The sequence below is a fragment of the Dermacentor variabilis genome, chromosome 1 (genome assembly GCF_050947875.1).
Source record: "Dermacentor variabilis isolate Ectoservices chromosome 1, ASM5094787v1, whole genome shotgun sequence".
Lineage (NCBI taxonomy): Eukaryota > Metazoa > Arthropoda > Arachnida > Ixodida > Ixodidae > Dermacentor > Dermacentor variabilis.
The window spans coordinates 186,764,205-187,208,645 of record NC_134568.1 but is presented as its reverse complement, the minus strand read 5'-3'; the positions used below and the strand labels follow the sequence as shown (position 1 = coordinate 187,208,645).

At 45.6% G+C, this 444,441-nt stretch overlaps 4 protein-coding genes, 1 long non-coding RNA gene and 1 pseudogene across 11 annotated transcripts; 4 read left to right on the top strand and 2 right to left on the bottom strand.

The window, feature by feature from the left end:
* Positions 1 to 60,863: 60,863 nt before the first annotated feature.
* On the top strand, positions 60,864 to 61,728 carry LOC142589787 (uncharacterized). The gene is made up of 2 exons (XR_012829934.1): positions 60,864 to 60,921; positions 61,621 to 61,728. It is a non-coding gene; the product is annotated as an uncharacterized LOC142589787 (long non-coding RNA).
* Positions 61,729 to 101,974: 40,246 nt separating this feature from the next.
* On the bottom strand, positions 101,975 to 167,097 carry RabGGTa (Rab geranylgeranyltransferase subunit alpha). 4 transcript variants are annotated; one of them, XM_075701339.1, is made up of 13 exons: positions 166,777 to 167,096; positions 162,584 to 162,694; positions 162,387 to 162,511; positions 145,406 to 145,590; positions 144,560 to 144,754; positions 140,009 to 140,092; positions 132,774 to 132,856; positions 128,975 to 129,067; positions 125,678 to 125,832; positions 124,896 to 124,984; positions 117,257 to 117,385; positions 115,887 to 116,159; positions 101,975 to 102,457 (listed from the first exon to the last, which is right to left on the bottom strand). In XM_075701339.1, exons 1-13 carry the CDS (start codon positions 166,777 to 166,779, stop codon positions 102,297 to 102,299), a joined length of 1,686 nt encoding a protein of 561 aa, XP_075557454.1. In that variant the 5' UTR covers positions 166,780 to 167,096; the 3' UTR covers positions 101,975 to 102,296. The 4 variants fall into 4 exon arrangements, with proteins under 4 accessions (XP_075557454.1, XP_075557480.1, XP_075557471.1 ...); XM_075701365.1 differs by lacking the exon at positions 166,777 to 167,096 and adding an exon at positions 166,399 to 166,576; XM_075701356.1 differs by lacking the exon at positions 166,777 to 167,096 and adding an exon at positions 164,129 to 164,231.
* Positions 167,098 to 174,140: 7,043 nt separating this feature from the next.
* Positions 174,141 to 178,292, top strand: SWIP (strumpellin and WASH-interacting protein). Its single transcript, XM_075701329.1, has one exon. The coding sequence runs from the start codon at positions 174,585 to 174,587 to the stop codon at positions 178,026 to 178,028; it is 3,444 nt and encodes a 1,147-aa protein (XP_075557444.1). The 5' UTR covers positions 174,141 to 174,584; the 3' UTR covers positions 178,029 to 178,292.
* Positions 178,293 to 180,315: 2,023 nt separating this feature from the next.
* On the bottom strand, positions 180,316 to 230,077 carry LOC142589741 (inactive peptidyl-prolyl cis-trans isomerase FKBP6-like). Its single transcript, XM_075701318.1, has 7 exons — positions 229,992 to 230,077; positions 227,449 to 227,534; positions 221,519 to 221,747; positions 201,442 to 201,572; positions 194,366 to 194,618; positions 186,135 to 186,565; positions 180,316 to 180,744 (listed from the first exon to the last, which is right to left on the bottom strand). Exons 2-7 carry the CDS (start codon positions 227,520 to 227,522, stop codon positions 180,474 to 180,476), a joined length of 1,389 nt encoding a protein of 462 aa, XP_075557433.1. The 5' UTR covers positions 227,523 to 227,534; positions 229,992 to 230,077; the 3' UTR covers positions 180,316 to 180,473.
* Positions 230,078 to 245,153: 15,076 nt separating this feature from the next.
* On the top strand, positions 245,154 to 406,943 carry LOC142589719 (uncharacterized). Of its 4 annotated transcripts, none has more exons than XM_075701287.1 (12): positions 245,154 to 245,413; positions 246,362 to 246,470; positions 277,301 to 277,422; positions 320,833 to 321,201; positions 321,446 to 321,723; positions 322,737 to 322,902; positions 324,078 to 324,346; positions 330,328 to 330,430; positions 351,887 to 351,946; positions 355,419 to 355,457; positions 376,544 to 376,583; positions 406,011 to 406,943. In XM_075701287.1, the coding sequence occupies exons 1-12, from the start codon at positions 245,309 to 245,311 to the stop codon at positions 406,319 to 406,321; spliced, it is 1,971 nt and encodes a 656-aa protein (XP_075557402.1). In that variant the 5' UTR covers positions 245,154 to 245,308; the 3' UTR covers positions 406,322 to 406,943. The 4 variants fall into 4 exon arrangements, with proteins under 4 accessions (XP_075557402.1, XP_075557393.1, XP_075557420.1 ...); XM_075701278.1 differs by having other exon boundaries at positions 330,328 to 330,472; XM_075701305.1 differs by lacking the exon at positions 351,887 to 351,946.
* On the top strand, positions 369,294 to 370,297 carry LOC142572555 (uncharacterized; annotated as a pseudogene).
* Positions 406,944 to 444,441: the final 37,498 nt, after the last annotated feature.

The following is a 444,441-nucleotide window of genomic DNA, read 5'->3' as shown; positions in this document are numbered from 1 at the left end:
GACATACAAGGGCGTGTTATTGTTTTCCCTACGAGGAGCGCACACGACGCGCAGCAGGCACAGACAGCAGCAGGAGCAAAACGCCGGCGTCGCAATGACCACAACGGTGTCACAGAGCCACCGACGTTGGCCACCGCGTGCCCTCACTTGCGGCAGTCAAGTAAACACGCTCAAATTTGTCAAGCATCTCATTCCGTGCTGGAAACACTGGGAGGCAGGAAGTTTGAAAAAACAGCCACTGCCGCACGCAATGTCTTGGTGGCCTCGGTCGTGGGTTCGTTACGCTAGTTGTGTGTTATTCTAAGCCCTTCCGTACATTTACACTGGATATTAACTGGAGTCAGTTGTGCTGATGCTGTTTGCGTTGTGTTTTGCATCAGTGTTTCATGACATCGACTGTATTGCGTGTTTTCGCCGACGGCTTACTACCACAATGGCAGGATCTGCGTTCGCTGCCTTCGTTGTTCCCGATGCGTCTTTGTGCGTCGCACGTTCGGATAACACTTTTTGCGGTAAGTGAAATACTATGCACTTCGTTTTTCGTCAACAATGTGAATATTTTTAGGTGTTAGCCGCGACAATTTTTGCTGGATGGGCTATTCTGCCCTGCGGGTGTTCGTCATCTTTACTTTTATACGAGGTTCTGCTTGTTAGTCTTTGTGGTGAACGTAGCACGAATCAACCGAAGGGAGTTCATTCGAAGAGGACACGCTGGCTGTAATCCTGAACCAGACTGAACTCGCCCTATTTTGTGTCCTTTCGTTCTTGCATGGGTTGCAGCGTTGCGTGCGCACGCGCGTATGTCAGCGACTATGCAGCTTGTAGCGTTCCCGCTTTATATCAAAACAAAAATATAACCACAGTATTACTTCGTCTATGCAATTCCAAGTGCAATTGGCTGCTGATGTAAAAATTTCACTGGTGTTTTGTTCTAAATAAGCAGCAAAACATTTAGCCTAGTAGGTGCTCCATCTGGGAGTGCAGTCATGACTGCTTGGCATTTATTAATGAATGCCTGGGGGTCACCTCATTTGTAATTGCAAATCTGTCTTTCAGCTGACTTGATGCTCTCTTATTTTGTTCTTTTCACTCTATAAACAGCTGGACGTCCTTCTTGTCCATTGGCACTAGCTGGATGACGGGACCTCATCATGATCAGTGTAAGCCAATGTACTGTACCCTCTATAGTCCTCCCAGTGCTTTGTATATGGGCTAAGGCCAGGAAGCGCTTCGTGGTAAAATAGCTAGTTGGTGTCTCACAAACGGGCATTTTTGCACTGGTCCTCTATAAGCCACCATTATAACCAATTTATCAGTGCCAGTGTACATACACAGTTCTACTACTAATTAGTTTCACCAAGCCTTACAAAATTTAACTGTAGGTAGTGAATGCTATGTCAGAACTCACAAATTAACTCTGTTGTGTCATACCGGTATTCCATACATGAGTAAAAATTTGCTACAGCAGTGTACATTACACCTTGCTTCCCTAATGCACAAATGTATTCAAGCCGGTATGTTATTAGTTCTGTACTCTAAATCTTTTCTGTGTGATTTAATTTCTTTACGGGAATTTACTGTACAGCATCAGCAAGCAGTCTAATTTAAGATTAATGTATGTGCTGCAAAAGGTATGCTCTGCCGCTACAATTGATTAAACATGGGCCGAGGCTTCCATACAAGGACGAACTTCAATTTCGCTCTACCACCGTCAGCACTTGGCTGGTGCTTCCAAAATGAATCGCATCAGGTAGCTTGTGCCAGACTGTTTTTTAACCTTATTGTGAGGAGATCGCACAGTGATGTGTGGAGAGGCCTGCGTCTGAGATAAAGCTTGTGCTGCAACATATGTGCGTGTAGAACAGGCATGATGCTGAGGGTTCTAGCAGTTTGCAGAGGTGCTTTTAAAATTTTGTCATAAGTATAATTTTACCTGTGCTGTTTTTGTCATCTATTTCAATAATAACATTGGAGGTGTTATCAAAATTTAACAATTTATTTGCCCTGGCCCATTAGCCTGCCACATCTGACTTTTCACTGGGTGGGCAATTATTCAACATGGACCATTATTTGAATACATCTCTTTGTGTGCAGTGGCATCTCAATTGCGACTCAACATAGATGCTCACAACTACCTGAGGCTATAGATGCACTGATGAATTTGCTACCTATACGAACCACTTTGCACTTTCTTGTGCAAACAGCATGTTAACACTTCCAAGATAGTGGGCAATGTTATCGTTTCATCACATCATGAGATACTTTCAATTCTGTATGACGCATCATCCAAAGTAATGCATTATTGGTATGAGGTATTGCCCTAAGCCAATTAGGGTCACATGAAAATATATCAACAAAAGTGACTGATCCAGCCTAGGAGTGTAGCTTCGGGATACTACTTTATCACCAGTCCTCCTTTGCATGCTACCCGCTTACTCTGTACTGTCATGTTTAAGTTTGAAAAAAATGGCAACAGCTAGACAGTGCAAAATGCCAAACTTGCTTTTGGTTTAGAAATAAAAAAAAGCTATTTAACTTTTAATTAAGATAGTACGTCATTTACCTGCAGAGTGTATTACTCTTTTACACTGGTTATATTTTGCAGGAAGGTTCTCAGACTTGTTTGACAAGTTGATAAGCGTCTTTTTAGCCACAAAACCCCATACATTAATTTGAAGGCTGACTTCGTCTGACTCTGCTCTGTAACTTATTAACTATATGTCAGGAAATATCGTAGTAATTTTAAACATCGTCACACACATATCTTAAGAGACCCGTAAATTAAGAGAAAGGAGTGCTTAAATTTATTTTTAATGTGAGTCAAACTTCTTACTTAGCACATTTTGTTAATTGAAGTTCCAATTTAAACATTCCCATTTCCTCCCTCACCTTTTTTCCTTCTGTGCATGTATTGCTTCCCTGTGTCTACAAGAACTGTTGTCTCACTACACAAGAACCTTCACGCGTGGCCTGTGACAGCAAGCTTTTGCAGGCAGCCAGTGCTCTCCTAAGGCTGGCCTGCTCTAGCAGCGTTGGCAATCATCTGCAAGATTCATGCATGATCACCTTCGCTGCTATTTGTCCCTCTTGTTAATTACACTTTCTGCATCTTTTGTAACTTATTAGGAATAAAGTTTGACTATCCCAGGTAGCACACAAAGTCTTGAAAACGTCGTATTAAGGGATTCAACGTATGAAACGGATTTTTGACCAAAATCGACGCATCAAAGACGTTCCAAACAAGATAGCTTAAAAACGAGGGGTGAATACGTTTTGATAACGTTGGAAGCCAGGCAGCTTAAAAACGAGGGGTGAATACGTTTTGAAAACGACTCAAGGCGCCACCGCCACGCCACGGCGCGTCAGCCTCTTTAGTGGCTTCTACAATATTCAACAACCCATCAACGCGATCCAACCTTGCGCAAGGTGGCGATACCGTCGTCAAATCATGTGACCAAGGTGGCCACGTGATTCGTGATGCCGGGCAGCCGGGCGAGCCGGGCATAGTCGCGTCGTCATGGCGTCGTCGCGTCACCGCACTCGCATTGCGCTGTGGTGTGTTTGCGGCTGTTCTGAATGTGCTGCCGCTGGCCTTTGCTATGTAAGTGCTGCAGTGTTTTGCTGTCAAGAAAACGATATTCTGTGATCAGTTTGGGTTGTGCGATATGTTTGTGTGGTTTTAATTTGGAAATCAGTAGTGTTTTCAGTTGTTATGTGACCAAGGCGGCCACGTTATTCGTGAAGCCGGGCATAGTTGCGTTATCGCACTAGCATGGCACTATGGTCTGTTTGCGACTGTTCTGAATGTGCTGCCACTGCCCTTTGTCATGTAAGTGTTGCAGTGATTTGCTGTTAAGAAAACGACATTCTGTGATTAGTTTGGATTGTGCGATCTGTTTGAGCCGGGCATAATAGCGTTATCGCACTTGCATTGCGCTGTGGTATGATAGCGGCTGTTCTGAATGTGCTGCCGCTGCCCTTTGTCATGTAAGTGTTGCAGGGTTTTGCCGTCAAGAAAACGACGTTCTGTGATTAGTTTGGGTTGTGCGATCTGTTTGTGTAGTTTAATTTGGAAATCAGTAGTGTTTTCAATTGGAGGGCGCGGAGTGGAGGGCACTAATCAGCTCTTCAAGTTCATTGACATGTTATGTGAGGCGCCTTTTCACTGACGCTGTAATTAAGGCGTTAAGGTCAGTATAAGGACGAAAGTTAGAGGGACGAAATCGTGCCTGTGTGTCCCTAGCGTCGGGATCGGCCGCTATCCGTGATCCTAACAAGAAAGCATTTTGCAGAATGCGAAGAAAGGCGGCAAAATTTCTGTCTGTGCGCACCTTGCCGATCTCCGCAAGAGAGCCGTCATCGTGGTATTTTAGTCTCCCGTTTAGCAAGAGTGTTGCAGACAAAGGAACTGGTTCAAACAGGCTTTTTTTTAATGATTCAGTACTAGTGAGGTATCCCAAAAGGTGAGGTCAAGTGCTCGCCCTATTTTCTTCCCTCGGGCTACAGCGCACTGACAGAATTTTGCGTGCACCATACCGTGCTTTTATCGTTTGCGCTTCAGGTTCTCGATCGTGTTTTCGCCCCCTTTACCCACGTGATGGGTATTTCATGGTATTACCGGATACCACATGTGTCCATATATTGTGTCCAATATATGAAACGGCCAAATTCGATTTTATTTGACGCCTCAAATGGTAGTAATATATTGAGTCCCTTGTAGCTTTGTGCTTGTTATCAATTTTACTATTTGGCGAATGGATACAGCATGTACGCTGCATAACTTGCTTGTGGATACTGCATACGTGAGTCGAGTATGCCCTTGGTATAAATTAACTTGTATGCTTTAGGTAGTACGATTGTTTGCACTTTGGGGCATGTGTCGGATATGTACGCTGTGCGCCCTTCGCGCTTTACGGCGGCCTGCCGAGTTCGTGCGGGTGCCATGTGTGCGCATGGAGTTCGCGAAGCGCTCTCGCAGTTTTTATATATATATATATATACATGTGTTCTGTTCGCGCGCTTCGCACAACAGGGCATGTCGCAGTTCTTTGTCCTTGTGCAACACATTTTCCTAGCGTACGTCTGTGCATTATTTGATACCGGTTTCACACGGGGCTCTTTTAGCCGCTATCCAGTCCGTTACAAATCGAATTTCTCGGTCGTGATTGGCTCCTCTGCGCAAGCTACGAGAGTGAGCCAGTCGCGTCGATAATTTCGATCCGGATCGGGCTTGATCGCGATCGAGAGTGGTCGTGTGACACCGGTTTTACACATGGCTCCCACATAGGGAACACTTTAAGTTCAATGCTACTGAGTGAAGAGCAAGTGCATATATATGCCAGTGGTGGTATGTGGGCAAGTCTTTCTGGTGAAGCCAATACTTGTGCATTCAAGACATTTCACTTACCAGCGTAGTGCATCAATGTGTCTACTTCGACAAAATAGAGCACCACTGCAGATATCTGAGCATACCTGTCCAGGGCAGCAAGTGTGTCTACATTGAAACCACTACCAGCATGTGCGGCAGTTCTATTTCCAGCAGCGGGACTGCACAATAATCAGTAGGGTGCTCTCAAGCTGTTTATCTATGAAGCTCTGCCTGGACTGTGTGTTAAATATTTTTGGACGTGAAAGTGGGGGTGAATTGGTAAACATCAGTGGAACTGTGCCTGGACTTTGTGGCAAATGTTTTTGGACGTGAAAGTGTGAGTGAACTGGCAAAGAATTTGCTCTGGGCTACATGTGTTAAACGTTTTTCTCATTCAGAGTGCTTTTTTTTTTACTTTAGGAGACTGGAGATGTGCGCACAGTGTGACATGTCAGTGTGCTAATTAATGTATTTGCTGGTTTGCAAATTATTCGTTGCAACTTTGTACTTGCCAGAGAGGTACAACTTTGCCTCTTGTAAAGGGCTTTTTAGATAAAACGCTTACTATTTATTATGACCATTGCTTCCTTTGTTACACAAATGCAGCTTTCAGTGCATTCCAGTTTATTTCCATGTTTATGTAAGTTTCTAATATGAGGCTTGCATATTCATTTCTCACGTTCTGGAGTGGCAAGATGCAGCATTACTGTCTCATCGTTCGCTGTACTACAGTAGTGTTCACTTGTTACACTGAATCCCCCGTTTAAGTATTCTGTACTAATTTCACTTTATTGCTTTTTGTTGTATGGTTATTTTTTCTCGCCATTACCTTCTTTGATATATCCTAAAAGCAATATTTCCAATTTTGCATTGTTCCCATTTTTTTTATTTCTGTCACAGGATTGTGTTATGATGGTATGCGGTGGTATTTCTTTTTGTGCTCTTTTGAAGCTTCTAGCTGATTGGTAACATTGCTTGGAGGCAGTTACCATCCGATTCATACTCTTGCATTTTTCAGTCTACTTCTTCCATTCGCTCCGATGTCACTTCTGAATAACTCTAGTCCATCTAATAGCACGTGCACTTTACTATGACAAATTAGACACTTTAGTACACTCCAGGTTTTTCTGTTCATTTTTGTATGTGTACTTGGAATTTTGTTGATGTGCTAGTGAATGTTCTCTTTCGAGTTCATTACGAATCCTTTCTGCAACTTTTGTCATTGTGGAGGTACTTTTACTTCTATTTGCATTTCTCACACAGTTTGTTCGAACCTTGCATAAGCATTACATTTTAATAAAGTGTTTTTGCTTTGTCACAATGTTCTCATTTCATGCACTCTTGGCATGAAGGGCTTGGTCTGGCCACCTGCCAAGACGTGGCCATTTGTTCTTTGCAGGATGTCATTCCCATTGTGGTTGTAAGCAACGTAGCTTACTAGAGGCGGTATTAAGGATTTATTATTCCTAACAGGCTCATTTTCGTGCGACTTGGTAGAGGATGCGCCGGCCATGCGGGGAACAGTGCTTGGCACTGCGCCATGGCTCTTAGTCAACACCGACGCTTCTACTCATCTGGGGCGCGATTGGAGATCGTTGTTCGAAACGCCCGATCAGTTTCACCTCACGCGATTGGCCTAGGCCGTGCCAACGGGTGCGGCTGACGACGTCTGCGCGGCATAGGCCAGTCGCGTGAGGCGAAACTAAACGTGTGTTTTGAACAACGATGTCTGATCGCGCCCGTCACCCGCGAAAATTAGCTTCAGATGATCGTAAACCTTTCAAGACCGCTTATAGACCAGCTTTTTGATAACGCCCTAAAAACGTTTAGAAATTGGTTACGAATAGTTTTGGCAAAGGGATTACTTGTGTCTTTCCCAATCCTATTTCTAGACCGGCTTTTCGAATACGTCTTGCAGACCTGTTCTAGATCGTCTCAAGAAAGTAATTAAGCCGGACATTAGCAGAGATATACGACGTTTTCCCGCCGAAGTTCTCTCATTCGTGTCTTCTTTAACCCGTTTTTATCGTCTTGGATAAACGCTACGAAAACGTTACGTATCTCTTTTGTGCTACCTGGGATGTCACATAGTGTGAAGTAGATGCCTTGCTGCATTTTCACTTGCAATCATGTTTTATGGATGAGAACCTCATCGCAAAGTGTATGAAAAAAAAACATCATATTACGATTTATCTTGAAGTTCCGGTAACATGCAGCGTGCAAGGGATTCACTAATGGCTGGTATGCCGAAGAACTGGCCATTATTTCTGCGTCATGCTATCCAAGCATGTGGCGTTACCTTACAAGGGGCACCCACAGAGTAAGTTGGAATTTACTTTTAAATGAGGCATGGACATCGGAATATATATTTATATTGCCAGTTAGAGTGGTCCGCAGTGTTTTTCCAGATGTGAACTATCCTTTATTTCTTAATTCATTGCAGTACAGCATTCTGTTTCGTATACTCATGTCAGGCTATCTCGCCCCCTATAGCTGAAACCAAGATGTAAATTTTGCCTGAGCTGCAGCATCACTGACAAAATGTTTCCCTGCTAGAAACTATTTCAATTCGGTGGAGACCCAGCAGGGCGAAGTTTTTTCAATAATGACCCGTTTCATCCAGAGGTGGCGTTCTTGTTTCAGTCAATGGGCTGATATCAGCATCCAATACAGATCTAGTTTGCAAAATAATTCTGACAGGCGGCATTCAATTGATTGGTCTAAGTAAAAAACATTAATCTACCAATGCGGCTGTACTACACTTCCCATGGTTCACATCTGGAAAAACTACTGGTACATCATTCTATTCGACAATATAAACTTTTTTCTAATGTCCGTGCCTCGTTTAAAATAAATTGTAACTGCGGGCAAAGCTCATGCTACTGTAACAGCTGCCGCAAAAATTTGAGGGAATGTCTAATAAAAGTCTTCAGTTCTCAAGCTGTCCGTTAGCCAACATTTAGCGTAACGTCAGCAGGTCTTACTGAAGTACTTCTAGACGTCCATGGCTACAAAATGTCCTGATCAAAATAGCTAGACTTTTGAATTAGCCGTTCAAGACGTCTTTTAGACATCAAATAGCTGCTTACGTGTTTTGTTGGAGGTAGCACAGTCTTCAAAACGTCGTATTAATGGATTGAACGTATCAAACAGATTTTTTACCAAACTCGGCGTTTTAAAAACGTCGCAAGCAGGATAGCTTAAAAACGAGGGGTGAATACGTTCCGAAAACCTTTTAACAAGACTGGCCGTATCTGTTTAGTTAGCGTGCTGGGTTTTCGACGGCGCCGTTCTTGGCGGAAGAATGCTCCATTTATCAAGCGGCACTCGTCGTGTCAGTTGCTGCTGCATCGCCCTGCATTAGCATGAATTCGGCTACGAAAAAGAAGCCTTTATGGTGTTGACCTCACGTCAAAAGAGACGAACGATTCCAAATGAAGTTGACAGCGCAACAGGCCACGAAAAAATGGTGCGCGAGCGCAGTAACAGTGAAGCCGCTCTTGAAGCCGCTCTTCGCGCGCCAGGGAAGTGTAAGATCGGCTGTCCGCGATAGCTGTCCGCTATCGCGGACAGCCAATTTTTTATGCGAACACCCTCTGGCACGCTTCGGCCTCCGCGGCCCCAACCCACGGGCCACCCTGCTTTCAGCTTTGGTCCCCCCGCTACCCCTTGGGTGCCCTGGAGATCCTGCGCCGCCTGCTTTATTATAACGTGAGGTGCTCTCCTGAGGCCTTCGTTTGCCGGTTACATGTGCCCTCCTGGAGCAGTGCTTGTAAAAAATCCAATCTATCGTCATGACGAAAAAGCTACCCGCGACTTATACAGCACCAGTCAGAACCTTGCCCCTTCAGACACAGCGATCACCAAATGGGGCGTCCGTGCCCACTGCCTCACCGCGCGGGCAGCCAGCGACGGAGCGTAAGCAAACTCGACCGCACTCCGCAATGCCGGCATGTTTAGGGGACAAACGCATGCGATACGCGCTAAGAAACCTCCTCCGTAGTGCCTAGGCAGAGTCATATTGGCCTCGAGCTCCACCACTGGAAAAGCTGGCGCCACCATCGGCGTGACGTGCTAGGAGGGATCACGTGGACATAGCGGCCGCATCGGCTGCTTCGGGCGCGCCGAAGCGAGCTGAAAACGAGTTTAAATTCCCTCGTACGCTGCGGTCCTCATTTAGTGGCGAAATTTGCCCGCTTCGAGTGTCTCCTTTACAACGTTTGAAAGCACTACAATAGGTAGTGGCTGTCTTTGAAGGCGCGCAACATTGTAGGCTACTGCTCGGTGCCGCAGGGTCGGACGCTCGTAGCGGAGGCCGGTGTCAGCCTTATTCACACGTAGCCGCAGGAAAAGAAGCTGCGTGAAGCTTGGCTCGCGAAACATGAAACCGGCAAACAGTCATCGGCTACAACTCGGGTATGCAGGAAGCACAGACGCGAGGAAGATTTCTGCTACGGCGCCCGGTCTGCGATGTTCTGAAAACGCGCACTGAGACGCTCGCCCGAGTCCGCTGCCCGACTAATGTCATGACGGTTTGGTCTATGAACTTGTCGATGCTATAGATACTGGCAAGTTCAGTGGAGTGGAAAGGCAGCGGTAAGAAGCACATTTAAATGAAGCATGGCATATGGTCATGTTTGTGTTATGAATTAATGCACCGGATTGCAAAAAAGGAGCAGCGGGAAATTGCACGCTGAGAACACTGGTAAACATGCAGTGCGACGCAACTCGAGAAATGGTATTGAAAGGTCAAAGAATTTAGAAGAAAGAAAAAGATTGAATCGTCGCGACGGCACATCACAGTCCCCGTAGGCGTCGAAATCTCTACTATGAAATTATTTTTGAACAGCTCCGATAGCGCCTACGCAACAATGGTTGCTTGTATACTGTCAAATGCTCATATTCTGCGGCCCAAAGCTCATGGCACGGTGCGAAAACGCGCGCGTGGAGAAAGCGAAACAGTGCACGGACAAGCATGCAGACGCGCAGTCGGTCGCTGCATTGAGGCTTCGTTCTATTACGCCCCATTTAGTTATACAAACGCTATAAGAACATATTTCACATAGTTTGCTCTCAGCGTTTACCTACCTTTCACGCAAGAAGCCGGTTTGGGAGACTCCATCGCGGCGACCGCGCGCAGTGGCGTTCACTGTACGTATTCGGTAAAGAGATAGCGTCTGTAAACGATTGTGTGTTTTCAGTTTGCCCAAGATTATTATTTAGACAGTAAGAAACTTCTCTCATTTCGAAAGTACTTACAGAAATGTCCGGGAGAGCTAGCGCCTGGTGTTTTCAGTGAGCGCTGACAGCAAAACCTATGAGGAGCGCGCCACGTGATCCCTCATACTACGCCAACGAGGCGCTTCCGATAGATGGCGACTCCGTAACTCCTCGCCGCCAATATTCAAGGAGCAAAAGCCCCCAGATTTTCCCTCACGCCCGTTCTTATTCGCGCCTGCGCACAAACGGCTCGCGATCCCTCAAATGAACGTCTCGTCATCAACACGATCCAACCTTACACAAGGTGGCGATACGATACCGTCGTCACATCGGTCACATGACCAAGCGTGTAGCCAAAGGCTGCTGAGCCTGCCGCTATGGCTGCCGTGTGAAACCGGGCTGTGCATAGTTCCGCAATTAGGCTTGTTTGGGCAGTCATGTGTTTCTCACTGATTTCGGTTGCACTGTCTTTGTCAAGCAAGTATTGTGCTTTGTCGTCTTACTTGGCACTGCGTCTGCAGCGATTTGTTTGTATGATTTTAATTTGGAGAGCAGCTGGGCTTTTCATTCGAGAGCGCCGAGTAGAGGGCACTAATTTGCTCTTCAAGCTCATTGTCTGTCGCTATGGTTATGTGAGGCGCCTTTTCAGTGACGTTGTATTCAAGGCGTTAAGAGTAGTATTAAGTTGAAAGTTAGAGACCAAATGTTCCTTTTGGGTGCCAGGCATCGGGATCGGCCTTCATGCGTGAAACTAGCAAGTTTTGCAGGATGTCAAGAAAGGCGGGAATGGCAGTGTTTGCGCACATTGCCTATATCCTCTAGACAGCCGTCACTGCGGTATTTCAGTCTCCCGTTTAGAGAGAATGTTGTAGACAAGAGAACTGACAAACGGCCGCTACGAGTACGGTAGCGCAAGAAATGAGGTTAAGTGCCCGTCCTATTTCCTTGCCTTGGGCTACAGCGCACTCGTAGAATGTTACGTGAACCACACCGTGCTGTTATCGCTTGCGGTTCAGCTTCTTCGATTGTGTTTTGACCCCTTTTATCCCATGTGACTGGTATTTCTTCGTCTTAAGAGGAACTTTGCATGTGTCCATTATGGGGAGCCGAATTCGATTTTCTTCTGCGCTTCGGAATGCTAGCAATATATTGAGCTGCTTCTAGCTTTGTTCAATTGCTATACCTTTTGTAGTTCACGATCGGATACCGCATATGCTCTGTGTAACTCACTAGGGAATACTGCATTCGCGAGTTGTGAATCCCCTTGGCGTAAAATATTCTGTTACTCCAGGTACTCACTATTTTTGCTGTTTGTGTCTGGTGCCGGTCTCAACGCTGCACGGCCTTCGCGGCACTTTGTCTGCCGCCTGCCAAGTTCATGCGTGTGCCATGTGTACGCACGGAGTTTCGGAAGCGCTCGCGCGGTTTTTTCGATTTGTGCGCTGTTCGTGCACTTCGCGCAACAGGGCATCCGCTGTTCGTGATCCCTGTGCAACAAATTTTCCCAGCGTACGTGAAACGGAGGAACCTCTTCTTAGGCATTTAGGCATATCAGTTCATTAAGTAAGTTGATGGGTAAAAGCACATAGCATTTGCTGCTTAGAGTCTATGTAATATGGGTTATTTGCACAGTAATTTTACCAATGTCATTGCGGAATTTATTTGTGCATGATTAATTGCATATATTGGTCCCCACCTGGAGGTCTTACTAGAAAATGTGATTACAAGGCGAAAGTGTACCAATAAATGCAGCAATATCGGACTAATGCTTAGTAACTAAGCATGGTGTCTTGAACGATAGTAAGCAGATGACAGGTGACATAAAACGCGATAATATCTTAGGTGCATAGTGGCTTTAATTTTTGCTTCATTGCAATGTGCCAACTGATCGTTCTCAATCAGTCCACTGGCACCAACACAGTGGCCCCTGGTCAAAGAGCGGAAGAATATGTGGATATACATTGGTGCATCTCCCCTCATCCGCTTTAAAGGACGTCCTCCAATCTGATGGCTAGCACAGGAAGGGTGAGTGAAAGCAATTTACATTTTCATTACATAGTTGAAATGCTTAGTGTTTTTAATGTGGAATCTACATATTATGTGCCCATTTCATTGAACAGGCTGTTCAAAACAATTTCCACAATACATTTTTATAGTTAGAATTGGTTATGTTTATTTTCATGGTCTGGATACAGTGTTGCACTTGCATATTTTGTGCTCATGCCACTTTCATAAATCATAAAATTTAGCAAATATTTCATGTAGTTTAAGTGTGCTGCTGTATGTTTCATTAGAAGCTACAAAATTTTGAGTGTGAGGCCTGCCCACTTATCTGGCAAGCACACCGAGTGGAAACACTTAAAGTTCAGTGCTACTAAGTGAAGAGGGAGCGCATATATGTGCCAGAGATGGTATGTGGGTAAATCGTCCTGGTGAAGCCATTGAATCTGCATTAAGAACATTTAACTACCAGATTAGAGCAAAATTTCGCGTCCACTTCGACGAAATGGAGCACCAGTGCAAATATCTGGGTATACCAGTCTAGAGCAGCAAGTGTGTCTACGCTGAAAACATTTGTAGTTTCAGCATGTGCGGCAGTGCCACTGCCAGCTGAACTGTAGAGAGGTGGCAAGTGGTGTGCTCCCAAGCTATTCATCAGTGGAACTGTGCCTGGAATGTGCGCCAAATATTTTTGGATGTGAAAGTGGGGGTGAACTGATAAAGCATTTGCTCGGGGCTGCATGTGTGAAAGCTTTTTGTCATCCAGAGTGCTTTCTACAGTGAAGCTGTTAGCCCCTAATTGGTCGACATTTTTTTGTGTCCGTTACCAAAAATGTGGGCCTATCGCGGCGGCAGTGCAGGCCCAGAAGTGATGGCTCATACCCCCGTTAGGCAGAGGCTTCAGCAAAGTGAAGCGCACAGTGCATACATTCTTTGGAAGCACGGATGCAATATATAGAACAACGTACCTTTCAATAAAGAACAAGCGCAAAACAAGCATACGGGCCACGTAACTGATAAAGTGCGCCTGTTAACAATGCGAAGCACGTAGCGCTCTCCGCATACCTTTCCCGGTGGTGATTACAGCTGCGCAAGCTGCAAAAGCAGCTTGCGACGTGGGCAGTGACGTTCCTAGCCTTGCGTATACACAATTACCAGCCTAGCACCTAATTTCCGTGTTGTTGCAACACCGCTACGGGTGGCGGCATGCTATCAAAATTACCATCACTCTAAAGCAGTAAAGCATTGCACACCCCCACAGTCGTTGTAGTGGTGTTATTAAACAGCTTAGCTGCACATTCAATTCCGCAGGGCCCGGATGGCAAGGCAATTTTTTTAGGAAACTGGAGATGTGTGCAAAGTGTACAAATGTATTCATTGGTTTGCATATGATTCATTGCGACCTTATGCCTGTTTTTGCGAGAGCGGTACATATGTGCCTTTTGTACAATACTGTTTATATAAACTGATTCTTATTTATTATGACCTTTGCTCCCTTCGTTAGTGAAGCGCAGATTACTGTGCATTCCATTTAATTTCCAGGTTTATACAAGTTTCTAATAATGAGGCTCGCAAATTCATTTCTCGTGTACAAGAGTACTAAGATTCTTTTAGTAATGTAGCATTATTCAGTCTAATCCTACTCTGCATTACAGTGGTGCTCACTTGTTACACAGATTTCCTTGTTTGTGTATTCTCAACGATCTTTCACTTCATTGTTTCTTAGTTTTTGGTTCTTTTATTTCTCTCACCATTACTATATTTGATGTATCGTACAGGCAATATTTTCAATTTTGACATGTTTTCGTTGTTTGGCTTTTGTCACAGGATTGATTTTTGATGGTATATGTCGTTATTCCTTTTCGTGTTATTTTCAAGCTTCTAGATTATTGGTAACATTGCTTGTAGGCAGAAACCATGCGATTCAGTCTCGCATTTTAATTCTGCTTCTTGTAGTTGCTGTGATATTAATTTCAAAATAACTAGTGTGTTCATCTGATAGCATGTGCTCTTCACTGTGCACAATAAGAAACTCTAGCACATTTCGCGTTCTTGCTGTTCGTCATTGTATGTGTACTTACGAACTTTGTTTGTGCATGTTCAAGTCATTGTTGATCAACTTCTAGTTCATTAAGAACTGTTTCTTTGACTTTTAGTCATTCTTGATATGCTAATAATTCGATTTACTTTGCGTTTCTTATAGATTTGGTTCAAACTTTGCATAAGTATTATTTTTGCTGTAAAGTGTTGCTTTGTGATATGCTCATTTCATGTGCTCTCGGCACAAAAGCCCTGGCCTGGCCGATTGTCAAGACGCGCCCATTTCTTAGAAGGATGTCATTCCCATTTTGGTTGTAAGCATCGTTGCTGCGTACCGAAGGCGGCATTGCGGATTCATTTTCGTGGACATGTGCCTTTTCAGGTGGCTTGGTCGAGGATGCGTCGTGCTCCATAGGCAACAGTGCTTGGCACTGCGCCAGGAAGTCAGAGCACTAGACACCGACACTTCGACTAATTTGGAAACCGCGAAAACGAGCTTCAGATTATCGTAAACCTTTCAAGGCAACTTCTATACCAGCTTTTTGATAACGTCTTGAAAACTTTTAGAAATCATATATGAAGAGCCCTGACAAAAGGATTATTTGTATCTTTCCCAATCCTATTTCTAGACCAGCTTTTCGAATACATTTTGAAGAGCTGTTGTAGATCGTCTAAAAAGTAATTAAGCCGGACATTAGCAGACATACGACGTTTCAACCCAGGTAGCACAAAACAGATACATAACGTTTTATATCGTTTATCCGAGACGAAAGAAACGGTTTGAATGTTTAAAGAGACGAGTAAGACAAGTTCGTTGGTAAAACGTCGCATATGCCTGCTAACGCCCGGCTTAATTACTTTTTTCAGACGATCTAGAACAGCTCTTCAAAACGTAATCAAAAAGCTGGTCTTGAAATAGGGTTAGGAAAGACACAAATAATCCCTTTGCCAGAACTCTTCATACATTATTTCCAAACGCTTTTAAGACGTTATGTAAAAGCTGGTCTAGAAGTAGTCTTGAAAGGTTTACGAAAATCTGAAGCTCGTTCTCGCGGTTTCCAAATGAGTCGAAGCGTCGGTGACTAGTGCTACTGAGCTCCTGGCGCAGTGCCGAGCACTGTTGCCTATAGAGGCCGACGCATCCTCGACAAAGTCACCTGAAAAGCCACATGTCCACGACAATGAATTCGCAATGCCGCTTTTGGTATGCAGTAGCAATGTTTATAACCAAAATAGGAATGACATCCCGCTAAGAAATGGGCGCGTCTTGACAATCGGTGAAGCACATGAAACGAGCATATCACAAACCAACACTTTATTGCAAAAATAATACTTATGCAAGGTTTGTGCAAAATATATGAGAAATACAAGGTAAATCGAATTAAAAGAACATCAAGAATCACTAAAGCTACCAGAAACAATTCTTAATGAACTAGAAATTGATCAACAATGGCTAGAACCTACATAAACGAAATTCGTAAGTACGCATACAATGACGAACAGCAAGAAGTCAAGTTTGTTATTTTGCACAGTGAAGAGCACATGCTATCAGTTGAACAGACTAGAGTTATTTATGAATTGATATCACAGCAACTGCAAGAAGCAGAATGAAAATACGAGATTTAGTCGCTTGGTATCTGCCTACAAGCTATGTTACCAATAATCTAGGGGCTTGAAAAGAACACAGAAAGGAATAACGACACATAGGATCAAAAATAAATCCTGTGATAAAAACCAAACAACGGGAACATGTTAAGCTTGAAAATATTGCCCGTACGGTAAATCAAGTATAGTAATGGTGAGAGAATTAAAATAACCTTAAAACTAAAAAAGAATCTCGTGAATGATGATAAGGAATACTCAAATAAAGAAATCCGTGCAACAAGTGAGCAGCACTGTAATGCAGAGTACGAAGAGACTAAGTAACGCTATACATAACTAAAATAATCATAGCACTCTAGTACACGAGAAATGAATGTGCAAACCTTATGATTGCAAAATTGTATAAACCTGGAAATTTCCCTGCCGCGGCGGTCGCATTTCGATGGTGGCTAAATACGAAAACACCCATGTACTTAGATTTAGGTGCACGTTAAAGAACCCTAGGTGGTCCGAATTACCGGAGTCCACCCCTACGGCGTGCCTTATAATTAGATAGTGGTTTTGGCGCGTAAAACCCCATAATTGAATTTTTTGAACCTGGAAATTTACTGGAATTCACAGGAAGCTGCGCTTCAGTAACCAAGGGAGCAATGGTCATAACGAATACGAATCAGTTTATATAAACCGCATTGTACAAAAGGCACATATGTACCACTCTCGCAAAAACAGGCATACGGTCGCAATGAATAATTTGCCAACAGATCAATACATTAGTACACCTTGCACACATGTCCAGTCTCCTAAAGTAAATAAAAGAAATTGGCTCGCCATCCCAGCTTTGCGAAAGTGGATGTCCAGTGAAGCTGGTTTATTCTAGGAGTACAACTGCTGTGGGGTTATGCAGTGCTTTACTGCTTTAGAGTGATGGTAATATTGAAAGCACGCCCCCGCCCGTAGCGGTGCCGCAACAACACTGAAATCAGGTGCTATAGCACCTTATTTCTGTATACGCAAGGCTATAGGGACGTCACTTCCCACGTCGCAAGCTGCCATCGCCGCGGCAGCTTGCGCAGCAGTAATCGCTACCGGGAAACATATGTGGGGAGCGCTACGTGCTTCGCATTGTTACGAGGCGCACTTTATCATCCATTATGTAGCTCGGACGCTTGTTTTGCGCTTGCTTTTTATTAAAAGGTACGCTGTTCTGTATGCTGTATCTGTGATTCCAAAGAATGCACTGTGCGCTTCACTTTGCTGAAGCCTCTGTCTTACGGGGGTATGAGCCATCGCTTCTGGGCATGCACTGCCGCCGCAATCGGCCCACATTTTCGGTAACGGACACGGACACAAAAAATGTCGACCAAGTAGGGGCTAACAGCTTCGCTGTAAAAAGCACTCTGAAAGACAGAAACCTTTCACACATGTAGCCCCGAGTCGTGCTTTACCAGTTCACCCTCACTTTCACATCGAAAAATATTTGGCACAGAGTCCAGGCAGTTTCATTGATGAACAGCTTGGGAGCACACCACTTAGTACTCTACAGTTCCGCTGACAATGACACTGCCGTACATGCTGGTACTTGAAATGTTTTCATTGTAGACACACTTGCTGCCCTGGATAGGTATGCCCAGATATTTGCACTGGTGTTCCATTTCGTCGAAGTGGACACGAAATTTTGCATTAATCTGGTAGTTAAATATTTTAAATGCAGATTCAGTGGCTTCACCAGGACGACTTGCCCACATACCATCGCTGGTACATATATGCGCTCCCTCTTCACTTGGTAGCACTGAACTTTAAGTGTTTCCACTCGGTGTGCTTGCCAGATAAGTCGGCAGGCCTCACACTCAAATTTTTATAGCTTCTAATAGTAACTATGTAATGTCAATGTAAATTCTGTTCACTTGCCCTTCCTGTGCTAGCAATCTGATTGCTTGCATTTCTTAAACGATTTGGAGGACGTCCTTAAAAGCAGATGAGGGAAGATGCCCCGATGTATATCCACGTATTCTCCCGCCCTTTTTCCAGGGTACACTGTGTTGACGCCAGTGGGGTTCATGTCACCTGTCATCTGCTTACTACCCTTCAAGACAGCAGGCTAAGGTGCCAGGCGTTAGTCCGATATTGCTGCATTTATTGGCACACTGTCGCCTTGTAATCACATTTTCAACTAAGACCTCCAGGTACCGACAAATATATGCAATTAATCATGCACTAATCCATTCCGCAATAGAAGTCTAAAATTGCTGGGCAAATAACCCATATTGCCGGAGACAGCTAGCACTCCACACACCACTTACAAGCACTCTCTTGAGCTACCCTTCCAAGCGCCTCACCGCTAAAGCCCCTAGGCATTACTGATCGCATCGCCTCTAGAAGAGCAACAGCAAATGCTCACGGATGACGAGGCAGCGCATGTCCCTCGTGCACGCGCACACGGCAGCGCCCGAGTCCCCCCGTCCAATGAGAAGTCACGGCGTCGCTCCTTGCCTTCGGGGCGCGTGAAAGTGTGTTCGGTGTGGAGACGTGGTTCACTGTTGATAGGCTCCTGTTAACTTTGCTTGCAAATTGCGTGAAAGTGCTTTAGGCTTGAGTTTGCAAGTACAAGTTCGCCCACAATAAACCAGTTTGTTTAGTGTGCTTCATTGAAGAGTGCTACATTTCTGGTGGAGGTGCGGGGCATGATTTTGAGTCCCCAGTTCGTAAGAGAGCGGAGCACTGACCCGCAGCGATCGGGATCCAGAGAACTGACTCCAGTACACCAGCGAACAACCCGCTGACTCCGAGAAAACCCGCCCGAGTTCGGACTGCCTGTTGCTGCAGCAGTGCAGGCAACAGTTACCAGCGACGGTGCAACCATGACCAGCCCGGTAGCATCGCTCAGCTCATCGTGTACCCACCACGCACGCCCGAGTCCTTCCACGGCGATACGTTCGAAGATGTGGAAGACTGGCGAGAAAACTTCGATCGAGTCGCAGATTTCAACGGCTGGGACAAGGCACGGAAGCTTCGCAACGTGTACTTCGCGTTAGAAGACTCAGCGAGGACATGGTACGTTAATCATGAAGCGGCGCTATCTTCATGGGAAGAATTTCGGCAACAGTTGCTTGCCACGTGTGCCAGCACCAATGGGCGAGAGCAGGCAGAGCACTCTCTCCAAGCCAGAAACCAGCGCACAAACGAGAGCGCTCGTAACTGACATGTGGAGAGCTCTCTGCGGCATTGCATGACAATATTACATGAACTCTAAGCAGCAAATAATGTGCACTTTTACCCATCAACTTACTTAATGAACTGACATGTCTAAACGCCTAAGGAGAGGTTCCTCCGTTTGACGTACGCTTGGAAAATTTGTTGCACAAGGACCAAGAACAGCGGATGCCCTGTTGCACAAAGTGCACGAAGAGCGCACAAATCGAAAAAACCGCGCGAGCGCTTCCGAAACTCCGTGCGTACACGACACGCGCACGAACTAGGCGTCTGCCGAGTTCGAAGCCGCGCAGCGCGGAGACCGGCACCAGTCACAAACACCTGGAGTAACAGGATATTTTACGCCGAGTGAATTCACGACTTACGAGCGCAGTATCCACTAGTGAGTTATACATAGTATATGCGGTATCCGATCACGAACTACAGAAACTATAACAAGGACAAAGCTTTAGAAGCAGTGAAAGATATTGCTAGCATGCCGACGCGCCGAAGAAAACCGAATTCGGCCGTCTTATATTGGACACAAAGTTCCTTTTAAGACCATGAAATACCAGTCACGTGGAATAAAAGGGGCCAAAATGCAATCGAAGCTGAATCACAAGCGATAACAGCACGGTGTGGTTCACACAATATTCTATACAAGCGCGCTGTAAGCCAGGGCACAGAAATAGGACGGGCACTTCACCTCATGTTTTGCGCTGCCATACTCGTGATGAACATTAACAAAGAGCCCGTTTGTACGTCAGTTCTCTTGTCTGCAACATTCTTGCTAAACGGAGGAGTGAAATACCACAGTGACTGGTGTCTAGAGGATATTGGCAATGTGCGCAGAATTGGCATTCCCGCCTTGCTCCGCATCCTGCAAAACTTTCTAGTTTCACGCATGACGACCGATTCCGATGCCAGGCACCCAAAAGTAACATTTCGTCTCTAACTTTCATCTTAATACTGCTCTTAACGCCTTAACTACAATGTCACTGAAAAGGCCCTCACATAGCCATAGCGCCATGAGAATGAGCTTGAAGAGCAAATTAGTGCCCTCCACTCGGTGCTCTCGAATGAAAAACACAGCTGCTCTCCAAATTAAAATCATACAAAGAAATCGCTGCACATGCAGTGCCAAGTAAGATAACAAAGCACAACACAAGGCAAAACAAAGCAAAACAGTGAAAAACACACGAATGCTCACACGAGTACAATTGCGGAACTATGCACAGACCGCTTTCACACGACAGCCTTAATTGGCCACCAGCTCAGCTGCTCTCCAAATTAAAATCATACAAACAAATCGGTGCACACGCAGTGCAATGTAAGACAACGAAGCACAATACTCGCTTCACAACGGACAGCGCAACCGAAAACAGTGAGAAACACACGACTGTCCAAACGAGCGCAATTGCGGAACTATACAGATCGCTTTCACATGGCAGCCACGGCAGCCTTCGCCACACGCTTGGTCATGTGACAGATCTGACGACGGTATCGTATGGCCGCCTTGCGAAAGGTTGGATTGTGTTGACGGGCTGTTGAAGCGCCGCGGTGTGAGCGCTTGGTGTGCTCGTCGGCGTGTCTTGCGCGTTGTGCGTTGCTGTGTATCGACTGTGAATCATGTCGCGCAGTCAGACGCCGCCCTCTCTTCCGTTGTTCTTTCGCAAGCTGGCTCGCTTGCTCAATATGCCGCACCGACTCAAGCCAGAGCAGTGAGCTAGCCGTTCCCGTTGTGCATTTCGCAGGCCTTTTATTTCGGACCCCGTCAGTGCCGCACCATTGTGGTTAGACGATCGGCGCGTCTGACCATGCGTGATCACACCAAGGTATGCGCCCAGACGTGACGAGACCATACCGTTGAGTCCCATGAATATTAATGCGAATAGCTTACTTTCTCCGGCTGTTTTTATGCTGGTTAAGAGGTCAGTGGTTGGTCGTAAGTACTGCTGATGTGCAAGGAACACGTTCGTTTGTTCTTTTGCTCTATCGTCAACTATATTTCGCCCGCTCTCTCTCGTTCGGGCTATTCGCTTGTACTGACATTCATCGACGGTACTTTCTGCACATTGCTTTTGTATACATTGTGCTCACAGTAGAATTCACCGCAACACTTTCTGTAGAGCACCGGCCCTACAGTAACGGATGTACCGATGCATTCCTTCGGTGCCATCGAAAGTGATGTTCGCTCTTTAACTCGATCCCTTTATTCATGCGTAATATAGAATAAGCCTTATAAATTTACACCGCATGAGAATGCTCACAAAATGGTACAGGGGAAAGATTAGCATGCCATCGGTTAAGATACATCTTATTGTGTAAGAAACCGAAAAAAAAAAACGCGTAAAAAGTAAAAAAAAAATCAATTAGGTCGGGCACTGCGCTCAGTGTGTAGCTGCTCTTTCAATTTTGCAGCGTATCCTTCAGCGCCTGCGTGCGATCGTAAGTTTTTTACGATAGTGCGCGGTATGAATGAATTCGCAAAACGATGAGAGTGACATATAGATCGTTTCACATTTTCACTAGTGGTCATGACAAAAAAGTTACTGCAAGGCACTCGAAGAAATCGTCAGAAAGAATTAAATGATAATCAAGTTTATGAAAAAGCCAAAGCTGTTGAAGTAGAGGATGCACTGTCAGAATCAGCACTAACACCCCCATGGTCTACTGACTGGCAGCGCTCGTCGGGAGTCGATGCATGTGGAGCCGTTGTTCGCGTCACAAAGAGTGGCTTCAATGTTACTGCACATCGCGCACCATTGTTCGTGGCCTGTTACGGTCACGAACGATTGTCAACTTCGTTTACAATCGTTCGCCACTTCTGACTTGAGGTCACCACTGTAACGTGCGCGACGTGTGTCTGGTAAAGATCGAGGCAACTACACGATGGCAGGAACAAGAAGCAGCGAAGGGTTTATTGGCACGCACTTAAATAGTCAGACGCACGCGTGATATCAGTGCTGTCCTGATAAGGTAGCGCAGACAGCGCATGCCCGATACATCCTCTGATGGGTAACGAAGAAGCACAACAGTTCAGGTTACTTGATTAAAGGCCGCGTCGTACCGAAGCAGCTGCGGTGGCCTACTGGTGCGACCCGACCTTCTTGGGACTGGCGTCGGCCTAGGAGGAGATAGCACGTGGTGCGCTGTAGTTGGTGCTGGGCCATCGGCGGACGACGCTTGAGGATGCGGATGTGTAGGCTGGCACGGTGCAACATCAACGGAGCTACTTGCACTAGAGTCAGTGCCCAAGCTGTACGATCAACCGCAGTCATCATCATCACTCTCGTCTGCTGTCCACTGTTCGCGAGTCTGAAGGAGATGCCGTCTGTTACGTCTAAACACCCGACCACCTTCTGTTTCCACGTTGTAGGACCTCGGAGACGTTCTACCCATCACAATACCTTTCGGGGACCATGTTGTGTCCCTTGAGCCTTACGATCGACCCTTTGTCCAAGGGTGACAAATGCTTTCCGCCGTTGGTCTGACGATGTTTTTTGACTGGCGTAGGCTGCACGTCGCCAAAATCGAGCACATTCGACCTGAGACGCCTGCCTTGAAGAAGCTCTCCAGGTGATCGGCCGTCCACAAGCGGTGTAGAGCGGTAGGCCAACAAGCCTAGCCAAAAGTCTTCGCGTGAGTCTTCACTTTTCTTCAAGAGGCGTTTTACGATCTGTACCCCTTTCTCTGCCAGACCATTGGACTGTGGGAAGCGGGGACTGGATGTGACATGAGCGAAGTCATATTTTCTTGCGAATTCTGCAAATTCATAACTTGAAAACTGCGGCCCGTTGTCGGTGCACACCTCCAGAGGTACGCCATACCTGGCAAACATTGCGCTAAGTGCGGAAATTGTTGCTCTTGCAGTGGTGTCCTGGAGCTTCTGGACTTCCGGGAAGTTTGAATGCGCGTCAAACGCTACGACGTACGAACTTCCCCCAAAAGAAAAAATGTCTACACCAACTCGAACCCATGCGCATAATGGAATTGGGCGCATGAGTAACGGTTCTTTCGGTTGCTTGTATGAAAACTTCCGACAAGTCGAGCAACTCTGAATCAGCAGGATAAGTCGCCCAGGCCAAAAAACCAAACGTCGTGCTCTTTCTTTGCATTTCTGCAATCCTAGGTGCCCAGTATGAATTCGTCCTAGGATTTCACGTCGCATGCTTTTAGGTATGACCACTTTTGTTCCTTTCAGCAGTGTACCGTCCACGACGGAAAGCTTTGACGAAAACGGCTTGAGTTCACCCTGCAGGCTCTCACCGCTTGACAAATTGGAGATGACAGTCCTCAAGTAACCGTCACGCGCTGTTTCTTGCACCAGCTTCTGTCGCGTAGCGCCCGCGACCAAATAGCCCAGGACTTGCACTGCGTGCACTTCCACGTCGTCAGCGGCGCCAGCGATGTCCTCGTGACTATCCGGAGCCGATCTTGACAGCATGTCGGCCAAGACGAGGTGTTTTCCTGGCACGTACTGCAAAACGAAATCATATTTCAGAAGTCTTAAAAAAAAACCTCTGAAGGCGGGGAGGCATGTCGCAGATCCCTTTCGCAGCAATAGATAGCAACGGTTTATGGTCAGTTTCAATAAAAACTTTGTGCCCGTACACGAAGTGGTGAAACTTCTCGCAGCCGAACGAAATGCTGAGAGTCCTTTTCAATCTGCGCGTAACGCTGCTCAGCTTGTGTTAGCGCACGGGATGCATATGCCACTGGGTGCCACTTATCGCCATCGTGACACTGCAAGAGCGCTGCACCCATGCCATCTTTTGATGCATCACATGTTATTTTAGACTGCCTTTGGGGATCAAAGATGGCGAGTACGGGTTTCATGGTTAGAATTTGAGTGATACCTTTCCACTCTTTTCTGTGGTTTTCAGTCCACTCAAATACTGCGTATGTTTTGATAAGCGCTCGGAGAAGCGCAGCCCGCTCAGAAAGCCGTGGCACGTACTTTGCAAAGTAGTTGATTACACCGTGCATGCGCTGAACATCACATTTGGTTTTGGGTTGCGGCGTTTCAAGCAAGCGTTTGATAAGTTTTGGGTCTGGCGAGATGCCGTCACGTCCAATTATATCGCCCAGGAATTGTATTTCCGTAACACCAAACCGGTATTTTTTTGCGTTGAACGTTAAGCCGGCTTTTTCGGCCGCTTTCAAGACCGCAACCAGTCTCTGGTCATACTGCTGTTTGTTTGCTCCCCATACCAAAATATCGTCAATGTACACATGTACACCGGGAAGGCCCTCAAATACTTGAGTCATCGTCCTTTGAAAGATTTCAGGCGCTGAAGTGATGCCGAAGGGCAATCGGAGGTAGCGGTACCTGCCAAAAGGAGTAGCAAAAGTGCATATTTTCGACGTCTGCTCGTCAAGTGCGATCTGGTGGAAGCCGGAGTTTGCGTCCAAGCAACTAAATACAGTTGCGCCGGCCAATTCCCCTTCCATATCCTCGCGCCTTGGGAGCTGGAAGTGTTCTCTTTTTATGTTCTCATTAATTTTCCGGGGGTCCATGCAAATTCTAATTCTGCCGTCCTTTTTCTTGACGGTAACCAAAGGGCTTACCCAGTCCGTGGGGTCGTTCTCTTTTACGATGATGGCCTCGCTCTCCAGTCTTCGCAGCTCTTCCTGAAGAGGGCCCCGCAGGGACAGGGGAATACGCCGCGCTGGTTGAAAGACAGGAACCGCTGTTGGTTGCAGGACCATGCTGTATGGTTGCTTCAAGCAGCCTAATCCCTGGAAGAGGTGCTGGAAATTCGTCACTGCTTCGTAGTCTGTTGAGGCGCTTACAGTGGCCACTGTGCGTTGAAAAAGGCCCAAGGCTTCACTCGCTTCCAGTCCTAGTATGGCTTGACTGCCGTGTTTTACGACAAAGAACTGGACTGTGGCGGAAGTATTTCCTACCGTCACCTCCCTGCGACGTTGCTCCGAAGTGTGTTATGATGCCTCCGTTGTAGGCCCGTAGAACCGAGGTAGCAGCAGTCAGCGGTCCCGCCGCACGCATTTTCCGGTATGCCGAAAACGGCAGTAAGCTGGCCTGTGGCCCGGTGTCTACCTTGAAGGAGACCTTCTTGCCCTTGACCTCAGCTTCCACTATCCAGTCTTTGGCATTTCTGTTCCCAACACCAACTTCTAGGATGTCGAAGTTATCGTCAAAGTAGTCTTTGCTGGCTTCGGCAATTTTGGACGTTTCTCGACAGCACACCGCAAAATGATTGGGCAAGTGGCATACGTTGCATTTCTTTCCGTATGCAGGACACTGCCTTGATCTGTGCCGCCGGTCGCACTTTGTGCAGCGGTACTGCTTGTTGCCATCTTGGGCGTTTCTGCTTTTCGGTGCACTTGTGGGCCCCGCAATAGCGTCAATGTGGCTGTCCGTGGCCCTCCAGACCTCGTTTCGTTGCGCCACAGATTCGGCGACCTTGCAAAACTATTCCGCCTTCACTAGAGTCAACTGTTGTTCGCGAAGCATTTTTTCGCGCAACTTTGAATTATTCGTGCCGAACACTATTTGATCCCGGATCATTGAATCACGCTGTTCGCCGAAATTGCACTGCCCAGCTTGCTTTCTTAGGTCACGAAGAAATTTTTCGAACGGCTCCCCATCTGCTTGCTTCCTCGAGCGAAACAGATATCGCTCATGCACTTCGTTGCTTACCTCAGAGCAGTAAGACTCGAACTTTTCAACGATTGTTGCGTAGTCTTCCTTGGATTCTTGTGCTTCAAACTTGAACGTGTTGAACACGTCAAGTGCTTCGTCACCAGCCACACTCAGAAGGAGTGCCACTTTTGCAGCTTCCGTGCGGGGTTGCTCCTTCGTCGTGGTTGCCACTATGAACAAGTCAAACTTCTGCTTGAAGCGCTTCCATTGGTCAGAGAGATTGCCGGTAAGTTGTAAGGGTGGCGGTGCCTTCAGTAGTTCCATCGTTGGGGCTCTGCCGGATCCACGCTTCGACCCGAAGTGCCCACTTCTGACACCATTTAACGTGCGCGACGTGTGTCTGGTAAAGATCCAGGCAATTACACGATGGCAGGAACAAGAAGCCAAGGTAAATATACCTGGTAGCGAAGCTTCCATAGGAGCCCATACGTTCAAAACATGGCGGTCCATCGGCGGTCTATGGGGCTTAGCGCCATCTGTATGTGGTGGGAACACTTCCGGCGGAAGAAAAAATAATGTGACGCCATGTCCGTTAAAAGCAGAAGTGACGTCATTTTGTTTTCGAAGGCGCGAAATTTGTTTTGTTGTTCTTTTGGAGCTATATATTCAAATGCTCCGCCATTCGACTTGATGGGCGTTTCGAGCTTTCAGCGTGGAAAGCGATGCAGGAAAAGGCCAGCCGTACGGTTGTCGAAATCGCATCCCTGCACAGAACACACTTTCTTTGGAGGCCGACGAAAGCTTTAGGTGTAGAGTGCTGATCCTATTGTTGGATGCCAAGCCCGTCGCACCCGCCCAAGCCCGGCCAGCGCAGTCGCACGAAAACAACTACACAATTATCTGGCGGTCGTAACTCACTACTTTTGACTGAACAGATTAAGAAGCAATTAAGCTACCCGCGTCATCAAATTCATACAAACTTCGACAAGCAAGAAAGCACAAATTGTGAAGGGGGCGTATTTCAACAGGTGATGCGAGTGCGCCTTTGTGCCCATTTCAAGGCGTGCATTGCACTGCGAGTGATAGTGGCGTCAACGCCCCCTGTAGCGATGGGCGCTGAAAAGAAATGCATTTATTAATAATAATAAAATTAAACTTATTTTCTGAACTCATCACGAATATATAAAATTGACTACGAATTTTATTTTCGTTGAATGAATCTAACTGTGTCTAGTTTGAATTAAAAAACACATTTTTCTTTCCCAATGTTTGTTCCCTCCAAACATAGTCACGCTTCAATCGCTGCTCCCATAACCCCCCATGCTGATGTCGGTGACAATCTGTACTGAACCGCTTTTCGCCCGAAGCTTCGCGACCTATTTGAATCGACCTTGAAGAAGCAGCGAAGGGTTTATTGGCACGCACTTAAATAGTCAGACGCACGCGTGATATCAGTGCTGTCCTGATAAGGTAGCGCAGACAGCGCATGCCCGATACAACCACGACAAAAGGCTTCTTTTTCCTAGCCGAACTCATGCTAATGCAGGGCGAATACAGCAGCTATTTACACGAGTGCCGCTTGATAAATGGAGAATTCTCCCGCCAAGAACGGCGCCGTCGCAAACCCAGCCCGCTAACTGAACAGATACGGCCAGACTTATGAAAACGTTTTTGAAACGTATTCACCCCTCGTTTTTAAGCTATCCTGCTTGCGAAGTTTTTAATGCGTCGAGTTTGGTCAGAAATCTGTTTGAGACGTTGAATCCATTAATACGACGTTTTGAAGACTGTGTGCTACCTGGGCACAACGAAGTGGTCTCACTCGTGTCTTCTTTCAACCGTATTTATCGTCTCGTAAAAACGCCATAAAAACGTTATGTATCTCTTTTATGCTACCTGGGGATAACCGAAAGAGTGTAGGGTTGGACAATACGGATTACGGCACTTTGTATTCCGTGTATTTGACACTTAGAACCAAGTCTTCAGAATCGATTTGTGCCGTCGCTCCTCGCTTTCTCGTCGTCGTCTGCTTTCGCGCTGCTTTACAAAACACCACCTAACCAACTTTTTTCTTTAGAATAGCAGCTTGGGCTTGTTGGTTTTCCATCCTGGTGTTAACAGCGCAAAATGTAGACGAGAGACGAGACGAGAAGACAAACAGAACAGGGCCCTAGTGGAGTCTGGTGCTGCTTGGAGGGCCGGTCCGGTTTCGCAAGTGCTGCGGCAGGCTATAGTATTTAACATTATATCGCTGCGCGCGAGAGACAAGCCATGCCTAGATAACTACACCACTGCGAGCATTCCGACATCCGTAGCACTGAAATTACTTCCAATGAATCAGCCATCAATGCGGGCAAACATTGGGGCGTGTGGAATTTCACATTTAGAGCGTCACAGGCTGAGGTTTGCTTTTCCTCTATATATAGCGCGTATCTGCAGTGGTGGTTTCAGCAAAAATATAATGCAATTAGAAAATACATTTAGTCTTTTCTAATAAAAAACAAATGAACAACTTTTGTCAAAATCAAAGAAGTAAAATAATGCAATGTCAAGAATTTACTAAGGAAATCCGCCTCGAATAAAAAAATTCTTCGATGGCTGAGCCCAGATGCCTCTGACAATGTCCTAAAGAGGAGGATACCAAGGACAGAATATTAGGGATAGTGAGACACGTACATTGTTCATCAGTCGATCCTTTTTCCGAGGACCGCGTCTCACTTGTAAGCGGCTGATAAAGTTATATCGCTCGGCACAAGGCCCACCCGCATGTATCAGAACATCCCCGGTTGTTCTTGCCGCTTTTTAATGACGGTTACACGAACCCACGACGCGAGCGGGCTGAATCGGAGTCGGGCTCACCGACGCGAACGCATTATACACGAACTCGCTTTTGACCGTGTCTATAGACAACGGCGGCACGGCGGCGTCGAGCCGAGACATCAACGCGCTCCAACATGGGCTTCAAGTTTCTGCAGCCGTCTGCAACAGCTCTATTTCATGGCTCTTATCGTTACGTTGAGGTTGCATTGCACATTGCTTGTCAATTTGCTTTGTCCAGATACCATTCCCGCGGCCGGCATATAGACCCTTTCACTGTTTACAAACATGGGCCCTGGACGACTTCCGGTTTTGCGCACCGATGCAGCCCGCTAAATCTAGCGAGCAAGAAAAGCATTGGTCGCTCTATCGAGTAGGAGCAGTGCGTTAAAATCTAAGCCCGCCGATTTTCAACACTTTTCCTCTGCGCATAACCACAATTTTACAAGTCAACATTACCGCAAGTAATACGAGAAATTTTCTCTATTAATATTAAGGCGTAATGCGCATGTCCTTTATCTCAAAACTTAAAAATATACTTTCCGCACAATGGAACAACTTAAAAACACGCTTTGTGTTCCGGTGCAGCAGACTGATGAGGCCCGCGACCAGAAGTTCCTTGAGGCCGCTGTCTCGCTGCTGTTATCGCGCGAGTGAAACCACCTATAAATCACGACTTCTCAGTGGTTCCTTGTGCAAGTTGATGGGTGAGACCAACACTATATACCTATACTCAGTTTCAGACATCAGGTTCAATGCTGCGGAGGCTAGAGACTTCTTGCAGTGGCTGCATTCGTCCTTAGAAATAGTTCGATGTTCTTGATCGCAACTGTGACTGTTCTTTACATAGGCTCAGTATTGAACAAAGTACTAATCCTTAGAAACAAACCCACTGAACAAAAAACTATAACGTCTACAACTATTAGGACGGCTACAAGACGTGTTTTTGCACACGTCTGGAAGACGTTCTGCTTAAGACGGCTAGGAGACGTCTTGGTAAGATGTCTTCTGCTGACATTTTGCTAAGACGTATTTAAAACATCGTCAGAAGACGGCTTAAAAACGCGTAAACGTATGGAAGATGTCTGCTAATATGTTTTGTATATATCTAAAAGAAGACATTTCGGTTCTTTTCTCGGCTTACACGGCAGTTATATATCTAGCATCCCAAAATGACTATACCTGGTATAAATAAGTGCACTTCTTGGCACCCTGTCATAGCGTCTACACGTAGATCACTGAAAAAAGCATAGATCAAGCGTAAAATAGCACTAAACTCGTTTGTGCATAGGTCAATCAATATCAATCAAAACTTTAGTGAATATGTAATTTCGTTCGGAATACAAGGACGTGCGTAAACGCACGTGAAACACACACACAGGAGCAAATATCGCGCTGTACACTGCCGACGCATAGATTTTGCAGTGTTTCAATGTTTTTTTAAGAGAGACAACTATAAGTGGCTGGTTTTATTGTTTGTACTTTTTCATAAGAATGTGAAATACCTCCATATTGGTGCCATACTATTTATCGACACTACAGCTCTCGCTGCACAATAGGCAAGAATACACACGGACCCGGATATATATCGCAGCATTTTTTTACTGTCGCCCAAAGTGGCGACTGCCACTTTGCCACGACCAGCTTGTAGTGGCGAGATATGCGCACTTTTTCTCGCGACAATATGCGGGCTTTGCCTTTGCGCATCGCTTTCTCAGTGGCAACAGGCAATACGGAGGACGTTCGTAGTGGAAAAGTTGAACGTCCGAACGCGTAGTATAATTGCTCTGCATGCCACCAAACAGTTCCCAAAATACAATAACTATTTATTTGTTTATGTAGAAAAAACATTCAAGTAAATGTGGGGCTACTGCTGGGATATTGAACACGGTGCATTTATTCGCCGACATAAAAGTATATTCGAATGCATAGTGTAACCGCACAAATGACAACGGACGAAGAAGGAAACACACAAGTGCTTGTCCGCCCTTGTCCAGTGTGTTTCCTTCTTCGTCCGTTGTCGTTTACGCGGTTACTTGCATTCAAATATCGACCACCAACTAGCCTGCCTTTCTCTGTTATAAAAGTACATATGAGCGTATAAATCAGCCCACTTTTAAAAAAAGCCACCTTTGTGTGGAGCAGGGCAGTCCTGCTTGATTGCGACTCGTGACATCAAAAACTACAACCGATCGCGTAAAAAGTGGAGTAAAATATTCAATGAACTCAGAAAAGACCTGCCCAAGTACTTTACAAACACACCACAATAAATGCATCCTAACAGCCAAGAAAAAACAATTTGAATACAGTTACCCAAGGAAGAGAATACGGTTCAAAGAAGCAATATGGCTACAGTACGACAGACCGCAAAATACTATAGATCAGCCATGAAAATCGACATAAGTAATAAGCGCATAAAATAACATGTTAAATGAAAATGTCTGCACACATCCACGTACGACCTTTTCTACTTTGGAGAGGATACCTAAATTACCAATTAAGCAACGTGACTGGCAAGCAGAAACTAAATTATTTGAAGCACGCGTTTCGGTGCCAGATTGTAATTAAACTTGAAGCTCCGACAGTTTAAAGGCGCTACAACCTCGCATCCACCTACACTGTGAAAATTAGCAATATGTTTGCGCCATTCATAAAAGGTAAGGCAGGTATTTGTCGGATTTCACTCAATTACACTGCTCTGACTTTGACACGGTCTGAGAAAGGGCACTACACTCCCTGGGCGGGAACCGACCTGGCACTCTGAAGGAGTGGCTCGACCCGCCATCGCATATCGGGCCCAAGGACCCACTCCAGCTTCGGCGTGCTTTTTTGGAATTTTTCAGGGAAAAGGAAGGGCCTGGCCGCCTCTTTGCTGAGCCGACCTCGGGACCACTCCACCTCGAGGAAGAAGAGAGCACCGGTTCCCCCCCCCCCCCATAGAGCACCCCTTTTCTGCCACAAGGCTTCGCCTATTAAACGCAGAAATAAAGAGGTTAAAAAAAGAAACAAATTGCGGCGTAAGTCACAATCAGAACAAGTAGACGCTACGCATGTTAGACTGATCGGTTTATCATAAGACGAAGGAAAGCAAGCTTTGCGTGAGTTGCACTAACGCAGTGCATGTTTGATTTAGTCGCTTTCTTTACAGAGGCACAGCTGTAAAAACAAAAGCTGACATCCTGCCATGATTAAGAGAGTTTTGGCTTAACAAAACATCAAATCACAATTAACTGCTCTGTATCCTATTACAGATGGGAACACGCTTTGCATCTAGTTCATGGTTTTGCGATGACAGGAAGAAAGAAGAACGCATAGAAAACCACGAGTCACCTGCAACTGCACGTACATATACGTACACCCATTTGCACGCACGCATGATGTACAACAAACCTGTACAAACAACCTCACGCTGCACAGTAAATTCAAAGGTGTCCGCAACAGCACAGGCAATTCTCTGAAATGCAACACCAATACATATCCTTTGCTTCGACGCGCAGCCGTTCCGAAACGATAGGATTTGGCGCTTGCTCGTTCCAGATGCTTGTCGTAGTCAATCCCTCGAAGAAAATGCAACCACGGTCACCCCTACAGACACACAATGCGCACATTCGTCGAGCACATTGATCGTTTCGCTCATTTATCTAAAAAGAAGTATAAAATACGAAAAAACGAGAGCGAAGCTGCACCCGTCAGTGATGCGGCGCCGTGACGGGCAGAAGAGGAGGATGAGATTGGAATTTTGTATTTTCCCCCATGCCCGACGGTCCAGCCGGCATCTCGACGCCTCAAACTATCACGTGACAGAAAGCCTTGTAAGAGGGCGTTGCCTAAGCTCGCCCTCGCTCTGCCTTTAGTTTTATTTCCCAACCTGCCCTTTCAATCTTTCGCCCTTTCACATCTATCCGGCGGGTCGCGCAGCCGGTTTGCCGGTGGAGTCGGTTGGTTCAGGTTGGCGCATGTGTAGGTAGGCACCTAAGCTTGTTTAAATTTAGAACACCCGCAGAGCAAGCTCTCCATTTTGTGGTTTTGATGCGTTAACCAACGACCCTTGTTGACCCTTGGAGTGAGCAGCGTCGCTTCTTTGACTCGGAAAGCAGATCCAGTCGTCGATGCCTGCTTTCCGCCGACAAAAAAAAAGTGAGTACCACATGAAAGCGCCTTATTTCTGACAATTGTTACCACGAGATGTCCTTTACATGTACTACATGTCAAGTTTGAGCGACGCGCTCTAAAGGTATTGGCGGCGAGGAGTTACGGAGTCGCCATCTATCGGAAGCGCCTCGCTGGCGTAGTATGAGGGATCATGCGGCGCGCTCCTCATAGGTTTTGCTGTCAGCGCTCACTGAAAACACCACGCGCGAGCTCTCCCGGACATGTCTATAAGTACTTTCGAAACGAGAGAAGTTTCTTACTGTCTAAACAATAATCTTGGGCAAACTGAAAGCACACAATCGTTTACAGACGCTATCTCCTTACCGAATACGTACAGTGAACGCCACTGCGCGCGGTCGCCGCGATGGAGTCTCCCGAACCGGCTTCTTGCGTGAAAGGTAGGTAGACGCTGAGAGCAAACTATGTGAAATATGTTCTTATAGTGTTTCTATAATTAAATGGAGCGTAATAGAACGAAGCCTCAATGCAGCGATCGCGCAGATTCGCAGCGACCGACTGCGCGTCTGCATGCTTGTCCGCGCACTGTTTCGCTTGCCCCGCGCGCGCGTTTTCGCACCGTGCCATGAGCTTTAGGCCACAGAACATGAGCATTTGACAGTATACAAACAACCATTGTTGCGTGGGCGCTATTAGAGCTGTTCAAAAATAATTTCATTGTAGAGACTTCGACGCCTGTGATGTCCCGTCGCGACGACTCAATCATTTTTTTCTTCTAAATTCTTTGACCTTTCAATATTATTTTTCGAGTTGCGTCGCACTGTATGTTTATCGGTGTTCTCAGCGTGCAATTTCCCGCTGCTCCTTTTTTGTAATCCAGTGCATTAATTCATAACACAAACATGACCATATGCCATGCTTTTTTTAAATGTGCTTCTTACCGCTGCCTTTCCACTCCACTGAACTTGCGAGCATCTATAGCATCGACAAGTTCATAGACCAAACCGTCATGACATTAGTCGGGCAGCGGAATCGGGCGAGCGTCTCAGTGCGCGTTTTCAGAACATCGCAGACCGGGCGCCGTAGCAGAAATCTTCCTCGCGTCTGTGCTTCCTGCATACCCGAGTTGTAGCCGATGACTGTTTGCCGGTTTCATGTTTCGCGAGCCAAGCTTCACGCAGCTTCTTGTCCTGCGGCTACGTGTGAATAAGGCTGACACCGGCCTCCGTTACGTGCGTCCGGCCCTGCGGAACCGAGCAGTAGCCTACCATATATGTTGCGCGCCTTCAAAGGCAGCCACTAACTATTGTAGTGCTTTGAAGCGTTGTAACGGAGACACTCGAAGTGGGAAAATTTCGCCACTAAATGAGGACCGCAGCGTACGAGGGAATTTAAACTCGTTTTCAGCTCGCTTCGGCGCGCCCGAAGCAGCCGACGCGGCCGCTATGTCCACGTGATCCCTCCTAGCACGTCACGCCGACGGCGGCGCCAGCTTTTCCAGTGGTGGAGCTCGAGGCCGATACTGTGAGCTTGCCGTGGTGTCTAATCTAACGTTAGGACATGTCATTTCACAGATAAATGAGTGCTTCTTTTCCGCATTCCGAGAAGGCTGTATCCCATGCTGCTACTGGAACGACGAAAATCGGTGCAGTCGCATGCGGCGCAATGCGATTTTTAGAGTACCCATTTCACATGATTGCTATTTCAACAATGCGACTGGTGCGACGCCCAGGGTTGCTTACTACCAGCTTCGTTGTACAAGCTGCATAATTCTTTTATCGTAATGACTGAAACGTTTACATTATAATATTGTTGACTTTCATTTATTAGGAGCAAATAGTATGCGTGTTTTGTAATTTAAAAGCGTGTTGAAGTTAAGATTTGTTTTGGAGTGCGCAATAGCGGTGTCTGAAGTTCAGTGCGATGAGACACGGCGCACGTAAACAGCTGTTCGCAGCTTGTTCAGCGCTGTGTGTTGTCTCATCTGCCTTCTATGACCGTTTCGTTCTGCCTGCGCTGCAACAATCTACAAGATGACCTATCAACAAGTTCATATAGCTACCTTCACCGCATATGCAGTATTCGGAATTCGGCTGCCACGAAGTCGTCATGTCAGCCCAACAAGATCCTCGCGCTAGCCGTGCTCGGTGTCAGCTTCCGGAGAGATGACGTGTGTATTTAGCTCGTGATTGCGCATATGCGGTGCCTGTTCCTAGCCATATTCTCGCAGCAACCCGAAAGCCCGCGTGTGCCCCTGAACAAAGCCGCAAATGATCAGTGTGATTACTGAAAGTGGAATGAAAATTGCGTTGTGAAATTCAACCTTAGCGCTAGCCTGGTTCGTTCATCGCCGTGCGTGTGCTGTGAATATATATATGGGAATCCTCTCTGAATATTTCTAAAGACGCAAAAGCCGACGCATCAAATGTTTTGAGCAGTTACCGTCACTTTTGTAGAAACCTGTACGTTGTAACATAGCATTCTAAAAGGCATGCTTCTCGTCCACTTTGTTGTCCTGTGTCTCACGCTGGTAGTATACTCTGAACTTCTAACAAGAAGATCATATCAATACGCGCTATTCATAATGCAGGATGGTAGGCCCACGGCAGGCGCACTTGCCGTAGGGTTTTCCACCTTTCTGCTCAGCCTCGCACACCACTCACGCTTAGCCCGTTTTGTGGAAATAAAAATTATTATTATATTATTATTGTTATTAGATATTATAGTTTCTTCACTGTAATTTATAGCATTCATTCAGATTTCTTAAGCTAGTCATGCATTTAACCTGTATTAGATCAACATTGTTACGACATGCTTATGGGAGTCATTTCAAACTAGATTGCTCAGCCAGAGAAAGTACAAATGAAAGCCTCAATGTTTATTCCAATCTGATATTCCTAAACAGATTATATTGCCAGAATTTTATGCCCGCTTATGCTGGAAAAACTAATTTCTTTTCTTCCTGTCGAGAGGCTGCTTCAATGTCGATAGCAAGCTATAATTATTCATTTCGAAAGTGTTAAGCAATGACTATATATCTAAGCTTATCAATGCTACTTTGTTCCACGAACACAATTAAGTTTTCTTTCTCCCTCTCATTGACAGCCATGGAATGAAACTGTTCACTTTCATAAGTATTAGGATGCAAACATTCCGGAGTTTGTCCTGAGCATTTGTCCGCATCCTATAGTGTGCGTGTTTGTATCAAGTTCTGGTGTTGCAATAACAGTGATCTATGCATACTTTTAAATATGTCTCAACAAACTAATTTATTTAACCTTGTTTTCAAATCTACAGGACGTGGCCATGCAGTAACGACCACATTAATAAGCAAAAAATAACTGCAGATTCAGTGTACGTGTTGGAATCTATGCGAAGTGACGTTTTTGTCAAGTGGTCAATTAAATGCTGTTAAAGTAACTGCGATATATACAATTGGTCTTATTTTCAACAATCCAACATGTCATCTTTTGCAAGGTTTGTTTATGCACCGCACAGGTCACAACCTTGATGTCATGTAATGTTGATGCACTACACTGTTCACAAACCCTACCGAAATGCAAACGGCAGTTAATGTAGACGCCCACTGCGAGACATCAACACTGTGACGCTTGTTGAGGAAGGGACGGTGCGAGGTGTATGCAGATGAATAAATGACATGTGCTTATGTACTTATTTAGTGGCTATGGTGTTGGGCTGCTGAGCACGAGGTCGCGGGATCGAATCCCGGCCACGGCGGCCGCATTTCGATGGGGGCGAAATGCGAAAACACCCGTGTGCTTAGATTTAGGTGCACGTTAAAGAACCCCAGGTGGTCAAAATTTCCGGAGTCCTCCACTACGGCGTGCCTCATAATCAGAAAGTGGTTTTGGCGCGTAAAACCCCAAATATTATTATTATTATTATTATGTACTTATTTATTTATATACCTCGCAGGCTGCAAGGTTGGACTGTTAGGTGAGGGGGAATAAAAAAGCAGTTACAAAATGAAGAAGGGCACAACATTAAGAAAAAAGCAGTATCAATACAATGTACCAACTAGCCAAACAACGTGTTTTACTGGCACAACATTATACAATACTAAACAAACGATAACAGAAAAAATTACTGCCCATGCACCCTGTACAGATGGCAGACCAGCGAAGCTGAAATGTGTGGCCCCGGTGTTTATCACTGGCTTAATTCCGACGGTTTACTAAAGTCTTTCTATATTATTGGTTATGTCTGTGTTTCTTAATGAGGTTATGCAGACGTTTGGCTTGGGTTTATCACACTGTTTATTTGGAATGCCACACATCACGCTTTGCAAGATCACCATCATGGAGGGTGCAATGAGTGGTTGATTGTGTTAATCCAACGGGTCCATCAAAGCCTTTCTGAATCATGTTACGCATTTGTGTTTTGTAATGCGTTAATCATAGTACTTGTGACTCGGTTATGCGCTTTAGTTACCAAGTTACACACCGGGGCTGCACATTTCATTTAAATAAATACAGGGACGCATTTTTGAAACTATAGCGAAGTCAGAGAGGGACTGCTGCACGCTCGCTCTGCGGCGAAAGAGAAACGACGTCACTATCGGTGTAGGCAATGGCCCACCACACCTTTGCTGCGAGATAATTATGACATCATGATCTTGTCTTAACTCCGTATCCCTCTGTGTCCCTTCCCTGCAATAATACGTAGATAAATGTATATGTTTTAAATGCATAAGCATTCCTATGCCTACCAAACGAGAAATTTGTCCGTCCGTCACGTAAGACGAATGCAATGGCTCATACCCCACAAAACAATGGCTCACACCCCCACACTAGGGTCTCTGTGATCGGACCACTAGTGTTTCGACTAAGCATATACGTACAGCTTCGCTGTAAAAAGAATGAACACCTTTCTGCTAGAGACCAAGGCGATCATGAGGCGTACTAACAAATGAAAGTTTATTGAACATGCCGAGTAAATGCTGGTTGACAAGCAATAAATCGAAGTTACAGAAAAAGGAGAAGCAAAAACTTATGTGTCCATACAGGCGTTTCAAGTGTCTTTCGGGGTCGTACTTTTCACCTGTCTGCGATATTAAATGTTATCTGTAGTCGCAGGCAGGAATGAAATTATTAAGCTGAGCACTCGCGTTATTAGCTAAGGACCCACTTCTCGCATGCTACCTTTAAATATATCAACCTTGCTTTCGTATTTTTCCTGCATACGTTATCCTCATTACATCATATTTCTGCTACCTTCAGTTAAGCTCTCATCATCCCTTATCCCGATTGCAAATAACGTTTGTTCCACAGGTTGTAAAGGCTGCCAGCTGGAATACCTTCAAGGTAACCGCACTCTCACCTTTGACCCATTTCTATGTGGGGGTATATTTATTTATTTTATTTATTGTCATACTCTCAAGGCCCGGGGGCATTACAGAGAGGAGTGGTAATTATTACAAACAAATTCGTGGACAATATTCTTGCAGTTTGTGGCGTCAGAAATGGCAGCGATGGAGGCAGGGACGTGGTTCCAGTCATTCGTCGTTCTTGGTAAAAAGGAATCAAAATAAATGTTGGTGCGCCAAGTTGGAACTTCAACCTTAAAATGATGATCCGTGCGTGACGATATGTATGATGGCGGGGAGATTAGTTCATCTTTAAGTGTTTCGTTAGTGTAATAAATCTTATGAAAAAGGCATAGGCAAAAGTATATACGACGTAAACCTAGGCTAGGCAAGCCAAGGGTTAGTTTCATCGACGAGACACTTGCATGACGAGAATAATTCGAAAGAAAAAAACGAGCAGCGCGGTTCTGAATGGATTCGATGGTATATTTTAGCTTTAGAGTAGAAGGGTCGAAAATGGAGCATGCATACTCAAGTTTAGGCCTCACTAAGGATTTTTACAGAAGTAACTTGACGTCTGCATGCAGTTGCCGACGAAAAATTACGCTGCAAAAACCCAAGCATGCGATTAGCGTTACCGTAAATGTAGTTAACATGCATGTTCCTTGTAAGATTGTGTTTATGTGGATACCGAGATATTTTTATTATGAAACATTTTCTACAAGTATGTTAATATTGTACGTAGGAAGGGTGGTATTTCTGACAGCATGGGACACACGCATCGCCTTACATTTATTAGAATTGAGCTTCATTTGTGATCTAGAACACCATGCCAATGTCTGATTGAAGAGTATCGCAGTCGCCAGGGTTAGAAATGACACGATAGAGAACAGTCATCGGCGAATAACCCAATTGATTATTTAATTTGGTCTGGGAGGTCATTCATATAAATTAAAAATAGTAATGGTCCTAGAACTGACCCTTGCGGTACACCGGAGGTTACTCGGCCAGTGGAAGAGAAACATTCGTTAGCATAAACAAATTGTGAACGGTTAGACAAAAAAAAAACTTAACCCTTGCATATCTCGTGTGTTCGAGTGTTCGGCTGCTGTTTATCCAGAGTATCTTGGTGTTTCAAATTATTTTTACTCTTGTTGGAGCTGATTGTTGCCTTTTGCCAATGCACGCCTCACTTCATCTCATAGCGCAGCCAGACAAGCTGTCTTTTCTTTTTTCTTGAACTTTGGCTACAATGCCTGCAACTTTGACCACACAGTGGATGCAGTCATTCTCTACTTTTCCTTGTAATATATATCTATCTCCGCGTTCTAATTTTAGCTAATTGGATAGTTTAACTGTTGTTCAGAAACACTCCACTTACTGGTCACATTGCCAGTTGTCCAACCGTTTTTTTAACTTGCATTTAAATGTGGCTAGTGTCTTACATTGCGCAGAAACCTTAATATAGCAGGTTTAATTGATTCAGCCAAGTTACTCTGCACCTGTTAACAGTGCACTGCACCGAGGCTTCGATTGCCCGAGGTGCAGTGGTGCCCCCTACATCCCCGTGCTCGACTGAATGGAGTGCAAGGCAAGGTACCGCTGCGATACAGTGCACACTTCAACCTTGCAGAGAGTGGGTGCAGCCTGGCACACGTTAACTGGCATCACCTGCACCTTTTTGTTTGAGGTGCCGTATACATTTTCTGAATCGAACCAACCTAGCGTTACAATTTTTCAATCTTGCCTAGATTTGGATCTTCCTGGTCACTGCTCTTTTCAGGTCGCCTTACTCATCCACCAAATTCAAGTTGTTGAACTGAGTTGTCCTTCCAAATTTCATGTTTTTTGTGTTAAGTCTTTGCATAGGTAACTTCTCACTTCTGGGGATCTGTAAGCCTTTCTTGTCTGGAAATTTCCTTTTGCAGTATTTCACAGCAGGTAATGTCATCTGCATAATAATTTCCAATGTAATCGACGCTAACGTCTAACGGTCTAACGGTCTGTCCGATTCCGTCGCACCACTTGAACCCAGTTCACGGTGGCTCACGGCGAGATCCGCACTTTTGCAGCGCGACACTAGCACCACGGAGAAACGAATGCCAAGGTGCAGGTGTTGTGCAGGCCTTCTGCGTCGTGTCGCCCGTTGTTTACGCGCTGGTGAATTTGTATGTGGCTTGCTTTGCGCTGTTTGCGGTTGTAGAAAAAATTGGACAGATCTGGTGTGTGTGTGTGTGTGTGTTGTGTGTGTGTGTGTGTGTCGCTGCTGCACTGAACGACGACGATGAACTGTGCCGTGTGCCACACTCTCAACTATCGTTCAAGCAACCATAGACCTTGTGGATCACTCATATTATAGAGGCTAGAAGGTTTCTAGAACCTTTCTAGCCTCTCTATTCGTATCCAGCTTTTCCGGACACGGGGGTTTAGTTCGCGTGAGTGCCGCCACGTGGCGTACTAAACTTAAACTTTTCAAACTTCCCGCGGTGACGCGTGATGACGTCAACAAAAGAAAACAACCAAAAGATATCCTTGCGCATTGAACTTCGCCACAATGCTTGTCCCGCCGGCGTTATCAGTGTTCTTGATAAAGCGTAGCCGCTCGTCGCCTGGAAATGACTTATCATCCTAAGAGCGTTTAGTCGCGACGAGCGATGATTGATTCTGGGTTTTTGATACGGTTCTTTTTCTTTTTGATGCTACGGAGTAAACAAGCTAGGCTAACCGTCAGAAGCACTCTGTGGCAGCCTTTCTTCAGTCGGCCCACATTGTTAACATCCGAACATCGCACAGCGTCTACGAGAGACGCTTTCTTGGACGGCTTTTGATTTTGACCTATCACTTTCATTAAGGCGCCCCCAATTATTTCGCTAGCGACTTTGCTATCCCCCTATGGTGTTGGGCTGCTGAGCACGAGGTCGCGGGATCGAATCCCGGCCACGGCGGCCGCATTTCGATGGGGGCGAAATGCGAAAACACCCGTGTGCTTAGATTTAGGTGCACGTTAAAGAACCCCAGGTGGTCAAAATTTCCGGAGTCCTCCACTACGGCGTGCCTCATAATCAGAAAGTGGTTTTGGCACGTAAAACCCCAAATATTATTATTACTTTGCTATCCCCACTCATGGGCTACCGCCGCAGCTACAAATCGAGATGTGCTGAAGTATTGACATATACATGGATATGTTGGTTTTGCACCTTCACGCAAAAGTCACGACACAAGAATTGAGCAAACTGTCTCTGTGTCATCGCAGGGTGTGAGACCGGGCTAGGTGATCTTCCGTGCTGAAGTGACTAGCGCAAGAGTGAACACGAGACACTAAAAAGGCGACAAGGAGAAGCGCAAGCTTCCAACTTCCAGTTAGAAGTTTGCGCTTGTCCTTGTCTCCTTTTTAGTGTACCGTGTCCGAACTGCTTCTCACTGCTAACACTGGACTGATACTAAGAAAATGCTCCGTTCGCAGACACCTCGCTACACTGAAATTATCAAAACACTATCAGTTCATAAAACTGCACGCGCCAATTATCTGGTGTCCTTCTTGTGTGTGTGGTGGACATAAAGGTCCTGGCAATGAAACGGTAGTATCGACGTTTTTGCTACAGTTGCACACAAACAAAATTCGTTGAAGTGATCGGACAGCGATCGACCAGCCGAGAAGACCAACCCGCAAATTAAAAAAAAAATCGCTGGTTTCAGGTTTTTCAATGTACTTTGCGCTTAGCTACCAACTGTAATATTTTTCTTTCTGTGGTCTTATGAAAAGGAAAACTCCACATTACTACAATATCAACAAGAGTACACAAAATAGACTGGATTTGAAGCTGTACGTGACCACGCACCGCACTTTTGTACATTTAGCCCATGTAGTATTGGGGCAACACGTTTGAGCAAAATGATTAGGTTTTCGGTCAAAGTACTGTGACAGGCGGGAAGAAATCGTTGTCATGCCTGGTAGAAACAATACTATCTGAAATCTTATTTACTTATATATATTTTTTGAAAAATCACTATAACCCTTTATACATTTGCTTCGTATGAGTTACATACTAGCTTGCCTCGTCAATCTCAAAAATGTATTCTCTTTGCGGGAGAAGGCCTTAGTAAAAAACGGCGCAACATAACAGTAAAACATCCAGCAAGGTTCCTATCCAGATGATTGGCGAAATTGTGCACTGAGAGCGTGTCGCCTAGCGTGCGATTGAAAGTTGAATTATGATCTTTGTAAGCTTGTGCTGCGTCTAGCACGAGCGAGTAGTGTTAGCGATGACATTGGTGTGAAAATGGTCAGCTCGGTCTGCGATAAGTTCTTGTGGCTCTCCACATTGAACGTCGCAGTCGTCACGATGAAAGCACTCCTGTGACATTATTAGCCCAGTGGGCTGGGAAGGCTCGAGTGGTAGCTCACCTTGAGGGGTATTGGCTAACAATTAACAATATACGTACTTTGCGATGACGCAAAGGATGCAGCAACACCACTGGTGTTGTCTAACTATTTAAACAGGCCCCCAAATTTCAATCGGCCCACTCCAAACATTAAGTAGGCCCACCCCCAAATTTCAAGTTGGCACACCCTCAAATTTAAATTGGCCCACCCTCAAATTTAAAGTCGGTCACGCCCGATTTTCTTTTCGCCCAGCCTTAAACTTCAAGTTGGCCCAATCCCAAATTTCAATTGGGCCACCCCTAATTTTGAAGTTGGTCCACCCACGAATTTCAATAAATCGCCCCCAAATTTCCAGTCGACGCACCCCACAATTTAGGTTGGCATACCCCCATATCGCCCCCAAATTCAGATTGGCCGATCCCGAGATTGCCCCACATTTAGGTAGGACCAACCCCATATCACTCCCAAATACAGATTGCCCCGCCTCCACAAACCACCAAATTTTACATTGGCCCACTGTAATACCACCTCCAAATCTAGGTTGGCCCACCCCCATATCAGCCCCAAACTAACGCTGGCCCATCCCTCGATCACCTCAAATTTAGGATGGCCCTCCGCAAATCACCCCCTAATTAAGGTTAGTACACCAATATATCACCCCCCAATTCAGCATGGCCCAGCCGCACAGACCCCCCCCCCCATGGTTAGGTTAGCCCGTCCCCATGTCACCCCAAAATTTAGGTTGGCCCACCCCCATATCAGCCCCAAACTTAGCCTGCCCCACCCCTCTATCGCCTCAAATTTAGGATGGCCCACCGCAAATCACTCCCAAATTTAGGTTAGCCCACCCCCATATCACCCCCGATTCATCTTGGCCCAGCGCCATATCACCCCCATGGTTAGGGTGGCCCACCCCCATATCACCCCCAAATTTAGGTTCTCCCACTCCCATATCATCCCCAAATCCGGGCTGGCCCGCCCCTCATATTCCCCCAAACTTAGGCTTACCCATCCCTATATCACCTCAAATTTAGGTTGTGCCACCCCCTTATCAGTCTCAAATTCAGCTTGGCTCACTACCATTTCACCATAAATTTAGGTTGGGCCACTCCCATATCACTACCAAATTCAGCTTGGCCCATCCCTGTATCACGCCTAAATTTATGCTGATGCCACTTCTAATTTCAAATTGGACACCCTAACCCTTTTTACGGAGACCTATGTATTTAGATGGGAAATGTGTCAAGTTTTTTGGCGTTACAGACACGATTTTGCACGATTTTGCTACCAAAGTGCTGGGGTACTCGCCAAAGAATGCTGCGCATTAAAAGCAAATGCACCGAACGAGAGACGCCATATGTTGATCCTAAATGCTGACGGCTAGCCAAGCTAGCTTCTCTGTAGAGCGACCGGGGCAGACACAGCACGGGACATTTATTAAAATGTTTTTTTTTTACGGCCACACCTACGGATTCATACCACTTGGCTGTAGGGAACACATTAACAGTAGCTATTAATCCAGACGCTGCACATCTCCTAGTTGGTGCATTTCTTATTTGGATGAATCTTTAGAAATAATTAACGTTCGGGCAGCGACTCAGCCTAGCAGACCCTTTGTTCCACACGAATGTTGCATAGGAATGGCACTGGCCACCGGGTGGCATTGTGGCCCAGGTGGACCTCATTCGCTCGGAGTGTGTGCCATTAAAGGGAAGCTGAAACACTTTTCGAAAAAAATGAGTTCCCTGCGGCATTCTACAGTTTTGAGTCCACTGAACACGAATATCTCGTTTAAAAAGGGCGGAAAGAACCGCAAGCGGCTGTTTCTTGGAAGAAAACGCGCACCAGCGCCTCAGGGCATCGCGCGAAAGCCGCTGTTGCCCGTGATTGGACGGGACCGCTTTGACGTCATTCACGGGGATCGCCGGTCGGCGCCGCCGTTTCAGAGCGTAGCACCCTGTTCTGGCTTCACAGCTGAGTTGTAAGCATTATGGAACGTTCTCGCTGTCTCGGAGAGCTTGTATTTTCGCCTACATGTTCGAACCGACAGCCGATACAGAAAACGATGGCGGCCTTGAAGAAAGGTGGGCGTCCCTTTATACTTTGCTTTTTGCTTCTTGTGTGCATGAAAACTTTTTGGAAGCGATCGTAAAGTAATACCATTACTTTTTTGAAAGCGGTAATTGGTAATGTAACTCAAATCGATGAGCGTAATAAGAAAGTAGTGAGTAATGTATTATATTTACTTTCAAATAATAATTTTGCCATGCGTGATGCATAGCTAGTCAAAGGCAAGAAAACATTTTTTTGTCCAGCAGCGATGCCTGTATTGGGCTAGACCACGTCGAACGCTCACAAGTTCAATACCTCACAACGTTACTTCATTATTTGAGCCCGTTCGCCTTGCCACGGACGCGGCTGGGCCGACGCTCGTTTTTGCGGCATTTCGCTGCTGGTAGCAAGCTGTGAGTGCGAAATCTACGGAATGAGGTTTTTACACGACGAGTTCAACTACTCTAACGCGAGCATCAAAATATTACCGTAACGCCTTATGTCGTGCGATTTGAACACGAATGCTGAACAGCTAAACCTGCGGGCACCGGTGGTAGGACGAATAGCAAACATCACTGAATGCGCAAGCGTGCCCCCGGCCAGTTATTTCACCGTACCAAAACAGCGCCGAACAAACAGCCGTAGTACAGTGTTCCGTGACAAAGCGGAGTGGAAAAACAGGATGAAAACGGCAATCACTTTGCACGCATGTGCATATTCCCGGCTGTGCCTCCACCTCGCTTCGTCATAGGCCGCTGTAAGGCCGTTTGTTCGACACTCAGATGATCATCCGTTTAAAAAATTGTCCGTGTGCACATTAAAACCCTTACCTTATCTTTTCTCCTCTTGGCGAAGGCCGCTCTTGGAAGTGGCGAGGTGTTTCTCTTGTGAGAGAATATAGACGGAACAACGCCGGCCTTCAGTCGCGCCGATTTAATTGGAATACCGATTGCCCGCATCGTTGTCAAGCTCCGATGATAATTACTGTCGCGGAAATGGTCCGAACACAGCACAGTTGATTTCTTCGGCAAGTGCACCCCGGGCCCACGGCCCCCCGGCCCCCCTTGTTGCTACGCCACTGCTTATGTGGTTTAAAAAGAAAGTGCGAAGTGGGAATCGAACCACGGCCACCGCGACGCGGGACTACAGGCGCGCGCGATTCTACCACTCGGCCACGGCTTCCTTTTTTTTTTTTTATTACATGGAAATCAAAACTGAAGGTGTATGCAGCGTACACACTTCTTATATAAGCAGCACTTTCGCAAAAGAAGGATTTTGTAGATCGTGGGCTTTCGGCATGGCGATCACACAGTCTACTTCTCCACAGGCTATATAAGCCAATAACTATGAACATGTCATAGCGAGGACCACCCGTAACCTTAAACGGCAGATACCTAATTGATTATGGAGTCATGTCAATGTCCTTTTTAAGCTTCCGTGGGAGAATGTCCCAAAAAAATACAGCGTCCCTGCAGTCTATGAAGCAGTGATCTATGGTTTCGGCACGTGGACAGAGTCGACAGTTTGTTGACCACGGCACAAAGCAACCCCTTGAATTCAACCAAGTTTTAACAGGGAGTGTTTCCGAATGTAATTTAAAGAAAAATGTTTTTGCTCCAGGAGGTACACACATTTTTCGGACGCGCTTAAGTACATATTGATAAGGTCGGCTTAAATAAGGTGCACGATACAAAGCATCTGGGAAAATAGAATCCATCAGTGCCACAGAAATTGCTTTTCGACTCGCAGTGAACACGTACTCCCCAAGCTTAATCTAACTTTCAAGAAAATAAATGTGTCAACAACCTCCTTGAGAAAGCCCCAAGGACCCTGTCGGACATCTTTGGCATTTGATGACACTACTATATTAGGAACATGATGAACTAAACGGAGTTTCAACATTTCACGCAAAAACGGATGGTCACTGTCTCGAAAGAAAAACAGGCGAGAAGCAACTTGCCTGACGAAGAGGTGGACTAATCCTAGACCACCACGTTCAAGGGGGAGGAACAGATTGTCGCGCCGCATCGATTCACAACTCGATCTCCAAATAAATGTTGCAAATACGCGATGCAGTGCCTGAAGGCGAAGTCGTGAGCAGTGCAGTACTTGCAGCACATACATAAGACGGGAAGCCAAGAACACGCTACACACTTCAGCACGAAAGAACATTGATAAATTCCGCCCTCGCCATGAATTCACTTTACGTTGAATTTTTCCAACCTCTCCCGACCAATGTGCGTTGCTATTTCTATACTGTGAGAGAGGCACACCTAAATAACGCAGATCTTCTTTCCATTGAATGCCTGCGTAATGTGATGGCATTGTGGCCCATAATCCAAACCAAAAACTTGAACTTTTTTCAGAGTTAACGCTTGCACCAGAAGCCGCACAAAATTCTTCTGTAATTGCAAGAGCAGTCTTTACACTCTTTTTATCGGTACAAAAAAAGGCCACATCGTCTGCATACGCAAGAACCCGAACCTCATTAGTCAGTAATTGGAAATTTTGTTCAATAAGAATGCTCCTACAAAGTGGCTCTAAATACAAGAAGAAGAGAAGCGGTGACAAAGGGCATCCTTGTCGTACTGATGACAGAAGCCTAATCGGATCGGAGAGATAGCCATTCACTATCAGCCTCGTTGAGCCATTAGCATAATATAACCTGACACCTTTAAGTAGCAGGGATCCGATATATTTATATGCTCTAGTGCAGTAAACATGAATGAGTGATTCACCCTGTCGAACGCCTTAGCCAGATCTAGCTGCACCATTGCCACCTGTCCAATCCCCTCAGCTACACACTCTAGCACCGATCTCGCAACATGAACGTTCGTCTGAATGGACCGGCCCCTGATGCCACATGTTTATCGCCGACCACAGATGTTATTACAGCTTGCAAACGGTTAGCTAATACCTTAGCAAAAATTTTATAATCCACGTTGCATAAGGAGATAGGCCGATATCCGTCAACTTTTTGCAATTTAGTCTCATCATCGCTTTTGGCTATAAGGATGACATGTCCTTCGTACATTGTGGCGGTTAGGTACCCTACTTCAAAGGCCTCACGGTACACCTGAAGTAATAATGGTGATAAGAGGGAACGAAAACACTGATAAAAATCGGCAGTAAGGCCATCCGGGCCGGGCGTCTTGCCCTTCGCTAACGAATCGATGCATGCAGTTACCTCATTAATATCAATGTTTTCATTTGTATAATCGTAACCATCCTGACTTAACGGGGGCAGCAACGAAACAATTTTTTTGGCAGCATCTGTATGCAATGGCTTATGGTCTCGAAATAGTTTTTGATAATGTTAAAAAAAACGCTTTAGTTATTAGAGTAGGCTCACTAACAATGATTCCACCATACTCTATCTCTAGTATTTGTTTCGACAGCGCGTGTCGGCGTTCATCACCAAGGGCCCTACTGCAAGGCTGTTCTTCCAGGAAACGCTGCTCTCGCGCACGCACTAGTGCACCTCTGTATTTTTCTGCGTTCAAAGTTTGTAACTGTGCCTTCACCTTATAAATATCATCAATATATTGACCCGGATGTAGGCATTCAAGCTCATGCAATTCACTCAGTTTATACAATGCTTTGTAATTATTCTTTTTTTCAAAGGCCAATATTGATTATTTTTCGACAGCTATCATTTTAACTTCCTGTTTGAATAATTCCCACACAGCAAAGAGTGGCAAGTCGTTGCGGCATGACACATGAGCTATAAGCTCAGTAACACGCTTTAAGAAGCACTCACGCGAAAGTAACTGGTTATTAAACTTCCACAGCCCCCAGCACATACGCCGACTTTGGTAACGACGGCTGCCAAACGATGCTGACACTAGGCAATGGTCACTAAAGAATATAGGGTGCACAGTGTAACCATAAATAAGAGCTAGCGCGCTAAGTGAAACATAAATTCGGTCAAGCCTTGCATGCGAGGTACCCTGGAAGTGTGTATATCGACATCCCGTCTACCCCCCCCCCCCCCCCCAATGTCCACAAGCTGATAATCACATATCAGGCGTTGCAAAGCATCACTACTTCGATCGTGTCTCAGCTTCAGTGACGTACGATCTTGCGCGTTACATACACAATTACAGTCTCCAAGGAGGACCAGTGCACGATCAGTACAGAAACGATGTTCTAGAGATAAGAAGAAACACTCACGTTCACGTAACTTGTTCGGAGCATAAACACACACAAATCTAAAGCTCATACCACTGATATCAATATCGCAACAGATTAGGCGCCCTTCCCTATCTGCTAACAAATGTAGCAAATCACATGGTAAATGTTTTCTAACAAATAACATACAACCTGCGGAAACGCCTACTGCATGGCTGACGCAAACATTATAGTCAGATAGGAATGGAGATAGAGCTACTTCTGTGTTTTCGTCGGATTCAATCTTTGTTTCTTGGATAGCAGCAATATCTAATTTTCTATTGCGTAACAAATGAAGAAGCTGCACTTGCCGTCGCTTACTTCGTAAGCCACGGACATTTAAAGTGCCAAAATGGAAGGGAAGAGCGCCCGCCATGATTACCTATGTAGGTGCAGCTTTAAACGCTGCTCCAGAGGTGCACCACTCCCTTCTTGATGAGGTGATGCACTATGGTCCTTTTGGTGCATGTTAACACAAGGGACATCTGCAGGAGTAGGTGTTCCCCCGGAGCGGTTTTCTCAACGTTGACACTTTGGGAACGCGAGCCTCCTTTCCCGAGGGCGATGGATTGTCAGATGGCGCTGGACACTTCTCAGCGGCCTCGCACATCGATCCAGATTCCACTGACAGTGAGCGATCTTGAACTGGTGGCGATTCTGCCCATGACACAGTTGGTTCGTCTTCACACGCCTTAGTCTCGTCCTCGCTCGCAGGCTTCTGGCTGAGGCTAATGTCAGTCCATGACGGCTTAATCTGTTCTTGTCGATGAGTCTCAGGGAGTGTTTCGCCAGTTGCATCCACAACTTCGCTCACGTCCATTAGATGATCGGTGATGGTATCATCCTCAGCTGGTCTATTTCCACGAAGGTTGTCAGCGTAGGTTCCGACGCATGCGTCTGCAGGGTGTGTCAAGACTGAAAAGAGCTTCAGCCTTAATTCCACCAGAATGGACATTGGCTGAGTCATCCAGTAACCCCAACAGGGACTTTCTAGAAATTTTTCATGTTCAGATGCACCTGCAACCTCTGACGAAGCACGGATGACGCTGGCCGAAAGTTCCGTCAGTTTGCCTTTAAAGGGACACTAAAGGAAAATCATAAGTCGATGTGGACTATTGAAATACCATTCGCTAAACCTCGTAGCGCTTGTTTCGCGCCAAGGAAATATTTAGTTTACGAGAAAATTGCATCTGAAGGATCCGAATGCCGTTTTTGAAATTCAAATCTCCCGTCAGCCAACCGGGGGAGTGGTGACGTTGCATACACAATGAAACCTTTCGACCACCTGCGTCGTTGTCAAGGGTAGTTTCACTTAGTTCTTTTTTTTTCTAAAAATGAAATAGAACCGGACAAGTAGCATTTTGTCTCGTCTTATAATACAAGAATGTTTTTTGCAACAAATGGTTGAGTAGTAGTGAGAGAACTTAGGAGTGCTTTCGTCATCGGGCAAGTACTTGAATGTCCCGGAGAAGTCTCTAACGATGTCCTGCATTTACCTCGACTTCTCGATTATTAGGGCTCTGTTCGCGATATTAACAGAATTAGAGATTCTCGAGCACGAATCTATCACTTCAGTTTGACTTAATATTTGCCTTTAGTGTCTCTTTAGTCAGCTTCCTGGCCATGTCAAATTCCATTTGTGTCAAGTATAATTTTTTTTCTATGAATGCAAGTTTTTTCATTGCACATTCTTGCTAGAGATCATTCTTCCTCATTCAAACATAAAGGTCAACAGATTCTTCACTCATGCTTAATACCAGTCGCTGTCTAGTAGCATAACGTATCTGGAGCATTATTTTCTAGTCTACGTTGCCATGTGCAATTCCTCTCCTAATGTAGCCGAAGTAGCATCTGCATACGTCTTGTATTAACCTATGCACCGTGTGCTATTTACATTTTACTTAATGTATTTATCCTTCAGTGCTTGCAGAGCAGAGTGGCTTGTTTCTTTAACGCAAGCTTTCTCATTCCCATATTCCTAGTCTCGATGATTGCTCTTCTTTCTCGATAGCTTGGCTCTTTGCGCAAGTTACACTAAAGTGATTGATTGCAGAATCTGGTTTCCGTGCCCTACTTGGTCGTGGTCGCTGTGTTACGTTACTGGGATGTGGGGGCCTGGTCAGTTGCATTGGGAATCAGTCTCTCGAGGTAAGCATTTGCTCCTGCAGTCTGCACAGCGACATAGACTCCCAATTTACATGCACTGTGATTCGTGCTCCCCATTCGTCCATTCCTGCTGCAGCCATGGGCAACTTGCTCCTGTGGCCTTTTTCGGCCGCGATTAGGCATGAACGGCATACACTCTTAAACAGAATTACACCCTTTCGATCGTATCTTGCCACACAACAATAATCGCCATCTGTCTTGTCCGCATTTCTTTTCTTTAACGCTGCGAGCCCGGTACTTCCAAGCCACGAACGGTATGCGCGTTATCAGCATGACAGAGCATTCTCGATAGCAAAGTAGCGAGCGTAGCGTTTTCAAGAAACGCAAGCAAGACAGATGACGATTATTGTACTGTGGCAAATATCCACCCGAAAGGGTGTTTAAATTTGTTTAAGAGTAGTAGTGAGAGAACTTATGAGTCTTTGTCAGCAACTTCTCTACAACAACACAATGCTTCCTCATGTTAAGCCTTTAGGATTTGTAGTAATGCCTTCCATTATAATTGACTACAATGGCGTGGTCAAAGCTATAAAAAATTTAAAAGCATCCTCCTCACCTGGGTACGATTCCAACAATCCTAGGTTTCTTATAAATACAGTCTGTTACTCATCAATTATATTAACAAACAATTTTCAAGTCTCTAGAGAACAGTTCCCTCCCCACTGACTGGAAGATCGGGAGGGTGGTTCCGCTTCACAAGTCTCTTCACAAGTATCGCCCCACTTCGCTAACTAGCATTCCATGTAAAATTTTCGAGCATATTCTATTTTCAAATCTTATTTCTTTTCTTGAATCGAATTCATTCTTTTCGCCTTCACAGCATGGTTTCCGCAAGACATTCTCGTGTGATACTCAACTCGTATGTTTCACTCACCTTCTTCATGTCATCCTCGATCGTTCTTCTTTAGCTGACTGTATGTATTTAGATTTTTCAAAAGCCTTCGATAAAGTATGCCATAATCTCCTTTTGTATAAGTTGCAGTTACTAAATTTGGATTCCAAACTGCTTGCATCGCTCGAATGTTTTTTACTAGATCGTTCCCAGTTTGTCTTTGCCTCCTGACTGACTCTCCTCCGAGTCCCGTTTCTTCAGGGGTACCACAAGTATCGGTGCTTGGCCCTCTCCTGTTTATAATCTACATTAACGACTTACCTTCCTGCGTCTCTTCCCATATCAACTTGTTTGCAGATGACTGTGTAATATTTCGAGAAATAACTAGTCCTAACGATACTACTATTCTACAGTCTGATCTTGATTCTGTGTCCGCTTGGTGTAAGACTTGGTGCTTGGAATTAAACACTGAAAAATGCAAAGTCATGCGTGTAACTAGATGTACTAATGCAAATATTTCATATCATCTTGATAACGTTCCTTTAGAAGTAGTATCGTCATATAGATATCTTGGCGTCACTATATCCTCAAAACCTGGAATGATCACATTGAATCCATAATCGCCAGCGCCAACAAAACACTTGTATATCTTCGCCGGAATTTCTCACGCGCTCCTCAGGCTCTTAAACTTTTACTTTATAAAACACTAATTCGTTCGAAGGTGGAATACGCCGCCTCTGTTTGGAACCCTTTCCATGACAATCTAATCTACTCACTCGAAATGGTTCAAAATAACTTTGCACGTTTTATTATGTCTAATTATGCTCGAACCGCAAGTGTGACTAATATGAAATCGAGCCTTGAACTACCATCACTAGCATCTCGCCGTAAGATCCATCGCCTGTGTCTTTTTCACCGCATATGTCATTATCGTTCACTACACGATGATTTCATCTTTCCTCCCCAGTACGTATCATCACGCATTGACCACCGACATAAAGTAGCCTTTCCTTTTTGCAGGACTTCTACTTTTCAGTATTCATTTTTCCCAGGACTTGTGAAGAGTGGAGCCATCTTCCTACCACTACTGCAGAAATTACAGACCATAACATTTCAAAAATGCTTTAACAGTAACTAATTAGTTCTTTACGTACCTCATGTTATTTCTCGTTTTTTCCTCTTGTTTGCTTGTGCTTACCTGTATCATCTACTTATTTTCATTGTTTTGTAGTATGGTGATTTGTATTGATTTCATTTGTTAATTAGAGTATTTGTATTTTTATTGGTACATTATATAACTCCATGTATAAGTGTATCTTTTCACAGAAATATTTTTTGCCACTCCCCTCTGTAATGCTTCGGCCCTGAGGGTACAATAAGTGAAATGAAAGGAAGAGTGTATGTGCTTACATGGTCCGACGTGTATGAAGTTGATAGCCACATGGGTGAAAAGGCCCGCAAAAGTGGCTGCCTAATGTGATGCCCACTAAAGCGATTTGTCCATATTGAGACAAAGTGGGGCACCAAGTGCGGGCGACAGATTAGCGGCCCCCGAAAGTAATATGCAGGTTGGGAAGGAGTTAACTCTAAAATGCCGGGTAGTCCATGTTGCTGTGTTGGCTGTGGCAGCAGATGCCTGCGTCACCCGATTGCTCCGCTATGCAAATTGCTCATCTTCAACGGCAACTGTCGGTTCAAACAGGCGGGACACCTTGTCCCAATCTGCTTGCGCTGTTGGCTGTCGCTCATTACCAGACCACCACGTGTGACGAAGGCAAGCACAATGCCTCTAGGTAGGCGGCTGAATGTGCCGCAAACGACCCGTACATGCACGTGAATGCTCACTGTTGCCATATGGATCTTAGCCAATGTATAATGTATTGTCTGAACCTCATGCGGTGATTGATTGCCGTCTTATTTCGCTGTTATCTCACTCGATTACGGTTGCCATGTTACGTTTCTCTGATTTGGCAGCCTGGTCATTTGCAATGGGAAGCGGTCTCTCGAGGTAAGCATTTGCTCCTGCAGTCGGCACAGCGACATAGACTCCCAAATTACATGCACCGTGATTAGCGTATAAAGTTGATAGCCACATGGGTAGAAAAGCCTGCAAAAGAGGCTGTTAAATGTGATGCCCACAAAACTGATTTGTCCGTATTGAGAAAAAGTGGGGCACCAAGTGCGAGCCACACATTAGCGGCCCCCGAAAGAAACAAGAAAGTTGGAAAGGAGTTAACGCTAAAATGCTGGGTAGTCCATGTCGCTGTGTTGGCTGCGGCAGCATATACACGCGTCACTCGATTGCTTCACAATGAAAGTTGCTCATCTTTAATGGCAGCTGTTGGTGCAAACAGGCGGGACATTCTTTCCCAATCTGCTTGCGCTGCTCGTCGCCCGTTACCAGACCGCCATGTGCGAACACCGTGAGCCCTTTTACGAGCTCGCGTCAATGATTCCAGCATATCTCGACATGCAAATTTTATTTCTGCTCCAACACGAGAATGTGGACTGCTTGTCTTCTGCAAATAAAGTCACGCATTCTTATTCTGTTCACTCACTTGCGGCTTGTTTGTATGGGCTTCAGTAGGGGCTCTTTGGTCTCGTGGCAATTAGAACGCCCCAGCTACGCGGCTTCCAAGGCAATGAGGCATGCCACATAGCCAGCAGGGCGAGCATGGCGCATACCAACGCACGCTACTGGTGAAAAGCAACCATATTAAAAAAAAATTCCGTGGATGGATGGATGGATGGATGTTATGAGCGTCCCCTTTGGAACGGGGCGGTGGCTTGCGCCACCAAGCTCTTGCTACTATGCTGCCTAATATCCTACCTAGGTTAACCAATGAAAAAAAAAACACTATGAACTACCACGTCCAAATTTTCCGATACCCCATCGCGAACTGTGCCCTTGTACGTCTCCGTCTTTTGTCGTTTCCCTACTTTTCTTCCACCAATCCTCCAATCGCCTCTTACTGATGTCTACTGCGGACCTGTTTGCTTTACCACTGCTCTCGCTGAACCCAAGGGCTTCAAGGAGGCCAGTGGTGCCTAAATCGACCGCTGGATAGACGTCTTCACATTCTAATAAAATATGCTCCGTCGTTTCCCTAGCTTTACCGCAGCAAGCACATGCTTCTTCTTCCTTCTTATATCTCGCTTTATAGGTGCGTGTTCTAAGGCATCCCGATCTCGCTTCGAAAAGTAATGAGCTTCCCTTTGAGTTATCATAAATGGTTTCTTTCCTAATTTCGTTTTTTCCCCTTAAGTAGTTACTCATGGCAGGTTTCTTTTCCATTGCCGCCACCCATGAGATTAATTCAGCCTCTCTGACTTTCCGCTTGACCTTCTTTGTTGCTGTGTTGCCCACCCCACAGGCCGCATACTTGCTGGTAAGCTTCCTAGTTCTTTTCCTCCACTGTGAATCAATGTTTTTCCTGTACAGATACCTGAACACTCTCCCAGCCCATTTACTTTCCTCCATATTCCTCAGCCGTTCTTCATACTCAATTTTACTGCGAGCTTCCCTCACTTCAAAACTAGTCCAGCCCATATCCCCTTGCCCAGCTTCATTTGTAGTCTTCCCGTGAGCGCCCAATGCGAGGCGACCCACTGACCTTTGGCTCCCGTCGAGTCCTGATTGTACCCCTGATTTAAAGCAAACAACCGCATTTCCAAAAGTAAGTCCTGGAACCATTACCCCTTTCCACATACCTCGGAGGACCTCGTACCTATTGTATCCCCATAGCGCTCTGTGCTTCATTATGGCTGCATTTCTCTTCCCCTTGACTGTTATGGTTTTTTCCTGTGTTTCCATATATCCGTTGCCTTCGTTTATCCATATACCAAGGTATTTATATTCTGTTACCCGAGGTATTTCTTGGCCCTGTATCTCCACTGTCTGTTCACTGTTTTCATTGAATACAATAACACCTGATTTTCTAACACTAAATTTCAAACCTAAATTGTTGCTTTCCTGTCCACAGATATTAGCCAGACGTTGCAAATCACTTTGCTTGTTTGCGAGCAACACAATGTCGTCCGCATAAAATAAACCTGGGAGTTGCTGCTCTATTACTGTACCTGCCTGTTTGTATGAGAGATTAAACCCGATATTACTTCCTTCTAGCGCCCTCTCCATCCTCACCATGTACATCATAAACAGCAGCGGGGATAAAGGGCACCCCTGCCTCAGTCCCTTGTTGATATGAACTTTCTCCGCGCTCCTCATCCCTTCCCATTCAATGCAAACAGTATTTTCTAGGTAAATCTCTCTCAAAAGCTGTATACAATCGTTACCTAAGCCTTCCCCTTCCAGAATATCCCACAAAATGCTGCGGTCTACGTTGTCGTATGCTCCTGTAATGTCCAAAAAGGCCACATGCAACGGTCTGCTTTCTGCTTTTGATATTTCAATACACTGAGTAAGAACAAACAAGTTATCATCCAAACGCCTACCTATTCTAAAGCCATTCTGAAGCTCTCCCAAAATGCCATTATTTTCTGCCCATGCTTGAAGCTTTAATTTGATTGCCTGCATTGCTAGCCTGTATATTACCGATGTAATGGTCAACGGTCTATACGAGTGAATTCTGTCTTTCTCCCCCTTACCTTTATAAATTAAATTCATTCTACTTTGTCGCCAACTGTCTGGTATTCGTCTATCTTTTAAAGTTTTTTCAACTGCTTTCACGAGAGCTTCCTTACTTTTTGGTCCCAGTTCATTTATCAGCCTAACGGGAACCTCGTCTAGCCCTGTGGCTGTGCGCTTAGGAATTTTCTCTTCCGCTTTCTTCCAGTTTAAATTTGTAAGCACTAGCTCCTTTCCCCCTTGGGTCTCTTTCATGCTCTTTTTTTCTTCAAATACAACCTCGTCCTTGCCTTGGAAAGATTCGGCTGTTACTTATTGGATGTAATTTATTGCTGCTTCTCCTTCCAGTCTGTTTTCATCTTCGTCTAGGATATGTTGTTGTATTGTTGTTGACTTCCTGCCTAATAATTTTATGTGATTCCAAAATATTCTAGGTGCGGCCTTCTTTTTCTCACGTATTTCTGACAACCAACTTTCACTTTCACCTTTTAATTTTGCTTGCACCAGTTTTTGAACCATAGACTTTTTCTCCCGGTATATTTCCCATTTACTGGTTACTTCATCCTGTGGCAACTGCGCCTTCTTTGCCTGCCTGTGCTCTCGAGATGCTTTCTGTCGTTCGGCGATCGCTTCTCGTATCTCCTTGTTCCACCAGCTTTTCGGTTTCTTTTTTCCTTTCCAATGAACATGTTGTTTCTCTTTCCGTATTTCTGTCGTTACTACACTTAGAAGCTCACCATATTCCCACCCCTTACTTGGCGACTTGCCAATTTCTTCCTCCACTCTAGTGACTATATTTGCTATTTGTTCAGCGTTCAAATTTGGACTGGCCATTTTGCTTTCGTTGCTCTCTTTCCCAACGACATATCCCATTTTCAAAATGATGCGTTTATGGTCACTCCCTATGCTGCTAAACCCTTCCTCATCGATGACCATTTCTCTCAACTTATCATGAATTCCTTCTGTCATCAGACAGTAATCAATGGTCGATTGCCGGTTTCCCACTTCCCACGTGATCTGTCCTTCACACTTAGGCCCTGTATTCACGATCACGAGGTTATGTTGCTCGCAAAGGTCCAGCATTGACTTCCCGTTATTGTCGGTATAGCCATCTAAATCCTGTATGTGGGCATTCATGTCACCTAATAGGACTATCTCAGCACCATTCCCGAAACCCCTAATATCAGCGCTTATGCATTCCACTAACTCTTTATTCTTCTCTGTGCAATTTATTCCGGTCCACAAATACGTAACTCCAAGCCAAGTTTCTTTCCCACTCATTGTACCTGATAACCAAAGATGCTCTTGACATTGTGAATTTACTCTTTTCCATTTGGCTCCCTGATGGATGAGCATTCCGACTCCCCCTCCCTATCTTTCCGACTTAGTTCTGTTGCACCCTTCCCATACATAATTCTCAATAACTGGCGGCTCTTCTGAGTCTCGAAGGTGCGTTTCTGTAACCGCATACACCCCTATTTGTTCTCTATGTAACTGCTCCTCAATCTCTGCCCACTTTTCCTTTCTTCTGCCGCCCTGCATGTTTATGTAGCCTATTGCATGGCGAGCTTTGAGCAGCGCCATCTGTCATCCACCTACACAAGTTCCATGCGCGTGGCGGCAGTTGGGGTGCCGGTTGATTGTGCAGCAGCTCGCATTTCACTTTTTTTTTCAAGGATTTCGCATTCCATTACCTTTCAGCACGGACACCTAGCAGCTAGACTTCATCGTTATAACCGATAATTCGGCATGGGGACATTGTAGTAAGTGGGTGATTTCTCCATAGAAAACATACAAAAGTTGACGGTGCAGCAGCTTTTCATTGTTATAACCAATATATTGTTAAAACCGGTATCGTTATCAGTGGGTTCGACTACTTAAGTGCATAATTAGTGCATTGTTACCGGGATCAAGAATATTCGTGTTACCTGCAGAAGTTCATGAAAAAGGAGTAGAAACTGCCAATTCTTCTGCAACATGCAAAATATTTCCGACCAGCACTGCAATCAGTTGCTCTCTTCCCCGCTTACTGATCATATCATTCTGTATGTTACACAGTATGCATCAGAGCTACTAAGTGAGGAATACACTGGCCTTATGTGGAAAAGAATGTTGCCTTAACCTGATGCATGCTCGTGCAGTAGTGAAAATCAAAAAGCTGTTTGCTGTATTCGGAGTGGCATGGCCATGTGGCGTTATCTTACTGCAATCAATCTGATAAGAAGTAACAATAATCTGCTGCTGGAGTCAATGACACTTCTTTGGGTGTAGTGATGACAGAAGTAGGTTGCCTTCCCGAGTGACACCACTGTGAAGTAGTCCGCACGACTTTTTTTCACAAGCACAATGTGACGCTCATTATTCATTTTAAATACGAGATGCTTATAGGACTCCTCCTTCACAAATTCCACTTATGTTTCGAATTAACCTGAGAAGCAGCTCTGAATCAATCTGTCTTATCATGTCATGCTAGAAGAAGAAAAAAAGCACCAACAGCCGATTTCAAGAATCAGGCTAAGCATGGCTACATTTGGGCAGTCATTGGAGGTTGCTTACTGTCTATATTAAGGCATTAATAGTAGATCCTTTCCCTTTGTTTGTCCAGACACCAAACACACTCTTAAAAAAATTGAAGCTGCATAGTGCACTTGGCAACAGATGGTTTCTTTGGTAAAGAATAAAAATTTCTCATTCTTTATTGCAACCTTCACATTTTATATGCAGATTGAAGAACAGTGGGTGAACAAGAACCTGGAGGCAACCATTGGGAACTTATCTTTTTCCCATTGACGAAACCTTGGCTATGGGCTGAGGTTCCCCTTGTTGGGTTCCTGGTCATTGATCCAAGTCTCCACCTTCCTTGACCCGTTTGTATTGCTTGGCTAACACATCTAAAGTATGTTTACGCTTTGCGGCTGCACAGGTTACGAGGAACACTGCAGTGAGGGGCTCCAGATTAATTTTGACTACTTTGGGTTCTTTAATGCACACTTAAATGTCAGTTCACAAGCGTTATTGCATTTCACTGCCATGAAATTTCAGCCGCTCAGGCCGGGAATAGAACACAGGGTCTTGTACTCAGCAGCGAAATGTCATAGCCACTGCGCCAGGTTTTTCCCCCAATGCCATCCACTAACCTGGCTCATCTAAATACCATATTTACTCGCATAATGATCGGACTTGTGTAATGATCGCACCCCTGAATTCTGTCGTCAAAATTCGATTTTTTTTCTTTCCCGTGTAATGATTGCCCCCCGAACTTGGTCGCAGCGACATGTCATGTGCCATGTCTAGCTAATGATGATCGCGCTTACCATTTGTTGAATGCTGTCAAATGCTACGCGAACGACTCTTGAAGACATACCAAGCGGTCTACACGCACCAAACATTCTTAAGCAGATGCCCAATTTCATTGCTTTCATCACTTTCCGCACTTCCATGAAAAAAAAAAGCTACAACCAAACTTGCCTTGGCTTTATTACTTATAGGCTTCATAATGGTTTTGGCCAACAACAAAAAAAGGCGCCTTTCGATTCCTCTCGTCTGCACTCGTGGGCACGCAACAAATCGCGAGCGGCAACTATAGTGGCCACAGTTACACTGATACATTAGAAGTGTACCCTATTCATACGCCGACGCTTGTAACACAGCTATGATATTCGCCCACCCTTGGCGGAAATGTGCCGTATTAGGATAGTAGTGAAGACATATGCCGCAGTTTCCGCAGCATGCCTGCCATGTGCTTCTATGTCACTTGCATCTATGCGCGCCTCTGTTTCTGTCCCCTCAAAGTGCACACGGCTACGTTATTGTCGCAAACTTGCCGATATTAACGATATCATTCAATACTGATATGGAAGAAACTGTTTCAATGCACATAATGCACTCACAAGAACAAAAATCGCGTTCGGCGCGTTCGGCGCGTTCGGCGCGTTCGGCGCGTTCGGCTTTCTCCGCCGGCCGCCATATTTGTTTTGGCGTCCCGCACTGTTACTATGTCGTGTTCCTGTATTTCCTGCGTATGCTCCCGCAGGTAGCAGAGTTGCGCATAAGTTTTCCGGCGCCGCTCGCAGCGCTATTCGCCGAGCACTATCACATGGTACAAAAACGACGTCAAATGATCAACCGCGTTGCTGCAAAGCCGACTTCACCGGCACGGCTCGTTTCTGTCAGTGCCATCTAAATTGCAATCAGCAATCAAGCGTGCGTTGCACCGATCGGCTCCGGGTTGCAGGTACGGTGTTCGGCGATATTAACTTAATAACTGGTTAAATGGTAAGAAACACATCGTTTTTAAACTTGCATTCCCGTATGACGGGGTGCAGCGCACCAAACTGCACAAATCGCACGGAAGGTGGCAAAGCTTTTTACGCGGTGCCGTGCGGACGGAGACCGGCCAGCTCCGAAAGGGACCAGGATATGCGAGGTGCGTTCGCCTTGTTTACAGAGGTGAGTTCGGCTTTACACTAAAGCAGCGTTTATATGGTGCAACACTCCTGTACACGCTGAAATGCGTACGTCTGGCATGAGAGGTTGTTCACTTGTGCAATTTTTGGAGCATATGTGCAGCGTGACACAGACGCGGGACAAAGAATGGACGACACGTCTGTGTCGCACTGCACATATACGCCGACAATGTTAACTTACCAACTAGCCCAATTCGCTGTATAGCTTGTACCATTGTTCTGACTATGCGGCTCTATAACAGTAAGTTCAAAACACAGTAAATACTAGCAGATACAATTTGGCCGCTGCATCCTGGGTTTTCTGTTTCTTTTTTTGTCGGCGTTCTCATTTTTCATGTAAGGTCGATTAATGTACTCGCGTTCATTGTTTTGTAGTATACGAAAACATCGCGCGCTCCCGCTGATGAGACAGCTGTGATAGCTTCAGCATTTACCGCCCGCAATATGTTTGTTCGATCAGCCTTAGTCGACGTGAGGAATGTGAAATTTTTGCAGGTTTAATACGTGCTGTGTTATAGTAAATTAACCTGAATAGTATGCTGAGATAAAGAAAATTGTGTTGTCATATTATAGTCTGCAATGTGTGAATACTTGCTTTGCAAGTTTGCCATCTTATGTGATTATAGCGCAATAAAAATAACCTGTTGTTAATACCTGTCTTAATAACTTGTTGCCTTTCCAGTGGCTTTGAATTCTGCCCCCAAGGCTCCAAGAACCAGCACTCATCCCCTGCTGCCACCAGCCATTGCTCATCCATACCCTTGTACGAAATAAATTTGATCTAGAAGCTCGTGCATCTTGAATCTTTTTCTACTCACAAGTTTGCTGCTACGAAGCAGCTGTTAAGTTTGCGGTATGAATCGTAAAAATAAGCTCTGCATTTGAAATGCGTTTAAATATACGTGTCTGTACCGCATATATCAAAAACGTGCAGCAGCTGTGAATGACGGTTAGTGATGAATGACGGTCACGGTTAATGGTCACTGACATAACTGCAGGCACGATAGTTCTTTTGGCCACGATCATTATTCATCTGATTTCGGCTGGCAAAATGTGCTCACATAATTGTCCACCACACATGTGGGAAGTTTTCTTTAAACACCCTTTAAAGGGGTTGAGACACCAAATTTTGAGGCTATAAAAAGCATGTTGTAGGCTGCTTCCGTATGCAAGGACACCCAGAACGAGGTATTGGACGCTGCAAACATTTCAAAATAATTTTAATTGAGCTCCAAAGAGCCATTAAAAACTCCTTCTCCCCATCGCTAGCGCGGCAGTTACTACGTCACAGAGGAGGAACGAAAATATTGACGTCATAGCACACCAGCACAAAAACGTGACGTATGATGAGTAGCGATGAAATGCCGATTACGGAGCCTGCTGAGCCGAGCAACCGAGCAGAGCCTCCACTACGACCGAGCTACAGGCATATAGAAATCCTTTCTTAATGCAAAGAAGGGGTAAGGCGTGCAGACACGGACACAAGAGGAGAGAAGTGGACAACACGAACGCCGCACGCCGGCCCGCGAACGGCAAACTGCGTGCGGCGAGTTGCCCTGCGGACGGGCCTTTACACGTTTGAGTGTAACACTAGACAGTTTTAGTTTAGCGTACGTAACTATAGCGTACGCTATACGCTATTATATAGCGTACGCTAAGCAGCACACGTTTTCTACTATTTTAGTTGGCCGGCGATATCTTCGGATCTCAGAGGCCATATGCCGTCGTTGCGGCTATTTCGCGCCTGTAGCGATAGGTGGCGCTGACATCTCGAACGTTTCTTTCGTTAGGCTTCGACTCGTTCGAAACGAGAAGCGATCTCGAAAACACCACGAGGTTATCCATAATACTGTGTCGTCGAAGCGGCCTGAGACTGAGCGAAAGCCGTTTGCACAGTCATTTGCTACGAACGAAGTGCATTTTACAAAAGCAACGCCAAATTCAATTCGAAGCGGGCAGCCGGGACCGCCGCCATGTTTCCCGCAAACTCCGCAAACCCCGCAAAAACGCTAACGCTAACTCGTTTGCGTTGCGTACGCCCGCTATACCCGCTATTTCGTTTAGCGTTCAGCGCATGCGCAGTAACGACCCGCTATTTTTTAGCGTACGCAATGGTATAGCGTACGCTATACTAAAACTGTCTACTAGCCGGCCGACTCCGAAAGGGACCAGGATATGCGGCGTTCGTGTTGTCTGCTTCTCTCCTCGCATAGTCGCGTAGTTCGGCAGCTCGGAGCGGACTCTCCTTCGCTTGGCCTTTCCACGTTACCGGCCCGTCCACGTTACCGGCACGGAAACTCGCCGCACGCCGTTTGCCGTTCGCGGGCCCCCGTGCGACGGCGGTTTTGCTCGCGAACGGCGAGATTTCCTTGCCGTAGAGAGGACGGGCCCGGGACCCATTTGTGCGGCAGCCGTACGGCGAAGCGGCCAATCAGCGACCGAGGAGTGGTCACTATGGCATCGACGGCAGCTTCACCGCCTCTGATCGTTCGGCGCCGCCGATATCGTCGCTAGGCCTTTTCCGGTTCACTTCAAAGCTAAAGCTTACGGCGCTTCGGAATGAATCACCGACTCTCACAAGCTGCAATATTTTCTTACCGTTGTTGTCGCTCTTCGCAATAATTATAATAATCGCGACATGCACTTCGAATCGCCAGTGGTTGACCTCTGCTGGCAGAGCACGCGTATGCGCGAGCAGACGACGCAGCATAGTTTTACGTCACTATTTTTTGTGGGCCACGTGACCAAGCCATGTTGCGTTTCCTCCTCTGTGACGTCATAGCATCCCCCGGAACCCAGAAACCGAAACCGAAATCGCTCGGTATAATAATGCTATTATTAAATTATTTATCGGATATATATGAATCCCGCTGTGTGTATCGTGCTCCCTGAAGCATGACGCAACGTTTGAATCAACAAACGCATGAACGAAAATTTTGATGTCTCCACCCCTTTAAAACATTTCTTGCCTTCCGGCCTCCGCGAGAAAACTTCAATATGCATGCTGAAAAACATTGCACCACTTTTCGTTGCAAGGTAATGTGCATTTACACGCGAATTTTTGAGCTATTCGAGTCACGGGAACACTGCGCTGCATTTGCCTCCCACGCGCTCGAGGAGTTGCTTCACTACAGAGCTGGAGCACAACGGCGGACCTATGCGAAACTCTGCTCCCTGCGGGAGCAGTATGGGGAACCAGCGCTGGAGTTTTCACGACGCCTGCAGCGCCGCCCTGGCGTTCAGAACGTGCATAATGCAGCCGCTGCATAAGACACCCCCCCCCCCCCCATTGGCCCCGGGTGCAAGGGGCCAATGGGGGGGGGGGTGTCATATACGTCTGAAGACACCCCTCTTTCCGCCGGCTTGACTGGGTGCAAATGGCAAAGAATGCTCCGGTATCCAGTAGCCCGAGCTCATGTACCCGACGCGTTGCGCCGCAGAATTGTCGGCTGCAGCTCTATTAACACCCCACGAAATAATTGTACGAATGTGCGGGCTAAAAAATTTACTTCGCAAAATGGTCGCTGAACTCCTCGCCTTAGCGGAACGTTTCATGTGGCATGCGCTCGTGCCGTGCGTTCATGCTGGGAGCAGGCGTCGCTAAACATACAGTCAGGCGTTATAAGGCGCTGAGGCTCTTCCGTTCCGAACGCGCAGCGAAGACGAACAATGACAGCAGCGAGAGGGCGTTCAACGAGCGCGTCCGGCGCCCGCCTTTACGGCGAAGCGTTCGTTGAGAGCGACATTGCATAAGTGCGGCCGTGAAAAGTCTCGAATGGGATTCACTGGATCGTCTTCAGACTCGGTGCCTGGAGTTCCTGTAATTTATCGCCAAATGGAACTTCTTACTTACTGTTACCTTTCGCTTGTTCCTCACGATCTGGGTGTCAGTTGCATCATGCGAAAGGAATTTTTCCAAGTTAATGCTGATAAATACGTCTCTGCGCTCCACCATGAGTGATGAAATGCTGTCAAACTTGGCGATACTGACCATAGAAAAAGAACACGTAAAAATATATAAATTTTACGACTGTAACTAATGAGTTTGCAGAAGCGAAGTGTCGGAAAAACTTCTGAAGGAAATGTGTCCTTACCGGTCACTACTTTAGTGCAAAAGGCTCGATGTCCCACCATGGTTTGTGCATCGGCAATATGCATACAATGTTCTATTTATCAATTTTGAATCGTTCGTTCTTTATCAGTTTCGCGGTGTTCAATAAAAGGTATTTCTCCTAGTCGTCGCTAACCGTTCCTTTATCATTTTGTTGTTGTGTGACTTCATGTCACAAGTACAGTGTCTGTGTCAGCTACACGGAACTTTATAAAGAAAAGGTTAATTTTGTAATAATATTTCCCGATATCCTATGACGTTATGTGTCCGTGATTACTAGGAACTCGGTAGCGTGAAAAATATGGCAGATAAGTTATAACCATATCCTGAATAATCCTTTAATTAGTACTTATAGAGGAAGCACTTCAATTCGAGAATCGAGGACTCAAAGTCATATTATTAACTCAAGAAAAACTTCTTTAACAAGATCGTTTTGGATGCTACAGCCTACAGTACTTTGGCACTGCGGACGGCGCCCAGTATGGCAGCAGCGACAGAAATATTAAATAGTGGACCAGTGACGTTGATCCCTCAATCATCTCCATGGCGAGTGCAAACCAACAGTAGTGCAAACTTTCGCTGGCACGGGCTTCATCACGGCCTTCTTTTTTTTTTTATGGTGACGCCAAGAATCGACGCGAAGCGTGTTCTATTCTGTGCCCAATCTTGGGGTGGTACCGCAGCTCGGATAATCACGTTTGTCCGTATTGGCGGCGAGGAGTTACGGAGTCACCATCTATCGGAAGCGCCTCGCTGGCGTAGTATGAGGGATCACGCGGCGCGCTCCTCATAGGTTTTGCTGTCAGCGCTCACTGAAAACACCACGCGCGAGCTCTTCCGGACATTTCTGTAAGTACTTTCGAAACGAGAGAAGTTTTTTACTGTCTAACTAATAGGCGTCGCACTGTATGTTTATCGGTGTTCTCAGCGTGCGATTCCCGCTGCTTCTTTTTTGTAATCCAGTGCATTAATTCATAACACGTACAAACATGACCATATGCCATGCCTTTCTTTTAACGTGCGTCTTACCGCTCCCTTTCCATTCCAGTGAACTTGCCAGTATCTATAGCATCGACAAGTTCATAGACCAAACCGTCATGACATTAGCCGTGCAGCGGACTCGGGCGAGCGTCTCAGCGCGCGTTTTCCAAACATCGCAGACCCGGTGCCGTAGCAGAAATCTTCCTCGCGTCTGTGCTTGCTGCATACCCGAGTTGTAGCCGATGACTGTTTGCCGGTTTTATGTTTCGCGAGCCAAGCTTCACGCAGCTTCTTGTCCTGCGACTACGTGTGAATAAGGCTGACACGGGGCTCCGTTGCGTACGTCCGGCACTGCGGCACCGAGCAGTAGCATACCATGCTGCGCGCCTTCAAAGGCAGCCACTACCTATTCTAGTGCTTTCAAGCGTTGTAAAGGAGACACTCGAATCGGGAAAATCTCGCCACTAAATGAAGACCGCAGCGTACGAGGGAATTTAAACTCTCGTTTTCAGCTCGCTTCGGCGCTCTCGAAGCAGCCGACGCGGCCGCTTTGTCCACGTGATGATCCCTAATAGCATGTCACGCCGACGGTGGCGCCAGCTTTTCCAGTGGTGGAGCTCGAGGCAAATAGCAGCAAATAAAAACAAGGCTTTACTGATCAGAATAAAGAGAACTCGCAATTGTCATAGCATTGGCGCCCGCGCCGCAGGGAGGCAGGTGGTATATTCTAATAGGGTGGGGAGATCAGCGTCACTGACACACAATTTAATTTTCATTTTCGTTCAGGGCTGCCCACAGCCAAAATACTGCGCGCCATAGTACCTACGACGATTTTTGTGGAGTTGTTGTAGGGCAAGATACGAATGTCGGGCTTCAATTTTGCAAATGCAATATTGCCGCTAAAATTGGTAATTAAAACTTTATAAAGATATTTTTTGTTACCTGTGACGTGAGCCATATTTTCCACGATGCCGCATTTGTATTGGCTGCCAAGCCTTACAGTCTGACAGAAGATGTGCACATGCGCTTATCACAAGTTATCAGTGCAGCACCTTGTGTTATTTGGTGCAGAAAAAACTGCGTGTATACCTGCTCCATTCGCGATCTCTGGGAAAGAAAGCGAAGGAGAGGGGGACCCGGGGGACGTGCGCGGTATCCAAGGTGGCAGTAGTGGTGCTGAAACCCGGAAATTGTCGACATCCTCCCCTTCCTCGACTATACCTGGGAGGGGGGGGGGGGATGACAGAAAACTTATGGGCCCCGGGTGCAAGACCACCTAGCTACGCCACTGCTCGCCGCGACACACTGTGAAAAATATATAAAGCTTAAAAAGCTTCTTTCGTCATTCCTTCACTTGATGGCGCTAGCTTCTTTACGATAACTGTCCACTTGAAGCGTCGCTAGAACGGAAACATACTATAGTACGGCCGCGCACGTGTGTGTCGTCTGGTCGAGAGGCTGGAATATGCCGCGTTTCGTCGCCAGGGCGGCGTGCAACGCACTCTTTTCACCTCTGATGTCACCTCTGATGTTTATGCTGTACCTACAAGGTCTAGAGGCCAAAATACAGCAAAGCGGACTCGGCTTCAACCTATCATTTCTCAAGCAAGGAAAATTGATTGAACAGTGTTACGTTTCGCCTACGATGCGCGCTTTAGCCGGCGCGGATGCAACGGACGCCGGGGCTTCGTTCAAAGCGGCGGACATTTTGGCCCGTTCGGCGCTGCCGATACGCCTCCCCGCCAAGCGCGTCCAGGCATGTTCCAATGCCACGTGTTTTCGTGTGCGCGTGTGTGTGTGTGTGCATGTTGGTGCCCACGCTTGTCAAAGCGCGGCAGCCGGGGAGAGGAGCTCCCCCAACTGTGAAGCGAGGAGGTCTGACCGGCGCCGGCCCGGCGGATGCGTCACCTACTCGTCTCAACGTGCCCGAGCGGCGCGTCACGTGCGCCCCTTCCAGAGACGTTCCTTCTTGCCCTCGACTCCGAGAGTATTGGCCTCGAGCTCCACCACTGGAAAAGCTGGCGCCACCGTCGGCGTGACGTGCTAGGAGGGATCACGTGGACAGAGCGGCCGCGTCGGCTGCTTCGGGCGCGCCGAAGCGAGCTGAAAACGAGAGTTTAAATTCCCTCGTACGCTGCGGTCCTCATTTAGTGGCGAGATTTGCCCGCTTCGAGTGTCTCCTTTACAACGCTTGAAAGCACTACAATAGGTAGTGGCTGCCTTTGAAGGCGCACAACATGGTAGGCTACTGCTCGGTGCCGCAATGCAGGACGCACGCAATGGAGCACGGTGTCAGCCTTATTCACACGTAGCCGCAGGACAAGAAGCTGTGTGAAGCTTGGCTCGCGAAACATAAAACCGGCAAACAGTCATCGGCTACAACTCGGGTATGCAGCAAGCACAGACGCGAGGAAGATTTCTGCTACGGCGCCCCGTCTGCGATGTCCTGAAAACGCGCACTGAGACGCTCGCCCGAGTCCGCTGCCCGACTAATGTCATGACAGTTTGGTCTATGAACTTGTCGATGCTATAGATACTGGCAAGTTCAGTGGAGTGGAAAGGCAGCGGTAAGAAGCACATTTAAAAAAAGCATGGCATATGGTCATGTTTGTGTTATGAATAAATGCACTGGATTACAAAAAAGGAGCAGCGGGGAATTGCACGCTGAGAACACCGATAAACATACAGTGCGACGCAACTCGAGAAATAGTATTGAAAGGTCAAAGAATTTAGTAGAAAAAAAAAGATTGAATCGTCGCGACGACACATCACAGTCCCCGTAGGCGTCTAAGTCTCTACAATGAAATTATTTTTGAACAGCTCTGATGGCGCCCACGCAACAATGGTTGCTTGTATACTGTCAAATGCTCATATTCTGCGGCCTAAAGCTCATGGCACGGTGCGAAAACGCGCGCGCGGAGAAATCGAAACAGTGCGCGGACAAGCATGCAGACGCGCAGTCGGTCACTGCGAACCTGCGCGATCGCTTCATTGAGGCTTCATTCTATTACGCTCCATTTAGTTATACAAACACTATAAGAACATATTTCTGATAGTTTGCTCTCAGCGTTTACCTACCTTTCACGCAAGAAGCCGGTTCGGGAGACTCCATCGCGGCGACCGCGCGCAGTGGCGTTCACTGTACGTATTCGGTAAAGAGATAGCGTCTGTAAACGATTGTGTGCTTTCAGTTTGCCCAAGATTATTATTTAGACAGTAAGAAACTTCTCTCGTTTCGAAAGTACTTACAGAAATGTCTAGGAGAGCTCGCGCGTGGTGTTTTCAGTGAGCGCTGACAGCAAAACCTATGAGGAGCGCGCCACGTGATCCCTCATACTACGCCAGCGAGGCGCTTCCGATAGATGGCGACTCCGTAACTCCTCGCCGCCAATAAGAGTAGCTGCTCCCGGACGCCGAGAGAGGCTCCGATTTCTTCTGTTGAGTAACGTGCTCTCCCGTCACTCCACTTCGGTCGACCTGACCGGCCGCTCTTTTGCGATGCTAGAATAAACAAGTTGTTCTGTTAGCAGTCGACTCATGCTTTGCCGGGACCTTCGGATGCTTCCAGTTGTGCCCCAGGCCGCCAGGCCAACGCTACCCTTGGGGCTTGCGACCCATTTGCAACAACTCGTGCCAGCGGTGCGATTGCAATAACGGGTGTCAGCGCTGAAGTTCGCAACAACTGTCTGCCAGCGGTGAGATCACGACTACGGAGGCCAGCAGCGAAGATATGCAGTTGACTGTATGCTGAGCAGCTCAACGACCATCCGGGAGCAGTGCAACGAGCCCTGTGTGATGACTGGTTGCCTGCAGCGGAACGACTGCGCTGAATTCTTGGCTGCGAGGTTTGGTGAGTGCGGGACTTTCTTCTTCTGAGTTTTGCCAGGCTTTTGTTAGCGTCAGAAACAGAGCTGGTAATTGTGGTTGTCGTTGCTGCCGGGTTTGCGGCAAGACAATAACAGGCAGTAGAGAAAGCAGCATTCAGAGCAGCCATGGATTTGAAGTCGTTGCGCAAACCGAAATTGCTGGAGCTTGCAAGAGAGTTGGGTCTGGATGTCTCGGACAAACTCAGAAAACCAGAACTGCTAAGGGCTATTCTTGAGTTAGAAGCTGAGGATGACGAGCTGTCGGAATGCCTTGAGACCATTGAGGAGAGGGAGACGGCAAAAAGATAGGAGAGCGAACTTAAAGAACAAAAAGAGCGAGAGCAACAAGAGAAAAAAGAAGAGCGCGACCGTCAACACGCGTTGGAAATGAAGCGTCTCGAGATTGAGATGGAACGCGCTCGTAATGGAAGTCAGGCACACGGTGCAGGAGAACGAGTATTGTTCAAAATGACTGATCTGATGCGGCCGTTTAAGCTTGGAGAGGACATTGGTTTGTTCCTGGTTAACTTCGAGCGAACGTGCGAGAAGCAGGGGTTCTCTCGGGAAACGTGGCCACAGCGCTTGCTCACTTTGTGACCCGGCGAGGCGGCCGACGTAGTCGCTCGCTTGAAGAGAGAGGAGGCAGAGGATTTCGACAAAGTGAAATTGAGTCTGCTAAAAAAGTACAGGCTGTCAGCGGAGGCGTTCCGTCGCAAGTTTCGGGAAAATGAGAAAGGCAAAAGTGAGTCATATACAGAGTTTGCCTACAGGCGTATGTCAAACATGCAGGAGTGGCTCAAAGAAGAGAAAGCGTTTGGTGACCACGAGAAAGTTCTGCAGTGTTTCGGGCTGGAACAGTTTTATAGTCGGTTACCTGAGAACGTGCGGTACTGGGTCTTGGATAGGCCAGACGTTTGTACGGTTGCTAAAGCCGCTGAGCTAGCCGAGGAGTTTGTGACGCGTCGGGCTCGCGGAGCTAAGGACGGTCAAAAGGGTGAATTTGGCTCCAAGTTTGAGAGGCCAAAGTTCACACCCATGAGAGCAAGGGGCGACACACGTAGTGCGGATGCGAGTGAAAGCAGTCCGACCGAACGTAAGGAGACGGCGGCAGCAGAAGCCGAACGCAGAAAGCGGTTCGAGACGAGGCAAGCGCGCGTTTGTTATACGTGCCAGAAGCCGGGTCACTTTTCGGCGCAGTGTCCGGAAACAAAAACAAAAGTCGTGTTTTTGTCATTATGCAGCACTGACGAGAACATGAAGCTTCTCGAGCCTTACATGCGAGACCTCCTCGTGAACGGGAAAGAGTGCCGAGTGCTTCGCGATTCCGCAGCTACGATGGATGTAGTTCACCCGTCTTACGTAGAACCCGATATGTTCACGGGCGAGTGCGCATGGATCAAGCAAGCCGTGGAAGCTCATAGCGTGTGTCTGCCCGTAGCAAAAGTGCTTATTGAAGGACCTTTCGGAGCACTTGAGACGGAGGCCGCAGTGTCATCTATGCTGCCCCCCCAGTACCCGTACCTATTTTCGAACAGGTCCGATCACCTCCTGCGCGAGAAGGGGCTTTTGTTTGGTGAGGCTAGCGTTCAGGCCTTAACCAGATCGAAGGTTCGGGAGCTCGCTGCAAAGGCGGTAGTTGCGGGGCCGACGTTGTCGAACAATGAGAAAGGGTCAGAGGCGCAGCAAGCTGATATTCAGAGCACGTCCGAACTGAATAAAATTGAGCCTGTAGCGTTGAAGGCACCAGATACCGGAGAGGAAATGCCCGATAAGGGAAAGTTAGAAGAGCTATCTGCAGATTTGCTCATCGCGCCTACGTCAGACGGACTTAATAGGTTGCTAAAAGTCAGCCGTTCGGCTTTGATAGCCGAGCAAAAGAAGGATGGCAGCCTAGAAAACATACGCTGCATTGTCAAGGAAGGTATCGCCAAGAAAAATGCTCGCTTTGTGGAAAGAGGTGGGGTCCTGTACCGGAAGTATCTAGACCGCAGGGGAGTGGAGTTCGATCAGCTGATCGTGCCTCAATGCTATCGTCAGGATCTGTTGCGCTTGTCGCATGGGGGTTCGTGGTCCGGACACCTAGGAGTTAAGAAAACTAAGGACCGTCTCTTGCAAGAGTACTATTGGCCAGGGTGTTTTCGGGACGCAGACCACTTCGTGAGGACATGTGACACCTGTCAGCGGGTGGGCAAACCAGGGGACAAATCGAGGGCGCCGTTGAGATTGGTACCTATCATTACGGAGCCTTTTAGACGGCTCTTTATTGATACAGTGGGACCTCTGCCGGTAACAGCCACGGGGTACAGACACATTTTGACTGTGATCTGCCCAGCGACAAAGTTCCCTGAAGCAGTGCCGCTTAAAGAACTCAGCTCAGTTGAGACAGTCAATGCACTACTGTCCATATTTGCGCGAGTTGGTTTTCCTGCGGAAATCCAATCAGATCAGGGCACAGTGTTTACTAGCGCTTTGACGACAGCCTTTCTCGAAAGGTGTGGGGTAAAGCTGTTACACAGCTCAGTGTACCACCCACAGTCGAATTCCGTTGAGAAGCTCCACTCCGTCATGAAGCGTGTGTTGAGAGCTTTGTGGTTTGAACAACAAACTGACTGGGAGCTGTGTCTGCCTGGGGTGATGTTTGCATTGAGGACTGCGCCGCATGCGGCTACGGGGTTTTCGCCGGTTGAGCTAGTGTACGGTCGCTCGCTGCGATCTCCGCTTCGCATGCTTCGAGACGGATCACTGCCCTCTTCAATGGCTGCAGACCATCTCTTTCACAAATGGCCGCCTCCTGCGCTGGAGCCTCGCTTTGCAACAATATTCCTTTGAGGTGCGTTACAAAAAGGGGAGTCTCAACGGTAACGCCGATGGCTTAAGTCGAAGCCCCTAACGTAGGAATCAGCCTCAAAGTTACTTGTTACTGATGTTTTTCTTACTGAGGCAGGATGTTTAACATATTGCTTTTGTTTAGTGTTTCAAAGTGATGACGTGCTTTCTAGTGCAATTTTCCAATTTGTGGACGCGTTCTGAGTGCTGCTAGGAGAGGAGGAGACAAAGGAGAGGAAAGACAGGGAGGTTAGCCAGTGTAAGTACCGGCTGGCTACCCTGTGCTGGGGAAAGGGGTAAAGGGAATAAAAGGAGAAAGAAGAAGAGGGAAAAAAATGGAAAAAAAAGAGAAAATTCACACAGTAACGCGAAACTACGCGCTACAACGTTCAAAGGCGGTCGCACAATTCGCAGTTCCTTAAAAACTTCAACAGAGCCCTTAAGGCCTTCAGTGCCGAAGCCCGTCTGGACCAATGTCCTAGAGCTTTTTCCTCTGTAAAGGGGCGATTGTCCAGTTTTGCGAGAGCGGTCACGAGCACTTTTCTTCGCACTGCGTAACGGGGACAGTCACATAGGAGGTGTTGAATCGTCTCCTCGCAGCCGCAGGTGTCACAAGTAGGGCTGTCGGCCATGCCAATGCGGAATGAATATGAGTTCGTGAATGCCACGCCGAGCCACAGGCGGCACAGAAGTGTTGCTTCCGCTCGTGGCAACCCTGGTGGTAGGCGGAGTTGCAGACGTGGATCCAATTTGTGGAGACGTGCGTTCGTGAAATCACTGGTGTTCCACAGATTCTGCGTAAGCTCGCGGGCGAGGGAGCGAAGACTTGTGGCTGCGTCTGTTCTTGACAGCGGTATGGGTATAATCTGGGCACCATCATGAGCCGACCGGGCAGCGTCATCCGCACTGTCATTTCCTGAAATTCCACAGTGTCCCGGTATCCACTGGTAGATGATGTTGTGTCCCTTGTTGATTGCGTGATGGTGGAGCAGTCGGATGTCTGCGACTAGGTGCTCATTTGGTCCATGGTTGAAAGGAGACATCAGACACTGAAGAGCTGCCTTTGAGTCACATAAGATGGACCATGAATGTGATGATTTGTGAACTATAAACTCCAGAGCAGCACGGATAGCTGCGAGTTCTGCAGCCGTCGATGACGTAATGTGAGATGTCTTGAACTTGAGGGTGACGCACTCTGCGGGAATCACCACTGCTCCAGCAGAACTATTAGAGGATACAGAACCGTCTGTGTAAACATGGATGCGTCCTCTGTGCTGTTCATGTAGCACTGAAAGCACGGTTTGTTTGAGGGCGAAAGTGGACATCTCCGTTTTCCTTTTGATACCGGGAATAGCAAGAAGAGCCTGGAGTGGATGGAGGCACCACAGCGGTTGAGGTGGTCGTGCTGCAGGCGTGAAGTTTGATGGTAAAATTCCATGGTTGGCGGCAATAATCTTGCTAAACGCTGAACGAGGTCGAGCGGCAGGAAGGGAGGCGAGATGATGCGATGGAAGGCGGGCGAAGTGCCTGATATGCATCCTTAAAGTGTCGACTTGAAGATACGTGTTGATGGGGTGGTCATGCGCGATGGCTATTGTTGCAGCCGTGGACGCACATCTGGGAAGACCAAGGCAAATTCGCAGAGCTTGCGCTTGTACAGATTGGAGGGCACGGAGGTTGGTCTTGCCGGTCCCACCCAGTACAGGTAAGCTATAGCGCAGGAGACCGAGGAACAGTGCGTTATAGAGTTGGAGCATCGCACTCACAGACGCACCCCATGACTTGCCCGCAAGAAATCTGAGCACGTGGGTTATCATGACTAATTTCCTTTTTAGGTAGGATATTTGAGGACTCCAGGAAAGGTCGCGATCTATTATCACTCCTAGAAACCGGTGCGTCTTCTCGTAGGCAATTGGCTGTCCATTAATTCTTATAACGTACGGTTTCATTGATTTACGCGTGAAAGCGACTATAGAGCACTTCTCGCAGGACAGCTCCAGACCTCGTGCTCGAAGATAACCTGATGTTAGTGTGGCCGCTTTTTGAAGTCTGGCGCGCACCTGAGGACGCGTCGCTCCTGATGACCAAATGCATATATCGTCTGCATAGATCGACACATGGACGGTTTCCGGAAGGGTATGGACCAGGTCGATGAGCACCAGGTTAAATAGAGTGGGGCTCAAAACTACGCCTTGTGGTACGCCTCGGTACGTGTTGCGTTGTGATGACGCACCGTCCTCTGTTTGCACAAAGAATGACCTGTCCTTCAAGAAGCTGGATATCCACCGAAAAACAAGGCCGCCTAGGCCGACCTCACCCAAGGCGTCCAGGATGGCTTGATGTGTTACGTTGTCATATGCGCCTTTGACATCCAGGAACATCGCCGCTGACAGTCTCCTGAGGCTTTTTTCGTGCTGAACAGACGAGACAAGATCTATAACGTTGTCTATAGAAGAGCGTCCGCGTCGAAAGCCTGCCATAGCGTCAGGATATAACCGGTAGTGTTCTAGATACCACTCTAGACGCGTCAGCACCATCCTCTCCATCACCTTTCCTAGACAACTGGCCAGAGCAATGGGACGATAAGACGCCACATCTAGGGGTGATTTACCTGGCTTGAGCAAAGGCACAAGGCGGCTGGACTTCCATGCAGCCGGAACTTCTCCATCACGCCATGAATTATTGTACACGTCTAGAAGTGCATGCCGGGCTGTGTGACCGAGGTTTCCAAGAGCTGCGTATGTCACCCCGTCAGGCCCAGGCGATGAGGAACGTCTGCACGCTGCCAACGCCGCCTGCAACTCCTCGATGGAAAACAGATTGTCCATACGAGAATCCCGCGAGATTGGAACATCACGGGGATCACGTATAGCAAACGATGGCGGTAAACCAGCAACTTTGAAACAGAAGTCCTCCGCTACGTCGATCTCTCTGCGACCTTGGTAGAGAGCCAGGCATTTGAAGGGGTGGCGTTGTTGCGGTGATGTTCGAAGACCACGCACTGTTCTCCATATATGTGACAGGGGTTTACGTGGATCAAGGGTATCACAGAAGGTCTTCCATCTTAGAGACTGCAGGGAGTTAATCCGACGCTGGATCTTCTTCTGTATGCGTCTCGCCTCCCGTAGGTCGTAGATGGACTTGGTGCGCCTGTACCTTCTTTCCGCGCGACGGCGGATTGCTCGAAGCCGCTCCAATTCAGCTTCGAATTCAGAAAATTTAGGAATAGGCCTGAAAGATCTTGTTGCTTCTTGAGCAGCAGCGTTAATTAGCTTCTCGATGTTGCCAGGCAGACAGTCCTGGATCTCTTGGCAATTCTTCTCCATGAGCAATGTGTATTTAGGCCAGTCGATGTGATGAAGAACTGTAGTAGAGTGTGACTTGCGTATGCCGTCGATTTTGACATATGTTGGAACGTGGTCACTACCATGCGTTTCGTTGTCCGTGAACCATTTCACACTGGCACTGAGGCATCTTGAAACAAATGTCAAGTCCAGGCAGCTGCTGTATGTCAATCCCCGCAGAAAAGTGGGACTGCCATCATTTAGGCAGCAGAGCTCATGGTCCGACGCGAAGGATAGTACACGTCTGCCTCGACAGTCCATCTTTAAGCTTCCCCATAGCGGATGATGCGCATTGAAGTCGCCGGTAATAACCCATGGTCCAGGTGTCGCTGTTAAAATTGCACCCAGTCGTGCGTTGTCAAATCGACTATTAGGTGAAATGTAGGCACCTATGAGCGTGAGTGCGACGTTCTTGCATTTTATAGTCAAACACACATACTGATTGTCGTCATCAGGTGCCACTGGGTGTAAAACATATGTGAAATCGCATCTGATATAAACAATGACTTTGCTGCGGTCGGTACAGGTGGCAGACATGAAAGCTTCATATCCTGATAGGCGGATGGCGCTCTCAACGTTGGGTTCACAAATGACGATGATTGGAAATTTGTTCTTAAAAACAAACGGACGAAAGTCCGAAATACGCGATTTAATGCCTCTGACATTCCATTGGAAGATAGACGCTTCCTTGACCTCTTTAAGGAACGAATGTAGAGGAGCAGCCATGGTGCTTCTCAAGACCGGACAGTACCGGATACAGGGCATCCAGTATTTGAAGTGCGCCTCGAGCCGCCGGAGTGTGTATGGTGGTCAGCAGTGCTCGTAGCGTGTTCATAAGGGCCCTTATCATGGTGACAACTTGTTTGTCGTTGTCTTGGTTGCTGCCAGAAGGTGAAGCATGATTCGGCGAGCGTGCTACATCTTGTCGCTCCGCTGGTGGATCTAGCCGTGGCAATGGCGGCCACTCCTCGCTTGAGGCAATGATATGGGAGACATTCTGCTGAGGAATCTCATTGCTGCTATTGCTAGTTGTATGCAGAAGTTGCTGGACTGTCAGTGGACGCGGTGCATCCTTAGCAATAGCAGTGGGTTTCCTAGATCTCCGGCGACGTGAACGTCGACGTCGCACCTTAGCGGCAGCCTCCCTGTGCGAGGAACCATCCCTGACCATTTGCCTCAAGACTTTCTCCTCATTTTTCACATGTGGGCAATTCTTCGATGTTGCATCGTGAGAGCCCTGACAATTTGCGCACTTTTGGTTTTCTGCACGACAGGCGTCGGAGCTGTGCGAGCCAGAGCACCGTGAGCATACGGCAGCGTTTGTGCAAACCGCACTAACGTGCCCTATCCTTTGACACTTCCTGCACTGAAGCGGCTTTGGCACAAAAGGCCGTACAATGTGTCGGAAGTGACCGACCTTGACGTGGGACGGTAGGCTGTCTCCTTTGAAAGTTAACTTGACACACTGCGAGTTTCCCAGGCGGCGGGCTTGCAATATGGCAATTCCCTCTGTCGCCGGCTTGATGAGTATATGCAGGTCAGCATCGCTTATGGAATTATCTACGTCATACACAACGCCGGCCGTAGAGTCATGATGGTCTTGTTTATAGCAGCGTACGTTGATGCTATCCAGCACCTTAACGTTGCTCAGAATGTCTAGCGCGCTGCGGTTTGTGACATCTATAGCGAGGATGTTCTTACGGCCGTTGATCCTTATATCTTTGATCTGACCCGGAACAAGTGCCTCGAGCGATACAGATGTGGCTTGGCGGTTGATCCGGTTCAGATTGTCGCTAGCAGCCACAGGCACATATAAAATGGTGAGGTCTGATGGCTTTCGCGTCGGGATCACAGTTGCCTTACTTGTGGAAGGAGACGTCCTGACGAGCCTTCTCTTTGCTTTGTGCTTCGCTACGGGCACGAAGTCGCTGTCATCCGAGGTTTCATCACTGGTCCCTGAGTAGATCACAGTGTCCTCGCTGTAGGTGTCACTCGGGCGACTAGACCGCTTTCTCGGTGCGGTCGCTGTTGACGTAGAGGGACCAGGAACCTCTCCAGGCGACTCCACGTCCATCGCCGTAGTTAAGGGAGTGGCGTCTCCCACAAAGTAGCTTTAAATTCTCAGAGACAAAAAGGCAGCGTTCCACACAGGACACTTCGTCGTCGTCGTCTCTCTGAGTGCTGCTAGACTACTGCAAGGAACTAGGCAGTAGTATAAAAGGGGAAAGAGCCTGGCAGGGCTTAGTGAGGGTTGTTTCGTGCTTGCTGACTGAGCGGTTGAGTTTCGGCGTAGTTCTAACGCTTGCCGGGAACGAGAACAAAAATGTCAACTCTCCCGAAGTCACTTTGCAGTGTCCTGTGTGAACCTGAACGAGAGAACGAGGCCTTCTCTGTGCGCTGCGCTCAAGAAACGCCGAAGGACGCCCGACTTCGGTTATGAGCATCATCGAGCGACATCCCTCCGGACAGCGGATGCAGTCCCCTGACCATCGGGATCTCCTTCCCCCGGCGGGGCGGTCTGTTACGTTTCGCCTACGACGCGCGGTATAGCCGGCGCGGATGCAACGGACGCCGGGGCTTCGTTCAAAGCGGCGGACATTTTGGCCCGTTCGGCGCTGCCGATACGCCTCCCCGCCAAGCGCGTCCAGGCATGTTCCAATGCCACGTGTTTTCGTGTGCGCGTGTGTGTGTGTGTGCATGTTGGTGCCCACGCTTGTCAAAGCGCGGCAGCCGGGGAGAGGAGCTCCCCCAACTGTGAAGCGAGGAGGTCTGACCGGCGCCGGCCCGGCGGATGCGTCACCTACTCGTCTCAACGTGCCCGAGCGGCGCGTCACGTGCGCCCCTTCCAGAGACGTTCCTTCTTGCCCTCGACTCCGAGAGTATAAGAGTAGCTGCTCCCGGACGCCGAGAGAGGCTCCGATTTCTTCTGTTGAGTAACGTGCTCTCCCGTCACTCCACTTCGGTCGACCTGACCGGCCGCTCTTTTGCGATGCTAGAATAAACAAGTTGTTCTGTTAGCAGTCGACTCATGCTTTGCCGGGACCTTCGGATGCTTCTAGTTGTGCCCCAGGCCGCCAGGCCAACGCTACCCTTGGGGCTTGCGGCCCATTTGCAACAACTCGTGCCAGCGGTGCGATTGCAATAACGGGTGTCAGCGCTGAGATTCCAACAACAGTCATTACCAGGACTGATGTACGCGGATGATATTGTATTAATGGCTGACAATGCAGAAGATCTGCAGGAATTAATGGACATATGTGGTACAGAAGGAGACAGGTTAGGCTTGAAGTTTAGCAAAGAAAAATCAGCAGTTATGATTTTTAATGATAACAGTTGCGGCGAGCATAAGATACAGGAGGCCACGCTGGAGATAGTCGATAAATACAAGTACCTTGGGGTGTGGATAAATAATGGCATTGACTATCTGACAGAGTACGAAAAATATCTAACGACTAAAGGTAACAGAAGTGCAGCGATTATGAAGAGTAGGGCACTGTGGAACTACAATAGGTACGAGGTAGTACGAGGGATATGGAAGGGGGTAATGGTACCAGGCCTGACTTTTGCCAATGCAGTTCTATGTATTAGAACAGAGACCCGGCAACAGTTGGAAATTAGGCAACGTGGTGTGGGTAGGCTCGCTCTGGGAGCACATGGCAAGACACCAAATCTTGGAGTGCAGGGGGATCTGGGATGGTCTTCTTTCGAGGGCAGAGAGGCTAGTAGCAAGATAGCATTTGAGGAGCGATTGAGAAAAATGGGGGAAATTCGGTGGGCCAGGAAGGTTTTCAGTTACTTATACACGAGGAATGTTGACACGAGGTGGAGGAAGCGAACTAGAAAATTGACAAGCAAATACTTGGGCAGTAGCGGGGGAACAAGTAAGGAATCATCTGTCAAGAAAAAGGTTAAGGAGGCAGAGAGGGGTATACGTGGAGTACAGAGATGCAAACCAAATCGGCATTGGAGACATACAGGACGTTTAAGCAAGAAATAGCCAAAGAAAATATTTACGATAACTCTAAGGGAAGCTCATTGTTGTTCGAAGCCAGGACAGGTGTACTGAGGACTAAAACGTACCGAGCCAGATACCAGGAGATAGATTTGGTGTGCGAGGCGTGTAGAGAGGAGGAGGAAACGGTGGAACACCTGATACTTGCTTGTAAACAACTTCACCCTGCAGTTGAATCTAACGGGGAACTATTCAAAGCCCTGGGTTTTAAAGACAGTGAAAGTAGAATAGACTTTGAACAGGTAGAAATAACTAAACGGAGGCTATCTGATTGGTGGACAATATCAACGCAAAAGTAAAGGAGTAAATACATAGGTATGCATGCATATAGAACCATTAAAGGCTAGGTGGCGCGCGCCGCCGCCGCCCGATTCAAAGGGTTGAGCCACAATCATCCATCCATCCATCCATCCATCCATCGACGCGCCGCCTATTAGCGTGGATAGGCGGCGCGTCGAATGGATGGATGGATGATTGAGGCTCAACCCTTTGAATCGGGCGGCGGCGGCGCGCGCCACCTAGCCTTTAATGGTTCTATATGCATGCATACCTATGTATTTACTCCTTTACTTTTGCGTTGATATTATCCACCAATCAGATAGTCTCCGTTTAGTTATTTCTACCTGTTCAAAGTCTATTCTACTTTCACTGTCTTTAAAACCCAAAGCTTTGAATAGTTCCCCGTTAGATTCAACTGCAGGGTGAAGTTGTTTACAAGCAAGTATCAGGTGTTCAGCCGTTTCCTCCTCTCCACACGCCTCGCACACCAAATCTATCTCCTGGTATCTGGCTCGGTACGTTTTAGTCCGCAGTACACCTGTCCTGGCTTCACACAACAATGAGCTTCCCTTAGAGTTATCGTAAATATCTTCTTTGGCTATTTCTTGATTAAACGTCCTGTATGTCTCCAATGCCGATTTGGTTTGCATCTCTGTACTCCACATACCCCTCTCTGTATCCTTAACCTTTTTCTTGACGGATGATTCCTTACTTGTCCCCCCGCTACTGCCCAAGTATTTGCTTGTCAATTTTCTAGTTCGCTTCCTCCACCTCGTGTCAACATTCCTCGTGTATAAGTAACTGAAAACCTTCCTAGCCCACCGAATTTCCCCCATTTTTCTCAATCGCTCCTCAAATGCTACCTTGCTACTAGCCTCTCTACCCTCGAAAGAAGACCATCCCAGATCCCCTTGCACTCCAAGATTTGGTGTCTTGCCATGTGCTCCCAGAGCGAGCCTACCCACATAACGTTGCCTAATTTCCAACTGTTGCCGGGTCTCTGTTCTAATACATAGAACTGCATTGGCAAAAGTCAGGCCTGGTACCATTACCCCCTTCCATATCCCTCGTACTACCTCGTACCTATTGTAGTTCCACAGTGCCCTACTCTTCATAATCGCTGCACTTCTGTTACCTTTAGTCGTTAGATATTTTTCGTACTCTGTCAGATACTCAATGCCATTATTTATCCACACCCCAAGGTACTTGTATTTATCGACTATCTCCAGTGTGGCCTCCTGTATCTTATGCTCGCCGCAAATGTTATCGTTAAAAATCATGACTGCTGATTTTTCTTTGCTAAACTTCAAGCCTAATCTGTCTCCTTCTGTACCACATATGTCCATTAATTCCTGCAGATCTTCTGCATTGTCAGCCATTAATACAATATCATCCGCGTACACCAGTCCTGGTAATGACTGTTCAATCAATTTTCCTTGTTTGAAAAATGATAGGTTGAAGCCGAGTCCGCTTTGCTGTATTTTGGCCTCTAAACCTTGTAGGTACAGCATAAACATCAGAGGTGACAATGGGCACTCCTGCCTAAGCCCCCGCCGAATCATTACAGGCTCCGAAACCTGCTTTTCACATTGTATAATCACCCGGTTACCTTTATAGATATCTTTTAAGAAATTGGTTACTCCATCTTGCACTCCTAAAGTTTCCAGAATTCCCCACAAGCCCTCTTGAAGTACACTGTCATAGGCTCCCTTGATGTCCAAAAAAGCCAGCCATAGGGGTGTGTTCCTTTTCAGCTATTTCAATGCACTGTGTTAGCGAGAACAGATTGTCTTCTAGCCTCCTATGCTCCCGGAACCCATTTTGTAGCTCTCCAAGTACCCCCTCGTTCTCTACCCATGCCTGCAGTCTGTCCTTTATAATCTGCATAACCACCCTGTAAACCACTGACGTCACTGTTATAGGCCGGAAATTATATATCATTCTCATCCTACTTAGCCTCCATTCGTCAGGTACTTTACCATCCACTAGCATTTTGCTCACCACCTCCCTCAATGCTTTCTTAGATTTCGGTCCCAATTTCGTTAACATAATTGGAATACCATCGGGGCCTGCCGATGTGCTACTTGGTACCCTCTTCTCAGCCCTTTCCCACTCTTTTTGTCCAAGCGAAAGCAGTGGGTTGACCGGGCTATCCCTCTCCGACGTACTGCATGTACCATTTCTCTGTTTTGTAAATTTTTCCATCATGGTTCCTATATGCTCCATTGCCTCCTCTCCTTCTAACCGAGTACCTTGAGCTGTTACTATATACCTCTGCTCTAGGCTTATCCTATTACCCAAGGAGTTCAGATGTTGCCAGAATTTTCTAGCTGCCTGTTTATCTTTTTTATTGCTTATTTTTGACAGCCATTGGGACCCTTTTGTCTTGATTTTCTCGTTGATCAAATAGGATGCTTCCCTTTTGCATTTTATGTAGTTTACCCATTTCCTCTCTACTTCTGCTTCAGGTTCTCCCTTACTTTTGGTATACCTGTGTTCCCTGGAGGCTTCCTGACGTTTCTTTATATTGTTTTCCTGACTCGCGCCTTACCTAGCTCACGCTCAAATAGTCTCATTAACTTTGGGTAAGTCCAATCAGTTTCAGTACCTTCTGATATTTCCTCTTCAATTTGTTTGGCCGCTATTTCCACTTGGTCTTCTGAGTAAAAAATCACATCTGGCATTTCCTCGCGCGTCGTTCGTGCTTTAGTTTCCCTCTTAAAACTCAACTTGATACGTTTGTGGTCGCTACCTATACTTCGGGAGCCCTGTTCATCTATAATCATGGCTTCTGATCTATCGTACATCCTATGTGACATTAACGCATAATCTATTGTCGAGTGTCGACCCCCTACCTCCCATGTTATGATCCCGTCACACTTTTCAGTAGAGTTACAGACAACTAAGTTAAGCCTCTCACACATATCCAGCAGCATGTTACCTGTGGAGTCTGTGTACCCATCCATATCTTCAACATGCGCATTCATGTCTCCTAATACAACTACTTCACATCATTTTCCTAGCTCATTGATGTCCGCTGCTATACAGTCCAACATTTTTTTTTTCCTCTTTAGCATTTGATCCTGTCCAAAGGTATACAAAGCCTAGAAGTGTTTTCGCCCCTGCTACTTTTCCTTTTAGCCATAAATGCTCCTTGCATTCCTGATTGGCCCTTTGCCAATTTGTATTTTTATGAATGAGTGCTCCAATTCCCCCACCCTTTCTGCTACCCTGCACTCTGTTGCAGTATTCCCATGCATAATCAGGGTTACAGGGCGGTTGTTCCATGTCCCTAAGATGTGTCTCTACAAACCCATAAACCATTAAGTTCTCCTGCCTTAGTTGTTCTTCGATTTCCTCCCATTTTAGCCTATTTCTGCCACCTTGCATGTTAATGAACCCTATGTATGACTTAATTTGGCTCTTGCGCTTATTCCTGTCACCTCTACTACAGTACCAATGTTTGCGTGTTTGTGGCTCCTGCCTCGAATCGTCCACGCCTACACTGCTTCTTTCAGGGCTCTGGGTCCCCCTAAAGAAGCTGTTGCCTGGCGACCCATCCTGCCCCCTATCCTTTTTCCAGTGGCGCCACTGTAGTGAATGCCATCCTGCACAAAAGGCCGGAAGCCGGTTCCGTACACGTCCCTGTTGACCTCCATCACGCTGTATCCGAGTCGTCCGCTCAGACTCCTAATGACCCGATTGGCCTCAACCACCCTCCTTTCTACCTGGTAAGCCTGGCCCTGGACCTCTGGCATAGTGCATATGGTCACATGCACCCTCCCGGAGGCCTCTCTAAGCTTACTCAGCCCAGTCTCAATGTGCCTCTCAAGGCCCTGGCTTCTCCCCTTAAGCACGTCATTGAGCCCAGAATACATAATGACCAAGCTGTCGCTCTCCGTGCTGACCCCAACTACTTCCCGCGCATTGGTCATTGCTTCCGCCATGCCCTTGCCCGCTTGCGCCTCCACCTGTACTCGCCCGTCCGCCTTCACTCTCGCCATCACGCCCTGTTCGGCCCTCCCCACATTGGAGTCCCCTATCACCAGGACCCTTCTGCGTGCAAACCGTTCGACTGCAGCCTGTGTCCGCTGCCCCTCCCTTTGCGCCCGCTGGCGCCCCTGTGGCTGCAGCGTCGCCTCACTCGGGGCGCGTTGTGCAGCTTCACTATAACCACGCCGTTTCACCGGCGGCGAGCTGACGACGGCTTGCTCTGGCTCCCTGCCTCCCACTTCGCCTGTAGGGTCTACCCTACTTTCTGAGTTTTTGCCAACATTTTGATGTCCTGACCCGACCTTCTCCGCTGCCCGCGTCTCCAGCGCGTCGAGCCGCCTTTCCAGTTCGGCGCTCCTTTCTTTTTCTTCAAGCTCGGCCACGGTCCTAACTGCGCGGCCTGGGCCGCCTCCACCTTGACGAAATTGTCAACTTTCGCCTGCAGTGCTACCCGCTTCGCCTGTTCCTCCCTCAGGTCTGCCTTAAGCTCGTCGAACTTAGCCGCCCAATTCCCTTCCAGTTTTTGGACGGCTTCCCTGACGCCCTCGCACGACCTGCACGTGAAGCTAGACCCCTCTGCGTCTGCTAAATTCTGGAACTTAGTTTCGTCGAGGAAGCACCATCGCAGGCACTCGTCGCACTGCACTTGCTCCCCGTCCCCCACGGCCTTCCCGTTCTTCGATTTCATCGCTAGGCCTACGTCCCTAGGCCCAACGAGGAAGTTCGCCAAATCACTCAAGCAAAGCCGACCTCGACCGCTATCCCAAACTAAAATATATAAATTATCACTCCCTACTCAATGTAAGAATCCGAGGAGCTAGCTGAAAGAATTAACTAAGCCTATCAATAGGACGGTCCCTCCTACCAACTAGGCCTAACGGGGGAGCCGCCAGACCTAGACAAAGCCGGTACGTTTGCTACTCTTACCAAGAATTCAAAATTTGCGCCCCTACTCCATGTAAAAGAAAACACTTCTAAACAGTAGCTAATAAAGATAAAAGAGTACTTAGCTACGAACGAAGTCGCTGAAGCCTCGACCACAGGAGCGTCCGTGAGCCGCCGTAACGAGCACCGAACGAACCGAACGAAAAATTCGTTCGGTTCGGAACGAAAAGAGTGCGTTGCAAGCCGCCCTGGCGATGAAACGCGGCATATTCCAGCCTATCGACCAGACGACACACCGTACTATAGTTCGTATGTTTCCGTTTTCGCGCCGCTTCAAGTGGACACTTTTCGTAAAGAAGCTAGCGCCATCAAGTGAAGGAATGCCGAAAGAAGCTTTTTAAGCTTTACATATTTTCACAGTGTGTCGCGGCGAGCACGTGATTATTTAACGGTTGCGCCGTGATTCGTTGTCATGCTTGCGTGGCAGCCTGCCTCGCAAATCTCGCAGCTATGGCTCCGGTCGTGCTGCGCTATGGTTTCGGAAGTATTAGTTGGCATGAAGACATTCCATATTTCTCTGGCTAGACATAAAAAATTCTGATGTTACTTCGCCACAGCAGTCAATTGAGAAGAAAGCTTTATCGCATCAGCTGACTATTACTATGGCGTATGGAATGGGGCAGTGTGTCGTCCATGGTGTCGTCCATACGGAAAAACAATGGGAGAACTGGGGACGCTTCTGCGATGGCGCCACCAGCAGGGCGCTGCGATCGACCGGCGTGCCTAGCGCGCGAAATTTAAACAAGTTGTGCAAAGCTTTCCGTATTTATAGACTAAAACGCTCTTAAAACACAGCTGAAATTCTGATAATTTGCAAAAAAATAAATAATACAAACTGTTAAGAGGAAGCTTTAGCTCGGGTGCTCCTATCTAAATACATGTAAACGGAGAATTCGTTTTTCTTGGCAACCACTGCACCAAATTTGACGAGGTTTGTTGCATATAAAAGAAAAACTTAAACTCTAGTGACCGCTGGTTTCGAATTTTTGATTTAGGTCATTAATTTATTATTAAAAATGGGAAAAAAATCGAAAATTTTTAATAAACGAAACTATGAAGTTTACAACTCTAACTCAACGAGAAATGATAATACAATTCCGTGAATTGTATCTAATAGCACATCTGAAGCGGACAAAATTAATATGTTACACATGAATATAAAAAAATTTTAGTAGTAGGGAAATACAACTTTTGCAGAACCCTTGTTACCAACGTAACAAATGCACGTATGATGTGAAATGACATATCGAATTTGTCCGCTTTGAATGGTCTAATGGATGCCGTTTACACAACCGCGATATCAGTTCTTTATGCAGAACTATGAATTTGTAAACATCGTGCTTCTATTTTTTTTCAAACGGTCAAATAGTTGAAAATCGTTTTAAGGAAATTCAAGCCCTAAATCAAAATTTCGCTTCCAACAGTCACTAGAATATAACTCTTTCAAATGCAACAAATTTCATTAAAATCGGTCCAGGGGTTATCTCATAAAAACGTTTTTGCGTTTTACATGCATTTGAATAGGCCGCGTCGGAGTTGGGCCCGAGCTAAACTTTCCTCTAACGCCGTCTATGCTTGCACGTTTCCGACCACAGATCATGCAGTGTTCCTGATCGTCTGCTCAGCCAATGGCTCAGCGTTTCGGTTGCAGAAGACAAACAAACACTTGTCTTCTCGTTCCGTTCGGTAAGCACGAATATGCTTTTAGTATTTCGAAAGACACGACAATGAAAAGCCCGGAAAGAGCACCTGCACTGTGCCTGGTCGCTTTCACGGGATTCCTTTCATTTTGTATCAGCTAGAAAAGCGGTCGCCAGGTTTCACTGAAAAAAAATACTGCTGTGTGACGAATGCAGCCGCTAACGTCTAGATATTTCGCTCTGTAAAAGGGCGCCGAAGGGCAATACAGCCAATGTTCTCAATGTGCTCGACCTGAAGCAGCCCAGAGTTGTTGTGATCGTTATGCAGGAACCTCAATGCTCGCTCGCTCGCTCGCTCGCTCGCTCGCGCGCGCGCGCACACACACACACACACACACACACACACACACACACACACACACACACACACACACACACACACACACACACACACACACACACACACACACACACACACACACACACACACGCACACACACGCACACACACACACACGCACACACACACACACGCGCGCGCGCGCGCGCAAAGTACATTGTTAAGGACGGCCCGCTGACGTGCAAGTTTTGCCAGCCAGTTGCGACAGTGGGCGTCAACTTTTCCTGGAACGCCACCACAAACCTCTAGCCATGGCGTCACTAAGTCGACTGTGTGTGAACAATACGCGCGTCCTCGACTCTCCGTCGCTGGAGCCAAGATGAGTTCGACAAGCAGGCTTTGTGCCTGAACCCGCCACTGCCGCCCTGGTCTGCCATGAACGAGGGAGTCCCCGAGGGAACGTAGTTCAAGGCCCCTTGAGAGGACGCTAGGGGGCGCGATGTAGAGAAGTCGCCTTCACACGGAGCTCCGACGTAAATGTCCATATCTTGGGAAGTTTAAGCCCTAAAGTGAAAATTCAAGAACGAGAAGAACCGCGAACACCAGGCGGTCACGGAACTACCGCCGTCACCACGGTAGGAGCACTTATCTACTCTCTGCAAGAGTTTGAATTTTCGAGGCGGCGACGCCGCCAGCTAAGCTTAACGCCTAGGGAACGCAACGGCGCAGCAACTCGCATAGCTGCTGCGCCGGCCCAAGCACGATGCAACCACGGGCAGCGGCTGCAGCGTCGGCGGAGACGCCGGCAGAAGAGAAAAACGCTGAGGGAACGCAACGGCATAGCAGCTCGCACAGTTGCTGCTCCGGCCCAAGCATGACGCAGCCACGGGTAGCGGTTGCAGCGTCGGCGGGGACGCCGGCAGAAGAGCGAAGAAACGGAGTCGCAACAGCTGCGGAAACTGCCGGAAGGGGCATCCAGCCAACGTCCTCGGATGGAAATCATGCAGAAAGAAGACCTCTCCACGCAGGTGAGGAGGAAGGAGAGAAAATGGACGTCGGCGCTTTCGCCGATAAAGAAGAAACCCAAGAGGGATGGTGCCGCTCTATAGGCGGCAGATACGTCCCGGAGGAGAAGGTGGAAGAAGTATTAGCAAGAAGAAGGGAACGAAAACCCCTAAACCTGAAGAAAAACAAGGCCATGGCAGAGAGGACGGTAGACAAGCTTCAAGTTCGCCTGCCATCGGGCACAGAGAAGATTGTCCTACGACCAGCAGGAGGAATCGACAGCCTAAAGAAGAAGCTGGGGGTTCTCGCCGGAAACGCCATCCTGGAGGCGGCCGGGCTACTCCCCATGGCAGAAGAGGACATTGTCTTCAACAAGAACAACCAAACAATCTTAATATCAACCCCGAACAAGGAAAGGGCAGAGGCTTTCGCCAAAATCAAGAACATCCGAGCCGGAAAAGAAGATATCGAAATGACTGCCCATCCGGCGGTGCCCGAGGGGGGCAAAGGCGTCATCTACGGAATTAACCTAGAGCTGACGGAAGAACAAATACACAGGGCGTTGGACAACCCACGGAACCCAACGTATACGGCAGTAAGAAGACTAGGAAGAACATCCGAGTCGGTCATCATTAACTTCAAAGATCTGGAAGTACCGAGGGCCGTAAAATTTTTCAGTCAATGGATTCCATGTCACCTATATAAGAAAAAGTACGACGTGTGCTACGCATGCGGCAAGATTGGACACAGGCAAGACGTCTGTCCAGATCCAACAACCACCCGCTGCAGGGGCTGCGGGCTAAGAAATCAGCCGGAGGATCACGCCTGCGAGCCGAAGTGCCTCCTCTGCGGGAAGAAGCATCAGTTAGGGGATCCGACATGCAGGGAACTCTACAGGAAGCCCCACTGGGTTAAACAACGCGACGCGGCCCGGGCCGAGGCCAAGGCCGAACAAGAAAAGGGAGGAGCGACCGCGGGCAGAAGCAGGCCGACAACGAGGGTCACGCTACCGCCTGCGGCGAAAAAGCAACGATCCGAGTCCAGGGACAGAAGTGCATCCAGACCGCAACCCAGGGACGACCAGACCAACTGGCCAGGCCTCCAGAAACCAGGGGACAAGAGGACCCACTCTGGTATGCCTGTCAGCTTCGCAAGCGTGGTCTCCCAAGGTAGGACACCAGAATTAGAGGCACAGGCCAGTTTATTTAAGAAAGAAATAGAAAAGAGAGATGAGGAAAATCGCCAATTAAGAGAAATAATCAAAACCCTAACCAAAACAGTAAACCAACTCAAAGAGCAAGTTGGGCAGCTAACGAACCCAACAGTGCGAGCTACGCAGGCGGCGCCAACAAGGCCGCTTACCCCAGTCCAGAGAGTAGCCGTCCCCGAGACGCAGGACGAGGGTAGCATGGTGGTAGATACGGTAGGCACCGCAAAAAGGAAGGCAGAGGGGCACGAGACGCCTCCACCCGAGAGAAGAAAAAAGATGAACAGAAAGATTAACGAAGATGAACTAGAGGCGCGCCTCAAGGAACACGAGGAAAGCATGCTAACCAAATTAAGCGTTATCATAGATAAGAAAATACAGGCTATATCAAATCATATGGACGCACTTCTGACCGTGCTAGGAGGCGAAAAACGAGCTCATCCTGATCCCGAGCCTCCCTCGAGCCTGGAAGCCCCGTTCTCTTCCTCATCATGGCCAGGACAGGAACTATAATTTGGCAGTGGAACTGCAGGGGTTTCAAAAAGAAAAAGGCGTTGCTGCAACAGCACATTCTAAATCAAGGAGAGCCTCCGCTTGCCGTGGCGTTACAAGAAACGGGCAAACCTCCAGTCAAAATTTCAGGGTACCGCACATTCGACAACGGAAGAGGGGAAAGATCTAGAGTAGCCACCCTAGTTAAGAATAACATAGCGGTAATTGAACACGATGCGAGTACGGACGAAGTGGAGGCCGTGCTCGTAGAAATCCTTACCGGCAAAAAGAATAGGGGAAGCATATTTGTCCTGAACGCATACAGCCCCCCTCGTCACAACAAGGCACAGTTCGAGGCCACATTTAAGAAAGCGCTGAGGGCAGCAAAATCGTGCCCCCTACTCGTATTAGGGGACTTTAATGCAAAGCATCACGAATGGGGCTACACCAAAATCGACAGGAAAGGTAGAATGCTGTGGGAAGCAATTCAGAACACAGGACTCTCGCTACTAACGGACCCGAACGAGCCTACCAGAACGGGTAACAGCATCTGCTGTGACACAACACCAGACCTAACACTAGGCCACAGGACGGGCAAAACATCTTGGAAGAACACGGGCAAAAACCTCGGCAGCGATCACTTTATAATCGAAATACAGATTGATAGGAAACTAGGGGTTCCCGTACATAAGCCAAAGCAGGCCACCGCAACTGACTGGAATAAATTCAGGGCTATCAGATCAACAGCAGACTTAGGCGTTATCGGAGACATAACAGAGTGGACCTCAACCGTCGTCTCACACGTAAAACAGGCCACCGAAACGGTAGAAGGAGATGAGCTCCCATTCAGATTAGACAACAAGCTTAGAAATATGTGGAATCGAAAAACAACCCTCCAGAATAAGCTAAAGCGCCAGAAATGGAACCGGAACCTAAGGAAGAAAATAGCCGAGCACAATAAAGAAATAGAGAGCTACGCCTTCAAAGTAGAAGAGAAAAGGTGGGATCAAAAATGCGACGAGCTAGAGAAGAATATGAGCCGTCCCAACACTTGGCAGATGCTGCGCCACCTCATAGACCCCACCAACACCAAAACCCACGCCAACATAGAACAAATCAAGGCGAGATACAAATTTGACGGAACTGATGAAGAGCTCATCGACCGACTTAAAGAAATTTATATAGGCCCCGCATGCCCGGCAGCGGATAAAGAATATCGGGGATCGGAGAATCCGCTATTGGACGAACCGATTCTAGTTGCAGAGGTCAGAGCCGCGCTCTTTGATTTAAAAAGGAACACAGCCCCTGGCCCAGACAAAATCACCTACGGTATGCTAAGGAACTTAGACGACGACTCTATAGTTCACCTGACAGCTTATCTGAACAAAGTGTGGGAATCAGGGGAAGTCCCTAAAGACTGGAAACACGCCAACATCATTTTAATCCACAAGAAGGGCAAAATTCCGGGTATTGAAAATCTCAGGCCAATTTCACTGACCTCGTGTCTAGGCAAATTAATGGAGAAGGTAATTCAGACGCGACTAACTCGATTCGCGGAAGAAAACAGCATCTGGCCTCACGAGATGGTAGGTTTCAGACCGCAGCTTAGCGCTCAAGATACCATGCTAAGGCTCCAACACGATATTATAGACAAACGAAAGACCAAAGATACGAGAGCAATATTGGGCATAGACTTAACCAAAGCGTTTGATAATGTCAGCCACTCGGCCATCCTCGACAGCCTGTCAGATCTTAACGTAGGGAAGAGGACCTTCGCCTACGTAAAATCTTTTCTCAAGGACAGAACAGCGACCCTGCACATGCAGAGCCTCAGCTCAGAAGAGATCAAATTAGGAAACAGGGGCACCCCTCAAGGAGCCATCCTATCCCCCTTCCTATTTAATTTAGTAATGAAAGACCTCCCGGGCAAGTTAGGAAGGATCGAAGGACTAAAGACGAGCGTCTACGCAGACGACGTCAACGTTTGGCTCAATGAGGGCAGCGATGCGTCTATCGAAGAAAGGCTCCAGCGGGCAGCCGACATCATAGACTTACATGCCAAAAGTAAAGGGCTGAGCTGCTCCCCGACGAAGTCGGAACTACTAATCATCAGGCCCAGGACGAGGACAAACAACGTATCTCCTCCCAAAATCTCGATAGACTTAGACGGGAAAGAAATTCCACAAGTAGATGAGATCCGAATTCTGGGCATGCTCATAAGCAAAACAGGAAACAATCACACGACTATAGCTAAGCTAGACACGCACGCGAACCAAGTGGTAAGCATCATTAGAAGAATCTCGGCCAGAGGCAGAGGGCTAAAGGAGAAGAACAAGTTAAGGCTAGCCCAGGCCTTCATCTTCAGTCGGATCTGTTACTCAACCCCATTCCTTAACATCAAAAAAGTAGAAAGAAACAAGTTAGACGTCATAATAAGGAAATGCACAAAACGGGCACTGGGACTACCAATCTCGACCTCAACTGAAGCACTAGAGGGAATGGGAGTGCATAACACATGGCAGGAGTTAGCGGAAGCGACGAGAACGGCACAACTCGAACGCCTGAGTCTAACCGAGACAGGACAGCAGATTCTAAACTGGGTAGGGCTACAAGCAAACAGAGGAACGAAATACCAGACGTTCCACATTGAGTCGAAAATTAGGAAAGCCCTCACGGTCGCACCGATACCTAAGAACATGCACCCACAACACGATCAGGAAAGACGCCAGCACAGAGCCAAACACTTGGCAACAAAGCTAAGCAGAATGCCACCCGAGACGGTTGCCTTCACAGACGCCGCCCTTGGCGGAGATGGAAGCTCCGTCTCAGTGGTAGTCGACGGGTCCGGCGCAGAACAGGGCGCGATATATACGAGCGGAGTAGACGCCACGGCAGCGGAGGAAGCAGCCATCGCCCTAGCGTGCGTTAGTACGGACGCGAGGGTGATCGTTAGCGACAGCAAATCGGCAGTAAGGAATTTCTGCAAAGGCAAAATATCAGACTACGCGTACAGCATAATATCGAAAGGTAACATAGACAGAGGGATCACCATAACCTGGGCCCCCGCTCACTCCAACATACCAGGAAACGAAGCCGCCAACGCCCTCGCCCGAGCGCTCATTATCCGGGGGGGACGGCAGCCTCAACCTAACTTTAAGGTCGAGACGCTCGCGACCTACCACGAGGTCACAGAGCACTACAGATTAGGACGTCGGAAATATCCACTCCCGGATAGGTCCCTCACGTCCGCAGAGGCAGTCACCTGGCGCCGCCTGCAAGCCAAAAACCACATGTCTCCCAGATGGAGATATCTCACGCAAACGGGAAACCCGGAGGACCAATTCTGCAGATTCTGCGATAAAATAGGAACCCTAAGACATATCCTATGGGAGTGCAGCTACTGCCCAGGATATAATTTATTCAAGGACGAAGAAGCATGGGAGACCGCGCTTCATAGCGAAGACCCGGCGGTACAGGCCAACATTGTCCGTCTGGCAGCCGAAGCGGCAAACCGCTTCGTCTACTAACACCTGCCCCTTAGGGTGACATCGGGCTCCCTGGACGCCTACGAGCGGTACCGGAGCTCCGGTGTCACCCATTACGGACAATAAAAGTTTTCTCACTCACTCACTCGAGGCCCCTTCCCACGCGCCGTTCAAGACGCAAGACAATGGGCAACCGGCGGGCGCGCCGCGGGGGTCAGCTCGGGGAATAAAAGGCACCTATCCTGACGTAAACCCCCGAGTTCTACGAAGTCCGTCTGACGTCGGTTGAGGACCGTGAACCTGTGCGGAAGTGTGTGTGTGTAATCCCTCGCGCAGAGAGGCGACTTGTTTACGATGATGGTCGAACGTTTCCCTCAACTTGGGATCGAGGGAGGATCGAGTGTTTATAAACCGCTGTTGTGCGGCTGCTCAGTGTACTTTCTCTCGCAGTCATGCTAGACTGATGAACTGCGTCGTCCTTATGTGGATACTGTAAATAAACCCATACTCCTCGTTCTCGATTAGAAGCAGTCCTCCCCTTCAACAACGTCCTTAGCGTGGATAAGTTGGACGACGGCATGGGCCAGCTACCTTCTAATTCGTGCCCGACTCCAATCTTGACAACTGATTACGAGCGATGGGATTGAGCCCCCAATCCTTACGCTTGTCGTGCACATAAAGAATGTGCGAACGCGGCAGGAAAAACCACAGCAAGCAGTCCGCGAGCTCCAAACGTACATGCATGACCTCCGCGACAAGCATAACTGCCAATCCGGAGGCCCTGGGTTGCACCATTAGTTTTCCTCTTGCCAGCAATGACTCCAGGCTGCAACGACAGATGGCGCTGCAGTAGACCGGCGTGAAGGTTGGTTTGGATTTTTTGGCGAATGGACGTGCTTTTCGGGGCTCCGTGGCGGCGACGAAATCATAAGTTTTTGTGCATGCTTTGAGCTTGCTTCTGTTTTTGATTTGCTGATTTTTTGCTTTTAAATAGTAATTGGGTGGTTTTTCTTTTTTTTTCTTTTTTTGTCTCTTGTATTTCGGGTGCGCTGGTGTTTCGTGCACATATGGTTTTGCAGGATTGTTAGAGCGTCCTTTCGCGCCAAGTGCTTCAACACGTGGCAGCCGGTTGGGACGTTGAGTGTTTGTAGTCTTTAAATGGTAGCTTGGAGGTGGCAAGATTAAAGGGCCCCTGAAACGGTTCGGACAAATTTTGTAGACGCGTAGTGTACAGCTTAAGTAAAACATTCTCACCACAATTTAAGTGAAGCGTTACGTATTAATGGAGCTACAAGCGATTAGAAGCTACCCTCCTCCCTAGCCATGCTTTTCCTCCTCAACTCGTTCGCCGAGCGAGTGGGGCTAAGCTCCGCCTTCACTGGTTCAGCGTCACGATGCGACGTCACATCGTCCACTTCCGGTTGTTTTGGAGCCCGCCCCCGCCCGCGCGAGACCGCTCCGCTAGCCGCTTGGCCGTCGACCCCAAGCGAGAGCTATCGAAGCAGCGTGCGTTGCGAGCATTCTGTCGTAGCGCCGAACGTGTCTTGAATTCCGGTAACCACAGGCAAGCTGGTCATTTCGGCAAATGACTGTAGGCATAAACTCAAGCTGATGAAGGAACGTTAGCGTAGACGTACGTGAGCGGCCTGATCGGTCAGCACGGTCCATACACTTGTTGGTGCAGCGTTTAACCAGCCAAACAAAGCGCTAATATTGCTCTAACCAAGTGTAAAACATTTTAAACATTTATAAAAACAACGTGTTCATGATTACACTCCTGCGAAAAATACACACCAGCAGCAAAGAAGAATACACTTCGTTGCTGCTACTGTGTATGGTTGAGCTCTGTGCCACCAGGTGGCTGCACCGTGCAGACCATTCGCATTTGCCCTTCTGCTCATCTCATGGCTCATCCCGTTACGGCAAAGTCAAGCGGCCAGACTCTGTCCCCTTGCGCTTGCGTTTTCCCTAATACCGGACTCGGGAAACGCTATTGCGTTAGTAATCTTCCGGTGTAAAGTGACGGCCACAAACGCGCAAATCCTGGCACCGATCGGATAGCGGCAGTCCGATGCGCAGCAGCCAGTTCGCTCGTACGCTGCCTTGCAGAGGGACACGATGTCGCAGCTTGACATATTGCCAGTCGCTACGTTTGCAGTCCACAAGGCAACAGTCAAATCATAGTGCTCGCGAAAAGACTGAGACCGACTCTGACCGCGGAGCTCTCTTCAAAATGGAGTACGTTGTAACACAAGCAGACGACACATGCTGTGTGCCGGAAGTGCTTAAGTGTACTGAAAAATTATTCTTGTGCATCCTCTTTATGTTACTTTCTTTTCATAAAAACAAATTAACTAACATTCCAACTATTACGAAGATCATTTGTTTACCATAAAGTTGGAAAAATTATCGATCACGCGCCCTTGTCAGCCAATCGGATAGCTCGCCCCACTGACGTCGTATGGGTGATTTCGGTCATATGGGTAGGGGCGGCTTAAAATTCCGCCGAGCAGTGCGCTGCGATCGGCAGCGATGTGCATATTTAAAACCTTATAATAAATTACACGCTTTACGCGGAGCACTTAGCTGTGCCAATTAATGATCAGAAGCACCTACTCTAACGACTCAATACGTTTGTAGAAAATCGTCAAAAGCGTTTCAGGGTCCCTTTAATAGCTATTAGGTGGTTTTACTGTGCGTGTTTTATGCGAAGCATATTAACGTAGGTTTCGGGCCTACGCGCGACGCCCGGCGGTGGCCACCATTGACCCTCAAGTAGACCTTCAAGTAGGTCACGTGACATGACGTCACGTGATGACGTCACACAGGCTGCAGATGGGGCCTCATATCGCGCCGTCGGTCGCCTCCCGGCGGTGGCCACCATTGACCTTCAAGTGACCTTCAAGTAGGTCACGTGACATACCGGCTGCAGATGGGGCCTCATATCGCGCCGTCGGTCGCCTCCCGGCGGTGGCCACCAATGACCCTGAAATGAGATCACATGTGACGTCACGTGATGACGTCACACCGGCTGCAGATGGGGCCTCATATCGCGCCGTCGGACGTCGCCCGGCGGAGGCCTCCACGCTTCGGTTCGCGCTGTCGCGCGCGACGCGGCGGCGGCGCCACCATCGCTGCATCACGTGATATGTGACGTCACGCCAGGGATGAAGCGGCGCGCGCCCGCCGTCGCGTCAGTCTCTGTGCCCGCAACCGCGCCAGCGTCTTTGCGCCGGGCGTGTATGCGGTCAAGATGCCTCCAAACGTTAAGGATATGCTAAGGTTAAGCCCAGTGGATGCTTCGCATCCACTGGGCTTAACCTTGATAAGCCTCCAATTTTTTGGTAGGAAAGTGAAAGCGTGGCCGCGTGGTTGAGCGCGTGCGAGAGCGTGTCATACCTGCGGTCTCCGCGGCTTGATTGCTTTGGAAACAGTGCTGAAACAGTGCTTTGCGACATTTTGAGGATTTGGATCCTGTGCGTATCGGTTCTGGCTAAAAGGCACGTGCTCTGCACTGATATAGTGGTATGGTATTGTAGTATTTGCATCAGTAATAGCATTATTATAGTATTATAGTATTTGCAAAAAGCCGTGCAATACATGGCGAGAAAGCCGGTAAAGAAGGCAGTGCGCGGGGGGTCCCTCAAGGCAGATGCGGATACGGATGAGAATGGAGAAGGCATCGAACCAACCGGCACACAATGTGATGTCGATACTAGGCTGCAGAAAATGGAGGCTTTCCAGGAAGAGCTTGTCAAACAGGTGCAAAAGCTCAAAAATGAGCTAAAAAGGGAGCGTGATGCACGGAAGGAAGTTGAAAAGACACTTGAAGCAGCCGAGGAAAAGCTGAACAGGGCCGCCATTGTGAACGAGTATGTGCGTGACTATGGAACGCAGACCTCCGACGCGACAGGCGAGGGAGTGTCACCAGGGTACGTGGAATTCGAGCGGCGTGATGAAGGGTTAGCTGGAAAGAGCGGCAGCTACCACGAGGCCGCCGCGCGGAAAATGCAGTCGCCCAAGGGACAATGCCCCTTGACGAGTTCGAATCACGCGGAAACGGGCAAACGGAAGCAGGGAGAAGTACGAGAGTGAAAGGGTGATTATCGCCGGCGACTCAAACATGGCTAGTTGCTCAAAAGCAATTATGGAGAGGGTGAAAGGCGATAAAAGAGTGGCGGTAGGAACCTTTCCAGGGCGGACACTGGGTTCGGTCATGGAGCGAGCAAAAGCTCGCGGAAAATGCCCACGTGCGCAACCTTGTCATAGTAGCAGGTGGGCTAAATGACGTCCTGAACAGCAAAGGGACAGGACTAGCCCAGCGCTTGGCGAAGGGGGTGGACGACTTGCGCGAGCTATCCCCTCAGGTGCAGATCGTGGTGTGCACGGTGCTGGAGGTGCCTGTATGTGACAGGTACAAAGAGCCGTAATGGCTGCTAATGAGACAATATGGGAAATGAGCCGAGAGAAAGGCTTCGAGGTGGTCGAAGTAAACGGGGAAGTGAGAAGGTGTGGTGGTTTTAAATGAGACGGGATCCGCTTCAATTACAGGCTGGCACAAGAAGTGGGCGGGCGAATTGGTGGTCGCGCTGTTGCTTTTTTAGGGGGCCCGCGGGCGCTCAGGAGGCCAGAGTAGATAGTAATGAAAAAGGTCCCCTTCGGGAACCTCAGAAGAGCATCGCCGTCGATAGCAAGAAAAGGAGGAAAGCAAGAAAGAGAGCTCGCCATGGAATAGGTTACATAAACATGCAGGGCGGCAGAAGAAAGGAAAAGTGGGCAGAGATTGAGGAGCAGTTAAATAGAGAACAAATAGGGGTGTATGCGGTTACAGAAACGCACCTTAGAGACTCAGAAGAGCCGCCAGTTATTGAGAATTATGTTTGGGAAGGGTGCAACAGAACTAAGTAGGAAAGAAAGGGAGGGGAAGTCGAAATGCTCATCCATCAGGGAGCCAAATGGAAAAGAGTAAATTCAAAATGTCAAGAACATCTTTGGTATCAGGTACAATGAGTGGGAAAAAAACATGGCTGGGCGTTACGTATTTGTGGACAGGAAATAATTGCACAGAGAAGAATAAAGAGTTAGTGGAATGCACAAGGGCTGATATTGAGGGTTTCGGGAATGGTGCTGAAATTTTCCCATTAGGACATGAATGCCCACATACAGGATTTAGATTGCCATACCGACAACAACGGGAGGTCAATGCTAGACCTTTGTGAGCAACATAACCTTGTTATCGTGAATACGGGGCCTAAGTGTGAAGGGCAGATCACGTGGGAAGTGGGAAACCGGCAATCAACCATTGATTACTGTCTGATGACAGAAGGAATTCATGATAAGTTGAGAGAAATTGTCAATGATGAGGAACGGTATAGCAGCATAGGGAGTGACCATAAACGCATCATTTTAAAAATGGGATATGTAGTTGAGAAAGAGAGAAAGGAGCGCAAAATGGCCAGTCCAAACTTGAAGGCTGTACAAATAGCAAATATAGTCACTAGAGCCGAGGAAGAAATTGGCAAATGGCCAAGTAAAGAGTGGGAATATGGTGAGCTGCTAAGTGTAATAACGACAGAAATACGGAAAGAGAAACATGTTCGTTGGAAAGGAACAAAGAAGCCGAAAAGCTGGTGGAACAGGGAGAAACGAGAAGCGATCGCAGAACGACAGAAAGCATCTCGAGAGCACAGGCAGGCAAAGAAGGCGCAGCTGCTGCAGGATGAAGAAATCAGTAAATGGGAAATATACCGGGAGAAAAAGTCTATGGTTAATATACTGGTGCAAGCAAAATTAAAAGGTGAAAATGAACGTTGGTTGTCAGAAATACGTGAGAAAAAGAAGGCCGCACCTAAAACATTTTGGAACAACATAAAATTATTAGGCAGGAAGTCAACAATAATACAACAACATATCCTAGACGAAGATGAAAACAGACTGGAAGGAGAAGCGGCAATAAATTACATCCGAAAAGTAACAGCCGAATCTCTCCAATGCAATGACGAGGTTGTATTTGAAGAAAAAAAAGAGCATGAAAGAGACCCAAGTGGAAAAGGAGCTGGTGCTGACAAATTTCAACTGGAAGAAAGTGGAAGAGAAAATTTCTAAGCGCACAGCCACAGGGCTAGACGAGGTTCCCGTTAGGCTGATAAATGAACTAGGACCAAAAAGTAAGGAAGCTCTGGTGCAAGCAGTGGAAAAAACTTTAAAAGATAGACGAATACCAGACAGTTGGCGACAAAGTAGGATGAATTTAATTTATGAAGGTAAGGGGGAAAAAGACAGAATTCACTCGTATAGACCGTTGACCATTACATCGGTAATATACAGGCTAGCAATGCAGGCAATCAAATTAAAGCTTCAAGCATGGGTTCAATAATGGCATTTTGGGAGAGCTTCAGAATGGCTTCAGCATAGGCAGGCATTTGGATGATAACTTGTTTTGTTCTTACTCAGTGTATTGAAATATGACCGTTGTACGTGGCCTTTTTAGACAATACAGGAGCCTACGACAACGTAGACCGCAACATTTTGTGGGATATTCTGGAAGGGGAAGGCTTAGGTAACGATTGTCTACAGCTTTTGAGAGAGATTTACCTAGAAAATACTGTTTGCATTGAATGGTAAGGGATGAGAAGCGAGGAGAAAGTTCATATCAAGAAGGGACTGAGGCAGGGGGGCCTTTTATCCCCGCTGCTGTTTATGATGTACATGGCGAGGATGGAGAGGGCGCTAGAAGGAAGTAATATCGGGTTTAATCTATCAGACAAATAGGTGGGTACAGTAGCAGAGCAGCAGCTTTCAGGTTTATTTTATGCGGACGACATTGCGTTGCTAGCTAACAAGCAAAGTGATTTGCAACGTATGGCTAATATCTGTGGACAGGAAGGCGAGAATTTAGGTTTGAAATTTAGTGTTAGAAAATCAGGTGTTATGGTAGTCAATGAAAACAGTGGACAGTGGCAAAGAGGGCCAGGAAATACCTCGGGTAACAGAATATAAATACCTTGGTATATGGATAAACGAAGGCAATAGATATTGGAAACACAGGAAAAACAACAGTAAAGGGGAAGAGAAATGCAGCCATAATGGAAACACAGAGCTCTATGGGGATACAATAGGTACGAGGTGCTCCAGGGTACGTGGAAAGGTGTAATGGTTCCAGGACTTACTTTTGGATGCGACTGTTTGCTTGAAATCAGGGGTACAATCAGGACTCGATGGGAACCAAAGGTCAGTGAGATGCCTCGCACTGGGCACTCATGGGAAGACTACAAATGAAGCAGTGCAGGGTGATATGGGCTGGACTAGTTTTGAAGTGAGGGAAGGTTCCAGTAAAATTGATTATGAAGAACGACTGAGCAATATGGAAGGAAGTAAATGGGCTGGGAGAGTGTTGATGTATCTGTACAGGAAAAACTGTTTCACAGTAGAGGAAAAGAACTAGGAAGCTTACCAGCAAGTATGCGGCTTGTAGGGTGGGCAACACAGCAACAAAGACGGTCAAGCGGAAAGTCAGAGAGGCTGAAATAATCTCATGGGTGGCGGCAATGGAAAGGAAACCTGCCATGAGTAACTACTTAAGAGGAAAAAACGAAATCAGGAAAGAAACAATTTATGATAACTCAAAGGGGAGCTCATTTCTTTTCGAAGCGAGATTGGGATGCCTTAAAACATGCGCCTATAAAGAGAGATATAAGAAGGAACAAGAAGCATGTGCTTGCTGCGGTAAAGCTAGGGAAACTATGGAGCATCTTTTATTAGAATGTGAAGACATCTACCCAGCGGTCGATTTAGGTACCACTGGCCTCCTTGAAGCCCTTGGGTTCAGCGGGAGCAGTGGAAAAGTAAACATGTCCACAATACTAGTTAGTAAGAGGCAATTGGAGGATTGGTGGACGAAAAGTAGGGAAACGACAAAAAACAGAAACGCACAAAAGCACAGTTAGCAATGGGGGATCAGAAAATTAGGGTGCGGAATTGTGTTTATTTTTAAAATTTTTATTGTTTAACCTAGGTAGGACATTAGGCAGTATAATAGCAAGAGCTTGGTGGCGCAACCCACCGCCCCGTTCCAAAGGGGACGCTCATAACATCCACCCATCCATCCGTCCGTGCTACAGCACTCCCGGCTGTCATCGCAATAAGAAGCACGTTTTCGCCGCCGGCCGACACACTACCCTATTCCAGTACACCATACTGCTACAGCAGCAGCCGCCTGCTTGTTGACCTGTTGTAATCACGCAGCAAACACGAGATAAAAGAGAAATTTTTGTTTTTCACGGAAAATTTAACCCGCATAATGATCGCACCCCTGAATTTGCGTGAATTTTTTTTACACTAAAGTGCGATCATTATGCGAGTAAATATGTTATATCTCACAAATGCAACTTCACCATTCTCCACACATTACTGTGCCAACTCGTGAGGCCATCACACACATGCAATTGGAAAAATTGTGATGCCATCAAATAACAGGTACCATGCACCACCTGAATGCAAAATTTTCTGTCAAAAAATTCAAATTGTATTGTTTTGCTGTGGACTATACCTAACAAACTAAAATAATAAAAAACTCAGCATAAGTTGTTTGTATATAACTTACATTGCATAAGCACCACCATTTACAAAGACTTCAGAAAAAGATTGAAAAAGTATGTTTAGATTCTGTCCATACAATAATAGCACCTCTTTTAAGGTTATTAAGTGAGCCACCCTCAAGATATTTTGTCAGGTTAATAGAAAATGACAGCACAAAACACAATGAGATATACCATAGAATACAAAAGTTGCACCGTAGGTAGTCAGGCTGCACAACCATTTAAACACTGTGGAACTAGACTCGGCCTGACATAGAAAGTCCATCCAGAAGTGTAACCTGAGGAAGCAAACTCTGAACATAATCCTTGCACTTGGAGATGGGGTTTCCCTCCAGGTTCAGCTCAGTCAGCAATAGGCAGGTCTCCAGAACAATTAGGCAGTCCTTGTTGCAAATCCCTGGGGAAGTTGTTAAGGCTTCTAAGTCACAAACAAAAATGTTGTTCCAGTGGCATAAACAATGTTTTGTGCATTCCGTAGAACTCATAATTTTGGTTCAGTATATTTGGCTAAACCCAAAAAATGCAGAAAAAGTTATGCTGAACTTATTTGATGACATTTAATTCTTGCAAAAAAAAAAACACTTAGTATGTTAAGCAATTACATAAATTTCAAGTTTCATCATTGGAAACAACACAGATTTAGCTTGGGAGTGGGAAGCACTAAAAGGCTAACAGCAACGAAATTTCACTTGTGCTTAACTTTTAAAAGTGCATAATATGCATCACAAAAGCAATCACGGCAAAGCTGTAAAGGTGGCAGATGCATGATCTTTTAATTAGCAATGACTAAATAGCATTCTACAAGTGACGCAAAGACCCTGGCTGAATGTGGTCTAAACTTAATACAGTCAAACTTCACTATAGCTAACAGAGACATAACGAATTATCGGATGTAATGAAGTAAATGTAACATTTAGTTGGTCATGCTTTATTTTATATGGGTGTCACACGGTGCACTTTTGATCGCGATCAAGCCCTATCCGGATCGAATTTCTCGGTCGTGATTGGCTCCTTTGCACGAAATGCACAAGAGAGCCAATCGCAGTCAAGAATTTCGATCCGGACCGGTGCTGATTGAGATCAGAAGGGTACGTGTGACACCAGTATTAATGGAGCATTCTGCTGCTATAACGAAATCGAAAACGCAAGATCCGACATGATATCGGTCATAGCGAAGCAAATTTTCACTTGTACATGCCTCAAAATGTATACATTTTGGTAGTGAAAATGTCAAATACAGCTACCGACAGATTTTTCAGAAGTCTGATTTTTTTTTTTCCTAAATAATTCTTGTGGAACCAACCCCTACACCTAGCACGAATGTAAACAGCAATAACTGAAATTTTTAACACGGCATGGTGTTTCAGACTTGAACTAAGTGAGAAATGCCGCAAACAAGGCAGAAATAAACAAAGTTATTGCCATGTCAACTGGTATGGAACTGCAACTTTGGTTGCCGACTCCTGACGAAGTGTTACTGGTTAGGCCTAGTGGCCTAAGAGGTGCGGCTAGTGACAAGTCGTCACAGGAGACTGTCGTCGTGTTCGCCCTTGTAGACCTATCAGTGATCAAGCGTGAGATAAGACATACGGGCTAGAATGACAGCCATAGTAGCAGAGTACAGATCCACGTGCGATCCCTTTCGTGTTCTAAAGTCTGTCACCAGCACGCACATTTTTACTTTTGCACTCGTAGACTTCATTAGAGATCGAGCATGAGATAAGATGCACTGGCTGCATGGGCTAGTCCGTTGGCAATGTACACGTTTTGGCCAGTGGCTTGGCTTGGTTAGACTGCTCTCAGCAAGCCAATGCTCCGATATCATGTGCTAACACCAATGCATGGTTGCATATTCGCGGTGGTGCAGAGTGCGTGTATGTAATTCACTGTTGTTCCCGTGGCTCGCACTGGCATAGCAAGATGGCGACAGGTCATCAAAATCTGCAGCAGACCCTTTGCATCGGAGGCACCCTACTTACAATTTATTCGCATAGACCTGATCCCTAAATTTTTTTTTTGTCAATATCTGCTAGTATGCTTATAATGAATCTCGGATATAATAATGGTATTTTCATGTCCAATGCAACTTCATTATAACGAGGTTCAACTGCATGAAAAATCCCAGAATGCACGGCTTCCCAGGCATGACAAGAAAAGCAGTTTGTGACAGTGAGTACTACACCGCTGCAAACTTTACATTTGCGCTATATGGGAGCAAGTGCTGCTGGTGTCACCAGGAAAAACTTTACAGGTATCATAGAGCTATAAATATGAATGAAAAGCATTGACATTGCCCTTTGTGGTCCGTATTCAAATAGCATATTTTTACAAAGCCTCCCTTGAGCAAATGTGCACCATCTCACACATTACATTGAAAGCTATAAGTTCATGTGCCATGGATCAAAGTCTCAGTTTCGGTATCACAAACATTAATCACTGCTAGCTTTCAGTGAAGTATCTATCTGCACTTCAAGTGCACTGAGCTTTCTCTGTATATCTAAATAATTAGGAACAATAATTTTTTATGCAACACAAAATTTCTATGTGGTTGGCCTTCAGGCTAAATCATAAATAGTGCGCTTGCAACAGCTACATTATAAAGTGGTTGTGATTGGGAGAAAAAAATCACCATGATTACGATACTCCCTAATGTAAAATCTGAGTGCAGCTCTATACATGTTTTCATTTCGCGATATAGTATTATGATATATATGCATCTAGCTTTTGCTTGATATATGCATCTAACGATTTTATGCATCTAACATAATTATTGGGACATGCACTCCTTACTGTAGTTCAATAATCGTTACTTGCCAATGCTACATGTTTTCCTGCTCAAATTAATCCAAGCGCCAGTCAGTTTAGTCCAAGCGCCGGCCAATTTAATTCAGGTGCCGCACATTTAATTCCAGTGCCAAATAATTTATTATACGTGCCACATATTTTAATCGTAACACCAGTGAATTTAATCCAAAGTAAAGATGCATTTGTGGAAGTATTCTAGGAAGTTGAAAATAACAATATGTTATAATTTTGTGCTGACCAAAGATAACTGTAGAGACTTCTTGAAGAGTGTTGTCATGTGACAACAAAAATGCCTTTTTCGTGCAATGCAACAACGAAATAATGCGCTGTTATAGATATTATATTATTGCCATGAACAGGTCATGGAAAATGCAGCTATTTGATGACTTTGCTGACATGCATTGAAACAAAGGGGCATCCAGCAACAAACCGTTGATTTCTAAAGCTGATAAAAACAGGCTGAAAAGAGCATCACGTGACATCTGATCATTTTTTTTTCTACAAGCTCTGTTGACATGAATATCAAATTAACAAGCTTTCAACAATCTCCGCGATTATAGCCATATCCCATCTCAGACGTTACATTCACCAGCCTATTCCAGATTCCCAACCATATTGACATGGATATCAAACGATTGGGCTTTGAGGGAGCTCTGTGATAGTACCCAAGCACAGCACGTCAGACCACATGGTAAAGAATGTCACATGACCTTGTCGCATAATTTTCGGAAGCCCACATGTGACTCACAACACACTGACATGTCAAACGAACGGAAATCGCAAAAGCTATGCGATGGTACACACATAGCGAACATCAAACCAGATAAGAAACTTGAGAAAACGAGCGAAAAAATTGAGACACAAGCACGACGGAAAGAAGAGACACCAGAACGCTGGAATAGCAAGTCGCATATATTTGAAGAAACGAATCAACTCTCGCACATCAACTGCCATTGCATGCACAATCTTCTTAGCAAGGTACAAAATTCTTTAAATTGATGAACACACCTTTGTGCCCTATTTATTTCTATTTCTACTTCCTTGTCTTTAAAGCTCAACCTTTTAGAAATGCTATCTCTTTATCACTCAGAGAGATGTACACTGATATAAAACGCCTCAAGTATTTCTCTTTTGGTTTTCATCCTACCTCTGTCAAGAATCGTCACATTTTCAAAAACACTTTCAAAAACAAAGGCATCACATGAACTTTTTTTTCTTTGTTTTTGACGGATTTTTGGTCACCCTTGTTTTGTCTCTTAAGCTTTACACATAGGCTCTCAGCTACCGCCTTAAGCACTTGCGCAGGAAACCCCGCTGCTGTTAGCCTTTGAACTTGATGGTCAAGGCTTTCCACAATATCAAGAAATCCAACCGTGCCGACATGAATATCAAACGAACAGCAATTGAAGAAGCTATGTGGCATTGCCCACATAGCGAACGTCAGACTGCATGGCGAAGGGTATCACGTGACTTCACGTAACTTTTGCAGGCCCATGGCTGCTTCCCAACTGTATTGACGTGGATCTCATATGAACAGGTGCCGTTGGAAGAGGTAGCCACTGTAGCCCCGGTTTATTTAGATTGGCCAGCCATGCTACAGCGGGATCTCAGGAGCAGCCGATACCGCTGCCCCCTAGATCGAGCACACTAGCGCGTTCTATTCTCGCGCAACCTGCATGTGGGCCCATCTTCTTCTTCACCTGCTTCGGAGGCAATAGTCACACCCCTACAGGGCCCCCCTCCTAGTGCGAAGCACAACTGAAATAAAGCCCAATGGTAAAGTCCGGGTAAACTGTGCAAATGGTGTTGTCATTGGTAGCATCGGGTTCATGCAATCTAGGAGATGTACCAGGCAGCACCAGAAGCATAAGTTATAAGTGAGGCACAGCCACAGCGATGCTGTAGTGTGAAATCAGGACATTTTGCAGGTTCTCATAGATGCGCGGGCCTGGTAGAAGTTGGAGCTTCGAAAGAAGACCGTCTGGCAGCTCACCACTTGCGTGAAGATAGCACAAGCCTTGGTCACTCATGTTGCTGACGCAGAAGTGATCCTTGAGCTGAAGAAACCAGATGGCAGAGCTGCTTCTGCAAAACTTCAATAGGCCATGCATCCGCGGAAGGTGTGAGTACAGAACATCGGAAGGCTCGCCTGCTGCTGCTTGCGGTGAAATCTCGAATGCCGATAGCATCAGGGTTGTGGTAGTCGCTGAATGCATCGCGAAGGTTGTGCTTGTGACGTTGCCATGCCTACAAGAGTGAATTTGTGCCTAGTAGAGCTGGTGGGAGAGCCTCTGTATCGGTGATGAGTGAGGTGCCCCCAAACGGAAAGCGGACAGCTTATGGGAACGTCCAAGGAAGGAGAGCAGTAGGCTGTAGAATAGCTGAAAGAGCTTATGATTGGCCCAGTGAATTTCAAAAGAGTCGTTGTGCAGCTGGCTTTGAGCTCGGGAGAAGGCTTTGATGCATGTCGATGTAGAATTCCCGGACACCCTACCACCATGAAACGTCTGCCAGACTGCATGAGGCTATGTCACTCGCCTTGGTAGAGTCGGTGCGCTGACGCTGGCATGGCTGGGCTCAGTCATTCGGTGTCACCAATTTGTGGGTTGATGCTGGCTTGGCTGGGCTCGTTGTCTGGTGTCACCAATTTGTGGGAAGGCTGAGTGGGCTCGGTCACCCGGGTCACCAATTTGTGGGTCGATGCTGGCGTGGCTGGGCTCAGTCGTCTGGGCCACCAATTTGTGGGTTGACGCTGGCATGGCTGGGCTTGGTCGTTCAGGTCAGCAATTTGTGGGACGGCTGGGTTCGGTCGTCCAGGTCACCAATTTATGGGAGGCAGCGCGAAGAGGTAGCCGCTGTAGCCACAATTTATTTAGGCCAGCCAGCCATGGTGCAGTGAGATCTCAGAAGCGGCCAACACTATGGCCGCCCAGTTTGAACATGCGTGGTCTATTCTCGCGCTATTTGCACGTGAGCCCAACTTCTTCGTCTGCTCTGGAGGCAATAGTCGCACCACTACAGTTCAATGTCCATGTCAGTATGGTTGGGAATGACCCATAAGCCTAGTGAAAGACATGTAAGGTCATGTGGCACCCTTTTCTATCTGATTTGACATTCACTATGTGCGTACTGTCACAGAGCTTTTGCAATTCTCGTTCGTTTGATACCCATGTCAGTGTGTTCGTGAATCATGTGTGGGATTTCGAAAGTTACTATAGGTCACGTGACACCCTTTACCACCTGGTCTGACAAGTCGTGTGTGGTTGCCATCACAGAGCTTTTTCGAAGACCATTCGTTTCATATCCACGTCTGTATGGTTGGGAATGACCCATGAGCCTGGCGAAAGTTACGCAATGTCACGTGACACCCTTTACCACGTGGTCTGATGGGCCCTACGTGCGTACCAATGCAGAACTTCTTGTAAGCCCATTGGTTTGATATCCCCATAAGGATTGTTGGGAATAACGCATGGGCTAGTGAAAGATATGTGAGGTCACGTGACACCCTTTCCCACATCATTTGATGTTTGCTACCTGGGTACGATCGCATAGCTTTAGAGCTTCCCATTCATTTGATATTCATGTCCGCATGGTTAAGCATTAACCATGGGCTGGCTAAAGTTATGTGATTTCACATGACTCTTTCACGTGGTCTTATGTACACGACGTGAGTACCATTGCAGAGCTTGATTGAAGCCCGATCTTTTGATATCCTTGTCAATATGATTGTAGATAAGCAATAGGCTGACAAATGTTACGCGAGATCCTGTGACACCCTCTTCCAAGTGACCAGAGATGGGCCATGTGGTTATAATAGCAGAGATTTTTCGAAGCTCGTTCATTTGGCATGCACGTCAACGGTACTTGTGGAATAGAAATGATCAGATGTCACGTGACACTCTCTGCAGTCTGTTTTTACCAGCTTTAGAAATCAACGGTTTGTTACTGGATGCTCCTTTATTTCAATGCACACCAGCAAAGCCACCAAATAGCTGAATTTTGCAAGACCTGTTCATGAGAATAATATAATGTCCATAACAGTGCATTATTTCGATGGTGTAAGACGCTGGAAAGGCATTTTTGTTGTCACACGACAAAGCTCTTCAAGAAGACTCTTCAGTTATGTTTGGTCGGCACAAAATTATAACCTTTCGTCGTTATTTCGAACTTCCTAGAACACCTCAGCAAATGCATCTTTAGATTAAATTCACTAACGTTATAATTAAAATATTTGGCATGGAGGTTAAATTATTTGCCACTGGGATTAAATGAGTGGCACCTGGATTAACTTGACTGGTTCTTGGGACTAAAATAGCTGGCGCTTGGATTAATTTGAGCGGGAAAACCTGTAGTTACCACCATATCTAAATACATGAAATCTATTTCACTATTCGCACATGCTGTGTCTCCTATGTCTGATGACACTACGACAGTGCCACTTAAACCAGCTTTTGGAACATTCCCTTGCATGTCACATGCCCACTACCTCTATGCATTCTGGCTAATTAGCAATTATATCCTGGTCAAGATATGGGAAGCAGCAGTTAATTCCAGCTGTAATGACAAAGATCGCCCAAACGTTACTGCGGCCGCATGGCTCCTGAAGTGAGGAAGATAAAGACCAAACGGTCGGTGTTGCTGCTTTGGCTCACGCTGTCGTTTGGCCGGGACTGCTCGGCAGCTCTCTGCGCTGGACTCGCTAATCGTCAATAAACCTCGTAGCACAGTACATGCCCCAATACCAATATCTTAGTTTATCATTACATTTAACAATAAAAAGTCTGTCTACCATCATGTGTGCCATACAGTTACATATACATAAAACCATATTTTTTAAAAAGGTAAGGCAGCAGTGAGATCTTTAAGTAAAGCCAGTTCACTATGTACACTTTCATGGCATTTGTCCTGCACTGAGCAAATGCAACAGGGACAATAAAAATATGTAATGCTGATATGCCAAACTGCACAGTGGGCTGCACACCCACCTAGAGTTTTCCACCAGCACTGTGCTTCAGAATGAATGAATGAAGCTGTATGATTTTAGAGTGTGAGAGAGTAGCCTTTATCAACAGGAAGGATTAAGACGATTACATTCACGGCATCACAACAGCGGAACCGGCCGTCGTCGCTCGGCTCCCGCGAATCACACAGTTGCCAGACTACTTAGTCACAGCAGGTTAAACACAGCTGTCTGACTGTTCTGGCAGAGCAGTCTCACATCCCACCCCACCACAAGTCCAAGCCCTCTTGGAAGAAAGACACTACTCATCAGATAAGTTACAGTACAGAAGGTGTCGGGGAGTGACACGGTGATGCCGGGGTCTTTGGTCCTGTTGGCTATCTTCAGAGTCAGGCTCCGCCGTTTGGAGAGGAGTGGTTGCACCTGCAGTCTTGAAAACTTCTAGTGTCTGTGCTTGGTCTTCCCGTGCAGATGCAGCAAGGATAGGATCGAAATATGGAGGATTGTACTTTTTCATTTGGCTTACGTGAGTGACTCTGGTTTCTGGTATAGACGTTGTTGAGTTAGTGAAGCGGGAGATCTCGTATGTCAGTGGTGTCTTCTGCCGAATAACTTGATATAGGCTTTCGAACTTCGGCGCGAGTTTCTCACTAGCATGAAGTACCGGCTCCTGTCTTCGAATCCACACAAAATCGCCGAAGCTGAATGACACATTGTGGTGAGTTCTATCATAGATGCTCTTCCTGTCTGCTTGTGCCTGTTCTGAACTGCTTATAGCTTCGCTACGTAGATCTGGGAGCTAAAAGCCTACCGGAGGAGTCAGAAGCTTGAGGTGGGTGAACTTTTTGGTGAGGGAGCTTGGGAAGGAATCCAAAAAGTAGCTCAAAAGGGGAAAACCCAGTACTGCTGTGATGGGCTGTGATGTTGACAGCAAAGGTGTCCTCTTGCAGTTCAGTCGCCCATAGTGACTGGTAACCGTTACACATCTTCGTAAGCACTGTCAATAGTGTGCCATTGGCTCGTTCGATGAGTCCATTGCTGGCTGCATGATAATAATAATAATATTTGGGGTTTTACGTGCCAAAACCACTTTCTGATTATGAGGCACGCCGTAGCGGAGGACTCCGGAAATTTTGACCACCTGGGGTTCTTTAACGTGCACCTAAATCTAAGCACACGGGTGTTTTCGCATTTCGCCCCCATCGAAATGCGGCCGCCGTGGCCGGGATGCGATCCCGCGACCTCGTGCTCAGCAGCCCAACACCATAGCCCTGGCTGCATGATAAGCAACCAAGAAATGCAGATTGACACCATGTATATGCATAAAGTTTTTGAACTGACTGGATTCAAATGACTTAGCATGATCACATAAGCAGTTATCTGGGGCTCCAAATCTAAAAAATACTGAGAGAAAATGCTGCAGCACATCTTTCGTTGATGTTGTTGGCACAGCGGCGAGCGCAATGTGCCTGGTCGTGCAGTCGATGGCGTTCAGAATATATTTCTCTTCCTGAACTGCCGTCATTATGATGTGATCCAATGCCATGGCACTGAAAGGGATCTCGCTTGTTGATATAATGCACATGGGGCTGACTGACTTCGTTCTGGGTCAGTTATGTACTTGAAAGATTTGACACGATCGAACGCACTCGGCTGCTGTAATGGCCATTTTAGGCCACCAATAGCGGTCTTTCAGCTTACTGAGTGTACGTGTCATGTCCATGTGACCACTCGCATCGTGGGTGAGCTCAAGTACTTGCTGTTGCATTTTTGCTGGGACAACAATCGTGCAGCGCTCAGGACTGGCAAACTTGCAGAAGATGTCATCAATGATGACGAAGCCTCATGTGTCCTCTCCTGACATCATTCGAGCGCGGATGGCCTTACATGTCTCATCTTCAGCTTGCATTTTGATAAGCGTGGTGGTTGTGACACTGTAACACACAAGTAACGTGATACCATTTCAGCTACCTGGTTTTGTCATCCTGGTCGGTGCTTGACAGAGAAGTCAAACTCTGAAAGGTCAAGCAGAATCCTTGTAAAGCATTGGGAAGGCTTGAAATTCATAGTTAGACAGGCCATTGATCAGTTATCAGTCAGCAGGTGGAAGCGTTGGCCCAGTAGGTTGTGTCTGAACTTTTCCGTAATTGACCAATGCAGGGCCAAAGCCTCCCAAACATTGCTGTGCAGTTTTGCTCGGTTTCTGTGAGCAAACTGCTAGCATATTCTATGACGTCATCCTTTCCGTTTTGCCTCTGAGTAAGCACAGCTCCCAGGGCTCTTGCTGAAGCATTGGTGGTGACTGCGGTAGGTGCGTCCACATCAAAGTGGGTCAGTACTGGGGCCGACGTGAGGGCCTTTCGAATTGCCTCGAAGGTGTGTTGGCACTCGGTGGTCCACTCAAAGTCAGTTTTCCAAAGTGCAGTTTGAAGTGCTGCAATCTTCGAAAAGTTCTGGATAAAACGTCCATAAAGGTTTGCCGTTTGGAGCCAAGATAACAGGTGCTTCAATGACTGTGGGATAGGCATACGCAAGATCGCTTCCACCTTCGACAGATCAGGCTGCTTGCCTTGCTGAGAGATGACAAATCCAAGGAATTTCACGAACACAGCAAACTTGCACTTTTGCAAAGAGACTTTGAAGCCAGCTTGTTGCAAAAGAGTTAGTGTTTCACCAAGAATGTCCATGAATTCAAAAAGTCATCAGCGAAGATGATTATGTCAGCAAGGTATGTACAGACCCCTGATTTAGACTGTCGTGGCTCAAGGTCTGAAAATATCTTCTGCATGGCTTTTTGAAACGTCGATGGGGCATTTTTAAGGCCAAAAGGCATCCGTGTCCATTTGAAGGTGCCTTCATGTGTTATGAATGTTTTTTCTTGATCTTCTTTCACTGTAATCTGCCAATAGGCACAGCATAGGTCCAGGACTGCGAACAGGCAGCCTCCGCCAAGCTCGCCAAAAGTGTCGGCGCGGGGCAGTGGCTGTAGGACATTTACAGTCATGCCGATTAAGGGGTACGTAGTTCACACAAAGCCTTTTTTTGTCCTTCTTAGTCACTACAATGGCTGGGAATGCGCGTGGTCCAGATGATAGTCATATTATGTCCTTCGCTAGCAATGTTGCCGTCTGAGTCTCCAGAAACTGTCAATCATTCCTGGTGTAATGATAAGGCTGTCGCCCATATGGTTTGGCATCTGGTTGGAACTTTATCTCATGCTCAATACCTTCATAAAGTCCAATGTCATCAGGACTAGCGGTGAAGAGAGAGGCATGCTGTTGCACTACACATTTCACAGCCTCCTGCTTTTCAGGTGTAAGTTGTGGGCCAACAGGGATACCAACAAGAGGCTCGCTAGTGGGATCTGTAGATAGTTGCTCTCCTCTGGAATTAGCTTGCACGATGGCAGTAAAAGGTGCCTGTTGCACGTCAGCTACGGTTGCATTGTTGAGCTTGCTCCACAATAGCTCATTCTCATCTGGTTCGTGTTTCATTTGAAGTGGTTCTGCTCCACAACACGGAAGGTCGAAGCGTGCTAAAGCTGACATGTTGAGGATCACAGCATTTGCCACTCACGGCATCAGTTCCACTTTGCATTGCACCGAGACATTCTTAGAAGACTGGCAAATAACAGGTAGCTGAGGGGGCTTGATGTGGAGTTCCTCTTGCGCAGCAGCGTAGAACCAGTCCTCTCTTAGAATTAGTGGAAGGGCATTATGTCCAAGTACAGAAGCTTCAACAATTGCAGAAAATGGGCCGATATTGATCTTCAGGCATGTGCATTGCTCTGGCATCACTGAGCTTCCTCCCACAACAAATTGTGGTTTGGTCCACGTTTACACTTTGAGATTCGTTGGTAAGTGTGTGGCAAGGATAGTTACATTCGATCCACTGTCTGGAAAGGCACTGACTTCTCGAAGGCCTTGCACATGCGCTGTTACTACGGCACATCTGAGCTTGGAGCCCAGCAAGATATCTCCAACATGGCCAACGTGTGCCATCGAGGTGACCTTTCTTGCTGCACTTGTAAAAAACAGCATCTTTTAAGTCTTGACCTTTTCAATATGCTGGAGCACCATATTTGGATGAAATGGCCTCGTACCTGGCTTCCTGTTCAGATGGTGGCAGGTTGGCAATGCGTGTGTGTGGTGGTGATACAGGCTGGAGAAACAGTGGCTGGCTGCCATGCTGGTTGGTGACAGAACGGTCCACCTTTGCTACTCGGGTGGTGTGTGGTTGGGTCCTTGGAAGAGACTCGGTGCTCCGCGAAGTGCGGGCAACGCGATTGTGGTCTGTCACACGATTCACCTCTGTCACAGTGCTCATGAACTCATCCACGGTCCTTGGTCACTGTACCGTGATTGCCATAGTCACTTGGTCGTTGTGGATTCCCTGTATCAGATACTCAATAGGGCACCTGCGGATAATTTTCAGTTTTGCGAGTGCATAGTCGACCAACGTCTCGCCTCTTGCCTGTGTACGAGCTGCTACACGTTCCTACCGCTGAATGAGCGAGAATGAGTGATAGTTGCTCACCAAACTGATCGAGGAAGGCTTTCTTCCACTCTGGCCACGTTGTGAACTGGCTGCCCGTAGTGACTCTCCAGTCTGCTGCAGGGCCGCGGAGCTTCCCCAGTGCTATCGCCAGAAGCGTTGCAGGCTCCGAAGATGTGATCTGTTGGGTGTGCTCAAGGTATTGCACACAGCGATGAGCTGTGAGGCCTTCGTCACCGCTAAACGTAGGCAGAGTTATGGATAGGTCGGGTAGCGTCGTCACATTTAGAGTTTTGTTAGTCGTTTGTGATAAGGTCAAGGCTAATTGTTGTTGCATAAAGACAGTCAAAAGTTGCATGTTTTAAACAGGGTCGGACGTGAATGCTGGCATCGTTAGTACTGGTGGCTGGGCATCGGCAAGGCCATGAGAAGTCTCACCCGGTCCTGGCATCATGGAAGCTGGTGACGAGCGGGCGCGTTTCGTGTCATTGTCGATGAGAACGCGTTGAATAATGTCTTTAGAGCCCGTACTGTCGATATGGCGGCGTGATAGTACCTCTCTGATGAGCTCGGCGGTGAAACCGGCGAGATCAGTGGCGGTGGCTTCATCCCAGTTGATGAGCGACATGGCAACAGCATGACAGGCTGGTTTGGCTTGGGCCGAGGCAAAATAAGGCTTGTGGCTAACCGTTTGTGAAGGCTACTTCCTGGTTCTTGAGGTCGACTGTACCATATGTGAGAGAGTAGCCTTTATCAAAAGCAAGCATTAAGACGATTACATTCACGGCATCACAACAGCGGAACCGGTCGTCATCGCTCGGCTCCCGTGAATAACACAGTTGCCAGACTACTTAGTCACAGCAGGTTAAACACAGCTGTCTGACTGTTCTGGCAGAGGAGTCTCACAAGAGAAAATGCCTGAGAACGAGCGTAACACCTAGTACTCAGCAGATGCTGCTGTATTTTGGTTTATTTTCTCTGCAATGCTATGCTCGATCACTCAAAGCAAGGATGGCACACACTGTAATAAAGCACATTGTGTGCAGATGGCACTTGCCATCATGCGAACATTCCTACTTTTAGGCATGAGTGCCTTTTGCAAATGCTTACAAAGCACACACCTCCAGACCAGAAAAGTTTGCTTTCCATGGAACATTATTATAGTTTGTTATTGTCATGGACCCTCACCATATGGTAGCAAGTTGCTCGGTAGCAATAACGAACTGGAATAGTTTATTGCATTAATTATTTATGCTTCTTTTGCTCTGCACTATGGACAAGAAGCAGGAAGTCACCATCCACAAGGTATACTAAGAGTATGAGTGAGTGAAAATGTGCTATTAAGTTTATCAAGTTGAAGTGTGTCACTCAATGCAACAAAAACATCAGCAGTCATAAAGCAAATCATACGAATTATGTTCAAAAGTAAGCTTATCAGCAGTAACAAGCAACTTTTCACAAGAAAACTTTGATCAGACGTGTTGTGATATGCCCAATCAGATGACTAATAAAGGTACGGCTAAACGTATCACGGCATGCCCATTCAAACAACCTCGAAAAAGGATACTGTTGTTTCGAAGCGAGAGGAGGGTCAGCGTGTGTAGTGAACCAAGGCCCTCACATGTCTCTATGCAGTTATCATCTAGTATAAGGTTGCGAATGCTCAAAAGGCATCCGAGTGGCAGTATTGACTTGATCTGGTTTCTACTGAAGTCTACTTCACGCAAAAGGGCCAGGTGATTAGTGTGGCGTATGCTAGTCAGGCACTGGCCAGAAAAGTCTGCAGTCAAGTCATTTTCGTCCAACTGTTCAATGACACTCTCAGCAGCAAACTTTGAGTCTGAAAAAGTAGGTGCCAATGGCAATACCATTTCACATTATTCTGACAGGCATAGTTAAAAAGCAATAATCATGAGTACATTAAAGTGCACTTTCTGTAACTTCTTATACAGGTGTCCCATGGTGAGCTTTTGATTGCGATTGAGCGCAATCCAGATCGAATTTCTCCACCGAGATTGACTCCTTTCTGCAGCTTGCACTAAAGAGCCAATGGCAACTGAAAAACTTGATCCCGATCGGGCTCAATCATAATCGAATGTGCACCATGTGACAACCGTATTCCTAGGAGGCTTAGACATTTTTCATAAACTCTTCACAATCAGATTCTCTAGGAAAAGAAAAAGAGAAGAAGAACCGAGGTTTTAGAACCAAAGCCACAAGGTGGTTATGAGACACTATGAGAGGTGATCCAAATTCATTTTTACAACATGAGTTTTTAATGTGTACCCAAACAAAACTTCGTACATTAGTATTTTTGCATTCCATCACCCCAGCAAAATATGGCTGCCACAGCTGGGATTCAAACGCATAACTTGATGCTCAGAAGCAGAATGCCATAGCCACAGAGCAACTGTGGCAAGCCAATTCTCTAGCAACCATTTTCCAAGGTACTCAGAGGCAGTTAAAATGAGGGCAATAGACGGCTGTAACTGAAGGTGTAAAATGCGTCTGTACAATTTGTGGAATACAGACTGTCTTGGAATTTCTCTCTGCCTTAGAGTATGTGCCCAGATTTAAAAAGTGCAATAGAAGTTTATGCCAGTATGGCTTGAAGCCTCCAGCTACCTGATCTCTAGAGCTGAGCACAGAGACAACAGATTTTCACGAAGCAAAGCCACAAGCATGCTGCTATTAAGAGGCAGCTTTAGAGGAAAGATATTGACTCTCGAAGAAATTTAGCAATATTGGAAGGTGAACAGGCTGCTATAAAAAGATATGCATGCCACAAGACCTTTACACTAAAGTAAAGGATAAACAACATAAGTGCTATGCTTTGAAAGATGCAGTCCCAGCATTACTTAAGGTGTGCATTCAACATGACTGTCATATACATAAAGAAAATGCCTGCCACACTGTTCACTTATTCAAGAAACTTACTTAGGTCATTGTAATAATTTCGCCTCATAGGATCAACAGCAGTCAACTTAACCAGGAAATCTTTAATATCCATTCTAAACTTGCATCCATCCAACGCCCTCATAAGCAGTACACAAGTAAGGATAGGCCCTGAAAAGAAACAAAATTAGCAATTATAAAAAAAAACAGTCTACAAGTACCAGTCCACTAAAATGCTATTTATGACACTTTAAGTGTTGTACTGCCTACACCACTTATGCAAACTTTTAAAAATATGTACACTCAGACATTATGCAGGAAATGTGGCAAAGTAAAATAAATTGCTGAGTTTGACAGCCCAAAACTCCAAAGCGCTTAGGATTAATTTTGGGCAACTGGAGTTCCTTAACAAGAAATAAAATCTAACTATATGAGGATTTTTCACATGATGCCTCCATTGAAAAGCAGCCATTGCAACCAGGAACCGAACTCGCAGCTTTATGCTCAGCAGCAGAAAGTCAGAGCCACAGTGGAGAGTGGCAGTCTGACAGTACAAAACAACATTCTTAAGAAAGATTTACAACGATGATGCCCATTTACTTCAAAAAACAAATTTGTCTGTTTATATCCACTGTTAAAATTAAGTTTTAAGTATGTGCATTCATGGTTCAGATAAAACAGTTACTGCCTGGCTAAACATCACATTGCATTTTGCTAATTAAATTTATGATGACACTTAAATACTGTTAGTTGTGTTCAGATAAATGCAACATGCAGGCCAGCTTAAATGTTTAATTCATCTAAAAAAATTATGGTCCAAATATTAAACCTGGGAGTACACATCTTTTGTAAAAAGGGCTACCTAACAACCAAAAAATTAAGCTGCAAAAGCCACCAACAGCGATATTACGTAAATTGCATTGATTTCTGAAATTTCAATGTTTGTTAATAAAGAGTGATTGATGTCTTAGCCAACTGAACCAGAAGTGAAATATCAATGATCACTTCAATTTCTCATCTTACAACAAAAATATCTCTAACAAAAAAATATTTGCAAACTTAGAACAATGCTGATCTCGTCATTAATTTACATTTCAATTTTTGAAGACATGAATGCTGAAACTTAAGACAAGTTAGTTACAGATCCTTAACCTTTTTGTGTAAGGTGTTTCTGCCCACTGCATACCAAAGGTTTTAAAGTGATAGCATCAAGGGCCGCATGTTGCAGAAAACCCGGTGTTGGTGTCTGCATCTGGTGCCGGCGTCCCCATGAACGAAAATTCCCGTACGCTTCTAGGTGTATGTATATGCCATGCCTTGCTATGTCATGCCTTGCTATGCCATGCCTTGCTATGCCATGCCTTGCTATGACATGCAGTATATATGGGTTATATTGCCACAGCTTTTTTATCACTAAAGTTGCTCACACCTTGTCATATATTTTTGAGAAAGTTATTCCTAGAAATTTTGAGAATGACAGCCCACAAACAAATGTTATGAAACAAAATATCAACAGCACACGCCTTTTGAGTTAAATCTCAGACTGAAATATTAAAAGTGTGAAAGAATAAACCTGAAAATGATGTAATGTTTTTGGCATGGCTGTTCATTACCTCTGGGGTCGGCCCAAGCAAGAGGCCGCGTTTCTACCAGAAAGCTTGCCTTCATGCATAGCGTTCGCCGCCAGTGTCTCCTGGTAAACATTATGGTTACATAAGCTGCAGTTGCAGGGAAGCATAAGAAGCATTCAGGAATCTTTTAATGCTATTGCGTACCACTATTAAAGGCTAAGCTTAAGCGTCCTAAGAGTTTTTTCTAAGGTGAATCAAATCCAATTTCTGTCGAAGTAACGAGCTAGCAGAATTTAAATTCCAGTAGTATTTATTGGCAATACATCACTGAACACTTCGCCAATTTTATCGATTCTAGTACCACTATTAAAGGCTAAGCTTAAGCGTCCTAAGAGTTTTTTCTAAGGTGAATCAAATCCAATTTCTGTCGAAGTAACGAGCTAGCAGAATTTAAATTCAAGTAGTATTTATTGGCAATACATCACTGAACACTTCGCCAATTTTATCGATTCTAATATATAAACAAAAATAATGACAATACTAATAAAATACTTTAATTAGAGTATAAGTTCATGAATTTTGTTATCACTTAGAAACTGCATGGATTTCTTGTGCATCATTGGAATCTAGATGCGTGCTATTTGAGCAACACCAACTGATAAGCTTTCCATGACATCTGTCGCACACAAATAAAAGCTGCCATGAAATTTTACTTTAATCAACTTCTGTACAGATACTGTGATCAGTACATGGGGGTCTCGCAATTGTGAATTATCTTGAGAAAGGCAAAGAGTGAGGAAAATTAATTGCATGGCTTTACTCTGTCACAGCAAGGGGTGCGTACACAAACACCTAAATGAGACAACTCGGGTGACGCTCTTATAGGGTTCTATGCCTACTTTCATACCAGTGCCGAACATTTTTAAAGTTTATTTCAAATGTAAGCTGGTCAGTAAGTATTACTACAAAGATTTTTCAAATGCCCAACTTTTCTTTTTATAAATTGCAGAAGTAAGAATTGAATATGTGCTCTATCACACTATACAAAAACATGCTGCTATATTTGTGTACCTACCAAGTTACAAGGTAACAAACTTTCTTTGTAGTATTGCCACAGAGACCTCTGCACATGCCAGTTACGAGCACTCTCGTGAAGTACCATTCCAAGCGCCTCATCGCTAAAGTCCCTAGGCATTACTCATAGCATCGCCATTAGAAGAGTGCCAGCAACGCCTCGCGCATGGCGATACAGCGCGTGTCTCCCGTGCACGCGCACACGGCAGCGCCCGAGTCTCCCGTCCAATGAGAAGTCAGGGCGTTCCTTCTGGCCTTCGGGGAGCGTGAAAAGTGTGTTCGGTGTGGAGACGCAGTTGACTCCCATTAACTCTCCTTCTAAATTGTGTGAATGCTTAGTATTGAGTTTCTGGGCACAAGTTCGCCCACAATAAACCAGTTTGTTTCGTGTGCTTCATTGAAAAGTGCTACAGTATTATGTCTAGTTGCTGCCACGGCGATTAAATGCAAAAATTTTCTGGAAATTGGCCAAGATTTAAAGCAGTTCAAAACTGCTAGCATAAACACAAGAAAGGTAGTTCTTCAATTTATAGTCATCATGTTTAAGATTCCCTGCACACAAACTGCTAGTACCAGTGCAGTGCGAGTGGCTGCATTACAGATGCTGTGCAGCAGAACCTCGTTGATACATTCCCGTTACGTCCAGTTTTCCCAGCGCTAATGTTTGCAATTGACAACACAAAAAATTACCCAATACAGTTACACACATTTTTATCAATTCATATGTTCCCGGAAAACACGATTTTTAGGCACCAGCATTCAGTACGTCGGCAAACTGCGATCGTATGATACGTTTTATGGCCGCTAGATCCCATGTAAACAAGAAAATCTAGGTGCACGCGATCGAGAACAGTATATAGCTGCCTGTCGTGGCAGCTTCACCGCAATACTCACCCGCCTGTCTCACATGAAAATGCCAGCACGCACTCAGTTTCTCATTTCGGTACCAGCAAAGCTGCTCCAGGGTCGTCGCACGCCGCATTCACAGCTATCACCGTGATTCCTATTGTGATAAGCATCTTCGCCTATCTGTTTCACCAGCGCGTGGTGCTGTCGGAAGCTTAGCAAACGCTTTCAACAGGCGATAACCGAAACGCGCTGCCATTCCTTGCCGCAGATTGCGATTGTATATGTTTTCCGGCCGCTAGATCCCATGTGAACAAGAAATGACGCAAGGCGCACACGTTCAAGAACAGTAGCTCGTCTCACATGAAAACGACAGCGCGCAGTTTCTTATTCCGGTACCAGCAAGTCTCTGCCCAGGCCTAAAGACGCTGCTTCACAGCTATCACGGCCAAACCTATTGCCATAGATGCCAACTAAGGTGGGCCTCTGTGGCTCGATCCCCCTCCGGAGTTTACCGGAGGGGGCAGAGCATGCTAGCATGTGGGACGTGGCCGCCCAGGTACCAATTTCCAAGTCATCAGTTTGGAGGATTTTAAAGGACTCAACCTGCACCAATAGTTGAAAGATAGGGAGCGGCGAAATCGTCTAGATTTCTCGAATTGGGTCCTCACAAAAGTCAATGAGTCACTGAACTTTTTGAGCAACGTCATGGAAGGCACATCAGATTTGAAGGCATGGGCTTGTAAATTGGCTAACTAGGTCATCTGACCTCTCTTCACTCGATTTCTTTCTTAGGGGCTATCTGAAAGATTGTGTTTATATGATCAAGACGAACGTCAGATGAGCGCAAGGCAAGGATAACGGATGTCTGCCATAGAATTGCAGACGATGTGAGTCGCAGAAGGAGACCTATTCGAACATGTCCTCTAGGCAGCAGCTGGTATTCAACGGCGCTTACGAATTCATAGATAATAAGGGCGCACTGAAATCTGATGGTTTTAAATGCGTAAGCATTTCTATCCTTACCCAACAGAAAAACTGTCCCTCCGTCCATACCGTAAGGCGATAGCTTTCAGCACAGCGCCCGCAGCAGCAAGCGAATTCACCTGCGTGCTGCCTCTCGTTCAATGCCAACGAAGTGGCAAGCACACAGCACTCACAGAGCTCTCAGCACATGCCACACTCTGTCGCTTTCACAGATTGCTTTCAAGATACGGGCTGTGCCAGACGTAGCTGCCAGAGCGCAGTTGATCACGGTTCATAATGGTTCGGTGTACCTAATAAATGTTGCATATATTTTCTTCATTTGCTACATCTCCCTGGTCATTCCATCTCAAGTCTACATCCGATACAGGCTGTCTACAACACCAGTGAACATTGCTTCTGCTCGCCTCTTCTACGTTTCACGGTTCTAGCACAGTCGTTCTCGCAATTATATGAAACACACCAGCATACCACCAAAAAATATCACGTCAGTACTACGAAATGCTTATGCATCATTCAGACAAATCCCAGAAAAGATTCTGTGTGGATTTCTTTTTTTTTGAGACGTTTCAGTTGCCAATTCGGCACATTTAGAATTGGTACATTTACTTTCTTGAACGCATCAGTTTCGCCTTTTCTCTATACGTGGGTCGTTTCCCAGTCTGTTTATTTCGCTTTTATTCTTTTGCCATGAAGCTGTTTTTGCAGCACGTATACACGCTCATGAAAAATAAAACTGTCACTTTAATGTGGCTTTGGTCCGGAGCAAGTTTCTGATGCAAAATATAGCTGCATGCACTTTTGCGATTCGGTGCGAGCAGAGGCAGGATTACGAAACATTCTATATGCCTATCGCATTGCTTTTCGTGCTTCGTGCGTGGTGGGAGTGGCAGGCACATCAGCCATGTTATCAAAGGACTTTTGTTATCAATGTGATCAGTCTGCTTTGAGACGGATAAGTGTGAAGTAGAAATGAGAAAAGAAATAGCCCCCCCCAAAGAATGAAAACTTTCCATCTATGCCTATTGCAATAAGCATCTTCCCCTATCTGTTTTACAGCATGTGGTGCGTAGTGCCATTGGTAGCGTACTACATGCTTCCAGTAGGCGATAATCCAAAGGCACTGCCATTCCCTGCTGCAGGTGGCGCAATGTGGACATCACATTTCACTTTGGTGGCATCCGGCGTCGCCCACCAGCTCAAGTTTGTTTCAGTTTCCCATCGCCCTCTTAAAACTCCACGCAATAGAAAAACAACAAAATGTGTCTTGGGCCACCGGAGCACCACCAGCTCGATGTGCATCGGCGTATTGTGCCACAACGATATGCACAGCGCTTCACATCACATAGATGTCAACAATATATAAGTTGGTCAAACTTTTTTAGTTACTTCGGATCGAACGTTTGCTGGGTTAAGTTTTTTTTCTCGCATTTTTTTTTTTTTCATAACATATCAATGAGCATTGCCATTTGTTGGGCATGTTGGTAAACTGAAAGCATATTTAGCGCCAGCAAACAAGGACGGAAGAGAGACGACACCACAATGCGCTAACTTCACCAACTTGATTTTCAGAAAACACACCTCTATATAACCCATGCACAGTGGCGTCACCTCATCCAAATCTTAACAATCCAAAAAAGCCATCTCCTTATCTAACAAGTCGACCGAAGGGGCACTAACACACGTATCACTATTCCGCCTGATAGCCTGAGGCTCAATAATCTCTCGCACGTCTTTATCTTTGTGCTTCGCAAGAACGCGGCAGGATCCATACAACGGCGCACAGCTGCATTCCTGACAGTGGGTTGATAGATGACCGTATTGCTTATTTTTCACATTTAGGCTATGTTCCCGTAATCGGTCATTAAGACATCTTCCTGTCTGTCCGATGTATTTTTTCCCACAGGACAGCGGAAGCTCATATACAACAGCTTCTACGCAACCCACTGGCGCTTTTCGATGATTCATGGAGCATCCGGCAGCTGGCTTACGGTATGGGTCCGTTAATCGACACATTTTTTATATAGGTGTATTTCCTGAAAATCAAGTTGTTGAAGTTAGCACATTGTGGTGTCGTCTCCCTTCTGTCCTTGTTTGCTGGCGCTAAATATGCTTTCATATGAATGAGGTTCTACTGTATCCTTCTCATACTCAAGTGTTCCTCCTCATGGACATTGGCTTTCATCCTTTTCAAAATTAGGCCAGAAAAGATAAACCAAATATTCTGGTATAACACAAAGCTAGATGCAATACACTATATGGCAAGTGTTTAATCACTTTGTTGTTACCGATTTTTGAGAAAATGGATACTTTGTGCAAGACATTGCTGCATCATCACGGACAAAAAATGAATGTGTAGTACATTTAAAATGCCACCAGATGATGCAGCCGTACAGAACGAAAAGTGAAGGCAATGAACTGTAACATAACGTTAAGCCAGTATCTATGTGCATAGGCAAAGAAAAGATGCTTTTATCTGAACAAACTGGAGGAATTGACGCTTTGTCCACATACACGAGGGCGCTGATGCAAGCACGTACCTGGGCATGCCACCTGATCAAGAAAGTAGTTTTTCTTGGTCTTAAGAGACCAGTTGTTGATAAGGACTGATCTTAAGTGTTACGGTGTCACTAGGCTTTTGTTTAGTCTGAGGAAGGTATGCAGTGTTGGCACCACTCTATCATTATGAATATGTCACACATTCCTTAAAATGTAAAATAATGTGAAAAGCTTGGCTGAAAAAGAAGAAGAATGATGGTTTCTTCACGCCTGTGGCCTTTGCATCAAACATTCCTGGCAAGGTACATGAAGATGGGCTGGTGCACCTGTGGTGCAAAACCTAGATGACCCAAATGTGAGCCAGAGAAGAAATTTGAAGTTGTGAGTACGTAACAAATGACCAATTTGCCTGGGTTTCACTATTATCAGTTGGACTATCACTTGTGGTTTCAGTTCTTACATTGAACACTGCTTGCAGAATACCCTCTATGATATTCCTCTATGCAAAATGTAGAAAATGAATCACACACACAAAAGCAAATAAAGAATAAACGAACAAACTCCATGACTAGGTTTAATAAAAGGTAGATAAGATAAATAGAGATGGTGGGTTTCTTTTTAAAATTCCAGAAACCAAACAAGATTCTTTCTCCAGACAAACAGGACAGTGTACATTACTACTCTGAGACAATTTGTCGGGCACTTACACTTGTTGAGAGGCTCGAGGTCGTGCAGCTGCCTACATGTCTTCAGCTCATTCTCCAACACAGAAGTGCGGGCTGCACTCAGTTCACAACTGAAGGCACAAAGTGAGAAAAGGAATACACGCACGCATTTTCCAACCACCACATAAGTAAGTTTCAAGAGTTTAGAAAAAAAAAAAAAAACACTTCTTATGGCCATGATGCACAATAATCCTGGCATGATGAAAACTACTTTCCTTTTCAACATGATTCTTATGATGAGTACTGCACGACCAAAAGATAATGTTTCTACGACCTACTAAAAAGAAGTCTTCATATCAAAGCTGAACACCCACCATTTTCAAAGTGTAAGGAAAAGAAAACGTAAGGGAAAAAAACAACTTATGTGGTTTCATGCCCCAAAAGGAGTACTGACACAAAATTTCTCTTTTTTTTTTTTTTTTTTGCTTTATTCAAGAGCTGCAGACTCCGTAATATTGGAATGAGGCCTCAATCCCTTGAACATGCAAAAAATCTTGAATAATATATTTTATGTGACTAATTTAGAACAAGCACCAAGCAGAATGTGGCTTGGTATGTTACTTTCTGGGGCAAGAAATGAAAACAAGTAAAATATTTTCTGAAATTCTGTATTATATGCAAGCACGTTTTACGGGTATAATGACACAGCACATCAGTTCTCTCTGAACAGCCGCATAGTAAATGAAAGAAATGTAGCATTAAAATGTGACCTCATTAATGCCTGAAGCATTCTTCAGCTTTGAGGTAATCAAAACAAGCTGTACCTGAACAGATGATTGCGTGGAATGTTTCCAGTGGCTTTTGATTCATTTTGCGTTGATGATATGAAAAGACTAGCAACTGCAAATTCATCTTTTGCTTGCACTACAGCCTTCACTGTGCAATCACCAGGGAGTGATCCTTCATGCAGATGGCACCACTGAAAGCAACAGTAGATTTGCAATTATAATATAACATTTCTTGTTATTTCAACATACAGCATTATGGAAGGTACACATTTCCATATGTTACTAATGCCAATATGGCTGAAGTGCACCATTTGTACAATTAAATCTCGGAGGTGGGACGCTTGCTGGAGGCCATGTTTGACGGAACCTGCCTAATTTTAATTTTTTTTTCATACCCTTCACAGTGCCAAATAATTACAAACATAGCCAAACCTGAGAGAGTGATATCCAAGCTAAAAAGTGTCTGATGTTACTCAATTACAAGTACTAAATTAATATCTGGCAGAATGTCAATAACCACCAGTCAAATTGGCCATGTGGTATCGTAAGAACAGATCAAACCACAAATGCACAAGGTATCAGGAGCAAGACCACACTACAAGTGCATCTCCAGGATATGTAATGAATCAGACCATATTTAGAGGCAAATACAATTAAACAAAACAATGAGCATTTTTCTTTTTTTACTGACCAAGTGTAGCTGTTCAAAAGCCACTGACAATTTTCTGTATTATTGTGGACACAAAGGAAGCAGTAACATTGTGCTACGTACTTAAGAGCCTCAAAAGGATGCTAAAAAGATGTTAAAGGGACAGGCTAAAGAGAAAAATAATTTGAGATGTAGTATAAGTAGTACCAAAATTACAAATTGACAAATAAAAAAACCCACTTTTACCATGAAAGGAGGCTTGATAAGCCAGCAAGGATGGAAACATAAAAAAACGAGTGGCAATGCCAAAGTGAAATTGCCATACCAGCTTGCTGTGATGTCACAGAATTTGATGGCATCTGCTCGGGCTTAATAAAAATTTTATTGGTAAAGTTGAGGTACACTGCATTCTAAAAAACCGAAAGACTGAACTTAGCAAATTTCGGGCACATATACTGTGTCACAACAGCCCAAATACGAGAAAACACTTCGAAGTCCACGACGTCTTACTGATGCGCTGGCGCAGAGGTTATGGCCCGAAATTAATATGGAAGTTTGACCTTCATTTTCTCTAGCATTAATCAACACCTTACCATAAACTTGTTGAAAATAGGGTTTTAGATAAATACTTTATCAGTCCAAGTGTTTTTCTTTAGTCTCCCCTCAAGTAAAGCAAGATTGGAAGGTTACAGTCACAGAACAACAAAGGGGTCAGTTTAACCGTAGAGTTTCTTTAGACATTTCTCGAGAGAATTCTGGCACTAGCGTCTATAGGAGCTCAAGTATGCAGTTCAGCCAGTATTGCAATCATGGGGCAGCATATGGATTTGCCTAAACTTCATCCTTCTGGCTTCAAATGACTTTGTGACTTAGCAAATGATCATTTTGACAAAATATTGTGTTATAAGTGCAACAATTCGTCATGACCATGCATGTGCTCAAAGACTTCTAAACTATGAAGATAAAACACAATAAAATAATGCCACAAGAATGTCTGAAGCCACAAGTACGAAAAGTAGACAAAACCCCCATTCCCTAGGTAGCTGAATAATTGCAGTACCAGAGTTCCCTCTATTACAGTTTTTGTAGGAAATTGAAAGTTTAACCACAAGTAGAGGCTTGATATACTAAGGATGGAAGAAATGAAAAGTGGGTGGCGATGCTACCTTGGAATTCCCACAACAGTTGCCCATGACTTTGGCAGTGTTTGCTTAAGGCTAGTTGCCTATTGATCAAAAATCCATTACATTGCTAGGCCTAGGAGCTTTTATGGACCTTTCATGCATAAGACCCAAACATGTAAAAACACAGCCAAACTCATGACATCCCAATGACATTGCTGCTGTCATGGCTTGGGCTTGAAATTATAAAGGCAGGTTTGACATTTACTTTTTCGGGCCATAATGAATTGTGTTGTACTAAGGAAATGCAAACACACATAAAACAATGATCTATCAGCATAAAGTGCTTTAGCATTTCTATCTAGTGTCCCTCTATAATTGCACCTACTTAGGCCAGTTCTGTCAATTTCAAAATTTTATGAGTTTTGAAGTGTAAAAGAAAAGCAGTATGTTTTTTGGTCTTTAAAAAGGCCCCTCACCAGGTCTGGCCATTTTTAGCTGACAAGCGCAGTGTATACAATGCATGCTAACGATCGTGTCTGCTAATTATTACACACCTATGTGCTGCGGAAAGAGCTTAAATTTCAAACCATGCCCTTCGCCTCAAAGGTGCCGCGCTCCCAGCCGGAACGTTGACATAAATCGCATAAGTGCACCTAAGTACACGGCGGTGCTGTGATGTCACTCACAGTGACATGCGAATCCAAGAATTATTCAAGGCAACATCAGTTATTTGTTTAATCTGTTGCTTCAATAGATGAATTAAAGTTTAGAGAAATACTAAAACATACAAACCAAATGTCTGTGCTTTTTTGTTTTTCTCCGTACCGCTGCAAGAGATATGTACTTCCTTTTCGTCTGCTTGTTCCCATGTCATCCAATCACGTGTGCAGAGGATCAAACTATGTCATTTTTCTACTGTGCTCCAGCGCTGCGATCATGCTCTTTCATCCTCTCGTGTCTGCCTCAGTGCTCGTGATTGTGACACTGACTTAAAGCGCTAATCAGGTGTTCTCGTGCAGAGCACGCAAAATTGTCTGCTACGCGAAACGAGACAAACACAACAGCTCGTACACAAGACCGTCACCAGAAGTGCGCCACTCAGCAATCAACCAAAATGTGCAAGGAAAAAGAGAGAGAGGGGGGGAGGGAGGGAGGGAGGGAGGGAGGGAGGGAGGGAGGGAAGAAAGGATAAAAAAAAATAGTGGCAGGGCTTGTGACTTATTTGTGACGTGATCCTCCGGCTCTGGTATAGGTGAATACAGGGAAGGAATTCCGCTTGCAGAGGCTAGACTGGAGTGTGTATGTTGGTGTATGAGAGTGTATGAGAGAGTGGAGAGTGTATGTTGGCAGTGATGCTCGCCTTCTGAAATCATGGGTTCACGGCACTTCAAATATTTTTATCTCTCCTAATAATGAACTCATTTGAAAAATTCTTGCGATAGAACACTCCTTGGAGGGCACGTAACAACTTCCAGCATATAACCAAAATTTGCTATGCGGCCTAGTGAGGGGTCCTTTAACATAGTTTTGAACCTATGAAGCATGAATGTTAGTGCTTACCCAAAGCGACGAGCAAAGTGACTGGCATGGAGCTTCCCATGAGAGTTGAAGTGATGACCCATTTACAGTAATGTAAATATTTGTATCTGCGAGCTGTAGCAATGAAGAACAAAAAAAGCACATGCATGTCAAAGCTGCTACACTTCATAAGCTAACAGCCCCAGCACAAGGCTCATGAGTACTCTAGCTTACATACTGGATAATTAATGTATATACTATCAAAAATGCCAGCAGGCAGCAAGAGAACTTGTTGCTGGGGAAGTTTGTGCTGTCTGCTAACATGCTGAACGGTGTGAAATTGACAAGGCAGAGAAAGGACAGGCAAATGTGTTTCTGTGTATACATGTGTGTTGCTGTGAGGAGACATTAGGTGAGATGCAGCAAGCACACTATTTTCAACTCCAAGACAGAAGTAGCCACTTGTCAATTGTCGTGAGCAACCAGTCAGTGCCCTCGGATCCTGATTGCCACCAGCATATGCGTTGCTGTACCATGCCAAGTGTGAGGACCTTGGTCAGCTCCTTTGGCCTTTGGAAAACAGACTGTGGCTGACCACCAAGTTAGCAAAGAGGTCACTAGATGAACGAGTGACTCTTTACTTGGACAGGCAAGCACTATGTTTTGGGGAAGCAGATGGTTGTTGTCGTCAAAAATGACACTGGCAGGCAGGTTTGATTCAATCAAATTCTCATAACTATTGCGGAGGAGGACAAAGTGTTTTAAGTAGTGCTGTACCACTTTACACAGGACATTGCAGGGGGTTGAAGGGGTGTGTGTGTGGCATCGTTCTGCATGACATGACATGAAAAGTGCATGGTTAACTAAGCTCTCCTAGGAATGTTGTCAAGCAAGAGGTGGTAGAACAATATGCATAACAGTCTTGACACCACTGGCATAGTCAACAAGATCAAGAGGTGCAGCTGGTGATGAGTAGCAGAAGTCACCAAGGAGCTGCAGTGTAGCGCAGAAGACAAGCTTTAACGGTCTACTGCAACGAAATTTCCCTTCAGTACTAGTATATATCACTGAACTAATCTTGGTGAAGCCATAGGGCTGGTAATTGTATAGTTTTCTTGTTAGAAGCCTTTAAACAGCACCTAAGCAGATGACGTGTGCACCTGATAGTTGTCGCTATGACTTAAGTCCCAGCATGCCCCTTCCAAGATTTTTCAGTGCGTCACGAGCAGCTGCGTTTGCTAGGTGTTCGAGCTGGCTTGCGTCACTACAAGCTTGGAGCTACATCACCTACACAGACCAATCAGACCACGCAATTGTCCGAGCATCTTGACAACGAAGAGCTCGTCGCGGCACTTCACGGCGACCAAGGTATCTACGCTCCGCAACAGCACGGCATCGGAGATTGGGCAGCCACACGCAGCAGATGCAGCTACGTGCAACTATGGTGCATGTAGCGCAATGCCTACTATGTGCACGGTCAAGCTGGAGTGCGTTCTTGTGCTTGTGTGCTCCAGTCTAACCATGCTATGTGGTGCAGACTGGCTTTGTCCTGCACTTGACTGATGGCTAAGTCCAGCTTAGTCCAGTAGCAAAGTCCAGATCGCACATTTTGAAGAGCTATCAATAGCAAGTGTTCACGTGGTCTTGGCTTACCTCAGAGGTCATGGCAAGGAGCTGGGCATTCTAGGTAATGCGTCACTTCTGGCAAGCAGTAATGGTGGTGTTTCTTTTTTTTCAGTTTCTGTATACAAATTAAATTCTGGGATTTTACATGCCAAAACCAGAATATGATAATGAGGCACGCCATAGTGGGGGACTCTCCATTAATTTTGACTACCTGGGGTTATTTAACGTGCACCCAATATACAAGGGCAGTTTTGCATTTCAGCTCCAACAAGATGTGGCTGCTGCAGCCGGGATCTGTTTCCATGCTCTCTGGCTTAGCAGCACAATACCAAAGCCACTACACCACCACAGAGGGTCAGTTTCGGTACACAAAAACGGCTATTTTTGTTAGCTTTTCATGACACTTTCGATCGTATTTCAAACGTCAAACTTTGTAAGGAGGTTCCTCTATACCTACACTAACTTAAACTAGGCTTTTACACAGTCCGAAATTTCATTGCAGTTGGCCTTTTTATGTGCAACACCATACTAGTAGAGCAGAGCATTGAAGAGACCTTGGTGAAATGATGCTCGCAAGTAGGGGTGGTGGCAACTGGTAGAAGTCTGAAAATCGGGGAGAGGTGGGAAGAATGAGTGAAGACTGGTGTTCTGATCATTACAATGTAGTGCATGACATTACATATGTCATATGACAGGGGCCGAAAAAGCTTGACACATTCTGGGAGGACAGCAGACTATGGAGACGAGACCTTGCTATGCACCTGAACAAAACACAGCAATGGCAACATTAATGTAATAACTTAAGGTGCTAAGTATAGCAGTCCAGGAGCCGGCAATGTCAGAGGTCAACGACTACTTGAAGTGCCAGAGTAAGACTGCACTGATAAAGGGCATGAATTAGGAAAAGTGAGCGAAAAGTCCACTGCAAGCTGTTATTTAGCGTCACTGACTATTGAACACATATATTTAGCCAACCCACTAAATATGGTGATGGGTAGCACTCCTCCAGCATAGGAAAGATGATGCACACCTCAGCATCCATGGCAATGAGGTAGTAGATCTTGGTTAAGTTGTTAGTAATACGGAACAGGGATCTGAATGTTGAGCAAGGCACTAGCCACCTTCAGTACATTGCCCAGGGTTTTGCTATAAAGTCACAGGGCTTCGGGCACTGCCAGGCATGTTCCCCATAATGTTCATGGCACCAGCACATAGCACAGGCCAGTGATCCGTTTCCAGTACAGGTTGTTGTGCCAAGGTCATCACACAGAGTGAGGCTGGTGAACAGAGTGAGCCGAGGTCAGTAGCCAGTTATTAAACATTGAAGCCGAGCTGCTCACTGAAGGTGATGCAGAGCTTAAGAAATGATGGAAATGGCAGTGAACACAACATCCACAATTCTGTGAACCACATATGCCAATGAGTCAACAACGCTGAGGACAACATGCTCAGAATAATGCCCATCTGCTAAAATACTTGCAGCAGAAACAGCTTGTGGAGAATGGAGGTGTAAAGTCAAGCTGTGTGATTGCCAGCAGGGGCAGCATGCAATGCAGTGGCCCAGTTGACTTCCGGTCATCAAGTTCATCCACAATGAGGAGATGATGCAACCAACACTGCTCTGACTCGGTTGTGTAGCAGACTGTTTGGTGGGGAGCTAAGATCGTAAACGCCCTGAAGCCATTGCAGCAACCTTTTCCATTTCTTTCGCTCAAGCTTTCAAGGCTCGCAATATTATTTTGGAGTTTCGGGAAGGGGCTTCAGGTTTTCTTTTGTTCCCTCTATGCTTATTCAGGTTCATCTGGTAAAGAGAAGCGAATGGCACAGGCACCTATGTAACAAAAAAAGTAATGAAAATGGTGCATAAAAATGATGGCAACATGAACACCATTAGTTTAGTACATGCAGAAGCCCAAGCTGAGCATAGGTTCTGCATGTCTGCATTGTTGCTGACTCCATTTCTTTGCATGTCTGCATTGTTGCTGACACCATTTCTTTGATATCCTAAGGTCCCATTAGTGTATGCAAACTAATTGCATTCACTGTTCTTAAAACAATTTTAAAATGTTTGGCCATTAGCAATAAAACTATAGTAATATTACATCAATTCCAGTCTCAATCTTTTCGTGAAAGACTTGACACAGATGTTACAGACATAAACATACAACACTTGACTGTACAAAAAATGTTTTATGACCAATGAAGGCATGCTCACCGAGATCTGTCGGGTGAAGTGGAGAATAACCTTACGAGTCTCCCTCGAAATATAAAGTAAGAGAAAGTCCAGAGCAGGCCTTTCTATAAAAGGCACGAAAAGTAGTTCTGATTAAAATGTTGAAACACAATTAAATTCTTACATGAGAGTAATTCTCAATGTAGCCACCAGCAAAGTAAAATAAAAATAAAAAATAAAAACATGCTAATCAAGCCCAGAATACACAAATTTCCTAACTGCTAAAAATTCAACCATGATAAAGATTTCACCAAAGTTACAAGATCAGTTTTCACAATTGTAACCATTATGTTAAAGAGGCCGCGCAAGTTTATCCACGTGCACTCCTTCTGCCAACCTTTGCGCTTTTCTCTTACTGGACATTCTTTTCTCACACGCACACAAAAACGTCTAATGACAGGCCATCATAAAGCCTTGCATAGCAAAAAAAACGTTATATGTTACAGAGTGTTACAGTTGTTTAGAATGATCCAATTACTATTTGACTGCAGCCATTTAAACAAAATAACAAGGCCACACATTTCCAAGGTTTTGAACAGGTCCCATTCCAAGAATGCCATGGTACACCGATTATGATAGGATTCTAGTGGCCTGATTACAGGGCTACTATGTCTGGCACTGAACAAACATATAGCACTTTATCAGGATAAATGTGGGCACCACACTTTCTTGCCAGTGTAGACAATAAAAATTAAAAAATTAAAAAATCTATAATCTGGGTTTTTACGTGCCAAAACCTTGACCTGCTTATAAGACATGGTGTGACGTACACTCAGTGTACAGTCAGGGTTTGCACAGGTCTCAGCAATAAAAATTCAAAGATATTCAAGGACTTTCAAGGCCCTGTCAAAGTTTTTTCAAGGGTTCAGAGTGGCATCCCATGCACCAATTTTTTGCTGCCACAACATTTCTAAAACACTATAGCTACACTTATATTAATGAAGTTGGTAATATTAGCCCTTTCCTTTATTATATCAAAATTTCACTACATTGAAATTGAACCTTTTATGCAAATAAGTAGTTCTGACAAATTTTTTTTTGGCATGGAAGGGGCGTGAAACTTAGAATTATCGTGCAACCAGAAAAAAACATACGCTAAGGAAAAAATAATTTTGTTCAATTTAGAGTCCGCTACCGGAGATACTGTTTCATGCAGTGTTGATATCTTTACATAGAGGGTACGAAACGAAGCCTGCAAAGTTTTTGCCTTCACTCCGGTGGCAGCTTATAGTAGCATCACCCACAGTGGGATGGTGCTATCAGCTGTCTTGGCTTGGCGAGCCTTTGCAGCCGCTGCCGATTGCCTCCAAGTGAATTGAATTTGAATGTGTGTTGTTTAGTGGCGCAAGGGCCAGGTATGGCCAAAGAGCACCAAGACAGTGTTAGTGATTTCGCGGTGGAATGATGAGTTCTGTGAAGTTGATGTGACGTAGCTATAAAGGGGCCTAAAAATGGTCGCTGTAAAGTGTGTAAAATCTACATGCAATAAGATTATGGTGATGTCTAATGATGAGTACTATGAGCCTTACACTGCATTGTGGAAGAATGATATATACAGAACATGTAAGATGCAAAAATTCGCTACAGCACAACTGCCTCACCGGAGCCCTTGAAACACAAGGGCCTGGAGGCATGTGCTCTTGCAGTACGACTATCCCAGCGGCATCCTCTAAAGAGAGGAAGCGCTACGAATGTATGGGACTAATAACTTGTAAGACCGCATCTCTGAGGAAACCTAGGACTGTGTCTGTATTAAAAAGCAGTTCTGGACCGAGAAACATTGCAGGATGAAGAGGAATGTGCTGCCAGTAAGGAAAAATGTCTCTCTCAGATTCGGCTTCCCGACACTCTAGGAGGACGTGAAGTACGGTCAGCCTCTCCCCGCATCTACCACAGGTTGGAGGCTCACTTCCGGTGAGTAGAAAATTATGGGTGCCAAATGTGTGTTCTATTCTGAGACGACAGAATAGGACATCTGTTCGGCGCAATTTTGTAGTAGAGGGACAGAATCCTAACTGTGACTTTATCAGGTGGAGCTTCTTACTTGTTTCCGCGTCCCACATGCATTGCCAGTAGTTTCGCAGTTTCTTTCGTAAGAAAGGCCTCAGATCTGTGACAGGCACCTCAGCGGTAGGGTCAACAGCTTGTGATGCTATTGACGTGGCCATCTCGTCCGCCAGAACGTTACCCTCGATGCTCCTATGGCCAGGCACCCAGCATATAATGATGTGCTGGTTAGATATGTACGCTTTACACAAGACGGAATAGATTTCATTAAGTACTGGATTTTTGTGTGTATAGAGTGACGTCAAGGCCTTCACGACGCTTAGGGAGTCTGTATATATAGCTGATTTTTGAAGTTTTGATTTTCTTATATGCTTCGCAGCAGACAGTAATGTGTAAGCCTCGACCGTAAGGATACTTGTTTCCGGATGCAGTGCATCGGATTCTGAGAAGGATGGGCCGACGGCAGCACAGGACACTCCGGCATTTGACTTCAAGGCGTATGTGTAGAACTCTGTGCAGGAGTGCTTGTGCTGGAGTTCTAGGAAATGCATTCAGATTTTAATCTCTGGTGTGTGTTTTGTTACTTCTGAAAAGGATATGTCACATTCTATCACCTGCCACTCCCAAAGTGGTAACAGCTTGGTTGGATGCTAAGCTTGAGGAGTGGGACATGCATTTCATCACTAAGCTCCCTCACACGAAGTGACAAAGGCTGTCTTACAGAGAGACGGTTATGGAAAAGTGTAGTACAGGTCATATCATTAACAGTGTTAAAACATGGATGTTAATGATTGGAGTGTATTTTCAGGAAATATGTGAGGCTGATGTAAGTTGTCTGTAGATGGAGTGACCATTCATTTGATTCCGCGTATAAGCTTTCAATAGGGCTTGTCCTGAAAGCGCCAGTGGCTACGCAGATACCTAGATGGTGGACAGGATCTAGAATCTTTAGTACACTCGGAGCGGCAGAGTTATATACGACGGCACCATAGTCCAATCGTGATCGAATTAGGCTCTTATAAACATTCATCAGACACTTCCTGTCGCTACCCCATGTTGTGTGGGATAGAATTTTAAGTAAGTTCATTGTCCTTAGACATTTTTCTTTAAGATATTTAATGCGCTGAATAAAAGTAAGCTTGGAGTCAAGTATATTACCTAGAAATTTGTGTTCCTTGTTGATAGGTATTTGATGTCCACACAGTTGAACACAAGAATCTGGAACCAGGCCTCTCTTTCTAGTAAAAAGAACACAAGAACTTTTGTGGGGGTTGATTTTCAATCCGTTTTTGTCTGCCCACTTGGAAACCTTGTTCAAGCCCTGCTTAGAACGACAGAAAGCTGAGCTAGTTGGTAAGAATTCATTATGCAAAAAAGAAGTGAGGCGTGCAGACAGGACACAAGAGTAGAGAAGTGGACAACACGAACGCCGACTATCAAATGAAGGGAGCACTGAGGCGAAAAAAAAAAGAAGACACAAAACTCACCTGCGCATGCTCAGGAATGGTAACACCACGTGTCAGTCGGGTACACATGCCGGTCTACGTGAGAGATAACTGTTAAGGCACTTAATCTCTTCCTTACGTAAAGTAATCGAAGGCTGACTCACGCACGCACTTCCACCATTATAGATATGCCATGCCTCTACCATAAGACGCGTATCTTCATTCTTATGCCTGTACAATATTGCGCATTCATTTGCATAACACGTGGTGTTACCATTCCTGAGCATGCGCAGATGAGTTTTGTGTCTTCTTTCTTTCTTTTTTTGCCTCAGTGCTCCCTTCAGTTGATAGTCGGCGTTCGTGTTGTCCACTTCTCTACTCTTCCTGTCCTGTCTGCACGCCTCACTTCTTTTTTGCATAATGATTCAAGCCCTGCTGCACCTGTCTCTCGCATACTACAAGGTTACAGGATTTGAAGCCGATTTGAATGTCGTCCACGTAGACGGAATAAAGAATGGCGGGTGGTAATGAAGCACGAAGCGTGTTCATCTTCACTATAAAGAGCGTACAACTAAGCACGCCTCCCTGGGGTACACCTGTTTCTTGTGTGAAAGGTCGCGACAATACGTTGCCAATTTTCACGTGCAAGATACAATTCAACAAATAGCTTTCAATTATTTTCAGCATATTTCCACAGATGCCCATTCCCTACAAGTCTCGCAAGATCCCGTAAGGCCATGTTGTGTCATACGCCTTCTCCATGTCAAGGAATATTGATAAGAAAAACTGTTTATGTACAAATGCATCACAAATATATCCTTCAATGCGTACGAGATGATCTGTTGTCGACCGGCCTTCTCTGAAGCCACACTGATAGGTATCAAGTATATTGTTGAGTTCAAGGAAATGTATGAGTCTGCGATTAATCATTTTTTCAAAAAGCTTACACAGGCAGCTTGTGAGAGCTATTGGGCGACAGCTCGCCGCCAGGGATGGGTCTTTCCCCTGCTTCAAAACAGGGACCACAATTGCTTCTTTCCATGTGTGTGGAAGATATCTGGCAGCCCAAATAGTGTTCAAACAGGTAGCCCAAATAGGTATCCGGCAGCCCAAGAGTGCGAGTAGTTTAACTTGTGTGTCAGCGTGCAAGTTTTTGATCATGTCATACATGACTCGGTCAGGTCCCAGTGCAGTGCTCTTGCATGAGATCAAGGCAGCTCTGAACTCGGCAATACTGAATGGCCGGTTATATGCTTCGTCGTATCTGCATTTGCAAACGAATGGGTTAATTTTTTCTATTTCTTTGTATTTAAGGAAAGATTCGGAATAGTGTATTGGGCTCGACACATGCTCAAAGTGTTCCCCAAGAGAGTCTGCCTGGTCTTGCAAAGTATCTCCTTGGTTGTTCACCAGAGGCAACAGATGGATTTGTTGCCCTTGTAGCTTTCTCAAGTCATTCCACACTTTTGCCTCCTGCATGTATGAATTAATGCCGGAGAGGAACCTCACCCAGTTTTCTCTCTTTGCCTGACGTCGTGTCTGCCTTGCCTGTCATTTAATTTGTTTAAAGTGAATTAAATTTTTGGCATTAGGCGATCTGCGCTATACGCCCCATGCCTTGTGCTGTCTCTTTCGCGCCTCTTTACAGTCTTCGTTCCACCAGGGAACACGTCTTCTTAGTGAAACACCATTCGTCTGCGGGATAAACTTTTCGGCTGAATTAATAATAAAAGCGTTAAAATATTCAATGGCATCATCTATAGTAAAATTATTTATAAAATCTGGTGGTGAATAAGATGACTCTTTAAAATGCTCTCAATCCGCCAATGCTAATTTCCATCGAGGAAAATGTGGAGGGTTCTCATACGAGTTATCACGTTTAAAATTACAGCGAAGTGGTCAATTCCATACAACTTTTTGATCACGGACCATTCTAGGTGAGGCAGTAGAGAAGAAGAACAGATTGCTAAATACATTGCTGAATATGTGTTGTGTTGTACACTGTAATACGTCGGCTCCTTCTTATTAAACAGGCAGGCACTAGAGGTCAAAAGAAAATTTTCAATTAATCGACCTCTCGCGTCGCATCGCAAATCTCCCTACATCGTATTGTGGGCATTAAAATCAACCATGAGTATGTAAGGGTCAGGAAGCTGATTAATTAGGTTATGGAAATCGTTTTTTTTTTTTCAGGTGATAGTTAGGCGGTATGTATAAAGAGCACAGTCACCAGTTTGTTAAAAAGAATTGCCCGAACCGACACGGCCTCAAGGGGTGTCTGGAGAGCGATCTGTTGACAAGCTACAGATTTATCTGCAACTATTGCAACACCACCGGAGGCGTTAGCCTCGCCGATTGCCTCCAAGATAAAAACACATAGACTGCACAAAAAAATATTGAGCCGCTGCAGCCGTCCTTGTTCTGAGCACTCGCTGTGGCAGAATTTCGCCCCATTTCTAGTCTCATGCGCCTTCCTTCTGCTTCTCTTTCACTTCTCTGTAACACGGGTCCGACAGCGCCAACAGAGAAGGGGTGGTACGAAGAAGGGGGAGAGGTGCAAGAGGGTGTGACTACAACGAAAGTGTGCCATGCGAGGCGCATGGATCAAAGGCGAGTGTGGCAAAGGTACGTGTGTGACACGTAGGAAGGTGTGACGGATCGCATATTTTTCTTTTTTACTGTACCGTTGTTTGAAAAATAGCAAGTTTGCTGGATCCCCACTCACCATAGAAAGCAGATCACAAAATCGATCTTAGACTGTATCACTCAAGAAATTTAAGGATGTTCAAGGGAAAAAATAATTAAATGACTTTCAAGGGCCTTGAAAACATACTTTTGAATTTCAAGGGTTTTCAAAGGTGCATGTATTGTGGGCACCCTGACAGTACATGAGCATTTTTGCATTACGCCTCCTTCGGTATGCGGCCACCATGGCGGGTGCCAGTGTAGCATTGCCATTGCATTAAACCAAAGGACAGCATTTATACAGACTCAAAGGCACATGAATCGTAAACTGGCCTGCTTTTTTTCTTGCAGCAATACCACATGAGAGCACACTTTTCTCCATTACCACAAATTATGAGTGGCTGCTCTGCCCCACCACCACCGCTGATTCATTCATATCCGCTATGAAAAACTCTGGGTTCCTTATGTGAACCTCAAGAAAAAGTAAGGGCATGGGCTCTTTTTGCCTCAAGTGCAAAGAAACAAGGTTGCACAATTTTGTACAATGTTTGTCATACACTTGTTAACTAGAAAATTAGCCACCATTACAAAAAGAAGAAGCATTGGAAAAAATAAAGCATTGCAAATAAGTAACAGTATATTGCAAAAGAAGCAAAAAATAATTAAAAATGAATTCTGGGGTTTTACATGCTAAAACCACAATATGATTATAAGGCACTGTGTAGTGTGGGGCTTTGGATGAATTTTGACAACCAGGGTTTCTTTAACGTGCACCCAATGCACGGTACATGAGCATTTTTGCATTCCGCCCCCATCAGAATGCAGCCGCCACGACCGAGGTCAGCCTATGTTGTTGCTCAGCAGCGCAACATCATAGGCACTGGGCTATTGCGGCAGGTAAGCAATACAAATGGAAGGTAATGTTGACAAGGCATAAAGTGCAGCTACACAGCTTGTGCAGTTGGTAAACAAGCTGCCAACACAAGCTGTACAGCTTGTTTACCAACTAGGACATTCTATTAAGCCTAGTTTTTAGATTTGCTGAAAGTATGTATTTTGATATAGTATTGCATTATTTACCTCTTCCTGTCAACCACCTGTGGTAAAACCAGGCACTCTGATCTCCAGGATCCGTGAATGTTGCATTTTGGACCAAGTTGTACTCTTGTTTGAGAAGCCAAACAGAGAAGAGTAACAGTTAAGTGTACTGATGTCATTCAGCAAGAAAAATATGAGGGCGAATCAGAAATTCTTTGCCCCCTTTTTTCAGCCAAATTACGGATGTAAATCCGAAGTCAACATACCCATTCCCAGCAGTGGACCTTTCTTGGACTGGCCCAGCCTTATCTGCTAGTAGCTCTGCGGCACAGCCCTGCTGTCAGCTGTTGAACGTGGCAGTTGTGCTTCACACGTCCACGGCGTACGAACAACGAAATGTGATTCGTTTTTTATAGAGCAAGGAACAAACGCCCATCAAAATCTACAGGGAAATGCACCCCACGTATGGGGAAAGGTGTCTCGCTTTGAGAAATGGGAGGTGGTGGTATTGTGAGTTCGCAAAAGGCCCTGAGGACTCGCATGACAATGAGCGTTTGGGGAGGACGCGTGCGTCGCTGATCGTCGACAAGCTCCGGTCATTTCACTGGGAGAGTTGGGACCACCCACAATACAGTCTGGACCTTGTCCCTAGTGATTTCCATGTTTTCGGTCCACTGAAGATGTTCGTGGCAGGACAGCGATTCACATGGAACAATGAGCCAAGACAGCAGTCCAACAGTGGTTCCATAGTCAGTAGGATGGATTCAACCACAGGGGCATCTCAAATTTAGTGCTGCAATGGGACAAATGTCTGAACTGGTGGGGGGACTATGCTGAAATATAGTGTAAGGTACATAGAACAGTATGTATATTTATAATTACCTGCATGTACCTTATTTTGGCTAATAAAAAAATAGGGGCAAAGACTTCCTTATTCACCCTCATAATTGGGTTCAGTTCTCCCAAATAACAAGAAATACCAAAGTGATAACACATGGATCCCTTAATGAGGAAGATGGGAAAAAAGGTTCTACTTTGATGCACTCAACTAATTGTAGTGAAATTTTCAGCTCGTTCACTTAAAGGGCCCCTTGCCAGGTATGAGCATTGCGAACAGACAAGCATTGTGCATATATCAAACGGTGACAGTCAGCACAGTATTAAACTGAATAATGTTGAAAAATTCACTGAAAACTCAAACAATGTGCACCCTGTCAGTTTGTATTCTCTCTTCTTGAGTCAAGCCACTCTCCCCCCAAAAAACGTCATACAAACAATGTCTGCAGTGGAAACAGCTGCTGCACAAGCATTGTGTGCTTCAACACTGTAAATCTGCATTCAAAAGCAGCAATTTTGGGAGAGCTTCCTACACATGAACATTACAAGTAGTGGCTCCCAGAAGACAAGAGAGAAAGATCAGCACCATAGAACCAGTTACAGTAATACAAGAGCAGCCTTAATGGGACTCTGAAAGCTAATAAAAAAAGAGGCTTGAAGACGCAATGCACCCAGACTATCCACCTGGTGCGTTTATATGCGTTCTTGTTGGCTTTTTCTGCTGGAAATATGTTCATAAACGTTTTTTCCTTGTTTTTCGACATCCATACCTGCCAACCTGTAAACATTAACATTTATAAACACCCCACAGACATGGCAAGAGGTAAGGAATAGCACAAAATTTTTTAAGTACTTTGCTCTCAAGCACACACCTTTTGTGGGATACATACGCGCTTTATTGACAATCAATTACCTTTTGACACAGAATGCAATAAGTGGCACACTTGGAACAGCAAAGACTGACAAGAACAGAATTTTTTGGATCACAGTGACTTATTCAGCAACTCTGATGTTGCCGATTTTGCCTGCTTCAGGAACTTGGTTTTAAGCAAGTACCCCTCTAGCACATGGTGTCTTGTGCTGCCAAAAGAATGCGGTGTGGCTACCACTACATTTCCTATTTGCATGCCCTATTTGCAACCCTGTACCGCCACATCTTGCACTTGTAAACACTTTTTCAAGAAGAGAATTTATTTTTCATAAAACATGATGCAACATTTGTTCAATCATACAACGAGCTCAAATTCATAAACTTTACAAAAATTTAGGGAGAGCTGGCAGGTACATCAAAACAATTATTTTGGTGCACTTGCACTTTTGGAGGTACGGTACCGTCTGTACTATTTTGAATATCATATTTCTTCTTTCGCTGCAAGAAACTCCTGAAGCATGCAAATTTTTTTTTTATCTAATGAATTTTCTTGAATCTAAAAAAAAAAGCTTTTTCTTTCCCGATTACTAAGCTAGAAATAATCTACAGAAATTTTGATGACCCATTAGTACTTTAGTTCAAATTAGCCTAGAGCATTCGTTTATACCTTAATGCACTATGGAAGTTCTAGATTAATTCTGCATGTTAAGCTTTGCAATATGAATTATTGTTAATAAGCTTACTTAACATAAACAAAGAACCACATTTTTATATTATCTCAGAAACTAGACACCCTAGGACAAAAATATGTATTTGTTAAATCAAGAAATGTAAGTACACAAACATTGCAAGTTTAATCCAATTCACTCACCAAATAAGAAAACTACTTTTTAAGTTTCAATCATAATTAAAAAAAATTAAAGTCCTTCACAATAGGAAGTTTTATCGAGAAGTATGAATCAGATAATTTTGCTCAATGGTTCAAATAAATATAATCTAATTTTCAATGAACAAAAATTATAAAGCATCCTGGAGCAAATAAGGGACCTCAATATAGAAGTCACTGTTGATATGTGATGCCTGAATTCTAGCTTTCATCTTGCTTTGGTAGCTTTACAAGTGAATGTTCCTGGGCTCTCGCCATGCATATCTTTACTGACCACAGAGCACAATTTCCTCGGTGGAAATTGTTTTTCGAATTCGGATTGTTCAGAATTCGATCAAAACAGTTTTCGTTTACACTGAAAAATTACGTGACACCCTTGTGCCAATTTCAGGGAGAAATTCATATTGACAAACAAAGATCCTGATATTTGAATCCAATCAGGAGGTTTCCAATGAGGAGAGCACAGATTCTCTCAAGGCCATTTGTGCTCATTGTGCATGTGCTGGAATTCAGTGTTCACTGGAACTTTCACTGCAGTATGTGCAATGCACTCAAAGCTACAGGCACATCAAGCTTGAACATGCCTTTTCAACACATCTGAATTAAACTTGGTGAATGTGTTTTTTAGATGTTAGCAAGTGCAAGTAGCATTAATTTAAAAAAATATTTGTTAGGCCAAATTTACTGCTTTACTGGCATCGTTAGCCCACTAAAGATGGTTTGAAACGCCACTTTCAAGACCATGTCGCTCACTGACATACTGCATCATCAGACGTGAAGGAGAACTATATTTTTGTTTTCTAAGCAGTTCAATCTTTTCCCACCAGGCAGTAATTTTTGAACACGCTTGAAGTCTCACGATCATCAAAGTAGCAAGAAAAAATGGCTGCCTCCAGAAGAGGCGCACGGGCTTAGAAAGATCACAGATGTCATGATTCTAGTGCATCTGTGGCTGATTTTATCGATGGATCGAGCAGCAGTGAGTCTGAAGATGCTGCCTTTTCGTCGGACCTTAAGTGCTAAGTTGATGGAAACCAGCCCAGAACAATAGCAGCCGCAGCCCGATCCGCCCAACTGTAGTGCTTGCAGTTAAATTTTTGTAGTGGAATAACTGTTCAATGAAAAATTTTTATTTTTTCAGAGATAGTGCCTGTTAGACGGCAATACATTTTGTATATTTTATAATCTTTTCCATATTTTTCTTAGTAGATACAAGTGTGTCTTCACAAATGTTGTTCAATTTTATCCCACCATCTTTATTCTGGCAATTTATATCTTTTATGACATACATGTCATTAATCAAACTTTTATGCATGAAAAATGCCGTTATTCTGTTTTTTGTTTATGTATTGCATAAAATATTTAGTGCAGTAGTTCCTTCAGAAAAAAATTTGGCAGAACCTAGAAAATACACCTATTTTCCCCATGGTAGGGAAAGAGTTAAGACAGGTTGTCATTATGTTGTGATTGTCTTATGATCAGCAGAATGCATTAGTGGTTGCTATTTCTACTCTTTTAAAAGAGCATAAACAATTGCTGCAAAGGTTTACAAGGCAGGCACAAATAGCTCCAGCAAAAGGCGGTTAGTTTCAGCAGACTTGATAATCCCACAACCAGTTGCAAGAAAGACCTGGCGGTTGAAGCCATATTTAAATGTGCAATGAACGATATGCAAAATTCTGTAAGCAGGCTTTCCCACACACCTAACTTGACCCAATTAAGATAGCCATTTCCCAGATAGTAGCACTGTTAAAGCCAAGACGTGTTTTGAAAGCTTGGACGATATGGGGAAACTAAGGGCGGCAGGAATAATTTCACCAGCCCACATGTTGACACCTTAATTACTATTATAGCCTGGGTTCCACCATTTTGGTTGGGTCAAATGAGGTGTGGGTGCACCTGCAGGTTTTGCATATTGTCTATTCCTGAGGAAATATTCAATTCTCTAAAAATCATGGCAAACCAGCACCTTAGCCCAGAAAATGTGTTGAGCAGTTACCTTCCAAAAGGACATCCTCCTGGACTGTCCCCTCCCTGGAACCAGGATGGACACTTGGCAACAATGAACTCCTGTAGTGCCAAGCTGAGTAGTTAGAAAAATTGGCTGCAATTCGGTTCATTGTAAAACCCAGCTCCATTTCAGCAGTCACCTTAGTATGGCTGCACACAAACCGCCGATAATCCCAGCAGTGAACTGTAAACAGAAATGAACAAATGGCAATAGTTTCCTTTCAATAACACCATTAGGAATCACAGCTTTTAAGGGCTTAAAAACGCAAAACGTAGCCAAAAAGCATGTCAGAAGAAAAAAGAAAAAAAAACACTAGCAGTAAACATACACTTTTTAAAGCCTCAGTCAAACAGGAGATCTAACAATATTGAATCAGGTAATGGCAATGCAGTTAACAATTTTTTAGATACATCTGACGCATGACCAGTAGTTATGATATCTTTTCACAGAAGATAGAGCTTTTTTTTATTACTATTATGATGTTTTATGTGCCAAAACCACATTCTGATTATGAGGCATGCCGTAGTGGGGGACTCCGGAAATCTGGACTACCTGGGGTTCTTTAACGTGCACCTAAATCTAAGTACATGGGTGCTTTCACATTTCGCCCCCCATCGTAATGCAGCCACCGTGGTCGGGATTCGATCCCGTGACCTCGTGCTTAGCAGCCCAACAGCATAGCTACTAAGCATAGAAGATAGAGCTACCTAGCATTAAGGTGCTTCTGAAAGACACCATTAGCAACACACTGCTTTTCAGGCAGTGCGCTCTGTGGCAGCAGTCACCATCTGCTGCATCTACAACATGAGAATTTCATAAAATCATTCAACTTACAATTTCGCTCATCTTGGCCAAGAAAAAGATTACACAAGCGTAGCTCTTTGGCCCAATCCATGTGTGGGAAATTTTCCATGGCCCAGGCTCGATGACTCCAAGCTCCATATGATTTTGGGTTTTTTTGCAAGGCTGCTTCGGTCAGAAGCAATTCTCCTGCACCATCTTCAGCCGTCTTTTTCAGGCTGCAATTAAAAAAAAAAAAACTACATTGGATGTTGCACGATCTTGTTCTCTAAGTGATATGCTGAGGAAATTGGTGTTTTCACTTAAGACTAGAGACTGGATATTTAGACACTAACAAGTGCTCTTTTAGGCACCTTCAACAAGCACCAAAGCTGTTACCGAAGGCATTTACAGGTGCCAAATACTGTCCTTTAGGCATGCGATGATAAAATATGACTTTCTAAGAAAGAGTCCACTAAACCCCTGTTTTGTGAAATGCACTTTTCTCAATAAAACAGCATGAGGCAAGTTGCATAGGTAACCAGATTTATCTGAAATTTAGCATGACTAGAGGCTGTGAGAAAAGTTGTGAAGGCAATGACAAACAAGCACTATCTCAAGGTTTTCAAGTTTCATGTTGTGCCTTCTTCTCACTGAGTATTGGTTTGTATGCAGACAAGGAACGCTGAACATTCACCACAGTTACGGGCACATATTTGTACTTCAGGAGGTTTGTTGATCCAATGCCCTCTGTAATTTCTAAATGTTCACCAGTCAGAAGCTTTGACTGTCACTTTAGGTAGCGAAAACCCGGAAATTTAATCTGAGACAGATTGAAGTTTCAAACTAACTCTACCAGCAACAGGTCCATTTAGGATGCTGGCATACCTTTCCTGAATGTCCAAAATGAGCCTCGAATTCTAGGTCAGAGTTTTGCCCGAACATTCAAGATTCTCTATGATGTTGGCTAAAATTGTGAAGTCAGTGCACAAGTATGACAAGTTATGCTCAAGTGTATCATTGTGCAGTGCAGTTCCAAGCCCTTCTCCCAGCGATGCTCTCATCTGCTGCAAAGCTGTTAATAACATCCTTTGCACCAGCAAAGTCTTAGTGGTAGTAATCAGCTGCCTTCAGCCAAGTTCCCCAGCGGGTGACAACATTATAAACAAAATAAGGATAGAAAAAAAGTGGAAAGAAAGGCTGTTTTTAGACTCTCAAAAGCCAATATAGGCACCGACATCAACCTCCAACAGGCACCACACAACGTGAAAACCACCAGAAATGCCAATTAGTTGTTCGTTTAAAATTAATTTTTCATGTATCTCAGATATTCACCACGGTCTAAAATTAGCTACTGCAGACATTGGCATAGCCAGGCGGTGGCGTCGAACCCCCACCCGCCCTGAAATTTTCTGACGAAACCCCCTCCCATTTCCCACGGAACAGAAAGTTTCAGGAGGTGGGCTCCGAAAGAGCAACACGGATGAAAGGGAAAGCTTGAATGTGAAAGCAAGGCGAAGGCTAGTGACGGTCCGAAGAAGGAGAAGGGGGTTGTTATGTCACCGTACCTAGAACTTAAGTTTATCTAGCTTCCCCCAACCGCTGTCGTGTCTACAGTAGTAGCGTTTCCTTGCCTTCTCAAGTCACCTTTTCCCTATCTCCCCCCCCCCCCCCCCACCTTGTATAAGAACTGTTCGAGCGAAGAGTGGCAAGGCTGTTATTCACTCAGCAAAATTTAAAACTGCGCAAAGAAGACAGGGCGTGAACAGAAACATAGACACACACACAAAGCACAGACTTCCAACTGACCTTATTTTATGAAGGCAGGGAACTTACAAGGTTCTAAGGTTTATAACATTCCCTGCCTTCACAAAATAAAGCCAGTTGGAAGTCTGCACATTGTGTGTGCATCTATGTTTCTGTTCACGTCCTGTCTTCGCACAGTTTAGAATTTTGCTGAATCTATGAACCGACTAGCCCAACAAGATGCCTTATCGTTATTCACTCTTTTTGCGACTGCGTTGGTTCTACCCATTCTCTGCCTCCCCTCCCCCCTCTCTCTACCATTCTATCTAGCTTCCCTCATGAGACGTTCATTTGAAGGATCGCCAGCTGTTTGTGCGCAGGCACAAGTAAGAGCAGGCACGAGAGATAAAATCTGGGGGCTTTTGCTCCTTGAACATATGACTCTGCCTAGGCACTACGGAGGAGGTTTCTTAGTGCGTGTTGTAGGCGTTTGTCCCTAGGCGTGCCGGCATTGCGGAGTGGGGTCAAGTTTGTTTACGCTCGGACGCTGGCTGCCGGCCCGGTAGAATAGGTGAAGCAGCGAGCACTGACGTCCAATGTGGCGACCGCCGTGTTGGACAGACTGAATCGCAGCTGCGGTGCTTGTGCTAAGTCAGTCGTGGCAGATCATAGCTTTCTCGGGCCTTACGGCAATGGACCTTGTAAATAACATCACAGATGTTTCCGTGGGAGCAGTAGCGACCGTAGTAGAGCCTGGGCCGCATATATTGAAAATTTAGAAGGCAGAGCGCTTAGCAACCACGGCTGAACACAAGTGACTGAAAGGCCGCCGGTGACAATGACTGACTCAGCACCAGCGCCGCAGGTGCGAGAAAGTCTGTAAGACATACCTTCAGAGGCAAAGTTCTGACCGGTGTTGCAGAAGTCTGCGGTAGTGCTGAACTTAGCATCACAAGTTGGCGGCTAAGCGTAATTATATTTATTCAATCATGTTTTTTACTAATTGTAATGATGTGTCATTATTTCACATTATTGGCGGCACCTCCAGGACACCCAGGGCTACCCTTGGGTGCCCTGGAGATCCTGCGCCACCTGCTTTATTATGACCTCAGGTGCCCTCCTAAGGCCTCCATTTGCTGGTTACATGTGCCCTCCTGGAGCAGTGCTTGTAAAAAAAACCAATCTATCGTTGCGATGAAAAAAGCAACCTGCGACTTATACAACACTAGTCAGAACACTGCCACTTCAGACATAGCAATCACCAAATGGGGCGTCCGTGTGCCCACTGCCTCACCATGCATGCAGCCAGCGGTGGAGCATAAACAAACTTTTTTTTTTTAATTATGGGGTTTTACGTGCCAAAACCATTTTCTGATTATGAGGCATGTCGTAGTGGAGGACTTCGTAAATTTTGACCACCTGGGGTTCTTTAACGTGCACCTAAATCTAAGTACACAGGTGTTTTCGCATTTCGCCTCCATTGAAATGTGGCCGCCATGGCCGGGATACGATCCCGCGACCTCGTGCTCAGCAGCCCAACACCATAGCCACTGAGTAACCACAACAGGTGCGTAAACAAACTCGATCGCACTCTGCAATCCTGGCATATCTAGGGGACAAACACATACAACAGAGGCTAAGAAACCTCCTCCGTAGTGCCTAGGCAGAGTCTATATTCAAGGAGCACAAGCCCTCAGATTTTCTCTCTCATGCCCGCTCTTACTCGCGCCTGCGCACAAACGGCTGGCGATCCCTCTAATGAATGTCTCGTGCTTCCCTCTGGACTTGGGTATATAGTAGAAAGGCGGGCACTGCAATTTCTGCAATGGTTTTACGGGGGGGGGGGGGGGGGGGGGGTCATGGATAATTACAGCTGTCAAGAGGCTAATGTGGCATTCGACGCCCAGGGCACTCCAGAGGGCATTGTGCACATTTGACATGGTGCAGAGGTCCAAACGAATCTCTAGCAAACTTTAGCGTCTTCTTACCTCTCTGCCACGTTTCTCCCATGTATATACATCCTCTAAACCACCCCCAACGCACAGAACATTTCGGGGAAAAAACAAAAATGCTTCGCTTTAAAGGACGCTGATTTGTGCACGACAAAATATATCAAGGACGGGGGTGCTGGGCCAGGGAAGCTGAGAAACCATCCCAACAAACAGGTGGGAGGGCAGGTAGGAGAATGGCCTCGAGGTCCACACAGAAACAGAAATATAGGAATACAGTAAACTCTCAGTTGTACGAACGTCAGTTTATCGAATATTTCAGAATAACGAACTTTTCAAAAATCCCTGGCAGTTTTTTATAGATTCTATTCAAAAGTGTTTCACTTAAACGAATTTCTGAACAGTCAATATTTCAGTTTAACGAACTCGTTCAGAGGACCAAGGCTTATTTTTACGATCACAACTGATGCCCGCCCTCATCAAACCGCCGCTCCAGCGGCAATGTAAGGTCGCTGGCGCTACAGCGCCCCTGGGGCAAAGCGGGGGCGCGGAAAATGAACGGCAATGAGACATGGCCTCCGAGGACGGCCGCACAAAACGAGCAAGCATGTAATCTCGAAGGCCATGAACAAAGTAACATCGCTGGTGCTTACAACGCCGCCAGAGCAAAGCGGCGATCTGTCACACCACAAACCACGTGGTGTGTTTTCTTTCCGAGTGGCTAGTCGTGGCATGGTCGTCGTCTCTTTCTTTCGAAAAAGAGACGATGAAGAGACGAAGAAGAGGCAACTGCCGAGCCAGTTTCAAGCCCTCTAGCTGAGGTTGTAGGTTACATTGGGAAGTTGAGAGACTGTGTCAACAGCAAGCTGTGCCAGAAGAAGAGTACAAAAACACTGACTCTTTGGACAGTTTTGTTACTTCCTGTGCTTTAAAAGTACGAGTGCAGAACAAGATAACATATTTTTTTTCTAAGTGAGAAAGGCAGCATTATAACTGTTATGAACCTTGTACTTGTTGATATGTACAAACTCCATTTCACACATTTCTAACACTGTGGATGCCATGTCTTTTGCTCCATGAACTACACTTCAAACTTTTGACTATGTATGCCATGTCTTATGTTGGTCTAGTGAATATTCAGTTTAGTGAACTTTCAGTTAAGTGAACTATTTCCTTCGGTCCCTTAAAGTTCACTCAAGTGAGAGTTCACTATACATGTATTAGCGGGCCGTGGCGCCGTTCAAAAAACTAGTGAAGGTTGATGAGTGTGACAGTGACCAACGGAAAAGAATGTTAAGAAGAGGAGTCGAGTGATGGGTACGAGGAGTGGGGGGGGGAAGGGAATTAAATGCGTCAAGAACTAAGTTGGTGGATAATTGTGGGCATAGGGCGAGTGTCTTGTCATTGCCCAATCGCTCAACACCAGACAGCTGTGGCCAGTCGCCTAGTTGAGACTCACCTACCACATCATAACACGTGCTGCTTGCTGCGGAGAGCCCATTTTAACTAAACATCTCGGCAATTTTCAGAACAGACGGGTGTCAGGAGACAACGCTTTCAAACCACTCGGAGGTACTGGCCCTTATTTTGTTGCGAACAACGGATGCCGTAATCTTCACAAAGGCTTCGAAACGGGAAGCAACCCTGCTTCAGACTGTCTGCCTGATCAGTTGTCAAGCGTGATCAAATAACAACATTCGTCGTGTGATGACTACAATACTATGATCGCAAGTTATTTCCAAACATCTCTTCAAACAAGTTGGACAGCAGATCATCGAAAGTAAGTGAAAATTGCACCATACGATAATATCGAAGTTCTAGCGCAAAGCTTTGTTTCTTTATTTTTAAATCTAGAATAATATAGCATGCCAACAATGCTGACAGCGCGATTGAGTGATAGGAAACTTGCAAAATAGTGCCTGCCCTCTCCTGTACGTAGCCGTTGGCCATATTACTCACTAGAAGGTCTGGCTGGAAAACAACAGTGATCTCCACTGTTACCTGGGCTGCAATAATACTGGCCTGCAAACGAGAAGACACATGATAGTGCGCTGTCTTGTTTTTGTATGGCCCCGTTTTAAGCGCTGTTCATTTTTCCAAGTCATATACACACTAGGCCTTCGACATAAATGCATCAATTCATAAACGAAATTTTAGAACAGTAGAACCTCATTAAACCATGCCTGCTTAAACAGTAGTTTTGTTTTAAAAGTAGTAAAATCAGATCACTGATTCTGCAGCCGTTAAACATAATGAGTTTTGTATCTGCATAAACCGTACCAGCTTATTGCGTACGTATAGGTTAACACGTAGTGCTTCCACTTTTCGTAGCGCCATCACAGCGGTGTGTCGTCCCCATTGGGCAGCCCGGCAGAACAACAAGCCTCAGAGATCAGAACAACGGCCTCCAAGCGCCCTGTGCATTTGCGCGTTAAGCCACATCCACATCATTTTGGCACAGTGGCTGTGAGCATTGTGGCATCATGCAAGCTAGGACTCGCGTAATGCCGAAGCTCGGATAAAAAATACCAGGTGCTCAGCATAGAAGAAAATTGGTCATCGTTCGTGCTATCTAATGTTGTATGATGAAGTCGGCACTGGCAGGCGACAGGGATCTACTGTTAACTACAGTGTGTGGCATTTGGAATGCAAAGAAGTTGCTCGGCAGCGCTGCTGTGACCCCAAAAAGATGGCTACAAGGTGAGACTTTTCGCCATCGCTGCCTCTGTTGTTGCCAAGTGTCGCCTAACGACAGTGACGAGGATGACACGGAAAGCGACAGCACGGGCAATTCAGGCCCAACAGTGGCAGAAGCTGCACATTACGTCAGCCTCACGAATGCAATCTTCGGAACAAGAACAGCACCCTGCAATGAATAAGGTACCTCGCGACTTCTGCAGCGCTACCGCACCAGTACACGGAGAACATGCAATGCCAACGAGGAATCTGCCATGGTTTGCCGAGAAGAGGGGGTTGGATGAAAAGCTGGCTCGCAGCTTCAGTAAGTTTGAGGCCGCTGTTGCTACTATAGGCCATCGCAGCATCAAACAAAAATAACACTTTTGTCGCGAGAAGTGAATAAATACTGCATGTTTTTGCCCTTTCGTCACACTCTCTCTGAGTTCCGTTTTTGACAGGTAAGTGGGCGATCTCATGCTATTTCGGTTAAGCAGTACTACCGTTTAGTGCATACTTCTTCCGAGCAACAGCCAACTACGGTTTAACGAGGTTTCACTATTTTTTTTTAATACAGTTAAACCTCATTATAACGAACATTATAATGAAATTCTCGATATAACCAAGTATTTAACTTTTCATAACTTCTTGTCCATAGAATACCATGTATTTAGAACTTCAATATAATGAAGTGTTTGTACACGATTTCAATATAACAAAATTTCACTGCCACCGCGAAGAAATTCCGAGACAATATATGGGTACTTCCGTGAACGCAGATGGTCAAGATTGAATTACCAACGGTTGCTTGCAAACGCACCGCTCAAATCACATGCCATGCGACAAGAGCGACCGCCAAAGTGGAGCCACATCATGTTCCGTATGAAGTCCAAGTGCGATAAGATCCCATCGCGCCCTGTGTGCTTTAGGTGCGAGTGAAAGAGTGCGAGGGTGAGAGAAGAAAGATGGTGGCTTCGTGAGGACCGCTTTCCTGCATGAGCAAAGGGAAAGAGGCACAGGGGAGCGAACTCGTGGTAACGCTATTAAACGCACGCGAGGGGGTGGGGGGTAAGTTGGCGCACGTCTTAATTTCTGGCGCGTCTCATGCAAGTGCGGCTGAGCGCACATGCAGCCGCACCACCCTGCTTTAGAGAAAATCTGTTGCGTGTGGGCTTATCAAGAGGGCATGGCACTTTGTAAGCTGTCTTCCCTCACGTTTAGTATTGGAGGTTGCATAATCTTGAGTTTCGGTTACCTGTTGGAGCGAGAGGCAGACGAAGCAATCGCTCCCCGCTGCCGGCGCTTTTCCTGATAGCGTCGTCCCAATGCAGGCAATGCTATCCGTGGGGCCGAGTGCATGCGAAAGAGTGGCTGGCTTCGTTTAATTTGTACCATCAATGTGAAGATATTGCAGACGTATGTGCCATGAAACCATATTATTCGTCGCAGACTCCTAAATTTATCAATAAATTTTCTCATTAAAATTTGTTCGTTTTCTTCGATTGCTTGATAACTCGGAAAATTCTGCGGCCCCTTTCTGTGCTAGAAACATTGATCGGTGACTGTTCATATTTGCATAAAAGGTCAAATTTCAATACAATGAAATATCCATATAATAAAGCAAATTGCCGATTTTACCGATTTTGTTATATCAAGGTTTAACTATCATTTTTGAAAATAGCACAAGCATGATAGCATAATCTCATGCAACGTGGCTGCAAAACATGCATCCTTGTTTTTAAGCATTCTTGCTCAGGGAGTGCCAGGAGTTTGTCTTTGCGTGGTGTACAACACACACACACACACACACACACACACACACACACACACACACACACACACACACACACACACACACACACACACACACACACACACACACACACACACACACACACACACACACACACACACACACACACAGACACACACACACACAGTATACATATAGAAAGAGAGAAAAAGGGGTTGAATGAGCGGAAGGAGTGGTAGTTGTCGACGGAACACCCCCACCCTCGAAATAAATTACTGGCTGTGCCGCTGATTGAAGAATGAGCTAAAACGTTAAATTATTAGTAAATATTAATAAAGGAAAAATCAGACATCCACCCGTTTCGTAGCAATTGCTACAAAGGAAACCCATACGGGTTCCTCGAAAGAAAAGCCTCAGAGTTGAAGAAAAATTCGTCCTGGTCCGGGACTCGAACCCGGGACCACCGCCTTTCCGGGGCAGCCGCTCTACCATCTGAGCTAACCAGGCAGCTTGCAGATGGCAGGGCGAAGTCGAATTTGTCGACAACACACGAAGCAAAGGCAAGTGTTTGACGTAGCAGCAAATATGATCGCATCCTGAAATGCAGACTCCACGTTTCCAGCATGAAAAATATTTCAGGTGTGGGAACAAAATTGATCATGTCACATGTAGTGTAGTATTTGGAAAACATGGCCATTTCACATATTTGCCTGTTGTAAATTATTACTGTAAAAAAAACGATTAAGAACATTACCAAAATGAAGACATACAGGTGCCACAGTTAAGCATTTCAACATTTGCCTTCCTTGCCTTTTTTTTAACTCATTCTATATATTAAAACCTCGACTGCAATTTTTTTAAAAAGCACAGATCTAACCATAGTGGTGGGAGATTTAAGTGGTACATTTTAAACATTATTTTGATTACTAATTTGATTTTGAGGTGTTATCTTTGTGTGTAAAATTGTATACACCACATTTAATGGGACACTAAAGAGAAAAATGATCTGCCATGGTTGCTTAGTTATGGTGTTCGGCTGCTGAGCACGTGTTCGCGGGATCGAATTCTGGCCACAGTGGCCGAATTTCAATGGGCGCGAAATTCAAAAACACCCATGTACTTTTATTCAGGTGCACATTAAAGAACCCCAGGTGGTCCAAATTTCCGGGGTCCCCTACTACGGTGTGCCTCATAATTAGATCGTGGTTCTGGTATGTAAAACCTCATAATTCTTTTAAAGAGAAAAATTATTTATTCTGTATCAGTAAATTACCTTTCTATAATATCAAAAATGCCACTCTTACCATGATAAAATGCTTAATAAGCCAGAAAAAGTGCAACAACAAAAGACGAATGGCAACACCTCTGAATTTCCCACGCCAGCTCACTGCGATGTCACGGATTTTGACAGCGTCTTTTAGGGCCTAGTTCATTCTTTAGCAGTAAAAATAGACTACATTGTTTTCTAAAGGAGCTAAAGATTGAACATGGAGAGTTTCAGGAACTTTTGCTTATCCAATGCGGCCTAAATACGAAAGAACACTTTGAAATCCGTGACGTCCCAGTGACGTACTGTTAGGTATTCAGCATGAAATTGAAAAACTGATACGTAATTTGACCTTAATTTTATATCTTAATAACCAACCTATTGTTTCAACATTAATGACAACAGTTTTCAAAGAACAGTTTATGCTTATAAACTGATTTAATATTTTGGTTTAGTGTCTCTTTAAGAGTCGCTCCCTGCATGATTGGATAAATTCACTGGTATCCAGAAACGCCTACGCTGGTAAGAACTAATTTTCAGACTGTGATATGGATGCACTTGATGAATGGGTACCCCCATTCCATTCCTGTAATTCCTCAACATAGGAAAGGCATCATGGTAGTTTTATTGAGTTACCGATGAATGCATCATAAAGCTGATGTCATCGGACGCGTTAAGAACTGCAAAAATATGCAAAACACGTTACCAAGGTTGAGGGATAGTAGTTTGCAGACATGTGCAGTACAACCACCCTACTAATGCCCATAAGGGCAGTTCTCCCGCTACCTATAGCATTTGCATAGACAGCATGTTTTACCGGCTTGTGATGTTTTCATATTGTTTAAGCTCAAATGTGTTAATGCTAAAACGACAAGATAGTGTATTTAGGTGTCCTTGTGATTTTTAAATGCTGCAATAAAGGTCGCAAGCAGTTCAAGGTGCAAAAAGAAGCTTTATTTTGGTTTTATTCAACGTAATTTTGCAACAAAATGTCACGAGCTAAATGGGCGCTTCGCCATTTAGTTTTGAAAACTAGAAAAGTAAAAGACAGTTGCTTCAACGATTAGTTCTAAAAACAAAAAAAAAGTGATAAAACAATTGCCTTCTACCTATGTGTTGCGCTTCAGAAACATGAACTGCTCAAAACAGGTGCTTGACAGCCAATTTCGCTTCGCTGCTTCGTTGTCATTTCAGGGATGCCGTAGAAAACACGCATTCCACGTCAGACGATGTCGCATTCACAGCGAAAACTACCCTTGCAAGGCGGGAAAGCAAGGGAAAGCGGCTAACGTTCGCTCTTCAATAGGTCAGAGGCGTAACCGTGTCTGCACAAGTTCCCCCTGTAAGGTAAAGAGAAATTTCCCCTGCAATGGCTCCAGGCATATTGTCTTGGTGGGAATTTTCATTTTGCCCGATGTTTTTAAACATCAGTCTGCTTGGCCCTGCATTCGCGATGGTGCTGGTACTGTCCTGCCCTAACAAAAGAGGCCCCCTCCCTAGCACAGCAGAACGCATCTGCTCGGCTTTTGCAGCTGAACGCCAAGAAGACTTTAACCATGGGTCTAGAAGGGCACCCATCAAAGAAACAGAGTCGGTCCACGTGCTTGCGAACTGCTTCTCCAGGCTACCCTATAGGCCTTTAGTCGCCTCTTTGCAAAGAAGTGTGCCTTTGCTTAAGATTTCCCCAAGGAAAACTTCGATATTTCGCAACGCGGAAAGCAAAAGCCCAGTGGTCGCGTGCCTTTTTTACAGCCACTCCGTGGCTTCCTCTACAGGGGAGAGAAGCTCAATGAAGTCTGCCACCAGCCTCAGTTCATATTTAGACAGTTTAGTCTTCTTACAAGCGTGCAGAGTTTCTGTTAGGCATGGATGACTCGAAAAAGTGGCAAGGAGCTTTCACATCATTCGCAGCTGCGAGTTCCACCTCGTCGCGATGCAAGATTCCAAATGCATGCCGGCTACATTTAACACTCCAGCGTTACTCTTGCGTATAGACGCAATGATGGCACGGCATTTTTGTACGATTTCCTCGGCATTTGGGCCCTAAAATAAAGCGAGGATGACAATTAGTGAATATTATTGCCACTGCAAGTACAGGTAGCGCAAATGGCAAACATGCAGTGCAATAGAGTTCCCGAAAGAGAATAATGACATATGTAAGCGTACGGTATTGCACTCAACAAAACACTGACACTCTTTTCAGACTGCATTAGACAAAATAAAGTGGGGACAGACAGCCGTTTTCTCCAGCCCTACAATAAATTGGGTGAACATTAATGCATAAGCTGGACCTTCCTGTTCTTTATTAGTAAATGTTGTGCACACAGTGCCATGGCTATGGCACTATGGCTGATATTATCTTAATGAAATGGGCTTCGTAATTCAAATAAACAGACTAGCAGTAGAGTGCCGCCTCATTGACTGGTCTTATATGCCAGGCAACTGTGTTTACGGGCAGAGCGATTTGTACTAGAAGGAGTGACGCACGCAGCATTTCATTTTCGCAGGTGAGTGGGGGGGGGGGGGGGGTGTAATGAAAAAAAAAAGGAGAGGAAGATCACGAAAGGAGAAAAATAGCAAGGAGCACAAAATACAATAATACAAAAATAGCTTGAACAAGAAATCAACTAAATTCACATATTTTAAGATGTAACTTCGAGACACTGCGGGCATTCATTACATGATGTGCCAGTTTTGTTTTTGTTTGTCTTTAGAGGTATTTCAGAACGGTTGATTGACGTGGTGAGTGCAGACCTCGAAGTCGCATAACCTTGGTGCCTGGCCTGCGGCAGAAAAACGATCCGCAGCCACTATTTGATGGGAAGCAGAGTTGGTGACCTCGGCCATAGCAGCGAATGCACAACGAATCCCCAAGATGAAAAAACAAAGCACACTCGAAAATTTAGCTAAACAGTAGTTGCATAATAAAGCTTTAAAGCACCGAAACTGTAACAAGCACAGTTGTCTGCCCTTACTTTTCAAACTGCAATTATTATATTCATACATTATTTGTCCATGCATTCATGGCAAATTATTTAACAAAGCTTGGCCCAACAATTGTCCATGAAAATAGTAATAAATGAATGATGTATCAATGCATATAAGATGAAACCAATATGTTAATTAATAGCGCATACCTGCCAAATGGCGTCTTTTATGGCAAGCTATAGGCTGTGGGCGGTGCAGCCAAACCAAAATTACTCAAACTGATGGAATTCGCTTCAAAGTTCCTTGGTTAAGAGGAAGCTTTAGCTCAAGTGCTCCTATCTAAATACATGTAAAAAGAGAATTCGTTTTTCTCGGCAACCACTGCACCAAATTTGACGAGGTTTGCTGCATTTAAAAGTCAAACTTAAAATCTAGTGACTGTCGGTTTCGAATTTTTGAGTTAGATTGTCAATTTTTTATTAAAAATTGGCAAAAATCGAAAATTTTCGAAAAACGAAACTATCAAGTTTACAACTCTGTAACTTAACCACTAAACATGATAATACAATTCTGTGAATTGTATCTAATAGTACATCTAAAGCGGAGAAAATTGATGTTACACATGAATATAAAAAAATTTAATAATAGAGAAATACAACTTTTGCAAAACCGTTGTAACCAACGTAACAAATTCACTTAAGATGTAAAATGACATACTGAATTTGTCCGCTTTGAATGATCTAATGGATGCCGTTTACAGAACCGCGATATCGGTTCTTGATGCAGAGCTATGAATTTATAAACTTCGTGCTTCTATTTTTTTCAAACGGTCAAATATTTGAAAATCGTTTTAAGAAAATTCAAGCCCTAAATCGAAATTCCGCTTCCAACAGTCACTAGAATTTAACTTTCTCTTTCAAATGCGACAAATTTCATCAAAATCGGTCCAGGGGTTATCTCATAAAAACGTTTTTGCGTTTTACATGTATTTGAATAGGCCGCGTCGGAGTTGGGCCCGAGCTAAAGCTTCCTCTTAAGCGTTCCAGGCAGTCATCGAAATTGTCATCATCATCATCTTCTTCAGTCTCCCACCCAGTAAATGCAAATGCCTTTATCACTGACGTAGCGTTATCTGTAACCACGTGAAGGACCTGGAAAATGAAATAGAAACAGTTACCATAGGCGAAATTGTACGCAAATACATATTTCATCTTGCCAGTGATGTTCCGCTGCAGCAATGCTGTGTCATACTCGGACCAGATCCAAGCAGCTGCGTGGCTCCCTGTCAGGCAAGTGAAACTGAGGAGCTACGTGTGAGCCTTGAAGTTGCTGTCCAAATAGCGACAGCCCTCCGCAGACTGCGACGTCCACACGTCTAGTGCAATACAGACATACTCCACTTCCACCAAAGACGATATTTTGGTCTGCAGCGCGGATACTATCCCACGCAGGAACTTCTCTCTGAGGTCATCCCGTGATGACAACTTGTAGCCAGGAACGGCGACCTGAATCTGAAAGAATACAAAGCAGTTACTTTGATGAAAGGCGGCTTATAATATTGTCAAACTTACCATTACGAATTGCTTGAATCCCTCACTCTTGATAACGCAAAAGGGCTCCATATCAGTGCAAATCATGTCGATTATGGCATCGTCAAGAGCAGCCTTTTGATGAACAGGCACAGAACTGCACCCAGCAGTGAAGGCCGATGTTATCTTTGGCTGGCTTGCCAGTCCTTTCTCTTGTTGCGTGTACTCATGTTTGTGCTTTCTTTTTAGGTGCCGTATCAAATTAGATGAAACTTCGACTATAGCATGTATAGTTTCGAAGCAAAGCTTACAGTGTGCAGTTTGTTTTCTTCGTGGGTAATTTAAAAAGATTGTTTCCAATGTACCATGTTGCCAGACTTACTGGGTGCGTGAGCCGCTGGGCAAAGGCAGTGCGATATGGAAGCAGTTTTTATTTGCAATAGAAGGCTGGAAAGGAAGGTGGGGGTGGTAGCACAGAAAGCAGAGGAGGATGCTTCGAAGCATTGTCTAGCATTCACAGTATGAGTGAGCTAAATGAACGATTGGGCTTCTTTAGCCACCAACAGGCACCAGTGCAACGGCGGTGCCACCAAAACCTCTCACCCTAGAACAGAAAGAACATGGGTTTTCTTCAGCGCGAATCGTCACGTCGAGACTCAGGGAGGCGTCGCCGTGGTCACAGTTATGTGGGTTCTCCTGCTTCGGCTGGCTTCCCGAATCAATGCTTTCAGAAGTTTATTCTCTCTCTCTCTCTCTGTATGGAGGGAGAGGGCACACAGTTCATTGTGTACGTCTGTGCGCGGCACTGACCTGCAGACCTTCAACGACAGAGTTTTGGGCAAAAGCGTCCGTGTCTAGAAAGGGGTGACAGTATTGCAAAAGGGTTTAGGGGAGGGGTAGGAGTACGAGGTGCGACGGCGCACAAGCTGGTATGTGAAAGCTTGCAGTGAACACAAGCATCGCGCCAGCATCAAAACTTAGGTAAGTGCTTTTTCGAATATGTGTCTGAGTCGCCAACAGCGACAGAAGCAAATACAAAAAAGTGAAAGATGGGGAGACACCAGGTGGCCGGGGCAAAGGTGCCGCTGAGGTAAAAAAAAATATCACAAGGCATGGTGTGGGGGGGGGGGGGTGCTGCCACCGGAGTTCCGCACAACGGATACTAACGGCATAGAGCCGTGGTTACGCGAAGAATTGAAACAAACTTCGGAGCAACTCAGTCTATAAGGACAAAATTGTAGTAGGCGCATTGCTTATAAATGCACTGTGCTTGTAATCAGCAAAGCCATTTTAATAATGCTGCTTTATAGTTAAATTCGAGGCTCTGACTTAATGTTTGAATGTGGGCTGGTTGGTCTTTCTGCATATTTTGACAAAAAACAGCACATAGACAGAAAAGCACTCTATTTTCGGAAAAGAACATAATTACATTCCCATTCCATTCCAGGGAAAATGTACTTAATTCCATTCCCATTCCATTCTTCCAAACGTTGTAGTCATTCCATTTCGGGGTCGTGCAAATGTGGAATGATTCTGAATTCATTCCAATTCCGGAGTGGTAACTCCGCAACACTGCACCTGACTCCTGCCACTTGCTCTTCACATACCTATAAGAACTTGTATGATATATGTTTTTATTTCATTTATTTTTTTTATTCTACAAAAGAGGAAAGCCTTGCCAATTCATGCATGTGGTTGCATGCAACAGTTAATAAATACATATGAAGGGTTGTGATATCTGCCCACAGCTTCTATTTTGGAGAGACCCAAGCACGAAGATGCCATGAGAAAGAGAGAACAACAACAAAGAACAAAAAAACTAAGAATTTCAAAATGCTCCAAATGAAACTTTAAAAAAAGCTTAAAACTGAAACTTAAAAATGTTTGCAAAAAATAAACTTTAAGGAAGATTAACAATAAACCCTTCAGTTTTACTTTAACAGGTCTCGAAACAATTTCTGACATTCTGAACATGTATTAATACACAAAGTCATTGTGTACAGAATGCAGTAACAATCACCTTTGCTGCACATAGCAGATCTACATGCCATAGAGAAGACTCAAATTCAAGAATAAGTATGTGCTCCTCTCCGGGCTTTTGCAGTTCCTACTTGACCCGTCATGATGTCAACAGTGTCATGCATCTGGCGTCATCATTGTAAAAGCTGTCAATTGGTCGGTCTACAAGGGACATCAGTTCTGATCAGTACCCTAGCAAGCCTTTGCCATCAAGTTCCATGCCCATTTTTCCTCATCATGTTGCTTGTCTGCCATGCACAATCAGCTAGTTTCACCTCGTATATAGCACGCATTGCATTGCATGCGCAGTGGTAACAGTGGGCAGCCAACAAGTGTGGAGTCCTCATAACCAAAAGTAGACATTGTTTTCGATTAAAGAGTGTCATGGTGACATTCAGTACTGACGTAGTTAGTGTCAATGTGTCTCCATGAGAGGTGGCATGGAAAGTGTAGCAAAGGGGTGAAAGAAAGCGTAATTTGGCTGTGTACTTGCTAAAACATGTAACTTTGCCACTGTGGCACCATTTCAACAAATTCTAGTAGTTGTATGCTGATTCTAGACCGGTGCACAGCTGCCACTGTATAACAAATTTACAAGCTCAGAGTGGTTTGTGGGCCCTCTAAACTAAACCTCAAAATGCAGAGCCTTTGTTTGGGACATGAGATGCTACTCTACAACCAAACTAAGTGAAAAAAAAATAAAAAAAATTACATTCTGGAGTTTTACAAGCCAAAACCACAATATGATTATGGCTGCATAAATTTTGACCACTTGGAGATTTTTTAATGTGCATCCAATGCATGACACATGGGCGTTTTTGCATTTCGCCCCCGTTGAAATGCAGCTGCCACGACCAGGATTTGATCTCGCGCCCTCAGGTTTCGCAGCGTAATGCCAAAGCCACTGCGCCACCACCGCGTGTGGCCAAATTGGATTGCTGCTTACATGTGCTGTTTAGACACAATGCAACATGAAGACAAACACATGGATGACACAGTGATTCTGTTTGTACTGTGTTGTCTAACAGGCCGCACGTCTTAACAGCAATTATGTATCACCAACTAGTGCACACAAAAGATATGCAGAACATAACCTGGAACAGTTATATGAAAGAACAAATAAACAATGTGGATTTTTCCAAGGAAAGGTATGCTGCTTAGCACTTGCCTTTTATTGAAGTGCACCATAAACACTTCCCTACGGATGTTCCACATGGTTGTGTAGTCGGGGTTACTTTGAAGGATCTGACTGGTGATATGCAGCAGTTCATCATCAAGTTCCTGATTCTGTCGCTGCACAAGCCATGAACCAAGTGAATGACAATATGAGCCACTGCATTTGTGAATGATAGTTCATGTGCTTACTTTTTCAATCACTCGCTGTGTTGCAGATTTGTAGATCTTCAGCTTTTTCTCCCTCTCTCTTCTTTTCTCCTCTTCTTGCTCAGCAGTGGTCTTAACCTTCACACGTCCATGCTTGAGAAAAAAATAAGGAAAGGTGTTAATAGTTGTCTGCAACCATTGCCATACTTGCAATTACAGAAAATATTTTCTAAACAGGCAATGCCTTTTTTTTCAAGCAGTTGCAATGAATAACCAACCAGCAGTCACTCTATTGTACTGTCTGATCCTCGAGGATAGCAAATCCAGTAGCTTTCACACAGTGCAACTCTTTATTAAGCTTATTTATCTTGATGTTACAAAATACACTAGTGCTAATAGCTACTGGGGGAAAGAACATGGGCACATAACTAATAACTTCATCACTTAGCTCATTAGTGGTGGCCAATGATTGGTAGTTCAAGTAAACCACCATAATTCATACTAGAGGTGCACATTGTAACCATGCTATAACATGACATGAAGGCTGGCACACTTCCCCACATCTCAGTCCAACTGGTTCAACACACCAGAGAAGTGTTGGATCAACCAGCTACACCTTTATGTGTCAGTGTTAGCCCTTTTCCTACCGGTGTAATGAGTATAAGCATTTTGATTAAACAGTGCTTTCCAAATTGCTGCAAGGGACTGCCTATTGAGGGCTAGAAGCGATTTTCATTAACAATATATGTCACTCCATTAATGGTAATACTGCAAGTGGCATTCATCCAGCCAGAACGATAGTGGAAAGCATTGAGTTTCATTCAGATGGAACAATATTCATGCATATGGTGTTTCACCTGAATGAATCCTACCTGAACAGCCACAGTTTAGCACCCACATAATTTTAAGTTCTGGGCAGTGTTCTGCTTTGCATAGTTCTTATCTCTCATGAGATTAATCTCAACTTCCTGCTGAATCTGACAGGCCAATGCACCGTGCAATCATATAGAGTTACAGGACAGTGCAAGTAACCTATTACCCTCTACAGCTGGCATGCAGAAACACCTTATGTCTTACGATTTGGCAATGATAGCAGCAGGGGAGAACCTGGTACACAGGGCGCCAAAAGCGAACTGGCAGTTTTAGCCCACAGTAAAGAGAATTTTAGCTTGGTTTGGCACCTAGCAGTGGCTTGTACAATACACAAAAAGGGCATGCTTTTACTATAAGCAGTTTTTCATATTGTAACAAAACTAGAGGATCCTAAAGAAGACAAGTGGTTTGACAGTAGGCAGAGTGCAGTAGGTAGTACGAGACTCCAGGCATAACATACAAAAAGCAGTCCCAGAAGACGTGCTCACTGCCATTTTGCAGACTGTTGCACTGCCTGTGACCCTTCTTAAGAACCGGCTAAATTTGTTACAATAAAAATTAGGGCACAACTCATCTTAAGATGAATGTCATGATGATGATGACTTATTGATTTTACTGGCGCAAGGGCCAGACATGATTAAAGAACGCCAAAATCAATACTAACACTAATGTGATTAGCATTGTAGCAACTTGCCATATTGCAAAATTGCTAACTTTTGTGAGGTAGGCTTTTTAATTTTCTGTTACCGACATCTTCACTTCTCTGAAGCTCAATGCTCCTTGCTCAACGCATCCTCTTTTATTTGTCCACGCTGTGAGCTCTTTCCGGGTTACAAAGTGGGAAACACATTGTCATAACAAAACAGTGGCATGTGGAAAAATAATAATTATGCGTTAACATAACAATTACATGTGAGGCATACATAGGCACAAGGCATATATACACTTAAGACTAGTAAAACAACATTAACAAATTTCTTTCAAAGGAAACCACAGATTCAACATTTATAAAACCTTGGAATTAAGTTTGTTCCGGTCGGCAATTGTTTTTACTAAAAATACTTAAAGACATCAACTCTTGGGAATAAGACATGAAAGCATAGTTGCGATTTATCCTTGGAGATAATCTGCCAGGAGGTTGCAAGTACAGGCTGGGATCAACATGTAGGCTTTTAATGTGTAATTGGAACATAAATTTTGATCTAGCAACCCTCCAGCACTCAGCAAGTGTCGGAAGGTTAGCCCTATTAAGTAGCTTGTGACTGCATTCAGTTGTAGCAGGAAAAGATAAACAGAGATGCATGATGCTGTACTTTTTCTACTTTATTAATGAGGTACTGGTAGTATGGATCTCAGATTATACTTGCATTCTCTAGACTAGGGCGAATAATTGCCAAGTATGCACTTAGTTTTACGTCAGAACTAGCATACTTCAATTTCCCGTTTAACAAGCCGAGCTTTTGCTGTGCGGATCCACAAGTGATCGCCACATGATGGCTCCATTTTAGATCATGTGTTATGGTTATTCCAAGATATTTCAGTTCTTTTGTATGTTATTAATGTACCAACACGAATAACACAAGGAAAATGTGAGGATAATTTCTTATTGAATACAGTCATGCAAGCAGACTTCTTAAAGTTAATTTGCATATCGCATGAGGTACAGTAGGGTCCACTCTTAGATGCAACGCACGAGGGCGTGGCCGGCAGCCCGCGTGACGCTAACTGGCGGCGGGATTTGCAAATGCGGTGCATGAGCATGGAATCGTAAGGGTGGCGCGTGCCCCGCTTCATCTGCTACTTCTCCACCCCTGCACTCAGCAAGCACTGGACAGTACTTCCCTTCTTGCACAGTGCGATTTATCTAGCCGCCACTCTGCCTGCTACTCGGTGGGTAATCAGCAAAACAGGAAAAAACGGTTTTGTTTGTAGTTGCAGTCTCACACCAGCTTTAACTCGACTCGATTCTTGCTCATTTAAACAACGTTCACGGAAGCTCCATAGTTCAGATATTCGCGATATCAACTGGACATGCAGTTTATGAAAATTATTCTGTTACACCAACACGTACGTGCAATGAAATAAGTAGTGCGGAACTGTGTAATTCTGCAAAAGTGATAACGAAGCCTGTCACTTCTGCAACCTTATGTTAATGCTCACCAATAGCTAGTCATGTGTTTTTCACATAACGCTCGCAGCAACTGGTCACTTTGGATAACAGCCAAGACAACTGAAGCCCCATGCAGCAAGCATACCAAGCTTGCCCTTCCAACCATAAAATGTCTGCCTATTCAACATGCGGGAGGCAGAGTTGGCATCAGTTGCTTCACACTGCGAAAAAAAAAAAAAAATCCGGAAGGGCCAGCACTCACTGAGCAATGGGGTGGAGAAGGATGATGCGGGGAATGCACCGCCCTTATGTAACTATGCGCATGCTTCGCGTTTTCAAATCTCGCCAGCAGTTAGTGCTCCGCAGACCACCGGCCATGCGCTCAAGAGTCGACCGTACTGTACACCAGTCATTCATAATCTGCAAGGACTCATTCAATAATATTTGGTCACTGATGCTTTCCACCTGACAGAACATCAAACAGACACCTGCAAATACTTGTACTTCAATCAGTGGGTTAACGTTCATGGCTATATCATTAACGTATATCAGAAACAGTGTCGGCCACTCCGTTCACTTCACTTGTTTCTCCACACTCAGCTGCTTCTGATGCCAACTTTTTCACTTCTCTGTAGGTGACCTCTTCAATTTTCTGTCGCAGACTTCTTTGCTTCTTGTTCTGCTTTTCTATCTGGGCACCTACCCCGAGGTGCATACCCATTCTGGAGGACTGGCCAAGATCGAATGTTCACATACCTATGTGACATGCCCAGCTGCACATATTCAATGGCCACAGTTGCATATTCTTGTACATACCCAGTGACGTATGCTTAGTTGCCCATACCAATAATAAGTTATCTATTCGGGCACATACCCAGTGGCCCAAGCTGGCGTGAAAGAGGTTGGATACGGACGAAAATACTGAAGTGCCTGAAGTTCCCAAAGAACGCTAATCGAATTTAAAAACTGGTTGCAATTATACCGTGCCTTTATGAGCTACTACAGCATCAACGTTTAGCAGAGGTTTAGAACCTGCGGTTCACTGCTGGCGCAAGAACCCTACGCGCCAGGACCGCCCCTGCCGCTATCAGATGCTTATCCCTCAAAGTCACTGCACGGCAGTTGCGACGGGGAAATGCTCGGTCCTGTGTCCCCGCAACGCAACCTAACAAGCTAGATCGGACGTGGATAGATTGTGTTGCAGACGACACGAACACTACTTACAGTGTATGCCCTCTCAACAGCGACTTACCATGTTTTGTTACTGAAATGTCGACTGGCGTATCTTGCTGGTGAATTTTAAACGAACATGCGAATAGTGAGACTGATAGAAAGACGTAACGTGCACCTCCGCTTGAAGAACAATCAGTCACTCAAGCTCGATTTTGACCACTGCTTGATCACGCTTGCAAGTATCGCAGAAGCCGTAGACAAGCAAGCAGCCGGCACATGGTGTACAGTGGTACAGTCTCTATGCTTAGGTATGGTGGCTAGAGGAGTTAATTTCCCCATAGCTTAGGGGAAAACTTGGAGCCGCGCTTGGAGCAACGTTCTTAGACATAGTTCAGTTTCACAGCTCCGCTCGGGAGATGGCCGAAGTGGTGGTCACGCGAACTAGCGGCGCTGCGATCGCGTCTTTTGTCACTTTTTGTTTCGTTTCTGGTAGAAGTTGTTCCATTTCTGGTATATTTCCGGTTTCCATTTTGAGAAGTAGTTATTTCACAGTTCTTAACTTTGAGCCTCTTTGTGAAAATTTGTGATATCTGAGCTAGGTATTGTAAATGCGTTTCTGGTAATGAACTTGAAACTTGACTTCTGCTTTCACTTCTGGTTTCATGTTCGTTGCGCTGCATCGTCTGCCGTTATCCTTCTCCGTTTTGTAGGTGTTGTGTGATGTGTCGTGATTTGCTCTCTTGAAAAGTTTCTTGAAGAATCGTTTCCGCGTCTCATGACAGCAAAAAGTTCCCTATGCCATGCTGTTTTGCCCCCGGTTGCACCAGCGGCCTGAGACACGATCGATGCCGCTGGTCACCATTTTTTCGCACCGCCGCAAGACGCTGGAGAGTTTAAAAGTTGGGAACGCATGCTACACCGAAAAGACAAACGCCTCATAAACAAATCAAAAGTGTGTGAACGCCACTTTGAGGACGGCGACATTTTGAAATACTACAAGCATGTTGTGGGTAACAAAGAAATATTGATTCCTCTCGGGAGATGGATGCTTGTTCCCGGCCCATTCTTCGGCTCTTTCCTGGGCTGCCTGAGCACATCTCAAAGCAAAAAAAATGTGAAGCGAAACCGACATCCACCAAAAGAACGAGCGCAAGTGCCGGCAAGTACATCGGGCGAAGCTTGTGACAGCGCTTAACCTGCTGTTGGGCTTGGAAGAAGGAACTTGATAAATATGCGCTACACGTACACTTGGTGCTCAACGAGCTCACGAACGTGACACTGCCTTCTGCGCTCTGGAAGTTCGAAATTGTTGAGGACGACGCAACACAGAAGCGATGCGGAGTATTTTATATGAGGCAACTGGTAGCCGGGCATCTGCGAGTAACGAAAACTGTTGTGCTTGAAGAGGATGGTACTTGCTGCGTAAACGGCTACAGCAAAATTCACAAGAGGCTATAGTATTTCGAGCTGCGACTAGCATTGCAAGTGAGGAAAGAATCCTGAGAGAAGCAGACAGCTTGAACATATATGTGCGGGCGTGAAAGCAGGCCAGCGTGACACGGCGACATCAGATAATATGCACCACAAGCAGTGCAATGTACTTACAAAGCAACTAGTCTGCGCGCGTTGTCTCCGTCTACAGAGGAAACTTCGACTGAGTATTAAGGCTCTGAGCGCAACGCTCAAGTAATAGAAACTACGCATGCAATGTGAAGAAGAGGCTGCCGGCTGCTGCGCATCAAAAGCAAAAGAAGGAAATTTTGGCTCTGAAGAAAAGGCTTTCTGAAATGCCCGATGTCAGAATCGAGGGAGCGTTGGCCGAACTTCCTTGCATTTATGACATCGTTTAAACAGTTGAAAGCAAAGTCTCCGTGTGGCGCGCAGTACAATGCGGACTGGCTTCTGAATTGTTTAATGCTGAGGATAGCGAGCCCTCAAGCATATAAGCTTCTATCTATCATGAATATGCTGTCCTTGCCCTCCCTGAGCCGTCTCACACAAATTCTGAAAGGAATACCATGCAAGTACGGTTTTAATCCTCTCTGTATGGAAGCTATTGGAAAACAGCTGGGGAACAGAGCAGATGGGAAGAAATTCGGCACACTGATTTTGGATGAAATTAAGTTACGCCAGGCGTACAATTTCAACAAGTCAACCTTCAAACTTGATGGTTTGGTGGACTATACGGTGGTATTTCAAGTGAAGGAACTGACCAACTTGCAGATCATGCGCTCGTGCTGATGTTCTACTACCACTTCTGGAGAGCTGGGTGCGACCGATTGCCACCTTTGCCACGAAAGGTGCTGCGCCTGGCAGGATTTTAGCAGAGCTGGTGTTGCAAGAAGTAATGCAATTGCATAAACATGGTGCTATAGTGATCGCCGTAGTCATTGACGGAGCTGGGAACAATCGCTCGATGTGGCAACAGATGGGAATCAGCGGCAGCGTAACCTCACCTTCTCACAAGATTGCACATCCATGCCTGCCTGAGCGCGCGTACCTTTATTTCCTGTGCGATGTGCCACATGCCCTGAAGTGTGTACGCAACCATTTGCCCAAGCACAAATATGGACAGGTGAGCTAGCGTAGTTTATTTCATATATAACCTGTGCTGATTGGCGTCGATAACTAGCTGACAGAGCAGGTGCAAGCAGCCAGAAAGAGGGCAAAATTGCTTTGAGCAAAAGTTGCTCAAAATTACTTTTTTACGCAGAAAAATAAATAAAAAGTGTCACTGTGTTTGTTGTTTGCTTTGTTCATCAAAAAAGAAAATGAATTAAGCTTTGACCTAAATATGTTCATAGTATTTAACTTCGTCCTTGCCACTGCTCGCAGATCACTTCCAACGCATTTGCACGTCCAATAATATCTGCGGACAACTATAAAACGTACATGTGTCAATTAAATTTATTAGGCGAAGAAGCGTTGACAGGGGTGGATCAATTCACCACAGCGTTGTCTCAAGCGACTGCTGGGCGTGATGCGTTAATGTCCCTACGTCTGCACAAGCGCTCGCCGTCTTTAATTAATACACATCTTAAGAACAAGCAGCAAAAAACAAAGCCCCCGCCGAAGGGAGCACCGTAGCGCTTTTATAGGGAAAAAGTTGGTTGAAAAGAGGAATCGCAGTGCACGAGCGCTCATTTGCGGTGTAGTTGCAGCCTCTAAAGACTAGCTAGACATGTCATTCAAAGGTCCTTGGCATAAAATATTGTTCGGGCAGCCAAAACACAGTCGTCAAAGAGCGAACGGCCCAGGCCAGTTGGGGAAAACGACCCACCGCAGAGATGACATCGCAGGAGTAGACGATGCGCGCTGCGTGAGAGATAGGTCACTGCAGCGCCGATAGTGCACAGACACCGTGAAGTCCCCGTTACTTATGCGCGGCAAGTTTGTCACAAAACTCAGACTGCGTATCTAAACTACATTTACCGACGGATAAGCGCCTACAGGCCTGTTGGTGCAAACGACGCGTCGCAGCAGGAGCAGACGACGCGCGGCGCATGACGAAAGACGCGACTGCAGCGCCGGTAGTTTCAGTGACACCCGTTGCGGCCACGTCGGCCAATGGGCTCGCATAGGGAGCTGCGAAACTGAAATATGTCTAAGAACGTTGGCTTGGAGCCATAGAGTTTCTTTGAACAGGTAGAAATAACCATAGAGTTTCCTACAAAATTACTAGAGGGAACTCTGGCGCTGCAGTCGTTGTCCTACCATGGGAATGATGGGAAGTACATGGATTTGTCTGATCTTCGTGTTTGTGGATTCAGACGTTCTTGTGGCTTTGTATATTACGCTATATAAATCTTATTGTCGTATATTTCAGCGCAATCTATATTCTTCGAAGTGTAGAAGACGCCGGGGAACGCGTACAATTGCTATTACTTGCAATGATTGAGCTTGCTTATGGGCCCAAATCGAAACGCACCAAGCGTCTCAAAGCACTGGCATGCCCGCGATAAATTCATAAGTGCGTTTCATTCGCTTGTCGATACATGCATCCGTGGCTTAATGGTTTCAATATCAGACTTCTGTACTAGAGTCCCTGTGTTCGAATCCTGCAGTCGGGCAATTTTAATGATGTTTATTTAATTATTTATTACGCAATAAACTGTTGAAAATGACGAGTTTACTAAGTCACAAAGCCGTTTGAAGCCAAAAAGGACGAAGTTTAGGCAAATCCATGTACTTCCCATAATTCCCATGCTGGGACAACCCCTCCCATTGTAGCTCACGTAGACACTAGCGCCAGAGTTCCCTCTAGTAATTTTGTAGGAAACTCTATGGAAATAACTAAACGGAGACTATCTGATTGGTGGATAATATCAACCATAGAGTTTCTCACTATAACACCTAGAGGGTAATGTGGCGCCACCGTCTATGGGAGTTTCTTAAGAGGAAGCTTTAGCTCGGGCCCAACTCCGACGCGGCCTATTCAAATACATGTAAAACGCAAAAACGTTTTTATGAGGTAACCCCTGGACCGATTTTGATGAAATTTGTTGCATTTGAAAGAGAAAGTTAAATTCTAGTGACTGTTGGAAGCGGAATTTCGATTTAGGGCTTGAATTTTCCTAAAACGATTTTCAAATATTTGACCGCTTGAAAAAAATAGAAGCAAGAAGTTTACAAATTGATAGCTATGCATCAAGAACTGATATCGCGGTTCTGTAAACGGCATCCATTAGATCATTCAAAGCGGACAAATTCAATATGTCATTTTACATCTTACATGAATTTGTTAGGTTGGTTACAACGGTTTTACAAAAGTTGTATTTCCCTATGACTAAATTTTTTTATATTCATGTGTAACATATCAATTTTGTCCGCTATGGATGTACTTTTAGATGCAATTCACAGAATTGTATTATAATCTTTAGTGGCTGAGTTACAGAGTTGTAAACTTGATAGTTCCGTTTCTTGAAAAATTTTGATTTTCGCCAATTTTTAATAAAAGATTGACGACCTAACTCAAAAATTCGAAACCAACAGTCACTAGATTTTAAGTTTTTCTTTTATATGCAACAAACCTCGTCAAATTTGGTGCAGTGGTTGCCTAGAAAAACGAATTCTCCTTTTACATGTATTTAGATAGGAGCACTCGAGCTAAAGCTTCCTCTCACAGAACACCTATACAAACTTAGAGAAGGGAAACTGTACCTTCCACAGTGCTACGGAAATAAGCGTAGCGGTGGCGTCGTGAACTAAAGTATGTGACCACGGGTGGCGCTGTACAACAGGAAACGGAAACGGGGTTTTGCACAGTATGGTCGCTTTACCTGCTGGGTTCTGGCTGATGCGCATCGATCGTGCTCCCGCCAGTTAGGTTGCTGTGTGGCAAACGTAGCGCCTACATACGTATGTAGGCGCTACGTTTGCCACACAGCAACCTAACTGGCGGGAGCACGATCAAGGCGCAGCAGAATATATGTAGCGCTGAGTCATATCGAGTTAAGGCACACTCTGAACTGACTTTTAAGGGCATCCCGAGCGGTTTTTCGTTTATTACGCCGCTGTTACCCCGAGTTGTGCCGCCGCGCTCCAGCTGTTGCATTTCGTGTAGGGCTACTGACAGAGTGCGGTTTCCAGGTGGCACGATGGCCTCGACTGGAATAAACGCACACACCAAAGATTGAGTAAGCTTGAAAATATTTTATTTGCATTTTACAAGTACAACAAAAAGCACACGTCTACGGATCCACACAAACGCGGTTACATAGTCAAGAACATAGTCAAGAAATGGCTCATTAATAAGGGTAGCACAGACGCACAAGAAAGAAGACCTAAGCTACAAAACGTACAGTCGGCTGCTAAACATAACTTCCCTGTCACCGCGTGTCACTTTTATACAGCATCTTTAGAGCACTGTATACCAGGCCGGGTAATTTGGCGAAAAGAACCAACAGCTTACGGCCGTCAGCTGCCTCTTCCTTACGGTTGTCATAATTATCCTAATCTCCGCATCAACGTCGTGCAAGTCCGCATACAGGTATCTGTATCTGAAACACATGTGCCAGCTTAATACATGTGTAGTGAAATTATGATAACCACTGCGTCTTATCAAACGTATTGGTTTTGCAAATGCGCATTACAGCTGACGGAACGACATACTGTAAGTGAAGCACAAGAGAACAAGGACAAAAGGAGGATGCAACACTTGAAGAAGAAGTGAAGAATTAGTAGGCGTACAGCAAACAAGCGATGACGGAGAACACACAATGGTGCATCGGGTGTTCTGTGACATCGGTTTGCGTACTTACGGTGTTATGGAGATCAACGGCATAAAAACGTACCTTCAAGCGTATTCCGTCAACCTCCGCCGCATTCATTATGATAATCAACGCCTAAACAAAATGAGGCACTATTTTTTGCCAAGAGTAGACCTCTTTACAGCAAGTCTGTGTAATGACTCGCAGACGAAACCAGCATGCTTTCGAAAATGTTTTACCGCCGTAGTATTCGAACGCCAACGGCCAGGAAACACATCGATACCAATAGGCTGTCGGCTGTCGGTGGTTAATCAAGTACAAAAACCTTGACGCTATGACTAAAAAGCAGCTTCAACAATCAAATTTAAAAAAAAATCAACTGCCTATTTGCCTGAGGTAAAAAAACATCCTTAGACACCTCAATTGTTCATGTCAATGGTTTGTGTAAATTTAAAAAATCAGCATGTTCAGCGCCCCTAGCAGAGAAAGCACAAATTAAAGTATTCGACCAAATTACAGTAGCTACACTTGCGCGCTTACGCTGAAACGCGCCTCGATTGATTTTTCGCCCTCTGTGGCCATTTGTTGAACTTGAGAGTGTGCGGGGCCTGTTCCTCTTAAGGGGGCACCGTGCCGTCATGGGAATGACGTGTTGGCTGGTGTTGTAAGAGGCTTCGTCTAAAACGTGGATATCGCTACGCAAATAACGCGTTCTCAAAGTAAAATCTTCATAAAATGTTTCCGTTCACGCATATTATATTTTTACTCACCCACGATGCAAGACCAAGCGAAGAAAAGCAAGAACAGACGACAAACTGTTTCAAAGCGAGCGCGAACCTTGTCGTCTGTCCTCCAACTTTAGCGGCCCGCTGATACTTTTTACGTAACATGTAGTCGTACACACAATAACAAGTTCTCATAGTTAAACAAAACATGTTTTCGCGTAATAATAAAGCTAAAACAGCTTTTCACGTGCTGTTCTAGTAGAAAATGAATCATTGTGACAGACGGAACGGTACTTGCCAAGCGCGTCTGCAAGGTGTCCTGTCTCTACGAGAACGATGCCAATCCGAAGTCACAATATACCGGCATTCCCATGCATACCACTCACATACCACAGCGCAGCAGCGCCAGATTTCCCTCTAGGTAATGTAGTGAGAAACTCTATGATGTGGCCCAATCTACCTCGATCGCAGCGCCGCCACAGTATTTTTCGTCGTCGCGTGCCTCACTGCAAAGCTGCGCTGCCCTAGCCGCTCGTTTCACTAAACCGTATTCTAGTACAGTCTGACCATTGGTGATACCTGTGTGATAACTTCTTTATTCTGTGGGTGATAACACCAATAACACGTCCGTAAAGCGTTGCTTTGCAGAAGCCTGCTCTGGGACTCAAACAAGCATATAACCAGGCCCTGTTGATGCTTCTAGTTCGTACCTGGCTGCGAACTTGCAGTCCTGTTGTACCAAGACCATTCGTGCATGCTTCGTGCTTGCTAGCACAGTGTTCGTAGTACGACCGAACTTGGGAGGCGTCACCGATGGGTCCACCTGCCGACTACCGACGCCGCTGTGATGTGAGGAGGAGGTCTCGCACGGACTGAAGTGAAAGGACACCCGTCATTTTTCGCTTTGGAGAAATCGGCCTTCAGGGTCAGCAAGCCTCTCGCTATACTGTACAATGGCTGGAGAGCGATGGGACAAGGATATCGACGAGGGAGTCGTTCGAATAGTAGGGCAGCTGCAACTGCGTAAATATGGCAAGTTTATGGAAGACCTAACCACTGAATTCAAAATTATCGAACAGTCGTTAGACGAGGGCATTACGGAAGCATGGGATGTAGACTCCGACCTGATTGAGCTGCAGTGGGTGCCTTACGAGAACACTACTCTCCTGGAGCTTATTTCTACGGACAACAAAGTCCTCAATAAAGTAATGACTGTTCTCGCAGCGTTGTGCGCCGAGATGAAGCAGCTTTGTCGTGAAGCGAAGTCGAGATTTCATGATGCTCTCCTCTTTTACGGAGAAGGAAGTCTGTCCAGTAACAATGTGCCTGACGGCGAGTCGCAAGTCGCTGTAGGCAGAATGATCGGTCTGATGCAAGACCTGTCTTGTCACGTGAGCCGGTGCTACTTAGTTGCAAAAAATGTCATTCAGCAAATGTCTGCACTCTATGACAGGAGCAAGACATCCTGCGTTATCGATGTGACGGACGTCCATTTCCAGACAGTCTTTGAGCACTTGGGCGAAATGCTGACGTCACTTGTGACCCTGGACGAGGTTGTGCAAGCACAAGGGGGCCTCCGTGAGCACTGGACGCTTTACAGAAGAATGCTCAAATCAGTACATAACAACTGTGCGAAGTTTAGTGTAGTACCAGAAGACATGAAAGCACTGGACAAATTGATGGGTGAATTGGAGTACAAGCTCTTGCAAGGTCGCATTTTCATGGGCTGTGTAGAGCAAGGCTTTGATGACAACACACTTTGCGTGGCCAAGAATGGTGCTTTTGCTGAGGAGTTTGCACTCAACATACGTAATTGGTTTGCACAAGTCGATGCCAAACTTGGTGAAACAAATGAGTTGGATAAACGCAAGCAGCTTATTGGGATATATGCCCTTTATGTTCTTTACTACTACATCTACAGAAACATAGACAAGAAATTTTTCAAAGTTTTGTGGGATGTTTACAAGAAGGTGCCAGCAGTGCATATTTTGGGCAACATTCTATGGTTTCCAGACCAGTTCTTGTTGCTACAAATGCCTCAGGTCATGCGCTCCTTGGACAAAAAAGCACAAGATGCTGTGAAAACACAGCGGCTTGGCTACCTTCAGCAGAAGTCTGCAGTGCTCTCAAGAGATGTTCAGGCACTCCACGTACAGGTTTCTTCTTGGCTTGTCCGCATGGAGTCTGTTTTCCAGAAAGATACAGACAAACTGCTAGAGGATTTGAATCGTCGTAGTTCTCTGCTACTTCAAGGCATCTACTTGACATGGTACATCTCTTATCAGGTAAAAACTTTAATGAACTTACATGTAGCATTGAACAAGCCAATGACAAAGTCATCTGTTTTGCAACTTTGCAAGATGATCGAGATGATGAAAGCCATTGAAAGCATGTTCCATCGGCAAACAATGAAAATCTGTGATTCCGTCACTCACATTGTGCAGCATTTGACCTATGTGGCCTTATTTGCTGTTAGTAATGCCAAGAAGAGGCTCATTTCTGACAAGAAATACAGTGAACGCAGGCTAGATGTTCTCTCTGCACTTGTGCTGGTTGAGAAGTGCTTGAGCGGCCCAGCTACAAAGGAAAGACGACTGATCATCCATCTTGCCATTGCTGTTGGCGTGCAGATGAAATGTTTTAAAGATGAAGAAATTGCCTCCTTCTATTCTGTGATGCGAAAGCTCGACTTGATTGGTGAACTACATGAGAAACTTCAACAAGGTGCTGATGGGAGCTTTTTGTATTGGCACAGAGTGGTATTCCCTATCTTTTTGGATGATGTATATGAGAGTGCTGTGGATGGTCATCGCATTCACTACCTTGTTGCTGCACTGAAGGACACTGGTAGAGCAATTAAAACTACCAAGCACGATTCCAATCCACAGGCTATCCTTGACAACTTCAGAGAAGAAATATACGGGCAATTCAAGGAGCACATTTTGGACAAACTCTGCAAGGATGTAGAAACAGATTTACGTTTGCAGACTCATTGCCACCTTCAACTTGATGACCGAAACCCATTCCGTGTGGGTCTCAAGGACTATGCCCAGATTCTGCACATGCGACCCATAAGGCTGTTTGGCCAAGTCATCAATGTCAAGGCATATGTGGAGCACTACCTTGACAAAACCTTTTACAACCTGACAACAGTGGCACTTCACGACTGGAAGACTTATGGTGAAATGCGCAGCATGGCACGACAGAAATATGGATTGACTACAGTTGAAGACCACCTTCCGAGCCAAACTTTAGAACAAGGTCTGGATGTGCTTGAGATAATGCGCAACATCCACATTTTTGTCTCTCGCTACTACTACAACTTGAACAACCAGATTTTTGTGGAACGCACTAGCAACAATAAACATCTGAATACAATCAACATTCGGCATATTGCCAATTCCATTCGTACACATGGCATAGGCATCATGAACACAACAGTCAATTTTACATACCAGTTTCTGCGAAAGAAGTTCTACATCTTTTCCCAGTTTTTGTATGATGAACACATCAAGTCTCGACTCATCAAAGACCTAAGGTACTTTAGAGAGCTCCGGAGCCAGAGCGATCCAAAGTATCCATTTGACCGTGCAGAGAAGTTCAACCGTGGCATCCGCAAATTGGGCCTGACACTTGATGGTGAAAGCTTTCTGGACCAGTTTCGCACTCTTGTAAGCCAGGTGGGCAATGCAATGGGATATGTGCGCATGATCCGGTCAGGTGGGCTGCACTGCTGCAGCAACGCCATCCAATTTGTGCCTGACCTGGAATATGTGGCTAATTTTGAAGAGCTGTCTCGGGAAGCACTGCTGGGGGATGATTGCACAGAAGCAGCTCGTAGGCTGGACGCTGTAGTGGCAAGCCTAGCCAAGAATTTCTCTGAGGGCAGCGAGTACTTTCGCCTTCTGGTTGATGTCTTCTCTCCTACTTTCCGAGATCCCAGCAACATGCACCTGAGAAACTTTTTTGTTATTCTCCCACCGCTGACCCTCAACTATGTTGAGCATGCAGTTTCCTGCAAGGAGCGAATGAGTCGCAAAAACAAAGTCGGGGCAGCTTTCACTGACGATGGCTTTTCCATGGGTGTGGCATATATCTTGAAACTGCTGGACCAGTACCAAGACTTTGACTCACTGCACTGGTTTCAATCAGTGTCTGAAAAGTTCCAGAAAGACACTGCTCAAGTCAGGGAGCAGAAGAAAGAAGCAGCTGGCAAAGAAGATGAAAAGTTGCAGCAAGCAATGTCACTAACAGGAAAGCGCCTGGATACTTACCGGCACGAGTTTGACCTTCTCAACTATTCCTTGAGTAGTGCACGCATTTTCTTCCGTGCAGACTTGACTGCAGAAGAGGAGAAACAAGAAAATACTGATGATGGCACAATGGCTTGTGAATAGCAAGGCTAACCTTCATGGTCGTTGTCGTGTCCACTGGCTGCATGTTGCAGTTACAGCAATGCAGCACAGCTGTTGAATGAGGGTATCTGCCCTTTCAAGTGAACTGAACAGATTCCACTGAGCAATCTAGTCTGATTTCTTTGGGAGCATAATATTTGTTCTGTAAATATGTTGTTAAAGAGCCTGTCAAAATGTTTCTTGTATTGAATACATAATGCAGCGACATATGAATTTTGGTGATTAAAGGATAAATTTTGATACGTCTGTTAGCCTCGTCTCATATTACAGTGCCTACCAAGGCCATGGGCCAAGCTGTACCATACTTTGCGACAGGGTGCACTGGAAGTGAGTCACCCAAATTAGTGGGTAGCTAAGGTTTCAATTTACTATGCCTGTGAACTTGCGAGAATAAATTATAGGTCACTCGCAGTAATAACCAGGTGAGCCGGTGTATCTTCGTATACGAAAGGGTTCATTGTAGGCAGAGTCACTTTGAATGGTTCCTTTTCCATCCCCACCCGTCGTTTCCATCATTGGTTAGCACTGCAAATAGTGTCATTCATCGGTGTAGTTTGAATGAGAAGCATTGCCCGTCACTTTAATTTTACACCTGGCAATCGTTGTGCTGTAAATCTTAACTGAAAGAAAATGCCTGTTAACGCTGTTCGACTGCAGTATGCATTTTCGCCCTATTAACAGCGTAGTCATCGTCGGCATATAATCTCGTAGCCCCCTCAAACGCTAAGCTGTGAAACTGAACTATTGTCCAAATTTAACCATGTTTTGCAAATCTGAATTTGTAGATAGATTATGCAGTTCCGAGAGGTTCTGACAATCAGCAGACAATAACTCGATCCGGATTGTTGGACCGTGTAGCAACGACCATTGTTGATCGCGATCTAGAAATCCGATCCGGATCAGCCCCGATCACGATCAGAAGTGAACGTGTGACATCGGTATAAGAACGCCGATGCAAACCATAACAAATGTGAAATATACATGTCGCGCGGCCACTTTTGATCGCGATCGAACCCGATCCTGATTGAAATTCTTGACTGCGATTGGCTCCTTCCCACAGTTTGTGAGCCAATCACGACTGAGAAACTTGATCCAGATCGATCGCGATCAAAGTGCACCGTGTGGCATTCGTATTAGTCCATGGGCTGGGCGAATGGCTGAAAATTTCTGGCTGTTGTAGAGTTTATTAAAACATTTGGAATCTCTGCATGTGGCCTTCCAAAATTTTACAAGTTTGTCAAGCTAGGGATAAACAATAGATGCACAGTCAACCACAAAAATTTACGGCCTAGGGAATCTCGGAAAACATTCAATTTCCGAGCAGCCTGTAACAGTAGTCAGTAAAACCAAACATCACAATGTTAACATATACTAGTAAAGGCTGTACTGATATTCAACTTTTTCTCAGATCTCGTGTTCCGTAGCATTTTGTGGTTGACTGTACATAACTCATTAGCAAATGTGGAATACTTTCTCGGGTCATAGTGAAGTCTGGCTGCATGAAAGCTTTCCCCAATTTCAATGGACTTTCCTGGACGCTACTGCCCTAACTCCATTATACTGTTTCATGGTGTTATAAAATGCTGCATCACATTCTGTAATGAAAGGGAAAAATTGTTATCTACCTGAAAGTAATGCAAAGCTACAAAAGAGACCTGTGCTTAGAGAGCTTTACAGTTGAAAATCTCCCAGTCCGAAGGTTGGAAGGTCAATTTATCAATTAGGCAGCTAGCATACGGTAGGGCAAACAAATAGAATACTCAAGTGCAGAAACATCAAATAAGCAAATAAATTCTGCAGAAATCTGCAAACAATGTTAAGCTTCATCCCCAAGGTTTCCTTTGTAGTTTTGTCCCACTTTCGGGTGAAATGCTATTTTTCACTATCATATAACTTCCTCAACCTTGTGGATTTGCAAATGGTTTACTTAATGACATCCCATGATTTAAGGATAAACTTGCAAACACTGTTTTCACCTCTCAGGCAATCACATCCGAACAAAAATGTACCAAAATGTATTTAATGTACCAACAAGCCCAAGCTGCTCTTGTGATCCTCAGACAAGCTCATAGGGTCAAAAAAATTTAATGCAATGTTGGCAGACTAGTACAGAAGAGTGGCACTTTCTGGTAGTCATTAGATAATATTATGTCCATTTGTACTACAGAGTTCTTCAAACCACACAACCTACAGTAAGATTTTAATGGCAACCAGTTCTTGAATTATAACACTGTAGATGCTGGTGGACAGAAGCAAGTAACAATTATGAATGACAGATAGAGCTTTATTCATCTCTACAGAATATTTGTGTTTACATTAACACACAAAATTAAATAAAGCCAGCTTTCTTAAGAGGCAATGAAGCGGGAAAAAAAAAAAGTGGCCTGGTGTGTGCCAAAACCATAAGTAAATAATGGAACATGAAACTTATTCAATGTGGAGTACTTTGACACCTTCCTCTGGCAAATCCTCGCACCTTAGCCCCAAACTTCTTGAAACAGCACGAATATAATCAAAATGTGCATCGCTGAATCCAGCTGTGAAGGTTATAGGAGTACTAGATGGTGATTGCTTGAACTTCTCCAGGCGCTCACGTATGCTGATTTTCATCTTTGGGGTCACACCAGACCTCTCCATAGCAACAATACGCTTTGCCTCCTCTTCTGCAGTACTACTTTTTCCATTATTGAACATTCTTCTGTAAAACAAAAGAAAAACCATATAAGCTCAGCTGCCATAAAGGTGGTATATGAGGTTTAAGCATATACATAAAGTCTCAAACATTCAAAATGCATGGAGCTAACACAGCATTGACTAACTCAGACACCTGTGCATTCTTGTTAAAAATCTGCAGTAGTTAAAGAAAACCAGCAAGGTTTCTAGCTAACAATATTATATAACAGTCTCTTAAATTCCATCTTACTACCATGACACATCTTTGTCAATTGTCAGTCCTATGTCATTCTTTTCACTTAATTTTTTAATAGAATGTGCACTTATAGTACTATATATTTGTATGTGTAAGGCTTAAAAAAAAAAACTAAAAAGTTGCACCACCCAGACATCTTAAGTAATTGCTGATCAATGGTTTTACGGGAACTTTACTTGGGCTGGTATAAAGTACATGAATTGAAATGGAATTGTTACATTATCTCGTCCCTGGACTGCTTTCAGTACTGCCTCCTGTGTTGTACAATTTGTATCTAATATGGCACCTTGACTCCAGGCCAGAGAGTGAAATTGAAACTAAGTAACATGCTATGTAAAGAGCACGGATGTGCCTGGAAGCCTACATTCATACACACTAGGGTGAAATAGTTTGCAAGCTGGCACCATCCTTTGCATGCAAAAAAAGCACTCCATTTTCGATGCTAGCTTCCCATATATTGCCAAGAGAGCCTGTGCTGAATGCTTTGCATGCAAGCATATCCTCGTCCACCTACATTTGGTCGACACTAATTAGCTGACAATAGGCATGCTCATATGCCTGCACTACATGAACTTGTTCAGGCAGTGCTGCACGTCACATCAGTGCAAGTGTGGCACTCTCCATACAACGTTGTTTGTTCCAAAAAGTGCAGGTAAAGTTCGGGCTCAGTTCCTGAACTTTCTGCACTACTGCAATTCTCAGTGCCAGAATTGTGCAGCGCCGGAGCAGCAGACAATTTCTCTGGCGCCATGGCAGCAGACAATGCTGCAAGAAATATGGCCATGCTGCTGAATGGCGTGCTGACAGAAATTGCGTCATTAATGGGCAACACTGGTATCCATGTCCACAAGAGAAGCCAGTATTTGTATGTGGCCTTTGAATGTGTCCCAAGACAGGCAGAAAAGAAGCTTGAACTCGAATTCAAAATATTTTCTTACTACCTCTTCGCAATATCGAGGTATAAGATTTTTTTTCCATTGCAACTAGACCGTTATACTGCTCAATTTTGCTGTGGGATTGCTGGCAGAGACTGCACGGCAGCTGCAAATTTGACAAAAGTAGGCATTCGTAATACAATCACAGCACATGCAGGTCAACACCAGCAATGAAAGGCACAAGAGGAGAATGCAGAAGACCGGCACAACGTCGGCACTTTCGCATTAGTTTCCAGAAAGCTTTAGTGTCACACTGTGGCTGTACTTGTGAACTGGCACTGCATGAGCATGGAACAGCGCAATCAACTCCTGAAAAAAGTGCAGGCAAGTCAAGCAGATCAGTTATGTTATGAAGCCCAGCCAAGCCTAAGGCATTCCACAGCTCCAATAGCACCCCACTCACAATCGGCTCAAATTACATCACTGGGAGTGTAGAAAATACAAACAGGCTCATTTTTAACCTGTTTTTTCCTAGGAACATGCACATAAGTAGATTTAAAGCCAACGAAATGCACTATAATGAATCTGAATTAAAGTTATGGTGTTAATGGTTAATCTGGTCAACGATCTAGTCTTTCCCTTTCCAATTGTAAATACAGTCGAATCTTGATAATTCTAACTAAAAAGGGCCTGGCAATAGGGTATGTTCAAATTTCAGTTCAAGTTAAATGATGCTCATTGAATGTAGGACTTGCGTGCAGCACTGCGTTGGGCGACGCATGTGCATTGAGCTAACAGATGTATGATGAGTTCCAGAAGTGAGGCTTCACAGCAGCACAAGCGACATTGTCGTGAATCCACACTTCTAGGCAAAATTTTCGCTGCTGTGAAGCCATACCTCAAGGCAGAATTTGCGTATAACCCACACCCCGACTTTACTGTCAAATAGTTTGAATTTTCGGTGCAGGTTATATGCGCCAAAAGACAGTACTTGCAATGAGAGACAAGAGCAGCAGCCAACGCGTGGTCGCACCACCGCATCAGAAGTGCCGCCACATGAATTGGCACACTGCTGAGAGCGTAGTCGGCAGCACAGTATGTTAAAATTAACCGTCACAAACATGCATTCAAATTACAAATCATTTTTGCACATTTAAATACACTATTTTGACAAGATCACCGACGCAGTTCAAATGAGCCGTAAGCTTGAATTAGTTGGGTTCAAATTAATGTGGTTAAACTCTATACAGCACAAGAAAGCACCACCATCAATATCACTCAAGTAAAAAAAAAAAGGCTCTTGCTATAACTTGAGCACAGGGTGCATAATAAACATGGGAATAAAGTGCAAGCAATTATGCACCTTGAAGTAGCCTTGCATTTGTTTTTTTTGCAGCAAGATCCTGTTGCTACATTATTTAGGGAACCATGGAAAAAGAAAATATGATCATAGAAAACTTAACATCCAATAATTCCTGCCCGACAGCACTGCTGATAACGAGACAGAACTCACACATGCATACAGAAGCAAATATTTTCGAATATCAGCAATTTCTGTCTAATGATAGCAAGCTCATTGGTATGAAGCCTGAAATTTGTGAGAAGTGAGATTCTCTTTCAACAGTTGGTAAGTAAACCTCAACTGTCCTGACATACTCTCAGCCCACGCACAACGCCTCAGTGTTGTGTTTCACTGCTTTAAAGAGTTTATTTTGGTTTGGATGAGGGACACCTGCATCTTGCCGTCAGCCAACATTTTGTTTTTTGAGCTCAAGCTCCTCCAAAGAAGCTGCAGGTCACTTCCTTTCCCGTTCATTCCTCAATGCGTAGGTCGTTTTTGTTTTCGTCCTTTCGCCACGTGTTCGCTCCATGGACCATTTGAAGCATTCTCTTAGTCAGTTGTACAGTCAATGTCCAATTTTTCGAACTCCCTAGGGGCCGCGAAAACGTCCGAATCGGGCAGTTCGAAAAAATGAATGCATGTCTTTTACTGCCCTTAAAGGGCCCCTGACTAGGCCACATAGCAAATTTCAGTTATACGCTGGAGGTTGTTACGTGCCCTCTAGGGAGCATTCTGCTGTGAGAGTTTTTTTAATTGGTTCATTGATACCCGAGATAGAAATATTTCAGTGCTGCAAACCCATGATTTCAGGAGGCGAGGGCCACTGCCAAGTGAGACACTCTTTCCACTTGCCCGGTCTAGCCTCTGAAAGCGAAATTCTTTCCCTGCAATCTGCTATACCGGAGCCCGAGGATTGTGTGACGCATACATCACGGGCCTGCCTTCATTTTTTTTTTTTCCGTTGCTTTTTTTGCTGTGCGGTGCACTTCCGCTGACGGAGTCGCGTGCGAGCTGTTCCGTTTGTCTCGTTTCGTGCAGCACGCAATTTTGCATGCTGTGCATGAGAACGCCTTACTAGTGGTATAAGCCAATGCTACGTGAATACTGAGGAAGATGCAAGCGGATCATAGAGCATGATCGCACGATCGAACATTGTAGAAAATAACATACTTTCGTTGTCTGCGCACGCGACTGCACGACATGGGAACATGCAGACGAAACGGAAGTACATCTCTCTTGCAGTGGTGCGAAGTAGAACAAGAACACACGGACATTCGGTTTGTGTGTTTTATTACTTCTCTAAACTTTAATTTGTCAATTGAAGCAACAGATTACACAAATAACGAACCTTGCCTTGAATAATTCTCGAAGTCACGTGTCACTACGAGTGACGTCACAGCAGTACGATGTACGTAGGCGTACTTGTGCAATTATGTCCGCTCTCCAACTGGGAACACGGTACCCATGAGGAGAAGGGCAGACAGCGTTCGGTTTAAATTTCAGCTCTTTCCACGGTGCATAGCGATGTAATACTTAGCAGACACAATTGTTAGTGCGCATAGTATGCACGGCACTTGTCAGCTCAAAATGGCCAGACTTGGTGCAGGGGCCCTTTAAAGGGTCACTAAAGGCAAAAACTAAGTCAACGTGGACTGTTTAAATACCATTCCAGAAACCTCGCAATGCTAGTTTCGTGCCAACAAAAGACTTAGTTTACGAGAAAATTGCATCTGAAAGACCCGAATACCTTTTTCGAAATTTCAAATCTTCCGCCACCCAACCGGGCGAGTGGTGACGTTGCATACGCCATCACCGCTTTTTGCTGCCATTGGTGAGTAAAGCGGCACCCAACAGACGGCGGTACCGAGCCAAGACAGAGCGGTGGATTCGCCGCTGCAGCTGCTTTTTGGTCAAGTGGCGTAGACCGATGGGCATCCCGCGACATCACATGGAAGTCGAATTCTTTGCTACTTGCAGTTTGTGCAAGTTTCACGAGCCAGCAGAACCAGCACAGCATTACGCGATAACGAAACTACTGAAATGCAAAAGCGTGGGCAGCGCAGAGTTGAGCGAAAATAAAACCTTTGGACCGCCCGCGTCGTTGTCAACAGCTAATTCAATTAGTTCTTTTTTCTAAAAATTTAACAGAACCGGACAAGTAGCATTTTACTTCGTCTTATAATACAATACAAGGATGATTTTTGCAATGAGTTGTTGAGTACTAGTGACAGAATGTCTGATAAGAAAACATCAACTAGACATTTCATCTCTACCATGCGTCGTAAGCACCTGTCTAGCCACTTGAAAGATATAACTGATGTAAAACATTGTGAAAAACAACGAAAGAAGTGAACCTACTATGTGATAACATACTGAAACCAAGAGTAAAACACTCAGCCATCAGCTTTCCAACTTGTCTCACTAAAACACTTCACACATTTCCAAACTTACAGTACAGGTCAAATCAGAAGTGTCTCAAGTTGTATGCGAGACATTTACATCACTGTTTTTGCTTTTGATGCACAATACTCCTCGCAAGTAGTTTGCAGCACTGCTGCAGGTATGAGGCATACACAGGCAATATCCTTGCGCAGTGGAATATAGTTCCAGGAGTAGCCGTTTGCTGAACGGGGCGGGATTGGAGATTTGTTTTTGCTTGGTACATCATACAGCCATACGTGACATATTAGGGCTTTTGCGCATGCACATCGTATATAGCAAATTCAACAGCCACTGAGCAGACGATGCGGTGCGGATGAAAACACCTCGAGGGAGGAGTCCTGAGCTTCCGACAGTGCTGTAAACAACTTGTGAAATGATGTGTAGCTTGGCGTACATGATTGTGCACACAGCACCTGAAAGGGCTATATATGCCTGCTTCAATGGTTTGCAAAAGACACTAGATTTAGCTGCCACTGCTTGGAAAAATGGTGGTGAGTTACCTGCACATGTCACTCTCTTTAGTGAAGAGCTGCCTTTTCAAACAGTCTATGTCGCGCAGCTGTTGTGCAACATGTGTTGAGTTTGGTTGCTTTTGGAGAGCCTTCCGCAGGTATTTAGCAGCACTATCAAATTCACCAGTCATCTTGAGCCCTACACCAACTCGGTAGAGAGCACGAGCATCGTCAGGATGGCTCAGCAGTGCTCGCTTCCCATACGTAATAGCTGCCTCTGCTTTGCCTGTCTTGATGAAACACAGTGAGACATTGTTGTAAAGCATAAGCAGCACTTCGGAACGTTCGTTGTCTTCTGCCTCATTGCTTGTCCGTGCATCTTCCAAGGCTCTTATAGCAGACATGTAGCTCCTGATTGCATGGTGATGTTCACCCTGCTCAAAGAAGGTGTTGCCAATTCGCCTTTTGGCAATACACCTCTGAAACAAGAGGAAAAGAGAGTAATACACTAAAAATGAAACAACCATTAAAAAATAAACTAGAAACCAATTTGACACCCTCTTTTAAAAAATTGCATAGCTCCAAGTGGGTTATTTAATGCTATACTACATCCTTATATTTACTCACATTAACCTGAGAATTTTGAGGGGAAGGGTTAGGCCCATAACTCTGCCTATGCCACTGCAGCAACATGCACGAATGTATACTTCAATGTGTCTTGTCTACAATACACTCACTGGTTCCAGTTATATAGTTTTTCAAGTTGAAACTATGCAAGCCTGTTATAACTATGCTTTTATGACATTTTAAACATAGGTATGCAAATTAACACACGCAAATTAAGGGAACTCAACTGAAAGTGTTGAGGATCTCTATTCAATAAACAAGAGTGCAAATCTGCTCTGAAGATTTTTCTGGAACTTTTTCCCTTATGAAGCAATGGCACGGGAAATGTGGACTGGCACAGCATGCTTCAGAGGTGCAGCCTTTCCAACCTAACATTTTGGTTGCACTTTTCTAAGCACTCTCAGGTACACTCTTAAGCAAAATTACACCCTTTGTGTCCTATCTTGTCGCACAGCAATAAACGTCATCTGTTTTGTCTGCATTTCCTTTCTTGAATGCTGTGAGCCCAGTACTTCCAAGTCACAAATGGCATGTGCGTTATCAGCATGACAGAGCATTCTCAACAGGAATGTAGCGAGTGCAGCGTTTTCAATAAAGGAAACGCAAGCAAGACAGATGACAATTATTGTTGTGTGGCAAGTATACACACCAAAGGGTGTACATTTGTTTGAATGTAGTATGAACGCCCAATAACCCCATAAAAATAACATGAACAAGTATTGCAAAAATATTCTATTAGCTGATACTAGGCAATGAATGAACACTACATGCACACAAACTTCTAAGAAAGGTAGTACAGTAGAATCTCAGACATGACAGTTATATCTGGATGGCTATGGATAATGAAAGATGAGACGAGAGACATCGGACGCCATGGTGAGAGGTTGACATGCTCTGGTCTACTCTATGTTGGGAGTGGTGTTCATTATGTAAGCAGCGAACAGATACCTGGGGGGCGTTAGCAATTACCTAACACGCCGTCATACTACTGGCAAAAAAAAATTAAAATAAAATAAAATCAGATTACTACACGAGGAACCTCGAAGGAATTCTCACTGGACTTTTCAAGCATATCTTCTTTGGGAGTTCTTGCGATTGCACGGTTCTCGGGTATGAGGTACAGTTAGGCAGAGCTCTTGGGTGTGAGGAATGGCGTGCCTCATATTCTATTGTTGACTCAACAGGATAGTAGTATTCAAGTGTTGCCTAGGGATCCAAGTAGCATTGCACTCGTAGGTGGTCGGTTGCGCATGTACACTTGATCACTGGCTGCTCTAATAGTATGCTTCTGCGGCTCTGGGCCTACCTGCGTTATGACTGCTTTCTCCCATTTTTTTCCATGCGAAAACCACACCCGCAGGTTCTTGTCTAACAGAGGCAAATTTCAAGCACACTGGTCAGCGTGCTTGTGCTGTGCCTGCTGCCTTGTTTGAAGCTTTCTCTGGAGAGCACCTTATGCGGGTAGTGCTGTAACAAATTACTGGGATGGGCTGGAATAAACATTCTTATCCTTCCCATAAGCATCTTTGCTGGGGTCAGGAGGCCATTCACTGGATTTGCTTTATGGTTCATCAGCACCACTAAGAGTTCCTTGCCTTTGGACAGTGCTTTTGACTGCCCATTTTAGCGAGGGAAAATAGGTGATGTGGGTTTGTAGACAATGTCCCATTACTTGAAGTTTATGAACCTAGCGGAATTGAATGAAGGGACTTGATCACTCATGACTTCTGAAGGTATGCCAAAGCGTGCATACATATTCTTGAGCACTACGATGACAGACGAGGCTGAAGTTGTTGACATCTTCTTGACCTCCACAAACTTAGAATAGTAGTTGACTAAAAGCAAATAAGTAGCACCATTGTGGTGGAAAAGGCCCACTGCCATTTTCTCCCATGGACATGTCAGTAGTTCTCTGTCAAGGAGTGGTTCTCGCTGGTTAGCTCGCTGATGGCATTGGCAGACCTCGCAGTTAGATATCACCTGCTGAATGTCCTGGCTTATTCTGGGCCAGTAGACACTCTGGCGAGCGGTATTCTTACATGAGACTATGCCTTGATCGGTCATGTGGAAGTTGGGAGTACATCCTTTAGGCATGCCTGGGGCACAACAAGCCGTTCACCATAACAGAGAAAGCAATCAGTTGTGTACACTTCGCTTTTGATTAAATAGTAGGGCTTCACTGTTGGGGAAACTTTTGAGATCTTGTCAGGCCAGCCTTTCTGCATGTACGAGGCTACACCTTGGAGTGCACTATCAGTGGCTGTGCAGTGTCTTATCTCAGATGGCTTTGGAGTTGATGCTTGCACCAATGTATAGGCTAGAACCTTATACTCTTGGTCCGAAGTCTTAATGGTCTCTGCTAGATCAGGCGCTCAAGACAGGATGTCTGCAACTGTCAGGTGTTTACCACGTTCGCACACCAACTTCACAGTGTAGTGTTAGAGTCTAAGTAGGCATTGTAGCCTAGGAGATACTGTGGAAGTCCTTACACTGAAGACCAATGAGAGGTTTGTGATCAGTCTCAACCACAATGCTGCGACCCCGGATATAATAGTGAAACTGTTCGTGGGATAGCACTACAGCTAACAGTTCCTTCTCAATTTGTGCACAGCGCTGCTGTGCTGGCACGAGTGCTGCAGATGCATAGGCTACTGGGTGTCCATCCTGAAGGAGGATGCTGTCAATTCCATAGGCACTTGCATCAGTGGATACGGCAATAGACTACACAGGGCCGAAGTAGTGCAACACTGGTGCTGTTGTCAGCTTGCAATTTGCGCACAGCGCCGCTGTGCTGGCATGACTGCTGCAGATGCATAGGCTACTGGGTGTCCATCCTGAAGGAGGACGCTGTCAATTCCATAGGCACTTGCATCTGTGGATATGGCAATAGACTACACATAGTCGATGTAGTGCAACACTGGTGCTGTTGTCAGCTTGCTCTTGATCTCGTTGAATCCATCTGATATCTTAGGAATCCAGTGCCATGCAACATCAGACTCAGTTCTCGAAGGGGCTTCTTAGGTGAAAAATTCTGGACGAACTTCATGAGGCATGTTGCCATTCCCAGAAAGCAAAGACGCTCAGCTTTGCTAGTTGGTGCCGGTATAGCATTGACGGCCTTTGAGAAATTCTGGACGAACTTCATGAGGCATGTTGCCATTCCCAGAAAGCAAAGACACTCAGCTTTGCTAGTTGGTGCTAGTATAGCATTGATGGCCTTGACGTCGCTGGGATCAGGGGTGATGCCCTGCTGTGTGAACTGATGTCCTAGGTAGGCGACTGATGGCAAACCCAGTTCGAGTTTGTCATAGTTCAGTTTGAGGTTGTTAGCTTGTGCTATGCTGAGTACGTTATGCAAGTGAGCTACATTTTCATAAAGTGTTCTTGATGCAACCAAAATATCATCAAAGTATGGCGTTACAAGGCCTTGACATTCAAAGATGCTGTCACCTGCTTTCTGTAAAGGTTCAGGGGCTGTACCGAGGCCAAATGGTACCCGGAGGAACCTATAGCGTCTCCAAAGTGTGGCAACTGTGCATTAATACAAGCTGTTTTTTGTCAAGCAATAGCTGTCAAAAAGTGCTTTCAGCATACAAACGGGAACACTGCGCACTCACTTAGTCACCTTCGGGAACTGGAATGTGATAGTGATGTCGCTTCACTGCTGCATTTAAGTTCCTTGGGTATAGACATATATGTAAACTTCCCATCTTTCTTGGTGATAATGACAATAGGATGCACCCAGTCTGTTGGTTCCATCACACGCTTGACTATGGCATTTTGTTCCATTCATTTAAGCTCAGCTGTAACAGTTTTTTCTAGTCCACTTGGCACACAGCCAGGGGCAGTAACTGTAGGCTTTGTGTCTGGCTGGACGTTTATGCTGTACTCTCCTGGTAGCTTGCCAATGCCGTTAAACAGATCAGGACATTCTCGAAGCACGGCTTCAAGCTGCTGAAAAGCTGGAGGGCACACCTCTTCTACTGCTTTGATGTTCCCAACTCTTTGCACCAAGTTTAGTGATGCGCATGCAGCTACTCCAAGTGTGAGCTTGAGCCTTTCTTTGACCAGCAAGAATTTTAGAAAGCTGTGCTTGTTTTTCACTGAGCAAGAGAGCTCACACTCATATTCAATGTTGAGTTGCTGACCTAGGTAGGTTGTGACCTTAGCTTTTGTTGTCACAGTTGGTTGAGGCTTCCATTTCAACACTAGCTGTTCAGGGAGAATGTTCACATCAGACCCTGTGTCAAATTTTAAGTTCACATCGTGTCCATTCACATCGACCCTTTTGAAACAGTCTGATGATGCACTTTCTACAATGTCCACTGTAAGGCTTCCTAAGAAGAATTCCTGGTTGGAGTCATCACCTTGGTTGGCACCAAGCATCCAAACTTTTCTCTGCATTGTTTGTTGCTTCTGACGGCAACCACCCACATAGTGTCAGAACTTCCCCCATGCGTAGCAAGTAGAGCCGAAGACGGGACACTGTCGGGGCTCATGTATGGTTCCACACCTGCCGCATGTATGCTGAAGCACTGTTTCTTTGGGATGACTGTTACTTCCATGAAACATTGGTTGTCTTCTCAGCTGTTGCTTGTCAGCTTGTCAAAATCGCTTGCCTTTTCTGTTAAAATTGTCCAGTCGCTTCTTGTGCACCTGCAGTCGTTGCTAGTGAAGACAGGCTGCTTGGAAATTTCCGCAGCTTTAAACATAGCGACGATTTTCTCCAGAGTCAAGTCCCTCTAGCGGAACAGCCTCTCTTGTAGTGCTGCATCACGAATGCTGATGATGATCCTGTCCCCTAGAAGGCAATCATGCTTGTCACCAAAGTCATACCTTGCTGCTTGATGCTGAAGTTCAGCAATGGACCTGTCAATCGGCTGTTTTTTTTTTCTGACACATGATGTTGAAGATTCTGTTGCTAGCGTCAAGTTTTTGTACGGACGGTATCTCTCGTCGAACTGTGCAAGAATTGCTGCTACCATGTCGGTTCTCTGCTCACATTTGGCCGAGGAAGGAAAATGGAATGTCTCCATGATTTTCTGTGCTGTTGGGACCATTATGTGAAGCAGCAGTGTTCGCCTTGTTGCTTCTGGCTTTGCGCTGTATTCGCACGCTGTTTCATGAAGCTGATACACTTTCCAGTCCTACCACGCTTCTGCAGGATTGATGTCCGGCTCGAAATGCTTAGGTGGCTGAATGAGCAGGAGTGCCATGCTTAAAGGGACACTAAAGGTTACCAGAAACTCAAGTTAAAGTGGTAGAGCAATGTTCTAGAACGTCTAAGGCGTCAATATAATCGCGAACAGAGCTTTAGTAACCGAGAAATTGAGGTAAATGCATGACACGATTTGAGACCCCCCAGCGACATTCCGGTACTAGCCCGATGACGAAAGGACTCCTCATAATTTGTGTTACTAATACTCAACTACTCGTATTAAAAATATCATTTCATTCGATTATAAGACGGAAGAAAATGCTACTTGTCTACGTCTATTCGATTCTAAGAAAAAATAACATTTTGACGTTACCCTTCAGTAATATGGGTGTTCGAAAGGTTTCGTTTTCGCTCGACTCTGCGCGCTCGACTCTGCGCCGCGCACACTTTGGAGTTTCAGTAGTTTCGTTATCGCGTCGTGCTGTGAGGGTTCTGCTGGTTCACGAAACTTTCATTTGGAACAAGCAGCGAGAATGCCACGTCCATGTGATGTCGTGGGAAGCCCTCGTTGCTTTCCCGCTCCGGAGAGCCGGTGTCGAGGCCGCCGTCGTAGTACGCAACGACGCCGGCAGTGCGAGCCCTCAGCAGCAGGTCGCGCTCGTCGGTGCTCAAATCGCTGAAGTTGAGCCCACCATCGCGAGCCAATCTGTCGGTGTCAGGGTCCATTGCGACGAGCGTCGAAGTTAGTGTCATAGAATGAAGTACCAGCTTATGGGCGTCTTGCGCTGGAGCAATGAGGTATAGTAGCGGCGCCTGGTGGCGGCGCGGGAAACGACATCTGGGTCGTGCCAGCTTGGGTCGTATTGAGCCCTGGCTGTGCCGAAGCACGTTTCTAGGCCGAGTTTTGCGTCGATTCGCACATTTTTATTCCCTGTTGCGAATGCGAAAAGGCTCGTCGCTTCTCATAGACCACGCCGACCACGCTGCGAGCTCGCCGCAGCCTATAGTTTAACGAAAACGGACTCTCCGTGTGCCGTGGGACGTAATGTGGGACGTAATTCGTTTCTCCTTCCGCTAGCCACCATACTCCCGCTTTCGCTCTGCTGTCGGCTCTGTCTTGGCTCTGTTTCTGGCCGCGCGTTCGCGTTTTGCGCAGAAAAGCCGTAGCGCCGTCTGCGGACGCCGTTCTACTCACCGATGGGGCAACGTCACTATGAGACCATGATGTCAGTACTCCTCGATCGGAGGGCGGGCGATTTGAACTGCGCTAGAGGTACGCGGACGCTTCAGAACGCATTTTCTCTTAAAATAAGTCTCTCCCTGGCACGAAACAAGCGTTTCGAGGTTTCTGTGATGATATTTCAACAGTCCACGTTGACTTAATAGTAACCTTTAGTGTCCCTTTAATACTAAGGTGCCGTGTCACTGAGGCGCCGAAGAGCTGCTAAGTTGCATTACTTCTGACATCATATTATGTCTAGATGGCTATGGGTTATGAAAGATAAAATGAGAAACAGCGGACACCGTGGTGAGCTCTTGATGTGCTCTGGCCTACTACATGTTGGGAGCGGCGTTTATTATGTAAGCAGCGAAGAGATACTTAGGGAAGAATTAAAAAACAATGACAACTGCTGATACAGATTTTAGTAAGGGCCACAGTTTACTGTACACTCCAGGCTATGATGCCTTAAGCTAAATGGGTCAGGTTTTGGGAATAATGCACTGGACTCGTCCATGCTAGACAATGTGAACAAGTAAACTATGAATGGGGACAAATGGCACTGTGAGGTATAGCCTCTACGTGTTGCTGTGCATACATTTTGCCTATGTTAAATGTTTTTGAGATATTTGGAAAAGGCCAGTAACAGTTCACACACAACAGTGCTGTGAAAAACAGCAGCTAAATTAGATCCACTGCCATTGCCAACACAACACAGTACCTAAGTTTTGCCAAACATTTCTGTCTGTAGATTGCCTTTTAACACCTTTTGGGCTCAGTTATTGTACTCAGATCAATGCACTCTTCATGAATCAGTGAAGACAGCAAGTTTCTGCTTTGCACATGTACACTATGCCTTGTGCTCTGACAAGGCGTCAACACAGCACATGGCACATGCACATCATTCAAGGACTCTGAAAAGTTGCACATGTATAAACCACTTTTGTCAGCCAAAGTGGGAGCTCAAATACAAACCTCATGGCTCCAAAGGTGAAAAGCTGCCACATTAAAATTCAGTGATGATGCAGCAGGTACTAAAATTCTAGAAACAGTATATTAACTTATCTTAGTATGAGACATAGGTACCAGAAGCAACACAAACATAGAGCTCCATTCAAGAACATGCACCGCAAACTGCTTTTGAGCTACAAAAAAAATTTATGCACACACTTTTTTTTTTGCTTCATAGGTTGCTCAACTTTCGATTTCAGGCCAAATATATTTTTTGCAAAAGAGTGAAGACAGAAAATGTGCCCTGTTCACTCAAATACTTACTTCGAGAAGTTCAGTGAAGGGCATGCGTCGCTCGTCTCCATCCTGCATGAAGCTCTTCAGCTCAAGTTCATCCTTGGCACTAACTATAAACTGCAGTTCCACTTCGTATAGGATGGTAGCGTTGGCTGGAATGCGTGGTGGACAGCCCATACGGCCAAATGCATACTGTGGTGCCACAAGAAATCGTGCAATTTCCCCCTTTCGCATGGTTGCCACTGCTTGGGAGAGCCCAGGTATGATCATGTCATCCAGCCTGCAAACAACAGTCCAATGTTTCCAAGAAGCACTTTTAAGATGTATTCCCAATTTACCACTTTCAGAGATATCAGTTGCAGAGTATACCAATAGGCTCAATGATGGAGGAAGATGCCATGAAACATACCTTTCAGGCAGGTGACTCTCTATTGGCATTAGTAATGTTCTGAACACACGACCAGAATGGGCAACAGAGATGTGATGACCTCAAAAAACAATTGCCACTTGTGGCAGAGACTTTGTCTATAGTAGTGTAACAGATGACAGACTGTAGAAGAAATGCTAGCCACACAGCATGTTCAGCATGCTTTGCTGTGGTTTCAAATTCCAAGTTCTCAATCTCAAGTGACTTTTCAAAAATCACTCCACGGATGCTGTGACATTGCTGTTAGAAGGCCAGAAACACACTATTGTCATGGGTACATTATTTCGCTCTTTTGCCAGTGACAATTGATCCCCAGAATATCACCGTTATCAAGCTATCATTCAGCAGAAGATGCACCTAACGTATACCAATATTTTTGGATGTTGTCGCAGATTCTATAACGAGTCTTGTGTAATCAGACGGCATGAAGTGGGTATTGTTTTGTTCTACTTATGGATGCTGCACCTGCACTCTCTCTATTCAGAATAAATCTTCATATGCTTCATTGTAGCATTGTTTCGTCTAATAGTGATACCTTCAGCTATGACTATTCGAACTAGAGAAATAATCTAATTTTTTCTTTCACTTTGTTATTACTGCAGATGACTCCTATATTCGCATAGTCAGATGCTAACTAGCCCACTAGACTGGCTTTTTTAACTTCATTCTCATAATTGACAGCCATGTATGCTCCAGCGAGACCCAAGTATGCTTCATGTGTCATAACGTGCAATGTAATGACAAAAGTGCTAAAGTTGTGAAAATAGAATGTAAACATAATTTTACACTAATGATAAAAAAAAGTCTGTTTATCTTAAAGCTATTCAAAAGGTATTCATCATTTCATTCAATTCGCCTCTGACTCAATTCACCTCTGTTCAATTCGGCTGCAAAAATTACTATTTGCACATCCCTGCTTTCGCTATGCCATCTGGTGCCAAGTGGTAGCTGTACAGTGCCTAAAGCAAGACATTATGATGCATAAAAAATTGTGTTGCAAAGTAATCGATTGGGAATATGGTTCTGCAGCCTAATGCTAAGCAAAGAGGCAGAACTATACTTAGAACTATACAAAATAGCCCTGCACTTAAGCAGCTTTGTTACAGTGTGCAGTACCCCAGGATTGAAAAACATCAATTAAGGCTAACTAATGTGCATACTTTCACCTCCACCGTATGCAGTTCATGTGAAATCAGTGGAATTGTGGCTCATACACTTAGTCTGCACCAGCTTTACTGACCAGATTCTTGGCAATATGACTAAAGTAATTCCACGCATATAATGTTCTACTAAAGGGAGGGAGGTGGGTCTTTGAAAAAAAAAAAAATTATTCGAGATATGTTGCTGAAAACTTATGCATATATTATGTGCTTATTTGGAATATGCAGTTCATATTTGTTTATCTTCTCTGTTTCTAATTTTATGCAAGCTTCCTTTAATTATCTTCTGCAGAGATTTGCAAAATATTAGTTCCTGATATTTCGCTAAGCTCGGTACCAATGTCTTCTGTATGGTTAAAGGATTGCAATAAGACTAACCTTATTGCTCTGCCTTACCTAGAACATGAGTTGCGAGACTTCAAAGTTAGTCACGAAAAAACATTTTTTAGAATTTCAAATTCAAACCTTGCAACCCATGTTCTAGGTAAGGCAAAGCAATAAAGTTGGTCTTACTACATTCCTTGAATCATACAGAAGCCATTGATACCGTATTTAGCAAAAACTAAGCAACAGATATTTTGCAAATCTATGTGGAAGATAAAGGAAGCTTGCATAAAATTAGAACCAGAGGAGACCAACGAAAAATTCAGTGCTATTCTACTCTGTGAAGGTGGATGACCAGCGAAGCTTGATTTAATATATGATGATTACTATATTTATTGAATAAATACACATACAAGTGACATCGTGATTCTACTGTCTTTTATTTTATTACCATAGTGATCACTGCTTTATGGTCACTATGGTAGACGGCCATGAGCTGAACGACGATGCTGGAAAGATTTTTACCAAATGTAAAGTCTATACATGACTGATAACGTGTAGTTGCTACATTGACGTGTATAGCATTGAATGCCAAACCTATCCTCCTCGCGGTATTCAGGGTCCCGACGGGCACTGCACATATGCCTGGCATTGGCGGCCTACTTGTCGTCGGCAGTCTCCTTCTGCCGCTGCCGTGCCCATTCCCATTTCTGTTCACGAAGGCAATCTTCATGAGCATGCTGCTGTTCTTCGTCATATGGAAGGCGGCTGCGTGACTGTCCAGGCCCGTCGACAGACACTTGCTCGGTGTTAACAGCTTCCTGCTGCCTTCGCGCCTATTCCTGCTTCTACTCATGCCGTCGCTCTTGGAGGGCATGCTGCTCATCCTCGGTGTGCACAATAGACAGTTTTAGTATAGCGTAAAATGCTTGCGTTAGCGTTAGCATGCAACGCAACGCTAACGCAAGGAAAGACTGCACTGCGCGGCACATGGTAGTGTTTTAGAATAGCGGAACGAAGAAAAGCGTTAACGTTAACGCAAACAAATACAGCGCCATCTAGATGTAAAAACACAAAGTACTGGAAAGCCAAATCCACACGAAATGTCGAGCTTATCCAATCCCGAACCCGCAAGTGTGTCCCTAAGTCAAGTTTATCGAAAGCCACAGTCGATGCGTTAATTACGCATGTAGGTGTTTGGTTTGAGTGTTGTTTTGTCGAGAGTCGCGAAACACACCGATTATTCTTAGCATGCCGCAATCGAGTGTTCTGTGGGACCCATATTACGTGTCCTTTTTAAGTTGGGATGACATAGACGCCCTCATGCTTCGGGAATGAGAGCGACCGCACAGGTTCTACGTGTCCTCAAGATCCACTCAACATCGAAGCTATTCCGGAGGGGACGTTTCGCCGGCAATTTCGCTTCCAGAAATCCGATTTCCCACTTCTTTCCACTTTTTTGCAACGGGCGCCCATCTTGACGTCCGTCCGAATGGGTTCAAGGCGAAAACCTCCTTTAGGAGGTTCATATCGTCATCGTCGGTAAAACGCACGCGCATTGTGACCACAGCACCGACCACACTACTGTGTTTTGCCACGGAAAATGTGACATGCATCGGCTTGACATGCGGCTTATTCTATGATGCGGCTTTACACCAAGTGAACGAGCGAAATACACTTGGGCGCCATCTCGAGGCGGATACAGCAAACATGAGCAAACATTAGCAAACCCTCTCATTAAGCCTACTGCGCTGCTAATCGAGAATGTATATAGTAAACAACGCCCATTTGTCACCTGTGCGCCACTGTCGAAGCATCATCACACAAATCTAAAGCAAACACGAGCATCAGTGGGAAATGAATGAGCCGAACAGTGCAGGCCGACGACTCAATAGATCCGAAGCGGGCTGCTCTCACTTTGACTGGCGCCGCCATCTTGTCATACGTAAGGCTCCCCTTGCGTGCGTTAGCGTTCAACGCTAAATCCTGAAAATAGCGTACGTACGTAAGAGCTCCAGCATCGTTTACGTACAGCGCATGCGCAGTGTGGTCCACGCAACGCTAACGCTAACACTAACTCTTTGCGTGTGCTGCTTTACGCTATACTAAAACTCTCTAATATGCATCCTACCTATAGCAAGGCCAGAATGAAACTGTTGATAACATCACTAGGCAATGCTGACATCACAGTAAAGAGGTGCACACATAACATGCACAGATAACATCGGACTATAAATGTGGCTTTAGCGTTTATAGTCCGATGTTATCAGTGCACGGGCAAGTGTCGCTTGATGCCTGGCACGTCGGTTTCATGGTCTATGTGAACCTCTTCTACGCACGCAGAAAAATGGAAACCTAGCCATTTACAGCTTTGCTGTAAAATGGACTGCATATTCGAAATAAGCACATAAAATTACATATATACTTTTCAGCAACATATCTCAAAGAATAAAATCTCTTTTTCAAAGACTCACCTCCCCCCTTAAGCATGCACAATTGAATGGGGTACAAAAGAAACACAAAGCATGTACAGTTGCTTTTAATACGAGCTGCAACATGGTGCACATGTGCAAAAGGGCTTGAGACAGCACAACGGTGCTGGCAGACGAAAAATTTGTGTAATAAATACCAGTAATTTTAATGTTGTTTAGTTCTCCAATTATTTGTATGTCAGCACAGCCATGCAGTCTTGCGGCCTTCTTGAACACGGGGATTGCGCTGCAGCTTGTATTGCACACGACTGTACATTTCACTGCTCTCTCTCTCTTCTTTTTTAAGATTCCCCTCATTTATTTTAGTTTCCTTGATAAAAAATTAGTCGCAAGTAAGTGCTTGTGTCCATGTGTTTTTTTTTCTTTAGTGCCCGTGTCAACTGTGCATGCTGGAATCTACAAGAAAGTGAATACAATTGAACTCATTTATAACCAGCCTTATAATTCCGCAACAAGTAGTAGCTGTACCAGTAGTTCATTATATGTGAACAGGCCCTTCATAATGTGCAAAATTTTAAGGACACTAAAGCTGGCATCGGTTGTTATGATTTGAAACCACTTTGGTTAGAATATCAAATTTTGTTATCTTCATTTTTGTTCACAGCTTTTTCCCGCATCTAGCAACAAACTTCCATTAAAAACGTCATTTAAGGAACGAAATGCAGTGTCATACCTTTCTAAAAATGACACTCAGTCGGTTCCGATCGCATGCCATTTTGGAACTACAAGCATAGCCACCACCACTTTTTCTTCGAAAGTTTGTGATATATTTTACTATTAGCGGGGCAAGCATTCTTGTCGGCTGGAAGCGCTAACTACTGTGGCATGCAGGCATTTTTCAATGGTCTTGCCGTCATGGGTGCAGACATATGCGTGTTGAGATCTGCAAAGTTACATTTTCTATGTCGCTTTAGCTGAAAAAGTATGAAATTCGAAAGTTAGAATACCACTGCAAACCTGAGCTTTTGATAACAGCATAGTAACCACTGATTCTTTACCCCTTTGCATGGCAGCGGCACGTCATGGCACGTTCACGCCAACTTGGACCGTATGAATATTGACAGCAATGATAAGATAGCAACCCTTGAGCAAGTGTTGGTCTAAATTGTCCAAATACGCATAGCGCATGCATTTCCATGTAGTGCCACATGGAGAACTGCACAAAAATGAGAGTGCCACCGTTGTGACCTTCGAAATAGCACTGGTGAGCACGCCAGCTATGTCGGAGGCCACCACCTCGCTTCAAAATACTCTGGAGACATGCCTTGAAAGCATAGTTACCCTAGCATGGTTGAAAGAGAGTGATTTTCATTGTGATTTCTGAAACCCATGTACGACACTTGCTCATCTCGCTGGTCGTATCTTCGTCGCGGTTGGTCTGAAGAGGGGCGCACACTACCATGCGCCCTTCCATGCTTCTGAACTTCGCATTCGCCCTCCCTTTACCATGGCCAGGTTTGAAGTGTTCGTTGCAACAGTATAGCACTTTTTAAGATGTTTGTTATACCTGGATGCAGTTACCATAGGCAGGGTCAGAAAATAATAAGTGCAGTGAAATGTGGTCATCATAACTGGTAATTAACTATATTTGGGATCGTTATAAGTGGAACCGACTGCGTGTGGAATTGACTGAACACAGTGTTGGTATACATAAAACACCACACACCTAACCCTGCGTTTGCAATAAGTGGCACATTGTGTTAAACTTTTATTGACAAGTGTAAAAATTATTTTCTTGCTGAGCTTGCGGAGAGGCTTGGCCTCCCGATTCCGACATAGGGGCAGCCAGCGGCGAGCCGGGGGCCCCAACGGGTCTCCGCCGGCTAGTCCCTCAGGACCTCAATAAAAGTTCATTGTCTGTCTGTCTGTCTTGCTGAGCTCCGGTATTGAGTACAAAGTTGATGGATAAGTGTCTTTGGGCAACACTGAATGAGAAGCAGTAAGTATTGTTTTTTGATTTAGAGAAGGAATATTGGATGAGGAAGAAGTTTGACACATGACTTGCTTTCTTTTGAAAACACAGTCAGAGAAGACAGACCGATGCAAAATCTCCAGCTGCAGTGGTGTCAAATAGATGATGTAAAGCAAATGAAATGTACACCTACAGGCCACAAATGAAAACTGTGTGTAAATTTAAAATGAAGCCATTGGTAGCTTGGGGTGAAGCCCACTTCCAGTTTTCTGCCTGTGTATTCTCCCTGTTGCTGAAAAAGTTTCAACAAAATATTTTTTCTTTTCTTTGATTATGCTTTTTCTTGATGTGTTTGGCACATTTAGAAAGAAAAGAAACATTTTTTTTCTCGTATCTATAAATGCTGCTATTAAAGGGTTAAAAATGAAGTATACTATCAATTGAACAAATTCCGAGGTTTTACATGCCAAAACCATGATTTGATTATGAGGCATGCCACAGTGAAGGTCTCCAGAAAGTTGGACAACCTGGGGTTCTTTAACGTGCACCTAAATCTAAATACATGGGTGTTTTCACATTTCGCCCCCTTCAAAATGCAGCCACCGTGGCCGGGATTCGATCCCGCGGCCTCATGCATAGCAGCCAAACACCATAGCCACTAAGCAGCCACGGCGGGTAAATTTTTTTTTTTTTTTCATTTGTTTCAGTCACAATCCACTTAGCTTATCAGTTGTGTTTTCTAGTTTCTTCAAAGGTTAATCAACAATGTGTAAGAAAGGACTACATACAAGCAGCGGAAGGTACGGCCCCGTAGTCGGGTGGAATCAAATGGTTCATCAGCCATCTCCAGGTAGGCGTTATAGTGGAAACACACACCACTGCCTGGTGGCACCACCGGACCTGCACCTGGCCGTATTACCTGCAGGAGTATTGCTGCTTTACAGAAACATTCAGAGATAACGTCCATATACAGCCAGAATGCTCATCTTTAAATTTCATAATGTGTGACATAATATGGTCGTGCAATGATATATTCATCACCAAAAGTGTGCTGAAATGCAAATAAGGCATGCTCAATGTTAACTGACCAAGAATAGCATGATACACAAGGGACAAGAAGGAAACACAGCATGAGTGCTTGTGTCTTGTTTCTTTCTTGCCCCTTGTTTATTCATGTTATTCATTAGTAGGGAATACCAACTTGTCCAGCATTCAGTACTTTTAAGTCAAGGTTAATAAGGGTGACATCACAGAAAAGTGCATTTGGCTCCCTTCACGACAACTTTGAGCAAAACGATTCTCTCATAGGCCGAACAATTCGAGCGCCTTTGTTTAGCTCCAACAGATTCTTGTGCTTCTGCTAAGTTAGCCTGCTGATAATACAAATAAGACAGAGTCCATAGCCCTTCCAATTTGTCTGGCCAATGAAATGACAATAACGATGCTAACCGCATGCTAGACGATTGTTATCATAACTTCTAGTCTGCTCTTCTTTTCACATTACTACTCTACAACATGCTTGTTGAAACAGAACTTGAAATGCAACTTCTATGTCAGTTCTATTTTATTTGATGCACTTCTTACTACACTGAAACTTGTGCAGAATAACAACACCAGATTTATTATTAACAATAACCACACAGCTGGTGTCACAACGATGAAAAGTGCCCTTGAACTGGCTTTGCTTGCATCACACTATAAGCATTGTAAACATTGCTTCACAAAATGTATTAGCATATCCCACAGCTCTGCTTTGATACAAACTCCCTACTTTCTTATATTTCTCACTCATCGACCACAGTAATGAAGTCACAATAAACATGCCACACAAAGGCTTGCCTGTGCTCATTAATCCCATGGACTTCGAAGGCCTAGAGTCACTTTCCTAGATCAATCATTTCCATGCAAGACGTTCATCTTTGCATTTATTGTATAATATAGTATAATCAGGAATCTTCTCATTAGTATTGTGCCACTCCCCTCTATAATACCTCCGGGTCTTGAGGGTACAAATGAAGTAAGCCTTAACCATTTACACTAGGCAAATATTTTAAATTACACCTTTTTAAAGTAGAAAATAAACATAAATGGACATTGTCCATAAAGCACAGGAGAGAGCGGAACGCAGACCGTGACCTGGGTGCGCCATATAGCAATTGGAACCTAAATGTCATCAAGAGTTAAAAATAAAAAATTTCATGAAAAACTGTGATAACTGTATGTTGATGAACATTGTTCATGCTTGTCATGAGTATTTTTCTTTATTTTGCAAAAATAATTACTTACTCAAGATTAATTGGCTTACTTTTAATTACCTCACCTAAATGATAAGGCATCAATGCAAAAGTTGTGGAGGATATCGAGAAATGACTGATCTAGGCATTTAACCCTTTCACTTCTCAACAGCTATATATGTCTAACGAGGACATGGGAAGCATTATTTCCACCACAGGTATGTGTCACCATCTCATAGAAACTTAAAAAAAAAATGTTTTTTTAAATTTAGCAGTGCCCTATGTTGCCGCAAAAATGAATCTACATCCTTTCTCGTGCCTTCAGCCAATCTCAGTAATGCTGTCTGCTTGATTATGTTGTGTGAATTACAGCTCCAGAAAGTGCATAGAAGCTTTGAAACAATTTTCTTAGTGACAACAAATTGTCATTTGTTCCTAATTTGCTGTGAGTGTTTTGTCATGAATTTATGCCAGCACTGCAGCATGAAGGCAGCAGACAAGGAGATGCGGTACATTTGCCTGGGCCGTGCCTGTGCCAATTGGTGCAGACCCTACTTCGAGAGTATGACAAAAAATGAATAACAGGCGTTCCCTCCCCCCCCCACCTTTCTGAGCCACAGAAAGGCATCCCGATCGTTCTGTAGCTTCTGGAGCAATTACGAAAAAAAGTTCCTCCCTCTAAGCACAAAATATTGGGCCACAAAAAGTTAACCCAATCTATGTTTTGTAGGTCCACACTAAAGAAAGAAAAAAGAAGAAAGTCAGTTAAATAAAAAAAAAGCATCAATGAATCTACACTTCAGCAAACATAAACCACATTTTCTAGAACAATGTGCATTTTGTGCACACTGAAAGCCAAGAATTTGTGTTTAATAAGGACCAAAGCTGCATGCCGAAAGTTGCTGCTATGCCAGTGAAATAGCCTAGCTAACCGTTCCCAGAGCAATAAGCGAAACCTGTATTTGACAAAGTTTGCATTGATTGCTTATCAATTAGATATATTATTCTTGCAAAATGGAAAACATACTCATGAATAGCTTGAACAATGGCCATTAATGAACTCTGATTGCCATTCACACTAAACCCTGGATAATTATTTTAATTGTTGGCCACATTTAGTTGGGAGAGCTAGCATATCTATAGTTACATGAACTCCATCATGCTCATCAAAACAAAGCACTCGGCCAGCCACTTTTAAAGTTTGTGCCTCCTATAAAATGCTTGATAAAGACTTTACGACTAAGTTGTTCTTCAGAGGCAGTACCCTTAAGTGACGTCTGCAGCTTTATTCAAATTATGTTATCTCAGGTTGTCAGGTAGACAAACTCCGGTTATCAGATGAGTTACAAAAATGTGCCCACATAAAAGCTACATGCTCCAACAGCACTACATTGGTTTCTTTTTCACTTCATGCACGAGTTCACTTTCCCTCCCTTAAATAGATGCTACGCAGGTAAAAAGGCCAAAGATCAATGCCAACGAACTTCAGTTTCAGATTGCACATTTCTGAGGTAAGAATTATAAAAAGTAATCTTTGTGTTTTCCAACAACAATGTGGCTAAATTTCAAAATTCCCATATTTTTGCATTATGAGTCAGTTTCACTATAACTCAGAAGTTCAGTTTCTCCACAGCATGCACTTTTTATTAAGTTTGCCTCAAGCACACATCTTTTACGGGATGCTATAAACACTGTATTAACAATAATTTAGATTTAGACGCAGCCCACGAGCAGTAGCAAACTTGGAACACCAAAGACTAACAAGCAACACATTGTTTTTGGACCACTGACTTTTCAGCGACCTTGTTGCCAACTTTGCCTGCTTCAGGAGCTTAATTGTATAAACTTGTTCAAACTAAGTCCCCTTCTGTTGTCCTTCCCCTGTCAGAACACTTCCAGTGGAAGGTTCGAAGATCGACTAGCAAAGCCTTTTTGCAAACAGAACTTATTATTTCGTAAAACTCGACAGGCATGCCTTTGTAACTCAGTGCTGCTTGAAGGGGTAAAATGGAGAAGTGCACAGGAGATATCTGAGTATGCCTCTTTACTTAAAGGTATGCAGTGCAGACAGCTAGAAAGCCAAAGCAACTAAGACACTGGCGTTATTACCAAGTTCAAACAGTACAGCATCATGGAGGCAATGTGACCCAAAAGGTGGTTGAAGTAGGCGTAATGTGCCATGTAAATTTTCCACGTTTATGGCTGTCATACAAAGGTGTCCGCAGAACTTTTTCCAGGGGTGGGGAGGAATGGTAGGTTAGCACCAAAAAGGCACTATTTGTGGGCTTTCTAAACTACACACATAAAACAAAAGTTAGACACAGCAATTTAGTGCAGGGCTCGGGGAAGAATACTGGATTTTATTAATGAACAAAGAATAAAACTTAGAAGCAAAATCCAAGAAGTTACTATCGCTTTTTGAAAAAGAGTGATCTGTCTCGCTGTGTGCAGGTTTTCAACCATGCATACTGATCCGCAGCACACAGCACAATATGTTCACTAACATGTAACTGCAGTCAGTCAGTCTTCCTTGAATAGCAGCTGCAGGCACCTCTGGTTTTCTAGGCAAATTGCGTGATGACACAGGTGATGAAGTCATTCTTGTTTCATTACACACTCTTGGTGCACACTCATCACACAAGGGCCGTCCAGCCTGTTATTTGTCATTGTTGAGCGTAGCCAGGTTTTCACTCTCCTAATTGCACTGAAGGAGCGTTCGACAACGTAGGTGGTAAGTGGCAAGGCCAGAGCTACCTCAATGGCTTTTGCGACATTGGGGAAGAATGTCTTCGCCTGAAGCAGAAGTTCAGAGTACGTTATTTCTGAGGAGACCCCAGTTTTGTTGCATCACATCTCATATCCAGAGATGCCCTCTTCCTTGAAGTTTTCGGTGCAGTAAAATCTTTGAAGTTCTTCAGCAAAGACAGCGAACTCAACATGGCTCAAACATTTTATGTTTGCTGGGTGCAGCTGGAGAAGTTCAGAGCTCTTCACATTGCTTTCAGAAAAGCGGCGAGCCAAAGAAGCAGTGAGAGAGTCGAAGTAGGGCACATATATTGGCACACAGTAGTACTCCTCCAGCAATTGAATCCTGTAGTTGTCTAGGTGGGCCTGACAAGAGACTTGTTTCGGTACAGATATCTACACGTTTAAGCTATTAGCTGCCTCACTTACTGTTTTCATGATGTCAGAGAACAGCTCTTCAGCGTTAGTCCGATGGCCACGAAAAATATTCTGTAACTCAGACATGTGGTCGTGTACAAAATGGTAGTCCATGGATACACTTTACAGAATGTTCATAACTGGTTCCAGCCATAAGCTGTATTTCACTACAATGTGCAAGCAGATGATAAGAGATGAGCTTGTTGTTGCACAGTAGAGGATGCGACTTCGTTGCCTAGTTGTATCATTCGAGGTTGATTCCATTGATGCGAGCTCTTTGAGTGCTTTTACTATGGCCATGTAATGCTGAGAGAAGATCCTGATAGACTTTTATTTTGCAGACCATCTTGTTTCACACAACATCAGAATGTTGGGCACCAATTTCCTTCGGAGCATGCTCTCACGGAAGAAGTTTATAGTTTGTTTGATGATCCCTATTGTGTTAAGAATTTCAGAGACCTCATTCAGATCGTTGATCAAGAGATTCAGTTTGCGACTTGCGCAGTGGTAGAATAAAGCCTTCGGAAGCTCTTTCTGTATTATTCTGCTCATTTCAGCTTCTTTTTCAGCCATTGTAGAGCATCCATCGTACCCTGTCCAATGAGGTTCAAAAGAATCAACCCATCACACATCAAAAAGTTCAAGATCGTAGCGGAAACGCAAGCCCAGTTAAGTTGCTCTAGCTCTAGAAATCCCATAAATTGTTCTCAAACGCAGACATTGGTTCCTGCCTTGTCAATGTAGTGAATGCCTATAGATAATCTGCAGCTTTGTCCCCAAGGACGGAAAAAAAATTTGGGCCGAACCATTCATATGGTGGCGGATTAGCCAGCGAAGCTGTCAATCACAGACCGAGAAACTATGATCAAACTCTGGGTCCAGAAACATTCTCTTGAATTTAGAATTCGCCTTGGTGAAACTCGAAGGAGGTGGCAACTCACGCTTCTCCTCATACCCGGCTTGTTCTTTGGCCGTGCGCACAATGCATGGTCATCCCACTTTTTCAATTTTTGTTGGAGTTGCAACTGTTGCAATGGTCTATCTCTACAATGCACAATCCGGTTCTTATACACCGCAGCACATGCCCCCGTGTTTTCCCGCCACAACTGCCATGCCAGTGTATTGAGGGCAAACGACAGTAGACGCAGCCAGCAGCAACGGCGACCAGCATGGGTGCACTCCCCCACTGCACAAGTGCAGCATGCAGTGAAATCACGTGTACTTTTTCTTTTGCGCCCCCCCCCCCATGCTATTGTTCATTCACTTTATGGACGTTAGCCAGCCCCGATACCACCTCTATGAGACCATGCATACAACTCATTCATACACGTCTGTCAGGTAAACAGCTTCGCCGTAAAAGCAAACCCTGTGTTAGCTTCGGCCACTATTTGCTCTCTCAGAATGTCGCCACAGACTGTGATGATCTCTTTCTGGACTCGGATGGAAGTGTACTTAGTATTGCCAGCAGAATAAGTGAAGTGTTCCTGAAGTCGAGTATCTCCATCTTCTACCCGAAAGACAAGGAGATCATTGAAGACTCCAACATAAGATTGTTTCCTGCGAATTGGTGAGTCATGCATTGTACAAATAATAATAATGCAAACTATCCGAAACAGTTTCTTGCGGCTACTTTATGCTTGTTTGTGCAGTGCTCTGTTCAACTGCTGTACAACGGGTAGCTACTTGCCAGTCATCACATCTATAAAGTTCTGTGAGGCCACCATTGGCTCCTGGTGCCATTTGGACTTTACGTGATCCCTGCACGCCTCATGCATTTTTTTCTGGTTACTGAAAGTGTGCACGATAAAACTACCTTGAAGACCCCACTGAACACTTGGAGAAAAAAATGACGCAGAAATAACAAAGGCACTTCTCACTGTAGCTGAGTACGCAAGCCAAGGGGCATAATCTACCAGCCATTGGTAGCGAAAAGTCCTCTTGTCAGGTGTTATATCATTTAAAGTCGCATGTAGCCTTTGGTGACCACGAGTTTGTAAGAAGGCGTAACTTCAAACAGTCCGGGATGCCCATATGTTTAGCTTTGCCAATAAACTCTCACAAGTCATATTCTTGAGACAAGTTAGTTGCTTTCTTGTTATTGTCACCACAATTTAATCGTAAGCAAGGAGAAAGGGAATTCTCATGGCTTACTATGTCACGGGTGCTCACTGTAGGTGGAGTGCCTTTCATGGAGTCTACAACCTCAGTACTGTCCACTAATCAAAGGTTCCATCACTCTGGTTAAAGGCTGTGACGTCACATTTTGCACAAGAAAATTCGGCCTGGCAGCTGAATAATACTCCGTTAGACAACCGCTGACGCTTGAAGAAGCGTCGGATGTCTATCATTTGGGACTGCGCAAGGCAAAGCTGGCTAGGGAGTTCCTCATGGTTGATAGTGTTAGAAAATATCCACACATTGATTAAAAGGGCAATTAAATGGTCACTTTGAAAACTCAAAAGGGCTATATGTACAAAGAAAACACATTCACAGATTAAAATACACGCTCACAACTTTATACATCTCCCTCCATCTCGCTCCTGCACCTGCACTGTCAACACACACTGCTGCTTGCCTCTTGTCACTCTCTCATCCGCTGTCCTGATTGTTTTCAACTCCATTGACAGCCGTGCCATTATGAACACTGAATTAAACAAACACACACAGAGACACGCACACATGCAGGAGCCCACTTTTCATGAAATGCACGTTACGTTTCTACTATGTGTGACCAGCCAAAAAGTTATGTGGGTGTACATAACAGAAATGTGCAGACCGGCCACATGTATGAGATTGATGGATGGAGCTTCTGACAGCCCGCATCTGTATCTAAATGGTGCACAAATGGGGTTCTCTGAATCAAGGAAATTTTGAGTAACAGAACTTTGTCACAAACTTCAAAGTGTGAAGTATGGCACGGTTGACGTTTGACTTCAAGGAACTTCATCACAGTCTTCAATGTGTGGTGTTGACATGTTGACCTGGTAGATCATCCTCTCCCCACGTGAGGTGTCCCGTCGCTGAACCGATCAGTTCGTCCCGATCTACTGGCAGTCAACACGGCACTGCAGCCGTGTTGATGACAGTGCAGCTTTCTGGGTGTTTACATTTTTTACATTCGTCTGAAGCGCTTGACTCTCATTCTCATACACAGAAAATGAAGCAAGGCATACAATGTTACTTGCCTATTAAACTCTTACAGTAATAAAGAAGTGTATTTACTTACCTATCCTATTGAGATAGGTAACCATGCATCAAACTTGTTTCCGGTTTCAATTACCTGGTACCAAAATAACTATGTGGTGATATCTTATTCTCCTTGAAATGGCTCACATAATGTGGATACTGCTGGCCTCTGACTTTCAATGCAGTACAAGCTTTTTGAGGGGCAGCTTTATAGCTTTGGGTTGGAGGTTTGCATGGTGGGGTGGCCGACATTTCGACGAGGGTCTACAAGGAGATGTGGAGATGAGAGGGTGTTACACTCCCTACTAAGTGTAGTGGTCAAGACTTTTTTCTAAATGTAGCCAGCACTTCATGTGAAAACTGAAGTTCTCACGATAAGACTACATGAATCTCGGAGTTCAAAAAAAGAAATCGTGAAACTTTTCTGAGAATTGTTCACTATCTTTAATAGCCAGCACAGGCAGCATTTCTTTTGCTGCCGTGACCTGACTGGCAAGATTAGTCAGTGTGTAACATGCAAAGTGGTCTCGCAATCCTGAAGGGCATTTCATATGGATATGCGGGACCTGAGTGCACTAATCAAGCTGTGTAGCTTTTTGGTAGTGCATAAAAAAATATCCGAAATTCCAGGTGGGAAACGGGGTGGGGGTGGGAGGGCAGCCTCCCTCCTTCCGGGTGCATATGGTGTCATATGCATTGTTTTTCGTACATTCCTGGAGTACAAGCAGTAAACAGGCAACAAAACCAGTGATTGTTAGTGCTTTATCTGTGAATTTTTTGTATCCCGTGTTCAACCTGTTTTGCATTTGTAGAAGGCTATTGACAGGCTCACAAAGACAAATTAAAAGCAGTCATGCCAGTATTATTCTGTCACTTCTAACAAACATTGCCATGACATCATCATCAGCCTGTTTTATGCCCACTGTAGGGCAAAGGCCTCTCCCTGCGAATTTCTTAATTTCATCACCCCACTTAGTCTTCTGCCATCCTCGATTGCACATCCCTTCTCTTGGCACCCATTCTGTATCCCTAATGGTCCACCAGTTACCTAACCTATGCATTACATGACCTGCCTAGCTCCACTCCTTTCTTGATTGACGATTGATGTTTATTGGCGCAAGGGCATCTAAGGCCAAAGCGCGCCAGGACATGCGTTATGGTTTAGTAAAATTGTGAGTTTAGGACTATGACTTAAAATAAAGGCTGTATAGAGGTCTACACGTAAGATATAGCTTTAAATACTAGTGGATGAATTCTAAAATAATTACTAAGATAAATATAAGGCCTTAAATGCATTTTCTACAGGCACACATATTACATTATTCTGGATTGTCCGAGTCCCTTGCTGTACAATTCTTGCTTACGCAAGAAGTTCAAGAGCTCAGACATACTTTTATGAATCAGACTGTGTCTCACCTGTGAGGCACAATCTGAAGGTTAGGATGGTATGAGATGATGTCGAGAAAGTTAACTTGTGCAAGATAATTAAGCACTCTTTTGAAGTTAAAAAGTGCATCCTCTGATAAGAACATCGAGGGATTGGGTGGGGGGGGGAGGGGAAGGGGGTATATGGTGTGAGTAGAGTTCCCTAAAATGAGCCAATTGGTCTCGGTGACGTTCAGGACATTGAATGAGGACATGTAGGACGGTTAGGTTCTCACCGCAGCGTGCGCACGTTCGTGGGTCAGTTGCTGTCAAGAGGTATTTGTGTGTGCTATAAGTGTGTCCTATACTGAGTTGTGCCAGGGTGACTTCTGTGTGTCTGTCAAGCTTCAGTGGAAAAGATTTGGTTAACTGCGGTTTAAGCAGGTGCAGCTTATTTTCAACTTTCTTGTCCCACTCAGTTTGCCAATGATTACGGAGCGCCTTTCGTACTGCAGGTTTCATATCTACACCAGGTACCCAGCTTACATCAATTGTATCCCGATGAGCCGCTTGTCCAGCATTTTTGCCCGCCATTTCATTGCCTGCGATCCCAGAGTAGCCTGGCACCCAGCATACAACAAGAGCAAGGTTTTGTTTATACGCTGCGTGAATGTGTTTAAGGTGCTGGTTAATTACAGGGTTTCGGCTTGCTTTGCCACAGGACAGGGCTATGACAACGCTTAAGGAATCTGTGTATATTATGGACTTTTGTATCTTGTGCTGTACTATGTACTCAACAGTGATCAGGATACCGTACGCTTCGGCTGTAAAAATGCTGCTATGGTTATGCAAGGTTTTAGAGTAGGAGAAGTTTGGGCCATGGGCTGCACATGATACCGAAGTTGCAAACTTCGCAGCATCAGTGAAAAATGCCATTGATCTATACTTGTCTTCAAGGGCCAAGAAATATTGCTGGATGAGGGCACTTGGACAACTCTTTTTGTTAAGCTCTGTAAAGGACAAGTCACAGGTAACTGTACATTGCTCCCAAGGTGGGATGGGTTCAGCGTAGTCGCTTTCCTGCAGATTGGTGAAAACTACTCGGAGTTTTTCCGCAACAGATTTTAGTGCTAACGGGAACGGCCGAGCATGTGAAGGCCTGTTTGAATACAACTGATCTGTGGACTGATCACTTATGAGCGCTTTGCATGGATGTTGTTTTAGCGACAACGTTCTTATTGCGTAGGTGACTCCCAGATATGTACGCTGATAATCCAGCGGCCGCTGATCCGATTCTGCATATAGACTTTGGATGGGGCTCATACGAAAGGCACCAAGTGCTAGCCGGATGCCTACGTGATAGACAGGATCGAGTAGCTTAAGTGTTGTCTTTGAAGCTGACTGGTAAACAATACATCCATAGTCTATTCGTGACAACACAAGGCTTTTAAAAAGAGATAGGAGACAATACCTATCTGTTCCCCACGACTGGTGAGATAAAATCTTTAAAAGGTTTATGGTTTTAAGACATGTCAGCTTCAACTGTTTTATATGCTGCATGAAGGTTAGCTTACTATCGAAGTTTACACTCAGAAATTATTGTTCTTTTCTAATTACCAGGCTTCTCCCATTCATCGTAATGCATGGGTCAGGACATACCACTCGTCGTCTGGAAAACAGCACACAGGTAGTCTTCTCTGCACTGAATCTAAACCCGTTTTCATCTGCCCATTTCGCGAGCTGATTAACACTTGAATGTATCTGGCGTTCACATATAGACAGATTGCAAGATTTAAAACTGACTTGGATGTCGTCCACATAGAATAAGACACCATGGATGGTATAGCAGAGCGGAGAGAGTTCATTTTAATTATGAAAAGTGTGCAACTAAGCACTCCTCCCTGTGGTACGCCGTTTTCTTGAACAAAAGTGCGCGAAAGTACACTGCCAATTCTTACGCGGAACTTCCTTTCAGATAGGTAATTCTGCAAGATCTTCAGCATATTACCACCAATTCCATAGGATGCCAGGTCCTGCAGAATACTGTATCGCCAGGCAGTATCATATGCCTCCTCAAGATCAAAGAATACAGACAGACAGTATTGGCTGAGTACAAATGCATCACGTATATATGACTCAAGGAGAACAAGATTATCGGTTGTAGACCTTGCTCTTCAGAAGCCAGATTGGTGAGGGTCCGTGATACTATTATATTCGAAAAAGAACACAAGACGACGGTTAATCATTTTTTCAAATACTTTAAGTAAACAGCAAGTGAGTGCAATTGGTCTGTAATTGTTAACTAAGGAAGGGTCTTTGCCGTGTTTCAGTATTGGCAGGACTATTGCCTCCTTCCAAAATGAAGGTATATGACCAGTTGCAAAAATGTTATTGTATAGAGCTAAGATGCAGTTTAGGGTCTCACCAGGCAGATTGTTGATTATTTCATAAGTTATTGTGTCAGAGCCTGGAGCCGAGCTGCCACAAGAACCTAGGGCAAGCTTGAGTTCATGTAATGTTAGTGGTTTGTTGTATCGTTCTGATGACAACTTGTTTGGACGCAGAGGAATATTTTCAGCTATTCTTTTATGGTGTAAGGACTTTTCGGTATATTTTTCGGAGCTTGATACCCTCTGAAAGTGCTCACCAAGAGTGTTTGCTTGATCTTCTATTGTATCACCAGAGCCAGGGATGAGAGGAAAAGGATTTGGACGTTGTCCTTTTAGTTTACGTACCCTATTATATACCTTGCTAACATCCATTAAGAGTTTATGGAGGATGCGTACCGTGTCCAGCTTTCTCTTTTGGATATTCGGCGGATACAGCGGCCATTTGCTTTGCGCTGCTTAAACTCTATAAGATGTTCTGTTGTTGGGTAGCATGAATATCTACTCCATGCTCTGTTCTGGCATTTCTTTGCAGTTTCACAGTCTTTGTTCCAGTCTCCTTTCTCTTAATGTTAATTATAATATCAGCTATCCATGTTTGCTTTCTGATCCACACTGCTCTTCCCGTTTCTTAACGTTACGCCTAACATTTTTTGTTCCATCGCTCTTTTTGCGGTCCTTAATTTGTTTTTGAGCTTCTTTGTCAATCTCCAAGTTTCTGCCCCATATGTCAGCACTGGTAGGATGCATTGATTGTACACCTTTCTTTTTAATGATAATGGTAAGCTTCAAGTCAGGATCTGACAATGTCTACCGAACCTGCTCCAACCCATATTTATTCCTCTAGGTTTCCTTCTCATGATCAGGGTCCCCTGTGAGTAACTGACCTAGGTAAAGAGTCTCCTTCACAGACTCTAGAAGCTGAATGGCTATGCTGAACTCTTGTTCCCTTTCCCTACTACTGATCATTATCTTTGTCTTCTGCATATTAATTTTCAAGTCCACTCTTATACTCTCTCTATTCAGGTCTTCAATCATTTGCTGTAACTCGTCCCCAGTGTTGCTGAACAGGACAATGTCACCTGCAAATCGAAGACTGCCGAGATATTTGCCATTGATCCTTACTCCTAAGACTTCCCAGTTTAATAGCTTGAATACTTCTTCCAAGCACGCAGTGAATAGCATTGGAGAGATTGTGTCTCCTTGTCTGACCCCTTTCTTTATAGGTATCTTCCTATTTTTCTTGCAGGGAATCAAGGTAGCTGTGGAATCTTTGTAGATATTTTCCGGTAAATTCACGTATGCCTCCTGTACTCCTTGACTACGTTATGCCTCTATGACTGCTGTTATCTCTACTGAATCAAATGCCTTTTCATAATTTTTGAAAGCCATATAGAGAGGTTGATTGTACTCTGCAGATTTCTTGGTTACCTGATTGATGACATGGATGTGATCCATTGTAGAGTATCCCTTCCTGAAGCCTGCCTGTTCTCTTGGTTGACTGAAGTGTTGCCCTTATTCTAGTATTAGAAGTTATCTTGGTATACATTTTATACAATAATGGAAGTCAAATAATGGGCCTATAACTTTTCATTCTTTAATGTTTCCCTTTTTGTATAATATAATGATGGCATTGTTCCAGTTCTCTGGGACCCTTGATGTTGTGAGACATACCGTATAAAGGGCCACAAGCTTTTAAAACATGACATCTCATCCATCTTTGATTAAATCGACTGGTAGCCCATCTTCTACGGCTGCTTTTCCCTGTTTCATGTTTTGCAAGGCCCTTCTAGTTTCATCACCAGTTATAGAAGGAGCTTCTGTAACCTGTTCATTACTTCTTCAAATGGAGGTATCGTGGCTGCTTTACAGTACAGGTCAGTGTAGAATTCTTCCCCTGCTTTTACTGTATCTTCAAGATTGCTGATGATATTGATACATGCATATTGCGTCTTTCTTGTGGACGATACATGCGGGCGCCCCGACTAAGAGGACGAATTCTCTCTGGCTATCGAGCTGTCGGGTGAACTGGCCAGCGCTGCAGTTATCCTTTGTATATATACTTTGTAAATAGTCTTCAGTTCTTAATCTTTTGTTCGTGTAACATTTTGGCGGAGGGTGCCGTTCCCCATTCTTGCCACGCAGCTCCGCAGTGGCCACACCGTCCTGCTTTCCGCCATGGCTCCCAGTGACAATCCCTCGTCTGTTTCTACTCCTGCGACTTTGACGACAATGTACATTACGGTTACCGTGATCCTGGCAATTTCTCTGGCCAAGATAATGCCGACGTTGAGGACTGGCTCAGCCGGTATGAGCATGTTAGCCAAAACAACTGCTGGAACTTTACCATTATGCTAGCGAATGTCCGCTTCTACTATGGCGGAGCTCCTCATGTCTGGCACCAGACACACGAAAATGAGATCTCTAGCTGGTATGCCTTCAAGGAGAAGCTCAGCGACCTCTTTGGAAATCCCACCGGTCGGCAGCTGGCTGCTAGAAAAGAGCTTGCTACCAGAGTTCAGTCTTCTACTGAATCGTATGTCTCGTACATACAGGACATACTTGCTCTTTGCCAGAAAGTCGACAAGAAAATGGCCGAGGTTGACAAAGTCGGCCACGTACTCAAAGGGATCGTGGACGACGCGTTCAACTTGTTAGTCTTCAACAATGTGTCCACCATCGACATCAGTGTCAAGGAATGCCGCCGCTTTGAGCTCAATAAAAGCCGCTGCATCATTACACAGTTCTCCCGGCTCCCTAACACAGCTGCGACGTCGTCTTGCGTAGACCTTTCCGCTTTACCACCATTAAACAAGCACATCACATGTATTGTTTGCTGGGAACTCGAGGCTACAAGTCCTGCTCCGTTCCATCACGCCCACTTGACCCCATCATTGACCAACCAGCCCCAGCGATCTCTCTCATTCAGGCCGCTGTGTGGCAGGAATTTGCAAACCTCAGTTTTCCTGCTGCCTGCTCAGTCTCCTGACTTGACGCCTGACCGGTGCCGACAGCCACGCCTCACAGCAATCTGTATTCCCCTACCTGATACAGCAACCCTGCCGAGTGGAGAACTCTAGACGACAAGCCCATTTGCTTCTGTTGCCTCCGCATTGGTCACATCGCTCACCACTGCTGCATCTCCTGGACGTCACCATATTCGAGCTCATTTTCCCCGTCTCCTCGCCCATATGCCGACCCGCGCCGTTACTCGCCTTGCCGTATGCCTCCCACCTCTGAAAAATCCTTCAATGACAGTCGTCCTGCTCGCTTGCCGTCTCCTCAGCGCCGTCGGTCCCCGTTGCCCATGCCATGCCGCTATTCGTCGCTGACCAATTATGGACCCTCCCAGACGGAAAACTAGTTCATGCAGCTCCTGGAGGTAGTGCTGCATTATCTTCATTGAGTCCAAATCCTCCATTGACGCTCCAAACAAACCAGAACTTACTTGATGTTTACGTCGACGGTGTCCCTTTGACGGCATTAATAGATACTGGAGCCCAGGTATCCATAATGAGTTGTAACCTCCGTCGTCAACTGAGGAAGGTTCTTATGCCTGCTACTACACGAGCCGCACGCGTGGCCTACGGCAGCCCTGTTGACGTCACTGGAATGTGCACTTCCTGTAAAGGTATTGCCAACCACCACGTTCCTGTTCTTTTTACAGTGCTGACCAATTGTCCTAATGACCTAATTCTCGGACTCGGCTTTCTTACGGCACATTCACCTTTGATCGACTGTCCTGCCGGTACCCTTTGACCTCGAACTTCCTCTACTCGTGCATATTCATGCCGAACTACGAAACAACTTTAGTATGACCGCTTTTGTGTGCCTGCCGCCTAAGTCTGGACTTTCGTCGATTTGTTATCATCTTTTCTTTTGCCCGATGGTGATTACGTCACCACACCTGTTCCTGATGCCCTTTTGAAGTGCAATATCACTGTGCCCAACTACGTCGTCACCGCCGCCGTTAACTGGACACGCCTCCCCATCGTCAATTTTGGCCTGACAAAGGAAGTTCTACCCCAAGGCATATCGCTTGCAACGCTGCGTGCTATAGGAGATGACCACATCATGATGTTTTCAGTAGACATCTGCTCAGGTTCTTCACCATGGCTACAGGATGCTATTTGCCCTGACGCAACATTTTGTCACATGATTGCTGCGTACCTATTGCCTGAACAAGCAGCAGCTCTGTGTCGCCTTTTGTTTTCCTACCACGACATCTTCGATCTCAACAATCGCCAATTGGGCCAGGCTTTACTTGTTAAGGATCACATAAATACTGGTGATGCTAGTCCTATTCATTGCTGGTCATATCGCGTTCCTGCTTCAGAGCGTAAGGTTATTCAAGATGAAGTGAACCAGATGCTTGCCAAAGGCATTGCTAAACCTTCGTCAAGCCCTTGGGCATTGCCCGTGGTGCTTGTTAAAAAGGATTGCACATGGCGTTTCTGTATAGATTATTGTCATCTAAACTGCACTGCCAAGAAAGACATCTTCCCCTTGCCTCGCATTGACCACGCTCTCGATTGTCTCCACGGTGCCAACTACTTTTCATCAATAGACCTTCGGTCTGGTTATTGGCAAATTTCTGTGGATGAAAAAAGACCAAGAGAAGACAGCGTTTGTCACCCCTGATAGTCTATAGCAATTCAAAGTTATGCCATTCAGTCTATGCAATGCCCCAGCGACGTTCGAATGTATGATGGACTCTTTGCATCAAGGCTTCAAATGGTCAACATGCCTTTGCTACCTAGACGACATTCTTGTATATTAGTCTGCATTTGAGACACACCTTGGGCGCTTATCAGCTGTTCAAGTTTTCCGCGAGGCTGGGCTCCAACTAATTTCCTCGAAGTGTCACTTCAGTCGTCGGCAGATTACAGTGCTGGGCCACCTCGTCGACGCTTCCGGTATTCAACCAGACCCGAAGAAAATTTGTGCTGTCAAGTCTTATCCTGTACCTCAGTCTGTCAAAGACGTCCAAAGTTTTGTAGGACTCTGCTCCTACTTCCGAAGCTTCGTTATAGACTTCGCAGCGATTGCCTGACCACTTACTGATCTTCTGAAGAAGGACGTGCCATTCAGGTGGGGCCCCGCTCAAACTGCCGCATTTGCCAACCTCACTAACCCGTCCTCTCCTACAGAGGTGCGTACCAATGTCAGTGGTCACGGTATCAGAGCCGTCTTAGCACCGCGCCAACAACGTCAAGATTGTGTTATCGCCTACGCTTACCGCCTAGCCGTTCTTTTGCGTTGGCTTGGACTTACTTGGCCCTTTCCCTCTATCCACGTCTGGCAACAAGTGGGTCGCTGTGGTGACAGATTACACCACATGCTACGTCATCACCAGAACGCTTCCAACAAGCTGCGCCACAGATGTCGCCGATTTTCTTTTATGCTATGCAATTCCGCAGCATGGTGCTCCGCAGCAACTGCTTACTGACCATCGACATTTACGGACACTGCGTACGAACATTTTTTTCTAAAGTCATCGACGACATCCTGTAGTCCTGCTCGACCAAGCACAAGCTGACTACGTCTTATCATCCGCAGACTAATGGTCTAACGGAGCGCCTGAATCGCACCCTAACAGAAATGCTTGCACAAAGTACGTCTCGTCCGACCATACTGATTGGGACCTTGCCTTACCCTATGTCACTTTTGCCTATAATTCTTTGCGTCACGACACTGCCGGTTATTCCCCGTTCTTTCTCCTCTTCGGCTGAGAACCCACATTGCCACTGGACGCATCCCTTCCATGCAACGCAGCAGAGAGCAGCGAGTATGCACTTGACGCCATCACCAGGGCAGCCCAAGCACGTGAAATTGCCTACACTCGCCTCCTGACCTCCCAAGAGAAGCAAAGGCGTTTGTACGATCACCAATACAGAGACGTCCCCTTTTCGCCTGGATCGCTGGTACTCCTGTGGTCCCCGACTCGTCATGTTGGCCTGTCAGAAAAACTCCTGTCTCGGTACACAGGCCCATATCGAGTACTGCGTGCCATGACTCCAGTTACGTACAAAATCGCCCCAGTCAGTACCAGTGCCTCATCTGCCCGAATTCCACTGAAGTTGTGCATGTTGCACGCCTCAAACCATACTACTCTCCTGTTATCACCGATATTTAGACGTACCGGGATGGTGCTTCCACCACCGGAGATAAATGATACATGCATACTGTGTTTTTATTGTGGATGATAAACGCGGGTGCCCCGACTAAGAGAACAAACGCTCTCTGGCTCTCAAGCTGTCGGCTGAACTGGCCAGCGCTGCAGTTATCCTTTGTAAATATACTTTGTAAATCGTCCCCAGTTCTTAATCCTTCGTTCACATAACAGTATTACCCTGCCTATCTTTCAGTGCATTCGTCTTGGTTTGTCAGATGCCTAGTTTCTTTCTCACTGTTTTCAGGCTGCGTCCATTTTAGAGCGCAGCTCTTTGGCGCCCGTCCCTGCGTTTCACATTGCCGCTGCCGTCGCCATCACTAATTCAAGATCTTCATAAAACTGTTCTATTTCTTCATCATCGTGACTGGAGGTTGGAGCGTAGGTTTGTACTACCTTTATTCTATACCTCCTATTCAGCTTTATTATGACTAATGCTACCCTCTCATTAATGCTCTAGAATTCATCAATGTTGCCCGCTATGTCCTTATGGATTAGGAATCCTACTCCGAACTGCTTCTTATATGGTAGTCCTCTGTAGCAGAGGACGTGGTCATTTGTCAGCACTGTATAAGCCTCACCAGTTCTTATAACCTCACTAAGGCCAATGATATCCCAAACAATTCGTGATAGTTCCTCAGAGTCCTGCTAGGCTAGCTTCACTCAAGAGGGTTCGGGTGTTAAATATGGAAATGGTCAGTTTCCATTGGCGGCCTCTCTGGGTCCAGAGATTCTTAGCACCCTCTGCTGCGTTTTCAGGCCTGACCACCGCCTTGGTCAGGTGCTCCCGCAGCTGCTGGGAACTGCGGGCCATTGGTTAACCGAATGAGTAATTTGGGAGGGAGTGCCTTGTTGAAGCGTAGTGGGTCTTCCTAATTTGCTTGTCCCTGGATTAGTACAGCCCCACCACAATGACAACGGATGTCATGCTACAAAGAGAAAGGCCAAATTAATTTATAATAATTAAAGATATGTGATGTGAACATCTGACTAAATGCAACAGTTGTGTAGAAACCTGCAAGGTGGGGAGAAGTAATTAATAAAGGAAAAGTGAGACAACCACCCAAATGTAGCAATTGCTACAAAGAAAACCCATACAGGTTCCTCGAAAGAAAGGCCTCGCAGTTGGTCTGGACCAGGATGAATTTTTCTTCAATTGCGAGGCTCTTCTTTCAAGGAACATGTGTGGGTTTCCTTCGTAGCAATTGCTATGTTTGGGTGGATGTCTCATTTTCCCTTTATTATTATTTTTTAACATAATTAAGGTGTTGCAACTTTAGAGAGCTTTAGATAAAGGAATGCAAGCTTCACCTAAGCACTGTGGGATGCAAACCACCAGGCATACAAAAGAATTCAAAGAGAGTGCAAAAGAGCACAAAGGGTCCACAATTTAGTTTGCGTCCCCGAACGCTTGGGTGCGGCTTGCGTCCCCTAATCTAAAGCTCTCCCTTATTGTAATGAACCAGTGCATACGTTTTTGCCCTGGAAGGGTATGGACAAGTGATCCTTTCGTTGCCACCAGTATTCAAATAGATCATAGTGATAAATGATCTTTTGGTAAACTTTTGGTAAACTTAAATGTGCAGGCTGTGGCAGGGTTCGCTGCTTATGGGAAAAAAAAAAAAGCCTGTGGCTTGTGTTTACAGCAGATCAACAATAGATTTTTGTACAAAGATCAGAGCACCAGAAGGGGATGACATTACATAGCCAGATTTACAATCTCATAGCATTGAAGGGTTGTAATTGGTAGAAAAAGTAACCAGTTGTCTGTCGATAAGTTCAGGTTCTGACTGAGATGTTTTATTTATTTTTTTCAAGCACATTTCATGTTTCGTACCCCAAAAACAGTTTTGTGTTGATTATTTCTTTCAGAAAAATGTTCTTGGAACATTTATTTAACATATATTCTGTATCTGTGGTTTTTTTTAATAGATATATAGATTTTTTAATATATGGCCACAAAAATGTCTTTGTAAATTTATGCTTATTATTTATTAAAGATTTCTATCTTGTAACTTATGTATTTCAAAACACCAATTACTTTTGTACAATTTTTAATGCTGCATTATATACTAAAGTGTTGCCCATAGCAACAATTTTTTTTCTTACATCATTTAAGAACGATGATTTTCCCATGGTAACAAAAGAGTTAAGGACACCCACTTGTGAATTCCATGCAGACACACACTAACATGCACCTGTCCATCACCGAAATACACATAGTAGTAACACAAAAGCAGTAAATTGCTTGTGTAAACTCAGATACATAATTAAATATGCTTGTTCTTTCTATCTTCAATAGATTTCAAATAAAGATTCCTTCTGTCACTACTAATGAATTATATATCAATGAACTTACTTTCTTGAGGACTCCTCGGTCTTTTGTGAGAGGCTGCATAGATAAAGCCATTCTCTCAAATGGAAGGGCTATTTCATAGTTAGGGTCTATTTCATCTTCGCCACCATCCAGCAGGTCAAGCCGCAAATTTTCCATAACTTTTGCAGGTTCAAAAGTTGACTCTTCTTTGGCCTTCTCTTCATTTGCTGGCTCTGGCTGAATTTCAAACACTGTTCCATGCTGCACATTCCTGTAAAAATTATAGATCACTGCTATGCCACTTCTGACTAAAGCAGAACATTTCCCACTTTGTTCCGAATTTCTAGCCGCATGTGAGCAAGACACCACAAGAATACTTTGACTACCTTAATGTGCTGAGACAGATATACAAACAATTATCAAAAGGAGCAGGTGCAAGATTAGCTGCAGTCATAAACATGTTACTTGGACTGGGAATGAAAGCATGGGTTATATTTCTGGGCCAATGCATTAACAGGCAATTAGTTCCCTAGTCTGCACCTGTAAGTGTGCAAACAAGGGGGAAAATAGGTATTCAAGATGGGCATAAACCATTTCTCACATCATATCTTTTTTAACACCTTATAAAAAGAGTGCATGCTAACAATAGAACAAATTTAATTAATTCATCTTTCTTCAGACAACCAGTACACAGAGTTGCCTAGAAGCATAAAGGCTTTTTAAAGCCTGATGTAGCACTCATCCCCTTTCCCAGTTTACATACAACTCAATGTTCACTGAAGCTAAATAAAATTTGAACAAGGTAAAGAAAAAATATGTGGCAACTACTAAAACTAAATTAGCTAGACGTAAAAATGAGAAAATGCAAATAAATTGTTCATATATGAAAAACATGAAACTAAAAATTAATACCACACAAAACTTTGCACAGAGAGAACACACAAAGTGTGAAACAGATGCAATAGATACATGACAGAGGATGCTACAAACGTGGCGTGAAGTTAGCTTTGGGTACAGTGGTGGTTCTGCCAGTTTAGGATTTGGAGTAATTTTTGGAGCAGGAAAAGTGTCATTCTGAAGCAGTTTAGGAACAGCCACACCAGCATTTTGGAGCAGTTTTGAAGCAGAAAAATTTGTCTTTTTGGAACACTTAGAATAGTATACAGTAAAAGCTCATTAATTCGAACCGCAAGGGGAAGCCTCTTCAGTTCGAATTAACGAAAGTTCGAACTAACGAAAGTGAAGGAGAACAACAGTACACTGTGATTTGGAAGCAGTAGGGCATGTCAGAAAGTGATGGCGTGTGCCACAGGCACACGCCATCTTTAAGTCGAAGCTCTGGGTTTGACTGTGCCACACCACCAATGTCCACTGAAACGAACGTTAGCCGAGGCTTAACACCATCACAAAGAATCGCGACGGCCGATACCTCCTAAGCTCAAAACAGACGTGCACAATCGATGAAGACTGCTGAGACAAAGACGCTGAACATGTGAAGGTGGCGAAGGCCTCGATTCGTTGGTTCTTGATTGCAAGCGCAGCTTCGGCGCATTTGATTCGCTCCGTTTTGGTGTTTGCCGCGCCATCTGCTGCACAACATTAGCAGCTGCACAAGATTTGCAATGCGTCCGAGATTCGCAACGGGCAAGAATTCTCTGAGGTTATATAGAACGGAGAAGTGGCAGCCGCCACTGCCTTCTGGCCGACCCCGTGCTGGTTAGATGTTTTCCTGATTTTGCCTTCTCTCGCCATTCTCTCCGTTCCGGAAGCGACGCAGCCTTGTGTGTAGGCAGTAGGCGCGTTTCTCTGGCCGTGTGTCAGGCGAGCGTAGTTCGAATTATCCGTGGCGGAACCTTCTCGCATTCGAATTAACAGGCTTTATTATACATAGACTTCTGTGGAGCTTGCCCGGACCAAATCGCACAGTTCGAATTATCCATAAATTCGAATTATTGAAGTTCGAATTAACAAGCTTTCACTGTAGCAGTAATCTGTAGCCATTTGGTGAAGCTTGTTATTACTGCACAAGTAGTAAGTGCTGCTCAACAGTGAAGCAAGACACAAAGCCAATAACGACCAATTAAGCTTGCCTTCCCACAGACGGTATACCAAGCACGGTACGTAGCAAACATTTTTATTTGGGTAGGCAACTAACTTAATTTTGTAAACAATTACATAAAATTTTGTAGGCTAACAAGAACAAAGATATGTACCAGGGTGCAAGACAGACATCAAATCACAAATGGGCCAGAACAATTTGTGCCATAAGGCACAAGACAAAAATTGATCCCAAATGTCCTATGTAGTACATTCCAAATGACAGGTGTCTTTTGATATGCTTTACCGCACTAGACAAAATGTGTATTACACCCAATAACAATGCTAGACGCCTGACAAGAGACTATGCATCTATGAACGGCTACAAGATGAAATGCCTCTGTGCAGTGCCGCAAAAGGTTACTTTGATTCAGAAAAGGTGCACAGCACCCCAAATGAAAAGCTTCAAGTGGTGCCAATTGTTATGGGTCAGGTTGCATCCACTCACTGCAAGGTTCAAGGGTGTACTGCACCACAGTGGCACCTTGTCTTGCACCCCATGCCATCGAGTACGGGGGTGCAGGGTGCACCACTGTACCTTGGGGAATCGAAGAAACCTAAAGATGGTGGTAGTGGTGGACCACGTACCATCCTGTATGCACGCTTTTGTTGTGAGGCAAATTGTCGGCTTCCTACGTGTCGTGAGGCCTCTGTGAATAGATACGAGTCGATTCGGCGTAAAACCTAACTTTTGTCGCCATTACCCGACCGGCCTTTCGAAGCACTACCGATTAGCCCTAACGGCCAAGGCAGTGTGCCATTGCAAAAATTGGCTGTTGGCCGATGTGACCGGCAAGCTTTCCACAAGCCTCCCACAAGTTGTGGAAAGCTTGCTGCTAATATGTTCGTATGAGTGGCTAACCGGCGATCGGTACCGGTAAGCAAGCCCTAAATTGTATAATGACAGACTGCATAACTTATTGAACTGACAGCGTGGCTGTCTGTCCAGACTGCCCCATAAAGAGAGCATCAGTCCAAATTATCTGTAGCTGGTCTGCATATTACACAAAGGCGTAAGACATATATTGCTTTAGCTTGGCTTCTAGGGCTAAATGCCAAGAGCCAATGCGTGGCTGTGTGGTTGCCACAGAACACAAACATCCCCCAAAATTTAGCAATTTCATTCAAACGTAGTGTTTTGGTGCAAGTTGGTGCTGCTAGGTGCTTTGGCGCAAGATAGCATGATTGGCGCAGCACTTCCATCCCTGCTGTGAATACTATTGCAAATTTGCTGACACCACTTGCAAATGCCTTTTTTACCATCAATCATTAGCACACTTTACATAAAACTTAATTCTTGGGTTTTATGTGCTAAAACCACAATATGATCGTGAGGCATGCTACAGTGGGGGACTCCGAATTAATTTTGACCACCTGGGGTTCTTTAACGTGCATCCAATGCACAGTACACAGACGTTTTTGCATTTTGTCCCTACCGAAATGGTACCGCCACGGCCAGGGTTTTATCTTGCGTCCTCGGCCTGAGTAGCTTAACGCCACTACGCCGCCATGGCAGGTGTGCTTTACAAAATTAACCTCTATATATTGTGCAATGACGAATAGTGGGAATGAAGAAGAACAGAATAGAACAGCCGACAGAGTGAGCAGGTGTTGTTTCTATTCTTTTATTTACAATGGCGCAGTAAACAGAATGTGAGCACTATCAGGAATCTGCCAACACAAGAGCAGCATTATGGCAATGCCCCTGTGCAGTACTTATCCTACCATGCTATGCATGAAGCAATTATTTACAATGGCATTGCACTGCCACATCATTGCAATTCCTACGCTAATAAAATTGCACCCCTTTTCTAGAGTTGCACTTTCCGACACGGAAGGTGGCAGTTCTAAAAGATTGCAAATTGCAATACCTCTATCATTAGCATGCAGAATCAGCAATGCTGTGATACAGAATTAAAGGAGCCCTGAATTGCCCCTTGGGCTTAGTGAAATAACAGTCCGCAGGTAGCATACGCTGCTGTGAACTTCTCAGCCAAGTTTTGCTGTCGTACATGGTGTGTGGAGCTTGCAAGTGGATCGCGAATTCACCGTTTTCTCAAACGCTCCCTTTTCAACAGAAGGCCCAGTCCTCACTCTCCTCTGGACGCTTTATTTTGTCACCGGACGCTTTATTTCATCATTCCCTTGAGGGCTGCTATTGGCCGAAAGCTGACATCAAGCTGCAGTTGGCTACATGGCACAGACAACACGGCCACCCAGAGTCCACTGGCTAAACACATTGCGGCTTGCTGAGGAAACCGCGTTTAGCGCATCGCAGGCATCAAAGTCAGAAGTCGCAGCGTCTACATTAACATCCAAAATGAAATTTCAACTGTGTGCCACGGTGACATTTAGAAGGCAGAGCGTTGTGGGCACACCCCACTGTGCCATAGCCTTCACAGTGCAAGGCATTGAAGAAGGAACGGGAGCACAGCAGAGGCCGCGTTTACTTGCCAATAAATCCGCTTCTGCTTAACATATTGACATACTTTTTGTAGCAAAGTATTTCTGAAATAGCCTATTTTCATTTCAAATGCCTCTCTCCACTTTGATAAAAAAGTGGTTCAGGGCCCCTTTAAGAATGTTGCACCAAGCGTTGCTGGGCTGCTCTGGTACTAGTGACGACCAAGCTCCTGTATTCCCCCCAACCGGGCATACACACTGACACAAGGAATTACCCCATATTCACACATGGGCTTTGACTCCAAGTGCTAACCTCTGAATGGAAGACACTGTACTTCAGTTAATGCTATGGCAAGATTCAGCTCAAGAAACACATTCACACAAGTGCAACCTTAAAGACAGAGAACACCTAGATCAATCTTCATTCAGGAATCACTTTGGAAATCTTCACTAAAACACAGTGACCACTTCATTAAAGAACAGCACTAGTGCCCACTTTCTTGAGTTGTAATGAGTGTTAAGCTGAAAAGGGGTTCTTGACAGAAGACAGACATGCAATCTCATCCCCCTGGTCTATTTTATCAGACCTTGTCCTTTAGTTTTGCTGTTACCACTTGAACCGTGTAGTCTTGTGGGTTTTATCGCACACATGCAACAACATGCTTCTCTGGAGCTTCATGTAGTCTATCAATGGGTGCAAATGTGCATCCTTCATTCTTCTAACCTACCTCTGTTCCACATTCTACATGCATTGGCTGTGAACACAAAATGACTGTTTTATTGTCTCATGCAACCTGACCATTTATTTATCATTACTAACGTGAAGAGCATTCTTTGAGAACTTTGCCCAGTTTGCAATATGCATGTCTACTTATCTGTAACTAATCTCTTTCACATCAACTTGAGTCACTGGGTAATCCATGGTCTAATTGGTAGAGTAGCATCAAGCTGCTATGCTGAAAAAACTGGGTTCCAAACCAACCGTCAGACCAACTTGGGTTGGTGGGTGTGTGCCGCTCTTCAATTAATCTTTTATGCCACCCTAAGTCACTGGGTACAGGCTGCTCATCAATCACAAAGAAATAATCTAAAGTTTACCTGGTTCTGGGGGGGAATATATACATTCACAGAAGGTTCTCTGAATATATATTTCGACACTCGCCACGCGCAGACTTCGTGGCGGCGTTGCTACATGGCACAGCGTGTCCAGAGGGAAAAATGAGAGAAACTCGGCGGCAGTACACGCCTCATACATAACGCATTTCGGAAGTGGCAATAAGGTGTTGCTACACTGCTTCAATGGTAATCGCGTTAACGTCAACAGCCACCCTGTGATGGTTTCTGCTGGAATATATATACATTTGCATGTAACTGCTTACCAGTTCCAAGTTCTTTGCAAAGTACAAATGTAACTTGTGCAGTGACAAGACACGTGCATCTTAAGTCTCAGCTACGAACAAAATACAACTCACTCGTATGTCAGTGGCTCTTTCAAGACGGAACGGACGTATTCCATCTCATCCTCTTCAGTTATCTCCTTCTCCATGGCAAACAGCACCTGGATGTCAGGGCAACACGGATTACTACTATCATAACAGGAGCATCACATGCAAGGATAGTTATGAGTACACACTCTATAAAAGACGTAATAAGCGGAAATTGTTTTTTGCAGGATAGCTCTCTTCAGACATGTTCATCTCATAACGTGACGCAGGTTAACGCTGAACCGCTTAAAGGGACACTAAAATGAAAAATTTCTTCTGCATCAGTAAATTACCGTTCTACAACACCGAAAACACCACTCTTACAACGATGAGACGGTTGGTAAGCCAGAAAAAGCGCAAGAACGAAATACGGGTGGCGACGCCTACTTAAGTTCCCGCACCTGGGGGCTGTGACGTCTTGGATTTTGATGGCATCTTCTAGGGCCTACTAATTACATATAACGGTACAGATTGACTACATTGTGTTCGAAAGGAACCAAATATTAAACATGGCAAGTTTTGGGAACCTTTATTCAGCCAACGCGGCTCAAATACGAAAACATACTTTGGAATCCCTGACGTCACGCTGACGCACTTACGCTGGCGTTTCGGCGCAAAATTCAAATATTGATACTTGGACTTTCATTTTCTCATCTAATAATCAAACTATTCTTTTGAAATGAGTACCTGCAGGGTTCTCAAGCAATGCTTCATTAGTCTAAAGTGATTTATTGTTTCACTTTAGTGTCCCTTTAAGTACTTATTTATTTATTACATTCTGCAGACCCTTGGGTCTGCAGAATGTAATAAACAGTCATAATACAAAAAAACGACAGTACGAACTGTTTGAAGAAATAACATAGATAATAGAACATAAAATGTCAACAATGAAATTTGTTTAAAGATTAGTGTAATAAGATATACAACTGAGTACAAAACGACAGAATCCGTTTCTAGATTAGTGCAATAATAGTGCTACAATAACAGATTTGAAATGGTGCAACAATGATGCTTCGGTGCGGTAGGAGAGACTAAGATGTCTGGATTAATTCATTCCAATCTAAGACCGTGCGCGGAAAATAGAAATACTTGTAAGTATCAGTTCTAGCAAAATAAGGTGTTAAAGAGTTAGGCTGATGGTGCCTTGTGGGTCTGGTTAGTAAGGGTGATAGATACGATGATGGATTTATCGCAAGTTTATGGTTAAGAAGTAGTGAAAGGAAGTCAATTCGGAACTGTTTCCGACATGTTTTAAGAAGAGGAATGTCATTGGCTATCATTATTTCAGATGGAGAGTCAGTTTGTGAGAATTTGTTATAAATAAACCGGAGTGCTTTCCTCTCTATTCTTTCAAGACACTTGTTAATGTTAATTTGAGTATACAGGTCCTATACTGCACTGGCGTATACTAATTTGGGTCTGATTAAGGAATAATAACATAGTAGTTTAACATTGCTTGGGGTGGTTTGAAGTTTATATTTCAGGAAGCAGAGCTTTCGAAAGGCCGATGAACAAATATTGCTAACATGTATATTCCAGGATAAATTAGTTGTTAATGTAACACCTAAGTATTTGTAATTGTCGACTTTTTTCAATGACGACGGGTCAAGTCTGTAAGTAAAAGATAGGTGTTTTTTTTTACGTGTTATAGGGAGGAAAATAGTTTTGTCGGTGTTAACAACCATCCCCCAATCCCTGCACCACTTCAATATGTTATTCAGGTTGTTATTGAGCTCAATCTGATCACCGGAACAAAAAATTTCTTTGAACAAAACGCAGTAATCTGCAAACGGCCAGATTTGCACACCAGGAGTTACTACATTTACAATATCGCTAATATAAACCAAGAAGAGCAGGGGGGCCCAGTACACTACCCTGTGGTACCGCTGACGTGACTGGGAGACTGCCAGAAAGCTGTCCCCCAATGTCAGTGTGTTGCTTCCTGTTAGTCAGGTATGCGGAAATCCAGTTGACAAAGATTTCAGGGATGCCAAGGATTCTAAGCTTTAAAATTAGTTTATCATGCGGGACGTACCTTATCAAAAGCTTTACTAAAGTCAAGAAATATTACGTCTATTTGGCCGTTACGATCAAGAGATAAAGCGAACGAGTGAACTACCGTTATCAGTTGGGTTACCGTAGAATACCCTTTTCGGAATTAAATGTGAGATGCGAGTAATACTATGGGCAAACCAACATCTAAAAGAGAATCACGTCTTATCAGCGGAACGAGAATCTAGCAGTTGCTGTCATACGCGCAGGTAGCCACAGCGAGATTCACAAGAAATATACGCTGGCCTATTATCGCTTGTAAGAAGGCGAGAGTAGTTCCAGCACTTGCTAATCCGACAAGACAGAAGACGGGTGCTATTTTATATGAACCGGCACCGAATGACACACAACGCGCACAGCGTTCTAGAAAGGACCCTGTCAACCAAGTACCCACAATAACCATTATAAATGACAGAAGCATGTTTTTATACGCATTTATGTTATGAGTGTCGTCGAGGTCAAATTGAATAATCACTTACTTTCCGCGTGAACCAAAGTGAGCGCGCTTTCGGTCCAGTGCTTTCACGTGGGCACACAACGCCAAAATGCAGTGAAGCAAGCGAGACTACAGTGAACTAGAAGGGGGTAGTGGAGTCAGGGAGAGCCCGTGGGTGTGGCATCTCACGTCGACGCCGCAAGATGGCGCCACTAGAGCATGGGCTGTACGGAACGCGAAACTGAGCATTTTCAACGTAGAGAAAGCCCCTGTGCGCTTCGTGTCACGCCGAAAAAAGAAAGCGCGCAGCTCCGTAGCATGTTTTCTGAAAACTTCATCTGAAATTAAGACAAGGCGCAGAGAAAGGTGGAAAGACAGACGTTCTTCAAGCTTGCGTGAAAATAGAGCCGACTCAACGAGTGCAGACTAACGGCCGCACAACGATGCAACTGATTTTAAAACTAAAGGCTCGCGAACACCGTAGAAGAGGTAAATATGTGAATGGGTAAATTGCTTAATTCATTTGCCGTTAACACTTTTTATACAGGTCAGGACCCAATTGCATTCACAAGTTCAAGTGAGCCAAACAATATGGCGCGTGTACTAACGCATTCGGAACAGAGGCCAGATATGATGAGGTTTTATTCCTTTAACTGCGATTTTGTTTACGAAAGCATATATCCACTGAAAGCTAGGGAGTCAATCCTATGGTGATGCCACTATTATGCGGTCGTACTGGTTACCAGGGGTAGCGAAATTTCGTAACACAGCAAAATAAAGAGAACTCGTGGTAGCCACAAACAACTCTTTATTGGTACAAAAGATGGGCAGCTACTCCTTTCTCAAAGTGCATGGCTGCTACGAGAGAGGCACTATGAGGAACGGCTTATCTTCGCGTGCAACTTCTTTTTACGCCGTTCCTGTCGCGATTGGTTGATCCATTTTACATAGAATTACAGCCTGGTCAGCACATAGAACTTGGTCAACTCTGTTGTGAGCGCATCTTAGTGCTGGCTGCAGCCTAAGGCATAGCCGAAGTTGTCCTTCACTAGCAACATTACATCCACTATGCTGTCACTGCAGAGTTTCTCTCGGCTGAAGAACACAGTGAAGATGTCTTCCAACTTCTTCACTGCCCTGAAAAGCTCCAGCGAAGGATATAACAACCCTCCCTTGTCGCATGTCACAGTGAACTCAGAGTTTCTGCTTTCTGTATTGGGGGTTTCCATAAGAAAGGCCTTGCAAGACATGCAGTCATAACACTTCAGAAACTTTCGAGCAACATATCCTGCCATGTATTAGACGGTCGTCGCTCTTCTGCTCCACCAACTCTCTGTGCTCAGCAGGAATACTACGAAGCATGCGCTCGGCTGAAGCTAGGTTTCCTTCCTCAATGATATGGTCGATTGCATGCAGCAGCCCTGGCTTATTGAGCTGGAGCATCTTGCGCACTCAGGAGAGAACTCATTTCTACACTAGCTCCATTAAGGTCAGCATTGCCTGAGCGTACTATTTTCGCAACGTTATAAAAGGATAGGCAATTAACGACAATTAGAAACTGCATTGGTGTTGGGTGGACATTAGACCCACATGATTGCCTGACTATACCGAAAAAGCTTTCCAGCGAATCCTGGCTTAACCTGGATGTCATAACATACCTAAATCCCTGGCTGGCAAGATAATCCAGCAGTGATAATGCGCTAGCTAGATATCGTCACCCTTAGGCCATCTGCAGTTGAATCGCTTAAAAATCCACCTACTCTTTTAGCGTGTTTCGCAAACAAACCGCACACGTTTCGTCGAATTTTTTGTCTTGGCGGTGCAAGTTGCGTTCCCAAATTCGCCGTGTTTATTCATCTTTCGGCGCGGTGAACGACGGCTGCTTTCCTTTTTTTCCACTTATATCCTGTTTCTGAGCCCGCATGAACAAGCGCGCGAAGCACTTTATTCTATGGCGAAGCAGCGGAGGGAGCCAGCCCACGCGACTACAGCGCCGCCACCGAAATCCACGTCCCGTACACACTCGCCGCCTCGCTTCAATGCATAGGGCGCTCCGGCTCCTGAGCCCACTTCCCCCACTACCCCCTTCTAGAACACCATACACAAACACGCGTGCGTCTAATTGTCGTACAAAAATCCCTCACGTGACCTGATCCTAGGTGCCTAGGGACAGGATCGTTTAGGGACTTTTGAGAAGGCATGACGGTTGCGCCGAGCGACGCCGTGGCGTGTTCGTTCTCGGCGTGATCGTTCACCGGCTCGCGCGGATCGCGCGTTGTTCAACGTTGCTTATGTGATTGTGCTTGCGTTGCTTGTGTGTTGGTTGTACGTACTTAGCGGGAAAGCCGCGAGTAGTGGTGATGCGACAGTGCGGCTTTCGCCATCTGTGCTTTCGCCTCGGTGACCTCTGGCAGTACAGAATCTGCGTTGTGTGACCCGTGCTTCCTTGACAATTGAAATGTCGAAGTGGCCTAGCGCCTCGGCAGCGAAGTTCTGCGAACCGCAATGCCGTGGCGTGCGTTGAATCTCCGGCCCACGCCGACCGCTGGTCGTGTGTCTCCGCAGTGGGATCAGTACTTGTTGGCTAAAAGTCGCGCAGTAGTAGTGGTGTGGCATGTCGGCTTTAAGTCTCGGTGAACTCTGGTGGTGTGAGATCCGTATTTCTGAAGAATTCATTGGTGCTGACGATTGAAATATTCAAGTGGCGTAGCGCCACGGCAATGCAATTTGCGAACCGGCGCTGTGCAGCAGCGTCGTCGTGTTCGCCCCTTTTCGGCAGCGTCATCACATCGCACATGCACTTTTACTTGACGGGACTCGTAGGCGGAGGTATTGCACGTGTTTTTCGCCACGACTTACGTAAGTAATATTGCATAAGGTGGTGTTTGCTCACAACTGTTCACGCGTCCTTGAAATAGGGCAGCGCATGTTTTCAATCGTGTTCAGCGCTAGTGCACTATCCGTCACTTCATGTGATTTACTTTTATCGTGGGCTTTACGACAATTATCGCGTAGTGCTGTGAACATAACGGAGCTTTAGTGATGTCACATGATCTGCCAGAATTCCACGAAATGCAGAGTAGATGTTTAATATTATTCGTACTAAGGGCGCGATAAGCACAGTGAGGTGGAGCCTAATATTGTGCCCTGTAATCTTCAGCTGCATTTGTGCTCGTTTTTCGCGCTCTTAGTTTTAGCAACGGGACGCAGGGTTCGGTGCAAAGTTGGGACGAATGAATGTGTATATACGTCTGCAATAACTTCACCGCAACACATTTGTTACCTTGAACATACTGCCCCGCCCGCTTTACTATAATCTCAGGTGCTCTCGAACTCTCTATTTACCGGTATTTTTATTTTCACGTGCTGAATGGTCCTACCGCAATACATATATATAGTGAGGTGAAGCTGATTAATGTTGCCAAGTGCTTTGACAGTGTCAGATCTAACAGTTATAGAATGACATGGCCAATACAACAGCTCACACCTTCACTTTAACAATTCTATTAGGACTGTCAAACTAATCTTACAGCACAGAAAAGCAACGTAAACACCTCAAGAGTTGATTAGCAAGTAATACTGGAAAGTTCAAGTCTAGTGACCAAGGGTGTGGTGAAGTGCTTTAAACATTCAACCAATACACCTTAAGTGCTTAAAAATTTCTAGCATATTGATGCAGGCTGATCAGACTTACTTTGATATTGGTTGTTTTACAATGAAAATAATAGTACTGCATAAGAGGATGCAAGCGACTCGTGTGCTGCTTGGTTATGCAAACCACATGGGTGCCAGAAATACCCAAACATGGTGCTTGTTTACATACGCTGCTTGCGTCCACTAATCTAACGCTCTCTAATGTCAGCAGTATAAAGAGAGGCTGTAAAAATATGGCTTTGAATTTCACAACTCCAATTTTGTTTCTTCTGTACTTGTACAACCTATGGTTTTGTGACAGTATCTGCCTAGCTCATTGCCACATTTTGCGACAAAAGCAGTGATGATTCAATCAGAGTTGCCTGTCCTAATATTACTCCAATAATTCTTTAAACAGTTCATTTTTTAAGCACAAAGCATGTCATGCCCAACTAGAAAATTAACCATGCAATAATCTACTAGAAGTGGCTAAAAAATCAGCAGTCTTCTGAAGTCAGCTTGATTTGCAGCTGCTAAAATTGGCTATTATTGAATTAGGGCAAGGAAGAAACGGCTTGAATAAACATATGTCTCATCAGAAAGTTGCGGTGGTGTGCTGCAGGCTAAAAGCCGTTTTGGCATTGGTCTACCTCTGTCCCAAAACCAGGCACCACAGCCAAGGCGACTTCACTTGGCTTTGACAGCTTCAAATTCGCTTTCACAAGCACGTAATACTCAGTCGAGGTGAGCTCAATGCACATCACCCGCACTGGGGATGCAAAGACATACGGCCAAGAGGATGCCACCTTGACGAAGCAGACACCACAGAGTGCACATGGCAAAGATGGAGTCATTTTTAAGATGTTGAGGAATCTTGCCGAAACAAGGAAGCAAGCACTATTGCTTGTAATCAATGAAATCTGGAATATTGGAATTCCTCACAGAGTGAAAACACTTGGTCATGATGCCACTACCGAAACCAGGCATGAAACCTGACACCATATACAACCTTTGATCAGTCTCACTCACATTGACAGTGTGCATATTGACTGAAGGAATGTGCCTCGCGAGGCTGAACCAGCATCTGGGAAAGACAATAGCCTCTTTCTGCATCAAACCATCGTCAATGCCAGCCGCTTTGGAGGAAAGATGTATCGGTTCTTAGTCACAGTCCAACCAAGAAGGATGTTGAGCACAGTCTGCAATGAGGAGGTACTGGTGGCCTTTCGTGAAGCCTGCCCAGTCATTAGTGATGTGAAAGCCTCTAATGCAACCATATGTTTGAATATGAAGTTATAGTAAACAGCCAAAGACTTTTACCAACTGCACAGGTGGAAATGCAGGTAAAACCCGGACCAGCACACTTGGTTGCAGGAGTGATTCGCTGATGAGGTAAGAAGGTGACTTAACAGTTGGTGATAAGGTACACCGAATGCAGGTATGCGCAATATGTATACATACTGTTAGGCTGAAACAGATTAATTTTCTCCAAAGCAATATCAAAAGCTCAATTTTGTTTAGGATGCCACTCATGTGCTTTAGGTAAGTGTGGACATCATCATCATCAGTCTGGTTACACCCACTGCAGCGCAAAGGCCTCTCCCATACTTCTCCAACTACCCCGGTCATGTACTAATTGTGGCCATGTTGTCCCTGCAAATTTCTTAACCTCAGCCGCCCACCCAACTTTCTGCCGCCCTCTGCTACGCTTCCCTTCCTAGCAGTGTGGACAGGGTTATATACAGCGGCATAGGCAAATGATACAACTAGATACAGCTGTTATGCGTAATATTTTTTTCTGGACTAAATTCTTGCTCCTTGAACTCATTCGAGATCATTAACTGTAGCACCAAAGTAGTGGAACACTACCAGAACAAAGGCATGTAGCGTGCACATCTCAATTCTTCTTATGCCAGTCTTCTTTTTTACACCAATAGCTGCTATGGGCCAACTCCCCTGGTTCTGATGTCTACTGGTGTTGTGACTCTAATTCCCAAATTTATTGCTAGAATATTGCAGATAAAGTTCTCATTGTGATGTGTGGATTCAAACATATGATCAAAAGATTGGCAGTCCACAATTCTACATTTCAGCCACTCTGCTGAAGGTACAGTCGTGGTGAATACCGATCCTGGAGAGTGCGATCTAGCCAATGGATGGATGGAAACAACTTTATTCTGAATCCGGCAAATTTGATGACCCGGGCTCAGGTCTCCCATGAGGGGACTTCGAGGCCTTGCCTCGTCGCCGCCTCTCGGGCTTGCTGGACAGCCCACTCTTGTGTCTTGAGGTTGGAGCTGCGCAGAGCGGCGGCCCACTTCGACGCAAGAGCCTCCGGAGCTACTGCCATTGTAGCTGATGTAACCCGACACTCCCACAACATGTGTGACAGCGTCGCTCTAGTGTCCTGACATAATTTGCAAAGAGCATTCGGGTATTGCGCGGGGAAAATGTGCTGCAATCGCACCGGACTGGGGAATGTTTGTGTTTGCAATTGTCGCCAGATGACTGCCTGGCGACGTTTCAGCATGGGGTGAGGTGGGGGCAGCAACCGCCTGCCTAGCTGGTAGTGCTTGGTGATGTCATTATACCTGACCAGGCGTTCTCGCGTGCTTTGAGCCAGCAGTTCCGAACTCGAAGAGGCGGTCCCCGATTCTGCGCGGCGGGTCAGTTCTCGCGCAGAGCGGTGTGCTACCTCGTTCAAGTTAATGAGGCCCTCATCGGTGGGGGTGATCTAGCCAACAGATGCCATGATTGGCTAACACCTGTTCAATGTCTGCGTGCTGTATATAGAGCTGGCGTCCACGCCTTCAAATTCTTACTCATCACTTTCCCCACTTGTGAAGGCAGTACTATGTTAATTTTTCTTCTTACATGTAATGACAGTGATTGGGTGCATCTGCTTTATTAATCTTCTAGTGCTTGGCTTCTCAGATTTGCTGGATGGGGCTGGTTGATGGGGCAGAGCGCGAGACCTAGCAATGGGTAGCTCAAATATAGCTTTGAGAAAACCAAATTAATTCAGCAGTAAGAAGCTAAAGGGTTGTTTTTCTGGAGACCAGAGACCAAGTCTGGATGTGAAAGAGGAGGAAGAAAACTAGTCTTTCCACTTCAACACTGGGAGGCACAACTCCCACTTATTTTACTTCTTTAAAGGAGATTACTGACTTGCACTGGCAAGTGTTCACTTCAACAAACACCGAATGAAGCAAGCTTCCTGCGCATATTTCACCATTTATTGCATCACTTTCACAGTACGAGTGGAACTCCAATTTTCGTTATGCCACAACTTGCCCAATCTTGTGTTTTGCAGTAGGATTTTAGCAGTGCTATTAAGGCACTTACATATTCGTGAATAGTAGTAGAGAAAAAAAAGTAAGAAAACAGTGGCTCTTTGTGCATCGACTATGCATGCACCTGGTGCTCTCATGTCCATTTTTTCCGCTATCTGCTAAATCGTTCTAAACAAGAAAAGCTCATACACAATTATTTTGCAGAGTCAGACAACTAAACCAGTATCCTTGGTAAGCAAGGTTTATTTATTTGGTGACATTTTCTGTGGCCCTGCTATTGGGCTTTCTTTTCATCCTTTTCCGCTGTGCAGGTTCATTAAGAAGTGACAAGACAGTTTGACAATTTTAATCACTGAAAGACTTAGCGAAACCTTTTTTGGGTTGCTTTTCCTTGCTTTCAGACTCTGCACATTGCCTTTTAAGGCATGTTTTAAGTGTTTCTTTTTTTTATGGAGAGGGCATGTTAACATCTTTTACACCATGTCAATTATGTGGTGCCATAGTGCGTTCTTGGATGGAGTCTTGCCCTTTCATTCAGTAAAATATAATGTTTTTTGTGTCATAGGCCGTTTTACATTTGAGTATGAGTGTAGCATTTCACTAAGTTTTGCCTCTGTCACCCAAGCTTGCTACCCACTGTTGTTGACATGTGACACACATGTGACTTTTGTTCAATAAAAGGAAGTCTGTCACTTATCCTGTGCACTGGTTGTATTCTTGAATTACGATTTGTTGCCTATATTAGTTCTTTTGTTGTATCTCAGATTAGGAATGGCTATCAAAGTTGACATCATTTAATCATATTGCACACAATGTGGATGATATGTACTTGCAATATATGGCCATCATAAATAGAAGTTAATTCAAGAATAGTGCCTTTGCATGGTGGGGCAGCCATGAATTGTAGCTATAAGTTACCAGCACTGCAAGTAGCACTGTTTGTGCAGAATATAGTTCAACTCTACTACTTTCAAACATCATTGTTTTTATCTGCATTTGTATAGCTCCAGTTCCTGTGAACAACACGCATCTGGCAGAAGAGTGGCTTGCACCTGCAGTGGGGCCCAATAGCCAAATTTCTGCCCGTTGATGAGGACGGAAATTAATGAAGGTGTTCCTCAAGGCCTTCTAGCTTGTCATGAGTTTGGAGCAACGTGATGTATAGCACTTTTCTGATTGCATACTATAGGTTCAGCAGGTGTGGCCATGGTTGAAGTGCAGTGCAAGGTCAAGAAAACAGATATCTATGAGCAGCACACTGGTAAAGGAGACGCTGGGAAAACTAGTGGGAAGCCTGTTGAACATCTAATTGACCAAGTTGCTGGCTTCATCAGGCAAACTGTGATAAAGAGAAGGAAGTCATCAACACATCTGAAGGTTTTTGCGTATAGACACTGCTAAGGTTCTCAGGCACGTCTCTTGTAACACGCCAACAAATCTTAGTGCGCAGGCTATGCATGACCAACTACATACGCCTTCTGTTTGGACAAAGAACTGCTCATTGTAACTGATGAAGATGGAGTGGACAAAAAAAACGGCAGCTCCACTAATCTGGTTTCACTGGTATCAGCAGTGCTTTGTAAGCATGCATCGCCATACTCCCCACTGCCTTCTTGGTTGACATCAGCAAGGACCGGCTTGAGGCAAGGGGTAATAGACATCTTTACAAGCTAAAAATGCATGCATGCATGGAGAGCACGTTGTGTCCAAAAAGTAGGCACTTCACAGGGGCATTGGAGAAAAAACAGATTATTGACAGTGGCCAAAGGCAAGCTTATCTGCTGCTAAACACCCAACACTGTTGCCATGTGACACCTCTGAAACAATCTTTCTGAAAGAAGAAATCATCCTTGTGCATCCATAAAGAGGGCGGATAGGCAAAGCCCCTTCAGCAATGCGGCCAGCTTCAAAAGGCCCACTTGGCACATCCTGAATGCTTCCTTCTTAGACTTTGCTGGGTGCAAGCATTCTACTGTCCAAAAGTGGTCATTGAGAGCACTGTTGGTTTGGTGGCAATACAGTTCAGAAGCGATTGCAAGAAACCTTTCTTCCGAGTTGGTCTGGAGGCTCATGGTGCTCACAAAGCGACACCATGAGACAAGCAAGGTGACCGGATGCCTCCAAGCCCTTGTTCGTGTATCACACTGCTCTGTTAGTAACAACCATCAGATCTGAAACCAACAAGCTCAAGTTCAGCACTCGTGTGGTTACTGTGGAGGATCCATAATAGAAAGCACAAAACAGAAAACTGAAGGGAAAGGATAAGGCACCACTTAACACCTAGTATTGCTGCAGCCCACCCCCTTTTATTTTGTCTGGTCATGCTACATTTTTTTCTATATATAGGCATGAACTTATTCTGTGCACAGCTTATTGCAGAGAGCATAGGTGATGTTCCCAATCGGTGTCCGATTTTTATATACACTATATGCTGGCTCAAAGAGGCTCGAAACACTGCAATGGAAGCTTCTAATAGAAAAGGTGCCTGGAAGAAAAAAAAGCTGTGCTGCAACCATCTTGGCAACATCTTGTCCCCTTAATAAAAATTGTGCTTCCGTATAAACTTCAGCCCTCCAGTTTAGAGTAAAGTACCAGTGCACTTATGAAAAACGAATCAATTCTCAAAGAGCATGTGCAGTCCAGCCAGAAGCATAGGTATGAATCCGCATTGTGCTCCTGCATTGAAGGTGAATACTGCGTTACAAAATGACGAATGTGCCTTAGTAAGCTTCCCTGCAATATGAATTTGTAATGTACAAAGAATTGTCAATTAAGCTTACCAAGAGCACAGATGCACTTGCAAATTATATCACAATTGAAAATAATGAGCAAACCTATGTGCCCTTTCCACTATTAGTATGCTTTACTGCACAATGCTTATTTCCACCTCTGTATTGCGGTGTAGCAAGCTACGAAAGAAACGTTGCATAATTGAGCTTTTTAAGATTAACTTTTTTGCAATACACCTATGTTCTGCGGTGAAGCCTAAGCAATGTACTGCGTTGAAGCATACTAAAAGTGGAAAGGGGCCACTGTCACTGGACATAAAAAGAGTTCTTTAATTATACCCTATGATTATACACTCGCGCAACCGCCGCCTCTCAGGTCGCCTGAGTGGACACACTATGCTGGGTGATAGCGGCCCCCTCCCACTTTTAGTATCCTTTACCGCGTAACTAAAATGCACTGCGGCGAAGAAGCAGTACATTTGTATTGAGTGAATAAACAAATGCTTTTTACAACAGTACAGAAATAAACGCGCACCATGCATCAGTCTACCACATGGAAGAGCGTCGCAACAAAAGGTAGCTGATTCACACAGGCTGTGTAACCCACTTATCAGTCGTAAAGGCTATTCTGGGTAATTCATAATTTCACACACACAGAAATATGTTTATATGTTTACGTTCGTACTTCTTGCGTAATAAGACTTCCAGAACTTCCACAACAGGTAGTAATTTACAACACACAAACGAAAACAACAGATACATATGCCTTGTTTTCAACTCGGTCGTCATGCAAATGACATATAGCACGGAAAAACGTGAACATGCTGTGTGTTAGCATCGTAAACTTCATACTAGGCAAGGAGCACACCACAATCCCGCGACAGCCGCTAATGAGACCAAAACGGGAGCACATATCTGTGAACGTGCAAATGGAGACCCTAAGCCACTCTGCTCCTCCACCACCCCCCGCTGCACGGCTGAACCACTCGTTTCAAGCACAGCACACCTAACACACATTCAGCACTGAACAGTGGGCGGTCGACGCAGTCGCATTTACATGACTTGTAGCGAGCAGCACATCCCTCGATGTCCGTTAAGCAAAGTCGGACACGGCAACGCCACATCGCGGTTCGCAGAACTTCGCTGCCGAGGCGCTAGGCCACTTCGACATTTCAATTGTCAAGCAAGCACGGGTCACACAACGCAGATTCTCTACTGCCAGAGCTCACCGAGGCGAAAGCCGCACTGCCACACCACCACTACTCGCGGCTTTCCGCCAAGTAACGCAGAACCTACAACCAACACACAAGCAACGCACGTACAATCCGGCGTCGATAATTTATTCGTCACGGACTTCGTGCACTTTGACCTTTCTCTTACTAGCCAGCGAATCTTCTTAAGTTTCGACCCATGCCACGTACTCAACAATATCCGAAGCCGATTTCTAGAGCGTGAACTGACGGACGGCGCAGGTGTCATCAGTGGTACGTTGATGCAAAAACTATATGAGTACCAAAAAGACATGACGGTGAAATTGGCAAGGAATTTAACGAGGAAGTATGTGTATCCGTCAAATCTGGAGAAGATGAACGTGCTGCGAGCTGTGCAGGTATTCTCGCCCCCAGTGATCGCAGCGCTGGAGCACCTTCAATAAAACTGGCACAGTGACCGGGCTCTCTTTGTTTTCAAGGAGGCAAGCTCTTCAATTCACTTCATGACAGCGATGAAGAAATGGTTTGACATTCACGATACATCTTACAAAGGAAGTGGACAAAAGGTGCCGATTTCTGAAGAAGATGACGTTCGTTTGCTGTGCCTTGAAGGCGAATTTCCCAGCTACATAAAGAACATCCAGAACGTTTCACTTGCCACGGGAAAGGATGCCTTCACGAGTGAAACATTCCAAGCCCTACTATTCACGTCAAAGTCAACTGTGGAGACAGTGCGCTACCTGCTAAGGAGAGGTGTGAACTACGTGCTCACAAAAAAATTGAACAGTGAACCCATTGAAGCACTTTTCGGCAGGCTAAGATCGATGTGTGGTGGCAACGATATGCTGGACGCAAGAGCTGTTACGGCTGCACTGGATCATATCGTGAAAGAAAAAGTCTTACGTCCAAAAGACGTCAAGGTACTTGAAGTTGGCGTTCAGGAACTGGCTGCAACACTGTCGCCAGCTCTGTTAGAAGACCTCAAAAACGTGACAGAGGATTCTGCTGCTCCGACGCCCTCCGTAACATGCTCGGGCCTCGCATATGTAGGCGGTTATATTGCAAAGCTAATCGCTGAATTTGGATGCGATGCCTGCACTCTGCTTGTCACGACTAGTAATCGGAGTGATCCAGTTTTCAAGCTTCTGCAGGGCCAAGACAGAAGTGGGCTCTATTATCCAAAGCCAGAACTGTTAGCCCTTTTGGATAAAATAGTGATTTTCTTTGAAAAGGCTGTGGAGCAGTTGCCGCGGACAAATCTTCTTGGGGTGTTTCAAACAATACTCGAACCGCAGCTTGAAAGGTCGTGCCTACTCAGATGCCCAGAAGGGGTGGATAATAGCCATGCTAGAAGGTCGGCCTGCTTAATTGCTGAGAAATTCGTAAGAATACTCCTCATTAATTACACGAAAACGGTCACTGATAAAAATGATAAGTCATGTGCCTATGTGCACAAGCCTTCAAGGAAACATTTCAGGCTCTAAGGTTCCGTAAGTTAGAGTTACCCTAAACGGTACACTCCTAAAACGGTTGCACCCTTTGGAGTGTATATTTGTCCCACAACTATAATCGTCATCTGTACACTCCTAAAACGGTTGCACCCTTTGGGGTGTATATTTGTCCCACAACTATAATCGTCATCTGCCTTGCTTGCGTTTCCTTTCCTGAAAACTCGGCGCTCGCTACTTTCCTGTCGAGAATGCTGCGTCACACTGATAAGGCGCATGTCGTTCGTGACTGGAAAGTACCGGGCACGCAGCATTAAAGAAAGGAAACGCGGGCAGCACGGATGACGATTGTTGTGGGACAACATACGCCCCAAAGGGTGTAAATTTTTCTAAAAATGTAGGCATTGCCTACACTCTAAGAACAGTTTACACCCTTTGGCTTGCCCCTTCTGCCACACAAAAATAATCGTCATCTGCCTTGATGCGTTTCCTTTCTTTATCGCTGCAAGCCCGGAACTTTCCAGTGACGAACGGCACGCGCGTTATCAGAAGGGGCACTCCAAAGGGTGTAAACTGTTCTATGCTGATAACGCGCGTGCCATTCGTTAATGGAAAGTTCTGGGCTCTCAGCGATAAAGAAAGGAAACGCATCAAGGCAGATGACGATTATTTTTGTGTGGCAGAAGAGGCAAGCCAAAGGGTGTAAACTGTTCTTAGAGTGTACACTCTTAGGCAAAGCTACACCCTTTGGCTTGCCCCTTCTGCCACACAACGATAATCGTTATCTGCCTTGATGCGTTTCCTTTCTTTAACGCTGCGAGCCCGGAACTTTCCAGTAACGAACGGCACGCGCGTTATCAGCATAGAACAGTTTACACCCTTTGGAGTGCCCCTTCTGATAACGCGCGTGCCGTTCGTTACTGGAAGGTTCCGGGCTCGCAGCGTTAAAGAAAGGAAACGCATCAAGGCAGATACCGATTATTGTTGTGTGGCAGAAGGGGCAAGCCAAAGGGTGTAACTTTGTCTAAGAGTGTAGGTTGGTTGAGGCAACACTCTTAGAAAAATGTACACCCTTTGGGGTTTATTTTGTCCCACAACAATAATCGTCATCCGTCTTGCCCGCGTTTCCTTTCTCTAAAAGTACGGACACACTGGCGTCAAAACGCGCGCGGCACGCCGCCGGTGGCAAGAACGCCGCCGGTGGCAAGAACGCCGCGCGGCAGAGAGGCCACATCAGTTGTGCGCGCGGCGGCCGCCGCGGAGTCACGTGACAGCGCTGATCTCGCCTTGTCTCGAACTGCGCGAGCATAGGCGCGATATCGCGGTTGTCGCGCGCTTTTTCCTTGCTCGGTTAGCAGATACCAGCTCCTCGTCCCTGGTCATCTACCGCGCTGATCGCGTTGATTCCTGCAATGGCAGATGCAGACGACGATGTTCGGTACGGACAACTGGCGTCAAAACGCGCGCGGCATGCCGCCGGCGGCGCGCCGCGTGCCGCGAAACCTGCGCGGCGAGTCCGGTACTTCCCAGTCACGAACGGCGCCGCGTTATCAGTGTGACGCAGCATTCTCGACAGGAAAGTAGCGAGCGCCGAGTTTTCAGGAAAGGAAACGCAAGCAAGGCAGATGACGATTATTGTTGTGGGACAAATTTACACCCCAAAGGGTGCAACCGTTTTAAGAGTGAAGAGTGAACGCTCTTGAGAACCCCCGTAGACATTAGCGCCATGTACATTTCCCTCTGGGGTATTTATTTAGAAACTCTATGCATCCAACGGAAAGGCACTGGCGTCAAAATACGGTACCTTAGGTAAATTTCGTGCTCAATGTTTACTTAAGCAATTAACTCTTAAAACGGTGGCACCCTTTGGGGTGTATATTTGTGCCACAACAATTCACTCTTAGAATAATTTACACCCTTTGGGGCGTATCTTGTCCCACAACGATAATCGTCATCCGTGCTGACCGCGTTTCCTTTCTTTAATGCTGCGTGCCCGGTACTTTCCAGTCACGAACGACATGCGCCTTATCAGTGTGACGCAGCATTCTCGACAGGAAAGTAGCGAGCGCCGAGTTTTCAAGAAAGGAAACGCAAGCTAGGCAGATGACGATTATTGTTGTGGGACAAATATACACCCCAAAGGGTGCAACCGTTTTAAGAGTGTTAATAATCGTCATCTGCCTTGCTTGCGTTTCCTTTCCTGAAAACTCGACGCTCGCGACTTTCCTGTCGAGAATGCTGCGTCACACTGATAACGCGCATGTCGATCGTGACTGGGAAGTACCGGGCTCGCAGCATTAAAGAAAGGAAACGCGGGCAACGCGGATGACGATTATTGGGGGAACCCGCCGTGGTTGCTCAGTGGCTATGGTGTTCGGCTGCTGAGCACGAGGTCGCGGGATCGAATCCCGGCCACGGCGGCCGCATTTCGATGGGGGCGAAATGCGAAAACACCCGTGTGCTTAGATTTAGGTGCACGTTAAAGAACCCCGGGTGGTCAAAATTTCCCGAGTCCTCCACTACGGCGTGCCTCATAATCAGAAAGTGGTTTTGGCACGTAAAACCCCAAATATTATTATTATTACGATTATTGGTGTGGGACAAGATAAGCCCCAAAACGTGTAAATTTTTCTATGAGTGTTTGTAGCTGCTAACCAATTCGCATTTATTTTGTTTTATTCAACTGATAAGTCTAATAAACATGACAATTAGAAATTAAACCCGACTGCGCCGAAGATTGCAATGCGCTTTTTTTAAATTTTTGCTATCTTGAGGCTAGTAAATGTATTTTGAGGCCTATTAAAAGTGGACACTTTCCGATTTGGCGACCGATGACTCACACAGCCGAAATCAGATTAGCGAGGGAAAAAAAGCGCATCGCTGCAAGCAACCATGTTTGGCAGGCATCGCAAGGTCGGGCATCGTGCGGCGCAGAGGCAGCGGGAGTTTTTATCATTTTATTTGTCCCCTAGCTCTCTGTATGTGCCGACAATGGTCACATTTCACAGAACAGTAATATTGTTTTAAGTACGTTACCGCGTTTGCTATGCATACCACGGAAGTTGGCGTCAGTAACGTCCCCGCATTTTTAGTTAAGCTATGGAAGCTTGTCGAAGACGAGAAATGCAACGACCTGATCAGCTGGAGCTCGGTACGTCGCGCTTGTCCCTGTGGATGGGTTAGGGCTAGGCTAATGTGTACTTCATTTTAAAGCAGCATTGTTTAGCTTTTTCATGCTACCGTTTTATCTGGCATCTCGTAAAACCACCACAGCGCGGAGGCGCATTTGAGCGTCCCACACTCGATCCTTGTGAAAACGACTGTTGACACTTGCCGGCAATTGGACGGCGCTCGTAGTATACGCTCATGTAAATGTATCGTCGTCCTATGCACTGTAGTGATCACAGGAGTGCGTAATGACTTCGAGATGCCTTTGGCAGTTGAACGAACTCATCCACTTACGTTTAATCTCTACGTGCAGTAAATTGTTTTTCACGTCCCGCCTATTGCTTGGAGCACCGTAAACAGTGTTCCGATGATTGCACCTGTTATATAAATGTATGTTGTGCGGCTGCAGCTATCTGGCACTGCGACATAACTAGGCAGCGTCATCCGTTTTGGCCGTCGTTAACTGCTTTGCTTTCTCGCACTCTCAAATACGTGCCTTATTTTCTATCTCGAACGACCTTAGAGCTTCTTTTTTTTTTGCGTGTCGTTCATGCGGTTGGATTCACTTTCTCGCAATGTGGTTTTCCAATTCTTGGGACTACCTTTCTTTCCCCTACTCTTGCCCGTGTCCCGTGCAATGGGGGCTCGTTAAAGAACCCCAGGTGGTCAAAATCGGGAGCCCACGACTACGGGGTTCCTCATAATCAGGTCGTGATTTTGGCTCGTAAAACCCCACAATTGAATTTTTTTTCTTACCCTTAGCCTACTCTCTCCTTGCGTGCGTGCGTGTCCGAAATGTATTAATTACCGGCGTCTGCTTCCTTATTCAGAAATGTCGAACTTAGCAAGCCATGGCCGTTTCCTCGTAGAAAACCCTGGGGATTGACCGAATTTCAGTGCTTACTTCCTCCTCCTCCTCTCTTTTTAATAGACTGGACAGAGCTTCATCATACACAACCAGACGCAGTTTGCCAAGGAACTTCTGCCCCTATACTTCAAGCACAACAACATGGCAAGCTTGATCAGGCAGCTAAATATGTGTAAGTATCTGTTTTAAAAAGAATTCATCACTAATGGCACTGATAAAATTAACCAACTTTATCGATTCTTCCAGTTCTGAGCTCATTTGCTGTAACAGCCGCAGGTTCCCACTGTGGATATTGCCATTGTTCAGAACTTGTGGCTTCAAACCCATGATGGGGATTTGCCAAGCAGAAGGTGGTAATACCTTTACATAGCAAGAAAGAAATTAACAAAAAGAAAACATAAGGGAACATAATGAGCATGGAATAAGATTTCAATTGTTTGTGTTGATATTGGTGTGGCTTCACCCTTTAGAATGAACAGGCGCAAGGCCTGTATCCTAGCCGTGCTAAAAAAAATTAAAAGAATAACAGTGTGACAGAAGGAAAAAGAATGTGAGTGAAAAATAGAAACACCCTAAATTGTCACTGTCGATTGCACGGCCTAACTTCAGTTCATGGATCTCCACTCTCTATACTCCACCACTGATATAGCCTTTACTTCGTGGTAGACACTGCTATTGTGAATGTGTCCAGTGTACTATTGGTTTCCTCACGGGTAATTGCTTCCGTGGCAACTGGAAATCCCAGCGCTTGGGGTAACGTGATGCCTTCTGTGTGGGGCGGCGTGAGGCTCCTGCAGCCCAGGACCACATGATCCCCATTCTCTTCACCTTCTCCGCACTCCCGGCATCTCGCAGCCAGCATTTGCAGTTTTGGGTCATAGAGCTGTCGACAGCACACCTGTACAAGCCTCAAAGAGGAGACTGCTTCCATTACTGTTGTCATAGGTTTTTCACTGCAATGGTTGTTTTGTAGGTCCTGTGTAATTGCAGCATTCATTCAGAAAGTGTGGCGGACTGCCACAGCGCAGTTTCCTCTTCACTAAACCGGGCTCTCACTACCTTCGCCCACTTGCGTTCACTGTCTTTCTGCATGGGACAAGTGAAGAAGCCGAACTTTGGCTGAAGAGTCTAGAGGTGTCTACTCCACTGTGTTTCTACACGCTAAATGTTTGAATCCTTGAGTGTTTCTAAATCTGAAGGTAACAAGCTCGAATGCTCCTCCTCCAATACACTACATCTCCAGGCTTGGACTGGTGCCTAACACTGGCAAAAATGCTGGTGTTAGGCAGAGAACCAGTGGGGCTATGATAATCCAATTAGGAAGGCCCACTAAGCTTCAACAAAAGACACTCCCTCACCAGAACAGGAATGGGCCTCCCTGGTGCTGTATTTGGCCACTCCCTCGCAAATAACTCATTCGATCAACCAATGGCCCTCAGTGCCCAGCAGCTGCAGAGCACCTGACCAAGGCAGCGGTCAGACCTGTAATGCGGCAGAAGGTGCTAAGAATCTCTGGACCTGTACAGGCCACCAATGAAAACTGACCTTGGCAACATTTGACACCTGAACTCTCTCGAGTGAAGCTAGCTTAGCAGGCCTCTTTGAGGAACTATCAGGCATTGTTTGGGATATCATTGGCCTTAGTGTGGTTAGAACTGGTGAGGCTTATACAGTGCTGACAAATGACCACGTCCTCTGCTACAGAGGACTACCAGATAAGAAGCAGTACGGAGTAGGACTTATAATCCATAAGGACATAGCGGGCAACATTGACGAATTCTACAGCATTACTGAGAGGGTAGCAGTAGTCATAATAAAACTTAATAAGAGGTATAGGTTAAAGGTAGTACAAACCTACGCTCCAACCTCTAGTCATACCGAGATGATGAAGCAGATCAGTTTTATGAAGATGTTGAATTAGCGATGAGAAAAGTGCAAACTCGGTATACTGTAGTAATGGGCAACTTTAACACAAAAGTGGGGAAAAAGCAGGCTGATGAACAAGCAATTGGCAGCTACGGTGTAGATTCTAGGAACGATAGAGGAGAGATGCTAATAGAGTTTGCAGAAAGGAATAAGCTTCGAATAATGAACACCTTTTTCAGGAAGCATAGCGACAGAAAGGGGACCTGGAAAATCCCCTATGGTGAAACAAAAAATGAAATTGGTTTCATACTTTCTGCTGATCTCAGCATAGTGCAGGATGTAGAAGTGTTACGTGAGGTAAAGTGCAGTGATCGTAGGTTAGTGAGGTCTACGATTCACTTCAATTTGAAGAGAGAATAGAGTGAATTCTGAATTTGAAGAAGAGAGAGTAAAATTGGTCAAGAAGCAGGCCAACCTATACACAGTAAGGGTAAAAGCAGACCGATTCAGGCTGGTGCTTGCAAACAAATATGCAGCCTTAGAACACCGAGATGAAGATGACATTGAGGTAATTACTGAAACTGTAACTAGGCTGGCTTCAGAAGCACCAATTGAAGTGGGAGGTAACGCACCAAGGCAACCAATAGGTAAGCTCTCCAAAGCAACGAAGGACCTAATACAGAAATGACAAAGAATGAAAGTGTCCAGCTCAGGAGATCAGATAGAATTTGTGGAATTGTGAAAACTGATCAACAAGGAGAAAATAAGGGATATTTGAAATTATAACGTAAGAAGGACTGAGGAAACATTAAAAAATAGATGCAGCATGAAATCAGTGAGAAAAAAACTTGCCATAGGACAAGCCAAGATGTATGCACTGAAAGATAAGCACGGTAATAGTATCAGCAATTCTAAAGAAATAGTAAAAGCAGCGGAAGAATTCTATACTGACCTGTACAATACCGAGAGCAACCATGGTACCTCCATTTGAAGTAATGAACTGGTTACAGAGGCTCCTGTAACTAGCAATGAAGGTAGAAAGGTCTTGCGAGACATGAAACGAAAAGCAGCTGGAGTAGATGGAATAACAGTCAATTTAATCTAGATGGAGGAGATGTGATGCTTGAGAAGCTTGCGGCCCTTTATACAGAATGTCTCATGACTTTAAGGGTCCCAGAGAACTGGAACAATGCCATCATTATACTACTCTACAAAAAGGGAAACATTGAAGAATGAAAAGTTATAGGCCCATTACCTTACTTCCAGTATTGTATGAAATATTGACCAAGATGATTTCCAACAGAATAAGGGCAACACTTCAGTCAACCAAGAGAACAGGCTGGCTTCAGCAAAGGATAACTGTACAATGGATCACAACCATGTCATCAATCAGGTAATCGATAAATCTTCTGAGTACAGTCAGCCTCAGTCTATGGTTTTCATAGATTACGAAAAGGCATTTTATTCAGTAGAGATACCAGCAGTCATAGAGGCATTATATAATCAAGGAGTACAGGAGGCTTACATAAATATCTTGGCAAATATCTACAGAGCTATCTACAGCTATCTTAATTCTCCACAAGAAAAGTAGAAAGATACCTATAAAGAAAGGGGTCAGACAAGGGGACACAATCTCTCCAGTGCTATTCACTGCATGCGTGGAAAAAGTATTCAAGCTGTTAAACTGGGAAGGCTTAGAGGTAAGGATCAACGGCAGCCTTCTGTTTGCAGATGACATTGTCCTGTTCAGCAACACTGGGGATGAGTTGCACCAAATGGTTGAGGACCTTAACAGAGAGAGTGTAAGAGTGGGGTTGGAAGATTAATATGCAGAAAACAAAGATAATAATCAATAGCCTTGTAAAGGAACAAGAGTTGATCCCCATTCAGCCTCTAGATTCTGTAAAGGAATACGTTTACCTAGGTCAATTACTCACAGGGGACCCTGATCGTGAGAAGGAAATTTACAGAAGAATAAAAATGGGTTAAAGTGCATACAGCAGACATTGTCTGCTGGCAATTCTCAAGTACATACAGCAGACATTGTCTGCAGACTGGGAATTCTCAGGGATTTTGAGTAGTCAGGGAAAACTCAGAGAATTTGTGCCTCTATCAGAGAAAATTAGCTGTAATTTTATTTAAATGGTTGAAAGTCGCAGTAATGCTGGATCGAGTAACAGACGGGAATCGTAATGAATCATCTTAGACGTCCTGTTGTCGGCTGGAGGAGTTGCCAGTGTGCAGTCAATGACCAACTTTCCGGATTCCCGATAATTTGGACAGCTTCGCGGCACCACCACGTGCCCCATAGAGTCAATGTATCAGAACGTCTGAAATTTCGGATGCAAGAACTCTTCGGCGTCCGATTTTCCGGATGTTTTGCCACGACCGCAGGTCCAAAACGGCATTAACGCCACCATTGCTGCCATTTTGATTACCTCACCACCTCAAATCGCCGCTCTCGCACACAGATCCACTGGAAGTCGTAGCCACCACTGCGGCAACACGGCCTAGCTGCTTCGACGTTCGCTATGAAGCTTCTTGCCGTTGGGCGCTCTGTTTTTTATTGAAAGAATTCGCTTCTCTCAGCAATGGCATGGACTCCTCCTTTGCGGTCCTCGCGATTGGCTTAGAAGCTTGGAAAGCACAATGCGTTGCATAATGCCAGTTCCCGAAAGTCAGCTTCGCCTCTATACAGATATGTTACTTGGTGAAGCATACACAAAAGTATTGCAGTGAAGCATAACAAGCATGGGAAGGGGCTATTGCCATGGGACACAGTATGTATTCCTTAATTATACACGCGTGCACCCGGTATTTCCTGTCAGTACGAGCACCAATATGCCTAATACATGTACTGACAGGCTTTCAAAGCGTTTTCGATTGTGCCTGTGGCGGTTTGAGCCCTTAAGGGCAGTAAATGACATGCATTAATTTTTTTCCAACTGGCCAATTTTTCGGACGTTTTTGCGGCCCCTAAGAAGTTCAAAAACTCGGACGTGGACTGTGCAACTGACCTAGAAGATGCTTCAAATGGTCCGTGGGGCGAACGAGTGGCGGAAGGAATACAAGAACAGAGAGGACCAACGCATTGAGGAATGAATGGGGAAGGAAGCATGCTGCCGCCATTTTGAAAGAGCTTGAGCTCAAAAAACAAAGTGTTGGCTGTTGCCGAGATGCAAGTGTCCCTCATCCAAACCAAAATAAACTCTTTAAAGCAGTGAAACACCATACTGAGGCGTCGTGCGCGGGCTGAGAGTATGTCAGGACAGTTGAGGTTGACTTATGAGCTGTTGAGAGCCAATCTCAATTGTGACAAAGTTCGGGCCTCATACATCTGGGCTTGCTATCAGCTGATATGTCTAGCTTATATTCGAAAATATTTGCTTTTGTATGCATCTCCTTTTTTATTCGTGTTTGAGAATGTCCGACTCGATTTGCAAATTTTTTTCAAAGACATTTTATTTGCTGTGCATTTTACTAACCCCTCCCTTCTATTCTCTTTTTGAATAACATAAACACTACTCCTTAGTATTCAAATTGGATTAAGTCGTTTAAAAAAAAAATTTCATATGCTTACTAGAGAGTGACAGCATCGGGCGATATGGTTTCAGCTCGTCTTGACAAAAAACATAGTTCTGTATCACTCAGGGAATTTCGCAAAGACACTAAAAAAAAAAAGGCACTGGAAAACTCGGGGAATTTGTTACTGTCAACTTGGTAGACACCCTGGTAATATGTTGCTTGAATAGACGAATTAAAGCTTAGAGAAATAACAAAATACACAAACTGAATGTCTGAATGTTTTCATTTACTTCACATCGCAGCAAGAAAGATGTCCATTTCGTCTGCATGTTCCCATGTCGTGCAGTCGCGCGTGCAGAAACCAAAACTGTCATTTTCTACTGTGTTCCAGCACGGGATCGTGCTCTGTGATCCGCTCGTGTCTGCCTCAGTATTCGTGTAGCACTGACTTATACCATTAATCAGGTGCCCTTGTGCACAGCGCGCAATATCGTGCACTGTGTGAAATGAGAGAATCGCAGCAGCTCGCGCGTGCCGCCGTCAACGCAAAAAAACGACGCGGCGCACTTTTTCAAGTACTTCTTAAATAGCATTTGATTAATTTTAAGCTCGGAAAACGAGTAGTAAATAAACCAGCGCAAAAGCCATGCAGAGCTGCTCTTTCTTCTTTTGTCCCTTGCAGTGAGGCTAAAAAGTAGATGCACAGCACTGTAGGAGGCACAGGGTTATTTTGTTCTCGTGATCCGGCGTGTGCTGTAGCATTTCAATCATGAGAGCTCTACCAAACCAGTCATCGAAATACCCAAGTCTTTATTTGTACTGAGAATTGCATGTTTTCGAAGCACTGATTTTTGAGCGGGACTATTCTGATCGCGGAGGAAATCAGCTGTCACGCTTTGGTCATCTGGTCGGGGCCTCCTATTTTTTCTAAACTTGTATCCAACTGTAGGTGGTGTGATGAAATTAAGAAATTCGCAGGTGCTAGTTGGAACCGGTTGGCGCAGGACAGGGGTAATTGGAGATAGCAGAGAGAGGCCTTCGTCCTGCAGTGGATATAAAATAGGCTGATGATGAAAGTTTAGGTATTTAAACACCCGTCTGGCCCACCTCTCCTCGTTAATTAGCCTTAGACGACCATCAAATGAAATCTTAGTTGCTTCTCTAACTTTGAAAGAGGACTGGCCCATGTCACTCTGAATTGTTTCGATAGCGACATGCCCATGGCAACCCATAGCTATCCTCCCAACTTAGAGCCGACTGCATTTCATTCATCCTCGCATCTTGGCCGACAGGCTAACAGCATTACCAAAGGTGAGAAAGGGCACGTGTACTGGCTTCCAGAGTTTTCGAATCACCAAAGGGCAGCTGCAACCCCAAATACACCTTCTGTACAGCGATTTTCATGCTCTCTGAGCAGCCCATTTCACGTGGTCCTTGTGTTTCTCCACAACATTTTCTGATGCACAAAGTGTTGCACCAAGCTAACGGTATGGTCGTGGTAGGGTGGTACCATTGGGAGAAATGACAGGTGTGTCACCTTGAGAGCCGAGAACTACAGAACTGCAGACTCCTTGGCATTGAACTGCAGGCCCAGCCGAGAGAGGTGGACAGCAGCTGGAGTGATCAACCGCTGTGCATGCTTTACACTTTACACTTGGTTTACCCAGACATTTCTCCAGTCAGGCCGGGATATTGTACAATCAATGTGCTGTATGGGCCTCAATATTCACAAGAGCTTGGTCAAGCTCTTGTGAACAGTGAAGTTCGATACGCTTCACTTGGGGAGCCGGGGCTTTCAATGGAACAGTAAAGCCGGCGTTGCACGGGAGCCATGACAAAGTACTGTCAATGCTATGATGTGCCCTGTCAGCGTTCTGTTAGTCTGTTGCCACAGTGTAAAGAATAAAGTTGATGATTTTCACTTTTTTCTTCGTACCATCCAACCGACCATTGTTTTGGGAACAGAACCTTGGCTTGACCCGACTATCGCAAGCACTGAAGTATTTCTGGACACGTACGAGTGTTTTCATCGAGACCGCTGTGCACGTGGCGGAGGGGTGTTTATTGTTGCCCATAATAGTATCCCGAGCGTGCAAATGGAATTTCTGGATAATGAAACTGAATCGATTTTTTGTAACGTAAGGCTGCCGAATGAGAAAGAAATTGTTCTTGGGTCGCTTTATAGGCCTCCTGGTCCTTCTGTAGAACCACTAGTTCATTTATCCAATTTTCTTGAAACTATTAACAATGAATGCCTTGTTCTAGGGGGGGTACTTTAACCTTCTGGATATTCACTGGTCAGCTGGCGAACCAAGGGATACTGCTCGAGGGAGCCTATACTCAACTTTCTTTGATATTTCAGATCAGAACACTTTGTCAGTATGTGCACGAGCCATCGCACACTGACTGAGCAGGTCGTACTCAGCCTTTTGCTCTGTAACGTACCTGATGTTTTATACAATGTACGGTGTTGCCAGGTTTGAGCGATCACAACGTTCTAGCAGATTTATCAGTTCCGTATGTGAAGGTTGCAAAAACACCTAGTCGAAAGATTTATGCCTACAGCAGGACCAACTACGAGGTGATTAGCGCTGCTTTCGAGTCATTCTTTCCAACTTTCGATGCACTCGCAAATAATCTAGATATCGGACAACTGTGGAATACTTTCAAACTGAAAATGTTTGACCTACATGGAGCTTCTGTCGCATCACGAGTTATATCAAGTAGGTGAGCTCGAGACAAACCCTGGTTTAACAGAGTTATGTGCCCTTGTTCGACGACAGCGACGAGATTATCAAAGATACAAGGCATCTAATTCGCCAGAGCATTTTGCCTTGCTGAAAGCAATAAAAATTTAATTTAAATAAAAGTCCGACATCGCTAAGAACTTGTATTTTTTTTAATCTAGGAGAAAGACTTGTCAGGGATACCAAAGAATTTTGGAGGTATGTGAAGCGTAATGGCAAGGGCAACAGATCGATACCTGCTTTGAAGAATGAGGAAACAATTATTGATGATAAGGAGTCTAAAGTTGAAATTTTTAGCCGTTATTTTTCGTCTGTTTTTGCCGTCTAGCTCACGCACTGTCTGTTTTGAATTACCTGCCGAAATAGACCGCATGCCGGAAGTCACCTTTTGTGTCGATGGTATTCGTAAATTATTAAAAGATGTGAACCAGGCTAAGGTATGTGGCCCTGATGACATTCCTGCCGCTATCATACGAAATTGTGCGGACGCGTTATGCTTTTATTTCACCCGGTTGTTTCGGAAATCCCTCAATGAAATCGACATGCCTGATGATTGGAAATTAGCACAAGTCGTGCCCATACATAAGAGTGGGGTGCGTAACTCCGTTACAGAACTACAGGCCCATTTCCTTAACTAGTGTAACCTGCAAAATTATGGAGCATGTAATGTACAGTTGCGTTATGGCCCATTTATCTAAACATAATCTCCTAAGCCCCAGCCGACATGGTTTCAGGCGTGGTTTATCTTGCAATACACAGTTGGTAGAGTTTATTCATGATTTAGCCTCGGCAGTTGATAAGCAACAAGTTGTGGACTGAGTTTTCTTAGATTTCCATAAAGCATTTGATGTAGTCACACACAGTCTCCTACTCTCCAAATGAAAAGCTTATAACTTGGAGGGTAAAATAATAGCGTGGATTGCTGAATATTTGTCTTTGCGGAAACAGGCTGCTGTTCATTACGGTATATCTTCGCACTATGCATCAGTTACGTTGGGAGTTCCCCAAAGCTGTGTTGGAGCCACTATTATTTTTGTTGTATATTAATGATATTTCAACTGGTATATAGTCTTCAATCAGGATGTTTGCCGATGATTGTGTTGTTTATAGAGTCGTAGATGCCATTTCCGATTCACAAATCCTGAAAGTTGACTTAAATACTATAGCAGGCTGGTGTGTGCATTGGGATATGTCATTAAATATAGATGACTGTTCACGTCACCTTCACAAGAAAACGAGCTAATCATCCGTATAGGTATAGAATTCATGATTTAACTCTAAACATAAGCAAGGAAATGAAATATCTAGGTGTGTTTTTTACTTCTGATTTACGATGGAACAAGCATGTTAACTATATTGGAAATAAGGCAGCATCAGTTTTGGGATTCTTGCGGCGCAACTTTAGTCGCTTACCGAGTAACTTAAAAACGCAGTTGTATTTCAGTCATGTACGTTCAATACTTGAATATGGATGTGTTTGTTGGGACCCACACACATCTGAGCTTATAAATAAATTAGAAAAAAATCCAGAATAGGGCAGTTAGATTTGTTCTTGGTAACTATAGCCGGCAGCTTAGCATGACAGAAAGCAAACTTAAACTTAAATGGCAAAAGCTAAAGGATCGTAGAAGGCATATCAGATTAAAAATTTTCCACGATATTTATTATTCTGAAACAGGTATAAACCGTGAACAATATATCTAGGCACCACATTACATAGTGACTTGACCTCTGTTCGAAGGTCAGGGGAATTTTCTTGTAGGGGTGACGTCTTTCGTTATTCCTTATTTGTTAGAACTGTTTGAGATTGGAACAGCTTGCCAACGAGCATTGTTTACATCACAGAAAATGATGCTTTTTTCCACGCATTGAAATAATTTGTTCATGTATTTATTCAAGTTTGTAACTGTCACGGATCTCCTCCGGAGAACACTCTGGCCAAAAGAATGGACTAGGCGACAGGCGTACCCACACAGATGCACATTTAATACAACCCACGCGACAAGAATAGCAGCACACAAACCTAACAAAACTAACACACAAGATACAAAAACTATCAGTACACACGAACCGGTAACACTGCCACTAGCGTTCCATTGAGAGTGGTTGGCGTTCGTGCTTACGTCTGGTTCGGTGCGGATGTGGCGTGGTGTGGGTCCCGTAGCCGGCGTCGGAGTGGCGTTCGACGTTCGAGGACTGGCGTCGCTGGAGGCGTCGTTGGTTGCGTCGTACACGCTCCCGGTCCAAGCGCCCGTGGAGGTGTGGCCGATGATGTTGGCGTTGGGGCACCACCCGGAAGAGTGGTGACAGCGGTAGAGACACCCCTGGCCGTAGCAGGTGGTGGCGTCCTCCGTGGACTCCCCGGAACGGGCTCAGGAACGGCAGGAAGTCTGCGGTGCAAAGCCGTAGAACACGAGCACGCCGAAGCAGTAGCCGGCGTCGCTCTCTTCCGGTCGAACCGTCCCTCACCTGCCGAGTCTCCGCTGCTTTCTTCTCCCCCTGTGTCTCGCCCTTCCTCGCCCTTTTATAGCCTTCTTGTTAGTCCACGTAATCCTTCTCTTCGTCTTCTTCTCTTCTCCACCAATCGTCGCTTTCCATCTCACCGGATACTTCTCCACCAATCATCTCTTGTCACCTCACTGGAAACTTCTTCTTTATCTTCTTTCGTCTTCGGTTAATCCACGTCATTCTTAACGCCATCCTCGTCGTCTTCTTGAAACCTTTCTTCGTCTAGCATTTTATTTTATCTTCCCTCTTATATGTGACAGTAACCTCCCTGCTGTAATGCCCTACGGAGCGATGCAGGTAGCTAATAAATAAAGATAAAGCGCAAGCAGTGCTATCACCCACTCACACTGCTCTACACTATCTTTAACGCCCATGCATGGGTCGGTGGGAGGAGTTTCTGGGGGCGGTGCAGGCGGGGAAGTGAATAGCTGCTCCAAATGACTTGCAAGGTGTCCCTTCTGGTGCTAGATTGGGTGGCCGATGTCGTCATCCTGTTGGTGAGGATCTTGCCAATCGAGAGTTCACACATACGACCAGAATTTTTGCACTCCCTTGCAACCAGGCTTGGTGATTGAAAGGAGCCAACAGTGATAGTATTTTGCAATTTTCTTCGCACAATCCCCTCCATGGCCTGTTTATGTTGGACGTATGACTGCCAGGCCTCCTGGCATTCGTTGGCGGGCAGTTCTCTGACAGCCCTGCAACGGTGCCTGTTTACTGCCTGGCACGCTTCGAAGGCCATCTGCACTTCTGTGTCCCATCATCCCTAGCGATGCACTCCACCAACGCACTCCAACTTCATGCTTCAACACATACTCTGTCTCATTTTCTTGATATATTCTTCATAGCTAGTAGGTTTTTTCAACTGCAGGTGCTCTTCAAATTCGTCTGCGACAGCCATGTAGGCAGCTGCTGACAGGCGGCATACTACTGGGGATTGTATTTCATTGCATGGCCTCTGCCACATGGAGGTAGATATGGTTATACGGATGTGGATGTGATCACTTTAGACGCTGAATTGTCCTACTTCGTCAATGTGCATCTCCCTGACTTGTGCCAGTCCCTGCGATGCGAGTGCATAGTCAGCGCATGTGTGGTTGGTCTTGGTGCACCAAGTAAACTTGCTCTCGCAGTTGGCACGAAGGTTCAGCATATCGAAGGACAAGTACTGAGCTAGCAGCAGCACAAGTTTGCCATAGTAATCATAAAAGCCATCAAGTTCCTGTATATGCCCATTGCAGTCACCCATTACCAGTACCTCTCTGCCCAACAATGCAAGTCTTTCACAATGCACCGTAAGATGCTGACATTAGAATCATGTTTATCACTGGCGCATGAATATTACACAACACCCACATGCACAGAAAGGTGGAGCAGGTTGCCAGACATCCATACACGTGTTCGGTTCAAGTGCAATCGAGTTTTGTGCAGGATGTTCCACTACGCCACAGCATATCTATTTGACCACCTTTTCAGTACGACTAAATGCTGGGTGAGTTGGCACATGGTGTGTGAAGAATTAAACCAGCAAACTAGATGCGTAAACTGAGACAGGAAGTGCACAGGACGATGCCGGACTATCAACTGACTAGGTGTGGTTTAGTGTGGCACTTTTCGCATTCGTGAGTGACCGCATTCGACACGGAGCATCTTTTGACCACTCACGAATGCGAAACGCGCTGAAAGGCATTAGTATCTGAAAAGGCATCACTAAAATATCACGGCCCTGAATCACGTTCTCCCTAGTGGCTGCAATTATATTTGCTGTCTCGACCCTTCGAAGGACGTTGTGAACTCCTGCATGCAAGATCACTACTGCCGGCTGTTGCACTCTGCTTTCCCATTGCAAGGAGGAAGCTGGCGCTCTGTACTCATTGTGAAATGCTTGGCAGGGTGAAATGTCACATGTTAGTTGTCTCCCAGTTCCCACTTGAGGGCCTGCACAATCTGCTTCACATTGCTGTCGCCCAGTAGAATCACTCTGCTTGTTCAGTCCGACTTGCTCATTTGGTGGCGTCTGTGGTTGGCTTTCTGAGTGCCTTTGGCTTGCGATGTGAAATGCTTGGTCACTGTTGAGGACAACTGTGACTGCTCGACGAGGGCAGTCTGTCGCACAATGCTTTTTGGAGCACCTGTGCCTTCAAATTTTTCTTTGTTATGCCTGACCGATAGCCACCACTTCTACGTTTATAGCCGTCTGTTGTCGAGATTTGTCGCTTTGGTGATCGGGTTTCTTAGCATTGCCAGGGCCGCTGGATGGTGCGCTGTTCAATTTGTCATCTCTTCAATCTTCATGGATCCTTTCTGCCATTGCAGCGGTGCAGTGTGAAAATTTTTATGACAGCTCGAGAAGTTGTGCCTCTTGTTGGTGTATGGTTGCTCTGAATGCTCCCAACTCTGTTTCCGCACCTCTCAGCTGAGTAAGCACCACTTCGAGTTTTATAGAGGCCTTGCAGACAAACGGGTCTGCCTCGTTGGCTGCCTGTGTGTCGTTGAAGCCAGCTCATCTTTGCATACCCACTTCCTGCAGTTGTCATATTGTACATGGGCCTCTGCAGAAGGTTTTCGGTTTGAACACTACCATTTTGATGCGCAAAACAGTCCAGAGTAGTGCAGCTAGCACCACCTCTTGATGATGATGCTGCTGCTGATGATGATGCTAGCGCCATCTATCATTGATAGTCTCACCTCCAGGTGTGCGTCTACAGGGGAGGTGCAAGTAAACCATAGAGTTTCTCATTATAACAACTAGAGGGAAATCTGGCACCACCGTCTATGGGAGTTTCTTAAGGGGGCACCGTGCCGTCATGGGAATGACGGTATATGTGTGTGCGAGGCTCGTGTTGGCTGGTGTTGTACGAGGCTTCGTCTAAAACATGGATATGGCTACACATATAACACGTTCTCAAAGTAAAATCTTCATAAAATGTTTCCATTCACGCATATTACATCTTTACTCACCTACAATGCATGACCAATCGAAAAAAAGCAAGAACAGATGACAAACTGTTTCAAAGCGAGCGCGAACCTTGTCGTCTGTCCTCCAACTTTAGCGGCCCGCTGATACTTTATACGTAACATATAATCCTACATGCAATAACAAGTTCTCATAGTTAAACAAAACATGTTTTTGCATAATAATAAAACCGAAACAGCTTTTCACATGCTGTTTTAGTTGAAAATGAATCATTGCGACAGACGGAACGGTGCTTGCCAAGCACGTCTTCATGGTGTCCTGTCTCTCCGAGAACGATGCCAATCCGAAGTCACAATATACCGGCATTCCCATGCATACCACAGCGCAGCAGCACCAGATTTCCCTCTAGGTAATGTAGTGAGAAACTCTATGGAGTAAACCAACAGTTAGGCATAGCTGTCAGCCGTCGTCATGGCAGCCCATTCAGCACCACAATGCGGAGAGGTCATAAGGCACGCATATTTCATTCATTCAAATTCAAGCTATATCGATGACTCTGGTGATTTCTCTAGTATATCAAAGCACTCGGTGGCTCAAATAAGCAAAGCAACCTTCATTTTACCAATTCTCAGGTGGCACATATGTGACACACACAGACCACCGCCACACACTTGGCACTCCTAGCAGTGCCAACTACCAGATAGTATAATAGACTTTTGGGGAGTTAAAACCATGGCTGGCACCGAACTGAAATGAATAACAAAACAAATGAACACAAAAGATTATAGGTCGATGAAGTTAGATGTTAGTTGTCTTTATAAAAATTGGAGGGACAGTCTGCAGAGGCAGGAGAAATGGTGGCAGAAAAGCAGAAACAATAAATTAAAAAAAAAAAACACTGAAATGAGTGCAGTCGTTCACGTTCCACACACCACGTGACGGTGCCTCCCGCACGGTTTCTCATAATTTTCGTGATTCTAACTCGGCTTTACGGTGCTTCCAGCAAGTGGCCGGTGCATGCATGGCCACTCCTGGCTGTCGTCATGCTGCTGTTGCAATGGCCAGGGTGGTGGTATTTAGAGTGTACTGAGAAGGCAAGGAAACCCCATTACTATACAACAGTGGTCGCGGGAGAACAGGATAAGCTTAAGTTCAAGGTACGGTACAGTATGTTGCTGCTATTTCTGAAAAATAAACGCCATGCAAATTTGTCAAGTGGGCAACTTGCGCAGGGCGTGCAGAAACAGAGCCGCATTAATGACCTCTCTGCATTGTGGCGCACCGCAGGGTCCAGGAGACACTACGCAAGCGGTCGACCGTCAAATCAACACTTCTGTGCCCGCTGTTTTAGCTTTGCAGCTATGGCATTGCTAGAAGTCCTGGATTTGATCCCAATCGTGGCAGCCGCACTTTGACGGGGGCAAAATAGAAAATGCACGTGCACTTAGGGACATGTTAAAGAACATCATGCTGTCAAAATTAATCTGGAGTCTGCCACTATGGCTTGCCTCATAATCCGAGCGTGGTTTTGGCACGTACAGCCTCATAATCCAATTTAAGTTTAATACTTCCGCCACAGTGCAATGTGCCATGTGAGGAAATGACAACACTCAACCCTCTCAGAGGTTATAAAATATGGCACACAATAGCGCCTCAAGCAAACGCCTTTCCATGTGTGTTTTGTGTAGTACACAGACAAACAGCAGTGGTGCACGCAAGGTAACGTTCAACATCAACTCACCACATTTGTGTTAGCCTAAATGTTGAAGAAATTAAACTTTAGCCGTCAGCATCACTACTAATTATTGTCAATCAAAGCATCCAGCACAGGAAGCTTTGCTTACATCGATTCCCACAGTGCATAAGATCTGCATAATTTTTTCAAATATTTTCAGTGTAAATGCACTTAATATTTCATTTTTTAGTGTCTTTGAAGAGGCCATGACATTGTCATCCAACTATTCTCAGTTCATCATTGTAACTGAGAGCAGAGGGGCCAATATGTGTACATGCAGAGAGAGAGAGAGAGAGAGAGAGAGAGAGAGAGAGAGAGAGAGAGAGAGAGAGAGGGCCTCATTGCACATTTTTACCCAAGGTTTCAGTTTGAAAGACCTGCTTTTAAGTCCCTGCTACTGACAGCTACTGCCATTTTGGCATAGCGTGTGTGACATCAAGAAATGCAGGGCCACTGCTCATGGCAATCACGTGTATGCCATGCCGGATCTACTTGCTCAGTACACTCTGACACCCAGTGGCAGAGCGGGGCGTCACTAGGTCCTTCAGTACTTTTAGTGTTCTCATGAAACATGTTACTATAGTAATCACCTGTTTGCTTGGTTAGTTAATCAGTTGGGTGACTTGGTTAGTTTGAAACGCAGGTATTTTTATGCACATTTACATAAAAGTGCAAGGGAACTTGCTCTGTAGTCAGTTTCTAAAGATGGAGTAGTCAAAGTGTACAGTTTGAATTATGGATTAAGCCGCTGTTCCAAACACAGTTGAACCTGGAAATGAAACAAGGCATTGTAGTTGTTTCAAAATTGTTTGCATTTTAGTTTCAGAACGCTGCACAGAAACAGGGCAGCAATTTGCACATTGTGTTGACAATATTCATAGTCTGGTACCGGCAGTCAACCCTTATGGAATAGCGAGTGTACACACGGAATGCCGGTGGAGTCCGTTCGGCAACTGCTGCAGTCCACCTTCTACTTCCGCCAGCACTGCGGTGCGTCCACTGCGGATGCTATATGAAGCTCTTGCATATCGTTACACGGAAGGTTCATGACCAGATGAAAAGTGTTCAAGGACCCTGGCATCGCCATTGCATTGAGCCCCTTGTGTTACTCTTCAGTGTGCAAATATTGGCCACACAGAATGAACTTCATTTCGCCAGCTGTCAGTGTTGCCGGACCGTTGTACGGTTCAACCATGATATATAAAAAAAAGTTTACATATTTTCTACTGCACCGAATTTACTCAAGTTTTGCCAGCCTGCATACCGTTTAACTAGTGATGCATAAATCAAGTTAGAAAATTAGGTGTCGTGGGCTATACAGACAAAATGCATGCTTGCTATTCTGTCACGTCTTGTGGACCATACAAAGCCAATAGACAATAGAAAGCATAGGGGAAATTAATTGAATATTGAATTAATATGGGAAAGGAGGATAAAAGGGGATGCAAAAGCAACTTGCCGCTGGTGGGAGCTGAACCCATAACCTCTGCACAATGCGCATGATGCTCTAGTAATGGAGCTTCAGAAGCAGCTGCCTTCCCATCTACTTTCTTGACTATTTGTGCATGTGTACCAAATCTAGCATTTAAAGTGTTAGCCAGCACCGCTCATGACCATAGCAGCAGAATTTCTTCACTTGTAGTGAAGGAATTTTGTAGTTTTGGGTTCATTGTTTAAGGAGAATGTCCACCACTTCAGAACGTTACAATTCTTGAACATACATCTGCGCTGGTCTCGCCCCTACCTAATGTAGAACATTGATGGTGTATTGCATTTTATTATCATCGGTTGTTGCTGATAATTTTTTTATATGCCTGTTGTCGTCATAAATGCTTGAAAGTCTTGATTCATACTTTGCTTTTCACTTCAGCTATTAAATGAATATTCTGACAGCGGCACAGCAAATATGCATGCTTTCAGAGTCAATTTTTGGATCATACGTATATACCACACCTTCCTCACCATTCATTTTGAAGCATCTGCACAGCTATGAATGAATAAATGTTTTTATTGACAAAGAGTGGGCCTTGTGCCAGGGGTGTGCAAGTATTTGAGATTTCAAATATGAATTAAAATTTCTTATTCCAGAGAATTCGATTATCACTATTTGAAAAAATAATTGCTTTAGGTAGGGTTCAGCGCTGTTTCTACAAACAGGAAAAATGGGAAAACAAAAGTACTTTTTTTAAAATCAAACCTATTTGATAAAGTATAAGAGGTTTCACTAACCAAAAGAGGTCAGTGAAAGCAAATTTACCAGAAAGCTAAAACAGCAATTGGCCTGCAGCTGCAAACGTGTACATGCACTTGCCTGCCGCTGTAATAAAAGCTAGAAGCGTGGAGGGGATGCCACATAGAGGGGTTAGGGTACCCCTGGCCCATGCCTTTAATCTTGCTGCTGCCATTGTAGTGAATGAACTGGGCGAGTCCACTTAAGGTAGCTTGTAATTTTTTTCTGCATCATTTGTTGGAGCTCTGTATCTGCATTATGTTACATGCACTCACTCTTGATTATGGCATAGTCACATTGCCTTATGGCATTGTGCCCTTGCTATAGGCTCATTCTCTAAAACTTTGTTATTCTGTGCATTGGATGCAACTACTGCGCTGAAGAGCAGCATATGGATTCATACAGCATATTTCAGCATCACCATAATTAGCTATATTCACTGTAAAAAAAACTGTAACCATGATACAAAAAATTCTTCGAATAAATCTGTTGAAAGTTCATTCGAGAAATGTATTAACTGAAAAACATTTCATGTGAGAATAAAAATAGAGAAAAATTTGATGAATTGTGAGAAAAATAAAAAACGAAAATGCTTATCCCTGCATATAGGTCCATTATACTGCCCAGGCAGGTCTGTGAAAATGCTTGTCAACAGAGGTCTCCATGCCATGTTTTTTGATATCTGGTAATACAAAGCACAGACCTCTGCTAATTAATCTCTCGAGGCATGGATACCTTACTGTCTGAGCTTGACTGGATTGAGAATTTAGAATAATTTTTTGCATGGGAGGCATTGTTGCATGCACTGTACTTTACAAAGGAAGGAAAAAGCTGTGCTTACTGCTGAAGATGCTTCACGTGGCTCAAAAGAAAGCATAGATGCAGTTTTTCCAGGCTGCCGATTTCAAGTACAGCTTTGCGAGAAGCTGGGCTCTAGACTAAAAATGTTAAAAATCTTTATTCTTCAAGGTGTGTTGCTGAAAACTTCCACATATGTGTAATGTTATGACATTACACATATGTGGAACACACACATACACATATGTGTATCGAATATGACGTTAGTTTTTGTTTTACCTCCTTTGGTTCTAATTCAATGCAAGTTTCATCTAATTAACTTTATGGAAAGATTTGGAAAATATCAACTCCTCAGATTTCCCTAGATTTCACTAAACAGGGTATCACTGGCTTCTGTATGATTCAAGGGATGCAGTTAAACTAACCTTATTGCTCTGCCTCCCTCCCCTAGAATAAGAGTGTTGAGAGTTCGAAGTTAAGCTCCAGGTGAAAAAGTCTCACAACTCTTGTTCCATAATCCATGTCATTTGCAGCGTGGCCGAAGGTATGAGGCATGGACAGCACTAGCTTCTGTATAATTCAAGGGATGCAGTTAAGCCAACCTTATAGCTCTGCCTCCCCGTAGAACAAGAGTTGTGAGAGTTCGAAGTTAAGCTCCAGGTGAAAAAGTCTCGCAACTCTTGTTCCATACTTCATGTCATTTGCAGCGTGGCCGAAGGTACGAGCCATGGACAGGTAATATCCGCTTGCAGTGGAATATAGTTCCGGGCATAACTGTCCGATTATTGGACGGATTAGAAAGTTAAGTTTTTTCTCGGTACATATATGTTACAGCGATATGTGACGTGTTAGGATCTTTGCACATGCACATCGTGTATCGCGAATCACTGTGGCGATGAGTAGATGATGCGATGCGGATGAACACATCTCGAAAGGCATTCGGCCTTCCTTTTGGCTAAGGAGTCCTGCAGCTTCCACAGTGCTACAAAGGATTTGTCAAATGCAGCATAGAGTAGGCATAGGAATAAGGTTAGTGTTACTGTGTTCCTTTGATCATACAGAAGCCCGTGATAACCTTGTTTAGCAAGATTTGAGGAACTGATATTTTGCCAATCTTCGCTGTAAATAATTAAAGGAAACTTGCATAAAATTGTGACCGAAGGAGATAAACCATAACAGACTTTGTATTTGAAATAAGCACATAGCATTGCATATATTTACAATTTTTCTGCACCATACCTCAAACAATTAAGGTTTTAAAGAAGTTTTGATCTAGGGCGCAATTCTCTCCTGAAATGGCCCCTCACCAGGTTTGGCCATTTTTAACAAACAAGTGTAGCATATACATGATGCACTGACGATCGTGTAAGGAAAGTACGAGAGTCAGTTGAATGAAAACCACAAATGTATTTTTTTTTTAAATCTCCCTCCACACTGTGAAAGTGGATGACCAGCAAAGATGGTGTGAACGTTAGACAAATACCACCACCCTAACTGATGTTAGACGACATTACACAAGCAACATACAGGGTCCATTAGGAAAGTAATGTGCATTATTTTATGATGCAACTACCCATGGCAGCGCGGTAAAACCGGTCGGGAAATCTGGCGAGGGTTCTGCCCTACACACGTCCACATTTGCGGTACATGGGATAGTGACCAAGGATCTGCAACTGCGCAAGGTCCACACGAAGCTTGTGCCGAAAGTGTTGACGTAAGATCAGAAAGAACTTCGAGTTTTGCGCTGTCAAGAATAGTTGGATTTGATTCAGAATGAGCCGGACTTTCTTAACTAAGTTACGGTTGTTCCTGAAGATGTCTCTGTTAAGTTATTCGCAGACGACTGTGTTGTGTTTAAACAAATTTCATCAGAACATGACCACAGCTCAGTACAAAAAGCAGTTTGTGCCATTGAAGAGTGGTGTCTGAAATGGGCTATGGAACTTAATAGTGAAAAAACTCTTCTCTTATGTATAACTAGAAAAAAGTCTCCCAGTTTGCGTCCTTACTTTCTTCGCAGCAACATGATTTTGGAAGTTCAGAAGTATAAATATTTAGGTGTAACACTTCACAATAAGTTAAAATGGTCGGCTCACATTACTAATATTTCTGCAGCTGCATTTCGAAAGCTATGGGTTTTACGAAGAAAGCTAAAAACTGCCCCTGCACACATAAAAAAATTGGCTTACGTAACTTGTGTGTGGTCTTTACTTGCATATGCTTCAGTAGTGTGGGACCCATACACGAAAAAAGATATAATGATCCTTGAAAAAGTCAATAGGAAAGCGGTTAGGTTTATATACGGAAAATACAAAAGGGAAGACTCTCCCTCGCAGTTAATGATCTCAAATAACATTCATACACTAGAAACCCGCAGAAAGATTAATAGATTGATATTCTTGTTTAATAGTTTAACAGAAAAAAATAAGCTCCAGCTTGGAGAGTACATTAAGTGTCCTCTAGTGTGAAGGACTCGGAGCGTTCATGAGCATTCACTTGCTCCCCTTTTTGCCAAAATTAACAGTTTTAAATACAGTTTTTTCCCTAGAACAGTGCAAGATTGTAATTCATTACCGACATCTGTATTTTCCTCACAAAATTTTTCTGATGCGTTACAGTGTCTATTTACCTGATAATATGTATGTTTCATATCCGTGTGCTGCCAATATTGTATCATTTTATTCTTTTGGTTTATTCTTTTGATATCCGTGTGCTGCTAATATTCTATAAATTTTATTTTCTTGGTTATGTAACAATGTAAATTCATTCCTGCTTGGGCCAAGCAATGTCCTGCAGTATTCTGAAATAACCGACCGACCGACCGACCGACCGACTGACCGCTCCCGCCCCCGCTCCCGCCCCCGCTCCCGCCCCCGCCCCAAGAAAGTGCGAATGAGCAAGTCTTGAATTAAAATGATGCTCAGTGTCTTCCTTGGCGCCCGAGGAATTGTCCATTTTGAGTTTGTACCGCAGGGAGAAACTTTCACCTCAGCCTTTTACCTGGAGGTGTTCAAGAGATTGAAATGCCGGGTCGCGCGCATGAGGGCTGACATCAAAGACACAGTCAAGCTTCACCATGACAATGCCCCCAGCCATATGTCCATCATCGTTACCAACTTCCTGGCGCGGAGCAACACCCCGGTAGTCTCCCATCCCCCTTATAGTCACGACTTGGCTCTGTGCGACTTTTTTTGTTTCCCCCGCTGAAGATAGCGCTGAAAGGAAAGGAAAGCATTGGGAGGCCGGGAAAACATACAAAAGCATGTTACAGTGTTTCTGAGAGACGTTCCCGTCGAGGACTTTCAGGGTGCCTTCCAGGCGTGGCAGACACGTCTCCGCAAGTGTATTGATGCAGGGGGAGAGTATTTTGAAGAATTTGAACCATTTGTACAGGTCTGGTAAATAAATCTATTTTTCCCAGAATATGCGCATTACTTTCATAATGGACCCTGTACACCAAGCGCGCATGTGCAGAAGTGCAGCATACATCCTCATTCTGCTAGGCCGTCTGCCACGCACAACTGTATTATTGAACTAAATTAATGTTTAAAAGTAAATTGCGTCAGAAAATCTGTGAGATACAACTTACACACAAGCTGCAGACATGATAGCTTCAGAGTGTAATACGAGTATACGAGAAACATAATTCTGTTACGTTCAAACTGAAAGACAAAGCCCTTTTTCTGCTGCTGTTTGAGGTCCATCCTCATTCATCCTCATCCTTGTAGGCCCTCCGCCTGCAAATGCGTTATCGAAATAATTGAATTTCTCAAAGTAAAATGTCAGAAAATTCATAAAGTACGACTTACACCCCTTACTCATCTTGGTTTCAAGATGATGCCTTTTTCATCCCAACAGAGGGTCAGCATAACATTCCCTGTTGATGGCTGTGTTCGGAACTTCTTTGGTTTGGGTGATGAGGAGTGGTGCCATTCTTTACTTGCTCTCTTTATTTCTGGTTGGTGGTAGTGAACCCAGGTTTCGTCCCTGGTGTCAATTTTTGTTAGGAAGGCATCCCCTTCTTCAACGCACTGCAGAGAGAGAGAGAGAAAAAACTTTATTTTCATGTTGGGTGGTATGGTGGAAAGGCCCTCAGTCCGGAGCCTCGCTTGCGGCATTCTTCAGTGCAGCACTGATAAACGCCACAAGGTACCGTTGGTCGTTGGCGCTGCCTGCTTGTGTCAGCCACCCGGCATGGGGTTTAGGGGAAAGATTTGTAGGGGCGGGCAGGGGAGATGGGGGTGGTCCACAGGACCAGAGGATATGGGATGTGTTCGGGTGTTCGCCACAGTATCGGCAGGGGGGGGGGATCTTCAGGTAAGAGGCCGCGGATGAGGTGCATTCACGCTGGTGTATGGAGTGTTTTAGTCTGGGCCTGACGAATCAGTACACTCTGTTCACGGGTGAGCACTTTGCTGAGCTTGGGGAACTTGTGCCTTGCCTCTTGATATGGCTACAGAAGCAGGGGAGCCCACCTTTTCATCTGGGCTGGTCATGGAATGCAGGGTGCCTGGTTCAAAGTCTCGCAGGTGAACTGATTAGCTCTTTCATTTCCTGGCAGCCTGTCATGACCAGGTATCCAGATGATTTCCAAAGGACCCTGAAGGTGCTCTTGAATAAATGCCGAAATGTGGGCAGGGAGATCATTGTGCAAGTTTGCTGCAAGCCGCTATGGAGTCGGTAAATATGGTTCTTGGGTAGGCTGAGTTACTAGGGGGCATGTGTTTGATCGCGATTGCGATGGCTGTCAGTTCCGCTAAGGTCGGATCTGTCTCTGGGAGCACCTCTGTATGTACAGGGTCATCCACTCTTAGGGTGAACACGGCTCACTGTGGTCGTGCTCCGCGGGGCGCCAGTGCGTCCGGCGCAGCGGCGCATTGAAGTGAAGCGGTGCAGGCACAGACGGACCAAGGGGAGGTGCTTTGTGTCGTCTGCTACAGCGCTGGAGCGCGCCGCTCTGGCTTTGCTGCAAAGTACACTTCGCTAGACCCAGGTGACTGAGCGACCGAGGTGGCGTTGCTGGAAGGCGCACTTCACTAACTGGAGCATTTTCCAGCTGCTTCGGTCTACAGCTTGTGAACAGCCTGCTTAATATACATTAACAGAAACAAGTGTCTCACCACATGAATCATTTAGCATGTTATTTATAATTGATGAGGGTAAAAATGCAGTCATTTTTTCGCGCTCTTTATTAGGCTGGGGCCATTTTATTTTACTCTCACAGCACTTGGTGTAGCGCATACCGAGAAACCTATTAGGTGCGCTTCTTTGTTGGAGTCATCATTTGATGAGGGGGAGTCTAGCGTGCCGTTTCGCGCATGTCTTCATGCTAAAACGAATTTGCTTAATTGACCTAAGAAAGCAACTGAAACCCGCAATAAATTTCACAGAAAGTTAGAGAGCGATTGTTCAATCATGCATCATCATCTTTGCCATCGATTTTACCATTAAGGAGGGCAATAATATTACTTCGACAGCAACTAAGAAGTGACATCCACTACTTCTCGACTCTCTTATTGACGCGTTAATGTCGCTGGTAGGGGTGCATCGAGCACTTTATGCGATGTAAGAAAGTGCTCTCCCCGGCATAGCAACTGATTTAGCGGCAATTTTACTCCTCCTTTTCATCTTTCTACATACTGTAAAAAAAACAAAATTCATTTTTGTTGTCACAGTTTGGGTAAAATCACCAAAGCGGTGATTGGTGATCACCAAAGCACCATTCCTTTGATGGCTACCTGACGCGAGAAGTAACATTCTCATTTAGAGGAATCGTCGGTCAATTATGTGATTACATTGATTAGATGAAGTAAAACATGTGGCGCCGTAGTTTTTTTGGTCATTTTTTTCTCCTTGCACTCAATGCACGCCGCATGCGAGTGCTGTTTCTGTCCGTTTTGAATAGGCAATTGGAGTGGAAAATCTATAAGTTACATGTTTGTTTTTTAGCTTAAATTATGTCTTGCCGGGTAATTAAGTCATTATTCGCTTCTATTTCATTTCAGTACTTCCTAGGAATAGGTCATATGCATATTCTCACTAGCATATAAATATTTTTTAATCATGTGGTATACGTACCGAAGCGACACATGACCTCTGCGTTACGCCATATAGGGGGGCATCGGATAAATTTGGAGAAAAGGACGAATTGATTTCTTTTTTTTTTAGGCGTTAGGGGGAGGGGGGGCTGAGTGGGTAAAACCCAAATATGAATACGGCACGGGAACTTTTGCCGCGAACAAGCGATGCTGTTGCCGTCGTGGGGAAGTGGCCGGTCCGTGTGTTGGACGAACGCGGCCGCGATAATTAAACCGGCAGTCATGAGGCCAGCCCGGTGTCGTCTGCCGACAGCATGCCGTGGTTAGCAAACGGGCTCGACATTTGTAAAAGCCAAGCCCGGCCCAAGCCAGATTGCTGTGGTCGGGCCAGTCTGCTTTTTAACTGACCATGGGCGTTAGCCGGATCTACCGCCGAGGCCCCCCCCCTCTCCTTTTCTTTTTTTGCTTAGGTCATGCTACCCCATCTTAGCTTAATATGATGATGCGGTGCAGCCAACGGCTGCTCAAGTGAGTGACTGGCCGCTCACGAGTCAAAGATTCTGGTATGACTCGTCAAATCGAAAGACACCAGAGGTGTTTCCATTAAACGTATTACTGTCGACTTGCATGATGAATTGCATTTTGTTCGGTTGCTGGTTGCCATGGCACTTCAGCGATAAAAACGCTGTAACAGTACAGGATAATTTTATTTCCCCGGTGCACTTTCGTAAACTAGCCATGTCGTGGGTACCGGAAAAAGAAAGACGACGCAAGGTATATCTGTGCCTACAAAACTATTCTCAACGGGTTATATCTGAGATGACAAAAAGGCCATTGAAAACTGTGAATCGAATCGTCCAGGCTTACAAGAAGGATGGAAGAATTGCGGATGCTCCCCATAAAGCCCGACAAAGAGTGACCACTGAAGCTGAATACATGACCATTGTTGCGGCGGCTGCTGCAAACCCGACCTCCACCGTTCTGGAAATTAAGAACAGCCTCAGGCTGGGTGATGTCTCTGACACGACTATCAAGCGTTGCCTCTACGCCCCAGCCTAATAAAGAGCGCGAAAAAATGACTATTTTTACCCTCATCACTTATAAAAAACACGCTAAGTGATTTATGTGGTGAGAAGCTTGTTTCTGTTATTGTATATTGATTAAGCAGGCTGTTCACAAGCTGCAGACCGAACCAGCTGGAAAATGCTCCAGTTAGCGAAATGCGCCTTCCCGCAACGCTACCTCGGTCGCTCAGTCACCTGGGTCTAGCGAAGTGTACTTTACAGCAAAGCCAGAGCGGCGTGCTTCAGCACTGTAGCAGACGACGCGAAGCGCCTCCCCTTGGTTCGTCTGCGCCTGTGCCGCTTCGCTTCAATGCGCCGCCGTGCCGCACGCACTGGCGACCTGCGGAGCGCGGCCACAGTGAACCATGTTCACCCTAAGAGGGGACGACCCTGTACAGTTTGAAGGTCGTTAGTCACGACTGCTATAGCGGAGCCCCGTGCACCAATGCTAGCATCAGCGTAGAAGTATATGCCGTCAGGGTGTCTTGCCGTGTATTTCTTGAAGAAGGCAACTCGCTGGCGTCGCCTCTCCTTGCCTCGTTCTGGATTCGTGTAGCGTGGCAGTGGAGCTATGGTTAGGAGTTCGCATTGTTTCGGGGGTGGTGGGCGTGTGTTCACAAGGTGCGCAGCTTCTGGATGATGACCGATGCTATGGAGGATGTGCGTGCCTTGACACGCAACACACTGCAGAATTTGTTACATCAACACGTCACTGCACTCACGTGCACCTATACCTTTGAAGCCAAGTGACTTAGAGCAAGACTTCCCGCTTCTTTTTGTAGTAGGCACTGTTGAGATGGCTGACCTCCAACGTGCAGACAGTACATTGCTTCCCCTCATCCTACACCTCCAGGGAGGCCACGTTGTCCCATGGCCGATGTCATGAAGACTGACTTCTTACTGCCTCCGCAACAATGTTCTCTACAAAAGGAACTTCTAAAACAGCCCAGAAACATTCCTTCTCATCGTCCCAGTTTCATTGCGTGAAGTGTTGCAAGCTTGTCATGACGACTCGTGGGCCGGACACTTAGGCTTCGCCAGGACGTTAGCGCACGTACACCAGAAGTATTGATGGCCACAGCTGTTCTCGTCCATTCAGCACTACGTGAGAAGCTACCGTGATTGTCAGCGGCGCAAGGTTCCACCTTCGAAACCAGCTGGTCTTCTGCAATTCCCTGGACCCTTCTCCAGCACCGTTTCAACAGGTTGGAATGGATTTTCTTGGTCCATTCCCTACGTCGTCTGCAGGCAACAAATGGGTAATGGTCATAAAGGACTAGACCAACGTGGTACGCAGAAAAAAAAGCTGTACCCCACGGAACCTCCACAGAAGTCGCCGTGTTCTTTGTTCATGGCATCGTATTATGTCACGGGCCCCTAACGTCTTAATAACCGATCAATGGACTGCATTTACTGCTGTCTTAATACAGGAGATCGTCGCACTGACCCACACCAATCATCGGAAGACTGCGGCCTATCACCCACAAACTAATGAACCTACGCAGCGCCTCAATACAGCTATCGCTGATATTATCTCGGCGTACGTTGACGTAGAGCACAAGTTATGGGACCAAGTTTTACCGTATGTGACATTATCATATAATATGGCTGTTCAAGAAACCACCTTATTCACACCATTTGAACTGGTTTATGGGCGCTGCATAACAACACCTTTAGACGCCATGTTCCTGGCCAACAACGAAAAAAGAAGCAACAATGCTGACGACATCGTCCAGGAGGCCGAAGAAGCTCGGCAGCTTGCTCGCAACTGCATCCGCCTCCAGCAGAGTACTGGCGCCCGCCATTACAACAGTGGCCGAAGGAACATCCTGTACGGACCCGACGACTACGTTTGGGTCTGTAAACTCATCCGTCATCAGGGGCTGTTGGGAAAATTACTGCGCAGATACTTTGGCCCATACAAGATTGTTAGGCGACTCAACGACGTGAACTACAAGGTCGTCCCTGAGAGTACTACTATGAGATCGAGCCGACCATGGCCATGAGCCAAGATTCTCCTCGTAGTACAGATAGAACTGTAGTGTCCCTCTGATGAACTTTTTCCCGCGTCCTTTGTCTCCCTTTACTCCCTACGATCAGCGTCTGGGGCAGTCGCTTTTGACGTGGGGAGTAATTACGCGAAGTAAGCTGCCCACTGCGGGTCCCGATCGCCAGAGAGAAGACGATGAAGGGTGCAGTTGTGGTGCCGGGTTTTTTGGGTGTCGGCCATCATTGAAGGGACACAAAAGTGAAAAATGATTTCTTCTGCATCAGTAAATTACCGTTCTACATCACCAAAAACACCACTCTTATGATAAGACGTTTGGTAAGCCAGAAAAAGCGCAAGAATGAAATACGGGTGGCCACCCCTACTTAAGTTCTTGCACCTGGGGGCTGTGACGTATTGGATTTTGATGGAATCTTCTAGGGCCTACTAATTATATATAGCAGTATAGATTGACTACATTGTGTTCTAAAGGAACCAAATATTAAACATGGCAAGCTTTGGGAACCTTTATTCAGCCAACGCGGCCCAAATGCGAAAACATACTTTGGAATCCCTAAAGTCACATTGAAATACTAGCGCTGGGGTTTCGGTGTGAAATTCAAACACTGATACTTGGACCTTCATTTTCTTATCTAATAATCAAACAATTTTTTTTAAATGACTGCCTGCAGGGTTCTCGAACAATGCTTCATTAGTCTAAACTGATTTATTGTTTCGCTTTAATGTCCTTTTAAAGAAGGTTGTTCTTTTTCGGCGAGCCCAAATGCGAAAACATACTTCGGAATCCCTCACGTCACATTGACGTACCGGCACTGGGGTTTCGGTGCGAAATTCAAACACTGATACTTGGACCTTCGTTTTCTTATCTAATAATCAAACTATTTTTTTTTTAAATGACTGCCTGCAGGGTTCTCGAAACAGTGCTTCATTAGTCTAAACTGATTTATTGTTTTGCTTTAGTGTACCTTTAAAGAAGGCTGTTCTCCAAGGGCGAGCCCATCTTAGTTATCTTCGTGACAATATATAGTAATCATATTGCTTGGCATCTATTTGTGGTACTATCAAGACGGGCAACAACTGGTTATTTAATTAACCAAAAGCAGACACGATTGCGAAAAAGTATGGTATAGAGTACAGAATAAACACAAATAAGAAGTAAGAGGGCAAGTGCTGGGGTAGCTGAGTAACAATATGGGTTTTGTCAGGCGTCTTCAACAGTGAAAGTGCATGACGAAGTGCAGAATACAGTGATGATGGTTTAGTTACAATATTGAGTTTTGTCAGAACAAATTTTTTTGGTGAAAGCACATGGTGCGTTCCAGATACATGGTTGCATGAAAGCTGCAGTTAGCTGGAGAAGCACCATAACACCAGCACATGGAGTGGCAGTGGGTTCGTAACGCTGCTAAACTGATTTTCATGAGATTTGCTGCATTAGAGAAGGTAAAAAATCTGTCTGTCAAAAATATATATACCGTATTTACTTGAATCTAACGCATACTATTTTTTTTTAAATAACTGGTTCAATAATTGCATGCGTGTTAGAATTGAGTACGACCCTAAATCTGCGTAACCATATCGCCATCGGCAATTTAAAATGGCCACCTCGTACACGCTTCGAGCCTAGCTGCCGTAGCTTCCTCCATCTGCTGCTGTACGTGTTCTTAGGCAATGCTTCCTTTGGCTTAGGTTAGTGCACTGTCTGTCTTCCCGTTTTCTGCGTTTGCTCTATCAGCATGGAAGTGCCGACTGCAAAGACATGCCTAGTTTATCACAAAGCTGCAATTGAAAGGAAAGCGATCACGTGTGCAGGGACCGATGGAAATCGGGCCGCTTCACGGGCGTTCGGAGTCCTTGAAACTTGCGGGCGGCTCTGGCGCAAACAGGGGCGGGGGGCGTTCTACACCAGCGTCTGCTGCGTACAGCGCGACCACGCAGCCCCTATATTGAAAGTGATCTGTGATGGACACAAGAGTCTACGCATCTAGGCACACCGTGCTGTGTTTTCGTCACTTAGTTTGCGTTGAAGCGAGAGGCCGCACAAAGCTCCTGCTATCACACTTCTCTCCAGCGTTTTGATAGAGTTTCCGTGGTCATTGAGTGAGACATATTCATGTTTGCTTGTGTGTGCATGGCACTATGCTTGTTAATTTAGCTAGCAAACGAATGTTTAAAAGTTTATACGGGCCGATAAAACTACTATCCATACTTTTCATATTGCTGTTTACTAATTTGCTATCGTAATATATGCTTGGCCTTTTGGACGAAACTGCGACTTTTTTTATTTATCGCAGCTTTACTGCATTGGGAGTAAATCTTTTTTTTTCAAATGAGAGAAAGTTGTATTTCTGTATGAAAAAGTGAGGTGCGGGGTACTGTAAAGGACTTTTCTTCTTTTAGGTCACGGCAAGCAGGTGCGCGTTACAATCGAGAGCGTTTTTTTGTTTACTTTTTTTTTGGTTGCGGAAAGCGGGTGCACGTTACAATCGAGGGCGCTTTAGAATTGAGTAAATACGGTATATTTTCTTTAGGCCATCAAACTTTTACGAAAGCGGCAGAAAGTCACAGAATTAAAGTATATATGAGACATGTTTACAATTGTGTAATTTAGCAATAAAAAAAAGACAGCATATGTTTAAAAAGCCTATAACAATTCTTTAAGCTGCATCTGCTGGGACATTTAAAGTTGGTGAAATTGATGTTATAGACCATTCTGAAATATACCATTCCGTTGGGAAACTTGGGAGTGTGAGACTAGTATAAAAAAAAGGCGTAAACAAATGTGTTGTATATATTCAATTGACCTAATGTATACTTTATAGAATTGATATCAGTTTTTAGTGCAAAGCTATGAAGTTAAAATTCTGCTCCCAACATACGTAGACTTTAGCTTTTCTCTTTGGCAGTTCCAAGAGAAACTGGAACAGGTTGTATATTTCACATCTCTAATTTTTCATAATTTTATATATCATGCACATATGAGTCAGAACGCACAGAAGAGAACTTTGTTTCTTCAGAAAGCAACTATTATGAAATTGTTTCAGGTGGAGGCGCCATTTTCATGGAGGGTGTGTTTTGCCAACTTTGAGGTCACTCCACAAGTGTTATTTGGTTCCTTGAGAAAGCAAATGTTTGAAAAGGACCATATTTCAAATGCAGTGCATTTTCTTTATTCTTGATCCTGTGATTTGGTATTTGAATTTAGTTGCACACAGAGTGATGCTTTTCTTTAGAATTTATCATCGCACAAAAAAACAATAAAATAAAATTTGCAAGTTGAAAATTTGTGTGCTATATTCCTTCCAAAATTCTGACGGACACATGTTGTGGCAGCAGTCAGAGTGGCAAATTTTAAAATTTTGTGTGGTATGGCTAATGCAAATACTGCCATGTGATAATTTTTCAGGTATCTTCTTTGAATTTTGTACCACAGTCTGTTGAAGTGAAAATACATGAAAATAATTTTATTATAAACCAAACACTGATTTTTGAATGTTCTTGGTTTTCAAGGCCATTATGAGGTATATAAAATTAATAAATGGACTAATCTTGTTCTTTTCCTACAGATGGCTTTCGCAAAGTGGCTAACATAGACCAGGGTCTAAGGTCAGACCGAGAGGGAATAGAGTTTTTCCATAACTTCTTCATTCGGGGTCAAGAATGTCTGCTAGAATTCATCAAGCGAAAGGTAAATACTGCTTGCTGTTTTCTAGTTTCACCAGCTGTTCTGTCATGCTGCAGTTTGACTTGTTTCTCCTCTTGATTGGTGTGCTTTTTCACTCTACTTCTGACCATGAAGTTTAATCTCTTACCCTTCTTACTTGAGACACTTATTTGCTGTTGAGCTTCAGCTGTGGTAATGGCACACAAAAACTGCAAACTGCCATCATAGCTGTTTTAGGTCTGTGTTGCACAAGTGTGACCAGTACATTTGTTTTTGTCCTTTGCATAAAGTGGTGATCTGTGTTGAAGGAATACTGCCTCACTCTGTTACAAAGTGGGTTACAATTTCAGCTGCAGAGACACTGTTGGGACAGCAAATTTTTTTTTTTTATTTCCATTTCATGCCGAGGAGTGCAAAGAATGGAAATGTACCACCCTTAGATACACAACTGGTCGCTTTTTCATCACATCACAGGTCCGCATATGTGAGAATCTCTTCAATGCAACTTGTACCCCTGTCAAGCGGGCAAGTTAAGTGCACTTACGGGGAGTGCACTTCGGGACCTTGAGTGGCACTTTAGGCTACATGGTGCTAAACAGGAAAACAGAGCACGCACGCAGTAAAAAAATTGGCGACAGCCTAAGAGCGTATTTTTTTAATATGTTGATTAAAAAGAAAAAAAAACTTCTAAAAGGTTATTTTACATTGTATTATAAATAAAAACTATCTTTTTTCTCAACAAAAAATGAAAATATTTTTTTATTGTAAGAGTGTTGTAAGTCAATGCTGTCCATGACGAATGCCTAGCCAATCCGGAACAACATGGCAAGGTGCGACGAGACGGCATTTGGTCCTGTTAGAACAGAATATGAGCGAGTTCTGTTTTGCTTATTTTATTAAAAGCTGTTCAACTCAAATGAACTTCTGTGTTCTTTTCTTATGCATTACATTTTGTATCGTTGAAACCGCTGGCGGCGAGGCTACGCACGGAACCAGCGAAGTGTGTTCCGTGAACGCACTTCGACCGGAGTGCACTCTTCTGCGAGTACTCTCTACTTGTGACGTTTAGATTTGGGAAAGTGCACTTGAGCCGAGTGGCACTCTCCGTAAGTGCACTTAACTTGCCTGCTTGACAGGGGTATTACATCATTGTGCCTTTATTTCTCAGCATGGGAAAAGGGGGAAAAGAACAAAGCTTTGCAAGCAACTGTTTGTGCAATATATAACAAATCAGTGGAGGCAAAATGCAGGGCCACTAAGAGCAGCTTTGAGGTCCTTTTCTGCTCTCATTTTGCAATTGTGTATTTGTATGTGGCTTACTTGTGGGGTTTACAGGGATACAAGTTGTATTGGGAATGTACTGCAAGTCACCAGGTAGTTTTCAGCATTGCAGCATTCATTAATGTTGCTGGCAGGGGTTGAAATAATCAGTTCCCTTATCATTTATGCCACAAATTACCCAATTACTTCAGTCTGCACCAGCCCAAGAAATATGACGTGAAGTTGTATTACACCACATCAAAACGAAATTTGGCCTTCTTTAATGCTTGTCCACAAGCGATGTCAACTCGCCATCTTTGCGGTCTTCCTTCTATTCCTTCAGTAAGATACACAATTCTGACAGCACTGGTTTGCACTTAATCTTGAAGCTGTTTCTGCCTTACACGGGTAAGTTAACCCTTTGAGGACGATAATAATACCTGAAGAACATGTTTATTCTTCATCAAAGTGTGCTGTATACACCACGAATAAGGATATTAAAGTTTCAATGAGAAGAAAAAATATTTTGTTACCCTTTTCCATAATAGCTTTGTTGTGTGTTGGACATACCAGACCTAACGCTTAAAGGGCTGCTAAACCACTTCTGATATTTTTTAAACATTTCAAGTAAACGCGCATCGAGTTCAGAATGCTGTCATGATCAATGATGCCAAACGCGGCAGCGCTACACACTGCGGGAGTGCCCCAAAATAAACAAAACAATCCAGTGCTCCTCTCCGGGCCTTTCCAGTATCCTCAGTGCACGCCGTGACGTCACCAGGAGCAGACACTGTTGATTGTTCCAACAAGAACCTACGACTTCTGGTTAGTCTGCTAGCAGGTACACGCGCTCCATGCTCTTCCTCGTCATGTTGCTCGCTTGTGTGCACTTGCGAATCGGTAGCTACTGCCCTCAACGCAAGTGCCAAATCGCTTGCGTTCCAGCACCATGCTTAGAGGTCTGATTAGCTGTGCAAACAGAGTCTGACAGTACTTTGCGATGGCTAAAAGGCATCCTTGTGCGGTGCTTGGCTGCAAAAACACTATCTAGAAAAACAAATTGATGCGACATTGGCTGCGTCATGATGACGCCTTGCACAATGCCTTGAGCGCATTGGAGCTGTTTCAATGAGTTCACCTAGTAACGTTGTAGTGAACGCATATTTTGCTCACTTGTGTAACTCTGCTTCTATTTGTGTGCCGAAATCCCGGAAAGCGTAGTACGCCGCCTCGAGGACACCAGGATTCAGACATATGCTGGGAATATGGGGGCCGTGTAATGCAATAATTTCCTTTAGCAATGACTTCTGTCTCCTCTCTGCTGCAAACATTTTCCTCGGCATTTGTACTCGCCACGCATAGACCGCGCACGCACCTGCGTTGATGATGCCATTAGCGTGGAACAGGCTAACAGCCAATGGGTGAAAACAGCAGAATGTACCAAGCCATATTGTCACCACGATCTGGGGAATGTGGCGATGGTGGCTTTTCATCTCCAGTGGAGGTGCTTCGCACGGCATGTCACCATACAGGTGCATTATATTGGCGAGCCTTTCTAGAGGTGTGCACAATACAGGGACCATGCAGCACGCTTCGCATGAGCACGGGCCAGCACGGCAGCAACAGTGGATAGCCGAGAAGTGTGGAGTTGCGGTAACCGAAAGTGGACAGTGCTTTGAAAAGCATGTTTGCGATGACGTATGTCACGTGACATTTGGAGGAACGCTTTGCGATTGCGAGGAGGAGACCACCCAACGAATGAAAAGTCGCGAAGGAAAGAGCGAAACAAGCGAGGGCCCCATTTCGATCGTCGACTTTGCTATTACAGCACCATTTCGAAAAACTCTCGCAGCTACATGTTCGTTGCAGATTTGTGCACAACTGCAACTGCAACTAAATTTCGACCTCTGCGTGGTTTTAGGGCCCTTTAAATCGAGCTTTAACTCAAGCTGCCTAGGGCTTCGAGTGGAAATTATACAGACAGTTCTCATCGGATGTGAAGCAGAGTTGAAAAACCATCAGTGCCAAAAAGTAAAATGTACCTTAATGTTATATACAACAAAACGGCTTTATTTAGAAGCATGAAAAAGTTTTTAAAAGTACATATGTTAGAGGGAATCCAGGTTGCCATAATCTCCCCTATGCTTAAGAACATGCTCGCTGGGTGGACGTGTAACTAGTGTGACCACGTATTGCTATATAATTTAGTGTTGGTGGATAGCTTGCTTATTTTGGGTTGCCTCTGCTTGGACAGCTTTTTGGCGATTTGACGAAATTGTTGGTACTGCGTTTTACGCCAGAACTGTTGTAACTTGAGGAACCCAAACTTATTTCCACTATACAGTGTGCATATACAGTCAAATCTCGTTACTATTAACCCCACATTAACGAATTTCTCAAATTTACGAATATTTTTAAAATCCCCACCAGATTGCCTATATTTTCAATGTAAAAATAGTTCAGAACTACAAGTTTCAATACAGTGCATATTTCAGAATAATGCCTGTAGTTTATTTTCCCCGTTATAACCGAGGAACATCAGTATTACGAATTCGGCTAAAAGTAACAGCGCCGCAACTCTCACATGAAACAGAAACCGCGAGTGCAGTAGCTATCATCATTACCATGTCGAGTGCCAACTGCTTCATCACAAACTTCACCAAGAACTTCATGACAATGGTTTGGTGATGTTCACACGAGATCCAACGATGAATGCAGCTAGCGACGGCACCAAGAAAAAGCCAAAGCAGTTTTCGATGCAGGACAAATTGGACGTATTGCTGGAAATCGACGCAGGGAGAAAGCAAATCGACATGTGCAGACAGCGTGGCATTGCCCCATCGACCATTTCGACCATTTTAAAAGACCGAGACACAATTGTCAACCTTCACCGAGAATGGCAACTCGCTCCTACGAGGAAATGGCTGCATCTGGGAAACTTTCAAAATGTGGACCAAGCTGTTCTCACGTGGTTCAAAGATGCCAGACTGCAAAACATTCCCATGTCTGGCCCAATGCTCCAAGAAAGACCCCGTGAATTTGCCGCTGCACTGAAAATAACTGTTTTTTTTTGTTTCAGCCAAAGGAATAAAATAACTTGGCAGGTAGTCTAGCGAGGAAAAGGCTGCTGACAGAGAAGGCGCGGATTCCTGGTGCAATGATCGTTTTCTAGAGGTGGCTGAATCGTACTCTGCTGACGATGTTTTTATCAGCTCCTGCCAGACCAGACGATACACTTCAAAGGGAAGCAGTGCAAAGGAGGGAAGAAGTCGCATCTTCGCGTGACAGTCCTACTCTGCTGCAATGCAACAGGCACGAAGAAAATAAACCGCTTGTCATCGGCACGTACGCGAAGCCTCTGCATGGAAGAAGTCATGTCGTTGCTGTACGACTAACGCACCAGCAAACGAGCCTGGATGACCGGAGAACTCTTTTCCGAGTGGCTCATCAAACTTGACGACCAAATGAGGAGGCTTGACCGAAGAATTCTGCTGGTTCTCGAGAACTGCTCTGCTCGCATTGTGAATGTTAGCTTGAAGCACGTTCACTTGGAGTTTATGATGCCAAACAACACATCCTGGCTGCAGCCCCTAGACTAGGGCATTATAAAGACTGTGAAAGCAGAAATTCGTAAGCGCCTTGTGCAGAGGTTGATTATCAACGTCCGCCTAAAGTAGCCGGCTGCAATCAATATTCGTCAGGCAACGGAAATGCTTACAGGAGCTTGGTGGAACTTGAAGGCGGTCCACCATTAGGAACTGCTGTCGAAAAGGAGGGCTTGTTAAAGTGCCTGTGCAGCTTGAAGATGGTGACTGACAACAATCCAGGAGACCTGTGGACTGAGGTTCCGGAACTGCTGCCCAGCATCTCTTCCTTCGACAACTACGGGGAGAGCGACAGCGAAGCACTGACGGCGGCGGACCTGACAACTGAAGAGATTGTTAACTGCGTTTGCGTCGTCTCCAGTGACAATGACGACCCGAAGGAAGACGACTGTAGGTCACCGAACAGAGAAGATGAGTCTGTATCGAACATTGATGTTTTAGTGGATGTGAACAAAGTCCGCACTTTCATCGCTCGGTGCAATGATGTACCCGATGAGGTATTGGGCAAAGTGGAAGATGTAGACGCATTCCTAATCGGTTGTGCGTGCTGCATGCGCCAGAAGAAAATCACTGATTTCTTCAAATAAAGCAGCTTTGAAGTGAGTGAAACATTTTTATTTGAGAGTATGCTTGTCTGCTCATGCGTCTACTGCCAAGGTACGTCATTTTCATTCCTAGGTTTGTCCACTGGCTTATAACCGCTAGTTTTTCATTACAGCGATATTGCAATATAACGAACGATCTTCGATGTTCCCGCGTGATTTGTTATATAGAGATTTGACTGTTGTATTTAATTGCTAGGTGTTTTTCAAGTACAATTCTGAGCAACACTTGTTTCATCTAGTCTTAGCAGTGATGTCTGAGCAGTTACCTTAGAGTTGAATCTTTTCTGTAGAGTACGTGTACCCTTCTTTTACACATACTCTGTCTGGGAAATCATGAGATAGCAGTGCTGATCCCTTGACATTTCAGCAATCCAACACAGTTTAACCACGATAAATGGTTCGCCAACATTGCATCACTACTCTTCTTGGTGCTAAAGACAATGTGAAGTTCCGCAAATTCATAAAAGAAAAAATTGGCAGAACCCACGTCACGATGACTGTCAATGGCAATGCATTAGCATTGAATCAATACAGCAGCACAACGTACCGTAAAAACCTGCGTATAATACGAACCCGCATATAGTACGAGGTGAAATTTTTGGGATGTGAAATGGAAAAAAAAAAGTCTTATCCGTGTATAATGCAAGGTAGGAAAACTCGAGGAAAACATTTATTGAAATTGCACTCCGCAACTCAATCGCTGTCACCCGCCGTGGTTGCTCAGTGGCTATGGTGTTGGGCTGCTCAGCACGAGGTCGCGGGATCGAATCCCGACCACGGCGGCCGCATTTCGATGGGGGCGAAATGCGAAAACACCCGTGTACTCAGATTTAGGGGTACGTTAAAGAACCCAGGTGGTCGAAATTTCTGGATTCCTCCACTACGGCGTGCCTCATAATCAGAAAGTGTTTTTGGCATGTAAAAGCACCATAATTTAATTTTTTCAATCGCTATCTTCCTCAGCTAGGCTCTTTTCGGATAGTTCCTTGTCGGCCATATCTTCCCAGAGGTACTCATCCTCTGTGCCATCGAGCACGTTCAAGATGCTGCACTTCCTGAATGCACGACGCACAAGGTCCTCTGGTATGCTGGCCCATGCGTCCACAATCCACTTGCATAGCGTGGCTGGCGAAGCCCGCTTCAGCCGCCCGGTCGACGTCACTGCTGGCTCACCTCTCGACACAGCTTGACCGCGTCCTTGAATGGCTTGTTCACGCAAACACCTAAAGGCTGCTGCTGAGACGTCATCCCACCCGGGAAAATGACGAGTTCAGTGCCGGATTCGCGCAACAGCCTCTTCACTGATTCGGCCAAATGGCAATGAAATGCATCCAGCACGAGGATGGACAGCAACGACAACAGTGCGCCGGACCGCCTACACCAGACGGACTTTACCCAGTCGGACACAACATTCTCGTTCATCCAGCCTTTCTCATGGCATCTCACGACCACATTTCTTTGGCAGCTCCTCACTTTTAGGCACTGTCTTGCGCTTGAAGACTACATAGGGCGGGAGCTTGCGTCCGTCTACCATGCACAACAACATGACGGCAACTCTCGTTTTCTTGTTGCCAGTGGACCGGACATAAACTTGTTTAGAGCCCTTTTCGTGCATGGTGAGAGGCAATGGCATGTCCAGATAAACAGGCGTTTGGGCAGCATTGCCAATTTGCCCTAGCTGGAAGTTCCTGGACTTGCACAGCGAAATAGCATGGCGTTGGAAAGCCACAAGCAGCTCTTCGAACGATTCTGGCAGCTTTTGCGAAATCAAAGTTCGGCGTCATAAGGAAAATCTAGCACGGCACATGTAGCGATAAATCCAGTGCTTGCTCGCTTTGAAGGCGGAGCTCGGTAGCCCTTTTTGTCTTGCAAGCTCCTTAGCTTTTGCCTGCATAAGCTCCACGCTCAACAGCTAAACGCGCGGCTCGCTGTTCGCATACAACCTCTGTCAGGGCGAGTTTGATTTCCGAGAATGTCCCACTCTTCGGGCCGCAGAAGCTTCTTCGCGTTCCTCTGCATGCGAAAAGGGCTTCCTTTGTCGACACCACCTGCGAATACTTCCCTCGTTGACGTCAAATTGCTTCCCGGCCGCACTGTTGCCGATGTTGTGTGCGGCTAAAATAACTTTTCTCTTGAAAGCAGCCGAGTACTGTTTTCGTGGCCAGGACATCTTGGTCCTTCGTACAGAATAAAAAAAAAACGCACTTTGCGAAGCGTGGTTTGTACATGTGCTGCCAAGGTGCACACTCAACAATAAAGAAATGATACTGTAGTCACGCAGCAATCAGAAAACGGAGCCATAGCCGCGCAGCAATAAGGAAGCCAAGCCGTAGCCACGCAGCAATAACGAAACCAAAACTTCTAGCCCAAATTTCTGGAATTTTTGTTCGGATCCGCATATAGTATGAGGCGAAAATTTGGGATGCTAATAATAGGAAAAAAATATCATATTATACGTGGGTTTTTACGGTATTTCCACAGTTGAAACAAGCTATGTAAGCAGTCTGTATGTGTACTGCAGCGGGACTCCTCTTTCGCGCTTTCTTGAGAACACTCAGCACCATCTAGTGTTGCCACCCCGAAGCCTGTGCATGGCCTACGAAATGCATGGCACCTGAGAAACGCATCATGCAGCAACCGGACTCCTCACTCACGCTTCTTTCTAGACACACTGTGCCATCTAGTGGCACTGTCGCAAAGCAGCAGTGACTTGCTGGTGCATGTATATACATGCTCCAATTAAGGAGCACTTGCTGCTGCATTCTTGACCTGGCACTGACTATAGATGAAGATGGTGCTACCCTCGAAAAGCGATGAGAATTATGAAAGCCCTGGAATCCGCTTTTATTATGGTTAATAATGCAGCTGGGAAATGTGAGCTAAGAAAAACAGTTATCTGTAGGAGCCACAGAATAATGCAGAAGCTGATCGACAGTGAGTGCCATCACTTTAAAGTAAATCAAGTTGAAAGATTGTCCCAACTGACCACCACCATGAGAGAGAGAGAAAGAGATAGTGCTTGTGAAGAGTAAAAGACTCTATATTCCGCAACTCTTGAGGGAGCACGACTCAGTGCCTTGGGGATTTATGCTGATCCCATGTACTGTGGGAATCAATGTTATAAAGGTAGCCAGCTGCTGTCTAGCATTGTTGGCGGTTCCACGAAGCGCTGCCAAGTGAACCAGTGTGTTTGTACAAGGGGAGCAGTTGTGTGTGACTTGACCGTGTGTGTGAGGGCAGCAGCAAGACAATGACAACAGTGATGACGATGGTATGAAAGCAATGGCATGATTTTTAATCTGGCCATTCTATGCAAGTTTACAACATGCTGATTGTTGGGTTTTACAAAGGTTTTACTAGACGGGCATAAGTGAAAGAAACACAAATAATGGTGTCATCTGTGACCAAGTGTTACACAGTCATACATACTATGTCTATGTCATGTGAGGCATGTTACAATGACGATGGAATTTGTGCTTTGGCAATAAAACATTAAAACCTGCAGAAAGGTTGAAAATTGAGCTTGTTGGTACATAGATACTTTTAGAGGAGTGCTAAACGACGGGACAAGGAAAGACAGCACTTGAGTACAGACTAACAACTCATTTTTATTTGAAGTGCTACAAGCTTTATTGGTGCTTATCACACAGTTGCGTTGGGTTGGGCGCAGAGCAGTCGAGCGGACCTAGCCAAACGCAAGCGTGAGCTGAAGCGCCGAGGCATCCGTCCTCTTCCATGTCAGCAGAGAAGCATCAGCAACGATGCTCGAGCTCTTCTTCATTGGAATGGCCCCGGGAGAGAAAAGGAGCCATCCTGGCGACTTATGGCGAATATACAACAACGCGATCATAGTAGGGTGTGAGATGGCTGACTTATACGGTGTCGAACGCGACGGCACATGTGACCGGACGGCGTGAGAGGCTCGATCACATAGTTGACTGGCAATATACAGTCGACAATGCGGTAGAGTCCATGATATTGAGCCAGAAGCTTGGACGAAAGACCTGGGACATTGGGTGGGGTCCGCAGCCAAACGAGGGAGCCGGTATGGAATGTTGTAATGGTTAAGCCATTGTTTTGTCTATTCTGTTCGTGTTCTTTATCTTCCGTTGTCATAATGCGAGCAAGTTGCCTGCACTCTTCTGCGTACTGGGCGAGTTCTGAAATGGGCACTCCTAAAGCTTCTCTCACACACCACATGGGGTAGCAACAAGAAGTGGCTATTGGACCTCTACAAAAACCTTATACCTACACGTTTAGACTATGGTGCCATGGTGTACCACTCTGCCGCACTGGGAACGTTTAAGACGTTGGATCTGATTCAACGTTTGGGTATCCGCCTGGCCACAGGTGGGTTCAGGACAAGTCCAGTGCAAAGCCTCCACAAGGAATCGAACGAGTGGTCACTTGCAAAGGTCATACTCAAGCTTTACATATTTTCTGAAGGTACACGCAAACCCTGAACATCCGTGCTCTGCTACTATAAATGATACGACATGCACCACACTGTTCTGCAACCGACCCACAGCAAAAGAGCCCTTCTTGCTGCGTGTGAGGAAGCTCGGGGATGAAATGGGTGTCCCACTTTTAGAACCTTGTTTAAAGGCCCTGGCAGAGCTCTTACCCCCGTAGCAATGGCAGCTTATTAAATGTGACATGTCGTTTGTTCATGTTACAAAGCACGCTCCAGAGGAACACATCCAAATGCACTTTCTAGAACTCCAGTTAAAGTACTCATGCCCGGGATTTTATACTGACGGATGCAAAGTCCCATGCTGGCGTGCCTTTTGCAGCGGTTGGTCCATCATTCTCAGAATCTGATGTTTTACACCCCGAGAGAAGTATCTTTTCTGCTGAGGCATATGCAGTAATGTCGGCTGTTAAATGTATCAGGAAAACCAACCTACCCATTGCCATCATATTCACTTGCTTTTTGAGTTTAGTAAGGTCCTTAATGTCATTCCCCGAAAACAAAAAACCTGTACTCAACGAGCTTTATGCACGTTTGTGCACTGCATATGTCAAACCAACTTGTCATGATCTGCGGGGTGCCCGGCCACAGAGGCATCAAGGGGAACCTGCTAGCAGAACAGATGGCTACATCTGTTACAGCAAAAGCGAGCAACACTTTCGTACCTGTCCCTGTGACAGACTTGAAGCCTTTTCGCCGCAGAAAAATTAGGACATACTGGCAGCGAATTTGGAACACTGAAATGTCGAATAAGCTTCATTTAATTAAGACTCAGTTGGGTAATTGGCGAGCAATAGCAAAAATACGATAAACTGAACTTAATTTTGCTGTCTCAGGATAGGCCATATGTGTGGCACTCACTCGTACTTGTTAACCGGTAACGATCCTCCTGTATGGGATAAATGTGGTGAAACCCTAACAGTCCTTCATGTCTTGTTAGTGTGTCGGGAAGTAGAAACTTAAAGAAAACAGTTCCTTGCCCTTGCATACAGTCAACATATTCCCCTCCATCCTGCAATGTTTCTAGGCATTGATCAACTAATTGACAATAAGTCAGTTTTAGTGTTTTTATGCGATGTTGGGACATCGCATATTATCAGCCCATGGTATATGTAGCATATCCTCCCGCTAAAGGATGCTGCTGTGATGTTTTTGTAAAGCACGAACCTCCCAGCCCTTGCATTCAAGGATTCACTGGTAAGGTATGAGTGCTACTGCTACCCACGTGCTTAGTAGATCATTCTTTTGTAATAGAGCTTTTATGATCATAGCATACACCATTGCTCATTGCCATTATTTTAATACCTGTACATTTTACGCACTTCACAGTGACTGAGTGTTAGGCCCTTTTACAGCCAACGAACATCTATGTATCGCAATTCACCTATCGATCTCATTCACAAACCATTGGCACGACATCACTACTTACATGGCGCTCCTTAGCCATACCTAGCCCTTGCGCCACTGAACACCACACATCATCTGAAATGGGCCTGCATTCGGAGGCGTCAGGTTGGTACGGTAGTACAATGTCCAATGTGCGCTATGTTTCTAGTTAATACAACAGAAAGAATGGTGAGAAGCCAGTGGTTGCTTGCCTTGCAGTATTATAAGCATGCATTACAAAAGGTGTGAGATGACATACGGTGTGAATATTTTGCCAAAAGTGTGGTTGAAGCGATCAATTAACATGTTGGTGTGTGGTTGGTATATTGTCAATGTGCGATGAATTATGTGTCACTTGGTATGGAGGGCTTTGACGACTTCGGATAGAAACACATGCCCTCTGTCAATGAGAAGTTTACACGGCTCACCGTGTCGAAGCACGAAATCACATAGAACAAAGAAAGCATTCTCACATGTTGTAGCGGCAGGTAGGGCTGCTGTCTCAGCATAGTAGGTGAGGTGGTCAACACCAACTATGATCCATCTGTTTCCAGACGTGGTGGATGGGAGTCGGTCGGAGAGATCGAAGGTGACGCGGTCGAAAGGACTCTGGGGAAGGTAGTGGTTGGAGTGTGCGGGTCGAATGCTGCAAAGGCACCTTGCATCACTGGCAAGCGGTGCAACTATGAATGTACTTGCGCACTAAGGTGTACATTCCACGCCAGTAAAAGCGCTAGAACAACCTTGTATATGTCTTCAACGCGCTGGCATGAGCACTCTGTGGATCGGCGTGAAAAGGAGCACAGATGTCTGAATGCATGTGACGCAGTTTGACGAGGAGCCACTTTCAACCGTCGGGCATATAGTTCCAGTGGTAGAGCAGATTTTCGCACACAGCAAAATGAGCGGCTCGCCAGCAGAGTGCGAGAAAAGGTGATGCGGCAGATGTGGGAGACTGGATGTTAATGATGCTAACAATCCATGAATCCTTGCGCTGCTTCAACGGCTCAGAATTGAAGTCGAGTGCCGAGACCGACGAAGCATCAAGTGGTAGCGGACACCAAGAAAGGGCATCCGCGTCATTGGGCTTCCGGCCAGATCTGTATACCACTTGTATGTCGATTGTACTCTTGCAGGCAAAGTGCCCAGTGGCCAAGGAGGCCAGAGAGATCCTTTAGGGACGACAACCAGCATAGAGTGTGATGGTTCATGATGATGTAGAAAGCACAGCCATAGAGGTATGGTCGGGACTCCATGAGAGCCCACACGATGGCCGGACACTCTTTTTCAATGACAATACTATGTCTCGGCTTTTGTGAGTGTGCGACTTGCGTAGGCGACAACATATTCTTTATAGCCAGGATTGCGTTGCGCCAGTCTGTACCCAAGGCCGACACCACTGGCATGTGTAGGTACTTCCGTAAGAGCCTGGGGATCGTACTGACGGATTATCGGAGGAGATGTTAACAAGTGGTGGAAAGTCTGAAGGGCGACGTCATACAGTGAAATCTCGATATAACTAACTTCACGGGACTGCAGTAAATGGTTCGTTACTCTCAAAAGTCGTTATAGTGAAATCCCCAAAATTAACCATTCTGTCCATCGACTCATCATATGCAGCGTACGAGGCCGTGCGTACGTAGCAAAGTATGCGCACGAAACGGCAATAGTTGGCTGCACGCAAAAGTTGAGAAGGTCATTGCTGACTTGCACACGCAGGAGCCGGTAGTCTACTACTCAGCGCTGCCATATGCCAGCTTTTGAAACTATGTAGCCAATATCAGCTGCTGCGAAGTCAAACAACAAGCTGTAGTCATATCTTCGTCAAGAGCCATATAGAAAAATACACTCTTGTAGACACACGAGAACACGTGAGAATGACCCCAAAGCCCGCAGCGGATGCTGCGCAGCTTTTGAAACACTGTGGGCGCATGCAAGAGACTGCATGCACCTGCGTACTGCGCATGTGCACTGTTGCGTCTGTGGGTTTCCTGCATGCGCAGAGCTGCTGCGAACACCCAACTAAAGCTTTCTATAAATAGACAGTTTTAGTTAGGCGTTCGCAGCAGCTCTGCATACACAGGAAACCCGCGGAGGCGACAGCGCTCATGCGCAGTACGCAGGAGCACACACGGGCTTTGCGGGCTTTGCTGTACATTCTCGTGTGTTCTTGCATGTCCACAAGAGCGAATTTTTCGATATGGTTCTTGCTAAAGATATGACTGTGGCTTGTGCTTTGACTTCGTGGCGGCTGGTATTGGCTACATAGCTTCAGAAGCTGGCATATGGCAGTGCTGAATAGGACACTACCGGCTCCTGCACGTGCAAATCGGCAATTCCCTTCTCAACTTTTGCATCCGGCCAACTATTGCCGTTTCGTGTGCGCATGTGCTTCGCTACGTACGTATGACCATGCGCTGCATACGTAGGTGGTTGAGGATGCCCAACTTAAACTGTATAATAAGTAAATAAATAAATAAATAAATAAAATCTTCTCGCTCTTGGTTCTCTCTCTCCCTTTCTTTTCCGGGTGCCGTCTCAGGTTTTCTGAACTCGTGCACTTCCTGCACCTTGTATGCTGGCCTACTAACTTAGAAGCCCGTAACTAGTGTTTGAACAGTCCTGCGCATGACAATTGTCACTTTGGTCAGGTGGCTAGATTGGGAGGTGTAAAAACTGGCCACTCCAAGCTTGCTGGGATGCGCAATTCCAGTGCAGTGGCGCTGCCATCGGGGCCGCAGTGTGTGCTCGCGGAGTCTTCTTGCTCGTGTCGGTCGTCACTTTTTTTTGTCAGTACAAGTGTTTTTATGGATGTGAGCAGTAAACAACGGTGTTGCCGTTTGACAATATACATCTTTCAGGCTCAACAGCCACAGATCACGGCACCAGCTAGCAGGCCAAAGTAGCACAGATATAATGCAACAATTCTTTGATAAAGTTTTTTGAAAGTATCGCGTCTTTATTAGAAGTTTTGGGGAGGCGAATTGATCTCTTTAGTAGATTTATTGACCTGTTTACGGAGAATAGTCTATAAAGCGGCTGTTCCAGTGGAAGAGGGGGCATCGTTACCCATAAAGACTGCTCATTTGCTTATATTTTTTTTATTCGTTGCTCCGGAATGAGTGTGCCCTAACCTGTGAAACATTGTAATGGCTCTTTGACATTAATCTTAATAGTGCGAATGTTCCATGCTCGTTTATACCTTGTAGTTTACACAATGGCACGTTTGCATTGAACCCAAAGTCATGCAATCCTGGAGACAGTATGTTCAAAGTTGTACAGAAATTGAGACAGCACTTAGACGGAACTTTATTTTCCACAATTCAATTATCATTGAGTCACTGGTGGGTGTAGCTTTAAACTACGCAATGTTTCAGCCTCTTCATTTTTTTTCTCACTTTCTTGGTTTAGCCCCTTTGAAAAGAAATTAATCCTTTTAATGCACAAGAACCTGACTACTGGCTTCATCAGTTCCATGCAGTGTTTGGCGCAGGCAATTTGTGGCACGCTGCTACGTACTGCCTGCAGTGGGAGACTTATAACTTTAGTATGAAGGTGCATTGTACTAAACGCATGCGTCAGTCGACTTTCAGTTGTGTGAATTTATTTATTTGTACATACTGCAGTCTATACAGACCAAGCAGGACTGTATCAAATCAAATTGTACAGTGTAGAATTTGGAGGACGATCTCGCCGCTGCCACCAGTTGTTGGGTTTGAGGAGGATCCCGCCTCTGGCACCAGTTGAAGGGGTTGTAGGTCTTAGGGAGGAACTTGGGAGAAACTAGGCGTACAGGGTTTATTTACAGATATTTACTTTAGAACATGGGATACATTCGACAGAGTAGCGTGGCTCCCAAATGGGAGCCCGCAAGACGAAGCATACAGCATGCGAGCACGAAGCTCCAAACACACTCAGCACACTGCTGGTCGAGCACAAGTACACTGACGAGCACATTGATGAGCACACTCTAGCAGCTGACAAACAGCTGCTTATAAACACTCCGTGTTCCCTAGATCTCTAGGGGAGGGAAAAACGTTCCAGTCATCGCAGCCAAGCCGCCTTTGAGTGGGAGGGCTTGCACACACCGGTACGCAGAACTTTCACTGTCCCCCACCGAGGCCAGACGGGCTTCGCAGAACTCAGGGCTTACTTCTTAACCAAAGGAGGCGCCTCTCATTCCCCAAGCTGACCCCCGCCGCGTGGCCCCCGGTTCTCCATTGTCTTGCGTCTTGAAAGGCATGTGCGACGTTGCCGCCAGATGCATTCCCTCGGGAACTCCCTTACAGCAGACCAGGTCGGCGGTGGCGGGTTCAGTCACAAAGCCTGCTTCGTCGAACTCATCTCGGCAATCCCGCGATGAAGGGTCGAGGACGCTGCGTATTGTTCTCCGCACACAGTAGACCCAGTGACGCCGTGTGGCTAGAGGGTAGCGGTGACTTTCCAGGAAAGGTCGACCCTGCTGTCGCACCTGGCTAGCAAAACTTTGCATGGCGGCATCTCAGCAGGCCATTCCTAACAACAGTGGCTTTGAAGGGTACAGAAACCCTCGGATGTCCCATTCTTTTGATATTTCAGTCGGCAGCTCCGCTACAGCACTGTTCTTTGGGACAGTACAGGCATCCCTGCATAATTCACAGCTTCTTCGTACAATTCACTTTCTTGCTGCATAGCCCGCATGTCACCGATCTTGGGGGTGTGCCTTCCAGAGATGGTAATAAGGCATGCCGAGCGGCACAGCAAACATGATTTAATCACCCAACAAAAATTGGCAAAAGAAAACAAACAACACTCATTAACCCTCAAAATATGTGAACGACCTTTAAGATGTTCAAACACAAAGCTAATTATTAATTGTACATTCTTCCCACCACGTTAACTCTAGTTCTCGCTTGTCGCAGCAGTCTGACCACTCTGGTCTCTCTGTCTGTGTCACTACTAGAGGTGTGCGCCGTGTCGGTTTCAACCAGCGGCGCCGGGTACTCATGGGCAGTGGCGCACGGCCATTTTTCGTTGGCGGTGGCGGCACTGGTAGCTTGGAAACCGAAAACACAAATTTAAAAAATCCGATTCACGACACCCTTCTATGCTAAAGTGGTTGAAATTCTGGGCTTTTCATACTAAGGGCTGAGAGGACCGAATACAGAGGCGTTGAAAGGGAGAAAAATACAAAACCAAGTTTCTGGCGAGCAAGCTCTTTCTTGATGATGTTCTCTTGTGCCTGGGAACCACTCATAAGTAATCCTTGACCGTCGCGACTACCCTCTTCTTGTAGTCATCTTGCAGTTTGTGAACGTCGACATCAAGTGTCTCTGCATGTTCGACGTGCTTACTGTGCACGTGTAGTGTTTTACGATTGCAGCTGTGGAGGAAACAGGCAAATATTTATATTCTCACAATGAAAAGATGAAATGGCTAAGACCAAATAGTTTAGTTCCATAAAGGACCAAAAGTGCTCTACTCACGATTTGAAAGGCTTTGCGTCGTCCTTCTTTGATGACTTGGTCAATCAGCTCTCACAGTAGTAGTCCGTTCCAACTGTCTTCTGCTTTCCCCCAGTGAGGTATGTTAAGCGTCCAAAATGTTTCCTTACAAAACTAGACTTCATCTTCAAATTCAATGAAATACTGTGAAAACTTCCAACCGGCATCTTAAACCCATCAGCCCCAGAAGTTTCCATCTTGCTACAAGTTACATCTCTCGTGTTGATGTCGTTTTGACACATATCGCCGATTCTACCAGCAACTTCTGTGCCCACGACCCTCAAGCCGTGATTCCGACGTTCTGAGGCTGCTCTTTCTTCTCAGTGCGCCATATTGCGATTTTGAAGGCAGTTTCGGAATCTCACGTTGCACTGACTGGTCGCGACATGCGTGCGCAGACGCGCGGAGAGCAGGGTTGCTTTTGTTTGCTTTGTGCTGCTTGATTGCTCCCCTCCCTATTTGACATGATTCTATGCCTGAGAGAGGGAAAAAAATTAAACAACACAATAGAAAATCTCAAATGAAACTGCATTTACTTTTTAAAAAATCTTTATTCCTATTTAAATAGCGTGCTGGCCTTGCCGAGAAAAAAACGGCGGTGGCGGCGGCACGCCGACGTCTTGGCGCATACCTGTAGTCTCTACACAAATGGAGAATTCTTACTTTCTATCGACAGCTTGTGTTGCTTCGAAGTCCGAGCTTGGAGGCAACTTGTCTGTGGTCGACACTCCTGACGATCTTGTAGATGTCGTCGCCCAAGTATCAGCCGGACAATCCGACTGTCTCCAATGCCTGTTTCCCAGTCGTCGTTGTTGACGTAGCGACGAGGCCTAGCCGATTAGGCCTAGCCGATTAGGCCTAGCGATGGGTTCAAACCGTCCAGTGCCTTGTTCAAGCGACAGTGAGGTGCTCCGGGGACTGTCTTGCGCGGCGTTGCTGGCCTGCCTCCAAAGGGGGGATTGCCACTGGAGTGCCCGGGACTACCGTGGGAGGCTGCAACAAATCCAAGGAGCCTCGCTGAAATGTCGTCGAAGTCGACAGCCACATCTCGGGATGCCAGCATCACGACCTCTGGAAGCGAACACTCGCTGCTCCCGTTGCCAGTACGGTGCTGGCGAGACAACCTTCTTCATCCAGAGCCAAGCAGACAATCTCAGCTCAGTGCTGCTTTTCTCCCAACCACAGCTCGGGTCGTGCCTCGTGGCTCCGGCACTCTCCCCTCGTGCGCTTGTGCTATTTCGAACGCTTTTCTCTCATCATCATTGTCACTTCGCGCCGCATGTCTCTTACACATTACACCGCGATATAACAAGGCGAGCATCACTGCGTTGCTCTATGTAATCAGCATGATCCACAGCCATTTCTGCTGCCTCCCTGTGAACTGCAGTATTACCCATAGTTTCCTGCTGGCTTTCATTTCACTGTAGTCCTTCCTCTACAGTGAGCAGAGACTCCAAAAGTCCTGGCAACAGGTTCCCATTATTACGGCTCTTCGCAAGACTGTAGAAACTCAAAGGTTAATCAAACAGTTCGGCATAGGTTTCATTCAGTCTAGCAACTTGAAGCCAATTGTTTCAGCTAAATAATTCCTGAGGTCCTTTGTGGCATTGAGTGTCACACGAAGGCCTTCCGAGGTGCTCTTACTCAGATGACCAAGTCCTTTTGTGTGGGACTCCCAGCAAAAAGCACAGCCTTTTTTGCACTGCCAGGCCTGAAACAGCATTGGAAAAGCAAAAATTGCACAGGTAAAATATTGCAGTAACACTGCAGATACCTCATTGCCTCTACTGGGAATCTTGATGTCATTGCTTCTGTGAGTTGAGCCGTCATACTGATAAATGTTTTCGTTGGTTCAAGGTTCAGATACTGCTCCTCAATCATTTCCTTATAGAAGCTCATGGTGTGCACCTCTGGAATGCTGAAAATGTAGAAGGCCAAATTTACTCGCATCTTTTCAAACACTTGTGGATATACATGCAACCTTGTTCATTTGGGTGCAACTTTGAGTGTGGTGGCATTGCGGTCAAGCTGCCAAGTAGTTGAAACATGATCCTAGTGGAACTGTAATATTTCAAATTTGTTTCATTAAGTCACGGTCAGGTTTGCACTTTCAAAGACAAGATAGATAATTGCAGATCCTTGGCCTACATGAGTATTAAAGCCTTGCTTCAAAATTGTGTTCCGCACATACTTCACAGGTGCAGATAGTATCATATAAAGTGGAGATATCTCTCCTTGTCAGATGGGTATGTCATCTTGCACCGAACACCTTTGCTGCTTCCATGGATGCCTATATTATGCCATATTGCTCTATTCCATGACTCACCATCACAGCAGGTATAGTCCTTGCGAAGTCCAGCCTTTTCACACACAAGTGTAGCTTCTGGGATGATCTTTGTCAGTAAGCCTGATGTAACATTGAAAGCAAAGACACGGAAAAAAAAAAAACACAAATCAGCAGTAAGCTCATTTGTAACAAGATTAACTTATAATGGATGCTATCAGTGATCTGTGTACACTTTCCAATGAATGTTTGGAACATCACAACCAGACCATGGTGTGTGCCTGTCCCATTCATGACTTTTATCTTTTCCTTCTCACACCCAAGGAGCTTCTGACTGAAGCCATATGATGATCCGAAAGCCTGTAAATGTAAGGTGCGTTGTGTTTGCACTCATAGGTAGAAGGCAGTGGACATAAACATTTGTGTATTTCTGCAGGCATACGCAACTAAGTAGGGCAAGGACTTCGTGGCACCTTAAATGGATGTATAAGCGTGGGCTCTTCTAAGAGCTACTCTTATATTTGTATCTGCGTAGGGACTGTCACTTTGACTCTTCAAGACATGCTCGCACAGTATTTTCCTGTTTTTTGGGAAGCTTCATGATCTGCAAAAAAAAAAAGAAGGGTAAATGAGTTGCATGGAACCTAAAAATAAAAAATAATGAAGTTGCACCTTTTATTCAAAGACAGTCTCCTGTATCACAGAATTCTCCTTTTGCAGCCTTTCGATAAGGCCACGCACACTCTGCATTAGCTTGTTTCTCCATTCAGGGTGTGCAAGGCATGTTCTAGTCTCCTTCCCACAGACTACAAGAGGTCGCCACACCTTATTCTTCACTCAGTGCAAGGGAACAATTAGGATTCTCGCAACCTTTTTACACGAGCATCTTTAAGCTGTGTGTGTCCATGATGTCCGTGAGAAAAAAGCAAGAACAGCACATGGTAGTACTGTAACAATTGTACTAATTATGGCGTGTGAGATATCTAATTTCTAACACGAAGAAACATATTAGAATGTGGTAAAACACAACATACCTTACGACATAGAACCATTGCATGCACTAGCGTACATGTTATCTCTAGATAATTTAGTCGCATCAGATGGGTCTATAGGCTGGTACTTGATAGCCTCCCCATTGCCACAACACTGATAGGCTCTCTACTTGCATGAGAAGTCCTGGGCTTCTTTTTCCAACTGTGTATTGTGCTTACTGTGCAGTACACCAGCCAGGAAAATGCTGCAAGTTATTGAGATGACTCCTCCATCTAGCACATACACAACAATCTTGCAGGAGGGGAAAAAAAAATGGTATCTAAACACTGATGAGTGGTGCAGTACGGTACGACACTGCATTTTGGTTCTGGAATGTTTGCAGAGTCCATTGCTCAGATGGTAGTTGTAGCTTATAGACAGAGTGTTTGGCAGGGACATCGCCAGTAGTTCCAAGATCCGCCATGTTTGTTGACATTGAGTCAGACTGGCGATCCTCCTATATGCTCGGGCATTTGCAGCACTTCTTCACTGGGACACAATCGGCAGAAACTGCAGTTCGCCTTTCTCATTCCTTTGGCGAGCTCTTGGAAAAGTATTTAGGCAGGTTTGACAATATAGTAGGCACTGCATCAGCTCTGAAAGTAGGAATATTGTGCTGTATTCTGACTTCCTTACCTTTGACAATGTGCACGAATTCTCACACGATGAAACTGAAGAATATGAAAATAAAATGTGACTAGCATGACAAATGCTTTCATCTAAAATCAATTGCCGAGTTTATAAAAGTGCCGTGGAGAACATTATAAGCTGATCTTCTAGATGCATGTTACACACTTTAATTAATAGCTCTGTCAGTAGTTAAAGGGAAGCTGAAACGGTTTTCAATTTCCACGAATTGCTGGGATTGGGAAGAACAGACCTAATAATTTACGGTTCCGAAAATTTTTTCTTCGTTTTGTTAATATAAGGGGCGGAAATCGCTTTCTAAACCACCCCCGTGGACACGCCCCCATCGCTTCCTGGAGCGCCGGGTGAGGTGGTTGCCAGAGGAGAGAACCGGCGAGAGTGACGTCGTTCGCGGGGACCGAGCTGCCGGACCGGCGTGCTGGCATGTACTGGCATGCCTCTTTCTGTCCTGCGCTTTACTGAACGACGCTACGAGAGATCTGCCGCCGCCGCCACTCATGTTTGTTTTCTTTTGCGATTTTCGTGTAAACTGTTCTTTCGTGAAGCTGCCCGTCGCGGCAGCTTCACGTGCATGCTCGCGCGAGCAACGCCGCTGGCACGCTGCGAAGCATAGACGGAAACGCGCGCAGTAATAAATTTTGGTGACTGGACTTCGTGCGTAGCTTCCACAGCGTTGCACCTGAGGTATGAAATGGAGTATAGGCTTGCATAGTGACATTCGACGTACGGTTGCAGTTATCGTGTCTACCACACGGCGGTGCTAAAACTGCCTAATATCTTTATGTCAACACTAGCATGGAGCACGCATACCGATTCTTGATCGAGCCACAATCGCAAAGTCGTCGAACCATAGTCTGAATATTGCACATATAATACCTCTGGCCATCTCTGAATGTGTATGATAAGCAACTTCCGTGACTGTACCTCGCAGCACTGCATGTGCGCGCTTTGAAACGCGGCACTTATGTTCGCGATCGTGTATCAACACTAAAAAAACCACGGGGCTTTAGACAAGCAGCAGCAAGGTGCTTGACATCGCGGAATTGCACCCGTGTTTACAATCTAATGAGAAGTTAGTGCTTCGGCATTCTTCCAGCACCAAGTTCCCAGTGACACTTTAGCGCATTTTTTCTCCCGTCATTGGAACGTGTAGCTACATGAAAAAAAAAACTTAAAGGGACACTAAACGTTACCAGAAACTCAAGTTAAAGTGGTAGAGCAATGTTCTAGAACGTCTAAGGCGTCAATATAATCGCGAACAGAGCTTTAGTAACCGAGAAATTGAGGTAAATGCATGACACGATTTGAGACCCCCCCAGCGACATTCCGGTACTAGCCCGATGACGAAAGGTCTCCTCATAATTTGTGTTACTAATACTCAACTACTCGTATTAAAAATATCATTTCATTCGATTATAAGCCGGAAAAAATGCTACTTGTCTACGTCTATTCGATTCTAGGAAAAAATAACATTTTGACGTTACCCTTCAGTAATATGGGTGTTCGAAAGGTTTCGTTTTTGCTCGACTCTGCGCCGCGCACGCTTTGGAGTTTCAGTAGTTTCGTTATCGCGTCGTGCTGTGAGGGTTCTGCTCGCGAAACTTTCATTTGGAACAAGCAGCGAGAATGCCACGTCCATGTGATGTCGTGGGAAGCCCTCGTTGCTTTCCCGCTCCGGAGAGCCGGTGTCGAGGCCGCCGTCGTAGTACGCAACGACGCCGGCAGTGCGAGCCCTCAGAAGCAGGTCGCGCTCGTCGGTGCTCAAATAGCTGAAGTTGAGCCCACCATCGTGAGCCAATCTGTCGGTGTCAGGGTCCATTGCGACGAGCGTCGAAGTTAGCGTCATAGAATGAAGTACCAGCTTATGGGCGTCTTGCGCTGGAGTGTGAGGTATAGTAGCGGCGCCTGGTGGCGGTGCGGGAAACGACATCTGGGTCGTGCCAGCTTGGGTCGTATTGAGCCCTGGCTGTGGCGAAGCACGTTTCTAGGCCGAGTTTTGCGTCGATTCGCACATTTTTATGCCCTGTTGCGAGTGCGAAAAGGCTCGTCGCTTCTCATAGACCACGCCGACCACGCTGCGAGCTCGCTGCAGCCTATAGTTTAACGAAAACGGACTCTCCGTGTGCCGTGGGACGTAACGTGGGACGTAATTCGTTTCTCCTTCCGCTAGCCACCATACTCCCGCTTTCGCTCTGCTGTCGGCTCTGTCTTGGCTCTGTTTCTGGTCGCGCGTTCGCGTTTTGCGCAGAAAAGCCGTAGCGCCGTCTGCGGACGCCGTTCTACTCACCGATGGCGCAACGTCACTATGAGACCATGATGTCAGTTCTCCTCGATCGGAGGGCGGGCGATTTGAACTGCGCTAGAGGTACGCGGACGCTTCAGAACGCATTTTCTCTTAAAATAAGTCTCTCCTTGGCACGAAACAAGCGTTTCGAGGTTTCTGGGATGGTATTTCAACAGTCCACGTTGACTTAATAGTAACCTTTAGTGTCCCTTTAAGTACCAGCTAAGATTTCCAACGTGCGAGAAGGTGCACAAATCGCTCTCACTGTTGGCACACTCAACATCGTCGTTGCCGCAGTTACCGCCGTTGCCGCCGTTGCCGCCGTTGCCGCCATCGTTTTCCGTATCGGCTGTCGGTTCGAACATGTACGGCGAAAATACAAGCTGTCCGAGACAGCGAGAACGTTCCATAATGCTTACAACTCGGCTATGAAGCCAGAACAGAACAGCGTGCTACGCTCTGAAACGGCGGCGCCGACTGGCGACTGCCGCGATTAACGTCACAGCAGCCCCGACCAATCATGGGCAACAGCGGCGTTCGCGTGATGCCCTGAGGCGCTGGTGCGCGTTTTCTTGAAAAAACAGCCGCTTGCGTTTGTTTCCGCCCTTTTTGAACCAGATATTCGTGTTCTGGGGACTCAAAACAGTAGAATGCCGCAGAGAACTCATTTTTTTCAAAAAGTGTTTCAGCTTCCCTTTAAGGCACAAACACGCTTAAATGGGTTCAGATAGTTTACTTTACATCGAAGTGTCTTTCACAGACAGCTAAATTCTCCTGTAAAAGCATGTCGGCCCTTGGGATAGCCCACTCTCAAGCTGCTATTTCTCTTTGCAAGCCAACGCAAGAAAAAGTGGCACTTTTTCCGCGCATGATGCGCGATTTTAGCCTGAATCGCATCCTGGTACAAAGCACCATCGCCGAGTTCTTTTTTGTTGACTGCATTCTTCACGAGGCACTTAACACAAGGGAATTTAGAAACATTGTGGAACGCCAACAAGACTGCGAACTGACTGCCACATACACACCGTCTCCATGCCTCATTCAGCGAAAGGATCACACAAGGCGACACTTCAGGTCAAGGGAAATGCTCTACGCTCTTCACACCTCCCAAACCTTTCCACCTTTACTTTGGGACCTTTTCAGAAAAAATGACTTGCCTGACTGTACAGCTGACAGACTGTTATGTTACCTGGCCTCGAAACTAAAAAGCGCGAGTCGAGTGCAGAGGAAATTGCTGTGATGCCTGACCCGAAGCATGCCTTCTCGCCTTGCCGGTCCTGCTGCTCTACTGAGCTGTGCTGTAAGAATATAAGTCCACGTGGGGCCTTTGGGCACACTGCAACGCTGTAGAGCTCAAGGGCAGCGTTTTAAACCGGACAGACCCATTGCAACGCGTGCCGGTGTGTCATCTGCCATTGTTAGGGTTGGCTGGTATAGAAAAGGCATGCGCAAAAGAACCTGTGTGCGGGCACGGGCACAGTTTTCGCACTCTCTGATTCGCGTGATGGCCGCGCTGCTTTCGAGTCTTTTTTCGGAACTTGTGGAGTGATTATTGTGGCCGATTGGCCTTTCGAGAGGCGGCCGCAGCGCTTTCCGACTTGCCGATGCTGTGTCCCAGAGTGCTTTTTAAGCCTGAAATGTTTTTAGCTCCCGTTATCGGTGACCTTGAAGTGACCTTGCAAAAGCCAGAGCTGTTATCTGGGCGCTCAAATGAGAACATTTGGGCAAGGTGCAAGAACAAAACAAGATCATCCAGGCAACCAGTCAAAACTTTAAAAGATGTGTCTCTGGCCCCCAACCATTTGTATAGGACCGAATTACATATGCTAGTTACTGCCCAAACAAGTTACAAAAACTATTGTTTCCGAGTTCTTCCTAATGTTTGTTCACGTGATGTGATGAGCACCGCACTTTCTGGAGTGATGTTGGTATCGGCGGCGACAACAATCTTTTGTAGGGTGGCAACAGTATCTTGCACAGTGTTCAACCGGCCACACAATGCGACTTTGGCACGAGCGTAGTCAATGACAGCGCTGTGATGCGACAGGAAGTTCCACCCTAAGATTACGTCGTGAGAGCAGGAAGGCAGCACAACAAGCTCGACAGTATGGAGAATTTTCTGAATAATGAGTCTGGCAATACGCGCAGCAGACGGTTGGACGGGCTGAGTGCTGGAAGTGGAAAGTACAACGCCAGTAAGAGCCGTGGTGGTCTTCCCGAGCCGTCGAAGCGATGTCAAGTGACGACTCAGTGAGGGAGAACGATGTGTGCTGAAGTTCTGATGAGCGTTCCAAAAGTTCGACAATGTGTTGTGATCGGCATCGTGGTGGGCTGCAGTCGCATGTGGTTCAGTGATGACGTCCGAATGCGGCAGGCGATGGCGACAAAAGCATGCCACATGTCCTGCGAGACCGCAGGCAAAGTATATTGGCTAGTTGTTCTGCGTGCGCTAGGGATCTTGTGGCCAGAAGTACTGAGGGGACATATGAGGCGCGGTGAGGGTTGCGGGACGCGGTGGCATCGGTTAGGGGAGCGTCATCAGTCTAGGACGTGATGCAGTAACCAGAGGTTGCTGGTGGACTGGCAGGAGAACCTCTGCAACCTGCTCATGGATAGTCTGCTGTAGGTCCAAGGACAAAGGTTGACCAGGCTTCTGGGTGAGAGGGAACAGGGAGAGCTGGTGTGCCAGCTCTTCACGAATGAAAGCTTTGATGTGGAAAAAAGAGAGCAGTCATCAGTATGTTTGGGTGCATCCACCAAGCTCGAAAGGAAAGCCACTTGAACAATTTGGCAAGTGAGCGTTCATTGCCTCCATAATTCATCAAAGCTTTGGCAGTAGGTGACTACAGCTGCAACTATGGTAAGATTCTTGGCCAGGAGCACCTGGAAAGCGTCATCTTCAATGCCCTTGAGGATCTGCTTAGTCTTATCTTCCTCAGTCATAGTTTGGCTTTCACAGTTGCAGAGATAGACGACATCCTCAATATAGTTTGTGGAGTTCTCGCCTGGCTGTTCCGCGGGTTGGCGGAGGCGTTGTTCGGCGTGAAGCTTTCTCACGGCAGGTCGGCCGAATACCTCCACAAAGGCAGTCTTAAAATTCAGTCCATGTCGCAAAGGTGGCCTTGTGGTTGTGGAGCCACAGGTTAGCGACATCTGCTAGGTAAAATATACATTGGGTGAGCTTGGTCGGATTGTCCCATTTGTTGTGGTTGCTCACCCATCCATACGACGAAAGCCAATCATTCACGTCAATGTCTGCAGTGCCACTGAACACAGCTGGGTCACATTGACAAATGGCACCGCAGGTGACTGAAGCACTTGACGAAGTGGGTCGCTCACCGGTGTTGTCTGGCATGGTGGTAGTGGTAGCAGTGGGAAGAGCGCAGCTCAGGAGTTCCAGGGCGAGGTGGTAGGGACCGCAGCACTTTCACCAAATTCTGCGGGATTTATTGGCAGTTATCAGGAAGCCGTAGGCACAGTCACATTGGGGACAAGCGGAAGGAGCGATGCTCGAGCTCTGCTTCATTACAGAAGGAATATATATGATCAAGATGCGCAAATTGTTAAGAATCATTTAATGTGATACCAAATAGCAAACGGAACAACCCGAGCAAACAGCCAAGTCACTTGATGAGACAATAAAACTGTCCAGGTAATTTAGCTCTTCATGAATTAAACTGAGTGATAGTGCGCTTACGAAAGAAAGACCCCTCTTATGAATGGCCTACGCTTCAACAATTTAGTGCATTCTTTGGTCTTTGTGTCGCCTGACTATTCAGCACTTATCAAATTCTGAAGTACAGCTGCACGACGCTGCATGAATGGCTAGGTTTCTGCCACATCCTGTGTTGAAAGACCTGGCATGTTCTTGAAGGCGTTCGTTGAGGCCCCATCCCATCCATCCTAGGTAGTTCTGGCTGCAGCACAGCGTAATTTCGTATACAATACTAACTGCAAAGGCGACGAACTGCTGTGTATGCTTCTTGAGGCATACTGCTCATCCTGGCTCGGTCTGATTAAGCTTGCTGCAAACGCGCCTAGCTTCTTTGGTTCAGAAAAAACAATGCGAACTGCAGCTCTTTCAGCTATTTTTCTTCAGGCAATGGCTCACCCTATGTGTATACAATATGACCATGGTGGCCCTCGGCTGGCTTGCAGTTCTCGGTTCTGAGACTAGTGTGCTCCGCTCTATTAAAAAATTGTCAGTGATGGCCACCAGATGCTCGTACGAGTAACTTGCTCAAAATAAACGCTGTATTTAGTTCTGTTGGATATGTAGTCAAGTGTTCAACAAAATTTTGTCTGGTCAGGTAACATGAGGATGAAGAAATTGCGTTCACTGACCAAGTCAAGGTGAAAATAACAGAGATGTTTCGGGACCTATACAGCTTATATATTTTTTCATATATTTAGCAATTGGTACTGTGACCCTCCACCTTACATAGAATGGAAAGTCGTCAAGAATCCATTTGGGACTGACCACTTTCCTGTAATGCTGAGCTTAATACGGGAACATGACAGTCCAGCCCCCTCCCAGCGTTGGAAAATACCGTTGGTTGATTGGAAAGATTTTAAAGATTCAACTTATTTAACACGAGATTTTATTAACAATTTTTTGTATTGATGGCGTATTAGTATATTTTACCGCTTTTATTCTCGATTCAGCTCAAAAATTCATTCCACAAACAAACGGCCTCCCATGTAAAGGATGGGTCCCCTGGTGGAATGAGGACTGCAGACTGATGTGAAAGAAACAAAACGAAGCATGGGGCATACTGCATTGCTCCCCGACTGCAGAAAATCTCATAGAATTTAAACTCGTAAAATCATAGGGAAGGCAGACACTGCGACAGGCCAGGAGAGCTAACTGGGAGGGATTTCTCACTGACGTAGCATCTTACCCTCAGAGTCCAAAGTATGGAATAGCCTAAAAAGGCTAAAGGGGCAGGAAATGTATCAATTACCATCGGTCAATGAACAAGGAAACAGCTTAGAAGACCAGACCAACACCCTTGTTGAGCACTTCGAGAGTGTTCCAGCTCGATCCAGTATTCAGGATCATTTTTCAAACACAAAGAAATAGCCAGACGTAAGACACTATGTAAATGCACACAGAATCACCCTTATAACCTCCCTTTTAACATCGCCGAGCAGAGCTTCCTTGGACGTATGCAAAAGCTGTGCACCGGATCCTGGCAGCATCATGTACGACACCCCTACAGTGACACTGAAATGACAATGACGCTACTCGCACTTTTCAACGCTATATGGGATGCCGGGTGCCTTCCATCTGTATGGAATGAAGCCATTGTCATCCCGATTTTGAAACAGGGTAAAGACCCCTCATTAGTAACAACCTACCATCCAGTAGCCCTCACAAGTTGTATCTGCAAACTCTACGAAAAAATGGCTAATCGCTGTCTTCTGCATTTTCTGGAATCCAACAAATTGCTTGACCCGTGCCAGTCCAGTTTTAGGGAAGGCCGGTCGACGACTGACCATCTCATTCGCATTGAGGGAAAAGTTCGTGCCTTCATTCACAAGCAATTCTGCAGGATTTAAGCTAAATCACCAAAAGAGCGCCTGTGCCCTGTTTACAAGAAAAAGATGCTTGGTTCCAGAGCCCACTATTGACTCCATGGAGAATGCATACCTGTGAATGGAGAACACAAATTCTTAGGTATCATGTTAGACTCAAAGCCTAGCTTTATTCCCCACATCAAGTATATTAAAAGTAAATGCCTAAGAGCAATGAATATCCTTAAAAATCCTGTCACACACAACATGGGGTAGTGACAGAAAGTGCCTCATGGCCATGCAAAAGAGCCTTAACACTTGCATTTGGACTATGGCGCTGTAGTTTGCCCATCTGCTGCATCCAGCACCCTGAAGATGCTAAATCCTGTGCACCATCTAGGTATTCACCTCGCGACTGTTGCCTTCAGAACAAGTCCTCAACGCAGTATCAAATGAATAGTCTCTTGATCTGCAGAGGACATATTCTAGTTTCTTATACTTTATGAAAGTAACTTCAAACTCTGAACACCCATGCAATTCTACAATAAACGATGCAGCGTCTAGTACACTTTTTTATAACTGACCTTCTGTGAGAGAGCTCTTCTCACTGCATGTAAGGAAATTGAGTGAGGATGTGGGTGTACCGCTCCTTACGCATGAATTAATAGCTCCTGCGAAATCGCTTCCTCCATGGCTGTAACAAGAGATAGTGTGACATCTCGTTTGTTGAAATCACTAAACATGCTCCAGAGGCACACATTCAGATGCACTTCCTTGAACTGCTGTGGAAGTACTCTTGCCCACAATTTCATACAGAAATATTGAAGTCGCCTTCCGGTGTCTCATATGCAGCTGCTTGTCCATCATTTTCAGAATGCGACGTCCTGCACCGAGAATCCACCATCTTCTTTGCAGAAGCCTGTGCAGTGATGGCGGCTGTGAAACACTAGGAAAACAAAGCTACCAAAAGCCATTATATTCACAGACTCCTTAAGTGTAATGAAAGCTTTAAAATCACTACACAAACATAAAAATCCTATAGTCAACTATCTTCATGTGCAGCTATGCACAACCTATATATCTAGCCAACACATTGTAGAACTATGTTGGGTGCCTGGGCACAGAAACATCGAGGGAGATATGCTAGTAGCTGAAATGGCTAAAGCCTTAGCAACAAAAGCTAGTAATCTGTCCATAGCCGTTCCTGCCACAGACGTGAAGCCATTCCTGCGTAAAAAATTGAGGAGCCACTGCCAACACTTGTGGGATGCTGAAACCCTGAATAAGCTCCACGTAATTAAACCCCACTTAGGAAATCGGCCATCACCATCAAAGTCACAACAATGTGATGTGCTGTTTTGCCAACTGAGATAGTACACCTGTATGGTACCATTCTTATCTTTTAACTGGTGCTGAACCCCCAACTGTGGTAGATGCGGCGAGAGACTGACCATGCTTCACGTCTTGCTGGAGTGTCTGAAGCAGAATCTGAACAGAAAAAGCACTTTCTTGTAGCATACCAGCAGCATGTCCCCTTTCATCCCACACTGCTTCTCGGCACAGAACCGTTTTTCGATACAAAAGCAATGTTAAGATTTTAAAATGATGTGCTGCACGTTATAACCCAAGAGATTTGTAGCATGCCCTCTCTCTAGAGGCTGCTACTGCAATTAATTAGTGTTTTAAGGCACTATGGGGGGCCTCCAGGCCTTTACACTAAGCGGCCCTGGTGTGGCGGCTGTTCCACTGGCAGTGACACATATTATTGTACAGTTAAACCTCGATATAACGAAGTCGGTAGAATCAGCAATTTGCTTTGTTATCTCAAAATTTCATTTTATTGAAATTCGACCTTTTATGCATATAAGTACAGTCACTGATTGACTTTTCTTACAAGGAAAGAGGCTGCAGAATTTTCCAAATTATCGTGGCAATTGACAAATGCAAACTTGAATGAGAAAACAGTTCAATTTGATGAATATGAGAGTCGGCGACTAATTATAAAGTTTCATGCTGGGCCAACGATATCTTTACATCGGCGGTATGAATTAAGCGAAGCCAGCCTCGCTTTTGTGTGCACTCCACCCCTGAGGCTGATAGCACCACCTGCACTGGGACGACATTATCATGAAAAGCACCGGCAGTGGGGAGCGAATGCTTCATCTGCCTCTCGCTCCATCAGGTCACCGAAACTCGTGATTAAGCAATTTCCAATACTGAATGCACCGGAAGACAGCTTACATGACGCCGCACCGTCTCGGCACACCCACTCTTTGCACACTTGGCAGATTACTTCTAAAGCTGGGTGTGTGGCTGTGCATGTGCTCAGCCAGGCTTACCGTCATGCACAGTCAAGGCCGAAATGCCCACCAGAAATCGAGACGTGCGCAAACTTACCCCCCCTCCCCCGCTGCTCTCTTGTGTGCGCTTGATCGTGTTGCCACAAGCTTGCTCCCCTCCACCGCTTTCCCTTTGCTCACGCAGGAAGGCTATGCTATCTTGTCTCACCCTCGCACACTCACTCGCATCCCCGTAGGGGCGTCTGCGTCAGCAGGCGTTTGGCGTGTTGCGACACCACGTACCCGAGCACACGAGGGTTGGACCCTCCCGCACGTAGCCGTGCACAGCTTAGCCATGTCCGGGGAAAAGGTGATCCTGGAGGTTGAGCCGATGCCGGGTGTTCGGACTTTAAGGCCCCCCGGCGGAGGCAACACACCTCTTTGGCCTCTGCTTCACGTAGACGGCACCCCCGGACTGACCCACCCGGGGGAAATCGGCAGTCGCCTTTTCCTGTCCTCCTTTCCAATCTTCATCTTTCTCTCTCGCCTTTGTCAGCTTTCTTGTCTTCTCATTACTTCTCCTCACTTCCTAGTTTCCCGGTGGGAAGGGTTAACCTTGTGTAGCTAGCCAGCCTTGGTTATGCTGTATTTGGTTATAGCAGCGATGTACGGCTGGTGTTGGCAGGGTTTCTCTAGCAGGAACTTCTGTCACGTCCCCCTGTTGGGCTCCATGGTGGGTGATCGGCATCGCGGCCGAAAACCCAACTGTACTTATGGAAAATGCTTTTCCTTAACTCCCTGATCGCCCTCAGAAACGAGGGTGCACCGAAGAGGTCTTTCAGTTTTTCGGACGCCAAGTCCACAATTTTCCTCGTTTTCATGTGATCCACGCAGAAAAACCAGCTAAATAAGTGCGAACAATCTCCCCGTTCCTTGTATCTAAGTCTCTTCCCAAAGTTTTTGGTCCAGGATATAAGGTGTCGAGGATGGCTAGCGGTGACCTCTTCTTGGAGCTCCGCGATCAGAAGCAATTTGAGAAACTGCCTCAGCTAGTATCATTTGGGGAGACCCAAGTAGTAGTAACCCCGCACCGCACGATGAATACCTCCTGCGGGGTTGTCTCGGACGATGATTTGCTGGAGCTCACTGAGGCTGAGCTCTTGGAGGGCTTCAGCGAACAGAATGTTACAAATGTCAAAAGAATTAAGATGAGGCGAGATGGTAAAGAAATTGCGACCAAACACCTAATACTCACCTTCAATTCAAGTGTCCTGCCCGAGTCAATCGAGGCCGGGTACATCAAGCTCCGTGTAAGAACGCACGTGCCAAATCCCCTCCGATGTTTCAAGTGCCAGCGTTTTGGCCACAGTTCGCAGAGCTGCCGAGGCCGCCAAACTTGTGCGAAATGCAGCGCGCATGAACACTCCTCTGAAGCTTGTGAGAATTCTCTCCACTGTGTAAATTATGATGGGGAGCATGCCGCGTACTCGCGGTCGTGTCCATCCTAGAAGAAAGAAAAAGAAATCGTAACTATCAAAGTAAAAGAGAATATCTCATTCAAGGAGGCACGCAGGCGGGTTTCATACCTGCCCAAGAAAAGTTTTGCCGATGTGACGCGTCAAGGGGCAGCGCCACAACGGTCTCCGGCGGCTGTCCGTCCCACACCCAGTGAGGCGGCAGTGACTCCATCAGACCCCGCGGTGGCTGCAGCTAACGCTGCTACACCAACACAGCAGACGGGGCCATCGACCCCGAAGGTGGGCGCAGCCGAGGCTGCCCCAACCTCCCCGGCCCCTTCCAGCGCTGGCAACAGCCGGCGCAGCCAAATCCCTCAGGGAGCCCCATCGACCTCCGGGCTGGTGGGCGCAGGGGTCTTGCCCTCCAAGGCGGGACTCTCTCTTGTAACTACTCGCTCACAAGAGCACGTGTCCGGAGCCTCGCAAGAGGCAATGGACACTACACCTGTCCTCAAGGCACACCAAACGCCTAAGGAGCGGCGAGGCTCCCTCGAACGCTCCAGAAAGGGCAGAACCCCCGTTACAGGGCCTCGAAAGAGCTCTGTAACCTAAGGCATCACCTCAGTTTCCATACACACAGCGCTTATTTACTTTCAATATGGATACACAAATTATTCAATGGAACGTCAGAGGTCTTCTTAGGAACCTTGATGACGTGCAAGAGCTTATCCAAAAACACAATCCAAAAGTGCTGTGTCTACAGGAAACACACTTAAAACCACAACACGCAAACTTTCTCCGACCGTATGTCAAGTTCCGCAAAGATCGCGATGATGCTGTCGTATCATCAGGCGGTGTTGCCATTTTTATTCATAAAAGTATTTTTATTCATAAAAGTATTTCCTGTCAGCGTTTACAGCTACAAATGCCCCTTGAAGCAGTGGCGGTTCGAGCTGTTCTCCTAAACAAACTGATCACCATTAGCTCTCTTTACATACCCCCACATTACAAATTAACAAATCATGAATTCCAATACTTCATAGATAAATTGCCAGAACCCTTTGTTGTTCTTGGCGATTTCAATGCGCACAGCTCCCTGTGGGGCGACTCTCTTATAGATGCACGAGGTCGTCTTGTTGAACAGTTCCTTTTTTCTTCTGGTGCGTGCCTTCTGAATAAGAAGAAACCCACTTATTACTGTCTTGCAAACAATACCTTTTCTTCAATTGATCTGAGCATAGTTTCCCCGTCCATACGGCCTGAACTCGAATGGGAAGTTACGAACAATCCTTACGGAAGCGACCACTTCCCCATACTATTAAGAACACTTAAAGAAAACGAATATCCACCACAGGCTCCCAGGTGGAAGATTGACACAGCAGACTGGGAGAAATTCCGAAATTTAACTAGTTTATCATGGGATGACATGTCTTCTTTAGAAATCGATGCTGCTGTGGAGTACTTCACAGCCTTCATAATAGATGCCGCATCCAAATGCATACGTGAAGTAAGTGGCTCGGCATGCAAACGGCATGTCCCATGGTGAAACGATGAATGCAGAATCGCACGTAGGAATCAGAACAAAGCGTGGGGGTTGCTACGCGCTTCACCCACTGCAGAAAATCTTGTCAACTTTAAAAAAGTAAAGTCCCAAGGTAGGAGAACCCGCCGACAGGCCAGAAGAGAAAGCTGGCAGAAGTATTTATCCAGTATTAACTTGTTTACAGATGAGGCCAAAGTCTGGAACAGGGTAAATAGAATTAGAGGGCGACAAACATATTCACTCGCTCTGGTCACAGGGCGATACGCTGCAAGATCAGGCAGACTCACTTGCGGAGCACTTTCAGAGCGTGTCAAGTTCAAACAATTATTCGCAATCTTTTCTCATATATAAACAAATAGAAGAACGTAAGCCATTAACAAGAAAAAGTCGAGAGAATGAGCCTTACGACCGTCCTTTTAGTATTGCCGAATTGAGAGCTGCCTTGAGCGCATGCAAGAGCTCCGCACCAGGATCTGATAGAATCATGTATGAAATGCTCAAAAACTTACACAATGACACACAAGTTACACTACTCACACTTTTCAACACCATCTGGGATGCAGAGTACTTTCCAACCGCATGGAAGGAAGCCATTGTGGTCCCTGTTTTGAAACAAGGCAAAGACCCTTCCTCAGTGGCAAGTTACCGCCCGATAGCCCTCACAAGTTGCATTTGTAATGTGTTTGAAAAAATGATAAATCGGCGACTCATTCATTTCCTTGAACAGAGCAAAATGCTTGATCCTTATCAGTGCGGCTTCCGAGAAGGGCGCTCCACAATCGATCATCTCGTACGTGTTGAAAGGAATATCCGGGACACATTTATACATAAACAGTTCTTCCTATCGATATTTCTCGATATGGAAAAGGCGTATGACACAACGTGGTGTTACGGAATCTTAAGAGACCTGTCAGAAATGGGCATCCACGGTAATATGCTTAACATAATAGAAAGCTATCTGTCCAATCGTACCTTCCGTGTAAAAGTCGGCAATGCAATCTCACGTCCTTTTACGCAAGAAACGGATGTACCCCAAGGAGGCATGCTCAGCTGCACGCTCTTTATTGTGAAGATGAACACGCTTCGTGCTTCATTACCATCGGCCATCTTTTACTCTGTCTACGTGGACGACATTCAAATAGCTTTCAAATCTTGTAACCTCGCAGTCTGCGAGAGACAGGTACAGCATGGCTTGAACAAAGTGTCAATGTGGGCAGACAGGAATGGATTTAAGATCAATCCTAGCAAAAGCTCTTGTGTTCTTTTTACAAGAAAGAGAGGACTTATCCCAGATCCTTGCATAGAACTGCGTGGACAACAGATACCTGTAAACAAAGAACACAAATTTCTAGGTGTTATACTTGACGATAGACTCACTTTCGTCCCCCACATTAAACATATTAAAGGAAAATGTCTAAAAACAATGAACATAATGAAACTTCTATCCCAGACTTCATGGGGTAGTGACAGGAAGTGTTTAATGAATCTCTACAAGAGCCTCATTCGATCACGATTGGTGTATGGTGCCGTGATTTATCACTCTGCCGCCCCGAGCGCACTAAAGATGCTAGACGCAGTCCACCATCTAGGAATCCGACTGGCCACTGGCGCTTTCAAAATGAGTCCCATGCAAAGTTTCTATGTAGAATCAAATGAGTGGTCACTCCATCTGCAGAGAACATACATCAGCCAAACATATTTTCTGAAAGCCCACTCAAATCCTCAACATCTGTGTTTTAATACCATTAATGACATGACATATGCTACACTTTTTCGCAATTGTCCCTCCGTAAGACAGCCTTTCTCGCTGCGTGTGAGGGAGCTTAGTCACGAAATGCATGTTCCACTCCTCGAGCTTCGCCCAATGCATCCAGCCAAGCTGCTACCTCCTTGGGAGTGGCAGCTGATACAATGCGATATATCTTTCATGCAAGTTACAAAACACGCTCCAGAGATTGAAATCCAAATGCATTTCCGGGAACTCCAGCACAAATACTCCTGCACGGAGTTCTACACGGACGCATCGAAGTCACACGACGGGGTGTCCTATGCAGCCGTCAGTCCATCCTTCTCGGAAGTCGATGTACTGCATCCGGAAACTAGTATCTTTACGGCTGAGGCCTACGCACTGCTGTCGGTCGTAAAGCATATAAATAAATCAAAACTCCAGAAATCAGTTATATATACGGACTCCCTTAATGTTGTGAAAGCCTTGGTGTCTTTCTGTAACCACAAAAATCTGGTAATTAATGAACTCTACTCCGTCCTGTGTAAAGCATATATATCTAACCAACATGTGATTATATGCTGGGTGCCTGGACACAGGGGCATCGAGGGTAACGTTCTAGTGGACCAGATGGCCACATCAATTTCATTGCATGCAGTTAATCCTACTGCTTTGGTCCCTGTCACAGACCTGAAGCCTTTCGAAAGAAGGAAACTGCGAAACCACTGGCAACGTATGTGGGACGCAGAAGTAAATAACAAACTGCACGTGATAAAGCCACAGTTAGGTTCTTGGCCCTCCGTAACAAAATCACCTCGAACAGATGTCCTATTCTGTCGCCTCAGAATAGGACACACATTTGGCACGCATAACTTCTTACTCACTGAAAATGATCCTCCAACCTGCGGTAGATGCGGGGAGAGGCTGACCGTCCTCCACGTCCTCCTGGAGTGTCGGGCAGCCGAATCTGAGAGAAGGAAACATTTTTCTCTAGCATACCAGCAGCACATCCCCCTACATCCGGTGATGCTACTCGGCCCAGAACCTTTATTTGACACCAACGCAGTCCTAAGTTTTCTGAAAGATGTTGTCTTGCATGTTCTTAGCCCCACATGTTCGTAGCGGGTCCTCTCTTCAGAGGATGCCGCTGTGATAGCTCTTTTGTATAGACCGTTTTTTCGTAGGCGCGGCCATACTGGCTTGGGTGAAAGCTGTGTTTTGCATGGCAGGTATACGTTCGGCGGTAGGTTCTGGCATTTGTTTTCGTGGTCGTGCGGTCTGTTTAGTATGACGTGCGTCTTCTTCGTGGTAAACGGTTCTGTGAGACGTGCTGGAGTGATTTGGAGTTTCTGCTGGCGTTGAGGTGGACGGAACATGCAGCGCGATGTGTGCACGCATATTCGAGCATGCAATCAGCCTCGGAGACTAACTGTGTATTTCTGAATGTTCCAATCACTAATGTGACCTTATTGCAGTATTACCCTCTATTTCTAAGCTGCGGTTCAGGAGCCATCAAACATACCCGATGATCGTAGCAGCGTGGGTACTGTTCTGCTACGATAGGAGCTGTGATGTTATACTTTGAGAAGCGTTCAAACTGTTCGCTGCAGGTTACATTGCGTGACCACTTGGTTCGATGGATGAGGTTCCCGCCCCTGAATAAAATAGTTTTGGCAAGTAATAGCCGCATACCTTACAGTTTGAATTAAGCTTGTCCAGCAAAGGGACTGTTTACGAACTGCGCGAGCGTCCTATATATAAGCAGTGGTATATAGGTGCTGGATTACAGATATCTCTGTTCTATATACCGCATGGTTCAAGCATACGGCAACAGCGGTTAAATATCTATAAACGTTGTGCAGCGTGACTATGCGAGGTCGTATTGCGGCGTTAGCGCGTTTTCTCTCGCTTTTTCAAGAAAGAGGAGGATAACCGAATTTTTTTTTCGGTGTTCGTTCCGTTCTCTACGATGCACTCACACGTATTACGGAAATTTTGTTCTAAAAATAGCCATCGCGTTCTTTTTATACGATCCCTCTCATATATTATGGCTGTATAGAGGCCAAAAAGGCAATGCCAAAGCGCACAGCTTACACTTTATTTATTTATTTATTTATTTATTTATTTATTTATTATACATACTTTCAAGGCCCTAAGGCACTACAGAAAGGAGTGGTACATACAAAGCAATGTAATATGCAGACAATGGTATGCAGGCAACGTTAAGCGATAGCGTGGTAGACTCCTGTTTTGAATGAAGTTACATCTGTGATCTGAATGATGGAAGCAGGAAGGTGGTTCCAGTCGACACTTGTGCGGGGTAAAAAAGAATCATGATACTTGTTCGTTCGGGAGGATGGGACGGCAACTTTATATTTGTGGTCTGAACGGGATGAAGTGTAGGAAGGTGGGGTGATAAGTTGATTCTTGAGCACCTGGTTTGAGTGATAAACCTTGTGAAATAGGCAAAGACGAGCACATTTGCGGCGTAAAGAAAGATCTGGCAGATTCAGGGTTATTTTCATACGTGTAACACTGGAATGGCGGGAATAGTTAGATAAAATAAAGCGAGCTGCTCGATTTTGAATTGCTTCAAGCGTTACGGTTAGTGATGCTTGATTGTTATCCCAAATGGCAGATGCGTATTCAAGTTTTGAGCAAACTAGGGTTTTGTAGAGCGTTAGTTTTACCGAAGTAGGAACGGTAGAAAAGTTACGACGAAGATATCCTAACATACGATTAGCATTAGCAGTAATATAATTAGTATGCAAATTCCATGAAAGATCATTAGTTATGTGAAGGCCAAGATATTTGTGAGCGTTAACGGATGCTAATGAAGTGTCATTCAGTACATATCGACACTGATTGCTATTGCTGGTTTTACGTGATATGCGCATTGATTTACACTTGTTAGCGTTAAGTTTCATGAGCCATTTTTTAGACCAGAGTGATATATTGTGAAGATCTCCTTGCAGTTTATCTGAATCATCAGGGTTAGTAATCTTTCGGTATATTACGCAATCGTCTGCGAACAAATTAATTGATGATGACTTTACACAGTTAGGGAGATCATTAATATAAATCAAGAAGAGTAGAGGCCCCAAGACGGAGCCTTGTGGCACTCCGGATGTAACTGTTAACAATGCAGATGAAGAGTTCTTGGTTGTGACACACTGAGTTCGATTAGAAAGAAACTGTTTAATCCAAGACAACACATTTGGGTCAATATTAAGCTGATTAAGTTTATGGATAAGTAGGTTATGACATACGGTATCGAAAGCTTTGGCAAAATCTAAAAAAATACAGTCAATATCGAATCCTTGATCTAAGGCGGCAAACAAATCGTTAGTGAAGCAAAGAAGTTGAGTATCGCATGAAAAAGTTTTTCTAAAACCGTGTTGAGATGGATGGAAGAACGAGTTGCTTTCCAGGAAATCGATGAGCTGAGAATAGATTACGTGTTCTAAGAGTTTGCATGGAATGCTGGTTAATGAGATGGGTCGGTAGTTCTCGGGACATAATGCGTTACCTGATTTATGGACTGGAACCACCCTCGCCATTTTCCAGTCTGAAGGAAGCGATGAGCACTGTACTGACTGAGTATACAGTTTAGATAGAATAATGGATGAAAATAATGCAGTACATTTTAACATTTTTGAATTAATAAGATCAGGACCTGCAGAAGCTGAGATCTTTTGATTATCAATCAAACGGTTAATACCAACCCAATCAAATAATATGGGATCCATAGCACAGAACAAGGAATCAGGAATATTTGGTAAATCGGCAAAGTTATCATCACAAAAGAATGAGGTAAACACTTCATTTAACACAGTGCAACACTCGTTTTCGTCAACATCACTGCCATCTACATGAACTAAATGAATGGAGTCAGCTTTCTTGTCGCCAACAATACTCCAGAATTTACGTGGGTTAGTTAGTAAGAGGGATGGCAATGTGAAATTAAAATAGGTTTTTTTGGCATTGCTAGCTGCATAAACGTACTCGGCTTCTGCACGATGGTAAGCATCCCAGCGATCGGCAAAATTGGTTTCTCTGGCACGACGGAAGATACGTTTCTTTCTGTTGCGAAGTCGCTTAAGGTAATTATTGAACCAAGGTGAGCGTGAGTCATAAGGAATCTGCCTTCGAGGTACATATCAGTTAACTAAATTGAGCAATTTATTTTTGTAGAGCTGCCAGTTTTCTTCGACAGATCGTTCATCAAATTTGATAAGGTAGTTGCTGGTAAACGTTTCCAGTTCACTGGTCATTGAGGGTATGTCAGCGCGGTTATAGTCAACAATAATTTTAGATTGTCTCTTGGTAGATACATGCATTTTCAACGTGAAGTTAATAATGGAGTGATCACTTACACCTTGGAGGTAAGTTAGTTTACAAACAAGGTCAGGCACAATGGTGAAAATAAGGTCCAGGATGTTAGATGACGTAGAAGTTTTACGGGTGGGTTCATGTACTAACTGTGACAAGTTAAAGTCTGAACAGATATTCAGAAATTGTGCGTCCTCGGATGAGCTTTTTGCCAGGGTATGGAACCCGAAATCACTTCTCCACAAAATATTAGGAAAATTGAAGTCCCCCAGAATAAACAAAGGTGACGTAGGGTACCGAACAGTTAGATTGTTGAGAACATCATGTAAATCATCGCAGAAAGATTTAGGTGCTGTTGGGGGTCTATAGCAAGCGCAAAAAATGCAGTCACGATTATCAATAACAACACGTACGCACACAAGTTCTAAAGCAGACACTACTGGAACATTAGATGAAGAAAGTTGATCATTCACAGCAATTAAAACACCCCCGCCAGCACGAACATCACGGTCGTACCGGTAGATCTTGTAGCTTTTTTCACATTCGAAAATCTCAGCGTTTCTTATTTTTGCCGAAAGCCAGGTTTCTGAAAGTACAACTATGTCAGCTGAGCATTCGTCAATGCGAGATGATAAAGTTGTTCGTTTATTGAGAATACTGCGTGCATTGGTGAAAAAGATTGAAGCACCATTTGGAGATAGGGGATATAGCTACGCCGATCTGTCATACGCTGGGTTAGCAGGTGCTTTGCGAGTGCAAGCTGCACGCGCCTCTCCAGAGGATACCAGTTCACAAACAGTGTCAGTGACTGCGCTGTATATGTAGGCTTTATTGTTAATGACTAGTTTATTAAAACGAAGTGAAAAAGGCTGGCCGCTAGACTTGCTGAATTCGAGAAGTTTTTTTCGTGTCAATCGCGTTGCCCTGCAGGAATCTTCGCTAATGGAAACACCTGTACTTTTCAATTTAGATTTCTGTGAGAGAATACTTTCTTTGGTTTTGAAGGAAGAAAACTTCACGATGATTGGGCGTGTCTTATTTGCAACATAAGCACCCAACCTATGTGCTCTCTCCACCATGCCATCTGTAATACGCAAATTTAAATGGCGTGTGAGAAGCTCACAGATATGCTCTTCCGATTGTGTCCAAGTCTCGGAAACGCCGTCCGGGATGCCAAAAAACAGTAAATTATGTTGCCGTGACCTATCCTCTAGGTCATCAAGACACGAGGCCAACGCAATACTTTCAGACTTAACGGCCTGAGCAACAGAACTACTGATATCTGCTGTAGGTAGCGCTGTTTCAAGACATTCGACAGTAGATTCAAGATTTGCCAATCTGCATGCAAGATCTGCGACTGTATGTGAAAGTTCCTCTTGGTTTTCTTTTAGCTCAGCAAATGCATGCATCACCTCTGAGTGGCGACTGTCGATTTTCGTTGAAAGGGCTCCTATGGCGTCAAGCAATTCTTTGTGCGATTTGCTAGAGTCAGCGTTTAGCGGACCGGGATTTTCTTCTATATCCCCGCAAAGCAGTAAAAGTTTCGCAACAAAAATGCATTCGCACAGAGTATCGTAAAGCACACTGGGGCACGGGAGCAGCAGCAGGCAAAGATTGTTCGATCGTTTAGAATTAAGAGATGAAGTACCACCAACCTGCACATGAAAGGAAAACGGATTCGTGAGCGACATCATTTTTGCCGCTCTCCCGTGCCCACTGAAGGCGGACAGCCGACGCCAGTCCTTTAAGGGCTCGCTGTGGAGTGATGGCGCTGGTGTTGCCGATGTGCCACTTGAGTGCAATGCAAAAGCACTGCGCAGGTCACGTAGGGCGAAGCAGTCATCTTCGCTGATTGCAGTCGTGACTGTCAGGGGTGGTCTTAGTTCAGCACAGGTGACGATAAAGGAACACTTGGTCGACCGGGAAGCAGGGAAAGCCACACGCCGGTTAGGGCAACAAGCTGCACATGAAAGGAAAATGGATTCGTGAGCGACATCATTTTTGCCGCTCTCCCGTGCCCACTACATTTGTATCGTGCTAGTTCACCAACCGCAGTGATCGCTGAGTTGAGCCGCGCCATCGGCCTGATACAGGAAGGCTAGCGTAGACATATAGTAATTTCAAGCCTACTAGACTTGAAATGCGTGAGAACGATGCCGGTGTATCACAAATATTTGATAGCACCTGCCGCTTAGACGTATCGTGGTTGCCTTAGGTTGGCCGTGCACGAGCATGCGCTCTTATGCTTTGTTTTACTCCCTACGCCAAGCGATCAGACAGAGAGCTGATTTATCATTTAATGTTGGTAATACAGAGACACCGGTTTTCTTTGTTGAATTAAAACCGATATAAGCATAATAGTTCACAACACGTATACACACCGCGACTGATAATGTTTGTACACCGCGGCTGATAAAGCGCGTCACATTTTTGCGCCCCCAAGACATATTTCCGCGTACTGTAGTCACCGATACACCGAAAGGCTTCCCTGACGTCCTGAACGGACATGGCGTAAATTTCACAAAGTACGATCTAAAACATCTCGAAATTGTTCAGCAGCACGTGGCAGCAATACTTTCAAGCAGCGCCGCGCCGGATCGCCCAAGCTAGAAAGGAGGAAAGGCTCTCCGTGCGCCTATCCTCTTCGCCCAATGAAAAGGTCTATAGCACATGCCTCTAGGCCCTTGTGTTTCAAGGGCTCTGGCGAAGCAGCAGTGCTCCCAAGTAATTTTACCACCTTATATATTTTCTATTTTGCATCATTCTTCTATGATGGATTTTAATGTTCATAGTATTCGTCATTAGTCATCGCCTTAATTTTATAGCAAGTAGATTTTACGCACTTTACAGCGACTATTTTTAGGCCACTTTACAGCCAAGTCACATCTTCCATAGTACATTGTCAACATTACCACTTGTCATGGCGCTCTTTGGCCAAACCTGGCCCTTGCGCCATAAAACACCACACATCATCACTCACTCGCATCTAAAGCACACAGTGGGCAGGCCACGATAGGATCTTATCACACTTTGACTTTATACGGGACATGAGACTTCTTTTTTGCGGTCGCTTTTGTTGCGCAATGTGTGATTTGAGAGATGCATTTGGACCATCTGCGTCCTCGGAAGTTTAAATTTATTGTCTTGACATTCCTTTGGGGCAACGGTAAAATTTCGTCATATTGAGGCTCTAAATACCTGGTGTTCCATGGACAAGAGATTACGAAAAGCGAAAAACTTCATTATATTGAGGATTTCGTTATATTGAACTTCATTACATTAGGTTTTAACTGTATTATCGACATGAAAAATGTGTTCAATGTCACATGTCATTGTCATTATTTTATTGTCTATATTTTATGCCATTTACACCGAATGCTTTTAGGCCTCTATACAGCCATTGTGCAATAACTCATTTGTCATTTTCTACTTCATAGACTGTCCCATACTGTTTTTCTTGGGGCTCTTTGGCCATCCCTGGCCCATGTGCCAATAAAACCCATGTATCATCATCATTTGCAGGTTCCATCTAGCCGGGCAGGTGCAGTTGTCCCTGATGATGGACGAGCGCGCAACGAGGTTTTCAAGGAGCTGCTTTCAGATGTGGGCAGCATCCAGGGCCGCCAAGAGCACATGGACCAGCTGCTTTCAGAAATGAAAAAAGAAAACGAGGCATTATGGCGGGAGGTGGCTCGTCTGCGCCAGAAACACATGAAGCAGCAGCAAATAGTTGAAAAGCTCATCCAATTCTTGGTCACCATGGTGCAGGCCAACCGTAATATCACCGTAAAGCGAAAAATCCCACTCATGCTCCACGACAGTCCCAGCACACATGCAAAGGTGCCCCGACTGGCCAAGAATGCCTTTATTGCCGACTACCAAGTCAGTTCAGTACGTTAAAAGTTTTTTATCATGGTCAAAGGCCTTTGCTTAAAGAATGTTATGTTGCCTTCCTCTTGTACACAAATTTTTTTCCCCCCTATGTTTTCTTGCCTGCTTTTTAGTTTGTAGAAACTTTTCTTTTGTGCAAGGTAGCTGATTGTACAGTTCAACTTTACTTACGATTAAGGTGTCCTCTACTTTAGTTTCTTCGTTCTTGAACGTTCATAACTGGTGGATTTCTTGCACTTTGCAGCCTGCTGGTTCACAGGTGTCTGAAGGTCCTGTAATTCGTGATGTAACTGATCTAATGGAAGACCTTGGTGAGACAAGTGGCCCCATTGTTGCTGATGTGGTGACTGCTGGCCAGTCCCCCGGGGCAGGCGAGGTGTCAGCTCCTGTGATGTCATTTCGTCCGATTTCACCAGCAGCCTCCAATGACTTCGACGTTAGTCCTGTAGTGGCTAGTCCTTTGAATGCCACAGAAGCAATAGAGCCTCTGTGCCTACTTGAACCTCTTCAAGATGAGGAGGGGTGAGAATATGTTTTAGTCCTAATTGTATAATTTCATGGCAATTGTATGAATGAATTTTGTGTTGCATCATTGTCAGTCCCAGACTTTGCCTTAAGGGGGGTTGGGGAGTGGCGATTCCAAAAAAAAAAAAAAAAAAGTAGATGGTAGTGGAATAACTGCTAGACGCTCAGAGAGATTCGAAAACCTTCATCCCCTGACACAGGCAGTTATTCTGGAGACTGCAGAGATGTTTCTTTATGATAGGCTCACAAGCTGCAAGCAGCCCTTGTTTTGATGGCAAGGTGTACTGCAGGAAACTGGCCACAGCCGTTTGACGTTGAGAGACCAGGCAGTGACAGATGCTACTTTGCAAAACATATGTTTATTTATATGATGAAAGTTAGAGACAAGAGAAAAATAGTAGGAGTCGTTTATTTGATACACTTCTGGGAATCAATTTTTTCTGTAGCTCAGTGTGGTTGACAATCCGGTTAAGTACTGGAAGTGCGCAGCTTCTTGTGCCACAAATAGCATGGTAGCTTGGTGGGTAACAACAAACCCTTTATCCCCCCCCCTCCCCTCCTTGGAAATGCCACTGTGTCACACTATAAATATTAGATTTCATATACTATTTTTAGCTTATAAATTGCTGATGCCCTTGGTTTTTGACATGCAGAATACACATGAAATCAATCTGATGAAAGTGTATTGAAAACTGTCTGTCATATTTCGCTGCTTATATTTCTTTAACATATTGAACATATAATTTTATCCAGGCATATATTATTCTTGGCATCAGTTGCATCTTGTTTTGATGCAGCTGTTAACTAATTCTAGAAAGTATGAAGTTCAGTTACAGTGTAGTCGATTTACAGTGATTACTAGTTATAACATGGCGGCTCTCTATTGCATCAGGTACTAAAGGTGCATGAAATGGCCCCGGTTATGATATACAGTTAAAATGATCAATTTTTGAAATTTAATATTGTTGCTTATAAGTGTTACACCATATATATATTTTTGCCTGTTACAGCTCATATGTACTCCCGTGTGACATTGAAGAAGTGGTTGTGGATTCATCTGAGGACAGTTCAAAAGAACTAGCTGCATCCTCTTCCAAGAGCCTAGCAGTGCCCAGTCTGAAGGCTGTCCAAGTTGTGACGTCTACCACTGACAAGCAGGCCACATCTGCAAATTCAGTAAGTTATGTGATGTAGTTTTAGCAGATTTGTCAAAGCCTATTGGGTTTCAAAGCTGTATGTGTTTGCAGTTGCAACAATGAAAAAGTCTTGTCTTGTTGAACCTTCTGTGTGCGAAGGTATTTTGAAACCACCAAAATTGCTTGAATGTTTTTATAACCAAGTGATTGTGAACAGCTTTCATTATTTCAATATGAGCAGTTCATTTATTATTTTTTGGTATTGGTTGCTGTCAATCTTTAAAAACGTTTTTGAGTTGACGATAAGCATGGCCATAGAAACTATCTAAATGAAGGTTGACATTACTTGGAATAGAAATAAAGCACTCTTTTGTTCTCAATTGCAACATGTCATTCCTGGCTCTGTGAGTAACGGAAATCGCTGAGGCAGAAGTGGCACAGCATTATTGTTGAGCCTTGTCCACCAAATGAGAGAGGCTACCAGAGGCTTCAACTCTTCCTTGTAGTTGTCAATACTAAGTTGAAGCTCTGAACATGACTCACTGAAGCTTGACAAGTCTAATTGCTTGTTTGAGGTGAAGAAGCATCCAAAAACACCAAAATAATACCGTTGAAAAGGGTAACTGTCGTCACTGCAAGTGCTTATAATTCCGAGCTGCCAGTTTTAAAACCTACAGCAGTGACACATATGACGATGACATCACAGTTTCTCTTCTCTCATATTGGCGCGATCTTGTTTTTTTTTTTTTTTGCCAATATTAGTGCGTGCTTTTATAATGAATATTCAATATAATAAAGTAATTTTAGTGGAAGCATCAACTTTGTTATATAGAGGTTCAACTTTACGTTGCATCCTTTCTTTCTCTTGGGTCTGCCTATTCTCGGGTTTTAATTATGACCATGTTATAATTTAATGAATACTCTACCTTATATTAGGTGTTTTTTCAGTATTTTAATTTTTTTTTATGATTGTGCATAAACGGCTGTTTTTCCGCATTGTCATGCATCTTTTCATGACAAAAGGTGAGCTATGGATGTCTATAAGGGGAATATTTTATGAACAAACAGATGTACTCATGCATTAAATTAAGATTAAGTGTGGAACTTTGTCGTGACAAAACTTCGTCACATTTGTTAAGTCAGGATCAAATCTTTAAGCTTCCAAGTGGAGTTGTTCGCGTACTTCTACAACTTAATTTTTTATTCCTTTAATAGGCCTTTTCTTCATCTAACTCAATTGGTGAGGAAGAGCCAACAATGCTGAGTCAAAAGCAGGCACCCAATGGTACCTCAGACCTGCTGAACAGTTGTGTCTTGCTGGAGGAAATTCCCATGTTTGTGGGTGAGCCTCCTGTAGCAGCCAGTCCATCGGGCCTGGCTGACCATGCAACGGAGGAAAGCTCCAAGCACAAGGAGAAAGCAATTGCACCACGCAGCCCAGGAATGCAGGTGGCATTGCAAGACAAGGCTGCTGGATCCACTAAGTGAGCGAAACTCTCAGTGCATGCTGTAATAGACCACTAGCAAACAGCTTGGTAAAAGATGGACACAAACAGATAATGACGAAATGTGGTGCTGTGTGGTTGTCTACTCTTTGCACTCTTTCTTGCGTTGTTTGCTAGGGAATGTGTACTGCCTAGCTCATGCCTGCATGTTACTGCATGTTCTATGCTGGATGAGTTTGAATGTGTAACAAGTCCCAAGAGCCGACATTTTAGTTTTTTCATGACAGATTATAAAACCTTGTTAATTTGATCCTCGGCAATTTGGAAAATAGCATAATTTAGACTTGCCCTTTGGTCCACAAGCAAACATATGCATTATTTAAAGGCACCCTGAACCACCTTTTTTTGAAGTCTTAAAGATGCCTTGAAATGAGTATGGAGCCTCCCAGGAATATATTACCAAATAACTTTTCAGATCGACCTAGTACAAGGGTAGGTACCACGAGCGCGATATTTACCTTCTTCTTTCTCCCTCAACACCCCCTTCTAAAAGAGCGGGATGGCACCAGTGGCTGTGCGCTGCCTATAGCGTTATGCTACCTGGCTTTAGTGTTCTGTTTCCTCTTTCAACGAAAAATGACAGATGTGATGCCAAACCATACTTCCGACTGCTGGTACTATAGTAACGTTGGTCTCGTCACTGCGCTGCAGCGTAGCAGATAGCTGCGTGAGGCTGTTTTTTCTCTTACCGAGTGGCACAAGTAGCACATTTCTTTTTGTACTTATCTCTATGGCAATCACACAGTTTCCAAGGCTCGCACGAAACGTCTTTAAGTTGCTTGTGCAAATACATCGGCAGCGTGCACAATGGCTCAGTGATGGGTGCCGCACACTAGACTGTGCAACTTGGGAAGCAAACAACCTTTTGATGTAGGCACTTGGGCTGGCTGGCTGTCATCTCCAGTGACCAAGAAGGTTATAAAAAAATATTTTGTAACCTCCTTGGTTACCGTGCACCTAGAGCCACATTAACCACACAGACCAATCAACCAATGAGAGCATGCAGCAGTCCAGCACCATGCAGCAGCCGCAGCAGCTACACGCGACTGCAGTGCAGATAGAGCAACATTTGCTATGTGCACAACAGAGCTCGAGTGCAGGCTCGTGCTCATGTGCTCTAGTCTGGTTGTGATATGTGGTGCAAATGGGCCTGATCCTGAACGAATAGTCGCTAAATCCAGATTGCTAATTTTGAAGCGCCATCAATAGCTCAGTATGAAGCACTGTCTTCAGTGCCGTCTCACCAGGGGCGACCAGGATTGAACGCGTGCTGGCAAGCATATGTGTATTCTGGGCTTAAGTTTCTTGGGTCGAGGCTACTTGAGTGTTCAACACTAATCAAAATTAGCTAGAAGTGACGGCTGTGACACCAATGAGCAGTGTGTTGAAAGATTTCTTCCTATTTAGGTGGGCACGGCCAAGCTTGAGCAGATGGTAGTCAGTTTTTTCTAGACGCACGTAGTAATTGTTATTGAAAATCAAATCGGATTTTCGCTTTCTTGCTTTGGCCTGTTTATAGTTCATTGCATCTAGTATACACAGTAACAGCAGGAATAAACGCACTTATCCAAACTTTTTGAGTAAGACATAAGTCATCGAAGGTTCCAGAATAATCACTGCTGCCTGCTCACCTGTCTTCCAGGAAGTACTACACAATTCACGTCACACATACCATCAGATTACACAAGGTTCGGTGACAACTGACAACGGATAGAACCATAGATAACTTTCGAGAAACTTCCAATACATGCAGGCGTGTCCTGCGCTGAGCGATAATGTTTAACCTTTTTTTAACCGTTGAAAAAGCGGTCACTCGAGAAAGATAAACAAGTACACATGTCAATATCAGTCATTGGCCAATAGCAGCTACTTATAGGAATCTTGCATATGACGACATATGCAAGTTGCCAGCAGTTTCAAAATTGATGAGGAGCAGGCCTCTGTTAGAAAAGAGGGTGTATGAGAAAAAGGTAACTTCACGCTCCACTTGCGAACTTCACAACCTGCGCATGGCTGTAAAATTTGGCTGAGATGTTCTCAGCTGCATATGCTATCCGCAAAATGTGTTTTTCACCAAGCATGAGGGGCGGTTCAGGACCCCTTTAACGGAATCTCATTAATTTGGAGGCATTTGCCCACACAGCAGTTCATTCGAATAATCTTTAGAGTCTGTAGAGTGCAGAGCGCTGCAATTGTGCGGCGCAACTAGCAACACTAGCGGCCAACTTAAACAATGCAGGGGAATCTGCATCATCATAGTCATCAGCAAAAACTGCACAGGAACACTTGACTTGTTCTTCCATTAACCGCCACACATGACGCCACTGTGGTGGTCATAAGAATAGGTGTGCTGGCTGAGCATTGACCACTTCTTTGCATCATGATGGTGTAATGGCACTGATGTGAGTAGAATGACGCTGTTGCATGCACCGTCGGTTACACTGTAGGACAAGCAGTTGGGTAAAAGCATTGCTGCCTCTGAATTCAGCTTTTATTTATGTTGTAGCAAAGAGAGATGTTAGCGAGAAGAGACATCAGCGCTACTGGCTCAAAACGCTAGTGGGTCGAGCACTCCTGCTCAGCAACGGCTCTCGTGTTTGGAAGCTGTGACTGCCCTGCCCGTCGACGTTGCGCTGCTCCGAGCTCTGCCAAATAAACACCTTTAGAATGTCATGATTTTGTTCTGAGGAATAAGCAAATACAGAATGGGGAATTTTGATATTGCAATAAAAAGAAATGATGGAAATAATTTTATAGGTTATATTCAAGAACCTGGACACTGCAGTGTCAGGTTCTTGATGCAGCCATGGTGGCAGGTAATTGAACCCATGACCTCATGCTTAGCAGCAGAACACTATAGCCACTGAGCCATTAGACAGCTTTAGTATAGCGTACGCTATACCATTGCGTACGCTAAAAAATAGCGGGTCGTCACTGCACATGCGCTGAACGCTAAACGAAATAGCAGGTATAGCGGGTGTACGCAACGCAAACGAGTTAGCGTTAGCGTTTTTGCGTGGTTTGCAGAGTTTGCGTGAAACATGGTGGCGGTCCCAGCTGGATGCTTCGAATGGAATTTGGTGTTGCTTTTGTAAAATGCACTTCGTTCGTAGCAAATGATTGTGTAAATGGCTTTTGCTTAGTCTCAGGCCGCTTCGACGACAGAGTATTATGGATAATCTCGTGGTGTTTTCGAGATCGCTTCTCGTTTCGAACGAGTCGAAGCCTATCGGAAGAAACATTAGAGATGTCAGCACCACCTATCGCTACAGTCAGGAAATAGCCGCAACGACGGCATATGGCCTCTGAGATATGAGGATCTCGCCGGCCAACTAAAACTGTAAGAAACATATGCTGCTTAGCGTACGCTACACTATAGCATATAGCGTACGCTATAAGTTGCGGACGCTGAACTAAAACTGTCTATTATGGCAGGTAAGAATCATTTGCAGTGTTGCTGTTGCACTCAAAGCTGAACTTGCTTTTCCCGTAAATCATAATTTCTCTCACCTTTCCTAAATCATCATGAAAAATTTTCACTGCATTTAATTTCATGACTGGCAACATTTTGCCTATTTCAGCTAGAAACAAACTTCTCTTTCTTGCAGATTTATGGTGCAACCATCACACCACGGTGGCTTGGATATAAACTCGCGCACCTCAAAAAACATCACTTTAATGAGCGCAATAATATTACTATCTTTTGCAGAAACAGAATACGAGGTAGCCATGAAAGCTTCCACTGCTGTACGTAGAGACCGCGGTACTACACATGCAGTGATAATCTCTACAAGTGCAAGCACAGAAAACAAAAAGTTGGTAGAACTTGCGCAGGGCTCATTAGCAGCCTTTCCTGTGATGTCACCACATTGTCAGCGGTGCTTGCACTCTGTCATGCGTGATCACGGTTCTGGACAAATTTTCTTTTTTCTCAGACATCATCTTACAGAGATGAGTGGGAGCCTCTGCAGGATTGAGTGCATGACATCTTTGGTAGCTCTCTCTCTCCATTAACCACGTGAGTGAAATCACACTCAAGGAACTATTTTTAAAAGCATTGTTCAGATCCAGCTCATGTCCATTGTAGTTCTTGCCAGTTTGATGAAGGGCCAATTTTTATCTCTGAAAAATGTCAGGGTCTTCGTGCTGAAAACAATGCTGCTTAAGACCTGACTTACACTTTGGAGCAAAGCAAAAGTGCATGAGCTGATCTTTTGTGGAGGAACACCTCTACATATTGGTCTTGCCTCCGGTCATTTGGTACGTGGAGATGACCTTCCACTGTTCTTGCCACTCATTTTTCTGTCTTAGGAGCTTCATCATCTTTTAGCAACTTCCAAACACAATAATAGAGTCTTGTAGCTCCTCAATGCAAAAACTGACTGCTACAGATGACATAACACTATTTCGCTTTCACACTTTATTTAACATCATTCTGTTGAGTGCAGTAACATTTTCACATCATGATGCAGAGAAGTGGTGAACTGCATTCCAGGCAGGACGGTTGGCGCACCTACTCATCTAGCTACTATAATGCCATGTTGATTGCGTCCAACCGCGTGCCTTCAGAACTGCATAGTCACCATCCACAATAACAATGATAGTGACCGTGGATTCATCTTCAGTGGTTGTGGGGTGCAGGAATTTTCGTTTTGAGTCACTGCATGGTGCTTGTGATGTCACAAACACGGCAGAAGCTGTCAAGGAAGAAAAGCAATTCTGCTGTGACCTGCACGCTTGTGCCAGGCCCATCAGCTACATCACATTTGATGATCAGTTGCCGACCAGCTCACTAGCACTCAACTAAATGGGAAGTGCATACACACAGTTATAGAAAGCACATCTACTCAGATGAAAGTGCGTGTCTTGCACTGCTGCTACACTGTGAGGGAATTTGAGGCCCTTGCTGCTTCGAGCACTTACCAGTCACGATATGATGATAATCGCAGCTTCTGCACTGATTTTGTTCAAAATATTGTTACAGGCCATTCCCACATTCTGCAGAAAGCACTCAGCAGGACGACGAAGATGGCAATCGAAAAAGCATGTTTGTGGTTGTCGTTATTCTGCCATCTTGGCTGTGGCTCCTCTGTATGCATTTTGTAAATATAATTTTGCCTACTCTTTATCTACGTCACAATATGAAAGAGGGTTTGGATTTCTTCAGTAAGTAAAGACATGTTGACGTAGTAACCAGTTGGCTTATTGTTAATATTGGTGCATTCAGTTAATTTTTTTTACATTTTTTTCAGTCCCGTGAAATCGGAATTGAGAAGGTTCCCTACAATGGTTCCCTACATGTGTGCCCTATCGAGAATCTGAGAAGCAGGAGTATAGCAGGGTATTCCTAAAAATGTTTATAAATTGTGTTGTTTTATATGGCCAGGTAATAGTATTTCAGATACTCAAGGTGACTCAGTGCCCATAATATATTAGTGTCATGCAGTACCTAAGAAGTGTTGCAGTAGCTTGTGTCTTGCACACACTTATATTTACCGATTAAGTTGAATTTATGAGTGATAATATGATTATTTCATCCCTGCAATTTCCCACTTCCTTATTTTTACTTCATTGTTTTTGGGTTCATATGGTTCATTGTGCAGGGATGTGCATATTTCACTCAAAACTTTTTGAAAAAGAATTTTGAGCTTACTGCTGCATTGTTCTTGCTCGAATTTCACCGAAAGATCCCATTTTGAAGTCTACATTGTTCAGTGTAATACTTAGCAGAATTACTTGCCTGGTTTTTCAGAAAGAAATGAGATGTTGCCTTTGTTTATAAGAATGCAAGCTGTTGCCAAGATGGCGTTAGCATGAACTTATGTCACCACCTTTCAGTGGCTGCAGAAAGCAGCCATTCATGAAGGATTGCCACATGTTGCACACTTCTGTGGCAAAATGAACATGCACCTTTGAACATATTTGAGCAGTGTGACCTAATTTCTGTGTTCTGAATGCAGGGTTTTTGCAGAGCACGTGGAATCCATAGATACTGACTTGGATTGGCTGCAAGACCAGCTAATGAGTGGAGGGCTCAACTTGGACACTTCCACACTGATGGGGGTATGTCCTGACTGGACAGGGCTTCTGTCAAAAGCCTCAAAGGTAGATGACAAAGGAAGTCGTGACACTGCTTTAAAGCAGTTCTCACACATTCTCTGTGTGAATGGCACAAAGCAGATTCTATTTTTCCCAGCAGGGTGTATCGCTATATTTTATTCAGCAACACTGTGCAACACTTTTTGAGACCGAAGCATTGTTTCTGCCTGATAAGGATAAATTTTCAAATATCTTGACAGGTTTGGACATTGTGAATGAATGAGCACAGCATTTTGAAAACATAATCAACATCACCTTCTGAGAATGTTCCTATGTGCTGTGTCATGGGCAACTCTAAAGCTTGAGCAAAATCCTGTGCTTATTCACTACCACGTAATGGCATGAATCTTTTCAGTCACCAGTGCTGTCTTCAACAGGCGGCCGCCTTTTAACTCGAGGGTTCCCACACCTCAATCCAAAAAACAAGGGAAAGAACTCCACTATAGAATGAACAAAATGACATTCAATAATTTTCATGCTCCACTTTTGCCTAATAAGTTTTACTTTATACCGTCGCACAGAACAATGAACATGTGAAAATGTTTCATGTGGTCTGTCTTGAAATAGAGGACTTAGCAAAATGAAAGACTTAACGTGAACCGTACCCAGTGTATGTTGATGGCTGTTGTTAAGGGGAGATGTACCTCAGAGATTAACTTTCATTAATAATAAAGCTAATTTAATGAAATTTATAGAGAACATAGAGTTCAATCTCCTGTTTTCAAATATCTTTTTCTTTCCCGAAAAATATGTGCAATGTTGGGGAGTGCGTTCATTATGCAGGGTAAAATTTTGAGCGATTTTTCTTTTCTGCGGTGACTGTCAGTTTTGCCCAAAATGCGAACCATCGATTGCGATTGCAAATGTGTAGACAGCTACACAAAATAAGGATAGTGGTTTTGTCGACTGTATAAACTTGCAAACATTCCCTTCAACGCAAACTGAGCGGCGAGAGCGCAACGCACACAAAGGTGTGAATCGCCGTCAACTCGGCCCCCAATGCAGATCGCTTTAAAAATAGGGTGTGCTGTGGCTGCGCAATGCGCTGCAGTTGCTGCCTGAGTAAAATGCCACGCCCCTCTTCCCGACACCATGTGCGCAACGGAACACAGCGTGTTTCCTTCCCACATTCCTCCCTTGTAGCGAGAAATTGAGCCGCGATCGTTGACGCCCTGCAGGCGCTGCTGCGCAGTACGCATTTGCTGCCAGAGTGCAACCCCCCCCCCCCCTCAGCCTCTTGCGCGATCGTTGGCTTCCCTCATGCGCTTTCACTCACACCTATGCCATGCAGCGCACTGCGACGAGGATGGCAAAACTGCGCCTGTAGCGTCCATATAATTGCTATCACAATAAAAGTAGGAGACACGGCCCGATTCGGCATCCGACACGGCGTCAGACACAGTCGCACCCGCCGAATGCCATATCAGACGCCGAATGGTACCGTGTGTCTCCTACTTCACGGCAGCAAGTTCAGGGTGCGATCATTATGCGAGATAAAGAAAAAACCCACTTCTTGATTGGAAAAGTGAGGGCTGCATTCACTATGTGAGTGCGTTCATTATGCGAGTAAATATGGTACTTTTTTGACCGCTTGAAATGGGAAATATATGGTGTCTTTTGCAAGATACAAGAGTTTTATAGATAGCATATATCGCTTCGTATGCACAACTACTTGTAATTGTAAGTAAGGTCAAAAATAATTTTATTTTAGCTTTACTATCTCAAGAAAAAGATTAGCCAGGCTATCATTATTGAGAACATCAATGAGTGGTTTACTGAAAAGCACATGGCCAAAATTATTGACCGTTACAATAAGACCTCAATATTTCCATTCTACAAATGCTTATGCTTGCAAAATTTGCCTGAGATTTAGTCACTTTAAGTACAAGAATTTTGGTGCACAAGCCACACAAGTAGCCTGAAATTGGAAAAAGAAAAAAATTTAAGTTGGAGGTTCTATACATGCTCCTTACTATTGGAGATGGTTAAGTTACATGAAATCTGGCCAGAATGCAGACGAGTCTTTGCAAAAGTGTAAAATCTAAAAATTATCCTGCGTAGGTGGTACCCCTTGTAGCCCTTGTGAGCGTCCTCCTCCAGGAGGGCTTTCTTTTCTTCACTGACGTCAAGATGTAGTTTCCGCTGTCTGTTTCCCAGACATTCTTCTGATTTGTCTCTCGTCTGTTTGGTTTCTCAAAGCAAATCAACTCTTGAGTTGGATGGCCAGCTCCTGTATAACATCAAAGCCATTGTGGCCTTTACTCAACCACAGTATGGCTATAGAAGTGACCATCTCCACAAAAGTGCATGAATTCGGCCGAGCACTAGTGAATATTGGAGAATGAGCTTGTGTCGGCTCAGTTGAAGCTAGTGCTTGCTTGTTCTTACACCAAAAAAGCCCACCGTATGGGAAAAACTTGTGGCTGTGACCATCATCAGTTGAGCATGAATGAAAAAAATGAGGTCCCTGCAAATACCAAGCCTCTATAAGAACCATTTCTCCCAGACTTCTGGCTAGAGGATTCCCTCGATTTTTTTACACGTGAACATAGAATGCTGAAGCGTAACTGCGCAACCACACATATAAAAAGTGACAGATGTTTTAAAAGGTAAAAGCAATTTTTTAACCTGTATGTCCCCTTAATGCTACACGAGTACCTTTTTCATTGTGCACAAATAATTACTCACTTTAATCAACTAACTTCTATTTAATTTTTTTTAATTGACAAGGCATCAACGCAAAATTTGTGGAGGCCGTCGATGTAGACTGATAACATTTAAAGCAACTTAGGTCTTACATGATCCTTTCTTTAAAAAAAAATAAAAAAACTGCATTATAATGTGTCCATGCACTAGCGACTGCAGCATCTCAAACTCCATCATCTAGTAACCTGTACATCTCATGCACATTCAAAGCCAGGACTTCGCATTTGATAAGGACCGAAGATTTGCACCAGAAACTGCTGATGCATCCTGGAAGGAGTTTAACTGCTTATTACCAGTGCAACAAACTTGTTATTGATTTCATGGTGCTGAATTGACACGGACAAGAAAGACGACGGGATGTGCGCTACTAGTAGTCAGTTACTGCAATGAACCAACCAGCCCAAAAAACTGTACGCCCATACAGCAAACTAGGTACGTATTTGATGTCATTTGTTAACGTCCTCTACAATTTTTACATCTACATCTTAAAGGGCCCCTGAAATGGTTCGGACAAATCTTGTAGACGCGTAGGGTACAGCTTAAGTAGAACATTCGTACCACAATTTAAGTGAAGCGTTACGTATTAATGGAGCTACAAGCGATTAGAAGTTACCCTCCTCCCTAGCCATGCTTTTCCTCCTCAACTCATTTGCCGAGCGAGCGGGGCTAAGCTCCGCCTTCACTGGTTCAGCGTCACGATGCGACGTCACATCATCCACTTCCGGTTGTTTTGGAGCCCGCCCCCGCCTGTGCGAGACCTCTCCGCTAGCCGCTTGGCCGTCAACCCGAAGCGAGAGCTATCGAAGCAGCGTGCGTTGCGAGCATTCTGTCGTAGCGCCGAACGTGTTTTGTATTCCGGTAACCACAGGCAAGCTGGTCATTTCAGCAAATGACTGGAGGCATAAACTCAAGCTGATGAAGGAACTTTAGCGTAGACGTACGTGAGCGGCCTGATCGGTCTGCACGGTCCATACACTTGTTGGCACAGCGCTTAACCAGCCAAACAAAGCGCTAATATTGCTCTAACCAAGTGTAAAACATTTTAAACATTTATAAAAACAACGTGTTGATGATTACACTCCTGCGAAAAATACACACCAGCAGCAAAGAAGAATACATTTCGTTGCCACCAGGTGGCTGCACTGTGCAGACCATTCACATTTGCCCTTGTGCTCATCTCATGGCTCATCCCGTTACGGCACAGTTAAGCGGCCAGACTCTGTCCCCTTGGGCTTGCGCTTGCCCTAATACCGGACTCGCGAAACGCTATTGCGTTAGTAATCTTCCGGTGTAAAGTGACGGCCACAAACGCGCAAATCCTGGCGCCGATCGGGTAGCGGCAGTCCGATGCGCAGCAGCCAGTTCACTCGTACGCTGCCTTGCAGAGGGACACGATGTCGCAGCTTGACATATTGCCAGTCGCTACGTTTGCAGTCCACAAGGCAACAAAATCGAATCATAGTGCTCGCAAAAAGACTGAGACCGACTCTGACCGCGGAGCTCTCGTCAAAATGGAGTACGTTGTAACACAAGCAGACGACACTTGCTGTGTGCCGGAAGTGCTTAAGTGTACCGAAAAATTATTCTTGTGCATTCTCTTTATGTTACTTTCTCCTCATAAGAACAAATTAACTAACATTCCAACTATTACGAAGATCATTTGTTTACCATAAAGTTGGAAAAATTATCGATCACGCGCCCTTGTCAGCCAATCGGATAGCTCGCCCCACTGACGTCGTATGGGTGACTCCGGTCATATGGGTAGGGGCGGTTTAAAATTCCGCCGAGCAGTGTGCTGCGATCGGCAGCGATGTGCATTTTTAAAACCTTATAATAAATTACACGCTTTACGTGGGGCACTTAGATGTGCCAATTAATGATCAGAAGGACCTACTCTAATGACTCAGTACGTTTGTAGAAAATCGTCAAAAGCGTTTCAGGGTCCCTTTAAGTAGATTAAAAATTAGCTAATTAAACTTTGTTAATTCATTATTTGTGCAGAATGAAAAATATACTGATGACTAGCATGAACAATGCCCATCAACGTATAGCAGGTGTTGTTAGCATACCAGGGTGTCTACGAACCGGGAAAACCGGGAATTCGCAGGGATTTTGAGTAGTCTGGAAAAAGTCAGGGAAAACTCAGGGAATTTGGGCCTCTATCAGGGAAAATTAGCGGCAATTTTATTGAAAGCGTCGAAAGTCGCGGTAATGCTGGCTCGAGCAACAGACAGGAATCGTAATGAATCGTCTTTGACGCCCTGTCGTCGGCTGGAGGAGTTGCCAGTGTGCACTCAACGACCGACTCTGCGGATTCCCGATCATTTGGACGGCGTCGCGGCACCGCCACGTACCCCATAGAGTCAACTTATCAGAACGTGTGAAATTTCGGACGCAAGAACTCTTCGCCGTCTGATTTTCCGGACGTTTTGCCCTGACTGCAGGTCCGAAACGGCAATAATCAAAGGCACCACCGCCGCCGTTTTGATTACTTCGCCACCTCGAACCGGCACTCTCGCACGCGAATCCGCTGGCAGCCGTTGCCACCACTGCGGCAACGCTGGGCCTAGCTGCTTCGACGTTCGCTATGAAGCTTCTTGCCGTTGGGTGCCGAGTTTTTTATTAAAAGAATTAGCTGCTGTCAGCAATGACACGGACTCCGCCTTTGGGTTCCTCGCGATTGGCTTAGAAACTTACAAAACACGGCGCATTGCATAATGCCGGTTCCGGAAAGTTAGCTTCGCCTCTATACAGAAATGTTACAGGGTGAAGCATACGCAAAAGTATTGCAGTGAAGCATAACAAGCGTGGGAAGGGGCTATTGCCACGGAAAACACTATGTATTCCTTAATTATACACACGTGCACCCGGTATTTCCTGTCACAGTACGTGCGCCGATATGCCTAATATGTGTACCGGCAGGCCTTCAGAGCGTTTTGGAACGTGCCTGTGGCGGTTTGAGCCCCTAAGGGCAGTAAATGACACGCATTTATTTTTTTTTCCAACTGGCCGATTTTTCGAACAAATTCGCGACCCCTAAGGAGTTCTAAAAATCGGCCGTGGCCTGTGCAACTGACCAAGATTCTTCAAATGGTCCTTCGGGCGAACGAGTGGCAGAAGGAGGACAAGAACAGAAATGATGTACGCATTGAGGAATAAACGGGAAAGGAAGCTTGCTGCCGCCGTTTTGAAGGAGCTTGAGCTCAAAAAACAAAGTTTTGTCTGATGCCGAGGTGCCCCTCATCCAAACCAAAATAAACTCATTAAAGCAGTGAAACACAACACTCAGGCGTCATGCTTGGGCTGAGAGTATGTCAGGACAGTTGAGGTTGACTTACGAGTGGTTGAGAGAGAATCTCAATTGTGACAGAGTTCGGGCCGCATACCACTGAGCTTGCTATCAGTTGATAGAAATAGCTCATATTCGAATATATTTGCTTCTATGTGCATCTCCTTTTTTTTTATTCATATTTGTGAATGTCCAACTTCATTTCCAATTTTTTTCGAAGACACTTTATTTGCTGTGCATTTTACTAACCCCTGCCTTCTATTCTCTTTTTGAATAAACACTACTCCTTAGTATTCAAATTGGATTAAGTCGCTTTTTAATTTTTTTTTCTTGTGCTTATTCGAAAGTGACAGAATCAGGCGATATGTTTTCAGCCCTTCTTGACATAAAACCACAGTGTACGAATATACTGAGGTGTTGACACTGCGCCCGCCGGCGCGTCCATAGTATGTTCGGCCACGGCGGGGCGCACCCTGTAGTTCTACTGCGAGACGACAGATGGCGCCGCGACCAGTGGGCTCAGATCAGTGGGCTGGCGCCTTGAGATTCCACTGCCCACGCTCGATTTTCGAGTTTAGTAGTGTGATTACAACTGAAAGCGCTAAGAAAATGCTTTACATGTAACAAAATCATGCGTGTGTCAGGCCTAATGCTTTACTGATACGAAAGTATCTGCTGTACAGCAGTTAATGATGTCATGCGGATCGCGAAGCACTTAAAGCCCATTTCCCAAGATGCGGTGTCGCTTGTTGCCTGTGTCAGGCCATGGGAACGGGCGAAGAAGCACAGCGATTTCGCATCTAAGTTCTGTAGCGCAGCAGCGTGGCAGCAGCTGAAGTGCACGGGGTTTTGGTCTCTTCGAAAACACATTGGGCATGTCCGGCGCCGAGGGCACCGGCTGCACACAGCGGCACCGCTCGCTACTGTTGAATTGGCTCTAAAAGGACATCATCACATTCCCAGTCCTCTACACAGATAAGGCTGTTGAGTTTCTGCTTCACCGCATCTACGAAGTCATTTGCTGATGTGACATTGTTCAAATTTATAAGGGCCCTGAAATCGGATATGTCTAGTAGCGGCTTCTCTCCCTCAACTACTCTGCAGTTGCCAAATTTAGGAGGCTTGAGGAGGGTGTAATTGTATAATGTCTGGTACAGCTGCAAGAAAGTAGGCATTGACGGGTGGTCATTCTGGCTTCCAGCCAATCTTACCTTACCAAAGAAACGTTCAATTGGATCTTTATTCATCTTGCTTGTCAAGACATATTTAAAATTGTAATCGTGCAGGAGAGCATTGCAAAGTTCTTTTGTGGATTTTGATGTGACTCGAAGTTTCTCAGATGTGCTCTTGCTGAGGAACATGTCTTTTGTTATCAAGCCACACTGAAGTTCCTTCTCCCAGCATATTGAAGATGATGTCTCTTAGCCACTGGCTCCAAGGCTATTTCCAAGTCCCCAGGTGTCGCAGTGGGCAAAGAAGCTTGCAGATGCTGCTTCGCACTCTTGTCGTCGACTTTCGGCCAACGTCGCTTGGGTGCTCGCCCAGGAGGTTCCCTCTTAAAAGGCTGCTTTCGAGGTCTGTTTGGCCGTGTGAGGTACTTTGGGCAATTTGGAAATAAGGTGGGAACTGCGTCTTTAGACAGTACAGGCCTCTTTTCAGCGTTAAGCAGCACTTTTCCATTGAGCTTCGCGTAATATGTCCGGGATATCACGTCCTCTGAAAAATGCTTGGCGCAGACATGGTCGGTAGATGTCAAAGTCCGGTCTGCCCTCGGAATCGCACAAGCCACTGCTCCAAACGAACATTGTCGGACGGAGCTTTGAATAGGGGCACACGCTCCGTGCAAGTCCGGTAGCGCGAATTGCAGTTCGGGACGGAACACTTTCTTCCCATTGCAAACACGTCTAAAAAAAAGCGCTGCTACTTTCGTCTGCGCAATGCCCACTAGAGGTGAGCCTCTATGGCGATGAAAGCCAAACACAAGGCCATCAAACACGGGAATAAAAAAACATGTTCAAAACACCAAGGAAGTGCAGCCGCACCAGCAAAAACTGTGAGGTAGCCACAGAGCAAGAAACATTTAGGAAAGGAAACTCCACTGTTTGCGGCGACCAGAAAAGGTCACAAGCCCGCGGAGCCGTTATCGTGCTGGCGGCCTGGAAAGAAATTACCGCCGTTGAGAGCGCGCCATAGCAGCCTGCCCGGGCGCGTATTTAGAATTGCTCGTAGATACAGCGGGGCGTGCCACTTTTGACGGAGCTCGACGTTTCTGCGCAGGCACGAGTAAGAGCGGGCGCGAGAGAGAAAATCTGGGGGCTTTTGCTCCTTGAATATATCACTCAGCCTAGGCACTACGGAGGAGGTTTCTTGTGCATTGTATTCGTTTGTCCCCTAGACATGCCGGCATTGCGGAGTTCGGTCGAGTTGGTTTATACGCTCCGCCACTGGCTGTCCGCGCGGTGAGGCAGTGGGCGCGGACGCCGCTTGGTGATCGCTGTGTCTGATGGGACAATGTTCTGACTGGTGTTTTATAAGGCGCGGGTCGCTTTTTTTCGTCACGACGATAGATCGGATTTTTTACAAGCACTGCTCCAGGAGGGCACATGTAACCGGCAAACAAAGGCCTCAGGAGAGCACCTGAGGTTATATTAAAGCAGGCAACGCAGGATCTCCGGGGCACCCAAGCGGTAGCTGGGGGATCAAAGCTGGAAGCCGGGCGGCCCGTGGGTTGGGGCCGCAGAGGCCGAAGTGTGCTTGGGGGTGTTCGCATAAAATATTGGCTGTCCGCGATAGCGGACAGCTGATCTTATACTTCCCTGGCACGCGCAGGCCTCTGCGAGCCCCAACCCATGGACCAGTCCGGCTTCTAGCTTTGATATCCCCGTTGCCGCTTTGGTGTCCTGGAGGCACCGCCAATAATGCGAAATAATGACACATTGTTTTCATTAGTAAAAACATGATCGATTAAATATGATTGCGTCGAGCCGCCAACTTGCGATGCTAAGTTCAGCACAACCGCGCCCCGCGACTTCTGCCGGCACGCCTAGGGACAAGCGCATACACCGCGCGCCAAGAAACTCCTCCATAGTACCCAGGCATAGTACCCATTTTCAAGGAGCAAAATTCCCCACATTTCCTCTCTCGCACCCGCTCTCACTCGCGCAAGCGTGCAAACGTCCTTCGTCTCCACAAGTTCCACGCCCCGCTGTACCTACAAGCAGTTGGAAATACGCTGCCCGGGCGCTGCATCTCTTTTTTTTTTTTCGCTGCGGCTTCTACGACGCGCCGCATGGCGCCGCCACTGTATACGGCCCTGTCGGCGCATACAACAATTGTGACCTTATCTTGTCGCCCGCGCTCACTCGCGCTGACGAGAGTTTCCCCTCCTAAATGTCCGTGGAGGTAGCGCAGCATGCGCGTGGCAGCTCCCCACGATTTGGGACCGCATTTCACAGCGCCCTCTACGTCGGCTGTGACCACGCCCCCTCTCCTGGCTCGCTACCCCCGAACATACTGTGGCCGCGAGCGGGCGGCGCTCTCGCACGCTGCGAGGGGAGAGTGTCAACACCTCTCTGTATACTTCTTACACCGTTCATAAAACAGTTCTGCATCACTCAGGGAAATGTGCAAAGGCACTCAGGGAAAACCTGGAAAACTCAGGGAATTTGGAAACGTCAACTTGGTAGAAACCCTGCATACAGCCCTCTGTTATATATATTTTAACTCTTCACGACATTTAGTTTGAACAGCTGATATACACAATGTCGGAAATGTATTCTTGTGTGTGTATATATATATATATATATATATATATATATATATATATATATATATATATATATATATATATATAATGCAGCACAATCGAAACACAACACAGAAACCAAGTTCTCCTGGCAAGTGCGGCATCAGCGGAAGAATGCTGATATTTTTGTGGAGATTTTTTTTTACAGCGCTTCGAACAATTTCGTCCTCTATAAGGCAAAGCACCGAAGTGCTTTCTCACTCCAACTGTTCTTCGCGCAGTACATCTTCACTTTCCTTAGGTATTCCAAAGCGTCTTTGCACGGGACATCTGGGTCTGGCATTGGGTCGATATAGTCGTCAGACTCGTCTTCGGCTGCAAGCTCCGCGCATCGCGGCGATGATCGCATCATCCTTGCTCGCTTCGCAGACAGGAAGCTCTGACTCACCGGCATCGATGTATTCTTGGAAGGTGTCTGTGGGGGAAACAAACTTGCTTTCAACGAGGCCGGACCACACGTCGTCGGTGTTGACCGTCTCATCGGCAACATTGTCGCTTGGCTCATCCAACGTCATGAGCCTCTGCATTGTGCACGAAGCCTGCTTTGTTGAAGCACTTGCTTATTGTAGTGGCTTTTACCTGCCACCACGAAGCAGCAACCATACCAATCGCTCCCCTTAAATTCACTTTAGGAGGCTGCTGCTGCTGCATGCTCAGTAAAACTCTTTCGCGGATGCATTTTTTGTAAAGTACCTTTACAGTTGCGATGACACCCTGGTCGAGCGGCTGACATTTTGCAGTCGTGTTGGCAGGCAGAAATGTTAACTTGACGGCAGTCAACTTTGGCTAGACGTTGTGGGCTGTGCAATTGTCTAGAATGAGCACGACCTGTCGCTTCTCTGCCACCACGTCTTCATCGAACTTGCAAAGCCAGCTTGTAAGCATGTCTTGCGTCATCCACGCCTTTTTGTTGGATTTGTATGTCACTTGCAGGCACTCCCGCTTTTTAAAGCAACGTGGCTTCGCTGATTTTCCAATGACAAACAGGCGGCGCTTGTTGCTTCCATCCATGTTAGCGCAGAACAACACAGTTATGCGCTCTTTTGAGGCCTTGCGGCCAGAGCAGGCTTCGCTTTCAGAGCAAGAGTGCAGTTGGGCAGAAGGTTAGAAAATACGCCAGCTTCGTCTGCCTTGTCTGTGTCTCTGTCCGTATATGTGGACAGCATGGTTTCCGAATTTAAGCGAAGCCAGACTTCGATGGACTCATCGTTGACATCACCGCTTTCACCGCACACCACTTTGCAGCTGATGCCATGGTGATCCTTGAATCGCTGGATCCATCCATTAAGTGGGTTGAAGTCTTGATGGCCTAAAAGAGCATGAAGGGACGGCTTTTTGTTGGAGCATGGGGCCACTCACTGGTATGCTCTGAGCCCTAAATTGACGGAACCACCTGAAGAGCGCTGCATCCACGTCTTTTTACTTCGACGTATGTATTCTCTTCCGTGACAGGGAAGACGAATCTTGCTGCAGTTGCTGCCGCAATTTGTCCTTGTTCTTGTATATGGTCGACACGGTTATGTAAGGAACGCTATATTTGGCCGCCACCGACGCCTTCTTCAGCCCACTTTCTTTGTCCCTTATGTAGCAAGCATGTGACGCCCCCCAGGTACTGGTGGAAGCGTTCGACACCGAACATGAGGGCCAAACCTTCCTTGTCCAGCTGGCTGTAACGCTACTCTGCAGCATGAAGCCGTCGAGAAGCAAACGACACAGGGCGTTCCTGGCCATCTTTGTCCCGGGGTGCCAGGACGGCTCCCACACTGTACGGCGACGCATCTACGGTAAGGACAACAGGCTTAGCAGGATCGAAGTGCACCAGCACTGGAGCCTTGGTGATTAGCTCCTTGCTGCGCTGGAAGGCCTGGTCCTGCTCCTTCTTCCAGACCCATTGTTGACCATCTCGAAGCAGAAGATGGAGCGGCTGTAGATGCTGCGACAGGTTAGGCAGAAAACTCCTGTAGAAGTTGATGAGGCCCAGGTAGCTCTGAAGCTCCTTCTTGTTCTGGGGCTTAGGTGCCTTGAGCACCGCATCAACTTTGCGGGGAGCCGGGACTAGGCCTGCCTGGGAAATGACGTCCCAAGTACTCAACGCTGGGAGGTCGATTTTTCGGACTGGCCGATTTTTCGGACGTTTTCACGGCCCTTAGGGAGTTTGAAAAATCGGCCGTAGACTGTGCAACTGACCAAGATGCTTCAAATGGTCTTTGGGGCGAACGAGTGGCGGAAGGAAAACAACAACAGAAATGACCTACGCATTGAGGAATAAACGGGAAAGGAAGCTTGCTGCCGCCGTTTTAAAGGAGCTTGAGCTCAAAAAATAAAGTTTTGGCTAATGCGGAGATGCAAGTGTCCCTCATCCAAACCAAAATAAACTCTTTAAAGCAGTGAAACACAACATTCAGGAGTCGTGCGTGGGCTGAGAGTATGTCAGGACAGTTGAGGTTGACTTACGAGCTGTTGAGAGAGAATCTGAATTGTGACAGAGTTCGGGCCTCATACCACTGAGCTTGCTATCAGGTGATAGAAATAGGTCATATTCGAAAATATTTGCTTCTATATCCATCTCCTTTTTATTCGTATTTGAGAATGTCTGACTCCAGTTGCAATTTTTTTCGAAGACACTTTATTTGCTGTGCATTTTACTAACCCCTGCCTTCTATTCTCTTTTTGAATAACACAAACACTACTCCTTAGTATTCAAATTGGATTAAGGTGCTTCTTTATTTTTTTCATGTGCTTGCTAGAGAGTGACAGCATCAGGCGATATGGTTTCAGCCCGTCTTGACATAAAACATAGTTCTGCATCACTCAGGGAAATTTGCAATGGCACTCAGGGAAAACCTGGAAAACTCGGGGAATTTGGAAATGTCAACTTGGTAGACACCCTGAACAGGCCGATCGAGACAGATAGTTTGTGCCAGTGAATATATTGTGCAATGAAAACATGTATAGAGCTGTGCTCAAACTTCGCATCAGGGAGTATCGTTATCGTTGGTGAATTTTTTTACTATTTATTTATTACTGTCAGGAGGAGAGCAAGTAGCAAGAGTGAATTCGGATTGAGGTAGGTGCACTGGTTGCTGTCATGTTACACAATCATGTGGCAATGGGCGGTCTACTGCATGGACTTAAGGTAACAAGTAAAATTTCTGCAAGCAGCAGAAAATTGCATGTCCACGTGATGTCTTGGGATGCTGACGGCTGTGTCTTTGCTCGGTTTGTGGCTGTGGTTTTCTGTCTCATAAAAAAAAAAAGAAACGGAAAAAAAAAACCTAGTTGGTTGTCGGGTGCGGTTTTACTCACCGACAACAAAAAGGGTGGTTCTAATGGCATATGCAATGTCACAACTCCTTGCTTGTGGGTCAGCTATTTGAATCGTGCTAGAGGAATGCAGGCCCTTCAGGTGCAATTTCCTCTTAAACTAAGTGCTTTTCTTGCATGAAACATGCAGTGTGTGGCTTATGGGTCCATAGTGACATAATTGCCTTGAGTGTCCCTTTAAGTCCTGTTCCAACCCTGATGTGGATGTTAAATAAGACAGCTTTGAGGAGACATAATGAATGTCTTGAATAATTCCATTGCAGTCTTGGGAACAGATGACACAGTGTACTACAACTGGGTGCTGTGGGATGTAGTGGAGTCAAGCAAGCACTGTTAACCTGACATGATAATGTCGAAGGCCTTTAGACGTGGCTGAGGTGTTAAATGTTAAGTATGGATGCTGTCTAAGCAAGCTAGACCTCCATGGGAAAGCACAGGTTTTGCAAAGTGATGGGCATGAGTTGTCAAACTGTCACTCAAGTGCTGAGGCACGAGGAAGGTATCCAGCCCTACACTGACCCTCATAGGGTTGCTGGAACAAGCATCGTCCCCGCAAGGAGGGTTCTCCGGGATGGGCGCTAGCTCGGTTTTAGTGTACAACTGCTGCATTGCGCAGTCACCGATGCTGGAGCCCTGAGCGATTTCCTCTCCGTTTTGCCACGTCGGGTCTTCTCTTGGCTCTGCCGCTACCGTATCTGGGTCTATCCTAGACAATTCTGGAAAGTCGCCCAAGTGCTCGGATACGAGGAAGGTCTCCAGCACCTCCTTAACATTCTCATGGCTACTGGAACAAGCCTCGCCCTCGCAAGGGACGCCCTCCGGAGTGGCCCCTCTTTGTAGACCGGCAATGGCCTTGCTCTCGACACACTTTGTCTCTGAGGATTTTGCCACCTTGCACTTTTCGGGCTCTTCATTTACTGGCGCAATCTCGGTGTCTTTGACAAATTTTGTACTGGTCACTTTGATATTGTCTCTCCCTCTCAACAAGAATTTCGAAATGCCAGAGTAAAACTCTTTGGCCTTATCATAATTCCTGAAGTTTTATTCGGAAAGGCAAGCCAAGCGCGTCTCTGGCTTGGACACGCCAGTTTGTGCTACTGACAGGTGACAACCGTATCATTGCTAATTGCTGAAACCTTTCATGAACGAGGTATTCCCGTGCTGGTCATAATTCATCTTTGTCTAGAACCATTTTGACGAGGCCGTCGGCCCGTTCCCCATAATCATTCGAGCTGCAACTGTGGGGTGTCACGGGGTGAACAGCCGATCACAACAATGTGCACCTTCTGGATAGACGGTTCAATGTAAGGAATTGGCAAGTGCTTTTCATAATTCAAAATTTTCCGAGCCACAGGAAGATTGACAACCTCAAGGCAATTGCTGTGGAATTTTTGCCTGCAAACACAACCGTGGTACTGCAACCTATGGATCAGGGCACCATTGAGACCACCCAGAAGCTGTACAGCAAGGCTCTTTTGTAACGCGTGCTCACAGTGTATGACGCCAGCAAAAGGTACAACATTGATTTCCTTGGTGCGATTCATTTGCTGAACGTTTCATGAAAAGAACTCGCACCTTCAAAGGTCGCCGACTCCTTTGCGCACGCCTGCCTTTCCCGTGCCGTCGTCAGTGACCTTGACGATGACCAGCCTGACGATGACCAGACTTGCAGCGATCTGTACGAGGCTGTTCAGGAAAGTGTTGGCCAAGAGGTAGAAGGCGACTTCGAGACATTCGCGTTCGCTGACGCTGCTGCTCCCGTGGTCGCCCCAGCGACAGATGCGGAGATACTAATCAACACTGTTGGTGGCCCCGACGAGGACGAAGAGCCACATGAAGGGCCAGCTATTGTACAGATGCGGGAGTACCTACGTCTGCTGTGAAATATGGTTAAATGCATGGGCGGCGACCATGGCCTTGTGCAATGCTTGGTCAGGTTAGAGCAGGGGTTGCTCACGCCCGGTAAGAACATGAAACTGCCTAAGCTCACTGCCTTTCTTGCACCCGAATAAATTTTTGCTTCACTAAATACATTGTATTTTGACTTCCTTGCATTTGTTGCACAATCAAAGCTCAACTTTAGCTTTTCTCGCATTACTGCTTATAACGAATTTTTTCGCCGTCCTGCAGACTTTGTTATAACAAGGAATTACTGTAAATATAGCTTGCTATCTACATTAATGCAGACATTTGACAGCAAGAAAAGGGACCAGTTTTTCCAGCTTTCAGCATTGAATTCCAGGCAATTCAAGCAGGCATACAATTCTGCCAATAGAATCTGTTTAGGACTACCAAATAGGAATGTCAGGGTGTCTACCAACTGGGAAAACCGCGAATTCTCGGGGATTTTGAGTAGTCTGGAAAAACTCAGGGGAAAACTCAGGGAATTTGTGCCTCTATCAAGGAAAATTAACTGCAATTTTATTGAAAGGGTCGAAAGTCGCGGTAATGCTCGCTCGAGTAGAAATGGTAATGAATCACCTTTGACGTCCAGTCGTCGGCTGGAGGAGTTGCTAGACTACAGTCAACGACCGACTATCCGGATTCCCAATAATTTGGACGGCTTCGCGGCACCACCCCATAGAGTCGATGTATCAGAACGTCTGAAATTCTGGACGCAAGAACTCTTCGCCATCCGATTTTCCGGACGTTTCGCCGTGACCGCAGGTCCGTAACGGCATTAATCAAAACCATCACTGCTGCCATTTTGGTTACCTCGCTGCCTCAAACTGGCGCTCTCGCACGCAGATTCGCTGGTAGCCATAGCCACCACTGTGGCAACGCTAGGCCTAGCTGCTTCGACGTTCGCTATGATACTTCTTGCCCTTGGGCGCAGTGTTTTTTTATTGAAAGAATTCGCTGCTGTCAGCAACGGCACGAACTCTGCCTTTGCGGTCCTCGCGATTGGCTTAGAAGCTTGGAAAGCACGTTGCGTTTCATTATGCCGGTTCTCGGAAGTCAGCTTCGCCTCCGTACAGAAATGTCACTTGGTGAAGCATACCCAAAAGTATTGCAATGAAGCATAACAAGCGTGGGAAGGGGCTACTGCTACGGGATACAGTATGCATTCCTTAATTATACACGCATGTACCCGGTATTTCCTCTCACAGTACGAGCACCGATATGCCTAATACGTTTACCAGCAGGTCTTCAGAGCATTTTTGAATGTGCCTGTGGCAGTTTGAGCCCGCAAGGGCAGTAAATGACATGCATTTATTGTTTTCCAACTGGCCGATTTTTTGGACGTTTTCGCGGCCCCTGAGGAGATCGAAAACTTGGACGTGGAGTGTGCAACTAAGAAGATGCTTCAAATGGTCCGTGGGGCGAACGAGTGGCGGAAGGTGTACAAGAAAAGAAAGGACCTACGCATTGAGGAGTGAACGGGAGAGGAAGCATGCTGCCGCCGTTTCGAAGGAGCTTGAGCTTAAAAAACAGTGTTGGCTGATGCCGAGATGCGAGTGTCCCTCATCTAAACCAATATACTTTTGAAAGCAGTTTCATGAAACACAACACTGAGGTGTGATGTGCGGGCTGAGAGTATATATGTCAGGATAGTTGAGGTTGACTTTTGAGCTGTTGAGAGAGAATCTCAATTGTTACAAAGCTTGGGCCTCATACCACTGAGCTTGCTATCAGTTGATGGAAATACCTCATATTCGAAAATATTTGCTTTTGTATGGATCATCTTTTTTATTCGTATTTGACAATTTCCGATTCAATTTGCAATTTTTTTTTGGAAGACATTTTATTTGCTGGGCATTTTACTGACCCCTCCCTTCTATTCTCTTTTTGAATAACATAAACACTGCTCTTTAGTATTCAAATTGGATTAAGTCGTTTTTTAAATTTTTTTCCTATGCTTACTAGATAGTAACAGCATCGGGCGATATGGTTTCAGCTCGTCTTGACTTAAAACATAGTTCTGCATCACTCAGGGAATTTGGAAATGTCAACTTGGTAGACACCCTGAATGTTCATTGAGGCTTTCCTTTGTACTTTCTTTGAATGAGTAATCAAGTTTGAAATTACGCCTATTAGTATGTCGTAACAATGTTGATCTAATACCACTTAAATACATGACTAGCTTAAGAAATCTGGGTGATTGCTATAAATTACAATGAAGGAATTATAACCTCTAATAACTAATAATATAGTAATAATAATTATTTCCACAAAACAGGCTAACCGTGAGTGGCGTGCGAGGATGAGCAGAAAGGTGAAAAACTGTATGGCAAGTGCAGCTGTCGTGTGCCTACATTCCTGCATTATGCACACCGCGTACTGGTATGGTCTTCTTGTTGGAGTTTCACAGTACACTACAGTGAAACCTTATTACTACGAACACCACATTAACAAACTTTTCAGAAATCCCCTGCTGACTTCTTATAGTTTTAGTGTAAAAATATTTTAGTACTTCGAACTTCAGAATACTGATCTTTGCAGAATAACAATCATTGTTAAGTTTCCCTGTGATGTTAACAATGCCTCAATACTGCGAACTATTATTCAGATATCTGGGGAGCCTTAGATTTTCGAGTATCCTTTACGGCAGCCGAAATGGCAGGCTAGCAGACGACAAGGTGCCGAGAGCGGACGTCCCGACGCATGGGTTTAAGAAACCTGAGACAGTGGCCGAGAACGGGGGCGAGTGGAGGTGATGACACATCAGGTTTTGCAAGTGCATGCTCTACCTGGAAAAGTGTTGCTTAGCAACGGAGGCGCATCTCTTCCTTCTTTGACCCTTCTTTCTGCGCACGCCTCTTTTTTTTTTTGCTTCTTTTGCAGCTGTAGCTACACTCGCGGTGGAATGTAACCTACGTACTCGCGGGGATGCCACACGGTCGCACTTTGCACTCTCCATGCGGTGTCGTTTAGGCGCACTTGCACTTTTACATGGTTCAGGTGTCCTTCTGGAGTGGGACAGTTGCGGTGTCCATGGGAAGAAATGTGAAAAAGAAAAAAAAAAGACATTGAGCTTTGTTGGCGACATGTCGGTAGTTTTCTCAGCATCAGTTTCTGTTTTGTGCATGTCGCTCTTATTATACGGTACTTCGGTGGTGTGTGGCTGCGCAATCTATTGAATATAGCAACAGCATGTGCCGAGAGCCATCAGCGAAGTTTTCGTGGATAGCCCATATTGTGACAACTTACGAGCTGTTGAGTTGGTGGGTAGAATGGTTCATTTTGGGGCTTTCACTATAACAATCTTTCAAAATGACGAAAAATTTACCGCGGTCTCCTGAAATTCATTATATCGAAATTTCACTGTAACAGCACGAGACACAGGACAACAAAGTGGACGACAGGCATGTCTTTCAGAACGCTGTGATTCCACACACAGGTTTCAACACAAGGGACGGTAGCTGCTCAAAACATTTTATGTGTCAGCTTTTTCGCTATTAGAAATATATAGAGAGGACTCCTATATATATTCACAGCATGTGCACTGCGCTGGGCAAACCGGGCTAGCGCTAAGGTTGAATGTCACTACATAATTTCCATTCCACATTCAGTAATCACACACAGTTCATTTGCGGCTTCGTTCAGGGGCAGACATGCGCTTTCAGGTTGGTGCTTGTTGCTGCGTTTGGTGCAAGAATATGTCTAGGAGCAAGAAACACTTATGCGCAATCGCAAACGATATACAGTCGAACCCGGCTATATCGAACTCGCCAAAAACCGCCTATCAGTTCGATATAGAGCATAATTCGATATAAGCCTGCTAAATAATTGGATGTTATAAAAGCACATACCATTTATAAAATCACTTTATTGATGAAACTAGCTTAGTTTCGCACGAAATAGTCCTGCATTTTCTTCTGCTTCGGCAATTTCGCTGCGTGCGAGGCACGCACTTTTCCACTTTGTTTAAGGTGTCGGAGCAGCTGAGGCCGCAACATTCCGCATTCGCGCAGAAGCACCGGACTAGTGCGAGCGCACCAATCACTTCGGAGGATGTGGGCCAAAGACGGTCGCTGCTTTTCTCGTTGTGCCCATTTTCACTTGTGCTCGGCACGATGTCGGCAATGTAGTCGTTTTCGGGCTCTCCCGTGGTCGCGACACCATCATTTGCGCTCACCAACTCGTTTACCGTTGATTCGTCAACAGCTTCCGGAAATTCTGACAGCTCGCTTCAAACTTCGGCAACAACGGCAACGGCTTCGTCGCATTAATCAGAATTTACAGTCATCACCGAGCACGCGGAAGTCGGTACGGCTGAAGCTATTTTGGATGGACCACTCGTACACGGCCGTGCGTACGCGTCGGGGGCCACGGGCACTACGGGCACCGGGTCGCGAGTTAGGCCGCTTTAGCCCTAATTTCCCCCTTCAAGATCGTGCCGAGAGTGCACCTCGGAATCTTGTACGTTGCGGGGACATCCGACTTGTCACCGTGTTCGACCCGATTTATGATTTCGAGCTTCACGACGAAAGGCGAATTCTGCCGCTTCATCACGGCAACACTGCGGGAGAAGGCGCACACAATGAATCAGATAAGCATCGAGACAAGTCGCACTTTCGCCATCTTGCACGACGAGGGCACAAGAGCCTCTGATTGGCTGTCTGAGCAAGCGCTGCGGGCGGGCGGGCCAGGATCATTTTTTGTAGGGGGGTGTCGGCGGCTCCGAGGTAGCGCGGTCACGTAGGCGCCGCGCTTTCCCGTCACCGTGAGGGAAAGCCAACTTCCGGGGGCACTTTCCGCCGCTTGACGTTCGATATATCGGGAGTCGCTACTAGTTTTGTTCGATGTAAGCGTAATTTTTGCTATATATACTCATTGTAACTATACCGTGTCCAGAAATTGTTCGATATATGGAATGATTCGATGTAACCGGGTTCGATATAGTCGGGTTCAACTGTACACACATCATTTCTCCAGACGATGGCACTCAGCCCGGGTAGCACGACGATCTTGTTGGGCTTTCACGGTGACTTCGCTGCAGCTGAATTCCGAATACTGCATATGCGGTGAGGGTAGCTTTATGAACTTGTTGATAGGTCATCTTGTAGGTTGTTGTAGTGCAGACAGAATGACACAGGCATAGAAGGCACATGAGACAACACACAGCTCTGAACAACCAGCTGCAAATAGCTGTTGTTTGCGTATGCCGTGTCACATTGCACCGAACTTGCAGAAACTGCCATTGTGCATTCCAAAACGAATGTAAACTTCAAAGAATTTTTAAATTACGAAAGATGCCTATTGTTTGCTTCTACCGAAGGAAGGTCAATAATATTTTAATGTACATGTTTTCTTCGTTATATTAAAAGAATTATGCAGCTTGTGCCACAAAACCTGGCAGCAAGCAACCCTGGGCATCGCACCAGTCGCGTTGTTGAAATTGCAATCATGTGAAATGGGCCCTCAAAAAATCACATTGTGACACGTGCAACTGCATCGATTTTCGACATTCCAGTCGCAGCATGTGAAACAGCCTTCACCCTCGCACGCCTTCACTCGCACATATAGTGTATGGCGTGCGGCAATGATTTTGTCGCCCTTGGACTTTATACTCAACCTCACAGCGAACGGAAAAGTGCGCCCAGTGTGTCCATAAGATTGCTTTAGTGCCTAGAATATACTGGCTAGAGTACCGAAGGCGTGCACTCGTGGTCACCATGGTGATGCCTTCCCACAGCCGGTGCTGCTAATCCCTAAGGTGTAAAACCCCTGAACTAAGTTGCAACTGTGTGCATTTGCGGCATAGACCTGCATTGGTAGTACAGCTGCACTGCACTTTTCACCATGAAAACTGTCTTTTCTCTTTGTCTTGACAGCCCTTTATCTAAATGCTTTGCTGGTGGGAGACGTAAACGCCCTATGAAAAAAATCCTGCACACACTAGCGTGATCAGACCCACAAAACTTTGAACCCCTCCTACCACTAGGCTTGCTGGCTGCTCTTTATTATTTTGTCTATTGTTATCAAAGATTGACTTTGGAGCATTGACCGAGAGACACCACTTGAAGCAAACACCAAAGGTTTCTGTGCATGTTGATCACAATAAGTCATTATGCATGAACCTGCCTCATGGCAATTTGGATTGCGGTCCAGTTACTGCTGTCGCGATCCTCAATTGCGGGTGTAGCACCATAGACAGCCCTGCTGAGGGAACTTAATCACCTGTATCCTGGCTACCATTCTTAATGGCTAGTAAAAAAAAAAAGATGCAGATCGGGTTTATCGCAGTATTGCACGAGGGACACTGTATTAGAAAAGCGGGTTAATTTCTTTCTCTTTTGCTATAGCATTACACCAGCTTTGAATTTTGTTCACTTTCTTGTTAAACCCCAAGGGATCTCAGTGCTGCAGTCCACTGATGAAGATATCAGTTGGGTCTCATACCTTGGATAAGGTATATCAACGTTTTTGTCAATATAATGCTGTGCTTGCCGATTTGAAATGTTAATATATCTGTCAGTAGGTGTTAAATATTGTAGTATATATGCAAAAAGAAAGCAAGGACACTTTTGCTGTTTCCCAAAATGTCACTGTCTTCGGTGATCATATCTGGTAATTAACACAAGAAGTCAGAATAAGACTCTATTCATGCATCTTATTTAAAAGACAGAACTTGCTTTACGTAGAAATAGTTCTTATGCAGCTACCTCAACTTTCATTTCTTTTTGTGAGAATAAAGCAATGAGCAAACGAAAACGCCCATCATATGTATGGCAATTTTTCATCTACAAAGTCCACAATATAGAACAAAAACTGTCCAAAAGGCCAACGTAATAATAATAACCGGTCCCTCTTGGGCAATCTCGTTGACAACGCCATTGACCGTAACTTTGGAAGTTATCTCAGTGTAAATCTCCTAAAAGTGCTTCAGGCAGACAACATATGTTGGAGTCAACTTCTGGCCCCCATTTTGATTACCTGCTACAATTCTGCGAGCCGTGTAGGGTCCGACGGCGTGCCAAACATAGATAGTCAAAACATGTGATAATGAAATCGCGCAACAGCGAAATTCTCGCAACAATGAAACATTTTCGTATCCCCGGTGAACGCCCATAGGATTCAATGCATTTCGTGCCTCTCAGCAACGAAATGTCGCTGTACTGCACTCCCTCAACGAAATTTGCCGGAACTTAACTCCGCATATTACCTACTTGCGTAAAGCTAGCAGGCTCCAAGATGCTCAAATGCAATTGTTTTGCACTAAAATTGCGTAAAATACCACCACATTACACTTGTGTCGGCACCATCATTCTTGTTCACAAAAACAACGAAGCGCCGGAAGTGATCAGTGCGCTGGAAACACCTCGTGGCCGCCATCTTGTTTGTTGATCACCCATTTGAAGTGGCATGCATATTGCTACCGACATGTGACAACAGCTTTTGCACTCCTACTAGGCAAGATCGTAGGTCACTGTTCGAAACGCACATTAAGTTTGCGTTCTCTGCGGCTGACGACTCGGCACGGCCTAGGCCAATCCCGTTTGGCGAAACTGAACACGCGTTTCAAACAACAATCGCCAATCGCGGCATTGCACTGCGTAATGTGCTACTCGGTGAGAAAAATGCAGCATAAACAAGGAAATCCATGTCCCACCGACATGGAATTGTTTATGGCTCTTGAGATGGCAGTTGCAGCATATAGAGTGTCACGCAATCGGCCATGATTGAGTGTTCGTCCGGGAATACACATCCCTTGCTTCAAGAGCACTGGTTTTGGCGCCACCTGACTGTCATTGCGTGCGGATGTGGCACCGGACGTGGATTTGCGCGAAAGGGCTGTTATCTCGATCTTTTGCCTTCGGGTACACGAGATATGATCATGTTTGCGCTTGGCACCAGACGCATCGGTGCCTACAGGAACCAGCGTGCGCTGGAGAAATACTGCTGCATGCGCTGTTGCTCTGCATCCAGTGCCAAGTTAGGCAATATCTCGTAAAAGTGATCGCATCTCCGAAAGCAGTTGACCGAGAATACTGCGCTACGGCAGTACCGCCACTGCTGGTCAACGCATGCGACACACTTTATACTTTCGGCAATGCAGTTCTATATTCTCAAGCAAAGCTTGCAAAGTAGGCTAACGGATTTTTGACAGTAAGGTTTGGTTCTGCGAGGCATTACCTATCTGTGCGGTCTCTTTTCGCAACAAAGAAATTCTCGCAAAAGCGAATTTTTTCGCATTCCCCGACAATTTCATTATTGCGAGGTTCAACTGTACCTTGTCTGGGTTTGACCGGTAGGCACTGCGACTCCTGAAGCTGGTTCCTTATTCTATGCTCTGACACAGGGCATGAAAGATTTCTTCTCCGTGCCCTGATGCTTCGCATAACTTTAGATTCAGCCCAAGACAGCAAGTGGGACAACACAGCGGGACGAAAATACAGCATTGTGTCTTCGTCCCCTTGTGTTGTCCTATGTGCTCTCTTATGCTCAACCTCAAGTTATGCAGTGCCAACTAGCCCACCAGTCTGTTCTTTTGATGCTTTGCATTTAGCATCATTAGTTGGTGCAACTTCCGTTCTCATGGGCTCAAATTGCACCGCACGATACCAAAGAATACTGCACACTTGAACGAAATGCTTTGCATGGGGCAACGCATGGACAACTGCAGCGCACTGGAAGCCGCTGGCACCATTGCGACACCTTAATGACGCGCAGTGCCCCTGGCGTTCAAAGTTGGAAGGCAGCGCTAGCGTGGCCACCTTCTCCCATAGAGTTTCCTACAAAATTACTAGAGGGAACTCTGGCGCTGCAGTCGTTGTCCTACCATGGGAATGATGGGAAGTACATGGATTTGTCTGATCTTCGTGCTTGTGGATTCAGACGTTCTTGTGGCTTTGTATATTACGCTATATAAATCTTATTGTCGTATATTTCGGCGCAGTCTATATTCTTCGAAGTGTAGAAGACGCCGGGGAACGCGTACAATTGCTATTAATTGCAATGATTGAGCTTGTTTATGTGCCCAAATCGAAACGCACCAAGCGTCTCAAAGCACTGGCATGCCCGCGATAAATTCATAAGTGCGTTTCATTCGCTTGTCGATACATGCATCCGTGGCTTAATGGTTTCAATATCAGGCTTCTGTACTAGAGTCCCTGTGTTCGAATCCTGCAGTCGGGCAATTTTAATGATGTTTATTTAATTATTTATTACGCAATAAACTGTTGAAAATGACGAGTTTACTAAGTCACAAAGCCGTTTGAAGCCAAAAAGGACGAAGTTTAGGCAAATCCATGTACTTCCCATAATTCCCATGCTGGGACAACCGCTCCCATTGTAGCTCACGTAGACACTAGCGCCAGAGTTCCCTCTAGTAATTTTGTAGGAAACTCTATGCCTTCTCCCACTGAGAGAGCCCTCCGGTCGCTACACTAGCATGTATATTCTAGGCACTATGTAATTGCTATCTCAGTAAAACAAGTTTTGACTTTGGTCGACTTATCTGTGGATTGGATAGAGACGTAAAAGTGCAGGTTGCCAACGTAACGCTAAAATCCGTGAAATTTAGGATATTTGTGTTAAAATTGCAAATTTTGCCGTTGTTTGAATGTAATGTGAGGGTAAAGTTCAAGCAACGAAAATCGTGAAAAAACTTGCATTACAATCGAGTAAAGATGGTACTGCATAGGCTGGCTGCAGTGTGCTCATGTGCCAGCCTGCGTCTGCCTAAAGCTCCCCTTGGACGGTACCAGGTGGGATCAGCAATTGTGTCGTATAATCAAGATGTTCAATATATTGTTTTTACGGAGATTTTGCCAGGACCAAAGCAATTTGTCTTAAAATGTGGGTCGTCGCATGACCCGGACACATATGATCGAGGTTGCACTGTATATATATATATATCCTTTTTTTCTTTTTTTTTTCAGTTGTTTTCTCCTGAAGATCCATTGACGTCTTGTTTGGGGGTAAGTTTTGTTATATGTTTTAGCAATGTATCATCTATTTTGTTCTGTTCTCTGTTTCTAAAGCTTGGCTATGTGACGCGCTATAAATATGTGTATTTTAGTGAGGAAACATTTTGTCTTAGAGTACTTGAAACAGTGCAGTGGAAAAAAAAAAAGGAAAAGGAACAAGCTCATGATGCTATCATGCAAGCTGAGGCTCCATATGTGCCTTGCTGTGACATGAAAATGGAGTTCATTCATCAAGCTGATTTTGTTCAATTTTAAATTTAAAAGTGCATGGTGCTTCATGCATCGGCAAACTTTAAAAATGGTGAACCGTACTCGGAGCACTGTGCTAGGCATGTGGCTCTGTCCTCACAGTGCAAAGTGCTGTGCTTAAACTTGCCCACTGCTTTGTGAACTTCACATTTTTTCATGTTGTTGTTTCAAGGTCCTTTCAGTTTCATTTTGAACTATCATAATCTTTGGTCTGAAATTTGCTGCCAAATGTGGAGTTCTGTGTTTTGTGGTGACATTCCAGCCAGTTTCTGCATTTGAGTTGCCAGTACCTTTCTTCTTTTTTAAAAATATTTTTAGCCATGTGCCTGTTCGCAGTTAATAGACCGACCGATTAATAGACAACTACTGGCGCCACTGCTGCCGCGGTACACACCGGTAGTTTTAGTACCCCAAGAGCGTTGGCACACGCAGAGCGAACGCATATGCAGCACGGAATACGCCGAGTCTTTTTTAATCGCTTGCAGCGTCTTTTCAGCAGTGCACATTGTGTTGGTATAATAAAGAAATAAACTGTTTGCAATAATTTTCATAAGATCAACAGAAGCTGTGTTCCTCTTAAAGGGCCCCTCACCAGGTCTGGCCATATTGAGCGGACTAAAACCTCTCCATACACGTTTCCGCCGACCAGGTTAAGTACCGCCAACCTGCCCTCCTCCTCCACGCTCCTCTCCCACTCACTGCCTTAGCTTCCAGCGTCAAGCGGAACTTGCGTAGCTGCAGCTTCCTGTTCCGAGTGGAAGTGACGCTATGTTTTTTTAGCTTTGTTTACTTTCGCGTCGAAGAAAAGGCCTTAACTGCACCAGCTGCAGTTTAAACTGTGGATGTGATTCCATCCAAGAACCACCGCCTATTGTAATCAGCGATCTGCTCGTGTTCGCTGCTTCGCGTCAACCTGCGACAGGTTGTGCCACGAGCGACAATGTACAGTGGAATGTAGTGCCTGGGTGCTTGGAGACCACTGCCGTTTTTCATGCATTTGGAAAACAGCGACCGCGAACTACTACTTCAGCGGAATACAACAGCTTGTCCCCTTTGCATTCTTCTTATGGTGACTGCCACAGCTCTGCTAAGCACGCGCGGGCGTCTCACCATCTTCTAACAGCAGTCAAAGCGAAAATTCCCGCAGTGCAACTCCAGGAAGCGGAAACTCAGGAACTGGAAATTTTTAAACCAGAAATGCCGGAACCGGATTTAGTGTGAGGGGAAAGGCGGCGCACAACAAAGGTTGTCGCTACTTAAAAAGCGGCGGTGGCGCGTGGATGGAGGGGCTTTAGAGCTGACTAGCACAAAGCATACAATGTGTGATAATGATGTCTGCAAAGTATTACATCATTGTACGCCGTGGAAAGATCTGAAATTTCAAACTGAACGCCGTTTTCCCTTCTTCTCGCGGCCGCCGTGCTCCAACAGGAGGATGACATACACGTGCTACTGCGCTTACATACACGTGTTTGCACTGCGACGTTGCTCGTGGTGACACTTCGAGAATTATTCAAGCCAGCATCGGTTATTTGTGTAATATATTCTTTGAAGTGAAGTTTAGAGAAATAATCAAACACACAAATTGAACGTCTGCATGTTGTTGTTTTACTTCGCATCGCAGCAAGAGAGATTTACAGTAGTACGTTTTGTCTGCTTGTTCCCACGTTGTGCAGTTGCGCGCGCAAACACCGAAACTATGTCATTTTCTACCGTGTTCCAGCGCGGATTCATGCTCTGTGATCCGCTTGTGTCTGTCTCAGAATTCGTGTAGCGCTGACTTAAACTGCTAGTCAGGTGTCCTCGAGGAGAGCGTACAAAATCGTGCGCTGCGCAAAACGAGACAATAACAAATTCTCGCGCGATGTCGTCGGCACAAGTGCGCCGCAGAGAAAAAAAAAATGAAGGCAGGGCTGGTGACCTGTGCGTCACGCGATCCTCAAGGTCCGGTATGGGAGAACGCAGGGAAGGAATTTCGCTTGCGGAAGCTAGACAAGGCAAGTGGAAAGAGTGTCTTGCTTGGCAGTGGAGCTTGCCCCCTAAAATCGGAGGTTCGCGACGCTGAAATGTTTCTATCTCTGCTGTTAATAAGCCGATTGGAAAAATTTTTATGGCAGAAAGCTTTCTTCCAGAAAGTTCCAGCGTATAACCAAAATTTGCCATCGGTCCTGGGGCGGGGGGGGGGGGGGGGGGCTCTTAAGAGGAAACTTTAGCTCAGGGCCAGCTGCAATGCTGCCTATTAAAATGCATGTAAAATGCAGAAATCTTTTCATAAGACAACCGCTGGACCCATTTGAATTAAATTTGTCGCATTTGACAGAGAAAGTTAAATTCTAGTGAGCAGGAGAATATAATTTTGATCTAGAGCATATAATTCTTTTAGAAAATTCTCATAAATTAGTAAGGTGTGAAAAAAAAAATGCACACTAAGGTTACAAATTCGTAAGTCTTCACCCAAACCCGATATTGCTATTCTGTCAACTGCATCTGTTTATTATTATCTGTTTATTATATTAATTTACAGCTTACGCGAAATTGTTAAATGTTACGAGGGTTCTTCCACAATCCTACTTACAAACTAGTGCTACATTTTAGAGCGGTGTGTAATACGTCAATTTTGTCTGCTTTATATGTATTATAAAGTGCATTCCAGGGAATTGTGATATCGTTTTTCATGCCTGAGTTAAGAAGTTGCAAACTTGACACTTCAGCTTTTTCAAATTTTGCAATTTCAAGAATGTTTTAAGATGCATGACCTAATTTTAAAAAATTGCTGCTTCAAATCACCACATTATAACTTTTTTTTTTAATACAACAAAGTTCATCCACATCAGTGGAGTGGTTGCAGGGAAAACGATTGCTCCATTCCCATGTACTATTTAGATAGGAGCTGCTGAGCTGTAGCGTCCTCTTAAGTGTTAAGGTGCAAGGTCCATCAAAAAGACACAGCAGCTGGCCATAGGAATGTGTGTTGAGCACTAGTAAATGAGCCTAACAGAAAGACAAAGAAATTATTGTTTTGTACTTTATTTTCTTTATTGAAGTACTGATGCAGCTCCTAGGGCATCTTGAAAAAAAAAAAAAATGTGCAAAATTTAGCATGGCATAGAATGGGGCACTGTGGCATTTGTGCCACAGCAGGTGCTATTATGTTGTGAAAGACACGAAAAGATGAATCGACAGGACAGGAACGAGCAATTTCACTGGTATGCATCTGCTCTGGATCAGTGGTGTTCAGTGAAGTCTTACTAGTATTTTCAAGTGAAAGAGGCACTGACGAAATCAAGCGATACCAGATGATATTAAGATATTCAAGACGCAAGCATCACAATCAAGCGCTGCTCACATAGCCAGTCTTGGCCATCGTAAACAACAATTAGGACATGTTGCTTGGTCCGACTTCCTGGACTCATTTGCTGCTCGACAGCGCTAACCATATGTCTGACTAGGAAATACGCTAAAATAGTATTCGTGGCTAGATAACACTGTTTTCTTTTGCTTCTGGCATTACTAGTAAGGAGCGCTTTAACTGCAGAAATGCGGGTGCATATCAGCGAGTACGTCTCACTGTATAAACAAATTGCAGCTACTCTGATGCAACAAATAACTTCGAGCTCGTCTATTAATTAACGAAGCATTTAGTTCACTTGTACTTCTACACTTTTTGCATTGAAAGAAAAGTATTGAAGAAAGCATAACCGCTGCTTCACATGGTCAGAATAGATATGTATATAAGTCCGACATTCTTGTAAGTTGCACATTCGGTGGTCATTTCAGAGTATTCTTCCGCATCTTTAGGGTCATCTAGAAAACTGACTAAGCTTTATCGCTACAGCAAGCACTCTGTAACAAAAACAGTGGAACACAGCTTTGTTGTTGTTTCACTTAACTGTCGGAGCTCTCGGAAAAGATCTGACGAATATGCGATGAAGCTTATCACTCCTAGTGCCTCTTAGCGTCTATGGAAGTAAGCATTGAGAGAAATGTTTTTTCGAACAAAGAAACGTCTTTCAAGAAGTTTCAAAGCGTACTGGCATATCCTATTGCAATACATGCACACATTATTGCCTCAGTTGAGGCACTGTTTAAATGTAACCACATGAGCACCACTGTTTCAATACACAAAGTGTGGTAATTTGGGAATTTCAAACTTGAATATTAATGCACAGTGCCTTTGAAGAGCAACGATATACAGTCGCCGACCGTTTATTCGGACCTCATGGGGACTGCGGAAATGTACGAATAAACGGGTGTCCGAAAAAGCAGATTAAGAGAAAAAAAAAAGAGATCCTTTATTTCCACGCACTTATTCGGGCTTGGCAGTAGGCTTGAAGCAATCATGAATGCGCCGTTGCACGCTGTTCCATTTACACGCAATCCGATAAGCCTGAATCTCGGAGAGAGTCGTACGGTCACTATAGGTGGCTGAAAGCACAGTCACTGCGTGTGCACGCTCCGCATGCTACGGCAGCGTAGCACATGGTGCGTCCTCTTCCGACTCGGAGTCATCGTCCGGCGGTGCAGCAGAAACCTGACGAATGATCTCGCCGTCATCGAGTTCTGCGCATGTCAGTACAGCAGTGTGAGCGCCTGTGAAAATGTCAAATGAGACGGTGTCCGGAACCACTGCACTGCACAGGTCTCGGCAGAACACTTTCGGCGTCAGTAGGGTGCACATCAGAAGGCGACAAATCCTAGGCCTCCCGGCACCCGCTTGCCGGCGTTCCCCAGCGCAGTCTGCGCGGGCATTGTCGGTGCCATTAGACACTTGACGCGATGTTTCCGTATGCCGCATTGCATCACCGTAACCTCGACACAGCACACAAAGCAAACATCACCATGCTGTCATGCCTATACCACTCGCACAAACGAAAAACATGGCCTATTTACAGCATCGTGCACGAATTAACAAACAAATCAGCTGCTGGATTGTCTTGACATGGCTTACTGAGCTGAGACTGGAACTGCTGTAGCCACGAACCAGGCAGAAACGATGATGATGAGTGGGGATTTGCAGTAGCGCCACTTCGTGGGGCAGGAGGCTCCGTACAAAACAAAAATGGCGTTCAGCAAGTCGAACCATGCACCGGTCAGAGTCTGTGCATGGTGCTCTCGATCGAGTTGGCTCAAGGAGTGTCCAAAAAATCAGACGAGAGGTTGCAAGGTGTCCGAATTTTTGGCAGTTGTTATACATTATGGTCTATGGGGAGAATGGCGGTGCCGCGAAGCAGACCGAATAATCGAGCATGTCCGAATTTTTGGAGTCCGAAAAATCAGTCGGCCGCTGTATGCCCCTGATGTTTTCTACCATGAACAAAAAAAGAATGCATAAAGTCGTTTTGCATAGCAGTGTGTGTTAACAGCTTTAAATAAAATGCAGTTCACATCGAGAGAATTAATTTTGTTGCCCAGCCTCTCATCTGGGCAGAAGTTTAACTGCTAAATATGTAATCCTATGAGCTGTCCACCCACTGCTTCCAGAAAGCTTTAGTTGGCGTAGAGCCGGAGTAAATATATATCATGCAGAGCCTTCCTGCTGTGTTTGATTACCTCCCGAGAACTAGTACGAGTAATATGGCAACGAGAACTTTCTGAAAGTGTGCGCATGCACAGTAGGCATGGTGCGATCAGTGTATTGTGAGGAGCCACACTAGCCAGTAATTCAAAGGCAGTTTTATTCTCTTATGTTGTATAACTATACAGTTGACTCACTATAACTCAAGCCTATGATTTGAAATTCTGGCCTATTCAAAAATGTTTCAAAATTTTGGCTAGATTACTATGAGAGGATATTCAATAGGATATTAATAGTAAGAATGTGCCTGCATTTGATAAGAGTGTCTGTTGTGTGCATTTTGAAGGACACTGCTACAATGTGGTGCCACCAACCCAGTCATCACAATACAGGTAACTCCCGTTAAGATGAATTCGGTTAACCGGAATTCTCGGTTATTCTAAACTGTGTGGGAACGTTTGGTTGGTTTACCATAGACTCACTAAAAAAAAAATCCGCTTAATAAGCTTGGAATGGTGAACAGCAAAAAATGGGTCATTTCATCTCTTTCATAGGACAAATACAGTGTTTTCTTCCTCAATGACATGTTAGTCATTTTGAGCTAGTTTTATCAAATCAAATCAAATCAAAATTTTATTCATCTTCATTTGGTACATAAATTTTCATTTCCTGTCCAACCTAAGCACAGCGTGCTTGTTGGTTGTTCAGGCAGCACAGCGAATCATCAAATGTGTACCACAAAACAATGAAGTAAGGCATACTAGTACATGCTAAGCATATTATACAAAATTATAGAGACATAATGAGTACAACTTGAGCAAAATTAAAACTAAGTAAATAAATAAATAAAGGACATCATAATAATCACAACTCACAGACCATCTAAGGAGCAAACCCAGGAAAGCAACCTTCTACATGCAAGAGGCCATCAGTGATTTATCTGCAAAGATGAGCGCCATTTCCTTATTGATTTCGTCATTTTTCGTTTAGTTTTGAAATTTCCAAACGCTTCTCCAAGTTCATTAAATATCTGTGGCATGTAATATCACCTTATTTTTTTCCTGTAATGTGTAAAGCATCGTGACTTAATGTATATTTCTTTCTTTCTTAGGGCAATGTTCTTTTTGACAGGTACTTTGAAATCCTTTGCATAGTAATGACGTGTGAGCACAGTGTAATAAAATAGTTCACGCATTGCTAGTATGCCAAGCCTATTGTTCCTCCTTGTCAGCCTGTTGCAGCATAGTTCCATAGGTTACACTGTTTACTATTCTTTTAATTATGTGGTTTACGGCTCCCATTTTGTGATCAGGACAAGTTCCATACAATGTAATACCGTAGGTTATAACAGATTCAGCCAGCGCCATGTATATGGTGCGCCTCAAGTACATCAAAGTTTTACCTCTTAGGTTGTACATCATTGCAGACACAGCTCTAAGCCTGTTACATATGTACTGCACATGATCATTCTATGTTATATGCTCATCAAATATTATTCCAAGATACCTGATTGCATGTTTAAATGGTATTGCATTACATGTGCACGGAGCTCAATGTGAGTTATGTAAAAAGAGAGACTCCCTTAGGAGCATTCGTTTGTGTGGGTTTCTAAAACAGATAAGCTTTGTTTTTTGCCGGTTTAACTGTATTGAATTTTGCGTCAGCCAATTTATTATCCTGCACACATCTTGTTGAAACACTTTGCACCCAAGATCTAGATCAGTGAGTTCTAGTGCTAATGCTGTGTCATCTGCATATTGGAAGATTCTAGATCTTAAATTCAAAAAACCCAGTTCAGACACATAGATAATAAATAGTAATGGGGCCAGAGTACTTCCTTGCGGAACACCAAATTTTATTGCTTTAAATTCACTGTACTTGTTTTCAATTCTAACACACTGTGATCTGTCTGAAATATCCCTTAAGGAATTGATGAAATCGGCCCCTGAAATCTAAATTGTCCAGCTTTTGCAACAATAAGGCGTGTGCAAAAGTATCAAATGCCTTTGATAGGTCTAAAAACAATGCTAGCATAAGGTGATTGTTTTCTTTTGCGGTGTTAACGTAATCTGAGAATTCTTCTAAGAGCGTAATTGTGTTCCGGTCCTTTGTGAACCCATATTGTGCTGGGTTATTTAATGAACATTTATCGCAGAAAGACTGCACAATGGATGCCACATGCTTTTCCAAAATATGAGCCAGGGCAGGTATAATAGAAATCGGTCAATAGTTTGTGCAGTCACTTTTCTTTCCACTTTTGTACACAGGTCTCACTGTCGAAGTTTTCAATTCTTTGGGCATCATTCCGGTTGCTAATATTCTGTTTAGTATTTTGAGAATCACACATTTTAGTTTGTTAAAGTTGTAGTACAGATCTCGTACTACAACTTATCTTATCAAAACCTGGTGGTTTGAACATCTTCATTCTACCTATTATATTCCATAGCTCAGCTTCTGTTATCTCAAAAAGGTACGCTGTCTGTGCGCATGAAAGTATTGGCTTTTATTCAATACGATTCGTACCATGAGCAATGCGCAGCTTATCTGTTGCGTGAATGAGTCTTGTTCAACAGTTCACACAATGACTGTGTTTCTTCCTTTGGAATTCTTTTCAACTTAGTCATGCTCGGTCTCCCCAGCAAACTACGGGAAATCGAAGGAATCCACCACGCTATATACGCACACGATATAATGATTTGGGCGGACCGTGGCAGTGACGGGCAAATTGAACACGCACTACAAACGGCCATTCACAAAGTCGAAGAGTACCTCCAAGGAACGGGCCTCAAATGCTCCCCGAGCAAGTCCGAACTACTCCTTTACCGGCCCACGCGCAGAGGCATGCCACCAAAGAGCTACAGAGGACCCCGGGACTACAGTGAAACCTCGTTAAACCGTAGTCGGCCGGAGCTCGGAAAAAGTACGTACTAAACGGTAGTACTGTTTAACCGAAATAGCATGAGATCGCCCACTTACCTGTCGAAAACAGAACTCAGAGAGAGTGCGATGAAAGGGGAAAAACATGCAGTATTTATTCACTTCGCGCGACATAAGTGTTATTTTCGTTTGATGCCGCGGCGGCCTAGCACGACGACAGCAGCCTCAAACTTACTGAAGCTGCGTGCCAGCTTCTCAGCCAGCCCCCATCCTCTGGGCAAACACTCGCACGGCAGATTCCTCGTTGGCGTTACGTATTCTTCGTGCACGCGCGCAGTAGTGCTCCATAAGTCCCGGGGCACCTTTTTCATTGCCGGGTGCCGGAGTTCGGAAAACATTTCGTTTGGAATAGTTATGTTATCGCGCCCCTGTTCTCGTTGCGACGATTGCATTCACGAGGCTGACGTAACGCGCAGCTTCTGCCACTGTCGGGCCTGAATCGCCCGTGCTGTCGCTTTCCGTGTCGTTCTCATCACTGTCGCTAGTCGACACTTCGGCAACAACAGAGGCAACGATGGCGAAAAGTCGAACCTCGTAGCCGACATCTCTTCGCGGACGCAGCAGCGCTGCCGAGCAACTTCGCATTCCAAATGCCACACATTGTAGTCAACAGCAGATCCATGTCGCGGGCCAGCGCCGACTTCTTCGTGTCACGTTCGATAGCACGGACGACGTCTAATTTTTCTTCTATGCTGAGCACCCGGCGTCTTTTTTATCCGAGCTTCGACATGACGCGAGTCCTCGCTTCCACGGCGCCACAACGCTCTCTGGCACGGCGTCGAAATGATGTTGATGTTGATGCGGCTTCACGTGCAAACGCACAGGGCACTTGGAGGCCGTTGTACCGATCTCTGAGGCTTGTTGTTCTGCCGGGCCGCCCGGTGGAGACGACGCACCGCCGTGTTTGCGCGACGAAAAGTGGAAACGCTACGTTTTAACCGATGCGTACGCAATATGCTGGTACGGTTTATGCGGATACAAAATACATTATGTTCAATGGCCGCTGAGTCGGGGAATTGACTTCACTACTTTTAAACCGAAACTACTGTTTAAGCGGGTACGGTTTAACGAGGTTTTACTGTACGAGGAAATCGGCCTGTACACCCAAGACGGAAACGCAATCCCCAAAGTAAACAAGATAAAAATCTTCGGAATGATCATTGACGCCAACGGAGCTAACGGCGAAACTGTGAGGAAGATCGAAGGCAAAGTCACCAGCGCCATGAGACTCATAAAGAGAATAACCGATATACACGCGGGCATGAAGGAAGAAAACGTCATTCGACTGATCCACTCATTCGTTGTCAGCCACATCGCCTACATAGCCACCTACCACAACTGGTACGTCGCGGAAAAGAACAAGATCAACACGCTCGTAAGGAAAATGTACAAGATAGCCCTGGGCTTCCCGGAATCGACGAGCACCGAGCTCCGGGCTCAGCTGGGCATATACAACACCCTAGAAGAAATAGCCGAAGCACAACGCATCTCGCAGCTCGAACGCCTGTCGACCACCACGACGGGAAGGTACATTATGAACACGCTCGGCATAACGTACCACAACCAGCACGGCCAGGAAATGCAAATCTGTGCACCCCGATTACAACCGAGGTAGAAGAAAGGCAAGAGCCAAGGCTCTGCTCCATTCATTCGGCAGGGAGAGAAATGCGCGCTTTGTCGACGCAGCCGAATATGCGAATGGGCAGAAATACACCGCCGTAGTCATAGACGCAGAGCCAAAAATCAGAACCACATGCAGTGTATACACCAAACACTCGGAAATAGCGGAGGAAGTAGCGATTGCGCTGGCCCTCACAGAACAGGAATACCAAGTCGTACTAAGTGATTCGCAAACGGCAGTAAAGAATTACGCCAAAGGTCGAATTTCCAAGGAAGCCCTGTTCATTCTGGCCAAAGCGGGCAGATCCAAAACCGCGAGCTCGAGGATCATGTGGTTCCCCGTGCACGCCACCATGGAAGGCGACGCGTTCCCGAACCTAAATGAGACGGCGCACCGGACGGCGCGAGACATGACCCGCCGCGCCGAACAGGGCAACGCTTCTCGCACTATAGCGAATGCTTCTCGAGCAGGACGGGACAGGCTCACCAGATACAATGCATAACCAGTGCATATTTGAACGCCAGAAGGATATACCCACCACCGAGTCCCAAATTGAACAGGAGGCAGGCCGTCACCTGGCGACAACTCCAGATGAACACCTTCCTTAATCCATTCCGTCTGAAATGTACCTTCCCAGATAAGCATCAGGACGACATGTGCAAATTGTGCCAGGAAGGACCAGCAACACTCAAACACATGCTGTGGCAGTGCAAAGTAGCTATAGGAGGGATGGCAGTTACTCCGGAGTCCCTGTCGTCGAGGTGGGCCACCGCTCTGCGCAGCTCAGACCTCGGAATCCAGACGTGGGCAGTCCAGCAAGCCTGTGAGGCGGCGTTGAGGCAGGGCCTTGACGTTCCCCCGTGAGAGACCTGAGCCCGGGTCGCGTAAAACCTTGCCGGACGTACAAGAAAGTTGTATCCATCCATCCATCCATTCCTTTGAAAAGTTTTTGTGGATGACCTCCTCAATCGTAGCGTGTTTGACGCGGCCTATTAAACTGTTTGCCAATTTCCATGGTTTTCTTCCATCATTCCTGCTTAGCGCAAGCTGCTGGGATAGGTATCTTCTTTTTGCCTGTCGCGTTTTGGCTGTTACAAGATTTCACAATATGCAAAATTCCTGCCTAAGTGCGGCATTTTCAGGGTCCTTTCTACAGTTCTGCCAAGCTTTATCCTTCAAGTAATGCAACTCCATGATATCCTGCGTTATCCAATTGTTGTCCGATTTTCTTTGCTTTATTTTGATAACTTTGGATGACGTCTCGTATATGAGGTGGAACTTTTCGAGAAATTTATTATATAGCCTCGTATGATCCAGAGGTAATATAGCATTCCAATTTGTGTTCTAAATAGCTTTGTCTATACTCCTGTTGTCTAAAAGCTTCCTGATTCTATGTCTGATGTTCGCATTGCCTTCGTGGTTACAAGTTTCTTTCATGCTTACTGCTGCCACAAAGTAGTGGTCTGCAAGTTTCAATTTAACGACTCCTGATGAACAGTGTCTGTTTGCTATGCAGGCAATTATGTGGCCGATGCGTGATGTAGTTATCTTGGAACCTAAAAATTCCTCTCTTGTACAGTTAATAAGGTTAACTAAGCCAAATTCAGCCAGTAGGTCTAAATAGTCTCTCACTACTCTCTTTGGATTTAGCATTATATATATATATTTAGATCTCCCGCTAAAATAAACTGCTTCTCATTCATATATTTTTTTTAGGAGTGAGGTTAGTTCTTCGAGGAATAAAGGAATGTTCGTGCTAGGTAGTCTGTATATTGCACATACAATGCAAGTTGTATCCATCTTGCTAAGAGAGACAACCACCATTTCTGCGTTTTCTATGCATACCTGAATTTCATATGACAACCAGGTATTGCTCACAAACACGACCAACCCTCCTCCTTTTCTGTTTTCTTGACACCAAGCGTAACGAGAGTACCCAGCAAGGCTGTAAAAGCTTTGTCGAGTTGCATCAAGATTAACCTCTGTCAAGACGATTACATCTTCTCTTGTCTGCTGAGTGTTTACATAAGCACATAACTGGTCCCAGTTTTTCTTTATGCTTCGTATGTTTATATGTTATCTTAGCTCCTGCTTTAACTGTTCTTCCTTAATGAACTGATTTATATGAGAATCCCACTCAGAAAAAGACGTGAACTCTGCCATTAGTTTATTTTTTCCAAATCGTTTTCTGTTGCAATGATCATAGCAGGACTTCCTTCGTTGCGCCTAGTGAAATTCTGCCATTGCGCATTCAGACAAATTTACAGCCCTGCTGTCTGCCCCTCTGTCTGCTCAACCAAAACAACTTCTTTTGCGCTCGTGTCAAGTTTTCGTTTATGTATACGCCATCAGATCGAAGCGCGTATTTCTTCGAAATCCACAGATCACGATCAGCTAATTCCTTAAATCTGACAATGATTGAGGGTATCTTCTCTTTTAGCCTGTGAATGGCCTTCAGTGAGTGACGTTCGACTGTGTATTTCCAGCTTGGCGCTAAGCCCCGCTAGAACCTTATACAGATCTTCGCCCTGTTTGTACGGAACGCCATGTACCTCGATGTTTTTCCGCCTCGAGTACTGTTCAGCACTCTCGACGTTATCCTTCAGCCTTGCAATTTCATTGTATTTTTCTGCCATCTTTCGCGTCAGCTTTGCTGACGTTACCTTTAATTCTGCAATGTCCTTTTCTTGCCTTACGGTGGTGGCCATAATTTCGTCATATTTATGCAACAGCAGTTCCATAGATTTTTCTGTTGTCATGCACTGTCTGTCTGCCTCTTTTTCCATCTCCTAGTCGGCCCAAGACTGCCACCGTCTTTTGGCTAATGTCTTCAATCAGTTTTGTAACATGACTCATTTGATTTTTCTTTCCTCCCTTCCCTTCCCCTCTGCGTTCCGTGTCACTGGTTTCTGGCGTTTCTTCCTCTGATTCCTGCTTTCTACAACTATCACACATCCAGCTGTCGATTTCGCGTGATCCCGTGTTTTTGAAAGCCTTTTAGTCATTCCCGAACATTTGCCCGCATGGTATACTTTCTTGCATTTGGAACAAGATATACTCTCTCGATCTTTTTCAAACAACTTTGAACACTTTGTACAATCTTGCGGCGACATGGTTCGAGACAGGAGTGCAGTCCAGTAGAGCAAAAAGAAAAACGACCGATCCCACCAAGTAGGCGCCTCTTACGTAGAAGTAAGCAGCAAACATCAGCACGTTGGTCGACGCTCCACCGGACTCCACTTGGAGTTGGCTTGGAAAGTAACAGCACAGAAAGTGAGATCTACCAATCTAGCTGTTACGTTTGATGGTACTTGGCAGAAACGAGGCCACAAGAGTCATAATGGCATAAGCACAGCCATTTCTTTGGAAACAGGGCTTTGCCTAGACTTTGAAGTTCACTCCAACTATTGCCAGAGTTGCACTACACGCAAGCCATTTGAAAGCGAAGAGGAGGAAGAAATACGGCAAGGTTTTCATATGCCAGTGTATGAAAAAGAATGTACATTGCCCAGCACATGCCATGCAGACTAATGCTGCTTTGAGGATATAAAAGAGGGCCGAGTCCTACAGTACTCCACTGAGGTTCACAACCTTCCTCAGCGGTAGCGACAGCAAGGCTTATATGGCTGTGTCAGTGGCAAAAGTGTATGAAAGTGTGCCCATCACAAAAGAAGACTGCACCAACCATGTAGCCAAGCGGCTTGGGACTGCCCTGCGAAAGTTGAAAATGCCATGAGGGCAGAAGCTTACAGATGCAGTCATTCAGAAGCTACAGAGCTACTTTCAAGAAGCCATCACTGCCAACAGAGGAAGTGTGCGTGGAATGTATTGTGCAATCTGGGCATCATTCTTCCATTCATGCTCAGCAGATACTGCCAAGAGCCACAAGTTTTGTCCGGATGGAGAAGACTCCTCGTGTAAATTCAAGCGGGCAGAAGCGTTAGGTCAGGCAGCCCCAGCACCCGCCCATATTCTCGCAAACAGCCAAGGGGAGACAATGCTGCCTGTGTACAGAAGGCTGACAGAAGAACAGCTACTCACTCTCTGTGTCAAGAGAAAAACTCAGAATGGAGCTGAATCATTGAACAGCAAGATTTGGCTGTTGTGCCCGAAGACGAGGTTTGCCTCACGCACAGTCGTGGAGATGGCAACAGCACTCACTGTCTTGTGGGATAACCAAGGGCACAAAGGCTATGAACAAGTTCTGCAGGAACTAGGAGTGCTTCCCTCCAGGAAATTAGTTGTGCTGAGCATAGATTGTGACAGAACAAGGATCTCCAGTATGTCAATGAAGCTGACAGCAGAGGCAAGGTCTCACCGTTGCGGTCTGGCCAAGAAGGCTCGTCTTGAGTGTCATGTGCACAAAGACTCTGAGGGAGCAACACAAGCCACAGCTGAATTCTAAAGTTGTGCACTGGATCTAGATACCCTGGCCTGCATTATGTGCAATTTTTATATAGATTTCAGTGCTACAACACAAAGAACTTTTATAACTTTCAGTTGTGTTTTTCTCAGCTTCATGTTTTTGGCCAAACATGGCTTTCGTGCACAACATTTGGTGTACTTATTGTGGTCCAATCAAGACCAAATTTGGTGTGCATAATCTTTACGATGTGTAGAATGCATTTATCTAGGTTTTGATGCAATCAGTTTATTTTTAAGAATGGAAATGTTAAATACACTGAGACACCAGCCACTGAAAACGATGCACCAGATATGAGATTCTCTCAAAATGTTGCCTGTCAAGCGAATTGCATTATCTTGGTTATCAGCTCTCAGTGGAGTTTTAGGGACAAGAAAAGCCATTTTGCACTGCTATATCATGCCAACTGCTAGGTGCAATAGTTGCACAAGCATGCACTGTTTTTCACTTATGCATGGCACTTAGGACATGAAAGCATCGAGCTATCACAAAACTAAAAACAGGTTTGGAATGAGGATATTAAGCTATATAAGTGGTATAATATTCATTTGCCTAGCATTAATATTTAAAAAGAAAGGTTTCTGAGGAGAGTCTCCTCTTAAGGGGGGAGGAGGGGATCAGAATTAACTTTCTTGTTTCTTGACAGAAAGGGCTGAAATTTGGCACGCACACTGCACATTGCAATAAAGACACAAATCTCAAATTTCATTAGGATATCTTAATTAGTTTTTGTTTTATAAGAATTTATAAGTTCCTTGCTTGTGGAAAGCCTGGCACAGTAACGAAACAGGATAGGGAGCAGGGAATACTTTGTATGTTTGCACAGATGTCTAATCTACATCAAGACACTGTTCGATTTTTTTTTTAAAGCGGTAATAATTTTTTGCTCAACATAACATGCACATGACTGTGCTTCACTGCATGGAGCCATGTAGTAATTGTGAAATAATTAAATAATGGAAAGATAAAGAAACATTTCAAGACTGTCTTTAAGTACAGCACAGCTTGTGGATCACAGCAAAACAAACTGGGCAAAAATCGGTTCAGCCATTGTTGTGCTACGCTTTCCACGAGCGAGGTGATTGACAACAAAAATGCAATTGAGAAAACTGGCTGCAAAGTTTTAAAAGCACTGCAAATTTATTAAAAAGCACCAGGGCTGTAATATTTTGAATCATTGCTGTCAGGCATCTTCTTACACCTTTGCCTCATTGTTTGGTGGGCTTTGGATGCCTTCTTCAGGCGTTCTTTATCCTTTTCTTGCGCCGTCTGGAGTAGTGCATGACCACCATTTTCACTGCCAGGCCGAGCCTGCTATCGCAGTGTACACCCACAGAACGCTGTTGGCATCTTGAGCACAAAGTTTTAGCGATCAATGAGTTCATCGCGGAAACAGGCATAATAATGAAGTCACAGTAACAAGGGGCAGAAATTTGTTCTTGGCATTGCTGCTTCCGCTCAGTCGCGGACACTGCGCGAAGGGAGTCGCGAACGCTGCATGCCTGCGCTTCTTCAGTCACCGCCGACACAAAACGCGGCTCGAGGCGCGTCTGAATCGTGCGACGATTCGTCTGGTGAGCCTTGCGTCACCATACAGTGTGTAGCTCGTCGACGGTTGGGGCTCACTCGCAGGCTGCGTGTCCCTGTCGCACGATGCGTCGGAAACGCACACCGTCTCTGCCGGCGATGGAGACCTTGGACCTGCGTCGCCTCCAACAACGCGATCTCGGTTGCTGACTCGCGCGGCCTTACGCGCAGGTGCGAGAGCCTCCGTTGGCACGTGTCTTCTGGTGGCTTGGTTATCAGTGTCGATGTCGCAGTGCGATTGTCGGCTTCGCTGCTGGAATCGCACGGTGCAAGATAACGCGGCACGTTATCCGCGTGTTCAGTCGGGTTCTCCGCTTCTCCCGCTGGCCGCCGTTTTTTTCTCGCCGTAGGAGGCTTGCGCTTCCGTTTTCTGAAGGCATGCTTCATTTAAAAGTTCTTTTCGAACGAGCGACGATTCATCACTAACCTGGGAGCTTTCATAAATCCGAATTCTGCGAGTGTCAAACGAAGAAAGACGCCGGCGTGGTTTTCAAAGCAGGATGGATGGATGGCGGCTATACCCTTTGTAACGGGCGGCGGCTAGCGCCACCTAGCCTTTTGCTCCCCCTCCTATTTTATTATTTTTTTTCCTTTCTTTATATCCTCTTTCCTTAACCTAGTTTTCACTCCCCTCCTCCCCCCAAAATAACTATCTAAAACAGTAGAGGAAACATTATCTCCCCGGTTTATGGTATTACCTATCCCTTGACTTCCTCCACCAATCCTCTAGCCTCCCCTTCGTTACTGCCACTCTTTTCTCGTCTATTTGCCCTCGTTCCCCGGGAAAACCTAATGCCCCTTCCATATCTGCCACTGTTCCCTCTGGCAGGGTCGGGCGAAGGTCTGTGCATCTCAGCACTATATGCTCAGTGGTCTCCATTTCGGCTCCGCAAGCTGTGCACCGAAGGTCCACGTCTTCAAATTTAGCCCTGTATGTTTTCGTTCTCAAAACCCCCGTCCTAGCTTCGAATAATAGTGAGCTGCCCCGCGAGTTATCAAATAAGAGCTCTCTCTTAATCTCCTGTTTTTGTGACCTATACATTGATAGCGCTGGCTTTCCGAGCATTCTTTCTTCCCACATTTTTCTTTCCGTCTCCTTCACCTCCTTTCCCACACTAGAACCACGTTGGGCCCCCTCCCTCGGCTGTAGGTATCTATTCCTCAGCTTCCTCGTCCTGAGTGTCCACTTTGTGTTCAAACTTTTTATGTACAGATATTTGTACACTTTTCCTGCCCACCTTTTTTCCTCCAGTGCTGGGAGTCTCTGTTCAAATTTTAGTTTACTTCTTGCCTCTCTACCTTCGAATGACATCCATCCCATGTCCCCCTGCACTCCCTCATTAGGGGTGTTCCCGTGTGCTCCTAAGGCTAACCTGCCTACATTTCTCTGTCTTGTTTCCATGCATGCCTGAACTTCCGATTTCATCCACAGTACTGAATTTCCGAATGTGAGGCCAGGTACCATAACTCCTTTCCATACGCCCCTAACCACCTAGTACCTATTATAGTTCCAAAGTGCCTTGTGTTTCATTACAGCTGAGTTCCTTTTCACTTTTTCAATCATAATTTTTTCCTGTTCTTCCAAGTACTTTTTGCCCTCGTTTAGCCATATGCCCAAATACTTGTATTTTTCAACATGATCAATCTTAGTGCTTTGTATTTCCAATGGTTCCCCCCTTTCTTTATTGTATACTATTATCCCAGACTTCTCTCTACTGAATTGCAGTCCCAATTTTTCTCCCTCCTCTCCACATATGCTCATTAGTTCCTGTAGCCCTACTCGGGTGTCAGCAAGCAGTACAATATCATCTGCATACATCAGTCCGGCTAGTACTTGAGCTACCTTCTGCCCTTCCAGCATATAGCTTATGTCAATTCCTATTGTGCTCTGTTCTAGTCTCTTTTCCATTTGGCTCATGTAGATCATAAAGAGCAGAGGCGACAATGGACAGCCCTGCCTGAGACCTCTTCTTATTTTAGCTGGCTTTGTAGTTTCCCCCTCCCATGTTATCTCTACATCATTATCTGTATAAACTTGTTGTATGAATTCAATCATCTTTCTATCTAGACCATATTCCCTCAACTGGCTCCATAACTTTTCTCGGTTTACATTATCATAGGCTCCTCTAATGTCTAAAAAAGCTATCCATAGCGGTTTCTGCCTGGCTGTCGCTATCTCTATGCGCTGTGTTATAACAAATAAATTATCATCTAGCCTTCTGTTCCTTCTACATCCATTCTGCAGTTCTCCCAAGATCTCTTCACGTTCTGCCCATTCCTCCATTCTCTTTTTCACCATCTGCATTGCTACTCTGTATATGACTGATGTGATAGTTATTGGCCTGTAGGATGTAATGTTGTCCTTGCTTCCCTTACCTTTGTAAACTAATATCATTCTGCTTGATTTCCAGTCCTGTGAAACATCTCCCCCTACTACTATTTGTTCAATAAGTTGTCGTAATGTTAATTTACTTTTCTGGCCTAATATGCTTATCAATTTCATAGGTATGCCATCAGGTCCTGTCGCTGTTCCCACGGGAACCTTGTGTTCAATTCTGTCCCATTCCTTACTTGTCATCTTTCTGTACTCCTCCTCTAATTCTGTCCTGCTGTTGTCATTGTTCTCCATTTTGCTACCCACTGGCTCTGCAAATGCTGCCTCTATTGTTAACCTAATATATTCCTGAGCTTCCTCTCCCTCTACCTTTGTTCCTTCTGGTGTGGTCAGTGAGTGCTGAACCACCTCTGTCTTCTTACTCTGTTGCTTTAAGTGTTCCCAAATTTTCTTAGAGGCATTTCTGTCGTTTTTTCGTATCTCTAACATCCACTGTACCCCAACTTTTGCTATCTTGGCTTGAATTAATGCCAATGCTTCTCTTTTCATTGCAAGGTAATCCTCCCATTTTGTCTCCACCTCTTCTGGTGTGGCTCCCCTTCGCTGCTCTGTGTTTTCTGCACGCATCTTTGCATTACTCTATGGCCTCCTTAACTTCTCGGTCCCACCAGCTTTTCGGTTTGTATTTTCCCTGCTTACTTCCTAGTTTCCTAATCTGTCCCTTCTCTAGCTCTGGTTTAAAAATACCTATTAACTCGTCGTATGTCCATGCCCTTTGCGGTTGCTTGGATACCATGCTTTCAATGTTTTTGGCCACTTCTTGTAGCTGCCAGTCATTCAATTTGCTCATACCTTTCCTTTCTTTAGTTTCTACCAGTGGTACTGTCCTTCCAAAACTGATTTTCCGCTGAGTCCGCTGTGGTTGCCAGCTTGCCCACTGCTGCAGCAGCAACCAATGGCGAGACGCCTTTCAGTACGGCAACCAATCGGAGGCCCGCTTTCGTCGCAGGGCCCGTGTGACCGCCTTTAGCAGACCCGCGCTTCTTTTGTGTTTGTGTGTTTGTTACAAGATGGCGACGACCGAAGAATTCAGAAACGGAATGGCGAAACTTCGAGCTTTCGAACGATACAAAGATGGCGGCGTTCGGTGGCGGGAAAGACGAGTTAGGGCTCCGCGAACTGCGGTGATTTTACGCGATTTAAAGCTGTTTTCTCGCCCTACGCACTGATAAATTAATTTTTTTCGGGCACTTTTAGTGCGTTTTCGGTCAAACCATTTTGATACAATGTAGATTAGGCATTGCAGATACCGAAACGCGTCGTTGCCAAAAATCGATCTTTTTTGCGATTTTCGCGATCTGATCCCCGCGTCCCCCCTTAACGGACCCCCACTACCACAATCCTTAGTCGAGCTCAGAGAATGCATCAGTGCTGCAGTGCAGACAATTGACAGTACTGTGCTACAAAATGTATGGAATGAGCTCGATTATTGTCTGGACGTGTATCATGTCACAAAAGAGGCACATATTGAATATTTGTAGAGGGTGTGTAAATTTGGTGAGTTTGTGGTTCTTTTCATATATCTCCTGTGCGTACGTGTAACACTTTTGAAACTATAGCATTTTCAAAATGAATGAATCATTTATGCTAGCCCTGTGTAATTGGCACAACCTCATCAATCTGTTGAGGACAGGAACTTCAGAAACATTCATACAAAATGGTAGTACTATTTCACCTAAAAAGAGATATACACCTACCTACCTATAAGAAATAAACCAGGTCTGCTCAGCAGGAAGCACCATAGATGTGAGTTTTCTTCTTTGCACGGAGTGACAGGGAGAGTCCCATTTTGTTTGCAGATGCGTCACCACACCTCCGATTTTTATTTATTTTTTCAACCAATTTGTCTAGGTGCTTAATAGCTTGATCTTTATGATGGTGCTTCCTGCTATGGTCTGCTATGTGAATTATGAAAATTGCCGGGCTATTTGCTTTGTTGTGCTTGGTCATTATATTACTGTCCATTGAACGACTATACTGAAAGACACTCTGAAGTTAGATCTCTACTAGGCCAATAAAGAGGAATGTCATGAGTACTGTCTTTCTTTAAACTTTATCCGCTTTGAAATCTCCACCTAGCTATAGAGCTGCCAATTATACCCTCAGCTAACTTGTTTTTGTTACATTCGTCTCTCATCATGTAGCACTGACTTTCTTAACATGTTTTACTCTGGGAGCATAATATGTGCACGTCGTTTGTTTGTTTGTTTGTTCAAAATGTGGGTGACACTTCCGCACTTTTCGTTTATCCACAACAGCAAGGCAATATTTCTGTTTAAATGTGTGTTGACCACCTTTTGCTTGAAAGGTAAACAACTAAGTATGTGAAGTTGTGCTGTCTGCATTTCAGGAATTGGCTACTGAAAACAGGTCTATTTCAGACACCATAGGTAAGTTCGTCTATCACCTCTGTTTATTGCATATTTTCTTGATGTCAGCATGGAATGTGTAGTGAAGAGAATTAAAATGTACCTGGTAACTTTGCTAGTTGCTACTTTCGATGTAAAGCGTGTTGCACCTTATGGCTACAGGGTACCAGGCTTATGGAAGCTTAGAAACTGTAGAGCTTGTAGAGATTATTTTTGGGAGCTATCTAAATGCTGCTATGTCTTGCTACACTGGGCAAGACACTAAAAGAAAATATTATGCTGAGTGTGATCAATAGATTATTCATTGAGAACTCTATCATAATTTTCTGTTTGCCCATGTATCACTGTTGTATAGATATCATAGCTCCATAGATATTGTAGAATTGCCACCAAAGGTCAAGCTGATGCCCTCAATTTATATCATTGGACAATTTGACATAATCCCCACATGACCTCCCGCTGTGCCACACTCTGTGAATCAGCCAGTGCTGACGTCGCGAGAGAGGTACGATAATCCAAAATTGGTGGTGCGACTCCTATTTTTTTAACTTAGTCATTTTCCTGCTTCCATAAGGCTACGTTCGGCAAATTCATTATTACAAGCTGCATTTACATGAATGTGACAAAAGCATATTGTATTTACTTCCAAGTGTATTACATCTCATGTAAACAAGGTAATTCGCTAGGAAGGCATATTGCATCAAATGCGCCATGCAGAGGCAGTTTGAGATAGAGATTGCGCATTTGAGTGGCCCACATATACAGAGGCGTATTGTATCAGGAATTATGGAAACCTATTCGCTGCGGGTTGACAACCAGCCAACTATCTGGCGGCAGCCACTGCATCACTGCGGAACATCAAAACAAACATGGCTGCTCACGAAGCAGGCCGCACATAATTTATTTTCACTCGTGAGTACATTACGGGCATCGAAACAGCGTCTTCGTTGTCAGTAATAAATTACAATAACATTGGTGAGTTACTTGATTCATGGCATTAACGTAGCCAGTTAGGCTTTGAGGAAATGAAAGCTGAGTCGTCCGCACTCTGCTACCACTGGGCATGGCAGCACTTGTGGACACGCTGGGAAATTTTGATATCCTAATACAGTATGGTACGTGTCTTCAAAACATCGCCTAACTTTGCCCGCTCTGACAAACGAAGGAGAACCTGACGGAATGTAGCAGACACCCTGCAGGTACTTCTGGTGCATTTCACAACAATCCATCAAAAGCAAGCTTATCAGAAGTTAGGGAAGCTCATCAAACTTTTAAATATGACCCTATAGACGGGTACAACTTTAAAGAAAGGAGGGCGTTTAATCCTCCAAGGCGGATGCACATGAGCCTGCACTAATTGGCGTGCACTCTAGACTGACGTCACGAGCCGAACAGCAGGTGACCCCACCGATGGAGGAGATGACTGCCCGTGCTTTGACCTGGGCTGAATTGCGTCCGTCGCGTGCGTCTCCCCTCGTCAGAATTAATTCCCAAACTGTTTGTAGTGGTCTATCATGTTGGAAATATTATTGCGAGCTTGCGCTGCGTGTGTTTATTCTGAGCCGTGGTCCGGTGACGAAAGATTACAGTGAGCATCGCTGACGCTACGCTACACGAGCTGGCAAGACTGCAGGCTTGCAACAACAGCAAAAAAAAAAAAAAAGTCAAAAGGAATGGGAAAAAAGGAACCAATCACATTCTTGAAAATAAGCTTCATCATCATCAGCCTGTTTTATGTCCACTGCAGGACAAAGGCCTCTCTCTGCAATGTCCAATTATCCATGTCCTGCGCCAACAGATTCCAACTAGCGCCTGCGAATTCCTTAAGTTCATCACCCACCTAGTCTTCTGCCGTCTATGACTGCGCTTCCCTTCTCTTGGCATCCATTCTGTAACCCTTATGGTCCACCTGTTATCTAACCTACGCGTTACATGACCGGCCGATCTCCATTTTTTTTCTCTTTATGTCAATTAGAATATCAGCTATACCCGTTTGCTCTCTGATCCAAACCGCTCTCTTTCTCTCCCTTAACGTTCTGCCTAGCAATCTTCATTCCATCGCTGTTTGCGCGGTCCTTAACTTGTTCTCAAGCTTCTTTGTCCGTCTCCAAGTCTCTGCCCCATATGTCAGCACTGATTCTACACCTTCCTTTTTAACAATAATGGTAAGCTTTCAGTCAAGAGCTGACAATGTCTGCCGTATATGATCCAACCCATTTTTATTCTTCTATGAATTTCCTTCTCATGATCAGGGTTCCCTGTGATTGACCTAGGTAAACGTACTCCTTCACAGACTCAATCATTTGTTGTAATTCGTGTGCATTGTTGCTGAATAGAATAATCTTATTGGGAAACCGATGGTTGCCGAGATATTTGCCGTCGATCCTTACTCCTAAGCCTTCCCAGTTTAAAAGCAATGAATACTTCTTCCAATTACGTAGTGCATAGCATTGGAGAAATTGTTTCTCACTGTCTTACCCCTTTCTTTATAGGTATCTTCCTGCTTTTCTTGTGGAAAATTAAGGTAGCTGTGGATCCTCTGTAGATCTTTTCCAAGGTATTTACATAAGCAGTCTGTACTCCTTGATTACGTAATGCCTCTATGACTGTTGGTATCTCTACTGAATGAAATGCCTCTCCGTAATCTATGAAAGCCATATAGAGAGGCTTATTGTACTCTGCGGATTTCTCGATAACCTGATTAATGACATGGATGTGATCCATTGTAGAGTATCCCTTCCTGAAACCTGCCTGTTCCCTTGGTTGACTAAAGTCCAGTGCTGCTCTTATTCTATTGGAGATTATCTTGAATATTTTATATAATATTGGAAGTAAGCTAATGGGCCTTTAATTTTTCAATTCTTTAACGTCTCCCTTTTTGTGGATTACAGTAAAAGCTCGTTAATTCGAACCGCAAGTGGAAGCCGCTTCAGTTCGAATTAACAAAAGTTTGAACTAACGAAAGTGAAGGAGAAAAACAGTACACTGCGATTTCAAAGCAGTAGGGCATGTCAGAAATTTAATGCTTGAAAAAGTCCGTGATTGTAGTCTGCTTTTTTTCATTGAAGGCGACAGCTAGGACTTTTTGCTCCAACGAGCGAGTGTGGCAGAAGGCCTCCTCTTCGCCTTCTTCAAAACTGAAGAAGAGACGGGCAGCATTCAACGCAGCGGAGGGCCGCACTGGCGCTTTGGCTTCCTCCCCCTCCTCGTCACTGGCAGCGACAGGTTCAGCGCTTCTGACCTGAGAAATTATGTCCTCATCTGTCAGCGCACCACACACCACTGCACTCTTGTACAAGTCGACATAGTCAGCAAATGGGATGTCGTCCAAAACGTCCACCATGGGAGTGGTGACGCCATCTTCGAGCGCAGGTGGCTGGTTTCCTCCTTGTAGAGCTTGCGCACCGAAGCCACAGTGGCGATAGCAATTTGCTATCGTAGCTGCAGTTACTTGCTCCTAAGTGCGCTACACATGCTTGTACGTGCTTGGGAGCGTCACCTGATAATTATTACACAAAATAATTTGCTCCAACAGATGGCGCCGGTAAAATGATTAAAAATTTTAATGATACCTTGGTCCATGGGCTGCAGCGCCGCTGTAGTGTTAGGTGGAAGGAAGGCTAGCTCAATGGCCTTCGTCTCAACGTCGACCTTATGAGCCCAACAATAGTCAACGAGCCGGAGGGCTTTCCGTCCACAACGCTCAAACTTTTTGTCCCTCTTCGCTAGCCACTGTCCGAACAGTTCCCTCGTCATCCATGCCTTTCTGTTGGCCGCGTAGTCCACTGGGAGGGACCGGACCTGGGAGGTCAACGTAGAATGGAGAGGAGGCAGCCGCTGCCGCCTTCTGGCCGACCCCACACCGGTTAGATTCTTCCCGATTTTGCCTTCGACGCAGCCTTGTGTGTAGGCAGTAGGTGCGCTTCTCTGGCCGTGTGCCAGGCGCCAAGTTCAAGTTATCCGTGGCGGAACCTTCTCGCGTTCGAATGAACGGGCTTTTTTATACATAGACTTCCGTGGAGCTTGGCCTGACCAAATCATACAGTTCGAATTATCCATAAATTCGAATTATTGAAGTTCGAATTAAGGAGCTTTCACTGTAGTATAATGTTTGCATTCTTCCAGTTTTACCTTGCAGAACCTTGCAGTCAATAGACACTTCATATAAAGAGCCGCCAGTTTTCGAAGCATTATGTCTCCTCCATCTTTGATTAAGTAAACTGTTATTCTATCTTCTCCTGCCGCTCTTCCTTGTTTCGTGTCTTGCAAGGCCCTTCTGACCTCATCGCTAGTTATAGTAGGAGTTTCTGTATCCTGTTCATTACGGTTTCTAATGGAGGTATCCTGACTCCTCTGGGTACTGTACAGGTCAGTATAGAATCCTTCCGCTGCTTTTACTATATCTTCGAGATTGCTGATGATATTACCCTGCTTCTCTTTCAGTGCATACATCTTTGTTTGTCCTATGCCAAGTTTCCTTCTCACTGATTTCAGGCTGTGTCCATTTTTTTCAGCTTCTTCAGTCTTTCTCATGTTATAGTTTGGAAAATTGCTTATTTTCGCCTTGTTGATCAGTTTTGACAGTTCTGCAAATTCTATCTTATCTCTTGAGTTGGACACTTTCATTCTTTGTCTTTTCTTTATTAGGTCCTTAGTTACTTGGGAGAGCTTGCCTACTGGTTGCCTTGGTGCCTTGCCTCCTACTTCACTTGCTGCCTCTGAAGCCAGCCTAGTTACAGTTTCATTCATAACCTCTATGTCATCTTCATCTCTCTGTTGTAAGGCTGCATATTTGTTTGCAAATACCAGTCTGAATTTGGCTGCTTTTACCCTTACTGCCTCTAGGTTGACCTGTTTCTTCTTGACCAATTTTACTCTTTCTCTCTTCAAATTGAGGTGAATCCTAGCCCTCACTAACCTATGATCACTGTACTTTACCCTACCTAATACTTCTGCATCCGGCACTATGCTGGGATCAGCAGAAAGTATGAAATCAATTTAATTTCTTTTTTCACCATTTATGCTTTTCCAGGTCCACTTTCTGTTGCTACGCTTCCAGAAAAAGATGTTCATTATTCGAAGCTTGGAAACACACACACACACACAAAAAAAATATTATATACATATATATGGGGGACAGGCCACCATTGGAATCTGAATCTGGCAACGTTTAACGTTAGAACGTTATCTAGTGAGGCAAGTCTGGTAGTGTTATTGGAGGAATTAGAGGGTAGTAAATGGGATATAATAGGGCTCAGTGAGGTTAGGAGGACAAAAGCGTATACAGTGCTAAAAAGCGGGCACGTCCTGTGCTACCGGGGCTTAGCGGAGACATGAGAACTAGGAGTCGGATTCCTGATTAATAAGGATATAGCTGGTAACATACAGGAATTCTATAGCATTAACGAGAGAGTGACAGGTCTTGTTGTGAAACTTAACCCTTTGAAGGTTTTCGCCGTACATGTACGGCAGCGGTTTTCTGTCCCGCAAGGTCTTTGCTGTACGGGTACGGTTCCGACCCTCCGTTTGAAATTTCGCGCCATAATGATGATGCGTGCTCACCGGGAGGTGCTGCCACCTCTTAGCACTTACAAGATGCGTTTGAAATTGGTGCTACCTTCTTGGGGAGATAAACAGAGCTGATTGCTAGCTTCAGCACGTCGCTCAGACTGCGGCAACGCCCCTTTGGCGGTTTCGATTTCGCCGCGTAATCGCAACAGAGGCGCACAAAACGTCGTTTTCTTTGTCGGCACTCTCTTGCAGGGCGGTGGAAGTTGATTTCTATCTTGATTGGCGCTGCTCTTAGCTTGTTTATAAGCGCCGTTCGCAAGGTGTTCTCGCTCTCAGTGGCAACGCGGTTTCGGTTCCGCCGCGTGATCGCAACGGAGGCGCGCAAAACGTGGTTTTTCTCTTTGTCGGCAAGCTCTCGCAGGGGCGGCGGAAGTTGATTTCTATCTTGATTGGCAGTGCTCTTAGCTTGTTTATCACCACCGCTCACGAGGTATTCTCACTCTCTGCGGCAATGCGCTTACGCGAGAGGGTGCATCAGACCTCTGCCCAAGGCAGCCGCACGCAGAGATGTTGTGTGCGCCAACACAACTCCTCGCTCCAAGAGAACAGACACGCATTTTAGGTGTGCAGACTGCGATAAGGCACTGTGCGTAGAGACGTGTTTCAAGGAGTACCACACTCGGAAATACTATTGAACATTTTGCAGTTCTGAGTGATGCTGACACCAAAATACTGTTCCTAATTATTTTTTAGTATTTATTCCCGACTTTATACATTTTGTACATTCAAGATCCGCAATAAAGTAATTTGACCACCTGGGAAAGTTTTTTTCAAAATAATAAGAGGTACAAATTGAAGGTTGTACAGGTCTACGCCCCTACATCCAGTCATGATGACCAGGAAGTCAAATGCTTCTATGAAGACGTGGAATCGGCGATGCGTAAAGTCAAAACAAAATACACTATAATGATGGGCGATTTCAATGCTAAGGTAGGCAAGAAGCAAGCTGGAGACAAGTCAGTGGCGGATTATGGCATAGGCTCTAGGAATAGCAGGGGAGAATTATTAGTAGAGTTTGCAGAACAGAATAATATGCGGATAATTAATACCTTCTTCCGCAAGCGGCATGGCCGAAAGTGGACGTGTAGGAGCCCGAATGGCGAGACTAGAAATGAAATAGACTTCATACTCTGCGCTAACCCTGGCATCGTACAAGATGTGGACGTGCTCGGCAAGGTGCACTGCAGTGACCATAGGATGGTAAGAACTCGAATTAGCCTAGACTTGAGGAGGGAATGGAAGAAACTGGTGCATAAGAAGCCAATCAATGAGTTAGCGGTAAGAGGGAAACTAGAGAAATTCCGGATCAAGCTACAGAGCAGGTATTCGGCTTTAACTCAGGAAGAGGACCTTAGTGTTGAAGCAATGAACGACAATTTTATAAGCATCATTAAGGAGTGTGCGATAGAAGTCGGTGGTAACTCCGTTAGACAGGATACCAGTAAGCTATCGCAGGAGACGAAAGATCTGATCAAGAACCGCCAATGTATGAACGCCTCTAACCCTACAGCTAGAATAGAACTTGCACAACTTTCTAAGTTAATCAACAAGCGTAAGACAGCTGACATAAGGAAGTATAATATGGATAGAATTGAAGACTCTCTCAGGAACCCAGGAAGCCTAAAAGCAGTGCTGAGGAGTTCTGTAGAGATTTATACTGTACCAGTGGCACCCACGACGATAATGGAAGAGAGAATAGTCTAGAGGAATTCGAAATCCCACAGGTAACGCCAGAAGAAGCAAAGGGGGAAGGCAGCTGGGGAGGATCAGGTAACAGCAGATTTGTTGAAGGATGGTGGGCAGATTGTTCTAGAGAAACTGGCCACCCTGTATATGCAATGCCTCATGACCTCGAGCATACCGGAATCTTCGAAGAATGCTAACGTAATCCTAATCCATAAGAAAGGGGACGCCAAAGACTTGAAAAATTATAGACCGTTCAGCTTACTGCCCGTTGCCTACAAAGTATTCACTAAGGTAATCGCAAATAGAATCAGGAACACTTTAGACTTCTGTCAACCAAAGGACCAGGCAGGATTCCGTAAAGGCTACTCAACAATAGATCATATTCACACCATCAATCAGGTGATAGAGAAATGTGCGGAATATAACCAACCCTTATATATAGCTTTCATTGATTACGAAAAAGCGTTTGATTCCGTCGAAACCTCAGCCGTCATGGAGGCATTACGGAATTGGGGTGTAGACGAACCATATGTAAAAATACTGAAATATATCTATAGTGGCTCCACAGCCACCATAGTCTCCTCCATAAAGAAAGCAACAAAATCCCAATAAAGAAAGCCGTCTGGCAGGGAGATACGATCTCTCTAACGCTATGCAGAGCATGTTTACAGGAGGTATTCAGAGACCTGGAGTGGGAAGAATTGGGGATAAGAGTTAATGGAGAATACCTTAGTAACTTGCGATTTGCTGATGATATTGCCTTGCTTAGTAACTCAGGGAACCAACTGCAATGCCTGCTCACTGACCTGGAGAGGCAAAGCAGAAAAGTGGGTCTAAAAATTAATCTGCAGAAAACTAAAGTAATGTTTAAGTCTCGGAAGAGAACTGCAGTTTACGATAGGTAGCGAGGCACTGGAAGCGGTAAGGGAATACATCTACTTAGGGCAGGTAGTGACCGCGGATCCGGATCATGAGACTGAAATAATCAGAAGAATAAGAATGGGCTGGGCTGCGTTTGGCAGGCATTCTCAGATCATGAACAGCAGGTTGCCATTATCCCTCAAAAGAAAAGTGTATAACAGCTGTGCCTTACCAATACTCACGTACAGGGCGGAAACCTGGAGGCTTACGAAAAGGGTTCTACTTAAATTGAGGATGATGCAACGGGCTTTGGAAAGAAGAATTATGGGTGTAATGTTAAGGGATAAGAAAAGAGCAGATTGGGTGGGGGAACAAACGCGAGTTAACGACATCATAGTTGAAATAAAAAAAAAAAAGAAATGGGCATGGGCAGGACATGTAATGAGGAGGGAAGATAACCAATGGTCATTAAGGGTTACGGACTGGATTCCAAGGGAAGGGAAGCATAGCGGGGGGCGGCAGAAGGTTAGGAGGGCGTATGAGGTTAAGGAGTTTGCAGGGACAACATGGCCACAATTAGTGCATGACCAGGGTAGTTGGAGAAGTATGGGAGAGGCCTTTGCCCTGCAGTGGGCGTAACCAGGCTGATGATATATATATATAATCTTATGCTATTTAAAGCCAAGAGTATTTATTTAAAGTGATGAATGAAGCATTTTTGTATCTTTCCTGTCTTGATCATCTTCTCGCCCCAAGTTTGTAAAGGTTTCGATAAATGCATTTTTTAAAATATACTTACTAAATAGCAACTGATTCACTTTAAGCTCGGAAAACAAATAATTAATGTGCCGTGTGCATGTAAACGAACGCAAAAGCCATGCAGAGCTGCTGCTCTTTTGTCTCTTGCAATGAAGCTAAAAAGCAGACTACAAGCAGCATTGTAGATGGCGCAGGGTTATTTTTCTCTTGTGATCTGGCATGTGCTGTAGCATTCCAATTACAAGAGCTCTACCAAACCCTTCATCAAAATACGAAATCTTTATTTATACTGATAACTACACATTTTAAAGGGACACTAAAGGGAAATGTTAAGTCAATCTATAGTGATAGATTATGGTGTTGGGCTGCTGAGCACGAGGTCGCGGGATCGAATCCCGGCCACGGCGGCCGCATTTCGATGGGGGCGAAATGCGAAAACACCTGTGTGCTTAGATTTAGGTGCACGTTAAAGAACCCCAGGTGGTCAAAATTTCCGGAGTCCTCCACTACGGCGTGCCTCATAATCAGAAAGTGGTTTTGGCACGTAAAACCCCAAATATTATTATTATAGTGATAGATTAGTGCTCGAGAATCTCTACGGCATCAATATTATCGCGAGCATAAGCTTAATAATCGAGATATTGAAGTAAATGCAGGACATGATTAGACACTCTCCTGGTTCATTCGATTACTTGCCCGATGACAAAAGCACTCCTCATTTAAATTCTGTCACTAGTATTGAACCACTCTTTGAAAAAAACATGCTTGTATTGTAGTATAAGATGAAATAAAATTCTGCTAGTCCAGTTTCATTTCGTATATTGAAAAAAGAACTAATTGAAATTACCCTTGACAACGACGTGGGCGGTAGAAAGGTATCGTTTTTGTTTGACTGCGCGACGCCCACACTTTTGTGTTTCAGTAGTTTCGTTATTGCATAGTGCTGTGCTGCTTTTATGGTTCGCGAAACTCGTGCAAACTGCAAGTACAGTCGACTCCCGTTAATACGAAGTTCACGGGGACCGCAAAAAACTTCGAATTAAACGAACTTCCAATTAAGCACAAAACACAAAAAACAGCACTTTATTTGTGGCAAAATCGAGTATTTTCTCTAAGAAAAATAGTCGGTCTTCTTGCCGAATCGCGCTGCTGAAAAGCAAGTTCTGCAGGCTGTAGATGTGGCGGAACGCTTCTTCCGCGTTACCTTCAGCGGCAAAGAAGCGCTCCGCGAGAGCAAGGCCCGCAGCTACTTCGGCAGCCTTAGGTTGCGTCTCGCCTTCAACGTCATCGTCGCTTTCCTGGGTCGCTTCCTGGGGCCGAATAATCTCTACAATTTTGTTATCTGTCAGCGCACCGCACGTTTCGACCGCCTTGTCTACGGCGACGTAATCTTCAAAATTGACGTCCCCGAGAGCATCACCAAAATCAGTGCCGTCAAGCTCGCTTGTTGACGCTTCCTCCGCTGAAATTTCAGAGGCATCCTCCGAAGAAGCTGCCACAAAACCGCAAGCCCTGAAGCAGTTTGCGATTGTTTCTTGCTTCACACGATCCCATGCTCGCGCCAACATGTGGATGGCACTAAGCAGGCTCACCTCGTACTTTGTGGAGCTATCCATACACAAAATCATGCGCTCGAGGAGGTGCCGCCTGTACAGGACTTTAACATTCTTGATGATGCCTTGGTCCATTGGCTGCAAAACAGCCGTTGTGTTTGCAGGCAAAAATGCGAGGCGTATTGCACTCAAGGCTGGCACATTCACGTGAGCACTGTAGTGATCGACAAGGAACAACACCTTGCGGTTCGAAGCAGCAAACTTGCGGTCCAAATTTCGGCCGTCATCCACGCTTTTTTGTTCGCCTCATAGTCCACAGGCTGCGTCTTCACGCCTTTAAAACATCTCGGCTTTGCGGCTTTCCCGATCACAAGTAACCGACATCGTTCCGTGCCAGTCATGTTTGCCGCGATCAGCACCGACACTCTCTCCTTGCTGCGTTTGCTCCCAGCACAGTCGTCGTCCTTGAATGTCAGGGTCTTCTCTGGTAGAAGCCGATAGAAGAGTGCAGTCTCATCTGCATTGAAGATGTCTTCCGGTCTGTATTCGGCGAGATAGTCACGCAGCTTTCCGTCCTTCCACGTGGCGCATGTTTCCTGGTTAACGAACGCCTTTTCACCACACACGCTCTTGAAAACCAGGTCATGGTGATCTTTAAAGTGCGTCAGCCATCCATCTGACGAAACGAAGTTATCGATCCCCAACATTGCTGCAAGCGTTCGGGCTTTCATCGCAACGATGTCTCCACTGAGAGGAAGTTTGTTGCTCCTGGCCTCCCTAATCCAAACCAGCAGAGCCTTCTCCAACTCTGGGTAAGCGCCTGTGCGCATTCGCTCCCGAGAAGTCTTGAACTTGTCGTTCTCAAATGCATCCATTATTGTGCGCTTGTTCTTGATGTAGTTAGAGAGCGTGTTCGGCTTGATCCCGTACTTCCGCGCTATGTCTTGTTTGGCGGCACCTCCCTTCTCAACTTCCTTCAAAACCTTGACTTTCGTTGCCAGGTCGAGCGTGCGATAAGAGCCACGGTTTGCCATGACTATAAACTGCGCGACTAGGTACAGTCAATTCCGAATCACCGGTGGAACAACCTAGCCTACGAGCTACCCGCACAAAGGCGCTCGACCAACACACGCCTCGACATACGCTGTGCACGCTGCAAGACTAATCTCGCACAATCTCTCCACTGCCAGTATGCAGCGCTGCGTGCACCTATGGCACCCGCGTGGCCTCCGGCGGGAGCCGCTTCGCCTCCTGCCGGAGTTGATCACGGAGGCCACGGCAGCCGTAGCAATGAATAATCGCGCCGCTCCAAGAAGGATGGCGTTGCAGGCAGCTGCGGTGGCGATGACACCAACGCGGAGCACGGAACTGTTACAACACTTGAAAAATTGCACATTCTACCAAAGAATGACGGTCACCTCGAGGATCCCGGCTGAAAATTAACTTCCAATTAAACAATATTACTGGATGAGGACTTCGAATTATCGAGCGATTTCTTCTATAGTATTACATGCAAAACTGACGGGACCAGCACTTCACTTCTAATTAACCGAAAATTCCAATTAAGCGGCTTCGAATTATCGGGAGTCGACTGTATAAGAGAATTCAACCTCCATGTGATGTTCCGGGATGCCCGAACAGTCTTCACCACTTAACCAAAAAGCAGCTGCAGTGGCAAACTCACCACTCTGCATGCTGCTTTGTCTTGGCTCGGTACCGCCGTCTGACAGGCGCTGTTTTACTGACTGATGGCAGTAAAGGGTAGTGATGGCGTATGCAACATCACCACTCCCCCGGTTAGGTAGCGGGAGATTCGAATTTCGAAAAAGGTATTTGGACCCTTCAGATGCAATTTTCTCGTAAACTAAGTCTTTTCTTGGCACGAAACTGCGTTGTGAGGTTTCTGAATTGCTTTTTAAACAGTCCATGTTGACTTAGTATTTGCCTGTGGTGCCCCTTTAAAGCATGGTGTTTTGAGCAGGACTACTTTAGTCGTGGAGACAATCGGCTGCCGCGCTTCTGTCATCTTGGCGGGGTCTCCCCTTTTTTCTAAAGTTGTATTCGACTATAGTTAGTGTTAATTACTGGACATGCGCATTCATGTGAAGTGTCATATGAGTACATGCGATAAAATAAATTGATGTGATACACTTCTAACATATCCATGTAAACGCGGCTACAGAACCCTAATCTTTTTTCTTTAATCTAGCTTGACTTGAGGAAGAAATTACTTGATACTAGCTAGTGAGTTTCATTGATTGGTTGGAATTACCTTAAAGCTACACCTGGGCACCATGGATGACATAGTTTGACAGCTTGATAAGTTTCACATCGTGAAGTCTTTTTCATGTGTACTGGAATCTCAACAGATAAGCATTTTTGCATTCTGCCTCCATGGAATGCAGCTTTCATGGCTGGGAATCTTGTATGTTGTCTTGTGCTTAAGCACCATATGCTACTAGTCATTGAGCTGTCACAGTTAAAGCTCAGAGACACTTATGTTTGTCTTTTTGTAACTGCAGGAAGGTTGTATACAAAGCTGTACCAATGAAATGTGTTTCCAGGAGTGTCAGAGATGGTGTTTTGCTTAAAAGTTATTTGTTAAATACTGCCGAACCAAGATCAAGGCAGGGTGGGTAACAACAGGAATATAAAACGGCGATACGCAACACTTGAGATGCTCAGAAGCATGAATCAGCAAATTTTATAATCGTAATGATGGCAGCTCAGCCTAATTGCAAGTATAATGGTAGGTAAAGTCATAGTGGAAGGGAAAAGGGCTTTGACACTTTACCGTTAAATTGCAAGCAAGCGAACCCCCCCCCCCCCTCCACACACACAAAAGGAAGTCGAAATTACCAGAAAAAGGGCGGAGGGGGGGGGGTCTATCGTGGAACAGCTCCAAAATTCAAGATGGTGATGGCAAAATTTTCCCTACAAAGAAAAAAAAAAAAAGAACTACGCTGCTGGCATGGATTTAAAATTTTATTTGACCTGAACTTTGTTAAGCCAAAGATTTCTTAGTGCTGTTCATCAATCAAAACCATCGAAACACTCCTCCACGTTTAACATTAACGAGAGTGCTGATACAAGTCGAGCTCAGCTGCAGTGCATAGCTACCGACGGCAGACGGTGAACCGCGGCTCGGCCATGCTCACATCGCAGCTGGCGGTGCTACTAATATCGACATGTTTTCTTCTTCGTGTGAAATTATTGTGAGGGGGTAAAGTGGTAACAACGGTAACAAAACATTGCTGCATGGGAGCGTCAGCGGTTCACTCTGAAGCACCGCCTGCTACAGATTCGAAGTGAACCAAAAAAGGCCTAGCGACAATATCGCTGGCGAGCGATCCGCAGCGGCGAGGCAATCGTAACGCCAGAGCGCAGCTGCGACCACTCCTCTGTTGCTGAGTGGCCTCGTCACTGTGCCGCAAGATCCTCCGTACTGTGTGACAGGCAGATCTTGCCGTTTGCCAGCAAGACCGCTTTCGGTCAGCGGTTCACGAGCTCGAAAGTTGCCGTGTCTCTAACGGATACGCGCCTGCAGAGAAAAAGAAAGGGGAACAAAAAACCCACAATGAATTCCAATAACCAAATTTTTTGACCCCTTATTGTGAATTTTGTTTTTGCACGTCCTCGTTTTTTCTCGCTTACCTACTTTTCTTCCACCAATCTTGCAATCGCCCCTTACTAATCTCTATTGCAGACATGTTTACTTTCCCCCTGCTCTCGCTGAGGCCAGTGGTGCCTAAATCGACTGCTGGACAGATATCTTCACATTCTAATAAAACATGCTCCATTGTTTTTCTAGCTTTACCGCAGCAAGCGCATGCTTCTTCTTTCTTATATCTTGCTTTGTGGGTATGTGTTCTAAGGCATCCTGATCTAGCTTCAAAACGACAAATGAGCTTCCCGTTGAGTTATATAATAAATTATTTCTTTCCTGATTTCGTTTTTTTCTCTTAAGTAGTTACTCATGGCAGGTTTCTTTTCCATTGCCACCACCCATGAGATTATTTCAGCCTCTCTGACTTTCTGCTTGACGTTCTTTGTTGCTGTGTTGCCCATCATACAAGCCGCATACTTGCTGGTAAGCTTCCTAGTTCTTTCCCTCCACTGTGAAACAGTTTTTCCTGTACAGATACATCAACACTCTCCCAGCCCATTTACTTTCTTCCATATTGCTCAGTCGTTCTTCATAATCAGTTTTACTGGAAGTTTCCCTCACTTCAAAACTAGTCCAGCCCATATCACCCTGCACAGCTTCATTTGTAGTCTTCCCGTGAGTGCCCAGTGCGAGGCATTTCACTGACCTTTGGTTCCCATCGAGTCCTGATTGTACCCCTGATTTCAAGCAAACAGTCGCATTTCCAAAAGTAAGTCCTGAAACCGTTACACCTTTTCATGTACCCTGGAGCACCTCGTACCTATTGTATCCCCATAGCGCTCTGTGCTTCATTATGGCTGCATTTCTCTTCCCCTTTACTGTTGTTTTTCCTGTGTTTCCAATATCTATTGCCTTCGTTTATCCATATACCAAGGTATTTATACTCTGTTACCCGAGGTATTCCTGGCCCTGTATTGCCACAGTTCACTGTTTTCATTGAATACCACAACACCTGATTTTCTAACACTAAATTTCAAACCTAAATTCTCGCCTTCCTGTCCACAGATATTAGCCATACGTTGCAAATCATTTTGCTTGTTAGCTAGCAACACAATGTCGTCCGCATAAAATAAACCTGAAAGCTGCTGCTCTACTACTGTACCCACCTATTTGTCTGATAGATTAAACCCGATATTACTTCCTTCTAGCGCCCTCTCCATCCTCATCATGTACATCATTAACAGCAGTATGGATAAAGGGCACCCCTGCCTCAGTCCCTTGTTGATATCCCTTCCCATTCAACACAAATGGTATTTTCTAGTGACAATCGTCACCTAAGCTTTTCTCTTCCAGAATATCGCACAAAATGTTGCGGTATACCTTGTCCTACGCTCCTGTAATGTCTAAAAGTCCACATATAATGGTCTGCTTTCTACTCTTGATATTTCAATACATTGAGTAAGAACAAATATGCTATCATCCAAACGCCTATTTATTCTGAAGCCGTTCTGAAGTTCCCCGAAAATACCATTATTCTCTGCCCATGCTTGGAGTTTTAATTTGATAGCCTGCATTGCTAACCTGATGGCCTGCATTACTAACCAAATGAGCTTGCTATCATTTGATAGAAATAGCATATATGCAAAAATATTTGATTCTGTATGCATCTCTTTTTGTTCGTATTTGAAAATGTTCGGCCCGATTTCCAATGGGCTTTATATTTTTCGAGGATATTTTATACGCTGTGCATTTTACTAACCCCTCTCTTCTGTTTTCTTTTTAAATAAAATAAATACTACGCCCTAGTAGGAGCGATGCTTACTAGAGAGTGGCAGCATTGGGCGACTTGGTGTCAACCTGTTTTGACATCAAACAAAAGTTCTGTATCACTCGGGGAATTTTGCAGAGGCACTCAGGGAAAACCTGGAAAACTCTGGGAATTTGGAAATGTCAACTTGGTAGACACCCTGCTTGTTTTCCTCCTTTTTCTGTTATTGACGGTGATGCTATTCTGAGGTTCCTCTAGGGGACCGTCTTCATTACTACCTACTCTGGCCTCGTGAGCGTCTGTGGGCCCCCTAAAGAAGCAACGGCGCGACCAGCAAGTCACCAGCCCACTTCTCTTCCAAGCCTGTAATTGGAGTGGATCTCATCTCATTCAAAACCACCACATGCTCTCACTTTCCTGTTTACTTTGACAGCCTCGAAACCTTTCTCTCGGCTCATTTTACATATCGCCTCATTAGCAGCCACTGCTGCTCTTAGTACGTGACTGTCACGTACAGGCACCTCTGGCACCGTGCACACCACGATCTGCACCTGAGGGGACAGTGTGCACAAGTCGTCTACCCCCTTCGCCAAGCGCTGGGCTAGTCCTGTGCCTTTCCCATCTAGGACGTCATTTAGCCCACCTGCTACTATTACAAGGTTGCGTATGTGGGCATTTTCCGTGAGCTTTGCTTTTGCTCGCTCCATGACAACCCGGTGTCCGTCCTGGAAATGTCCCTGCCACCACTCTTTTATCGCCTTTCACCCTCTCCATAATTTCTTCTGAGCACCTAGCTAGGTTTGAGTCGCCGGTGATAATCAGCATTTCACTCTCTTGTACCTCTCCCTGCTTCCCTTTGTCCTTTTCCGCGCGTCTTGCTCATGAGCTGCGTGCTCGTTTGTTGTATATTTCGTTTGCATGCTCCATTTGGGAGTCACGCTAGACTGTCCAATGTATCTTGTTTAAAATGTAAATACTGTAAATAAACCCTGTACGCCTAATTCCTCCCAAGTTCCTCTCTACGACCTACAACCCCTTCAACTGGTGGCAGTGGCGAGATTGTCCGACAACTCTGACATCTGGTGGCAGCGGTGGGATTCGAACCCACGCCCCCGAAGAGACTGATGCCTAAAACCAGTCTCTTCGGGGGCGTGGGTTCGAATCCCACCGCTGCCACCAGATGTCAGAGTTGTTGGACGATCTCGCCGCTGCCACCAGTTGAAGGGGTTGTAGGTTGTAGAGAGGAACTTGGGAGGAATTAGGCGTACAGGGTTTATTTGCAGTATTTACATTTTAAACAAGATACATTGGACAGTCTAGCGTGACTCCCAAATGGAGTACGCAAATGAAGCATACAACAAACAAGCATGAAGTTCCAAACACACTGACAAGCACACAGCTCACGAGCACGACGACGAGCACACCTAGCAGCCGACAAACAGCTGGTTATAAACACTCCGTGCTCCCTAGATCCCTAGGTGAGAGAACGTGGTTCTCTCACCCTAGGTGAGGGAACCGTTCGACCAGTCATCGAAGTTGACCCGCCGGTTGTCCATTATCTTGAGTCCTGTAGTCGCCACTAGTGTCAGCAGACTGTGACGAATCCTGGGGCCCACGCACCGCAAAGCACCCTTTTGGGGGAGAGCTCTTCTTGCTGCAGAGAGACCATGAAGACCCGGCAAATCAACCAACAATGCACGGGGTGCCGAACGTGGCCAGCCCTGCTGCCGTAGTCTCCAGTTCTCTGAAGGAACTTCATGGTCGGTTAGCGCTGTCATCCTCGCTGGTTCTTGGAAGGGCGCCACCGCCGCGGGTCGATTGAAGCACCTGCAGTGGGCTGAAATAGCTTTGCAGAGAAGTACCCATGCAGGCCGATCGTAACACCGCGTAGCGGACTGCAGCTGCATGCAACTGCAGCATTTGCTTTGTGCATGACAGGGCTAGAGTGCGCGCTCATGCTCATATTGTCGTAAGGTGAAATGGAAAGCAATCAGTTCCAAGTGAACGATTGTTTACTGATCATTTTTGCAGCAGCTACCACACACACTTCGTCCTCGGACTCCAGCATTACTAGCGCATGGCATTACCCCTCTCCCCCCCCCCCCCCCCCAAAAAGAAAGGAGACATAGTCTGGATGCAACTGCACGAAAGTTAAGCAAAAAAAGTTGGGGGTGGGTTAACTACCACAGGGAGAAAATAAAAGAAATTAGAAAGACAACAAGCATGCAGACAGGGACTGCACCACAAAGTTTGTGAATTGGAGTCAGCACTAGTGGTAGGGCTTTATCCTGATGACGTGAACAATGTCAGAGAAATATGGTCTACGAGAGTGGTGCGTTGTTTCAGCTGGGACAACTTCATAGTTGACTTGTGCAATGCAAACCATGTAGGGTCCAAAATAACGGTGTAATAATTTTTCTCGGTGGTCTCGACGTAGAGATCTCATATGGGTTTGGACTCATACGAGATCTCCCGGCTTGTATGTTACGTCTGGTGGCGTATGTTGTATCGACGAGCATCTTGATTTTGTCGAGATAGACGAGATAGAATTTGTTCCCATGCAAGATGCCGTGCTTCTTCGGCATGCTGAACAAAATCGTCTGTATGTGGTGTGGTCGTGTCAGATGAAGTTGGTAGAAGCATCATGTCGAGCATAGTGGTGACGTTGCGTCTATAGACCAGACGAAAAGGACGAAGCCTGGTGCTTTCTTCAAGCACAGTGTTATATGCAAATGTTACATACGGGAGCAGTTCGTCCCAATTTTTATTATCTGTGGCGACACTCATGGAAAGCATATCTGCAATCGGTTTGTGGAGATGCTCAGTTAACCCGTTGGTCTACGGGTGATACGCAGTTGCCATACAGTGCAGTCTTCTACTCAGCTGCAGAATGTCTCGGACCAGCTGCGTGGTGAAGGCCATACCACGGTCTGTGATGGTGACAGCGGGAGCACCATGTCGAAGGACGATATTTTTGACAAAGAAGTTGGCTACATCTGAAGCAGTAGCTTGCTGAAGAGCTTGGGTTTCGCAGTATCGAGTGAAGTAATTGGTGGTGACAACGATCCAGCAGTTATCAGCTGAACACTTGGAAATGGGCCAAGTGAATCCATCCCAACTTGTTCAAAAGGTGACCAAGGAGGTCATACAGGCTGAAGCAGACTGGCTGGTTTCAGTGGTGGAACTTTGCAATGTTGGCAATCTCGACAACTTCTGATGCACCACTTCACGGTTTTTGTGAGTTTTCACCAGTAGTACTTCTGCTTGATCCTTGCCAGAGTACATGTGAAACCATGACGCTCGAACATTGGTTCGTTATGGCATTCACGTAAAATGTTGTCACGGAAAGAAGTGGAAACAATGAGTAGAATGGTTTCCATAGGATGAAAGTTCCGCTTTTATAGGATGTTGCTGTGTAGGCAGAAAGAGGACAAGTGATGCATGAACTGCCACGGGGGTTGTGGCTGGAACTTCTGGGTAGCCCACACCACCTCCAGACATTCTTTTTCGGTTGCTGAGTAGTTTTTTTCAGCTGCAGGCAATGTGCAGCTGGCATAGGCAATAACGCGTTCAACACGAGCTTAAAATTGTACGAGTGTCGCTCTGAGGCCAGCATTGCTAGCATCACTATGCACCCCGCAGGGGCGTCTGCATCAGCAGGCGTTTGGTGTGTTGCAACACCACGCACACGAGGGTTGGACCCTCCCGCAGGTAGCCGTGTGCGGCGTAGCTGTGTCCGGGGAAAGGGAGATCCTGGAGGTTGAGCCGATGCCGGGTGTTTGGACCTTTAAGGCCCCCCCGGTGCAGGCAACACACCTCTTTAGCCTCTGCTTCACGTAGACGGCACCCCCGGACTGACCCACTCGGGGGAAATCGGTAGTTGCCTTTTCCTGTCTCTCTCTCCCTCCAGCCTTCGTCTTTCTCTCACTTTTCATCTTTCCTGACTTCTAGCTTCCGCTTACTTCCACTTTTTCCAGGCAGCAAGGGTTAACCTTGTGTGAGTAGCCAACCTAGGTTATCTCATATTTGGTTATAGTGATAACGTACAGCTGGCATTTGCAGGACCTGTTTTTACAGTCCCTGTAGTGTCCCCTTGTAGGGCTCCACGGTGGGTGGCTGGCGTTATTGCCGAAAATTAAATTAACCTATGGCAAAGTCCTTCCCACCCCTCCTTGATCGCCCTCAGAAAAGAGGGCGCACCGAAGATGTATTCAAGTTCTTTGGTCGTGAAAGACCCAACTTCCCACGATTTCATGTGATTCACTCGGAAAAGTCAGATACACAAGTACGCACAATCTCCCCATTTCTAGTTTCAAAGTCTTTAACTGAGGCTCTTGGTCCAGGTTACAAGGCAACAAGGATGGCAAGTGGAGATCTCCTCTTGGAGCTCCAGGATCTAAAACAATTTTAAAAGTTACCCAGTCTCGTGTCATTTGGGGACGTTCAAGTGACAGTGACTCCGCACCGCACTATGAACACTACCTGCGGCTTTACCTCAGACGATTTGCTTCAGCTGACAGACGCAGAGCTCTTGGAGGGCTTTAGTGAGCAGAATGTAGTCAATGTGAAAAGAATAAAGATGAGGCGAGATGGTAAAGAGATTGCGACCAAACACCTAATTCTCACCTTTAGTTCAAGTGTCCTGCCCGAGTCAATCGAGGCTGGATACATAAAGCTTCGTGTTAGGCCTTAGGTGCCCGATCCACTAAGATGTTTCAAATGCCAGCGCTTCGGCCACAGTTCGCAGGGCTGCCGAGGCTGCCAAACATGTGCGAAATGCAGTGCCCACGAACACATCACTGAAGCTCGTGCGAACGCTCTCCACTGTGTAAACTGTGACGGGGAGCATGTCGCATACTCGCAGTCGTGCCCATCCTGGAAAAAAGAAAAGGAAATTGTAACAGTTAAAGTAAAGGAAAATATAAGTTTCAAGGAGGCACGCAGGCGGGTATCTTACCTGCCCAAGAAAACCTTTGCCGATGTGGCGCGTCAGGGGGCAGCGTCACAACGGCCTCCGGCGGCTGTCCGACCCACAAGCAGTGAGTCTGCAGTTACGCCATCTGCCCCCGCGGCGGTTGCAGCTAGCGCTGTTCAGTCAACCGAGGAGAAGGGACCATCCACCCCGAAGGTGGGCGCAGCCGAGGCTGCCTCAACTTCCCAGGTCCCTTCCGGCGCAGCCAGATCCCCCAGGGAGCCCCATCGACCTCCGGGCTGGTGGGCGCAGGGATCTTGCCCTCCAAGGCAGGACTCTCTCTGGTAACTTTTCGCTCACAAGAGCACGTGTCCGGCGCCTCACAAGAGGCAATGGACACTACACCTATCCTCAAGGCACGCCAAGCGCCTAAGAAGCGGCGAGGCTCCCTCGAACACTTCAGAAAGGGCAAAACCCACATTACAGGGCCTCAAAAGAGCTCTGATTTACTTTAAATCTGGATACACAAATTTTACAATGGAATGTCAGGGGATTCCTACATAACCTCGATGATGTCAAGGAACTCCTGCGTAAATATAATCCAAAGGTGCTGTGTGTCCAAGAGCCCCACTTAAAACCTACACAGACAGGCTTTCTACCACATTTTAACATTTTCCGCAAATACCGGGACGATGCTCTCGCTTCGTCCGGTGGTGTCGCGATTATAGTGTATAAGCATGTAGCATGTCAGGCCTTGGAACTCCGAACGCCTCTTGAGGCAGTTGCTGTCCGAGCCTTACTGTTAGGAAAACTCGTTACAATCTCTTCTGTGTGCATACCACCCCACTATCGACTCCAAAGAACAGAATTTCTTAGCCTAATCGATGAGCTGCCTGAGCCCTACGTACTCGTTGTGGATTTCAACGCGCACCATTCTCTCTGGGGAGACTCTCGTTGCGATGTAGAAGGCCGCCTAATAGAAAATTTTCTTGTTTCTTCAGGCGCATGCTTAATAAATAAAAAGGAGCCGACATTCTATATCATAGCACATGGCACATACTCTTCGATAGATTTAGCTATCTGCTCGGCTACACTTGTACCATGCCTAGAATGGGAGGTGGTTAAAAACCCATATGGGAGTGATCATTTTCCCATCCGCCTCAAAACTTTTGAACAAAATGAATTCCTACCACACCCCCCTCAATGGAAAGTTGCATCCACAGATTGGAAAAAATTTGAGGAAATCACCAAGATGCAGCGAAATGCTTTTAAAGATTTTAGTGTGAACGATGCTATTGCTTATTTTATTGACGCTGCAGTAGAGTGCATTCCACAAACGAAGGGGACTACAAAGAAGAGGCATGTGCCGTGGTGGAAGGAGCAAAACAAAGCCTGGCGTTTACTACGTCAGTCTCCAACGACAGAAAACCTCATCAACTTTGAGCACGTGAAATCCAAAGGCAGACAAACGCGTCGTATCGCTAAAAGAGAAAGCTGGGAAAAATACATCACAAGCATAAATTCTAATACGCAAGAAGCAAAAGTCTGGAATAGGCTAAGGAAATTAATTAATCGACAAAGCTACAACATGCCTTTGGTTGATGATCAAGGCTACAGCCTTCAAGACCAGGCGAACACTCTGGGACAACACTTTGAGTGAGTTTCTAGCTCTGAAAACTACTCACAGTTATTCCAGAAACATAAACAGATAGCTGAAAGTAAGGCACTGAACCGTAAAGGTAGCGGAACTGAACCATGCAACCATCCCTTTAGCATTGCCAAGTTCAGAGCTTCCTTGAACGGCTGCACGAAATCGGCACCAGGAGCCGACAGAGTCATGTATATAATGATAAAACATCTTCACCCTGACACGCAGATGGTTCTGTTGTCTATTTTCAACATTATCTGAGAAGCAGGAGACATTCCATTGACATGGAAAGAGGCGATTGTAGTCCCTGTCTTGAAACAAGGTAAAGATCCCTCCTCTGTGGCAAGCTACTGGCCCATAGCGCTCACAAGTTGTCTATGTAAGCTCTTTGAGAAAATGATAAATCGCAGGCTCTTGCACTTCCTTGAATCAAACAAGCTCCTTGACCCATATCAGTGTGCTTTTAGGGAAGGCCGATCGACGACAGACCACCTCATTCGCATTGAAGCATATATTCGCGACGCTTTCATACATAAACAGTTCTTTCTTTCTGTATTCTTAGACATGGAAAAGGCTTACGATACCACATGGCGGTATGGAATTCGACGTGACTTATCGGAAACTGGCATCCGCAGGAAAATGCTTAATGTAATACAAAGCTATTTATCAAATCGCACGTTCCATGTTAGAATTGGTAATATCCTCTCGAGGCCATTTCTACAGGAAATTGGGGTACCGCAGGGTAGCGTGCTTAGCTGCACACCTTAGATCATGAAAATGAATTCTTTGTGCTCATCAATACCGCATAATATATTTTATTCGGTATATGTTGATGATGTTCAGATTGGATTCAAGTCATGTAATCTCGCTATCTGTGAGCGACAAGTACAGTTTTGTCTAAAGAAGGTGTCTATAAGTGGGCCGATGAAAATGGCTTTGTGCTCAATGTCAGCAAGAGTACCTGTCTTCTTTTCACACGAAAAAGAGGTCTTATAGCAAATCCTGAAGTTGAACTTCAGGGGCAGCACATGCCTGTGAGCACAGAACACAAATTTTTAGGCGTAATTTTAGACACGAAATTAACCTTTATTTCACACCTTAAAGGGACACTAAAGGTTACCAGAAACTCAAGTTAAAGTGGTAGCGCAATGTTCTAGAACGTCTAAGGCATCAATATAATCGCGAACAGAGCTTTAGTAACCGAGAAATTGAGGTAAATGCATGACACGATTTGAGACCCCCCAGCGACATTCCGGTACTAGCCCGATGACGAAAGGACTCCTCATAATTTGTGTTACTAATACTCAACTACTCGTATTAAAAAATATCATTTCATTCGATTATAAGACGGAAAAAAAAATGCTACTTGTCTACGTCTATTAGATTCTAAGAAAAAATAACATTTTGACGTTACCCTTCAGTAATATGGGTGTTCGAAAGGTTTCGTTTTCGCTCGACTCTGCGCCGCGCACGCTTAGGAGTTTCAGTAGTTTCATTATCGCGTCGTGCTGTGAGGGTTCTGCTGGCTCGCGAAACTTTCATTTGGAACAAGCAGCGAGAATGCCACGTCCATGTGATGTCGTGGGAAGCCCTCGTTGCTTTCCTGCTCCGGAGAGCCGGTGTCGAGGCCGCCATCGTAGTACGCAACGACGCCGGCAGTGCGAGCCCTCAGCAGCAGGTCGCGCTCGTCGGTGCTCAAATCGCTGAAGTTGAGCCCACCATCGCGAGCCAATCTGTCGGTGTCAGGGTCCATTGCGACGAGCGTCGAAGTTAGCGTCATAGAATGAAGTACCAGCTTATGGGCGTCTTGCGCTGGAGTTTGTGGTACAGAGCTTTAGTAACCGAGAAATTGAGGTAAATGCATGACACGATTTGAGACCCCCCAGCGACATTCCGGTACTAGCCCGATGACGAAAGGACTCCTCATAATTTGTGTTACTAATACTCAACTACTCGTATTAAAAAATATCATTTCATTCGATTATAAGACGGAAAAAAAATGCTACTTGTCTACGTCTATTAGATTCTAAGAAAAAATAACATCACCTTGGTGATGTACCGGATCTAGCATCTTCAATGCACTCGGGCTAGCCGATTGATAAACTATTGCCCCATAATCTAAGTGTGTTCGAATGAGGCTCTTGTAAAGGTTCATTATGCATCTCCTATCACTACCCCACATTGTGGGTGAGAAAATTTTAAGAATGTTCATGGTTTTTAGGCATTTGTTTCTGAGGTACTTAATTAAAGGGACACTAAAGGTTACTATTAAGTCAACGTGGACTGTTGAAATACCATCACAGAAACCTCGAAACGCTTGTTTCGTGCCAAGGAGAGACTTATTTTAAGAGAAAATGCGTTCTGAAGCGTCCGCGTACCTCTAGCGCAGTTCAAATCGCCCGCCCTCCGATCGAGGAGTACTGACATCATGGTCGCACAGTGACGTTGCGTCATCGGTGAGTAGAACGGCGTCCGCAGACGGCGCTACGGCTTGTCTGCGCAAAACGCGAGATTGTCGTTATCAAAGCACAGGTGTTGTACTTGTCCAGTGTCTCAAAGTATGCCTCGCAGAGTGCTTGTATTTGCTACTGAAGTTAGTAACGAGGATTGTGGTTTGCCTATTTTGGAGGTCTACGAGACCGCATGCGATGCCAACTTGTCGATCCAGAAAAATGGTTAGGTTACCTTCAGCAATGCCTATATCTAGTTGATCTTGTGGGCACTGAATGAGGACGAAGATTCTACTTCAAGACGATACCGTTACATGGTCATCGACTATGCATAAAGCCATGCGATGATGTTCATCCTTCACATTTGAATCCAAAGAAACATAGTTAGAAAAAGTCACGAATAAGTCACGCAGATCAATGATTGCCCCATATTCCTGAAGAATATCCATACCCAATATAACCAGCCGAGAACACTTGGGCAGTACAAGGAAAGATGGTATGAAAGTCGACATACAGATTGCGAGTCTGGCGGTGCACAGGGTGTCTACCAACTTGGAAAACCGGGAATTCTCAGGGATCTTGAGTAGTCAGGGAAAACTCAGGGAAAATTAGCTGTAATTTTATTGAAAGGGGCAAAATTCATAGTAATGCTGGCTCGAGTAACAGACAGGAATTGTACCGAATTGTCTTTGACACCCTGTTGTCGGCTGGAAGAGTTGCCAGTGTACAGTGAACGACCGACTTTCCGAATGCCCTATAATTTGTACGGCTTTGCGATACCACCTGTACCCCATAGAGTAAATAAGGACGTACGAAATTTCGGACACAAGAACCATTCGCCGTCCGATTTTCCAGACTTTTTGCCGAGACCGCAGGTCCAAAACAGCATTAATCAATGCTACCACTGCCGCCATTTTGATTATCTTGCTGCCTCGAACCGGCGCTCTCGTGCACAGATCCACTGGCAACCGTAGCCACCACTGCGGCAACGCTAGGCCTAGCCACTTCGACGTTCACTGTTAGGCTTCTTGCCATTGGGTGTCGTGATTGTCATTGAAAGAATTCGCCGCTGACAGCAATGGCACTGACTCCGCCTTTGTGGACCTCGTGATTTGCTTAGAAGCTCGGAAAGCACAATGCGTTGCATAATGCCGGTTCCCGAAAGTCAGCTTCGCCTCTGTACTTGGTGAAGCATACGCAGAAGTATTGCAGTAAAGCATAAGCGTGGGAAGGGGCTATTGCTAAGGGACACAGTACGTGTTCTTTAATTATACATGCGCGCACCCAGTATCTCCTGTCACAGTACGAGCACCGATATGCCTAATACATGTACCAACAGGCCTGCAAATGATTTTCGAATGTGCCTGTTGCGGTTTGAGCCCTTAGGGGCAGTAAAAGACACGCATTCACTTTTTCCAACTGGCCGATTTTTTGGACGTTTTTGTGATCCCTAGGGATTTTGAAAAATCGTACATTGACTGTGCAACTGACCAAGAAGATGCTTCAAAGAGAACAGAAAGGACCTACACATTGAGGAATGAATGGGAAAGGAAGCATGCTGCAGCCGTTTTGAAGGAGCTTGAGCTCAAAAAGCAGTGTTGGCTGATGCCAAAGCGCAGTTGTCCCTCATCCAAACCAATATAAACTCTTTAAAGCAGTGAAACAGAACACTTAGGCTTCGTGTGCATGCTGAAAGTATGTCAGGACTGTTGAGGTTGACTTACAAGCTGTTGAGAGAGAATCTCATTGTGACCAAGTCTTGGGCCTCGTACCAATGAGCTTGCTATCAGTTGATAGAAATAGCTCATATTCGAAAATATTTGCTTCTATATGCATCTCCTTTCTATTTGTATTTGAGAATGTCCGACTCGATTTGCAATTTTTTCCACAGGCATTTTATTTGCTGTGCATTTTACTAACCCCTCCCTTCTATCCTCTTTTTGAATAACATAAACACTACTCCTTGGTATTCAGACTAGATTAAGTCCTTTTCTTTAAATTTTTTTCACATGCTTACTATAAATGACAGCATCAAGCGATATGGTTTCAGCCCGTCTTGACATGAAACATAGTTCAGCGTCACTCAGGGAATCTTGCAAAGGCACTCAGGGAATTAGGAAATGTTAACTTGGTAGACACCCTGGGTGCATCGTCGAATGGGTGACATGGAGACCCAGTATTAGCAGCCCATGCAATTTTCAACTAATCGAAATTAATATTATCGTGAATGCACTCGTTAGGTAAAAATAATATTGCACCGTGTGAATTGTCTGGAGAAGTGAGCTCTGTATGGCAAAATGATTGGAGAAGTAGTGTGGTTGCAAGTAAATGGCTTGCAGCTTGGTTGTGAATTTCCTGTGTGTAGAGTTTCCTGTGGCCCAAATCTGAGGCGTGATCAGATGTGGGCCGTCCCACGCTGTCAGCACCTTGCGTAGCTTAGTGGCCAGTGAACTCATAACCGAGTAATCAGCTCCCGTATCGACAGGTGCAGTTACTAGATAACAATCGATAGAAACAGTAATAGTAGCGGAAGTTCTTATGGCGGTTTCGAAGGAAGGCATCAGCGGTATGTCGCGAGGGAGTGACGTCGGCGTAGGATATTTGACAGTTCTCATGACAGCAGCCTCACCCCCAGAGGTTGCCGTTATCAGTTTCCTCGGTGCGGGCTTCTGCAGTTGACTCCAGTGGAATAAAAGGTGGGTGGATTGTGGTTTGGGGGAAGCATGCCGACAAGGTGATGGTGACCAAGACTGTCTTTGCTGCGGGGCAGGAGCAAGAATGTTGCTTTCCAAGTATTCCTTGATTTTGTATGGGCGTTTGCCATAGCACAGGCAGCGGGCATCCAGGTGGTATCCCCACAGACCAATCCATCAGTACTGGCAGTCACAATACAAGTGTTCAGCCTCCCAACAGTGGTAGCACAATGGACTGTTGTTGGGAGCGTGCCACGCCATGAACATCCATGGACCAGGATGAAAGGCTGCTTCCGATATACTCCTGTCTGGCTGCGCTACTTGGTGTGGACCGACTTTGTCCTGCACCAGCTCTACCGATCGATAGTACACACATCCAACTTGCACATTTTGAAGCGCTATCAATGACTCATTACGAAGCGAAGTCTGGCAAGATATCTAACCAGGAGCGGCCAGGAGTGAGCATGCGCTAGCAAGCATGCATGTGGTCTGACCGTAAGTTTCGCGTGGTTTGAGGCTAATTGAGTGTTCAAAACTAGTCTAAATTAGCGAGACCCGATGGCTACGACACCGATAAGCAGGATGACCAAAGCTTAATTCCTGCGCGAGTGGTTGCGGCCAAGCGTGAGCAGACGATAGTTGGCTTCTTCTGGAAATACATAATTATTATTGAAATTCAGAAGCAGATTTTCACTTCAGCCTGTTTATCCTGTGTCAATAAATATACACGGTAACATTGGGAAGTCGCACACTGATTCAAACACCCTTCTTGATTCTTGAAATAGCACTACATGAATAAGTAGTGCTATTTTACTGCAATAAGTAGTTAAGAGCTCGGAGCTCAGCTAGCTGTAGACGAATGGGAGCGGATAAAAAGATGAGACTTGCACGATGCAGAAGACGTGTAGAGACCGAGGCAGTCAGCAGATGTCTTATTACAGTTAGCAAAGGGTAGAACTCCACTAGAGCTGTATCAGCCAATAGCAGCTGCGTATAGGAATCTACTATATTATGAAATAAAGTGTGCAGAAAAGAGTGAGGAGCAGGCTTCTGTTGAAAAGAGAGTGTTTGAGTGAAAGGTGACTTTGCCCTCCACTTGCGAGATCCACACGACACGCATGACATTGGCCGAGTTGTTCACAGCAATGTATGCTATTTGTGGACTGTGTTTTTCCACTAAGTCCTAAGTGTGGTTCAGGGCCCGTTTAAGTGACCTTTCCACAAGGTGAGTACTACTAGTAGGAACCATTGCCATAATCAATAGACCTCTCAATTGTTAACTAATCCAAGTATGGCCAATCCTCTATATCATTGATCACAGCTTGGCACACGTGGTGGGGGATGGAGACCCAGTATTAGCAGTTTGCGTAATTTGCAACTAATCGAAATTAAGATTATTGTGAATGCACTCATTAGGTAAAAATAATACTGCAAAGTGTGCATTGTCTCGAGATGAGCTATGCAAGGCAAAATGAGTGGTGAATAAGTAGCTTGCAGCTTGGTTGTGAATTTCCTGTGTGCAGAGTTTCCAGTGGTGTAAGCTCGGAAGATAGTAAGTCATAACACGCGTATTGCAAGCCACAACATGAATAAGTAGTGCTATTTTACTGCAATAAGTAGTTAAGAGCTCGGAGCTCAGCTAGCTGTAGACGAATGGGAGCAGATAAAAGAGATGAGACTTGCACGATGCAGAAGACGTGTAGAGACTGGGGCAGTCGGCAGATGTCTTATTACGGTTAGCAAAGGGTAGAAGACCTCCACTAGAGTGGTGCAGCAAGGGGAAAATTTTAGTATTTCTAACAAAAATTTAGCATTTTTTAGGCTTCAATTGCATATTTTCAAACACTAAAGTTGTCAGGTTTGCATTTGCAAGTTCTTTTTTTTTCTTTTTATCTGCCTTACTGTTTCTTAAAAGGATTTACCTTGTTGCTCAAATGCAGGCAACGAGGTGGTGCAGTACACACCAAGCCTCCTTGACCTGGGCATTGAAGACGACTCCTCATTTCAGCCTGTTAATGAGCTTCTTTTGTCCGACGATGAACTCCCAAGCAACTCATCTATGCCAGCTAACGGTGAATCAATCAGCAGGCCTGGCTCCTTGGTTGCTTCCGAGAAGAGTACAAGCTTGTGTTCTGCATCCCCATCACACCTGCAACCCGACAGCACTAAAGCGGTGCAGACTGTGCCCCGGTTAGTTGGAAAGAAAGGAAGTACATCAAGCAAGAAGCGCCGTGGAAATAGCAAAAAGTGAAACTGACTAATATTGAAAGGGAAGGTAACTAGTAAACTAAATTTGTGTTGGACTCAGTCTCGTTAACACCCTTGCCCAGTTTTTCACATTACATTGGTCTTTGTGAGTGTAGGATACCAACTGCCTCAAGTATTTGGTATCACTGCCTTCTGTTATGACCAGCTCCTGTTAGTAGTACCTTTACATGTAATACCTACATGCATTTTAGATATTCAGTAACTTGTTCTTCTGCACAATGTGTTTCGCATGTTGAAAATTGTGTATTTATTAACTGTACACCTATAACTACCCTTTCAACAAGTGAGGTTTCTCTGCACTTTTATTGTTTTAACCTCTTGTGATGGCTTCCCTTTTCAGCCAACCCCCTTCATTTCTTTCAAATATACTATTCTTTATTTTTTGTTGTATGTGACATCTTGGTTGACCTAGATTCGCACATGTCAAATATATTGCAAAACCAACACTGAGTGACAGTGTTGGCCAAAAGAAGAATTGAAAAGCATTTCAATTGCTTCTGTATTGTTATACTTCAACATTTTCAGCTGTCTTGTGCACATTGTACACCATTGTAGTGGAAAACCACACAAGTTTAGAGATAAATAAAGTGTTTCTGTTGACCATGTTTTTGCTTTCTTGCATGTACTTTTAGTTATAGTTAGGGCTGTGAAGTTATCAACTGGCCAGCAATAGTCTTCTAGCTACATGCTGGTAAGACTTTCCAGAACTTGTACCGCACTCAGTGTGCAGTACAACTGGTGTACAGTGAGTAGCTTTTTGAGATTGTGTGCTTGGCCTACCAACTATCATAACCGTTTCATGGAGTAATCTGGTAATTTTGTGCAGTTTAATCGACTTATAACAATACCGGTTTTAAAAATATATTTAATATAATAATGAGCAGCATTCTTCTGGAAAAAAAATGCAAGTTGCCGTTCCCCCCTGTACCGCGAAAGCCAGCCACACAAGCCAGCTGCGCAGACCTTGTCAATGGTACGGCGGTCGGCGCAGGCGACTCTTATTTCGGAGAAGTGGATACGGAAACAGGTGCGCAGGCGTGGATGGCAGCTCACGTTTCTAAAGCGAAGCATTCATTGCCTTTTTCATTCCTGCATTGAGCTTCGGCGTCACCGAGCGAATGAGCACAGCGGGGGATGAAAGACTGCAAGAATGAAGAGATCGCAAGGAGGGAAGCAGAGAAGGAGAATATGAAAAAAGGGTGAGGAGGAAAGTGGAGTGCTGCATGAGACGTGCGTCACGGCGATGACCACGAGACATTCATTTGAGGGATCACCAGCCAGCCGTTTGTGCGCAGGCACGAGTAAGAGCGGGTGTGAGAGAAAAATCTAGGGGCTTTTGCTCCTTGAATATGTTACTCTGCCTAGGCACTATGTTCGGTGGACGCGCTGCAGCAAACAACATAACGAACGTGTCCACCGATATATATGGAAACAAAGCACTGGTGTGTGTTACGGATTGACTGTGCATGCGCTACTTCGCTTGCGCCGCTGCCATGAGAGAATGCGCTCCACGTGTTCCCGTGATCGCGCTTTTCTCATAGAGAAAAATTCAGCAAGAGGGGACACACAAAAATTAAGAACAGGAAACATATCACGTTTAGTGTTCACCCCATCCGTTAGCTGATGCAAGCATCGGCAAAAAAAAAAAAAGTGAAATGAACTTACAGACGTTTTATTTCATTTTTTCTTTCCTGCTCTCCCAAAGGCACGTAGCCCGCAGGGCCTCTCCCCACCGCGTTCTTCGTGCGCAAGTGATGGAGGGAGACAAGAGGGACAGTAATCACCCCACCACATCACCCTGTGCCTGCGCGCAGCCATTTCGACACAGCTGCCAGAGCGCTTCATTCATAGCACTGACCAGCTTCACGAGGGTGCGTGGGGGAAAGGGAAGTGGGGGTTGAAAGACGGCAAGTTGGGCCGAAAAAAAGTGAAAGTGCGCTGTGCCAAAGCAGGGCAAGGACGAGTGGGTGTTGACACAGACAAGCGCAAACTTTCAACTAAATTTTCTTTCAGTCAGGGGCATCTATACAAGGAGCTTACTACACATGCATAAACAAGCAAATCTATAAATCTATTAGAATAGAAGCATGATGGTCATTACGTCGCCACAACATGCCATGCATGCATGTCGCTGCTAAAAAAAAGTTTCACTGATATGTACGCGCTCCATCTCGAGGCAATATAAAACGGTTCCATCAGCTCTGTGGCTCCGAAATTCTGATTCTCCACAGAATCTAGATCCTCCAAAGCCACTGAGCGCACATACTATATATGCAATGTGCTGGCAAATGCGCAGTATCCTTGTATCTTATGGAAAGCTCATGTTCACTTGCACGATCAATAAAGCAGCGGCTAGTCTGCCCGATATACGACTTCCCCTGCTTGCTACGTTGTGCATTGGCTTTTCTCATTAGGGGAGTGAATTTTGGTGAAGATGAAGTGCAAAAAACGGCCGTGTACCATGCATGGGGTTCACGTGGAAAAAACTACAGGTGGCTAAGATAAATCCCAAGTCCCCCGCCCTCCCTCCCTCCCTACGACGCGCCTCATAATCACATTGTGGTTTAGGCGCATAAAACCCGAGATATTAAGTTTAGTGACTTTCTTTGAAACGTCAGTTATGCTTAGCAAGTCATACAAAAATTCATTTAAAAAATCGGGAATAAGGCATTTGCTTACTTCAAGCCTTGTGTTATTCCAAGAAAGCCAGCTTAGTAACCCATGTTGGCAAATCCGCATAAATGTAGGTCCAATAATTCCCGCCTTTTTGAATGGCAGTGCTAATATTGTTTGTTGCATGCGCAAACGGCCAGCCTTGGATCTCTTATCGCAGTGCTCCAGCCAATATTCGATTCACGCTGTTTATCTTACGCCCTCATTAGGCTAGGAATCGGAATGGTGCAGCCCATATTGGCACCACGCTGTTAACCCTAGGCCATCATTGGGCCACGAAGTGCCAATAAGTAAAGAACGTTGGCCCGAGCTGACGTGCCGCCTGGGACAAAGCAAAGCTTGCATCCTCCAACTTTTTATTAGAATGTGAAGATATTTGCCCAATGGTAGATTTAGGTGCCTCTGGCTTCTTTGAATCCCTTGGGTTCGACGGATCAGCGGGAAAGCAAACATGTCGGCAATAAAGGTTAGTAAGAGGTGATTGGAAGTTTGCCGGAAGAAAAGTAGGGAAACGACAAACAACAGGGGCGTACAAAAACAAAGTTCCCAATAGGCTGTAGGAAAGTTTGGTGTTGGGAATTCGTGTTTCTCTCTCTTTTATTGAAGATGGGTAGGACATTAGGAAATGTAATAAGAGCTTGGTGGCGCAACCTACCGGCTCATTCCAAAGGAGACGCTCATAGCATCTATCCATCGTTTGGGAGGCATGTCGGCGGCGGCTGTTGTAAATCGCGCCAACGCATCACCCGCGCGCCGGCTCTCGCGATCTCTAGAGTAGGGAGGCTGTCGCGTGACACTTCGCTCTGTTTGCAACGTGTAGCACGAGACATTGTCCGCGCCATCCAGTATATCGCAGAATGAAAACGCGCATAGAGCTGCGCTCAAATTTAGCATTAGGGAGTATCGTAATCGTAATCGTAGCAACAGAAAGTGGACCTGGAAATGCCCTAATGGTGAAACATCAAATGAATTAGATTTCACACTTTCTGCCGATCCCAGCATAGTGCAAGATATTGAAATGTTAAGTAAAGTGCAGTGATCGTAGGTTAGTGAGGCCTAGGATTCGCCTCACTTTTAAGAGCGAAAGAGTAAAATTGGTCAGCAAAAAACAGGCCAACCTAGACGCAGTAAAGGTAAAAGCAAACCGGTTCAGGCTGGTACTTGCAAACAAATATGCAGCCTTAGAATAGAGATGAAGATGACATGAGGTAATGAAGGAAACCGTAATTAGGCTGGCTTCAGAAGCAGTAATCGAAGTGGGAGGTAAAGCGCCAAGGCAACCATAGGCAAGCTCTTCCAAGTAACAAAGGTCCTAATAAGGAAACGACAAAGAATGAAAGTGTCCAACTCAAGAGATAAAATAGAATTCGTGGAACTGTCAAAACTGATCAACAAGGAGAGAATAAGGGATGTTCGAAATTGTAATGTGGGAAAGACTGAGGAAGCATTAAAAAAATGGATGCAGCATGAAATGCGTGAGAAGGAAGCTTGGCGTAGGACAAACCAAGATGTATTGTATACACTGAAAGATAAGCAGGGTAATGTCATCAACAATCTCGAAGGTATGGTAAAAGCAGTGGAAGAATTCTATACTGACCTCCCAGAGGAGTCGCGATACCTCCATTCAAAGTAGTAATGAACAGGTTATTGAGACTCCTTCTGTAACCAACAAGAGGTTAGAAGGGCCTTGCAAGACATGAAACGGAGAATGTGGTAGACGAAGATGGAATAACAGTCCATTTAATGAAAAATGGAGGAGACGTAATGCTTGAATAACTGGCGGCCCTCTATACGAACTGTCTGTCGAGATTAAGGTTCCCAGAGAACTGGAGGAATGCCAACATTATGCTAATCCACAAAAAGTGAGACGTTAAAGAATTTAAAAATTATAGGCCCATTAGCTTACTCCCAGTACTATATAAAATATTCACCAAAATAATTTCCTATAGAATAAGGGCAACGCCGGACTTCAGTCAAACAAGGGAACAGGCCGGCTTCAGGAAGGGATACTCTACAATGGATCACATCCATGCCATTAATTAGGTAATCAAAAAATCCGCAGAATATAATCAGCCTCTATATGTGGCTTTCATATATTATGGAAAGGCTTTTGATTCTGTAGAGGTACCAGCAGTCAGAGAGATATTAGGTAATCAGGGAGTACAGGATGCTTACGTAAATATTTTAGAAAATATCTACAGAGATTCTACAGCTACCTCAATTCACAAGAAAAGTAGGAAGGTGCCTATCAAGAAAAGGGTCAGACAAGGAGACACAATCTCTCCAATGCTATTTGCTGCATGCTTGGAAGATGTATTCAAGCTATTAAACTAGGAAGGCTTAGGAGTGAGGATCAACGGCGAATATCTAAGCAACCTTCGGTTTGCATATGTCCTGTTCAGTAACACAGGAGACGAGTTATAACAAATGATTGAGGACCTTAACAGAGATAGTGTAAGAGTAGGGCTGAAGTTTAATATGCAGAAGACAAAGATAATGATGACTAGCCTGGCAAGGGAACAAGAGTTCAGGATCGCCAGTCAATCTCTAGAGTCTATTAAAGAGTGTTTATCTAGCTCAATTACTCACAGGGAACTCTGATCATGAGAAGGAAATTTACGGAAGAATAAAAATGGGTTGAAGCGCGTACGGCAGACACTGTAAGCTCCTGACTGGAAGCTTACGATTGTCATTGAAAAGAAAGGTGTACAAACCTGCATTTTACCGGTGCTAACATGTGGGGCAGAAGCTTGGAGACTGACAAAGCTTGACAAGTTAAGGAACGGGCAAAGAGCAATGGAACTAAAAATGTTAGGCGCAATGTAAGAGACAGAAAGAGAGTGGTTTGGATCAGAGAGCAAATGGGGATAGCCGATATTCTAATTGACATTAAGAGAAAAAAATGGAGCTGGGCAGGTCATGTAGTGCGTAGATTAGATAACCGTTGCACCATTAGGTTTACAGAATGGGTACCAAGAGAAGGGAAGTGCTCTCGAGGACGGCAGAAAACTATGGAGCGATGAAATTAGGAACTCCCGGTTTTGCTCGAACCAAGATTCTTAGAAGAGAGCCTGCATGTTTACAAGAAAGTGCAGCGAATTAATTTGCGACGAATAAACAAGGACCACAAGCTCAGTGTGGTTCATTGTATATCGTGTGTAATTAAAGTCCTGGCGTGCTTTAAAGCGCGAAGTAATTATCGTACGGTATTGCATTAAAAACTGCTCGGCGGTCTTGGGTTACGAGCGCGCTTGTGCAGAAGTATCCTTCTAAGCATTGTATGTTCACCTTTCTATCAAAGGCCGCACAGGCACATTCTTTTTGGTCGCTTTCACTTTTTACACACTGAAACAGACAGAATCAAAAGATGCGCAACAAGGAAGTCAGTAACGGAAGCACGTAGACATTGTTTCATAGAAAGTTTCTTTATGTCCCATTATGCCCCATCAAAGAAGTAAGCTAGCTAGCTGTATATGCACCACATCGTAAAAAGCTCGGCCACTGTTTACGCATGCGATTTGCCCAGTTAACTGAACGCCAACAGACTCCTCCTTTTTGAAGCTGTTGCTGTTGCTCTAGCTTCTTTCACCACTCTGTCCAATTTTGTTCAAAACAGCTGTTTTTAATGTTTGTCTGCTGGTCGATTTGATTGTACTGAAAGTAGTGTTATAGCAGCGAGAAAACAAAATGGCAGACGTGAACTGTGCAGCCTGAGGATTACATGCACTGCCAACTAGAATGAGGGCTGCACTTCACATGTGAGACTCGGAACCCTCACACTTTACTACTGCTATGGGGTTTATTGACAGTTAGCGGGAAACCGTAAGCACAGTCACCTCGAGTCGATCACAGAGCGGCCTGGCAGTCCCAGCCAAGCGCGAGCTGCAGCGCCGAGGCATCAGTCCTCTTCCCCTTCAGCAGACAAGCCGCAGGAGCGATGCTCGAGCTCTTTTTCATGAAAATGGCCCCGCTAGAGAAAAGGAGCCATCCTGGCGACTTATGGTGATGATACGATAACTGAATCATAGCAGCCCAGGTAGCACAAACCCATCTAGAAGACATTTATATTTAGGCTTGTTCAAGCCAAAAGGTTGTCTACCATCCAGCTTGTACAAGCTGAGCAATAGCCCCAGAACTCCGCAAGCACTCCAGAAGCCAAGGTAATGGTCCCTTTGTATTCATCTTGGGGAAGTCTTGGCAAGCTGTTCGTTAGACTGTGTAGAACTCACATATGAAGGCTTATTTTATTTCAGCATTGCCATTTGTTGGGCGTGTTGGTAAACTTATTTTCTTTGCTTGAGAAAATACAGGGTGTTTCAGCAAACGCATTCAAACTTCTTTTTTTAAATTTCCTGGGGCAGATAGCACAATTCTAGTCCATGAGCTGGTCTTCTCGCAGAGGCGGGCATTGCAGAAGAAATTGAAATGCAAATTGGCTAATTAACAAAAATCTACTTATTAAGCTTTAAACAAATTGCGTTATGGCACTTCTGTTATTTAGAAATTCCAACAGGTGAGACTGCGAGGCATGTCCACTTGAAAAAAAAACTCTTCGAGTAGACCAGCTCAACAACTCGAATTGTGCTATTGCCACAGGTAATTTTTTTTTAAATTGTGAAACTGTTCGATGAGTCACCCAGTATGCAATTTGCCCTGTAAAACAAGGTTAACTATGTTAATCATGCGCTATTGCAGATTACTGTACTGGTATGCTTTTCTTGGAACCAATTTCATGATCCTGGATTTCTAGTAACCCAGGTAGCACACAAAGTCTTGAAAACGTCGTATTAAGGGATTCAACGTCTGAAACGGATTTTTGACCAAAATCTACGCATCAAAGACGTTCCAAACAAGATAGCTTAAAAACGAGGGGTGAATACGTTTTGATAACGTTGGAAGCCAGACAGCTTAAAAACGAGGGGTGAATACGTTTTGCAAACGACTCAAAACGCCACCGCCACGCCACGGCGCGTCAGCCTCTTTAGCGGCTTCTACAATATTCAACAACCCATCAACGCGATCAACCTTGTGCAAGGTGGCGATACCGTCGTCAAATCATGTGACCAAGGTGACCACGTGATTCGTAATGCCGGGCAGCCGGGCGAGCCGGGGCATAGTCGCGTCGTCATGGCGTCGTCGCGTCACCGCACTCGCATTGCGCTGTGGTGTGTTTGCGGCTGTTCTGAACGTGCTGCCGCTGCCCTTTGCTATGTAAGTGTTGCAGTGTTTTGCTGTCAAGAAAACGATATTCTGTGATCAGTTTGGGTTGTGCGATATGTTTGTGTGGTTTTAATTTGGAAATCAGTAGTGTTTTCAATTGTTATGTGATCAAGGCGGCCACGTTATTCGTGAAGCCGGGCATAGTTACGTTATCGCACTCGCATGGCACTATGGTCTCTTTGCAACTGTTCTGAATGTGCTGCCGCTGCCCTTTGTCATGTAAGTGTTGCAGTGCTTTGCTGTCAAGAAAACGACATTCTGTGATTAGTTTGGGTTGTGCGATCTGTTTGAGCCGGGCATAATAACGTTATCGCACTTGCATTGCGCTGTGGTATGATAGCGGCTGTTCTGAATGTGCTGCCGCTGCCCTTTGTCATGTAAGTGTTGCAGGGTTTTGCCGTCAAGAAAACGACGTTCTGTGATTAGTTTGGGTTGTGCGATCTGTTTGTGTAGTTTAATTTGGAAATCAGTAGTGTTTTCAATTGGAGGGCGCGGAGTGGAGGGCACTAATCAGCTCTTCAAGTTCATTGTCATGTTATGTGAGGCGCCTTTTCACTGACGCTGTAATTAAGGCGTTAAGGGCAGTATAAGGACGAAAGTTAGAGGGACGAAATCATGCCTGTGTGTCCCTAGCGTCGGGGTCGGCCGCTATGCGTGATCCTAATAAGAAAGCATTTTGCAGAATGCGAAGAAAGGCGGCAAAATTTCTGTCTGTGCGCACCTTGACGATCTCCGCAATAGAGCCATCATCGTGGTATTTTAGTCTCCCGTTTAGCAAGAGTGTTGCAGACAAGGGAACTGGTTCAAACAGGCTTTTTTTAAATGATTCACTACTAGTGCGGTATCCCAAAAGGTGAGGTCAAGTGCTCGCCCTATTTTCTTCCCTCGCGCTACAGCGCACTGACAGAATTTTGCGTGCACCATACCGTGCTTTTATCGTTTGCGCTTCAGGTTCTCGATTGTGTTTTCGCCCCCTTTACCCACGTGATGGGTATTTCATGGTATTACCGGGTACCACATGTGTCCATATATTCTGTCCAATATATGAAACGGCCAAATTCGATTTTATTTGACGCCTCAAATGGTAGTAATGTATTGAGTCCCTGTAGCTTTGTGCTTGTTATCAATTTTACTATTTGGCGAATGGATACAGCATGTACGCTGCATAACTCGCTTGTGCATACTGCATACGTGAGTCGAGTATGCCCTTGGTATAAAATAACTTGTATGCTTTAGGTAGTACGATTGTTTGCAGTTTGGGACATGTGTCGGAATGTACGCTGTGCGCCCTTCGCGCTTTACGGCGGCCTGCCGAGTTCGTGCGGGTGCCATGTGTGCGCATAGAGTTCGCGAAGCGCTCTCGCAGTTTTTATATATATATATATATACATGTGTTCTGTTCGCGCGCTTCGCACAACAGGGCATGTCGCAGTTCTTTGTCCTTGTGCAACATATTTTCCAAGCGTACGTCTTTGCATTATTTGATACCGGTTTCACACGGGGCTCTTTTAGCCGCTATCCAGTCGGTTACAAATCGAATTTCTCGGTCGTGATGGCTCCTCTGCGCAAGCTACGAGAGTGAGCCAGTCGCATCGATAATTTCGATCCGGATCGGGCTTGATCGCGATCGAGAGTGGTCGTGTGACACCGGTTTTACACATGGCTCCCACATAGGGAACACTTTAAGTTCAATGCTACTGAGTGAAGAGCAAGTGCATATATATGCCAGTGGTGGTATGTGGGCAAGTCTCTCTGGTGAAGCCAATGCTTGTGCATTCAAAACATTTCAATTACCAGCGTAGTGCATCAATGTGTCTACTTCGACAAAATGGAGCACCAGTGCAGATATCTGAACATACCTGTCCAGGGCAGCAATTGTGTCTAGATTGAAACCACTACCAGCATGTGCAGCAGTTCTATTTCCAGCAGCGGGACTGCACAATAATCAGTAGGGTGCTCTCAAGCTGTTTATCTATGAAACTCTGCCTGGACTGTGTGCCAAATATTTTTGGACGTGAAAGTGGGGGTGAATTGGTAAACATCAGTGGAACTGTGCCTGGACTTTGTGGCAAATGTTTTTGGATGTGAAAGTGTGAGTGAACTGGCAAAGAATTTGCTCTGGGCTACATGTGTTAAACGTTTTTCTCATTCAGAGTGCTTTTTTTTACTTTAGGAGACTGGAGATGTGCGCAAAGTGTGACATGTCAGTGTGCTAATTAATGTATTTGCTGGTTTGCAAATTATTCGTTGCAACTTTATTTTTGCCAGAGAGGTACAACTTTGCCTCTTGTAAAGGGCTTTTTAGATAAAACACTTACTATTTATTATGACCATTGCTTCCTTTATTACACAAATGCAGCTTCCAGTGCATTCCATTTTATTTCCATGTTTATGTAAGTTTCTAATATGAGGTTTGCATATTCATTTCTCACGTTCTGGAGTGGCAAGATGCAGCATTACTGTCTCATCGTTCGCTGTACTACAGTAGTGTTCACTTGTTACACTGAATCCCCCGTTTAAGTATTCTGTACTAATTTCACTTTATTGCTTTTTTGTTGTATGGTTATTTTTCTCGCCATTACCTTCTTTGATATATCCTAAAGGCAATATTTCCAATTTTGCATTGTTCCCATTTTTTTTATTTCTGTCACAGGATTGTTTTATGATGGTATGCGGTGGTATTTCTTTTTGTGCTCTTTTCAAGCTTCTAGATGACTGGTAACATTGCTTGGAGGCAGTTACCATCCAATTCATACTCTTGCATTTTTCAGTCTACTTCTTCCATTCGCTCCGATGTCACTTCTGCGTAACTCTAGTCCATCTAATAGCACGCGCACTTTACTATGATAAATTAGACACTTTAGTACACTCCAGGTTTTTCTGTTCATTTTTGTATGTGTACTTGGAATTTTGCTTATGTGCTAGTGAATGTTCACTTTCGAGTTCATTACGAATCCTTTCTGCGACTTTTGTCATTGTTGATGTACTTTTATTTCTATTTGCATTTCTCACACAGTTTGTTCGAACCTTGCATAAGCATTACATTTTAATAAAGTGTTCTTGCTTTGTCGCAATGTTCTCATTTCATGCACTCTTGGCATGAAGGGCTTGGTCTGGCCACCTGCCAAGACGTGGCCATTTGTTCTTTGCAGGAGGTCGTTCCCATTGTGGTTGTAAGCATCGTAGCTTACTAAAGGCGGTATTAAGGATTTATTATTCCTAACAGGCTCATTTTCGTGCGACTTGGTAGACGATGCGCCGGCCATGCGGGGAACAGTGCTTGGCACTGCGCCATGGTTCTTACAGTCAACACCGACGCTTCTACTCATCTGGGGCGCGATTGGAGATCGTTGTTCGAAACGACCGATCAGTTTCACCTCACGCGATTGGCCTAGGCCGTGCCAACGGGTGCGGCTGACGACGTCTGCGCGGCATAGGCCAGTCGCGTGAGGCGAAACTAAACGCGTGTTTTGAACAACGATGTCTGATCGCGCCCGTCACCCGCGAAAATTAGCTTCAGATGATCGTAAACCTTTCAAGACCGCTTCTAGACCAGCTTTTTGATAACGTCCTAAAAACGTTTAGAAATTGGTTACGAATAGTTTTGGCAAAAGGATTACTTGTGTCTTTCCCAATCCTATTTCTAGACCAGCTTTTCGAATACGTCTTGCAGACCTGTTCTAGATCGTCTCAAGAAAGTAATTAAGCCGGACATTAGCAGAGATATCCGACGTTTTCCCGCCGAAGTTCTCTCATTCGTGTCTTCTTTAACCCGTTTTTATCGTCTTGGATAAACGCTACGAAAACGTTACGTATCTCTTTTGTGCTACCTGGGAAGTGTACATGTATTCAGTATGACTGGTTCTAACTTCAAAATTAAAACGCGAAAATGTACTAATCTGAAAAACATTGAGTATTATCGGCTAATGCATGCTTTTGCAAAGGCATAGATTATTGAAAGCACCTGCATAGCTTCCACAGTTCAAGATAAAATCTGTGAAGGTATAACATTGAGAGCCTGTGTATGACACACAAGCATGTGTACATATGATGATGATGATGATATGTGGTGTTTAATGGCGCAAGGGCCAGGTATGGCCAAAGAGCGCCATGACAAGTGGTGATGTTGACGATGTATTAGGGACATGTGACTTGGCTGTAATGTGGCCTAAAAATAGTTGCTGTAAAGTGCATAAAATCTACGTGATATAAAATTATGGCGATGACTAATGACGAATACTGTGAAGATTAAAATCCATCGTAAAAGAATGATGCATTGTTTAAAATATGCGAGACGTTAAATTGCTTACAGCACTACAGCCTCGCCAGAGCCCTTGAACCACAAGGGCCTAGAGGCATGTGCTTATTCAAAATGATTATCGCAGCGGCATCCTCTGAAGAGAGGAGGCGCTACGAACATGTGGGGCTAATAACATTCAACACAACGTCTTTCAAAAAACCTAAGACGGCGTTGGTGTCAAAGATTGGTTCTGGACCAAGTAACATAACAGGGTGAAGGGGGATGTGGTGCCTGTATGCCAAGAGAAAATGGTTTTTCTTTCGGGTTCGGCTTCCCGACACTCCAGTAGGACGTGGAGGACGGTCAGCCTCTCCCCGCATCTACCACAGGTTGGAGGCTCGTTTCCCGTGAGTAAGAAGTTATGTGTGCCAAAAGTGTGTCCTATTCTTAGACGGCAGAATAGGACGTCTGTCCGGCGGGATTTTGTTACAGGAGGCCAGAAACCTAATTGTGGCTTTATTACATGCAGTTTATTATTTATTTCTTCGTCCCACATGCGTTGCCAGTGGTTTCGTAGTTTCCTTCTTAAGAAAGCCTTCAGGTCTGTGACAGGGACCGAAGCAGTAGAGTTAACTGCATGCAATGAGATTGATGTGGCCATCTGGTCGGCTAGAACGTTTCCCTCGATGCCCCTATGTCCAGGCACCCAGCATATGATCACATGTTGGTTAGATATATATGATTTGCACAATGCGGAGTAGAGTTCATTAAATACTGGATTTTTGTGATTACGGAAAGACATCAAGGCCTTCACAACACTGAGGGAGTCCGTATATATAACTGATTTCGGGAGTTGTGATTTATTTATATGTTTTACGGCCGACAGGAGTGCGTAGGCCTCAGCCGTAAAGATGCTAGTTTCCGGATGCAGTACGTCGGATTCCGAGAAGGATGGACCGACGGCTGCATAGGACACCCCGTCGTGTGACTTTGATGCGTCTGTGTAGAACTCCGTGCAGGAGTATTTGTGCTGGAGTTCCCGGAAATGCATTAGGATTTCAATCTCTGGAGCATGCTTTGTGACTTCCACGAAAGATATATCACATTGTATGAGCTGCCACTCCCAAGGAGGTAGCAGCTTGGCTGGATGCATTAGGCGAAGCTCGAGGAGTGGAACGTCCATTTCTTCACTAAGTTCCCTCACACGCAGCGAGAAAGGCTGTCTTACGGAGGGACGATTGCGAAAGAGTGTAGCATATGTCATGTCATTAATGGTATTAAAACAGGGATGCTGAGGATTTGAGTGGACTTTCAGAAAATATGTATGGCTGATGTATGTTCTCTGCAGATGAAGTGACCACTCATTTGATTCTACATATAAACTTTGTATGGGACTCGTTCTGAAAGCGCCAGTGGCCAGTCTGATTCCTAGATGGTGCACTGGGTCTAGCATCTTTAGTGCGCTCGGGGCGGCAGAGTGATAAATCACGGCACCATAGTCTAGTCGCGATCGAATGAGGCTTTTATATAGATTCATTAAACATTTCCTGTCACTACCCCACGTAGTCTGGGACAGAAGTTTCATTATGTTCATTGTTTTCAGACATTTTTCTTTAAGATGTTTAATGTGGGGGACGAAAGTGAGTCTGTAGTCAAGTATGACACCTAGAAATTTGTGTTCTTTGTTTACAGGTATCTGTTGTCCACGCAGTTCTATGCAAGGATCTGGGATAAGTCCTCTCTTTCGTGTAAAAAGAACACAAGAGCTTTTGTTAGGATTGATCTTAAACCCATTCTTGTCTGCCCACATTGACACTTTGTTCAGGCCATGCTGTACCTGTCTCTCGCAGACTGCGAGGTTACAAGATTTGAAAGCTATTTGAATGTCGTCCACGTAGACAGAGTAAAAGATGGCGGGTGGTAGTGAAGCACGAAGCGTGTTCATCTTCACGATAAATAGCGTGCAGCTGAGCACGCCTCCTTGGGGTACACCCGTTTCTTGCGTAAAAGGACGTGAAAGTGCATTGCAGACTTTTACCCGGAAGGTACAGTTTGACAGATAGCTTTTTATTATATTAAACATATTACCGTGGATGCCCATTTCTGACAGGTCTCTTAAGATTCCGTAACGCCACGTTGTGTCATACGCCTTTTCCATATCGAGAAATATCGATAGGAAGAACTGTTTATGTATAAATGCGTCCCGGATATTCCCTTCAACACGCACGAGATGATCGGTTGTGCAGCGCCCTTCTCGGAAGCCGCACTGATAAGGATCAAGCATTTTGCTCTGTTCAAGGAAATGAATGAGTCGCCGATTTATCATTTTTTCGAACACCTTACAAATGCAACTTGTCAGGGCTATCGGGCGGTAACTTGCCACTGAGGAAGGGTCTTTGCCTTGTTTCAAAACAGGGACTACAAAGGCTTTCTTCCACGCGGTTGGAAGGTACCCTGCATCCCAGATGGTATTGAAAAGTGTGAGTAGTGTAAGTTGCGTGTCATTGTGTAAGTTTTTGAGCATTTCATACATGATTCTATCAGATCCTGGTGCGGAACTCTTGCATGCGCTCAAGGCAGCTTTCAACTCGGCAGCACTAAAAGGGCAATTGTACGGTTCATTCTGTCGGCATTTATTGATAAGTGGCTTGCATTCTTGTATTTGTTTATATTTTAGGAAGGATTGCGAATAATGATTTGAGCTTGATACACTCTCAAAGTGCTCCCCAAGTGAGTTGGCCTGGTCTTGCAGTGTATCGCCCTGTGTGTTTACCAGGGGGACTGAGTATGTTTGCCTACCTCTAATCCTGTTAACTCTGTTCCAGGCTTTGGCCTCATCCCTAAACGAGTTAATACTCGATAGATACTTTTGCCAGCTTTCTCTTCTGGCCTGTCGGCGGGTTCTCCTACCTTGGGATTTTACTTTTTTAAAGTTGACAAGATTTTCTGCAGTGGGCGAAGCGCGTAGCATCTCCCACGCTTTGTTCTGATTCCTACGTGCGATTCTGCATTCATTGTTCCACCACGGGACATGCCGTTTGCATGCCGAGCCGCTTAATTCACGTATGCATTTAGATGCGGCATCTATTATAAAGGCTGTGAAGTACTCCACAGCCGCATCGATTTCTAAAGAAGACATGTCGTCCCATGATATACTAGTTAAGTTTCGGAACCTCTCCCAGTCTGCTGTGTCAATATTCCACCTAGGATAGTGTGGTGGATATTCATTTTCTTTAGGTGATCTTAGCAGTATAGGGAAGTGGTCGCTGCCGTAAGGGTTGTCGGCAACTTCCCATTCAAGTTCAGGCAATACAGACGGGGAGACTATACTAAGATCTATTGACGAAAAGGACCGGTTTGCAAGAGAGTAATACGTGGGTTCTTTCTTGTTGAGAAGGCACGCTCCGGAAGAAAAAAGGAACTGTTCAATAAGGCGACCTCGCGCATCTATACGAGAGTCGCCCCACAGGGAGCTGTGCGCATTGAAATCGCCAAGAACAGCATAAGGTTCTGGCAATTGATCGATCAAGGAGTGAAATTCATGTTTGTTCAGTTGGTAATGCGGGGGTATGTAAAGGGAGCAAATGGTGATGAGTTTGTTTAGTAGGACAACTCGAACCGCCACTGCTTCAAGGGGCGTTTGTAGCTGTAAAGGTTGACACGCAATACTTCTATGAGTAAGAATCGCAGCACCACCTGATGATGCGACGGCATCATCGCGATCTTTGCGAAACGCAACATACGTACGGAGAAAGTTTGTGTGTTTAGATTTTAAGTGTGTTTCCTGTAAACACAGCACTTTTGGATTATGTTTGTGGATGAGTTCTTGCAAATCATCAAGGTTTCTAAGGAGACCTCTGATGTTCCATTGAATGATTTGTGTATCCATGTTTAAGGTAAATTGGTGCTGTGTTTACGGAAACGGAGTGGATGCCTTATATTACAGAGCCCTTTCGAGGCCCTGTAATAGGTGTTTTGTTCTTTCTGAAGCGTTCGAGCGATTCTCGACGCTCCTTAGGCGTTTGGTGCGCCTTGGGGACAGGTGTAGTGTCCATTGCCTCGTGTGAGGCGCCGGACAAGCGCTCTTGCGAGCGAGAGGTTTTCAGAGGGAGTCCCGCCTTGGAGGGCAAGACCCCTGCGCCCACCAGCCCGGAGGTCGATGGGGCTCCCTGAGGGATTTGGCTGCGCTGGCCGTTGCCAGCGCTGGAAGGGGCCTCGGAGGTTGGGGCAGCCTCGGCTGCACCCACCTTCGGGGTGGATGGTCCCTTCTCCTCGGTTGACGGAGCAGCGCTAGCTGCAACCGCCGCGGGGGCAGATTGCGTAACTGCCGACTCACTGCCTGTGGGTCGGACAGCCGCCGGAGGCCGTTGTGACGCTGCCCCCTTACGCGCCACATCGGCAAAGCTGCTCTTAGACAGGTATGACACCCGCCTACGTGCCTCCTTGAAAGATATATTTTCTTTGACTTTGATTGTGACAATCTCTTTTTCTCTTTTCCAGGACGGGCAGGACCGCGAGTATGCGGCATGCTCGCCCTCACAGTTTACACAATGTGGAGTGTTCTGGCACGTTTCGGAGGAATGTTCTTTGTCACTGCACTTGGCACATGTCAGCCGGCCTCGACAGTTCTGTGAACTGTGGCCGAACCGTTGGCACTTAAAGCATCTGAGAGGATTGGGCACATATGGCCTAACACGAAGTTTGATATAACCGGCCTCGACGGACTCGGGGAGGACACTTGAACCGAAAGTGAGTATCAGGTGTTTCGTATTGATCTCTTTACCGTCTCGCCTGATCTTAATTCGCTTTACATTTATGACATTCTGTTCACTGAAACCCTCCAAGAGTTCAGCTTCAGTGAGCTCTAGCATGTCATCGTCCGAGACAACGCCGCGTGTGGTGTTCATGGTTCGGTGCGGAGTAACTGTTATTTGGGTCTCGCCAAATGAGACAAGTTTCGGAAGTTTCTCGTACTGTTTCTTATCGTGGAGCTCCAAGAGAAGATCACCACTTGTCATTCTCGACGCCTTATATCCTGTTCCAAAAACTTCAGTTAAAGACTTCGAAACAAGGAACGGTGAAATGTTACGCACTAGTTTGTCTGGGTTTTCTGAGTGGATTACATGATATCTAGGAAAGTTCTGGACTTGTCGTCCGAAAAACTGAAAGAGATCTTCGGTGCGCCCTCGTTTGTGAGGGCGATCAGGGAGTTTAGGAAAAGCGTTTTCCATGAGTACAGTAGGGTTTTCGGCCGCGATGCCGACCACCCACCATGGAGCCCAACAGGGGGACGTGACAGGAGTTCCTGCTAGAGAAACCCTGCCAACGCCAGCCGTACATCGCTGCTATAACCAAATACAGCATAACCAAGGCTGGCTAGCTACACAAGGTTAACCCTTGCCGCCGGGAGACTAGGAAGTTAGCAGAAGTGAAGAGAAGACAGGAAAGATGAAAAAGGCGAGAGAGAAAGACGAAGATTGGAGAGGAGGACAGGAAAAGGCGACTGCCGGTTTCCCCCGGGTGGGTCAGTCCGGGGGTGCCGTCTATGTGAAGCCGAGGCCGAAGAGGTGTGTTGCCTCCGCCGGGGGGCCTTAAAGGTCCAAACACCCAGCATCGGCTCAACCCCCAGGATCCCCTTTTCCCCAGACACGGCTAAGCCGCGCACGGCTACACGCGGGAGGGTCCAACCCTCGTGTGCTCGGGTCCGTGGTGTCGCAACACACCAAACGCCTGCTGACGCAGACGCCCCTGCGGGGGGTGTACATATGGCAGTCATGTCACTTCTGCACCAAAATGAAATTCTTCACGAATGAATAGTCTCACAACAGCATAATACTTTGTAAGTGAATAGCACTTTAGAAATTTGGCTACTGCTAACACAAGAAAAATACATGCAGCACACGAGGGTGTTGAATGGGGCACACTGAAAATACATCTTGTAAATATACTGTAAAATACTTGTTTATAACCAGCATTTTATAACAATGTTTAGGAAGCAAGAAAATCGGCAAAATACAAATTTTTGTTGCAAATTATGTACATCTGCTAGCCTTGCATTGATTGTGACAAAATTTATACATAGGTAATTAATGACATGCCATGCTTTGCAGTGATTGACTGGAATATCTATATATATATATATATATATATATATATATATATTGCCGCCAGCACTGCGAGAAGAAAAAGACAACCGACATATCCCAACTGCGTAGCCGCCATACCGCGAGCGTCAAGCAAGGCACCGCAAGGCAACGCTCGACCGGTGCTGACAGGCCAGCGGCGCGTGCGCGAGAATCGGACGATTGGCACGCGACAGGAGGCGACAAAGAGGAGAACGACGTTCGACGGAGCGAAGCTCGAGGGACGCTTTGTTGTTGTTGAGTGTTCAGTCGGTTTTTGTTGACGGGCACAGGTTCGCCCAGAATAAATTAGCTTTCGTAGAAACGGCTGTTGTAACTGCTGGTTACATATCTCGTGGAGGTGCTGAGTATGATTCCAAGCCCCACACACGCCAGGGAAGGTAGCCCGGATCCCTGAAGTTTGGAGCCAACGGAATTAACGCCTGTCCACCAACGCACGAGTCGCCGCATACGAGGTGAGGCCCCCGAGTTTGGTACTCTCGCCAATTCACCAAGGGCAGCAGCGGCAGCCAGCCGATGTACCAGTGCGATGGCTACTCAAGTAACCCCTCCTCACGTCGTCGTTGACTCACCCCGGACGCCAGAATCCTTTCACGGACACACATTCGAGAATGCCGAGGACTGGCTCGAAAACTTCGAGCGTGTCGCCAGATGTAACGGTTGGGACGAGACAAAGAAACTCCGGTACGTGTACTTCGCGCTGGAGGAATCTGCACGCACGTGGTTTCAAAACCACGAAGCGTCGTTATCATCGTGGAACGACTTCCGACGAGAGCTGCTAGCTACGTACCCGAGCACGGAACGCAGAGAGAGGGCAGAAGCCGCTCTTCAGGCGAGGAACCAGCGTAACAACGAAAGTGTGACCATGTACATTGAAGACATGACCCACCTCTTCCGCCGAGCCGACCCAAACATGGCTGAGGACAAGAAACTGCGGCACCTAATGCGCGGTGTGAAACAGGAACTCTTTGCCGGCCTGGTTCGTAATCCGCCCCGCACTGTGGCCGAATTTCGATCAGAGGCGACGACGATGGAGAAGACGCTGCAGCAGCGTGCGAGACAGTGCAACAGAGATGTATGCGTCGCATCATTTGACGTTGGGTCAGGAGCCCTCCTCAACAATATGGACATCCTACACGAAATGGTGAGGTCCGCCGTAAGGGAAGAGCTGCACAAACTGCAGCTGGTCCAAAGCCCTCCTACGGTGTCCTCACTTGCTGATGTCATACGCGAAGAAGTCCGGCAAGTAATTTGTGAGCCAGAGCCTCAGGTACGGCCCCACGTACAGCCAGAGCGTCAGCCGCGGATATCGTAGGCCCAAGCTTTACGTCAGGACCTAGGACGCGCCGACTTTGGACGAACGGCCACAATACCCCAGGTACTTCCGCGCAGTGTGCAGCCCATGCCAGAAGGAAGCCAACGTAAAAGCGATGTATGGCGCACTGCAGACCGGCGTCTCCTCTGCTACCACTGTGGAGAGGCTCGTCACCTATACCGGGAACGCCAGTATCGCCGAGTAGGAATGCGTGGCTTCTCGGTGAATGCGCCTTGCCCTCGAAACGGTGAGCACCCTTATGAGATTGAGGCATTTTTATCTACGCGCCAAACTATTCGGAACCCCCAGCAACATGAACCTCGATCAGCAGCGCCTATGCGTTATAGGTCGCCCAGTCCGCGTCCTTCCATTTCACCGAGGCGCCGCTCCCAAAGTCCGCGACGGGAAAACTAGAGCCAGCGACCTGTGGAGGCAACGCCGCTGACGCCCGGAACACCGAAGGCCCTCCATCGTCAATCCGACAAGACGACGGCAGTGATGAAACGACGGACAAGTGCAGTGATGACGCCGTTACTTCCGAGTTGCGCGTCATCATCGACGACTTCGAAGTGACTGCGTTGATAGACACTGGTGCGGACTGTTCAGTTATTAGCAGTGTACTCGCCAGAAAATTGAAAAAGGTGTTGACCCATTGGACCGGATCTCCAATACGTAAAGCGGGGGGACACTTAGTCGACCCCGTAGGAATGTGAACAGCAAGAATCGGAATTAGAGGCTTTACATACGTCAGCAGCTTTATTGTTCTCCCTGAGTTCCCGTGATCTGATACTGGGCATGGACTTTTTGCAAACGAATGGCGCAATTATCGACTTGCAAGAATCACGCGTGTTGTTTTCCACAGAAAATGCTGTTACCATTTCTGATACAGAACAGCCACATATTTCCTCTCTCCGTATTGTGGATAAAGACGTGACGGTGCCGGCACGGTGCAGTATGACTGTCGTTGTAAGGAGCGGCGTATTTCGTGACTATGAGGAACTTGCAGACGGAAATATCGGGCGCCTACTGGAAAAGCAAATATGCGTGGCAAGAGGCGTAGTTCACCTGCGTAACGGATATGCGGACGTCCTTTTGACTAAATCTGGCAATGAGGCACAACAAGTGGCGAAGGGAACAGCCATAGCGCCTCTTCATGACTATGCAGAATTTGCGGATGTGTCAACCCTCGATGCAGCATCACCAGCTTCTGCCACCCTAGACAGTGTCCTTACCTCTATCGACATTGAACGAGAGGTGTCATCACTACAAAGAGATGAGATTGTGAACTTGGTCACAGAGTTTGCAGAATGCTTTTCGACTTCATCAAAAGTCCGTCGCACTCCCGTCGCAAAACACCGCATTGTGGTCGAAGAACCTGCAAGACCAGTTCGCCAACGCCCGTACCGAGTGGCTCCAAAGGAAAGAGAAGCGATAAGAAGTCAAGTACAGGAAATGCTCAAGGACGATGCAATACAGCCATCCAATAGTCCGTGGGCACCTCCGGTAGTCCTGGTCAAAAAGAAGGATAACACCCTACGATTTTGTGTTGACTACAGGAAACTCAACCTCGTCACGAAGCGGGATGTTTATCCACTCCCCCGCATCGACGACACCTTGGACAAACTACGCAATGCTTACTTCTTGTCTTCTCTGGATCTCAAAAGCGGATACTGGCAGATAGAAGTGGACGAGCGAGATCGCGAAAAAACGGCATTTGTGACACCGGATGGTTTATACGAGTTTAAGGTGCTTCCATTTGGTCTGTGTTCTGCGCCAGCCACATTCCAGCGGATGATGGACACTGTTCTCTCTGGACTGAAATGGCAGTCGTGTCTCGTCTACCTTGATGATGTGGTGGTCTTCACTACATTCGAGCAGCACGTGCAGCGACTGAGAGCAGTTCTGGATGCTATTCGCACGGCGGGATTGACAATAAAACCCGAAAAATGCCACTTCGGCTTTCGCGAGCTCCGCTTTCTCGGACACATTGTCAGTGCTGAAGGCGTCCGCCCCGATCCTGAGAAGCTCACTGCAGTAGAAATTTTTCCGAAGCCAAGAGAGAAAAAAGCTATTAGACGTTTCCTGGAACTGTGTGCCTACTACAGGTGTTTCGTAGAAAATTTTTCTAAAATTGCCGAACCACTCACGCGACTGACAAAAGAAGATGTCCCTTTTGTGTGGGAGAAAGAACAAGAAGACGCCTTCTCTGAGCTACGACGGCGTTTGCAGAGTCCTCCTATACTTGCCCATTTTGATGAAAATGCCGAAACGGACATCCACACCGACGCGAGTAACGTTGGTCTCGGTGCCATGCTTATTCAGTGGCAGAATGGAGAAGAAAAAGTCATTGCGTACGCAAGCCGTACCTTATCGAAAGCCGAGACAAATTACTCAGCTACAGAAAAGGAATGTCTGGCGGTTATATGGGCCATCAGTAAGTTCCGGCCATACTTATATGGCAGACCGTTTCGAGCCATCAGCGATCATCACTCATTGTGCTGGCTGGCGAACCTCAAGGACCCTTCTGGAAGACTCGCTAGATGGAGTTTGCGTCTACAGGAGTATGACTGGAAACAGACTGGAAGGAGAAGCGGCAATAAATTACATCCGAAAACTAACAGCCAAATCTTTCCAAGGCAAGGACGAGGTTGCACTTGAAGAAAAAAAGAGCATGAAAGAGACCCAAGTGGAAAAGGAGCTTGTGCTGACAAATTTAGACTGGAGGAAAGCGGAAGAGAAAATTCCTAAGCGCACAGCCACAGGGCTAGACGAGGTTCCCGTTAGGATGATAAATGAACTGGGACCAAAAAGTAAGGAAGCTCTGGTGAAAGCAGTGGAAAAAAACTGAATGTGTGGTTTTTCTTGGCGCAAGGGCCAGGTATGGCCAAAGAGCGCCATGCAAGTGTTAATGATTTCGCAGTGGAGTGATGGGTTCTGTGGAGTTGATGTGACGTGGCTGTAAAGGGGCCTAAAATATAGTCGCTGTAAAGTGCGTAAAATGTATGTGTAATAAAATTATGGCGATGACAAATGACGCGTACTATGAGCATTGAGGTGCATTTCAGAATAATGATACGATATTAAAAATTGCATGAGTTTCTAAAATTAACTAGAGCACCATGGCCTCGTTAGAGCTCTTGCGACACAAGGGCCTGGAGGCATGTGCTATATAAAACAACTATCACAGCGGCATCCTCTGGAAAGAGGATGCGCTACGAGTTTAATGGTCTTATTACATGTAGCACAACATCATTTAAAAAGTTGAGGACTGTCTTGGTGTCAAAAAGCGGTTCCTTACCGAGAAACATAGCCGGGTGTAGAGGGATGTTATAATGGTAAGCAAGCGGAAAATGTTTCTTTCTCTCCGTTTCGGCTTCCCGACACTCCAGGAGCACGTGGAGGACGCTAAGCCTCTCACCGCATCTACCACAGGTTGGAGGTTCACTTTCAGTAAGCAGATAACTATGGGTGCCAAACGTGTGTCCTATTCTGAGGCGACAGAACAGGACATCTGTTCGCCGAGATTTTGTTGGGGAGGGCCAAAAACCTATCTGGGGCTTTATAACGTGCAGTTTGTTATTTGTTTGCGCGTCCCACGTGCACTGCCAGTGATGTCGCAGTTTATTTCGTAAGAAAGGCCTCAGATCTGTGACAGGCACACCAGCGGTAAGGTTAACAGCTTGCGATGTGATTGACGTGGCCATCCCGTCCGCGAGAACGTTACCTTCGATTCCCCTATGGCCAGGGACCCAGCATATTATGATGTTCTGGTTAGATGAGTACGCTTTACACAATACCGAATACAGTTCATTGAATACGGGATTTTTATGTTTGTAGAGTGACATTAGGGCCTTCACGATGCTTAGAGAGTCTGTATAAATCGCTGCTTTTGGAAGTTTTGATCTTCTTATATGCTTCACAGCAGAGAGTAATGCGTAGGCCTCGGCCGTAAAGATGCTTGTTTCCGGATGCAGTACATCGGATTCCGAGAAGGATGGGCCGACGGCTGCATAGGATACCCCGGCATTTGACTTCGAAGCGTCTGTGTAGAACTCTGCGCAGGAGTGTTTGTACTGCAGTTCTAGGAAATGCATTCTGATTTCGGCCTCAGGAGCGTGCTTTGTAACTTTTATAAAGGATATGTCACATTGTATCACCTGCCACTCCCAAGGAGGTAAGAGCTTGGTTAGGTGCATTAAGCGATGCTCGAGGAGTGGAACATGCATTTCATCGCTAAGCTCCCTCACACGCAGCGAGAAAGGCTGTCTTATGGAGGGGCGATTGCTGAAAAGTGTAGCGCACGTCATATCGGTAACGGTATGAAAACATGGATGTTCAGGATTGGAGTGTACTTTAAGGAAATATGTAAAGCTAATGTATGATCTCTGTAGGTGGAGAGACCATTCATTCGATTCGGCATATAAGCTTTCAATCGGGCTTGTTCTGAAAGCGCCCGTGGCTAAGCGGATACCTAGATGGTGAACAGGGTCTAGCATCTTTAGCGCGCTCGGGGCGGCAGAGTTATATACCACGGCACCATAATCTAATCGTGACCGGACGAGGCTTTTATAGAGATTCATTAGGCACTTCCTGTCACTACCCCACGTAGTCTGGGATAGAAGTTTCATTAGGTTCATTGTTTTCAGACACTTTTCTTTAAGATGTTTAATGTGTGGGACGAAAGTAAGTTTATTGTCGAGTATAACACCTAGAAATTTGTGCTCTTTGTTTACAGGTATCTGATGTCCACACATTTCCAAGCAAGGATCCGGAACCAGACCTCTCTTCCTTGTAAACAGCACACAAGAACTCTTTTGAGGATTGATTTTAAAACCATTTTTCTCTGCCCACCCAGACACCTTGTTCAAACCATGCTGTACCTGTCTCTCGCATACTGCGAGGTTACAGGATTTGAAGCCTATTTGAATGTCGTCCACATAGACGGAATACAAAATGGCCGGTGGTAAGGAAGCACGAAGCGTTGTCATCTTAACAATAAAAAGTGTGCAACTGAGCACGCCTCCCTGGGGTACACCAGTTTCTTGTGTAAAAGGACGTGACAGCACATTGCCGACTTTCACCCGGGAGGTACGATTGGAGAAGTAGCTTTTCATTACGTTGAGCATATTACCGTGAAATGCCCATTTCCGATAAGTCTCGCAAGATCCCGTATCGCCACGTTGTGTCATACGCCTTTTCCATATCGAGAAATATCGAGAGGAAGAACTGTTTATGTATAAATGCGTCCCGGATATTTCCTTCAATACGTACAAGATGGTCGGTTGTGGAGCGCCCTTCTCGGAAGCCACACTGATAGGGATCAAGCATTTTGTTCTGTTCAAGGAAATTGATCAGTCGCCGATTTATCATTTTTTCAAATACCTTACACATGCAACTTGTGAGGGCAATCGGGCGGTAGCTTGCCACTGAGGAAGGATCTTTGCCTTGTTTTAAAACAGGGGCCACAATGGCTTCTTTCCATGCGGTCGGAAGGTACCCTGCGTCCCAGATAGTGTTGAAAAGTGTAAGTAGTGTCACTTGCGTGTCATTGTGTAAGTTTTTCAGCATTTCGTACATGATTCTATCAGATCCTGGTGCGGAGCTCTTGCATGCGCTCAAGGCAGCTCTCAATTTGGCTATACTGAAAGGACGGTTGTAAGGCTCATTCTCTCGACTTTTTCTTGTTAATGGCTTACGTTCTTCTATTTGTTTATATATGAAAAAAGATTTCGAATAATTGTTTGAACTTGACACGCTCTGAAAGTGCTCCGCAAGTGAGTCTGCCTGATCTTCAGTGTATCGCCCTGTGTATTTACCAGAGGGAGTGAATATGTTTGTCGCACTCTAATTCTATTTACCCTGTTCCAGACTTTGGCCTCGTCTGTAAACGAGTTAATGCTCGATAAATACTTCTGCCAGCTTTCTCTTCTGGCCAGTCGGCGGGTTCTCCTGCCTTGGGATTTTACTTGCTTAAAGTTGACTAGATTCTCTGCAGTGGGAGAAGCGCGTAGCAACCCCCACGCTTTGTTTTGTGTCTTACGAGCGATCCTGCAATCTTCGTTCCACCACGGGACCCGCCGTTTACATGCCAAGCCATTTACTTCTGATATGCATTTAGATGCAATATCTATAATGAAGGCTGTGAGATACTGCACAGCAGCATCAATTCGTAAACAAGACATGTCATTCCATGAGATATTAGTTAAGTTTCGGAATTTCTCCCAGTCGGCTGTATCGATCTTCCACCTAGGAGCCTGTGGTAGACATTCTTTTTCTTTATGTGTTTTTAGCAGTATGGGGAAGTGGTCGCTTCCGTAAGGATTCTTGGTAACTTCCCATTCGAGTTCAGACAGTATACAAGGGGAAACTAGGCTGAGGTCAATTGAAGAAAATGTTCTGTTTGCGAGAGAATAATATGTGGGTGTCTTCTTATACAGCAGACACGCACCGGACGAAAAAAGGAACTGTTCAACGAGGCGACCTCGCGCATCGATACGAGAGTCTCCCCACAGGCTGCTGTGCGCATTGAGATCGCCAAGAACAACATAGGGTTCTGGCAATTGATCTATCAAGGACTGAAATTCATGTTTGTTTAGTTGGTAATGCGGGGGTATGTAAAGCGAGCAAATGGTGATGAGTTTGTTTAGTAGGACAGCTCGAACCGCCACTGCTTCAAGGGGCGTTTGTAGCTGTAAAGGTTGGCACGCTATACTTCTATGAGTGACTATGGCAACACCGCCCGATGATGCGACGGCATTATTGCGATCTTTGCGAAAAGTTAGATACTGTCGAAGAAAGTTTGTGTGTTTGTTTTTTAAATGTGTTTCCTGTAAACACAGCACTTTTGGATTGTGTTTTTGTATAAGTTCCTGCACATCATGAAGGTTTCTGAGAAGACCTCTGACGTTCCATTGAATTATTTGTGTATCCATTGTGGGGACCCCTTTGGGACCCCTGTCTCCTGTGCACGCGCGACTTGGGCCATTCGGCCGCACGATCGCTGGGGACACGCAGTTCCAAGCCTCATTTTGGATAGCGTACATTCCCCGCGGCCGCGGGCGCCGGCGCGACGCGGAGCCTGCTGCTTGCGCGCGCGGCTCACGTTACGCCGTGCGCCGCGCGTAAGAACAGTGCCTGAGGAGCGGGCCCCTCTCGCCCTCTCTTCGGTTTCTCTCTCCTTCAGCATCGGAGGTGCGCGGGCGCTTTCGCCCGGACAGATTGACTTTCGGTGCTCATGGCTGTCGGACGGGCGGACCCCCTTGGTCCCGCGCCCCTCTGAGCAAGGCGGCCCCCTTTTGTGTGGCGAACCTGCTCGGAAGAGCCAGCGTGGTGGAGCAGACTTCCCGGGAGCTTTCGCCCGTAGTCTGCGACTGCCACCCCAGTGCCGTATTCCTGTATTGTACTCGCATTTTGTACATAGCAGGAAATAAACCCCCATTCGTTGGTGCCACGGCTGGAGTCGTCTCTACGCCTTGCCGGTGAGTCAGCGAACCCGCCGCGGCGCCCCTTTGCGTGCGCTGCGGAGTGGGGACGAGCTACGTGTCTCCTTAGACCTTAGCTAGCCGGGTCCGGGCACGTTAGCCCGAAGCCCCACATATCTGGCGCCCAACTAGGTTTCGGCATGGCGTCGGAGCAGGCCCCTTTGCGGCCCCCGTCGCAGCCTGAGTCCTTGGTTGCGGACCTTCTGTCGTTTGAGGCAGCGGACAATGCTGTAAGCTTCAGGGATGCTCTTCGTGGCAACCCCATGCTATCAGATGCCAAGTGCGACCCCCTAGGGACGCCCATTGGTCAGTCCGTTCGCCCAGCGGCACTCTACGGTCCAAGCAGCGTGAGCCCTTTAACTGCTCAGCTGCTTCGGCGTTCTGCCGAGCAGGAGCCATCCCGCTCCGCCGGCGACTGCGATCCGCTATCCGGCCTCAGTTGGCCTGGAGGGCAACCTTTTCGCAGCACCGTCGGCCGGCCTCCCATAGGCCCGCACGACATTTCTCCGCCGTTCGCCGGTCCCTTAGGACCACGAGCGGGCACATCCCGGCAGGCACCCTGTGAGCCTCGCCCGGACCAATTGCCGCTGCACAACGCAGCCGCGCAGTTGCTATCATCGCTGATGGAAATGGCGCAATCTCAGGCTAGCGTCAGGCCTCCCGTGGTGGACCCTAGTCCCCCTAGGCCTGCCCTGCCGAGCAACTTCAAGGTACATATTCCGACGTACAGCGGTTACTCAGACCGCATGAGCGCTACGGAATACCTGGAGTCTCTATGCCAATACCAGAAAGCGATGAGGCTGGAAGACAGCGTGATTATAGGCACCATACTGCCTGTCTCGCTGACCGCCCAAGCTGCGCGGTGGTACCGCCTAGTCGGACAGCGCGCTCGTAGCATGGAGGAGTTTAGGACGCTGTTCAGCCATGAATTCCTCCCTCCTGACTATGAGCGACGCATGCGGCGCGAGTTGGAGCTTCGAACCCAACACAGGGACGAATCTCTGCTCGAGTACGTGAGAGCCATGCAGGAGCTTTATCTCCTAGCAGAGCACTCGGCGTCGAACTCTGAGAAGGTGGAGCGGGTGATTCGGCAAGCCCATCCAACCTTCGCCGCTTACCTTCGAAACGGCCGGTTCCACGACCTGGACGATTTGGCCGCTGAAGCGAAGCGTATTCAGGGTGACATTCTGGCCGCGCGGGCCTACCGCCCGCCGCCGCCAGCGTCGTTGTCCCTTGAACCCCGGTGCGCTTGGAACGGCGGCAACGTGCTTACGCCCGCCCCTTTCCGGCTAACCGACGCAACGGCAGCCCTCGTTGGAGAAACGGAGCGAGGCGCGTGGGAGCTCTCTGACCGCGCTCTTGACCCGTACTCGTATGCCAGGCGGGCGCACACAGTCGCCCAGCCCGGCCGAGCACGAAACTGGGACCGCCGAAGCGGCCAGGCGGTGGAAACTGATACCAATGCCCACGCGGCGCAACAGAAACCACCGCCGGCGCGCAGCGCGCCGCGAGCAGCTCCGCCTGCACGCAGCGTCGTCTGCTACAAGTGCAATGAGACGGGCCACATTGCCCGGGAGTGCACGAACCGCCGCGCTACCGAAGGGCACAATCGCCCGACGGGAAACGGCGTGCGCCGCCGGTGACTCTGCCTTCGCCGGCGGTGCCTGAAACAAGGGGTTCCTTAGCCCCGATGGCGTGTAGGGTCGGAATTGATGACCCGTCGCCAGCCCCCTTCCTTGCGCTCACGATCGCTGGTCGAACGTTTGCAGCGCTACTGGACAGTGGCGCCACAGCCTCGCTGTTCGGGGAGGAAGTTTTGGCTCACTTACGCCGGCACTCAGTCCGGCTGCGAGCCTGCAACACCGCCTTCCATCTCGCGAGCGGTGCGGCTACCTCGTGTGGCTCGGCGAGATTGGTTGTGCGCTGGGAGGAGCGTGTACGCCGTCACAGGTTCGTGTACCTCCCTGGTCTGTCCGTACCCGTGATAGTAGGCCGAGACTTTCTGGCCCGCACTGGGATCGTGATAGACATTGCGAACAAAGGATACAGGGAGGGCCCTGGTGCGCCCCTGAAACCTTTTGCGCATTTCCCTGTCGCTTCGGTGGCACCTAGAGCCCCAGGCGCGGCACCACGGCAGGAGGAGGGGCGAGTCCCATTGACCCCCCAGACTCCGGCTGTCACAAAACCCGCTGTACGCGGCCCCTCGTCGGCCAGCGAAGCGGGCAGAGCTCGTTGCGAGACTCATTCTCCCGAGCCGAGCGCAGCGCTAGCGGATCGGATTTCATGTAATCCTACGATCGCAAGCGCGCGCAGCGAAACGAACCGCTCGCTGCCGCCTTTGCCTGGCAGTTTGTCGGAACGTGAGAAGGCGCGCCTGTCATCGCTGCTGAACCAATTTCACGCGATGTTTACAGATCGGCCGGGACGCACCACTCTTGTGCGACACCGGATCGACACAGGCGACGCGCTACCGTGGAAATGCAATCCCAGGCCCGTGAGTGTGGCCAAAAGGAAAGCTATCGACCTCGCAATGGACGAAATGATCGAGACTGGCGTAATCCGCCGATCTAATAGTCCGTGGGGTTCTCCGGTAGTGCTGGTCCCGAAAAAAGACGGCTCCTCTCGTCTTTGCGTGGACTACCGCCGACTCAATGAAGTCACTCGGAAGGATGCTTACCCTATGCCGAGCATTGACTCAATCGTGGCGAGCCTAGGTGGTGCACATTATTTTACCACTCTAGATGCTAGCCGCGGTTACCTGCAAGTGCAGATGGAGCCAAGGGACGCGGAGAAAACCGCTTTCACCTCACATAGAGGCTTGTACGAGTTCACTCGCATGCCCTTTGGCTGCTCGGGCGCTGCAGCGACTTTCCAGAGATTGATGGACAGGGTTCTGGGAAGGGCAAAATGGCAATACGCCCTAGCCTACCTAGACGATATTGTCCTCTTCTCTTGCACCTTTGAGGAACACCTCCGCCACTTGGAGGACATCCTCGGAAGGCTGCACGCTGCCGGGATCACTCTGAACCCGAAGAAAGCTCAGATCGCAGAGACCCGTGTCTCACTGCTGGGCTTTACAATAGAGCGAGGCCGTGTTTTGCCGAGCGAGGACAAGGTCCGAGCTATCCTCGAGTACCCAACGCCGGCTAACATACAGGCCCTCAGACGCTTTTTGGGCATGGTGAATTACTACCGCCAATTCGTGCCCAACTGCGCCGCTCTACAGGCTCCCTTGACCTCGTTGTTGAGGAAGTCTACAAGCTGGAGCTGGGGTCCGGAGCAAGATGATGCTTTCAGGGCTCTCTCTAAAGCTCTTGTGGACACAGCCGAGCTGAAGCTGCCCGACCTGAACAGGGAGTTCGTAGTCCAAGCTGACGCGAGCGACCTGGGTATAGGTGCGGTGCTGCTCCAAGAACATGAGGACGTTCTTCGGCCAGTGGCCTTTGCCAGCCGGTCGTTGACGCCCGCAGAGCGTAACTATTCCGTGACCGAACGTGAGTGTCTAGCGATAGTGTTCGCTCTGCGTAAGTTCGATCACTACGTCGACGGAGTGCCTTTTGTTGTTGAAACGGATCACATGGCGCTCACCTGGCTGAAGCGCTTGCGCGAGCCCTCAGGCCGCCTCGCGCGCTGGGCATTGACGTTACAGCGCTACAACTTTGTTGTTCGCTATCGGAAGGGGAGCACAAACGTGGTGGCCGACGCCTTGTCGCGCGCCCCCGTTTTAGACCCGGTCACCTTTGACGGGCACCCCTCCGCGACAACGCTTCCGAACGAAGCCGGAGCCCTGGTCTCCAAAGGCACGGAAGGAGCGAGTTCAGGCGGCTGTGCGGCCTATAAGCCGCCGTCGCCGGGCGAAAGTGCGTACCTGCTGGACCCTGTAACGTCCATGGGTATCACGTACAGCAGACGGGAGCTGCTGGAAGCTCAGCGGAAAGACCCATTTTGTCAGCAAATCGCTGACGAGCTCGAAAAAGAGCACAGCTCCGAGAGGGAGCGAGGCGGCAACGCCGATGGGCGCAAATTGACAGCTGGTATTGCTGTTGGCGCCGGGTGCGACGCAGCTGGTATTGCTGCAGGCACGTTGGATTCGTATCTGCTGGATGCTGATGGAGTGCTCCTGCGCTATCTCCCAACTGAAGAGGCTCCTAATGAGTCCTTTAAGGTGGTGATCCCCCGCAGTCTACGGAGGGCCACATTGAGCTATTTTCATGACTCGCGGTTGGCCGGACACGCGAGTGGCCGTAAGACTTATCTTAAGTTGTGCCGCTCCGCAACCTGGCCAGGCATGAAGCGTGATGTACTTCATTACTCTCGCTCGTGCCGCGTGTGTCAGAGTGTGAAGCCCCGTGGTGGCAAACCCCCCGGCCTCATGCAGCCGATCGACAGCCAGCTACCCTGGCAAATCGCGGCCTGTGACGTTATGGGACCTTTCCCAAGAAGCCGGCAAGGTCACACATTCCTGCTGGCCGTCACGGATCATTTCACGAAGTGGGTGGAACTATTTCCCCTTCGGAAGCTAACGGCACGCGTCATATGGGACAAGTTGCTCGAAGTATTCACCCGCTTTGGCTTTCCGGCGGAGTTGATCACTGACAACGCGTCCTATTTCACGGCCAAGGTGTTCGTCGATGTCTGTGCAGCCTTTGGCATGAAGCACCGCAAAACAACGACTTATCACCCTCAGGCCAATCCCACCGAGCGGATGAACCGAAATGTGAAGCCCTTGCTCGCTGCCTTTGCCCGGCAACACAGGGACTGGGACGCCTGTCTCCGCGAGATAGGTTTCTCTTTGCGCACATCGGTGAACCGTTCGACTGGGTACACGCCCGCTTTCCTCAATTTCGGGAGAGAGCTGCCAAACCCTATGGATCGCGTTCTGCGAACCGGCAGCGGGGCGAGCGCCGTTGCGTCGGGTCTCTCCGACTACGCGGTGCAAGTGCGCGCTAGGATGAGCGAGGCCCTTTCTCATGCCCGCACCAACCTGGCGAAAGCACGCGCTGGACAAAAAGCACAATACGACCGGTCGCATAGAGAGGTACATTATCAAGTAGGTGACCTTGTCCTCAGGCGCAATCATGTGCTGAGTGACGCAACAAAGGGCATCTCAGCCTCTCTGTCGGCCAAGTGGTCGGGCCCATACCGAGTGGAGACCAAAATGTCGCCTCTTGTGTATAAGCTGGTGGACTCAAACGGTAGACCATCCGGCGGTCCAGTGAACGTTTCTGACCTCAAACCTTTCGTTGCCAGAAGCAGCAACTGGGAAGAGGAAGAGACACAGCAAGCGCAACCGAGCAAGACGGCGGATCTCAATCCGCGCACTCGCCGGTATAACTTGCGAAAACGCCCTTAGTCGCCGCTTCTCGCTGGTAGGCAGAGGGACCTTATTCCCCGCCGAGCTGGCAAGCGGAGAGGTGTGACTATAGCGTGAATGCACGCGTTAAAGCGGAAAAAAGGCACTCATTAGCCGAATAAGACGCTTTTTCGCAGTGCGCAACTTCTGCTGAGGGCCGTGGTGAACCAAAGTGATCCGTGAGCCCGCCGGCGTGAGCTGTGAAAGCCGACCTAGCCGTTGCCTTACTGCTCGCGCCCGGTGAACTTTATCCTCCAGTGGCGCTCGAGTGACATGAAAGGCACGGTTAGCGTTTCAGCGCTGGCCGGAGGGATGCATGAGGCTACCATAAGCCCAATATGCCCCTTTCCGTGAGCCTCCTCCTTCCCTCTGGCAGCCGCCTGCAAAGGTGAATGCGCCAGAGCGATGCGTGATTGGCAAGCTGACGGATGCAGTGTGCGCTTCGTGTTCCGCGTGTTCTGTCTGTGAACATTGTCAGCGGAAGGTGAGATTTGCTTGTAGTGTTGTTATTATAATCGGAGTGCGATTAGTTGTGTGAAGCGTTGATTGTCAGTGTGGTGCCAGACGGACGCCAACAATGAAGCCGTCGCAACACGCCTCGAGGACGACGACCGACTCGCCCAGGTCTCGCGGGAGCCGTCGCCGCCGCCGCGGGCGCCTCCAGTCGCAAGCCGTTCGAGAGGCCACTGCTGTCACACTCGCTCCTGAGACCACAGCACGACCCGCGGTGCAAGCTGGCGCTGTTACCACCTCCGCATCCTTCCAGGTGCGGTCGTTGCCAGTGTCTCCACAGCCAGCTGCCCGTTTGCCTCCACGCCGCCATGTCGCTACCTGGGCCTTCCAATCCGGTTCCGAAGCACCACTTTGCTTCGTGTCGACGAAACGGTGGAAGGAGCAAAGAAAGGTGGAGAACCACATGAGCGGGCGAGAGATACCACGCATTTTCCGCGGCCGCACGCTGTCAGCCATGGTCGAGGCCTCGGGTGGAGCCGTCATGGCCTCGGACCCTTCGGCAGTGTACTGCAGCGTGTGCGGTGTGCTGCGGCTGTGTGCTGCCCATGACTCCAGCGCGGTGCACAAGCTTCGCGTGAAGGGGACGGAGCCAGCTGCCGAGGAGCCCGGGACGGATCCAACCCCACAGGTGCGGCAGAACACGGACCCGGACGTCAACCCGGCCCTGCTGCGTTCCGTTGTCGGCGCTCTCGCTTCGGACCCTGTGTTCACGGCGACCATCGCGGCAGCTGTGCAGCAGGCGACGGCGGTGGCGCCCCTCCACAACTCCGTCCATTCTCCGGAAGCCGGAGGCACCGACCCCGCGAGCGAGAGTCTCGACTTCGACATTTTCGCTTGAGAAAATAAAACAGGTCAGACGTCAGCTTTGCCTTTGATTCCGGTCGGCTCCCTCATGGGCCGGCCCGAGTCTTCAGGAGGGGGGGGATGTGGGGACCCCTTTGGGACCCCTGTCTCCTGTGCACGCGCGACTTGGGCCATTCGGCCGCACGATCGCTGGGGACACGCAGTTCCAAGCCTCATTTTGGATAGCGTACATTCCCCGCGGCCGCGGGCGCCGGCGCGACGCGGAGCCTGCTGCTTGCGCGCGCGGCTCACGTTACGCCGTGCGCCGCGCGTAAGAACAGTGCCTGAGGAGCGGGCCCCTCTCGCCCTCTCTTCGGTTTCTCTCTCCTTCAGCATCGGAGGTGCGCGGGCGCTTTCGCCCGGACAGATTGACTTTCGGTGCTCATGGCTGTCGGACGGGCGGACCCCCTTGGTCCCGCGCCCCTCTGAGCAAGGCGGCCCCCTTTTGTGTGGCGAACCTGCTCGGAAGAGCCAGCGTGGTGGAGCAGACTTCCCGGGAGCTTTCGCCCGTAGTCTGCGACTGCCACCCCAGTGCCGTATTCCTGTATTGTACTCGCATTTTGTACATAGCAGGAAATAAACCCCCATTCGTTGGTGCCACGGCTGGAGTCGTCTCTACGCCTTGCCGGTGAGTCAGCGAACCCGCCGCGGCGCCCCTTTGCGTGCGCTGCGGAGTGGGGACGAGCTACGTGTCTCCTTAGACCTTAGCTAGCCGGGTCCGGGCACGTTAGCCCGAAGCCCCACACCATATTGGGAGATAATAGGTGCTGTGTGTACAGAAACAGAAGTAGTGATTATGGAAATTAGTGATTAAATTAGAGCCCTTTCGAAGCCCTGTAACGGGAGTATTGCTCTTTCTGGAGCGTTCGAGGGAGCCTCGCCCCTCCTTAGGCGCTTGGTGCACCTTGAGGATAGGTGTTGTGTCCATTGCCTCTTGTGAGGCGCCGGACACGTGCTCTTGCGAGCGAGAAGTTTTCAGAGAGAGTCCCGCCTTGGAGGGCAAGACCCCTGCGCCCACCAGCCCGGAGGTCAATGGGGCTCCCTGAGGAATTTGGCTGCGCCGGCTGTTGCCAGCGCTGGAAGGGGCCGGGGAGGGTGGGGCAGCCTCGGCTGCGCTCACCTTCGGGGTCGGTGGCCCCGTCTGCTGGGGAGACGGAGCAGCGCTAGCTGCAACCGCCGCGGGGGCAGATGGCGTAACTGCCGACTCACGGCTTGTGGGTCGGACAGCCGCCGGAGGCCGTTGTGACGCTGCCCCCTGACGCGCCACTTCGGCAAAGCTGGTCTTAGGAAGGTATGAAACCCGCCTGCGTGCCTCTTTGAATGATATGTTTTCTTTTACTTTGATTGTTACTATTTCTTTTTCTTTCTTCCAAGACGGGCAGGACCGCGAGTATGCGGCATGCTCGCCATCACAATTTACACAGTGGAAAGAATTCTCACAAGCTTCAGAGGAGTGTTCATGCGCGCTGCATTTCGCACAAGTTTGGCGGCCTCGGCAGCTCTGCGAACTGTGGCCAAAACGCTGGCATTTGAAACATCTGAGTGGATTTGGTACGTACGGCCTAACACGGAGCTTGATGTACCCGGCCTCGATTGACTCGGGCAAGATACTTTATCCAAAAGTAATTATTAGGTGCTTCGTCTGAATCTCTTTACCATCCCGCCTCATCGTAATTCTTTTGACATTGATCACATTTTGTTCGCTGAAGCCCTCCAGGAGTTGTGCTTCAGTCAGCTCAAGCAAATCATCATCGGACACAACACCACGGGTGGTGTTCATTGTACGGTGTGGGGTTACTGTTATAGGGGTCTCCCCGAATGACACTAGTTGCGGTAGTTTCTCATATTGTTTTACGTCGCGGAGCTCCAAGAGGAGGTCGCCGCTTGCCATCCTCGACACCTTGTAACCTGGACCAAAAACATCAGCCAGGGATTTTGAAACAAGGAATGGTGAGATGTTTCGGACTACTTTGTTTGGCTTTTCAGAATGAATAACGTGAAAGCGGGGAAAATTCTGGGTTTGGCGTCCGAAAAACTTGAAGACATCTTCGGTGCGCCCTCGTTTCTGAGGACGATCAGCAAGGGAGGAGAAAGAAGTTTCCATGAAAAAATGTATATTTTCGGCAACAGCGCCGACCGCCCACCACGGAGCCCAACGAGGGGACGCGGCAGAGCTTGCATACAAGTCTGCACGACGCCAGTCGTACGCCGTCACTATAACCGAATATGGTGTACCCAAGGTTGGATAGCCACACAGGGTTAACCCTTGCCGCCAGGAGAAAAGAAGTAAAAAGAAGAGAGAAGGAGACAGGAAAGGTCAAAAAGTGAGAGATAAAGACGAAGATTGAAGGAGGGAGAGACAGGAAAAGGCGACTGCCGATTTCCTCCGGGTGGGTCAGTCCGGGGGTGCCGTCTATGTGAAGCAGAGGCCAAAGGGGTGTGTTGCCTCCGCCGGGGGGCCTTAAAGGTCAAAACACCCAGCATCAGCTCAACCCCCAGGATCCTCTTTCCCCAGACACGGCTAAGCCGCGCTCGGCTACACGCGGGAGGGTCCAACCCTCGTGTGCTCGGGTACGTGGTGTCGCAACACACCAAACGCCTGCTTGCGCAGACGCCCCTGCGGGGAAAAAGAAACTTTAAAAGATAGACGAATACCAGACAGTTGGTGACAAAGTAGAATGAATTTATTTATAAAGGTAAGGGGGAGAAAGAATTCACTCGTATAGACCGTTGACCATTACATCGGTAATATACAGGCTAGCAATGCAGGCAATCAAATTAAAGCTTCAAGCATGGGCAGAGAATAATGACATTTTGGGAGAGCTTCAGAATAGCTTTAGAATAGGTAGGCGTTTGAATGATAACTTGTTTGTTCTTACTCAGTGTATTGAAATATCAAAAGCAGAAAGCAGACGGTTGTATGTGGTCTTTTTGGACATTACAGGAGCCTACGACAACGTAGACCGCAACATTTTGTGGGATATTCTGGGAGGGGAAGGCTTGGGTAACGATTGTCTACAGCTTTTGAGAGAGATTTACCTAGAAAAATACCGTTTGCGTTGAATGGGAAGGGATGAGGAGCGCGGAGAAAGTTCATAGCAACAAGGGACTGAGGCAGGGGTGCCCTTTATCCCCGCTGCTGTTTATGATGTACATGGTGAGGATGGAGAGGGCGCTATAGAAGGAAGTAATATCGGGTTTAATCTCTCATACAAACAGGCAGGTACAGTAATAGAGCAGCAACTCCCAAGTTTATTTTATGCGGACGACATTGTGTTGCTCGCTAACAAGCAAAGTGATTTGCAACGTCTGGCTAATATCTGTGGACAGGAAGGCAACAATTTAGGTTTGAAATTTAGTGTTAGAAAATCAGGTGTTATGGTATTCAATGAAAACAGTGAACAGACAGTGGAGATACAGGGCCAAGAAATACCTCGGGTAACAGAATGTAAATACCTTGGTATATGGATAAACGAAGGCAATGGATATATGGAAACACAAGAAAAAACCATAACAGTCAAGGGGAAGAGAAATGCAGCCATAATGAAACACAGAGCGCTATGGGGATACAATAGGTACGAGGTCCTCCGAGGTATGTGGAAAGGGGTAATGGTTCCAGGACTTACTTTTGGAAATGCGGTTGTTTGCTTTAAATCAGGGATACAATCAGGGCTCGACGGGAACCAATGGTCAGTGGGTCGCCTCGCATTGGGCGCACACGGGAAGACTACAAATGAAGCTGTGCAGGGGGATATGGGCTGGACTAGTTTTGAAGTGAGGGAAGCTCGCAGTAAAATTGAGTATGAAGAACGGCTGAGGAATATGGAAGAAAGTAAATGGGCTGGGAGAGTGTTCAGGTATCTGTACAGGCAAAACATTGATTCACAGTGGAGGAAAAGAACTAGGAAGCTTACCAGCAAGTATGCGGCCTGTGGGGTGGGCAACACAGCAACAAAGAAGGTGAAGCGGAAAGTCAGAGGCTGAATTAATCTCATGGGTGGCGGCAATGGAAAAGAAACCTGCCCTGAGTAACTACTTAAGAGGAAAAAACGAAATCAGGAAAGAAACCATTTATGATAACTCAAAGGGAAGCTCATTACTTTTCGAAGCGAGATCGGGATGCCTTAGAACACGCACCTATAAAGCGAGATATAAGAAGGAAGAAGAAGCATGTTCTTGCTGCGGTAAAGCTAGGGAAACGACGGAGCATATTTTATTAGAATGTGAAGACGTCTACCCAGCGGTCGATTTAGGCACCACTGGCCTCCTTGAAGCCCTTGGGTTCAGCGGGAGCAGTGGTAAAGCAAACAAGTCCGCAATAG

What these genes read in the sequence shown, in the direction of transcription:
- LOC142589741 (XM_075701318.1), bottom strand. Translation starts at nt 227,522, where the DNA reads ATGGAGAAGGAGATAACTGAAGAGGATGAGATGGAATACGTCCGTTCC. An exon ending in GGCCGTACCTTCCGCTGCTT is followed by an intron (nt 194,619 to 201,441) that starts GTATGTAGTCCT and finishes TGTTGTTTGCAG; the next exon opens with GCTGGATGACATGATCATAC. An exon ending in CCTTCACTGAACTTCTCGAA is followed by an intron (nt 186,566 to 194,365) that starts GTAAGTATTTGA and finishes CTCTTGTTTCAG; the next exon opens with AGGTGTATTGCCAAAAGGCG.
- LOC142589719 (XM_075701278.1), top strand. Translation starts at nt 245,309, where the DNA reads ATGCATACCACGGAAGTTGGCGTCAGTAACGTCCCCGCATTTTTAGTT. An exon ending in CCTCTTCAAGATGAGGAGGG is followed by an intron (nt 321,724 to 322,736) that starts GTGAGAATATGT and finishes TGCCTGTTACAG; the next exon opens with CTCATATGTACTCCCGTGTG. An exon ending in CATTGACGTCTTGTTTGGGG is followed by an intron (nt 355,458 to 376,543) that starts GTAAGTTTTGTT and finishes TCTGCATTTCAG; the next exon opens with GAATTGGCTACTGAAAACAG.
- SWIP (XM_075701329.1), top strand. Translation starts at nt 174,585, where the DNA reads ATGGCTGGAGAGCGATGGGACAAGGATATCGACGAGGGAGTCGTTCGA.
- RabGGTa (XM_075701339.1), bottom strand. An exon ending in AAATTATTACAATGACCTAA is followed by an intron (nt 116,160 to 117,256) that starts GTAAGTTTCTTG and finishes CTACTTTTTCAG; the next exon opens with ACTCAAAGTTTGCTGCTGAG. An exon ending in CCTCTCGCTTCGAAACAACA is followed by an intron (nt 102,458 to 115,886) that starts GTATCCTTTTTC and finishes CAACTTCCCCAG; the next exon opens with GGATTTGCAACAAGGACTGC.